The sequence below is a fragment of the Colletotrichum aenigma genome, assembly GCF_013390185.1.
Source record: "Colletotrichum aenigma strain Cg56 chromosome Unknown KSG_Cg56_contig03, whole genome shotgun sequence".
Classification (NCBI taxonomy): domain Eukaryota; kingdom Fungi; phylum Ascomycota; class Sordariomycetes; order Glomerellales; family Glomerellaceae; genus Colletotrichum; species Colletotrichum aenigma.
In genome coordinates, this window is record NW_023500909.1 from 5,327,933 (window position 1) to 5,824,960 (window position 497,028).

General features: G+C 51.6%; 142 protein-coding genes across 142 annotated transcripts; 70 read left to right on the plus strand and 72 right to left on the minus strand.

The window, feature by feature from the left end:
- Positions 1–15,043: 15,043 nt before the first annotated feature.
- CGCA056_v005402 (Lon protease-like protein 2) lies at positions 15,044–18,208 on the minus strand (the record flags this gene model as incomplete). The annotated part of the gene is made up of 4 exons (XM_037320654.1): positions 15,044–15,131; positions 15,357–15,526; positions 15,594–17,680; positions 17,740–18,208. The coding sequence occupies 4 exons, from the start codon at positions 18,206–18,208 to the stop codon at positions 15,044–15,046; spliced, it is 2,814 nt and encodes a 937-aa protein (XP_037181720.1).
- Positions 18,209–19,826: 1,618 nt separating this feature from the next.
- Positions 19,827–20,855, plus strand: ssb2 (Replication factor A protein 2; the record flags this gene model as incomplete). The annotated part of the gene is made up of 3 exons (XM_037320655.1): positions 19,827–19,830; positions 19,909–20,129; positions 20,220–20,855. The coding sequence occupies 3 exons, from the start codon at positions 19,827–19,829 to the stop codon at positions 20,853–20,855; spliced, it is 861 nt and encodes a 286-aa protein (XP_037181721.1).
- Positions 20,856–21,413: 558 nt separating this feature from the next.
- On the minus strand, positions 21,414–22,441 carry CGCA056_v005404 (putative N-acetyltransferase; the record flags this gene model as incomplete). The annotated part of the gene is made up of 3 exons (XM_037320656.1): positions 21,414–21,656; positions 21,757–22,009; positions 22,137–22,441. 3 exons carry the CDS (start codon positions 22,439–22,441, stop codon positions 21,414–21,416), a joined length of 801 nt encoding a protein of 266 aa, XP_037182300.1.
- Positions 22,442–25,751: 3,310 nt separating this feature from the next.
- idi1 (Isopentenyl-diphosphate Delta-isomerase) lies at positions 25,752–26,713 on the minus strand (the record flags this gene model as incomplete). Its single annotated transcript, XM_037320657.1, has 3 exons — positions 25,752–25,984; positions 26,056–26,394; positions 26,521–26,713. 3 exons carry the CDS (start codon positions 26,711–26,713, stop codon positions 25,752–25,754), a joined length of 765 nt encoding a protein of 254 aa, XP_037182301.1.
- Positions 26,714–28,290: 1,577 nt separating this feature from the next.
- On the minus strand, positions 28,291–30,432 carry CGCA056_v005406 (putative transporter; the record flags this gene model as incomplete). The annotated part of the gene is made up of 3 exons (XM_037320658.1): positions 28,291–28,378; positions 28,479–28,807; positions 28,900–30,432. 3 exons carry the CDS (start codon positions 30,430–30,432, stop codon positions 28,291–28,293), a joined length of 1,950 nt encoding a protein of 649 aa, XP_037181722.1.
- A 2,153-nt stretch (positions 30,433–32,585) lies between these two features.
- On the minus strand, positions 32,586–35,446 carry rpn-1 (26S proteasome regulatory subunit rpn-1; the record flags this gene model as incomplete). Its single annotated transcript, XM_037320659.1, has 4 exons — positions 32,586–32,612; positions 32,669–35,143; positions 35,203–35,273; positions 35,326–35,446. The coding sequence occupies 4 exons, from the start codon at positions 35,444–35,446 to the stop codon at positions 32,586–32,588; spliced, it is 2,694 nt and encodes an 897-aa protein (XP_037181723.1).
- Positions 35,447–35,936: 490 nt separating this feature from the next.
- Positions 35,937–37,219, plus strand: rio2 (Serine/threonine-protein kinase rio2; the record flags this gene model as incomplete). The annotated part of the gene is made up of 2 exons (XM_037320660.1): positions 35,937–35,999; positions 36,053–37,219. 2 exons carry the CDS (start codon positions 35,937–35,939, stop codon positions 37,217–37,219), a joined length of 1,230 nt encoding a protein of 409 aa, XP_037182302.1.
- A 375-nt stretch (positions 37,220–37,594) lies between these two features.
- Positions 37,595–39,535, minus strand: spo5 (Sporulation-specific protein 5; the record flags this gene model as incomplete). Its single annotated transcript, XM_037320661.1, has 6 exons — positions 37,595–37,748; positions 37,805–37,906; positions 37,957–38,214; positions 38,270–38,361; positions 38,412–38,501; positions 38,555–39,535. The coding sequence occupies 6 exons, from the start codon at positions 39,533–39,535 to the stop codon at positions 37,595–37,597; spliced, it is 1,677 nt and encodes a 558-aa protein (XP_037181400.1).
- A 5,291-nt stretch (positions 39,536–44,826) lies between these two features.
- Positions 44,827–47,038, minus strand: cprA-0 (NADPH--cytochrome P450 reductase; the record flags this gene model as incomplete). Its single annotated transcript, XM_037320662.1, has 3 exons — positions 44,827–44,844; positions 44,904–45,182; positions 45,257–47,038. 3 exons carry the CDS (start codon positions 47,036–47,038, stop codon positions 44,827–44,829), a joined length of 2,079 nt encoding a protein of 692 aa, XP_037181284.1.
- A 5,944-nt stretch (positions 47,039–52,982) lies between these two features.
- On the plus strand, positions 52,983–61,667 carry TAO3 (Cell morphogenesis protein PAG1; the record flags this gene model as incomplete). Its single annotated transcript, XM_037320663.1, has 3 exons — positions 52,983–53,009; positions 53,852–54,613; positions 54,684–61,667. 3 exons carry the CDS (start codon positions 52,983–52,985, stop codon positions 61,665–61,667), a joined length of 7,773 nt encoding a protein of 2,590 aa, XP_037181283.1.
- A 491-nt stretch (positions 61,668–62,158) lies between these two features.
- Positions 62,159–62,590, minus strand: Txnl4a (Thioredoxin-like protein 4A; the record flags this gene model as incomplete). Its single annotated transcript, XM_037320664.1, has 1 exon — positions 62,159–62,590. The coding sequence occupies one exon, from the start codon at positions 62,588–62,590 to the stop codon at positions 62,159–62,161; it is 432 nt and encodes a 143-aa protein (XP_037182391.1).
- Positions 62,591–63,000: 410 nt separating this feature from the next.
- CGCA056_v005413 (Uncharacterized protein) lies at positions 63,001–66,437 on the plus strand (the record flags this gene model as incomplete). The annotated part of the gene is made up of 2 exons (XM_037320665.1): positions 63,001–63,151; positions 63,235–66,437. The coding sequence occupies 2 exons, from the start codon at positions 63,001–63,003 to the stop codon at positions 66,435–66,437; spliced, it is 3,354 nt and encodes a 1,117-aa protein (XP_037182390.1).
- Positions 66,438–69,063: 2,626 nt separating this feature from the next.
- Positions 69,064–71,517, plus strand: CGCA056_v005414 (Uncharacterized protein; the record flags this gene model as incomplete). The annotated part of the gene is made up of 3 exons (XM_037320666.1): positions 69,064–69,161; positions 69,222–69,358; positions 69,437–71,517. 3 exons carry the CDS (start codon positions 69,064–69,066, stop codon positions 71,515–71,517), a joined length of 2,316 nt encoding a protein of 771 aa, XP_037181287.1.
- Positions 71,518–72,629: 1,112 nt separating this feature from the next.
- On the minus strand, positions 72,630–75,072 carry sec1 (Protein transport protein sec1; the record flags this gene model as incomplete). Its single annotated transcript, XM_037320667.1, has 5 exons — positions 72,630–74,300; positions 74,354–74,703; positions 74,771–74,858; positions 74,921–74,958; positions 75,039–75,072. The coding sequence occupies 5 exons, from the start codon at positions 75,070–75,072 to the stop codon at positions 72,630–72,632; spliced, it is 2,181 nt and encodes a 726-aa protein (XP_037181286.1).
- A 3,924-nt stretch (positions 75,073–78,996) lies between these two features.
- CGCA056_v005416 (uncharacterized protein) lies at positions 78,997–79,716 on the minus strand (the record flags this gene model as incomplete). The annotated part of the gene is made up of 1 exon (XM_037320668.1): positions 78,997–79,716. The coding sequence occupies one exon, from the start codon at positions 79,714–79,716 to the stop codon at positions 78,997–78,999; it is 720 nt and encodes a 239-aa protein (XP_037181547.1).
- Positions 79,717–80,137: 421 nt separating this feature from the next.
- Positions 80,138–81,397, plus strand: CGCA056_v005417 (putative oxidoreductase; the record flags this gene model as incomplete). The annotated part of the gene is made up of 1 exon (XM_037320669.1): positions 80,138–81,397. The coding sequence occupies one exon, from the start codon at positions 80,138–80,140 to the stop codon at positions 81,395–81,397; it is 1,260 nt and encodes a 419-aa protein (XP_037181285.1).
- Positions 81,398–82,995: 1,598 nt separating this feature from the next.
- Positions 82,996–83,777, minus strand: VAMP714 (Vesicle-associated membrane protein 714; the record flags this gene model as incomplete). Its single annotated transcript, XM_037320670.1, has 2 exons — positions 82,996–83,665; positions 83,740–83,777. 2 exons carry the CDS (start codon positions 83,775–83,777, stop codon positions 82,996–82,998), a joined length of 708 nt encoding a protein of 235 aa, XP_037181548.1.
- A 531-nt stretch (positions 83,778–84,308) lies between these two features.
- Positions 84,309–86,730, plus strand: CGCA056_v005419 (ATP-dependent RNA helicase suv3; the record flags this gene model as incomplete). The annotated part of the gene is made up of 2 exons (XM_037320671.1): positions 84,309–84,404; positions 84,466–86,730. 2 exons carry the CDS (start codon positions 84,309–84,311, stop codon positions 86,728–86,730), a joined length of 2,361 nt encoding a protein of 786 aa, XP_037181288.1.
- A 466-nt stretch (positions 86,731–87,196) lies between these two features.
- Positions 87,197–88,016, plus strand: UCHL3-0 (Ubiquitin carboxyl-terminal hydrolase isozyme L3; the record flags this gene model as incomplete). Its single annotated transcript, XM_037320672.1, has 2 exons — positions 87,197–87,569; positions 87,646–88,016. 2 exons carry the CDS (start codon positions 87,197–87,199, stop codon positions 88,014–88,016), a joined length of 744 nt encoding a protein of 247 aa, XP_037182377.1.
- A 229-nt stretch (positions 88,017–88,245) lies between these two features.
- Positions 88,246–88,965, minus strand: CGCA056_v005421 (uncharacterized protein; the record flags this gene model as incomplete). Its single annotated transcript, XM_037320673.1, has 2 exons — positions 88,246–88,583; positions 88,635–88,965. 2 exons carry the CDS (start codon positions 88,963–88,965, stop codon positions 88,246–88,248), a joined length of 669 nt encoding a protein of 222 aa, XP_037182378.1.
- A 5,357-nt stretch (positions 88,966–94,322) lies between these two features.
- Positions 94,323–96,887, plus strand: CGCA056_v005422 (uncharacterized protein; the record flags this gene model as incomplete). The annotated part of the gene is made up of 3 exons (XM_037320674.1): positions 94,323–94,431; positions 94,485–95,882; positions 95,956–96,887. The coding sequence occupies 3 exons, from the start codon at positions 94,323–94,325 to the stop codon at positions 96,885–96,887; spliced, it is 2,439 nt and encodes an 812-aa protein (XP_037182162.1).
- Positions 96,888–99,076: 2,189 nt separating this feature from the next.
- CGCA056_v005423 (Vegetative incompatibility protein HET-E-1) lies at positions 99,077–99,376 on the minus strand (the record flags this gene model as incomplete). The annotated part of the gene is made up of 1 exon (XM_037320675.1): positions 99,077–99,376. One exon carries the CDS (start codon positions 99,374–99,376, stop codon positions 99,077–99,079), a length of 300 nt encoding a protein of 99 aa, XP_037181715.1.
- Positions 99,377–99,417: 41 nt separating this feature from the next.
- On the minus strand, positions 99,418–101,110 carry CGCA056_v005424 (Vegetative incompatibility protein HET-E-1; the record flags this gene model as incomplete). The annotated part of the gene is made up of 2 exons (XM_037320676.1): positions 99,418–100,940; positions 100,996–101,110. 2 exons carry the CDS (start codon positions 101,108–101,110, stop codon positions 99,418–99,420), a joined length of 1,638 nt encoding a protein of 545 aa, XP_037182172.1.
- Positions 101,111–115,024: 13,914 nt separating this feature from the next.
- Positions 115,025–115,402, minus strand: CGCA056_v005425 (uncharacterized protein; the record flags this gene model as incomplete). Its single annotated transcript, XM_037320677.1, has 1 exon — positions 115,025–115,402. One exon carries the CDS (start codon positions 115,400–115,402, stop codon positions 115,025–115,027), a length of 378 nt encoding a protein of 125 aa, XP_037182173.1.
- A 1,453-nt stretch (positions 115,403–116,855) lies between these two features.
- CGCA056_v005426 (Lactose regulatory protein LAC9) lies at positions 116,856–123,022 on the minus strand (the record flags this gene model as incomplete). The annotated part of the gene is made up of 3 exons (XM_037320678.1): positions 116,856–118,920; positions 121,867–122,545; positions 122,599–123,022. The coding sequence occupies 3 exons, from the start codon at positions 123,020–123,022 to the stop codon at positions 116,856–116,858; spliced, it is 3,168 nt and encodes a 1,055-aa protein (XP_037182169.1).
- Positions 123,023–123,714: 692 nt separating this feature from the next.
- DBP10 (ATP-dependent RNA helicase DBP10) lies at positions 123,715–126,491 on the minus strand (the record flags this gene model as incomplete). The annotated part of the gene is made up of 2 exons (XM_037320679.1): positions 123,715–126,167; positions 126,224–126,491. The coding sequence occupies 2 exons, from the start codon at positions 126,489–126,491 to the stop codon at positions 123,715–123,717; spliced, it is 2,721 nt and encodes a 906-aa protein (XP_037182379.1).
- Positions 126,492–126,870: 379 nt separating this feature from the next.
- On the plus strand, positions 126,871–127,586 carry spf31 (J domain-containing protein spf31; the record flags this gene model as incomplete). Its single annotated transcript, XM_037320680.1, has 2 exons — positions 126,871–126,945; positions 127,017–127,586. 2 exons carry the CDS (start codon positions 126,871–126,873, stop codon positions 127,584–127,586), a joined length of 645 nt encoding a protein of 214 aa, XP_037182153.1.
- A 413-nt stretch (positions 127,587–127,999) lies between these two features.
- Positions 128,000–130,053, minus strand: CGCA056_v005429 (putative ARM-like repeat-containing protein; the record flags this gene model as incomplete). The annotated part of the gene is made up of 2 exons (XM_037320681.1): positions 128,000–129,601; positions 129,658–130,053. 2 exons carry the CDS (start codon positions 130,051–130,053, stop codon positions 128,000–128,002), a joined length of 1,998 nt encoding a protein of 665 aa, XP_037182154.1.
- Positions 130,054–131,450: 1,397 nt separating this feature from the next.
- On the plus strand, positions 131,451–133,550 carry CGCA056_v005430 (uncharacterized protein; the record flags this gene model as incomplete). Its single annotated transcript, XM_037320682.1, has 2 exons — positions 131,451–132,735; positions 132,784–133,550. 2 exons carry the CDS (start codon positions 131,451–131,453, stop codon positions 133,548–133,550), a joined length of 2,052 nt encoding a protein of 683 aa, XP_037180631.1.
- Positions 133,551–133,746: 196 nt separating this feature from the next.
- CGCA056_v005431 (uncharacterized protein) lies at positions 133,747–134,717 on the minus strand (the record flags this gene model as incomplete). The annotated part of the gene is made up of 4 exons (XM_037320683.1): positions 133,747–133,949; positions 134,083–134,262; positions 134,371–134,480; positions 134,617–134,717. 4 exons carry the CDS (start codon positions 134,715–134,717, stop codon positions 133,747–133,749), a joined length of 594 nt encoding a protein of 197 aa, XP_037181962.1.
- Positions 134,718–137,665: 2,948 nt separating this feature from the next.
- On the minus strand, positions 137,666–138,502 carry asqE-1 (Short chain dehydrogenase asqE; the record flags this gene model as incomplete). The annotated part of the gene is made up of 1 exon (XM_037320684.1): positions 137,666–138,502. The coding sequence occupies one exon, from the start codon at positions 138,500–138,502 to the stop codon at positions 137,666–137,668; it is 837 nt and encodes a 278-aa protein (XP_037181971.1).
- A 2,885-nt stretch (positions 138,503–141,387) lies between these two features.
- Positions 141,388–141,903, plus strand: asl1-2 (Alkali-sensitive linkage protein 1; the record flags this gene model as incomplete). Its single annotated transcript, XM_037320685.1, has 1 exon — positions 141,388–141,903. One exon carries the CDS (start codon positions 141,388–141,390, stop codon positions 141,901–141,903), a length of 516 nt encoding a protein of 171 aa, XP_037180632.1.
- A 996-nt stretch (positions 141,904–142,899) lies between these two features.
- On the plus strand, positions 142,900–146,390 carry ENA5-1 (Sodium transport ATPase 5; the record flags this gene model as incomplete). The annotated part of the gene is made up of 5 exons (XM_037320686.1): positions 142,900–143,187; positions 143,286–144,168; positions 144,232–144,752; positions 144,813–145,778; positions 145,836–146,390. The coding sequence occupies 5 exons, from the start codon at positions 142,900–142,902 to the stop codon at positions 146,388–146,390; spliced, it is 3,213 nt and encodes a 1,070-aa protein (XP_037181952.1).
- A 223-nt stretch (positions 146,391–146,613) lies between these two features.
- CGCA056_v005435 (N-glycosidase R617) lies at positions 146,614–147,345 on the minus strand (the record flags this gene model as incomplete). Its single annotated transcript, XM_037320687.1, has 1 exon — positions 146,614–147,345. One exon carries the CDS (start codon positions 147,343–147,345, stop codon positions 146,614–146,616), a length of 732 nt encoding a protein of 243 aa, XP_037181949.1.
- A 3,398-nt stretch (positions 147,346–150,743) lies between these two features.
- On the plus strand, positions 150,744–151,469 carry CGCA056_v005436 (uncharacterized protein; the record flags this gene model as incomplete). The annotated part of the gene is made up of 1 exon (XM_037320688.1): positions 150,744–151,469. The coding sequence occupies one exon, from the start codon at positions 150,744–150,746 to the stop codon at positions 151,467–151,469; it is 726 nt and encodes a 241-aa protein (XP_037181961.1).
- A 232-nt stretch (positions 151,470–151,701) lies between these two features.
- Positions 151,702–152,137, minus strand: CGCA056_v005437 (uncharacterized protein; the record flags this gene model as incomplete). The annotated part of the gene is made up of 2 exons (XM_037320689.1): positions 151,702–151,823; positions 151,888–152,137. 2 exons carry the CDS (start codon positions 152,135–152,137, stop codon positions 151,702–151,704), a joined length of 372 nt encoding a protein of 123 aa, XP_037180630.1.
- Positions 152,138–153,832: 1,695 nt separating this feature from the next.
- Positions 153,833–154,866, plus strand: qorB-0 (Quinone oxidoreductase 2; the record flags this gene model as incomplete). The annotated part of the gene is made up of 2 exons (XM_037320690.1): positions 153,833–154,123; positions 154,180–154,866. The coding sequence occupies 2 exons, from the start codon at positions 153,833–153,835 to the stop codon at positions 154,864–154,866; spliced, it is 978 nt and encodes a 325-aa protein (XP_037181372.1).
- Positions 154,867–156,892: 2,026 nt separating this feature from the next.
- HGT1-5 (High-affinity glucose transporter) lies at positions 156,893–158,839 on the minus strand (the record flags this gene model as incomplete). Its single annotated transcript, XM_037320691.1, has 9 exons — positions 156,893–157,274; positions 157,327–157,471; positions 157,532–157,680; positions 157,734–157,809; positions 157,867–158,005; positions 158,054–158,146; positions 158,204–158,424; positions 158,482–158,658; positions 158,707–158,839. 9 exons carry the CDS (start codon positions 158,837–158,839, stop codon positions 156,893–156,895), a joined length of 1,515 nt encoding a protein of 504 aa, XP_037181946.1.
- A 1,166-nt stretch (positions 158,840–160,005) lies between these two features.
- Positions 160,006–161,459, minus strand: fmqB (FAD-dependent monooxygenase fmqB; the record flags this gene model as incomplete). The annotated part of the gene is made up of 3 exons (XM_037320692.1): positions 160,006–160,593; positions 160,657–161,261; positions 161,324–161,459. 3 exons carry the CDS (start codon positions 161,457–161,459, stop codon positions 160,006–160,008), a joined length of 1,329 nt encoding a protein of 442 aa, XP_037182158.1.
- A 488-nt stretch (positions 161,460–161,947) lies between these two features.
- On the plus strand, positions 161,948–163,099 carry cysD-2 (Homocysteine synthase; the record flags this gene model as incomplete). Its single annotated transcript, XM_037320693.1, has 1 exon — positions 161,948–163,099. One exon carries the CDS (start codon positions 161,948–161,950, stop codon positions 163,097–163,099), a length of 1,152 nt encoding a protein of 383 aa, XP_037182159.1.
- A 632-nt stretch (positions 163,100–163,731) lies between these two features.
- atA-2 (6-methylsalicylic acid decarboxylase atA) lies at positions 163,732–165,006 on the minus strand (the record flags this gene model as incomplete). Its single annotated transcript, XM_037320694.1, has 1 exon — positions 163,732–165,006. One exon carries the CDS (start codon positions 165,004–165,006, stop codon positions 163,732–163,734), a length of 1,275 nt encoding a protein of 424 aa, XP_037182160.1.
- Positions 165,007–166,690: 1,684 nt separating this feature from the next.
- Positions 166,691–167,610, plus strand: ATR2-7 (Cytochrome P450 monooxygenase ATR2; the record flags this gene model as incomplete). Its single annotated transcript, XM_037320695.1, has 3 exons — positions 166,691–167,072; positions 167,143–167,513; positions 167,566–167,610. 3 exons carry the CDS (start codon positions 166,691–166,693, stop codon positions 167,608–167,610), a joined length of 798 nt encoding a protein of 265 aa, XP_037182161.1.
- Positions 167,611–167,988: 378 nt separating this feature from the next.
- On the minus strand, positions 167,989–168,783 carry fabG-13 (3-oxoacyl-[acyl-carrier-protein] reductase FabG; the record flags this gene model as incomplete). Its single annotated transcript, XM_037320696.1, has 1 exon — positions 167,989–168,783. One exon carries the CDS (start codon positions 168,781–168,783, stop codon positions 167,989–167,991), a length of 795 nt encoding a protein of 264 aa, XP_037181551.1.
- Positions 168,784–169,265: 482 nt separating this feature from the next.
- mcpII-1 (Metapyrocatechase 2) lies at positions 169,266–170,409 on the minus strand (the record flags this gene model as incomplete). Its single annotated transcript, XM_037320697.1, has 3 exons — positions 169,266–169,464; positions 169,520–169,698; positions 169,759–170,409. 3 exons carry the CDS (start codon positions 170,407–170,409, stop codon positions 169,266–169,268), a joined length of 1,029 nt encoding a protein of 342 aa, XP_037181316.1.
- A 403-nt stretch (positions 170,410–170,812) lies between these two features.
- Positions 170,813–171,770, plus strand: CGCA056_v005446 (Uncharacterized protein; the record flags this gene model as incomplete). Its single annotated transcript, XM_037320698.1, has 3 exons — positions 170,813–170,983; positions 171,039–171,116; positions 171,180–171,770. The coding sequence occupies 3 exons, from the start codon at positions 170,813–170,815 to the stop codon at positions 171,768–171,770; spliced, it is 840 nt and encodes a 279-aa protein (XP_037182157.1).
- A 5,047-nt stretch (positions 171,771–176,817) lies between these two features.
- On the plus strand, positions 176,818–178,554 carry mtaD-1 (5-methylthioadenosine/S-adenosylhomocysteine deaminase; the record flags this gene model as incomplete). The annotated part of the gene is made up of 4 exons (XM_037320699.1): positions 176,818–177,112; positions 177,196–177,327; positions 177,400–177,708; positions 177,779–178,554. 4 exons carry the CDS (start codon positions 176,818–176,820, stop codon positions 178,552–178,554), a joined length of 1,512 nt encoding a protein of 503 aa, XP_037181570.1.
- Positions 178,555–178,887: 333 nt separating this feature from the next.
- Positions 178,888–179,883, plus strand: orsB-3 (Decarboxylase orsB; the record flags this gene model as incomplete). The annotated part of the gene is made up of 1 exon (XM_037320700.1): positions 178,888–179,883. The coding sequence occupies one exon, from the start codon at positions 178,888–178,890 to the stop codon at positions 179,881–179,883; it is 996 nt and encodes a 331-aa protein (XP_037180924.1).
- A 207-nt stretch (positions 179,884–180,090) lies between these two features.
- On the plus strand, positions 180,091–181,077 carry CGCA056_v005449 (Isoflavone reductase-like protein PCBER; the record flags this gene model as incomplete). Its single annotated transcript, XM_037320701.1, has 2 exons — positions 180,091–180,138; positions 180,208–181,077. 2 exons carry the CDS (start codon positions 180,091–180,093, stop codon positions 181,075–181,077), a joined length of 918 nt encoding a protein of 305 aa, XP_037180925.1.
- A 132-nt stretch (positions 181,078–181,209) lies between these two features.
- On the minus strand, positions 181,210–183,182 carry vrtR1-1 (Transcription factor vrtR1; the record flags this gene model as incomplete). Its single annotated transcript, XM_037320702.1, has 4 exons — positions 181,210–181,902; positions 181,958–182,261; positions 182,320–182,993; positions 183,048–183,182. The coding sequence occupies 4 exons, from the start codon at positions 183,180–183,182 to the stop codon at positions 181,210–181,212; spliced, it is 1,806 nt and encodes a 601-aa protein (XP_037181133.1).
- Positions 183,183–184,739: 1,557 nt separating this feature from the next.
- On the plus strand, positions 184,740–185,226 carry atnB-0 (Aspercryptin biosynthesis cluster protein B; the record flags this gene model as incomplete). Its single annotated transcript, XM_037320703.1, has 3 exons — positions 184,740–184,837; positions 184,918–184,970; positions 185,033–185,226. The coding sequence occupies 3 exons, from the start codon at positions 184,740–184,742 to the stop codon at positions 185,224–185,226; spliced, it is 345 nt and encodes a 114-aa protein (XP_037180736.1).
- A 163-nt stretch (positions 185,227–185,389) lies between these two features.
- mlcH-1 (Acyltransferase mlcH) lies at positions 185,390–186,188 on the minus strand (the record flags this gene model as incomplete). The annotated part of the gene is made up of 2 exons (XM_037320704.1): positions 185,390–185,671; positions 185,727–186,188. 2 exons carry the CDS (start codon positions 186,186–186,188, stop codon positions 185,390–185,392), a joined length of 744 nt encoding a protein of 247 aa, XP_037181132.1.
- A 3,616-nt stretch (positions 186,189–189,804) lies between these two features.
- CGCA056_v005453 (Uncharacterized protein) lies at positions 189,805–190,521 on the minus strand (the record flags this gene model as incomplete). The annotated part of the gene is made up of 1 exon (XM_037320705.1): positions 189,805–190,521. The coding sequence occupies one exon, from the start codon at positions 190,519–190,521 to the stop codon at positions 189,805–189,807; it is 717 nt and encodes a 238-aa protein (XP_037181131.1).
- Positions 190,522–191,027: 506 nt separating this feature from the next.
- On the plus strand, positions 191,028–191,666 carry CGCA056_v005454 (uncharacterized protein; the record flags this gene model as incomplete). Its single annotated transcript, XM_037320706.1, has 2 exons — positions 191,028–191,172; positions 191,275–191,666. The coding sequence occupies 2 exons, from the start codon at positions 191,028–191,030 to the stop codon at positions 191,664–191,666; spliced, it is 537 nt and encodes a 178-aa protein (XP_037181130.1).
- An 830-nt stretch (positions 191,667–192,496) lies between these two features.
- On the plus strand, positions 192,497–194,290 carry COX2-3 (Cytochrome P450 monooxygenase COX2; the record flags this gene model as incomplete). Its single annotated transcript, XM_037320707.1, has 3 exons — positions 192,497–192,910; positions 192,995–193,978; positions 194,048–194,290. 3 exons carry the CDS (start codon positions 192,497–192,499, stop codon positions 194,288–194,290), a joined length of 1,641 nt encoding a protein of 546 aa, XP_037180735.1.
- A 469-nt stretch (positions 194,291–194,759) lies between these two features.
- On the minus strand, positions 194,760–196,132 carry cntA-1 (Carnitine monooxygenase oxygenase subunit; the record flags this gene model as incomplete). The annotated part of the gene is made up of 4 exons (XM_037320708.1): positions 194,760–195,195; positions 195,265–195,437; positions 195,498–195,796; positions 195,853–196,132. 4 exons carry the CDS (start codon positions 196,130–196,132, stop codon positions 194,760–194,762), a joined length of 1,188 nt encoding a protein of 395 aa, XP_037181128.1.
- A 6,424-nt stretch (positions 196,133–202,556) lies between these two features.
- CGCA056_v005457 (uncharacterized protein) lies at positions 202,557–202,949 on the plus strand (the record flags this gene model as incomplete). Its single annotated transcript, XM_037320709.1, has 1 exon — positions 202,557–202,949. One exon carries the CDS (start codon positions 202,557–202,559, stop codon positions 202,947–202,949), a length of 393 nt encoding a protein of 130 aa, XP_037181127.1.
- Positions 202,950–203,359: 410 nt separating this feature from the next.
- On the minus strand, positions 203,360–204,952 carry CGCA056_v005458 (uncharacterized protein; the record flags this gene model as incomplete). The annotated part of the gene is made up of 3 exons (XM_037320710.1): positions 203,360–203,364; positions 203,426–204,733; positions 204,802–204,952. 3 exons carry the CDS (start codon positions 204,950–204,952, stop codon positions 203,360–203,362), a joined length of 1,464 nt encoding a protein of 487 aa, XP_037180734.1.
- Positions 204,953–208,304: 3,352 nt separating this feature from the next.
- On the minus strand, positions 208,305–209,500 carry ADH1 (Alcohol dehydrogenase 1; the record flags this gene model as incomplete). The annotated part of the gene is made up of 3 exons (XM_037320711.1): positions 208,305–208,340; positions 208,395–209,408; positions 209,471–209,500. 3 exons carry the CDS (start codon positions 209,498–209,500, stop codon positions 208,305–208,307), a joined length of 1,080 nt encoding a protein of 359 aa, XP_037180733.1.
- A 951-nt stretch (positions 209,501–210,451) lies between these two features.
- On the plus strand, positions 210,452–212,245 carry sog2-1 (Leucine-rich repeat-containing protein sog2; the record flags this gene model as incomplete). The annotated part of the gene is made up of 3 exons (XM_037320712.1): positions 210,452–210,711; positions 210,777–210,888; positions 210,938–212,245. 3 exons carry the CDS (start codon positions 210,452–210,454, stop codon positions 212,243–212,245), a joined length of 1,680 nt encoding a protein of 559 aa, XP_037182227.1.
- A 228-nt stretch (positions 212,246–212,473) lies between these two features.
- mtr-10 (N amino acid transport system protein) lies at positions 212,474–214,437 on the minus strand (the record flags this gene model as incomplete). Its single annotated transcript, XM_037320713.1, has 11 exons — positions 212,474–212,478; positions 212,539–212,710; positions 212,777–212,885; positions 212,935–213,005; positions 213,059–213,191; positions 213,246–213,381; positions 213,434–213,558; positions 213,617–213,814; positions 213,869–213,998; positions 214,079–214,209; positions 214,274–214,437. The coding sequence occupies 11 exons, from the start codon at positions 214,435–214,437 to the stop codon at positions 212,474–212,476; spliced, it is 1,374 nt and encodes a 457-aa protein (XP_037181303.1).
- Positions 214,438–215,249: 812 nt separating this feature from the next.
- On the minus strand, positions 215,250–215,984 carry CGCA056_v005462 (uncharacterized protein; the record flags this gene model as incomplete). The annotated part of the gene is made up of 2 exons (XM_037320714.1): positions 215,250–215,728; positions 215,804–215,984. 2 exons carry the CDS (start codon positions 215,982–215,984, stop codon positions 215,250–215,252), a joined length of 660 nt encoding a protein of 219 aa, XP_037182226.1.
- Positions 215,985–216,717: 733 nt separating this feature from the next.
- Positions 216,718–218,992, plus strand: uaY-6 (Positive regulator of purine utilization; the record flags this gene model as incomplete). Its single annotated transcript, XM_037320715.1, has 5 exons — positions 216,718–216,798; positions 216,855–216,949; positions 217,028–217,139; positions 218,099–218,533; positions 218,591–218,992. 5 exons carry the CDS (start codon positions 216,718–216,720, stop codon positions 218,990–218,992), a joined length of 1,125 nt encoding a protein of 374 aa, XP_037181302.1.
- A 988-nt stretch (positions 218,993–219,980) lies between these two features.
- CGCA056_v005464 (uncharacterized protein) lies at positions 219,981–220,478 on the plus strand (the record flags this gene model as incomplete). The annotated part of the gene is made up of 2 exons (XM_037320716.1): positions 219,981–220,145; positions 220,194–220,478. 2 exons carry the CDS (start codon positions 219,981–219,983, stop codon positions 220,476–220,478), a joined length of 450 nt encoding a protein of 149 aa, XP_037181291.1.
- Positions 220,479–229,535: 9,057 nt separating this feature from the next.
- On the plus strand, positions 229,536–230,738 carry mii-2 (3-methylitaconate isomerase; the record flags this gene model as incomplete). Its single annotated transcript, XM_037320717.1, has 3 exons — positions 229,536–230,069; positions 230,122–230,176; positions 230,554–230,738. The coding sequence occupies 3 exons, from the start codon at positions 229,536–229,538 to the stop codon at positions 230,736–230,738; spliced, it is 774 nt and encodes a 257-aa protein (XP_037181483.1).
- Positions 230,739–231,096: 358 nt separating this feature from the next.
- On the plus strand, positions 231,097–231,676 carry CGCA056_v005466 (uncharacterized protein; the record flags this gene model as incomplete). Its single annotated transcript, XM_037320718.1, has 2 exons — positions 231,097–231,559; positions 231,609–231,676. 2 exons carry the CDS (start codon positions 231,097–231,099, stop codon positions 231,674–231,676), a joined length of 531 nt encoding a protein of 176 aa, XP_037181289.1.
- Positions 231,677–231,829: 153 nt separating this feature from the next.
- Aoc3 (Membrane primary amine oxidase) lies at positions 231,830–234,163 on the minus strand (the record flags this gene model as incomplete). The annotated part of the gene is made up of 1 exon (XM_037320719.1): positions 231,830–234,163. The coding sequence occupies one exon, from the start codon at positions 234,161–234,163 to the stop codon at positions 231,830–231,832; it is 2,334 nt and encodes a 777-aa protein (XP_037181290.1).
- A 1,644-nt stretch (positions 234,164–235,807) lies between these two features.
- On the plus strand, positions 235,808–237,121 carry CGCA056_v005468 (uncharacterized protein; the record flags this gene model as incomplete). Its single annotated transcript, XM_037320720.1, has 1 exon — positions 235,808–237,121. The coding sequence occupies one exon, from the start codon at positions 235,808–235,810 to the stop codon at positions 237,119–237,121; it is 1,314 nt and encodes a 437-aa protein (XP_037181304.1).
- A 206-nt stretch (positions 237,122–237,327) lies between these two features.
- Positions 237,328–239,414, minus strand: CGCA056_v005469 (uncharacterized protein; the record flags this gene model as incomplete). Its single annotated transcript, XM_037320721.1, has 2 exons — positions 237,328–239,258; positions 239,315–239,414. 2 exons carry the CDS (start codon positions 239,412–239,414, stop codon positions 237,328–237,330), a joined length of 2,031 nt encoding a protein of 676 aa, XP_037181305.1.
- Positions 239,415–240,095: 681 nt separating this feature from the next.
- Positions 240,096–241,541, minus strand: CGCA056_v005470 (putative transporter; the record flags this gene model as incomplete). The annotated part of the gene is made up of 1 exon (XM_037320722.1): positions 240,096–241,541. The coding sequence occupies one exon, from the start codon at positions 241,539–241,541 to the stop codon at positions 240,096–240,098; it is 1,446 nt and encodes a 481-aa protein (XP_037181218.1).
- A 1,336-nt stretch (positions 241,542–242,877) lies between these two features.
- CGCA056_v005471 (uncharacterized protein) lies at positions 242,878–244,005 on the minus strand (the record flags this gene model as incomplete). The annotated part of the gene is made up of 4 exons (XM_037320723.1): positions 242,878–243,235; positions 243,291–243,661; positions 243,715–243,901; positions 243,968–244,005. The coding sequence occupies 4 exons, from the start codon at positions 244,003–244,005 to the stop codon at positions 242,878–242,880; spliced, it is 954 nt and encodes a 317-aa protein (XP_037181217.1).
- Positions 244,006–245,752: 1,747 nt separating this feature from the next.
- HNM1-9 (Choline transport protein) lies at positions 245,753–247,400 on the plus strand (the record flags this gene model as incomplete). Its single annotated transcript, XM_037320724.1, has 3 exons — positions 245,753–245,841; positions 245,983–246,554; positions 246,607–247,400. 3 exons carry the CDS (start codon positions 245,753–245,755, stop codon positions 247,398–247,400), a joined length of 1,455 nt encoding a protein of 484 aa, XP_037181220.1.
- A 3,299-nt stretch (positions 247,401–250,699) lies between these two features.
- Positions 250,700–251,170, plus strand: CGCA056_v005473 (uncharacterized protein; the record flags this gene model as incomplete). Its single annotated transcript, XM_037320725.1, has 3 exons — positions 250,700–250,770; positions 250,875–251,076; positions 251,141–251,170. 3 exons carry the CDS (start codon positions 250,700–250,702, stop codon positions 251,168–251,170), a joined length of 303 nt encoding a protein of 100 aa, XP_037181219.1.
- A 1,319-nt stretch (positions 251,171–252,489) lies between these two features.
- On the plus strand, positions 252,490–253,781 carry CGCA056_v005474 (Carboxy-cis,cis-muconate cyclase; the record flags this gene model as incomplete). Its single annotated transcript, XM_037320726.1, has 4 exons — positions 252,490–252,684; positions 252,738–252,846; positions 252,896–253,339; positions 253,393–253,781. 4 exons carry the CDS (start codon positions 252,490–252,492, stop codon positions 253,779–253,781), a joined length of 1,137 nt encoding a protein of 378 aa, XP_037181221.1.
- Positions 253,782–253,904: 123 nt separating this feature from the next.
- On the minus strand, positions 253,905–255,500 carry CGCA056_v005475 (uncharacterized protein; the record flags this gene model as incomplete). The annotated part of the gene is made up of 1 exon (XM_037320727.1): positions 253,905–255,500. The coding sequence occupies one exon, from the start codon at positions 255,498–255,500 to the stop codon at positions 253,905–253,907; it is 1,596 nt and encodes a 531-aa protein (XP_037181080.1).
- A 639-nt stretch (positions 255,501–256,139) lies between these two features.
- On the minus strand, positions 256,140–257,556 carry CGCA056_v005476 (putative epoxide hydrolase; the record flags this gene model as incomplete). The annotated part of the gene is made up of 4 exons (XM_037320728.1): positions 256,140–256,318; positions 256,375–256,711; positions 256,780–257,375; positions 257,433–257,556. The coding sequence occupies 4 exons, from the start codon at positions 257,554–257,556 to the stop codon at positions 256,140–256,142; spliced, it is 1,236 nt and encodes a 411-aa protein (XP_037181223.1).
- A 1,509-nt stretch (positions 257,557–259,065) lies between these two features.
- Positions 259,066–259,980, plus strand: CGCA056_v005477 (uncharacterized protein; the record flags this gene model as incomplete). The annotated part of the gene is made up of 1 exon (XM_037320729.1): positions 259,066–259,980. The coding sequence occupies one exon, from the start codon at positions 259,066–259,068 to the stop codon at positions 259,978–259,980; it is 915 nt and encodes a 304-aa protein (XP_037181222.1).
- A 661-nt stretch (positions 259,981–260,641) lies between these two features.
- OpS4-7 (FAD-dependent monooxygenase OpS4) lies at positions 260,642–261,556 on the minus strand (the record flags this gene model as incomplete). The annotated part of the gene is made up of 2 exons (XM_037320730.1): positions 260,642–261,018; positions 261,073–261,556. 2 exons carry the CDS (start codon positions 261,554–261,556, stop codon positions 260,642–260,644), a joined length of 861 nt encoding a protein of 286 aa, XP_037180554.1.
- Positions 261,557–262,271: 715 nt separating this feature from the next.
- Positions 262,272–264,228, plus strand: ATR2-6 (Cytochrome P450 monooxygenase ATR2; the record flags this gene model as incomplete). The annotated part of the gene is made up of 8 exons (XM_037320731.1): positions 262,272–262,499; positions 262,548–262,584; positions 262,640–262,722; positions 262,781–262,865; positions 262,927–262,995; positions 263,053–263,661; positions 263,718–264,085; positions 264,145–264,228. 8 exons carry the CDS (start codon positions 262,272–262,274, stop codon positions 264,226–264,228), a joined length of 1,563 nt encoding a protein of 520 aa, XP_037181215.1.
- A 2,100-nt stretch (positions 264,229–266,328) lies between these two features.
- Positions 266,329–267,048, minus strand: tropE-4 (Short-chain dehydrogenase/reductase tropE; the record flags this gene model as incomplete). The annotated part of the gene is made up of 1 exon (XM_037320732.1): positions 266,329–267,048. One exon carries the CDS (start codon positions 267,046–267,048, stop codon positions 266,329–266,331), a length of 720 nt encoding a protein of 239 aa, XP_037181477.1.
- A 1,780-nt stretch (positions 267,049–268,828) lies between these two features.
- On the plus strand, positions 268,829–271,351 carry CGCA056_v005481 (uncharacterized protein; the record flags this gene model as incomplete). The annotated part of the gene is made up of 8 exons (XM_037320733.1): positions 268,829–268,879; positions 268,933–268,956; positions 269,017–269,120; positions 269,198–269,595; positions 269,702–270,015; positions 270,066–270,479; positions 270,538–270,779; positions 270,826–271,351. The coding sequence occupies 8 exons, from the start codon at positions 268,829–268,831 to the stop codon at positions 271,349–271,351; spliced, it is 2,073 nt and encodes a 690-aa protein (XP_037181478.1).
- A 159-nt stretch (positions 271,352–271,510) lies between these two features.
- Positions 271,511–272,338, minus strand: stcU-1 (Versicolorin reductase; the record flags this gene model as incomplete). The annotated part of the gene is made up of 1 exon (XM_037320734.1): positions 271,511–272,338. The coding sequence occupies one exon, from the start codon at positions 272,336–272,338 to the stop codon at positions 271,511–271,513; it is 828 nt and encodes a 275-aa protein (XP_037181479.1).
- A 659-nt stretch (positions 272,339–272,997) lies between these two features.
- On the plus strand, positions 272,998–274,289 carry lovD-3 (Acyltransferase LovD; the record flags this gene model as incomplete). Its single annotated transcript, XM_037320735.1, has 3 exons — positions 272,998–273,091; positions 273,155–273,972; positions 274,029–274,289. 3 exons carry the CDS (start codon positions 272,998–273,000, stop codon positions 274,287–274,289), a joined length of 1,173 nt encoding a protein of 390 aa, XP_037180669.1.
- Positions 274,290–275,010: 721 nt separating this feature from the next.
- CGCA056_v005484 (putative inactive purple acid phosphatase 16) lies at positions 275,011–276,276 on the plus strand (the record flags this gene model as incomplete). Its single annotated transcript, XM_037320736.1, has 2 exons — positions 275,011–275,170; positions 275,231–276,276. 2 exons carry the CDS (start codon positions 275,011–275,013, stop codon positions 276,274–276,276), a joined length of 1,206 nt encoding a protein of 401 aa, XP_037180670.1.
- Positions 276,277–276,687: 411 nt separating this feature from the next.
- CGCA056_v005485 (uncharacterized protein) lies at positions 276,688–277,169 on the minus strand (the record flags this gene model as incomplete). Its single annotated transcript, XM_037320737.1, has 2 exons — positions 276,688–277,045; positions 277,099–277,169. 2 exons carry the CDS (start codon positions 277,167–277,169, stop codon positions 276,688–276,690), a joined length of 429 nt encoding a protein of 142 aa, XP_037181480.1.
- Positions 277,170–278,991: 1,822 nt separating this feature from the next.
- Positions 278,992–280,439, plus strand: Ache-2 (Acetylcholinesterase; the record flags this gene model as incomplete). The annotated part of the gene is made up of 2 exons (XM_037320738.1): positions 278,992–279,722; positions 279,794–280,439. 2 exons carry the CDS (start codon positions 278,992–278,994, stop codon positions 280,437–280,439), a joined length of 1,377 nt encoding a protein of 458 aa, XP_037181481.1.
- Positions 280,440–281,483: 1,044 nt separating this feature from the next.
- CGCA056_v005487 (Secondary metabolism regulator LAE1) lies at positions 281,484–282,957 on the plus strand (the record flags this gene model as incomplete). Its single annotated transcript, XM_037320739.1, has 9 exons — positions 281,484–281,573; positions 281,633–281,720; positions 281,771–281,793; positions 281,858–281,876; positions 281,936–282,058; positions 282,120–282,142; positions 282,204–282,241; positions 282,319–282,438; positions 282,498–282,957. The coding sequence occupies 9 exons, from the start codon at positions 281,484–281,486 to the stop codon at positions 282,955–282,957; spliced, it is 984 nt and encodes a 327-aa protein (XP_037181482.1).
- An 84-nt stretch (positions 282,958–283,041) lies between these two features.
- CGCA056_v005488 (uncharacterized protein) lies at positions 283,042–284,804 on the minus strand (the record flags this gene model as incomplete). The annotated part of the gene is made up of 5 exons (XM_037320740.1): positions 283,042–283,964; positions 284,021–284,149; positions 284,230–284,418; positions 284,474–284,672; positions 284,739–284,804. 5 exons carry the CDS (start codon positions 284,802–284,804, stop codon positions 283,042–283,044), a joined length of 1,506 nt encoding a protein of 501 aa, XP_037180667.1.
- A 1,181-nt stretch (positions 284,805–285,985) lies between these two features.
- Positions 285,986–290,067, plus strand: CGCA056_v005489 (uncharacterized protein; the record flags this gene model as incomplete). The annotated part of the gene is made up of 4 exons (XM_037320741.1): positions 285,986–286,902; positions 286,958–287,909; positions 287,968–288,151; positions 289,232–290,067. The coding sequence occupies 4 exons, from the start codon at positions 285,986–285,988 to the stop codon at positions 290,065–290,067; spliced, it is 2,889 nt and encodes a 962-aa protein (XP_037180668.1).
- Positions 290,068–291,501: 1,434 nt separating this feature from the next.
- CGCA056_v005490 (uncharacterized protein) lies at positions 291,502–293,358 on the plus strand (the record flags this gene model as incomplete). The annotated part of the gene is made up of 3 exons (XM_037320742.1): positions 291,502–291,516; positions 291,574–293,035; positions 293,228–293,358. The coding sequence occupies 3 exons, from the start codon at positions 291,502–291,504 to the stop codon at positions 293,356–293,358; spliced, it is 1,608 nt and encodes a 535-aa protein (XP_037181247.1).
- Positions 293,359–294,787: 1,429 nt separating this feature from the next.
- Positions 294,788–299,146, plus strand: Bmpr1b (Bone morphogenetic protein receptor type-1B; the record flags this gene model as incomplete). The annotated part of the gene is made up of 6 exons (XM_037320743.1): positions 294,788–295,453; positions 295,508–296,647; positions 296,764–296,769; positions 297,147–297,318; positions 297,557–298,322; positions 298,393–299,146. 6 exons carry the CDS (start codon positions 294,788–294,790, stop codon positions 299,144–299,146), a joined length of 3,504 nt encoding a protein of 1,167 aa, XP_037181246.1.
- Positions 299,147–299,429: 283 nt separating this feature from the next.
- On the minus strand, positions 299,430–300,818 carry psiD-3 (L-tryptophan decarboxylase; the record flags this gene model as incomplete). The annotated part of the gene is made up of 1 exon (XM_037320744.1): positions 299,430–300,818. The coding sequence occupies one exon, from the start codon at positions 300,816–300,818 to the stop codon at positions 299,430–299,432; it is 1,389 nt and encodes a 462-aa protein (XP_037181585.1).
- A 1,507-nt stretch (positions 300,819–302,325) lies between these two features.
- CGCA056_v005493 (uncharacterized protein) lies at positions 302,326–303,830 on the minus strand (the record flags this gene model as incomplete). The annotated part of the gene is made up of 2 exons (XM_037320745.1): positions 302,326–302,617; positions 302,671–303,830. 2 exons carry the CDS (start codon positions 303,828–303,830, stop codon positions 302,326–302,328), a joined length of 1,452 nt encoding a protein of 483 aa, XP_037181245.1.
- Positions 303,831–305,713: 1,883 nt separating this feature from the next.
- Pop4 (Ribonuclease P protein subunit p29) lies at positions 305,714–306,412 on the minus strand (the record flags this gene model as incomplete). Its single annotated transcript, XM_037320746.1, has 1 exon — positions 305,714–306,412. The coding sequence occupies one exon, from the start codon at positions 306,410–306,412 to the stop codon at positions 305,714–305,716; it is 699 nt and encodes a 232-aa protein (XP_037181252.1).
- Positions 306,413–307,217: 805 nt separating this feature from the next.
- On the plus strand, positions 307,218–309,801 carry plsB (Glycerol-3-phosphate acyltransferase; the record flags this gene model as incomplete). The annotated part of the gene is made up of 3 exons (XM_037320747.1): positions 307,218–307,369; positions 307,435–309,289; positions 309,340–309,801. 3 exons carry the CDS (start codon positions 307,218–307,220, stop codon positions 309,799–309,801), a joined length of 2,469 nt encoding a protein of 822 aa, XP_037181251.1.
- Positions 309,802–310,201: 400 nt separating this feature from the next.
- Positions 310,202–311,347, minus strand: panC (Pantothenate synthetase; the record flags this gene model as incomplete). The annotated part of the gene is made up of 1 exon (XM_037320748.1): positions 310,202–311,347. One exon carries the CDS (start codon positions 311,345–311,347, stop codon positions 310,202–310,204), a length of 1,146 nt encoding a protein of 381 aa, XP_037181250.1.
- Positions 311,348–319,793: 8,446 nt separating this feature from the next.
- AMTR1-4 (Transcription activator AMTR1) lies at positions 319,794–322,859 on the plus strand (the record flags this gene model as incomplete). Its single annotated transcript, XM_037320749.1, has 5 exons — positions 319,794–319,842; positions 319,889–320,409; positions 320,491–320,584; positions 320,711–322,199; positions 322,262–322,859. The coding sequence occupies 5 exons, from the start codon at positions 319,794–319,796 to the stop codon at positions 322,857–322,859; spliced, it is 2,751 nt and encodes a 916-aa protein (XP_037181248.1).
- A 1,126-nt stretch (positions 322,860–323,985) lies between these two features.
- Positions 323,986–325,028, minus strand: CGCA056_v005498 (putative uncharacterized hydrolase; the record flags this gene model as incomplete). Its single annotated transcript, XM_037320750.1, has 2 exons — positions 323,986–324,919; positions 325,012–325,028. The coding sequence occupies 2 exons, from the start codon at positions 325,026–325,028 to the stop codon at positions 323,986–323,988; spliced, it is 951 nt and encodes a 316-aa protein (XP_037181584.1).
- Positions 325,029–326,075: 1,047 nt separating this feature from the next.
- On the plus strand, positions 326,076–327,017 carry TTC1 (Tetratricopeptide repeat protein 1; the record flags this gene model as incomplete). The annotated part of the gene is made up of 3 exons (XM_037320751.1): positions 326,076–326,180; positions 326,235–326,861; positions 326,910–327,017. The coding sequence occupies 3 exons, from the start codon at positions 326,076–326,078 to the stop codon at positions 327,015–327,017; spliced, it is 840 nt and encodes a 279-aa protein (XP_037181583.1).
- Positions 327,018–331,542: 4,525 nt separating this feature from the next.
- Positions 331,543–332,360, minus strand: lxr4-3 (L-xylo-3-hexulose reductase; the record flags this gene model as incomplete). Its single annotated transcript, XM_037320752.1, has 2 exons — positions 331,543–332,214; positions 332,268–332,360. The coding sequence occupies 2 exons, from the start codon at positions 332,358–332,360 to the stop codon at positions 331,543–331,545; spliced, it is 765 nt and encodes a 254-aa protein (XP_037181880.1).
- Positions 332,361–332,840: 480 nt separating this feature from the next.
- CGCA056_v005501 (Tryptophan--tRNA ligase) lies at positions 332,841–334,699 on the minus strand (the record flags this gene model as incomplete). The annotated part of the gene is made up of 7 exons (XM_037320753.1): positions 332,841–333,250; positions 333,305–333,831; positions 333,880–333,955; positions 334,005–334,020; positions 334,074–334,168; positions 334,239–334,416; positions 334,550–334,699. The coding sequence occupies 7 exons, from the start codon at positions 334,697–334,699 to the stop codon at positions 332,841–332,843; spliced, it is 1,452 nt and encodes a 483-aa protein (XP_037181879.1).
- A 1,459-nt stretch (positions 334,700–336,158) lies between these two features.
- CGCA056_v005502 (Phospholipase D1) lies at positions 336,159–338,862 on the minus strand (the record flags this gene model as incomplete). The annotated part of the gene is made up of 3 exons (XM_037320754.1): positions 336,159–336,373; positions 336,424–338,620; positions 338,695–338,862. The coding sequence occupies 3 exons, from the start codon at positions 338,860–338,862 to the stop codon at positions 336,159–336,161; spliced, it is 2,580 nt and encodes an 859-aa protein (XP_037181881.1).
- Positions 338,863–341,336: 2,474 nt separating this feature from the next.
- DES-1 (Gibberellin cluster GA4 desaturase) lies at positions 341,337–342,478 on the minus strand (the record flags this gene model as incomplete). The annotated part of the gene is made up of 3 exons (XM_037320755.1): positions 341,337–341,874; positions 342,036–342,233; positions 342,324–342,478. 3 exons carry the CDS (start codon positions 342,476–342,478, stop codon positions 341,337–341,339), a joined length of 891 nt encoding a protein of 296 aa, XP_037180969.1.
- Positions 342,479–343,435: 957 nt separating this feature from the next.
- Positions 343,436–344,307, plus strand: CGCA056_v005504 (Pleckstrin-like proteiny domain-containing family A member 8; the record flags this gene model as incomplete). The annotated part of the gene is made up of 4 exons (XM_037320756.1): positions 343,436–343,583; positions 343,643–343,701; positions 343,822–343,940; positions 344,013–344,307. 4 exons carry the CDS (start codon positions 343,436–343,438, stop codon positions 344,305–344,307), a joined length of 621 nt encoding a protein of 206 aa, XP_037181883.1.
- Positions 344,308–344,721: 414 nt separating this feature from the next.
- Positions 344,722–347,187, plus strand: CGCA056_v005505 (Ankyrin repeat domain-containing protein 50; the record flags this gene model as incomplete). The annotated part of the gene is made up of 1 exon (XM_037320757.1): positions 344,722–347,187. The coding sequence occupies one exon, from the start codon at positions 344,722–344,724 to the stop codon at positions 347,185–347,187; it is 2,466 nt and encodes an 821-aa protein (XP_037181882.1).
- Positions 347,188–354,117: 6,930 nt separating this feature from the next.
- CGCA056_v005506 (uncharacterized protein) lies at positions 354,118–356,136 on the plus strand (the record flags this gene model as incomplete). Its single annotated transcript, XM_037320758.1, has 1 exon — positions 354,118–356,136. The coding sequence occupies one exon, from the start codon at positions 354,118–354,120 to the stop codon at positions 356,134–356,136; it is 2,019 nt and encodes a 672-aa protein (XP_037181885.1).
- A 2,264-nt stretch (positions 356,137–358,400) lies between these two features.
- Positions 358,401–360,032, plus strand: CGCA056_v005507 (uncharacterized protein; the record flags this gene model as incomplete). The annotated part of the gene is made up of 1 exon (XM_037320759.1): positions 358,401–360,032. One exon carries the CDS (start codon positions 358,401–358,403, stop codon positions 360,030–360,032), a length of 1,632 nt encoding a protein of 543 aa, XP_037181884.1.
- A 4,332-nt stretch (positions 360,033–364,364) lies between these two features.
- PMI1 (Mannose-6-phosphate isomerase) lies at positions 364,365–365,643 on the plus strand (the record flags this gene model as incomplete). The annotated part of the gene is made up of 2 exons (XM_037320760.1): positions 364,365–364,658; positions 364,717–365,643. The coding sequence occupies 2 exons, from the start codon at positions 364,365–364,367 to the stop codon at positions 365,641–365,643; spliced, it is 1,221 nt and encodes a 406-aa protein (XP_037181484.1).
- Positions 365,644–365,883: 240 nt separating this feature from the next.
- CGCA056_v005509 (Sulfate permease 2) lies at positions 365,884–368,428 on the minus strand (the record flags this gene model as incomplete). The annotated part of the gene is made up of 3 exons (XM_037320761.1): positions 365,884–367,905; positions 367,958–368,103; positions 368,179–368,428. 3 exons carry the CDS (start codon positions 368,426–368,428, stop codon positions 365,884–365,886), a joined length of 2,418 nt encoding a protein of 805 aa, XP_037181878.1.
- A 3,341-nt stretch (positions 368,429–371,769) lies between these two features.
- Positions 371,770–373,831, plus strand: BLRO-3 (Bilirubin oxidase; the record flags this gene model as incomplete). The annotated part of the gene is made up of 4 exons (XM_037320762.1): positions 371,770–371,903; positions 371,951–372,176; positions 372,229–372,348; positions 372,401–373,831. The coding sequence occupies 4 exons, from the start codon at positions 371,770–371,772 to the stop codon at positions 373,829–373,831; spliced, it is 1,911 nt and encodes a 636-aa protein (XP_037181157.1).
- A 1,819-nt stretch (positions 373,832–375,650) lies between these two features.
- Positions 375,651–377,234, plus strand: faeB-2-1 (putative feruloyl esterase B-2; the record flags this gene model as incomplete). The annotated part of the gene is made up of 1 exon (XM_037320763.1): positions 375,651–377,234. The coding sequence occupies one exon, from the start codon at positions 375,651–375,653 to the stop codon at positions 377,232–377,234; it is 1,584 nt and encodes a 527-aa protein (XP_037181158.1).
- A 7,542-nt stretch (positions 377,235–384,776) lies between these two features.
- Positions 384,777–385,574, plus strand: CGCA056_v005512 (uncharacterized protein; the record flags this gene model as incomplete). Its single annotated transcript, XM_037320764.1, has 2 exons — positions 384,777–384,954; positions 385,009–385,574. 2 exons carry the CDS (start codon positions 384,777–384,779, stop codon positions 385,572–385,574), a joined length of 744 nt encoding a protein of 247 aa, XP_037181155.1.
- A 1,126-nt stretch (positions 385,575–386,700) lies between these two features.
- CHIT1-2 (Chitotriosidase-1) lies at positions 386,701–390,681 on the minus strand (the record flags this gene model as incomplete). Its single annotated transcript, XM_037320765.1, has 10 exons — positions 386,701–388,013; positions 388,094–388,693; positions 388,765–388,854; positions 388,913–389,101; positions 389,151–389,477; positions 389,538–389,586; positions 389,643–389,731; positions 389,849–390,207; positions 390,274–390,419; positions 390,487–390,681. The coding sequence occupies 10 exons, from the start codon at positions 390,679–390,681 to the stop codon at positions 386,701–386,703; spliced, it is 3,357 nt and encodes a 1,118-aa protein (XP_037181156.1).
- A 1,041-nt stretch (positions 390,682–391,722) lies between these two features.
- Positions 391,723–393,962, plus strand: CGCA056_v005514 (LysM domain-containing protein; the record flags this gene model as incomplete). The annotated part of the gene is made up of 4 exons (XM_037320766.1): positions 391,723–391,766; positions 391,835–392,806; positions 392,880–393,005; positions 393,083–393,962. The coding sequence occupies 4 exons, from the start codon at positions 391,723–391,725 to the stop codon at positions 393,960–393,962; spliced, it is 2,022 nt and encodes a 673-aa protein (XP_037180934.1).
- A 149-nt stretch (positions 393,963–394,111) lies between these two features.
- Positions 394,112–395,096, minus strand: CGCA056_v005515 (uncharacterized protein; the record flags this gene model as incomplete). Its single annotated transcript, XM_037320767.1, has 3 exons — positions 394,112–394,237; positions 394,320–394,534; positions 394,604–395,096. The coding sequence occupies 3 exons, from the start codon at positions 395,094–395,096 to the stop codon at positions 394,112–394,114; spliced, it is 834 nt and encodes a 277-aa protein (XP_037181154.1).
- Positions 395,097–396,106: 1,010 nt separating this feature from the next.
- On the minus strand, positions 396,107–397,869 carry CGCA056_v005516 (uncharacterized protein; the record flags this gene model as incomplete). The annotated part of the gene is made up of 4 exons (XM_037320768.1): positions 396,107–396,307; positions 396,359–397,033; positions 397,093–397,208; positions 397,275–397,869. 4 exons carry the CDS (start codon positions 397,867–397,869, stop codon positions 396,107–396,109), a joined length of 1,587 nt encoding a protein of 528 aa, XP_037180932.1.
- Positions 397,870–407,454: 9,585 nt separating this feature from the next.
- On the plus strand, positions 407,455–409,033 carry Mutanase (the record flags this gene model as incomplete). Its single annotated transcript, XM_037320769.1, has 2 exons — positions 407,455–407,601; positions 407,654–409,033. 2 exons carry the CDS (start codon positions 407,455–407,457, stop codon positions 409,031–409,033), a joined length of 1,527 nt encoding a protein of 508 aa, XP_037180933.1.
- Positions 409,034–412,248: 3,215 nt separating this feature from the next.
- Positions 412,249–412,774, plus strand: CGCA056_v005518 (uncharacterized protein; the record flags this gene model as incomplete). Its single annotated transcript, XM_037320770.1, has 2 exons — positions 412,249–412,604; positions 412,690–412,774. 2 exons carry the CDS (start codon positions 412,249–412,251, stop codon positions 412,772–412,774), a joined length of 441 nt encoding a protein of 146 aa, XP_037180936.1.
- A 2,175-nt stretch (positions 412,775–414,949) lies between these two features.
- On the minus strand, positions 414,950–416,315 carry xdhA-3 (D-xylulose reductase A; the record flags this gene model as incomplete). Its single annotated transcript, XM_037320771.1, has 5 exons — positions 414,950–415,125; positions 415,181–415,258; positions 415,312–415,616; positions 415,698–415,844; positions 415,999–416,315. 5 exons carry the CDS (start codon positions 416,313–416,315, stop codon positions 414,950–414,952), a joined length of 1,023 nt encoding a protein of 340 aa, XP_037180937.1.
- Positions 416,316–416,796: 481 nt separating this feature from the next.
- On the minus strand, positions 416,797–417,849 carry rhmA (2-keto-3-deoxy-L-rhamnonate aldolase; the record flags this gene model as incomplete). The annotated part of the gene is made up of 3 exons (XM_037320772.1): positions 416,797–417,381; positions 417,432–417,614; positions 417,688–417,849. The coding sequence occupies 3 exons, from the start codon at positions 417,847–417,849 to the stop codon at positions 416,797–416,799; spliced, it is 930 nt and encodes a 309-aa protein (XP_037180604.1).
- A 605-nt stretch (positions 417,850–418,454) lies between these two features.
- On the plus strand, positions 418,455–420,240 carry CGCA056_v005521 (putative transporter; the record flags this gene model as incomplete). The annotated part of the gene is made up of 6 exons (XM_037320773.1): positions 418,455–419,075; positions 419,115–419,322; positions 419,393–419,599; positions 419,647–419,781; positions 419,833–420,042; positions 420,101–420,240. 6 exons carry the CDS (start codon positions 418,455–418,457, stop codon positions 420,238–420,240), a joined length of 1,521 nt encoding a protein of 506 aa, XP_037180603.1.
- Positions 420,241–420,332: 92 nt separating this feature from the next.
- CGCA056_v005522 (FAD-linked oxidoreductase ZEB1) lies at positions 420,333–422,370 on the minus strand (the record flags this gene model as incomplete). The annotated part of the gene is made up of 2 exons (XM_037320774.1): positions 420,333–421,457; positions 421,510–422,370. 2 exons carry the CDS (start codon positions 422,368–422,370, stop codon positions 420,333–420,335), a joined length of 1,986 nt encoding a protein of 661 aa, XP_037181817.1.
- A 797-nt stretch (positions 422,371–423,167) lies between these two features.
- Positions 423,168–425,137, plus strand: CGCA056_v005523 (uncharacterized protein; the record flags this gene model as incomplete). Its single annotated transcript, XM_037320775.1, has 2 exons — positions 423,168–423,390; positions 423,453–425,137. 2 exons carry the CDS (start codon positions 423,168–423,170, stop codon positions 425,135–425,137), a joined length of 1,908 nt encoding a protein of 635 aa, XP_037180908.1.
- A 2,581-nt stretch (positions 425,138–427,718) lies between these two features.
- On the plus strand, positions 427,719–429,329 carry DCW1-4 (Mannan endo-1,6-alpha-mannosidase DCW1; the record flags this gene model as incomplete). Its single annotated transcript, XM_037320776.1, has 3 exons — positions 427,719–427,806; positions 427,885–428,615; positions 428,667–429,329. 3 exons carry the CDS (start codon positions 427,719–427,721, stop codon positions 429,327–429,329), a joined length of 1,482 nt encoding a protein of 493 aa, XP_037180601.1.
- Positions 429,330–429,815: 486 nt separating this feature from the next.
- Positions 429,816–432,206, minus strand: YSL5 (putative metal-nicotianamine transporter YSL5; the record flags this gene model as incomplete). The annotated part of the gene is made up of 3 exons (XM_037320777.1): positions 429,816–431,119; positions 431,205–431,861; positions 431,915–432,206. 3 exons carry the CDS (start codon positions 432,204–432,206, stop codon positions 429,816–429,818), a joined length of 2,253 nt encoding a protein of 750 aa, XP_037180600.1.
- A 4,488-nt stretch (positions 432,207–436,694) lies between these two features.
- Positions 436,695–438,178, minus strand: CGCA056_v005526 (uncharacterized protein; the record flags this gene model as incomplete). Its single annotated transcript, XM_037320778.1, has 2 exons — positions 436,695–437,700; positions 437,766–438,178. 2 exons carry the CDS (start codon positions 438,176–438,178, stop codon positions 436,695–436,697), a joined length of 1,419 nt encoding a protein of 472 aa, XP_037181814.1.
- A 1,895-nt stretch (positions 438,179–440,073) lies between these two features.
- Positions 440,074–441,587, plus strand: CGCA056_v005527 (uncharacterized protein; the record flags this gene model as incomplete). Its single annotated transcript, XM_037320779.1, has 2 exons — positions 440,074–440,786; positions 440,846–441,587. The coding sequence occupies 2 exons, from the start codon at positions 440,074–440,076 to the stop codon at positions 441,585–441,587; spliced, it is 1,455 nt and encodes a 484-aa protein (XP_037181813.1).
- A 1,324-nt stretch (positions 441,588–442,911) lies between these two features.
- On the plus strand, positions 442,912–443,714 carry CGCA056_v005528 (uncharacterized protein; the record flags this gene model as incomplete). The annotated part of the gene is made up of 4 exons (XM_037320780.1): positions 442,912–442,962; positions 443,013–443,396; positions 443,458–443,481; positions 443,562–443,714. 4 exons carry the CDS (start codon positions 442,912–442,914, stop codon positions 443,712–443,714), a joined length of 612 nt encoding a protein of 203 aa, XP_037181812.1.
- Positions 443,715–443,973: 259 nt separating this feature from the next.
- CGCA056_v005529 (Aromatic amino acid aminotransferase) lies at positions 443,974–445,848 on the minus strand (the record flags this gene model as incomplete). The annotated part of the gene is made up of 6 exons (XM_037320781.1): positions 443,974–444,036; positions 444,117–444,895; positions 444,944–445,035; positions 445,095–445,416; positions 445,478–445,654; positions 445,710–445,848. The coding sequence occupies 6 exons, from the start codon at positions 445,846–445,848 to the stop codon at positions 443,974–443,976; spliced, it is 1,572 nt and encodes a 523-aa protein (XP_037180701.1).
- Positions 445,849–446,336: 488 nt separating this feature from the next.
- On the plus strand, positions 446,337–448,077 carry CGCA056_v005530 (putative esterase/lipase; the record flags this gene model as incomplete). Its single annotated transcript, XM_037320782.1, has 3 exons — positions 446,337–447,540; positions 447,596–447,782; positions 447,858–448,077. 3 exons carry the CDS (start codon positions 446,337–446,339, stop codon positions 448,075–448,077), a joined length of 1,611 nt encoding a protein of 536 aa, XP_037180894.1.
- Positions 448,078–448,505: 428 nt separating this feature from the next.
- On the minus strand, positions 448,506–448,967 carry CGCA056_v005531 (uncharacterized protein; the record flags this gene model as incomplete). The annotated part of the gene is made up of 1 exon (XM_037320783.1): positions 448,506–448,967. The coding sequence occupies one exon, from the start codon at positions 448,965–448,967 to the stop codon at positions 448,506–448,508; it is 462 nt and encodes a 153-aa protein (XP_037180812.1).
- A 2,111-nt stretch (positions 448,968–451,078) lies between these two features.
- Positions 451,079–452,768, plus strand: CGCA056_v005532 (Transcriptional regulatory protein moc3; the record flags this gene model as incomplete). Its single annotated transcript, XM_037320784.1, has 2 exons — positions 451,079–451,786; positions 451,872–452,768. The coding sequence occupies 2 exons, from the start codon at positions 451,079–451,081 to the stop codon at positions 452,766–452,768; spliced, it is 1,605 nt and encodes a 534-aa protein (XP_037180896.1).
- Positions 452,769–465,436: 12,668 nt separating this feature from the next.
- Positions 465,437–467,405, plus strand: THI7 (Thiamine transporter; the record flags this gene model as incomplete). The annotated part of the gene is made up of 4 exons (XM_037320785.1): positions 465,437–465,714; positions 465,767–465,934; positions 465,991–466,222; positions 466,278–467,405. 4 exons carry the CDS (start codon positions 465,437–465,439, stop codon positions 467,403–467,405), a joined length of 1,806 nt encoding a protein of 601 aa, XP_037180897.1.
- Positions 467,406–469,380: 1,975 nt separating this feature from the next.
- ERG7-0 (Lanosterol synthase) lies at positions 469,381–471,675 on the minus strand (the record flags this gene model as incomplete). Its single annotated transcript, XM_037320786.1, has 3 exons — positions 469,381–469,471; positions 469,549–469,622; positions 469,699–471,675. 3 exons carry the CDS (start codon positions 471,673–471,675, stop codon positions 469,381–469,383), a joined length of 2,142 nt encoding a protein of 713 aa, XP_037180891.1.
- Positions 471,676–473,295: 1,620 nt separating this feature from the next.
- Positions 473,296–474,219, plus strand: bik4 (Nitrogen metabolite regulation-like protein bik4; the record flags this gene model as incomplete). The annotated part of the gene is made up of 1 exon (XM_037320787.1): positions 473,296–474,219. One exon carries the CDS (start codon positions 473,296–473,298, stop codon positions 474,217–474,219), a length of 924 nt encoding a protein of 307 aa, XP_037180596.1.
- A 334-nt stretch (positions 474,220–474,553) lies between these two features.
- On the minus strand, positions 474,554–476,401 carry CGCA056_v005536 (Heterokaryon incompatibility protein 6, OR allele; the record flags this gene model as incomplete). Its single annotated transcript, XM_037320788.1, has 1 exon — positions 474,554–476,401. One exon carries the CDS (start codon positions 476,399–476,401, stop codon positions 474,554–474,556), a length of 1,848 nt encoding a protein of 615 aa, XP_037180809.1.
- Positions 476,402–477,535: 1,134 nt separating this feature from the next.
- On the minus strand, positions 477,536–478,629 carry CENPV-2 (Centromere protein V; the record flags this gene model as incomplete). Its single annotated transcript, XM_037320789.1, has 4 exons — positions 477,536–477,850; positions 477,913–478,102; positions 478,161–478,339; positions 478,399–478,629. 4 exons carry the CDS (start codon positions 478,627–478,629, stop codon positions 477,536–477,538), a joined length of 915 nt encoding a protein of 304 aa, XP_037180810.1.
- Positions 478,630–479,300: 671 nt separating this feature from the next.
- Positions 479,301–481,282, plus strand: SMF1-1 (Manganese transporter SMF1; the record flags this gene model as incomplete). The annotated part of the gene is made up of 4 exons (XM_037320790.1): positions 479,301–479,736; positions 479,817–480,055; positions 480,110–480,384; positions 480,436–481,282. The coding sequence occupies 4 exons, from the start codon at positions 479,301–479,303 to the stop codon at positions 481,280–481,282; spliced, it is 1,797 nt and encodes a 598-aa protein (XP_037180889.1).
- An 822-nt stretch (positions 481,283–482,104) lies between these two features.
- On the plus strand, positions 482,105–482,653 carry yrkC (Uncharacterized protein; the record flags this gene model as incomplete). The annotated part of the gene is made up of 2 exons (XM_037320791.1): positions 482,105–482,281; positions 482,339–482,653. The coding sequence occupies 2 exons, from the start codon at positions 482,105–482,107 to the stop codon at positions 482,651–482,653; spliced, it is 492 nt and encodes a 163-aa protein (XP_037180890.1).
- An 855-nt stretch (positions 482,654–483,508) lies between these two features.
- pgxC-0 (putative exopolygalacturonase C) lies at positions 483,509–484,879 on the plus strand (the record flags this gene model as incomplete). The annotated part of the gene is made up of 3 exons (XM_037320792.1): positions 483,509–484,583; positions 484,643–484,734; positions 484,784–484,879. 3 exons carry the CDS (start codon positions 483,509–483,511, stop codon positions 484,877–484,879), a joined length of 1,263 nt encoding a protein of 420 aa, XP_037181572.1.
- A 249-nt stretch (positions 484,880–485,128) lies between these two features.
- On the minus strand, positions 485,129–488,271 carry plyF-3 (putative pectate lyase F; the record flags this gene model as incomplete). The annotated part of the gene is made up of 8 exons (XM_037320793.1): positions 485,129–485,305; positions 485,390–485,443; positions 485,495–485,593; positions 485,645–485,799; positions 485,868–486,097; positions 487,181–487,400; positions 487,453–488,017; positions 488,080–488,271. The coding sequence occupies 8 exons, from the start codon at positions 488,269–488,271 to the stop codon at positions 485,129–485,131; spliced, it is 1,692 nt and encodes a 563-aa protein (XP_037181867.1).
- A 2,883-nt stretch (positions 488,272–491,154) lies between these two features.
- Positions 491,155–492,057, minus strand: phy-2 (Phloretin hydrolase; the record flags this gene model as incomplete). Its single annotated transcript, XM_037320794.1, has 1 exon — positions 491,155–492,057. One exon carries the CDS (start codon positions 492,055–492,057, stop codon positions 491,155–491,157), a length of 903 nt encoding a protein of 300 aa, XP_037182005.1.
- An 890-nt stretch (positions 492,058–492,947) lies between these two features.
- Positions 492,948–495,611, minus strand: CGCA056_v005543 (putative bifunctional amine oxidase; the record flags this gene model as incomplete). The annotated part of the gene is made up of 5 exons (XM_037320795.1): positions 492,948–494,352; positions 494,404–494,538; positions 494,595–494,759; positions 494,821–495,048; positions 495,112–495,611. 5 exons carry the CDS (start codon positions 495,609–495,611, stop codon positions 492,948–492,950), a joined length of 2,433 nt encoding a protein of 810 aa, XP_037181869.1.
- Positions 495,612–497,028: the final 1,417 nt, after the last annotated feature.

The window sequence follows — 497,028 nt, forward strand, 5'->3', positions numbered from 1 at the left end:
CCCCGCCAGCGCTCAACGGTCATTAATCGCACCATTTCCCTCTGAGTTGAGCCGTCCGCATCAGAACAGGTAGGCTGGCCCCGGCTATTCATCCGCCAACACAGTAGAACCGTTCCGAGATTTTTTGCGTCAAGGGTTTGGATTCGCCAACCGCGGTCACCAAACCGCCGTGAAGGCGGGTTGAAAAGAGCAGATGGGAGAAGAAAAAAGTTGTCTCCACCCCGGTCGTCTTCAACTCCAATATCTTCCAGTACCAGCGACCTGACGGCAAGGTGCTGAATATGCAACTCCAATCTCCAGCCATCCATCCATTTGCCTTAGTGCTGGCCCAAGTATTGCGCCGCGCCCCACGTCATGCGGGAACGGCCCAACTCGGGCTGGCACAGCTTGGGCTGGGAGGCCAGATACGTACTAGGCACCGAGGTCGATGCCATCGCCAGCCAGTGCTTTCGACAGATACGGATACACTTGGATGGTTGAAATTGGGCCTGGGTGTCCGGTGCCTGTAGCGCTGCAGTGCGTACAGAGGGGTGTGTGTGGCGTGATCTCCTCCTCACGCATTCCGCTCACCACTAATTTGTTCCCCCAATTCACGGATGGCAGGGCCAGGGCCAGCTGCGACCTTCAGGTGGCTTTGCTCGGTGACCCTTCGTGGCTCTGCTGTTATTGCTTCTGCTTTTGATGATGCTCCCGCAGTACTTGCCCCATCATCTTCCGGTCTCCATTGTTCGCTTCTTCGCAGACTGTTTTCTTCTAGGAGAAAACCATCTTGGTTGTCAAATCATTCCTTTCGGTTGTCGACAGAAGATGATGCAGGATTTGACCAGTCGTAAATGTCAGAGGAACATTGTCTACGCAACTGTGCCATGCTGCGGAGTATGTAATTAAAAAGTGCCGGCATCGCGAAAGCATTGCGATGGAGCTGCCCAGCTAAAGCTGTCCGCATAATACACTCGACCGCGTGAAGTCTTGAATTGGAAGGATGATGTCGACAGGGGTTAGTTAATCGAGTACCGGCTCTCCTCATGCAAGAGACCTCACCACCATCTTTGGGGTGAGACGAAGCGTCCATGCGGCGGCAGCAGGCATGCAGGTTGTTCACGTCATGGCCGCACCCGTCTTCTCGTTCGTCCCGTTTTTACAACCGCCATTGGATCATTGGATCCCATCCACGCCCGCTCTGTAGCATCTGCGTGTGTGCCCAGGATTCGGTGAGCTCAGGCACCATTGACAGTCATATCAGCGAACTGAGCATGATTCTTCGTTCGCCGTCACTGCCCCTCTCTCTAACTTGCAAGCGCTCGTGTCTACACCCAGGGTTGAATACCCCGCCAGCAAAACGACAGCCGATATCCCCCAGGTCTGCCTCCAGATGAGAGGCTTATGAGCATGCAGTGGGACGCTGCGATTGAGTTCGCGGCAAGCCGAGTGCGTTGGAGGCGTGACGTTACCATGGTCATTGGACGCACCGCTCAAGCCATGGTTCATCGAAATGACGCGAAGCGGAAGGCCTTTCCGTGGGTTCCAGATCATCGAGAATGTTAAGCCTTCCGAGGTACGAAAACCGATAAGAACCAACCGCATTTTTTTGGTCCTGTCGGGTTTAGAGTTTCGTTCCGTAGGGCTTGATTGTCAATAATATGATCGACTTAATTCCCTCTTCAAGCTCATTGCGCACCCCGTAGCTGTCGTGCAAGTCGTCTGAGAGTCCATGAGCGTCATGCAGCACTATTACCCCGAGATTCTGCTATGCCACAAGCCTGGAAAGCTGTTCGTCTGTCTTCATAGACTTCGTCGTTCATCCGAAAGCCACATGCCCGCCCACGCCTCTAGGCATGTGCGGCACCATCTTGTTGTTCTGTCCACTTAGGCCGTTGGCATGTACTCAGTATTTGCAAGGTCCACCCTTGATTGTAGACGTGATTATAACGCGTCCCACAAACGATCGTGGCTGTTGTCTCGCTGCGAAATGAGCTCCAGGTAGCCCGTTAAGATTGTCTTCGTCAACGTCCTGTCCGTCCTGTCGACATGGTCGGAAGCCGGGAAGCCTAACGACAGGGTTCTTTGCTGGGTGCCACGCTGACGACCATGCCGATGTGGGGCACACCAAAGCCACTCGGTATCGAGCCAGACTATGAAGTTGCCCGTGTGGGATTAGCTTCGCCGTGACAAGATGCAGATGCCAGCGGTCGTCACGTCACCTTAGTGAGTCTCTGTCCCTGGTTTTGCACGCCCATGCGCGGCTCTGGAACCCATTTCGAAGAGTCGTGTCCCAGCCACAAGAGTGCGTGTCTGCATTGATGGTGTTCTCGGTCTACTCACCAAGTAGATTATGCACAGGAGAGGTGCTGGAGTAAAGCAGACACCAGCCGGGCCCCAGTATCGATCTGCAACTGCTCGGCTGACTTCTGGGCTCCGCGCTGGTTTTCGACCGCTGGCCTGGACCCAGTCGTCCGCGCCGTCAACAAGTAGGCAGCGCCACAGAAGGTCTTTTCCACCCTGGCCCCGGCAGAGGTGGTCTCTCCAAAGGTCAATGTGGACACTGCTGGACTTTCGTCTGATCATGCCCTGTCCAGATCCCTGGTTCCATCCACCTGCAGCCACGTAGTAGATCATCAGTTCCAGCTTTCCAGGAACGATAAATTGCGTCGCTCGGCTTGTGCCGTTACAACAGGCACGACCAGATGACTTCAAGCGATGAAAGCCAACGACGTCGCGCATTTTTTGATCCTTCGCTTGCTAGAAATCGAGGCTTCTGACGGTTTGCCTTTTACCAGGACCTGTGAATGCTCAATCGCCCGAAGATCTGCTGCACCTGCTCGTCTGAAGTCCCCATGTAATGTTTGATCTTCTGCGGTTCCCCCGTGTCCTCACGCATGTAGTCAAAATCGTCCGAGGAGGGAGAACCTTACTCAATGTGTTCTCATGACACGCAGGACTCTCGGCAATGCTTCGAATTTGACGTGGCACATCAGTTTTGACTTGTCGCAGGTTCCCGAGAGCTTGGTACTCGTCTGCATCACTCTCAAACAGCCCCTCCGTGCTGGTTTTGCGAACTAAGGGGCTATGAGATGCCCACGGACAGGTTGAAGGATAGACGGTACACGGTTTGGCTCGCACATTGGGCGAAGTTGCCGCATCGTATCAAGTTCGTGTCGATGTATGTCTCAGAATACTCCCCGCGACAGCTGTCACTGCGATGATCCATTGCCTCTGGTCAATGCGGCCAGGTTTCTTCCCAGACATTCCGACGCATATTTCGTCTGACCTCAGCACGTCAACGTCGCGATCCACATCAGCCTGTGATCATGCTCAGAGGGAACAACCGGGCCACTGAAATGCTTGAGTCATCTCCTGCTGTTCTCGACGCCTTTGTAGAGCTTTGGCGCTTTCTCAACGAAGGTTTGCTTGTAGAATTGAAGTCGTTAATCGAGTTTCCGAGGTTGGTGGTAGATGATAGTCGCCGAACTACAGGGAACGGGCTCTACAGCCACTAGAGAAGACGCAAGCAATGCGTCGTCGTGCTACGGCTCGGAGCCCCTCGTGTTCTGGGGACGGTTGTATGGATTGACCATGAATTCGGTCGGATCTTGGAGGCCAGGCCACACACACACCCCTCTGCTTGTGTCTAAAAGCAACCCCTCCCACGAAGCTCGGGGTGGAGAGACGGAGGGGGCAGGGGTAGAACGGGGCATGCCCTGGCACGTTCGTCAAGTTGCGGGAGGTTTGGGCGCGGGTCGTTGCAACGCTGTGGAAGAGAAAGGTTGTGCCAAAGCCGGGTCGCAACCTGGCCAACTGCCACAGCGCAAGTCGAAGTGTTACGTGTAATTTGGGTTAATATAAGTCAGGGGAAAGCCAGCTTCGCAATGCGCTGGAAACGTCGCTCAAGCATCGAAGCAACAGTGAATGAGTCAACATCCTGACGGCGGGCTAAGCTCAGGGTCGGCGGCCGCGATGTGTTGCGGAGGAAAGGCGCAAAACATGCCGGGAGCCCCGACTCCCTGCGTTGATGCTTGGTCGCTTGTTTGATTCCGCCCGGAGGTTTTTTTGACTTTTTTTTTTGTCCTCTCGTTCCGAGAGGCCCATGTGCGGCATCGAGAGGAGGCGCAGTCATCGGTCGGAAGTGCCGCCAGTGCCCACAGCAGCGGCTAGGTCCAGGCATGCACCTTGTATATCCATGATGAATTGGTGCCGACCGAGGGCCTTTTGATGTTTGGGTGACGCAGTGTCTGGGTTAAACAACGAGATGCTGCCAACAGTGCCAAGCTTGAAGCTTTTGGGCGCTCAAATAATTGAAGAAAGAGGCGGACGAAGCGATTCGTATTGAGCTTCGCCAGGCGCGGGGGCCGTATGAAAGGAGCGGCGGGTGTGAGAGACGGCACGGCAGGGGCCAATGGTTGCAAGGGCAAGCGGTGGTACTGTACAAATACGGATACAGAGCAGGTGATGGTTATGAGTGACAGCGAGTATTGTCGAGGTCATTTGTGACAGTGCCGATTCTGGCAGGACGGTACCCGTGTAGGCAAGTGTAAGGCTGATTGCTGGGCAGATAGGAGATAGTTGATGGAGCTCCGAGGGGTTCCATTGCGGTTTGATGGTGTAGGTATGGTGTGCCGTGTGCCGTCAGCCGTAGCGAGCCGCAATTTGTGTCGTGTTGGACCAAGGGCATGGATGAAAGACTTGAAGGACTGAACCCCATCGTATCTGCGCGTGGGAGGAAAAAATAAAAAAGAAATTTAAAAAAAAAAGCAGCAGGTCAGGTCTGGACCCAGAGCTAGCGTAGACCAGGAGGATGACGGGCATGGGGCCAGAGCGGAAGACCAGGGTGGGTGGCAAGATGCGCAGCAATATTGGACGGGGGTTGCGTAGAAGACGAGGTTATTCGGAGATGCCATATTCAAAGAGGTCGGTGGCAGTGGCTGGGTTGCGGTGGGCAGCGGTGAAGGTGGACGCGAGCGCCGAGAAGAGCAGAAGCCCAGTCCCGTCGACGTGGGCAAGGTTGACGATGGCCCGGCCCCAGTTGCGTTCGGTGAGAGAGGCGGGGTGGGTTATGGTGGTGCGGTGCCAGCATCATGACCATCCATGGATATCGGACGAACGTGGGATGGGATGGGATGGGATGGGATGGGGGCATGCATCGTGCCAAGCTTGCAGAAGGAAGAAGCCACGCCAGATGGAGCAGATGAGGCAATCAAGAATACGATCTCACAGCTGGGGCCGAATAAGGAAGCAAGCAGTGGATAGGTAAGGTATCCGTAGCACCTTCCACGCTTTCCATTCTACGGCGTACGGATACTGTGGACGGATAGTGCTGGTTAGGTAGGAAGGCGTCACTCGACTGCGGGAAAGTAAGGTCAGGTCAGGTGGTGGACGAGAACAACCCACCTCACAACGTCATCTGGTGGTCCTGAATATCAACACCAACTCTATCAGTAACTTCTAATGTTCCAAAGCAGTATTCTGGAAGGAAGTGGTTCGCTCTTTCCCGTTGGCGATAGCTACCGTACCTGCCGTAACTACGTTGGCTTAGGAGGCAGGAGGTCACCTGCTGGTGATGAGACGAGGTACCGTGTACCTACTCTACCTTAGGTACTAGTGAGGTGTGGCTCCTTCTTTCAACGACTGTGCCTGCCAGATCTGGCAGTTTGAATGATCTTGACCAATCATAACAATTTGGTCACAGATATATATCTCCACTCCCGGAAAGACCCCACTGCGTGAAGGCGGGCGGGAAGCTGCAACGACGCTCGGACCTTTTTTTTTTTTTTTTTTTTTTTTTTGTACCTGTGATTTTGCCCTCTTCTTTTCCTGCCGTTCGCTGCCACCAACAATGAACCCAATCGCTACCTACAGACACTTCAGCCTCACTTCGCTCTCGTCAGTTGTCTCGCGCACCACGCGGCAGGCAAGATGACGGTGTATTACCGATATCTCCACAGCGGCATGCCAGCCGCATGTGGACTGGTTTGAGGGGCCTGTTTTGCTTCTGTCCCCGTGTTCACTGGAAAATTCGTACTTACTTGTTGGTGTCTAGGTACACAGAGTACAGAATACATGCCATACCGATGGATACCAGCCACCAACCAACGGCTAACGAAACGACGCAGAAGGACGGGTACAGAGTCTGAAGGGCTCAAAGCAGGCCAGGTTTTTCCTTTCGCAAGTCGGACATCATCATCCAACTTAATGAAACGCTCCGACAGAAACACCCCAGACCCAGGGTATCTCGGGCACAATCTGCGGTCGACAGGGGCAAACATCAGACAAAAACTCCCCGGCGCGCATTCCCAGCCTTGGATATGTTAAACGAGAATGGTGGAGGGGCGGAGGGGAGGGGAGGGGAGCTGCAAAAGCCCATCCCCTGCCCCTGCTCCCCCGTCGCGTTGCGTTGCGTTGCCCGCTGTCCGAAGCCCGCAACCGCCGTCTCGAGCCTTGAGGGTTGAGCCTTGAGCCTTCCAAGCTTGTCGCTGAGGTGCATTTCGATGACGCCTGGAAGGGCTTTCCAGTCTCCTCCGCCAATGTCACTTGCCTGTAAAAATAACAGGACAGGACCCCAAGAGCACCCAAAGTCAAGTCGCATCCCTTCCACGCAGGCACCTCCCTGGCACACGCCAATATCCCTACGAGGAACTAAGGCAGCCTAAGGCGGCCTGCTGGGAAGGACCAATTTGTGCAATTTCAAGTCCCTCTCAGAACGCTGTCTGAATCGCGCGCCAACAGCTTCACCCCCAAATCTGCTCCACTTCACCTGAATTCCTAACAGACCTCATCACTCGGCCGAGTACTGAATTATCTGCACGACAAGGGATGCGCCCGGCTCACATCCTGCAATCAATCAAATTATCAACCGGCAACCCCCAAAAAAACGAACACCTCTGCGAGCACAGAGTACCTGCCTAATTACCTCCTCTTGTCTGCCCGCAGAAACATCTGTCAACCGTCACCGAACCCGACGGCAAGCAGGGCAGGCCCAAGTAGATTGAATGAGACCAATCTCTCTCGCCTCGCTCTCTGTGTGTCCTTCAACCACAGATTCCACCTCAAGCGTCATCTGCCACACTGCCACACCCTCGGCATCAATTCAAACTGGTTGGTGACGAGGCCAGGGAACGACAATGACCCAACAACGGCACAAGCCACAAGGTCAAGGCCCTCACACAAGTGCCCAGCTGCAGTTCCAGCGCTGGGTTCAGGCTCACAAACTCCGAGCCCTGCTTCCGTACCGCACCCGATGCGAGCATGTCAAACTTGTCTTCCCATCTTTTCTCCGGCTGACGATTTCCCCGACCCGCGGCATAACGAGTCGCAGCCTGTGACGATCGTCGCCAAGCCTCCTTGCCTACCAAGTTCGACCCAAATTCATCCGTTCCATCTGCGTCTGCGTTCCCCATCTCTCTTCCCCGCTGGCTGCTGCTCTACCACTCTCCAGGTCCAAATTACACAGGACTTTGGCGTCCTTTCACATGGCTTTTGAGTTCCGACTGAGCACCTTCACCGACAGATAGTACTCAGAACCACATGAATGATACCTCCTCACCTTACCCACTCTGCGCTAACCGACAACGACGCAACGGGTCTCCAATTCTTTCTATATGCATCCGTACGCCGACCCCAGCATCCATGTCAACCGCAAAAGAACTCCGAGTGCAACTCTGCTGAAGCAGCTATCAATGCTGAAATGGCGGGAGGAGGCAAGATGGGGATTCAGATGCAAAGACTACAGACGAATGGCTCCATTCAGATGAACACCTCGCCTCCATTTCCCCCGACTTGACGACTTTCCACCCCACCTCCATCGCACAGGAACTCGATGAAACTCCCAATTCGCTCATTGGAGTAATGGCAATGTACTGATATAGTGGTTTTCCCAGCACGGCCATCTGTTGCAACGCGATTATTCGGGGCCAAAGTTGCACTCGCCAACTTTCCGAGAACGCAACATTGCGCACCAGCAAGTACGGATACTGTCTTGATTCAACGTCTTTCCAAATCGGCATGACATCCCCGCTGGGGCCAAGGGACTTCTACATGCATCTCACTTATCAGTCTTGTTTACAGGGTACCTTTCCGTTGGCTTCTGACGCATTAAGGAGGCACATGAAGGAGGCACGTTCAGTTCTTGAACTTGACGAGTCGGCCTACCTGTCGATTCATTCCTGCAGCCACTCTCAACGGCATGACACTAGTTGATGTCAGTGAGCGGCATTAAAGACATGCGTCGACTTTAACGACAAGCTCCAAGCCCGAGCCTGCGACTGAGTCGGAATGGTAACATGCTCACCGTCAGATTGTCGTTCTGCTTGACCGCCATTCGTACGTACTGACTCAAGCACGAAACCGGGGCATTTACGTCGGCCTTATTGTCCACGTCTGCCGAAAAGTATCAACGTCACGAGGCCTGCGCTTCCTTCTGCCAACCATGTCGTCAACTGCATTCAAGAAAAGGCCCCGCCTGTCACGATGCTGCTATTACACCACGAAAAAGGATATGACAGGGTAGAGGACCCTGATCTGGTCGGGACTTGACAGATGCGCTCGGGAATATCTTCGTTTCTCACGGACCTCTTTGCGATCCCGCAAAGTCCTCAATCAGCGCACGCGATCCAGACAAGCGCTGTCTTAACCAACCTCATGTATTGCCCAATCGAGTCAACCCGGAGAATTTTCCTTGTCCCAGGAACCTTTCAACCTGGGACACGACGTCCCAACGCCGTTCGTCGGATCGGTTATTGCTCTTAGCGCAAGAAGTCCAAGACTTGTTCAAGGCGCGGACGGGACGGGGGGCCACGCAAAAACTGCGTACGCATAACACTTCTGGGCTGCGCTGCATGAACCTTCAGCGGTCAAGTCGTGCCAACATTGTCGCAAACCCGTTGATGCGAGGCGCTAGGGCCTTGCGGCATCCCCAGCATTAGCTACCGTGATGTCAGATCACAAGCGGCGATACCACCGTACGGGCGAGCTACCGAAAAGGGCGTTCGCCTAGTCCTCAACAGTACCAGCCAGTTGGGAATATGGTCAGTCTTACCAGGCCCTGCCTGTCTGGTGTATCATCCTGCAGATCGCCAGGAGGTTGACCCAGCCCCTCATGATTCAGTGCACAAAGATACATGCCAGAATCAGTCCGAGACCAAGCTGCAATAGCTGGTCGGCAGCAGTCGTCAGTCTTCGTAATGAGAATAAACGCAGGTCAACATGGGCTAAATCAATGATGGCAGAGATTCCCACTGGTCGGCGTCTGGGCCGCGGAAGGCGTGGATGAGCCTCAACCTTGGGCATTCGCAACCATCCTTGCGAGGTTGATTGGCTCAGAAGATGGGACGAATTTAAAATTGGGCGACAAGGGACCATGGGACGGACTGGTACCGAATATGGCCCCGTGTCTGGCTCCAGGGTGGTTTGGGTCGATCGTCATGCCTGCTGTCCTGCAGCGGAATCCTGAGTCCCGGAGCCCTATATCTGATCTCACCCTGATCATAATATAGCTGGGTGTGCCAGATTCGGTTGCCTGCCACATGGTACGGGCAGCAGAGGAACACCAGAAATACTCACCCAAATGTGAGTGTCAACAATGAGGAGCATCCGGAAAAATTCGGCGTCGACGAGACGCTGTTGACTGTACAGCCTAGAGATCACTCTGAAGATTCGTGATCGAGTCTGAAAGCCTGTTACTATTTCCATCCACTACGTACCCAGAGGTGGTGCATCCGGAACGGGCCCCCCCGCCGTGGATGCTCGGCGTCACCGCTGGTTTGCGAGCGCGCCAACAGCCGGTCACAATGGACTCATTGATTCTTCAGATAAATCAATTCGCGGGGCTACCTAAGGAACGCGCGCATATCAGGCGCCGTTTCGACTCGCATGTGTCAGTCGCCTGCTGTTGCACTGGAGCAAAGCGGTTGTGCCGAAATGCAAGGACTCCCGCGGGCTTTGGCTGCGTTAGCACGTCGTAGGTTCGCGGTACGGGATACAATGTGGCGACAAATCAGCAGCAAGGACAAGGCCATCAAGCTTAACAGGAGGAGACAGGCGGTGACAATTCTCACAAAAATGGCCAGGGCAGAGGCCACTTGGAAGTTGGGGGTGTCTTGACAGACGGCACGACGGCTCCAGATCTGGAGATATGACGCACAGCCGACCTCACCGACGTCTAGACTCACTCGGAAAACCATGATAGGTTGCGGCACGACAACGGATGCAACTGTCATGTCCTCACCGGCCAGCCAAAAGAGACAGGCCACGGCTTTGCCTTGGACGATTCCATCCATACCATCATCCATCGCATCGGCCAAGGGTCTCTGGGCCACTCGGTGATTATCATCCCGCGCGCATTGGCGGTGGAGTCGTTACGAAGGCCTGTGACGGCTCCACCAACCTGACGAGCACATCCGATTCTGATGGCCTGCGCTGCATGTGCCCGTGTGGCCGGCTGCATGTTCAGCGTGGAGTTCTGACAGACATCAGACGAACTTTTCAGGCCCCTGTCCCAGGCCGCAGATTCACCCGAGCCGCTGTGAAGGGCTCGCAGATGGATGACAGGGACGGCAAACCACCTACCGACCCCTGGCACTTGGTATTGTGTTCTGTGTACAGAGACAGTACATGTACATACTCTCTTGCTTCCTAAGCCTCACGTACCTCTCAAAACTGTACCCGCACAAAGCTTGCTTGGTCGCGCACACTCCAGGCATGACAGCATGTCCGGCTGGCGAAGATTGGCGCCTTGCTCGGTCGTGAATGGCCATGCTTACCCCTCTTCGAGTTCACCCCAAGCCCCGGCATCACAAAATGACGCGCCCCGTCCGGTCAAGCAATCCCCCTCATGATCGTTCAGAACGATACCATATTGGATTAGATGGAGCAGGGCAATTTGCGCATTGTCAAAGGATCTTGTGTTGCCACGGATATACGAACGACCGTGGGTCGCCGCGGCTGCACGGCAGCTGGAACGCATGTTCGCCAATATCAGTATCATTGAGTGTTTCCAACGATTTGGTGTCATAAGGTACTCGGAGGTCAATGCAACACAAGGAAGCTCGCGAGCAATCAGGTCAATATGCCTCCAACAAAGCCTCTTTGTGACACTTGAGGGGGGCCGACGATGGCGTTCATGGCGACCCTGATCATTTCCCTTTTGTTTGTCACTTGTCAACAATGCTGAACCACGTCCCCGAGGAGCCCACTTGATTAATGGACCAGGCGCAAACTTGGCAACTTTTGATGTTGATCTTGTTGGGCAGCTGCACTGCGTACGCGGCAAATGAAGTCGGGCGAATTGTCAATCAACAACAAGCTTCAACGACTCGACAGACCAAGGCCAATCTCTCACGATGTGGAAATAGGATGCTAAATGACTGGAAACTCGAGGTCGGGTTGATAAACTTTTGAGCAGGCTGGTGAGTTCGCAAGTTTGCTCCGAGATTCATCAGAGTTCCTACACAGACTTGCGGAGTGAAGCTGCTTAGCTTCGACGTCATTGCAGTAGCGTTAGGCGGTAAACTCTTGACAAGGAGGCTGAAGCTTCCGGCCCCCATCATAACATCGTCGGGTCTTTGATGCCGTTGATTTGACTACAAGCGCCAAAAAGTCTCAAAGACAACCCGCCTCGTTAATGCTAGCATCTGTGGGAAAATAGCCCGAGAGACCACACTACTGAATATCTACAGCCACATGGCCCCCGGCACTTTGTACGAAGGCGCTCCTAGATCTGCCGCTAGACGCCCGTCAGCAACTTTTACGGCTCGTGAGCGTCGAAGCCGTTACTCTTAGCGTCTGAGCAGAGGCGCAATGGCGGATGGGGCGTGTAGTATGTAATGACACAGGTTCAGACTGGCACGCACGAATAAGACGCTGAGCTAAGGACGTTCATCCGATGTCAAAATTGCGATTTCAAGCCACGATGGGCTTGATGTTATCAAGGTTCTAGTCCAAAAGATGACTATTGAGCCTCTCCCGGCTGCCTGGTGTCAAAGAGTTCGGAAAACTCATCTCCAAACACGAGATTACCCTTGCATTCCCTAGCTCTAGAACGCCCCGACTTCTCTCTTTTCCCTTTGCCTTTGGAGCCGGCACAGCCCGTCCATGAAAAACGAATCCCCCGTATTCCGTAATTTCGGAGATATGGAGGGGGAAGTGGGAAGATATGTTCCGCCCGCGCCGGCGCGAAAGAAGGCTGCTCCCGGCCCCATCATTCCCGTCTTTGGACTTCTGCCAATAGCCTCCCAGATCTTCTCAAAAGTGAGAGGAGCCAACTTCCAATCAAGGAGATTTGTGGCTGGAGATCGCAGAGGCTCTGGCGGGGGCAGAAGGGGCCGGAACTTTTCCCAGGAGATTTCCTCTTTCTCTGGATCTTCTCTCCAAACGGGGGGGTTTTCGATCTACAGAGCTAAGCAGCGACGAACGGACGGGCTCGCGATGAGTAAACAAGAGCCTCTTTATTTCGCCGTCGAGCCGCCGCCGCCTCCTGCCATCATTGACGACGTGAACGCCAGAGACAATAGCGTGGGGAACATTGGAATCTCCGCCCTGCTGACTATCACCGGTCCGGCGTGCCCTTCAGCAATGCCCGCCGAGATATCCATCAGCGTTTCTTCCCCGTGAGAATCTATACTTCACCCTCTCCTCTGACCCGCACTACGGCCTTCCCGCGGAGGTCGAGAGGGACCGTGACACAGAAGACATCATGCATAGGAGAAAGAGAGAGGGAGAAGAAAAAGTCCCCGTGACACCATGGCCCTCCCCCCTCTTCCGTGCTACACCAGACCTACCGGAAGAGATTTCGCTTATCGAGTCCCAGTAGATTTCTGGTTCATGCTGTAGCACGGGATATCGACAAAAGGGAAGGGGGGCGTGTGCATCCGGCTGGTGTGTGAAGGGCTCGGATGATGACGATGGCCACGGCGTATGTGTCCATGCCAGCTGAAGAAGGAGAACAAGAGGCCCTGTGCTATGTTGGCCGGAGGTGGCTGTCTATCTGGTGCCCGCGGACACTTCGGGTACTTCCTCGACAATGGCAGCGGAAAGGACCGCCACAGATGCAACCTTGCCTCTCTTTCTCATCCACAGGGTTAAATTTGCTTCAATCTACGCCCTCATTATACGTCAGCAGAACCGGGCCATGAAGTTCTTGCAAGGAACAATGCTTTCACCCGGTAGCCTCGTGATTCTCCCAGAGAGGCTAATAAGTCGAGGGGCGGATGCAGCCTACACTGGCAAATATTGTCAACCCTCACTTCACCCGATTTAATTCGATTCAAGTCAACTACCAAGCCTACTACCTCCCCTTCCTGCACGCTTGGAAGCGAGGGGCTGGAGGGATGGAGCCACGACCCATTGGACAGGAAACTTGGGAAGATATTGATTGGGTTCCCGAAAGTTGCCGCGGCCTGCTTTGGCTTCGGGCAGCCGTTCGAAGAGCGGAAGCATACCGGCAGAGCATTTGAGATAACCAGACTAAAACAAAACCTACGGGCGTGTTGCGCGTGCTTCGATTTCGATGGACGCACAATTCACCGACGGGAGACGAGGGATCGTTGGTATGCGAAAGCGAGTGCACTCTGGCAATGACATGGACATGGTACCTTCCCGCGGTGATGTCAAACGTGAAATAACGAAGCGTTGGGCTGGTATTACAAGTAACATTCTTAGATTCTAGTGCGAATTCAGAACAGGCGGGGAGGGACGTCTTTTTCGACTCTCGACATTGTGGGCTGAACATTCAGATATCCATATTGCGATTCAACCGCGCAAAAAGAAAGATAAAAAACCCTTCTGAGGGTATTGTCCTATATGAGATCTTCAATTTTTCATACTGATGCTACGAACATAGCTGATAACAATGTATTTGATCTTCGCCGTTTTCATTCCTGAATTAGCCCCGTGTAAGCAAGGAATGCATACAACTCAAAGCTCGTCATTTGACAAAGCCCACTATCCCAATCCCACCTCTTGACCGCTTAAAGCTGAGAGCTTGGCCCGTCTTCTTGATCGGCTTCTGTGTCTCTTTTACGCGTGCCTTCTGCAACGAATCTACTATCTTAGCAGAATATAGAATAACGCCTTTGGCATCGATACCCACGTGAAATCTTACAAGAATTCCCCCCTTTATATCCCATAGTCGGTCCAAACTCCTAACCTTGGGATGACGTGTTTTACAGGCATAGGAGACACATAATACATACAAACATAAAACATGTCAAGAAAAAAAAAGAAAGATAGAAAAAAAAGGACATTCGTCTGATGAATCTCTCGGTATGCATTTGTACCTAGGAACTTCGCCTCTCCTTTCACTATTCCACGTCCCTCTGTCTATAGCAAAGACAAAATTCAAGAAACGGATGTACTCGGCAACCGTACCCTCCTCCCCCGGCCACCTTGGCAACCTACGTACGGGTCGCCGTATCAAGCGTTGTAACACAACATAGCCATGGATAAATAAATCCGCGAGCTTTGAGCGGATGCACTCAATTTGCTACACCCTCAACTTGATCTGACGAACATCCATCCGAGGTGCATGAACACTGGGCCAGTGACCCTGCGCTGGAAACTTTCGGGGAGGATGAACTTCCCTGGATGGGGCATTGTGTACACGATACGATATCTCAAGTTTTCGAGTTACATAATCACTAACGGCCATGTCGCAAACTCGTCTGAGAGTAGAATACAAATTCTTCCGCGTCTGCGAAGCTATCAAAAATGTTTACATACAGAGCGGCTCCATATCATGGCTATGAAGGCCGCCTCTTCTCACTGACGGGGCGCCCCTCATTCTCCCTCTCACATGCCCCGAGACCCAAACAAAATAAGATGCAAGAAACAAAAGCCATACTTTGGATAAAACGCCGAATGAAACCGAGACCTCTTGTCCGCATCTGCCGTGCTATGCCACTTCCACTTGTTGATAGATACACTCTGGTTCGCGTGGGAGAAGAAGCGGCGAGGCGTCGGTTCCGATGATGATGGTGGTGTTGAGTTGGGTAGTACGAAACCGCGGCTGCTGCGTCTCCTTATCCTGGGAAATGGTACGTTTTCACGCTCTCTTGATTTACAAACGACTCTCGATGGGAGGGAACGGCTCAGCGCCGGGCCACTGGGAATCGGGCCAGACGAGCCGGATGGCCTCCCAGATGTGGCTGAAGTAGGACAAACGTCAGTTACACTGCGTGATCAAAGGGAGCGATTCCAGGACCAGGGGGTGATGAGTGGGTTGCGAGGTTTGCCTTGAGTCGCACCGCGTCGGGGAGACACAACGCCATGGGACGGACGGGAGGGCTTGTTGGTGGAATGGGACGACTTCAGGAAGCGAGGGGGCAGAGAGTACAAGGTAAGGGGGTGAGAGTGTTTGAGGTCGAACTTACCTGACGTGGAGAATTTCGAGACCGTCCTTGACCTCCTGCGGGAGATCTTTCACATCCTTCCGATTCTGCGCGGGGAGTAGCACCGTCTTGACACCCGCTCGGAGAGCGCCGATGAGCTTCTCCTTGATGCCTCCGACGGCAGTCACACGGCCTCGCAAGGATATTTCACCCTGTCGCACGAGCATGTTGTGTCAGCACACAGCTCATCAGGGAGGATGTTGGTAATTGAAGACTTACAGTCATGGCCATGGTTGGGGGAACTGTCTTTCCAGAGAACAGAGAGATGAGGGCGATGGCTTGGCCAATGCCACTGCTAGGTCCGTCCTTGGGAATGGCGCCAGAGGGACAGTGGACATGGATGCTGCGCTCCTTCATGATGTTGGTCGTCGGCTCCGCCGTCAGGCCCAGTTCATAAGCGTGTGCCTTGACCCAAGAGAGGGCGACCTCGACGCTCTCCTTGAGCACATCTCCCAGCTTGCCGGTAAGCTGCACGCTGCCGTTTCCAGGCATGTCGGCAACCTCGATGAATAGGATACTGCCGTTGCCGCCCGAGCTGTACGCCACCAGGCCGGTCACGATGCCGGGTCGACTCGTCTTCTCGGCAATTTCCTCCTCAAACCGTTCGCTACCCAGGATGTCCTCAATGTCCTCAACCGTCAGCTGTGCTTTGTATGTCTCAAGCTGTCCACCATCCTTGGCCTCGGCGAACTCGACCGCCTTGTGACGGCAGACGGAGCCAATCTCACGCTCCAGGTTGCGAACCCCTGACTCACGGGTGTACGACTCGATAATCTTGGATACCACGTCCTTGTCGAAGTGGACCTGGTCTTCCGACAGACCGTTGACCCGGATCTGCTTGGGCACAAGGTGCTGCATTGCAATGTGTCGTTTCTCAAGGGTCGTGTAGCCTGGCAGGTAAATGGTTTCCATACGGTCTAGGAGGGGCGCCGGGATGGTGTTCAGGTCGTTGGCGGTGGCGATGAACAGTACCTTGCTCAAGTCAATGGGCAACCCCACGTAGTGATCCGTGAACGAGTTGTTTTGCTCCGGATCGAGGACCTCAAGCATCGCTGCGGAAGGATCGCCGTGGAAGTTGGACATGCCCAACTTGTCAATCTCGTCCAACAAGAACACAGGGTTCGCCACTCCAACCTTCCTCAAGCCTTGCACGATCAAGCCGGGCATGGCCGCGACATATGTCCGTCGGTGACCACGAATCTCGGCTTCATCCCTGACACCACCCAGTGAGATTCTGTGGAACTTCCTGCCCAATGCGGTGGCTACAGATCTCGCCAAGCTGGTCTTGCCGACACCCGGTGGTCCAGCCAGAAGCATGATGGGTGACCTATCGACCATGCGCCTTGACCGGAGAACCTCGAGCTTTGTGTTGGCCAGCTTCGTTCGCTCTTCCTGCTCCGCATCGACCTTCTCCTCTTCCTTGGTCTCGCCGTCCTTGTCCTTGTCCGACTCCGGCGGAACCAGCTCCTGCTCGGCCTTCTTGATCTGGTCTTCGACATCATCGTTGATGGACTGCTTGAGTCTCAGGACGGCTAGGTACTCGACAAGGCGCTTCTTGACCTTGTCCAAGCCGTAGTGATCTTCGTCAAGTTGCTTGCGGGCTCTCGCCAGGGTATCGGGGCCCAGTCTGTCGTCTGTTGTCACGGTCCAGGGGATCTCGGCGAGCACGTCGAGCCATGTGCGAGTGACCTGATACTCCTGGTTCCCAGGCATCATCTTCTTCAGCCTCCTCAACTCCCTGTCGGCCATCTTGGCAGCCTCCGGCGGCAGCTGCGCCTTATCCAGCTTCTTCTTGAGCTCCTCCAACTCATTGGGCTCCTGATCCTCGTCTTGGTTGGGGCCCATGACGCCGTTGGGACCAGGAGGGAACATGGTGTTCGGCGGCATCGGGATGCCATTGGGACCGACGCGGCGCGATGAGCGGTCGTTGATCTTGTCCAGGAATTGGACAGGCACGCTGGTAAACGTTGTGATCTTGAAGTTGTTCTTAATACCCCCGACCTGACGATCCAGCAGCTCAATGACCTTGGCCAGGCGGACCTTAACATCCAGGGCCGCAAGCACCTCCAACTTTTCCTCGTACGAAGCCTCGACGATGTTGGCCATGAAGTCTGCCAGGTTTCCGGCTTCCTTGAGCTCCTTCTTATTGATGAACAGTTCGAGACGTCGAGTCAGCAGGGGCGACAGGCCGCCGGGGCTGTCGGGGCTTCTGGGGAGCAGGGCGGATATGCGGAGAATGGTGACGAGCTCTCTTGAGCGCAACTTCAGGAGGGAGAAGAGCTCCTGCATCTGGGCATCTGCAGAGACTGCGGCCGGGCATGTCAGCATGTGACGCCATTGGTGATGTTGGGGCACGAGTACTGACCTTCATCGTGGAAGTACTTAACCTTGGCCTCGAAGTGCGGCCTCTCCTGTGTGACCTTTTCGACGCGGACTCTCGCGACGCCCTCCACGCGCAACGCAAACTCGGCAGTTCCTCTACCCTCAATGCCGGTGATGCGAGCGGCGACGCCGTAGTTAAAGAGGTCGGCCTTGCGGGCGGTACCGGGATCGACCTCCTTGATCAGAGCCTCGTCTACCTGGTCGGCATCCTGGATGAGAAGCTGGCCGTTGGGGCCGACAAAGGGGGAGGAAACGGGAACGCAGGCGATGGGGACGGAGTCGATGCGCTCGTTGGGGGCGGCGGAGGCTGCGCGCTCGTAGACGTTTGCGAGGAGGGCGGGGATATCGGGTCGGGCGGCGGTGACGGGAATGCGCTGAGTGACACCGGGCAGCAGGATGGTGCCGCGGGCGAGGGGGATGACGGGGAGGGTCTTGGTTTGTGATCGCGCCATGTGGAAGCCGTGAAAAGGGGGGTTCGGATATCGTGGATGGGCTGTTGTTGTCTATCGGTTCACGTACACCAGGAGTGGTGACGATGGGGCGATTGAGAGATCGGTAAAGGTGTTGGCAGTAGTGTTTGTATTAACGTTGCGCCAAAAATGTACGTAGGATGCAATCGAAGTGGCTTGCTGGGCGGAAGAAGAACGTGACGGTGAGAATGTCGCAATCGAGCAGCGTCGGTCGGGTGGCAGTGGCGGAAGGAAAAGGGAGTTTGGGTTAGATGGTGCTGGGATGGTTGATGTCAGAAGCATCGGCATGGGGGAGCCGGCGGCGGAGAGAGAGGAGAGAGCTCCCCGGTCGCGGCAGGTGCCCGGTCCAATGTCTCCAGACTGCCCGCGAAGCGTCCACGCCCACTGCCCAGTGATAGCGGTGCAGCGTCACTGCAGCGGGCCAGTCGTTGTCAAAGTCGGGGTGCGGGAGCCTCCACAGCGCCATCAGCCGAGGCTAATCTTTGGCTCGGGACCCTGCCGCCACACCGACCACCGAACATGGGGAGAAACTCGTGGAACATTGCCCAATCTGACCATGCTTGTCCATGAGTGTTGCGAATGATTCTATCAGTTCGATGCAGTGTCCAGCACATAGAATACCGTTCTCTGAGGCCAATCTGTTCGTCCAATGCATCCATTGTCTGATGGAGTCCTTCAAGATCCATCAGCCGTGGCTGACACCGTGATCCCGCCTCAATATTCGGACGAATGCAAGGGTGGTGTTTGAGCTGCCTCGACTTCAGTCAGCGTTCACTCACATCAATGCTGCATTCGACTAAGAAACTAGGTCCAATATTGAATGTTCTGGTTGTCATAGAAGACTCAATTGTTCGTCCATCATGTGACACCGAGCGGACTTTGAACCACTATCTGCGAGTCCAAGACCCTGAATCGGGTAACTCGCATTCCGTCTCATAGTAAACACTTCAAGTTGAACGCGACATATGAATGAGAATAAAGCAAAGATTGACGGGTAGAATCCCGGGAATATCTGTCACCATCCTTTCATAACTATACCTTGATCTAAAGAGCTGCTGCATATGTCTTGAGCAGCGTCCGCTCACTCAACTAAGTACCAATATTTGACAGGCATTTACGGGGATAAACAGCTCGAAAAGTACGAATTCAAGATTCAGCTTATGATCAGAATCAAATCAATGTCTGCATCATGCCAGCCATAAACCAATGCAAATCACATTCAACTGACTGCATCTCGGACCTTTATCAACAGTAGGTATTTCTTTTCACCTCAACTCAACACAACGAGGGTGACATTGCATCCCGGCACTCGGTAGCACAGACCACATCCCGTCCACCTTACATAATCACTACCTCACATCCACCCACCTCAGCATTCCATCCAGTCGCAGGGCAGCAACATTCCCAACGCGGGGCAACCATAATGGCACAGGCACCCACCGCCCGCCGCCGGGTCCGCCAGTCATCAATTAACGCGTAAAGACGCGTCCCCAGCACTAAACCGCCCTTTCACGCATCTCGACAAAAAATCACCCCTCCCCATCGACCGCCTCCTCCATCTCCCACGTCATCAATCCTTTATACCACAATTACAGATACAATGGGTACGTCCAACCGAATGGCTCTAGTATTTTCAATCAAAAGGAGAAAAAAAAGAACCCTGTCTTACTGACTGAATGCAGCTGCGTACGGCGGATACCAAAAAACATCATACGGCGCCCAGGGAGGCGACGACGCCGGCGGCTTCGTCTACGGCGGCTCGCAGCAGAACAGCCAGGGCGGCGGCGGCGGCAAGGCGTACAGCGAAGAATCCCTCCGCCCCGTCACGATCAAGCAGATCATCGACGCAGAGGAAGCCTACCCCGGCGCCGACTTCAAAATCGACGGAGCAACCGTCACACAAGTTCGTGTTTGCCCCTTCTCTTCCGCCTACTTTCCCCCTTCTACCCTCCCAAAATCACTTTCTTTTGCTAATTTTCCTCCTTCCACACAGGTAACCTTCGTCGCCCAGATCCGACAAATCTCCCCGCAACCAACAAACATCACCCTCAAGCTCGACGACGGCACGGGTCTCATCGAGGCCAAGAAGTGGGTCGACACGGACAAGAAGGACGACGACGCCGCTGGCCTCGACCTCGAGGGCCACGTCCGCGTCTGGGGCCGCATCAAGTCCTTCAACGGCAAGCGCCACGTCGGCGCCCACTTCATCCGCCCCGTCACCGACTTCAACGAGGTCAACTACCACCTCCTCGAGTCCACCTACGTCCACCTCTACTTCACCAAGGGCCCCCTCGGTGCTAACGGCGCTGCTAACGGTGCCGGCGGCGGCGATGGCATGTTCGTCGACGGCAATGACAACTACGGGAACGACGGTGGCGCCGGCGGTGCTGGTGCCGGTGGCGAGTCTGCGCACGCGGGCAAGCTGAGGGGGTGCTCCGTCGCGGCGCAAAAGATGTTCAACTTCATCAACAACGCGCCCGGCGGCAACGAGGGCGTGCATATCAACCAGATCTCGACGGGTGCGGGCCTGAGCATACGCGACGTCATGGGTGCCGCGGACGAGCTGCTGGGCCAGGGTCTGATTTACACCACCATCGACGACGAGACGTGGGCTATCCTCGATTACTGATCTGGTGGCTTACTTATATCAAACGAATGGTTGTTGGAAACCGAAAGGAGCAGACGAGTGTGTAGGTGCGGGTTACAAAGAACGCAAAACGCGTCGGCGTAGGGCTGATATCCCAGCATGAGAAAAAAAGAGTTGGCAAGGTGGGCGGAAACACAAGAACGCGTCCATTCCCCAGTTGTATGAATGTAATGAGTGAATTGGTCGTTATTCTAATGAATGGCTACAGCTAGTTGGTAGATACAAGCGAAGCAAGAAACCAAATAAAAAACATTCGCAAAACCGGGTCACATGTTCATCGCCCGCTGCGGCAGAGACTGTGTGCGAGAGTCAAATAAATATACGCCGATGTTGGATCGGGCACGCCCCTCAGGGGAGGTTGAACACTTGAGCGTAGGTCAGTAGCAGACTGGACGCAGGCGCAAGCCCGAAAGGACCGAGAAAAACACCCGAGAACAGTTCCCTAATTTGTCAAGAAGAAAACAACCACATCATCTGACATCATCACATCACTTGTTCCATTTCAGGGGAAAGGTGACTGACAGGCCTTGCACCGCGAAATCACACCAGCGACACTTCCTTCATGACCGTGTTGACTTGCATCTTGATGTTGCTAGCCACGACGGCCGAGTAGACCCCCGTTTTGCGGGGGATCGGTTCGCGGACCATGACGAACAGACTGACGGGGGTGTTCCCACGGGTCAAGCGGATTTCACGCTTGTACTCGAAGCCGAACTTGCTGTAGTAGACGTTGTTGGAGAGGGAGCTCGACTCTAGGTACACGGCGCGGTTTTCCGCGTCAGCCTGTGCTTGTTAGTGGGATTTATATGAACGAAGTAGAGCGGCAGTCCTTATGGCGGACGCAGAGTCATGGTTTCTGAAGGAAGAAATGGCCGAGACGTACCCTCTCAATCATGTCGTTGAGCAACTTCCGCGCATACCCCCTGCCTCGGGCACTGGGCTTGGTCCCTAGATAGACCAGATAGTAACAGTCATTGTCCCGCTCTCCCATGACCTCATGCTTCGTGTCGTGTAGCAGGGGCATTAACTCGTCATAGTACCGACTCCTGCCTTCCGCGGTGAGCTGGTAGTAGAGCCGCCACATACCACTTCGGAGGATAGTCAGCCAACCATTGTCGACCGATCCGGGAGGCATCCTGTATGTATCCGTCTGATGTTAGCTCAGAGTTACCGCGATGTCAATGTCGGAGCATCACTCATCATGAGGACGTGTAGTTCTACAGATGGTAGGGCCCAGTATGATGAAGCATCAAGATTACTCACCAGAGAGCGACGCCGTCGTGGTCGGGACCTATGGTGGTTACAAGTCCATCGTAACAGTGAGAAGCTGTGATATAAGTCATGATGTCGACATGCAGCTTCCACTTGTGTTCCGCCGAGTAGCTGGCCATGTCATCGGCGTCGAGGAGGTACTGGCTAAGTTCATCAGCAGCAAAGGCATGGGCCAGCGAGAGGCCGGCCTCCTTGCACTCCGACATGCCAATAACACGCACGGTATCCTCCCATTTCGGGGGAACGAGAGAGCGTTTGAGCTCGACGAGGGTGACGCTTTTGCTTACGTGCTCCATGACGGGCTTCTTTCCAGAGAGCCTGTCTTGTTCACGAATCTGAACGTGGTCAGCCACAGTCACTGCGATGCGTCGTCTCTCCACCGTGAGACGTACTTAAATTCTGTATACTGTCGCCCGTGTGTACTCTCGAGAGCTGCGTTCTCGAGACGGGCATAAACCTGGATGGATGGCGAAGGCAATTGAGGCTGGTGCGAAGGTCAACCGACATCAATAATGATTTGACGGGTCAGATCCTTTGGATGGGTGTGGGATCGAAGCAACGATAGAGGGTCGTTAGCGTGATGCTGTAAACGACGCCTTCACGAGGTGCGATGAACGATGTTATATGGGGACTGGCGATGCGTTGTCAAGCAGAGTATCAGATGAAGATGTATGGGCGAGAAAGAGGAATAGTTTGAGAGATCTTGAGTAAGTGCTGTGTTCGAGTGAGCAGCAGTCTAGCAACAAAGCACAGCCCGTAGCTGTGTTCTTGTCCAGAGATCTGCCCCCAGAAACTTGGGGCCTTGAGACGAGGAACTCTCGATACAGATAGGACTTGATCCTTGTCCTTGACCAGGTGGAAACCTAGGTGAAAACTGTACGAGAGCGAACCTATCCAAAGTGTAATGGTATGAAGAAGAGAGTGTCAGAAAGGCAACTCGTTTGGAGAGCGGAGAAGAAAGAGGATTATGTAGTTCGGGGTGTCACTAGACCAACCGGACAGGGTAGGGATGAGACGAAGGGAGAGTAAGACAGCAGGCTAGGAGGGTGGAGGAAGTGGAGGGACAAGGAGCCCTGCGCGGGATGGAGCCGGGATTGGGGCGAGGACTCAGACAGTGGCGGCCGTGGGTAGCGGGATGTTGAGAGGAAATGTCGAACAGCTGGATCGGCCGTTGCTGTGCGTCTTTACGGTACAACCCGTCTGCAGAGGAATGCTCGTAGGTATGCTGTTATCTGCTGTAGAACAGAGGCAGAATGAGACGAGAACGGGTGATGGACACCGACGACACACTGAGTCGTGGGGAGGTTATGCCGGTTGCACCGACAGTATGCGGGCAGCTTTGCCTTTGGTATCCGCCTTGGCTTGCCTCAACACTAGCCAAAACCATGCTGATGGGATTCGATACCATCCAGATATGCCGTAATGAAAGGCACGAGGACGGCGCCGTATAAGCTCATGGGGGGTGGGCAGACCAGGATGACCTGGGTTTAGAGCTCAGGAGAAGATTGCTAGCTGTGTCGGAATAGAGCATGTGTTCGTGTGCCGCATCAGCACTGGTGGTCTACTGAGCAAACCGGCGTGGACGGGTATGCAAGTCCAGCCAACGCCGTTTGCCCCTCTAGCGCGAAGGGATGACAGCCGTGTTGCTCAACTAGTATATGCAGAAGCCAAGTGGTTGAGGAGTGTACGGCGCACAACGGATGAATCCTGAGTCCTGCTTGTTTGTGTCTTGGTGACGGGAGGATGGAGTGGGGTGTGCGGGGAAAGGTTGGCCAGCTGGACCCAGAGATAGGGACGCAAATCCCAGGGTTCATCAGTCGGACTGCTCTCTGTGCCCCGTATCTTGGACCAAACACCCTGCAGTCCAGGAGCCCGCCCAATCGATGCGGATGCACATGCCAACAACGGCATAGTTCGCTGTGAAACCTGACGCGGCCATGGCGTTCCACTGTGCCTATCAGCTCCGACGTGGAGCCACGGCCGTCCCGGGCGGTGTCCGGGCGTACCGCACCGTGTGCTCCGTTCCGCCCCCAGCGCTGAGCGGGCGAATCGAAGCAGGGCGAAATCCAGGCCGGCCCCAACAAGGCTTCCGCTGAGGACGGTCTGCAGCTTTGTCAGGTGAGGGGGCTTGGCATGCTAGAGGCTCTGTACGGAAATAGGCTCGCCGAAGCGCCCGATCCTGAGGAATGCTCAGATAAGGCAGCGCTGCACCAGCAAGGTATGTGATGTGACGAGTCGTTGACATCGCAGCTTCACACGTGGGGTGCATACGCCAAGCCCATAGACGAGGATCGCCTTACCGTTGCCGTGTCAGACGCAATACTCTCTGGCTTTGTCGTGGTGTTTTGCGGGTGGCGGATCGATCTCGTCTTACGTCGGCGGAGAGGAATGGTGGGACGGAAGGCATGGACGTTGGCAGTGTTGTGTAAACATTTTGGCCCTTGAAACGGGGCTCGCAGCCGTATGTAAGCTGTCTGCAGCAAGCACGAAGTTAGCCTAGTCAACTGGAATTCCATCATTTAGACCGTAATCACCGTAGATGAGTTTCTGCTGGTACCTAGGTTGATCGTTGAAAACACCGAGTCGGAGGGGCTTTGGGCGAGTAGTGATGCGTGGCTGCTTAGTGGCACAGGGTGTCTTGGCGCTCCGTGAAGCATTTGTACGACGTGGGATTGCGCGACGTCGAGGTACGGAACGTTGGGCATCGGATGCGGGATTGGGCTGCGTGAAGATCATGGCTTTTCGTGGGGTATACAGCGACGACCGCTGTCAAGAAGACGAATGATATCTGATGGCCGACGAACAAGAATCACCAAGTCGGACTGACGCAGTGACGCAGACGCACGTTGGCTGCGCTTTTGCGGTCGAATCGAGAATAACAACAGAGAAGGAAGTCTTGCAGCAACGTTCGAAAGTAACCGAGGAATTGCGGGTGTGCTTGCTTCGTCGCTGCCCGTTTGCTGGGAAGGGTGTGCTCCGGAGCTACTTCCGAAAGCTGGGCAACGTTGGATGGCGTGGCAAGCCGCTGATAGAAGGCAAGTTTCTGGTGCCATAGCCCAGGTTAATTCACCATCCTAATCAATATGTTCTTCTCCATCATTTGAATCATAGCACGAGGTAATTGACCATGCGATGCAGTGAAAGTGATGGTTGATCATTCGTCTTGGCAGCTTCCGCCTTAGACACTTCTTTGTGTTTTTCCTGGCGTCCAAACTTCAAAAATATTCCATATTGTGGCGCCTTTCGACGCTCGATTGAATCACCGCCTATCCCTAACCTTGGTCCCGGCAGGATCCACGATGTAGAGTTCTCTACGGCCTGGATCTCTGTACCTTGCGGCGTGACGAAACATCACTGCGTATTCCACGCTGGTACCAGCCTCCCATGCTTCGATGCTCCTTTTCACTTGTGTCTAACAAGGCTGAGATCCACATTCATAACGTATGACAAGAGAAAGGCGGCGTGTTTGGATATCTAGGTTATCATAAATCAAGGAAAAAAACAACGCGAAACCGCAGCTACACCTCGACATAACAAGAAACTCCCGCGTCTAAATGCTCATATCCTGTTTTTTTCCATTGAAGCATTTGTTTCTTCTTCCGGCGTTTACATGCGGCGAATCTCCTGCTCGTTGGTGTACTTGTCCAGCCCAGACTCGAGGCTGCCCCACCACTCGAACAGCATGCTCTCGCAGATGAGCTTGAACCACGGCGTGAACTTGAGGTCGGGCTGCTTGAACAGGTTCTTGAGCTCGTCGGCGCTGACGTACTGCGTCGCCTGGACCTCGTTCTTGTTGGGGTTGAGGTCGACCTTGGCCTTGATGAAGAGGATGTAGTCGACTGTTGCGTCGTCCACGTCAGCACTCTCAATACACAAGAAAGCCACAGTAAAGCAACAACAAAAAACTCACTCTCGTGCTCTCCCCACTTGCCATCGCTAGGCGCCTTGTAGTGAATGCGCGTCAGGAAGTGGAAGTCGTCGAACGGCACCTGCTTGGGGTCGATGCCGAGCTCGTGCTCGAGCTTGCGCCGCGCCGCGTTCTTGACGCCCGCCACCGAGTCCTCCAGGTTGCTGCCCGTCTCGCCGGGGATGCCCAGCGGGTGCGAGCAGCACGTGTTGGTCCACATGTCCGGGAACGTGATCTTCTCCGTCGCGCGCTGCTGCAGCAGCAGCTTGTTGTCCGCGTCGAAGAGGAAGACGGAGAAGGCGCGGTGCAGCAGGCCCTTGTCGATGTTGGTCATGAGGTGGCCTATTCCGTAGCGGAGGAAAGATTAGTTCCTATCCTTCCTTGACGAGTAGTGCTGAATGCCTCCTCGGTCGTATGCCAGAGGAAGGCATGCTAGGAAGGGGGAAGAGGGGGGAGCTCCAAACTTACAAGCCTTCTTGCTCGCGTTGCCAATGGGCTTGTCATTCTCGTCAAGGACAATGCAGACCTCGTCCATGAGGCGAATCTGCTCGGCATCGTGACCGCTCAGCGCCTCGGTGCTCGTGTCGATGTCGGGGAACAGGCGGAGGATCGACTCGGCCGTGATGGCCTCGGTGCCGGTCGTCGTTGTCGTGGTCGACATCTTTGCTACTTTTCTTTCTCTAACACTTGTTCGTTTCGTTTCGTGATATGGTGGGTGGTTGCGCGCGCGCAAAGCTGTGCTTGTGGCTATACTCTTAAAGGTACAAATTTACCGTAACAACGACATCGACCAAGAGTCAGGCAGGAAGGTCCCGGGAGATTGCCGTGCAATATATAGAACCGAACACACAAGCAGCCGCGGTCGGAGCTTCCCCCCAAAAGTGCGAAAGTGCGAGGATACCTAGAGTGGGTGTGTTTGAAGATCGGACAGTTTTCCCACACACGCCCCTCTCAAGTTTAAAATGGCGGCGAGCAGAGAAAAAAAAGGAGGGGTTCAAGCTTCGTTGGGACACTGATTGGTGTTCCTGGTTGGTCTGGCTACTCGACAGCACCAAGGGAAAAAAAAAAAAACAGTGCCCCTCACTCCCTGCCCCTGCACTGATTAAATGACCCGCGGCGGTAGCGCGGTAAGCGGCAAAATAGGCACTGGAGCTGGAGCTGGAGCTGGAGCTATCATTCACTGTATGCTTTCCCTCCAACACCCACTTTACACGACGGCGGCCACATGGATGTAAGCAGCAAGCATTTGGGAAAGCTGTTTGGGGGAAACACCGCCTCGCTTCGGCCACGGGGTGGTGCAAGCTGCTGAACGGAGGGGTTGGTCGAGGCCCCCGGCGCCCTCCCCACCGAGCCAACCAACCTTCACTCTTGGGGGCTGCTGTCATGTCATAAGGTATCGACCCTTGCAAGACCAAGCCCAACACGGATACTTTTTCTGCAGCGAGCGTATTGCGGGTATTCGGACACAAAAGGCTCACGGAAACATTGTGAATGTTTCCGCGCTGTCAACTCACAGAGCCTCAACCTATCTTCGCCCGAAGTACTCTCTCCAGCTCGGTAGCAACACTTAAATCAATCTATCTATACCAAATCTCTCGTCCATCTTCCAAAAACCCCTTCGAGACAGAAAACAGTCTCTCGCCACACGTCCTCAGATTTCCAAAACTCTCCAAGCCCGACCGCCGCATCGCGCGTCTCGCACCGGCCAAGCCCTTTAGGAACCCTCCCACCATCTTGAACGAACCTACCAAAACGAGGGCAAAAAAAAACCACGGACGTCCGTCATCGTCTGAGCTTCCCATGTCGCAGTCGAAGAAAACTTCCCTAGAGACACCGCTGAGGTGGTAAAAGAACGAACTTGAAACGCAATCCTTCGTTCGAGAAGTCCTTCTCCTGCCGCTCAGATTTAATCCTACGATCAAGGTGATCAATCCAATGGGAGATTAACTTGCTTGCCGTGCTACTCATCAAGTATGAAGAAAACGACTACAAACTTGAGACGCTACAGAATGCATCATGGACATCATCGTCGCGCATTATGATTAAAACAAGACCTCCTCTTTCCTAGGCAACTTTCCCCCTTCATCTGTGTATGTATATGCTAAAGCAGAACTTTTCTTGCTTAAAACGATCCGATCGCTCCAAAAACGCAACAGCGATGTCATCATATATGTCAACCCGCAAGGACTTTTTGTCATAAAGCAACATCCCCCCCACGGCCAAGGAGCCCCTCTCGTTTCACTGGGCGCTGTTCCTCGACTCCGCTTCCCTCGCCGCCTGGTTCCAGTCAAAGAGGACGACGAAAGCGTACTCAATCACAGAGACACTACGTTCAAAACAACCGTCAGCATTCGTTTCATCACCGAGGGAGAAATGACCCGCTGCACTGTCCAACGGGAGGAGAGAAATGTAGGAAAAACACTTACAGCGCAAGACCGCCCGTGACGCCGGTCCACAACCCCTTGAGCTTCCAGTCGAGCCCGAACCCGGTCCCGAAAGACACCGGCAGCGCAATAAGATAGTACACGACCAGGTTGGTGTACCCGCCAATAGCGGGCCGCCCGATGCCGCGCAACAGCCCGTGAGCACCCGCGGTGAGGCCGTCAAAGACCTGCATCAGCGCGCACAGCGGCAGCACGTCCGCCACGATGGCGATGACCTCCTCGTCGCTCGTGAAGAGCTTGGGCACCTGGAAACGCAGGCTGCTGAACACCGTGAAGTTGAACAGGCCCACGATGAGAGCTGCGGCGAATGCCTGGCGCAATACGTTAGCTTATCCTACTTTAAATCCCGAAACAAGTGACAGAAATTCAGACGATTCAAGCGGGAAGGCTAGTGGAAACTTACCACTCTGGCGGTAGTCTTTGCCGCATCCACCAACCCTGCACCGATGAGGTTGGCAATTCTGGTGGACGCGGCGATGCTGACGGGGAATGGGATCTGGTACGTGATGGCCGTCAGTGTGAGCACGATGCTCTGCGCCGCCAGGTACTCTGCTCCAAAATGGCTCGAGAACAGCGTCAGGACCTCGAACGCCATGTACTCGGCCTCGATCATGATCATACCAGGCAGCGCCAGGCGCAGCATGGGTCCCCAGTTGGACAGGGCGCGACTGCTGAAACCGCCCCAGCATTGAGAGCCGTTGACGAAGCGCACGTAGAGGAACAGCAGCAGCGGAAGCAGGTTCTGGGTGAAGACGACGGCGACGGGCGCGCCAATGTAGCCCCAGTTGAGATGCCAGACCAGAAACCAGTTGACAAAGACATTGATGGGCGCCGCAATCAGGAGCACCCACGTCGTTGCCTGAAAAAGGCCCTGCGCCTGCACGAACCGCTTCCCGCCTTCGAAGCAAACGAAAGCTGGACCGCCCAGAATCAGCACACGCAGGTAAGTGCCCGCAAGCCGCGCGGATTCAGGCTCCGGGATGATGGCGCCTAGAACTGCGTCTCCGAAGAACCATAAAACGGCCAACGGCAGGAAGCACATGAGCAGAAAGTACGTCATGCGCTGCAGCTGCAGACCGACCAAGTGACGATGCCCAGAGCCGTACGCCTGGGCGCAGAGAGTATCGAGACTGGTTGCGAGACCCTGGAAGGGGGCGTAGCAGGTAATGGTCGCGGTCATGGACGCCAGACTGACGGCGCCGAGCTCCATCTTGCCGATGCGACCAACGGTGAAGATGGACACGACGTTGATAGAGTACTGCAACATGAACGTAACAACTAGGGGAGCCGCATACTGAACTATAGTCTTGGACTCGCGCTGCCATGTCGTGCGGAGGTGGCCCGTCGCGACGGCAGCTCCCCATTGCTCGTTGAGGTGCTCGTGGCCGTCCTCCGGGGCCCCGGGCGCGGGGGTGGCACCGGCCAACAGGGGAGTTGACTCGGTCGGACGACGGACGACAATCTGCGGGGCTTCCTCATCATGAGGCTCAAGCGGGACCTTTGTGCTGAAGAGACGACGGTATGCGCGGCGGTAGAAAGGCTCGTGTGGTGGTCGGGGGTGTTTTGGCGGGAGAACGTGGTTGTCGCGGAGTAGACTCCGCTCAGCGTCGCGTGACTGCTTCTTCTCGACACGGGTCAGGAATGGCGGCTCCTCCAAGTCGACAGTCTGCGGGTTCATGACCGGGCGCGATGTGCCAAAGGCGACACCGCTGGGTCGGCGGTAGAACAGAGGTCCTTCCTGCTCGTCGGACTCTGAGGCGGAGCCGACAGCATCCTCGTTCTCGTCGACATATTCTTCGTCTGAGCACTCTGCCAGATCCCTGGCCAGGAGTTCTTGGGCGGTTGGTGTCCCTGAGCGGAAAGAGGAGCTGAGCTGCGAGACGAAGTCGCAGCTTGAGGATGCCGCCTTGATTGGAATTGAGCGGTCGTCGCCCATGTTATCGGTGATTGATGTTGATTGCTGAAGATTCCCTTGTTTTCCCTATTCAGCCGGCCGACTGTCTTTCTCTGAAGCTTTGGTTTTTCAACGGTCGACAGTCCGGCGCAATGATGTAAGTGATCGCAAAGCCAAATCCAATCCGGCCGGAAGCTCGTGTCTTGAATGTCTTGTGAGACGGCGGCAATATAAACAAGGCGATGAGCGGCGTGGTGTGCCGAGACCGGTGTGCTCACTCCTCCAAAAGGGCCGGTTGCGCTCCCGATGTATTACTCTTATGCGCCAGCAGAGACGGACACACAACGTCGCAGGCGTACCAATGGCCCGTGAAACCTCGTCGTATGATTCGTTTCTTTTTTTCTTCGTCTCCCAGCAGGTCAGCAACGGCGACGACAATGCCAGGAAGCAAAACAACGATAGGAGAAAACTCGGGGAGAAAAGGAGTCGGAGAAGGGTACCGGGCAGACCAGATAGATAGATAGGCAAGTAAGCGCGGCTCGCTGCCCACGGCGTGGCACACCTCCAGCAAGGTTGGTTGATATTGGACGATGCAGTATGAGTGGTTCCCGAGGCAAAAGCTGGGGAATCTGACCATCTTAAGACGCGCCCGTAATAATTGTGAGCAAGATCGCGCCGGCCGACAAGGACGGGAGCTGCGTTTCCCAGGGTCCCCCCTCCTTCCGACCCTGCTTGCCTCCCCGGCGGTCGCCATTGCCCGCCGTGTCCCTCTGATCTGTCATGGGAAAATGCGGCTAGACCATGGCGGTTGGTGCTTTCCATGTCGCCATACCCACTCGGACCAGCCTGTCTGCCCGCCTGCAATTGCGTTACTTGGCTGCCTACCACCTCGCCAAGCCATCCCGTCCACGGGTTGTCCTGTCATCCTCCTCGGCCTGCCTTAGTCGCCATTGTGAGAACCTGCCTACCTACCTCACAGAGTACGGATACAAGCGCGTCACTTACAGGGCGCACGCACGCTCTCCGCAACTGATCTGCCATGCAATCAATCTTGGAATCGACTGACTCACCAGCCAATGACATAACAGGGAAAGGCCGCTGAAATGCTGCATTAAGCATGTCTCTCACCATCTCCCCCAACCTCACGTTCAGCTCTTCGCTTTCCCGTCCATACCAGCCATGCACCATCACCCATCACCAGAAAAAAAAAACATCCACCGCCCAAACACACCCCAGAGATAACACGAACACGGCCATCGTCCGGCTCCGCCGCGCAAACCGACCGGGACCCCGGATTCAAGCACCGCCCAACGGCCCGACCAGCCCATCGCTTTTTCCTCCTTTCACCTGGCCACCACCAAAAAAAAAAGTACACTATCCGATGCGATGCCTGCTTGCCCATCGCCCCTCCCTCCTAACCCCGTCCCCCGGTCCCCCCGCCGCGCACCCGATGCTTGTCGTTGCCCACATCTGGATGGCCGACCCTCCCACCAACACGCACTAGCGAAGCCGAACGACACCCAGGAGGGGCGAACACCACTGTCGCAACCCGCAAATCGGCGTCCTACGCCGTGCCGTCCCCAATCACTCCCTCAGCTTGGTGGTGCAGTTTGCAGTGGAGGGCCTGCATGCCTCTCCGTCCCCCGTCAAGGGTCCCCCCTATGCCTATCTATCCCGTCTTCCCCGTTCCCCGTATCGTGAACAGGCAATATCCCACCACCAACCATTGTGACGTGTGTTACGTACAAGGAAGACGGACGACAATTCATCGTGGCCGCTATTATCTCCCTCTTCCTCTCTCGTTCTGTGACTCAATGAGCAATTTTCGGCGTGACCTGAGCATTCTGGGCTGGCTAGTTCGCCTGCTTCTGTGCCAACTTTGTCAAAACTTGAGCAGTGGGCAGCATATCGTGCACGACATCACGGTCATCATGGCAACTCGCTGCGCTCGAGAGTAGCCTCTGAACCCTCCAACCACCAAACCTCAGTTCACGGCCTGACAATGAAAGAACTTCCTTTAGAAAGGGTAAAACAACGCCGTGTCATTGCAATATCGATCCGTCTATTCGTGGGATCCCATCTGTCTGATGCTGTTCCGCATGCCACTCGCAGATGTAGAATTACTATACAGTGTATCGTGTCCCAGCCCCGAGCCTGAACCAACGATCCCAAGACCCCAAATCAGTCATAACGCTCTATTTGTCCGCCTCCCAGTCGGGGTTCTATCATTCGTTAGCATCAATCTCCGAAGACATCCACGGAAATAAAATTAGCTCACCTTCTTCAGAATGACCAGTCCCTCTAGTGTGCTGTTCAAGCTGATGTACTGCTCGTCCTCAAGCTCGGCACGCTCTCCGTACGCCAGGACGACCGGCGTGCTCTGTGTTTGCCAGCCCGTGATCGTCTTGGGGCGGCCGGCCTGGCCGACAACGTCCACCGCCTGACCAACGCGGACGTTGACCTTGAGGGGCTTGAGGTCCTCGTCCAGCGTCACCAGAAAACGGGGGTGCATCGCTGTGACCAGGAAGTAAAGCAGGTAGTGTGAGTTTGATGTGATGAACTGCTTCGCGTCGATCATGGCAACCAGCACTGAGAGCAGACCGGACGCGGCAACACGGGAGAGGACGTTGCGGTCCGTGTGGAAGGGGTTGACAGACATGGTTCCCTTGCCCATGTGCAGAAGACCCTGCGCGATGCGCACCATGAAGAGAGACTCCTGGTCACGGTGGTAGAAGCTGGCCAGCTGGCGGAGTAGCTGAGCCAATCTGGCGTTGTTGGTACCAGCACCCAACAGACCCATGGCGAAGATGGCGTTGATGGCAACATCGTTGTCGTTGTCGTGACTGTATCTTGAGAGCGTGTCGTAGACCTTCATCTGGGGGTTGCTGGGGCTAATGAGACCCATGGCCAGGGGAACTGCCCTCCTGATATTGGGCTCGCCGTAGTGCATGAGGTGACCGAACTGACGCAAAACCATCTCCTGGCCGACATCCTCGCCCATCGCAACGAGGGCAATACCGAGGACGGCATACGACTGGAGGAGCTCGTCGCCCTTCTTCTCGTCAGAGTCCTCAATGTGCTCGTTGCAGATGTGCAGGAGCTCCTGAATCTTCAGGACGGCACCAGTGCCCGCCCAGGCGCAAATCTCCGCCAGAACGGCTGTGGGCTTAGCCATGGGGTGATCAACAGCCTTAAGTGTCTCAAGAATGACATCCACCTCCTCTTGGCGGCCGAAGAAGAGCAGACCGAGACCAAGGGCAAGGAATCGGGTCCACTTGTCGGTGAGCTGATTCTTGCGCTCGTCGTCCAGCAGCGTGGTGACGATCGCCTCGCTAACTTCGGGGTTAGAAGAGCCCGTGAAGATGAGACCGCAGGACAACGCAGCCATGGCGGAGATCTGCATCTCTTGGGAAGAGTCGGTGATGATGGGCAGCAAGAGCTCCAGCAGCATCTCGTTGTTGGAACCAGCGTAGGAGAGACCCAAGCCCATGATGGAGGCCGTCCGGACGAGGGGGTTCTTGTGGTGTAGCTTGTCCTCGTCACCCAACAGAGCCAATGCGGGCTCAGAGTCAACGCGGGCTCCGGAGTTCATGATACCAATAGCAAGCATGGAACCAGCCAGGATCTCGGGCTCTGCAGCGTACGTGTACTTGTCGATCTTGTCCAACCCGGCCTCGACATCCCACAGGAGCAAAGTACCCAAGGAAGCCACTGTCGACATCATGCCGTCGCCCTTCGTCTTCCACACCCAACTTTCCTTGTCCTGCTCCACCAGCATCATCTTGTCGTTGCCAAAGCCGGCATTAACAAAGGCGTTCACAAAGGCAGCGGCCAAGTTGTGCCTGGCGGAATCCAGGTTGGTCATTCCAGCAACACGGCTGCTCTCGAGATGGCTCTTGTAGATGTCCTCGGTCGTCTTGGGGTCAAGGATGTTGAGCTCCTTACCCAGAGACTTGAAGTGGTCAGAGAGCTTGAGGTTGGATAAGCACTCGACGATCGCATTGTCGCCCTCATCGGTGGGCAAGTCCAGCACGATCCGTTGGCGCGCAATCAAGAATGCGAGCTGCTTCTTGAGGGCGGGGTCACCGGCCTTCTCGAAATCATCCTTGATCAGGTCGATGTCGTTCAGACGGATAGCCAGGGTCATTGCCAGAGTGTACTCCTTGTACTTGAGGTAGATGTCGTGGGCGGTCCTGAGGAAGAGCTCGTTGTCGGGGTAGGTGAGGAGGTTGACCATGCTGACCATGTACAGGCACACGCGTCCGTAGGTGTCCTTGTCGAGGTAGTTGGGGATCTGGTCCATGATCTCGAGTTCGCTCATCAGGTCTACGGCATCGGCCTCGGCGTTGCTCTGGAGGAACAGAGGAATGAGGATTAGGGCGAGATCGACCAGGTCCTTCGTGGGCTCGTCGGCGTTTATCCTCTTTCCGTAGACCTCACCAATCTCGAGGGCCAGATGCCTGGTGTATTCATGACCCCAGGAGCCAATATCGGATGACGGTGCCAGCAGGCGGTACTTGAGGGTATCTTGTCGGTCTTCGTCTGAATACGTCATGCCAATCACTGACAGGACATCCGCGAGTGAGACCTTGTTGTCGCCCTCTGGCCAGTCCTCGTATAGTTTTGTCATCGTCTCGTAGTGTGGTCTGAGGAACTTGAGGGGCTTCGGCACGGCCGTCATTGACGAGGTCGACGTCTTGATGAAGTTCTTCATGGCTTCCAAGGCCGGCTTGTAGAGGGAGGAGTCGGATTCCTGGGTTCAATTGTCAGCATAAAATTCGATAAAACCCTCCTTGGCGAGACTGCACGCACCGTCAGACGCTCGACGAGCATGTCCAGCTCGTTCTTGAGCTGTTGGTCCTCCTCGCTGAGCTCCTCCGCGGCTGCAAACGGTTAGCCACCAGCACGTCCCAGCTCGGCCTGAGTAGCTCTCACAATCAATGATTTTCTCATCCTCCTTCTTGCCGTTGACCTGGGTCTTGTCCTTCTTGCCGTCCTCCACGGCCTTGCCCTTGCCCTTGTCGGCGGCGGTGGGCTTCTCGCTGTCCTGCGCCATCTTGACGTAGTGTTGTGGACTCTGGGCGGGCGGGATGCGTCCTCGGGATTTTTGTCAAGAATGGGCGCGGAGACGGAAGTATTGATAGGAAATAATACACCGGTCGATGATTGCTGTCGGGAGAAGTTGAGGTCGTGAGTGGTTGAAATCGAGAGGGATGGAAGGTGGGAGAGCTTTGTTGTAAAGCTAAGCAACATCGAAGCTCCCGTCCCTGGTTACGCGAGCAGCCTTGCAGCCTGCTTGCTGTGCACAGACCTTTGAGGCACGTGACCCGGACTTGTCATCAATCGTCCTGCCGGTTCCGTCGCAAGTATCCCGGGGCCGGGTCTTATCGATAAGCCATCCCACCTTGATGGTGGGCAAAATATCGAACTTTTCGTTTGACTTGGGCCGCGAAACGAGGTGTGATATCTCGGTTCCCCGTGCAAGCGTCGATTTACAGCATAGAAACCCCGTCAAACCCAACTAGGGCAATTGCAAACTCTGAAAGATGCATTTGGACACCAAGGCGCTGCGCCATCTGGCGTCTGAGGACTGGAAAGTCCTCGCAGCTGTACGGATTCTACCCCTCCATGACCTCTCGCAGCCCACTTACAGATGCCCCAGGTTGAGCAAGGCAGCAAAAACCACGAGCTGGTTCCGACCGTATTGATCGAGAAGCTGTCGCGACTCCGTGGTGGCGCAAATGGCGTGCACAAGTCCATCTCCAACCTCGCCAAGGTCGGCCTCATTGCCCGCGTCAAGGAGGCCAAGTATGACGGTTACCGATTGTCCTATGGAGGTCTCGACTACCTTGCCATGCACACCTACTCGACGCGAAAGGAGGTCTACAGCGTGGGAAGCAGAGTCGGTGTTGGAAAGGAGAGTGACATCATGATGGTTGCCGACGACAAGGGCAAGCAGCTCATCCTCAAGATCCACAGATTGGGTCGCATTTCTTTCCGTACCGTCAAGTCCAACCGAGACTATCTCAAGAAGAACCAGTCGGGATCATGGATGTACCTCTCGCGCTTAGCTGCCATGAAGGAGTTTGCGTTCATGAAGGCGCTCAAGGCAGAAGGCTTCCCCGTACCCGACCCCATTGCCCAGAACCGACACACCATCGTCATGTCCTTCATCGACTCCTTCCCCCTTCGCCAGATATCTGCAGTTCCGGACCCGGCTCCATTGTACGCCGAGCTGATCGATCTGATCCTGCGTTTGGCCAAACATGGACTGATCCACGGTGATTTCAATGAATTCAACATCCTGATCAAGGAAGAGACGACCACCACGAAGACAGAGGAAGGCGAGGAGGAATCCATCAAGCTAGTTCCCATTGTCATCGACTTCCCACAAATGGTTTCAATGGAGCACACTAACGCTGAAATGTACTTTGACCGAGATGTCAACTGCATCAAGCGATTCTTCCAAAAGAGATTCCACTTCACACCCACCACCCCGGGGCCCTTTTACAAGGATGCAAAGAAAACGGTTGGAAAGGATGGTGCGACCCGCCTCGACGCAACCGTCGAGGCATCTGGCTTCACCAAGAAGATGGCCAAGGATCTGGAGAAGGCCATTCAAGAGCAGGCCTCATCCAAAGACAATGACCTGGACGGCGAGGCTGGAGAGGAGTACGATGATGATGAGGAGGAAGATGATGATGAGGAGGACGTCGACGACGACGAGGCGGAGGACGAAGAGCCTGTTGTCGGTGGCCATGAAGACAAGGCTGGCGAGGGACAGGAACAAATAGATACCCAAAAGTTTTCGAAGTTGACGGTAACGTAGACATCACACATCACTTTAAAACAAACGCGATTGAAATTCGTCCATCCCTCTTCGTGTCGCCGTCAAGCATCACATGGTTGAAATTCGATTCGGTGTTGGATGGCACGTCACAACAAAACATTGGACAAATAAGCACGGCAAAGGACAAAGCTCCGTCCCAATTGAATTGCCCCCCAAAAAAGCTAAAGTACAAGAAGAATTAGAGCTGGCCCAACCGGGCTGAATGCGGCAAGAGTATCAGCTACCTCAGAGCATAACATGTTCCCTGATCAAAAACCGATACTGCCATTTGTTGCGGCGCCCAGAATACCCGAAGACTGTGCGGCAAAACGTGAATGATGTACCCCGAAAATGCAAATGCTCCTGACAATTCTCTCACTTCTGCTCCTTTTGCTCCTTTCTCTCCTTCTTCACAACGGGCGAAGACTGGGTGCTGACAATGACCGGTGTGGTCGCGTCAGCATGGATTGTCACGCCCTCGTCGCTATCGTCGGCATTGCTGGCCTCGACGGAGACCTCAACGGCCGATCTGCAGAAGCAAGTTAGTCAAGAAGAACGCTCCAATGGCGAGGGTGGTCACAGTACTGGGGTTTTCCCTGAACAGTGTTGCCCGCCTGGTAGCCCTCAGACTTGACGCCCTTGCCCATGCGATCCAAACCGCCAGTCAAAGAGCGAGGCGCATATGCGCTGTGCAAGGTCAGTGTTTGCCTTCTGAGACAGACCGAAGGAACACTCACGTGTGGGCGGTTGCATGCAAGGCACGCTTCCAAGCTGGCTGGTTGTACATGTTGGGCTGGATGCCAACAAGAGGAGTGCCGTAGGCACCAATGTTGTACTCGTTGGTTCGGAACTGGCGACGTTCGGCAGTGACACGCTTCAACTCCTTCTGACCAGGAGTATCGGCATAGCGGATGTTCATGACCATTCCCTCTTCGCCGATGGGGATGCCGTTGAACTGCTTGATGACAGCGTCGCAGACGTCTCTAGACTCGAAGCTGGTGATGTTGTCAGTGCCAGATCCCAAAGCATCAGAGACGAGAGCAAGCTTACCGAGCGAAGCCAACGCCACGGCTGTTGCCCATGCTGTCACGAAGGATTTTGGAGGACATGATATGGTAGCCCCTGAAAATGTCGCCGAGGTCCTGGGAAAGTCAGCCAAGTCAATCTTGTCTGTGTGAATGATGGCACTCACGTTCTCGGTAAGACTCTTGGGGAGGTTCGAGATGTACAAGTTGGTAGATCCCTCGTCGCCCTCCGCCTTGAGACGAGAGTTGAAAGACTCCTAGAAGAAATGTCAGACGATTCCCTTGCATGGAGGAGTGACGAATGACTTACACGAGCGAAGCCGACCTCGTATCCCAGACGATGGAAGCCCCGAATGCACATCTCCGAGTCGCGAACGTCAAAGAACTTGGCGAAGCCAAAGCCCTTGCAAGCACCAGTGGCGGTATCGATGATGGCCTTGGAAGTCTCGACCTCACCGAAACGAGATGCGAAGCGGTACAGGAGCTCGTCATCAGTGGTGGGGTGAAGACCACGAATGTAGACATTGCGGTTGCCGGGGATGCGGTTCTCCAGGCTCTGGTCCAGAGTCTTCATCTGAGCAGCAGGAGTGAAGACGGCGGGGACAGCCTTGGGGATAGGAGGCTCTTGCTTGAGCATCTCCTCCAGGTTGCGGTCAACCGGAATGCTGATGACGCCGTGCTTGGCAGCAGGTTCAACGAACATGTTGGGACCAACGATCTGTTGGGGAGATGGAGTGGTGTAAGTAGAACGATCGAGAGCAGCGACGCGAGGGCCCTTGTCATTCTTGGCACCGTTGTAGAATGGAGTCGTGGGAGCTGACTCTGTGGTGCTGTAAGAACCACCGCTGTGACGGCGGTTCTCAAGACCAGGAACGTCGTTGTGGTTGCGGTTCGTACGATCCTGGAGGACCGCGTTGCCGCTGACTGCACGACCAGGGGTGAACGGCATCATGCCATAGGGGACGTAAGGATTGAACTGTCCAGGGGCAGCCAGATAGCCGCCGGCGGCGGGGCCATAGGGACCTTGAGAGAGCTGGTCCATGCCCATAGCGGCACCGGGCAGATGGGGAGCGAGGATGTAATCCTGAGGAACCATGTACGTATGGGCGCTCATCTGGCCCATGCCGGTGCCATTGTGACCCATGCTATGGCCCAGAGACATTCCCTGGAACGAGCTCATGGCACCGGTCAAGGAGTCGACGTTGGACACCATGCCGGGAAGCTGGTTCTCAGGATACTGAGGGACGTGGTTGCCGGCTCCGGCGAAGGCAACGGAGTGCTTGGAGTCCATGGCGTGAGTCTGATAAGACATAGTCATGTCCGAGGTCTGGAAAGGCTGCTGTCAGTGACTATATGATTGCGAGGAGACGACGCCCGTGAATGGTGGTGTGACAGGGAGGTGTTCCGAGAGCAACTTACTTCGAACGATGCCAGATGCTTCCAAGAAGCGGGGAGAGTGGTTAATTGGGGGAACCTGGAGGGGGAACTCAGTCAATATTAACGATGCATTGACCAGCGGAAGTCAACGAAGGTGAGGACCAGTGTGGCTCCAATCTGAGGCATGATGACAGGAAATGGACGCCCGTTTTCCTGGACCTGGCATTGGAGGAACTTGACGCAGACATGGATGCAGATGAGGTCCAGGACACGGGGAAAAGCCCTTGAAGTGTAAAGGGGCCAACGTCGGATGTCATCGCCACTCACCTTTGTTGTCTGGAGATGAATCAAGGCCTTGGAACCAGGACGAGCTCGATCGACGCCGACAATGGCAAATGTTGTTACCAAAGACTCTGTGGAGAAGCGAGTGATCAGTAAAAAAGATGGAACAAGCTATCGGGAGCAACTGAGTCAAAGAGACTGTGGGAGAATGGTTGGAACAAGAGTGGTGGTGATGCTGTGGTCGGGAGAAGAGATGGAGGAGGGGGGATGACGGGAGACGAGGAGATAATAAAGGGGCGACGGATGCTGGACTCCATACCTAAGGATACTTGCTTCCTTTCCAGTCAATGCCCCTTTGAAGAGGAGGAAGCTGCCAGAATGGTCTTTCTGGAAGGCAATCTAACGTATTTTGATGCTTGGTTGGGAAGGAGATGATGTTGTTGGGAGGAAGACACAGAAGGGGGTGACGATGTCAGCGGAGACACCGGAAGGTGATTCTTTCCCAGATGGCCGGGGCGGGAGCTCCTTGCGGGGCCTGACTTCCTTCACAGATGCTGTTCCTGCCTGTCACCTTCCCATCAGCAATGTCCCCGCGGGTCTGATGCTTTCCCAAGTTGGCGGGACCCCCTGAGGAGCATGGACTTACCTGCCTTGAAGTATGTCACCGGCTGCCCTCCTTTCCTCGGGGAAATGTGCTGAGATCCTTCTTGACTTCCCACTTTTACACAAGCAAGCGATAGTGATAAGGATGGCTCGATAGGGCCAGACTAGCTGATTCCTTCTCGACGAGATGTTTACTGACGATATCGAGGGCAACAGAAAGAAATGAGCGACTCCGGAAATCTCGACTTGTCTCCTTGGTGGTTACAGCCAGCAGGGTCTGGAGTGCGACTGCCACGTTCTTGAATGATGTCTCGGTGCCGACGCTCCTCCTGGTGCGCAACCAGAGAGTTAGGAGAGAATGAATGGGTGCTGCTCCGGTTGGCTTACTGTCGTCCTGAGGAGAAACACGGCGAGTTCTTCGATGAGACCAAAATCCTCGTAGCAGTGAAGGTAGTTGGACTCTCTCCCCGGTATCTTGTCAATTGATGACAGAAGATGTCGACCAGTTTCTAATAATGTTGATGTCTGCAGACGCCGTCAGTTTCTTCCCGGAATCATAAGTCAGAGACCACCAACCTTGGCCTATGATCTCGGCCGAGCTTCTTCTTTAAGTCGTCCGAATGCCACGGTGATGCTGTTGGCGACACGCGTGTCCGCAACTGGTGGTCTGCGTCGGTCCGATCTCCAAGAAATGTCCCCAAAGACGAGGCTGCAAGTACCCAAACCGACAAGGAAATCCCGATATCAAAAAGCAACCGCCATGCACCGTCCGTTTGTCCTAAGAATACCAATAGCCGCTCAACCACGAACGATTTGTCAAGCAAGCGAAGAAAAGTTTATCTGGGTACCATCTTCCGAACAAATAGGGGACACCTGGGAGGGCAGGAGGGATATCTGCCCTTCTATATGGGATGCTACGCATCCAAGTCACGCTGCTTTGCGGACCAGAGCCCTTGCCCTGCAGCCAAGCGTGGTTGTCATAGAGTGATGGTCCACCCGCCTCGTTGCTTTTCTGATCACTGGCTCTGAGACAGGGTTAGCGTCAAGAAGCAGAGAGAGAGGTGGCTGTCGGATCACAGAGATTCAGGAAATTCGGGCTGCCTGTGGTGTCTCTCCTGCAAAGGGCCAGCCTGAAGTCTGCGACCTGCAGTTGATCCCCATAGACATCAGTGTTCAGATGCAAGCCAATGGCTGACAGAGATCACTGGGCACGCTGCATCTACATTCGCAGGCAAAGCACCTCTCTACCCACCACGCCCACACGCCTGCTGGAAGACGACTGGCCACCTGACATCTGGCAGTCTCGAACACCAGGATCAAGGGTGCACATCATTGCATCGAGGCAGCCGAAGCCGAACCGACTTGCCAAACGAGACGTTGAGTGCCAGGTAGAGGCAATCTGCAGTCCGGAAGATGGGTGGAAGGTGGTTCGTCCAGATTGGCCGAATCCGCGCTTTCTTATTTTTTGTTGAGAACCTTTCACTCGGAGACGAAACAGGCCCTAGCCACCTTTGGAATAGGAGGCATGCGGCTTGCACTTCACGATAGTCTGGGGCTGGCGTGATCTGGCGCACTGGTTTTGAAGGAAGGCCAGAGCCGGCGGACGTGGCGAAGCGGGTACCTGAGACCTTTCTCGAGGCACATGGCTAGACGAATCCTGCAAGATGGCCTTCTCCGGTCATGCTGCGTCTCAAGAGGACAACGGGTTTGCAATAATCCCCGGTCTTTGAGTGGGTAGTGACATTGAGCAGATCATAGTGGTTGTGCGTCAGAACCTCGACGCGGTTCCAGAATAACTCTGCGGAGCACAACCCAGTCGAGCCACGAGTCTTGCCATATGGCTATTCCAATTTCGAATCCAAACCAACCGAACCGAAGAGAGCAGACGAGCCCTCCATCCCAGCGAATTCCCTGTGTTTGGCTGAGACCTGAAGACTAAACATGCGTCTTCCCTGCTTAAGCCGGCGCCAGGAAAAAGAAACGACGTGGGGTGGGATGGAGGAAGCCGTGCCGCTCATTTTTTCACGCACTCCATGAGACGAACCCAGCTATAGGATTCTCATTGAACCCTGCTCGGTTTTCTTTTGTCGGCTGCTCGTCGTCTACCTGATGCTATGCAAGCTTTTCGTGAAGTCACAAGAAAGTTTTTGAGGCTGAATTCCGACGAGAACGACGTTAAAGCACGATCTACACACTTCCCGCTGCCCCAGGGCACCTTTCCCCATCCCGCTAACCTGCGGTCCAGGCCAATTTAGGCACAAGACTGAGAGAAGTCTGTCAACTATCTACTCTGGCTCAGGCGACAGTGTGGACTGACTATCGAAAGACCTGTCACCTTCAGCGGCGTCGTGGCCGGATAGTTGGGCAGCCACCCTTCTGCAAAGAGACAGACAAGATGACAGGTGGGTAGCCCTGAACTTGTCCAAAGTGGCGGTAAGGAATATCCGGGCTGTCAGAGGCAAAGATTGCAGATTGGCTGGGGCGGAGATCGATCTCGCAGCGGCAATCAGTGGTCAAGGCAATCGTCGGCCTGTGTGATGCAGTTTACTGCAGGTTGTCGTTTTGGTGTTGGTGCATTATGTCAGGCATTCGTACCCCTTGACTCTCTGCCAAATAAGTCGTCCAGACATATCACAACAGCTGCCAGAGAAGATGACAGTACCGCTGCCTCTATCTCAAGGGGCCAAGACGTGTGGGCTCATTGGACAATGATGATGCCCATTTTGGCAGGACTGGTCGGCCGCATGAGGGGGGTGATGGAACAATATGCTGCCTCGGCCGTCTTGCAGCGACGCCCGAGTCGCCACGTCTTGGGCATTTCCTCGAAGCTCCACCGCCAAGATAGGAGCCGGCAGTCCCGGGCCTCTACCATTGCCAGAGACACCAGAACAGTATCGCACGGAATTGCTGCGAGATAGTGGGCGGCATCTCGTACGGGACGGCAGGGAAGCCCGTCTCCGACCACAACCAGGCCTAGTTGGGGTAATGCTCCTTCGGCTTTCCTTCTTGCCCCCCCAGTGTCTTGATTGTTGTTGCCCCGGGGCCCCTGGCGACGCATCTGATCGGATCGAGGTGCGATCTCACATTGTCGGCAGCCTGCTATGCTGGGGGCCTTTCTTGATCCCTTCAGGCCCGGTTGGGCAGGCTTCATGAAGGGGGCCGCCTCGCTTATGTGCGATGTTTACATCGGGGAGGGAGGGGAGGAGGCAGACTCGAGGTTGTTTGCTTCCCAGCAAGACCGGGATTGAGACCCGGCAATGGACAACCCCCCCGACACCCATCTCTTGGCATCGAGGCCCTGCTAAGGTTGCGGGGGCGATCGGATCCCCATCCCGTCCCGCGCCCGGGTCTGGCTTATTTCGTCCCAGTCACTCACTCTCCGGTCGTTCAACCCGCTCCTCACACCGGTTAACGACAGGAATCCCGTTGCGTCACCCGTATGTGTTGCACTGTGGAGCCTCCATCTCGACTGATATCTGACTAAACATCAAGAAACCAAGAGACGAGGAAATGTTTGCCAGAAAGCTCCTTCATCGGCCAGGCGGGGGAGATGACTCGCACTCCCGTCCCAATGGCGTAGTGAGACGTACTCTGATATAGCAAGAGAAGCATATTCTCATGGTTGGGAGCTATTTCATGGTTTTCCCAACCTGACCTGCTTACGAATCAAGGTCTGAACGTCGTACAAAAAGAAGAGCAGCTGCAAGCAACCACTGCCCCCACCCTTCACCAAACCAGCTTATCCGCTCGCGGATACCAAAATAGGAAAATGTTCTCTCTTTTCGTATTCTTGAGGGGAAGTAGTTCACACGTTACATGCAAAGTCGCCTCATCCCAGTGGAAATGTGTGTACTCACGAATGTCTATACTCTGAACGAAGTCATCTCTCGGTACAGGCTCCACAGCCCACGAGAAAAGAAAAAGGTGTACCTACGTGTGAAGATGAGCAACAGCAGCGGGGGGAGGCCAACGGGAAAGAGTTCAGGAAATAAAAAAGGTTATATGCCAAATTGAACCAATTAGCCGCACCCGCTCTCTTCTCGCTTTCGATCCCGAAGGATACGAGGGACAGACAACACATAAAAAGGACTGGGAGCAGAGCCCTTTATCCTGAGAAAAAAAAAATTACTCCCGTCATTTCCCTGTTCCAACATGCAATAACATACGCCGCCCTATGCTTAGAAGACGTGCGCACACATCCCATACCAGAACCAACCACCATATATCCTAATAGAGGACCTATGGCGTCCAGTCATACGCAAGCAAACATCCTCTTTTCTTCTAACGCAATACCCCTCCGCGTACTGTGTGCGACCGAGTCTATGACCAGACATCCTCCTGTTGCAAAACGTTAGAAGAGCTTTCGTCAATGAGAGGTGTGTGGGGCATGAACGTACCTGGTACTGGTTGGCTGCCCTCATGTTCTTGACAATCTCCTCCGCCTTAGCCTCGGAAATGCCGCGCTGCTCCGAGAGGATCTGGCCAAGGACGGTGTTAACCTCGCGGGCCATGTTGGCGGCGTCACCGCACACGTAGAAGTAGGCCTTCTTCTCGAGCAGCTGGTTGATCTCCTCGGCGCGCTCCTTGAGGCGGTGCTGGACGTAGACCTTCTTGGGACCCTCGCGGGAGAAAGCGGTAACGAGCTCGAACTTGTCGCCGAGGGCCTGCTTGTATTGCTGTGGGAAAGTGTGTCAGCTTGGTCGTCCCTTGCATCACGAATGGGGCCTGTCTTGTGTGCGGGGTGTCTTACCTCCCACTCCTCCTTGTACATAAAGTCCTCGGACTGTTTCCTGCATCCAAAGAAGAGAATGGTCTTGCCAACATCAGCGCCGTCCTGAGCGAGCTTGGCGCGCTCTTGAATGAAGCCGCGGAAGGGGGCAACACCGGTTCCGGGACCAATGCAGACGATGGGCTTAGAGGGATCCGAGGGCAGCTTGAAGTTGGAGTGGCGAACGTGGACGGGGACGTGGATGCCGTCGTACTTGTTGCGGGGACCGGTGATCTCGTAGGTGAGGCCGAAGGCGGTGGGCTCGGGGTCGTTGTTCTGCTTCTGCTTGAGGGCCAGGAGGTAGTTGGTGGCGACACCGCGGAAGGGGGTCTCGCGGCCAGGGACCATTTGGTTCTCGACAACGGCGGTGATGGAGATTTTCTTGGGCTGGACCAGAGAGGACGAGGAGATGGAGTAGTAGCGGGGCTGGAGCTTGGTGAGGCCTTCAATCCAGGCGGAGAAGGGGATGTTGGTCCACTTTTGGCCGCCGCTGACGGAGTCGAGGAATCGGGTAATGCTGTAGAAGTGGGTGCCGGTCTTTTCGTGAAAGTAGTCCTTGTCGCCTCCGAGCTTGATCATCTCGGCCTTGATCTCCTCGGAGGGAGCAAAGGCAGCGAGCGTAGACACGAACTGACGGGAAACAGGGGCGCAGATCTCGAGGTGGTAGCGGATGATGGCATCGTAGGTGGTGGGCGTGGGGAAAGGAACCTTAGCGGTGGGCTCAAGAGCCTTGACGCTGATGACCGAGTGTCTCTTCTCCGTAAGTCCGACGAGCTCGAGGAAGCTGTCGACCTCCTCACCGGGGTTTGTGGGCCAGATGGCGATGTGGTCACCAGTCTGGTAGGACAGGTTGGATCCGCTAATGTCGACTTCCAGGTGCAGGCAGTTGCGGTCCTTGACGCTGAACAGCTCCTTGGACTCGGCGATTGGGGCAATGTAAGGGTTGTGAGCGTTGAAGGGACCCTTCGCGGTACCCTCGAGGTGCATCTTGTTGGGCTCTCCTACGTAGACCTCGGGCGAGGAGGCGTCGAGTCCCTCGCGCTCCATAATGCTGAAGGTAGGTTCGTAAACAGCCTCGCGCTCCTCCAGACCCATCTTCTCGGCCAGGGCAGCCCACATGGGGTCCTTCCAGGCGAGGAAGTCCTCTTCCATGGTGCCAGCGCCGTCGTCACCCTCGCCAGCCTCGCCGATTCTGTGGGCACCGAGCTTCTCGAGAGCCTTGGTAACGTTGCGGACCATGGAGTTGTAGTGTTCGTAGGTGTTGTTGCCGAGACCGAAAGCGACGAAGTTGAGGTTGCTCAGAGCGGGATCGTTGCCCTCGGAGAAGGAGACGTCCTCGCCGGTGATGAACTCGTAGAAGTCAACAGCGTTGTCGGTAGGCTCGCCCTCGCCGTAGGTGGCGAGCACAAACATGACGACCTTGTCAGAGGGGATGGAGTCGAGGTTGTCGTAGTCGTAGTCCTCGAGGTCGGCGACCATGGTCTCGAGGCCGAAGCGGCTCTTGCCCTCCTTTGCGAGTCTCGAGGCGTAGTCCTCGGCGGTACCAGTCTGCGAACCATAGAAAACGATGCAGTTCTTTCCAGACTCATCCATCTTCTCCAAGATGTTTCTCGTCTTGCCGGCCTTTGCTCCATTGGCGTTGGCGAAGGCGTTGGCGTAGGGGTCCTTGACGACACCCCAATACTTGCCCTTTGTGAAGTAGGCCGCCGTTCCGAGGAGGATTACGGCCAGGACAACGATGTCCAGCGTATCGAGTTCCGCCATGTTGGGCCGTCGGACTCAGGTGAGGCAGGTCGTGAAGACCGACGACAAGTCCGAGGGGAACGTGGTTTTTTTTTGGTTTTTTACCTCTCGTGGGGAGGATCGTCGTAGACCGAGAGTGGTTCGGCGGGGTTGTTGAGAGAGGTGTAGTGGACAGAGAGGTGAGAGAAGCGAGGCAGCAACAACAAAAACCTCAGCGGACGTGCGCCAGGCAGAGGATCACCAAAGCGCAACAATTGCCGAGTTGGCAGCCGTGGACGAAAATTGACCTCTCTGGGCGGTTTGGAGTCGGGTCGAATTTAGGTAGCCGCGGGCAGTGGCGGTTGTTGGAGGGAGTTGGGGAAAACAAGCCCAAACCTCGTTCGGGGAAGGGAATACTGCAATCGTGTTCACATGGGATCAGCGGGGGTGACTCGACAATCGCCCGTGTGGTGGTCTCCAGCACACTGAAGCCTTCCCCCCCAACCCCCAAAAAGAGATGCCGAGTTTCGGACACTGGACGGCGCCGCCTGAGGCAGTCGGGTGGGTTCCAGGTCGAGGTGCGGTGGATGATGGGTCCAGCGCCAGCGCAACAGCAAACAGCAGTGCTAAACTTACTGTGGACGGGCGGGTACTTTTTCTTTTGGCTTGGGCTGGGGGGACCAGGAGGAGCGAGAAGAGGTACTTACGCTTTTAGTGCTCTACGCGAACTCAGTGTCGTACGGTCAGGAAGGGGACGTGTGTACTTGTTCCCGTTACCTAGATAGGTAGGTGGGCGTTGTACCTTTTTTTTGTGTAGGTGGGAGGGTGGGTGGTCGATGATGTAGCAGATGAAGAACACAGACGGGTGTCTTGGCGAGAAAGGAAAGTCAACAACCGTTGGATGGGGTTTTGGTTGAAGAGGAAAGTGAGAAAGAAAAAGATTTGGAAGAAAGGCTGAAGAGGAATAGAAAAAGTTTAAAGAGCTTGTTTGTGCGCCGGCCGAAGAAGACAGCGAGGATGGATGGATGGATGGGCGTATTGGATTGATGCGACGGGACTGACTGGGAGGACGGGACGGACTGCAGATCGGGAGCAGTTGGAAAGTGAGATAAGGGTCTGGCCGGGACTTGGGATCTTGGGACCTGGCAATGGAACCGAGTACGCCGTATTGCGCCAAGTAGTCGCAGCGTACGCGGTGTCTGGTAGATTGGAAGCTGGAACTGGGCTGATTCGGAATGGAAATGCACCGCCAGCGTTCCGAACGTTGCGTCTATCCTGACGAGGGCGCGGGATTCAGCCCAGACTCCAGACTCCAGACCTAGGGTACTCCAGGCGTTCAGTGACCACTTCCATGGCCATGGTGGCTTGCTTCCCACGCGCGGTACGCTAATTTCCCGCGGCGGTCTCTCTCCAGCTTCTACTTTCCTTCCTCACCATCACTGCCACCTGCGAAAAGGTGCGGTACGTACCCGGACAGTCATCCGTTCTGCCCACCCCCGCCTTCGCTCTGTCCACGCCTCCGCCGGTCCGTCCCCAGTCCGACGGCTTAGTCAGGCGCTGATTGGACCACTCAGGTGGGATAGACGGACTTTTGGACAGCTTCGAGTGGGTCTCGAGGGGTCGAAGCCGGAATGGAGCCACGCCAGGCCGCTGCCGCCAAAAAAGTTTACACTTTCCATTGTCTGCGTGGTGCGGCAACGGTCAATGGCAATGACACTTGCACTTGGCGAGAGCAACAGAAGCGCATGGAAAGCCCAGAAGCGCGACTCTTTCACCTTACGCAGTAGAGTAACAACTCTTTTCTCGGGCAGTTTACCAGCCAACGGGTATTTGCTACGCTGCTAAGGTACTCCAGGTGGTTTGTTTCTGACAGCCTTGGTCGGGTCTGACCGGTGAAGCAGGCACTCAAGCAATGCAACCGCAACCGCACATCTGACTCGGGCAGCTCGTTGAATCATCAATGACAGCGCAGCCGAGTGGCAGACGATGCATGCCTAGATGGAGATCATGATGGATCCCGTCTGCCAGCCGCTGTCGATTGGGTTGGGGAAAGCGAGCCAAGGGGACCCCGCGAGACCGATAACGAGCACGCGCCATGCTTGCCCGTCGTTTGTGTCTTGTGTGTCTGTATGTCTTGCCTCGTCTTGTCGCTGCTGTCAGCCTGCTTCTGCTTCTGCTTCTGCTGCTGCTGCTAATTACATGAGGCCATCCCGCGGACCACGAGCACGGCCACGCCCACGGCAGTTGCGAATGCTGTGCCTCATTGATTGGCCACGGGCAAAGCCAAGGAGCCCTCTCTGTCGTCGTGGGGGTTGCCGTGTCGTGCCTGGTCCGCTACCTTACCCGGCCTCATATCCCCCTCCCTCGCCTTACTCGAACGTATTATTTCCATCACTTTCCGCGTCCTCGGATTCCGTCGCAGGGACCACCGGTATTCCATTCCGGGCCACCACATGGTTTCGTCCCGTCTGCGTCCACGTCCACAACGCCGGCATCAAATTCCAGTGTCAGCGGCCTCAATCAATGACAGCCACACTTTCGATTACGTACTGCCGCCTCTGACGTACGAACCGCGAACTCTACTCACCTTACCTACGTCCCTGATTCCTCGCGGAGATCGGCGCATCACTCAAGCATGGAGGGCCGCCCCGGTTCCAGACACCGTGTGCAGGCGCAGCACCGACGGCGCGGGCCATGCCACCACCCTACCCTCTGCGCCTGTTTCTGAACGGTAATCCCGCTTCTTGACTGCGGCATCACCACCGTCCGTCGAGTTCAAGGCTGTCGTCGAAATAGAAGAGACAGGGACATCGGACTGGTAGAGGGTACATGCCCGAACACGAATACGCGTGCTGCATGAACCACAGCGGACCTGCGTCGGCATGTACTCCTCTAACTCTCGGCCGAGCGATTTCCACGATTGTCCGCCTAGTGGAGTCGGCGCCCCGGACGAATACTCCTCCCATGATGCCGGGCCGGTCGGCAGTCGCTAAAGGGCTATTGCAGATCGTCACTGTCTGCCTTCATCCAGTTAGGTCGCCTGCTGGCCCAACCCGAATAACCCGCCGTGAAACCGGACTCCCATCGGCGGCATTCGTGCCAGCCTTCGTTGAAAATTATGGACCTGGGATTCGGGCCACCTGGCCACTCCGGCCTGTCCAACATCGGTTTCACCGCATTTCTTCGACTTCGGTCTCGGACCTTCACACAGTCCTCTCGCTACCCTCCGCCGGTGAATGCCCACCTGGATCCCACCCCAGCCATCCTCTCGCTTTCGTCTATCGCCGATTAAGCCCACGGTTCTGTGCCATCGACGGGATTGCGAATTGCAAGCGACATCACCATTGCATTCAGGCACACGAGGCGGCAGACCCTGAGAAGATCGCATGTCTTGCATATGAGAGGGCTGACAGGCAAGCCCAGGGGCATCTATTAAAAGGAGCCACCGCCAGCCGCTGCCGTCGCGACGCAGCATGCCGTCCGCTCGCTGTCGCACGTTTTTCTTCTCCCTGGCCCCCAACGAAAAGTTCTAGACAAGTCGTTCATTTTTTCGGTTGGTCTCTCCGCTGCGACGATCGAACGTTTTCGTTTCTTTTCTCTGTTCGACAGCGTGCGTCTCACGGCATGTTACGTTCACTATTGGGTACGGACAACTATGATCGAAAAAGGTGTCGTCATGTTGCGCGAGCCGCACGCTGCACACTACTATATTCAACTCCTCGCAACTGCAGGTGAGGTCCGAGGAGCACCAGCAGCGAACCGGTGCAGGTCAGGTGCAATCGATGGTCGTGATGATCGAGTCTAGAATTGGCGATGCCAATAATTGCCCTTGGCTCATTTCATTCAAGCCGGGGTCGATACTGTTCGGATATTTTATTTCCAGCCCACATGTATGATGCGCTGCTGCGGACTATCCTCCGAGAAATGATAATCGTCCTACAGGTGCCGCTATCCGTCTTCAGCTTGTGGCTGTCAAGTGTGAGCTTCGCAACCTCGTCTCGCGTGCGACAAACTCTCGCTGTCCTCAATCTCGTCCCTTCTTCGGCAGAGTTGATCTTCAGCGGCAGAGATGAACCACTGCACATCCCATTCGGTCGGATCGGCTGATGGGCGATAAGACGCGGGTCTGCTTCTAGAGTTCATCGTCGGTCGGCGGGAGCGGCCACTACCGAAGGCCGCGCATCAGGTCAAATCTGCAATGCTGCGTGGCCGTCTGCATGGCCGCCGACACGGGCCCCGAGCACTTCAAAAAAGCCATGGGCTAGAAGCTCAAATCGCAGAGGTCGAGAGAAAATTCCCGCCAAGCGATAGCCAGTGCGCCGCGCTCTTTTGCCCCTTGCGTTAGCCCCGGATAACTCTTGGACCATTCCCCTTCAGGGCGGGCATTGACGATTGGGCCTGTGACTTCATCTTCACTTTGCAAGCTGATGCGCAACACGAGATGGCCCGGCTGGATTGGATGGAATCGGCCAAAGTTGCCGCTCCAGGTCACTCCCAGCAAGCATCCAGGGCCACTCGAAAGGGGTGAGGGTCCATCCGTTGTCAATGGTGCCCCCCCTCCCTTCCCTCTTGGCTTTTTGGTTCTTGACCCTCAGGGACCAATGCTTCCCTTGACTGTCCCTCGTCCACCCGCCGATGGAGGCTCTTGATTGGTTGCTGCCCTTGCATAGACAGCCCTTGTCGCGTGGCCAATGCCTCTCTGAAAAATGTGATGGTCCTTGAATTGGGGCTGCGGAGTGCGGACTGTGGGCGAGGCAGGATGATTATTAGGGGCGGGTTTGGCTCTGGCTTGACACCTGAAATGGGCCTGAGTGGACTGGTGCGGACGCCGAAGCAGCAGCAGCAGCAGCACAACGGCCCAGGAACCAGCAGCGGGAAGCGTGCAGCGGGAGACGCGCCGGCCAAGGATGAAGGATGATGGCCCAGGCTTCGTTTCCCCCAAAAGTCCCAGTCGATGGTGCAGAGTGTGATCTCATCTTTTGTCAGAAAAGATGGCAGTCTTGTTTTCGATTGTCCCACCCACAGAACAGAGGCCAGAAAGCCAAGAACAGGAGACGACAGCAAGAAGCATGACATCGGCATGGGTTGGGCTCCTGGCATTCTGCTCATGGTGGTCTTGTGTGAGGCCTGTCGACGACGAATGAGGGCATCGAACGGGGACCCTGAGCAGAAGAAAAGCACGGAGTTCGGATCGGATGACTTACCCTGTGAGGTGTGTACCGCAGGTCATCCCTACCAAACCGACAGCAGGACCATCAGGACGAGGTACTTGGTCCGCTGCGACTACAGGGCCGTTGACAGGCGTATTGACGCAAGAAGCAGAGGTATCCAGGACCTTACGGGCTCGCTTGAGGGTACTGAGCCTCCCCTTACGGATACCTTGCCTTATGCTTCTTTTCCTCCCCTGGCCCGAATGCTACTCGCTGGTCATATCCAGCAGTCCCGTCCACAGAAATGATGATTGGCCCTTGCCAGGTCACTTGCTGCGTATGGAGGAGGCCGTAAGTGAGGAGCACATGGTGGCCTTGTGCCCGTTAATGTAGCACTCCCGGTACCGATGCGCGAGTGTCTCTCACCCGCTCACCAACCACCTTTGAGGACTCTGTCAAATAAGGCAGAGGCCGACGTCAAGTGGTGGTGCTTGCTTCGTTTTATTGATTGAATTGATTGATTAAAACCGATTCTGGCTGTAGATTGACTGGACTGCTCGGCCTCGCTGCCGCCATTTGCCTGCCTCTTCACTTCAGCCTTTTTGACTGAGTGAGGTTCCTCCCGTTCAGCTTCTGTCTCCTTTTTCCCATCCGTCATTCATCCATCCAGCACACCCACTCCGAATCCCTTTTTTCCCGCCGCCTCTTAATTTTTTTTTTTAAACCTCCTATCGTCATCCTCCGCCCTCCGACTCCGTCCCTCACGTCCATCTGTCCTTCTCCTGCCGGCCGCCAGTGACGGTAACACGAACCTCGAATGTCGTAAGACCCGGATCATGGGACTCGATCCGACGCGACAATGGGTGAGTAGTATAAGTCTGCATTACACACATTACCTCACCTCCCCCATATGCCGCACCATACATCACACACCACAAACATACAAGCGTATGCGCATACTGTCCGTCATGCCTTACGTACTGCGCCTTTCCCTGATACCTTGACGGGCCGCGGCGGTGGATGATGGATACATGGACGTTTCGCTGCCCTCCATCTCGTCTCGTGTCGTCTCTTCTGCGGCCCGCCGTGGTCTGGTCTGGCCTCGCCTCACCCGATTACTTGTGAGCCGTCGTCCTCGGTCGACTACTGATCGGGAGTACACTACACCACCACCGCCGCTACCCTGATCCGCCGCATCCACACACGCTCAGCACACCCGATCTAAGGGCACACAGACACGGGTCTAAACCAGCCTCGCGCCGCTTTGCTCTCTGCTCGCTGCCTCGCTCTGTACCTTTGGTGGGCGCTGTGCTGTGCTGTGCTGTGCTCCCGGCTCTACACCTTTCGACCACCAACACCACCGGGTTACTGTTATTATTGTTGGCGTTGCTGTGCCGTGTGCCGTGTGTGCGCCGCTCTCTCTTCCTCTCTGCTTCCACTGCCCTTCTCCCCGGCTCTGGCCTTTCGCTTGCGTTGCGCCCTACATACCATTGTTTCCCCCCTTCTACTCCATCGACATCCCCTTCCTCCCTCTAAGGCCCCGCGTCCCCCTTCTCCCGGCCCTAGGCTTGCGTTGGTGTGTGCCGGGCCTTACATCTGTGCACCTTCAAAACGTCTAACGCATCCAAACCTCCACCCCGTCTCCGTCCCTACGCGCAGCCAGTTGTTTCACAAGAGAGGGGAAAGGCCTGTCACTGACCATAAGACGTCGTCTCGTCTAGCTCCGTCCCAGACGACGCTGCCCGATCTTTTGCAGGAACCGCCGTTAAAGTTCTCTCCGCGATCCGTCACGACACTCGACGAAGAAGACGAGGAGGACGACGGTTGGGACCGAACCCTGAGGCCCGCCGCCCTGGAACCGCATCCTCGCTCCGTCACCCACTCCCGCGAGTCCTCCATCGAAAAGCTCTCCCAGCCGCTGCCCCCGGTCGCCGGCTCGAACCTAACTTCGCCTCGGATAATACACAACCACTCCCAGTCGCGCTCTGCCATCGGCGGCGTCATCGAGCGAGTCGTCGACCCCAAGAGCGCCTCCTACGGCCATCACCGCCAGACCTCCATAGTCCACGGCATCCAACACTCTAGAAATGGAAGTCACGCCAGCTCTTCTTCGAGCCCCCTCAGCCCGCAGATGATTGCCGCTGCCGGCGCGAGCCTCACCTCAGCCTCCTCAGACCGTCCCGACATGCATGCCGTCGGGCGATTGGACCCGGACGCGCCCCCGGGGCCGCGTCCCGGCACCGCCCTGTCCGGCACCACCGTCAACACTTCCGGCGGCCCTCACGTCCCCGAGAGGACCTCTTCCGCGACCGACTTCACGAACCCTTCCCTTACGCAGAGGAAGATGGAACGAATGCACAGCAAGTCGAGACGCGACCACGCGCACCACCACTCACACTCCTCGAGGCACCACAAGGACGAGCAGAAGACCGTTGGAGAATACGCGCTGCATGTGCTCTTCACATCCGTATGGCCCCTTCCCCTTGCGCCGGCCACTCTGGGTAGTCACAGTTACTGATAATCATTGTGTGTTCTAGTTCATCGCCCAAGCCGAGGAGAAGCTCAATGACTGCATCACAGTACCATTCGAGCCCGAGCCGCAGGTCGAGCAGATCTGCGGCCCCGGAGTCGATCCCTCCTTCGATCAGATCATTACCGCCTTAGGCCACATCGCCCGACCACGACCGAAACCCCTGATAGATTCCATGATGCTGTGGAGGAAAAGCAAGAGCGACGCCGCCAATGAAGCCCGGAGCCAGCTGCAGCAGTCGAGGGGAGGAGCTGCCCCCGTGCCTCTCCAGCGCAGAAACACCGAGCCGCTTCAGCCCCTGTCCGGCGGAGGACAGATGGACAACGGGCTCACGAGTCCGCAGACCTCCCTTGCTGCCAGACAAGAATTCGTCGCCCACGCCGAACGCCGCTCGACGGTCTCGATCTACATCCTGTGTCGGGTCTTGTTGGAGGTCATCAGCCAGACGAGTCTGCCATTTTTGACGTTGGAGATGGAGGAGAAGCTGGAGGGCATTATTTTTGGACAGCTCAAGATCGCCGATACCGATCAGCTGATGGTCAGCCCCCTGAAGCTCGCCAATTGGAATCTTTTCGCCCAGCTGCTAGGCGTAATGAGCGAGATCAACTTCAAGGGGGTCACGGACAGGTTTCTCGGCGACATCGAACGAACCCTCCAGGAGTTGGTGGTGAAGAGTCCGACTTCTCCGGCTGGCCGCGATGCCGAGGGCAAGATTGAGCTGGTTCTGGGCGGAATGAAGCATCTGAAGGTCAACATGGTCCCGCAGGAAGCTTGGGAGCAGTGCTGCGAATTTCTCGTCATCGTTGGACGGCTTTTTCACCGCTCCCACGGCCAGCGCGTAAAGACGGCTTTCTGCCAGGTGCTCGAAGTGCTGCTGCTCTCCGTGGCCTCCAAAGCCACAAACCAGGACCTGGCTCATCCGAAATGGATCGAGGTTCTCGGTGCCATTGGCCCTCGGCTGGCGCAGATGTTCATTAAGCCCCGGCACTGGGGCTTTGCGTTCCCCCTGACGGCGACCATGCTCTGCGTATCCACGCCGGAGACTTTCGGATCCCAATGGCTCCAACTGATCTTACCGCTGCAGCCGAAGCTGAAGGATCGCTTCACCCGCCCACTCTGTCTCCAGGTCATTTCGAGGCTGTTGTGGACATATCTTTACCGAACAAACGATTCCCTACCAAACACGACGAGGAAACTGGACGAGGTGATGAAGTTGGTCCTGCCGCCCACGAAGCGAAGTCTGATTGCCGCCGATTCAGCTGTTGCGGAGCCCATTATCCAAATCATCCGAATCATCGGCTACAAGCAGCCGGAATACTGCTTCAAGCATGTCATTTTCCCTCTCATCAACGCCGAGGTGTTTGTGACGAACAAGGAGCTCAAGGTTGAGCAGCTGGACCCGGATCGGATGGTCATTGGCATCAGAGCTTTCCTTGCCATCATGGCCGACCTCGAAAAGGGGGATCAGGGACGGCCACCCTTCCCAGTCGCATTCCCGCCACCATCGCCGCCAGAACGCGTCCCTACATCACCCGTCATGGCATCACCACATAATTCTCTGAGCATCTCCGCGCCCGGAGAAGGCGAACAACTCTCTCGCCCTGTGCGCACGTCAGCCCTCAGCGACGTGGTCAGGGAATACTATCATAAATTTTGCGAGATACTAGGAAAAATCACCATTATTTGCGACAATACCTTTGGCGGCCAGGCTGTGTTGGACGAAAAGTTCAACAGCCCCGGCCCGAAGACTCCCATTGCGGACACATTTAACTTTTCGCGGCGAGACGACCATCAGTCTCCCGCAGATCACAAACAGGCGTTCTACGAGCTATTGCATGTTGCGGTTCAAGCGTTGCCCCGTTGTCTCTCTGTCGATATACCCTTCAACTCATTAATCAACCTTCTCTGTACCGGAACCGCACACGTGCAGTCCAATGTCGCGTTCTCGTCGGCCCAGTCGCTCAAGGCCATTGCGAGACAGGCCCATGCTCAGCAAGTCACAATGGGCTTTGCGAGGTTCATATTCAACTTTGACGACCGATATTCTACCATGTCCGACGGGGGGATGCTCGGCCCTGGCCACATTGAAAGCACTCTCCGCCTGTACGTTGAGCTACTACAAATTTGGATCGAGGAGATCCGGCGAAAGACTCGCGATGCCTCGATTGACCAACTCGAGGCCAGCGACAAACGGGGGGCGAAACTCGATCTGTCTGGTATCTGGGCTGAAGTAGACCAGGCCGAAGCCCACGGACTGTTCTTCCTGTGCTCGCAGTCTCGGCGGGTGCGATACTTTGCCATTACGGTTCTCCGGCTCATCACCGATTTCGACAAGGCCTTGCAGAACCAAGACAAGGACACCCTGAGAGTCATCGACATTCTCGAGAACGACTCGATGCAGGTGATGAACTTCAAGGACGAGGGTTTGTCGGTCGCTGAACGCAGCAGGCTTCAGAGGGGAATGCAGAACAGCAACAACCGCGGCGCACTCGTGGAGCTGTGCACCAGCGATGTGTCATACGATACCACGCTGTGGTTCAAGCTCTTCCCCAACCTGATCCGCATAGCGTACGAGAAATGCCCATTCACAGTCACCATTGGCCGGGACCTGATCTGCAACCGAATCCTGCAGATGTACAAGGCCATTGTGCTTCTCTCGGAGCCTTCCAGGGGTCTCTACTACGGATCTGATCCTGGCAGCGCCCGCATCGCCGGTAGGACACCGACGACACAACCCGAGATCCTTGTGGAACAGTGGAAGCTCTACCTCATCTTCGCCTGTACGACATTGGCCGACCCGGGAGCTGTCGTTCCCGCCAACCCGCAAGGGACACAGCATACCCGAAAGACCTCCAAGCCCACCTCGGCAGACAAGATTGTCTCAGCTCGGGTGCTATTTAAGTACCTGATCCCCCTCCTCTCTGTCTCCTCGGCTTCTGTGCGAGACGCAGTGGTCCTCGCTATGGGTTCTATCAACATCCACATCTACCGCACGCTTCTGGAGGAGCTGGCCGGGCAAGTGTCGCGCTGCAACGACGAAGCCCGCGCCCGCATCCATCAACGCACCAACAGCAGCCCGCGCCGCAACCGCAAGATGGACTTGCTCAGGACGGAGATCACGCACGTGTACAAGCTGACCTGCCACTTCCTCAAGCAAGAAGATGTCTACAACGACGAGTGGGTTCTGACCAATCTTGTTACATACACGAGAGACCTGAAGCTGTTCCTCATGGACGGTGAGGTGCAGATGGACTGGGAGTTCCAGAAGCTGAGGCGCCACTACTGCGGTCTCATGGAGGAGCTCTTCGGAGGCATCAACAGAACCAAGGATCCTTCTCGCTGGATGACGTTTGAGTCCAGGAAGTCCGCGTTCTCCTTGATGGAAGACTGGTGCGGCTTCTCGCCGAACCAGACACAGATTCGGGTCCGCGAAGATACCATGAGACAGTCCCTCATCGACCAGCAGTCCCTGGGCGAGAGGGGAACGGTCACCGCGGCCATGGAAATCGAGAAGCGCAACCTGCGCACCGCAGCTCTGAGTGCCATGGCAGCCCTCTGCGGCGGCCCGATGAGTATCACCACGGAGAGCGGCAACACGCTCCAATTCGACGTCCGGAGGATGCTGGCGTGGATCGAGGCCATTTTCAACTCGGGCAGCGACCGAATGAACGTGATTGGACGGAGAGCTCTGCAAAACCTCATCGTTCACAACCAAGAGTACCCGTATCTGTTGGAGCATTGTATCGCGCGTTGCTACCTGACGGACGTTTCCAAGGTCCAGGAGAGCTACTTTGCAGTGGTCACTCAGGTCCTGCTGGAGCACCTCGACTACTCGTGCCCCTTTTGGAAGCTGCTCGGCCTCTGTCTCTTTACCTTGGGCAACGATGAAAGCGAGATCCGATCAAAGTCCGCCCGCGTTCTGAGGGCACTCGAAGAGCGACAACAGCCGGGCCGCACTTCCAAGATCCAAGACTACGACATCAGTATCTCGGACAAGACCAAGGCGGTGTACAAGCTCGCCCAGTTCGAAATCTCCAAGCGACTCGCCAAGCAACACACGGAGTTGGCCTTCCACATCTTCTCCGAATTTACGCTCTACTTCAAGGATCTTCAAGCGGCATCCCAACGCAACGTAGTTGCTGTCATCTTACCCTGGATTCAGTCTATCGAGCTCAAGGTCGATCCGAACGGCGGCCCGATCGCTCAGTCATACGTTCTCCTGGCCAATTTGCTGGAATGCACCATCAAGTCCAGCGGCGCTTTGCACAACGAAGTCCAGGCCTTGTGGCAGGCTCTCGCTACGGGGCCATACCCCGGAAACGTGCGGTTGATTCTGGACTTCATCATTTCGCTGTGCCTCGAGCGCCGAGAGCAGAACTTTGTTGAATATGCCAAGCAGATCGTGGTCTTCCTCTCCAGCACGACAAGCACCCCTGGGATGAAGGTTGTCGAGTTCCTTCTTATGCAGATTACCCCCAAGGCCATGGTGCCAAATGAGAAGAAGGACGCCATGCCGCCGCCGCCCGACATCGGTCTGCTACCTTACTGTGCAGACCTCGGAGAAGCCCTCCCTGTCGGCACTAAGCAAGCTGGGTTCTCTTTGGGACAGCTGTCGCTCATCCTCTTGGTGGACCTCATGGTGTCGCCCGTGCACTTGACCCCGGACAACGTGCCGGTGCTCCTCCAAGTCGTCACCGTTCTCTGGGACCATTACACGCCTCTTGTACAAGAGCAAGCCAGGGAAATGCTAGTCCACCTGATCCACGAGCTCGTCATCTCGCAACTAGATGACCAGACTCCGCCCACGGCTCGAGCGTCGATCGAGGATCTCATCGACCTCATCCGTCGCCACGATCGCTCCGTCGTCTGGGGCTACGAAGACAGCAACGGCAAGGCCGACGACCACGACAACAAGGTCCCCCCAAGCATGGAGTTCCTCACGGCCGAAGTCGTTAAGACCTTTGAGATGACGTATCCTGGCATCAAGGACCAGTGGGGCAGACTGTCCTTGACATGGGCGACCTCCTGCCCCGTGAGACACCTTGCCTGCCGGTCTTTCCAGATTTTCAGATGCATCCTCACCTCGCTGGACCAGTTCATGCTAGGCGACATGCTCGCTCGCTTGTCCAATACAATTGCTGATGAAGACACCGAGATCCAGACTTTCGCCATGGAGATTCTCACGACGCTCAAGACACTCATCCTCAAGCTCGATGCTGACAAGTTGCTCACCTTCCCTCAGCTATTCTGGACGACCTGCGCTTGTCTGGAATCAATCAACGAGCGGGAGTTTTTGGAGGCCGTGGAGATGCTCAACGAGTTCCTCTCCAAGGTCGATTTCCAGCTGCCGCATGTTCGCCGTATGTTACTTGACGGCCAGCCGTCGAGATGGGATGGGCAATATGAGGGTCTGCAATCTCTTCTTTACAAGGGCTTAAGGTCTTCAGTATGTATGGAAGCGACCCTCAGCACCATCGACAAGCTGGTCCAGCTGCCGAGTGACGGTCTCATTGGAGATGACAGCCGGGTCTTCTTTGCTATCCTAGCCAACTTTCCCCGTTTCCTGCACGAGATGGAGCTGGATGAGCCTAGTGAGTCCGTGCTGCAGTCCGCTGAGATCCTATGTGCGGTTGCGGAAGCTCAGGGCCTCGGCAACATCTCTGTTGTCCTCGAGGAATACGTTGCCTTCAAATACCAGGGCAACAGCAGAGAATTTCAAAGCCGTCTCTTTGGGGCTTTGAAGGATCACTTCCTGCCCAAGCTGGACTTCAAGATGGTCATCTTCCTGATGGGCCTGCTCACCAACTCCACGGCCTGGGTTAAGCTGAAGACGATGAACATTCTCAGCATCGTCATACCCGAGATCGACATGCGCAAGCCCGAGCTAGCCGGACACGGATCGGATCTCATCTCGCCTCTCCTGCGCCTGCTGCAGACCGAATTCTGCATGGAGGCGTTGGAGGTCCTCGACAATATCATGACAATGTCGGGCAGCGCCATGGACAAGCAGCACTTGCGCATGAGCATGACGCGCTCGACCTCCAAGACGATCCGCAAGGAATACGAGCGCACCCAAAGCCTGTTCGGCATCCCGGAAGCATCCGGCTGGGCCATCCCCATCCCTGCCAAGAAGACGGATCTCACGCGCGCCAACATCCACGCAGCGTTCTACATGTGCCAGACCGCGGAGGGTATCATGACGGAGGCAACGCCGACGCCCGACGTCGAGTTCCATACAGACGATTTCCCCTACAGCTACTTCCACCAGATGCCCGACCGTACCGAGACGATGATGTCGGACGAGGGCCGCGGCGACGGCCACCTCGGCGATCTCGTGACGAAGCTGGACAGCCTCGACGACTTCTTCGACGACCTCGGAACAAGCCCGCCCAGCGACGGCCGCTCGTCAAAGACCATCACCGAGTTCTCGCCGGACAGCTTCGAGTCCGGGGCGCAGCTGTATGATGAGCAAATCCTGCCTATCTTGCACCAGGCCTCCAACAACAGCACGTTCCAGAATGGGTTTACTGACAGGCCACCAGCTACGGCAAGGGACCCGAGCAGCTCCAACACGATGAATCCTGGAGCCTTTAGCGCGTCGGCGGGCGGGTTGATGGCGGGCAACGGCGGGTCGCGGCCGGGTCTGCACCTGCGGTCCATCACGTCCCCGTCCGCGCCGGCGTCGTACCAGCCGCACATTAGCGAGTTCGCGTCGGACGACGAGTTTCCCGAAGACGTTTTCTCGGACGCGGACGACGAGCGGCCGAGCACGGGGCACGGCGGCGAGGGGTCCTTCTCGCTGGAGAACATGATCAAGCCGCTCGCGCAGAGCACGAGGTCGAGAATGCGCCGTCTGACGGGCGGCCGATCGCGCGAGAGCGACCGACAGCAGGAGCTGTTCCGAGCCGAACGAGCCGCGGCCGCGCAGGCGGTTCCGAAGGTGCCTACCAACTACTTGACGAAGATGCCTCCTCAGGGAGAGATGTTGTAGAGGTTTGAGGACGAGCATGTGAGATTCATATTTTGTGATTCTACTACTACGTACTCAGGGGCGTGTATCACAGACGTACCTTTTTGGAGGAAGATGTAAGAAAGTAACCGGAGAGGCGAAGCATTTTAACTACTACGTTGGACATGGAGCGTGCGATTGCATGTAAACAGACGAAACTTACGTATCTTCATATCACGACCAATGATGAATAGAGGAGAAGAGGCGACTGGAGGGGGGCGTACCTTACCTTACCTAATGACGAAAAAGAAGCAAGAAAAAGTTTACACGATTCTTTTGGGAATCACAGAATATTAGCATCTTCTGGTTCAAACGTGATTCTTGAAATTTTGTTAGACCAACCCTATAACTTTTGTCCCGGGGATATCATTCCTGTCTCTCTCTCCCTCTCGCAGTCGCGATGCAAATAAGAAGCTGGTGTCCGCGCCGCCCAGTGATGGGGATTCCCTTGGAAAACCTGTGTATGGTGTTCTCTAGTATCGGTGCCTCGTAGAGTAGTCCTTGGGACTGACGACCAGACCGCGGCCCTTCTTTGCGCCGCGGTATACGGTCTCGATGATGTCGATGAGCTCCTGCTTGTCCTCGAGGACCCAGTTGAGCTTGTTGTTGTTACCGGTGCCGAAGTCGACCATCATGTGCTTATTGCGGAAGAAGAACATGATGGTGCAGGGGTCGTAGAGCTCGTACATCTGGTTGAAGTCAGGGACCTGGTCGATGTCGCAGACGTAGATGGAGGCGAAGTTCTTGACGCGGTCGGAGATGCGGTAGAGGACCTCGTCCTGGCGCATGCAGTCCGGGTCGTAGTCGCGGCCGAAGCGGATGACGACGAGGCGCTCCTCCTCGGAGAGGATCGCCTGGTCGACGTGCCAGCCGGAGTTGAGGTGGGGGATGACGATGGAGCCCATGGTTGTTTTTTTAAGGGAGGTGGTGGAATGTGGTTCGTGGTGAGTTTGTGGCGTCTGGGAGGGTGTTCGCGGGGGAGGTTATTGTTTGGGTTAAAGCTGGGAGAGCCGCGATGGAGAGGATGGTGTTTCTAGGAATTTGGACGAGAGTTTGGTTGGTTGGTTAAGTTTAGGCGTAGGTAGGCGCGCCGCACGGCGAAATGTCATTGCGGGTCCACGGCCCCGCTAGATTGGTCCCCGCGCTAATCTCGATGCGGTAGATAAGATAGAGCGGTGGGTGCTGGCAGAACTTTTTATTTCTTGAAGGGTCTATCCACTGGCTCGCTTTCGCCGTGAAGCCAGTGAGAGAGCAGGAATGTGAGAGAGAGGAGATCTCTACATTCGCAAAATCTCAATTCAACACCACCGAAATCATGCCCAAACGACCGTCGCGCGGACCCGACGATGCGGCGCGCAAGAGGCAGAAGGTCGTCCACGAAGCGCCGACTTTTGAGGAGGTGAACACTGCGAGGCAGCTGCAGGGCCTCTTGACCTTCGACCAGGACCAGAAGCGTGCGAGACATGGTGAGTTTGGGTTATCTCGTTCCCAATTGCTTGGGAAAACCCCTCGAGAACCCATCTTGGCTGACTATATATCTACCCTAAAGGCATCCAATCCCTCAAAGTCTTTCTCGACGGCTTCAACACCCCCGACGCCGACAACAGCGACCGCTTCGCCCTCCTCCGGGAGTACCTCGTCGCCGCGCAGCCCCGCGACACGAGCGAGGATGCCGTGTACCTCCCCGACCTGATGGAGATTTGGGCGTTCGGCGCGCAGGTCAACAACGAGGGTCTCATGTCGGCGGTGCCCGCCGTGCTGGCGCTGCTGCTGCAGGTGGCCTCCTCGTCTTTGGAGCTGCTCCCGCGGGCGCTGGACCTGGCGCGCACGCTGCTGCAGGAGCGCCAGCTCAAGCTCGTCGCGCGCAACCTCTCGGCGCCCAAGGGCAGCGGGTACGTCATCTCGCCGACGCTGCGGCTGCTGCGCGAGGTCGTCACGCTCGACGGCGGGGCGCTCGCGCGGCGGGTGTTCCGCGCGCGGGAATCGACGTTTGCGAGCTTCGCGCGGAACCTCGAGATCCGGCACCTGGGATCCGAAGGGCTCGAAGACCCGTCGAAGCCGTCGGTGCGGACAAACGCGATCAAGCTGTTTCTGAGCTGTCTCAAGTACCTGCCGTCCGAGGCGAAGAAGGAGCTGTTGATGCTGAAGGAGGTGTTCTCGCACTTGACGTTTCTGTTGAAGGACGACCCGCCGTTTTTGATCTCGGAGATGCTGGATGCGTTGAAGAAACACGTGCTGCTGGACGAGAAGCTGCCGCGGGAGGTCAAATTTCGCGCGTTTAACACCAAGACTCTGGACCGATTGGCGGGGTTGTATGCGTACAGGCATGATGGCGAGGGGGAGGTGAAGGAGAAGGTGCACGAGTTCCTAGTGTATGCGTGTACATCCCCAGGGGCTGGGGTGTTGTACTCCGGCACAGGGCTGTACCCAAAGGAGCTGGAGGACGAGGCGGCGCAGGATGTGAAGAGCTCAGACGATTTTGGGCTGGAGCGCGTCGCGTGGATGGACAAGTACAAGGACGAGGTCGCTGTCGCCAACTTTGTGCTGTCCGAGTTCATTCAGAAGCTGCGGCCGTGGTCGAGTCTAAAACACAGCGAGCTCATCGTTGCCATCTTCCAGGCGGCGCCGGAGCTGGTTGCGAGCTACTTTATTGGCAACAAGTCCTTCTCCTTCGAGCCCAAGTTGTCCATGACGTGGATTGGGTACGCAGCCTTCCTCTTCAACACTGTTCACCTACCGCTACCGCCGCATTTTGGCCCTGCAAACGGGTACCGCCGCGTGCCCCCGCCGACATCGATTCTCCTCGACAACATCCTGCCGCTACCCCTGAAGCAACGTGATTTGGTGCGATGTCTTTCGCACAAGTCGACGCTGGTCTCCTTCTTTGCCGTCCGTATTCTCGTCCTGGCGCTGCAAAAGCTTGAAGTCGCGCTCAAGATGCACCGCGAGGCGGCCGAGTCGGCCAAGTCCACGTGGGACACGGCCTCCCGCAAGCTGATTGACGAGTTCTGCCAGAAGATCCCCGACATGAAGGAGGTCACGAAGTGCTACAAGGTCATGGCGGAGGAGAACGTGCTGCAGCGCGAGGCGGCCAGTCGGCTGCTGCTGTTGTACTACGAGGTCATCCCGCAGGTCGCCCTGCGCGCCAACTTTGACGTCTCGCCGTTCCTTGTCAACGCACTCAACCACCTCGACGGCAGGGCCGAGGAGCCGCAGAACCAGGCGCTCGCGCTCATGGAGCTGGAGAACCTGATCGCGATCGCGGGGTACTCGCCCGGCATGAGGTGGTTCGCCAAGGCGGAGGGGCTGGCGGCGTCGCCGTTTGTCGCGCTGCTGAAGCTGTATGTGGAGAACGCGCAGGGCAGGACGAAGCTGAAGCAGGTGCTGGAGTCCGTTGCGGTGCAGCATCAGCTCGTCCTGCCGGAGACGGGGCTCGCTCCCTTTATCCGCGCTGCGAAGGGCGTGAAGAAGGGCAAGGCAAAGGATATCGACTTTATCTGGGGGTATCTTGACAACTGTGCCGGACGGTGCGCCGCGTCAGCCCTGAAGTATGTGGACTTGATGCAGGAGAGCTTAGAGGACGACGTTTCTGCGAGTTTGATACTGGCTGCCATGGTGGAGCAGCTGCCGTTCATCGCTGACAAGACGACGGACAAGAAGGAGCTGGAGCTGCTCTCGAAGTTCCTGGCGCTTGTGCTAAGTTGTGCAAAGACAAAGGGGGAGACGTCAGCGGCGATTGATGCGCTGGCGAAGAAGATGACGGCAATACTCGACGGCCGCGCCCCGGCCGTCGTGCCCAAGTCAGACAAGAGTCTACTCGATGACGCCTCAGAAGAGGCGGACGAGTCCGAAGACACCACCAAGCCAGAACGACGAAAGGCAGCCACCGGCGGCGAGCTGGACGACTCGTCCCTCGAAGCCATCCTCGACGTGCCCTTCGCCGACGACGAGGACAACTCGGCCCTCCTGAAATGGAACTCCAAGAGCGTGGAGGACCTCATTGACGACGGCCACGCCGCCGCGCTCATCCGCCTCCTCTGGTCCGAGCACGCCAGCATCCGCCAGGAAGCCCTGACCAACATCATGAAGATGGCCGCCCGGATCAAGGAGTCGTCGTACGAGGAGAAGGACCAGAACTGGCTCCTCCTCTCGGAGCTGGCCGAGTCGGCGCGCGCGCTGGTGGCCCGCGGGCCCGTAGCCTCTCCGCTCGTCGCCTTCGCGATCGCGGCACTCGACGTCCTCCGCAACCCGCTGCACTGCCTCTACGCCAAGGTCAACACGTTCCTCACGCGCGGGCCCGTCTGGCAGGCGGACAAGGTGCCGCTCGCGCACGACATCCTGCACGGCGCGCCGTCGGACGACGACCGCTACTACACGGAGGTGAGCTGGCTGCTGGCGTATTTGTTAGACGGGCTGCGCGGGCCGGCGGACCTGGCTGTGTTTCACCAGAAGAAGTGGTTCGAGAAGGTGTTTGCGCTGGCGGCGAACCCGTACCTGCGGGCGAACCTGCGGACGAGGATATTGCGGGTGCTGTACCGCGCGACGTGCGTCGAGGGCGGGAGCACGACGCTGGCGACGAGGTTTGGGATTGTGAGCTGGCTGGAGGCGCAGGAGGCGCAATACGTTGCGGCCGGGGACGAGGAGGTGGCTAAGGTGTTTAGAGCGTTGAGGAGGCGGGTTTGGGAGACTTGTGATCGGGAGAGGGTTGGGGAGTGGAGTCGCGGTGGTGTTGTTGCGGTTTTGGAGGGTTGAGATGGTCGGTGATGGGAGGGTAGAGGTTAATGTATCAAAATAAGGAGGTCTAGGGTAGGGAAATCAAATGAGAGGGTATATGGCATTCAACTGCAACTGATATGCATAAGTCGTTCTGCTCTCCCCCTCAATTTGTTTGGTCCCACGTTGTTTTGAATTTCATAAGACGATTATAAAGTGCTACCGCAAATGCTTCCTTTTAAGTACTTAAAGCATAGGTTAACTACCATCGCAACTTCTTATTCTTGCTGTAGTCTTCACATTCATCCCTCCCTGTATGACACTGCCTAATTTTACTGCGTCTGCGCGGCCATTTGCTGTTTATATAATCACTCCTATGAGATACACTAGCAGAAGTAATAATTGTGATAGTGGTAATAATAATAGCAGCGACGACGATGACGACGACGACGACAGCAGCAGCAGCAGCAGCAATAACAAGAATAGCAGCAAATATGCCACTTAAGTTCAGTATCTAGGTTACCCTAGGAAAAACAGGCAGGCTCATCTCCATATATGTGCTTATGGTTTCTGCTCTCATATGAACACTAGATCTGTTCCTAGGTTTCTGGTCGATATCTCTAGGGTGCATCAACAGCAGGAATACCACGAGCGTATCTTACACTTTGTAGATAAAGAAATAGGCGACATGTCATTTATAATTGTTGGGGTTTCTGCAGAAACAATGCGATTCTATGTTTTGATTTGCTGTCAAGGAAGTCCAAATACACCAGTGAGTATTCTCCATCTCAATTGGATACGGTAGGAACAGTAGGTAACTGGATTACAGGCCGACGTCACTTGGACTGTGTCAGACCTCGTTCCTGACTTGTGTGGAAGGAGATTACAGTGTCACTTAGGATGGTTAGCTTGGATGGAGAAAAAGCAAAGTCGAGAAGTTGCAAAACTCAATTGTCTTTTGTTTCGAGAACCAACATGCAGGATCATCACGGGATATGCCAGTCAGCCAAGTTTTGCATGAAGATTCGCATGGAGACGTGGTTGAGATCGAAGCAGGAGGTTCATGTTCCATTGCTTGGCCCCCCCAGCCCGTGATTCAAAGATTCGACGCTAAGCGATATTGGGCGATTCGGTTAAGCTCCTGGAGGGAAAGTGTGGGGCACAATGACGATGCTGGGTCCCCTCCGATGTGATCTGGCGCTCTCCTCTCCTTCTCAGCCGTCGTGGGATTGAACCCCGACCCGGCAGCGCAGGTCGCGGCAGGTGGCCAGGCTGGCTCTGCAGGCCTCCATGTCGTCCTTGGGCCCGGGCGCCCTGGCCAGCAGTGCAGTGGCCCCTCGAAGAAACCCCACTGAAGTTTTTCTCACTGGAACATTCTGCCCTGGGCAACGGGGATGGAGGAGGCGGCGGCGGCGACGTGGAAAATAATATATTGTCACCTGAGCTGTGGCAACAGAGGCAGGCAACCGGCAAGGGTGAGAGAGTTCTGGTTACCTAAGACCGGTGACTGTCCGAGGTGAGCCCAGTTAGTCACCGCGTTCATGCCTTCCGTACCTGCCTACGAATACCTGCCGATCTATGGCAAAGCTGCATGGGGAAGAACCTGACGGGAGTAGCACGGGAAGGAGCCATGGCCCAAGGTGAGGAGATGGAAGGTAGGTAAAAGGGAGGTGACAAGGTAAAGTAAGGTGAGGTAGGTGAGCCAAGGCAGGCAGGGTAAAGGTAAGGTAGCAGCAGCAGGTCGGCAGGTACGTATCCCTGCGCTTGGGCGTCCCTAGCGTCTTCCTTGCCTGCCACGCAGCTGGACTGCCATCCACAACCGGGAGGTACGCACTACCTGCCTCCACTACCTGCCTCAGTGGAAGGAAGGAGCGCAGCGGCTGGCAGCTTCTCCTTCCATTGCCGCACTGTTGGTGCATGGCTGCACCTGCCCTGGTTGGCACCTGTGACCACTGACCTGCCTGACTTGATCCGACCTGAGCACAGCACAGCACCTCCTCCACCAGGTTTCGTCCGAAGTGCCAAAACCTCCTTTGACCACCATCTCAACACGCCCTGACAGTTCACTACCACAATCCACCTTCCATCGTAATATTCTTCTTTCTCGACCGCATCTCTACTGCACTCCTCGACCCCAAACAATTCCCCATCGCAACTCCCAACTCGTCAGCCTCGATTGCCGATCCGCACCGACACGAACGCCTTCCGCACTCTGCAGCGCAGCCCGATTGGAGCCCATTCGGTCTCCATCCTCCTCCTCCACCGACCGGATTGGACTGGATTGGACTGACGACAGCCGACTGACTTGACACCGTCCTCGACACCACCACCACCACCTACCTCACCTCTCCTCTCTCACTACCTCGCCTTCCCACTTACCTACCACACACCAACACCACCACCACCACTGCTCCTGCCCTACTACTCATCGTGTAACGTACAACTTCAGCCTGCCGTCGATCGCCTGCCTCGACCGCCCACCCGCCAAATAAAACCCATCCCTTCATCTCCTCCACCCGACTGGTGCAACACCATCGCGCGACTCCCTTCCACTCGGTGGATCGAATCCCCCTACAATCTGCCCATGCAAATATCATTGCCCACGGCTTAGCATCAATACTTTTCCCCAGCACTTCTCGGATGCGCCTCGCATCATCACACTGCGATGGCACTCCAATATACCGCAGAGTTCCTTGTTCATCTGCGCGAATCACCACTATGCGTCAAGCCGCCTAACCTGCCACCCGCAGAGGATTGGATGGGGTATGCTTCCGCCAAACCAATCCCTCTTCAGCATGCTGCCTTCTCTAACCCGCTCAACAGACCGCCTCCCGATAACACTCGCACCCAGAACAACAACACAAAGACCACCGACAACCGAAGAAGCCACGATAACCCCCTCCTCGACCAGACGAATCGCCGCCCGGCCACTGACCGACATGCCCCGCGAAACAGCGCAAGTATGTCACCTGCCATCCCCGCCTCGCTCTCTCACGAGCGCTCTTGACTGCAGTTGCTGACCCATCCTTCAATCGCAGACCCAGACGAGATCATCCTTGGCCCCCCGCGAACTGCCTTTGCTTCGGCAACCCTGCGCAACAACGGTGGCAAGCCCTTTGAGAACGACAAAGACCTCAAGAACGCCGATTCCCCAGGCCGCTTCAATTTCCGCAACCGAAATGGTGATACCCCCGAGCCTGAGCGGTTCCGCGACTCGAGAAACAGCAACTTCCGTCGTCGTGGCGACAATGACCAGGACAATGAGGGATGGAGCACGGTGAAGCCCCGCAAGAGCTTCGGACATGAGGGCGCTGAGCGCTTCCATGGTCGCATGGGTGCCGGTGGTGGCGATAGGCTCCCCAACGACAGGCGAACCCGTGACCGCGATGCTGAAGGCAACAGAGAGCGACCCCAGCGCAACCTCGACCACCATGAAAAGGACAAGGACCACGACGAGGCTGAGCCCCGACCCCGAAATGGCCTTAGCAGGGGCAAGTCGGAGCCCTGGTTCAAGAATGATACCCCCGCTGCCAGTGAAAAGCCTCCTATGACGGCTCGCGAGCGCATCGACCGCGCCAAGAGCTGGAGAGATCGGGACAGGGATTCTGCACCGCCCGAGGAGAAGCCCAGCGGCCGTAACTATGAGCGTCGCTGGGACCGTGGTGATCATCGGGCCGAGCGCGAGCCTGAATGGTTCGACGAGCCGGCTGGAGAGAAGGCTGGAGGCCATACCGAGGAGGACTTCAAGAAGTTCATGGAGAGCATGAAGGCAAGCCGTAAAGCCCCGGCTGAGGACAAGGCACCAGCTCTCGCTGAAGCTGCAATCAAGGCCGAGCAACCAGCTGTCGCATCGGCCCCTGCCGTCGAAATTGGCCCCGATCAATTCTTCCTCAAGTTCGCTTCGACCGCTGGACTTGACGTTGCTGGCTCCCCGAGTGAGCCTAAGAAGGAAGCTCCTGCCGCCAAGCCCAAGACTGGAGGTGGTAAATCTTCTCGCTTCACGTCCTTCTTCAACGCTCCTCAGGAAGACCCTAACCGCAAGCTTCACACTGAGCCACCAACTCCGATGGCCGGCCTGCCAATTGGCGGCCCCAGCATGCCTGGTCAAGCCCACGACGGAGAGAAGGAAGCTTTCCAGGCACTGCTCATGAAGCTGCAGCGGTCCAACATTCAGTCCACGCCTCCTGCCCAGCAGCCTTTCCAGGAGCCTCCCTCGCTTTCCCGCGAGCAGACTCACTCCAGCGCTGTCGCGTCTCCTGAGCCCTTCCAGCAATATGGTGGAGAACGTCCTCCAAACGTTCGTCCTCCTATGCCTCAAGGCTCCATGTCCATGTCGGATATCCTTGCTCCCCGCCCCATGATGCCCGGCCAGCAGCCTGCTGCGCGCCAGGACCAATTGCTGCAAGAACTTGTCGGACAGCGTCACCAGGCGTCTAGCTCAGGATCTGGCAGAATGGAGCCGAACCAAGGCCGCAACCTCAGTAACACTGAGTTCTTGATGAACCTGATGAGAGCTCAGCCCGAGCCTCCTCGTACCGAGCAGCAACTTCTCATGCGCATGCCGCAACCTCAGCGTGCTGCTCAGATCCCCCACGCTCAAGAGCGTGAGCCCGATTTTATTCAGGGCGGCCGTGGCTCTCAACGCCAGATGCGTGGCCAAGCTCCCCCCGGCTTCATGGATGATGGCTTCCATCACCCCGAGCCCGAGGCCCGCATGCAGCCTACGCAAATCCTCCAGCGCCCTCCCCCGCCTCCTGGCCTTGACCAGATGAACCCCAACTGGATGCAAGGTGGCGGACCTGGACCTATCCCCCCTCCCCAACAGCGATCCATGATTCCCCCTCCCGGCCTTGCTGGTGGCCCGGGTCGCAACCACCCCATGGGCGGCATGTTCCCGCCCAACTTCCCTCCTGGAGCTTTCCCACCCGACGGAATGGGTGGTCCTCCTTCTCGCAACATGCCGCCTCCTCCGGGCTTCTTTGGCGGCCCTCCTCCCGGATTCATTCCACCTCCTGGCATGCCTGGCTTCCCTGGACCCCCGGGACCTGAGGCGCATGGCTTTCCCTTCGACGGACGTATGCCTCCTCCGGGCGCCGCGCAGGCGTTCCGCAGGCAGTAAACCAACCTGAAATCAACCTCGGCTTCAACGTAAAGCCGCACTGTCGCAGCACATCAATTGCTGCATCTACCTTGTCTGAGTCTACAACAAACGTCCAGATGTGTTTCCTGTGAGGAACAGATTTGAACCAACACTACAACAAATGTCGGTACGAGCGACCTCTTGCTCGTCGAATTGCTCAACTACCAGCAAACCTCATCTCTAATCCTCCGTAATCATTGCCTCCCTAGAAGAACTGGGGTGGCCGATCTCTTTTGAGCCCATTGGTCTCGTGTCCACGAAGCACAATGCCTCGGACGGCAAGCACGCTTCATGGTCGCAAAACATGCAATATCAGCGCGGGGCAACAGCCTGGCCCCGCTCATGACTTTGATGGTACTTTCGGCTGGAAAGTAACTGAGAACAAAAACCGGATTGATGAATTTCCGGGGGAGGATGGGACAGGAGGCGTTGGATTCTCTACCATGGTAGATATGAATGAAATGAAATGGATGTCTTGTTCCCTCGCTTCCATAACATGGACCTGTTCTGATTGCCCGTGATGAGAGTGACTGATGCGTGATGACCTTTGTTTCCTTGAACATGCTATTCAGTGAAGCAGCTGCCTCTCTTGGGAGCCATCTTTATTAGCTCAGCTCTCAACAGATCATAAAGTCATGACTTGAAATGAGGGTTTTCCATGTAAGCAATACACCCTCAAGGGTGACGAGAACTTGAGGCAGTAGAATAGGTCTTTTTTTTTTTTCTCTCTTTCTTTCCATGTTCCAATGCCATTTCTCCAGATCACAACATGAGTGGCTATGCTTGTCTACGAAAACAGCTTTTCAGATGATGGTGCGCGTGGACTCTCCTTTGTCTAGATTATCTTTAGTAGACTGCACGCACATTCTGCTTCTGATCACGCTGATGAGTAATTTGAACAGCTCGTCACAGCTATACAAACGCATGAGACGGTGAGAAAAGAAGGTGTCAAAGTGTATCGTATAATTGTGTGTTTACTCCTTACATGAAAGCGCGCGTAGTTTCAACACCACAGAAACGCCACGCTACCAAGGACGGGGAGGACGGGCGTGCCTTTTTGCTTTTGCATCCTGAATTTGCATGCTTCTCTTTTAGCTCTTGTCCTTGTGGCTCTTCTTCATTCCCAAAAAGTTGCGCTTCTTCTTCTCCTTCTCGCCCTTATGGGGCTTTCCTCCGTCCGTCGGTGCTGGCGAGGCTGCCCCGTTCGATACCGGCGAAGGCTGGTTGAGGCTCATTTGGCTCATTTGAGCCGTGGGCGGCGCGACCGGGCGCCCAGGCAAGCCGCCTGTCGGGGGTGGCCTCCGACCGCCAGCGGGCAGACCTTGCTGTGGTGGTGGCGCCATGCCCGGCCCAGGGCGGTTAGCCATGGGATTCGGCGGCGGAGCTGGTCGCTCGTAAACCCATGCGGGAGCGCGGGGTGTCGGCCGCTCCATGGGAATATCAAGTGCGCGCTTATCCTTGGTGAGATCACCTACTTGGCGGATGAAGAGCTGAGGAGTGAGCATGTGGCTTGTCGCCAGGAAGATGTCCTTGCTCTGGCGGGCAGAGACCTCGTAACAAGCACGGCTCTCACTGAACGTCGCACCGCCAGCCATGAAGACGATGAACCGTTGCCTGTTTTCCGGCGGGCGGCGTCCTGATGATGCCCAGTTTGGCCTGCCTGCACGAAGCGATCCCTGCTGCGAAGCCAAAAGGTCCTCATTAGGGTCCAATGGCGGTTTCACGTAGGGGAACGTCGTCTGATCCAGTGTGCCGCGGCAGAGCTCTTCCAACATCGTCTGCATTGCGGTTTCGAAACGGGAGAGCGAATATTCTTCGCTGACCTCCGCAGACTTTGTGTTCTTCGGGAATAGAGGCGGCGGGGGAGGTCGGGTATCTTTCAAAGCATGGACGGGACGTCCTCCCAACATTTCGAGGTTGACCACCACCTCGCCGTCCCTTTGTGGCAGACCACAGTGTGCCAGAAGTCGGTTGATGTCTTCCTGAATGACGCCATCGCGGTACATGACATAGAGCATGATGAGTCGCAGTCGGTCGCTCGGCGTAACGGCATCGTCGTCCAAGAGTCGCACAACCTGATCCAAGATGTTCTTGGGCTTCTTAAAATCCTCGTCCAAGCCCGTCGCAAGACTTTGTTCAACAGAGGCGATATCCGGCAACTTGTGGTGCTGGAAGATGTTCATGGCTTCTTGTGCCATGTTCAGATGGAGCGAGTAAGCCTCCTTCATTTCCTGGAATTGCGGCAGGCCAGCCAGCATGTCTCTGATGGCGTTCAAACTCGTCGTGTCCTGTTCGTCGTTGACGAAATGAGGGTTGGCCTCCAAGAACTTCCTGAAGTCTCCCATGAGCTTGTCGATGGTGTCCTTCATGTGTCGGTGTCGGTTGTCCACCCATACAGTGTCTTTGTCGGACAGCTCCATGTCCTTTTCCTCCACATCTGCCGTTCCTTCATTGGTGACCATGTGGTATGTTACCTTGTCGCCGTCTTTAATATCCAAAAGGTCGTGGGCCATTGCCTGGTAGGTGAACTCGTGTACCAGAGGAGCCATCAAATCCATCGATCTGTCCGTAATGATAAGGGTACCCGTCGGTCTCGATGTTTGCGGCGGAAAGTTCTGGTTCCATTGCGCATACTCGTCCAACTCCTCTTGGACGAAACGGGCAAGATGGGCGCAGAGCACGCTGGCCTCGTGAAGGGGGTTCTTCGGTCTGTAATAACGAACTTTCGGGTATTCGCCCAGAGTGACGCAGACGCCGGTGATCTGGTTGGGCTCGTGAGCCAAGTGCACAGCTTATGGTGTCCCAATCAACCTACCTTTTGCGCGAGAATCTTCATATGACGTGCAACGAGGTTGTTGCACCCGGGGTGAAACAGGATCGGGAAGCTCCAAGGATCTCTAAAGGTAACGAGGTGCGACTCGCGGGGGAAGAAGTCGATCGACAGGGTCTCGAAACCGGCGATGCTCCGTTTGGCGCCCGGGCAATTGTCAATCAGGTGGCGGACTCGGGGCTCAAGAACACCGATCCAGACCAGGAAAGACTTCTTGTATCTGCGTCGCTCGATATCGTTGACGAGGATCTCGGCGATGTTCTCCTTGGGGGATAGGATGTAGATGGCGTCCATCTCGGGGTTCATGTCCCTCTTTTGTTCGATGCGCTCAATGTCTGGGGGCAGAGGTCAGGCAGGGCTCGTCGCAAAGAGACAGGGCGGGCGGATCATGGAGCAGCATACTGGCGATATTGTGGTTGAGGATGTCATCTTCCTTGACGACATTGTCAATGACTCTCTTGGAATCTTCGTCGACTACTAGGACTTTCCACTGCAGGCGTCGTTAGCTTCGGGTGGCTTTTTGGGGATGGATCCAGAGGAGGGGTAGCTCACGTCGCCTCGAGTGATGTTCTTGATGGTGTCGATGACAACTATTTGGAGGGATTAGTTCTTGGAGAGTAGCGGCAGCGGCGCGCAGGGGAGATCAAGCCGATCATGAGAAAATGCGTACCATCGTGGAGCTCATGAAGCGTGGAGGCACCCATCGTGGCGACTTGCCGCGTGGGCAGCGGCTCGAGGCAGGATGCTGAGCGGATGGGCGAGGTGAGTCGCGGTCGCTACAAGGCGGATCGTCGTGAGCTCGCACGCGGTGCAGAGCGACGAAGTGGTTGCAGTGCGCAGGTCGGCGAGCTGGCGTAGAGCAAGCAGGTTGACGGGTTGACAGACGGGCGAGGCTGGAATGCGCGGTGCTGCGCTGGGTTGCTGCGTGGGATTCGGTGGTGGCAGGAGGATGGACGTCCGGGCGAGGAGGGAACGAGTCTCTGTCCGACTGGTAGAAGTTGCGATCGTCAGTGTCTGTGTCGCTGGCGTGGATTGTCTGTTTCTGTTGCGTTGCGGTGTCGAGCCAGCAAAGCAGACGTTTCTTTGGTCTGGCGGGGTTTCAAGATGGAGGGAGAACCGGTCACAGCGGTGGGACCCTCAATGCTCCGGACCAGCAGCAGCGACGAGGCAGGGTCAGGTCCGGTAAGGTGCTATGCCGTCGGGGCGATTCCTGCACGTTCTGCGAAAAGGTAGGGGAGGGTGGTCTAAAGTACCTTCTCAGATAGTGGTGGTGGGTGAGGTGAGTAAGGTAAGGTAAAGAAAGGTACCAAGTATGCACCTGCGGCAGGACACACCTCGAGGTCAGGTAAGGAAGGTCAGGTAGCAAAGACAGGCACAGAGCAAGGAAGGCGTCCCGGTGAGGATACCTTAAGGATAGGGTGACCTGATTGCAGCAGCCGCGCTACCGCTACTTGCCCACGCGCTTCAAATTGAGTGTGCAGCCGCCGGATTGGCGGGGCCACCGAACAGGCCCCTCGTTAAAGTGGTCCCTATGCAAATCGATTTAGCGGCTTTCCCCCACCTTCGGCCCCCAAAACCAGAACGAATGAGGTCACCGCCTTTGCATTTCTCACAACTACTCCTGTTGAAAGAATTTAAGCAATACAGTAGGCCTCGGGAGATATTCCTGTCCTCGCATGGATGATGCTGTTTACGCCCGACAGTCCCCTGTATGTTTCACGACGGTCCGCTACCGATGTTCACCCGATCATTCTCCTTATGCTTGATTGCTATTGTATGAATGAAACTTGCACACATGGGAGTCTGCCTCTTCCCCTAGCCTGCCACTTTCCTACTCTACGCTTTGTCTCCTCAAAGCTAGAAATCGGGCACAATCGCCGGTCCGCCTACCGCCCACCGCCCCGATCGGCACGGCACTGACACCGGATTATTTCATGTCGTTTCCCTCCACTACCGTTAAACTGCCGGAATTGTAGATCTCGTAGAAATGCATTATCATGTTTACTTAGCGAGGTATCCTTCTTTTGCGGCATGGCCCATAAAGAAGCACCGGCTTGCAAATGCCAGCCAAAACCTACTTAGCGACCGTTCGTTCACTGCCGATCTGCTGATGTGATTACATCTTTCATCACCCTCTTAATTCATGAGACCGCCTAATTTTCCTGTGTACTTGATTACTCCTGTCGGAGACGACGAAAGTAACAACGACGACGACGACGACGACGACGACGACGACGACGACGACGACGATGATAGAAGCGACGACAGTAAAGTAGATTATAGCCACCGGAAAAGTAGTCGGTATAGCACAGGAAAAACAGGCGGTCTCTGATTCATACACCACCATGCGGACTCCTAGACTCACTCTCATGGCTGCACAAAGCCATATTAGGCAAGAGCGATGGTGCCCTTCCTATTGTTGATTGGGTAGTCTCGTTGGGTGGAGGACCAACCCCTCAGAATGCCTAACCTCATGTATCTCATAATCGTATCTCCTCCTTCCCTGTTAATCACCTCGACAGTAATAGCGACAGGAAGAATAACTTTTCTGGTCCAAACTTCTGAGCTCAGTTCGCCATGGTCGAAGTGTTAGGACTGGTATCTGGCATTGCCAGTCTGGTCAGTATGGCTATGCAGATCACCAAGCTCAGCTACAGCTACGTCGCTGACATTCGTTCCGCACACAGCACACAGAAACACTATCTTCGCGAGAGTTCCGCTCTGGCTGAAGTCCTCCCGCGGAGTGAAGAAGTCTCCCAGAACCTCGCGAAGGAGAATCTTGGATTTAGGCGATCAAACGACTAATCCGAGAGCGTCGTGGCAGAGTGCGCTCAAAAGTTGGATAAGTTATGCTCTGAGCTTCGGAAGCCGTCGCCCAGCATTTTCTGGCCGATTCAGGAGAAGAGTCTGAAGAAACACGTTGAGGATCTTCATCGTTTCCGGAGCATCTTCGCGGACTTCCTATCAGTGCAAACGCTTGCCGTCGCGACCGCCACGCATAGAGACGTCACACGCCTTGCCAACCACCAAGACCAGATAGACCTCCTGGAGTGGCTCGGAAACCCCAAGGAAACCTCCAGACCCGTCCCAAAACCCTTGCCGGGTACTGGAGCCTGGTTCCTGAGGTCAGAAGCTTACAAGCAGTGGACAGCTGGAAGCAAGCTACCGCTTCTCTGGTGCTATGGTCCTTCCGGAGTCGGGAAGTCGATGCTAGCGGCTGTAGCCATCCAAGACCTAGGCGCTCGTTCAAGCCCTATTCACGTTTTACATTACTTCTTCGACTTTGGAAATAGAGAAGAGCAAACCATAGAAACAATCTGGAAGGGTCTGCTGCGCCAGGTCATCGCGAGGGGAGATGCCACTACGATTCAGAAGCTCGTCAGTTTTCGAAAAGAGTTGGGTATACTTCGGCCTAGAAGTTCTAAAGGCTTCTCCGATGCGTTGAAGATCGCCTGTGCCGTCCACCAGTTCGTCCTGGTTCTCGACGGCCCCGATGAGATGAAAAACCCGAAGGAGCTGAGAGTCATTCTAGTCCCCTTCACTCATGTCAACTGTAGCATCCTGATCACTAGTAGATCCACGCCGGAGATGCGTTCTGCATTGAAACAAGAAACGACAATGAAGATACAGGCTGATACTAATGACTTGAGGGCCTATATCGTCTCCAGGTTCGAGGAGTGCGATTAGGGTAATTTAATCAAAAATCACCCCGAACTGGAGATAAGGCACGATTTGGATGACTAGGCAACTCTAACAGTACACAGCTTCCTGCTTGTCCAGCTTCTCGTCGATCATCTCGTGGACCTCAGTAACGTCAAAGAAATGCGGAAGGCCCTGATGGCATATCCAAATCACCTTGAAGACGCGTTCGAATCAAGCCTTCAGAGAATCGAGGCCCAGTCCAAATCACACTGCACCCTGGCAAAACGGGTTATGGGATGGATCATCTCCGCCGAGAGGAAGCTTCAAATGTCGGAGCTCGCTCACGGGCTGGCTACCGAGGAAGGCATTAATGTGATTAACAAAGAGAATCTGGTACGATGGACGATGATCCTCAAGGTTTGCATGGGACTTGTAGTTCTCCAAGGAAGTGCAATCAGTATGGTGCATACCACTGTACACACTTGGTTGCGCAACCGCTATGAGGGTCTATATCATAAAGACCTCGCAGTATCATGCTTTCGATACCTCACCATGAGTTCGTTCTTGAGTGAAGTTGCCCAAACAGCGGAGGAAATGGACACACGATTGAGCATGTTCCCTTGTTTCTCCTACGCCGCTCAGAATTGGAGAAGGCATCTCGGCAAGGCAGAGGATATCAACGTTTCGAAGTCCATCAATCGGTTGCTAGATGATTCTTGACTTCGATCGGCTGCTTTTCAGGGCGCGCAGTACAACAGCAGCTTCAAATGCCCAGTCATCAGAGGGGCAGTGTTTGAGACTATGCCTCAAGGCCACTCAGCCCTACACTTTGCTTCATACTGGAACCTTCCAGAGGTGGTTGAGAGACTTCTGTTGAACGGCGAAAAAGTGAACATCACAAGACTTATTATGTATTGCCACACCAAGCTCATACAATGTTTATCATTCTGTCAATTGTATCGCTGAATCTGTCTATTGGGTATCATTCATCGACCAGTTCCAAGATATCGATCCATATCTTCGCTTCCATAAAACATCTGCCTCAACTTCTCAGATTTCTTCTTGTCCTCGTCTGCCTTCTTCCGACATTGCTTCGCATCCAGCGTCTGGGGCTTCTTTTTCTCGATTCTACCCGCCAACGTCTTCGGAATCTCTAATCCAAGACCGTACTTGTCTTCCTTCTGCTTAGTCTTGATAGGGTATTGCCTACCCTGTCCCGCCGCACCCAGGCCCTTCCGTGAATCTGGATCCCAGCCGTGCGATGAGAGGTACGTCAAGCCCATGCGCGTGCGGTCCAGTGCCGACGGTGGATGTGAGTGTGTCAGGCATACTTGATGAGCGATGGATGCTTCGTGTTTCTGCCTTGCGGTGGCATCTTTTTTGCCGTTCGCTTCCTTACTTAGTTGCTTCACGGCTTCCTCTTCGAGGGGCAGATCGCACACGGCGCATACATGCGCCTCCGGTACTGGAGTTTCCTCGGACTTCTTGGGAAGAACCAGGCTGAGATAGAAGTCACCTATTGATGAGCCCGATTTTGTTGTCTTCTCTGGTTTGGTCGTACTTAGTGTCGGGTCTGAAGCCTTGACGAACTGGATAGGCTTCCGCGGGATGCCTGCGCCAAACGGCTTTTTGTGGTGGAGCGGCACATCGTAGTCTTCATCGTATTCTTCGTCAACATCGTCTGGCCTCTGCATCTGCGCCGCCATCGCGCTAACGAGCCTCACTCCTACTCAGAAGTCACTCCTGACGGTGATTAAAAGCCAGCGGACTTGATCGCGGTGATGCTGGGGTTTTGTAAGATGAGAGGGTGCTGATGGAGAAGAGGTTGTTGAGGCCAATCCAGATTGAAGCCTAGGGGCGAAGTTTACGTAAGCCGGCTGATGTGCCGTCCATCCTTCCCCTGCAGCTGCCGGCAGGGGCGGACCTGCCCCTGCTGCAATTCGGAGGCTCCCCCTGACTCCCCTGAGAGCACGTCAAGAATTCCACTTTTTCTAGAAACCAAGGAAGCCCAGCGAAGTGGCCTCGTCACAAGCCTTTGCCTAGCTTCCACAACGAAGCTTTGGGTGCGATGCTCGACTTCTGAACCCCTTACGAACAGCCTCATCCCCGAAAGCCCGCTCGTTCACCATGCCCATCGACTACATCGGCTACGTCTTCGCCGCCGGGCCCCCGGCCTGGGCTGTCGAGAACTGGTGGTTCATCCTCAAGACGACGACCGCCGTCGCCGTCCTCACCTTCATCAAGCTGTACTGCTCCGGCGCCAGCAACCCCTCGGAGCGAGACATGCACGGGCGGGTGGTCATGATCACGGGCGGCACGTCAGGCATAGGGGCCAGCACCGCCTACGAGCTCGGCCGGCGCGGCGCCCAGCTCGTCCTCCTCACGCACACGCCCGTCTCGGACCCCTTCCTCGTCGAGTACGTCGGCGACCTGCGCGCCCGCACCGGCAACGAGCTCATCTACGCCGAGCACGTCGACCTCGCCTCCCTCCACAGCATCCGCAAGTTCGCAACCAAGTGGATCGACAACTCCCCGCCCCGCCGCCTCGACATGATCGTCCTCTGCGCCGCCACCGTCACCCCGCCCGGCACCGCGAAGCCGCGCCTGACCCCCGAGGGCCTCGAGGAGACCTGGATGGTGAACTACCTCGCCAACTTCCACCTGCTCTCCATCCTCAGCCCGGCCATCAAGGCGCAGCCCTTCGACCGCGACGTGCGCATCCTCTTCACGACGTGTCCCTCCTACATCGGCTCGCCGCCGCTGACCGACGGCGCCGCCCTGAGCAAGACGGCCTGGTCGCCCGGCGCGGCGTACAAGCGGAGCAAGATGGCGCTCATGGTCTTTGGCCAGGCGTTCCAGAAGCACCTCGACGCGTACAAGCGGCCGGACGAGCTGCCGATGAACTCGCGGGTGGTGTTCGTGGACCCGGGATACGCGCGCACGCCGGGCATGCGGCGCTGGCTGTCGCGGGGCTCGCTCTGGGGCCTGTTCGTGTACCTGGCGGCGTACTTTGTGCCGTGGCTGCTGCTCAAGAGCCCCGACCAGGGCGCGCAGTCGTTGCTGTTTGCGGCGATGGAGCCGGGCCTGGCGCGCGGGAAGGGCGGCAGGCTGATTAAGGAGTGCCGCGAGGTGGACTTTGCGCGGAAGGACGTCCACGAAGAGGAGGTGGCGAAGAAGCTGTGGGAGGAGAGCGACAAGCTGATTGAGAAGACGGAGAAGGAGCAGGCTCTTGTCAGGGCGAGGCAGAAGGCGGCAGAGGAGGCGAAGGCGAAGGAAGCAAAGGAGGCGGAGAAGGTGCAGGAGGTGGAGGACCTCGTCAATGCCATCAAGAAGGGCAAGGAGGCGCAAAAGTCCAAGGGCAAGAAGAAGACCAAGAAGGACACATGAGGGAACCGGCGCTCAAAATCATATTAGATCCAATTAATGACAAAATACTAGAGCCATTATTGTCTGGCTGCGTACTGAGCATGACTTTATTGCTGCAGACCCGTGTGTGTCGCGTGCCTCGGCTGCTCACCCGTCTCCCAAAACCCGCGGCCCCACCGAAGCCGAAGCGTCGCCTTTCTCAGCGAGCTATCGCACGGCCGATCCGGGGGGTTGGATTGGGGTAAGGGGGGCGTAACCTTTCCCCGCAACATTAAAGATGACGACAGACCCTATCAAGGGGTTCCTAATGCCGGCGTCAAATTCCGGATCATCTTAGATTCAACATATTCACATACATGATTGACGAGGGAACATGTCGAATCCTGCAGCCGCACCGCCAGCCATGACGAACCACACCGCAACGATATCGCGGCTGCCACCGCCTCCGCCACCGCTGCTGCATCTCCAGCCAGCAGCACAGCAGCAGCACAACGCGTCCGCCAGGCATCCCGTCTTTTTCACTGAGAAGCTGCGGCGGCCGCCATTAGTTCTGAGCCCCGGGATGGGGATGAGTCCCGTGGCGCACGGGTACGTCTACCAGGATGGGAGGAGGGCGGACGGGACGTCGGGGCCGAAGTTGTGAGAGGATTCCATCAGCGATAAGTAAGGCGTGATGTGTGTAAGTGATTTCAGAATGCGGAGGCTGGGTGTCGAAATTGACTGTGCTGTTAGATTGAGCCGGGAAGCAAGCGTCGTCATCTAGAAGACGTGCGAGTGGGAGCCATTCACCCGGCTATGGATCGGGGGCATCTCGGAGTGGATTGAATGATCAAATGGAGTTGATGAAGAGCCGTTGATTGTATCGTGGCCCGGTGAGCTCACACGGCGATGCTCATACAGTGTCTACGTTTGGCGTTGGGGTTGGGTCTGATTATTCTCACATGTAAACCCAACCAGTCGTTGTTCTTGCCACATTCTTCTTCCACGTTGTCCGCGTCCTGTCATCTCAAGCAGGCGCATATCTGTCGTAGGAGCGCTCGGTTTCTCGACCTTGTTTTTGTTCGAATGCAAAGATCGGACCGACTTTCTACCGTATTTCTGTCGGCTTGTCTGTTCTATATGGATGCCTATTGCGCCAAGTCGTGATGAGCCCACAGGGACGTGGACACTGCCAATCTTCTTGGGAGCAACCCGCGTAATCCATGTGCTCAGTTTGTTTTGGTGTATCTGCCTAAACCTGGGCCATGTTTACCTTGCACATTTGTAGCATTGGCGCAGTATTTCACTTTCTAGGTCACACTCGTACAACTCCCATGATGCAAGCTTCAATATAGTAAGCATAGAAAATCATGTGAATTCGGATGTGGTCCAGCAAAGCCACAAACGACAGTCCCAGGGAATCATTACCACAGGTAGCGCCCCTCGAGGTGGTAATAAGGATAAAAAAGAAATTAGAGCCTCCCTGTTTTGCTTCCCAAAAAAAGTAGTGTTGCTTCCCGTTTTCGCCATTCAAACCATTTGCCCAATCTGGAGAGGATACAGTTCTCTAACACCATCGAAACAAGCGCCATTCACCCCGCGCATACGCGCCACCGCGCGCGTTACCACCCTCTTACCCCTCAGTTTTTCACTGCAATCACAATCGCCATGACGATGAGGATGACGACCAGCGCAAGCAGCGCCATCAGCTTGACGTTCTTCCACCACATCTTCCTCTTGAGACCGCGGCTGCGCACGCGGAACTCGCGCGCGCTACCGCCGAGGCGGTCCGTCTTGTCAACCAACAAGTCGATGCGCTCGCCGCGCTCGAGCAGGCCCTCGATGTTGCGGGTCATGATGCCCCTGACATCGTCGATCTCGCGCTGGACGTTGGAGATGGCGTCGTCCTTGCCGCCCGAGGTGGTGCCGTAGTCGACCATGAACTTCTTGAGCTGGCCGTTGTAGCTGGCGGCGCCGTAGTTGGGCAGCTCGGCATAGTCGGTGGAGTCGGCAGGGAACTGCTCGAGGAAGCGGCGGCGGATCTCGAAAAGGAAGCCGAAGGGGATGCGGCGGCCGAGGGAGGCGTCGGCGATGACGAGGAAGGTGAGACCGCCGGCGGAGGGGTGGTCCGGGTGGTCGGAGGGGGCCTCGGCGATGTAGTGGATGTGGTGGGAGCCGTGGGTGTAGGTCAGCTTCTGGGGGCTGCTGTGCTCGATCTTGGGGAGGATGAGGGAGGCGAGGGAGGAGGTCTGCGAGGAGGCCGACGTCGTGCATTCGGAGAGGATCGTGTTGTTGTGCGCTATGCACGAGCTGGATTTGATTGTGGTCAGCTTGAATGCGCAGTGGTAGCTGTGTCGCAGGAATTGCGGTTGTCGGCGACTCACTAGAGCAAAGGGGTGATGGGCGTCGACGAGGAAGCCATGGCGATTGATACGGGGCGACCCGGAGAATCCTTGGACGTTATCTTGAGGGTATTCTTCGAGCTTTGTAGTGCCGCGAAAAGGGACCAGGCAGCTGTATTCGATGCGACGAGGTGGGATGCGTACGTAGGTGGTGGACAGGAAGCGAGAGTCGGGCGTCGGGGAACGGGACGATGATGGGCGCTTGTCGCAGAATGGCGGCGACGACGAGGGAATGGAATGCGTGATGACGAAGGTCAATCGGAGGCGGATGCGCTAGACCGTAGTGGGGCGCCCCGTAACCTTTAACACAGGGCGAATCAGAGCGCTGGTTGATAAGGCACAGCGACAGGGGGCGCATTGGTTATCGCTCCCAAAATTTCCATCACCACTTCGTACGCGGGTTCCATTCTGTCAGAGCTTTCTGGCGTGGAGGCGAAGGTGGGCTGTCTGCTGTCTCCGATTTTGCTTCTCTGCACCAACAACATCAAAAAATCGCGGCATGTTCTTTGCATGTCGCCGGCCATGCTTCCTTGGGTAGAAGATAAGCCACCATGAGAGCGATTTTGCGAAGCGCGACTCTCTCCGCGGCGAGGAGTCGTGTTGCGCCCAGCCATGGCTTCGCAACGTCTTGCCCGGCCGCATTCAAGGTAAGAAAGACAACACCCTCTACCATACTCCTTCATAGGCTCCAGGCTGACTTCCGAGAAGCAATCGCTTCCGAATCTAAGATCTGCCCGGCAACACAATAAATACCAGGCCAACAGGAGCAAGAACTACGAAACTTTCAGGAACATGATTCTCTCCCAGTTCAACGTTGTCTTGAGGAACATGGGCCCCTACTCGGATACGAACCCCGAGTACCGCGACTTTGGCATCAAAAGCGAGAATGGGCTCAACAACGAAGTTCAGCTGTTCCGCGAGACGATACAGAAGTCAATACACATGGCGAACAAGGGCTCGACGTTGCGAAAGGAGAACCCTCTGTTCTGGACGCTGCGGAATGCATTCGTCAGGTCAGACGTCAAGGGGCTCACATCAGAGCTGAAGTACTCGTTTCAGAGCTTCATGATGCGTCAAAAGTTGACCAAGGTGACACCGAGACAGAAGAAGCTGGCCGACATGCGCTTCCCCATGGAGTGGTTCCCCGCCACGCGTGCGATGCAGCGCACCATCCACCTCCACGTTGGACCGACAAACTCCGGTAAGACGTACCGGGCATTGAAGGCGCTGGAGAACGCAAAGTCGGGAATCTACGGCGGGCCTTTGCGTCTGTTGGCCCACGAGATCTACATGCGATTCCAGAACAAGGGGAAGCCATGCGCCATGGTTACGGGAGAGGAACAGCGCATTCCGGAGGACGAGGACAACTACTTCATCAGCTGCACCGTCGAGATGACGCCGCTGAACCGGATGGTCGACGTGGCGGTCATTGACGAAATCCAGATGATTGGCGACATGGATCGAGGCTGGGCGTGGACGCAAGCTTTGCTCGGCGTCATGGCCAAGGAGGTCCATCTCTGCGGTGAAGAGCGTGTTGTCGACCTGATCAAGTCGATCTGCGCCAGCATCGGCGACGAATGTATCGTCCACAGGTACCAGAGGTTGAGTCCACTCGAGACAATGAAGCAGAGTCTCGACAACGACCTGTCCAAGCTGCAAAAGGGAGATGCTGTCGTAGCATTCACCCGAGTCAACCTGCACGGTCTGAAGAATGCCATTGAAGAGAAGACCGGGCGACGCTGTGCTATTGTCTACGGTTCCCTGCCCCCTGAGACTCGAGCACAGCAAGCCGCCCTGTTCAATGACCCGGACAACGACTACGACTTCCTCGTGGCCAGTGACGCTATCGGCATGGGTCTCAACCTCGAGATCAAGCGAGTCATCTTTGAGACCGCAACCAAGCACGACGGAACACAGTTCCGTGTGTTGAACACGTCTGAAATCAAGCAGATTGGCGGCAGAGCAGGCCGATACAAGACTGCCAGACAAGCCACCACCAGCGACGCCAGCACAGATACGACCGCAGTCGCTCCAGTAGAAGAGAAGAAGATGGGCTACGTGACAACACTAGACCCTGACGACTTGCAGACGATCCGGAAAGCCTTCCAAAACGAGGCCGAACCCCTGGAGACGGCGGTCATCCACCCGCCAGCTTTCGTCATCGAAAGGTTCTCCGAGTACTTCCCGCCCGACACGCCCCTCAGCTTTATCCTCCTCCGCCTGCGCGAGCTGGCCCCCGTCTCGGAGCGCTACTCCGTCCACGTCAACGAGCGGTCCATCGAGATCGCCGACACCATCCAGGAGTTCCCCATGACGGTCCAGGAGCGCATCACGATCCTCAACGCGCCCGTCAACAAGGACAAGGGCCAGAAGGAGATTGTGCGCGCCATCGCCAAGCGCATCGCCACGCGCCGCAACGGCGCGCTCTACGACATCAAGGAGATCCCGCTTGAGCTGCTTGACGCCTCGATCGACGACATTGGCCAGCAGGACGGCAGGAAGTACCTGCGCGCTATCGAGACGCTGCACCAGGCCATCACGTTGTACCTGTGGGTCAGCTACCGCTTCCCGAGCATCTTCGTCAGCCAGACGCTGGCGTTCCACATGAAGGACTTTGTCGAAGAGAAGATTGCGCACTACCTCGCGACCAACACCGTCTTCCAGACCGACATGAACCAGCAGCTGCGCGACAACCAGCGCAGGAGGGCGCTGAAGAACCAGTCGGAGAAGGACAGGCTGCGCATGGAGCGCGACGAGCTGGAGGCCATCGAGAAGGGCAAGGCCAAGACGCCCGCTGTAGAAGTTGACTCGTGGGTCGAGCCCACGCCGGAGGAGGAGCCCCTCGTCGGCGACGAGAAGGAGTACGAGCAGCTCGACGAGCAGGTGACGAGCGACGAGAACTGGGACAAGGTGGACGAGAAGCTGCACGACGCAGAAAGTCACGACCGGAGAGAATCACCGTCAGCCGGTTGAGATCCTCCTGTAAATCATACTGTAAAACCATCCATATAAATCACATAGACGGGGGACGGACGAGTGGCATTCGACGGCGCAAAAATGGATGAGGACGCCTTTTGGGTACGACACGCAAGAACTGTAAATCAATGCTGGCCACATGAAGGAACAAGCGCCGCTCTAGAATAGAATATGTTCATGACACCTGCTCGCCTCCTTTTGTGAATGCGTTGCGTCTATCATGTTCGGTTGTTGACAGGGGTCTCTAGTAACCCGGTACCCCAAGCTCCAACACCCCGCACTCAAAGCTCAGGCGGCAGCGGTTACCTCACCGACCCCACCATACCTTCCGGCTCTTGGACCTTGGTATTTGGAGGGGCAAATAGCTCTCCCATCCTCAACCTACACCTCCAAACTCGACTTCACAACCCACCGCAAATCTACAGATAACAAACACTACACAGACGAAGAAAAAGCCGCCCAAATGTCGTCCACAAACCCAGACCCCTCCGCCTCCGCCCCGGCCTTCATCCCCCTCGAAGCCAACCCAGAGCTCATGACGACGCTCCTGCACAAGCTGGGCCTGTCCCCCGCGCTCGCGATCCACGACGTCTTCTCCCTCACGGACGCCGACATGCTCTCCTTCATCCCGCGGCCCGCCCTCGCCGTGCTGCTCGTCTTCCCCGTCAGCGCCGCCTACGAGAGCCACCGCCTGGCCGAGGACGCGCTGCTCGAGGAGTACCAGGGCAAGGGCCCGCAGGAGCCGGTGCTGTGGTTCCGCCAGACGATCCGCAACGCGTGCGGGCTGATGGGGCTGCTGCATGCGGTGAGCAACGGGCCCGCGAGGGAGTATATTCGTAAGTTCTTCTCGACATCTGCTGCGCGAGTTGGGGAGAAACAGATGAGCTGATGCATTGCTCGTGATGGCAACAGAGAAGCCCTCCGATTTGAACACGCTGCTCGAGAACGCCGAGCCCCTCGATCCCGTCGCCCGCGCACAGCTCCTCGAGAAGACGCCTGCGCTGGCCACGGCGCACCGCGAGGCGGCTTCGCAGGGCGCGACGGAGGCCCCGCAGGCGGCAGACGATATCGATCTGCACTACGTCTGCTTCGTGCGCGGCAACGATGGCACGCTGTGGGAGCTTGATGGACGGCGCAAGGGACCCCTCGCAAGGGGGCAGTTGGAGGAGGGCGAGGATGTGTTGAGCGAGAAGGCGCTTACCTGGGGACCGTTGAAGTTCTTGGAGAGAGAGGGTGCCGATTTGCGGTTTAGTGCTGTTGCGCTGGCTGGTTCTATGGATTAAGCGGTATCTGGGTTTGAACACGACGATGGCAGGGTGAGCTAGAGTGGAATGGTAAATCGGATACGGCGTTTAGGAATTGAGTTGACTAGGTCATGGCACGCAGTCTCACGCAAAAAGGCACACTAAGGGTGAACAGCATTGTTTGTTGTATTGGTACTAGGGGAAGACTATTCGAATCATAGGTATTTCCTCCTCATCCCATGCATTCCTGGGCCTTGGTGGGTGTCATCTACTCCTTCGGGGACTCGCAAGGTGGCGTTGGTGCGTGGTGGGGATCGGTTTTCTCTGGACACTTATCTGGACACTTATCGACTGTCTTCTGGCCTTTGTCTTCTTGACCCTGTCTCGGCACGTCGTCTCTTTGCTTCTCAGTCGGTACAAGAGAGCCCAACTTCGAGAAATCAGAGGACGGCTTCCCGCGTTTCGAGCTCCGTTTCTGCACTCGCTGCGAATTTCGGGGCATTTTGCCACTTGTCGGCTTGTGTTCCTTCTGATCCTTGCGCGTATTGCGGTCTGGACGGACGCTTCCAGCTGCGGCAGAGTCCGACTCCGACTTGGACCCAGAAGCTGATAATGCCGTTAGATATCAATCTCATCAACGGAGCCGTGGTGACTTACATCTCTGCAGGAGACCCTTGAACATTCGCGCCACCTTCTTCTGGGTTTCAAACTCCTCTCTGCCGATGGCTTTGAAAGTAGTGACTGCATTACCAGACGTCTCCTTCGCTCTGCCTTTGGCAGTCGTAAATACATCACCAGACTTCTCCCTCAGATCACCAGACTTCTCCTTCAGACCGTCAGACATCTCCTTCATACCGTCGCCGCCAAAAGTGCCGTGCATGGACTTGAACTCCGTGGAGGACTTCCTGTGGTGGTCGAAGAAGCCCTTCTGTGCGTCTTCGGCTTGTCTGTACTGTTCTTCAGACAGTTCATTGCCACAAATAGTCATCTCAGGGGCAGTGTGTGGCTCAGTGCTTTGGGGAGCTGAATCCATCAACGTATCGACAGCATGCTGTCTACCGCCAGCCCGGGAGGAAGGCTCCTCGGACGGCTTTCCGTCGAAGTTGTTGTCGTTGGAAGTCTCCACAGTAGCAACAGGCTTGCCCAAAGTTAACTCAATGAATTGATCTTGGTCTTCCGTGGGAGTGGGCACTGGCTCGGTGTAACCAAAAGGGTTTTGACTGCTGTTGGCCTGGGTGGGAGGTCTGCTAGTAGCTGGCGTTGGCTTCTTCTTGCTGTCGACAAGGGGAGCACCGTCATGCTCGGTAAAGAAGGGGACCTAGCCCTGCTGTTTGTCTGGATGCTGCTTGTCAGGACCCTGGGGAGTCTGACCGGATGCTTGGGGGTTAGACATTGGTGTTAGGGGAATGTTGCGTGCGTGGTTCAAGAAGCGATGGGTTTCAAGGTTCCAAAAAAACGAGAAAAGAAATATCGAAGTAGTTGTAGGAGTATTAGAGAAAAGTTGCTGAATGTTGATGCAATCTGGGCAATGAATGCGCACAACTCGAGGATGGAGGTCAGTTTTGTCGTCGAGAGGAATGGAATCCAACAGAGGCACACCGATACTTGGAGTTGCTTTCCGAAAGAGTTCCTTCCTTCCACAAGTGGAACCCTCACCTATTGCCTCTTTCCAATCCGTTTTGTGGTTGGGAGGCAGCCAGCCCCCGTGGGCCGGCCTTATTGATCCAAGCATCGCTCCTTCCCAGCAGCACTGTGCCCACGCAGAGGAAGTTGCATCCTCAATGCTTTACTTTTAACATGTCACTCCTTTCTGTTCGCAAGCATCTCCCTCGAGGAGTCTTGTCGGATCCTGCAGTCGAACTGAGGCCCACCTGCCCTGCCTACCTACCTACACACAATCAACTCGCCTCCAAGCATCACTCTGCTCCTGCCCAGGAGCCGTCGCCCAACTTCGGCTCCATGAAACGCAACAGCCCTAGAACCAACACATGCATCGGACTGCGCCACAGGATACATCCGAATTTCAGGGAGAGACATTCACTTTTCTGCAGCAATCTGCAGGGGTACGCTCGTGGGTGCTCATGGCTGCTCAGATGTTCCGACTGTTCAGGCACGTGGCACTTGGCACATGGGAGGAAGCTGCCCCGACAACAAGCAAGCTGACGGCCGTCTCGATGGATTCCGGGGAAGCTCACAGCCATCTGGGACTACCTTCACGAATGGCGTCCTCCAATGCAGCTCATGTCCTTTTGGCAGTAGCCGCCACCAAAGGACTATCCAGACTCATGCTAGAAATTGAGCTTAGGGCTGAGCGGCCACACGACAGTCGTTCATGAGGCGGCGCCACGACACCTGCCTGCAACAGAGTCTTGAACGCCCGCATGCTTTGGGACCAGACTGTCTTTGCGAGTGCTTCCTGACAGTATTCCTTGCATTCTTCAACCCCTCAAAACCTAACAGAGCTTGTCGGGCCGTTTGGTCGCGGAGTGAGCACTGGCTGGTTCGTCACGTCTCTGAAGCTTGTTTCCCCATAGACTCCGCAAACCAAGGACGACCTGCAAGACGAAGGACCCCTTCGCAACATCCCAAATCCCAAGCGGAGGGCGGCCACTACCTGCAGTTTGACAAGTCCGCTCGGACGCTGCAGTGTTCAACGTTTGGACGCCGGGAGCACAGAGCACCGTCCGAGCGGCACCGGGGGAAGCGCTTGAAGAGCCATGGAGGTCTTCACTGTTCAAGGAATGGCGGAAAAGACGGCGCGTGGTAGCGCCCTTCGTCTGCCCGTTTCCTGGCCTTTCATCTCTGGACCCAGGGTCTGGATGATTCTCTTCCAAGTCATCCTGGCCTAGCCACTCCCAGTCATCGAGACAGAAGGAAGCAGGAGGGGTTGGCAGGAAAAGCAACGTTGCTGCCCCGTGCCCCGTGAGGAAGTTGTTTGTCGTGCGGCCGGATCACTCGCATAATGAGGCCATGGCTGGAGGTAAGCCAAGATCCGAGCCGGGAGGTCCGAGAAGAACGGTCAGGGGGTGGAAAAGCGGAGGCATTCAGAATTCGGATAAAGCCTGACTACGGTGTTCCACGTGGTGGCTGATCGCCGCTAACAGGCCTACCAGGCTAGCCGGATCGTTGCGTGCAACGCTGAATGCTTACCTGCTTCCGGCAAAATCCAGTTGAAAGCAAAGGCCGAGACGAAACTGCCCCCTGAGGCGAGGCGTTTGCCGTTGAGCGATTTGGAAGCTGGCGGGGAGAGGCCGCCCTGTTCCGTGCTGCAACGGACACCTACAGCTGGCAAGCAGGCTGACGGGGGAGGCCGAGGAAAATTTCGTTTGTTTGTGCGCCCAAGAAACCTGCGGATGCGGGATGGACTCCGATGAGAAGTGATGAGACGCTTTGGCGCGGAGTAGACGTTTCTCAGTGGATGCTGCTGCAGTCCCGACCTGCATTCGGCCGAAAGATGACGGAGGTTCTTGTCGCGTCATGTCGGTGGCTGGCGGTCCATCCTCGACCCTTCGAGACAAAAATTCCTTCAGATAACGAGAGCCAAACCAGGCTGGTACGTCTGTGAGGATGATATGATTCGTGGGCGAGTATGTTTGTCGCAAGAGAAGAAAAGCAGAAAAAGGAACAATACTGATAAGTCACGAACGAAGTGACTAAGCATCTGCTGTGGTCGTCCGAACTTCATGGATCCAACTCCGCCGAATTCCTAGGAGTCCGTCAACAGAACATCGGTTTAATCTCCTGTCGAGTTGCACCAGCTCCATCGTGCTGAGCCAATGCTGCAAAACATGGCAGCGCTCCGGAGCTACGAGGCTATTCTCGGCCACCTCGTCTCTCCGTCCACCCAGCTGGGACCAACGGGTGGCACACCGCGACCAACCGACAAGCGCTGCGGTTGTGCACGCACGCTGATGGCCATGGACCATGGACCGCGACTTGGCTCTGCTAGCGCCGGCCTCTCGATAAAATTACAGACGGTGGTGACCTGAACAATTCAGCATCCGTCAATGAGATTGACTCGCATCCTCGTTCAAGATGCAATATTTCCGGTCTAGTTTCACACGGAAGCAATGGACGGAGCCATTGACGACAATCAATGCTCGACGCGTCTTCAATTGACTCTGAACGTCATTCAGCTTGGCCGAAACTGATCGTCCATCATCCACCAGAGCCGCCACATTCGCGGGACAGCAGGGGAGAATCCCTGAATGATCTGCCTCTGTCTGCCTCCAATCACCAGGATCGCAGGTGTCTCACTCTCGCCCACTTGCAGCGCCTGCATCTGACGCAGGGGTTTCCTTCCCCGGGAAGATAAACAATAGCAGAGATATACTCAAGATGGACACGGCATTGACGGGGCGGCCAGCGCCTTCAGCCCACTAGCGGAGAAATAACTGTCGTCAATATCGTTCGATTTGCGCGTATAATTGGTCCCGACCCAGTACTGACTGCACTGCAATGCCGCTGCACTCCTACCTCAGAGACTCAAAGAGGGGCTCAGCAACCCATTGTTACAGCAGAAAGATGGCGGATAGCATCAGCTCAAACCCTCGACTGCGTATCCCGTTATTTTGGTCCCTTTCAGAAGTCGTTTCGTCGCAGGTTCAATGGAACAAAGCCATACGCTACCGACCGGTGCTGCTTCAGAACTCAACAGGGCCTTCTTTGACTTTGTCTCTGGGACACACTAGATCGCTAGTCGCGAGTCCGGTCAGCTGGCGCTGCCAATAAAAGAAGCTGGCAAATGGGCTTCTTTCCAACCCTGTTCGATTGCTTTTTCTCCGAGAGCTACGCTAAATTACGATTGCTACCCCTGACCTGGCCGTCCATGTTTTCTTTTACTGGCCGCAATGGCTGTCATCGTGGAGACACACGTACGCAGTTCATCTCTTGGGAACAGAGACCTTGCCTGTTTGCTTTTCCCACGGCTTTTCGATCGCTCAGAAATTTTCCATCTGGACGACAACAAACACTGTGCCGCCTCGGCCCAGGGTGCTCCGGAGGCTGCCTCTCGACATCCACAATTTCGGTTTCCGTCTTGGTTCATTGTTTGTCAATGACGACGGGATACGCTGTCCTGATCAGGACCCCAGCACCAGGGTTGCGGAACTCTATCGACATCCGTCTCAGACCTGAAGCTGACCTGAGTGATGCAAAGGCAGAGCCAGCTTGAAGCCTCACACATGCTAACGAAAGCTAAGGCAGCGAAACTGGCGGAAAAGCTGTTTCGTTCTGCTTACACCTTTGTTGTCACTTTCGCACGGGCCGCGGGCCATCCCATCCGTCGCATTCATGTCCCATCCCATCCGACTCTGCCCTCCGTTTGCTGACCTGTTTTTCGAAACTTCGGGGCCTCAATTTCGTCCGAGCAGCAAGTCATGTCACTGCTGCGCCAGCTTGTTCTCTCCAGGTTTTGCCGACCGCTCATGAATTGTGGACGACCAGGTGCGCGGCTCATCATACAAACACGTAAACGAGGACTTGACAGGGAGGCGGCCTGCGTGTTGTACTCGTTTGACTTGGCCGTGGATTTGGACACGGTCGACGGGCCGCATCCATTACCATGTCTCTTCCGTTTGGGCAAATACGCACGAGTCAACCGCCAATGGGAAACTGAACTTGGCATCCGGACAGAGGAACCAGGCAAAGTTGCCTGGATATCGGGTCACAGCAGGGCAAGCGCAGGAAAGCTGGGTAGTAGCTGGCGTCGCAAATGCTTGGCCCAGCTCCGCGTGCTTCGTACCTTGCCTTACTAGAAATCCTCTTATCCCGTCTGATCCCTTGGTGGAGGCTACGCCAGTGGCTCTCGATGAAGGAGGGTGTGCTACCCCATGCAACATGAAGCAGCCACGCTCAGGTACATGGATTCTTGTATCGCGTCTTGCCTTGGATGCACGAAGCCTTCAACCCGGTCTAACAGTCGCTCTAGCGCGGGCTCTATCTTGCCCATTCGCTCCGCTCCATCATGTATGCACTTCATCAGCCTTAGCACCCTTACACGACTCATCCCGTCGCATGGTCCCTCCTTTTCTTTTTCCATCGCCCGCCTAGAACTGACGCTATTCCTGCCCGTCCACGCAACTTTTAGACTCCCCGACCCCCCTCCTCTCAGCTCCAATCCTCTTCCTCTACACCTTCTCTCCCGACAGCTTTTGCCTTCGTCACTGTTGCCGTGGTCACAGTAGCCTTGTATCTTCGAGTCCTGGGCCGTGATACTCTCAAAACCCGGCTCCAACACCGTTAGTCGTCGTATCGTCGTATCTTCGACAGCCATAGTATTACGCAACAAACAGACGGCGTGTCTGCCCAAGACAACCGCCACATGGCGGGCGAGAAACTGCGACCATGGGCCTCTTGAAGTTCTTCTCGTCCAAAAGATCATCGGAAAAGTCAGCAAACAACATTAAAGCGCAAGCCTACGATGCTACCACGGCCTCTCTACCCCCACTTCTTGGTAGGATTCCATCCCACCTTGAGTCGCTTTGCGAATACGACTAACACCTTCAGGAACCTACCCCGTCGCCGGAAATGGCCCAACCAACGTCTTTGAGGACCTGCAACGGTCTCACCACAAGATGAGCGAAACCAATCTTTCTCTTATAGCCGGATCCGAAGCATCGGCACTCGCTCCGCCCGTACCACGATTCCGCGATGCCAGCGTTGAACGTCCCAGTTCCGCCCCGAACGGTGCCGGACCGAGTTCATCGTCGCCATCGAGTCGCAGAGGAAGGGAATCCTCTAAGGGCCCACCGCTGTCGTTCAGGAAACCGCGTCTCGGTTCTGTGACGTCGACGGGGTCCCCGGCACCGCGACGTGGAAGTCAATCGCCGGCGATCCCCTTCGAAGGCGAGCCTTTCCGTCCACCAACAGCCCCATTCGCACACAACCGCCATTTCTCGATACAGAGCAATAGCTCCATGGCCCGAGGTTTCATCGACATCTTGGACGCCCAATCTGAGATCAAACCTTCCGGATTCCAGAATCGGGTCAAGGCGGCCGGCGTTAGGGATTATGGAGAGGATGTTGCTGACAGGAACATTGGTGAAAATGGAGTCGACTTGGCGTCTGCGAAGGTCCAGGCATTCTATGCCACCAACGGCGGTAGCCCTCATGATCGGCAAGATGGCGCGCCCGCACCGTCTGTCTCAATGGCTCAGTTTGGAGACAAAGACCAACCGTTCAAGCCTCCCCGACGCCACGACTCACTCGATATGGGCGGCCGAACGAAGTCTCTAACTTCGGCGAGCGTCGGCCAAATCCCCTTCCGAACCACAATTTTTAATCCCGATCGATCGCAGAGGCACGAGACGATCATGGAAGACGTACCCGAATCGGCCCGCAGCCGACGAAGACAATCCCTTGGGTCCTACTCTCTTGGATCCTTCATCCCGACTACCCCATCGAACGGGCCGCTTGACGTCCACAAAATAGCCGATTCATCCGTCTCGCCTAGCACCAGGAGACAGAAACGGCGATCAACGATCGGTGGCGAGGCACCACTCAACGAATTGGGTATCTTCAGCACACGACCGACCGAATCGCCATCGTCGCCAAAGACATCGCAGAAGCCGGTTTACGTGGTCAAGCACAACTACTCGCTGCCGGTCCAGCAGCGACCAAAGACCTCCGGCCATGCGCAGCCCGAGACTTATCAAGCGGTGAGGCCGCCATCCCGCGGAGGGTCAGTAGCCAATTCCACCTTCTCCTCCCCAACCCAGAAAACGCCCTCAAAACGACATACTCTGTCACTGTCCGCGACAGGTGTGCCGTCCTTCCGCAACGGCGAGTTGTCGTCCCGGAGTGTGATTCCCGACGATGACAACGACGCAAGAGGGCGGGTCGGCCGGGTTGAGGTTGAGAGCTTTGTTGATTCTGGGGATGGATCCTCACCGGCGCCTTCACCTCGTTAGTTTGACCGTCGATTTCTACCATTGTGTTAATTGTATGGAGAGATTTTGCTGACTTGAATCTGTGACAGATGTGATGAGAAATGGCCCCTCGTGGCGTGAGAGCCAAGACGAGCGGTTGAGAAGCAACGGGTCGCCAAGGAAGAACAACAAACTCGATGAGATTTGCGAGCATGTGCCGATCCGGACCAGTAGCTTGCGCCACTGGTCAATATCCTCTGCGACGCCGACCATGTCAAGCACCAGCTCATTTCCGCGACCGCAGTCTAGACATACAGCCACGACGTCTGTCGATCTGGCGACCATGTCTTCGTTCATGAACGACAGCTGCAGCTCATTGCACAGTGGAACTGCTGACCACACCTCGTTCTGCACTGCTCTCGAGAGCGCGCTGCCATCGCCAGTGGACGCGGCTACCCCAGGCGCAGGTTTCAACATTGATGACTACCTCTCCTCAGACGATGACGTTGACGCGGATTCCTTCATTACAACACGCCATCGCGACTCGGGTCTTGGTGCGACTCAGGAGGAGGAGCTGCTGTTCAGCGACAGCGGGTACGGAGAAGCAGGTCTGCAGCTGCCAGGCCTGTTTGACAGCCTGTCTGCTGTTCCGGAGCCAAGTTATGTATCACCTTCGCGTCCCAGCATGCGGCAGTCCCACAGCTTCGGCAGCCCAGTGCGTTTCCAAAGGAGATTTTCTCTGGACCCGAGAGTTGAGGCACCCATCTTCTCACTTGATGAAGAGGACGACGGGCCTGGTGATTACGATATTCTACCTGCTCGGGCAGACCTGGCCCTCGGCAGGCGGGGCACCAGGAGGATTTCAGCCATCGGGACAATGTACCAGAGTATCGAAGAGGAGAGAGAAGAGAAAGTCGACGTCAGGACGGCGATTCGACTTAGAAAGGAGGCCAAGGCTAAGCAAAGAGCCATGGCGAGGCTCAGCAGGGTGCAGCGGAGAAAGGCTGTGGATGATGAAGCGGATCATGCTGATATGGAGTGAGGGGTTGTCAACCAGGAGCGGCTAGTACCCGTTTACATGGTCTTCGCCTCGTGTTCTTTTGATGGTCTTGGTTCAAGGGTGGGAATTAGGCTTGGAAAACATTCCTTTAGGAGTTTCGAGTGTTTTATACCCAGGGAGTATCGACGGACGGGACGACTTAGCGATTTGGATTTGGGACTTGGGATATAGAGAGACAGCCGGCGCAAGCTTGGATGTCTGGGAACCGTAACGAGATCATGTATGACATGCTAGAATAGAGATTATGATACCTTTTACCCTGAGACACACTGTCCATTGCGCGCACCACGTAAGGTGTTGGCTGAGACACTTCGTAGATGGAAAGGAACATGCGTTCTGGTTAGACGCTGTGAAATTGAAAAGCAACCTAGGAACATTTTAGTTTTGAGGAGGAGAAAGGCCCGTCTACATGACTGAGAGATCTGATGAGAACTCCATTATCAAGACTTGACCTGACTGACAGCCAAGCGCTATAGCCGAACCCCGAACGTCAAATGCCGATGATCGATACTCTGGCGGAACCCAGAGTATGGGCTTGGAATCCTTCTGTATCCATATCCCAGTATCTTGTACAGACAACATGAAGCCTTGAGAACTCAGTATCTCAGGAGTTTGTTGCTTTGACGTCTCCCCGCCTGTAGTTGATAGGAACTCTATGTTGATGCTACCAATATCAGTGACGAGCCGCGACCCTGATTCCGAAAACTTCATGTACCGAACCATCTTAGGTACGATGAACGTCATTTTGCAGTCGCGAGTAGCCGAATCCCAAAGATTGATGGTTTTATCTGACGAGCTTGATGCCAGTATGGTTCCATCATTCGAAAGCGCAGTCGACAAGATTGTACGGTTGTTGACCCCGAATGGTTTCCTGCCCCCGTTTGGCTCTGCACCCCAGACTTCAAGCTTTCCGGCAGAGCAATCTGCGACTTGAAAGCCATTGCTGCAATACCTCAGCGACGCTTTCGGTGTTCTGATACCAAAAATATCATTTGTCTCGAGGCCCTGGCCAGTGGCAAGATCCCAAATTTTGAAGCATGCATCTGCTGACACTGATGCAACCCGTTTTCCATCGTCGGAAAAAGCGACTGCCATAACAGACTTGCGAAAAAACCCGATGTTTTTATCTGTAGGATCTTGGTCTACGGTTATGACGTGTACTGCGACGCGGTGTCAGTCCAGATATGTACATGAACATGAGCAAGTGAAAAGAGCCCACATTTGAAGTTGGCTTTGAGCACATCATACGGGCTTAAGGTTAGGCTGTTAGGACATGTGCTAGATACTTTCTCGATGGTTTTGATCTTGGGCGACGTGGCTGCGGAAGGTAAATTTGCAATGATCGTTCTGGTGTTGTCGAGTTGGTGTCTTTGGAGCCCCGAAAGATCCCAGATCTTAATCATCCCGTCGAAAGAGCTCGAAATGAGCAGCGTGCCATCGATAGAGAAGGACATTGCAGATACAGAGGTGGTAGATACCTTCTGCAAGAACTTACCAGTCTCTCCATCTATGATCATGATAGCTGATTTCACAGAACCATAGTAAAATGCAAGAAAACGGCCATCTCGCGAGTAGCTTACCAGCTTGTATTGGTCTTGTAAGACTCTGAAGATGGGATGACCTGCATTTATGTCCCATAACACAATCCCGTGATGCTGATCGAAGGTTAGAAGCCGGGTGCCTTCGCACAAGAAGGCTAGTGATGCTGATCGACGTATGGCGTTACCAGAAAAAGGACTTGTATGATCAAGTTCCCTCACGCATTCCCCAGTTTTCAAATCAAATAACCCAAGAACAGCCATTTATTTCCACGACGCAAAGAGGGCGCCGTCAGCTGAGAAGGCGACTGCACGCGGTATGGAAGATTCGTGCCGTTGGAACTGTCGCACTCGCTGGCCTGTAGCTGTGTCCCATATCTCCACAGTTCCCTTGAATCTCAAAGCGACTTGTTGGTCACCGGCAATGAAAGCTACACATGCACCATCGATCATCCAGCAATCGCCGTGGAACTTGTTTAGGAGTCGGCCTGTTGCCTTATCCCAAAGTTTGACATGGCCATCTAGCGAGGCCGACGCGAGAGTCTCTCCTTTGAGAGACCAGGCAACTGAAACGAACGGAGAATCAGAGCCTTGAAGCGTCCGTAAGCACTGGCCAGTGAATATGTTCCAAAGTTATATCATCCCGCTCGAGGCCGAGGCCAGTGTCGTTCCGTCGGGGGAGAAGGAGAGGATGTAAACATCGCCCCTGTGACCCTCAAGTGTCTGCAAACATAGACTCCATTCCTTGTCTACCACTGGTCTCTTTGTTATCCAGTTCACAACTTGACTTTGGAATTCATTTCGTATGATGCTCTGCCTCGGACTGAAAACAAGTGCCGAGGAGTACAGTTGAAGGGGGCAATTTTCAAACGCGACACGGTAGTATCGAATGAATCGCACAGCGTCTTGAACAAAAAGCCTTTGTTCTGACATTTCTTCCGATGCCTGAGGAGATTTAGTGCTTTAACCTCGATTTATTTTGTGATCTTGGAGAATACCTGGGTAAGTTTGAGGAGGCTTGTTATTCCACCGGACACACTTCGCAGTAGACTTAGGGCTTCTGCCCAATGTAAGAAGTGTTTCTTGAGAAACTCGTAAACTTGTCGGTACTGGAGTTGCGGCATGTGCCCTCCGTCGTCAATATGCTCGGCCCAGTAAACACATGCGTATCTGGCCGGTTCTAGGGGGTCGGGCACTGGAGTGCGAATGTTTTCAACGGATGCCCCGGGCTCCTTGAGATTGTAGATATTCCGACGGCAGGTTTTGGACATAACCTCTAGTGATCTTGACAAGAGGAGGTTGTGTTCTCGATGAATACCGAGGGGCATGGTGTCCGCTAGAGCGTGCCGAAACAGAAAGTCTTTCGCCGACTGATGAACGAAATAGACGACGTCGTCTTTTACAGTCAGAAGGCAACCACATTCTCCAACAATCTCTTTCAGGGTCTCCAAATCAATGCGGCGCTCTGTCAACCCTGCTAGGGATAGTAATTCCAGCAAGGTGACGGGCCGACAAACAATTGAAGCAACCGCCAGGATTCGTCTGCAAAGATCCCTATCCATCGATTCCCAAGTCCTGGCCAACATTCGGTTATACAAGGCGTCTAAGTGCTGAGGGAATTCTTCTAGTTTCATCCGGGCATGCCGTCTAGAGACACCGGGTTTCCTGAGTTGTTCGGTGACCAAAGCAACCCAAAGGAACGTATCGTCTGCTTTTGAGCTCAAGTAGTCGTAAACCTCATCCCGGGTGGTACTGTCGTATCTCTTGAGGCGTGCTAATTTGTCCACCTGATGACGAATGTATCGGTTCACAGCTGCCGAGACCGACGTCTGGTTTAGCTCTAGACTGATACATGCTCGATCCGAGATAGTCGCCATAGTTTCTTCGATGCTTAGCCAATTACGGCTTGAAGCGATGACCTTAACGTGAAACGGAAACAAACCAACGATAAAGTCGAGGAGCTGATCAAGGCCTGCCGTACACTCGTCTAGTGCGTCGATAACAAGGATAAAGCCATCGAGGCCGCCATCTTGCAGGATGTTGCTGAATGTTATACTCAAAAAGTCCCAGCCGTTAGCGTCTTCAAACAGTCGCTTTCCCGCATGCTCATGCTCTTCGCGTATGAATCTAGAAAGAGAAGGCCTCTTTCTGAGTAACAGATACAGAAGGCTGCGCAGTACGGCTGTCGCGTTGTTGAGACGCGAATCTGTCGCTTCGCAAAAGAAGTAGATCGTCTCCCATCCTGGCATGCGTGCAGGTAGTTCGTCAATGATGCTGCAAATAAGCATCGTTTTGCCCTTACCAGGGTCGCCTCTTATCCAGAGAAGCGAGCTCTGCGTATCGGTCTGCCATCGGACAAAGGCCTTGTGGTCGAGAATCCAGCAGTATGAATCGCGTAGGAGCCCGCCCTTTCTGCGCTCGATACGTCTTTTGTCGTCGCGTGGATCAGTGACGCGCAAATCGGCGAGGAGTTTGGAATCGCTTTGGTTCTGAGCATCTACATTCACAAATCACGTCAGTGGTGGGCAAGAACTCAGTGTGCGGTTCCTTACTGTAATTGATGGTATTTGCGTTGAATTGATTCCAAGAGCCAGAGTTATTGTTCTGAGTTCCGTGTGTGTTGCTGTATTGGCTGCCTGAGCCAGAATTCCTGAAATTGGTAGCCATAGCGAAGATGCGTCAAAAGCGACCGTTATCTTGCTCGACGAGCGCCACCTGCTTCAGGCAGGGAACTGTCTTTCAGCCAGGCAGACCGAATCGAGAGAAAAAGCTTCCAGATCTGATCTGGGGTAGGCAAGCTGCGAATTAGTATATATAGGTAGGCCCTGACCCGATTGTCTGCTGGTTCGCAATCTCTGCACTGAGCATCAGTGTCGCTGCTACTGGCCACGAACATCATGCATGTCAGCAAAGACACAGGATAAAGGGACGTTATTGGTTGAGTCTCTTTGAAAGGCGGGGACGTTCTGCATGACCTGGCATGCTTGAACAGTTGAGGGGTATCTCGCAGCCTGGTATGGATTTCTTGGCGTAGTGCATACCTCAGTTGCCAGACTCAAATGCTGGCCACGACATGCTTCGCTTCAAAGGGTTGTAAGGGGAATCCATGGTACATATACACACGATCACAATTATCCGCGTGCTCACTTTTGGCCTCCTGGGCGAATAGTGATGATAGGATAATAATAATAATATGGACGACGAGGACAGCGAGGACGACGAGGACGACAAATGCAACACCGAAAATGAAGACGAGTACGAACACACAGATGATAACGGTAAATTAAAAACGAAATAATAACTTAGATACCTTATAGGCAGTGGTTCATCCACCTGGCTTAAGGTGTGTGCCTGGATAGCAGAACTCAGCGTAGATATGTCATTTTCACGCTAGAGGGGCGATCAACCGTGGCGTCAGGCTTGGAGGACGATGGATTTCCGTGACACTACGTGACCGCAAAGATACATGGTGAGTCAGAGCCATGAGCTGCCATCCTGATCACTCCAACTCAACCACACTATTCGCCGGCAGCTCGTGTATCACAAAATGAGGTGTTTGAGTGTGCTGAGTCTGTTGTTGACCATGTTTCTGGGCCTGGGCCACGGTATTTGCGGGTGGCTGCGCTGGAGGTCGGCTTGTAAAGGACTGTTTTCTTGATTTTCCGGCGCGAGTCTGACTCCTTCGACGTAGCATAAGCCAGATGACCACGCACAGTAATTAGAGGGCGATGACTGATATACCGCTCACTACTCTTCCTATGATAGCTCCATTGTTGTTATTAGGCGCTGGGGTTTGGAAGGCTCAGATGGTACGGGAGCGGAAGAGGTACTGGCCGTGACCCTGACGATGTCGGTAGGGTCATCTACCAAGAACACCTGGTTTGTATAACTGAAGCCGACCCCATAGTCAGTCCTGTAACATCCCCTACGTATGACGAAACCACCTGAGGCGGTTCTTTTGATGTAATCGACGCATGAAGGCAGCCAGCCCTTCTGGGAATCCGTGCTCCAAAGGAATTGTCGTGCAGTCTAAGTGTACATGCAAGGGCTCAGTAGTTGTACCAGCAATGTTCGGCATTGCCCAGCATGGATGTGCTGCTACAAATAGACGTCGTGCCATTATAACATGATGTGATAGCGGAGGATCCGCATTGCAGATATGGACCAGACGTATGACAGCTGGCACTGCTTCCGCATGTATACGGCACGGGCGAATCTACGAAATTTGAGTGTCAGTGTCGTGGGAATGAGTGAGGTCCCCGTGCAGAAGAAGATACAAACCTTTAAAGGAAGGATCGGATATGAATCCGCAGGTATCTCCAGACCGCTTCACTAATGCAACGTTCTCCAAAGGTACGGCAGGGCCTGTAGTGGGAGTAGGGGCTTGACGGAGACGATGACCTGTATAGTCCTCTGTGGATACCGTACGTCTGGCAGGAAAACTATAGTCCGCAACTACCATGCCGTCTGTTGTGAGCTCTTAGTGTGAATGAAGCTTGTTATCTTCAGTACGGGACGCAGTTACGTCTTTTATCGAACAGGATGGGTGCCAAGTTGAAAGATGCTACTTCTTGGGCAAATAGGGAAGTTGTTGCTTTATCGTGTTCACCTCCCTTGGAACTGGGAACAGGTCGTACACATACTTACTAGGTAGCGTGAGGCTCGGCGGGGGGCTATTTAATGCGATGACTGGATCACAATGACTTCATAGATATGGCTCAGATGCCGATCTTGCGGCGCTTCTTTGCATTCGATGGAAAACGCGGGTTGTCCTTGGCAAGGACTGCGGCGTATCAGCAACATGAGACAGCTTTACAAGCCTAAGGATCAGGTGCCTCATGAAACTCAAGCATTCTCGAAGTGCATAAGACCCCACCCCCAGTAACGAAAAACCCCCCACAACGCAAACGCGTCAAAACTGTTACGGTCAGCTATCTGACAGTAGGGTCTACTAACAGAAGCTAGAGGTTAACACATCTAATAGTACACTAAGTTATAGTTATAGTTATAAGTTATAGTCTATAGTAGATTAGGTCTTTAGAGGCTAAAGTAATTAGTTTTAGACTTAATAAGTGATTTATAGTAAAAGTAAGCTAAAAGTATCCCTAAAAATAAATATGTTACGGTCAGCTATCCGACAGTAGGGTCTGCTAACAGAAGCTGGGGATTAATACGTTCTAACAGTACACTGGGTCGTGGTCGTAGGTCGTAGTTCGTAGGCTGTAGTAGATCGGGTCTTTAGAGGCCAAGGTGATCAGTCTTAGACTCAACAAGTGATTCGCAGTGAAGGTAAGCTGAGAGTATCCATGAGGATGAATACTAAGTTGATTGCTGAAGAGCTATGGAAGTCTGACCATAAGCTAGGCTCAGGGTCATACTATATATAAGTTCTGAATAGTACCCTCCTGGTACTATTCCTAGTCCTAATAGGATCTATTCTTACTAATTACAGCCTCTATATCCTTAGCGTATAGATCTAATCTCTTATCTTATTATTATATGACTTATACTATAGTTCTTCTATTCTAAGTGAGTCCCTGTTATTCCTATAATCTTGCAGTATAAATGTCCTGTCCTAGCTGCCTAACGCCTAAGTAGGTTAGTTAACTGTTATCTATGCATAATAGGTTATAACATTAGGTCCCCTCTCTAAAGGTCTTATCCTTAAGATCTAATATAAGTAGGTTGTTAGTCCTAGGTTAGGGATCTATTAATTATGCTTCCTGATTTACTCATAATGCTGACACTATATCAGGTTGCATTTAAAAATTGAATTAGTCTAAGTCAGCTCTGTGTTCTACTTGTGAAGATGTCTTTTATTGCTTTGGTTCTAATGACGTCATACCTTATACTTACTATTTCTGCGTGAAGCATATATATTATATAGTAGAGGGCGTAAGAACTTATTAAGGTTGCAAAAACCTAAAGCATCCTTATAATAGTCTAGTAATAGCATTAAGTTATAGGTTTATTAAGTATAATGCTAACGTTTTTTAGCTAATTATTTTATAGTGAAGAGGCTAAATAATTAGTATAAAGAATAAGAGGAGAAGGAGGAGCAGGCTAGTAATACCTTATTAGACCTTCATAAGAAGTTAGTACAAGTTTAGGCTGAAGTGGCTAAAGCAGTTAGTTATTTATTATATATCTATGCAATTTAAAAGAAAGTGAAGGAGCATTATATAGAAACATTTTCCTAAGGTATATAGGAGTTAGAAGAGGATAATATCCTTCCTGCTCTAGATGCGCATAAAAGTAATATAGTGGGTGATCTCTAGTTTCTTAGTGTTAAGAACAATTTGGACTAATAAAGTTTTAGTGTTAGTGAGGAGTTTATAGATCTTAGTCCCCTAGTTAGTAGTGACTAGTTAGTGTCCTCAGGGGGTTTTTAGTTATATTTTAGTATTCTTAGGCGAATAAATAGTTTTCCTTAGTGCAGTTAATCTGCCTCAGTAGGTGGTTTAGTGAAGCGATATAGGTGCTTAATTTGCTTATATCTAGCGTTCTTCTGGACTAGTATAATAGGTGCTAATATGACTTCTTATTCTTAATGTTATTACTAGTAGATTATAAGTTCTTCTGCTGCGTTAGTGATATTTTTAGCTAGTTCCTATATATTGTTTTTATATCTGTATCCTTTCTATTTAATGAGGTATTAATACCCTTTTAGTTCTTTAAGATAGTTAATAATTCGTTCAGCTTTATACTCTGGTTTATTATCTTCTATAATAATAATATTATTTATTTATAATCTATATAGTGCTGGTTTGAGAAGTGAGATATGAAATACTAGGTGACACTTCATGGTTTCTAGGAGTTTAAGTTTATAGTTAACTAGTGAAATTACTTATGAAATTTTGAAAGGTATAAGTTTTTTAAAGTTTATTACTTAGTTGTTTTGTCTTAATGTTTTGCTGTATGAGATAGGCGTTATCTCCCTCTTTTAAGGTTAGTCCCTTAATCCTTTGTTGATTGCTGAATTATACTATTTGCTGTTGTATAAATTTAAGTTCTTTATATGCGCTATCTTAGGTATCCTTAATTTATTATACTGAGGCGACAGCTTTAACTGCGGCTAGACCTGGTCGCATGTTTCTATAGGCGGTTGGTTCAAATCCATAGTTGAGATAGAAGGGGGATTCCTTAGTACTTTCTCCTACTGCGCTGTTATAGGCGAATTAGGCTATTAGTAGCAATGTAACCTAATTATCTTGGTTGTAATTAATATAGGCGTGGAGATATGTTTTGAGGATTTAGTTGATTTATTCTGTTTGTCTGTTGGTCTGCAGGTGAAATATAGTGGATATTAATTATTTGATGCTGAGATATAACATAATTAATTTCTAGAATTTAGAAGTAAAGATCTTATCCCTATTTAATATAATTTCCTTAGGTGTTCTGTAGTTAGTAATAATATATTTAAGGAATATATAGGCGTATTTTCTAGCGTTACTTACTTCTTTATATAGGATGAAGTAGGCATACTTCATAAGTTAGTCCATAATAATGAGAACGCTATTAAAGTGTGTTCCTATAAGGGGCTCTTAAGACTTCAGTAGCTTAATAATAAAGTTAAGGGATATAGATTGCTAAGCAGTTTGCAGCATAAGCAAAGGTTGTAGCATACTATAAGGTTGATATTAAGCAGGCTTACTTTTAAGGCAGACCTCATAATTCTTAATTGCTTTTGCCATATATTCTCTAGTAACCTTTTCTCCATATTATTATTATAGTTATTTCTAGGTTTTCATGATTCCTTAGTGACTGTATGCAGGGTGAGCGTGAAACTCCATAATTGCTTTGTTGTCTAGTTTGCTAGGCAGGCTAGTATTAGATTATCTAGCTATTATTAAGAGTTTAGTTGCTAGCATTAGGTCTCTATTGCTATTTCTTTTGAGAATCACCTAGGTTTCTTTAGGTATTAGGATGTTATAGTCTGGTTATCAGCTAAAGGTATTAGCTCTACTATTATCTAATCCCTTATAGTAGATAATTTAGAAGTTAAATTCTGATAAAAATTCTAACTATCTAATCTGTTATTTATTTAACGCTTTTGAAGTTATAAAGTGTGAAAGGTTCTTATGGTCTGAATATATAAGTACTTCATAGATGGTCCCTAAGAGCTTAGGTCTTTATTCCTTAAAGGCTTTAATAATTGCTGTGAGTTCCTTATCATAGATCTGATAGTTGAGTTTGGGTCTGTGGAGCTTGCGAGAGAAGAAGGCGCATAGGTGTAGTTATCATTCTAAATCTCATTAAGATAGTTACGCTCTAATTGCATAGTTAGATATATTAGGTTCTACTTTAAACTATTTTGTTAGATCTGGAATAATTAAGATAGGCTTACTAGTGATAAGGTCTTTAATCTTCTGGAATGCTGTTCATTATGGTTCTTCCTATATAAAGGGTGTGTCTTTGCAGCTGAGGCTTATAAGAGCTATGTTAATCTTGCTATAGTCTTTGATGAATTTGTGGTAGAAGTTGATAAAACCTAGGAATCCTTAGACTTCCTTGAGGTTATTAGGTACCAGCTATTCCTTAATAGCTTTAACTTTATTTTCTGATATGCAGACTTTTCTAGGGGTGATAGTAAATCTGAGGTATTCCACCTTTTATATATAGAATTTACTTTTCTTATGTTTAATTAATAGCTTAGCTTCTTAGAGGGCCTATAAGATATAGTATGTATCTTCTTTATATTTCTTAAGTGTTAATAAGAAGATAAGGATATTATTAAGATAGACTACTATATAAATATTAACATATTTATATAGGACTTAATTAATTATATTCTGAAAAGTTGCAGGGGTGTTAGTAAGGCTGAAGGGTATAATGAGATATTTGAAATATCCTTTTATAATCCTAAAGGCAGTCTTCTATTCTTCGCTTTACTTCATTCTGATCAGGTTGTAGGCTCCTTTGAGGCTAAGAGCTGTAAACCAGTTAGCTCTATAGAGGAGTTATCTCATTTTATTAATAAGCAGTAGTAGGTAGCAGTTCTTAATTATTATCTTATTAAGCATGCAGTAATTAACGTATAGTTATAACTTTCCGTTTTTCTTAGGTATAAACAGGATTAGGCTTCCTGCTAGTGATGTTGAAGGTCTGTTATATCCTTTCTTAAGATTTTTATTAAGATATTTATCTAAGGCTTCTATTTCTATTTAGTTAAGTCTATAGATTTTATTAAATTATAGTTCTTTTCCTTCTTTGAGGGGTATTTTATAGTTAAAACTAGTATATTTAGGCAGTCCTATTTCTAACTCAGCTGCAAAGAGTTTCTTATAAACTCTACATTCTTCTAAGATAGATAGAAGTAGATCGTTCTTTTGTTTAAGGTCTATTATTATTAGTGGTTATAATACAGCTTCTTTTGACTTGAGGTAACAGAGGTATCATTTTGCTGTTCCTTATCGTATTAATTCATTTAAGGCCTAGTTCTAACAGGGCTGCTTAGGGACTAAATTATTATAGTCCTAATGGAGTTGGCCTTTGCTCTAATCTATCTGTGGGTTACTTATTTATAGCTAGGGTAATCCTAGCACTATGTTGTATGTTCCTAGATTAGCAATATCGAATTAGATTCTTTTTTTCTGATTCAGGTAGCTTATCTTAAGGGGCGCAGTCTTATTATAGATAGTACCTCCTTTATACTTAAATTCTTCTCCTTCTGCTGTATATAACTGGTATGGTTGCTCTTTTCCTCCCTATTATACTTCTAGCCTATTAATAGCTTAAGGGGTAATAAAGTTTGCTTTAGCTCTACTGTTGATTAGCATAAATGTTATCTGTTTGTTAATAGTGACTTTAAGTTCTATATTATTCTTATATCCTTATAATATCTAGTAGATGGATCTTTTCCTTGTTGCCTGTTGTGATCTGTTGTTAGTAGGTAAGTCTAGGTTTTTAACTGTTTGGGCTGTTGTCTGGGATAGGTGATTTGTTTTCCTTCCCTAATTGCTTTAGTGAGGCTGTTCTTATGGATCCTGACCTGTGGAGGTCTAGGTCTACTCTTTGTGATTCTCTAGGCGTATACCTTTTCTTAGTAATATGCTTAGCACTTATCTTGCTGGCATTCATCCCGTTTTATGTTGTTATTATGTTAGCATCTTATAGGAAATTATAGGCTAGGTCTGAAGACTATAAAGCTGTCTTCAAATAGTATTATAGTCTATCTAATCATAATAGAGGTTGAGTAGATCTTATAGATAGGTTTGTCGTTATATCTTCTGGGGTAGAACTAATAGTTATACTTCTCTCCTATATATTCCTTACATTTATTATGGAATCACTAAAGCTAGAAGAGGGTTTAATAGAGTTGATAGTTGCTTCTCAGTATAGGGTGGTCTTCTCTATATAGCTGAGGGTTATAGTCTCAGTCTTATTAATTTGCTGAGGTGCTATAAAAGTGGCGTTATTACTTATCTTAAAGCATATTGATTTCTTAGTATCTCAGAAGTTATTTAGTTCTTCCTTCCTGGTCGTCAGGTTCTTCTTTAGAGCTGGAGTTATCTGCATTAGGGGTGAACCTATAGGTAATTCTTATCTAAGCGTGTTATTAAGTAACATCATAAGGTTTATCTAAGTTATAGGGTGAGCTTTCTTTTCTTCTAAAGGTTTAGTTATAGGTTATGCTGAGGAGTTATTATTCTATTAGGGGATTATGCTGATGTTCTGGTTCTTTTTTAGATTCTGCTTATTAATATAGTTGCACTTATTTATTATCTTCTTGCTAGATTAGCTTTATTTCCTTCTAGATTTATTATTCTTTATAGTGGAGTTGCTAGCTAGTTATATATAGGGTGATTAGCTCTAATTACTGAATTTATAGCATCTTATTAAGTTGTTCCACTGGTTTTCTAGCAACCTTACTATTGCTAGAGTGCATTATTACTAGGGTCTTAGGGTGAGTCTCTAGGATAGTTATATTATATCCTAACTGTTTAGGGTTGCTATCCCTTAGGTAGTGTCCTAATATTTCTTTATCTTTAAGGTGAATCTAGTAGTTATTATTATAACATCTAGTCTAGGACTAGGATGTATATAGTGCTTTTGCGATTATGTTGACTTATTAGGGTCGTTCTGCTACTAGTCTCCAGGGGAGCTTCTTAGGCTATCTATAATCTTTAGCAATATAGCCTTACTTATTGCAGTTATAGCACTTAGGGTTCTAAGGCTTCTTATCGTTAGGTTTAGTCATTATGCTAAGATCTATAGGTCTGCTGTGTTATCTATAAGCAGTGCTTTGTTAAGTGTTGTTCTAGTTGTTATAAGGTCTGTTGTTATTCTGCTAGCTGTTGAACTTCTGCTAGGGTTGCTATTAGTACTTATATCTAGTATTTAGGGTTTATTATTTCTCTCCTTATTCCTTTTATTATTTATAGAGGTGGTTATTAATCTTAATAGTATGTTTGATATAAGTGAGGAAACTAGGAGGTATTTCTAGTTTAGCTATTTCATCCTTAACATTATCTTTAAGTCCTTAGTAGAAGGTAAAGACTTTACTTTTATTAGTTATATAAAGTCTTGCAGCTGATCGCTTAAACTCTGCAGCATAGAGTGTAGCTGACTTAATTTATTATAGGTGGGATAGGTCTCGCTCAGCCTGTCTTTATCTATTAGGGTTAAGGAAGAGGGATTCCAGGGCCTTAACATAGCCTATAAAGCTAAAGAAGATACTCTTAACTTCCTCGCTATATTTTTTAATAGGGTTATTAAGCTATTCCTATTAGAGGGGTTTGAACTAGGTAAGGGCTTATCCTCAAAGGAAAGTAGCTGCATATATAATGCGTTTAGTGTTGTTCTGGAAGGTGTTTATATGGAAGGCCTGGTAGGTCTGAACCTATACCAGGTGTCCTTTGAGTTGTCCTGGGGTTCTATAGAAAGTGGAAGGCGTGTTGAGCTTGAGGCGTTCTCATCCTTCGACTGGAGCGGATATGATGTTGGCGGCAGCTTAGAGGGTTTGGACTTCTTTCTCAAGTTCCTAAGTCTTGCGGGCTTGTTCCTAGAGTTCCTTTAGGGTTGCAGTATTCTGGTTAAATATGTTATATTTTTTTTGAAGTTGTGGTTAATTTTATTAAGCTGTTGCTGAGATTTATCAGTATCATCCTTGCTGCCTAAGTCGTCCTTCATTTTCTAGTCCTTAATTTCTTAGGCTAGGTTCTAAGGGGCTCTTCCTGTAGAGGTGGATGAGGATCCAGGGGTAGGAGACTTAACAGATGCGTGGGAAGATATTCTATACTGTTTAGTAGGTATTAATAGTTAACTTACTAAATAGGAGCAATTAAAGTGTTACAGTCAGCTATCTAATAGTAGGGTCTGCTAATAGAAGCTAGGGATTAATATGTTCTAATAGTACACTAGGTTGTGGTTATAGGTTGTAGTTTGTAGGCTGTAGTAAATTAGGTCTTTAGAGGCTAAGGTGATCAGTTAGTCTGGCCAACTGATCACTGAGCGCTTCCTTATGCGCTCCACTGACTGTGTCCTTATCTTATCATCACATGACTTATATCATAGTTCTTCCGTTTCCAAGTGAGTCCCTGTTGTTCCCATGATCCTGCAGAGTACAAATATCCTGTCCTAGCCGCCCGACGCCCAAGTAGGTCAGTCAACTGTTATCCATGCATAACGGGTCGTAACAGCACACTTTTCCTCATATTTCAAACATCATATAAGTTTTTACAACCAGAACGTAGAAAATCAATTAGCTCTCATCAGAATCTGATTCACTAGATGATTCTACATCTTTAGAACACGTTTGCGCATTATGGCCTGTCTTGCCGCACATACTGCAATGCTATTAAGCTGACTAACCCTTCTTCGACAGACCCCTATCTTCACCTTCTTAAGGCGTTAGATGTTTCTTTTTGCCCTTTTCTTCTAGGATAACCTAAGATTCTGCTATGCTAAATGCTCCTCTAAGCTGGATATATATCTTTTTTGCTCTCTAGCGCTTAGTAAGCGCTATATTAGCATCCTAAAGTATATATATTTAATTTATTAAAATTATAATTAAGTATGCTATTACCTATATACTTTTTGCTAGTTAGTTAACTACTTTAATTATTAGTGTTAGAGAGCTTTTTTAATAGGCTGAGATCTAAGTATTAATAAAGTTTAACTATAAAAGCGCTTTATATTAGTTAGAAGGTGTTTATAACTATTAGGCTGGTAGTATTAAGGGATTAGTTATAGGAGGTGTAGGTGTTTATATATATATATTAAGTTTCTTAATTATATAATTTAGGTCCTATAGTAAAATATTAGCTTTATAGAAAGTAGATTTAATATTTTTATTTATAAAGATCTTGTTATAAGCCTTATAAAACGTAATAAAGAACTTAGACTTTATAATATAATTAATAGAGGATTTAATAAATAAGTTGATTTTATCTCTATATATATGTTTTAAAAGTGAGTATAGCATAATATCTAATAGCTAGAGTAAGTGAGATAAATACAGAGGTATACTAATAGTTATAATATTATTCTACTTATAGTATTTATTAAATTCAGCTGATAAATAGCTTTTATATCTATTAATTATAAGCATCTAATAGACACCTTTTGTATAAGCCTAAATATGCTTTTTGAAATACTTAATCTAGTCTAGGCTAATTTTATTATCAGTCTATCTATTAGTAGTTAGTTTAATTACTTAGTTACTTAGAAAGCCTAATTCTATTAATTAGTTAGTAAGGTAATAAGACTTTTAAATAATTATAAAAAAAAAGATATATTATCCCCTTAAATTAATATACTTAATAACTATAGCATATTTATAGTTATTAAGCTGGATAGATTTTGCTTTTCTATATCTATCAGCATATATAATAACTATTAAACTAATAATAACACCTATTATAAAGCTAATCTTATCAAAATTATATAAATCCTTATTATTAATATTATATTTAGCTATTATATTACCTAATAATATAAACCACTTTAAAATAACCTCTAGGTCCTCTTAAAATACCCTTTAATAATTATATAGATAATTAAATATAGTCTTTAGAGTTAGCTATAAGTTAATAAACCTCTTAGCCTAATACTTCCTAACAGATATCCTATTCTATATCTACAGCAGGAGATTCACTATATCTTCCACACTAGCAAGTTGCAGGGGAAATCCTCTAGAATCCTACTTAATAACATATTAGAAAAGTGTTTTCTCTTTAATCAGATTAAGTTTATATAATTAGGGCTGGATATAATTGCAGCATAGTTAATTATTCATTCTGTCACATAAGGTACTTTCAGGGATACCATATATCTTTACAGCGCCTCGCATACTAAGTTTATAACCTAGAGCATATGTCGATCAGATCGCCTCAATAGCAAGAATGATCTAATCTTCTTAGGTGTAAATCAGCATTGCAGTTATTAAGATATTACGCGTTAAAGGTTTAAGTGGCTGGGAATAACGCGCGTCATGGAAAAAGTGCGCGGCTGACTGATATGCGCAGCTGACTAGTGAAGTATGTTAACGCTATTACGCACCACTATATTAAAAATAAAATCTTTTAAAAGTCGTATTATGTTTATTATACCTAATTATAATAAAACATATATCGCTAGTGCAATCATAATAATATATATAGGTTAGTATATATTAAATATAATGTGAGAATAAGGTATATTATATTATTTCTTTTATTAATACCTTTATAATATTATATTAAGAAAAACATAAAAAAAGGCTAGTAATATATTAGTTAAAAGTAAAAATTAGTAATAACTACTTAAATACTTATGTAAAGGTTTTTAAGTTTTATATTTAGTTACTAATAAGTTAGATATTTTATTATTTATATTCTATATACTACTAATAACTTTTAACCTCTCAATAAGAAGTAAATAGAAAGTTTCTTATTTTATGATCTAGCTATCAGAACGGTACAAATATATAAAATTAACTCTAAATATATAAAAAGTATTATAATTAATAATATAAAGGAGTTCTTTATAATATTTTATTTTCTAGAGGTCTAAAAGATCTCTATATTCTTTTAACAGAATATAGATAAAATAGGAATTATAGAAGGAATATAATAAGATAATTTAGTATTAAGATATTCTAAAAAGCTTTCTATTTTTATTTAGAGTTTAAAAAAGTATATTTAGACTTATATTATTACATATATCTTAATAGATAGTTAGTATCTCTACTTCTTTATTATTTTTAAAGAGAAGATTATTTAGTAGTAATAGTTTCTTTAGAATACTAATAACTATAAGGGATAATATTTCATACTTTTAAAGAATAGCTAGATATTAAATAATATTAATATTAAGTAGCTAGAGAAGATATTTATCTTATTAATAACTATAGAATAAGAATATAATATTTAAAGCGTTTTCTTATTATAAATAGTTATAAAAGCTATATCTCTAATAGTTTTATATAGAAATACTATATAAATAATGTATATTTAGCTTATTTACTTATATATTTATCTCACTTTATATAGCTCCTTAATATATTAGTTTTCTTTTTCTAAAGGGGTCTTATTAATAATAGATTAAAGAATATAACTACTTATTTAACTTAATATCTATTAATAAATAAAAATCTCTTATAATATTATATATATATATAGAAAGATATTTTTAAACTAGAGACTATAAAATCTAAGTAGAAAGTAGCTAAGATATAGCTAATTAATATAGTGAAACCTCTAATAAATAAGTTTATTATTACCCCTCTAATAGAAATAGAGAAAGTAGCTCTATAGTATAGAAAAGCCTTAATTACTATAGAAATATCTAATAATACTATTATATAAATACGAAAACCTAATAGTAGTTTATAGTAGTTTTAATAGCTTTTCTATATTAGATTAAAGTTATTAATATAAGTTAATAATAACCTTAATAATATATAATATATATTTTTCTTTAAAAAGCTTAATAAGTAGCTTAATTTTAATCATATAGCTATAATAGATAACTAATAAGTTGTTTTATTATTAAAGGCTTAAATTAAAAAAAAATAAACTAAAAAAAAAGCTTAAATTAAGCTAAAGCGAAACAAACACTTTATAACTATTAAAAATATTCACAAAAAGTAATAAGAGGTATAGAACTATCTAATTAAGTTAGAAATAGTATTAATTAATAGTAAATTATTAGATAATAAAGAGAGTATAAAATTATATATTAAAGCTATGGATTTATAGAGAAAACGCAGTTTATAGTAATATATAATTATAGGTTATAGCTGTAAAATGCATGCAAAAACGCGTTTGCGTTATGGGGGGTTTTTCGTTACTAGGGGTGGGATCTTAATCATTGACGATCATTCCGGGGACGGGCCGAGCGCTAGAAATACCTCACTGGGGAGATCTTGGTTCTAGATGAAGGAGGGATCGTAGAGAGCGCCTTGAGGTATGTTACAAGGCTTTCAAGAGAGGGATGTCTCATCATGCATTGGTACACTTCCCCTGTCACACTTCAAAAAGCAGTACATGCTACTTCCTTTTTCGAAAGCGGGTAATAAGATTGCTGGATATTCTAGAGACAAGGAACTACTCTTAGGCCGCACAAGAGCTCTATGCCATGGAGTTACGCTATTGTTGATCATTGTCCCTGGCGACCCAAATCAACCGCGCTATTCCTGTTACTACTGGAGAAGTATGGTCCTGGACTATATTGCGGAACGGGTGATATCGAATTAGGTCTCTGTTGAGCCTTCTGCTGGCTGAGTCTCTTGGCCTGACTGCCTGGGCTTACTGGAGAGACCTCGTAAGGCTGGATGAACGGCTGGCTTGCCTCAGGCTGATTCGACATAGTTGAGGGGTCATCTGCGCGGGCTGTCTTCCTTCGGCGCAGCACCAGCCATACGACGACGCATACCAGTGTGATGACTGCCACGCCACCAATCACGCCCCCGACTATCGCCCCTGTGTTGGCGTGAGATTGCTCCGACGACGAGGATGTTGTTGCCGGCGAGGACATCGAGGTTGCGTAAGTGGGGGAAGCGTCGTCGAATGCCGTTGCTGAGGCGAAAGTCACTGTTATTGATGATGAAAAGACAGCGTCCGTGATCTCGCTAGGGTGATTAACGAGAAACACTTGATTCGTGTACGTATCGTTGACTGCCCAAACGTCACGGTAACAGCCCTTCCTCGTTAGGTCTCTTCCTGAGGTGGTCTTTTTGATATAGTCCACACACAGTGGCAGCCGGCCACTTTCGGTATCCGTGCTACGAGCGGCTTCGTCAGCGAACAATGTATATGGGAACCGGCCATGGGGGTCCCATGAGATTGGGTTGGTTATACCAGCAACGAGTCCTTGCGTCTGGAGTTGAGTCCATGTTGCATATGGCAGCAGAGCCATTGTAACACTTGGTGAAGATACCGGTTCCACATCCGAGCCATGAATCAGACGTCAGGCAGCTTTGAGTATTTGCACAAGCAAACGGGCTTGGCAAGACTGGAAGAGGTCAAACTTGTACGTGCTGAAGTACCCGGCAGGAGAGAAACTCACATTCCAGAGGATCGGATACATATCCGCACGTGTTGGAGGAGGCCGAGGCCGTCGCGGCGTTCCTGAAGCGTAGTTTTGGGCCAGCCGTGGGAGCGGGAGCGATAGAAAAACCCTGTGCCTCGTGGTTTCCTACAAACTGCGTGCGGCGCGGGGCGATGTATTCACTGTCTGCGTCATCCATCGCTTGGACTGATGTTGCGAAGATGATTGGACTAGACTGAAGAAGTAAGTTATAGTTGGGGAGGTGTTCGTCCACTCGTTGGGGAAATTTCTGAAGGAAAGACGGGAAAGAACAATCTCACCACCCTCGTCCTCAGGTGCCAGGGGGAAGGCGTATGTCTAAATACGGTTGGCTGATCCCAGGGCGGGAAGAGTAGGGGACTGCTGCTCCCATATCTTAGGCAGCAAGAAAGGCTGGGCCGTTATCTTCGCATTTTCAAGACACAGAGAAAGCTACTGTAAGAGTAATTTTGTGTAACGCTCTAGATGAATGTAGTGACTGGTTGAGGTGCTGATAAGTCAAATCAGGCTGGCTCAGGAATGCCATTCGTTGTGAGCCTCCACTCTTCCCAGCCTGCAGAAGGGATGCAAGAACCCGGTCCGGTGGCTGCTTGGCGGGGAGGGGTTTCCAGCCATTTTTGGCAAAACGGTCTTTCAGCTGAAGTCATTATCGTGAAGAGCTCAAATACGATTGGACAAGCCAGGGATGCATGCACACAGCCTTGTGTCAAGTATGAAGGGCGAATTTCCCACCGCGTGATGTGTCGTAGTTGCCTGCAGCTACCTTGCACTGGATTACATATGCAGGATACATATCAATTTCTTCCGGGAGCTGGCTGTGAGAAGAAAAGCCTCCGTTCATCCACGCACGCCAGAGTGCCGATCCAAGAGCTTGGTATTATTGCTTAAATCGCAGAAGATCTCAAAACATCAAATGGTCGTCCCCAGCTGACATCCCACTGCCGCCCCCACCTCCGAGGAACGTGCTCCAGTCCAGCTCTGTGAGCTGCTCATCGCACCATCCAAACAGATCCATCCCTCCGTCCGTGGTCGCCGATGGTGTCCGAATCGTGGACCCCGCGTTAGACCCGCCCTCGACCTCCGCAGTGATAGCTTCATACAGTGCCGCCACGATATCTGGAGCCCTATCCGAGGCACGCATCCAGGGGCGCATCTCAGCGAAGAGTTCGAGGGCCTTGGTCAGACTCGCGCACCATGTCTGCAACGCGACGGAGGCTACGGTATCCGGAGACCCTGCGACTGCTGGAGGCGGATGATTAGGTATTGTTATTGAGGTTATCGGGACCGAGGTCGATGCGCCCGATGTTCGTCTTTGGGCGTTTTGGTGTTGGTGTTTGCGGGCTGCTGTCGCTCTGTGGGTTTCGATCGCGATGGATAATAAGGGGACCATGCATGCTTGGAAGAGATACCACGCAGAATTCCAGACATGGACGCGGTTGGGCGTCCAAAAGAGCGTGATGGCGTCGATTGCTTCTGACGCAACGGTGCGGCACGATTCGACGAGGGAGAGCTCCTCTTGCGAGATGTTTGAGGCGATGTCGCTGGTTGCGGAAGTGCTGCCTCGTTTGAGGCCGTGGTCGTGGGCGACATATAGTAGGAAGCAGCGGGAGAGGATTAGGCGGACGTTGAGGTATCTGTTCCGCATGAACTCCCGGGCGACGGTCAACCTTGGCGGGGAGTTGGCCGGATTCTTGAGGGCTTCGGGGAGAGAGGCGTGCCAATCGCGGAGCTCTCGGTCGAAGGATAGGGCCTCTTGGGCTGTGAGGCGCGCGGGTTGGGCGAAGCGGTGTTGTATCCGATCGCAGATGTGGCAGAAGTGACAACTAGCTCTCAAAGACGCTGCAACGTGGTCATCTGGGGTGAGAGGAGTGGGTAGAAGCGTGTCCATGGTGCTACTATCCCATCTACCGCAAGTCGGCCGGCCAAGAGTCATGCTGGCCCACGTATCCAGGCAGAAGAGACTCCACCACGTCCGTCGCCGGGTCTCGGTGCGGATACTGTGGTGTTCGGCGGTGTGCTCGGCGGCATGTCGGTGACTGCGAACAGGCTCGCGATGTAAGCCAAGGGCAATGGCCACGCGATGAGCAGCACCAAGGACTGCGTATGCCATGTTGGGTGAGTTGCGGTAGTGAAGGTAGTAGCCGCCGAGAAGGCACAAAGCCTGAAGACTCTCCATGTTGCCTGACCCCAGAGAGTCAAGACCGAGATGGGCGCGTGCTTGCTTGTAATATTGCACGTGTAGCGTGTCACTCCCTGACGCGACGGAGCCGAGAGTGAAGACCATGTTCAGAAGAGCGAGCCAAGAGTCATCGTGGCGGTTGCCTGCGGCGTAAGTGTTGCGAAAGTCGTCTTCATTCAAGATGGGTGTTATGGGGTGGATGTGCTCAAAGTAGAACTCGATGCAGCGTTGCTCGCGGAGGGGGTTCATTCCTTGACTGGCTGCGTTGAGGATAGAGAGAGGGGGCAGGCTTTGTTGGTAATGCGGCAACGATGAGGACTCTGTCCATGACTTTGCGCGCTGGGCGGTGTGTTCCTTAGCGGCTGGACAGAGACGGAAGATGGCTCTGAGCACGGCACTCATGGAGGTGACGCCCAGATATGAGCGGCGATGCTGGTCTGTTGCTAAGGATATTGCGTTGATGTCGTCACTTGCACGGATGGTCGCTGTGGGCTGATGAGCGGCGGCGGACTCATCCCACCGCCTGTCGTTGGCGGGCTCGCCGTTCTCAGAGATCTGAGTCGAGTCATTCGGGTCATTATCGTCATCGTCCTCATCGACAGTGGAGATATCAGTCGGTGAAGGATCTTGAGTCGTGGGTGGTAGGTTGTAGAGCGAGTCGCGAGGGATGAGGGCGACAAGCTGTGAGCGAGTCTTTCCGACGAGGTCTTCTACCGGGATGTTGGGGAATAGTTCGTTGAGAATGCGGGACTGAGCCTGAAGCTGCTCAGATGCCCGTTCAAGTGTGCTTTGATGAGATTAGCATGAAAGACATGAGCCGAGGTTGAGTGAGATGAGAAGAAGGAGTGAGACTACCTCCGGCTAACGGCATGCCGTTTACTGCGTTGCCTATACTCACAAGTGTCTGCAACTTTGTAGTACTCGCAACTCGCACACGGATGACCGCCGTCGCATTTGACTTTGCGCCTCGTACATTCCTGACATGACCTATTCACCTTCCGGGACGGCGTTGCGGAGCCTACCGCCGAGGCTGGCGGGCTTCGGCTGTTGAAGGAGTGAAACATTGCCGAGATCACCGACACCAAGGCGGTTGCGATCGGCACTTATACGGCCCCTCGGCAAGCAGCTGCAACGACACCAAATGCAACGGGGCACATTTGGGGTAAGCGGAGGCTGATTCTGTTGCGGCGGGAGAGGTGGAAAGGATGGCCGCACGCTCTGCAAATGAGGTGGATGGAAGGGGAAATGTGGGTTGAAGAATGGAAGGGTGAGGTGACTTTTGGGAGGAGACTTGGGTGGGAAATTTCGAGGAAGCTGACGCGGGGGAAAGTGGAGAACTGAACATGGGGAAAGTGTGGAGTTGGAGCACCTGGATTTGCTGCTCACCTGGAAGAGTCAGGGGTCGGGGGAGCGGCCGGGTCTAGACCGGGATGGGCCGGAGTGAAACCGGGGGAGCACGGTGCTGATGCCGGGGTGTATTTTCACATGTACACTAGGTTCAAATATGTTGCAAAACGCGATTAAACCTCGTCTCTTGCCAAGCCAAGTATTATTTCTCAAACAAGCTGTCCTAGAAAATGACCGACAGGATATGTTGCGCAACTTGCCCACTTTGTCAACGGACTTGATATCATTGCACCCTGTCAACAATAAATCTCGCCCACCAGAAACATACGTATGCATCATGGGCTTGAATACGGAAGAAGATATCGTCAAGTTCGAAAACGCTCTGGATCGGGCAAGCTTCAGTTTCAAACATTATCGGCTTCAGTTATGTTATCTCTTGAACCCTATTCTTCGTTCGGCAACCTTGGAGATATCCGCCATACCAGCCAGCCAGCACCAGACATATTGTGGCAGATTGATGAGTTATCAACTTGAAGATGGCCCGGTCTCTATATCTACTGTGGGAGGATTGATATTAGTTGACGGTCAAACATATGCCTTGACAACAAACCATAACCCTGAAGAACAACCAAGAGAAGCTCCGAGAAGAGAATGCAAGCAAGAGAAGGAGACTATAGAACAACCTATGATGAAGCCAGGAAAAATTGTTACAGCTGGGGATCGGACGCTTGCCCTGATCCAGCCATCTGACCGACTCCCGAACGTTATTGCGAACCGCCTTCCTGAGTCTACCATTGGGCGAAGTGAGCTAGGGGTTGTCAAAGACTAGTACTATTTTGACATGGACTCTCGAGTGTTTTTGGACTCTCGGAAGGTCTTGATTGCTTGTGGGAAAAGCGGCTGGAAGCAGGGCTTCATCTCCAACAGAAGGACCTTCTTACTATCCCAAACACGGAGTCTACAAAAGGTTTGGTCGATAGATTTGGGAAACAATAGTGAGTAGCGGACCATACTTTGACATTATGGGGAAATACTAACAGAGTGGAAGATTTCGAAGCTGGCGACTCTGGCTCCTGGGTTGTTCACAAGTACGATAACACTCTTATGGGTGTACTGATTGCCCGATCATCTCACAGCGGATATATGGTATCTTTCACAGACATCATGAAGGATATCGCAACAACATTGAAATTACTTCCACAAAATGTCGGTCTCCCCCAACCTGAGTTGGTACTCGATCTTGCAGATTGTGGTGAGATTGAGATACAAGTCAAAGAAGAAAGCGACGAAGAGGGCAACGAAGAGGGCGACAAACATGAGCCTGTTGTCCTGTCCTCTCAGAAACAGGGACAATATTGGAAGTCAAAGCACATGTTGTCTGTGCCATCGAAGTCTGCGCAACGCTTAGTGTGGCTACACTGTGCCTGAAAAGAAGATGGGTAGAATTCGGGTTTTTGGTCACTTTGCGCGCGGTAGCTGTCGGATTCTTCGGTATCTTTCAAGCTATCATGGGACCAAGCAGCTCGCTTACGCTATGGGACTCTCCCAAACTCAGGAACCACAGCTGGACATCAACATTGATGTTGCACACACCCTTATTCGGAACTCAAATGTTTATGGTGCCGCTTTTGCTGCTGGCGACAATGGGGCTGGGGCATCTTAAGGAGTACCGAAACAACGATAGAATGTTTCGAAGAATCTACCTGTCTTGAAGTTCGGGTTGTAGACGGTGTAGACGTCTTGGCTCTGGGAATACTATGGGGAGGCTGTCTACTCGCGCTATTGGTTGTAGTTAGACAGCGGACTATGTTCCTTGTCTGTGCAGGGTGGACTGTGGGTTTGGCTGTGGTCCTGATTTGTTGGTATACACCAGGACCTAGTCTCGCAGTCTATGAAACTATGTGGTGTAACGGAACCCTACGGTGGAATGAAGCTCTGTGGTGGAATGAAACTCTGTGGTGGAATGAAAGTCTGAGGTTGGATGAAAGTCTGTGGTGGCACGAATACTTGTGCTATACGAGTGGACAACTAAAAGACCCAGGACTTTCCGAGGCGTCGGTCGCGGAGATTGAACACGTTGTTCCTGGAGCCAATTCCAAATGGTTCATGGAGGTTGCGTTGTCTTTCCTGAACGTTCTGATTCTGGGGAGTCTTTTGGCATGGCTACGGGACCGAAGTTCCGATGAACGTGACAGTCAGTGTGCTTTCGAAATATCATAGGGTGAATCTAGGTATTCAACACTGGGCGTCGAGATCATGTTTTACAAGATTGTTAGCCATGTTGAGATCACTTGAAATCCTTTGTTGGTTCATTGTTGAGCGACTTCAAGTCCATAATGTATCCAAACTATCCGATAACGTTGTAGGAGATACTCGTTGGAGTCACTCTCCGTTATGAATCTCGTCCCAGTGCACTTCAGGGAATTCTTTCGAAGAATTATTCAAAAGGGGCTGTTCAATACCCAGGAGAACCTCATCAAAGAAAGCTCTGATAAATATCCTTGTGATATCAACCATCCTGTTGCCATCAATAGGCCCCATTGTAGCAGTTGTGCCGAAAATCTTCCAATATGTCCGATCCTCCCAGTCAGCATGCAAGCTTCCATCCACCGAGAACAGACGCCACCAACCAGTCTGCCAGGCTCGGTAATTGCTCCAAGTGCGGTCAGAGTTTGCATTGTGACCCCCGAAGCCCAGAATCATCGACGGCTTTTCCAGGTCGGAGTCGGAAGTGCTGTTCAATCGACCCCAGTTGGTACCGTCCACGTTGATGGCGGCGGCCACGGCATCGCTCTCCAGTGCCAAGGTGAGAGCAGCGGAGCCTCCGAGAGACACACCAAACGTGCCGAGGTCGGTGGTCTTGAAGGGCGCGTCGAGCTCTGCCACGAGAGAGAGAAAGTAGTCAATGAAATGAAGTTGCTGTCTGACCCTGACGGCGTGCAGTTCTTCGACCCAGGAAAGGGTGTAATTGTTGAAGGCTGGAGAGAGGCCATAGACACCTGTGCCGTTGGGATATCGCACAAAAGGTTGCTCGTAGACGTGGTCGAATGCAGCCACGACGTATCCTTCGATGTCTTGTCAGCACGAGCAAGGAAGATTGAAGAAACCGGGTGCTTACCGTGGGAGACGAGGTCAGAGATGGCAATGTAGCTGCCATCCGTCGGTGGACCCCAACCGCCGGGCCCGAAGAGAAGCGTCGGACCCGTTCCCTCTTCAAGATAAGAGGCATTCCACCGCAAAGTCGAAGTCAGGTGGGAGATGTTGTAATTCCATAAATCCTCATACAACTCAACAAGTTCGGGCTCGAGGTACGGCTTCGGACAAGGTTTCTCGTCTGTGGTAGGATAGTACAACGTAACGAGGTATTCGGTCGAAACACCGTTCGGCCACACGACGTCGTCCTCGTCTAAGAAGGGGACGACGAAGCGCTGGGCGCCGACATTGTACTTGCCCGTAGGAGCGGGGATGGGCTCTGCAAGAACTGTACGCGCGAGGGCCGCCCACAAACAGAGTGTTGGAGCCCAGGGAACTTGGAACTTCATTGCGATGATTGGGGATACGAAACAACGAGGCTTAAGACCGAGCACGCCAAAAGGTGTCATACGAGATGCTGATCTGTTTAAATAAGCATTCAAAAGCCGTTTTCTTCTTCTCGGCATAAGGTCGAACCCCTCCCGCGATAGACGTGGGAAGCCACTGCCAGGAACGATGCAGCGGCGCGAGCAAATCAGCCTAACTTCCATTCATTCCAGACTTGGACTTACCTCAATGAGGCAGCTGGGACCTTTTGCGCCAGACTCATCCCCAGTCTAGCAGGCTCTACCCCGCTGAGCGTGTGACAAGAGTCCGAATGTGCAATCTGACCAGGCCTGCTGGCTGTAGGTGCAGAGTGGGGGAGTACGTATGAAGCGCCTTGGCATATACGCCCAGGTAAGCTGACGGCGGAACGGGCAATCATGCCTCACCTGGATCACAAAAGACCGATGATTAATCTGGGTACACCCACCTTTGCAGTTCAGATACTCACTTTCCTGCCTCATGTTAGGAAAAGGCAACCCATATTTGTGTCCGGCATGTCTTCTGTATAAGATGAGGGTGAACTAGGTATTATAGTTGACCACTGGCACACTGAAGGAGAAGAAGTCATCAAGGAGTTGAGAAATGGAAGACAGCAAACGCTTTTTGATTAAACCTCCGAAGTCCACATCCACAGCATAAACTATCCAGACATATTCTACCTCTTCTTCGAAGGTCTGGCATTCTTCTCCATCTTCTTCTGCTTCTCCACCCTCGCCTTGCGAATATCCTCCGCCCCCTTGATCTCCTTTCTGCTGCCCGCGCCGTCCTTGAACTTGCCAATCCTCTTCTCCTTCGCCTCCGCGACCCTCTTCTTCCGCACCTGGTAGTCGTCGCGGTACTTGTCCGCCTGCTTCGGCGCCTTCTCCAGCTTGTGCTTGTACCTCGGCCCGGACTGGTCCACCGCGCCGGGCATGTTCGGCCTCTCCAGCCCGCCGACCTGCATGCGGCCCAGCCTGTTGGCCTTGCGCCACTTGTCGAAGCGGCCGCTCTGGAAGGTCGCCGCGATCTTGACACCCGACTCGCCGCGGATGAACTTGGAGCCCTTGGAGCCGTCCTCGTCGTTGGCGCGCGCGACGTACTTGTTCTGCTTCTTGTCCCAGCGCATGCCGCGCGTCTTGGTCGGCTCGCCGAAGCCCTTGGCCGTCTCGTCGTTGGTCAGGTCCATCGTCGCGTCGCGCGCGGCCTCCACGAAGCTCGATGTCTGCGCGCCCGTCGTGACGCCGTAGCCGCGCTCCTCGGCCGCGTTGATGGTGCGCGGCGTGTAGGACATGTAGACGTCCGAGTCGCGCCAGGAGTCGGGCCGCTTGTTCTTTTTCTTCTTGCCTTTGCCCTCGTCCGCGTTAGAGATTGTGACCTCGAGGCCGTCGTTGTCGTCTGAGTCGTCAGAGTTGTAGGCCTCCATGGCTTCGGTATAGTCTGCTTCCTTGCCCGAGTTTTCGTCTTCCTCCTGGTTGTCGTCGCCGAAGTCGCCCATCTCCGCGTCCGAGTCTTTGTCTTCCTTCTTGTTGCCACGGTGCGGGGTGATGCGTTTGCGCAGCTGCTTCATGACTTCCACTGCCTCGCTATTGGAGCCCTTTCCTCCTCGTCCAATCTCGAAGATGGTCTCGGCTGGTCTGAAGCCACTGATCTTGGCCATCATATCGTTGCGAGCCTGTTGGGCGTTGTTGGCGGCGGCGCCGAATAGGGGATGCAGCTGGTTCCAGCCCTTGGAACCAACAATCTCGCGAGCGCGCTTTGCGCTCTCGTAGGAAGCCGAGTGTCGGGTCTTGAGGTAGAGCTTCTCGGCTTTGACGGAGACACTGCGGAGAGCTTCGATGTCGGACTCCTCCTTCAAGATCTTGTTCATCCACTCCATGTTCATCTCAATTCTGTCCCGTGAAAGTCCACCGACGACGACATCCTCGGCGAATGATGGTTTCTCGCTTTCGTGACCTATGACAAGCTTGCGACCGAGGAATAGCTGCAGATCCAACAGGTAGGGGGTATCGAGTTCGCGCACAATGCTGTAGGCCCAACCTCTTTGACCGGCACGGGCCGTACGACCGACACGGTGAACGAAGACCTTGGGCTGAGGGGGGAAGTCGTAGTTGATGACATTTGCCAAGACAGGGATATCGATACCTCTGGCAGCGACATCGGTGACTACCAGGATGTTTGCGCGACCCTGACGGAAGTTTTCGGTGTTAATCCTACGCGCCTCCTGATCTAAGGAACCGTAGACGTATGAGACCGCAAAGCCGGCCTTGATAAGCATTTGCGCCAGATACTCGACGTGGTGCTTGGTGGCAGCGAAGATAATGGTGGAGTGCTCTGTTGGCTTTCCCCTTCCGTCACCCTCGCCGCGCTTCCGCTTCTTCGATGGTGCAATATCCAAGGGAACTCCGTCGGGCGTCCCCATCGGCATCTTGATGATGTCGTGCAAGATGTGCAACAACGCCGCCTCCTTCTCGGCACCCTTGACGGAGAAGAATGCGCTCTCGAGATCCGGGGAAACCTTGGTCTCGGCGTCCAATCTTACTAGACTCGGGTCCTGCAGGCCGGCCCTGGCGAATTCCACCAAAGAAGCTGGCAGCGTGGCCGAGAACAGCAGACTTTGTCTTGATGGCGGGAGGGCGTGCAGAATCTCGGTGAGCTGGGCAGCGAAACCCATTTCGAACAGACGATCGGCCTCGTCAAACACCACGTACTTGATCGAAGACAAGTCCAGGCCCATCTCGACCTTCAAATGCAGGAAACGACCAGGGGTCGCGATGACAATATCCGGGTTCGAGGACATGAAGCCGAACTGCTCCTCCATGCTGTCACCACCAACAAGCAGCACACACTTCAGATCGGTGCCCTTGCTGAACTCCTTGACAACCTTCAACGTCTGCAGCGCCAGTTCACGGGATGGCGACAGAATCAGCGCGCGGGTGCCGATCTTTGCGCTGTGGGCGCGCAGGCGCTCGATCATGGGGATAACGAAGGCGGCCGTCTTTCCGGAACCCGTTCGCGCCATACCGACGACATCTTTGCGATCGAGGATGATGGGGATCGTCTTTCGCTGAATCGGTGTGGGGACAGAGAAACCCTTCTTCGTGATCGCGCGGAGGAGGTTGGCGTTAAGACCTTGCGAACTGGTTAGCTTGGCCGGAGATGCTGGTTTCATGCAATGCCAGACGTACCCATGGCTTGGAAACCACCGCCCTTCTTCACAGACTTTCCCTTCAGGTTGGAACTCTTTCGGAACGAAGCTGCCTGCTGCAGCGCAATGAAGGCGGCGTCACCATCCTCCTCGCCCTCGTCCTCGCCCCCTCCGTTCAGAATCCCGTCAAAGTCGAAACCCGCATCCTGTCCGCCTTCGCTTCCGCTGTCGTCGGCATTATTGAAGAGGGCGTCGGCGATGTCTACTTCGCCGTCGGACGGCGTCGGTGATACTGCGCGACGGGGCATTGTGACCGGTATGCGACGAGCTGGGTTTCGTTGAAAGATTCTCGTCGACAACTGGGCCCTTGTCCTGTCGTGTTGGAAAGAGACGCCGTTTTGGAGGCGCCTCCAAGAAAAGTCCCAAGAGCTGGCGGGCGAGACCCATCGAAAAATTTCTTATCGCTATCCAGTGTCTTATCTTAGCGTTCGTGGGGCGCCGTATCGACAGGGATGTGACGTGGGCCCGGGCGTGTGTGGCTGCTGCGCACGCGGGCAGCCTGGTGCCCTTCGAACGTCCCTCAACCTCTGCTGGTCTCACATCTACACGAACCGCCGCTGCTTCCAAGTTCATCGCAAGACTTTTCCGTATCGAAAGTTTTGATCGCGAGCTCTGCGCATCTACACCATGGCCAGCGAAGACGTCAAAGAGGAGAAGGATGCCCTCGACGCGCTCGAGTTAGAGGCGAAGGAGTTCGACAAGGTATGTCAACCCGCAAACGGAACCCATCCCCCTTGATACCTCGGCGCATAGCTAACTGACCCCTTTCCTAGGATGCCGAAATCGACAGAATCCTCAAGGCCTTCAGGTTAGACGCCTACGCCGTTCTCGACCTGCAGCCCGGCGTGCCCGAGTCCGACATCAAGATCTGCTACCGCAAAAAGTCGCTCCTCATCCATCCGGACAAGACCAAGAACCCGCTGGCGCCCGACGCCTTCGACCGGCTGAAGAAGGCGCAGACGGAGCTGATGGACGAGAAGCACCGCGAGCGCCTCGACGAGGCCATCGCGGACGCGCGCATGCTGCTCATCCGCGAGAACAAGTGGACCGTCGACAGCCCCGAGCTCAAGACGGACGAGTTCGCCAAGAAGTGGCGCGACAAGACGCGCGAGGTGCTCATCGACAACGAGCACCGCCGGCGGCGGCAGGTGAAGGCGCAGATGCAGGAGGAGGGCCGCGAGCAGAAGAAGCAGGACGAGGAGACGGAGCAGCGCAAGCGCAAGAGGCAGCACGAGCAGGACTGGGAGGCCACGCGGGACCAGCGCATCGATAGCTGGCGGAGCTTTCAGAAGGGCAAGTCCGGGGACGGGAAGAAGAAGAAGAAGATGAAGCCCATTGGTTGATTGTGGAAGTCTGGTTGGGCATTTTGTTTCTGTTTTTCTCCGCCGCCTAAAACGGGCAGGCTGCTGGGAGGTGTTATTGGGGATTTGGAGGGATAATTCCATTATAACTACACAGGTCTCGGCTTACGGATACACGATCACACACAAGCATGGCACGGTTTACATCAAGAGAGCCAGTGAGTTTATGATTGACCAGCGCGGTTATGTCCCTAACTATGTCAGAAGTGCAATGCCCATGTTCCCCAAAAACTTTTCATTCGCTGTTTGCGAGGCGCATCTAGCCAGGTAAGCCGCATCCTTTTTCTTCCTCATCACGTCGTGGTATGCTCGCATTATGATCCTAAAAAAACATGAACTTTTGATGCACTTCGCCTCCATGCCATCCTTAGACCACCACCATCGGTAGGTCTCATTTAAGGCTGGTGCTTCTTCTTGTAGGAGAGGAAACGTGCGAGGTTGAGAACGACCTCGTCCGCGCGCGAGCGCAGCTCCGGAAGCGTCCTCTTGTCGATCGTCTTGACCAGGGCCTTGACCTTGGGCTGGGCCGCCTCAAGATGCTGCAGGAAGCCATCCTTCCAGAAGACCTCCTTGTCGCATGCAAAGTCCTCGTCGCCGTAGATGTCGAAAAGCTGGTTGAGCGCCTCGACCGCGTCCGCGGCCGGGGTCTCGGGCAGAGCCGTGATGACCGTGATGAGGAAGACGCCGATCTCGCGGTTGAGCTCCACCGGAGCGGGGTCCCGCGCGAGCTGGCCCAGCACACCTACGCACTTGACTCCCAGACCCTGGAAGGGGTCCTCGGGCTCCTCGTCCTTGGCCTTCTCGCCGTTTGTCGTTCCGTTCGCTTCCTTTTTGGGCAGGCTCTTGGTGGCGTGGTAGAGCGCCATGAACTTCTTGTGCTCGTCGCCGGTGAGTGGCGCGCGGCCGGGCAGGCTGCGGGAGACGGCCCAGGCGAGGCTGGTGACCTGGGTGGCGAGGTCGACGTCGGCGGTGTTGGCGGCGAGGATGGGGACGATGACCTTGCCCCAGACGGCCTTGCCGGAGGGCGTCCAGGCCTTGAGGATGCCGGCGTTGTGGTCGTCGGCGAAGTCGAAGACGGAGATGGACCAGGCGATGTTGTTGAGGGCGGACAGCGCGTGGCCCTGGATCCTGAGGGCGTCGTCGGACTGGGCGGCGGTGGTCGCGAGCTCGATGAGTCTTGGGATGGCTTGTTGGATGAGTTCGCGGAGCGTGGGGACGTCGTCCATGTTCGCCTCGCCCTCGACCTCGTCGTCGGCGCCGGTCACCATCTCCATGTCGGCCATGTCGTCCTCGTCCATGGAGTCGTCGTCGTCATCGCCGACGTTGTCTTCCTCCCCTGAAGCTTTGTCGTCGATGTCCTCGTCCATGGCGGTATCGTCTCCGAACCCGTTCCATTCCTCGCCTCCCTTCTTGTTGCCGCCTTGCATGGATACTTGGAGGGTGGTGCCAATGTCGGCCAGGATCTCCAGCGCGAGCTGGAGGACCTCGGTCGGGTTAGACCATTGGCTCTTGGGTGGCAAGTCAGCTGCCGGCTCGGAGCCCTGGAGTGCTGATGACAGAGTCGGGATGAGGGCGGCGTCGGAGAGGTTCTTCTGACCCGGTGTGCTGTCGAACCACTCCAAAGTTGTGAAGATGTTGTGCAGAACACCACAAGCCAGGACGCCCTTGGCATCGGCAGTGGCTTGCAGCTTCGTTAGGGTCGTGAGGGGCTTGGGGTCCTCGTCGGCCACGACGTCCTCTGCCAGACGACGGTTGTCCTCAGATAAGGTAAGGAGAGCAGATAGCGCCTCGAGGCAGATGCTTGACGGTGAGTCGGCGTGAGCTACAAGCGTGAAAAGGAGGTTCTTGATGCCCTCGATTCCAACGATGGCCTCAAGGATCTCATCCTGAGCCTCGGCGAGTGCAGACAGGAGTGCGACGACGGACTCGGCAATGGCCCATGTGACCTTGGCCTCGCCCTTGCTCACTGCGGAGCCCTTGGCCAGGTTCTCGAGAATCTAGTAAAAAGTTAACCAACGAACTCACTTGAGATATTATATGAATGGGCACTTACAGCCTGAGAAGCAAAGCCGATGGCACTGAGAATATCCAGGCGGTACAGGTGAATACAGAAGTCGGCCTCTTCCTCCTCGGCGATGACCCTCAGAATGTCCCAGCCAGCGGCGCGGCTGTCGAGGTTTGCGTCGGTCAACGTCTCATTGAGAACTATGTGGACGATCTGCTCGCGCAGCAGCAGCTTCCGGCACTTTTCATCGGTGACGATGTTGGAGACGGCGGCGGCGGCGGCCGTGCGGGACTTCGGGTCGGAGCTCTTGAGGTCCTTGATGACGGGCAGAATGGACTTTTCCCTGAGGGCGGCCAGCTCAGGGTCAGAGGGCGGCTTAACGGTTTTGGCGATGGGGTCCTTGCGATGGCTCTGGGCGCCTCTGTTTCGTCTGGACTTTCCCATCGTGGCGGGGTTTATGGGTGAATGAGTAGCTTGAAACAGGGGATACGAGAAATGAATGGCCTATGTGGAAAATATGAGACTTTCGCTGAAAGTGAGGGGGGTTATTTGTGTTGGAATTTCTTCGTGACCGACCTCTGAAAGCCGCCCCGCGATTGCGCTTCAGAAGAAAAAAAAAAATTTAGAAAACGGTTGCTCGGGGCAGCCACATTGTGGCTCGTGTGGCGCCCCGCATCGTGGTGCACCACCACAGCGATGACATTGCAACGCCTTACCTTACTGAAGGAAACGTGGACGCACAGCTGTCGGGCAGGACTGAGAGTGAAAGTACCTTTCCCCACTAGTCATTAAGCTGTGCCACGCTAAATTCAGGAACGGTACTTTCGCCCAAGTCAAGTCCCCCCGCCAGCTCTTCGCAGTCCGTCTCTTCAATTCATGATTCGAGTGACACAACTTACTGCGACAGACTGCACGGCTTTCTTCGCCAACAAGCAACACCGCTGCGAGGTCACTGCTTTACGTTGCCATTTTTGGATGATCTGACCGGCCATTCTCCAAGCCGGACGGACACCTCACTCGATCCTCCAACGGCACCCAGGTCCCGCGCGTCCGTACCCCGGATCCTTTCCAGAACAGCAGCCCAGGGCCCTTGGAAACGCCACCTTTCTCCAACTTTGCACGACGGGACCAGCTTCTCCTCAGCAAGCCGTGTGTTTCCTCGCGCATGAACCACGTCGCTGATCGCCGCCTCTGGAGCTCTCATCGCAATCGAAGCTCCCCCTTCCCGAGGTCCCGTCTCCTCGTCGCGGTCCGGCCAAGCTCCACAGATCCACCGTCCGACACTTGAACCCACAAAGCTGCAGCACGACACCCGCTTGCACAGCCCAGCAGCAGGGACGCCGGCGCAAGGAGCAAGGGAAAAGCAACCCTGGCCAGACGAGACGCACTTTCAGGTTAGGGACACGCTACTGCGCAATAAGGTGCGCAATTGCCGGCACCAGGGAACCGCCCGTCAGAGTCACAGCAGAGGTCGGGCAGGTCCAGTCCACGTCGGAGCAGAGGGAAGGGCGAAGGGACCACTTGTTGTTTCGTTCCACACACCTTTTACCTGGCCAAGTCCAAGTCCACGTCAAGTCAAGTCGACGTCCCGTCCTGACCTGTCCTCTTGCTTGGAGCTCGACATCCAGCTAGCTGCATCTACGAATCCGTTGACGGGAAGATGTGAGACGCCCAAGCAACCCTCGGATCACCTCGTTCCCTCCCTTGCAGCTGCACCACCGGTCATTACAGTCGCCCTGTCATCGACGCTTCGATTCCACTTCTCTTCTGCCCTCTTCTTTTCTTCCCTTCTTCTCCCCCTCCCTGCTGTGCTGCAGTTCCGTCTCCCCAGATAGAGAAGCATGCCGGACCCATGGCGACAGCTACGCTCCCTCGTTTTCCTCAGCGATGAAGAGATGGGCAAGAAGGACGACGACCACTACCGCGGCGGCGGCAGCAACGTGAACCCCATGCTGCTTCGAAACAGAAACCCCCAATGGCAGCCGGCCGCCAAGATGCCATCCCGCCGTCTCTTCCGACGCCTCGCCTACCTCTTCCTAATCGCTGCTGGTATCTGGTACTTCCTCGGTGACCTCTCCTTCGCCGAACGACGCCCCAACTACATCTACCCGTACACCGACGGCGCCCGAGACTACATCCCCTCCCCGATCCGCGATGGTCCTCCCCGGAGGAGCGGCGGCGGTCGCAAGGCCAAGCCTGGAACGCCCATGCCGCCGATCGCCGAACACGACTACAATGGCCCGGTCAAGTTCCACCGTCTGGCGTCTTCGCTGCACGCAATCGCTGCGACCAAGGGCGGACAGACCATCAACCAGAATGTGCTTTTTGCGGCATCAAGTCTACACAGCGCGTCGACGTTGCTGCCATTCGCCTGCAAGATGGGCATGGAGCTGAGGAACTATGTGCACTTTGCGGTTATGGGCCGCAGTGAGCTCGAGCTCGACGAGATCAAGAAGATCAACGGAATAGACGACAGCTGCTACATCATCTGGCACGATGCCCGCGCCGACTTCTCCTCCCTTTCGACTGACGCCCGCCTAGAGCTGTCCGTCGTCCGCGGACTTCGAAACATCAACACCTTCATGCACCCGCAGGCGATCATGATTGATGGCACTGACGACGAGCTCTTCCCGTTCCTGAAGGGCATGCGACAAGAGGCCTGCGCGCTGAAGATCCCGCTGATCGAGCTTCCCAAGGAGGCGTCGAAGCAGCTCTGGTGGTTGTCGAAGCTCGATAGTCCGTCGCTCGCAGCCTGGAACAAGGTCAGCGTCGATATTCTCATCCAAGCCCCGGCCAGCGGCTCCGGCAGCCTGCTGCGACTGCTGAGGTCACTGAACGAGGTCGACTTTACCGCATTCACGATCCCCCACCTTACCATCGAGCTGCCGCAAGACATTGAGCCCGCGACGGCCAAGTTCCTCGAGGATTTCCACTGGCCACCCTCACACGTGGCAAATCCGGGCAGGACGCAGATGTTGTCACTGAGACACAGGATACCGCGGCAGCGGATGACGGAAGAGGAGAGCTCCATCCGGTTTCTAGAGTCGTTCTGGCCAACGACGCCTAGGTTTTCTCATATTCTTGTTCTCTCACCGCAGGCGGAGTTGGCACCGGGTTTCTTTCATTGTGAGTTACTTGTGCTTGCGTTTGGGTTACCTAACTAACTGCCCCTAGATCTGAAATACTCTCTGTTGGAGTACCGCTACTCCGGGTACTCGGTAGTCCAGAAATGGGACCAGCGTCTACTTGGCATCAGTCTGACCGCCCCGTCAGTCTACTTGAATGGCAAGAAGGCGTTTGTGGAGCCAATTTCTGATGGCCCGGACGAGATGGGCACCTCCTACATGTGGCAGGCGCCCAGCAGCAACGCCATGCTGATATTCGGCGAGAAGTGGGTCGAGCTCCACGGTCTGGTATCTCAGGTGGACGCGTTGAAGAGCTCGCGCGCGCCTGAGAAGATTCCAGAGATGGTGACCACCAAGGAGGTTAGCAAGATGTTCCCCTCTTGGCTGGAACACGTTCTGCGGCTATCTCGATTGCGAGGTTACTTCACGGTCTATCCCAGCGCCGAGACGGGCGCCACAGTAGCCAAAGTACACAACGAGCTGTACCGGGGCCCTGAAGAATACGAAATGGAGGCCGACGAACGGAAGAAGCTCAGGGCGAATCTGGCAGAGTCAATACATCCCTCCGAGTCGCTCGTCCGCACGCTGGACACCCTGCCGAACAACGGCACCCTCACCCCCTGTAAGGATCTGCCGATGCTTGGCTGGGAGGGCGATAGCATGGGGCTGCGGGACGTATATCAGCGCGCGGTGGAGTACATGTTTGCATGGCGCGAGGTCGTCGGCGGGTGCAACGCGGAAGCGAAGCAAAGCGATCACATTGACGGTTCCGCGAGGGACCTGTTTTGCACGCCTGACGGCAAGCTCAAGGGTTAAGAAAAGAAACAAGAGTGCGCAAGACGCAGGCCGTGTGTATTTCACATATATAGACTGCATTTCGATATATACCCACGGGGGATGGATAAAACACATCAGCAAGGACTGATGCACGGCGCGAGCGAAAGACTGGGGTTGGCATTGGGAAGCATAATAGGCGCTTAGGAAAAAAGAACTTTCTGAATTAACTGTTTCTTTATTTCCACAAAATATGCGATGCAGTGAAGTCTGTCTTGAGCGTGTTGTCTGAGGTGTCGTTGTCGGTGCTGGCGAGCTTGGTGATGACCAGGAGGACTATGCACGTGCCCACGATGCTGAGGGCCACGAAGGAGAGGACGAGCTGCGTCCTCCAGCCGGTCTGCACGATGGCTGCTTTGCGGCTGTATTTGTTTACCGTTTCTGTTATTTTGGTCAGTTTGGTCACCTCATTTGGGTCAAGAGACGGTTGTTGGGAAGAAAACGAAGAGGAAGCGACAGAGAGAAAGAGGGTGTGTGTCTGAGATGGGGAGAGAGAAAGAGGAAAGAAACTCACTAATGTAGTTCCCTATGCCGAGACACAGACACGAGACGGCGAGGCACCAGAAGATGACGCCGAGCGGCTTCGCCATGCGCAGCTCGAGCTCGCTGGGCTCGGATTTGAGGTGGAAGGAGAGGACGATTGCGACGGAGACGATGGACATGTAGACTGAGAGGCGTAGGTATGAGAGGAATGCTGTGAGGGGCACGGTTTTTATGTCAGTTGGGTCACCAAAGAGTTAAGGACTTGAGGGGATGGAGAAGTATGAAGAGAGGGAAAGAAGGGGTGGTGGCGGCGCTTTACTTCTCTCATTCGCGCAGTGGTCCCGCGCATCGCTGGACTCATTCTGGAAGAGCAGCGGGCCGAGGATGGGCCAGGCGAGGAATGTCGAGGTGCCTGCGTGGCCGTAGCCGCTGTTGATGGGAGGTCTTGGTTAGCCTGGTGTTCGGAGCGTGGGTTCATGTCTGTGTGGTTTTCTTCATTGCGACTTCATGAGATGACGTCGGGGTGTCATGGGATGAACGCGGGCTGGAGTGGACTTCGACGTACCCGATCTCGCCGACCTCGACCGGCCGCAGGAGGCTTGAGGGCCGGAGGGGCGCGCAGCAGGTGAAGGTGAGGTCTTCGTCGTCTATTTGCGTTGAAGACATCTTGAAGGGCGTCTATGATGTGGGGAGTTCAGCGGTGCGATGGTGCGAATGAAGCCCGTTAAAGGTTCGAGAGATGAGGATTTTGGGAGGGAAATGATGGTGCTGGATTTGGTCACAAGCGCCATGTATGAGGTGATTTGGGCACTGTACAGAGTTGCGGGAAGTCTGGTGGCGAGGAAGGATGTGCGGGCAGTGGATAGGCACTGTGCGGCTGTCGCGGTTTGAGGACGGCGACCTTCGGTTTCGGCCCCACTTATTCGGGCGGGAAGGGACTTCAACTTAGCTCCCATCATTCGACGATGCCGGTCAGGCGTAGATGAACCGTTAATTAAAGAGGCCGCCTAGATTGCCTGTGTGTGCGCGGCTATATCTCCTGCGTACTTTATCACTACTATAGTAGCGATAACAACAACAACAACAACAACAACAACAACGACGACGACGACGTTGATAATAATAACGATAATAATAACGACGAAGATAGAAGCGACGACGATGTTAGGAAGGAGATTAGCAACTAACGTTTCACACAAACCAGGTGTAGGCTCAGTCGGGACTCGCATTCTTCACTGGACTGTAGTAGTTGATTTTTGCAAACTCTATTGTGCAGTTGTTGTCTGTGTGTCGTCTTCTCTTGCATCCTCCCAGTCTTGCTTTGAGTTGTGATGGATGGCTGCTAGAGGTTGAAAGAAAAAACGACAATTCGGTTTTAATAGCACAAATGTGACCAAAAATGAGAAACAGATCTACACCTCATCGACGTCAGATTTGATTGGTACAAACACGCTTTCAGCTATCTGCCTAGGTCTTTTTCCATTCTTCTTCTTTTTTCCCTTAGTCTTACTACATGCAGTAAGAAATCAGTGTCGTTCGTAGTTGTATGGTTTTCCTGTGAGAAACATCCGTCGAACGTCTCCATTATCATGCGAAAATTCTCGACAAGGCCTTTCCTGTGTATCTTGAAACCTGGAATGAGCCATCCAAGCATCGTCTGTTGGAGAGTCATAGGAGCCGAAGTCGTACCAGGCAGCAATATGCGCCTCGTGCCCATCAAATGAGACACTGAAATCCGTCAGACAAAGCGAGCAGTGTCCGAAGCTGTCATAATACGGCGAGTTGTCACTCTTCCTGTATGCGTACTGGGCATGTTCTCGAAAGGCCGTGAGGCCATGCTGTCTTGGGGAGATCCCCGACAATATCCCCCCGTCCACGGCGGCCATGTGAGGGCACAGCTCAAGAAACCAGAGCGAATGTGGCGTCATGCGCATCCCTTGAAGCATTCCGATTGACCACTTCTCTTGCAGCATGGATCGTCCGTTGACCAACTTGGGCGTAGCTTCATATACCCATGCACAGAATTCATCCTGCCGTTGGTGCGGGTAACCGCCGAATGCCTGCGAGGACGGCGCCAATAAGCTCTGCAGGTGCTTCTGGTAGAAATCACTGAAACGCGTGCGCTTGAGGGCGAGCTGTATTTCCGCCTCGCGAACGGCATAGAAGCGTGCTAGTGTATGTGGCCTGAGGTCGCTTTGAAGAGAACATGAAAAATGGGGCGCGAGTCGGAAAGCTTCTAGGTCTTCCAGGTTGATTGGGTGGAGGGTTTGGCAATACGGGCATACCCATCTGTCAGGGATGAAGTTTGAGATCCCAGCCCAGAAATTGAACCTAGCGGTGGAGTGAGTAGCAGCCTTTCTTTTTCTTACCTCTAGTGCTTTGATGCACGAGGGACAGGTCTTCGATTTGGTGCAATCTGCACAACCCGAAGAGGGCGCGGCCTCGGGGGGAATTCCAAGCGCGCGGAGTTCTTTCTCCACTCGCCCATGGGTCAGCCGCCGGAGGGCTCCACAGGTTTGACTGAGAAAATATACTTCGTACAGTTCTAGGTAGTCGGCGATGTCGTATATCAGTTCAGGAGGAAGTTGGAGGAGGGGAAATTTGGATGCGTCAGGTCGCCTGCCCATACCGAGTGCAGCTTTGACGAACGACTTGATTTGGGTCCTGAGTTTCAACATCGTGTCTAGCGGCTAGCGAAGAATAGCGTTGAAATTGGACAGACAGAGGATTCGTGAAGAAACGAATGAGAATGAGGATGAGGCTCGTCAGTTAGCGGGGGTGAGGATAGATCTTCGATGGTTTTATAGAATTCTTCTCAGCTACTCGTAACTAATCTCCGATACATATTGATGCCGGACTCTCAAGGTGTATATGGACAACCTCAATATGACACCGTGACATTTGTTACATCAGTACAAATGTGCTAATGCCTGATGATTCAACCCTGATGAGCACACAAAGATCACATTTTGCGGCTTCTATCTTGCAGCTGGGTGGATCGTGGAGCCATTCTGCGACCTTTGCAATTGCTTGCTAGCTGGAAATTCGGCTGGACCCCATTTTTTATATTGCTTGAACTATATTCAATCTCCAACGGAGAAAGAGGCCCGCTAATTTCACGAATTCTGTAGCATCCAGAAAGCTTCGTTTCAAGAGGTTGAAAAGCGACAGGAAGACTGGTAACGGAGAAGGGGAGAAAATAACATACAATGAAACGATGAAGATTAAAAGACTGACTCAGCAAGAGTTCTCTGGCTAACCGGGCGGGTAGTAAATGTATACTGATGGGGTTGATCGATGATAATGACGACGACGACGATAATAACGATGATAACGATAGGTATAGAGAGAGGGATAGGGATAGAGACGATGATAGTAAAATAATTAGAATAAAAAAAACTACTAGACTTACTTGATAAAGGCAGTTATGCGCTTAGATAGGAGAACTCCTAAATAATCTTAATAAAGAAAGAATGGCAAGAATAGTATGATCAGTTGAGGAGATTGGTTTACTTTGTTCAAAGAATATCTGCAACTAGTTCGCATTACTAATGCAACATGAATTTCTCGTGAACCATGAAAAACATTCATGTAATTTGTTGACCCTGAATGACCTAGCCAAGGGCCGCAAGAAGCGACCTGTAGCCACCATTGGCACTGACCGCCGCTCCATTTACCCACTTGCTCTCGTCGCTAGCAAGAAAACCGACGATGTATGCAACATCGTCTGGAACTCCCATGCGGTACGCCGCCGAAGCACTCGCCTTAAGCTTTTCCTCATACTCAGCAGGGAGCGCGCTCATCGTATTGACCAGCGCATCCGTAGCGGTCGGGCCCACCACGACTGTGTTGAACGTAATGCCGGTGTCGGTGGCGAAGCTACCCGCAAAGGACCTCGTGTAGCTATCGAGAGTCGCTTTACAGGCGCCATACGTGATGATCGGGTCGTTATTCGCTTCCCTTGCGGCAACGCTGGAAATGTTGATGACCCGACCGCCTGTCTTAGGCGCGTGCTTCATGAACTCAACAATGGTTGCAACCGGGGAGTACACGTTGGCGATCATCGCCTTTGTGAAGTCTTCTGCGGTGGTCTCTCCCGCCGGCTTGAAGTCTTGGAAAGATCCCCAGATGGCGTTGTTGACTAGGATGTCGATTTCGGAGACGCCCAGGGCGTCGATTGAGTCTTTAACAACTGTCGGCCACGCTGTTGGATCAAGGGCGTCAACTTGAAGGGCAACTGCTTTCTTGATACTGTGAGTACGGCATTGATCAAGAGTATCCTCAGCCGCGGCCTTGTTTGATGCGTAAGTGATGGCGATGTTGGCAAGCCCTTTACGAGCTAGGTAGATTGCAATAGCCTTCCCGATGCCCCTTGAGGCGCCGGTGATGAGGGCCGTCTTGCCGCTCAGGGACCAAGGCTGAATGGCGCTGGCGTTTTCAGATGAGGACATGATGAAATTTGAAGAGTGATCTGAGATTTGTAGGAAAGATTTATTGTACTGTTGTGATTGACAAGGTCTAGAACATAGATCGCGTAGCAGACGGTTCCGCACTTATAATCGCGGCAAGTCTCCGTGTAGATGCGGTACCGGGTAGCCGGACATCTCAACAGAACCGTGTAATTCATGATTTCCAAGCAGTCGGACAAACTGCATCTAGGCATGGCAACTGAGATTGACTGCACCGTGTCGGTATTATTTGCATCTCCGAACGCCCGAAGCGCAGATACACACGCCGTCGAGACCGGTAGTCGAGCCCCACCTTCCTCCGCATCATGTCCGCCGGTTCTCCGCCCCATATCCGCAGATGCCCACATCAGCCCTCGACCGCTGTCAAACTTCGAATATGACACCATCTACGGGAGATGATATGACGGTAGATCACATAAACTCCAACTTAGCTTGCGTCCAGACAAAAACACCCGGGAATCTTGTTAATGTTCGGAGTCTTTAGTTTCATTAGGTATCAGGTCAATAGAAGTGCGCCATCGACCTCACCCGGGGTTTCAGCTTGGATACAAAGAGCAAATGAATCTCTTGAGCTCTTTCGGTACCTTTTTGCCAGCACTCCAGACTGTGAGCTTTTGACCTAAAAGGTCGTTGCCGTACGCGTTGAGTGCATCGACCCTCCCGACCTCTTTGTAGGTATCAGGACCGAGTCGCTGGTGTAGAGAGAGCCTTAAGTAGTGCCGTGAGTGGTCAGTCGAGCTCTAGAACAGTTAGACGGGGTCTTACAAATGAAGAGTCTCAGGCTGAAGGTGCTTCCGACAATCGGCGAGCAGGAGGTCTGCATTTTGATGTTGCAATGCTACTGTGGCATACCACGTGCGGCCGGGCTCGCGATCTTGCCAGTGCGTTGTCCCTGACCAGTATGAAGTTCCCCATCATACAAGTTTTTGGTAACATACCCGCTGATCACCGTCCGCCCATGAAATGCCGCGCTGCACTTGTTGTGGGAAGTCCTTTAGATATATGTAAGCAGTTGCGGTAGCCTTGTCTGCATCCTTATGGTAGCTAGCTAGCCTCCATTTATAACCATCTGACCATGAAGCTTTAGTCTCGATATGGCGTATGGTTTCATCTTTCTCAGCACCATCGGTTATCCGTACAAAGCGAGCTGGGCCGCTCGTAGGATAATGATGGTATTCAATCGGCCTCGTTTGGCGACGGGTGAGTCGGTTCTGTAACTTGGTGATTGACTTTCCCAGACTTTCCAGCATTGTTTTGTGACTTGTCGAAGATCTCTCCATATCGTGCCTTTCATCAAACGACTCAAAATGCTTGGGTATTCGGGAGACCGTAGTAGGGTGGGTTCGTACCCAGCTCCTCAGGCAGGGACCTTTCGGATTTCTGATGGAATCCTCATCTTTTGAAGATTGTGATTTGGACATGTCTGCTTTGCCACTGCTGTTGGGAGCCATCCTAGTTCAGGCGTTGACGGACGTGGTGGATTTAGTCGCGCGGTCCAAGAGCTGTAGATTCTGTAGATTCAGCCTTTACTTTTGTGAGAATTCAACTTACGAAAGCTATTTCTCTAGAAGGAACCTCTGTTTATAAAGTCTTTGGGTGCACCGTCCCGAAGGAAAATTTGATGCTATGTATCACCTTGAGAGTTCTTGTGGCGTCGTCGTCTGACCGAAAAAGCGACCTGCACGTACACATCCACTGTGCCAGCTATAAGGCGCTCACATGATATACCTTCAGCGTCTAGTACCAAACTTCTAAGTTTGAGAAAAGCACCGTTTGCAGCAATTCACGACCAACTTCATGTCAGCTGGGACGTCTGACAGGTCCAGTGTGCAGTCGTGATAATGCGGTAAGTGGGGCTAGATCTTGAGGTTGCCTTCTGCTTCAGCATCCTGGGATAGAAAATTTACGAGTTTTGCTATCCGGGAGAATGCGCTTAAATGACCGGGCAGAAAACCACCTATATTAGTTCTAACAGTATATTCATTCTAATAATTCTATTTCCCTGCCGTTCCTGTTGTTTTTGCCCCCACCCCTCTTCTTCTACCTATCCAATGCCTGCCGTTGTGATTAGTAACGTACGTTGAAGTCGTCATTGTCGTTGCCGTCGCCCCTAATATAGAGATACTAAAGGGAGATATTAGCTCGGTGAATGAATATAAACGATCGCCATTACATCACGCAGCGGAATTACATGATATCCTTCACGGGCCTGATTGGGGTGGTAATTAATAGGCAACCTCCATGGATAGAAGAAATGTACACCCAGAATCTTCTTGTCACAGACAGATTTAAGCAAAGAATTGCATCCTCAATCATTGGGAGTCTCCCGACTGGCTCAGCCCTGTCTCATACTATGTCATTGAAAGTGGCATCCCGGAGCTGCAGTCCGCCGGGTTCGGCCCCACATCTACCGACCACCGGTAAACAGTTCCTTGTTTTGGGGAGGGTGACGTCAGGAACATGGCAGTGATTCCTTCCACAACAACCACCGAGTTTGTTTCCAGAAACCTCTCGATGTTTCCTTTACTCGTGATCCACCAAATACAATCTCCAGCCCAGGCCAGCTGTCGAGCAGGAAGTGCGATTGAACTATGAGTCAAAACACCACGAGCCCAATTGTCCAAAAGCGATGTTTATTATGGGACTGGACAAACACGCGCGACCGGCCAATCACCATCGACCAACTTTTAAATGACTCCGGCGAAGCACAGACTCCAGCAAAGAAGTCGCCGTTCAAGTCGGTGCATAACTGGAACGCATGGTATCCACCGGAGTTGAAGGGTCGCCTCCCTTTCCGGCCCTTGATTCGCACACGTGCGCAGATCGACACGGAAGAGTGGGATTGGATCCGTGACTCGGACGCGGAAATGGTGCACTACCTCAACGAACCAGAACGGCAAGGAATCACGCCTGAAGACGCCGCCGACTGGTGGCTGAAGAAGGTTGTCCCGGAGTTGCGGGACAAACGTGGGAAGAAACTTGTCGGGCCTGCTTGTGCGAGTGACGAGGCAGGAGACAAGTGGCTTGCAACGTTTATGGATCTCGTGGGAAAGTCAGAAAACGGGAATCCAGACTTTCTTGGTGTTCACTACTACAGCGGTGATTTGGAACATGCAAAACGGTACATCACCTCTATGCACGAGAAGTACGGCCTCCCACTCAATGTTTCCGAGATCGCTTCCATTAGCCGCGACGGAACAGAGGTTGAGAGGTTCACAGAGAAGCTGAGCGAAGGGATGGATGGACAAGAATGGATCGATGAGTACGGCTGGTTTGGGTGCATGACACACTGTGCCGACGATTTTGTCAGCCCTGCGGCGCAGTTGATGGATGATAAAGGTCAATTTACGCCACTTATGAAGCTGTTAATGAAGACGTCGTAGTCGAAGTGTTACAAATAATCGACGCGAAGTTATGGTTTGGAGTATACAAACATCACCCACGATTTCCTACTACATCATGATGAAGGCCTGGCCATGATTGAAAAATGCAGTCCTGCATAGTGACATCAACTCCGGTCCGCCCTGGCAGTGTCTATGAAGTGAGTCTTGGCTGCCCTTTGTCGTTTGTTCTACCGGCAGAATCTCCAATTCTGCGGTCCTCGAAAATATACACTTGAAATCTGGAATTCCGGAAACATCGAGAGTCCGGGAAGCCACAACCTCCGGGTGGCTCCGGCGAAATACGTACTTCAAGTCAACGGCGGGGGGTTCCACTCGAGTCAGCCGCCTTCGACCCCAGATTCCATTTTATTACCCGATTAGGAAGTTCAAGTGCGAGTCGTGCATATGAGCGCCTGGTCCATGCTGCTGCCCTTAAACACTTGCGTCCGCGGACCATCGAGGTTTGTGTGTTCTGGCAAGTTCTTCGCAACCCGTCTCAAGTTCCATTCCCTGCCAGTCAAGCGTGTCTTTGACCATTCATATCCATTGCATCAAATCAAGCTCAATGTTTGCTGTTGACACCATGTATTTTGTTACGTACATTTCGCGTAACGATTTCCGCCAGACCACTGTTCTAGATGACCGCCTTACCAAGCCAACAGCCGCTATGCGCAAACCCGCAGACCCCGAAAGGTAAAGATTCGAGGATGCGATTACCTAGAGTCGCCAGAATGAGTCTTGGTTGCCGTTTTCGGTTTGAATTGGACATGTTGATTCGTCCAATCCAAAATGCCCGCCAAGTCGTCATTTGTAGAGTTTGAGGCGGGCTTCTTCTAGGTTTGCCGCTGAACCAGTACAAATATTTTGCAATGGTCTTCTTCCAACCGCATCTGTTCGACTTATGATACGCCTCTAATATTCGCTCATGGACTCACTACACCAGAAACGTCGAATTTTGTAATAATACGAACCGCCCTCCTCGCACATCCAGGCACCATGACGGGCAACAAGGAGAAAGGTCACGACTCCTTCCGGGCCAACTCTCCAGATGACTCCGAGAGCGAAGACATCCCTGGACAAGCTAACAAGCCGTTATCACGACTGCCTCATGCTCTAGATGTTGGTCAGGTTGTCACAGAGCTCGAGATTGATGCCGCGCAGGGACTGACTACCGACGAGGCCTCTTGCCGGCTTGAGGAGCTCGGCCGCAACGAGCTTCGTCAGAACAAGGGTGTGCAACCGGTGAAGATCTTTCTGGAGCAAATATTCAACGCAATGACTTTGGTAAGTTAGATATATGTTCTTGGTATTCTCGAAGAAGCTTGCATTCTGCTGCCCAAGGGGCTGTGCAATTCTTCGGTTTGACTGATGCTTGATACTAGGTGCTTCTTCTGGCTCTTGGTGCAAGTTTTGGCATCCAAGCCTGGATAGAAGATGGAATCTTAGGAGGCATCATCGTTCTCAACATTTTCATCGGTTTCGCCCAGACCCTTCAAGCCGAGAAGACGATCAACTCGCTCAAAAATCTCGGTTTCCCAACCTGCAAAGTGTTTCGCAACGGCAAGACTATCGAGATCCAGACGGCCGAAGTTGTACCCGGCGACATCATCGACCTGATCACTGGCGACTCCGTCCCCGCAGACATCCGCCTCATTGAAGCTGTTAACCTCGAGGCTGACGAAGCTTTGCTTACCGGCGAATCCGCGCCTGTCTCGAAGATCCCGAACTCGACTTTCGACGATGATACCGGCCCAGGCGACCGACTGAATGTGGTCTACAGTTCAACGGTGATTACGAAAGGTCGCGGCCGCGGTGTCGTCTTTGCGACTGGCATGTGCACTGAGATTGGTCTCATTGCTGGTGCTCTGAATGGCGGCTCGAAAGCAAAGTCGTACCTGAAGCGCAGCGAGGACGGCAGAGTTTCCGTGTTTGCATACATCATGGCAGCGTGGATGATGACTCGCGATTGGGTCGGCGAGTTCTTGGGACTGACCATTGGCACACCCTTGCAGAAGAAGCTGTCGCAGCTGTTTCTGTGGCTTTTTGCATTCGCCATCATTTGTGCGATCGTTGTCATGGGCGCCAACAAATTTGATTCACGCAAGGATGTTATTATCTACGCTGTAACAACTGCCATCGGAACCATTCCTGTTTCGCTGCTGCTCGTATTGACAGTCACCATGGCTGCTGGTACGAAGAAGATGCTCGAGCGTCACGTTATTGTTCGGAACCTTTCGAGCCTGGAAGCACTGGGCGGAGTGACAAGTAAGTTTTCACTGGAATTCAAAACCCTTTTAGCAACATGTTGCTGATCGCAAGCACCATCAGACATTTGCTCCGACAAGACCGGCACGATCACGCAGGGACGCATGGTCGTCCGCAAGGCCTGGCTCCCTGGAGTTGGCACTTACTCCGTGCAGACGACGAACGATGTATACAACCCGTTCTCCGGCTCGGTTCAGTTCACCGCCGGCCAGCCGAGAGATATTAGTGCGGAAGCCGAAAAGCAGCATGACGATACCACCAATCCCATTGAGCCACACCACGATTCTGCAAGCAACCCAGCTCTCCAATGGTACCTCAACATTGCGTCGCTGGCGAACCTGGCCACTCTGAAGCAAAGCGACGATAGCTCTGCGGACCCGGGAGAATGGAAGGCGACTGGGGCACCCACAGAGATTGCTCTTGAGGTCTTTGCTTCTAGGTTCGGGTGGAATAGACTCCAGTTGACCCAAGGCCCTGAGGCCGCATGGAAGGAAATTGCCGAGTTTCCCTTTGACTCTGATGTCAAGAAGATGTCCGTTATTTTCCAGAATCTCCAGTCTCAGGAGATGCATCTCCTCACCAAGGTACGCTGTCGAAAGACCCATACGGTCTTGGAAATGTTATCCCTGACAAACTGAGTTTAGGGCGCCGTCGAACGTGTCCTTGAAACCTGCGACACCATTGCTCTCAATACCGCTACCCGGACCCTCACCGAGGCAGACAAAGACAACATTCATGCCAACGTGGAAACTCTCGCTGGCCAAGGCCTTCGCGTTCTCGCCCTAGCGCATCGAAACCTTGAGAGCACCGTGTCAGCATCCCAGTTTGCCGAAGGCAAGATCGCTCCCCACCGCGACATTTTCGAACACAATCTGACCTTCCGCGGCCTCGTTGGCATCTACGATCCACCCCGTCCAGAGTCGAAGCCCAGTGTAAAGGCATGCCAAGGTGCCGGAATTGTCGTGCACATGCTCACCGGCGACCATCCGCAAACAGCAAGGGCTATCGCGACCGAAGTTGGCATCTTGCCGTCGCCTGAGAAGTTTAGGATGCTGCCAGCCGATGTCGCTCAAACGATGGTGATGCCTGCTCACGATTTTGATGCTTTGACGAATGATCAGATCGATGAGCTGCCTCAGCTCCCTCTAGTCGTGGCACGATGCGCACCTAGTACTAAGGTGAGGATGATCGAGTCGCTTCATCGTCGCGGCCGATACGTCGGTATGACTGGGGACGGCGTAAATGACAGTCCGAGCTTGAAACGAGCTGACATCGGTATTGCCATGGGCTCTGGGTCGGATGTCGCCAAAGAATCTTCCGATATCGTCTTGACGGACGATAACTTCGCCTCGATTCTCAACGCCATCGAGGAGGGCAGGCGAATCTTTGACAATATTCAGAAGTTTATCCTCCACGTTTTGGCAGCCAACATCGGATTTGTATGCGCTCTGCTGACAGGATTGGCCTTCAAAGACCAGTCTGGTATTTCGGTCTTCCAGCTGTCTCCCGTGGAGATCCTTTGGATGCTTCTTGGAACTGGCGCATTCTGTGAAACTGGTCTTGGTTTCGAGAAAGCGGTGCCGGATATCCTCAACCGTCCTCCTCAAAATGTAAGTCCGCTATCATGGACGAGCCCAAAGAACACTTAGCGCTAACGAGATCAACAGCTCAAATACGGCGTCTTCACGCCTGAGTTTCTATTCGACATGGTGTTTTACGGCGTTCTCATGGCGGGCTGCGTTCTCGGCTCTTTCACAATTGTTGTCTTCGGGTTTAATGACGGCAACCTAGGCTTGGAGTGCAACAATGCCTTCTCAGAAGCCTGCGAGCCCGTATTCCGTGCTCGGGCTACATGCTATACGACGATGACGTGGATCTTCTTGCTGTTTGCTTGGGAACTAATCGACTCGCGCCGGTCGCTTTTCTACATGCCTCAAGGCTTCAAGGCTTGGGGTCAACACTTGTGGGGCAACAAGTTCCTCTTCTTGTCAGTCACGATCGTCTTCTTCGTCGTGTTCCCGACGCTGTACATCCCGGTTTTGGATCATGTAGTGTTCATGCACCACGGCATCAGCTGGGAGTGGGCTGTGGTCTTCATTGATGTGTTTATTTTCATGGTCGGCGCTGAGGCGTACATGTGGGCCAAGCGGATATATGTCAGACGGAGAGGAAACCAGTCAGGTATCGTTGGATTCGGGGATGATGAGGAATCATCTCTATAGACCTCGCCGAAGTAGATGGAAGGCGCGCAATCAGGCATGCATAGAGACAAAATAATGAGCTAATGCATCCAGACTCAATTTTAGAAGTTTTGATCCCATTTCTATGTTGCTGGTTGAGTACCCGAGCTATCTTCGACGCCACTATCGTTCTACCCAGCCATCCATGCCTTTTGATCTTCCATGTTCATGTGGCCTTCCAAGGTATCACAATTGGAATGGATGCCTATGCACTCTGTCCTTCCCCTTCCCCGGGCTCATGTGACTGGTCCCCTGAGGGTTCGGCTGTGTTACCCTCTACCTCCAATTCCTCCGCATCTTCATTTCTCAGCTGCTCTCTCGCGGCCATTAGTGCCTTGCCAAGGCGATTCTCTCCCCAATTTCTCTGATTCACCATCGCCTGTTTCTCGTTAAACCCGATGCCCCGAATGCGGTCTTTTGGTGAGGCCTCAGCAAGAACACGATTGCCAGTTGCCATGAGGATTTTCTTCAGCTGTGGGCTTTGCCCAAACTTGGCCACATTGCCCGCTTCGACAACCGCACTCTTGACTTCATGCCAGCTCGTATCCGTGAACCCGACTATTTCTTTCCCCAAAGCCTTCTGCGTCTTCGAGTCCTTCTCGCATATGATTCGCGCCTGCCATTCGGTGTCGCCGAAGCGGGCCGCCTTGCAGTACATCATATACTGTTCCGCGCAATTGAACGTGACACTGCCGAAAGGGTTGTTCTCATCTACGGCTCGCCCCACCAGCTGTGACATTTGCGGCTTCGAGACGGTGAATGTTGACGGGTACCATTGGCAGAACTGACAGTACCTGAACTTTTCTTGAGGCATAAAGAAGAAGACAGGAGTTTCCTCGGATTCTGATTCTGAAGCATCGTGTATAGATGCCTTGGTTCGGTGAGGTTTGTTGCCTTGGTTGGGCGTCTTTGGCTTTTTGGTCTTCGCGGGTGACATCGTGGCTAAGTTTGTCGTTCCAAAGGTTGCACTTGTAGGAGGAAATATCCCGTGGAATCTACCGATGACTTCCAGACTTCTGTTTTGTTTTGCGGAGAAGGCGCAGTGGATGGAAGGGGCAAGGACGGTTCGATTTGATGACTCCTAGCCGCCTGAAGCCTGACTGATCAGGAACCCTGAAGGCTTGCTCAACCGGGTAGGTTGCCTGACTAGACGACAGCCGCAAGTTCCCGGAACCTTGTTTCATAAAGTGAGAACAAGAGTCTCTTGATATATTCAGATGGTCGGAGAAAGTGAAAAAGGTTGTGTTAGAAAACTAATAAAAGTCCCGGCGGTGCTTCGAGTCTTCAGACCCACACGGAGCCTTGCACACTACACCATTCGAAGTATTGACTATCTTTTCCTTACATCACATTCAAACATCGTCAACGGGCTGTTTTCTTGTCACAATCATCATGGTCCCGCCGACTCGCCGATACAGCTTGATCCAAAAATACTGGCTCGTAAGCATGGGATTTTCCAACGAGAAAGCAGAACAGCTTTGGAGCTCATAGTGCGATATTCCTGACAAGCCAACTATGCCTGCCGATGGGCTAGAAACCAAGGAAATGCAGAAGGTATGGTGGGATTTTTGCACCAAGGAGCTCGACACAGATGAGAATGAGCCCTCCGAAGACAGCGACGAAGAGTGGAGCAGGTCTCTTGACGCCTATGGCATCAACCAGGATCTGAAGGATGCAATCATGGATCTCGTGTTCAGCTATCTTCGACTGTCGCAATCCTGCCGACACTGGATCAAGGATACCATGGATATGTACTATAAATGGCTTCAACGACGCGTATTCGAACCAGCGAGAGCGATGAGCACACGGTTGTTTTTGAAGCCAAAAGAGAGAACGAAATTTTGCGACGACAAAGAGTTTCGTCCGAAGAATCCAGGGTACATACCGCTGTACATGGTTGTGGATGAGGATCATATTGATCATGTATTCGATGAGCAGGGCAATCTCGATAATCCGGATCAGCTACGAACCACTGGTACATCGGACTTCAGCGGCTCACCTGGTTGCTTCTATTGCATCCACCAGTTGAAGCTGGCTGAGCTGCACGCAAGATATGCGAAGCGCAGGGCAGGGGGCGCTAGCGTTGCAATTTTGTGTGTCTTCGTGTCATTCCAAGAATACTGGAGACTGAAAGCCAGCGGTAAAGCCCTCAGTCTTTTGGGTCTGGATTGGCTAAGATTCGTTGGGAGTGTCGCAAGGGATTGAGTTCCAGTCCTTCTGGGCTTTTTGACAAGTGCGGCAAAGCAACCTTATTGTATGGGGACATTTCGCTTCGAGAATACCGGCGCACAAGGATCAAGAATGAAACTACTAGCGATGTTATTTGCAAGTTAACTTGGTCCCATGGTGGCATAGAGAGAGGACGGCAGTGTATGTATTCAGCAAGCGCGGGAGAGCGGTTTCTGAGAGAGCATGCCAAGTTTCCCTTACTTGCCTACTAGGATCTGTGAGACCTTAAGAGCTCTTCCACGGATGAGTCACCTTGTGCAATAGTCTTCCCAGGCATCAATGATTAGTTTGCGTTCTCAAAAAGTTCTCATGAGCACGTAGGTTATATACCGCTGAATGTTGCATAATGGACCACGAAATTGTGGCATCACAGGACCTTTTGCTTCCAAAAGCACGTACATCCAGGGTAGTAATTGCATTGAAAGACAACAGATATTGAACCCAGGCATCGGCCTTCATAGCCTCAAATTGATCCGCGTTCATAGCTAAGCGGGCTTTTAGAGACTGCGTGTTCTAGGCTTCAACTAAGGTAGCATATGAAGGTTTTCTGCCAAAAAATTCGCTCTTTCAAAATTGGTCTTGGCGCTCAGGTCTCGTACGAGATTCCGGGCATCAACTTTCGAAGTGAGGGCCAAGCATGGGTTAGAATAGCCTAGTATCTAGCTGAAAAGCAAATATGTCAAGTTTTTAGTGGGCGAACTGAGGAGTTTTGAGCATCTTTAAAAGGCCCTTTGAGCAAAGGTTCCTTGACTGTTTGCGCGAGTCAGCCTTATGGAACTGCGAATGACTCGCATCGCAATACCCCTGAGGATATCGCGCCCGGGGGAGCAGCGCCGGTGGCTCGGAATGGTCAGTAGCCCTTTTGCAGGGTGCGCGACATGTTATTCCCACGCTGTCACCACTTTAAGTCCCTGATTGGGACAAGTAAGCGTAAAGCTCGAACGGAATAGGATGGACTGGGGCGTGGGGCTTGACTGATCAGACGCACAGGTCGGCAGCTTCCGAAATTGAGACTTGCGGAATGCGTCCGACTCGATAGGGGGCCATAAACCTCAGCAATCTGGAGGCCTCGGACTGGAAGAATCTACGTCGGGCTTTGGATGCATAAGATCACTTGATCGTACTTATCGTGTCACCAAGCATTCATATCACTTACTCGGAGCGGATGTTGAAAATATTGCTGTTTCTTTCAACTTTCTTTCGCCCGCTGATGCAGTTTGTGGTCCCATCTGTCGAGTCGAAGAATTTTCAGGTCAAGAATAGAAAAGCGTGATTGACGGGGCATGAGGACAGAGACCGGGATAGAGATGGGCCAGGTGCCACTTTATAGGAGTTGCACAATGCAAGAGACTGGGGGAGGAGATGCTTAGTGCCAATAAGCCCCAGAGCTTTGCTGAGTAGAACGAGGTAATAGCCTCGTGCTGACCACCTTAAGAGCTGGAAATGACGCGGAGTAGGAAGAGGTGGGTATGATTCGCTGTGCCGCTGGAGCTGAAACATGAAAAGATGGACAGACGCTCTTGGCTGCCCTGGCATTTGGTAATGGCTTGTTGGAACTGTCACCAATAGTTCCGCGAAGAGTGGCTCTTCTGGGACCCTCACTTCCTGTTCGGTATGTCAATGGAACGGATAACTTCCTTTTCAGGAAATATCAGAGGCGGGCCCCCGACCACATCGTGGGTTACAACATCATGCGAGCACGAGAGGGAGGTTGATATGTCGTATTCTCGGCGCGAACTTTTGCTTCGAGTCCCAATTCTTTGGAGCCGGACGAAATGAGTATCTTGGCAACAGACTGCAGGTTGAGGATAGACTCAATGAGGCGGCAGAGACGAGAACGGATTTCGGACTGTAATACCGACAAAAGTCGCTTGTCGCGTCGTCGTGATCTTTGAGAATGAGTGTATATATACAGGTCTGTCTGCGAGGCCAAGAGGATCTATTGTTCGATATCTCTTCCACATCAAGCTTCTCCATTATCGGTTTCCTCCTGGGTACAGCTGAAGCGCCAGTTTCTTGTCAGTCTCAACCCTATTTGATCACGTTGTATGTTGCCAGACGCCAAGAAATCTTAACCGCCTAATGTGCTGACCTCTTCGAAAGATCATGAAGTTCTCAAAGAAGACTATTCTCGCCACAATGGCAGCCCAGGTTACGGCACTCGTTCAGATGGAAGTTCGCTACAGCGACCGAATGGTTGACGTTGGCAACCTCGATCTGTTCGCCGTCACATGGCAAGCCATATACGGCGAAGCTGGCAACACCCGAGCCATCATGACCGATCGATCCTTCGGCTCCCAAACGAACACTTGTACCTGGGCCGAAGACTACGACCCCGATCTGACCGTCCAGGTCAAGATGAATGGCGCTTGGGGTCGGACTCCTGGCCTCTCCGACAACCAAATGCGTGACGGCCTTGTTCAGTCTATGTGGGAGGTTCTTCGCACTGTCTCGGACCCTTACGGTTACGAGGTCTTCAACGGTTGCCGCGGTCTTACCTGGATGGAAAGTGTGGGCTACCACGAGGATGCCGCGTGTGGGCCCAAGAGCGCGCGTAACTGTGAATACGCTTGCCGTAACGAGAACTCCCCTGGCTTGGCCCAATGCGAGAACCAGACATGGGGTCACAAGGTCCCTTCGACTCTGCGTGTCACAGCTTACATTGATGGACGCCTACAGCCTGATGACCTGATCATCGAGTTTGGCGCGACGAAGAACCAGGAGCCCGGCGGCTGTGGTCTTGTCGGGGAGGTTGCCGGATTTCTCGCTGGATTCATCCCTGTCGGAGGTGATCTGTTCGCCAAGGGCATTGAGATTGGCTGTGCCGAGTAATAAGGGGGCAGGCAGTTTTCATGTACATACTTTGATCTCAACCTACACATACAAGTACTCTGTCTATACATGGCAATCCGTTGCCACAGCATAGTCAAGTCACTGAGCAGGTGGTCTCGTCGGTTTCTTGGATTCGAAAACTCTCGCATTGCATGTGTCAATGCAAACTAGCTCTACTCGCACAAGCATAGGGTCGAACAGCTTCATCTCTGCCTCGTGCTGTGCTTTAACATTAGGCCAAGCACGTAACCTTGAAGCTCAAGAAGTTGTCCTCAATATCAGAAGTCTTCTCGCACGCTCCAATCTTGACCTCGCGGGCCCCTTCTCCGCAATCATTCGAAGAATACACAGTCACTGCCAGGAACTGATTAGCAAGCGGGCACAATTTTCGGTGCCATCTTAGAGAGTATGATCTTACAGCTGCACCCCTCAACCATGTAGTTCAGTTCCACGGCCTTGACGATCTTGTCTGGTGCCTTGAATGAAGGCTGGCATATCTCCGTTAAGCCTTTGGTAATGGCCCAGATGCCCCGATTGCCGCTGCAAGCACAGACTTGCTCACTCCAGATGCGGAAGTCGCCGATGTACTCGTCCTGACGACGAATGTTGGCCGCATTAGTTCCGACGAACAGAAGCGCGGCGGCGACAAGATCCCAAGAAAAACGCATGGTGTATGAAGTATTTGAGTAATGGCCGCAACGGTGAATTGATACAAGTAAAATGTTAATCTGTGTGGTGCAGGAGACAGATGTCCAGAGTTGGCTGCTGGGACTGTGCAACAGAAAATTGTCCGTAAGAAGGAACTCCCTTTATACTCGAGGCACTTTGCCCAGCGCGATTGGAACCGGGAATCTTGTGCCTTGAGACTTCGACAAATGGAGCAAATCCCCATTTGTCACGGAATATCTGCATTTTTTATGGACAGATGTGCATATCAATTTGAAGCTTTAATGGTTCTCGTATTCGGCTATCACTGGGCAATCCCGCGTTCTCACATCTAAGACCATGGGCAATCGAGATGATGAGAAGAATTATAGCACTTTAATGAGTTAAGAAGAGGCGTCCAACATCTTGGGTGAGATTCTGTTATGTATTGTTCCATCAAAGCGGCTGTGGTTCGAACGAAACGCGGGATACAACGCTGAGAATGACATTACCCGGATCCAAGTTGCCCAAAATACTCTTATTAGGAAAGTTCCCCGCACCTGTGGGAAAGCATCTGGTAGAAGAGAAACGAGTATCGTTGTTCTTGTCGTGCGGTTAAGATCCTGAACAATTCTGCACGGTTATTGACTAATCTTCATTCTAACACGCTGCGTTAGATTGGGCGAATAACTACTCACTCGCCGATTCAGTCAATTGAAGTAAAGTATGTAGGCAAGCCACTCGCTCCGCGACTTTGTTCAATCGGTATTGTGGCTCAGAGCGACTTGATCAAGTTCAAACTTCCCTGAGATATGGATTTTGCTCTCGAGCTTTGCTAGTCGGGACAAAGACATTAATGATGAGTTGAAGAACAATACGGACGGCAATAGGAATGAAAGTAGACTTGTCGAAAGTACTAACCACCAGAGCCAAAGGGCAATACACCGGACGATAACCAGTACAGTAAACAAAAACCAGACTCGAGTTTCACCACCTTAGTTAGATGTAACCGCGACGAATGGCAAAGCTTTTGCTTACGAAGTCCATACTGCCCTGGCGTCATGCTCTCTGGACAGAGAAAGAAGTTTCATGTTTCATGGTTTAAATGAGAGAAATCGTGGCATCACGGTTGACTTCTAGGAAGCGTCATGCAATCATTTTCAATGCTTAGACTTCGTTCGGGATAAACGTCAGATAAACTCCGAATTACGCCGAGCTTCGGCTAACATGCCGTTCTACCCAGTCTGAATCCGCAACGTGCTAGCAATTGCCGGTGCCGCATCTGCGAAATCTCCTGATAATTCCAGTTTAATCGGGCGGCCAGTGAGAGTAATGGAACCGATCGACGCATGTATTGTACAAAACAAGTGGGGCTACAGAAAGCTCACAGTTCGAGTTTTCTTTGAACTACAGACCTATCTTATTTCCTTCGGTTTCGGTTTTGAGTGGCATCGTCATCTCCACTAGACATTACAAATTCCATTCGCCTCAATTACTGCTCAACCGAGTCCTTTGCAGTGAAAGTTGTAAGCATGAGATCTGGATCGCAAAGACTGCAAAATCGGCATCGCTAAGTCAAAAAATTCCACGGAAATAGGGTTGGTTTGTAATATCCATGGCTCAGTACTCACACAGCGGCGTTGCGCTGGATACAAAACACCAACTAATAATGACATTGTTTCGCAACATCGCATGATGCACTCAACTTCCTTTCCTCCATGTCGGAATCTGAAGAGATGGCACCCTCAATGCAGCAAAAGATCGGAATTTTCCCCGCATCCGGAGGCATTGGAGGAGGCACTGTGAAGCACATCCTCAATCGCCTTTCCCCTAAGGATCTCGTCTTCATCGCTCGACACCCAGAAAAGCTTGCTTGTGAAGCGGCTCTAGGAGCTGAGATACGTCGAGCAAACTACGACGACGACGCGACGGTCCAAGTTGCGTTCCGCGGGATCAAAACTCTCTTCTTGATCTCCTACGCATCGGTCGAGCACGAACACAGAGTCGAGGTGTGAGAAACTTGCCTTCAAACGTGACGAAGTATCGGCTAACGAAATACCTCAAGCGCCACAAACTTGCCATTGACGCCGCGATCGCAAGCGGCGTAGAGTACATCTTCTATGGGTCTTTGGGCTTTGCTGGATCAGAGAGCAACAAAGAGACGGTAGCTCATGTTATGAAGCCGCATCTTGACACCGAAAGATATCTTGAAGATTGTCGGAAGAGCCACCCAGGCTTCGACTTCACCATCATTCGCGAGGGTCTTTACACGGAGTCGTACCCACTCTACACCGCTTTCTTTGACCCCGCGCAACCCCGCAGCGAAGTCAAGATACCGCATGACGGCTTGGGGCCTGGAATCGCCTGGGTGAAGAGGGAGGAATTGGGGGAGGGCACAGCCGAACTCATACTACGCTATGTTCGAGACCCTCAGGGATTCGCTTACCGCAGCAAGACGGTGCTACTTTCAGGAAATAAGAGCTTGACCCTGTCGGAAACAGTCAAGATACTCAGCGAGATCGCAAATGTTCCCGTTACCATCAAGCAGGTCTCGGACGATGAATTCGCGACGCAGCCCCAGGTTCCCTCCAACTTTACCTATCGCGGAGTCGATTATTCCAAGGCGTGGGCGTCGTCATTTGAGGCCTTTCGAAGAGGGGAGGCGGAATCTGCTTCTCCACTGCTAAGCGAGCTTTTGGGGAGGGAGCCGGAGGAATTCGAGACCACTGTTCGGAAGTCGATGTCAGCTTAGATAGGTAGCCTGTAGGAGGGCAAATGTCCTCAATCGTCATTGGGTACATATCCTTAGCAACTGCTCCAAAGTGTTGAATTTGCCCTGCTTCAATTCTTCACGTATCGCAACCGATCCTAATTTTGTATGTCACACGACTTGTCATGCTTCTCTCTGTTTAGCTGGTGATTGATCATATGACAGGAACTGGGCACACGTCAGCAACTTCACTTGTCTTAGACGATCACTTGAAATTTAGGCAACTACCTTGGCAATGACTGATAAACAGCCAAATTCTGTAAGCGATTAAAGTCGGTCGTTCTAGATTTGAAAGGTTTAAATGTGCGATGAATTTATGACAGTTTTGCGAGTATGCCTACTTCCACCATTTCCGGTGTCGACCTCGTCAACCTCGGCCCGTTGACAACGACGTGGACCGCCCCAACATCATGCGCTTCCGCACCGCCTTCTGTACAATTGGCGTATGCTTCCAATTAAAAAGACGGTGTAGCGGTATGGTAGGATAACTGCGACGTGCGAACCGACATTTACGATGAATGCATGCCGTCTGCGCCTCCGGCAAATCGAGAATGGGCTTCCAGGCAAGCCGAATTGAACCCTCAGCGACTGGACTTCCAATTATATCATTCGCCAGGCATTGCTTGTCCAGCAGATTGGTTCACCGCAGGGCTTGCCATAAAAGAAGGACTGTCATCTTGTGCCGTGAACGGGAGTTTCGCCGATCCTACTTTTACGCGCACATTTCCCACAAGGACCACTACCATGTCTCAAATTACACCGGGGTTCAGACCATCGAATGAGATATTCCTCTCTGCAATGGAAGTTTCGGAGACTGCTGTGATCTGTTGCCCAAGGTGAGTAAAGTGATGGCTGTTATTCGACTGGAATCACTTTCCAATCTTGACTGAAGTTGATAATAAATGTCATAGCGGATTCACAGCAAGATGGGCCGGTGGCGCATGCTTCTCGACAGTCTAGAATGAGGCATACACTGCCACGACGGGGTGTCAACTTCAATTCGCAAGCCGCATTGAAACTGTGCTTCTTGAAACATACACCTTTTACGGGAGACCTATCACAGGTCTGATGGCGTACACTACGGCTACAACTATGAGTTTCAAAACTACGATTGAGACTATCAAGCCTGTCGATAGCACGCAGTACATAGGATTAGTCACGACGCCTGCAGTAACTCTGGTTCACAAGCAGAGTGATGTGGAAGAGATACCACTCACAGGAAAGACATCTCCAACCAGTACATCAGGTGCCGTGTCTTCAAGCAAGATGAGTTTGAGACGGCTGGTCAAGGGGCTGGCGCTAGCTTGGGGTTTGGTAGCCGTAATTGAAACTATGGCTGAAAGCCTTTCTTGGGGTTTTCAAAGGCACCGCATATATTCTAGACATAAGGAATATTAACAAATTCTGCTAGCTGGGCAGTGTTAGCTAGTTATCTAGGCAGTGTCTACTATATAAGTAGTATATAATCTATATATTCTATATCTATACTAAAAAGACTATCTTCGCTATTATTATTACTTTTGTTATTACTATCGTCGTCGTCTATTATTACTCCTATCTACCTCTACTATAGTCTTTATTAGAGTATAGGTACACTACGATATATTTATAGGGGAGGTACACTGCCTGGATAGCTAACTGACACTGCCCAGCTGGCAAGACTCATATTAATAACCGGGGCGATCCAGCATACCTATTGCTTAATTGTTATTCAATTATCAAGGCAATATAGATTAGTGGCTAAGTGGGTGTCTGAAAGCGAGGTGGCTCGGGACAACGATGGGGCTAACCAGTTCCGCCAGGGAAAGCCCTCATTTGCGGAGACACAAAAAAGGAGCAAAGTACAACGAAACTATTCATTCGTAGGACCGACCGCGGTTCGAACGCGGGGCCTAGAGATATCTGCACATAGAAGGACTGCAATCTCTCGCTCTACCACTGAGCTATCGATCCAAACAGAAACCAGATGTCTTTACCATACCAAAATAATCCCTTGAATGCCGCTACTTCAGTTCGCAGAGTCAACTTTTCGAAGCTTGCGCTTTATCAGACTCTTGTTGTCTTCTCCATCTTGCTCCAGGGTGCCTTTCGAGCCTTGAGCGTCGATGATAACATCGTTGGAATATACCACGCCATCAAAGACCTCGTCAATTTCCTCCAATGTTCTGCCCTTAGTCTCAACAAACAGACAGTAGACCACAGCTAGAATTCCCAGATTCCAACCACCATTGATCGCGTAGTACCGCCAGGAGATCCGTTCGATCGCCAAAGGAGCGGTGTAGAGATTAAGGAAGCTGAATGCGTAACCGATGGCTTGGGCGACCACCACACCCTTGGCTCGCTGTGAGTATCGGAGTATTTCGGGCGGGTAAGTGTATGCCAAGATCATCCTGCAGCAAAGTTAGTCACGAATAGAAAATGAACGCCGAAAGGCTATCTTACCAACTGGTAGAGACTGCAAGCAAGAAAAGTGCAACAACGACAATTGAGCCAATTGCGTATGAGTTGGTGTCCGGGTGGACTTCCGTGAGGTGAGATAAGCCAGATAAAAGACCAAACAGAATCACAGTTGCTGATGTGCCGGCAACTGAAATGGCATGTTAGCTTTGCGAAACAACACTGGATTCTCATTATTCTGGATACGTACGCAATGGCTTCCGAGCGCCGACCCGATCGATAAGGAATACACCAAGGATACTGCAAAAGGCCTTCCATAGCAAGAGAGCGATGTTGATAGTGATGATGGATCTCCTGCTGGAAACACCTAGGCTCGAAATGATGTATGACGAGAAGTACCTGAGCAGAAGGTTAGCCTTTTGTTTGTATTGCAAAGACACCAAGGAGCCTACAGAATCATGTTTCCTCCAAGGATTTGATAGAATATGTTGGTCAAAACAGCAATGGTAAATCTCTTCATGTTAGAGGCTACGGAAAACATAAGGTTAGCCAAGACCTAGAGAATGGTACTTGCAATCGACTCACCAGGTGTAATGAGTTCGCGCCATGCCCCTTGACCGTCCTTCTCCTGATTGAGAGAAGCAACAATCTCCTGCGCTTCGGTAAGTACCTCAACGTTATGTACGTCGCCGTCAGCATGCAGACGGGCAAGGATCTCGGTTGCCTATGACTGGTCAGCAATCGGTATGGTTATACAGTCGTTGTACCTTACCTCTTCAGCACGTCCTTTGGAAAACAGCCATCGAGGACTCTCATCAACGAATGGCAAGAGACAGAGTGAAATGATGGAAGGGACTGCTTCGCCCTTGACATGAAAGGTTAGACAAGTTGACGTAGTTGAGGAACTTTCGAGGACACTCACTAGCATGATGCCTCTCCATACCCAGTTGGAATCCTTATCGAAAATTCCAAATACGATACAGGCAACCAAGAAGGATGTGAATGGAACAGAAACGAGTACTGTGCTAGAGCAGATGGTTCTATGCTTTGGCGAAGCCAGCTCCATCACCCACATAGGGGCAATGGAGCCGTTGACTAGAGAAGCGAATCCGATAATGAACCGACCGACAATGAGTTGTGGCACTGTTTGACGCTGTTGTCAGTTTTTGATTTGAAAGCTTTTTGGCCAACGCCACATACCAGCTGATGCTGAAGCTTGTAGGATGACTCCAACGATGATGCAGATGGAGCCAGCCGCAAGGCCCATCTTCCGTCCCCAACGATCCACCGCAGGCCCCACCACCGGGGCTCCCAAGACCGAACCAGCGCTGATAATCGCAACGTTCAGACCGATTAGGTCGCTATTGAGGTTGAAATCTGTATCGAAGCATTAGAAAAGTAACTCAGTTCAAGAAGGAGACAAACAATCGTTGTACGGCTTGACCGCGTTCAAGTTGTTGATCATGCCGGCATCGTAAGAAAGAATACAAATATTCAGCATAGCAACCAAGACAATAAGAATGTGTGAAAAGACGGGCCCAAGACTAAGCACCGCCATGGTGAAATCGGGTTCAAACTTCAAGGTGGATAAGGTACTGGCTCTGTGTTGATGATGCAAAGAATGATGGAGTGGAGGCGCTGAGTATGTCGCTGCCTCATCGAAACTGATAGCAATTCGGTTGAAGACTGACGACTTCTTGGACACGCATGCGTTCAATTATATCTCGGTGAACTGTGCATTGGACAGATGCTTGCCTCACCCTCCATGCGATAACACTCCAACTATCTCGAAGCACTACTGGGGTGAGACAAGACGCGTTGGGTTAGATCGCTGAATCTTGGCCACTTGCTATCGCACCTTTTCTCCGGGCCGTTCCATCCCGACCAGAGTTGATTCAGGAAATGTCACAGTGCCAGCACAGAATTGCATGGCAAGTCCAAATCGACGCGCGTATTTCCCGAGCATGCCGAGCCCCACGGAAAACTTCGGCCGGGCATTTTGGTGGGTGTCCCATCTGTTATCGTTGAAGTTTCATCTTGCCGCCATGTCAATCTGAGAAGTTAACGACATTTTCGGGCTATACTGTTCATTAGCCGGGAAATGCTGAGGGCTGTTGAGGAGAGCGTTATGGTATTCGCCACCAGTGCCCGTAGTAATACATGTACGCAGAGACTGCGCCCTCTTACTCCGGACCCACACAAGGATAACAACGGGAAGCGATAAACAGTGAAACTAATAGAAAATTCAAAAAATAAATAAATTAAAAATCGACTATCCCGAAGAAAAGCATAAGTGTGAGATGACTGTGGGAGATGCCCACTTTTTGGTGGAATGTGGAGGGCGAAATCTGGTGAACAGACTATTTGCACGTATCGTTGTAAGGTGGACTAAAACATAGGGTACGAAATTGAATTTTGAACTTTACATATCAACGGAAGGCAGAATGTGCTGAACTGCAGCTGCACCGCTTGAACATGTTCCACTGCGTCCTCAGTGACCATAACATACTTCTTCTCGACAAGGTTAGGCTGAATCATACAACACTCATAATAATCAAATTCCACTGAGGAACAGATTTGGACTGAAGCAGCTGTATCCACCGATGTAAACAGAATCCATGAATACATTCGACATGATAAGTCCGAACGTTCTACTCTAATAAGCAATGAGCTTCTAAACAAAATGAAACATGTGCATCCTCCGGCACACCAAAACGGAATGCATCACCAATATCCGCCGGGGGGTGGAGGCACCGCGACATCCTTCAGGTGTCCATTGACCCCGTTCTTGATATCCTTCGCCACCTTGTCAAAGTTGCTCTTAGTGAAATCCAGCGGATCCCATGGCTTCAGTTTCGGGAATCTCTTCTGCGCCCATTCCTCTGGGGCCGCTTCGATGTCGTCCCAGGGAATCTTGTAAAACGCATCCCGATTCTTCTGGCCGCTTTCGTGTACCGCGTTGGAACGATGAAACCGAATCCTCTGGGCAGCTTCCAAGGCCAGCTTGACGTCGCCCTTGGACAACTCAAGACACTCAGCGACTGTCACGGCATCCTCCAGTGCCTGAGATGCTCCTTGACCAGCGGTAGGTAGGTTGGCGTGAGCTGCGTCTCCGATGAGAATGGTGCGGCCTCCTTTGCTGACCCAAGTATCTATGGTGGGTCGGTAAACGAGTTTGAAATCGATAGTTTTACCAATGGGGGTCACATCGAGAAGCGCTTGGGCATCCCTTCCAGGAAAGTAGTTCATCCACTTGACTACATGCTCCCTTTCGGCAATGTTCGACCAAGATTCGGAGGATTCTTTATCGTCCTGATATTGTAAGTCACGTCAGCAGTCTAGTCAATGGTGATTGAAGGGGTCGAAACTGCTTACCGGGTGGATCAATACCCAAGCAATATCCTGACCCTTATTCCAGACAAATGCCATGAGACTCAAGTTGTCATACATCCAGAATCTCACAGTGTCCCTGTCCTCGCGGTAGAGATCCTTCAACCCCGGGTGGCTCCTCATGGCCTCGTCGGTTTTGAAGAAGCTTCTGAACACAGCCCATCCACTACTGGTGCCATCTATCTTCTCATCGTCCAGTTGCAAAACCTGTCCACGCGCGATGGACCGAGGGCCGTCGGCTGCTATGACACAATCGGCCCACAATGTCTCTCCCGTGGACAGCCTCACACCAGCACGACGATCTTCCTCCAGGTACTCACTGACAGCGACGCCGATTCTGATATCCTTGACAAGAGTCTTCGCGTAGGCTAGGAAAATAGAGTGGATCTTACCACGGTGACCGGCGTATGTAATGTTGTGCTCTTTGTCATCTCTTGCCCACGGAACGTTGACAATGAATTTGCCGTCAAATTTGTGGAGCTCCATGGTTCGGATGCGACTGCATCCAGTGTCGTGAATCTGCTGCCCAATCTTGCCATCATCCCATCGATGAATGATTCGTCCGGCATTCGGGAAGAAGTCCAGAATATCTATGTGATGGAAAATTCTTATTATCATCTGAGGATTGGGCGTGATGAAGGAGCCGACTTACCGCCTTGGCTGTTTGAGTCAGGATACTTCTCAATCACGGTAACGTTCATGCCGCGCTGAGCACATTCAATAGCGGCACCAAGCCCGCCAAAGCCGGTGCCAACGATGATCACCTCCAACTTGTTGTTCACTGTCATATTGGTTGTAAATTTTGGGTCTCAGTGTAAAGATGCGGTGAGTGCAATGGTTCCACCTTCGATGGCGTTGGATCTTGCGCTTGAACCTTCAAGGGATATAAGATATCTTTCATGCCGGCGATGAGGCCATATTCGCCTGTCTAGACATGATCCTGCAAACATGCCAAGCCTGGCTGCTTCCGGAAAAAAAGGTCGTGGCCGAGGTCCAATTTGCTCTTCTTTCGGGATCTCCCCCGAAAAGCCGAACATGCAGCACCATGGGAAGCTTGGCGCCACACCTTTTGGGTTTTAATACGAATTTCCAGAAGTATCAGACGACTGTGATCCACATCCGTCTCTGTATGGAATTTAGCTCCAAGGCCTTACTGTTGTGCCATCATCTACTGCCCCCCTTTCGGCGCATCTCTACCGTGCCTCGATTTCGAAGAGGCCTCCGCAAACAAAGCCACGTTCCTGCCACCAAATCCAGCGCGAAACACCCAGCGATGATGTCGAATACCACGCCAAGCAAGAACTTAGAGACTGCTCAGGTCACGAAGCATGTATCGCGCTTTGAAACTTTGCAGGTGCACGCGGGTCAAACCCCTGACTCTACGACGTTGGCTCGCGGTGTACCAATATATCAAACCTACGTCTTCAATTTTCGCAGTTCAGCCCATGCTGCGAGGCTTTTCAACCTAGAGGAAGAGGGCGAGATTGCCACACGCACTGGCAATCCTACCACTGCCGTTGTTGAGCGTCGGGTGGCGGCGCTTGAGGGCGGCGTTGCGGCTGTAGCAGTGTCATCCGGCCAGTCAGCAGTCTTCATGACTATGGTTGCCTTAGCTGGGCAAGGGGACAATATTGTAGCGACCAAGCATTACTATCATGGTGCTTACAACCAGTTCTCCTTCTTGCTGCCAGAGTTTGGTGTCGAAACCAGAGTGGTGGAGGAAACAGCAGAAGCCTTTCGAGCGGCCATTGATGGGCGCACGAAGGCCGTCTATATCGAAACTGTCGGGCATCCGAACTTCAACGTGCCCGACATCCAAGCCATTGCAAAAGTAGCACACGACAACGGCGTGCCCCTTGTGGTTGAGAACACGGTCGGGTGTGCTTACTTCTGCCAACCCATCCAACATGGGGCCGATATCGTTGTTGCCAGCATGAGCAAATGGATCGGAGGCCACGGCAGCGCCACGGGTGGCATCATTGTTGACTCCGGCAACTTCGACTGGAAAAACTCTACACGTTTTCCACAGTTCAACAAGCCCTGCCCTGGCTTTCACGGACTGAACTTCTCCGAAAGGTTTGGCAGAGAAGCTTTCATTATGCGCATCAGAGACCAGATTCTGCGGGACGTAGGTTCATGCCTCTCTCCATTTAACAGCCAGCAGTTCATTCTGGGAATTGAGACGCTCAGCCTACGTTGCGAGAGACACGCACAGAATACAATTGCCCTGGCCAGGTGGCTGGAGAACCACGACAACGTTCTCTGGGTTTCCTACCCCGGCCTCCCCAGCCATCCGCACTATGAGCTTGCCCAAAAGTATTTGCCCAAAGGGGCGGGCGCCGTGCTCATGTTTGGCGTTAAAGGTGGGGCAGACGCAGGAGAGCAGCTGGTCGACAATTTCAAAATGATCTCGAATAATCCAGGGTGAATACTCCGCAAGTTGACTCTCGTACTCCGTTCCCCTGCTAATTTCTCCAGATACGGTGATGCCAAAACAACTGCGATGCACCCATGGTCTACTACACACAAGCCAATGTTACCTCATGAAAAGATTGATCTCGGTGTTGCACCTGAGATGGTCCGAGTCTCGGTGGGAATTGAACACTTGGACGACATCATGTATGACATTGAACAAAGCATGCGGGCTAGTCCTGCCGTGGCAAAGGGCAATAAATGATCGAGATACAATCAAATGAGATTCAAATCAACTAGTATATCTGTTTGTTCATTGTTATGGATTCTTTCTAAACCAAGCGGTTACCTTGCGTGATATGCTATCACGAAATCCATCTCGGTGATACCGCAATGCCTTGATGGCCTCAACCAATATGCGATGACAGCACATACGACCATACCCACTGGAAAACTCGGGATCCCGTCCGCTCTCCCATAGATAAGCCAGTGAGGGACAGAGTAGTAGTCGGGTCGGTGACGACCGGCGAATGCCTGTTGTCGTATGTTTTGTTCTCTTGCAGTTTTTTTTAGAAGAGGGGCGGGCTATCGCATGGCATCAATCGGTCAGAGGGGGAGATCAAACGACTCGCAGTAGGAGTAACAATCTTAAGATTTCTGCCATTTAGATACCACCTCTGTAATATCTTCATCCAGATCTTTGTTCCAAATCCAGTTCATTCTACTCTGCAGGTTCTCTTTGATCTTTTCAAGATCATCCGCAGCCGCTTCAAAATGCCATAGATGTCCAGCCTCTCTGCTCGTAGACACTACTCTTTGCGTGCGATCTACTCTCGCAGCACTGAATGCCTCAAAAGCCGCGGGGAAATCGTCTGCTTTCTCAATGTATCGGAGAATCCTTCCCAAGACGTATGCATCCTCTACTGCCATTCCGGCGCCTGCTCCCTGAAAAGGAGTAGACGCATGTGCAGCGTCTCCAAGGAGACACAGTCGGCCTTTGTGATGGGCACTGGTAGGTGGCATGTCGAAAAGAGCCCAAATGTCAGACTGCCCCATTAGTCGGACGATGTTGAGCACGTCCTCGCCCCAGCCATCGAAGCTATCCAACATCTGTGTCTTGGTGGCTGGAATAACCATGGTGTTGTGTTCCCATTCTTTGCATGACTGGAAGGCGACAACGTTCATCATCCTACCTCCTGCCACCGGAAATGTAAGCATGTGGCCGTGGTACCCGAGGTAGGCTTGACAGTTCTTCGCCTTCTCTTCGCCGAGAAGCTCCACCGCCTTATCCATTGGTACCATTCCCCTGTAGCAGTACTTGCCGGTGTAGACTGGTTTGGCAAGGGCGTGGTCCTTATCGAAAATGACGCTTCGGACTCGACTCTTGATACCATCACACCCAATGGCGGCACTGTGGTGGGCTGTCGATCCATCCGCAAATTTGAGAATAACACCCCCTTTCCCGTTATCCTCAACATCAATGACAGTCTTTCCAAATTTAGCAATTCCAGGAGGGAGAAGTTTCTCCAACTCTTCAACCAGATGAGAACGATTGACCATCCAGCTGCCGGGCTCAGGATGCTCAACTGAGCAGAGATAAGTCCCGGCAACAACACCACGAGCTTTCGCTGCTGCATCAGGACCGTTCATGCCCACTCGGAAGTCAAACCAAGTGTTTCTTTTCTCTTTGAAAATGTTTTTGTTTGCGCGGGCTTCAACTGCAGAAGCCAACGGCATTGAAATTTGCCGAAGCGCTCTCACGACATTTGGCCCAAATGCGACACCTGCACCGATTTCACCGAACTTCGGGACATTTTCGTATATGGTGACTGGAATACTTGTTTGGCTAGTAATGCAGAGAGCCAAGCAAAGACCACCGATACCGCCTCCGACAATTGCCAGGTCGAAATCGCTTGAAGTCATGTCGTCCAAGATGATAGTAAGTTGGTTGGTTGAGGGTTGGGTGTTCAGAGTCCGTAGTTGGCCAGCACGAATAGTCGTTCAATGAATGCTTCTCTAGATAAGTCTTAATAAGAAGCAAGTTGGAATGAGAATTCTAGACTAAGTTTGTGGATTCATTGAAAACTTGATAAGGTACGGAAGTTTGATCTCCTGGCTCGGTGAACCCAGGTGTGATTCGGAAAATGATGGGAAGTATACGGTGTCCGCTATCGGTACCTAGATCAGATAAGGCACCATATACCGCATTATTGTGTCCAATCCGATATTTTGGCATAGCCATGCTGCGAAAGTAGGAAGTCCGATTCGCCCGGGGGATGGTTTCACTCATCGGCCGAAAGTCCGCTTCTTAACACACACCGGTGTACGCCGACCAGTCACAGCCTTGGGCAAGTTTGACTACCTTCTGACATGAATGCTACATTCCCTTTCATGGAACTGACGGAAGACTCTGAATCATGTTATTCTGATCTTTTACCAACATCTGACTCACTCACTCACCTTCCAACTTGAATCTTCGACGCAGGATCAAGACACTGCAGCTTTCGATGGCTTCAATGGCGGTTCCATTTGAGATTTACTACCCTATCGTACGAGCCAAGCTGCAGCAAAATGCCATCACAGTGGCAGGATGGACTTTGCTTAGCGCCGTGACCTTAGCAGCCTTGCTGATTTGGTCGGTGGCGGTGGGCAACAAGATGCCAAAGCTTCCCATTGCGATGGGCGAAGAATTACCGAATCAACAGGAAAGAATCGACATGTTCATAAAAGACACTCGAAACTTATTGATAAGTAGTTATAACAAGGTGAAGCTAGGTTGCATCAGTGTCGACAGCAATTCAAAGCTGACAGTTCAACCACATTAGTTTCAAAACCAAGTCTTCGGGATCACAACGACGGAAGGCTAGTTCGAGCAACATGAAAATATGACTATATTCTAACTACGGCTTAGGCACCAACATCATGATCCCCCTCGATCTCCTCCCTGGGCTCGGAAGCACAAAGTCTTTGAGTTTTGCAGCGTTTCTCGAGGAAGAGGTCAGTGATACAATGATATTGAAGGTCGCTGTGTTCTGAATAGCCGCAGTTCAGCATGAAAAGGTACACCAAAGTCGGGAACCTTGATGAGAAGCAAATTGCCATCCTAAACAAAAAGCTCAATCCAAGTCTAAGTGAGTTGCAACCAATCAACCTGCTAAGGAGAATGAGGTTGGGGCAGCACTGAGTTTTCCCAGATGAATATGTTCCGGTGTTAGTCAACCTACTTCGACACCACTGGCCATTGGATGAGTATAATTGTAAGTGAATCAAAAGAGTCACCGATATCAGCAACAGTGCAGTCGGTCCAGCTCAATTGATAGCGAAAGAAATGATGTGTTCTTTCTTTGACATCGGGGAGCGACCATAACCATGCTAATCATTATTCGAATCAGGCCCCGTCACTGTCAAGCCCTGGTCGCATGTGATGCGTCAGGTATCGCGCGTTTCTGCTCGAATCTTTCACAGTTCTGACGCAGCGGAAGATGACCATTGGTTGGATATTGCCAGTGAACATGTTCACTCCACGGTCGTGTGGACAGAGAATTTGAAGAAATGGCCTGCGATGCTTCGTCCTTGGGTCTATCGATTTGTTCAGGGACGAGGAATAATGACACAGCGCTTTGCCGAAGGTGAAGCTGTGGTGGCGGAAACGCTTAGGAAGAGGAAGGCGGGGAAGGGTGGCCATCTAAGCAGTCCCCCATCGCTTCTGGATTACCTTGCCGACGGTGAACTGGGTGGAGACCACGTCGAAGCGCACACGGTCGCGCAGATCAACCTTTGTGTTGCTGCCATCCAGTCCATGGCCTCGACAGTGACTCAGTGTCTCATGGACCTTGCGACGTATCCACACTATCTGCCTGAGCTTCGTGAAGAGATTACTTCAATGCTTGCGCAGAAGAGTGGAACCCTTGACAGACAATCTCTGGCAGATATGATGAAGTTGGACAGTTTCATCAAAGAGACCCAGAGATTGAATCCTCCAGATCTTGGTGAGTGCTTACCTGCACGACGGAGGCTAGTGACGAGTTTTGTTTTAGTAACATGGAATCCTACCCGCAGCAAGCTTCCAGCGTAAGGTTATGTCGGACATCACTTTGTCGAACGGTCTTCGAATCCCAAAAGGCGCGCGCATTGCTCTACCGACCGGGGCAATCAACATGGACAGCCAGTTCTTTGAGGACCCCGAAACCTTTGATGGCTTCCGGTACTACAAGCTTCGGATGGAAAGTGAGGAGGCACGGAAGAGTAGCCAGATGGTGACAGTGGGAAAGAAAGATTTGACATGGGGCTATGGCAGGCACGCCTGTCCGGGTCGGTATGTTGCTGAAGTTGCAATGAAGCTGCTCATCATTGAGTACATCGTGCGTTATGATATCAGTCTACCTGCTGGTATCAAAGAGCGTCCAAAGAATATCGAATTCGAAGGGCTGGTGAGTATCTCAAATAACCTGGCTAGTGATTGGAGTTGCTAAACCACGGCAGGTCATACCAGACCCCAATTGGGAGCTGATTTTCCAAAGTCGGTAGATGCACGGGCTGCAGAAGGTAAAGTTCGACTGAAAGATTGTTTATTGAGACGAGGAAACTGTCATCTTACGCAGATGGAATTGTGTGATGTTTTATACGGGTTAAAAGCTGCATTATCCCAGACAAAGTAGAAACAATAAGATTTCGAGGTTTGATATTGGCCGTAACCGCTTACACCACAAGAATCTATCACATCTGCAAACGGTAATTATGACATCGAAAGAATGGCGTCGTAGGTATCGAAATTATGGCATCCAATCATCACTTTCACACAGATTTGAATATTACGAATTGGCTGTCCAAATCCAAGATGTATGAACATCTATCTGAGAGCTTCGCGCCAGTCCATGACAATTCATGTGACGGTCAAGCTCCTTTCTATTTCATGGAAACACCACCATTCACAAACATGTACTCGCCATTTATATACCTGGAGCGTTCTTCAGCCAGAAACGCCACCGCCCATGCTACATCTTCGACAGATGCTGCACCACCCTCAACCGGTGTCTGCCGAATAAGAGCTTCTTTTGTTGTCTCCCATTCGTCAGGAGTGAAATGGTCCAGAAAGCTTTCCGTAAGTACCGGACCTGGCGCCACCATGTTGACTGTACAGCCATACTTGGGCGGCAGCTCCTGCGCCCAAACCCGCAGAATAGCATCGAGAGCGCCTTTCGTAGCTGCATAGATACCCTGCGTAGGCTTTGGCACTCGAGATGCGACCGACCCCACCATAATGATCCTAGAGCCACCAATCGTGCCTGACATATTTGGAGGTTCCGAAGGATGATACGGCGTAAGATGTGGCAGAACTGCTTGGACCAGAGCAAAAGCCCCGCGGGCGTTCAGGTTCATTGCTTGATCCCATGCACTCAACTGGGAGTCCCAGAGGTACGCAATAGGAACCAAGCCCGCATTGCTGATAAGGATATCGATGTGCTCGAATCTCTCAACAGCTTGGCGGACAAGTTCGGCAGGTCCATCGTCCGACGCAATATCCGCGAGAACCGCGATCCATTCAGTGTTGAGTTTCGATCCGACGTTCTCGCATTCTTCTTTCAGCGATGCCGAAGGATAGTTGAGAACGATGTTTGCGCCCCGAGCCGATAGCTCAGTAGCAATACCAGCTCCGATACCTCTCGAAGAGCCCGAAATTAGTGCTGTTTTACCGTGCATGGTCCCTCGGGGCTGAAATATGTTGACCATTGCCGTCCGAAAAGACCAAAAAGCCGGGTCAGTTCTGATTGAGGTGACGGAGGTGTTGGTGATGATGGCTTTGGGCTGACTAAAGGCACAGCAATAATCAGATTGAGGAGATAAATTACGGAGAAAGGAAAAGTTCGAACTTGGGGCCATACGTTCATCCCATTGCATTGGTACGTGCATGTTCTGGTGTATGTTTTGCCATCGCTGGGTTAAATCTTGCGCGGCCCGCAGGATCTCAAGCTCGGCAAATTATCGCCGAAGACCACCGAAACGCAGTACGCAGTGAAGCCGCACCCACCTGCATAATCCAAGACTACGTACGATCTTCTTTTTGACAGGATGCAAATTCACTATGAAATGGCACAGATTGCTATCGTTTTCTATTCAGCGAGTTTTGCGCTTTCGGCCCTGCGCTATTCCAATCAAACCCGACCCTCCTCGTGGTAAAACGATCATGCCTCAATTGGCATTTCGGGGACGTCCTTCAGACCTGGAAGATCCTCATACTTCTTGGTGAAAAATGCACGCGGAATATCTGGGCCCCAGCTCGAAACTACTGCCGCAACAGCCGGTTCATTGGCGTGTTTGGAATCCTCATTGACCAGGTCTCCATCAACATAATGCTCAACTACGAACCCAGAGGGATCAAACCTATAGAAGAATTAGAAAGTGGCAGTTCGTTTTGGTAGTCCTTGCGCTCTCTTACCAATAGTCAAAGATCTGACTGCCTAGAACATGTCGTCCGACGCCAAAGACGTTTATATGGCCCTTGCGAATGAGATAGTGATGTCCAACCACTTGACTATCGACATCATCAACTTCGAAGCTGCTGTGGTGCGCTTTGATTCCCTCCGTGACCTCAGGAGATCCTGCGATGAAGATATTCTAGGAAGAAACCAGATCATTAGCAAAGTAAAGCAGCCTTGGGCGGTGGAGGGGACAAACATGATGGTCTACAAATTCTTTGCCCTTGTCCAGGTGGATGAAAATCATGATAGTCTTGTTGTTTTGGGGGTGGTACAGGCAATCCGTCTTCTTGAGATTGAAGGTCTTGGCGTACCAGTCGAACACTTCGTGAAGTCTATCGACATTCACTTCGAACCCGTAGTGACCCAGCTTGTGGACCTTCGACGGTTGGTCCCGGTCAGGTCGCTGGAACTCTCCGAGCCGTCGCTTGTCTTCCCAAGTGTTCCACATCACCGGTTTTGGTACCTCCCTTGGCTCTGGGACTCGGTCCTGTTGCCCGTAAATGAGAGTGATCTCCTCCCCCACAAGATCCTTCACAATCACCACCTTCCCCCCACCTGGGGCATCGTAATCAGCTATGGGCGTGGATCCCGGAAGCTTGGCCGCTTTCTCTAGCTCTGCCATAGACTGCACAATCCAGGCCCCTCCCCTGAATTTTCTTTTCCCATCGCTGGTCTTCTCTGCCACGTAACAAAATTGATCAATACCAAAACCCCGGAAGTAAATCTTGGTTTCTGTCTCGCGCACAGGCGTCAGACCGAAGTCGGTGAAGAACTCCTTAGCCTTTTGCAGATCGGGGTGACCGTAGCGCACATGAGACAATCGATCAAGAAGGATTCTCGGGTCCATTGCAGGTGGTATTACTGGTAAAATGAGGTTGGAAGTTTTGGAGCGCAACTGAAGCAGCCAAAGCAATATGCGATTCAGAACACAGAAACAACTGTGATTTTCCAGATCTTGTCGAGAACTATTTCCCCGCATATACCATTATAAATGCAACAGCTGCAAGGTTTGGGGTTGCCCGAGATTCCTTCGGCATCTTTCGGTGTAGCAAGTTTCATCACGGAACCCTCGGCCGGCTGTCCCATCAGTTCTAAACCTCAAGAGAGATAGCTTATGTCATGGCTTCCGAGGACAAGTTCATATTTCTATCAAGCCTCATCGAGAATGCAAGCGAGATCAGAATTACGGACCCAACTCTTTCCCAAATACAGTCAGGATTTTATCGCAACACTGCTGGTATCCACTGACAATGTCGTTTCATCGACTCATTCGATTTCTTGACGAAGATGGGCAGGAGAAGTACGGAGACGTCAAAGATGAAACGCCAGTAGAATACCTGGAAGGTAGCGTCGTGCCGCTCTTGACTGGTAATATCAAGTCCGGGTTTCATAAGTCTGATCAGAATGCGAGGGTTGCTAAGGTACTGATTTGCGATTGATTAATGCGTTTGGGAGAAGCTAAGCATGACTCTGTAGCTGCTATCACCACTGCCGGAAACGCCCATCATAATTTGCGCTGGTGTTAACTACAAATCTCATGCCAAAGAGACAAAGGTGAGTACTTAACTGCAGTGAATGCATAGTTTTCAGCAACTCTCCTGCTTACGTGTGCTGCAGTTTCCCCCGCCTAAGAAGCCCGTCATCTTCGCAACCCCTCCTGACCGGCTTGCGGGTCCATTTGATGATATTCACATTCACCCGGATGCACAAGGGCTCCTCGACTACGAAGGAGAACTCAGTGTTGTCATTGGAAAAGACGCATATGACGTAAGCGAAGAAGAAGCCTTAGACTACGTCCTAGGATACACTGTCAGCAACGATGTTTCTGCCCGGGGTCTACACGCTCCCGACGTTTCTGGCTACCAGATGGGCTATGCCAAGTCCTTCGACAAGTTTGGGCCGATAGGACCTTATGTGGTGTCTCCGACTCTCGTCTCGGACCCTCAGATTCTGAAGTTAACGACTTATGTGAATGGTGACGTCCGGCAGAGTAGCGACACGTCGCAGATGATATGGTCATGTCGGCAGCTAATCTCTTTTGCTTCACGTGGACGAACGCTTCGCCAAGGCACTATCATCATGACTGGGACACCCGAGGGCGTCGGATGGCACACGAACGGCTGCCTCAAGGATGGGGATGTTGTGAAGGTAGAGATTGGACAGCTTGGTTACATCCAGAACAAAATGGTGTTCCAGAAGAAGAAGTGATTCGTATCTTAGAACGCTTATGTATTTGTTGTTGTTGTTGTTATATTTAACGCCGTGGCGGCAAAGGGCGCAGCCGCCCTTGCGGCCGACCTCCCGAGGGGTATATGGCGTGGAGGGCCGCAGGCTCTAGCAACATACTCTATAGTACACGCCTCTTCCTAACGTCCTCCAAGTCTTGCCCGAAGGCTACGATGTGTTCTATCCGTCCCTAGTTCCCGCTGGTTCCCTAGTTCCGTTGTGAATATCAGGTCCTCTACGAGGAGGGGGTCGTTACTAGGGACTAGGTCTTAACCTAGGCCCTAGTACCGCGGGCAGATCTTCTGGAAGAAGTCTGTCACGGAGAGAAAGGCCTGGAAGCCTTCAGGATCAGTGATTAACCCCTTATAGTACCGCTCAAGAGATCCTATAGGACCTATAGGTTCATGTGGACTAGAAGGGTGGAGGGTAGGCCACTGAAGCCTCCTCACAAGGGTCTTTTGGCAGTAGACTAGATGGTCTACCTCCTTTGCCTCCCCGCAGGAGCAGGTAAGCAGTGCTTCTGTATGGTTGAAGCGTTGGTGGTATTGTTCGAAGTCTCCATGGCCTGATCGAGCCGCTAGGAGATGATGTAGTATAGCCCGTGGCAGGGCTAGTTCAGGAGGGCAAGCGAGGGTAGCCTTGAGCCCTAGTTGGGTATAACGGGGTGTTGCCTCTCGCTTCCACCACTTCCTATATTGGCGTCGTATGCGCTCTTTAGCAAGCCGTTTGATCCCTGATAGGGTAGCCAGTTGGCCCCTAGGGACTGGCAGGGTTGTACCCTCTTTAGCTAAGCTGTCTGCTTCCTCGTTTCCTCTAATGCCTTGATGCCCTGGGGACCAGTGGATTTATATGTCGTATATCCTAGCTGCCTCTTGGATCTCAAGGAAGGCAGCTTGTGAGGAGTTTGGGGCTATGCCTCAGATCCCTTGGATAACACTGGTATTATCGATACAGATATGTATAGGCTGGCCCTGGGAGGTAAGGAGGGCCTGTTGGAGCCCTGCCCTCGCCCCTTCAGCCTCACCATCAAATACTTCTGCTAGGCTGAGGCGGCCGCAGCCCTGGGCTATACGTTTGTTCTTGCGGTAGATAACGAAGCTAAAGCCTGTAGCACCATCAGGGGCTTTAGAGCCATCTGAGTAGATAATGGTATGCTCTTTTGGCACCATCTTCAGCCAGGCCTGGAAGATCCTAGCTGCTACTTCCTTCGTCTGTGTGACTATAGGGCTGTAAGACCCTGAGGGGTAATGCGGCTCTAGGAGTGCTGGCCTTGGGCACTTAGGTAAGAGGCCAGCTGTTCTTTGAAGCCTGGTTTGCTGTCGCCCTGGCTGTAGGAGTCTTAGGACTAGGGGATGCTGTTGGTCAACCTTCTGTAGGCGTGTAGCAAAGCGTAGTCGCGCCGCCTCAAGGGCTACCTCTGCTGTAGGTAGGCCAGCATCTCGGATGAGGCTGCTTGTTGGTGTGGTCCTCTAGATAGGTAGGATAGCCCTTGCTGCTGCTGTGATAACCTTTCTAACTCTGCAGGCTAGGCCCTTCTGTCCTGTACTAACTGTAGCTATCTGTAAAGCAGTGCTACTGCTGGTATTGATGCTGCTGTTTAAGGCTGGCCTGGTCAGGCCTGCATACCAGGTCTCTGCTCCATATAGGGCTATTGGGAGGATGCAAGCAATAGCTGCTTTCCGGACTGCAGCTGCTGGGAGCCCCCCTTTAGTGTTTGTAAGGTGCTGTAGGAACTGGGCTACCTTCTTTGCTGCTGCTACCTTTGTTTCCACATGGTATTGGAAGGTGAGTCTCTTATCAAACCAGACCCCCAGCTATTGTATAGGCTTAGTTGAGGCCTTAATAGTTAGTTCTCCTGCCTATATATCTGGTAGGTCTCTTAACTGGTTATATTTCCTGCTAAAGTGTATTGCTTCGCATTTAGCTGGGTTGAATGCAACCTTATTGTCAGTACCCCAGTTGAGGATACTAGTGATCTCCTGGCCTAGGGCTGTAGCATTCTCTTCTAGCGAAGGGCTGGTAGCTATTAGGCCGATATCATCTGCATAGCCAAACCGTAGCTTCTGATCATCAGCTAGGATATCAGCTATATAGAGCAGGAAGAGGATAGGTGATAGCAGAGAACCTTGCGGTAGCCCACATGATAGAGGGAAGTCCTCTGTAGTGGTATCCTCTAGCCTGACCCGAGCTGTTCGGCTAGAGGTGAAGGTGAAGATCAGTCTGATCAGGCTACTAGGCTAGCCCTGCTGTCGTAGCCTAATAATAAGTCGGTTTCGTAGAACGGAGTCAAACGCCCCCTTAACGTCTATTGTTGCCAGCGTAGCAGTGAGCCCTGTATCTAGAGCCCTCTCGATCTTATGGGTTAGACAGGTGGTCAGGTCAACTGCTGCCCTCCCTGGTAGGGCTCCAACCTGTTGTGGGCTGGCAACCCCTTCTAGGATAGTAAGGTAGGCCATCCTCTTTGCTATCAGCCGCTCTAAGCCTTTGCCTAAGCAGGACAACAGAGATATTGGGCGCCAAGACCCAGTCTTAGAGAAGTCTGTTTTCCCTGGCTTCTGGATCATAATAATTTCCGCATTACGGAAGGGTCTAGGAAAATAGCCTACTTGAACGCAGGCCTGGAAGAGCTGATGTATAGGCTTAGCTACTAATCCCCAGGTGCATTGTAGCAACTTTGTAGTAATCCTATCAGTCCCAGGGGTTGTAGTTTTCGTCAGAGTAGCCTGGCGTACTTCCTCTATGCTAACTGTATTCTGCCAGGGTATAATACGACTTATAACCACTGGGGTAGCAAAAGGGTTCCTAGGTAGGTCATCTGTAGCACTAAATCGCTCTAGTAGAGCCTTCTGCAGGGCTTAGGCTTTATCGTAGGTATTGCTGATCGTCTGCCCTTCCACTATCAGAGGCGGAGCTTTGACTGCTAGGCTAGACTTCCGCCAGCCTATAATTTTATATAGGTCTTGGTCTGTCTTAGCCTCTTCGATCTTAGCAGTCCAGTAGGTGCGTTTCGCCCTTCTCACAGTTGTTAGGAAGACCTTTTGCTCCTCTAGAGTCGGGGGAGGTATAACCAGCCCAGGTTCTTGGGCCTGTTGGCGCCTAGCCTTAATAGCAGCTCGATGGGCTTCTGAGCACTCTTCTGTCCACTAGGGGGCTCCCCTACCCTGATTAGACTGTCTCTTGCCTACAGCTTGAATAGCTGTAGAGAGGAGGCTGACTAGTTGGGTAGCTAGGGTGTCTATTTCCGCTGGAGTAGGTATATCCCCTAAGGTAGGTAGGGCTGGGATCCCCACCTTTACTAAGTCGGCAAGCCGAAGCAGGGCTGAGTCTGAGATAAAGAAGTGGCTAGTCTGATGTCTCTGTTCCTGGGGCTTACCTATAGGTAAAATTGACGTGGTGGCTTGGTGATCAGCCCCTGGGTGTAGGTGTGGGCTGACATAGGCTTCAGCATAGGGGATATTTGAGAAGGTTAGGTTGAGGGTATGCCCATGAGTATGGGTAGGGGCCCCAGCTTCTCCAATAAACGACAGATTGTGGACTTCAGCCCACTCTGCAATATCGTCGCCCTGGTTCCAGCTAGGGGTCCCAGGCTCCCAAGAGGAGTGGCGGGCATTTAGATCCCCAGCAATAAATGCTCTCTCTAGTGGTTGATAACCCAGTAGAGCAGTAGTTATGTGGTTTATAGGCTCACCTGGCGGCCTATATATATTAATAATAGTAAAGTCGCCAGCTTCCACCTATAGGATATCTCTTGATTAGGTAGGTCTTTGTTGCTATATTTGCAGCCGTAGACCTTTGCGTGTGTAGGTCATAACCCTAGGCCTTATGTCTCTGCTGTTCTAGAAGTCAACTGGTACGTAGGAGTTAAAGCCTGGGTGTGTGTTAATCTGCATCTTATCTCTATAGCCTACCTAGGGTTCCTGGATCAGGACTATATCGATCTGATCTGCCCAGCAGAGCTCTAGAAGAGCTGTATGAGCTGGGCTTCTCTTCCCCACGTTACACTGGGCGACCCGTAGTACCTGTGGGGTAGCCATTCTGAGCCTACTGCTCTGAGTCGAGGTCGAGGTGTGTGTAGGCATTAATAACGTTATAGTCAGGCTTCTGTGCTACCCTCTGGCTCCTGCTGCTGCTTGGGAGGGGGCAGATAGGGCGGTTAGTTGGGGGGAGGGCTTCAGCGTCTTCAGCCTCATCTTCATCCATGTTACTGCTCCTAGCTACACTAGCAGTATCTGCAACAATAATTGAGTCTTGTGTGGGCGTGAGGGGTCGAGGGCGCTTAGTTGTTGGCTGTTGCCCCTGTGTGCTTGGCCTATCCTCAGCTTGCTGCGTTCTGCCTGGGGAGCAGGCCTGGCTTGCTATGAGATCGTCGAACGCAGAACGCTTATGTAGCCCACTCATTCTTTGGAGGGACTTGCGAAACTATTTTTATACCGTACGAGTCTCGTCTAGATCTTGATAGACCCTGACGGTCACTATCATAACATGGAGTTTAAGACTGAACAAAAAAGAATGTCTGTAAATGGACACAATTATTGAACTCCACACACTTGTCGAATAGTCTTCTTGTATGCTGCTTCACGACTTGATGCCAGCAGCAGTTAACTTCCGAGACTTGTGATTGACCCAACATTTGTAAGCGACTGCCCTGACGGAGATATTTGTCAAACGTCGCGCCCTTGCCAAACGCTCAGCGTATGTGAGATCGACATCCCCCAGCCAGTATTCCTTTGTGACATCTCAATCACGGGGAGCCATAGGGTCCGAGACAATGGGCAAGGGCCATGAGACCTCCGCGGTCTCTATGCAGAGCTCATCGTGAGTTGCATACACGGGTCAATTGCAATAACAAGGGTTCGGGCCTGTCGGCCGAATTTCCCGACACCATAGAACGACCCCTGTCAGGGGCGGTCCAAGTGGGCTAATTCAATTCTATCTCCTCTCATCGCCTTAAAAAGGAACCGAGGAAGACTTCCAGGTGCGTGGACTGTATCACTTTCATCACATTGGTCAATCCCTGTGGCGCGAAATCATGTCCCGAGGACTCACAGCCGCCGCTAGTGGTGCCATCCTCCTGAGAGGCGGCACCCTCCTCTATCATGGTGACCAAGACCATGTGGAACCGCTACGGGATACCGATATCCTTGTCAGGAACAACCGGATCGCCAAGATTGGAAAGAGCATTGCTGCCCCAGTTGATGCGGAACTTGTCGACTGCAGAGGCAAGATCATCACCCCCGGATTCGTGGACACGCACCATCATCTTTGGCAAACGCAATTGAAAGGTTGCCATGCGGACCAATCAGTGTTCGATTACATACCGACCGGTACGTGGGTATATCTGTGACTGTGAACATGTCGGTGTCATGAATCAGTTGACTGATGGAGGCGCGTATTCGCTACACCGTAGGCTTCTGGCAAAGCTATGTGTACACCCCCAAGGATATGTTCTGGGGCCAGCTGGGAGGCGCGTTAGAGGCCATTGCCTCAGGCACAACATTTGTCCTAGATCATGCTCACGGGAATCAGTCTAATGATCATGGTAAGCGCTCAACACCATGTGGAGGGGCAGGCTGGAGAACAATTTTCATCGTGTGTCTGATGCATTGAATAGCCCGTCAAGCCTTATCCGCAACCATCGCGTCTGGGATCCGCTCCATATTTGCATACTCCCATGCACCTTACTTCACCAAATGGGACGCAAAGAGCTGTGAGCTCTCTCGAGACATCATGCCAGAGTCCAGCATGGCTCATATCTTTGAGCTTGCCCAGCAGCAGCCGTTTGGCAACGGGAGAGTTCACATTGGATTCGGCTTCGACTATTGGTTCTTGCCCAAGGAAGCTGTTGTTGGCATCTTTTCCCAGCTTCGTGGTGCAGGCATTAAGCTTTTCACGTCTCATTACGCCAAAAACCCCACTTTTGGTACATCCAGCCCGTTTCTATTCTTACATATATGCTCGGGGCTCCTGGACGTGAGCTAACCGTCTTCCAGGGAACCACCCGCTCATTCACACATTGGCGGCGTATAACCTCATCAAGACACCAAGTGACATCTTATTGTCGCATGCTACAGGCCTCGATGAACATGAGAAGGCCAAGCTAGCAGAGACCCAGGTCCCCGTATCCAGCACGCCCGATACGGAGGCACAGATGGGATTTGGTTGGCCACTGGCTTTCACACCTGGTATCAACTACACACTGGGCGTCGACTGTCACACTAACAATACCTCCTCCATTCTATCCCTTGCCCGGACTGCGCTGCAGCTCGCACGTCAGAGGAACACCGTGAAGGAAATGAAAGGCGGAGATGGCGCTCCTCAGCGCATGGACCTGCGCCCAACGGGCAGCACTGAAGATGCTTTCAACGCAGCTACTATCAGAGGCGCACGCGCAGTCCTTTTGGGGAACGAAATCGGGTCAATTAAGGAGGGGAAACTGGCTGATCTCGTCATCTTCGATGCCTTGGGAAGCGTAGGCATGAGCTGTGTCTCTGAATCAGATCCCCTGACTGCAGTTGTTCGCCACAGCGACAGCCGCGACATTGAGGCCGTCATGATTGACGGAGTCTGGAGGAAGAGGGACGGCAGGTTGTGTCTAGTGACCGTTGAAGAGACAGGGGCTAGCCTGGCATGGCCGGCTATCAGGCAAAATCTACTGGCGAGCCAACGGGACATCCAGGGGAGGCAAAAGAATCTGAATGTCGACAAAGCGAAGGAAGCACTTGTTGCTATGTTTCAGATTGATAAAAGCAAGCTTGTTAAATCTTGATTTGGAAGATCTCGACCATAGTTAGCTATCCGTCAAGTGATTAGGTAGATCAAGTGACGGCAACTTGAAACCCAGGATGAGTTCACAACTTCGTATCGTCTCATACTTCTCATTCGGGATGCCAGGTTTGAGAGTCAAAAGGCCTACATATGTGCCTCTCTTTCGGAGAGAGGGGCTCGGCAAGGTCACCGCGGGTATATAAGACCTGTCCTGCCTAGGTGCCGTAGCTTTTGGTTCAAATTTCTTCATAGACATTTGACATCTCTTTGCGCAATCATCTAGTCCTGTAAATTTCCGCTGAATAATTTTCGACATCCACCAAGTAGCACGAACATGACCAACCCAATTCCATCACTGATCACACTTGAGGAGCACTTTGTCTCGCAGGATAATTTCAATGCTCTTTCTGAGCTGTACGCCGAACAGCTCAAGCACCTGCCCGAGGTTGCTGATCAACTGTTAGATGTCAGCCGGCTTCGACTGGCCAGTATGGACAAAAATGGCATTTACTTCCAGGTCATATCGCATGCGCCAGGTCTAGGGCCGAAGCCGGCAAGATACAGCTCCTTGGCCAATGACGAGCTCGCTAGGGCAGTAAAAGCACGTCCGGACCGGTTCGCCGCATTTGCCGTGCTTCCCATGGCGGAGCCCCAGGCGGCCGCTGCAGAGCTTCGGAGATGCGTCGGAATGGGATTCGTTGGCGCTCTTGTGGACGCCCATGTCGACGGCGTTCACTATGATGACAGAAGGTTCTGGCCGGTGTTCGAAGCCGCAGCCGACCTTGATGTGCCAATTTATCTTCATCCGACGTATCCAACACCGGCACAGTCCTCTGCTTACGAGGGTCAATACGAACAAGGTGCGGCAAGAAGCCTTGGCAGCAGCGGCTTTGGCTGGCATCAGGAGACAGGACTAGCAGTGCTAAAGTTGTTTGCTGCCAGGCTTTTTGACGAGCTCCCGTCCCTCAAAATCATCATCGGTCATTTCGGAGAGATGCTGCCATTTATGATCGAGCGGATAGCCAAGCTCTCGGTTCGATGGGGGACTCGGCTACGACCATGGCGACAAGTATGGAGGGAAAACGTGTGGATTACTACTAGCGGAGTGTGGGAGCTAGCACCTATGGCTTGCATCCTCAGAAACACATCCTTGAGTCACATTCTCTATAGCGTTGACTACCCGTTCGAGAAGAATGAGACCGGCTTGGCCTGGATGAGAGAACTCCAGGAAAGTGGGCTAGTTACCCCGGATGAGCTCGAGATGATCGCGCACCGAAATGCCGAGCAGCTCTTAAGGCTGGGTATCCCGACACGTGAAGCTATGGTTTGATGAGGATACCGGGAGCCCCCAGCTAGTGTCAAAGTTTACGCCTTGCCGTAGAAGTCCGGATTAGAATAAAAATCAGATACTCCTTTCTTATTGCCTTCATATGTTCCGCTGTGGCTTGTATCTCTGCTTCCCAGCATTGCTCTCGCTGTGTCTTCATTTTGTCGGCTTTCCTACACGACCCAATCACTCAAAATTGTTCCAGCAGCAATGACAACCACCGAAAAGTCCACTGTGAAGGCAATAGCCTTGGCTGGGGTAATTATGAGCAGCGCTTGGTTCATTTCCTATGCCAGACCACGTTGCTGATCAAACGTTCGTTCCCAGGCTGGCGGGAAGCTTGGCAGGCGAGTTCTTGACGCTCTCGTAGATGCAGGCTTCGACGTAACGGTGTTGGTACGCCGTCAAAGCATCCCCTCTAGCTACCCACCTGGTGTTCGGGTCCGTGAGATAGACTACGACTCAATTGACTCACTACGAGAGGCCCTTCGCGGCATCGATGCCGTCATATCCACGGTCGGCAAGCGGAACGGGCTCGAAAGCCAATTTCGCCTCATCGACGCCGCGGTCATGGAGGGAGTTACTCGGTTCATTCCATCTGAGTTCGGCGCCGATCTTCAACAAAAAGAGATCCGCACATTTCCGACGTACCAAACCAAAATTAAGGTTGAAGAATATCTTGAGAAAAAGGCCCGGGAGACCAATCTCACGTACACTTTCATATACTGCAGCGCACTATTCGACGAGGGTTTGGATTTGGGTGCATTTGCAGACTTTCAGGCCAAGAAGGTCAACTTTTTTGATGGGGGTGCAACAATATTCAACGCAACGAGAAGCGTTACAGTCGCTGACGCTGTAGTGGCTATTTTGAACAAGCTCGAGGCCACCAAAAACAAAGCCGTTCGCATTCGAGACGTCTCCATGACGCCTAAGGAACTGCTGAAGGCCATTCAAGGGCTCGACAAAAATGCTGACTGGACTTCTGTTGCCATTGACACTGGGAAGCTCGTTCAAGGAGCACAAGCCGAGCTAGCTTCGGGGAAATTCAGTCCGAAGGCCTTCGCCGCTTTCGCAATGAGAGCCACGTTTGCGCCAGGGTTGGCCGGACAGTACGGCGATGACAACGACCTTCTTGGAATCAAGGACATTGCGAAGTATGACCTCGAAAACGCATTGAAGTCTAGACTCTTAGTTTGAACGTTGAATTGGGATGGCGTCTGCAGAAATAGTGTATAGTTTCATTGGTACAATTGAGAATGTGCATCTCTCCATCCTCCCTGTTGCTTCCTCTCGGTATGATCATAGGCATGTACCCACACGTATGTAGCGTTAGCTCTCAGCGAAATATAATCTGCCGTCTTCGCTAGTGAAGTCGCACATGTCATCGGCTTCTTCCAACTGCCTCATCATCTGGTCCGCCTGAGACATCGCACTCTGGAATTCCTGCAGCTGCGGACCAGCATTGGAGAAGGTCTCGAGCGAAGCTTGGTTGCCCTGTGTATAGATGGAATTTTGCCTTGTCGAGAGACCACCTACCCTTGTCGGCCCTCCAATGGTGGAGTCTCCTCCTCTACATGCAGCAGGGTTAGAATGCTTGGCTGACAGAGATGACGACTTCCGACGCCTCATTCCGTTCTTTCTTCGTCTCCGAGCTATCTCGATAGTTTTCATGACAGAGCGCCACTGGTGCACTCGGCTATGCTTCGTTGAAGAGTCCCAGCGGAGCACCGCACTCTGTTCTACGACTCTCCAAGCCTTATCGGCGTCCCTACTCAACGGCTGATTGCAAAGTTCAGACAGTATGATGGCAAACGCATGCCACTCATTGTAGCACTTCGTCAGCCATGACCAATTTGCCAGCAAAGGGTCAGTCCGTAATCTGTACGAATGCATCATGCACTCAATGGCCCCCTGGAAGACTTGGCGCTTTTGTTCGTCGGTCAAAGATACTCCAGTCCCTAACGGATTGAGCACCATGATTCGCAGATTGGCAATGATGGTTCCGATAAAGGACATTGTGAGCTGGCCGTATCGTGTAAGTGACCGACTTCGCAAGAATCATGGACAGTGCGCTTACACAGTAAAGAGGCTTCCGCGATGTTGGGTCTTCAGGAAAACGAGCATATATATTCTTTCGCTGCTTCTCAACCCACGCTTCTTTATCAGTGGTTGTCATTGACGCGAAGCTTAACCTTGTATCCGGGTCGATTTGGCGTGTGTCGATCATGGTCCGCCACAGATTCGACGCCCAGCAGCGAGCAGCGGTGAAAGACATGTCCGTGATGCCATCTTGTTCCCTTGGGTATTCTGTCATGCCGGGGTACAGAGCGGAGTCGTTCACATTCATAGGCCGCCTGGAGTTAAAGCTACTGAGCTCTAAGCTAAAGCATCATTCTGGGTCAGTAAGAGTAATTCGATGGGGGGTGAAGATTGACTTACAGTCCAGAGGAGCACGAATAGTCCTCAGATGCTGGCGTGTCTAGAACGCATAGGTTCCACCAAAGACGACGTCGCATCTCTGCTTCGAACGGCGGTAGATTAAGTGTGCTCCCATCCCGGTGCATGCCGAGAGACTGTGATAAACGGACAGCCAAGCCTGTCATGGTCCAGGAGTACGTGGGGTCGCGGCAACGAAGTAGAATTAGATAGACAACAAATGCTTGCAGGGTGAGCATGTCGTCCGTTTCCATCAATCTGGACCGGGTAAAGGCAGCGTCTGCGTCGCGCCTAAACCTAGTCAGTAACACCGACTGCTCCTCTCCAAACTGAAGTGGGGTGTCATCCTCTGGCAAACTGTTCACGGCGCCAAAGTAGATGACAAACATCAATGCTTCCACGTTGGGAGCTAGGTCCTTCGGGTTTTGTATCGCTCCCAGCACCATCTGTTCGACAGACGGTATGTGTAAAACAGTAGCCACGGGGTGTATATTTGACTTGAAAAGGTGCCAGGCCTTGAGTCTGTGATGTTGTGGAGGGTGTGATGAAGGGCTCTCCGTATCTCGAGTGCTGGTGCTGAAGATGAAAGAATACTGTGAGATATTTGGTGCCAAGGGTGCGCCCGTACCCTCGTAATCCGATTCTTCTTCGCTCATCATGCCGTCACTCATGTCGTCCTGTCATCAAACATGAGCAACCCGCATCATAGGTTCGAAGACATGATAACTTACCTCAGTATGCAAGGCTTCCCAGAAGGTTCCACTCACGTATCTATCCCGACCATCATCCTTGACCAACTTGCCCGTTGAGACTCCGTATGGTGACCAAGAAAGGTTCGATTCGGCTTCAACCTTGTCCCCATTCATTCTAGATGCATGGGTGCTGGAAGATGTGCTTGCTAGGGACTCTGCTTCTCTCGGTGGCGATTGTCCAGTCAAGGCGTTTGCATCTTTTGGCGCACTGAATGTAGTCGCTGGTACCTGCTGCTCACGATGGACGGCGCCTGTAGATCCTACGGAGTATGGCGGCGTTGGGGGCGCCGGAGACGGATGCTCAGCCACGGTCCCTGGCCGTTGGTCTCGAGATTGGGCTGAAGATACGTCGGTGGAAAGGTTTGCTTCGCGAGCTGTAGTCGACGAAGATGAAATGGAGGAGAAAGGCAAAAACGATCCTTGTTGCACACAATCGGCCAGTGTCTTGAACATGGGCTCCAGTCGATGGAGCTGTTCCCAAAGTTGGGAATCGGTCAACATCTGGCGCCCAGCCGACGCGCTGTCAGATGGATAAACGCATTCGGCGCCGAACTTCTTGCAATTATGACATGGCTGCTTCTTATCGCATCCAACCTTTCGACGACGACATGCCATGCATACCCGACGTGGAAGTGCCTGAATGCGAGGTTGGGTGGCATCTTGTCCTGCTGTCTGCTGCTGTGACTGGTTCAGGTCTCCTAATTGTGCAGGATTCCAAGCAGACACGATGGAATCTGCCGTCTCGTGATTGTCGGGCCATGGTCGGGATTGGATGGTGTCCGGAGAATTCATGATTGCTCTCAAATTACCACGCACGAAATCGAATCTGCGAGCCTCCAGCGGCGGGTTTTGGGATGAAGGGAAGGAAGCAGCAGTTAAACTGGTCTATGGCTTCCACCCCAAAAGCATTAAGAGGGGTCGTCCGTCACCAGCACAGCTCCGGTGGATAAGGGAGCAATCGGAAGGTTGGGATGTTGACGAAGATAACAATGACTAACCCCCTCCCTCTCCCTCTGGAAAAGGGGTCTCACTATCACCAGCCATGTGCAAGGAACTCAACGGCAGAAGGTGGCGCAATACTAGCCAAGCGATAAGGTACGCGGGTAGTGGAGCAGGCATAATGCGGGGGTGAACGAATCGAGGCACACCTGATTACCACCCTCACCCTCCTAGCGACGTGCTGAAAAGCCGGCACTTGTTAATGAGCCGTCGACGATCTGCCTGGCTGTTCTAAAACAATCTGGCGCAAGGCGAGTGGGATGTGGATCGTGTGTCCTAGTTGAGACATACGTAGACGGGATGATTTCAGAGGAACATGGTTCGCGCCTACGACTCCATTCGGAATGCAATGAAGAGCAGGGACAAGCCAAGGTCTTAGTAATTAGGTTCATCGAAACAATGCCGATCTTGTGACCAAGACTTGAAAACAAACGAACAGCGCTTGACCGAGTGGAGGCGTCTCATCCCTGTCCATCTTGGCCGTGATGGCTAACCGCGTAGCTCGGCCGACACCTCCGGCCCAGGCATTCCGTGGCCAGAGTTCAAGGCAATGACCCATGACCTTTTTCGTTACCAGACAAGTTAAGAGACGGCGACCTTTTCTCCAATTTTCGATACAACACTTCGTACTTCAACGATTCATTTGACACAACCTCATTTGTGAATCAAGCTATGGCTACATCCTCAACCACAGGGACAGAGTGTTCAGAGTGGCTCGTCCGCGTCCCTGACTTTCCGGGTGTCGCGGAGCGGAGAGCAGCCGTGTTCCCGTAAGTCGATCACATTGCGCACAGGCTGCTAAGATGGGTATCGTACATGAAACATGAAAGCTGACGAACGCTGACAACAGCCAACACATTGAGAAGTTGAAAACAGATCCCGCCCAGTTTTGGGTGTTTGGAGGTGGGCTACCCGTATGCCGCCGGCCGAACAGGGATGCATCAAGCTAACATTCGGCGGTGCAGGAGCCACTCTGGCGGAGCCCGTGGACCCCGGCCGGCCCCCGCACATCACCGGCAGCGCCATGTTGATCTTTGCACCCACACGAGAAGACGTCCTAGATCGGCTTAAGAACGACCCGTTGACTAAGGAGGGCGTTTGGGATATCAAAAATGTTCAGATTTACCCTTTCTTTCGCCCCAAGAGAGTTCCTGTATGAGAGTGTTGATGGGGATATCCGGGATACAAATGTCATATAATCGCTGCAGATGAAGGAAACTATACAGTATTGACAACCAGGCAATTACTAACAGTGTTGTATGCTAAGCCACAGCCAAGATCATCTCATGCAACCGAGTGTCGCATATGCATGTCTCAAACAATCAAGAAGGCGCCTCAAAGTCCGCATGTCGGGCCCAAAGCTCTCTCCAGAACTCGCCTAGAATGCCGACACTCTTGGGGTCACCTGGAGGCAACAATTGGGTAACAAATATGGCTCCCATTCGCTGCTCGCGATTAATGAACCATCCAATATTGGGCATGCCATTCCAAGTCAAGGTCTTTGCGGGCAAGTTAGGCACGGTCCCTTGGGTAACAAGACCCCCTAGGCCAAATGCGACCTGAGGACATCCCGAGCTATCCCCAGTCAACTGTTCATGCAGTGACTGAAAGATTTCGCGTCAGAATTGAGACTCTTATTGGATGCAGAAAGAAGCGTACCTTTTGCTTGAGTAAGCCATCGTACATAGGTGATCCGTGCTGGAACTGCGGAATGAACATCGTTTCCACCGTCTCTACTTTCAGGAGTAGCGGTGTATCACGCAAGAGGTCCCTCAAAACCGATGCAAAATCAGAGCTAGAGGTTATCAAGCCCATGCCGCCAGAATTATCTTGCGCATCAACTGGGTACGGTGACGAGATAGGTACCAGCTCTCCTATGTGATTGCGAAGCCACATCTGGGCGGCGTCCTTCTCAATGTCTGGTCGCTGCCGCAGGTGGAAGGTTGATCGTCTCAGGCCGAGGGGTTTGAAAATATTTTCGTCCATGTAAATGCTCAAAGTCTTGCCGCTCACTCTCTCGATCAAAATTCCAGCCCAGTCGAGGCCCGCGCCATAAACCCAACTACTACCGGGTTCGAACAGGAGTGGAAGAGAAAAGGCTTCGTGCACTCTCCCGCTCATTACCAATGGCTCCTCGCCGCGAGACTTTCGCCAAGCAACCAAAAGAGGGTGCATAGCATCGTAGGAAAGCCCGCTTGTGTGTGTTATCAGGTGGCGCAAGGTGATTTTGTTTGTGGCTGGTTTCAGCTGAAAAGATCCGCCGGGACCTTCAAAGATAATATCTGGGCTTTTCAGCTCAGGCAAAATGCTTCCGACCTCATCGTCTAGGTTTATCAACCGCCTTTCGGTGAGCTGCAGCACGCAAATCGTGGTGAGTAGCTTGGTGCAAGAGAACCCAGAGAATAAGGTTTCGAGTGTGATCTCCTCGTTACTGTCTTTCTTGGCTCGGCCGAGGCATCTGCTGAAGACAATATCTGGAAAGAGAGTTTAGAGAAGATACTGGTTACATTTGGAGCAGGTTTAGGTACCACTTTGGTTGAATACGGCGAGTGCAACACCTGGGAAGCCCGTAGATGTGTCTTGGGTCAAAGATACCAGTGTCTCCTCGCAGGCTAACCTCATCTTCTCGAATGTAGCACGACGGTGAAAAAGGTTTGTCCGTTCAATATGTCTCAGAATCTTCACAATCCTTTCATACCTGATTGCCAGATGAATTTTCTGTTCATATACTGGACACTAGTCGAAGCAATGACTACTTTTGACATGAAGAGGGCTTTGCCTTTTTGCGGCCATTGTCGGCCACTTCGGCCGACAGCCGACAGGGTCGTATTTGCCCAGGAATATGATCTGTTAGCCTCAGAAAGCTCCTCTATGGATCTCTCTAAGTCATCGGAAGCTCTGCTTCGCCCCTTGGACTGCTTACCGAGTTGCTCGTCTTAACATTGCGCGACGTTCGGCATTTCCTGTACCGCCACTCGTTCTTGACCAGTGGGCCAGAGTGTTACTCTCAATATGGCGCATTCAAATGCTTCGTCTTCACAGCAGCCGCCTAATCCCGACCCTGCGCCGGCAGCGCCAACAGTAACATCAGCGCCAGCGCCGACAAGCAATGCCGGGAGAAAACGACGATCTTGCGATCTTTGCAGCCGACGGAAAGTCAAGTGCGATAAGCAAAAGCCGTGCAGAAACTGTGTCAAGTATGGCGGGGAGTGCATTTTCCCGGCAGGCAAGACAGCCCAGACTGAAGTTGCTGTAGCGCCTGAGCTTGTCGCGATGCTACAACGGCTGGAGAAAGTTGTTCAGACTCTTGAACCAAAACGAACTGAGCAGCGACAAGGCAATTCAGCACCTTCCCCTCCTCAGCCAGAAGGGACCAGCGAGCACAAGCACCCCTCTCCCCCGGCTTCTGCACCGACCATCGAGACTCCTGCGACTGAAGTCGGCGTTGAGGCTCTTGTACAAGACGACACAGTCTGCTTTGAAGACTATGGCCAAGCTTCGGAGCCGTCGAAGGATAGTGTTCCAAAGACCAAAGATGGTGAGAACGGCGGCAGAATAATTGTTGATGCTGGGAGAGACACATACGTCAGACGATGGTTTTGGGAGACTCTTAATGCTGAGGTGAGCACTTTTTTGCCACATTGTTGTGTTTACAGCTTCTCACCGCGGTTTTACAGGCTAGCAGTGATTCTGCAACGGACGATGAACGCTCAGATGTGGAAGAGTGTAGCGATTCCTTGCCGACGACTTCGAAATCCGGAAACCCAGATCCTACACACGCATCAATACAACAGACTGGGAGCAAAGAGCGCGTATTGGCTGTCCTCAACTCGCACAAACACCATTTATGGAAGGTTTACAAAGAACGTGTTGAGCCTCTCACCAAATTGCTTCATTTGCCTTCGCTGGAACAATCGACGATCGCGTCAGCCAGTCCTTCTGCCCCGGCTCCTAGACAGAGTTCGCGGTGCATCCTGCTGTCTCTCCAATATGGTGCTGTGACAAGTCTTAGCGAGGAAGAGTGTGGTGAAATCTTCAATCTCTCACAGGCACAGGTACTCTCTTTGATGCGTGATATAATGGGTCAAATGTTCTCGGACGCCATGCTCATTCATACTGGAGACATACAACCACTACAGGCATTGGTATTGTATATCATCTTCCTTCGGCACCATGAGCCGAGACTGTCTTGGAACCTCACTGGGTTGGCCGTAAGACTTGCTCAGAACTTTGGAATTCATCGAGAAGGTTCTTTGTTTCGACTTTCGAAGTTCGACATCGAGATGCGGCGAAGACTATGGTGGCAGATCGCGGTCCTCGACACACCTTCTGCAGAGGACTACTCGGGCGAGTACAATCTGTTAGTACTTCCGCCCGAGAACAACATGTCAATGCAGTTTCCTGTCTAACTTACATGAACAGACTCGAGATGAGCAGTTGTGATACACAAATGCCTCGCAATCTCAACGATACTCAACTGCATCCGGCCATGATGGAGTACCCACCCGAAACAAGAGGCATCACAGAGATAACATTTACCTTGGCGCGGTGCCAGATAACTAGCATGTATCGTTGCATGATTGACTCGAGGAGGACCTGCGGAGCTACAGGGAAACCCTACTCACAATTATCCTTCCAGGAACGATCCGACTGGATCGATGGTTGTGAGGCAGCGTTTTCGCAGAAGTACCTGAGAGAATGTTCTCCCACAGTCCCTTTCCATTGGGTAAGTAATCACTTTATCTGGCTGGGTAAATGCAGCCAAATGGATCAATACTGAGAATTGAGCCCATAGGTCACGGTGATTCTTACTCGCATGCTTTTCCACAAAGTCAGATTGCACGGATGTAATCCACTACAAGAACCAGACGATTTGTCGGAAACCATTCGTAAAACGCTCTTCCTTGTCGCTGTTGAGGTGATTGAGTTGAACTACAAGCTGAGAACGGATCCGCGAACACGCCCCTGGGCCTGGCTCTTCAGCTCGTACACTCAGTGGCATTCTTTTTCGTTAGTCCTCGTCTGGTTGCAACAGGACCCTCTCTGTAAGGGATCACGACGGGCATGGGAAGCAATTGAAAAGGCTATTGTTCTCAGATGGGAGCATCCCCTTTCGCTCCTGGGCGGCAAAAAGCCCCAGCAATGGCGATCGATCATAAGGCAGCTTGGGAGAGCACGTTCTATACGGCAAGATGCTCTTGGAAAGAGAAAGAGACGAGCATCCCGTGCATCCCAGCTCACGGGTGCACCTTCAGCAGCCCCATCGAATGGCGGCATGGCCGCCAGACGTCCGTCAGCTGCGCAGACCTTTCCTCAACCTATCCAACAGCAGCCCCATCTCTCACCACAAAAGGCATCGGATCAGACGGTTGGCCCGCGTAATGCCGCACTTGATGCTACCGAAGACGTGTACATGTCGCCAGACGCCATGATGTCGGGATTGGGAGACCACCAGTCAAAGAACTCAATTCCCAGCTTCAACTACGGCGATATGTCAGATATGATGGCACCGTCAGATACGATGATGATCGATGAGGAATTTTCCACTGATGAATTTCAGAGTTTGCCCGACTTCTTGTTCCTCCAAAGCATTTTCCAGAACGCTAGCTAGTCCTTTGAGGAACAAATTGGACACGAAATGACTTCACTACACTATCCGAGCACATTCTTATAGCTGTCCCAGTTCCGGATGTCAATTGGTTTACGTAATTTTCTATGGAACATGATCAAGTCCTATCTACTTTAAGCTGTTCTGTCCCAGTTTGCCCTCTCTGATCTCTTTGTGAATCCCGCTGTTCCCTTCCAACCCCGCGTGAGTGGCGTCGTCCATACCGGGAATCACCATGTCAAAGGTGTCCCGAATGACCGCATACTGGAAGTAACCACAACGAGCGATTGGTTGCGTTTTCTTGACATCCAATTTTCCGTCTGTAAGCACGTCATCGTGGATGTGAACAGCTACAACTCTGCCGATGACGACGTCGACAGTTCCCATTGGTGGGTTGGCAGGCAACCTGATAGTCGAGTGATAGACGCACTCAAACTTCACTGGACTGTCTTTAACCATGGGAACGGGATCTCCAGGCAGTGAATGGCTGTATTCCTTACGCAGCCCGGCGCGCTCAAACTCGTCCACTGCGTATCCAACCTGTTCTGCGGAAATGTTGACGGCTTCGCGCAAGTCCCATGTTGCGAGATTCCAGCAGAACTTTCCGGTCGACTCGACATTACGGACCGTATCTTTTCTTTGCATGTCTGGTTTCTGGTTGGCTGAAAACATGACGTAGGGAGGATCAAATGTCAGGTTGTTGAACTGCGAATAGGGCGCAAGATTATGTACGGTAGAGTCCGTGGCCGAGACGGTTGAGATCCAGCCGATTGGACGTGGAACTACGCATGCTTTGAAAGGATCATGCGGGAGGTTGTGTGCAGTTTTGCCTGGCTCGTAGTACATAGTGGTGGTATTGTAGTGGCAATTGCCAAATTTAAGCAGAGAAAGTCTGATGTCGATGGCCTGTCAGTGTAATTAATAATGAAAAAGCATGTCCATTTCCTCCGAGTCGCGGACGACTGGCTGTCTATGCTATACAATATATCGAAAAGCAGCAGTAATCTTTTCTTTCCATCATTGAGCTCGGCCCAGACGCGGCTTGTTCAATGCGGGGGTGGAGCACGCTCCGCAGCATCGGATGGAAAACCCGGCCGAAGAAACGAACCCCGACGATACAGAACTTGGATCACTAAGCTTTACTTTTTCGAGTTCCGGAGTTTATTGTACCTCGCCCGGTCCGAATGAGGCAGTAATTTGAAGAAGTCCGTCGGCAAGCTCACATATAATCCTCTCGGTCTCCTTCCTGCTACATCATATTCTGTTCAGCGGTTCTGTATCCAACCCCCACCTCCTGAGTAATATCACCTGTAACCCATTTGCCCAACGGTTTTCAAATCATCCTTTCAATCATGGAGGATGACGATGTTGAGATTGGTCCTGGCCGTGACATCCCCACGGACGGAATTCCGGTCAATTTCGTGCCGGCCAAAGCTGGCGAAACTTTCAAACTAGGACTGATAACCTGTCGCGTTTTGGAAGACGGGTCGCGAACCAGTAAGATTCCCCCGATGAGTCCAAATGAAGTTTTGTGGTGGAGGCGTCAGATTGGAGGCACGTTCCAAGTTGCATGCTAACAAGTATATTCCGTGTGACAAGACAATCGCATCGGCGCGGCTGAGTTCACCCTTCCACCAGGCCTCAAGGGGCCGCCGCCGCACTGGCATGAAATGCACGACGAAACTTTCTTGACGACGAAAGGGACTATTCGCTACCACATTCCTAAGCCTGATGGCACCGAGGATATGATTGACGCTAAGGAAGGTGATTATGTGACGGTGCCCGTCCGGGCTCCGCACACGTTCAGCAACCCAACCGACCAAGAGGCCAAGTTTTACAACACGTACACGCCCGCCTACTACATCAACTACTTCAAGTTGCTAGGAACCTACGTGAAGGAAGGAAAGCCGATTTCGCCAAAGGAGCATCTGGACGCAATGTCAAACTATGCCACAATCCCGGTGCCTCGCAAGTACATGGAAAAGAAATAGTCAGAAGATAGTCAAACGCTGCATTGAGTCATTTGAGCTATCATCAAAGCCGTCAATAAATGGTCGCATTCTTAAAGCACAGTGACGCGTGATTTTATCCTCAGAAATTCTTCTCAGTCCGCTCGTTATTTACTCTGATGGTTTGACGAGGACTTTTACTCCCCAGTTGCCGACGTTACTTATTGCTTCATTCTATTATTCTAGGGGCTTCATTTATATTGGTATTTCATCGATTCTTACAATCTTTCTTTTTACCATGGTTTTATCGCCATTGTCCCTCTCGTCATCGCCCCTATCGCTTTCTTGGCCATATTGCCGTAGCCCTTATCGTTGCTGTGATCACTATCCGCCCGTGCTCGAAAAGGGAACAAACGATTTCGCGTGTGGCCTCTCTTATCTCATCACATGAAGTACACCTGGCTCAAACATGGCAACCCTGGACCAAACATCGGTATCGCTGTAGGACGCTTATCTCAGATTTGTTCGGGCTAGCGTATGCAGGACACGGAGTTTCGGCCGGCGGGCAGCGGACGTCGCATTTGATTTTCAGATTCGCTCATTGGCCACCGATTTGTCCCGCATTGAACTCCCACGTACGTGACCGACGGCCACGAACCTTTCGTGGGCCAAGGCACGGGTTGAGCGAATCCGGCCGAGACAAACGAGCATACAGGGACACAAGTGTATGGTAGGTGATTGAGAACGTATGTAGGCACATCAATGACCTCCCATCCAGACCTCTTCTCTGACGGGCAGTACCTCCGCGTCAGTACACATTCAAAACGTTGACTTCACTTTCTCCATATCACCACTCCTCAAGGCCAAACACAATGGCCTTTTTGGGGCTCATTATTGTATGCTCTTTGGCTACTGTCGCCTTTGGCATCATTTACGTCTTCGTTGACTATGTTCGCGTCCTCCGACTCAGGCAGAAAATGGCTCCAGGGCCTTTTCCACTGCCCCTCTTTGGCAACATCTTTCACATCCCACCTATCAGACAATGGAAAAAGTTCGAGGAATGGTCCTTGAAGTATCACTCCCCAATCATCACCATTTGGGATGGCCACACCCCCATCATGATCTGCAATGATGCTTGGTCAATGTCCGAGCTTTGTGACAAGCGCGCAAATACTTATTCTTCCAGAGCCGTGAAGACACTAACCGGCAAGGTGTTTGGTCTTCACAAGTTCAATCAAGCCGGCCTTCAATACGGAGAGCAGTGGCGTATACATCGCAGACTTACCGTAAGCAACCCTTTCCGAGGGCAATAACAAAACAACAAGCCGATATTTTCATCGTTCAAGGCTAATCATCCTCTTATCAAATAGCATTCTGCCGCAAATGCCCAAGTTGTGCAAACGTATCGTCAGATGCAAGCCAACGAAGCCAAGCTATTGATCAAGGATTGCCTAGAGGACTCTGAGAGATTCGTCTCGAGTGCCTTGCGATTCACCGTCTCCATCGTGTCCGTCATTGCTTGGGGCAGGCGTATCAGCAGCGAGAATGACACAGTTCTGAAGGTTGCGCAAGCCTTTGTCGGCAGCGCGAACCTTGGTTTCCCGGGGAAAACGTACACAGAGGCTATCCCATTTCTTACCAAGATGCCGCCGTGGCTGAATCCGCTCCCGAACCAACTCAGAAAACTTGCCGAGACCTCCAACAAGTACTTCTATGCCTTGTCTGCAGAGGGCGCGGAGGCATCGCGAGACAACTTTGCAAAGAGGCTCCTCAGGGAGAAGGAAGAACATGGCCTAAGCAAGGTCGAGATCTCGAATTTGACGGGAAACTTCATTGGCGCCGGTGTTGACACGACAACTAGTGCAATGTTGACATTCATCCTGGCCATGTGTCTTAATCAAGATGTTCAGACCAAAGCCCAGGAGGAAATTGACCGCGTCATCGGCCAAGGCAGATACCCTGATTGGTCGGACGAGGACAATCTACCCTACGTTGCGGCTATCATCAACGAGACTCTTCGTTGGCGACCCCCGTTTGCGCTGGGAGGCCCTGCTCATGCTCCCATTCAAGATGATGTCTACGACGGATATCTCTTTCCGAAAGGGACTGCCATCATTGGCAACCTCTACGCCATTCAGCGTAACCCTCGGGAGTATCCCCAACCCGACAGGTTCTGGCCAGAGCGGTTCCTGGACGGCTTCAATAGGCCTGCCTACCCGAACAAGAGGGGTCACAACACGTTTGGCTGGGGCCGTCGCGTTTGCAGTGGAGAGGCTCTTGCGCAACAAAGTCTTTACTTCACGATTGTGTCCCTGCTCTGGGCTTTCCGAATCCTCCCGGGCCTTGACGATCAGGTGAGTTCTTCGTGTTACTGGAGAGCCCTGGCTGTTCCATCTCAAACCTCGTGCTAATATATCACACAGGGCAAAGAGATTGTGCCGGACCCTGACGCCTACACAACTTCTCAGGTAAACCGACCAATGCCCTTCAAGTTGCGACTGTTGCCTAGGTCGGAGTCTATTGCGAGACTTATTAAACAAGAGGCCCAGGAGGCCAGACTGGAGCTTCGGGCCTACGATGCTGACACCACCGTCACGTTTGAAAGTGCCCAGTCGATTTCTCTCGATATGCCCATCTCCAAGGCAGAAAAGAACTCGGGCTTGTAGTGTTCGCATTACACAGGCACTCATCCAGGATAGGAGAGCGCCTGTTTAAATTAGATAGGCGTTCTACATTAATCAGTATGCCTGGTGATCTTTCCTCTCACTTGACACAACTTTGTCATTCTCTGGGCTTACGTAGCTGTATATGTCGAGTTTTTCGGAATTCCAGGCTCCAAGCATACGTGCAAATTGCAACTGTCTGCAACCAAAAGGCTGCCTACGTGGACTATTGATATGTACAACATTCTGACTATTTCTCAGTCATTAGATGATAGACATCGTCAGCCATCCGCCTTGACGTAACGTTTACCATGACCCGGTCAACCAGATGACCACACTTAGAAACTCTTTCCAAGACCTGAGCCGAGATCAGCGGTGCACGGAAGCTTTGGGAACTTGCATAGTCGCAGGAGATGAAATGACAATAAATTTAGTTACAAATTTCTACCAAATATTGCTTCTGGATCCTCCTTTACCATGCCAATCCTTCAGGGGCAGAGCCGCCACGGAGTGCGGAATTCTCGCAGACACCCCGGCAAAACGCTTCATCTTGTTCTGCAGAAGACTTGGTTGCCTGAACAGGACCTCTGCGAGCAGGCCACCACTCTGCTCCGCGTTTCTTCTCCTCATCCACGTGCTCATGAAGCATTCCTTTGACTCTGCCAATGACATAGACAACGGCTTCCTCTACATCAGGGTGGAACGGCCCGGTCATGTAAGTATCGCTGTTGAGGTTTGCCTGGGAGCCATTGGCCAGCCATTTATCCTCTGACTCGACCTGACTGAAGAAGTCGAGCTTCTCCTTGACTTGCTCCGGGGTCGCTGATTTAGATCGATAAACCTCGTATCGCATCAAACTAGTGGTTGCAGATGTTGGGACGATGGACATCATGTAGAAGAATACCGGGCTGTGATAAATGTCAGAACCGCAGGCCTCCAATCAAGACTTCGCTCAATGTGACAAAGTATAGACTCACGTCAAAGTGACAGAGGCGTTGGGAAACATGTACGTCGGGCTGACTGAGCCCGAGCGCTGCTCTCCCTTTGCGCCCAAATGCGCAACCCAATACTTTTCAAGGCCGTAGTTCATCTGCTTGTTGCCCTTGAAAAATGGCGCAAGTCCAGGATGCGCCGTGGGACAATGGTAGCACTAAGAACTTTCAACAACTGACCAGTACCATACCGGGGTATTTGGCTTTGACTGACTAACCTCGTTATAGTTCTCAATCAATGTCTTCCAGTTGAACTTGCCCTCCATCGACCAGGTGTGATTGTACTCATAATCACTCATGTCAAAATTCTCCAGTCGAGGCTGGGTGTCAACACCGCCAAATTGCTCCTCCCAGCTCAATGTGGGTTTTTCGGCGGCGTCCAGGTTCACCCAGAAGAAGCCCAGGCGGTCCACATGACTGTGAACCTTGTACAACTTGTACTCCTCCTTGTCGAAGTCCTCAACGTGATCGAAGCGGGGAGCCTTGGCTAAGTTTCCGTTCATGCTGTATGACCAGCCTGTGAAGCGGTCAGGACTACCTTGAAATCTTGCTATTCAATGCGAAGAGCCTTACCATGATATTTACAAGACAACACGAATGCTTTGCCTTCATTCTCGTGGACAATCGGGAAAGCCCTGTGGCGGCAGATATTGAGAAATGCGTTGATGTTTCCTGCTCGGTCCTTGATGATGAAGAAAGGGTAGCCTGCCATCTCATAGCGGGCGTATTTCCCAGGCTCATTGAACTGGTGAATGTGAGAAACGAGGATCCATGATTTGCTGAATATCGCTCGCCGTTCCAACTGATAGAACCCTGGCTCGCGGTACCAAGAAGCTGGAAGTGTGCTCTGCATATTGATCGATTTGTGATGTGCTCGAGGCTAGCCTAAGTCCTAGGATTACTGGTTCTACAATAACACACCCTGTAAAGTGAGTTCTTTTAGAGCTTGCAGTTAGCTTGAAGCTTCAAATCCAACCCGGCTCTGGCTACTGCTAGTTCGTGTAAGCCACCGGCCGAACGATACGGAAGTACATAATGCCAAGAGTCCTATGTTTCGGCATTCCGAAACAGGCCGAATGCCGATGATTACAAAAAGCATACCCAGAGATTGGAAAACACTGGGCAAAGGACTGGGCTCGGGTCGTCGGCCGAGCATTCCGTGTCCCGCATCAGCCCCCGCCTTTGTCGGAAAGGCGGGGCCACCCAGCGGGCCTGTGACTTCGACGATGCTACTCTGTACACTTCTCCAACTTCAGATTCGTTTAAACCCACCGAAAGACTTTAGTTCTGTGCAGCTGGAGTACAGCCTCTGTTCAACCACATGACTTCTAATCCAATTTCCAGAATGAATAATAGTCTAACCGTGTATGAGCACTAGCAAGGTTACAGTTAAATGATAAATTTGCCAGTCGACATCGGCACTTTGGCTGCTGTCAACCCACAGATTAACATACGGCAGTGAGAAAGGTGCGCCTCCAGGCGGCAAACTGCGAAGGAGAAAGTTAGGAGGGAAGAAGGGGAACTCACAGAATAAACAAAGACCTCCATCAACGGAGGTTGGTCAATTCATTCCACAGCTCTGACGGTCTGGGGATTACAAAAGAACTCGGACGAATACGATTGGATTACAGACAAATATGATCAATAGACAGCGATCTGGAATTAATTCTATAAACACTGCCCAAACCTACATGTATTCTGAATTCTCATTCACTGCATCGATGTAAGGGGCTGGCCCCTAGGCTTGTTCAACGTAGAGGTGCCGTCGATTGACTATTCTAAGCTGAAGAAGGAAGAAGGGACTTTACAGGGATAGGCGCCTAGCGGCGGTGAAGCACACCGGGGCTAGGCGGTGTGCTGCGGCAGAATAGTGGACCCGGCGGAGCTGGGTCTCGGTAGCTGCTCCGGCAAAGCCGGAGATCTCGGCCGGGCTCTAGCCCGTGATATCACCCCCCTGCTCCCCTCCGCCGGCGCGCCCGCGGCGCTAAGGCTGGGTCCCTATTATGCTCTATCGCAGAGCTGTAACGGCGTTCGTAAGCCTCTATTGCTTCTGTCCCCTGGAGCGTCTTAATAGGCTCCTAGGTCCTCTCTGTATATCCTTCCCACTTAACCAGAACCTCGCGGCGTCGCCTGCGCCCTCGACGCTTCCAGGTAGCAGCGTTAATACTCTCTATATTCCAGGTCTCTTCGCCTTTATCGTCTATAATTGGTGGCGGCTGCTCATTATCTAACGTTTGACTGGGTAAGGGGTTGTTACCTGCGCGCTTCAGGATATCTATATAGAAGCATAGGTATATAGCTGCTGGTATATCAAGCTCTACCATATATAGTGAGATGACTTTTGTAACTATATACTTATGGTGTAGCTAATCCAGTTTCTTGCAAGGCCTAGGGGATCTATAATAACCTATATAAAGCCAGACTTTGTCGCCTACTTCTAGTCTCTCTGTAGGCTGGCGCTTCACATTAGCCAGTTCCTCGTAGCGTTGCTGCGTTGACGTAAGGGTTGATTAGGCCATATCCATCACATCTTGAAGCCTTATTACTAACTTGCGTGCTTAGCCCTCACAGGTGCCCTCAGGGCTTGCTGGGTTTGCTTCCTTAACCATAATAGGCTCTAGGTTATATCTATGCTCTAGGAAGAAGCTACTCATCCTAATAGCGCTATTATCGCAGCTACAAAGCGCTAGCTGAGCTGCTGGAAGGTTATATGCCTAGTCCTTCTGTGAGTAGGTGGCGTAGTTGCATAAGTAGGCCTAGATCTCCTGGTTTATCCTCTCTAGGCCTCTATCAGTCTGCAGGTGGCAGGTGGTGCTAAGCTGCTGCTCTATTCCCAAAAGCTTGCAGAACTGCCGCTAGAAGCAGCTTATCCAGTTGCTCCCTCTGTCGCTCATAATTAACATAGGGATGCTGTGAAACCTAAAGTGGCAGTTTAGGAATCATTTAGCATAGGCTTCAGCTTCTATACTTTCTATCGCCTTGAGAGTTACGCCTTTACCTAGCTGGTTGATAATTACCTAAAGATATCTCTCACCCTTATCTATAAGGGGAAGGTTAGTAATGAAATCTATAGCGAGGTTGCTTTATATATGCTGTGGTATCAGTAGTAGTTTCAGAAGTCCCTTAAAATGTTCCCTCTAGATATAACTGCGCCTATAACTATCGCAGTTATAGCAGAAACGCTATACTAGGTGCAACTGAATAGGCTAGTAAAACCGTCTACTAACCAGCATAAGGGTGTTATCTCTTCCTAGATAGCCACTAAGCACTAAGTTGTAGGTGCTTTAAACGATATAAGTGTGTAGCCTGTTTATATTATTATCTAGATCTTTATTACCTAATACCTAAATCTGATCTCTAAACAGTAGTTAGTTGCTATTATCAATCTTACACTTAGCGATCTGAACTTTTAGCTTAAGGCTTAGAGGGAAGCTTCTTTCTTGTTATTTCACAGCAGTATAGGCCTGCTGGTAGACTTCATCTTATCCTTAGGTCTGATCCTAGAGTTGCTATAGTTCTTTATCATTAGTAAATATAAGCATTAATAGTGCTGTCTCTATATATTATATACATGCTGAGGGTAGGGTTGCTTCTGGGAGGAGCTATAGGATTCAACCTTATTTACGCTTATCCTCTAGAGACGTAGGTACGTCTTATTCACATCTAGAGAGTGCATCTGGCACTACTGCTTTACTTCCTAGCTGGTATTATATTTTGAAGTTATACTGTGATAGTTCCTCTGCCTATGAGCTTTGCTGTTCTGTAAGCTTCTGCTTTGTTATAAAGTACTTTCGGTTCTTATAGTCTGATAGGATCCTAAAGTGGCTGACACTCTATAGCTTTACTCTCTATTCTTATAGACAGCTCATAATAGCTAGCATCTCCTTATCATATATCGGATAGTTGAACTAGGCAGCGTTAAGCTGCTGTAAGTGGTAGGCTACTGCGTGACGTCTGCTATGCTTATCTTCCTGTGAGAGTACGCCTCTAAGGGTAAAGCTGGAGCAATCAGCCTCAACATAAGTTGTGCGCTCAGGGTCCAGTTGATATAGAACAGGCTTAGCAGCAAAGATCCTCTTAAGCTCCTAGAATGCTGCTTCTTATTCCTTACCCCAGCAGAAGGGGACACCCTTCTTTATAAGAGCTATCAGGGGTCCAGCAATCTCTAAGTATGCTGGGATGAAGATCCAGTAGTAGTTTGCAAATCTAAGGAAGCTTCAGACTCCTTTAACTGTCTTTAGAGCTGCCTATTCCTTAATCGCCTTCAGTTTCTCAGGGTCGCAAGAGATACTAACTCCAGCTGTAATAATAAACCCTAGGTACTTAACTATCTTCACAGAGAATGCGCACTTATGAGGGTCTAAATATAGCCCTGCCGCAGTAAGCTTATATAGTACTAGCTTAACCTTTGCTTTATAGTCTTATCGTAAGCTGTTTAAGTAGATCAGGATGTTATCTATATATACTGTTGCAAAGTCGTCTAGATACTCTTAAAGTATGCTGTTAATATATCGTTGGAATATAGTGGGGGCTCCTGTGAGCCTAAAGGGGATAACTAGCTATTTAAATAGCCTATATCTCGTCTGGAAGGCTGTCTTATACTCCTCTCCCTAAGCGATCTGGATCTTATGGAACGCTGCTATTACGTCTAGCTTAGTGAACCACTTAGCAGCGCTAACAGTCTATAGCGTCTCTCAAATCAAGGGAAGAGGGTATCAGTCGCACTTAGTAAGCTTGTTAAGAGCGTGGTAGTTAATGTAGAAACATATTTCTCTGTTCAGTTTATATATAAATAGTACTGAGGCTGATGCTTCTAAGCTGCTAGTGCAGATGAAGCCCTTATTAAGTAGGTCTTATAGAGTCTTATGGAAGATGAGGAGTTCTTCTCATAACATGCTATAGAGCAGACCCTATAGTAGTATAGCTTTATTACTACTAACGTCCTATTTGATAGGGATCCTATGGTCGACCCTAGGGCGATACAGTAGAAGGTTAGCAGCTTCATCAGGTTGGAATAGCTTGTGGAACTCAGCTAGTATAGCTAGCGGAAGGAGGGCCTTTAGGTCTGCCTTCTCAGTCTTCTTTATAAGAGCCTTCTGTATATCTGCTAAGCTGATCGCTTGAACTTTATATCTAGTAGTGCCTTTAGTGTGTTAATATGCCCTCTTATAGAGCGTTGCAAAAGGGGCTCCTAGGAGCAAGCGGGCAGTCCTAATCTGGCGTACTTATTCTAGCTCTTCCTCGCCTTTCAGACGTAGGTCTACACCACCCCTCCTATGCTGTATATGCTGTGCTGCAGCATTATATAGGATATAGTTCCTCTCTATCTATAGCTTCCCTAGGAATAGGTTGTCGCTAAGGCTGTATATAGTATATATAAAGATCTTCTCGTTATAACTGCATAGCTTAAGGTTAAAGATAACTACGCCTATTGCTTTCGTAGCACCTATACTATCGCTAAAGCTGCCTATTACCTGCTCAGAGCGGTCTACTATAGGCAGGCGGAGCTTACAGGCTATGTTGTAGTTGATAAGGGCGTATAGGTCGCACCTAGTGTCCACTAGGGTGTCCGCCTGAGTGCCTCTATATATGCAGGTAGTGATCACTACTGACTTGCTGCTTATATGATGCTTAAACTGCTTCTATTCTGTGATATCACTAGACTTTGCCTCTAACGCCTGACTTTGCGTTAGAGTTACTCTTTTCCTAAGCTCTCTTCAGCCTCAGAACTTCTCAACTCATCTGTAGCACTATTATTGCTGCTCTCCTCTAGCTTCTTAGCTTTCTTAACCTTCTTAACCTTCTTTGGTCCTGAACGCTTTAGCTTAGGGCACTATATAGCGATATAGCCTATCTTGTTACAGTGGTAATATCAGCGACTATCCTTATGTGGTTGCTTACTACCCTCAGACTTAGATGAGGAGGAGTAGCATCTGTGGCGCTGTGGTTCTATAGCTCTCTTCTTGTTCCTTGCGCAGCTTACGCTGGTTATAACTATATCACTATCGTCGTTATAGTGCCTGCTTGCTTTAGGGGCTCTAGGGCGGTATGAGCTGTTCCTATGCATTATAGCTAGAAGTCTCTCTAGCCTTGCAGCTACATCTTATATATATATAAGCTATCTATAGTAGTTATTAATAGGGAGGTCGACAGTAATAAGAGCTTGCTAGAGCTGCATACTAAGTGCTCCCTTGAGGAGGGTTATCTTCGCCTGGTCTGCCTAACTTACCCCTCCAGCTTCTGACAGTATTCTCTCAAATTAGGGGAGAAAAGAGGCGAGAGACTGATCGTCCTGTTGCTAGATCGTTTATAGCGTAGCAGCTGCATAAGAGGTAGCATTTAGGTCCTTATATATACAGTCTAAGTACCTTATAAACTCAGAGGGGTCTTATTTACCCTTAGGGCCACCAGCAGCATAGAAGGTAGCAACAACTTGCTGAGGGTTAATATTAAAGCGTGAGTTAATATAATACTAGACCTCAGCCTTACCCCCTATACACTATATATCCAGGGTTATCTTATTACGTATTTGCTGAGACTATGCTAGGTAGTCTTTACGCTTTCCTGTGAACTTTAGGGGATTCAGTAGGGGCTTCTTTTGCCCTTCAGCTACCTTCACTATACCGTCACTTAGAGCCTGTATAGTTATATCAGCTGTGGATAGGGTCAGTATGCTACTTGCAAGCAGCGTAGGGGTTGCTCTATCTGGTGACATAAGCCTATTTAGAGCTGTCAAGAGCTGCGTCATCTAGGTTGACTGCTAGACTATCTGGTCCTAAAGAGGACGTATGCTTACGTTCACCGCTTCGTTGATCCGGCGGTCAATTTCAGCGTTCATCACATCGTTTGCGCTACCCTCTAGCGAATCCATCCTGTCGCACTCGTGAGGTTTTATATAGCGTCTTTATTATTAAGCTTAGAATATATAAGGGGCTAGCCCCTAGGCTTGTTCAACATAGAGGTGCTGTCGATTGACTATTCTAAGCTGAAGAAGGAAGAAGGGACTTTACAGGGATAGGCGCCTAGCGGCGGTGAAGCACACCAGGGCTAGGCGGTGTGCTGCGGCAGAATAGTGGACCCAGCGGAGCCGGGTCTCAGTAACTGCTCCGGCAAAGCCGGAGATCTCGGCCGGGCTCTAGCCCGTGACAATCGAGAAGTAGAACCTATCACCTACTTTGATTCACACTCCTCACCCTCAGCCCATGTCTTCCTCTAGCGCTATCTAGCTCAACGGTTTGACGACTCGTGAAGCAATCGCCGATGCTGCGTACCACATCATGTCTGCCTTTGACGAGAACGACGCCTCTCTGCTCGCGTCCGCTATGACCCCGGATGTTGCTCTAACTATCAACGGCAATGATGTGTCTAGCTTCGAAAACGTCAAGGCCCACAGCCTCAACACTGTGGGCCCGATGGATACGACCCATTTTGTAACCAACATTCGCATTGACGTTGCGGACAATGACGACCCATTGCGACCTTGGCCTCTGGCTCAGCATTACACTCGTGGGGATGAACTCGGCTCGAGCGAGAGAAGGCTGCTCGGAGGATCAAAACATGTCATGGAGCTCAGTGAAGACGACAACGATGGGCTTTGGAAGGTCAATATGTGGCACATGAAGGCAGTATGGAGAGAGGGAGGTATGAGGTGGTTGCACCGGAAAGCTTGAGTTGCTTTCGCTCTTGCGAAAGTAAGTTTTTGTGGGGCCAATTGGTTGGGTAATAATTTCCCCTTTTCATTGCTAACTCTCAAGGGTGTCCTAGCCATAGGTAAACTGCTGGAGATTTCGTATTGTAACTCGAAAGTTTAAACGGGAAAACGTTAGCAGGTAGGTTACCATCAAACCTGTCAAGGCCCACGCCTACTCTCAGCCATCGTGTAAGCAAGTTCAACGTATTGAAAGTTGGGGTCGGGAGCGGAGAGAGAGACAGTTGTATCAGTCAATGCATATCCTTCTTGATTGACTAAAGGCTATGGTAGGGTATTCTCGAACTATATTATTTCATCTGATTCATAACTCATCCAACACTACTGGCAGCTACCTGCTATGTCGCCGTATCCAACCCCATACATCGCCCTTTATCCTATGTCGGACGTGTTGGTTGAATCCATAAGTAATTGCGTTTGCAAACCCAATAAATTGACTTGAGCTCTGGAGGGCGGCCAGAACTCGACTTTGAGATGTATTGCCAGAGGCCTCCATAAGACGGTTGACGAGGCCGGGAATCCACAACAGAACGTACATGACGGGGTACGCGTTGAGAAGCATCATGCGCTTGATCTCGCGCTCAACCTTTCTCGTCTGTGACCGGATGGGGAAGTCGCTCATCATCGTGGCCGTCACGTTCTCAGCAGCGGGCTGCTTGCTGGCGACGTTCTTGAGGCTTGGGTTTTGCGGGAAATCTCTGGCGGAGAAGTCTCTCTTTGGTGGCATGCGCCACTCCAGAGTTGAGCTCCTGCTCCTGGATCCCTTGCGCTTGGAGGACAGGTCAGGGAACCCGTACTTGGAAAACCGTGCGGACATGGCTGATGGCCTTCGCATGTCGCGATGGTAGGCAGAGGGCCCTCCGAACTGGCTTTGTTGCAGCTTATCCTCCTGCTCAAGGTATGAGAATCTGGCCTCGGAAGCCTGGCTCAAGTCCATCTCGTTGTCGTCAAAGCGGGATATCCTTGCGGACATTTTTCTCTGTCCCTCCACGTCATCAGCGGTGACAGATGCCCTCGCTGGCTTTGTAATGGGCTCGACCCCTTCGTCTGATTCAAAGGAGACAGTCCGCTCGGTCGGACCAACACCACCGCTGACCTTGTTCGACCACTCCTTCAATTCGTCGTCGTCCGGTGTCGATGTCGTCTTGAACGGTTCCTTGAACGTGGGCTTCGGTCGTTCGAATTGGTCCATTTCTAACTCAGGCGTTGGGATAATCTCGAATCCTTGCTTTTTGCGAATGGAAGAGGCCATGACGTTGCCGACACTAGAGCCAGAGTTGGTTGAATCGTAGAGGGGATCTGACGTGTCGACCATGGAGCGGAAGTGGCGGCCGAGGTACCACCAGACGTAGAGGTAGATGAGTATCGTAGTAAAGATGATGGCGAAGCGCCATCCGTGTGTAAGGGAGTATCGAAGGTCGGGTCGGTTGCGGGAGATCCAACACCAGTTGCCGCTGACGGGTTCCATCTGGCCCATGCCGGTCGCCGTGGCGCTCGTGATGATCGGGACCACCCAGACGGAAGCGCAAATGATGAACTTCCTGAATGTCGAAGTATTGGGCATGTACGTCTTCCGTGTAATGGTGAGGAAAGTGACTACGGCTATGGCTAAGATGGAGAAGTCGGAGGCTTGGACAGATAGCTGCCCAATCATGCCGTTCAGCACGCATGCCGCGCCGGGCCTCAGATCTTTGTCTTTGATGAAGATGATTCCGGATACGGTATTGTTGAGAGAGTTGATGAACTCTTTTGGAAAGAGGCTCGAGTCAGCATCTTCCACCAAGGGAAGCCACAACTGGCGATCAATGACTTACCGGCCAACGTCAGGTTGAGGACGAGAGCATGGCGGAAAGAGCGTTGTTGATCGTGGTAGAAAATGAAGGAAATTAACACGCCCGTAGTTGCTAGAAAAGAGAGGATGCTACCCGTGAGGGTAACGGATGCGACTGCCGCATCAAAGGCCATCGTGAACCCGCACGCCGTAGATGTTGGTTAGCATCCACGCGCGACGACTTCGCGGCGGTCTCAAAGTGGGAAATGGGTATCGTCTTGTACGAAAGCCAGTGCGCACGTCTTCCAGGACCGTGGGCTGGGCGATATTGGTTATCCGTTACACGGATGGAGTCACGGGTCAGCGGTGCGAGTCATGAAGTCGTTGCGACGTGGGTCTCCATCCCCTGAAGCTTTTCTATTTATTGAGTGATTGACATACGCGATGCCATCTGAAGTCGAGAACCACCCGACGCGAGTCTAAAATGCCTGCCTTTACCCCAAGGTGCACCTTACAATGTCGGGATGTCTTGCAGGACAAGACGCTCTGGGAAATCGATGCCATTGAAGCACGACATGAGGCTGGTGATACGCCTCAGAGAGTTGCAAAGACAACACGCTGAGGTTGCAAGGGTCAATGGACAGAGGCGCGCCCATTATGAACTAAGACAAGGTCCCCCTTAATCAACGCTTGGCGTTTTGGAATGTAGCATCCAGCGTCTGGACCCGCTGCATAACCCGGAAATCGTTAGCTGATGCTCAAAACCGTTAGGCGAAGGCGCAGTTCCACGTGGATTCTTGTGTCAGAAAACGCATTCGGCACCCCGATCTAACCGCAGATGTGCATGTTGAAGGGTTCATCCGTTGTCCCAAGTCTGTGGGCACTCGAGCTGGGCGCGCGTCTGTCGCCAACTTACCACGCCTTTGGGGTGGGCATCAGAATGGACATCCCTCACTTCGCGAAGTTGAGGTTATTAACCGCATGTTGCATTCTTTGAAGCGGCTTTTTTTCTCCTCATGTCGCATTCAATTCAGAGTCTTCTGATTATTGTTACGCGAGAGGCAACTTCACTGTTGATCTCTGAGTGTCCGAGCTCAATTCGGTGGTTATAATGCCGTCCGTTATCGACTTCGTTATCGCTTGGCTTGGCGGCTGCAAAATTTTTATGATCTGCTCAATAGGAGTCCAGCGTGTATATGAAAACACTAAATGTCGGCGCCGTGCAAGCACAAACCAAGACACCGAGCCGTTATATCCCGCGGACAGCCCTGTTGTCGGTGGATGTCAATATCAAGGTTTGGAGCCGGTGGCACTTCAAACCATGTACCCCTGAAAATACATTGGGTCTCCCTGCTCGCTTATGCTGTCTTGGCCTGATAGCTGACAGGGTATTCCTATCTCACGGGCAGCTTCCTCTTGTGTTCATGGAGAATGCGAGCAGAATGTTCCACCGGCACAGTCGGATTTTGGAGTCCTTCCGCACCGGCTAGCCCTGTCACGTAATCCAAAGACAGGATCCCATGTGGTTCGGGGGCATCATCCCGCCTCACGGCCAGCCGTTCCTGACGAATTGCAACGGTTCTGGCCTATCGAGGACCAGTCTTCTGACCAATTTCCTCAACTCCGCAAGTTCTCAACCCCACAAGCCGGATGTTGTTCCTTGATTGAAGGCCGGCTGAAGGCTCAGGCCCCCGGTCGTGCACTTGGGCAATTTTTCGTCCCCCTCTTGCTGACCCTCCACACGCGGACGGCATGGGTAAACTGAAACCCAGGCCAACTTACCTCTCCTGGAAAGATTTCGCCACCCTCCCGCACAGGACCTGCTCTGGCGCGGATGCTCTCATATGCCGCAATAACGCAAAGTTCTATTTTGGTCTGGGCCGACTGAACCGCGCGGGAATCGGAAGGCGAGCGAGCCCGCCCAGCCGAGCTAGACCAACCATCTCGCCAGACGCGGCAACGGGAGGGTTGCAAGCAATATATTTAGCGTGATGCCAAAAGAATTGCGTTCGGTGTCGATATCAGTAATCTGCACGCCAAGAGCGAGACTGTGCCGAGTGACGCCGACGATGCCTTCAAAGTCCTCGTCTGAAAATCTCGCACCTTTCGCTCTTGGCTCCCCCAGACTTTCTGTCTCAAGTGATCCATCTCCGGACTGAAAATGGAATGTTGTTTGGCCCCGTTCTGTCTTTCCTCGTGGTTCTGGCCCACGGTTAAAGTTGAGAGAAATTAATCCCCGAGTTTGTTCATTGTTGGCTCCGCTCTGCAGAGGGGCGAAGCGTGGCGGACAAGAAAAGCACAGAGCACATCGCGACGTACGCGAGGATTGTGTCGTGGTGCGCGGAGTTGGACATGAGTCGTGTGAGTGTATGATGTTCAACCACCATGTGTCCGAAACAACGAATGTGCCCTGCTATTACTCCCGACGTGATAATCCGCACGGATAAGTTCGGATTGAAAAAGTTGCCGGCCTGTCGTCTCTGGAACTGGCCCCTGATCGCCAAAATTTCCCCCTTATGGCTGACAATGGGATTCTTCTTCAAGATAAGGCTCCTCCCTGCATCTCGAGGAACATCACGCGTGGCAGTGCGTTCAGAACCTTTAACGTTTCGGAAATTCACACGTCACGGCCGGAAATGTTGCAAGGCAGTTGACGCGTATGATCACGATCGCGGATTGAGCTTAGCGCAGGACCGAGACTTTTTATGAAGCTGCTGTTGGCGTGGCTTGGCGCATCCTTCATCATCACAGAACACTGAAGCGTTCACGGTTTGTGTCTTATCGGAAGAAAAGACTAAAGTATGGAGTCATGGACTCGTTCAACCGAAGTTTCCTGACAGAACTAGGCAGACCCGGATGATGTAACCTTAGCCACGTTATCCCAGCGGCTGCAACCGACTTGCAAGCCATGCAAGATTATTCGCAACCGAGCAGCCCTCAGAAGAATGACATCCTTCCCCAGGCACGACTAATGCTGCGGCTGAGCACTGCTGAAAATGGTTATTGATGCTGAGGTTGACTATACTCGATGGAACACTGCGATGACGAGTTGCTCACGTTGTCTCATCTGACATGATACCAGAGCTGAACATCTCGAACTCCAGTGGTTTCTCTCGTCCGGTGACTTTCTGTGTGATAATCACGTAATTACGGACCATTCAATGCCGGTGGATACAATGTCTCAAGTACCAAAGATTCAGCTTAGCTGAGAAAATTTGCCCCGTAGGGCTAGGTTGAACCATGCGTCGACAGCCAAGTTAGTCTGGACTCTTGAACAAGGTTAAACAGACTTGAACAAACTCTTCGTAGTCGTCGTAGATGGTCGGAAGATACGGTTGTTTGAAAATGACTCAATCAAAATGGGTTATGTTTTCTGAAACTCAAATTGATAGGCTTCGACAACGATATCACATGATGCTGTTCTGGCCCAACCATCACTTCCGCTTTGGCAATTTCTTGATATTGATGAAAGTCCGAATCGAGTGTTGAGATCCCAAAAATGACTGTCTACTTAGAGTTACGGGCTGGTCTGGTGCCTAGTTCGGATCAATCATCCAAAGTCAAAACCCATTTTCCTTGCAGCTGAGGAGAAGTAATTAGTATTGATGGCGCGATACGGCTTTGGGAACTTCTTACCTTTCCAGCGGACATTGTCTGCACCAGTCTTTCCACGTCGTTTAGCTTTGCCCTCTGCACCTTTGGAACGACGACTCGTCGCTTTACGAACTCCAACGCCTCCAGAATATCGGCTCGCGTCCCAACTGAGGAGCTCAGAATCTTCCAACCCTTCGCAATCAGCCAGAGAGGATGGAAGTTCACCAGAGCCTCATGACCCAGGACTGCCACACACATGAGTGTCCCAAACGGCGCAAGTACCTCGAATGCTTGTTGATATGCAGCCAGTGAGGTGGCGGCAACTACGATGGCTTTTGCTCCCTTCTCGCCCGTTACCTTCATCACCTTCTCCCCCAGAGTTCCGGGCTCGGTCACGTCAACATAGTGCTCAGCACCCTGCTCTTTGCAGATTTTGGCCTTCTCCTGTCCAGCATCAATTGCAATAACACGGTATCCCATTGCATGAGCATACGCAACAGCTAGGGCACCAACGCCACCGGCGGCTCCAGAGATTGCAAAATACTGTCCGGGAGTGACGTGGCAGCCCTTGACAGCCTTGTAGGCCGTCACGCCAGCACATAGAATCGGCGCAATCTCCTCGTCGGGAAGATCGTCGAAATGTGGCGGCAGTCTGGCTAGATATCGATACGGGACGAGCGAATATTGGGCGAAGGTACCGTCGTAAGTCTTTCCGGAATGCATCGCCTTGACACATCGAGTCTCTCCTTCATTGACAAGATCCGTGCAGGCATCGCAACTTCCACAGATGTCGCGGGTCCAAGCAATGCCAACTCGTTGGCCTACCTCGACTGAGGGGTCGAGAGAGGAGACATTGGAACCAAGAGCAGCAATTTTGCCAACCCCTTCGTGGCCGAGGATGTTTCCGACAGGTCCAAAATGACCCAGAGCCATGGCAAGGTCTGAAGCACAGAGGCCCGTCACGGAGAGCTTGACGAGAACCTCATTTGGACCGGGTACTGGTCGCGGTTCATCGCGTACTGAGAAGGTCGGCGTAGCGTCAGATGCTTGGGTTGACTACGGTGGGTCAGTTGCCATCCTCGACGCAATCCGAGTCTCTGGTCGCGAGATGAACGTACAGTTAGAACGGCGGCTTTGTGCGTCTCCATCTCGATGGTCTTTGGAATCTTCTATGAATAATTGCTTCTATCTGGCGATAATGGACTGCAGTTGATGAACTAGAAACGAGTTTTGAGAGTTTGACCTGATGTTCCCCGAATCTATGATGTAGTTCCTCCCTTCCCCGCCAATCCCAAGCGGGGGAAGTTCAGACCATTCGGATACGTATTTCCGCCCGTCGGACAGTCCCGCGCGGCCGAGGTCATGGCGGCGAAGGTTTTTCTCTTTTGAGAATGCTGTTCGCTCGAAGATGAATACTGACATGTCCTCTTTGACTCAATCTTGAAGTTGAGGTACAGTATCTCCATCGACGCGTGTGGCAGATGTGGGTTTCCGAGAGCCGCGGGAATTCGCTAGGCCCGGGTTATGGCGTTATCGCCCCCGACCCAGGGGTCTCGATTCGCTGCACGGAGTGAGACATGCCTGTACAGTTCGGGCTCTCTTTTTCTCTTCTTGGCCTTCGGACTATGTCTCAAAGGAAATGACAACGAGAAATTCATCAATCAGTCTTTTGAAGAACTGGAGTTGTGGGCACACATCGTGGATCAACAGGGGTGCTCCATGTAGGCAGAGCTGTCCGGCTGGAGGTTAATTGTGCATGTGGTTACCACATGAATCCCCCGGAAATTGAGACGTTCATATCGTGCCGTGCTGACGGATGCTCAGCAAACATCCAACCATCATCAACCTGGGTTTCCGCTGGAGGAAAGATCGCGAGAATTCGGCCATAATCGTGACATCATGATCCATGTAAGGAACCTCTTACATAAGCGCTGTCACGAAGATTCGGCCCACGGCGAAACATGAGCACCCGAAGTATCACATGACTGAGTCCAGCGATGGCCCCTGTCTCAGAACAGGCCAACAACATATTTTCTGTAATCATCTAATCCACCAGTCCTCACCGCTGGATCCTTGCGCCAAGGAACCGCATAGTTGCAATGTCCACTCAGAAGTCATCGTTCTCAAATAGGGGCTTCCAAATCCACCAGTCTGTAATTCGGCATCCTGGCGGAGGAGCACACGACCGAATTATACACATAGTCAACCGCGCTCTTAGGGACGTGCGTTCGGGCGAGCATCCGGCACCTCACGGCGACGCAGCCGGGAAACGGCCAGCACTCACCCTCGATCTTAGCTTCCAGGGGATGCAGCATATTCCCGAAGACGTCGTTGATCTAACCAAGGAGGACCTAGAATGGTTCGTAGAAATTATCGCTTATCTTGAACGAAAAGGTGACAAGCTTACGCCAATGTGCGTGGTAGGCTCACGATCTCCCACAATCTTTTGACCTGCCTGCCGACTCGGTTTGGAGCCTGCATGAATCTCCGCTATCTGGATATTAGCAACAATGATCTCAATGAGTTCCCATTATCTGTAATGAACCCGTCATGTTCTCCCCATACTCGTCCTAACGCCATCGCAGATCTGCCAACTGAAGTCTCTAGAGATCTTAAATGTTGCTCATAATTCACTCGGGAACATCCCTGATCAGATTGTTTTACTTTCATCACTCAAAGCACTCTTTCTTCAGAGCAATCAGATTGGTTCATTGCCACTCAGTATCGGGTTGATGGAGTCATTGCAGCTCATCAAGATCAGTGGAAACCCCATTGAGTATCCCCCGCCGGAGATCCTCAAGGTACCCAATCATGCAGAAGAAGCAGATGCCATCGTCACTGCACGGATCATGAGTTTCTTCAGGTGTGATGCGTACCCTCAGCTTCTCGTGCCAACCGGCAATCTCGATCTCATCGACGCCGCGGATGCTGTGGCTAGCTGTCTGCCCCGTTTACAAAGACTCCTCTCAATCGACCGCTTTGCTAGGTTGACGCGGCATCAATTTAACACGGTGTCAAACTTGGAGCGCTTGGTGTCGCGCAGTGGGTTGCATCTGCGAGAAATGCAATTGTACATCCAATTCGCTTCTGAAGGTGATGAAAGTGCCCAGGAGGGTCTGTCAAAAGCTTGTGTGCGACTTGTAAGATCCATGTCGCGAGTGTGCCTCGAGATCGGGAGCAATTCCGGTATGATAGTTGACCAGGCTGGAGTCCAAGACGTTCTGCCTCTTCTGAGCCTCCTGCATAGCACCTGTCGGGACCTGAGGTTTGCGCTGCAAGCATTCACCCCTAATAAGTCTTGCGAGACTGACCATCCAGCTACGAGTATGCCTTTGACTGCTCAACCTGGTATAGCCGCTGCAGATATTCTCTCTGCTGCACAAGAAAAGAAGTCTTTGTTGACCCATGGAACCAACACCAACAGCGATAATCATGATCAGTCCCTGGACTCAGTCGTGCTGTCTCTCTTGGAGGCTTGCAAAGCGTACAAGGATCTTCATGATCAGCTCCGGGGACAGATCTCTGCAAGTTGGCGCAAAGATGATGCGCGAGAGCCCAGGATGTGTCCAGTCAGGTCTTGGAGCCAAGCCTGCGCCTCCTGCTCAAAGACTGAAGAGGCTGCTTCGATTCTCCGAAGCTGTCTGCATCTTTACACCCCCAAAGCATACGCTGCGAACGACCCATCGGTTTTCATCGAGTTATCCTCTAGGTTTTTGAACAGCTGGGCAGACCTCGGCAAGGGAATGATGGCACTAAGAAAGGTTTTATATCTTTCGACGGACGTGAGAAAGCAGTTGCAGAATACGCAGACAACTGTGAAGCGGGCCACGCAGCTTCTGAGCATTTGGATCGAACAAATCGAAAACAACACAAAGGCGGAAAATTACATTTGAGGTTTCGGGGAGACTTATTGTGATTTTGAAGCGAGGACGGATGAGACCGTTTTAGAACATGAGCTACTTACGGAGACCGTCATAGACGATAGAGAAAAGATGATGAGACGGGAATGATGGAAAACATGGATGATTAATGCAGCAGGAATAATTAGAGGATCGGGACCAGTTGTCCCATAAGAATGTTGTAGTGCTTGAATGTGAGACCAAAAATAGCTTTTGGAATCTTTACACTAATCGGAATACCACGCACCATATTTGCTCTCAGCATGTGAATGCTGAGCCAACCTCACCGGATTTGTAAGCATCAACGATGCTCTGAATAGTGGTATACGTTCCAGCCACGGTCATGAAAGATGCCAAAACCACCGTGAAGCAATGCAATAAACACAGACCCATCTTTGCTTTACTCAAGGACCGCACTTCCCAATCCATGTACAGTCCCATAAACGCAGGAATAATAAGCTGTGGCACAAGAAGATGCAAAGTCAGAACTGGACTGTCATCTTGATCATGTGTGGGTGAACTTACACATGTTGGCATGCAGCAGATAGAGCCGATGAGACCAACCAGGTAACTGAAAAATGGCACTGCTTCGGCAATGACGAAGGCAAGTGCACTGATTCCCAAGGTTGATCCACTTGTGATGTCAGTTCCATATGTCCTCATGAAGTCTGCGGGGTACTCACAGCCATGTAGCCCAGTGAACGAAACTCTTGTTCTGCAGATGAATCGAGTTACGGAGAATGCGAACAAGCAACTAGAAGTTGTCAACGGCTCAACTCTGTCTTTGCAGTGGCAAAAACGACTCACAAACTTGGCGGCCAGATGGACCCATAGCGTGGTAGTCATGACGAAGCCGGGAATGGAAATGCCGTAGGCTATCTTCTCCAACGTTCCGCCTGCGCTCCCCAGTGAAGGGCTGGCGACATACTTGCCACAATAACTTTGTAGTCTTTAGCATCTCCGTGTCATCCAGAAGGACCTCAAAACAACTCACATGTAGACGACGGTCCCAAAAGAGACGTAGCATGCGCCTAGGAAAATTTGAGACGAGAAAAGCGATTTGGTGAACGACCTTGGGCTTCTCATTTCCGCAATGACTGGCATAAAGGTAGGTGTCGAGCCATAGCCAACTAGGATATTGTGAGAAAAGGCTCCGACCAAGTGTAGCATTGCAGCGCTTACCGAAGAGATTGATGGTGGCAACTACCCCAGGAACAAACGCAGGAGCACCAACGGAGTGAACCTCCATATCATAAGGACCCTCCTGAGGAGCAGCGGCTGGTCTATCGACCTGAGTAACGCCAACTCTGTAGTTGAACGTCAGTATCCAGCAGGATCTAGGTCATAGAAGAGGCCGAGTCTTACACCACAATGAATACGGCCGTGAATATCGAGGCAAACCCAATCCATGCCAGAATCGACAATCTTCCAAGCGTTGGAATACTGGAGATTAGTGCAGTACACGTTGCTGCGACGAGAGTCCAAACGATGTTGCAGACTGGGCGGTTAGAGAGTGTCTTGAATCCTTCCGCCAGGCCAACAAAGCCAGAACCAGAAGCTAGCCTAGACCCATGGTCAACTAAACATGGACCGCATTGGAGTCGGATAGAAGCTTACACCCAAGTCAAAAGAAACAGACCGCCTGTGACTTCGCGAGCCACGGGGCCACCCATTAGGGCAGCGGCATCGGCGATATTGTGCACACCGGGATACCGCATTCTGAAGGCGTACATGACGTAGGCGTAATCTGCGAGTTACCCAGATTGTAAGTGACTGCAGAGTGCAGGCGAGGCCCAAGAAGATCAAAGAGCATTGCCGAGAACTCACAAGTCGTGAGGGTTCCCCAGCTCACAAGGAGAATAATTCCCGGCCCATATCCCACTGCGCTAAATGCTGACGGAATGGTCAAAACGCCGGTCGCGAAACACAGCTTCATCAAGATGATGACTGTGCGTTTCCTGTGATTATGCCTTAGCAAGATCTCTCCACAGCGAGAAAGTCATGCAATCGTGTTACGCATACCAGCCGAGAGCCCGGTATTGGGCTTGTTGGAAGACCTCACCGACATCTTCAACATCAACGGATCCGGTCTGGCTACTGTCGCCAGGAACAGCATTATTTGGGGCAGTCAAGTCTGGCTTCTCGGACAGATTCGGGCCTGAGCTTGTTTCGTAGGAGGAGGGCATTGTGGCGCACGTTTGTCCTGCGAGGATTCTGTTGATCGGTCAGTTTGCAGGCCAAGTAGAGCCGATGAACTAGAAAATCAAGTAGCTCGGTATTCAAGCTCAAATGCGCAATGACTGCACGCTGTCTTACGAAGAATCACGGAAGGGGGCAGAGTGTTTATAGACACCGGAGGTCGGTCAACGACTCCCTGTCACAGACTCTTCTTGTCTCCAAATGCCGGGGTTCATGACCAGGGCAAAATACCCCCCCCCAAGCATGCGGAGAACCCTTGAAAGTTGGAGGTGTTGGGACATGCAAAGGACGTAGGTATCTGATATCTACATGTTCCACTAAGCGTGGGCCTAGGACACCGCATTCCGTGGCTGTTGGCAAAGCATGCCATCTACCCCAAGCCCTGGCTGCAAGGTTATCAACCGGCCATGAATTCATTGGCAAGTGCAAGATAACGCTAGACAGAGGTGAGTGCAGATCTAGTCCTATTTGCGGGGAAGATTGCTTGGATAACCCCATGGAGATAAAGCCCCCAACACCCACAATAGATAGAGCGGGTTCCACCTCGCGGATTCCCGACGCTAGCAGATTTCCGATAGAGATGCCATGCCGTCGAGTGACATCAAGGGTTGGAAGGCTGTCCGGTCTACCGGCGAACGTCCTCAAATAGCGTAACCTGGTGCGATGCACAACCCCGAATGCTGGCTAGTAGCTCTAGCAATATCGGCGGAAGGATTCGTCAAGAATAATGCAGTTCAGAAATATTTGTACTGCGTGATAATTGAAATTCTATTGAAAATTCTAGGAATGGGCATGAAACTCAGTCGGAACTGACGCCTCTGAAAATATTACTTCCTCCGTTTATGGTGATCTCTTGATTTGCAGCCCAAATTTGGTTGTCTTTCTCCAAGACCTCGACGGCCTGAAAAGCTCGTGGAAGTCTTGAGACATCCCCAGACTCGAAAGAAAGCTCCCAGTTTGCGCTAGAAACGTTGCGATCCTCCCGGCGAGCCGAGAATGAGCCGTCGGGGAACTTCTGAATAGCCAAAAATACGCCTCCGACCTTTCCAATAAAAATGTTTCCATCTTCACTCTGAAGAATCCACGATATTTCGCTTGGTGCACTCTTTGATGTGATGTCCCGCCAGACCTCTTCATAGTCCGTCGGCGCACCACCCTTGTGCGGGCAGGGGGTCGTTCCAATCTCCAAATCGTCTCCATTGGGTAACTTGTTGAAGTAAGCGTCATCAGGAACGGTGAGGTCAAGCGCATCAATGATGTGCGTCCACCAAAAAGTTGCTGAAGAAAGCCGCAGTCAGTTGCTTGCACACGAGGGATAACAAAGAAGAAAGCATGGTGCGAGTGGTGGCATACGGGGAGATTGTTTCAACATGATGCGTTCCCCAGCGCGGCTCCATTGCATGGTTTGATCCTCTCTCGTGACTCGTAAGTCGATGAAGTAGCCGCCGACATTGAGGGCGATTGTGTCGGTATCCTCGTATGCTGGTTCAGGAAGCCAGCGGATGCTGATGCGTTTAACAGCTTGAGAAGGCATGTTTTTGGCTTGGAAGGTTTAGGAACAGCGTGATGTAATATCAAAGGCAAACAGGTTGAAAAAATAAAGTCGTGGAGAATCAGGTTTGATGAAGCTTCTTCTCCGACTTATGCTCGGAAAATGAGCGCAATGATTAAGTGCACCGGCACCGGACTGCACTCCTTCGATAAACCGGCACCGAGACCCACAAAACGGCACCAACGTATTTTCCCGGGTCAAGTCACTATGAAGGCTTTCTATTGCTATGTTGGCGCCATAAGGTACGCCGACGAATGACTAAGTATGCTCTGTGAATGGAGTTCATCTCATTACAGGGCACATCCATGACACGCCTAACAACTTACGTAAATATTATTCTCACGTCTTCAAACCTCAGCATGGCCAAGGAAAGACGAAAACGCAGCATCACGAAAGAAGGCAATATGAAATGTTTATTACAACATTAGACTGACTACGGGGTCCGATTTACTCTTCAGGGCTTTCCACCAATTTCGAAAGAGTTACCTGGCTGCTCTATGCTTGGGAGATGGAAGTGGGTGTGTTGGGTCCAAGTCACGTGTGATCTACATATATTACTCCCCGCACTGGCGGGCTGATTATTTCCCATTCCCAGTGCCCGTTGGAACAGCTTTTGGGAAGCAAACCAGACAACCGCAGCAACCTGACCTTCTTTGTATACTCAATCGATTGAACCAATCGACTGGTATACCGCACCTGAAGGAAGAGACGAGAAATGGATATAGTTGCAAGCCCAAAGTTCAAGAGGCACAGATCCATCCCGGCATGTGCTAGATGTCACAAATCAAAGCAAAAGGTAAAGTCTGTGGAGAACGGCGATAGGGCGCAGTGAGTCTAAGCTGTGTATTTCAGTGTGATAGAGGAACGCCTAGATGCTTGCGATGCGTTTCAGCCGGTGTTGAATGTACCGCAATCAATCGACAAAATTCCAGTGAAGTTCCTCGAAGGTTTGTAACATCCTCTGATTCACACATTAGAAGATGCTTTGAGAGAGAAAACTATCGGCTCACTGACTTGGGTGATAGTGCTGTTCAATACCTTGAGCAGAAGCTGGCCGAACTCGAAACCCTTGCTACCACAAGAGAGGATGTTACGAATGCGGCGTTGCCGACACAATACGACTTGAATATCAACGCGGTAGAAAAGGATATCCTCCAGATCGCTGGCATATCTGTTATGCGTTCTTTGTCAGCAAGTGGCTTCGAATTCAGTGACAAAATTCAGCATAAAGCGAAGCTCTTTTACGGTTCTGAAAGACCTCCACTCAAAATTCCAATAGGTGGTATCTATCACGAGCTCAGCCCAAGAACGGCCGGGCATGCATACGCATCTCAATTTGTCCACTTCAACGCTCGAAGAATACCTCAACATGTGGCAAAACGGCTTTTTGAGAATTACAAAATGGACATCCTGCCTAGATTCCCCTGCTTTGAAGAGGACGAAATTGGTAAATATTTCAACTTATTCTACGAGCAGGAACTATCCAAAACCACCAACGAAAACCTGGCAGACATCGCAGATTTTGTAGTTCCCATGGTGCTGGCTATATGCTCACTGACGTCCAGAAACAACAGCTTCGAAAAGGTTGCTGCCCTGAGCGAGGCTCTACAATCCGATGCTTTGCGTCATGCAGCGCGGATTTTGCAGCATGCATCCATCCATTCATTGAAATGTCTGCTTCTCGTCATTCAACTCGCGCTGTTACTCCCGCACACCGCTAATTTATGGCATTCGACTGGGGAAGCTATGCGGATAGCAGTGAGCTTGGGACTACACCAGGAGCCCGATGACCGAATCATGAGGGACCACAAACTCTGCGAAGAGCGACGCAAGCTTTTTTGGGTAGTAGGTTTAGTATGACATTAAATGCCGGAACAAATTCTAATATCTGAATCAGGTTTACCAGCTCGATAGGATCGTTTCCATATCTGGGGGATGTCCTGTCGCCCTAAGTGACGAACACATACATCACAACCCAGCTTCCGTATGGAGGGGGCAGTCCGTTTCATGGTGATACAGATAGCAACCATTGCGGAAACATTCAGAGCGTCACGCAAGGCCGGTTCCTCATGAGAACGCATGCCTGCGTCTTACAGTCAGAAATACACGCTACCCAGTTCTTCGATCAATCCCTCCCAGACTACGTCAAGGACCACGCCGACTGGACCAGTAAAACCAACGAAGGCGTTCAAAGGCTTGCAAAGGAGGCCACGCTTGGATCTTTAGTTGATCCGTGGCTAACTTCAGCACCTTATCAATGTCGCGTTCTACTCCATCGGCCATGTTCCAGAAACATTGTCGTGTCTGACGAGTCGTTACTGGCCGTTGTAATTGCAGCGACCAATCTGATTGCTCTCGACATGAATATCGCCAAAGCAGGGGGGCTCGTCATGGCATTCGAAATTGGCAATCGGGACTTTCAAGCCGGGATGGTTTTGCTTTACGCTCTCCGGAACCACTCTGCAAAGCTGGAGGAAGCTTCGCTTACGGTTACAGCGGAGAGAGCGCTTTCAGATCTTGTGCAACTATTCGTACGCACTTCATGTGTTTGCCTTTCCACTTTCGTGACGGAGCCTAACATGGGCCAGAATCTGTTGTCCTCGAGATGGCCACCATTGGCAGACACTGCTGCACATATCAACGAGCTAGGCGATACGAATCTCCGCAATCCAGTCGGTCATAGTGGTAGCGCTTACGACATGAATTTCCTTGAGGAGCTAGACTGTCTCGTCACCCAACGACGAATCCACAGCATTCGCCATCGCAACGTTGTATTGCCACAGCAGAAGAAATCTGCTGCTGCTGCCACTCAACCGAAAGATAGTGGTCAGGAGATGGGTGAAGGTCTGTTTGAGGACGAAAACTGGTGGCGGGACTTCATCAACGATGATTTAGTTACGAACGACAGTCCCTTTTCACTGGTTTCACCAGATGCCGCACAGAGTTCAGTTTCTATCTGTTACGACCCGTTATGCATAGATAACAGTTGACCGACCCACTTAGGCGCCGGGCGGCTAGGACAGGACATTTGTACTGCAGGATCACGGGAACAACAGGAACTCACTCGGCACGGAAGAACTATGGTACAAGTCACGTGACGATAAGATAAGGAAAACGATCAGTGGAGCACAGGAAGGAACGCTCAGTGATCAGTTGGCTTTGCCAACTGATCGCGATCACCTCATGCACCTAGGTGATCACCCTTAGATAGACAAAGACCACTGTTCAGGACTTGTATATAGTATGACCCTGAGTCTGGCTCATGGTCAGACTTCCATAGCTCTTCAGCAATCAACTTAGTATTCATCCTCATGGATACTCTCAGCTTACCTTCACTGCGAATCACTTGTTGAGTCTAAGACTGATCACCTTAGCCTCTGAAGAACCGATCTACTACAGCCTACGAACTACGACCTACGACTACGACCTAGTGTACTGTTAGAACGTATTAATCCCCAGCTTCTGTTAGCAGACCCTACTGTCGGATAGCTGACCGTAACACTTTGATTGCTCCTGTTCAGTAAGTTGACCATTGATTCCTACTAACAGTAACGAACGACAATGTCTTCCCGCGCCTCTGTCAAGTCGCCTACCCTGGGATCCTCGTCCACTTCGGGAGGACGAGCCACCCAAAACCTAGCCCAGGAACTAGGAGACCAGAAGATGAAGGACGACTCAGACAGCGAGGACGACACTGAAGAACTCAAGCGCCAGCTCAACAAGACCAATAGCGACTTTAAGGCAATGCGCGAAATGTTCAACCAGAACGCCGCGGTCCTTAGCGAACTCCAGGAACAAGCCCGCAAGAACCAGGATCTGGAGAAAGAAGTCGCCACCCTCCAAGCTGCCGCTAACGTCATATCCGCTCCAGTCGAAGGACGAGAACGCCTTAAGCTCAACACGCCTTCCACCTTCGACGGGACCCTGGGACAACTCAAAGGACACCTGGTATAAGTTCGAACCTACCAGGCCTTCCACATGAACACCTTCCAGAACGACACCGAACGCGTTGTGCATGCAGCCACCTTCCTTTGGGGACGAGCCCTTGCCTGGTTCGAACCCCTTCAACAGGAATGGCTTGACAACCCTGTCGAAAAATACAGCCAAGAAGTCAAGGACATCTTCTTCAGCTTCACGGGCTATGTTAAGGCCCTAGAATCTCTCTTCCTTGACCCTGACGAACGAAGATAGGCTGAGCGAGACCTATCCCACCTACAACAAACCAAGTCAGCTACGCTCTACGCCGCAGAGTTTAGGCGATTAGCTGCCAGACTCCACATGACCGACGAAAGCAAAGTTTTTGCCTTTTATCAAGGACTCAAGGACGAGGTCAAAGACGAAATGGCCAAACTGGAGACACCTCCTAGCTTCCTCGCCTACGTCGAACATGCTATTAAGGTTGACAACCGCCTCTATGAACGACGAAAGGAACGAGGAGAGAAACGACAAAACCTAAATTCAGGACGTAAGTACTAATGGCAGCCTCAACAAAAGTTCAACAGCCAGCGGAACGACAACAGACCCCGCAACAACTGGAATAACACCCGCCAGAGCACCGCCTATGGATAACACAGCAGACCTATGGATCTCAGCATGATGACCAAACCCAACAACAAAAAGCCTTGGAACCCTAAGTGCTACAACTGCAACAAGCAAGGCCACATCGCCAAAGACTGCGGACAACCTAAAAAGCTCCCCTGGAGACCAGTGGCAGAACGACCTCGACAAGTCAACACAATTGCAAAAGCCCCACATGCATCCCAATCGTGGACCGGATGCTATGACGACAACTGCCGAATTCACCTTGAAGACAAAGAAATGTCAGGACACTACCCAAGGGACAGCAACCCTGGACGGTCTGGTTACGATATGACCACCCCAGACACTCGCCCTAGGACCCTGGCAATGATGCATTCCAGCAACAGCAAAGTGGCTAGAAAACCAGTTGAACAGCTCAACGAGATGCTACGAATTCAGCGATTAGAACCAATCACCCCCCGCATGACTAGCCAGCAGCTCCACGACGAAGAACGACAAATCAAGAAGGAAATGGAGTTAATCCAGCAAGAAGACGACAGACAAGCATAACGATATCAACAACAAGAATCGGAAGAAGAACCAGAACACCAACACGATCCTCTGATGGAACAACAACTCCTCAGTATGACCAACAACTGGACTTTCGGAGAAGGAAAAAGCTCTTCCTATGACTCGGATGAACCTCGCGACGTTGCCTGACAACGCACTCAGACAAAAATCGCCTATGGGTTCACCCCCAGTGTGGACGACTCCAGCTCTGAAGAGGAACCCGACGACCAGGGAGGAAGAACCAAACAACTTCTGAGGTACTAAGAAATCGACATGCTTCAAGACAAGCAACAACGCCACTTCTATGGCACCTCAGCAGCCTAACGAGACCGAGGCTACGCCCCTCAGCTACACATGGAAGATCATCCCACGCTAAGAAGCAACCATCAGCTTCACCGAACCCTCTTCTGGTCCCAGTGCTTCCACGACAAATGCAAGGAACACATAGGAGAAAAGCACGACTACTAGTTCTACCCTAGAAAACATGACGACAAGCCTATCTATGAGATCTACTCAACCTCCGTTATGATTGGATGGACTATGGTACTGTTTGAAGACAACCTCGCAGTCTTCAGACCTAGTCCTCAGTTCCCCATGAGATGTCAACATGACGACAATATGAAATAGGACGAATGCCAACAAGACGAATGCTAAGTTCACTACTAAGAAAAGGCACAAGCCTGGAGAATCGCAAAGAACGGACCTAGACCCCCACAGGTCAGGATCCGCGAGAACAGCCTCGCAAAAGCACAACGAGAAGGAAAGCAAATCACCTACCCAGGACAGCCAGAGCAGTCAAAAAACTAGACTCGCCTACTGACGACGGATCACAACAGGCAACAGACATAAGATCCATTCATCAAATGTCACAAGGACATAAGGGTAATATCAAACTCAAAGTTACCATCAACCAGCAGACAACACTCGCGCTGATCGACAGCGGAGCCGAAGCAAACTTCATTGCCCCCCAAGCTATCAATAGGCTAGAAATACGATGGGGAGGAAAAGAACGACCATATCAGTTACACACAGCAGAAGGAGAAGAATTCAAGTACGAAGGAGGTACCATCTATAATGAGACTGCGCCCCTCGAGATGAGCTACCTGAATCGAAAAGAAAGAATCTAATTCGACATTGCCGATCTAGGAACATACGACATAGTGCTAGGACTACCCTGGCTACGAACAAGCAACCCACGGATAGATTGGAGCAAAGGCTAACTCCATTGGGACCATGATGATTCAGTCCCTGAGCAGCCCTGTAAGAATCAGGCTTCAAACGAATCAATACGACAAGGAACAGCAAAACGATACCTCTGTTACCTCAAGGCAAAAGAAGCCATATCATAACCACCGACAACGATGGATCTTGAGCAGAAGAACGATCCACTTCTGTCTATCCCAGAAGAATACAGAGTTTATGAGAAACTCTTTGCAGCCGAATTAGAAACCAGACTGCCCGAACACACCAGTTTCGACCACGAAATACCCCTCAAAAAAGGAAAGGAACCACGCTTCAACAAAATCTACGGACTCAACCAGACAGAGATAGAAGCCCTAGACAAGTACCTTGAAGAAAATCTTAAGAAGGGATATATCAGACCCTCAACGTCACCAGCAGGAAGCCTAATCCTATTCGTACCTAAAAAGAACGGAAAACTACGATTATGCGTCGACTACCGCATGCTAAACGAAATAACGATCAAGAACCGCTACCTACTACCGCTCATCGACGAGATGAGACGACTCCTTCATGGAGCCAACTGGTTCACAGCCCTCGACCTCAAAGGAGCCTATAACCTGATCAGAATGAAGCAAGGAGAAGAATGGAAAACCGCTTTCCGAACCCGAAAAGGACATTTCGAGTACCTCGTCATGCCCTTCGGCCTCACCAACGCCCCTGCAACCTTCCAAAATATGATCAACCAAGTCTTACGCAAATACGTCGACATCTGCGTAGTAGTCTATCTCGACGACATCCTCATCTTCTCATCAACACTTGAAAAACATAAGGAGGACGTACACCACGTCTTACAAGCCCTCTAAGAAGCCAAGCTATTAGTTGAACCTGAGAAAAGCGAATTCCACACACAGAGGGTGGAATACCTCGGATTCACTATCACCCCTGGAAAAGTCTGTATGTCAGAAAACAAAGTCAAAGCCATCAAGGAATGGCTGGTACCCAACAACCTCAAGGAAGTCTAAGGATTTCTAGGTTTCGTCAACTTCTACCGCAAATTCATCAAAGACTATGGCAAAATCAACGCGGCTCTCACAAGCCTTAGCCGCAAAGACACGCCCTTTATATGGGAAGAACCATAACGAACAGCATTCCAGAAGATCAAGGATCTCATCGCCAGCGAACCCGTCTTAAGCATTCCAGATCCGACAAAACAGTTTGAAGTAGAACCCGACGCATCCGACTATGCGATAGGAGCATAATTATCTCAACGAGATTCAGAAGGACGACTACACCCGTGCGCCTTCTTTTCTCGCAAGCTCCACGGACCTGAACTTAACTATCAGATTCACGATAAGGAACTTATGGCAATCATCGAAGCCTTCAAGGAATGGAGACCTGAGCTCTCAGGAACCACACACGAAGTACTTGTGTATTCAGACCACAAGAACCTTTCACACTTCACGACTTCAAAAGTGTTGAATAAACGACAGATTAGATGGTCAGAATTCCTATCAGAATTCAACTTCCGAATCATCCACCGCAAAGGATCAGATAATAGCAGAGCTGACGCTCTCAGCCGACGACCGGACTATAACATCCCAGTACCTGAAGAAACCCAGGTGATTCTCAAAGGAAACAACAACGGAGACCTAGTGCCAGCAACCAAACTCTTGATGATGGCCGGACGATCTAGTACTAGCCTGCCTAACGAACTAGACGACGAAGCAATTAAGGAGTTCTATGCTCGCCCTGCACACGGTCACTAAGGAATCACAAAAACCTGGAAACGACTACGACAACAATATGGAGAAAAAGTCACCAGAGAACGAGTGGCAAAAGTAATCAAGGATTGTGAGGTTTGCCTCAAAAGCAAACCCGCTCGACATCAACCTTATGGTATGCTACAACCCTTGCCTATGCCGCAAACCGCCTGGCAATCCATATCCCTCGACTTCATCGTCAAATTACCGAAGTCTCGAGAACCCCTTACGGGAACACACTTTGACAGCGTTCTTATTATTGTGGACCGACTCACGAAGTACGCCTACTTCATCCCATACAAGGAAGCAAGTAACGCCGAAGAATATGCCTACATATTTCTTAAATATATCATCGCCAACCACGGAACGCCCAGAGAAATTATATCAGACAGAGATAAGATCTTCACTTCCAAATTCTGGAAGTCAATCACATCACAACTCGGCATCAAACAATTAATGTCCACTGCATTCCACCTGCAGACCGACGGACAAACAGAACGAATCAACCAAATCCTCGAAACATATCTCCGCGCCTACGTCAACTACAACCAAGACAATTAGGTTGTATTGCTACCAATAGCCCAGTTCGCCTACAACAGCGCAGTAGGAGAAAGTACCAAGGAATCCCCCTTCTACCTCAACTATGGATTCGAACCAACCGCCTATGGAGAACCCCGAACAGGCCCAGCTGCAGTAAAAGCTGTCGCCTCAATACGCCAAATCAAGGATATCCAGGAAAACGCACGCAAAGAACTTGAATTCGTACGACAAAGAATGACAAAATTCAGCAACAAACGAAGGATTGAGGGACCAACCTTGAAAGAGGGAGATAGCGCCTATCTCATACGGCGAAACATCAAGACAAAGCGACCAAACGACAAACTCAACTATAAAAAACTCGGACCTTTCAAAATTTCACGAGTAATTTCACCAGTCAACTACGAACTAGGACTCCCAGAAACCATGAAGTGTCACCCAGTATTCCATGTCTCACTCCTTGAACCAGCACCACGTGGATCACAGACAAACGATATTATTATCGTCGAAGATAACGAACCAGAGTATGAAGTGGAACGAATTGTCGACCATCTCAAAGAACCAGAAGGGTATCGATACCTCGTCAAATGGAAAGGATATGGACATGAAGACAACACATGGGAACCAGCCAAAAATATCACCAATGCAGCAGAAGAACTTACGATCTACTGGCAACAACACCAAGAACGAGAAGCCACACCAACACCTGTTGTATTAGCCCAGAAGAACGTTGGATATAAACGAATCAGACACCCACACCGCTTCACCAGACCTCCCACTGAAGCAGATCGACCGCGACAAGGAAAACCATTTATCCGCCTAGGGACACCAGAAATCAACTAAGACGCCTCCGATAAGAAGTTTGGAGTGCCAGGATTCCAGTCAAGAATCAAGTCCAGATCTACCGTACCAAAGCCACCCATAGACTGAACCTCCGATACAGAAGACGCCACTGGTTCCTCCTCTGTAACCTCCCGACCTTTCCGAAACACCATTCTCTTCTGCTTACGCAAACGATCCAACCGCGCCATGGACTCGTCCAACTCGGCCTGCGCGGCGCGCAAGGCAGCAGCCTTCTTTCTTAACACCTCCTCTTCAGCCACCTCCGCATCCTCCAAACGAGCTGCTTCGTCCAACAAACGATCAACTACGAGAAAGTCAGCACCAACCACAAAGCACAAGGGAAAGCAAAACGTACGAGCACAAACAGCGTCTGCCGCTGCATCACAAGACTGCCCTAAGCGAGTATATTCGCCACAAACTTCACCGCCCGGAAGAAGCTTGCAACGCTTCCCTGCGGAACGACAGTAAGAACAAGGCATGTCGACAACAAAACCAAACTCAGCGATACGCAGCGCACGATTGCGACGACGAAGAGTAGAGGCAGAACTCGATTTCGATTTTTGAACGCGACCTGACATGGTGTCAGCATCATGGGTAAATCAGGAAGCACGATTGACGGATCCCCAACCTGGGACCAACGACCTACTTATGTTGGGTCTTGAGGGCAAGACCTTTGGAGAGGGGACCTGATGTTACGACCCGTTATGCATAGATAACAGTTGACCGACCCACTTAGGCGCCGGGCGGCTAGGACAGGACATTTGTACTGCAGGATCACAGGAACAACAGGAACTCACTCGGCACGGAAGAACTATGGTACAAGTCACGTGACGATAAGATAAGGAAAACGATCAGTGGAGCATAGGAAGGAACGCTCAGTGATCAGTTGGCTTTGCCAACTGATCGCGATCACCTCATGCACCTAGGTGATCACCCTTAGATAGACAAAGACCACTGTTCAGGACTTGTATATAGTATGACCCTGAGTCTGGCTCATGGTCAGACTTCCATAGCTCTTCAGCAATCAACTTAGTATTCATCCTCACGGATACTCTCAGCTTACCTTCACTGCGAATCACTTGTTGAGTCTAAGACTGATCACCTTAGCCTCTGAAGAACCGATCTACTACAGCCTACGAACTACGACCTACGACTACGACCCAGTGTACTGTTAGAACGTATCAATCCCCAGCTTCTGTTAGCAGACCCTACTGTCGGATAGCTGACCGTAACACTATCCTCCCGCACGAGAGAATTCAACATCCGCCCGACCCAAGACAAGATCTTTCCGATCTAGAGAAGCAACTACGACCAATAATCGACCCTCTACCTTCATGTAGCTCTTGTAGAGACCGACGGATCAAGTGTCGTCTCCAATTACCAACTTGCAAGGAATGCCATCGCACTTCACGTAATTGCGTGGTATATGACCCAATCCTGGGGAGCAATGTGCCGTTGAAGTATGTTCGAAAAGGATTTCCTTGGATCTTGCCGGATTGCTAATGATGAAGTTTAATAGGCGCATACACTCTCCTGGAACAGATCCGACATAAAGCTTCAACTAGTTTGCCAGCTCCTACACTCCGAACGAAAGATGAACATGTGAAAAGACGTACAATGGGTGTCCTGCTGCCAGTGAGACCTGGTCCGCAAGAGGAGCTACTATGTGGTGATTCGCAACGCAAGTACGGCGATTCGTTATTTGGGACGTCGAGTGCTTTCGGTTTCCTTCGGGACTTACTTCAGAAGCGCCCATTCCCAATTCCCGAGACTCTGAGAACTGCCACCAAGTGGAATTGCCACATCGTTTCGCCAATGAGATTGCCTTGGAACGGCGAGATCGCTAAGACGTTAGCTGAAGGTCTTTTTCAACTGTTCAACCGATCTGCGAATGCCTTCTTTCCTGTGTTGGAATCTTCAACCCTTAACCGCATTCTAAATGGATTCTTTGACTTTTCAAGATCGAAGCAAAGTACAGATGCTGAGTTATTCTATCTGGTGGTGGCAATAGCATCTTCGGTTGGCACAAAGAGCGACCCTAGCCTGGTTGTATGGGCGGAGTCATCATTCGCAAAGGCTATTGAAGTCTTACACACTGACTGCGACCACAGCTCTCGCGCATCAAATGTTCTCCTCTTTGAAAGGACCTTGCTAATTTGCATCTATCTCCTCCTGAATCCACAGGCAGGTGACATTTGGCGACATCTGGGTTTCGCAATCAGACATTATCTGGACCTTTCCCATCGTCCCTCTACGGAGGAGTTAGACGAGGGTCATGATTGGTTTTGCACTCTAACGAGGACATTGTATTGTCTAGAAAGGTATGCCACCAAATTTTCCAGCCTACATCTGATGAGACATCTAATCTTGCCTTAGTCAAGTTTCCATCGCCTTCGGACGACCCAGCCTCCTGGCCATCGGCGATGGGCTTCGCAAGGTGAGTACAATGCCGTTCAAGTGCATTCATGATCTCGTCTGACCTTCTTTTAGGAGCTTACCAATCAAACTACTGGCACGATCAGAGAGCAGATTTCCGTATCGTCGTATTTGATTGCGTTTCTAAAGATGAAAATTCACAACACTCTTTTAGCAAATGATGCGAACAGCCTAAAAGTGAAAAGAGACGACCTTCAAGGAGCCTGTCAAGAGCATCGTCGGGTCCTAGACGAGTGATTCGTGCGTTGGAAAGAAAGAATGAACTTCGTTCCAAAGGTGGCAAAAGAGTCCTATGCCGGATTGATTTCTTGGATCGAGTTCAGTTACCACCATGGAATATTCATCATATCCCTCCTGTGGCCCACTGCAGGAGGAGATGCTGCTCGTGTCTGCAACGCTTTGTCCGATGCGGGCTTGCAACTTTCGAGGCAACAGCAGTTGTTCGGACAATTATTTTCGGTTGCCCGGGATGACGCACCCATCCTGGTTTTTCCAATTAACTGGGCAATATCTCACACAATCTTTCAGGTGGGATTGTCCACCATCGATAGTAACTCTAAGTCATCTACCCAGGAGGAAAAGGGCGCTAGGTCAACAGCACTTGAACGCTGTTTATCTCTGGTTTTGCAACTTGAAGCTGACTCAACGAATCTTCTGATGGGGCAGTCCGTCGTACTTCGAGAGTTGATTTCTAATTAGCTTAGGAAAAGAAGCGTGGATACCATTCTTATCATTTTCAGGAAATCCAGTTGGGCTGTGCTGTAGTAATCATCCAAGCCAGTCGAATGCAAACAAATATCGAATGATGCGACTCAAAAGTCCGTCGAACACAGTTCTGGAAACGTGAATCGTATTCCATGGCTGGGATACAACGTGATTTCGGCTAAGCCTGTCTGCAACTCTCTTAGAAAAGGCCCAATCTTGACAACGGGGAACTGTCCCCGCTGGCGTATCCACCATCGGAAGGGCACCGTGGGTCTAAGAAAATTCTGCGCCGAGTCATGTCTTCTACCAATTTTTCACACAGACTTCCACTAACCACTCCGATATGGTGTAGTGGCCAACATGATGCCCTCTCACGTTCGAGAGGCAGGCATAGCCCCGAGTTCGATTCTCGGTTTCGGAACATTTTATAACCTTTTGCCTCTGAACCTTTTCTTTTCCTTCCATAATACGAAGCTACACGGTGCTTCACGTTCTTCTTTTTCGCATGAATCGTTGGTCATGCTAATGAGTTGTGCAATGTTAATCTTCTTAGACTTTTCATTCGTCGCAAGGAATCGAATAAGACAGTTATGAGATAACAGAATCAAGCCACAGCAATTGAAAGGAGACTAGTGAGCTGATCGATTCATCCGAAACGCCTCCGCTAGCCACATTGCTGTGTAGCGTCCACGCCTCCGTCGTCATTGCAAATATCCCAAAGCAACCTGGCGCGTCTGGCTGAATGGTCAGTACCATCACGGCATTTGCCGTAGGGGCCATGCTCTCGCCATTCAGTAACCAAAGACTTCCCACACCTTCACGGACACCTGTCAGCCGCGAAGTCCGTTGCGAGTACCACGTTCTCCCAAGTTGACATTAGCATTTCGAATTTGCAGTGAATAATCATTCGAGTCCTTTAAGCTGGCATACTTGGACATCGATCGTTTTCAATTCCACCTCGGCAGCCTGTAACGTTGAAGCAATGGCGACAAAGTCGGTGTCGCCTGTTCCCAGTGTTTTCGCAACCTTCATCCGCGGAGGCACCAGCAAAGCAGTTTTCTTTCACGAGAAGGACATTCCGCCGCCTGGCGCAGCTCGTGACAGATTTCTGGTTCGCATTATGGTCTCGCCAGACCCTGCCCAGATCGACGGCATGGGTGGTGGGCGTGTTGTCACCTCAAAGGTTGCCATCATTCGACCATCCAAGCGACCCGACGCCGACATCGATTACACCTTTGCTCAAGTGGGTCTCGGGGAGGCAACAGTCTCGTGTGATGCAAACTGCGGCAATATTTCTTCAGGTGTTGGGCCATTCGCGATCAACGAAGGCCTGCTCAAAAGCTCAACATGGTGCAATGGGAAAAGAATTGTGAAAATTTACAACACGGGGACGGATGCTCTGCTGGTTGCCCATCTTCCTGATGATCCCGCAACAGGACGTGCTTTGGTGAAGGGAGATTATGCTATCTCCGGCTGTCAAAGCACGGGTGCGCCCATTCTAATGGACTTCTCCCAGGTAAGTCTGACCTCCAATTTCGTACGCGGCAGAAATGTAACGCAGGAAGTAGACCGCCTTGCGCAGGAGGATGCTTCCGACTGGCAATGCAATTGATCGCCTCGATGGTACGTTCGGAGCCGTTGACGCCACATTTTGTGAAGTTGGGAACCCAATCGCCTTCGTCACCGCAGGAAGCGTGGGTATTGCCGGGGATGAACCAGTCGACAGTATCGATTCTGATAGAGAGCTTGTGAAACGGGTTCGAGAAATCCGCGGGAGAATTTCGCAGAAGTTGGGTAGGTGCAAGGAGTGGGAGAATGTTGATGAACAGTCTCCCATGTTGCCAATGGTAGCTGTGGTGTCTAAGCCGACCTCGTCTGAGGGCCACATTCAGGCACGCCTTTTTCTCGACAATCACTGTCATCCGAGCATGGCAGGCACAGCAGGGGTATGCACAAGTGCTGCCAGTCCCATCAAGGGTCCGTCGTTAACCAACTTCTAGCTTCCGAGACGCTGGCAGAAGATGAGTTCGTCATTCAGCACCCGGCAGGACATCTTCCAATCTCTGTCAAGACTGATGACTGCGAAGGCTACAGTGGTACACCGACTTTTCAAAGACTGGGCTTCATGCGCACTGCAAGATACATCTTTCAGGGAAATTTATTCATTCCCTCAGGTTTGGAGTAGAGGCTAAAAGCTCTATACATGTAAAGTGATGATATGCTTCCGGGGCGTTTTCATAGCTTAAGCGCTTAGCTAAGTTGAAATCACGATGAACAATGGACTCTTGCCAGCGTACTTGAATGGGATGTGACACCCGATATTAGTGCAGCACCTTTCTCGTCTTGTGTCACACTCGAAGGAACAGCGCCATCGCCTAAGCTGTAAGTAAGCGCGATCCCTGAACAACGCCTCCGCGTCACTCCGCCTAAATACAGTGGTGCTTACTCGCCAATCTCACCGATATATAGAGAGCGACTGGCCCAAGGTCCTTGATGCATGATTTGCGAAACTTGATGTCCGAGCATTCCGACACACGCTCATGATGTTGCTGTACCGCACCGCAACGCTGCTCTGGGTTCTCACTGGCCTGGTGCCGGGTGTTTCCGCGTCGCCCAAAAAGCCATGTCCAGTTGACAAGCGATCGGCCCAGGAAGTTGTGCAGAAGCTCGGCCTCATTCCGAATGAAGAGAAGGGCTACTACCTCCAGACGTTCCAGGATCCCGATACGGACAGCGGCAACCGCTCAGTCAGCACAGCGATTTACTACCTTCTGGAGGGGTCCGTTGGGCCTTCGATCTGGCACCGTGTTGATGCAGCAGAAGCCTGGCACCATTATGCGGGAGCTCCTCTCACTTTGTCCCTGTCATACGATGATGGGAACCCGGTAAAAGAGATAGTGCTCGGTCCTGACGTCTTCGACAACCAACAGCCCCAGTACGTCATTGCAAAGAATCAATGGCAAAGGGCAACGAGTCATGGAAGCTGGACTCTTGTGGGAACAGCTGGTAAACTTTCCTCTCCGCGAATGAAACATCACATTCTAATCTAGAGAAGTTGCTCCTGGGTTTGTCCCCGACGAGGTTGAACTCGCAGACCCTGATTGGATGCCAAATGGAGCCTGATTTATGTGTTGTGTACATTTTATGTTGCACAAATACCAAATGTTCATCGGTCAATATGTCAACATTCTTCTGTGTTGGTGACGGTCTTAGCGCAATGATTATTGATGCTAGGTACAAAAGCATCATGAAAACATCTAGCTTGACGGTTGACCTCTATATATCGTCGTTCTTCTTGATGCTCAAAACTGGTTCAGAGAAATCTACCTCACACTGTCCAGGCAAAGCAACTCCGTATGAGTCGTATTCCAACTGTCCTGTTGTCTCATTAACAGCTACCCATCTCCTGTTGAGAAGGTCTCCGTCCTGGGCCCTGTCGTTGAAGTTTTGTGGGGCAAAAACAATGCTGCTAACAGCTTCACTGTAAAGAGTGACAGGAATGTCCTCAGCTCTGGTAAAGTGATGCATTCCCAAGTTGAACCATAAGACAATGTCCTCGTTGTCAGTGCCCTCGCCATCGAAGAACTTGAGGAAGTCCTGCTGAGGCTTCATGGGAAGGTTGACGTTCGCGTGGCTGTTTGCGTATGGCTCGTTGTCATGCTGGCGAGAGAGTGCGAGATGTGACTTGGCAAATGGTGTTTGGTGCTTGGTCCAAGGCGAGTTCAGCGGGGTAAGGTGGATGTTGGACTTGCCTGGCACCACGCGGTAGCCACGCTTCTCACCCCATGCGTTGGTGGCGTTGGGGTTGACAATGCAGTACATGGCAGCATTATTCGGCTGCCAGTTGAACTGCCGCTCCTCAGTCATGGTGGACTTCTGCAACTCCATCTGCTCGAAAGATCCGAGCTCGGGATGCCAAGGCTGAGTCTGATTGACAACGACGAGCTGGCTGACTTCGAGGCTGTTCTTGGTGTCAAGAATGTCAAAGTCGGCCTTGTAGGTGAGAATGTGGTCGTGGAGTGACCCCATAGTTGCCTCCTGAATTCTGGGACCGAAGTTACCCTGGTCTGCGTAGTAGAATGACGACTGCAGGAATCCTGAAGCACGGACAGTGACTTCCAGAGAGCCATCTACATGAAATGAGTAGTCAAACATGTAGTCGTAGTTGCCGACAGTCGCGACGGATCTCATCGTCAGCGCGGACGCCTTGACGGTCCCGAGATAGCTGAAGCCGTAGTCGTTGCTGCTTCCGTAACGATGGCGAGAGACCGGATATCCGGCATCAGCCTCGAAGATGCAAATGGCGTCCGTGTTCACAACCGAAGAGTTGCCCTCGTGATATGTGACGTTCCAGAAAGTGCTGCCAAAAGGACAGTCGTATCCTTCCACAAGGGTGCCAAGGTCTGTACCAAGGCTGTAGTAGGTATCGTGGTACACAGTTCCGGCAGCCTTGGGAGTGAATCCGGCATATTGAGCAGCTGCCTCTTGAAGAGAGAGCTCGTAGATGACGCGCTCACCCTTGAACTTAATGTCATAGTACATCAGCCCAAGAGTTCTCGAGTAGGATGTATAGAATGACCACCCCATGTACTCGATGTACTTCTCTTGCTCGTCGACTTTGTAGCGCTTGCCACCAACCTCAAGACTCTGAGGCGCCAGCTTGTCCTCGAGATCTCTGACGCCCATGTCCGCCTTGTGGTCAAGAAGGCCCCAATCAGGAGTCCTTGTTTGCTTAAATGTCTCCTTCAACTCGCCTGCGCCCCAAGCAGCCCTGAAGTCGGCAACAGTGGCAAAGAACTTCTCGTTTGTGACAATGCCTTTCAACTTGTAGAGAGAGGAGTCCGTGCCAGTAACGTCGAGAATGACGAAGAAGTCCAAAGGGGTGAGGTACGTGGCAGTGTTGGGATATCTGAACATGACTGTGCGAAAGGCTTGGGTGCCATCATATGACAACGGCGTTCCGCTTGTGGAAGTGAGAGTTGTGCGGTTATCAGAGGAGCCATAGTAAACTCCATCAATGAGTTGGGAAGTGATATCCGAGATATTGCTCATGACAGAGATCAAGAGCGGCTCCGACGCTGCCGTGCGAGCGTTGTCAAAGTAGCGACTGTTGTAAGGAATTTTGCCCCCACTTCCGCCGTTGAAGATGTAGTCGAGCTTTTGGATCTTGGTAGTGTTGCTGACCGGGAGCGGCCCAACCATGTACTCTTGCGAATCTGGCTCTGTTTTCCCGCCCGCGAAGATGACGACGCGAGCATATTTTGGGGGAGACTGAGCTGTGCCACTGAGATATGGCAGGACGTCAGACTTGTTGGTGTGAAGAGTGTCGATCCAGTAGACGTAGTTGTCTGTGACATTTGCAATGCTGGGGTCCGTGAGATTCAGGCCCGCGGCTGGGTCATGAAGGAGGTTCCAGACAGCCAGATTGTCTTCAGGCGAGATTGGGGACCAGACGTTAGTCTTCGGTGCCTTGACCTTGGGTGCCGATTCGTTGACATTGCAGGTAGTGATATTGGCTGCTCGCTTGAACTGTCGACTTGGCCCAGGAGAGGCTGATGCTGGCAGAACATCCAAAGCCAGGAGGCTCAGCACAAGTCGCTTGAAGACCATTTTGGTGGCAAAGTTGCGCGAGCTTTTTCGTCGACGCCGAGGTTGGTGTGCGTACTAGAGAGGACGGGGGAACTGAACGAGAGATGATAGTTTTTATATGAACGATTGTGGTCCGAAGTCGCAATGCCCTTCAGAAGACTCGGCTAAGAGATCTTTTGTTACTGATACTAAGTATTGACGAGAGAAATGCTGCCAAGGCTCTAGACTTACGGAAGTTTTGCCGGTCCATGCCCTTGGGACGGACTTCACCAGTCGCCTGGGCCGGGTCAAGATACGTGGCTTGGCGGAATGTCTACGAGGAACCGTTAGCAAAGTTCGTGTCGTTGAGCCCATCGTCCTTGCAAAGTCCATGTAGATCCAAAGTGTGGTATCTAATCTAATCTGCATGCCAAGAGTTCTGATGGACATCTCGCTGCTGTCTTGCATTATCAGACTGCAACCACGGATAGTAAGACGCACATAATCCTGCCATTTGATTTCTTATCGGCGCGGCCAGCGTCTTCAGAATCACGTCGAGGAGTGTTTTCTCATACGTAATTGCTTGAGATGAAGATTTCCGACTACCTTCGCGGGAGAGATATTCGATGTTCGACAGGCTGCTCCCAGTTGTTTATCCTGAACCTGGCAATAGTTCCCCGCGTGTTGGCAGTGCGGGGTTGAAGGCCGGAGACGTCGGGGCTTATCAGTGTAACCTCCCGCTGCTCGCGAACTCTCGACCTTGTCGTCCTAGCTCCCTTTACCTGACTTTCGTTCATGATGACGGCGCTGTTCATCCGATCCATTGTTCAAAAGATTACGGAAAATTTGAGCATGACTACACAATCAGCGGCAAATGGTTCGCCAGCATTGACATGTCTAAGGTAGGTATGATCTAAAGAATGACAGCCGTCGGAACATGGGGTGACCGGGGCCGACATTGGTCTTCGGACAAGGGTCCGCTATCGCCCGAGCATCGGCCACGCACCCCGATGGCGGCTCTGATAAGGACGGTAGAAGCTGGTAAATAGAGACGACGAGCGTTCCACGGGTTCCATCATCGTCATTCACATATGTTTGCTACCGGGGTAAGGATGGAAGTGGCCTAGGCCCGGATCAGAGGTCCAGTGTTCGCGGCATGCAACTGCACCTCGAACACCTCCTTATGCTGGCTTCGGCATCATTCGAGACCTTCACGCAAGCTCTTCTAGCGGCCAACACTCATATGAGGACTTGATAGGGCTGGAATGGATGGAAGGCATCGCCAAACGGATGACGAATGAATATGTCATTGACGCAATTAGTTCAATTGGGCAGTCGAACAAACGTCGTTGGCTTTTTAGTCAATGTTCGAAGTTCGTTCTTCTGAGTAGAGCAGTCGTGAAATGACTGTTGCAGACCGCCCCAGTCCAGGCAGCAGCAAGGCTGCTGGGCCGCAAGGGCGGCACTGACGAGCGCATTGGCAAGAATCCAGTGTTTGTATGTTAACAGCATTATTCTTATTCGACGCCAATGTCGCCTAGAGTTCGCCTAAAATCTCACGCTACTGTTAGTCGCAGATCGTCCATGTTGAGTCACCATTCGAACTACAGCGATATAAAAGCTCCAAAGTCATTCCTGAAGGAAATCATTTGGTTTTTCCAGACCAACTTCACATGGAGCGACAGCATGGTCAAAACAGAAGGTCAGACGTCACGCATCGTCGCACACGGAGCGCCGAGCCATGGATACCTGCGATGTCTGCCCTCAGAGCTCATTGCGAGGATAATTGAGAACCTCGACGTCAAATCGATTAAAAGCTTCCGCCTCGCGAATCGTTTCACCGCTGCACAATGTCTGATACCGCCATTCTTGCGCTTCTACTCTTATCAGTCTACAAGCTTGACGCCCTGGGACCTGGAGCATCTCATCGAACGGACGTCCAGCAAGACCGTCTCTCGAGCCATCAAACACATCACAGTCCATGCCACAAAGTTCGCTGCATCGGATTGCGGCAATGACGACGAAAGGCTTGTTGCTGAGCTCGCCACAGCTTTGGGAAACGTCGGTACTCTGGGGTGTCTAGAGATCAGCCCAGAAGAAAGACGCCGACGCAAATGCGGAACGAAGAAACGACGCCCAAAGTGGCAACCGACGGATGCTCGGGAGTTTCAATCGGAAACTACGCGGGCTGGGGCGGGTCTTACAATCGTCATCTCTGCGGTTGCCCGCAGCGGTGTTCCCATCAACGAGCTGAGGGTGTTTTGCTCCCCGGTGTCGTACGGCAGCGTGGTACAGACTGTCTTTCTGACCAATATTCTGCCAAATTTGAGAAAAAAAGACTCGAAATTTGGAGCGGCTGTCGAAAACATGGAGAAATTGTCAATCAGCCTTGGTACGAGGAGAAACCCCAAAGAGGTCCCGTTCCGACTGGGCAATTACCCAATTATTCCATACTTGAGTGCTAGCGATCGCAGGGCTCTTGCCAAAGAGAACTTTCCTGGCCTCGCTGGATTGCTTGGTTACATGCAAAATCTCAAGACGCTGGAAATACATCTGCACAACACGTTGAAGGGGAAGACATTTGCATACAGCGAAATGTTTGACTTGGTTGCAAATCAAGTCAAGTTGCCAAAGCTGAGGCAGCTGAGTCTCGACATGGTTCCGGTCAATGAAGCGTCTTTTGTCACATTTTTGGCCAACAGTCCAGACATCGAGGACTTGAGCTTGCGGTTCGTGCACATCAGACAGGGCTCATGGGAATCATTTCTGAGTAAAATCACCAACCCTTTGACAAGACTGCAGCTCGACTGCATTTCGGATGATGCGCGGGACAATATCAAACTCTGGCCAGATGGCCTGCCTCGCATGCAGGAGGAGGATTTAGATGTTTCCCATGGCGATGGAGATCATGACGATGCGTCGTCTCTCGACAGTGCTAAGAATCTTTACAAGAAAGACTTTAATACCGAGGAAATACGACAAGGCCTGGTTCTCATGTAGTCCACTGGCAAAATCTGATATTGGTATAAGGTGTAAAGCGAACAATAACACCATGCATGACTACCAACTGAATGTGGCGTGTGTGACAGGGCCTTGAGGAACATATGTCGTATGAAAATGAACTTGACTATCAAGGGCTGCATTGGCAAAAAGGGCTTGGTATATCAAGCGAGGTTTAGGTACACCGTAAATCGGCCTCATAGGCTTTATTCTACCCTTACGGCCGTTGGCTTGATGTTGAGAATATCAAACCAACTCCTCCCCTCTATTGTATGTGGCACCGTGAACACGCCGAGACGTTTCCTCACAGGCTGCCCAGATTCGGGATTACAAATTTCAGAGAGAACAAGTCCAACATCCATCCCCTGGCCCTCGCCGGAGACGTCATCTGCTGGGGGATCACGTCCATCGAAGAAGGCCTTCACGCTGCCGAGGAGCAGGACCACCAGGTCCAAATGCTGCTTTGCGTGTGAACGAGAGAGGTATAACTCAGCCAACCTGTCGCAATCTGGTCGGAATTCTGCACCGGGCAAGGGCTCAGAGTCGAGTCGGTAAAGTCCTATGTGATTTGTCGACATATTGAACGATGGTATCTTCGCGTCTTCATGGCTAGTTTCTGTCACATACTCCGCGTCAAGCTCCACGGACATGATCTTTCCCTGCAAGTGAAGCAGATGAGGCTTGAACACTTCGTCGGAAGGCAAGGGCATGTCTGTGGAATATGATGTGGATCTAGTGACATGATGCCGAATCGTCGTATTGCGCGAAACTAGTTCCACACTGTTGAGTTTGAAATCTTTGTCCGGACTTAGAGCCCCGGCCGTGCTCGGCCAGCAGATGTCTTTCGCAGTCAACAGTTTCTCACCCTTGCTGAACTGCATGCTTGTCCACGACCATGAGGGAGCGTAGTAAGGTATGGATCTCATTGGAGAGTAGTCCGGTGACGTCTTTGGCGAATGCCTATGTTGTATGGGCCATCCGCTATCATCATGAAGGCGACCGACGCTCCAAAGAAGATCGTACGGTATTTTGGTTTCGTTGTCTTCGGACATTGAGATGCCGGCAACCCAATGAACGCGCGACTTCGGATCCTCTGCTTCGGCAGATAGTTGAGAAAGATGACGGAAGAAAGCGCTTAACGTCAGCTGTCTGTCGTCTCTCTCACAAGGCAGGTGCATGATACCGCGGAAAACCTCATCAAACATCAGGCCATTCAACTTCAAGTGCCCTGGGGTTTTACCCCAGGTACATTGCATCTTTCTATCCCGTTGATGATTGTGGGGTTCCGCCATACACTCGCAACGCTGGTCTTCCTGACATTCCCACACCATCTCAGAGTTTCGAAGATGGAGAACTCTCGGGGACAGGGCGATGCCTTGGAAGGAGGAATCGTTGCCAAATATCGAAATCATCTCATCTCGAGTTCGACGACCGTAGTAATGGCGCTCCTCCCTGAGAAGTTGGTGAGCATGATACATGGAGTCTCGAGCGTAGATGGTGTAGTCGCGGCCGCGGTGGTTTACCGGAATCGGGAAGCACTCGGGTGTCTTCTTGGGGTCCACATCGCCGGAGATAATTGTCCGAGGGCCAAAGCTGCTGTGGCGAAGATCCTTAATACCAGTGATGGCAATGGCGAGAAAAGAGCCGCGGAAGATTATGTCCTCTCGATAAATGTGCCAGGAGCCGTCATCGTCATCGTCCTGCAAAACGCAAAAGTCTTTGACCCAGACGTATCTTATGCCCTGTTCATGGGCCACGATAAAGCTTTCCTGAATCGCCTTGGGGATCTGCCACCATTGGATCTTCTGCTTTCTCTCCTCCAGGTTCTCCCACCGCGTCGGTGCCAGGGGTGGTTCCAATGGCTCAACGCAAGAGTGAACGACTGCTGCATAAGGCTTCGTGTCCAAGGATGCGTCTACTAGTTTCAATCCCATTCGAGGATTTTTTCCGAGATCCAAGAGTCTCTTTGGGGCCATCGCCGTGTCGTATTTACCACCGCAGAACGGCTTGCTACAGCGTTGGTGTTGTGCAAGACAGGATAAAAGCCATCCCTTGACGACCTTTTGTCGCCGGTTGGAGTGAAGCACCGGAGCGACTTCATATGCAGGTTTGAACATTGGCCAGGGAGATGGTTTATCTGGGTTTAATGTTATCAATATGTTGTTTCATTCAAGTTGTCAGAACATCGCTCACCTGGCTTGACGAAAAGGTCGCATCGACCCCGAAGAATCGGCTGCGAGAAGTCTATCATACCATCGGGCCCTCGGACAGCCTCGGAGACAAAAGTTACCATGAGGACTTTGTAAAAGTAGATCGAGATCCTTGTCTCTTGATCCCAGTCTGGGTCGACTCTCCTGATCTTGTCAAGCCCAAATCGTTGATAAGCTTGGTAGATGATGTAGCAAAAGTGGCAGCCAGCCTTACTCGATCGCTTAACGATCGCAGACCATACACGGAACCAATGTTTAGCGGCTTTGGGTTTGAAGCCGGGCTAGTCATCTTGAAGACTGGAGAACTGGTTCGGGTCTAGGTCGTGACATACGATGCATGGGGGTTTCGACGGCACAAGCGCCCGGCTTGAGTCCTGGATACCCGCCATAGTCCCAAGAAGCTTGCCCAAGAAACTCCTTGTTTCGGCAAGAGGTCACAGTGGGTATTGGCACCTTGTGATGTTGGTGAGGCCTCGGTCGGTGTGATGGTCGAATACCAAAACAGGACAGGCAGCGAAGATGGAAGGAGGTCAGATCAGTCGGACCCACCCTTACCGCTGTCATTTATGCCCGCTTATGTAATGTCCCCTGAGGATCATGTACCGGTAACTGATGCCCGTGGTCGTCTTCACCGATCATATATGCTCTGAGATGTTTGTAGATTGCTTTAATCAACTTTTGATTTGTCTATTCCTTGCGGGTATCTGGTTGGAAACTATTTGATCTATGAAAAACAGCGCTGTTCTATCGTAAATGGCACCATATTAAATCCCTTCTCTGGCGCGGACGCTCTCAACGCAATCCTGCCATCTGATGACCTTCATGTAGATGCACTCTATGATGGCAATCAGCACCATACCGCCACCAAGACCGATCCAGGCACCGTCAAGCTCCATCGCAGGGGATCCCAGCTCGAGCCATACCGCCAGGGGCACAGCCCCAATGTAGTTGACGGCGAAGACAACACAGGCCGCAACAGACTGTCGGCCAAGACCGCGGAGGACGCCGTTGCATCCGCAGATGATTGAGTCGATGAGTTGGAAGGCGCCGACGGCGAGCATGGACTTTGTGGCCAGCTCCTGGACGGCGGCGTCTTCGGAGAAGACAAGTCCGAGTTGATTTCGAAAGAGGAAGAGGATAACGCCGTCGATCATGCCGACAATAGTGAAGACGGCGGCGTAGAGGCTGCTTGCCCGACGGGCGATGGAGACGTGACCGGCGCCGATGAGGTGTCCTATTCTAGTCGAGATGGCGACGGAGATGGAGAAGGGGATGTGCCACATTACGACCGAGATCGTGGTCAAGATCGTCTGGGCGGCGAGATGTTCAGTGCTGAGGTATGAAGTGCTGAGGGTCAAGATCTCAAAAGCAGCCCATTCGCCAACGTTGACGAGCGATCCTGCGATTGACAGCTTGACGGGCGTGCCCCATTCCTGGAAAGCTTTTCGAGAGAAGCCGCCCCAACATTGGTGAGACCATTGGCCGAAGAAGACGATGTACATGAGCAGGAGGATAGGTCGGAGGTCGTTGGCAAGGGCCTGGCCCAGAGCGGCACCTTCGAGGCCCATATCCAGCTTGAAGGCAAAGAGCCAGCTGAGTAGGGCGTTGACCGGGGCGCAGATGATGAGAACGATCATAGCACTCTTGAAGTCGCCTTGGGCTTGTAGAAAGCGCTTCAGAGCCTCGAACGCGGCGTATCCGGGAATTCCGATCAAGCTGACTCGCAGGAATGAACCGGCCTTGATAGCCAAATGATGCTGCTTGACGAATGCCGAGAGGATGCTTGGAGAAAATATCCAAAAAGCGCCAATGGGAATGGTGGCGATGGCCATCAGGATGAGCATGCGTTGGACATGAAGTCCGACAGCAGTGAGGCGCCCGGAACCGTGGGCTTGGGCGCAGAGAGTGTCGAGAGCGGTGGCCATACCCTCGTAGATGGCCAATCCGATGATGTTCATTGTCGTCAGACCAATACTCGCGGCGGCGAGGTCATCGGCGCTAAGATGACCTGCCACGAAGGTGGTGATGACCGTGAAGGAGTACTGAAGCAGATACGTGGCGATGAGCGGCAGCGAGTACTGACACAGCAGCCGTGACTCGGTCAACCAGCTGCTGGTGACGGGCTCCGACTTGGGGATCGGCTGGTCCGCCAGCAGCGGCGTTGTCTCGCCGGTCCGGTACTCGTCCTCATCGCGGTCGCGGTGGTCCATGACGGGCGACCCGATTAGCAGCACCGTAATAGGGCGGCAGACGGGCGTGGGGTAACGGAGCGGATCGGAGGTAAGAAGATTGGTGGAAAAGAAAAGGGACGTGGCTGGCTTGACTGGGATTGAAGAGCAAAGGGACAGACGAGCAACGCAGCTGAAATTAGGTTGATGGACGGCTAAACCGCTACGCGCATGTGCTCAATTCTAGGAGAGGGTGTGCTGATACATGTGGTGGACGTCGTCGGGAGGGTAAATCCGTGCGAATTGAAGGGAGAGAAGATGTGTTTGATGGGCACAAATTGAGAAACAGAGTTCCGGTCACAGCGGCTGATGAAGCCGGACGAGAAAAAGTTTTGCTCACAGCTGTGAACGGACCGGGTCTGTGGGGTCTCCCATCCCCACTAAAAACGCCTCAGATGCTGTGTGCCACAACGCCATGCATTCCGAGATCCGAACCCGACTGGTGGACGCATGATGGCCGCTGCGTCAGAGATGGAATGTGAGGGGGGCGTGTTATGTAAGATCACGTAAAGAATGCATTAAATGGTGTGGCTGGAAACATGATGAAGACCCGTTGAAAGTGATTCCGAGTGAGTAGAGAGACTCACTCCAAGACGGGTATCGAAGCTCCCATGCTTGTTGACATCCATGGTGCTGTATGAACAGCCACAACATCATGAATCTGAGAACCACTGTCCACCACTCAGCACAGGCAACACCTCGTTAATTTTTAGTTATAATTATGTCTTGATGAGTCGCCTGATACTCCATTTACATGAGTTCTAGTTATTCAAGGTCTTTAAATGAGAGAAAATAAGAATGGTCACCACTTTTATCTGCCGGAGAGCTATCTGGATGTGCTAAGGCTATTTCAATAAAATCTTCGGGGTCTTTCAGGCGTGAGGAAGGTCTGCCTCGAACGTCTGTTACATAACCCCGGGGTTTATATTAAATCTTGTTAAATGAACGACGATCTCTCTCCACTGTCTCATTGCGGTAATAGCTGCGATTGATGTTGGTTCCAACAGGACTCTTGGATCTGGGGTTGCCTTTGAAATATCACGCCAGTTTCCACACCGGCGCGGCTTCGTTTCGCTCCCTGAGCATGGTGGAACTATCAGCGTCGATTGAAGGAAAACCTAAGCAATCTGCTTTTTTCAGTTGGAACAGCAGAAATTTTACAACCGATAGCCAGCCTCTGAGGACTGGATGATCCCTCATGAGAACTTGATTTGCTCTCATGCCGTTGTGGTACCAGATCCTCGTTACTCTCGGTTCTGTAGGCCCCCTCCTCCTTGTCTTTCCGACTTTCGTGGACATGTCCCTGTACCGCAACTGGTTAATCGGATGGGCGTAAGGATTTGCTTCGTGTAGCTCTCGAGTTCGCAGCTCCACTCGTCAGATGTGATCCATATCGCGAGTTGGTTCCTGCGACGATCGCTGTGGCGTGGAGCCTGCCGCTCTCATCCCCGCCTGACGAGGTCAGCTGGTAGGGTGCCTGAATTGTGGCCACAGACGTCGAGCCCATGAGACTGTCGATGACTCCTTTCAGGCTCGGGATGCAGGCTGTCATCACAGAAAGGCCCAGTGTGTACTGCAGCCAGATGACGCGCGGTACAGCGTGCCAAGTGCTGTCAGTGTAGTCGGTGACGATATTGTGCGTGCTGATGAGTCCAGGGATTGATAGAATAGGAACACTGAAGATGAAAAAGTCAGCAAATATGGCAGGTAAGGACAGGGTGATGAACCTACATGATCCGAGTCCCAAACAAAGCGATGACCAACAGCTTTCTCTTCACTGTGGTCTGGACCTTCCTCATCATTGCGACTGGAAGGAAGCAGAGTATGACGTCGGTGAATATGTCCATTATGCCGTTGTAGAGGTAGACAACCTCTCGCCTAGGACAGTTTTCCAGGCTGATGGCAAGCCATGGTCTCGGAAGTGAGCACTGAAGAGCTTCGGCTGTAATGCCAGACACCATCCAGGCAATGACTACACCGAAAAGTAGGTGATTGGTAATGTTGAATTTGCCGTGTTTATTGATTGACTGAATGAGCAGACACAGCGACAGTTCTGTTGTCGCTGCTGTAGCAGCTGCGAAGATGGATGATGCGTAGAATAGCTAGATCAGAAACTGTTAGATTACATGGTTTGTATTTCTAGGGATTCGTTTACCTTATAAAATGCTTTGAGCTCGTTAGGTTGAAGAACGTTCTGGTGACGTCCAAGTCCGTGATTACAGGCCGTGATGACGAATGATGTCTGTACAAATAGCAGAGCTACAGATATCAACAAGAGCACGTCGTAGGCTTTGAGAGATGTGATGTTGAGACGGATGATGAGTTTTAGTGTGATGCCGATGCTGGCGTAGATGAGGAACACCTAGGCAGAGATGACTGCGAGTGCAGCTTTGTCGTCTTCCTTCAACGCGTAGAAGGGCGGCGCTGGCGGGTGATCGAACGGCATGGTGTTGAACGCTGCTACGACGTGACATTGACACGGGGAGAATGCGAGGACTTCAGAAGATGGTGAACTTCCTCTAAGCTTCCACCACCCGCACCGGGAATCTTTCTCATAAAGTTCATCGCCGGTGGTGCAGACTTTGGGACGAAATTTCTGCCCATTAAACTCTGAACAGTCGACAGTATACTCCGCGAGATGTGCTGGCTACGCGGTGTCTCCAGCTTGTGAATATTGAGCAGCTCACACCTGCCAGCATGGAATCAGACTGGCTGCAAGGCCGGCTACTAATGGTGCCTTAAGTCGTTTCTACCGAGCTATCGGAGGGAGTTCTCGACGTGAATCGAGACCCGTGTGCCCCATTGATCGCAAGGCTTCTCCGTCCCGGTATCATACAAACTCTGTTCCCCGTCCCGAGGGGATGGATGAGTCGTTTAGTGGAAAGTTCCACAGCAGTGGAAGAGACCACGTCAGGGTTCCTTCATGTCCTGACATGGGTTTTACGCGTTGTCTGGTCAGTCTCGCCCTGAGTTTCCTCGATCCGATCTGCATCTTTGGATGACTTATTTTGCCTTTCCTTGCAAGCAGGCTGCCCATGGTGTTGGGAGAGGAAATTGAAGTGTTGGACACGTAAGCCATGCCATCTGGAAATTTCGGTTCTGCACCATTTGCATTCGACAAGGGTGAAGAAGAAGCTTCCCGGGTGGGTCGAAGAATCATGAAGATAGGTGTGCGAGTGGAGTTGGAGAAACAAACAACAGCTGTTGGGACAGGGCTTCTTCATTTCGGTCATAGTCTTGGCCCGGCACCATCGGCAGACAATTTCTATGGTCTACAGCAAGATCAAGGTGATTGCCTTCGTACAAGACAGTGTTGTGCCTTCGCGACCTCGGCGTTGGATATGAGAGCGGCTGATGGGCTTTCTAGGGTCGGCCCGTGCCAATTCTTACTTGGATGAGGCCTGTTCCAAGAGCGCCATGTTTCTAATGAGGAACGAATCGTGGCATTCCCTCGGCCATCCAAAAGAAAACATGCATCGGCAGGATGCTAGCTCATATGCTGCTTCAGCGGCTGCAGAAATCTTTCATCCCAGCTGGTGAATCGTGTCAGAAAGATAATCTGAAATGAGATTCTCGCTTGCGGGAGGGAAATCCTTGCGCCCGGCGATCAAGGGTCTTCCGAACCAAAGACTCACGGCGATGACCAGGATGGGTTCCGGCAAGCCGGCGTGGCCCGTGAAGAGATGAAAAGGTTGCCCCCGCATGTAACCCCCCGGCCCGAAGCCCACAACCAAGGCTACAGTTGGCGGGGATGACTCCCCGTCGAGAGATGAATCTGCTGAGAGGCTTGAGAAGGACCGATGCCGGCACACTGAGCAAAAGCGTATGATTGGAGAAAAGTGAGAGATGAACTGCTGTCATTGGTCTTTGCCGGCTGCAGTATTACTGTTGTGCGATTAATGGCTTCGCCTTCCGACCACCTCCGCCGGTACGACAAATCATTCGGCAATGCTGCACGTAGCTGGGTCTTAGACCTGCATCTACCCTTGCATTCATCCAGCGATATTTATCTGCGAACGGCGCAGCAGTTGGTTTGAGTTTTCTCGTCCGCCCATGCTATCCCGGCCCGGTCCTGTCATCCCAGAAAAGGGTTCGCAACTCCAGACTTCAGAGGTTGACCGACCCTCTGTCTGACACACTCTTTCTTCCAGCCGAACACTCGGCTGTAGTTTGCTGAATCTCATTCACTCAAAATGTCTTCCGCGGAAGGCATTGAGATGCAGCCGACCGGCAAGGACGCAACCAAGATCAATACGGCCGAGTCGAAGCATGGATCCGATGTGTACAATTAGACGAGGACGCGAAGGGTGTTCTCATTCTCGCAACTGTTCGCCTTCTCCCTGACATACATGGCCTTATGGGAGGACATGTGCACGTAGGTCATAACCACTCAAGAAGCTTTGGACGTGGCTGAGCTGTTCAGGAACATGTACTTCGCCCTGTATAACGGAGGCCCACAGACATTCATCTTCAGCTTCATCATTGTTTTCTTCGGCTCCATTTCCCAAGCGGCCTCACTCGGTGAAATGGCCTCTATCCAGCCGGTTGCCGGGGCCCAATACCACTGGACATATCATCTGGCGCCGGCGAAAGTGAAGAGGTTTGCAGCTTGGATCCAAGGATGGTCAACGTGGTTTGGCTACGTCTCACTACTAGCCGGGATTGCAAACGTCACTATAATACTGCTGGAATCTATGATCGAACTCAATCACGAGAACTACGTTCCCGGCGGCTGGCACACATCAGTGCTCGTCATTGCCATGTGCGTCATGCAGGGGCTGATGAACACGTACTGCTTCAAGGTCATCCCCTGGGTCGAGCTTGTCGCCGGCGTTCTCCAAGTCTGTCTCTTTGTTGTTTTTGTCGTTGTCTTGTCGGTCATGGGAACCCGACATGACAGCAGCTTTTTCCTCGAAACCAATTTCGCGTCGGGTTGGACGGACAATTACGTTGCATGGAACCTGGGGATGTTAACCTGCGTATGGAGTTTCACTGGTAAAACCCCCTGTACACGGCCTTGATGAGTTTGAACTGACAGGTGCTCCAGGATTTGACAGTGCAATCCACATGAGTGAGGAAACTCGCAAGGCTAAATCAGCTGTTCCTCGCGCCATGTTCTGGTCCATTTTCATGAACGGTTGCTTGGGCTTCATCATGGTCTGTGTCATCTTGGTCTCCATGGGTTCTATGGATGATGCCCTCAACGCCTCCTCCCCTGTCCTTGCCATTCTCCTGGCCATCACTGGATCAAAAGGTGCTACGACGGCAATGATAACAGGTCTTTTCGTCGTATCTTTCAGCGTCAACCTCGCCAACATTGCCTCGGTCTCTCGTCTTACATGGGCTTGGTCAAGAGACGGCGGAATGCCGGCATACCTCGCGTATGTCAACCCGAGGCACTGCGTCCCTATTCGAGCCATCATTGTCACCGTTTTCATTGTCTGCGCTCTATGTCTCCTTAATATTGGCAGCTCAAGCTATGTCGCATTTGGAGCAATCACCTCGTTGTCATCCATGGCTCTCTACATTAGTTATGCCATCGCAATCAGCAGCATGCTCTACGCTCGCATGTCTAACGCTGGAGGCGTGGAACTTGGAGAATGGAATCTTGGCCCATTCGGTTTGTACATCAATGTTTTTGCATTGATTTATACCCTCTGTGTGATAGTGTTTCTGCCGTTCCCTTCAACCATTCCGGTCACAGCTGAAAACATGAACTACTGTGGTCCAGTCATGGTATTTGTGTTAGTTCTAGCAGTTACTCTTTGGTTTGTGCGCGGTAGGAAGGCGTGGAGTGGCCCCAACCTCACGATTCTAGACTTAGTTATAGGGAATTCATAGGGAACTTAGTTTAGATGTCGCTGTCTAGTTACAGAGGAATATTATGATCTCGGAGTATTTCTGTATATGAACGTCTTCGCGAAGTGAGCTGGTCCGTTGCAAATATCCGCAAAAGCACGTCCGAAAGTGACTGGGTTGATAATCCTGCATGCCATTATGCCTGTCTAAACTCTGATAAGATGGTCAACTCAGTAGCGGTTCTTCCTATGCCAAATGTTGGCAAGTCACTTTCTTTCGGTTGCTTCCTGTTGTGTTCCCACAAGAACCAATCTAGCACAACCAGTACTGTCAACGGAATGGTGAAAGCAAAGTAGATCCATATTTTTGGTGATAGCGAAGATCCTGTAACTTTGTCATTAACGTTCGATATCATATATACAAGTTGAAACTAGCCATGGTTACTCTTACCTTCTTGAAAGTCAAAGAAGGTCATGCTGAAAATCGATGCCAGGAAGGTGCCTGGGAGGAATGTGGCTCCCAGCAGTGACAATGCTTTCATAGCCTTGCTATTACTCTTACTGTCATTTGACAGCTGTCTCTGATCGCCGGCAATTTTGAGGTTAAGCTTTGAGTCATTCTGGGCGGTTTCAGCAGTAATGAATGATACCTAAGTAGTAGATCATATCATTTAGCAGCAACGAAATCGTTTGGTATGCGGACTGACATACCATGCTCCTTTGGAAGTCCAGGCGTTCAATGGAAACAGAAGTGTAGTTGTCAAGGCCAACGAGCCGAGCTCTTTGAAGGCTCAATCGATCTTGAAGACTGGAGTGAAGCCTTTCCATGTTCTCCGTCTTCTCATTGGATGGGATGTTCGTCCAAAACGATTGCATAGCGTCTTCCATCGCATCAAGTATCTTGAACCACAGGGCCGGGCGTTTATGCAAGACTCGTCTGTGACACTCCGTTAGATCTCTTGCCACGGCCCTGGGATCAATCATGCCATCATTGTAATAACTAAGCTCTCCTGCAGTGGCTTCATCTACACTGATGGCTTGTTCCAGTCGTCTGATCAAAGTGCGGGACTCTCTGGTCAAGTTCGGTCTTCATCGAGATGAGATGGGAAAGAATTATGACCGGGAACAAAAGTGGATGCGAGGCCTCATTGGCACCATTTTCGAGGTCATCAATGCCGTCTGAAATAATAAATGTCGGGGTTCCTTTGACAAATGCCGTGACTTGTCGGCGTTTAAAGGAGTAGGAGAGGACCAATTGCCAACCTCTTGTCTTGTCTTCTTTGCGCATATCGTGCTTGCCACAAATGATCGCTACAAACATGACGTCAGTAAAACGTCCAAATTGTAAGACTGCACGAAACACGGGAGATGCCTTTGAAAGACTTACGAAGATGGGGATCATTTCCATCCAGCATGGTATAGCGATGCCAAAAAAGAGGTCCAACAATGCTCGTGAGCTCCCCAGCCTGGAGAGGTAGCCTCATATCTCTAAGCATCGACTCAAAGTGGTTGGGATGTAATGAAAGCGTCGATGGGGTGAATGTTTCCGGATCCTCTGCGCCGATTTGCAGCCTGAGTAGCGAGGGTATCCCGCGAATCAGCGACAATGATTGATGGTCAGGCTTGAGACTACTTACAAAAAGCGAAGACTACTTGATGGTTGGGCTTGGCTTAAGCGAGAGCTTGGGTTGAATTCGCCCTGGCCGTATTTCAAACGTAAGCAGGTGTCTTCCTGACTTCAAGGGGTAGAAGCCGGATTGGTCGTAGCCTAGTTGCTGTCAACGGCGGCTACAGAAACACCTACCTCTGCGCGAAAGAATCTCGTCAATTGGGCATCAGAAAGAGGACCTTTGAAGGCTTTGCTGTTTCCACCCTATCTCAAGAAAGACAACGTCAGTCTTGCAACGGGGAAGTATGCGGTATATTGCGTCCGGCTCACATCATAGCTAAGGATTTCGAGGTAAGTTGTGGCTTCGCACACGTGAGTGCACTTGCGCAAATGCTTTTCAAACACTCTCTGTTCCATAATTCAAAACAGACCGCATTAGATCATAAACCAATATCTTCAGCCGATCTAGCTAGCTTCGAGCTCCAAAACTAGCGTCCAACGGGGAGGCTTCAGGCTGCGACATTTTGCGAGCGGTGAGACATGTACTCTGTTGATAGAGGCGGGGGTATCACACGTGATGTCAGCGGCGGCCTATCACGGCGCATATCGAATCCCTTGCACCCGTCGAGGTGCATATCGCGATGATAAGGGGCCAATCCTATTTAGTAGGTCCCCTGAGGCGAGTAAAGATGGACTCCAAAGTTCCCCAGGAGACTGAACCGAAACAATGCAGACGCCCGACGACTGAGTGTTTCGACCCCAGAGCGAAAGCAACCGAGGCGCAATGTCAGGCGATCGCCCCGAGTCGATCTGGGTCGTCTGAACTGGGGGCTTGAGGATAATACCAAATGAGACCATGACGACTTGGTGCTGACCTTTTCGAAAGTTGACCAATACGAAGTGCACAGGGTTTCTTACCTTGTCTAGGGCAAAGAAGCATTAGGAATCAATTGGTATGAGGGTGATGGGCAATTTCCTTGGAATTCAAGTGACGCAGAGCCAGTGACGTCTAAATAACCAACTTAAGCATAGCGTGCAGCACTCGCTTAGCATGTTCAAGTAATCGAGGTCCTCCCTGATATTCAGGCCAAGCCCTTGAGGTCGAACATGAGTGGACTGTGCCGCATCGCAGCATTTCAGCACCAGCCAGTCCCTTCAGCCAGCAAAGTCAACAACCTCACTCATGGCCTTTAAGTAGGGGTGCTCTGTCGAAGCAGAAAACCATTACCGCGTCTATTTGAACCACGGATGTTTCCAGTCTCGAACCGTCGCTCATCAGGTCACCCAACTCTACCGCGGCAATGCCTTCGTCAACCGTTCAAGGTGCTATTCTTGTGAGTGCCGGCCCTGTAACAACAACTTGAACTGCTCCGCCATCATGCGCCACCAAACCAGTCACTGTCCAGCTTGGCAATGGCGTTGATATTGGTCGAGGGGTTTGGCAGGAAAACTGCGCTCTGGAAGACCCGGGCCCCTACGATGAATGTGTACCCGACGTCGGAATTGCGCTTCTTAATCTACTCCTCAACGCCACGAACATATCTACAAGCAGCCTTGTTTTTTACCACTCACCAGGACTTGTTTGCCCATCCGCACGGACTCCTGCCGGAACGGCCATCAGATACGATGCCACCTCGTACGACCTGAGCGGCGTCTTTGCCGACCCCACCCTGACGATCACCAAGACTGCAAGCTCTACCGAGACCCAAACTCTGTCTCAGATAACCCCCTACATGAAGCCCGTCCCCAACATGGTCATGTCTGCTCTCGAGCCTGGAGAAACCGGAATTTGGTGCTGTCCTTGGTGAGTGAACTGCGCTTTCCCACACCTTGTCTCTTTTGCAGTGCCCCAGCTCGTTCTGGCTTTCATCGTCTAGACAGTCTGACTGATTGATGTACGTCACCCAGCGGCTACACAGCACAGCCGTTCGGCCCTGGCTGCTATTCCGAAGTACCCAGGAGCCTGTACACCGCAAATACTGCCTGTTCTGTCATCCTTCACCCCGCCGCTGCTACAAAGGTCAACGTCACATACACCTACCATGGTAGAACGATAACAACCGAAGAGTTTTCATGGACCACGTGGACTGAGACTACGTATCCGACCACGGTAAGAGATGTTGCTTGGACTGGCTCTACAGCGTACCCAGATGCCTTGATCACCACTCAACCAGTCATACTGGTACACAAAGCGCAAGATGTAGTGAAGACAGGATCTCCACAATGCCCTGTTTTGACAAACTTGACATTGATTCTCGCGCGGCCAACATCCTCCGCAGAAAGCAGCTCAACATCCTCCGCAAAAGGCACCTCAACACCCACTACAAGCTCGCCCTCTGCAACAGACGCCACAGCGCCAGGAACTTCGAAGGCGAACGGGATTCCAAGAGTAGCATGTGGTGCGATGGTTGCATGGTGGATAGCTGTTTGTGTGATCAATACTTTCTAATGAACTAGGGACGCTTTAGGGGTTGGGCCAGCGCGGTTGGATGCAAGTTTTACCCGTCCAGTACCACGTATTCTCTATCTAATTCATATACAGTGTCGCATCAAACTTCTTCAATGGTGCTTGTTGCCAAGAAGATGTTCTTTGGGCACAGTTGGTTTAAGCTTTCCAACTTCATGTCGAACAAGGAGCCGATCTAGAGGGCCACGCACCCTGGGCAACATACATGGTGGCTATGGCACAGGAGGCAGATGTTTTCGGGAAGATCTTTCGTCTTCAAGTAGATTTTGTTCGCCATCCTCCTTTTCTCCGCTGTCTTTTGTTTCCGTCAGTCACAGCGGACGGGAGTCGGCATTACCGTGACGAATGGCCCGAAGGGATAGCTCCGTACCATCCGCCCCGGCCGACCGCTGCGGAATGTGGGCGGCACCCCGGAACACAAACTCTAAGAAATTGACGAATTGCCCACCGCGGACGACGCCGTGCAGTGCCACTTAGATTGAAACAAGCATTTCCTAGCGGCGGGACGACCTGTTTACCCTGCCCGAATTGTGGGATGCCTACCGGCCCCTTACTGCAATCAGATTGGGCGAAGATCCTGATTACGCGTGCGCCTGTCAGTAGGCAGCGTAATCCCCCTCATAGGCCAATCCCCTTGAATTTCGTCACCACGGGAGAAGCCACACCTTGATCTATTCTTGGCGCTCTAGTTGGCTGGACGCGCCTCCTTCACGGCTGTACGCGGTGGCGGATGTTTCCTCTTGCTATGTTTTTCTTCTAGTTTCTGTTTCTTTACAGCAAAGGGGCGTTCTCCACAGGGATCTTCCGACTGGTAGACTTGTATCCCCCAAGTAGGGAAGCTTGGTATACTTTATTGAGCCGCGCAACATCCCTTAATTCTATGGGGCTGAGTTACCTCGTGATGTGGGATAGTGATTGTCCCGGTGCAAAGCCCTCGGCAATCATCATTTCAACGGTAGAAACATCTTCACAGATTCTGTATATATCTCCCTTATTGCCAAGATGCCCAGATGATCATGACCGACCTGTTCATCCTAACTCCTTAGACACATCAACATGCGCTCGTTTACGTTACTGACTCTGGCCGTGGCTGCCGTCCCGGCTCTGGCTGACACTCACTACTTCTACTCTGGTTTCTTCTCCGGCAGCACCATCGTCGGCGTCGAGTTTGACGATGAGACCTCCTCTCTCACCCTCGTTAACAACATCACCACCGATGCGTCATCGGGATCCAAGTGGATCCATCTTGATGTAAGTTGGTGCTCCATATGTTGGTGTAGTGGCACGGCTAACGACTTGTCTAGTCCCGCCTGAAGAACCTCTACGTCGGTACTACAGGTTACTTCCAGAGCTACACTATCACCGACGACCTCAGCTTGGAGTACGCTAGCAACGTTAGCTTGTCGTCAAACTGTGAGTCTCGTCGTGAACTTGACGACAGAACCTGAGCTGATCCCAATAGGCTCCAACGCCAACTTTATTACCTCGTCCACCGACGCCCCCTACACCGTCTTCGGAACCCCCTACGGAGGTGGATGCTCTTCCTTAGCCATCACCGTCGACGACAATGGCGTCCTTCAGGAGGCTACTGCGAACGTCACGTACGACAGCGCCGCCGGTGTCCACGGAACCGACATGAGCCCTAACAACGACTTCATCTACTCTGCCGACGACATGGGCAACGCTGTTTGGGTGCACTCCTACGACAACACCACCGGTGAAGTCACCGAGGTTCAGTACCTTGCTGCTGCCGAGGGCTCTGATCCCCGCCACCTCGCCGTTCACCCCAACGGAGGCTGGGTTTACGTCGTCTACGAGGCGGCCAGCACGATCGCTTCCTACAAGCGTGATGCCACCACCGGCAAGCTGACTTTCACCAACACCACCTACCCTCTGCTGCCCGACGGTATGTTTCACCAAATTTGGGTTTGCCGAACACGCTTGCTAACTCCCACTCAGGATACACCAACTCTTCCTCCTACTGGGCCGACGAGGTCATGTTCTCCGTTCCCAGCAGCAACTCGAGTGCCACCGCGCCCAAATACCTCATCGCTGCCACGCGATCCCGCACCGTTGGTATCCCGGGATACGTCTCGGCCTTTGCCCTTGACAGCTCCACCGGCGCTATCGCCGAGCAGCTCTTCCTCCTCCCCACCACGAACAGCGGTGGCTCTGCGAACGCGGTCTCCCCTGCCAAGTTCAGCGAGGACTACTTTGGCATCACGGACAGCGGCTCGAACTTCCTGGAAGTATGGAAGATCGATGCTAGCGGCTCCTCTACGACTGCGGCAGCTGTTGCCCACCTCGGCCTGTCGTCTGGCCCGGCCAACATTGTTTGGTACAGCTAAATAGGGTTGTAGTCATACATTAACCAGTGGAGGAAGTCATATATGAGGCATTTTCATAGCGTTTTGATCTTCATCAATGCAAACAGTCTTGTATTCAAGTATTGATGTACCTTGCAATCCAACTTACTGAGCTGAGGCACCGAAAACAACTGCTGGACGTGGCCTTGCAGGTGGTCTAGTGATCGGCGGAGAGCATCTTGATGACCACCAATCCCAGCCATTCTTTCTGTTCCAAGTTGCTCTGATCAACGAGTCGAACGCTCGAAAATCATACTTTGATAACTCCTTCTCAACATTGAGCTCGCATTTCGTAATATAGCGGTTTTCCGTGCTGTCTGGAGCAACTGGGGTAGGGTCGTTATTCCCAAATTCCATCTTGCCGTCGCGTTCGGAAGACTCAATCCACGGGCTAGGGAGAAGGCCAGCGTCCAAGACAATGTAACGATTGGGGAACAGACGGTTTCTCATGTTTTCCAAACGTCTGAAAGGATGATTCAAGCATTGTACAGTATCGAAGTAGAAGTCGGTGAGATTCGTGAGCTTTGTGTGGATGCTGTTGAAAATGGTTTCCCACCTCCCCGAGAACGTGTAAACACGGTCGTCGTCGTACGTGAAACCAAATGCGCCATGCGGGCATCGTTCCCAATCATGGGTAGGCGTACCCGACTTAGTCAGTAGTTGGTCATAGATACGCAGGTGAGAGACGATGCGGCAGTTGAGCAGGCGCAGGGTTGTCAAGGATGTCTGCGCCAAGACCCAGTTGAAGTGGTCATGGTGTGAAATGACGAAGTTGATGAGGTTGAGCGTCTTGAGATGCGGGAATTCCAGTCCCCTTCCATCAAAGTAACCAGGTGCAGTTCCCCAATACTCTTGAAACCCAAGAGTCAATGTCGTCAGAGAGTCGGAGAGTTTGGGCAAGATCTCCTTTTGTAGGTGAGGTTCGAATAGCCATCGCTCCTTGCAATAAAGGTCGTGGTCGGGACCGTGCTCGTTGCATTCTTCCAGAACCAGGAGATCCAGCCGAGTGATGTGTTTGACTGTGTCTGCCATCTCCGACGTAACCAGGCTTTCGAGGGAAGTATTTTGCACGTTCTCCAGTCTCAGCCATCGTATGTTAGTGGCATCTGAATCCTTAGCTCGGGTTGCCATCGCGTTGAAGACCGTCTTGAGAGTTGCGGATCGAGCATCAAGAGGCTCAACGCCGTCCTCCCACCCATCATCCCAAGCCGTAGACTCTGCCCTTTCCCCTCGGCATTTATCGCCGAAGTGCAGGTGCAACATTCTCAAGTTCTTCAGCTCAGTGATACGGGCCACAGCATTAGTGAATCGTGGGAACTCGCCCTTGTTCTTCCAGTCCTCCCAGATCCCCCAGTCACCGTCATTTGCCAAATCTTCGGGGGCACTCCTGATCACCGCGCACTGAGCCACGGTGCGGAAGGTGTCGTTGTCGACCATCTTGTTCCAGATTCGGAATTCGCCGCTGTCTTCTTCTTCTACATCTTCGTCCTCGTCAAAGTCGGCTTCCGGAGCATCATGGTGTACGAGTGTGATTGTCTCGAAGAGATGAGGTGTCGCAAGCGTGTTCCATTTCCGGCACACCAATCGGGCGTTGGCGATGTCATGGTAGCCGTGCGTGAATTCGCCGTACTCACCCCTCTCGTCGAAGAGCGATCCAAGGATAAGACCCAGCACCTCTGTCGGGAAATCGTTCAGTTCCATGGCGTGATTGCTGTGATGGGTGTAAACAAGGAGAAGAAACTCGACCTCACTGTCATCCGCAGAAGTGCAGTTCAGCTGGCTTGATATATGAGAACGCAGCCCCCACTTAGTCGTGAGCCTAGCTTCAGGGGTCTGCAGGCAGCACTGTGGCAGCCTAGAGCGGCCAAAGGATTGAGAGGCACAGTTGGCTATGCTAGGTCCAATACAGCTTTGCGATTTTATCGCGCCTCAATGGCGTTCCAAACACATGACATTGAAGGCTAAAGGTTGACCTAGTTATCTTTCTGAAGTTTCAAGAGACCCAGGCCGATAATTCTGTGGCTATCTTGCAATTCGTCTACTCCTATTGCAACTGGCTTAAATTTCATGACATATGGCGAGCTTGGATGTCTCAGTAGGTTCCTCACAGAAAAACTACGCTGGGCTAGTGGCCGCGGGAATAACTAAAGCCGCGTTGATGTTGCCGAGTACAGAGGTTGGGGCACTGAAAACAGACGCCACACGCTACAACCAGGTCATCTGAGAAAAGCGAGATGACACAAAAAGGCATTTGTGTCGTTGGTTTCGGTGCTGTTTAGATTTCCTCTTAGTTCCGACTTTCTTCATGATCCAGAAATCTGTATGAATATGTACCATCGCTCAAGGCAGATATTCAGGTCGAACCCTGGAATCAACCAGCCTGCGAGAAGGCCTAAAGCCCCCACTAACCGACTCTGTCTCGGGCTTGTTCCTCCAGGCTTTCGAGGCCAGCTCCCGGACATCCTGCATGAGACCCTCGGGGTGCTCCAGCGCAGCAAAATGGCCAGCATCATCCCGTTCTGCGAATAATTAGAAAACCAGATGATAGTCTCTTTGATCTGTCCTCTTTGCTCACCTTTGTAGAAAACAAGCTTGCCGGTTCTTTCCACAGCGCGCTTCGAACCTGGTTCAGTGTCCCACAAGAACGAAGTGTATCCAAAGGGCACCTTGATTCGGTTTTCCTCTTTCAGTGCAAACTCGGGGAACTTGTCGTGAGTCGGGCTCTCGTAGTAAGGCAGGGTCGAGGGTAGGATGCATCCGGTGAAGAAGTACAGCGATGCTGTCGTCAGGATTGCCTTCGTCCAGAAGGGCTTCTTCTGGTTCTCGGGGTTGGCTGCTTCGTTGTACTTTTCGCCGACCCACATCAAGATACCCATCGGATTGTCGTGTAATGCGATTCCGATGGTATGAGGCTAAGATGCATGCGTTAGAATGGATTTTAAGGGCTCGATAGAAAAGCGTCGGCATCGAATATACTCACTCGACTTCTCATGCAAACTGCATAGCCCATATGGTTCTTAAGCCAGTCCTCGTTCCTCTCCGCTACTTTCTGCTCCCGCTCGGAGTATTCCACGCCCTCAGGCATCGGGCTCGGGGCGAAGTTGAGATGCACAAGTTTGCAAGAGTCGGTGTATTTGGCACCCAATTCACGACCTACAAACGATCCCCAATCGCCGCACTGAACCATGTACTCGTCGTATCCCAGCTTTTTCATGAGCTTATCGAAGACTCGCGCGTTGTCCTGAAGCTTCCAACCAGCGCGTGGTGGCCAAGACGACCAGCAGAAGCCAGGCATGCTAGGTGAGACCACATGGAAGGCCTGGTCGTCAGGATTGCTCGGGCGTGTCAGCGGCTCCCAGACCTGGCTAAATTCCCAAAATGAGCCAGGCCAGCCGTGGATGGTGAGAAGGGGAATCGCGTTGGCATTGTCCGACTTGGCATGAACGAAGTGGATCTTCAAGTCTTCGATGGTGGTGATGTGGTGTGGAACCCTGTTCATCTCTTCCTGGACTTCATACCAGTCGAAATCGTTGGTCCAGGCATTGTAAAGATTCTCAGCCCAGCCATACTCAGGCCCTAGAAGTCATAGTCAGTCAGGCTTGGCTTTAATGTTCATATATACAGTGATTTCACCGTAGTTTTTACCCGCATCGGGAACAACTGGTCGTCCTGGTAGTCGTGTGTCCTTCAGCTTGCGTCGTAGACGGTCAACCTCTTCCCGCGGAATATCAACTTTGAAGTCTTGGATCTCGGACATGATGATTTAAACTGTTGGTTTGCACGAATCCTTGAAGATGAGAAGTCCAAAATAGCAGTGTAGAGTAGGTGTGCTGGGAGCCCAAGCAACCCCTCTCGATGACATCGGATGAACACATGTTTCAATGGTGATGTAATCACGACATAGCGACCTAGTTCCTAATTGGCGTGGGACGCTAGGTTGCCCAAGCATGCTCACTCAGTGTGGGCATTGGAGTGCTTCTGTTGGTGTATCTACGTCTGGAAATTCGGCTTTTGGCCGGTCAAGAGAGGGTCATGCACAATCATGAAGAAAAATAGTATCGTCGGATGTTGTAGTTAAAATGTTTTCCCATGTAAAGACCGATTTTCCGATCCTACAGTGGTCGCGGAGCTCCGCGAGTTGCTGGACGCCATCCAGTGGTTCAAGTGGATCTCTTCGGGGGATGCTCCGGCAGCATGTCCGTGCTTCCACACCCTTGCCATGTCTTTGGTCTGGTCGAAGTGAGGTTCTGTGCGCCCGCCAGCGCGTTTCGGTTCACGTTAACATGTTCTACGAGGTGTGAGAAAACGACACCTCATTGTCTCGATGATTTCCGGTCGTCTGTGGCAGCGGGCTGATAAACAGCACATGCACGGCGAGGGTGAAGTTTCAATACACTCAGGGTGATATCCCGCCCTGTCGGCAGCGCGGTGTGAATAAACTCGGTAGCTGTCTTCCCAAATGGGATCGAACACACGTGGGACCGCGCTTAAATAACAGTCTACGTCGTTGATAAGACGGTTCTTATTTTTGAGATTCTCTGCTCACTGGAACAAGCCATGGGACGATCGGCGAAAGGGTCCCGTCCGACGGCCGCTAAAATCGCCGACCTCTCAGTGTGGGAGCCGGAACTTGGTTCCCGATACCGAAACCGAGGCCACAATCTCTAAAGGGGTCGCGTCATGGAGTCTTTAAATACAAAGCTGGGTCTCAATTGTGTCAGGGGCCTGACATATTACTGAAAACCCGAGAATTACGACTTATTCGTACCCGCATGCAAAGGGGCACTTTTCGCCTTAGTCAATCGAGTGTTGTTCGTACAATAGCCAGTTGTGACGACGATTACTCAACAAGGCCGGACCACACGAAAAAACCACACGTCCGCAGGCCCCAGGATCCAGACCCCGCGGGCTCCGCGGAAACCACGGCGCATATCGAGCAACAGAGGGTGCACAACGAAAATCAACAGCACCGATTTATCAGCATAGTTGAGTCTCGGACAACCAAGCGGACATTTGGTTTCTCATAAGAGCTGTTTTTTTGCAGAATCTGACTCAGAAAAGTTCTGCGTTGTGGTCGCCGACAACAACAGTGCCCGAGCGGTCACCGCGAGAGTTCCATGCCGATGTTGTTCTCACATCCATCTACGTCTGCGAAACCAATGACCTCATCAAATGAGGAGCTTTTTATGTCGAAAGTCGGTTTGTTCAGAGTTGAAGTCTTTCGAAGTCGCGCGCCACTCTCATTTTCAGGCCAGGGCGTTTCGCCATGATCGTTCTCATTGCGGGAATCACCGGCAGCCTAGGGCGTCGTTTGGCGAGAGCCGCTAGGGCGCGCGGCTTGTCAGTTCGGGGTTTGGGCCGTGACCCCACGAAACTGGAGGCCGACCTCCATCGGGATCTGGAGTCCTTTGTCACAAGCCGGAACTACTATGACGTTCCGGCCTTAGACGCAGCCGTCACAGGAGTTGATGCTGTCGTTTGTGCTTACACGCCGAATCCGGTGCTCGACCTCGATGCGAATCTTTTACTCCTGCGCGCTGCCGAGCGTGCGAAGGTCAAAATATTTATCGCTTCCTCTTGGAACAATGACTGGACGAGAATCAAGTTTGGAGAATTCGAACACTACGACTCGCACATCGCTTTTGAGCAACAAGCGGCAATGACAAGCCCCATCAACCCGGTGTACATCTTTACAGGGGTATTTGCGGACTTGGTATACACTCCATACGGACCCGGCGGATTTGATATTACTGGAGACATACCCGTCATGAAGTACTGGGGAGATGGAAACAAGCAGCTTCACTCTTGGACAGAGCAGGACGATGCAGCGGCTTGGACCATCGAGATCCTCCTCAACGGAGAGGGAGTCAGGGAAGGCAAGGGCGGTTTCTTCAGGATACGATCCGGGGAGCACACCATCGAGGACCTAGCGTTGATATACGAGGAAACAACTGGAACCTATGTCGAAGTAAGGCGCCAGGGTGACTTGATGGATCTAGCCAACGAGGTAGCTCGCATGCGCAGGGAGAAGGGCAGGGCAAGATACATCGAGTATCTACCTCAAACGGCTGCACTTATAGCTGATCAGGGGCTTTGGAAGATGAAGAATACTGTGTCGTTGGAACATGTTCGTAAGCCAACTGCTTTAGAACAACATCTTAGGGAGAGATTTCGACAATAACGAGCGATGTTTCAAAGGTCACCACGTGAGAGAGGACTATTCATCTTCCATTATCACATGATCTCAAAAGCCAAATAGTCTCACTAGTGAACTCGTTAATTGATTTGGTCCCAAGCCCAGTCAGTTTGCAACGTATAAGGACAAACAAGGTTGTGACGTATCTTGTGATCCCGTGGTTTTACTTAATTACAGCACTAACTGCTGTCACAACAATATGGATAGCGCAACTAATGATCCTTAGACTTGAGAAACTCCTCAATTCCATCATACGTACAGTTGAATCTCATTCTCTGTAAGATGACTTCGGGTGAAACCTTGGCAGCTGCAACCCTTGAGTTCAGTTGAACTTGAGAAGCTCTCGGTCGCCTCGCACTGTCCCATGTCTTCAATACCCCAGCGAGGTCATTGGATGTAAGACCTGGTCGCAAGAAAAGTCTAAGAGCTTCAGCATCCTCAAGTGCTTGATTTGCACCTTGACCCTGGTAAGGTACCATGGGATGAGCGGCGTCTCCGATAAGTGCCACGTGCCCTCTTGCATAAGAAGGAAGAGGATCAGCGTCTCTTAACTGATAAAGCTTGATATTTGAAAGACTCCTTCAAGGTCGCATTTGTCAGCACGCGAGGCATGGTCGCAGTGTAGAGTGAGCAATTGGCTGTTTTCTTACCTCATTATGGTGTGCAGCCACGGCGGAAAGTCTTCAAAATGGCGAATCATCTCCTCAAGGTCGCCATCTTGAGTCCACGACTCTCGACTCTGTTGTTTGAGAATAGAGTCCGGGACAGCACAGGCGAAATTCATGATTTCTCTGTTTCTGCATGGATAGATGACAGCATTCCTGTTAGACCCATCTGCCGCGATGGATGAGGCCAAGAATGTTCCGTCTTCAGACTTCAAAGCATCTGGTATTTCTCCAAGAAGTTCCGTTACCTGGGAGAGAGGAACTGTGAAACGGTACAGTGAGGTGTTGGCTGGCACTGGCGGTGGATGTTCCAGCCCGACAACAGCTGCCCGTGTCTTTGAGTGGATGCCATCAGCACCTTTTTGAGTCATGTTAGTCTCTACCTGTAAAGCAATGTAAGAGTGATTCATACCGATTATCAAGTCAGCTTCAACTATCGATCCATCCCCCAGCTGGATCAAACCATTTTCAGGGTCAACATTTTCAACACGTGACTTGAAAACGATCTTTGCTGGCTTTCCAGGCCATTCCGATCCCTCGCCGGTCGCGGCCTCAAAAAGCGCGTCTTTCAAATCCTGTCGGTGAAACATCCACCACTCAGAACCGAAAGCCTTGGCACAGTCCATTCGAGATTCTTTGAGTAAAGCTCCAGTTTGGTCGAAAGTGCGAAAGCCGCTCGACACAACAGCCTTCAGAGACTCTTTGGCCAAGCCCAAAGACTTTGCCATCTTTGTGCCGTTAGGCCCAAGACCAACGGCTGCTCCAGCCTCAGCTGTGTCGGACGCGTTGCGCTCGTAGACAGTAACATCATGTTGCTCGCGGAGAACTCGAGCCGCTGCAAGGCCGGCTATGCCGCCTCCAATTATGGTGACTCGCAGAGGCGTGTGCTCAGTCATTTGGTGAAATCTGTTGATTACTCTGGTTTCAAGCAGAACAGTCTCGTTTGGGTTGACTTCTTGAAAATGACATTTGCGTAGAGAGGGAAGCTCAGTACACGGGCTTGATGAAGTCACATGTTCCACACTTAGAATGACGAGATTTGATATCTCATGACTCAAAGTTCTCATCGGCCTCCATCCCACTCGGCTTGAATAAACTATTTCATACATCTCAGTCAAATGAAGCCATCTGTTTCCGTGAGTTTTGATGGCCCAAGCTAAACTTCGCGTCGCCGGCCTTTCCGGTTGCCTCACCCGGATTTCGGATTCCGGAAATCGGAACTCACAAGCTGATATCGCATCCATGAAAATTGCTCTGAGTTGCACGCGGGAATCTTTCCGGAGATTTAGCAGTATGTCTTGGCTCGTCGATCTTCCGTTCCCGTTAGAAAGTGGTCGATCATCCGGCCAGGGTGGCCGCATTGTCATCGAAACCAGGGTCTTGCCCGCCAATGAGGAATTCACGACCTGTAATTGTCACGGGCAAGTTGCCGACTCCGGAGTGGCGATGAGAAATCTGCGAGAGAGTGGATTGCCGGGCCAAAGAAGAAAAGTTGCCATGTCGTCAATGACACGATGATTCTCCATGTAAGCTTGATTAAAAGGAAAAGAATCCAAAGAATTAAGGATCACGGCATCTTCAATGAGTTTCAACGCTTAGCTGAAGTTCGAAATGTCAATCTCAACATTCTACCATTCCACGGCTGATTTCGTGTCGGCTACGCCCGCAGTCTGGGCCTGGGTGCTCCTTTGCGGAGTTGCCGCCCTGGTAGCCTTCCGCAACTCTATGCCAAAGACACCCAACGTTCCTCTTGTAGGATTCGATGTCAAAGATGCCAAGAAGCGGAAAGCTCAATACAGCTTTGATGCCCCAGGAATCGTCCAGAAGGGATACGAGCAGGTAGGACGCGATTGCTGGTTTGGAAGGTTGAGCTAACGATTGCCTTAGTTTAAGGACCGTATCTTTGGTGTCGACACTGCCGATGGTGTGTACATCCGTGAAGCGATTGAGAATCGTTGTTACTTACAAGCAAACTTCAGGTGTTAAGCTTGTATTCCCTCATCAGTATGTGGAAGAGATTTCCAAAGAGCCTGGGTTGAGCTTCCACAACTCTCTTGATCATGTAAGTGGCTTGGCTGGGGTAACTCACATGGGCAAGACTGACAGATCAACCTATGTAGGATTTACTTATCGACTACACCTACATGGGAGGGCTGAAAGAGTTCTCTCTAACTACCTTCAAGAAAGAAATCATCCCCCACCTGCGTGAGTGGCTTTGCATGATGAGTTATGTCGGCAGCATGTTCTAATGGCCATACCCACACAGAAAAGTTCATTCCTGAGTTCACTGAACTTATTCAAGGCTACATTCCTGGCGCTTTGGGAGACAACGAAGGTAATGCCTTACCTGTTCTGGTATGATACATGGTTTTTGACATTTGATACTTCACAGACTGGACTCCGGTGAACATATACCCCAAGATGCTTCGCATGCTCGGCATTCTCACTGCCAGAGTCATGATCGACAACCAGGCACCGCATAACGATACATGGATTACCCTTACTACGGAGTACGTCCAGTCTGGCACCTCATATGCCCACCAGCTGAAGTTCTGGCCTGGCTTCATGAGACCATTGGTTCACAGGTTCCTGCCAGAATACTCCGAGATTCAACGTCAGTTGAGTGACGGGCGCTCTATTCTAGTGCAGGCCATTGAAAACTTCAACAAGCGAGAGAATCAAGGATCACCCGAACCACAGCCAACGAGTGTCTTGTACCATATGTCGCGCAAAGCAGCCGGAACCTCTTCGTCGATCATCGATACGCATCTCAAGGAACAGATGAATCTCGCAGTTGGAGGCATTCACACTACATCAGCCGTTTTGACGCAAACTCTTTTCGAACTCTCTTCTCATCCCGAGTATGTTCCGGATCTGAGGCAGGAGGTTGTTGATACCCTGCGCAAGTATGACGGTGTTCTCTCCAAGGCAGCTTTGTGGGATATGCACAAGCTTGACAGCTTCATCCGCGAAGTCCATCGTCTAAACTCACCTAATCTGAGTATGGAACTTCCTGTTTTCCCGATTTGCAATATACTTACTAACTATATCTTCCAGCTACCCTGCAACGACGCGCGACAAGGGATGTTACCTTATCAGATGGCACCTTCATTCCCAAGGGCACCAAGCTAGAGTTTCCAACCTTTGCAATCCACCGCGATACCGACTTCTACGAAGATGCGACCAACTTTGACGGATACAGATTTCTCAAGAAGCGTCACGAGGATGAGGAGACCAGTGCCAAGCATCACTACGTCAGTGCTCGCAAAGATATGTTGGGATGGGGTTACGGAAAGACGGCTTGCCCTGGCCGATTTCTCGCCGACATTGAAATCAAGCTCATCGTTGCCTTCATTCTTCTGAACTATGATATCAAGAATCCAGAGGGCCAAGAAAGGCATAAGAGTGTCCACTTTGAGAACCAGGTAAGATAAGCTGGGATAGCCATTCTCTTCACTGACCAGAGCATTAATCTCATTCTCAGGTCTTCCCCAATCCATCAAACCCGGTCCTGATCCGCAAAATACAACGGGAGGGACTTCATGGCATCAAGACTGGTAGAAACTAGGATGTTTATGCTCTCATCATACGCGCAAGCCATGGATTTCATTAAATTACATCTAGTAGGTATGAAATGGAAGACTGATGAGAACCAGACTGTGGATTTTCGTTCTTCTCTCCACCCTCTATCCAAGCCGACTCAATCGTCTCGCTGCCGCCACCTTTGAGACCTTTCTCGTACTTCAAAAAACAAAAGTTGCTGCCTTCTCCCTGCCTTGAATTCTTTTTACCTGTCTTCCAGGCAACGCCAATGCAACTTTGAACCAAGATTTGCAATGCAGCACAAAGGTTCATACAGTCCTCCATTCTTGTTAGCGGCACTTGGCCCATATCTTGACCTGGGTAATCCGTCGAACATTCGCGTATGAACGAAATATTCAAGCCAGGTACTGTGTACTTGGATGACGTGCAGTTGGGCAAGGCCTCTCCGTGTACTTCCGTAGCTGCTTTTGGGAGTGGAATCGATGTAATGGTTTCGTTCGACGAAGTGGGTGGAAATGGGGGAGCAACTGAGGCCCAAGCCTAAGCATCGAGTGAGAAATATTTTCGAAATTGATAGATATAGATGGGACTCATACTCTCTATAACTCTGCTCCATTAGACTTAGTGATTTTGCTTTCGACCCGGCTATAACGGATGCAGCTATCACGCCTGTGAAGAGGATCAAACAGAGTATCCCCAGCCCAAAAAAAGCTTTATTAGTGCCAAAGAGACGTTTCTCTCTAAAGTCGCGCCTCTGGAGGGGATTCGAGCCATGCCTGTCGAGACAGGTGGTTGCTGTTCTCTGGCCGTGTGGGTATTGGCAGTGTCCTGCGTAATTCATGCCACCAGTTGTGACAGCCTGAAATTCTGAGCCTTGATGCGGGCTGCATTTCACAGGCTTAGAGAGCTCAAGGCCACCACGCTCTGCTGGCATCAAGTCCGAGAATTGATCCTTCTTATCTTGGTGACCTGTAGCTGGAAGAGGCTCGGGCAATGATGCCGACGAAGCTTCTGTACAGGCCATTGGCGTCTCTCGGAGTCTGACGAAGAAGATGAGAAACAAACAACTGTTGAGGGGCCCATAATCAGACATCTCAAGTGTAATAAATGACAGCAAAGCCAGCTGATATACTTCTGGGAGAAGACAGTATCATTGATTGGCCATCGCATGCTTGTAAACCTGACTAGAATCTCAAATAAGTGGTCCTGGGCCCCTTTACACACGACCTCAGATGTCTCTGTCACTCCTTCACTCAGACTTATCTGACTGAAGTGTGCAAATATGACCCGCATGGAACAATTTGTGATTCTTGCCATCTTAGGTACCTAGTTCATCTGGCACATTTAGACAGCTTTGAACTGTCTAAAGCTACAATTAGTAAACACATTCTCTCCGGCAGAATTGCCATCGTGCGGACCCTCATGGGCTTCTGAACATCGTGGTCAGATGGGTTTCTAGGTCTTGGTCTCTCGCCGGCTAACAGACCAACCAAACGCCTGGCTGATTTCCCGACTTCCAAAATGAGCATGGTATAATCAGGCTAAGATGACACAACTTTAAAACAAGTGCCGAACTCGTGACTGAACCTCCTGTTGTAGGACAAAATCTGTGTGACTTTCATCTCGGTTTGAAATCGAACTGGTTGGTTGTGCGTGCATGATATCTAAACACAGGTCCGTATGCCACAGGCTTGTACGAGTATCCCTCAGAAACACGAGGTTTAACAGCACTCGGCTATACTGTTCGTTCATTCGAAGGTCTGAGCTGGAGTAGTTCACGTCCCTCACCCTGACAGAATCACTTCTCCTACGCTATGTAATCTCAGACCAGACTTTGGAGAGCAAATGCAAAACGAGATGAAGCACGTATCCCATCGCCGAGGGCCGAACATTTGAATATTCGTCGCAAAACAATTCTGCGGGACCATTATTTCAGAATTGATTATTACATTAAACACCATAAGCTTATCTTCAGGTGAAGGATCAGATCTCTGATCTTCACCATGGGATGATTCCCTCACTATTTGAAAACGTCCCCGTCTCCCCATCAGGTCTGCTTATACTCTAAAGGACGGGATGGGATGGGATGCGGCATGTATATAGCTCGACGCGGACGCCCTTTGCCCTATGCAGGGACGTGCCGGCGATTAAACAGTACCACCACCACCAAGGTCGCTAAGCGGCAGACGCTCACAGCACCCACTGCGGCGCTTCGAGGTGCTTGAAAGTCGGTAAAGCTGGTAGCGCAATGGCCTGGAAAAGCCATGTTGATTTTCCATATAGGATCTTGTGCAAACCGCGCGGCAAGATTGACAGCCATCATGTTCAGCGCTGTCTTGCTGGCGGCGTATACCTTGTACGGAAGCACGAATGCCTTCGATGGTTCGGTCTTCCATGCGAGGCTGCCGAGTTCCGACGACACGAATACAATCCGCTTGGTCTTTGTCGAGTTAGCCAGCAGTGTGAGGAAGCTGTCGGTCACGGCGAAGGTGCCAAAGACGTTGGTGTCGAAAACCTTCTGCCACTCTTTGCGCGCCCATGGCCCCTTTGACGAGTCACCACCGATCCCTGCATTGTTGATCAAGACATCGAGGAAGCCGTACTTATTGGACACGTAAGCCACTGCTTCTTCAATGGACTTATCTGAGGCTAAATCAAGAACTAGTGGCTCGCAAGAGTGGCCTTCAAGTTGCAGCTCTTGGGCAGCTTTCTCAATCGCATCTTGTTGCCGACCAGTCATAATTATATGATAGGCTATGTTCTCGGCTGACAACATCTTGGCGACTTCGAGACCTATGCCCTGGTTTGCGCCGGTCACTAAAGCAATCGTAAGCGGAAGAGACATGGCACTTAATAAAAAGACTGGTACGAGAGGAGCTAGGTGGTGCGCTGTGAAGGACTGAGAATCGTGGATGTATGGCAGTCATGTTGCCCTTTTATAGGATTCATCTCCCTGCGTATCAATTTTCTCTCATTAACTCTCATTCTTTCTTCCCTTTGGAAATCGCATCGAGTACAACTTGACGCATGTTAAGGACGCATTCGGGTGATTGAAGCATTAAACCTTATTACCGAAACCGAAGACCTGAAGGAGGCTTCGCCCATCGATCGCTCCTGCTCGCTGTTTCCTGTACCGTGGTTCAACGTCTCGGCCTCGGACTTCTACAGTATTTCCGGCCATCTCCATCTTCCCAGCACGTTGTCCTGTGGCTCGTCGTTGCCTCGTCTTATGTCCGACCAGTCCTTTCTCAAGTATCTGGACAATAAGTATCACCCCAAACCCAACAGCAATGACGCTAATACTTGAACGTTCGACCTAGACTCGGGCTGGAAAGTTCCGCAACAGATATCGAGAGGCTCTGGGGGCTGGCTGGGGTAATGTTAAAACCCACTAATATCTGTGGCAGTCGGAAACTCCTGTCAGAAATTGTTTTGTGAGCGAGCAATTCCTTTGCCGGACTCCACCCATTAGATGCTGGACGTCCCTTACCCGTGCGACAGCCCGCCGCCATTATCAGCCCTCATCGTTCGGTCTTGCTGGGTTATCTCTTTACAAGAAGGATCGCAATAATTCGAGCTTGTCTCTCATAATCAGCAGGTTTGCGAGAACAATTGGTTGTAAGGTCGTTGCAGAGTGGAGGACATGTGACTGATCGACTTTCAGAGCTGCCGTGCTTCTTGAAAACTACACAAGTTCTTACTTAACAAGGCTTCGTATAATTAGTTTGGTGATCAGATCAGGATAACTGCAGTAGACTGGCAGCTGTTGCCTGAAGTGCATCTGTCGGAGCGCTTGACATCTGAAGAGCTTACGCTGTGATGCACCTGAATGACTCCAAACGGGCGTGCCGTAGTCAGACGTCCAGGTTGATGTACCGGTTGGACGAATCACAATCTTTGGTTCGGGAACGTCATGGAACATTTGTGTGACTACGCAAGCAGTTGTGTGTGCTGAAGGTTTTGTGTTAAGTTGGCCACATGGGGGAAGCTGAAACAATTAACATAATTCATACAGGCCAAACTTCATAGTTTCAATATCTTTGGTTCAGCAGAAATTCGGTTTGAATGTGTGCTAATTTGCTGGATGTGGCTGCCACTCGAGGGCGGTCTTGATATGAATGACACGATACAGCCGACAGATTCTAGTTGTACCGGAGACCGTGAGTGGTCAATATCTCCGCATCTCGTGGATATTTGGCACCTAACCTGAATCGTTTATCTGTTTGAAAAGGGTCTGCAGTGGAAATTTGATCCCTTGTCCCACATCAACTTCAAGATTGTTTCGTGATCACCGCGGTTGCGCGACATGATGATGTGCGCATCCCACCGGGACATCGGATCCCGTCAACCCCAGGTCCGCGAATGGACGGGTCATATGGACCCACATAGGCCATAGCGTTTTATAACTTACTCCTGCATCTTCCCTTGTAGGCCTTCTTTCCGTCCGAAATCCGACATCACATCAGCTCAGCTTCCCGGAAGAGACAGTGTCGCCCACCAACTTCCTCCATCCAGTCCACGCCGCAGGTACCGTGCCGCATCTACCGTAATCGCGGCACCCTCGGATCTGGATTTCCAGAAACGAGCCACCATTCCGGCGTTTGCCGGTAGCCTCCTTATGAATGATGGCTGACTTGGAACAAGTGGCTGAAGAAGCCGGGCCGAGGAACCGGGCTGTAAGTTACCACTGAGATTATCCATGAGGCTCCATTGCTGACTACGGGTTTAGTGTGATTTGTGTTTCTCTAAGAAAGTAGGTTGAAACCTCCGTCATCCGGACTCATTTTACTATCAGGCTAACTTGCTGTGTAAGATCAAATGTGATAGAGATGACCCCTGTGCCAATTGTGTAGCAGCATCTGCTCCATGTCTACGGAGACGACCAAGAAGAAGAGTCAAAAACACGGCAGAGCCAATGTCAGTTTGGTGATGAATTACAATCTTCGAGGGTTTCTACATCAGTTAGAGCCGTATCTAATCTAGTCCCATCACAGTCAACGCAGATTTCAAACCGCGGCCTATCTTCCAAATTGGCGTAGATCCCAGTCGCCTAGAGCGCCCTCAATCACTTCAAATCCTGCAACCGCTTCGGCAAGACTACAAAGAGCCCCAGAACCTACTAGGGATCTAAGCACCGAACCGCAGTCTCAGAAGACACCGGCATCTCAACATGGCAGGCAGTCAATTTCGTCCAGTAGCACTGAAAGAGGACCCGCAACTGTGCAGGCACAACATCATATTCAAACAGAGCTTCAAAGCCGAGCTGGACTGGACGAGAGCAAGCGACAGGTTTTAGAGTCAGCCCTGGCTTTCGCGACGAGCAATACCCTCCCTGCACTCGCAATTGACCCTGAAGGCTACGCGTCGGAACCCGCCGACCCCTCCGATGAAAGTCACTATCCATCAGTTGAGACCCTTCATTTCATGTTGAACAGCAAGTGCATTCCCTCACAGAAGCTGCGACAATTGCAAGGAACAATTAACTAACGAACTCCCAGGTCCCAGAAAGGAGGCTGGATTGTGTTTCATACTCGACATGGGTAGTGTAATCTCACCAAAAACGTTTGAGAAACAGGGTCTGGACTTGATCGAGAACAAAGTATCAGGTGCGACTTACCTCCACTACACAGTCAATGTCAACTTCCTGGCTTGGATCTATCTCGGGGCAACGAACTCAGAGCCCGGTACTCTCATGCATGCGCATCTGCTCAAAAGGCAAAAGCAGTATGAGAAGAACATACTTATAGCCCTGCATCGTAGTGGGGTTCTTGATCACCCAAGTATGTCGCTGTTTCAGGCACTTTTATCAGGGGTAAGCGCCAGTGAGTATCTACATAGTTACAGAAGACTGACGGCGCATAGACCATGTATATGTTGCTCTCTGGCAAGTTGGAGAAGTGCTGGCAATTGAGTACTGCTGCATGTCGTACTTGCATGGCTCTTGGCGGCCCTCAACTCATATCATCACCATCTTACAAATTTGGGTCTGAAGAAGCTCGATATGGCCTTTCTCTTTGTTATATGTTCGACAAAGCGTTGGCATTGAGTATGAACCGGACAGCATGTTTGCCTGACATGAATCTCGATACTACAGACCTACTCAGTCCTGATCCAGCAAAGCCACATACATACTTGCTTCATGTCTACTTGCGGCTAGCCGAGATTCAGAACGAAATCGTTCATGGCTCCAGAGAACGGAGTAACTCGAAGGACATGCTCTCCAGGGTTCAATGCATGCAACAAGAAATGTGGAAGATTAAAGAAACTATTCGGGAGGTGGGACAACTCTTTATTGGCTAGCACACAAGACACGAAATTGCTAACATGACGCTAGTCCCGCAATACACAGCTCCAATCTAAGGATAGCTACCTGAGAGGCGAGTGGATGGGAGTCGACTTCGCCTACCATTCCGTCATGACTTCTGTGGTGAAGCTCCATCCATACCTAGCTGAAGACGTTGGACTGCACCAACAGCTCCTTGGGTTTGCCCGAACCTCACTATCGTCTCTCAATGATATGCTATTGCATGCCAAGACTCTCACAGATATCCATAACTTCAGGGTTTCCGTTTCATGGTGAGTCGTTCCTCTGTGGCAATTGAAGCATTGCTAACACTCTCAGGCTTGTGCTTTTCTATCCGCTATACCCCTTTTTCGTGCTTTTCACTCACGCAGTCAGCGTCTCCAGCATACAGGATTATCAGCTACTAGCAAACGTCACGAATGGCCTGCGAGAATTCAGTGGACAGAACTCAGCTTTGATGGGTGTCCAAAAGCTTTTTGAGGGATTCATGGCATTGTGTAAGCTAACATTCAGAAACGACTCTCGGACTCAGACTTCAAATGTAGTACAGGAGGCAACACAGTCCACAGCAAGAGGGGCTAGCCCACCCTCGGCGCGAGGGTCTTCACAGGTACTGGAGGCATCGGAACAAAGCAGACTTGCGGTGCCCTGGTGGACAAACCCGTTCGCAACAATTGCTGAGGAGGATCCAGACAACGCATGGAGCTCTGCCAATGGCCATAGTTCGGGGGTCATTCCGGACTTCAGCTCATTGGATGAACACGATCTGTTAACAGAGTTGTACAATACGCAGCCTTCCATCGGGTGGATCGATGCACCATGGCCTTCAGCAAGTCATCCATAACTGCAACCATAATTGAGCATAATTGAGTTGAATCGATTTCACAAGGTTGAATCACAATATTAACTTTTCATGTCTGACTATTGCATCTGTAAGGAAGGCTATAGCATGGACACGAAGACATTGCTATCTCGGTTTACTTCGATTAACCGAGGCCTGGAATTAATCGAAAAACATTCCACCAGAAACATTTATGCTCGCGCCGTTGATCCAGCTAGCTCTCTCCTCGGCCAGAAACGAAACAGCGAAAGCAACATCCTCAGGCAACCCAATCCATCCATCGACTGGAGTCCGCGCATCGAAGATCTGAGTCAGAAATGCGTTGCCCATCTTCTGAAGTTCGCCAAGGAATTGCGGTGTTTTCACAATACCGGGTGACACTGCGTTGACTGTGCACCCGTAGGTTGGCGGGAGGTCCTTAGCGAGACATCTAGTGAGGGTTGCGATAGCGCCCTTGCTAGTTGCGTAGGCCGTCTGAAGGGTCTCGGGTGATGTAGCAACTTCGGACGTAATATTGATAATTCTACCGCCCCCGCCCTCAGATTTCGGAGGCAGGTAAGGCAAAGCCTCTTGTGTGACAAGAAATGCGCCCCGAACATTCGTGTTCATGGTAGTATCCCAGAGATTGACCGTGGTGTCTTCGACCTTGGCAAGCGTCGCCTTGGCAGCGTTGTTGACGATAATGTCGATTTTTCCAAACTTGGCGACGGCGGCTTTGACGAGCTTAGCAGGTCCATCTACAGTGGATATGTCTGCCTCAACAGCTATCCAAGGGGTGTTTAGGCTGTTTCCGACTTCGTTGGCGGCACCCTGCAGATGTGACCAGCCATAGTTGATCACCACCGAGGCACCTCGGGCTGATAGCTCTCTAGCTACTGCAGCTCCAATGCCTGATGAAGATCCGGTGATGAGAGCCACCTTCCCGACGAGAGCGTTGGGATTTGCGTCCCGAGGGGGGTTGATACGCTTGCGGCTCGCGATGGCTTCCATGTTGTTTCTGGACGGCGTTTTGGCGTGGACGTAGAAGACAAGCTTTCACTTAAGCAGATTGATTGAGAAATATTTTGCTAAATGTCTTTGATACTAGTCACCACACAAGATTCAAGCACTCGGTCCTTGAGGTACATATCTAAGACCACATAAACTATCGAGGACAGTCCATCCCCGATGCAGCCGCCGGCTCCGATCGTTGATCCAACAAGCATCTCTTACACGGAAAGCTTGTGTCACATAATTCCGACGGCCAAACAAAACTATGGCTCCAGCCAATCTTGAGATCCACGTATCGTCATTTCCATGGCGATGATTCAGTTGGGTGGAACCCCGCTGCAAGCTGCACGACCCCGGATTTCGGCCGGAACTCGCAGAATGATGCTTTCCGGTACCGCCTCATAGAGTCATGCCTAGGCCAAGGCAAGATCTACAATATTGATTGACCTACAATACTTAGTAAGCGGGAATGTCGTTGACATGGTGAAGTTACTTCAGCCTACTGCTGAGGGCCGTCGTTAATGGGCCCGCGGAGTCAATGTCAATGCCAAAGGTCCCGAATCAACCAGGCAGGTCATAAGTTAACTGCCACTGATCGCAGCGGACTTGAAAATCCCTGAGCTAGACTAGCTTGATATCTTTCCTTCTCGTCAATCAACATGCCAATCTCATTTGAGGACACCTGCGCTGCCGAGACGCACCCAGACGCCGACGGAGTCACGGGATTAGCCGTTTTGGCTGTTAACAGCACCGGTAAGACCATCCGATGGACTATCAACATTACAATCGAGGGGACTATTTACTCACTCCTTGTAGGAGTGCCCTTCATTGAGAAATATTACGGTAGAAGAAGCGCTATCGGATCTGACAAGATCGACAGCAATAGTGCTTTTTGGATCTACTCCATCACCAAAACCATCACAGCTATTGCAGCCCTGCAATGTGTTGAGCGCGGTGAGGTTCAACTCGATGAGCCCATTTATGATATTCTTCCCGAGTTAAAGGACTTCGGTGTGCTTGGCCACGACCAGACAGGCAACATTGTTCTCACACCCCACAAAGAGGAGATTACCCTCCGTCATTTGCTATCTCACACCAGCGGAGTAGGTGTGGATCTGTTTGATCCGCGCCTTCAAGCATGGCGGATGTCACGCGATGAGCACCCTCAAGCCTTTTCGGGAGACTCGAAGAAAGCTTACACCATCCCCCTCCTGTTTGAGCCTGGCCAAGGATGGGCCTATGGAGGCGGTATCGAGTGGGCCGGTATTGCTGTTGAGAGACTGACCAAGTTGAAGCTTGGAGAGTATATGAAGAAGAATATCTTTAATCCTCTGGGAATGACTAGCACAACATTCCATCCGGACAAGAACCCGGATATTCAGAAGCATCTTGTTGAGACCAGCACGAGGATTTCAGATGGGACACTCGTGCCGATGACGGGGCCATACCCCGGGGTGACTGAGGATGACAGTGGCGCCATGGGGCTAGTCTCAACGGTTCCAGACATCGCAAAACTCACAGCCGATCTCCTCAAAGAGACGCCGAGCTTACTTGGGCCAGAATACCTGGCGGAGTTATTCTCGTCCCAGTTCAGCCCCGATTCACCGGCAGCTAAGATGCTTTCATACGGAGCGGTAAGTCTCTCAGGGCTCTGATTGAAGCAATTTGAATGCTGATGATTGAAATGCAGATGATGTATGGCCGCCTGACCAGGGAACCATACGATCCCGAGAAGGTGGGGCAGGCTCCAGGAGCTTACTTTGTCAAGAAAGATACGCAAGGTCTGCCCGGTAGAACTCTCGTGATGACAGGTATTCCAAATCTGGTGTGGTTTGTCAATCGTAACAAGGGAGTCGGCGGGCTTTACGCCAGTGCCATCATGCCCCCCGACGATGCGAAGAGCACCGAATTGATTGCTGGTTTCTTGAGGGAGGTCTTCAACAAGGACTGAGCAGTCGCATGCGGCTTAGTTCGTCTAGTAACTGAACACACGATGGTTAATTTCAACCGCAATCATACTGCCTAGACCTCTTGACAAAGATTGGCTTCATCCCAGATCCTATTCATTGACTGAGAAATGATTGACAATGGATGTCCGGTTTCCCACCCTCTGCGCCGGCGCCTGGACCCCACGCTTCGGCCCCGAGCGTCCACACTTTTCTTTGATCGGGGTCGGACGCCAACTTGAAAGCTGCCAATGCCCCGAGCGTAGGATGGATGATCGGACATTGCTGACTGCACGTCCGTACTTCAGATGGTATCCCAGGCTAGATCTGGTTTTGAAAGTTGACAGCTCCCTTGGTTGATCGCGGAGTGTCTTTCTCGGTCGTGACATTGAATTAACCCCATATCTGGCAGTCAAAGTTTATGTTGGGCGTTTGCGGCTGGAGATCCGAAAGGGTCCCCACGTCGCGGGTTCCACGGCTTCCATGAATGTTCAAAAGCCAAGCCTCCCTTCCGTACACACCTGCATATCTGTACATCTGTATGGCCTTGGGCTGCATTCGTGAAACAGTGCTCACCAACTTTGTAGGTGCGAGCGACCAAAAACATCAGATGATGACAACATATATACCGAGAGGTCTTGTGAGAAGGATGAAGGTTTTTTGGACTGATATCAGTCGCTTACTCGGCTGCTCTCACACTGGTCCTCGCTGCGAGTGCATGACACGATGTTCAGCTTCTGGGTCTCGGTAGCCCTCTGGGCAGGCCTGTCTTCGCAGGTTCCGTTGCTGGAAACGAGGCAAAACGACAAAGCTTCCAGGCCCCTTCAATTCAGCAGTGATGGAAACTTCAAGATTGCCATCTTTGAGGATCTCCACTTTGGAGAGAGTGAGCTCATACTGGTCATTGAGAGGCAAAAAAGAATTTGCAATCGCTGACATTCTGCAGATGCCTGGTCATTCGGCCCAGCCCAGGACAAGAAGACCGTGAAAGTCATGAACGATGTTCTAGACAAGGCCAAACCGGACTTTGTTGTTTTGAATGGCGATCTTATCACTGGCGAGAACGCATTTCTCGAGAATGCCTCATTTGTTCTCGACCAGATCGTCCAGCCTATGCTCGATCGCAATCTTACTTGGAGCAGTACATATGGCAATCACGACTATCAGTTCAATCTAAGTGGTAGTGACATTCTCGCCCGCGAGGGAAAATGGGTCAACTCCAGGACTCAGAAGATGGTCTCGGGCGATGTCGGCGTCTCCAACTACTACCTCCCAGTGTACGCGTCGGATTGCACCAAGGACAGCTGCGCTCCAGAGCTTCTCCTTTGGTTTTTCGATAGCAGGGGTGGCTTCAAGTATCTCCAAAAGGATTCGTCTGGCAACCAAGTCGGTAACCCAAACTGGGTGGATGAGAGCGTCGTCTCGTGGTTCAAGTCTACCAATTCCGATCTGGTCAACAAGCACAAGAAGAACATAACCTCACTTGCGTTCGTGCATATCCCACCAGATGCCTCACGCGTCGTACAGGCGAAAGGCATTGACCCGGCCAAGGAGCCCGGCATCAACCAAGATAACCCCCTCTCTCGGCAGTCCGAAGGATGGTGCAGCGATGGCACCAACAAGGACACGTGCAGCTACGGCGGGCAAGATAAAGCCTTCATGCAAGCCGTTACTGCGACTCCGGGTATGCTTGCAGTCTTCAGCGGCCATGACCATGGGAATAGCTGGTGCTACAAGTGGAGCGGCGCTGTCAACGGGCTAAGCGTTGAGGGCACCGGTGTAAATCTGTGCTTCGGCCAACGCTCGGGTTATGGAGGATACGGAAACTGGATTCGAGGGTCGAGACAACTGTCTTTGACGCGGGACAATCTGTCAAAGGGTATTGTGGGCACCTCAATACGACTGGAGTCCGGCGATGTGGTCGGCTCTGTTACGCTAAACTCAACCTACGGGCAAGATCAGTACCCTGTTACCCCGGATCAACGGACATAAGTCGTCAGCTTTTCCACGACCTGTACTGGAGGACGAATTGAACTTGAAAGATGGCCGGACGTATTCTCAATTGTTTTCATGAATACCGTGTCCAGATATTTTGATTTTGATGCACATATAACAGCTTAATTCAATCCCAACCTAGGATTCTCGACCAAGTCAAAAGATCAATTGACACTAGACATCTATCGCGTTCAGATTTAGACACGAAGACTTCTGGTCATTGACAAAGTTAGATCCTACTGTTATTGATACGGAACCGACAAAAATATGACCATTGACCTGCAGGCTGCTTTAGGTACATGCCTCAATAAATAGGTTTCTATCGCGTGCTTTAGGTTGCATCCATGGACTTTTAAGCCACCATTCTAGCTTCCCAAAAGCCCAGCCTCAACGACAAGTAAAGTTATTTCACTCGTCCTGGGTAGCCTCTTCAGTCACATCAGGTTTCGGCGGACCGTGCGGGTCACCCTTAGACGGCGGAGCAGGACCGTTGGGTCGCTTCACAAGTCCCAGATCTCGCTTAGGGGGAGTTGATGGATCGCCCTTGGAAGGTAGCGCTGGCCCATTAGGCCGCTTGACAAGCCCGACCAAGGACCGCTTCGGGGGTCCGTGTGGATCTCCCTTCGAGGGCGGTGCTGGCCCATTGGGGCGGCTGACGACCTCGATGTCTCTCTTCTCCTTGTTTTCGGCCGATTGCGAAACTCCAGATCGAGTCGCGTCGGAGTTGCCCAGGCTTCGGGATTCGACGGTTACCTCATTGCCGGAACTGACCCGGAGTTAGTCAAGCCAAACATTGACGTAGTTGTGATATGAACTTACCGCATCTGAGGAACGCCGTATACCCCGCTGAGACTCAACGCCATGAAGGTGGCGACCTGGAGGAGCTTCATTGTTGTGCTGATCGGGCGATGCAATGCCTTGATTTTTTGCGTAGGGGTCTTAAAAGAGAGAACTGGGACAAGTGGCAGGAAATGCGTGTTTAAATAGTTTGGCATAAGTCGCAATTTTGTACTTGGATGGAGTGGACGGCTGGTCTTAGAAGTAGCCGGTTAAGCTTTATTAATTTGCAAGGTTGAGAACGATCCCTACATAAAATAGGACGCATATTTGCTCCGAAGCCTGGGGATGGTAGTTCCCCAATTGATGTTGATATTTGGTATTCCCACCAGAAAGAACACAACTATTTATTTTGTGGAGTCTATTCATTGAGATATAACAACTTAACTCAGCCTTCTACAGAAACAACACACGATGTTGTTCCAACTCACCACTCGAGCATTCGTTGCCAGATGTTCTGGGCCCAACACCAATACGACTTCTTAGAGTTCAGACCCAATACTATTCCAGTCTACGACGTGACATACAATATCAGACCCCTAAATAATTGCGAGATTTTTCTACACACGGTCTACACACGGAAAACGACGGCAAGTTGTGCGAATATTGACGTTTGTTGGCCGTGCTGGGTTGAATCCAGAATTGGGGCCGGCTGTGTTTGTGGAGACCGGAGCTTAACTGCACCACGGGACACGACAAGAGGCCGAATGGATTGAATGACGCAAGCAGCAGCACAAAGAGGAAATTTAGGGCGGGACTTACCATAATGGTGTCTCGTAGATATTCCCGCAACTCTGGTTGTTGGGTCTTGCTTGCTCCAAACTCCAGCTAACTTCAGTCATCCCGTCACCGAATTTCCTTCCCTCCGGCACCGAAGATCTACCCGATTGGCCGCGACGGTGATTGAGACGAACCCGGCTTTACCGAATGATACGCCAGAAAATCGACAGGAAAGCTTTCTTTTGAAGACGTTCTTTGGTCATCCGTGCGGCTGAGGGCAAATTCGGCCATTGTGATTGAACGAGGTGTATCGTTCATCTGTAGTGCTTCCAGGCAACGATGTTCCGCAAGTGGTTGCTTCCATGACAGCGAGATCAAGTGCACGAATTTGACAACAATTTCTGGAGCTACGAGATACTCAAATGTAAGGAAACCTTTGCGTCATACACGACCAATTCGATTCGACGAAGGGGAACCGTTTAGGTGGCTCGCACTCAATGAATACCTAGCTTTCAAGCCAACGAGAGTGATTACCTTTGTGGTGACAAAGCTTTTGAAATTTAACTCCAGCAGATGGATCGAAGAATGCGGCGCATCTGCTTTCATTTGACGAAAGTGGCGCGGAGGCAGATGGCTGTGAACCCGGCCACGGCCACGAGGTCTGGGAACCGGCAGATCGGCACAGCCAAACGGCAGGAGCTGCGCACTCTCAACTTGCAGGATTTTGGTGTTGTCCGCGCGGCTAATACCATGGAATTGTCAGCGTCAGCAACCAAAGGTTTTGAGCTACTCGGGATGTTAGACACTAAGGTAGGGCGTCATCTGCGACAAGCGCTCTTAATTCCTACCACCTCGACTAGCAGCCAATCACGATTCAACCTTCCCGACGTTATGTCCGGTACGCAGCTGCCTTCGGATATTCAGATCACGGCTATGCGCGATGGAGATATCACGAACAAAGGAAGTATCTGTCCCGCCGTGTCCATGATGCGGTAACAGGATATAAGAAGACTGGGGGTACCATCTGGGGGGTTTTGTAAAACAAGAAGAACAAGACATCAACAGCCACCAGAACTACTTTTCGGCAAGATCCAGTAGCTTCTCGGACAATAGCTTACATCTTTCAATTATTTGATCACAATCGACCATTCCAACATGCGAGTCTCCGCATACTTCCCGGCCTGTCTTCTAGGGGTCTTACTTGATGCTGCCAACGCATCTCCAACACCAAGCGACGGCATGGTGGTAAAGACAACTTCAGGTCAAATCACGGGCTTCATCAACTCAACACATCCCAACGTTCGCCAGTTCTTAGGCATTCGTTATGGGAAACCGGCGACACACGAGTTGCGCTTTTCTCCACCTCGGCGATATACAAGCAACGCACCCTTCAACGCCACCAAGACGCCTGATGCGTGCCCTCAGTTTGTGAGCACTTTGCATAACGTCATCAATGATGCGGTCACCGAATACAACAACTTCGCCCAGATCAGCGAAGACTGTCTCTCTCTCTCGGTTTGGGCCCCGAAAAACATCAACAAAGACGACAAAGTGCCGGTCTTCACATGGATTCATGGCGGCGGACTGCAGACTGGTTCTTCGTCTGTGCCTCTGCAGCAACCTCCGGCATGGATCCAGCGTAGCAAGAGTCACATTGTTGTGGCAGTGCAGTATCGTCTGATCATCTTTGGCTTCCCCAATGCCGCTGGCCTCAAGCAGTCCAACTTAGGTCTCATGGACCAGCGCATGGCCATTGAGTGGGTCAGGGACAACATTGAAGCATTTGGTGGTGACCTGAACAAGTTGGTTCTATGGGGCCAGTCCTCTGGTGCTGCATCTACGGATGCGCAGAACTTTGCGTTCCCTAATGATCCTTTCGTTAAGGGGTTTATCCAAGACAGCGGCAATGTCTTGATTCCACCTTCACTGGTCTTATCACACTCGATCCCATGCACAGCAACTTCTCATTTGTGGCGAAAGAACTCGGTTGCCCTCCGGTCCCGGATGCTGAGCTGGTTTGCATGCGTTCCCAGCCAACTGAGCGCATCGTCAACATTCTCACGAACTACACCGATACCATGGCAACGCCACCTCTGAACTTCATCGCAACTCCGGACGAGAAGTGGATGTTTTCCAACTATACAGATCGCTATGCCAAGGGCCTCTTCAGTGATCGTCCCGCGATCTTCGGCTCCAATCTGCGCGAAGGAAATATCATGGTCCCGTTCTCAAAGGACCCAGTGCACATGGGCGTCAACGATACCATGTCCGAGATATTGACGCTCGCCCTTTTCCAATGCCCAGCTGCACACTCCGCCGGGATGCGAGAAGCCGCGAAGCGAAAGACGTACCGATACCTGTACAGCGGCAACTTTACTGATATCAGTCCGTGCTTCTGGGCCGGCGCCTATCACATGACTGAACTGCCTCAGATCTTTGGTACGAGGGGAGATTTCAAAGCTGCTGCTTCAGATTATGAAGTCCAGACAAGTGAAGCGATGCAGGGCTTGTGGTTGGGGTTCGCACAGAATCTGGATGCTCCAGAGAAGGCTGGTTGGCAAGAGGCCTACAGTGGAAAGATGATCATGTTCGGAGCGCCTTGAGGTCCTGGTGTTCAGGTGATTGATGAGATGGTAGTCGATGATGCGTGCAAGGCGAACGGGATGTGAGTTGTTATGTCATGCTCTGACCGGGAGGGAGGTGTGACTTGGCTGTTCTTCCCGGGCGCATCCATAAAATAGATAGGCCGGGCTTTTGGGATTGACCACATAGATATAACAGGTTTCACTGGTTTTAATAGACTACTTTGCGTTTCACCTGCTTAGAAAGTAACTTCACTATCACGAGTAGAAGTTTCCATTCTTCCTCAGTGTGGGTCCAAGCCGGCTCATATCCCGTACAGTGCCCGCATGCGCCCGGATGTGGCCTCGGACTAAAAAAGGATCAACCCTAAGACGCTCTTATCCACAAAAGGGAAAAGATTTTGACCAGCATGGGGGTCGAACCCACAATCTCCTGATTCCACGATACATCGTAGTCAGACGCCTTGCCATTGGGCCAACCGGCCAGAAAATTCAGAACACCCGAGGTGCCCGTCTGTTGAGAATTGATGGAACTCTGCAGCTCATATTCTCCAAGAGAAGCCTGGATTTGCGAAGTCCCATGTTGTCGTCCCCAGCCCTTCTCCAACTGCGGTTCATCTGAAGCATTTGTGTATCTAAGAAAACAGAAGGACAACCCAGAAAGCAATTGTCTTCCTTACGAACAAAACTTCCAAGCCTTTCCGCAAGCGCCCAATGCCAAGGGTGAACATTTGAGCATCACACATAGCACGATGATGCAACACAGCGGGCTTAATTGAGCCAACAGCAGCACACAACCCTTGCTTTTACATGCATGGCAGCGGCGCAGAATACTGGACGCCTTTTCCATTTACCCGATCATCCGTCCGCAAATTTCCACACTTTCTCAAAGCCTCCCCGCACTGATGCTCCTCAAATCGACGACACCGCCCAATGCGACCGTGTGAATCCACCTATTTGGGATCGCGGCCGAGAGCCGATCAATTGTGACAATGGATTTCTCTGATGGTGACCAAGAAATGATGGTATCTTTCTGATCGTTCCTCTATGCTCTGAATCGTAAACATGACAGGTCAGCATAATGACGTACATGCTCAGGAGCGCGACACGGATTTCGATGAGGCCGCATCCGATGTTGACTCGACTTTCAGCGAGGTGCGACGTAGATGGGCTCCTCGTCCAAACCTTTCGTTGTCGTTGCTAATTTTTCTCAGGCGGCACCTTCGCTGATATCGTTGCGCTCTAGCATTTTTGACTACGAGTTTGAAAATGGGCGGACGTACCATTCCATGAGCCGAGGCAGTATGTCAATGGACGATAACGCGACCAATCGATTCACTGACGAAAGTTAGAATACGCTTACCCAAACGACGATGTATCTTATTTTTGATTTCAATGTATTCCCCAGTTCGACGCGTTCTAACGAGAACATCTGCTAGCTTGAAGTTGAGCGGCTGAGTGAGCATAACATTCCCTTTTTTCTTCATGTGTCGAGGCAGATATCTGATTGCATACAGAACTGCAGCATCACATATGGCTGATAACATTGGACGGAGAGCTAGCTTGCAGTCCTGAAAAGCATAAGGCGAAGAGGGTGATGGACATGGGAACAGGCACCGGTGTGTGGGCCATTGATTTCGGTGAGTTCGATCTACAAATTGCTGGCACGAGGTGAGTGACCATAACTAACAATATCTGAAGCCGATGCATACCCTGGGTCTGAGGTAAGTGATCTTAGTATCACGCTTCTCACATGGCATGACCTTCACCACTAATAATCATAAGGTCATCGGTGTTGACCTAAGTGCAATTCAACCAGAATAGTAGGTCACGGATGTACCAACTTCTCAAACCGCAGGTAAACTGATTGCAATGAGCCAAGTCTGCCATCTAATTGCAGCTTTGAGATCGATGATCTAGAAAAAGACTGGAAGTGGAAAAGACCGTTCGAATTCATATTCTGCCGAGCCATGGCGGGAAGCTTTTTTGACTTTCCATCCATCATCCGGAAGGCGTTTGAGTAAGGCGTGGCATATTGTAATTAGTCAACACGCTTGAAAGAGACTGACATAAAAGTAGCAACCTAAGTCCAGGAGGCTGGTTTGAAATGCAAGACCTCGAACTTCCCATGTCTTGCACCGACGGTACCATTACGACGGACTCCGCTCTTTGGCGGTGGCATGCTGCTGTTGTTGAAGCCGCCAGAGCCATAGGCCGGCCGCTCGACTATGCCCCAAAATGCATTCCTGACCTTCAACGGGCAGGCTTTGTAGACATACGACGCCGAACAGCCCGATGGCCATTCAACACGTGGCCACAGCATCCGAAGCTAAAGGAGATCGGTCGCTGGCATTGCGCGAATCTCGAAATGGGACTCGAAGGGTTTTCGATGGCTCTCTTGACACGGGTAAAAGGCTGGGATCCAGCCGAGGTATCGGTGCTTTGTGATGAAGCCAAGAAGGAGGTCAGGAACATGAACATGCATGGCTATTGGAACATGTATGTGCCCTTTCACCAGTCTATGGCGCAAGCGGTATAGACGAATCAACTAACTAGCGAAGACACATAATTTGTGCACAAAGGCCCTGTTGAGTGGCATTGGCATAGACATATACTCCTTATTCTACCAGTCTTGATCAGAAGTCTCCGAGTCGGACTCATCCAACTCGCGTTTTCTGTTCCGGACATCTTTAAATTCCTCCACCATTCTCTTGTTGCTTGCCTTCAACAAGCTTAGCGACACGTCATTCTTCCAACCGTCGATCTCTTCCGGGACGTAAAGCACCGAATGAGCCGATTCATGAATTGAATCTGATGGCAGAGGGTCTAGGACAAGAATTTTGATCGCCAAATGAGGGAAGTCCTTCGTGGTTTGAGACAGCTTTTCGATGACCTTGTCAGCTTCAATTCTATCCCCCAACAATCGCGACCAAGAATCAAGGATGATAAAGACGACATCATCATCCTCGAGAAGGTCAAGAAGTCCACGGAACAGTTTAACCGCATACCTTGGCTTCTGGGTGGATTTCTTCATCAATCGCTTGTTCTCTTGTTGCAATAGAGACAGATCGACATCTGGTCTCTTTTGCGAAAAGTGCTTCAACAGCTGACCATTCAGACTATTGAGAGCAGCCAAGGGTCCGCACAGCACTCTGTCGAACTTCTCATTCGTTCGAATCCCACAGAAGAAAGACAACACTGGAAACTCAGTTGATCTTTGAAGTGTTTCCGTTAGAAGAGCCGCCGTGAAGGATAATGGGTGATGTAATCCATCTGGTGCATTTTCGGCTCTGACGCCGAGGATACTTGATTCATCGAGACGTAGCCAGTTGGAAACCTCCGGTGTAGCCAGGATCCATTGGCTTTTCTCTCTATCTTCGAGAGTTAACCGGCCGAGGCCAGCGCGCATGCACTCTATAACATGTTTCTCTGGACTAGGATCGAAGTCTTGCAGAGATTCATACCATTCTTCGACAATCTTGTTGTTCTGCTCCGGAATTCTGACTTCGAGATCACCTTGTCGCCTTTTTGGAAGCGGTTCTTTCACTAGTTGCATAGTCAGTGACATCGCTCATCAGTGTCAAGGAACGGCATGGACTTACGCCCTCCATTGACGGGGTTGAAATGGGGGTTGCTTGCGTAGAATCGGTGCAGGGCATTGCAAACGTGTTCTTCGATGGTCTCCTTGGTAACAGCTTTAACGTTTCCTTCGTTCAAGTCCTGAGATAGCCCTGTTCAACATTTTAGTCCCTTCAGCACAGTGACCAACGGTCTGAGAGAAATGGTCTGGTCGGGAGGCGTTCTCTCTCACCTTTGACGACCTTCTCAATGATGCTCAGTTTGGCGCCGTTTGCATTGATCATCTCGTGCATACGGCCCATTCGGAATTGGGCGCAGATGTCCAACTCCATCTGAAAATTCGAAATGCTGTCATCCAGTGAAGAGAGAGCCCCGGTAACTTGGTCCTCTGATCCGAACTTCAGCTTTGATTTGAACTTGGCTGATGGCATATCAGTACTCTCAACCTGGTGAAGCAAACGAACTACTTGACTAACCTGCCCGGTCCATCGTCATATCATCAATGATTCTCTGCAAAACGCCAAAGATGGCCGCCAAGACTCCGTCCGCCTTTTCGTGTAGGCGTTTTGACCAGACATGAACATCTGATAGCCTTTGTACCCGGTCTAGTTTCTTCGGTATGTCTGCCATGGCGCTCTCAACTGCCTCCCGCCGCTTCTCATGCTCGCTTGCAATCTAAGTAATCCGAGTAATTAGTCGATACCTTCAGAGAAGATCTTCCGTGCTGCCATTTGGTCATACCGCAAGGATGGTCATAACACCACCTGATATCAGCGATCCGTACACGTCGCTAGGGATGATTGACATGATCGCACCAAGAGCTGTGTCTGTCTTGCTGGCGCTTTTGAAACACTTTCTTGCGAAGTCTTTACAAGCTTTCCAGTTTCCCGTGCCATCTCTTTGCTCAACAGCTGCCCTGGCAAGACTAAAGATGTAATCCAGATCACAAGTCGCTGCTTTTTCGACACCCAGTCTTTTGAATGCTTTTCTTGATTCAACACTTCGGGCGAAATCCTTCAGCATTGTTTCGAATGTCTCTTTTTCCTTTCTTGAGCTCTCGAAGCAGGTTTCCAGGCTACTAACATCCCATCAGCTATAGTGGACCTCGTGTCAATGATTTCGGCGAGACACACTCTGGAGCTTTGTTTCTTGGAACGAACGCGTCCAACTCGTCCACGAATATCAACTCATCAGTTGTCTTCGAGGTTGAGTCTCCATCAAAAGCTCTGTATGCGAAACGAGCTGCGCTATTCTTTGTTGTTAACCAGTTACCAGAAGTCTCCGCTGCCGACCCGCCCAGAGACGGGTGTTCTTCACTCGTGCCGAGAGAGGACATTGATGATGATGATAACAGACGAAATGAAGTCTTATTGGAGTCAGCAATGAATTACTTGAGAGACTTGAAGCTCTTCGGTCTTTGGGAGCTTTAGAACGAGACAAGCGGCTCTGGCGCGGCTTCTTCGAGCACAGCTTAGGAGGACCACGATCTCCGACAGCAATATCAAAACTTACATCAAATGTAGCCACTTTAGGCAGCATGATTTTGTTCTTGTGGGTATCCACAGGTGCCTAAAGTTCTTGCGCCATATCAAATGAAATATTGAAGAGACAGATCCTTTGACAGGGGGCTTGGAAGCGAAGCTGACGCGACCCACATGGATTGCACTTGGGCGTAGGCTTTGAGAGAGGGGTCAGCCAATTGAAACTTGACATTTCATGCATGAGATGCATGTCATACAAAAGGTCTTTTTCTCGCAGTTTTCAAACAATAGTTTTGCGCAGACTTTGCCGAATGAAGGCCAGGCGCGCGACCCAAGCAGCTCGTGCGGGCGCTTATGCAAATAGTAGCACTGGGTCAGACTTTGAGCCGCGCTCAGCCACCAGTTTTCTCGCAAGCTGATGTTCTTTCTCGTGTGTTTTTCTTCCTGGTGTTTTTCTCTAGTTCAGTTCAAATTGCGTCGTCGAATGCCCAAAAGTCACCTCCCGAGATGGCCATGCTTGTTACTGCGAGCTTGCCAGTCCCGAGCGCCGTCGTGGACTTAACCATGGTAACGACAAACACCGATAGCCAGCCCAGCCAACATGATGCCGGGTCACACACCGAGGCTACAGTCGCCAATTCTGATGATACCTCCACACAGGGCAATGACAGCGAGAATGGCAAGCTTGACGGCAGCTCTCCATTGACCGATGCCCCGTCCTCTGAAAGTACCACTTCGAAAGAGGACAAGACGGTTGGAGTAGACGATCTGGCCGAGGACGCTGTTGAGGAAACAGAGGCTGTCCCGGATTGGCATGATGATAGGCCCTATCTATACGAACGATACATGGAGACAATAACGCAGTTGTCTAAGGGCGATCCTGGTCAGAATTTAGTCAGTGGTGTCATTGACTACATGCGTGTGGTTAATGAACGTCTTCGGCTTATCGAGGAGAAATTGCAAAGCAACATCCCCGACGAGCCAACGCCAGAGGAAGAACCTGCTGTTGACGGCAATGATGTTCTTTCCGAAGCGAACACAGCGGACTTTGACATCAACAACGTCCTACTGGAGGCAAATCTCTTCGAGGCAGAAGAGGGTGACTTCACTCCTGACGGCTTCTTTTTAGACAAGACACAGTGGTCCGGGGCATTTGCATCAACAATCGGCCCTTCTGAGATTCTGAGAGCTATGTACAGCAAGGCTTCTGACGCGGCTGTCGACAAAACCAACCGAGATTCTTCTGAGATTGACATCATCTATATCAGCATCTGGTCGGGCCCTATTGCATCCTTCTTCAGGGATGTCCTCCTCCTTGATTGCGGCTCAGGGAATTCCATTCAACTCACAAAGCCATTTCGACCGCTGATCAGCAATATCAACTCTCTTAGAGAGCATCTCAGCAAGCTGGAAATTGCTTATGCGTACGAGTCTCATCTGTTCAATCTGTCGACTGTGTCAGCTAATCATGCCAAGTAGCTCCCAATCTAATAACCACGGCACTGGAAACATTGATGATTTAGTGGCCAGCGCACAAACATCAGCGGAATCGCCCTCAAACACTGATTGCACCATTTCTGTTGATTCAACAGGGTCTGTGGAGTCAGACTCGTCGTATACTGATGCAACCAGTGCCGAGCAACTCGGAAAGACCTACATTCGACCATCGGCGCTTCCGCACTTCAGAGTCGTTCTCCAGTTTGTTGATCGTTATCTGAGCAGCTCCCTGGGGCTGTATGAAAGACTAAAGTCTGGTCAAGAGGATAAGGTGGCCTTTGAAAACCTTTGGATGCTCTATGACGCGGGTGCTCTTATTTATTGCCCCTATAGAAGCAGCGATGGATCGTTCACCACTTTTGACAATCTTAGTGAGCGAAGTGGTGCTGCTAGTTACGTGGATGGCGAGCTCACAGAGTTGCGTCCGAGGTACTCCCCACAGGCATACTGTGTGCTCTCTGTGAGGGGTGGTATTCCGTTGAGAAAGGATCTTGTACCAGGCTACGACGAGGAAGATGATCTTGACAACGACCTTTTTCACGGCTTCGATACCCTCCGACTGGGAAAGCTACGCCTCTTCCGACACGGGGAGTTTGGAACGTTTCGTAAGGACCCATATGCACAACAACTCACAGCACGACAAGATCTTGGAGGTGTCCCTAAGAAGCGAAGGTCGCAAACAACTTCCTCGCTGATTATAGCTTGCTTCTGTATTGACTATGACGGCGACCAATTTGGTGCACAGCGAGAATTCTTTGAAATCAAGCCTTATGATGGTCTCAAGGACATTCGGGGTATTGAGGTTTATCCAGCTCACTACATAGGCGAAAGAGAAAGCGACCGTTTACTGGCGAGAGGCAGGAAGTTTCTTGACCTTATGGAAAGTTCCCATATGGCTTACGAGGGGACAACTGCTGGTCACTTGCGAGAAACAGTGAGATACTTCCCGTCAATTCAAGGCTCTCGCCTCAAACGTCTTACACCTTTTGCAGATCAATAGCGAGGTCATCGTGGACTTCAAGATGGCGTACGAGCAAGATCAGAACTTAGCGGACGAATCATACACCAGACCAATCTTTTCGACTGGAAGCAAAAATGACTGGCCGAGATCCAGTGTCAAAGGAGGAGGCGAAACTCATGACTGGCACAACATCGATAACACTGTAGGCCACGCGTGTGCGTGGAGGTCGTCCCAAAACGCCACATATTACAGGCATCAAGACGCGCAGAGTTCGAAGGTTTTGCGAAAGCTCAGTTTTATATTTGAGAGTCACACCAAGCCAGAAATGCAGAACAAACAGGCTCGACGGGAACTCAGATCCTACCTCGAGGAGAATAATCTCATGAACCTGTTCCCAGGAGTGGTTCCAGGATACGCTTTGCGCAGTCGTAAATGGGGTGTGTAGAAGCCAGAGTCTGGACCTGTCCCTTCGGACTACGTATCGACAAAACTCTACGACTAACCAAATCTCAGTGCTTCTGGACTTGGACGTACTTCAATACGTCCAACATAGCGATGATTGGGGAAATCTAGTTCTCCCGAGAGGCCACAGAGACATGGTTCAGGCTATGGTTGAATCTTACACTAGGCGCCCGGATGACTCTTTTCTTTCACATGACCAGGTCACTGAGAGAATCGACATGGATCTTGTTAGGGGAAAGGGCAAGTAACCAACTCTTACCACCACCGCCGCTTGCATTGACTCATAGTTTCGCAGGAAAGGGCTGCATTATTCTCCTTCACGGTGCGCCAGGAGTCGGAAAAACTTCGACCGCCGGTATGTTTCATCTACTCACAGTCTCACAGATGAATATATCATCATGATCCCCCTTACTAATGGATGTGTTTGACTTGCAGAATGCGTGGCTGCATACACAAAGCGTCCGCTTTACCCAATCACATGTGGTAAGTTAGCCTAGGACTACCCGCCGTCTGTGAGATGACTACATTTCCTGACCGACTTGTTTGCCAAAACTATAGGTGACATTGGGCATGTTCCGGAGACTGTTGAAAAGAATCTTGAAAGGCATTTCAAACTAGCCCATCGATGGGCATGTGTCCTGCTGCTTGATGAAGCAGACGTCTTCCTTGCCAAACGGACGGTAAGATACTGAAAGTCATACGTGATCATGACGATGAATAACTAAGACTTGTAGAAATCCGACGTGAAACGAAACGGGCTCGTATCTGGTTGGTTGAATCCCGCGCAGCTGCCGTCGTTTTTGTTGGCACATCTTCTAATCATGCCCGCCTAGTCTTCCTCCGAATCCTGGAGTACTACCCAGGCATCTTGTTTCTTACCACTAATAGGGTCGGCGCAATCGATGATGCATTCCGTTCAACACTTCATCTTACGTTGTATTATCCCAAACTCGTGGAGAAGCAAAGCACCAAAATCTGGAAGAACAACATTAGGAAGCTGGAGCAAGTCAACGAGCTGCGGGTCAAAAAAGGACAACAGCCGATCAAATACGACAAGGACGAGATCGTCAAGTGGGCCAAGGTCAACTGGGAGAGTCTTCAGTGGAACGGCCGTCAGATCCGCAACGCATTCCAAACTGCCATCGCATTGGCAGAGTTCAAAGCCCAGTCGAAATATAAGGCGCGACGAACCGGCAAGGATTCGTCTTCGCCTACTCCTGGAAGCCCAAAGCGACCTGTCCTAAGCCAAGACACCTTCATGCTCATCGCAGAGGCTTCGACTCAGTTCAACGACTACCTTTTGCAGACACACGGCCAAGACGAAGACACGACGGCGTCGAGAGACCAGATTCGACCAGCCACTTTCAAAGAGAACAAGACTCGAATTAAGAGAGTGCAGGAGTCTTCTGCCTCGAATACCGACTCGGACTCTACTTCCTCTTCAGGTGACTCTAGTCGTGATTCTGATTCATCAGCGTCAGAATCCGGGCTCGATCAGGACGCATCTGATAATTCTGAGATCTCGGAACCTGAATCAGAGGTAGAGAAGAAGCGTAAGAAGTCGAAAAGAAGTAAGGAAAAGGTTGATAAGACGGCCATCAGAGGCAAGAGGCCCTCAGAAAGGCGAAAGGAAACGAAAAGGAAGGAGAAGAGAAAGTCCGAGAACTGAATCAACGCACTTGACTGTCTCGCCCCTACCGAGGTTTCCACATTATTGAAGAGATAGACGATGATATCAGCACGGAGTCAGGGACGATGGAAACGGTGTTCGGAGAGAGGTGGTAGTTGGGGCGGGTGCTTGTGGAATGGGATCGGTGATGTATCAAAGAAAATATACAAATAAGTTTGTCACATAAGCGGACCAGAAAATGGTGTTCCTTACTTTGACAAGGTATCTCTTCAGCTGTTATGTCAAGCCTTCGCGTCGTTGCCTATATCAAGTTGCTATCATACATGAGGTGATCATGCGTCGATTGAGCCTGCTTGAGCGGTACATGCCTGAAAAGAAACCGCCCGCAAAAAGCAGTCAAGATCAAAGTGTACCAGACTGTGCCACCACTCCTCACATGTTGCGACTTGGCTCTTGTTTCCGAGGCTTTTCCCCGTCTGACATTCGTGTCAACAGGTGTGGTAAGATATCCTCAGACTGGCAAGTTGTTCGGGGCAGTGTGCCAAAGGATGGTGGTCTCCTTTCCACGTCGCATGTCTTAAGTATGCGCAGTTGACCGAAGTCTCGGTTAGGCAGTCTGCCTCGGGCGCATTGCTGGGCATGCTTCGCCATCCATTTCTCATTGGTCCACCGGGGCTGTGCTGATTTTGTGTTACCACCTACACCGCATCTTTCACCTACTCACCGCGAATGATCAGGCTAGGGCTGAAAGCAGGAAATGAGGCACACTTTTCATTTGGCCCCCTTTTTCCCATTTTCACTTGCAAAATCAGGCTGAATTTTTCTACTTTGGTCGGCAAGGCTCTGGAGTTGGTTGCTCAGCCAGGGGCTTGAAGGATTCATTTTCATTTGCGGGAGCCTGGAGGCCTGCATGGGTGCGGCTGCGACGAGGTCCTTATCTCTTAAGAAATCAGATGCGGCCTTCCCTGGCTCCATCAAAATTCCTGCAGCCGTCCTGTCCCATCTCGAATCATCTCCTTCCTTTCCTCATTGGCATCCATTCATTCAAAGATGGCCACAGTCAGGTACAACCATCCAGTTTCGAGCGGAGATCTGATACCACGAATCGACGCACCTGAGTAAGTATCATATCCAGCACTTCGGTCATTAAGAGTCCAACATGACTTTCTTTCCCTTCGCTCCTTCATTTGTTTTATTTATGACTTCATTTTACTCACGTTCCGCAGAAGTAACTCAAGACATGAACCAACAAAAGTCGCCAAAAACAGGTTACCAGCAAAGATGCCGGCACTGTCAAGAACACACTCATTTCCAGGTAGTCGGCGAACTCATAGTTCTGTAGACTTGACAGCAGAAAGGAGTGAACTTGGTTCAGGATTGTTTTATGGTCAGAACAGATATGTTGGTTCCGAGGTTGGTCTTCATGGCCAAGACCACAAGGACCTCCATCTGCCGATCATCATACATGAAGACATGTCAGACTTGATTGTTAGTACATCTTTAAGTGCGAAATTCTGTTACAACTTTCGCTGATAAGAAGAGCAGGATCATCGGTTTGACACCAGCAATGAACCAACGAACACGGACACATCCACAGTTCTGGCCGCAATCAGGGGCCAGGGACTGCCACCAACAAAGGACCTGCCTAAGTCTATTCCAGAACCCAGCGAGATTACCGATCATGGGCATCAGAGGTATAATGAGTTGAAGAACGAGAACCTTATTCCATGGCTTCCAGTAGACGACGATGAACACGAAGGCAATCTCTCAGACCGAATCCTTGAGGCAAGCTGTGAAAACTCTCAGGACAGACAGGAGTTTCTGCCCAAAGGTCAATTGGACAGACTGATTCATCCCAGTTCAGTTCGCCTGGAGCTCAGAAGACGGCTGCCAAATCTTACAGAGGACGAAATCAGATCTTACGCCAATCGCATATGCCACGGTAGAGCCGAAACAATCGACAAAAGTACCACAGAGGATTTGGTCAAGTCGTATCAAAAAGTCTTCGCGGTTTTAGTCCTCGTCAACAAGGTGGATACTATTGAGTTGTTCCTGGGAGAAAATGTGTGCGATGCAGACTTGCCACTTCAAAGATACACCAGGAAAAAGGATTCAGAGCGTCGCAAGTTGGAGTTACGACGCAAGAAGCAACCAGGCCGTCGGCTGGATTCCTTCAGGTTATGGGACCAAGCTGCCATAAGGAACTTTGAAAAGTACCAATGGGCTGTGGTTCCTCCATTTTTCACGAAGGGCAAAAGGAAAAACGTACAACATTACGTTCTTGAGCCATCAACAGTGCTGCCATTCATTTTCACCGAGAACGCAAGTAGCGGCCGTCGAGGCGGTTACAGCCGAGTTTTCGAAGCCGATATCCATCCGGACCACCACAATTTTAATGGTCCTCAACGGAATGAGCAGGACACATCAGAGGTATTCCCCACTCTCAACTTTAGAACTTCTCTCTCTAATACCATCATCAAGCCTTCACAAAACACCTTTGCGATCAAACGGCTACAAGACTTAACAAGCAAAGAAGCGTTCCAAAAGGAAGTCCAAATCCTCAAAAGATTCAGTGGGGATACCCATCCGCATCTCATTTCTCTGCTTGCAACATTCGAGCGGAGTGGCGTATTCTACCTGATATTCCCATGGGCAGGAGCTGATTTGAAGACTTACTGGAAGTCCAAGAATCCAAGACCAATGCACGACGCGGACACTGTTATATGGATGGCAGAACAATGCAGTGGCTTGGCCGAAGGTCTTACCAAACTTCACCAGTACGAGACTGGGCTCAACGATAAGACAGAATCTTCGAAAAAGGAGTTTCTAGCGCCAAATGTTGTTCTGAATGGTGGCAAAGACTCTGGAAGACCTGGTCCACTATATGGGCGGCACGGAGACATTAAGCCCGAGAATATCCTTTGGTTCCCTGATCCAAAGGTCTCTTGTCACAAAGGAACCCTGAAAATCTCGGATTTTGGGCTTTCTGAGCTCAACAGTCGGTACAGTAAGTCTCAGAGACGAAGCCAACTCCCGAACTCACCAAGCTATCGGCCCCCTGAGTGCGACTTGAGGAAGAAAATCATCAAACAGTCATACGATATCTGGACACTTGGCTGCCTTTACTTAGAGTTCATTACGTGGACACTAGGCGGATGGGATTTAGTCCAAACGTTCGCATCTCGAAGACAACCTGTAGATCCAGGAGAAACTGAGTCGAACTGCTTCTTCGAGATCAGAGAGGATGGGAAGGATGCACGTGTCGATGCATTCGTCAAGCCAGCAGTTACAAAGGTCAGACTTCTGTTCCCAGCACCGGTCATCACTTGATTATCTTCAGTTACCATACAATGCTAACCATCACAAAGTTCGTGTCAGAGTTGCGTTCTCATCCGCGGTGCAGCGAATTTCTTTCTTCTTTCCTAGATATGATTATGGGAGAGATGCTGATTGTAGAGTCTGAAAGCAATCGAAGGTTGGGATGCATGCAGGTGATGCACCAAATCAAGACTTGGCATAGGAAATGCTTAGTAGACGCAGACTTCGCGTTAAATTCATCGCGGAGAGTCTGATCGGGTCTAGAACTGGAGCTTACGCTTGTATTCTTCGTGCGAATGAAGTTTTATCAGTAGGAATTGTTGGGCAGCCGTAATACAGAACTTTCAGGCTATGAAGGCTATGAAGCGATGCTCTCCGAGGCGTCCTATTTTAAACCAATGCTTGCAGCTGAAGTTGCAGTCGTTCGGTCGACGGAGCAGCGCCAGATGCATTCAACAATTGTTCCATCAATTACGGGGCATGGGTGGCTGAGGTTGGGTGCCTGCTTGCCTGCTTGCCTGCCGGAATTATGCGAACCGTTTCATGCATGCCGCCCAACAATGGGCCACAGCCTGCTTGATGTTCATTCCTTCTCTTCCTGCACGCTGCACCATCCACACCCATTCTTTATTCCCTCGTGCTTTCCTCAAATTTGAGACCGTGGCGAGCCGCAGCCCATCCGCGTTCCAAGGTCGGCTTGATCGCGGCTGACGAGAGACGCCAGTATCTTTCAGTCTCCATGTTAAGAAGGGAGTTCAAGCCAAACCAATACGAAAGAAATCAATTGGCGGAGGAGTCATAAATATGTCTTCGAGCGGCCATTCCCTTCTTCGGACGTCATTGCTCCGTTCTACTGTTGCCTCCTTATCAGACGAGATACCCCGCGAATCTCGCAGTCCGCCGGCCAATGACTTCACGATGCCTAGGTGTGGAAGTGGTCCCATTTGATGACTGCAGTACACTAAGTAAGCAGGTCGATGTGCGTCATCGCTTAGCTTATCCACGCTACCATCCGCATCCAACCCAGACGACGGGACTCCTCACGAGCAAGCCTTAGGGTTCTTGTTACAACCTCGATTGGTGTTTGAGCCGAATTCTTGCAGTAGTCGTGCCATTTAAATGCTTGGCACTGGTCCATGATAGGGACGGATCAGTCTGGTCGCCGTTCATTTGCACATGATTGCCAACTACCCAACACAACTTGGACATCGGCCCCGAGACACTGGCAGCCTGCTTCACCTGTAGATGCAAGCCATCCGCTGCCTCACGGTTTGCATTCTCTCTATCCGGCAGATTTGGACTCCAGTCGCATACCCTGCCTTTGCCTGACGGGCTTGATGGTTTCCCCCGTCTCGTCATTCTTTCCCTTCTTCCGGGCTTCCCCCATCTATGATTGTGTTCGCATGTCGATCCTACTGATCCAACGAGAACAGATGCCACCATGTCGACGAGGGCGGATCACGAGTATTCCGAAACAGACAACAGCGGCTCAGAGAGTGATGGCCCACAGACTCTCGGAGACCAACTGCTCGTTTACTTGGTGGAGAGCAAGTTCGACTCGAAACGAGAGTTTCTTCCGGAAGGATACATCGACAAGGTCCTCGGTCGCGGCGCCATTCAAGACGAACTCTTCTTTGGTAAGAAGCTTGATAGTGATGACAAATCATTGATCAACTTCATCCATGATCACGCCAGGAAGGTCTTCGCGACGGCTTACTGCGCTCTTGGTAGTAATGCAGGGAGCTCGCTTCTTGAAACTATGGGTTACTTTCGTCGCCAGAACTTCACAGACAGGGCACTTCCGATCAACGACATTCAAAAAGCGGATGAAACCCGGAAGTCCAAGACGAAACTTCCATTTCCGTTCGACTTAATTGAAGATCCCAGGCTACAACGCGTATGGCGGCGAATGCCTATCCGCAACTTCTATCAGCACCAATGGAAGTTCTTGGCGCCTGTGTTCTCACGAGAAAGATTTCACCATAATCTCCATCCCGATGTTATTCTACCTTTTGTTTGGAAGAATACCGCTACCAAAGAAGGAAGGTTCAGCAAGGTCCACCAAGTTGAGATTCACAAGGGCCACCAGAAACTGCTCAGGCCTAGGGTAGGGAAAGCTGCCAACGCTCTGTGTTTTGATCTCACCTGACACAACATCCAGGCAGACGGTACCCCGGCCCATATCGCTATAAAGGAGATTCTCACAACTGATGACGATGAAGAGCTGCAGCAGGAGGTGGAGAAAAATTTCAAGGTAGAGGCAGACGCTCTGTCCGACATTGCAAGTCTCAAACACAAGCATATTATCGAGAGAATTGCCGCTATCACACGAGGCGAAAATCGATACTTCATGTTTCAATGGGCTGATGGAGGCAATCTGAGAGACTTCTGGAAAAGCCACCCCACGCCAGAATTCGACGCCAACTTGGTTCGGGAATCCGTAACTCAATTGCGTGGACTTGCCGACGCATTGGCAGCTCTTCACCACTACAAAGGCGAGGGCAACTACCGACACGGTGACTTAAAGCCAGAGAACATTCTCAGGTTCGAGGACAAGACCTTTGTTGGAACCCTCAAGATCGCCGATATGGGCCTTGCTAAGCGTCATACTGAGGCAACCGACGACCGATTAAGCCCGACCAACACCAAATATGGTACTGCACGGTACGAGCCTCCTGAAGCAGTAACAAACAAACTGAAGGCCAGATCTCGTCTTTACGATGTATGGTCATTAGGATGCATCATATTGGAGTACATCATATGGTTTCTCTACGGTTATGACGGCGTCAGGGAGTTCACCGAAGCGCTTCTCGACGACACAGGCTGTTTCTACCGCGTCGAAAAGGACGGGAATCAAACAAAAGCTGAAGTTCATCCTGTAGTCGTTCACTGGATGAATGAACTCAGCAAACACCCGGAATGCTCTAAGTCTACGCACACAGCAATTCGAACTCTTCTTGACCTCGTCCGAGATAGACTATTAGTTGTCGCTCTCCGGCCTAGTCCAGAGACAACATCTGAAATGTCCTCAGCAGTCGTTGCTGTTACCCTTGCTGATACCTCCGAGCCGCCACAGGTTGGCTCGGCCAGGGCCAAAGCCGCCGCTGCAAGCTCTGCGCTCCAAGCGATACTGGAAGATGGTGATGGGAACGAGAAGTATCTACTCGCGAGCAAGAACAGACCGGGCTTCAGACGCCCATCTGTCGCTGCAATCCCTAGATCCAGCAACAATTTGCAGGTTCCAGGACAATCTCGGCCGAAGTCAAACGCACCTGCCAAAGATGCCTCGATTTACACCACCGTAAGTGACCTCCATTCAGGGGTGAACATCAACTTCCTGCCCTTTATCCTGCGTTCTTAGCCTACAGAAGCTTCGTTATTGAATTGGATTCCTGGATGCTGACGGTTCCCACACAGAAGGACGTAAGTAGATGAGTGTGATCGACTGCACTCTGTACCAGGCTCATCGACTGACGAGCTATTTAGTATGTGAGTTGAGTACATATATCATGTTTTGTAACTCATCCTCTCAGCGCTATTTACTAACAGAAACTGTCCGGTCTGAAGGGGGTAAGTAGAATAATTTCACCGACCAGCTTCCCGTTTTCCTCTTGACTTTGGACGCAAATGGTTACTGATATATCTCTTCCTTTGTTAGCTAGTAAGTAGAAAAAAATATATCTAGACGTGAAGGACTCCTTTAACCTAGACATCGGGCCATCTGCAGTCGGTGAGACAACCCGCAGTTTTACGCTGCCAAAGGACCCAAGCTCAAATACTTGCTGACACCCACCCGTTAGCTCAACCACACCTGGTCATTTTACTCCGACAACAAATTCGCCAACAACCTTGTGGACACCTACGAGAATTTCCCCGTGGATCTGAGCCTACCTCACTATCAAGGGCTTTGTGCTCAATGTGAAGAGTTGGACATATTGTCGTCAGATTTTCAGATGACCGATACGCTCGCTGGTATAGAGAAAAGGGCAGATACATGTGGCTTCTGCAAACTCTTAGCAGAAGCTTGTAAGAAAACAAATGCACCCAAGGTATTTCGCCTGCAAAGGTGCGGGCCTACTCTCCGAATCGACAACGCTTCGGTACCGCTTCTCAGCATTGTTCGCGACCCTGGTTAGTCATTTGATTCTCTCGACTTACCTTATCCAGTGAATAGACTTTGATAGTTTACTGACTGATAATGTTTATACAGGCGGAGGTTCGGAAATTCCAAAGTATATCCAGGTTGGCTTCCCGAACCTCTCTCCAACCCGCCACTCCCTGCACTTTGAGATTATCAGACAGTGGCTCAAAGAATGCGACAATAATCCAGCCCACGACAATTGCCGATGCGATGAAAATCCCACACTTCCTACTAGACTACTCGATGTCCAAACTTCGACAATTCGTCTCATTGACACGCAAGGCTTACAAGGCCAATACCTTGCGCTGTCACATCCCTGGGGCGATCCAGCCATACATTCCCATTTCTGCACCTACACCAGCAACATCGAGAGGCACAGAGCCGGTATCGACTTCAACGTCCTTCCAGACACATTCAAAGACGCAGTCACAATAACGCGCGAGCTTGACATCAAATATCTTTGGATTGACTCGCTGTGCATCATACAAGGTCCCGATGGTGACTTCACGGAGCAATCAAAGCATATGGAAGATGTCTTCAGCTCAGCGTACTGCGTGCTTGCTGCAAGCCGGGCGGCTGGTCAATGCGACGGCTTTTTGGGAGACAGAGTTGGACGAGATTACATCACATTTAGCAGAGGTGAAGATGAAGTCTACCACATCTGCGAGGAAATAGACAACTTTCAAGGGGATGTCATTGATGGTGCACTGAATCAGCGGGGCTGGGTGCTTCAGGAGAGAGCCCTCGCGCGTCGGACCATCTACTTCACCGAGAAGCAGACATACTGGGAATGTGGCGGTGGGATTCGATGTGAGACGTTTACCAAACTGAAAAAGTGAGTCTCAGGACCGAAATGAACAATCCAAGCGTTGTAACTTAACTAACCCGCGAGAACTCCTTTTTAGCAATATCGCGGCCTTTCTTGGAGATCCCAAGTTCCCTGAAGTCGCCATGCGTTCGACAAGAGGAGAAATGATCTATCTTTACCAGATGTTTTACCAACAGTACTCAAAATTGCAATTTTCAAAGGTCGAGGATAGGCCTTTTGCCATTGCCGGTCTAGAGAAAAGATTGTTACAGGGCTTTGCCACACGTGGAGGATATGGGGTGTTTGACGATGGAAAGGGTCTTCTGCACCGGAGCCTTCTTTGGTGTCGATCTCTGGGCGGGACCCTCGGGAGAATCAAGTTTCCGGTTGAGAAGAAGATTTTCGTACCGACGTGGTCGTGGATGGCGTATGAGGGAGGCATCGATTACCTGGATCCGGAATGGAACAAGACCGAGTGGGAACAGCAAGATCTCCGATCCCCGTGGAGCGCAGACCCGCCTGTGCAGTACACCACGGACAAAAACAGCACGATCTCTCTCGAAGCTACTGCGAGAGATTTCGATGAAGCCAAAGCTGTCAAAGAGCACATCACGCTTTACTTCGACATGCCTGACAAGGCCGACGGTCGTACGCCAGGCTTGAAGTGCGTGATCCTAGCGCGGCCCAAGACTGGATCTACAACGACGGACAGGATGTGCTATGTCCTTCTTGTTGCGCCACCGGTTAGTAAGAGATCCGGAGGCTCGACGGTCTTTGAGAGAGTGGGTGTCGGAAAAATGCCCGAAAGTTGTGTCTCGCAGTTGGACAAGATTGAAGTTAAGCTCCAGTAGATTCTAAGATTACAAAAGCTCTTTTTCTTTGCTGTTCGGCCTTCTAAATCGAGATCGATTCCATTAAAAGATATGTTAAAGGTCGACCGGCATGGTCAGCATGTAATCGAAGACATCAAGCAACGACGACGACAACGACGACAACGACGACCACGATAGCGACGACGAAGACTAAAGAAACAGCGGTCATAATATCAAACTTTGCATGAAAGTCACCCGAGTTGTTTGCGGCACGGCACCTTGTTGATCTAGAACCGGCACTCTATTACGGTCTATCTATCATCTATGACACAATAGCCAACGCACTCTTCACCGCAAAGTTGTGCTCCCGATCCATATCCCACGGCCCAGGCCTAACCATCTGTAACTCTACACCCGGTCTAAACACCATACAATACGAACTCCCTCCAAAGTGGAACATCCCAATCTCCTGCCCCTTTTCGATCCTCTCCCCCTCCCTAACCACAAAATCGCAACTCGACACCTCTACCATGCCGATAAACACAACCGCCATCAGCCCAATCTTCGGGTTATCCGCCTGAATGAACATGATACTCCGCGTCGCCACCGCACTCAAATACGGCTGCGAATACGTCGGCGCCGCCGGGTCCTCCCCACCCTGCCCCTTCGCCCCCGCCAGCCCCTCCGACCAGTTCTCGCTGTAATACGTGCCGGGCACGTACTCAATCCCGACGACCTTGCCGCTCACCGGCGCGTGCCAGCGGTGGTAGCTCAGCGCGCTCAGGAACGCCTGGTACACCGTCCCGCCCACGAACTCCGCCGTCCGCTTGTGGCAGTTGAGCATGTTGCCCAGCGAGTACGGCTGCCCCTTGAGGTAGAACGTGTCGAAGAGCTTCACCCCCGTGCGCACCTGCAGCGGCGCAGACTCGCACGCGTTGGCGACCACCAGCGTCGGGTCCGGGAACCGCGGGTCTCGTGCCCCGCGCTCCGGCGCCTCCACCGGCCGCACGCCCTCTCTGAACCGCCTGACGAAAAAGTCGTCCCACGACCCGAAGCCGAAGTACTCCCAGCTCGGGTTGCATTCAAATAGCTCCTCGAAGGTGTGGCTCGTCTTGCCGTTGTTGGCCTTCATCGCAATCATCTCGCGCGCGTCCTTGGACAGCCACCCGTCGAGGCACCCGCGCGACTCGGGCGTCGTGAGGAACTTGCCCCACGCGTTGAGAATCGCCGCGATGGCAGCGTTGACCTCGGGCCGCAGAAAGAACTCGTAGCCCGAGATGGTGCCCATCGGCCAGTCGAGCAGCGCGTTGATGGGGCACCCGACGAGGCCGATGGCGGTCGACGGGGACGACTTGGTGACGAACTCGGGCCCGGAGCGCAGGACCAGGTTCATTACGGCGATGAAGTCGTCAAACTTCTTGATGGCGTTGTGGCCGACGGGGTCCTGGGGGTACTTGCGGGACGACTCGGTGAACATCTTGTTGGCGAGCTTGGTGAGGTGCGCGTCGTCTTGGACGAGCTTCTTGAAGGCCTCGAGGGTCGGGTCGAGGGGTTCCGGGTGCTTGATCGCGCGTGCCTGCTTCGCCTTTTCCGCGACCCATTGCGCGATCAGGCTGCGGTCTTTGGGGAGCCAGTGGCCCGGGGCCTGGCTCTGGAGCGCTTCTTGGGCGTTGAAGCCCTTTGGAGGCTGTTTCCAAAAGTATGAGAGCATCTTCGAAGGGCAACAACTGTGTGACTGAAACCTGTGATGACTAATATTGGGAGGGAATCTAACAACTCGGGCTGCATGTGCAGAGAAGCAAGCAAAGAGCAAGAAGGTTCCGGTTTATATTTTTGTTGAGCAGATCCTACTTAGCTAATTCCGCGTCGCAAGAAAGTCATGCAAGCACACGTGAAGTTACTATATGCCTGTCCTGCTTATGAGAGCGAGAAAGGGCCAAACGAAACACGAGCTGCGAACGCGGGAGTTACGCAACGGCTCGCACGGCGGCTGTCGGGGATGTGCCACGAACGAATTCCGTTGCGTGTTAGTACACCGGTGGAAGGTACCAGCTTTTTGGCAGGGTGAAACATGACGAAATGGGGGTAAACATGTTTGACAGGTGAGGTCGTTTCCAGAAACAATGCTGAGTCGGGCTCATGTCTTGTTCAGATATCGATGGGAATAATGCCGCACCGCCGGCAGAAACGAGGTACGGTCTACACGGGATGCGGAAAGGCACGCAGCAGCGCGAATCATTCGTCGACACCTTTCCGATGTGGCGTCCGGGCCGCTACACAGCCGGGACCACAAAGATCTGCCCAACTGGTAAGACAGCGTTTGTCCCAAAGAAGATACGCACGACGACGAAGTGTCACAGGTCTCGGAGGCGGTAAGCTGGTCTGCCCTCTGTCTGGAGCCGATCCGCTTAACCGGTTGTGACTAAGGGCTGTTGGCTTGCTGGCTTGATGGGGAAGAGAAAAGAAGGGAAAGTGTCGTGCTCGCCGAAGCGTTGGGTGCTCCGACCGCGGCGGCGGCAGCTGCACGCTTGAAAGATCTCGTCTGATCGTTGTTGAGTCCAGAACCAGGGGTGAAAAAAAAAACTGGGAACGCGGTTTCGGGGATCTGAGGCAATGCCGCCTCGAATTCTATTCAGCGGCTCCGATGCAGGACATGGCGGGCGAGTCAAGCTGGGAAAAGTATGTAAGCACGGGTCGCGTGCTTCGGTCTCTGATGAATGGCTAGTTGATGCTCAGGAGGCTGTGTGTTACTGAGTTGGAATAGTTTGAGAGTTCGAGAAGCTCTCTTTTCCGCGGACGACATGTGTTGTAAGGCGCTGTCTGTTGGTCAATGTGTGTCACGAGCTTCCGATAGCAAGAGTTTCTCCATCCAGGCACGTCGCGTGGACCTCTCCTCCCCGTAAACAGCATGCTTTCGACTGAAGTTCAGACTGAGGACTCAGCTGGCCTCGCGGATGTCGCCTCACGGTTTCCTCGGCATCTCATCTGTCTCGTGGCCTTCAGCTGGGACTGAGAGGCGACTTCCATCACCTGCATGTAAGTTGTAAGTGAGATGAACCGAACTTTTGAGTCAGCTACCTTCAAGCAGTCGCCCCGAATAAGTGAAAAGCTTAACAGTAAAAGGGTCTGCGTAAACGTTCGCTTGAGCAACGAACCCTAGATTGCCCGAACCCCGAATGCTCCTTTGTCAAATAAAACCAGATACAATCAACGGCAAATCAAAATGTTGTCTGCAACTTTGGGTAGTCCTTGGCGCGAGCCTGGAGATCAGCAAAGATGGCACCAGAGTCGTCCTCCGCGAGGTTCTCCATCCGCTTCGTATCCTCATCCTCAATCTGTTCAAGAATCTTCTCGGGCTCCTCGTTGCCCTCCTTCACGTCCTTCTTTCGAGGCTCTGTCGCCTTCTTGATCCCCGATGACTCGCCGATCAAGAGGATCTGAGCGTTGGCATAGTCAAGGTGTTCGGGTTTGGTGGGCATCCATCGGAGGTCTCGGAACTCCTTGTTGATCCTAGAGCTTGTTGTCAGTACCATTCATGTCTGTTAAAAACAGCCAATACTTACTTCTCAGGGTAGTCAGGATTCTCTGGGAGGCTCGCGTTCGCAGGTCCGGATTTGTTGGGATTCTTAGTGCTCAAGATGAAGCTGCCTTGCTCCTTGAGGCCAAGCTCCTCCTGGACCTCGCCGATGTTGGAAGGCAGAGTGAGCATGTACGCCAGGTGACTCTCCCTGCCGGTCGTCGTGATGACATAGACGCCCTCGCCAACAGGAGTGGCGGCAGGGACCTGTGAAGTGCCAGCTCTGGTTTCGTGCTGGTCACCGGAGAGGAACTGCTCCTTCAGCTCGGCGAAAGAAGCGCCGGCCTTCTCGACGAACATCATGAAGCGGTCTCGGCCGCTCTCAGGAAAGACCTTCTTAGGCAGGGCGATCAAACGAGTATTGCCAGCATCGCCAATCGGGCCGTCACCAAGCTTGGAGTCGGGGGCGATGGGGCGAAGAATGAGGTAGCTTCGAGCAATGTCGTCAACTTCTTCGGCCTCGTCAAGGTTGACCCGGGCGCGGATGAAGAAGTAGATGATGCCCTTCTCGAGGACGTTGGACGGAACTTTTTTGTCCGCGTGGGAAATCTCGGCAGTGTCTCCGTTGCTTTCCTTGGTTGCAGGCTTCTCATCAGCCTTGGTCTCCTCTGTTGTCTCCTCCTTGCCCTTGGTATCGGCAACCTCGTCCTTTTCCTTGGCCTCGTTCTTTTTCTCGGTCTCAGAATCCTTGGCCGGGGCAGCCTCCTTCTTTTCCTCGGTGTCGTTCTTTTTCTCCGGTTTGGAGTCTTCCACCTTGGACTCCTCTTCCGCCTTGGACTCCTCTGCCGCCTCCTCGACGTCCTTGGCCGCCTGGGTCTCGGCAACCTCTTTCGCGTCTTCGGCAACAGTCTCATCTCGATCCTTCATCTCAGTGTCGGAAGTTTCAGGCTTCTCCTCCTTTGTCTCGGGCTTCTTTGCCTCTGGCTTCTTGGACTCGGCATCGTCTTGCTTCTCGAGGGCCTCCTCGATGGTGGTCTGGCGGGCACCATCATCGGACTTCTTCGCCCGCTTAGCATCAGGAGCATCCTCGGCAGTGTCCTGATCGATGACACGCTTCTCTCCAGCGGTAGCCTCAGCAGTGTTCTGGGCCTTTCCATTGGCCTCAGCCTCGCCGTTGGCGTGCTCTCCTGCACGTGTGCTGACCATGATGCTGGACGTGGGTGATTGGGTTGACGATGGAGACGGTACGGTAGTGTAGGTGTCGTGTTGTTGCCCGCGGGTATCAATTGATGACGGTTGGTCAGATGGAATGCTCCAAACAAAAACACAGGGAAGAGAAGCAAGTGCTGGGGAGGAGTTGGCAGGCAGAGAGGAAGGCGCGCGGACGGGGAAAGGTCTGAGGAGTTCTGATGTCATAGGCGGCGTCGCACGCGTCGCGTTGCTTTTTCTGGAGGCAGGTAGCCGCCATTAGGTAACCTGGCGTGCCTTCCCGCGAAGTTACACACGCTGTCTCAATGAGCAATTGGCTGCCTTTGTCTCTGGACATTCTTCTCCTGTCTCAGTAATGCGCTTCATCGTGTCTGAGGTCTGTCGCTGCTTGATTTACTCGCCAGTTGGCCTTGTCGTATTCCCTTGGTTGGTTCGCTCCTTACCTTCCCCAATGGGTTGTTTTGAAAGGAAATCACGTTGGGGATGGATTGAAACCTTGGTGATTACGATGACAATTGAACTTGGTCCTGGCAGAGCTTTGTTTTCACGATGCGGAATGCTGCAGCTGCTCATGATCTGCTGCATGCGGAAAGAAACCACACACCCCGCGATGGCTACTTTCACATGGTAAGCTCCCGATCTGGACGAGCGCTCACTGATCTCGCGCTCGGAGAGGTGCAGATTTATACACTGCCGAGGATTCCCACCCGCTAAAACTCCGAGAACAACAGACTCCGGCTGCGCGCCCGCCTTAGGACCCCACTCGGCCGAAGGTTCCAACGAGCAAGAAGCGTCTCATCCCCGATGGCACAATTGGCTAGCGCGTCAGACTGTTAATCTGGAGGTTGGTGGTTCGAGCCCACCTCGGGGAGTCAAGGCGGTTAAAATCCGCACACGCGAGCGCAGTTGTTTTTTCCCTTTTTTAGCCCGATGTTGGTCTTGTTGACCTGCGTTGTCTTTGTAGATGAATTGTTGCTTGCTATCATTTCGGCTACGTTCATTCTAAACGAAACTTCGCTGGAATTAGCTGGCAACCGTTTCTACTGGGCGTTAGAGATTTCCTAATGATGAATCTTGTGCGATATGAATACCATCATCCTATCTGTTAATTGGCCTTTGAAAATAATTTGTAAAACTCAAGAATAGATAAAATGCTGCAAACTGCCTACCCTCTCTCGGACATTTCTCTCTGGTTGATAAAATTTTCAATAGTGCACTAGAATCGCACCTTGAGTTTCGCGGTGCTGAACATTGGATAGTATGGTCTCTGCGTTCAGCTACCTCCGTAGCGTTTGGCCGTGATATTCACAGCCATCTCTCCGTCCACTGTTACCTAGTCCCTTTAGGCATAACACTCTGGGGTCCAAAGTATGGACTGCGTTTTCACTTTCACCTATCGCGAATCCATTGAGTAGCAGGAGAACGGTACTCAGGTCATCACATGAGACACAATACTTCACGCCATAGATTTGTGCATGCTGTATTAGGATAGGACTACCAAAAGCCTTCGTGGTCTGAAATCTCATCGTAACCGGTGGTAAGCGTATTTGCTAAGCCTCCAATGAGGTATCCATCTACTTCGTCTTAAAGGCAGAAAGTGACGGTGTCGTGATATTTCTCCCCCAGTTAATCCTCGGCGCAGTCTGTCCTCCTATCCTGGGCTCATGCATCTTGGCTGATGGCCCAGTCTGAGGTCCCGTGAGGGCTAGCACGCCATGATTGACTGGCGGGCTGCCTTCTTGACCAATCGTAGATGCTGCGACGGTATCTGTTCGGCTCCTAGGCCGCAGATATATCGCTGCCCGCATCCTCGTTGTTGGCTCAGTCGTAGCTGTTGTGTGGGTATCGTATCTTGTGCAATGGATAATTCCGGCGTTGCGTCAGATGTTCTTCAAGTAGTGGTTCTTGAACTTCTTGTTGGCCCGATCCGCGCCTCGCATGAGGAATTGGTCGCCAAGAACCTCAAAGACAAATCGCCGTGGGGTTCCTTCCTCAGCCGTCGCATCGGCATCAGCGCTGGGGCTGGGCTCCTTCACCGGTATCTCGACCTTGAACCAGGTCCCCTCCTTGGGCACAATCTTCATCTCGTTCTTGCGTGTGATGACCTCGAACGAAAACTTGGAGTCCTTGATGACGATGCCCTTGATGCCGACACGGCTCGGGCACGAGCTGCGCGAAACCTCGACCTCGGCGCCATGGAACTCGGCAGCGCTTAACTTCGCAGCGGCGCCGCTTCCTCCGCCGAGGAGTTCGGATCCCAGGATCTCCTCAATGTATCCCAGCCACAAGCGATGGAGGGGCTCGAAGACGGTGTATTTCTGGCCATCGCGGGGCACGTCGTGCAGGCCGCGCCTTCGTCGGTCGCGCGCGGAGAGCGGCTTGGGTTTGAGCTTTTGCTTCCTTTTGGCCTCTTCGCGGGCCTTTCGGCGGGTTGATCTCGGGTTCGACGGGGGCGGGGAGCTGGGTCTGAGGTAGAGAGGTCGGTATTGGATCTTGTCTGTGAAGATGCGGTTGACGGTGTCGGGTGAGTGCGCTCGGGCGAGGAGGGCCTGGGTTATGGGCTGATTTGAGGGAGCCATGATGCCTCTATGCCCTCGCGACACTGCTCTGGTTGTTATTGTCCTGGCGAAGAATTGGTTGACGTCGGTTGCGACTGATGACTGTGACGAGGCTGCTTCTGCAGAACCAGGCGCATGCGATTTCCTGGAGAAGCTGCGGAAAATAAAATTAAATGTTAGTGCCTCCAGGTTCCATTTCCATTGGGTGGTGGGGCGGGAACCAGGATGGCCTGCCGGCTGGCAATGTGCTGGCCAGTCACTGTTGCTGTTGCTGCAGTTGCTGTCGCTGCCCGCTGCTTGGCTCATCCATCAGTGGCACCTGCAGCAGCGGCAAGGATTGGCAGTGCTGTCTTCACATGCCGAAAACGCTAAAACCGCCAAAGGGCTTCGAGCTCGGCTTGGAGACAGCGTGGGAGCAGGTGGGAGGCAGCAAGCGCGGACGCGGACGCGGATCAGTGGTCCGGGTGGGTGGCACTTGACCTCAACGGTCCACCCAATGTCCCGCGGCATGACACTGCGACTCTTTGGTTCTGGCTACGCTCGGCGCAAGGAGCAAGGAGCTGCTGGGAGGAGACGATCAAAACACTTCCCACGCTCTTCCTCCACCGTTTCCCACTTCACTTGGGTAGCCCGTCAATCTCCAACGCCATTTGCAGTCAGTCTTGTTCGAGAAAAGGGATCCCGTCTTCCTCGACCGAAACTCGGCAATGGCAAGGGCCTTGAACGGACTGCTTCGGAGTATCTAGGACCAACAATTCCATTCCACGCACTCGACACGACTTAACGATACCCGATTTCCCCCACGATACCCCTATCCGCCACCGCAATGGCTAAAAACGACGATTCCGCGCCGGATCTGAAGATCCTCGGCGACCAAATCACCCTCCAGCCCAGCGGCTACATTAAAACCCAACGCGATGACGAGAAGGAGGAGGCCCTGATGAAGCACATGGCTCGCTTCCGCTCCGAGCCTCTGCAGTATGTCCACAAGCAGTTTGGCCCCTTTTGGATCCAGGAACAACACTAACTAGCCGATGCGCCAGATTCCTTCGCGAAGTCTCCCTCTACGTCTCCGGCACCGGCTGGCGCGCCTACGACAATGCCATAGGCCAGCCCATCTTCTACTCTGGCTTTAGCGACAAGATCAAGGACGCCGTGCTGTCGGCGCCACTACTACAGTCGCGCATCACCGACCTCGCCGAGAAGCGCATTGCTGTCGAAGAGAAGGAGGGCTTGCTCAACAAGAATGACAAGGACTTTGAGTTGAAGCGCGCGCGGAGAAGGGCGGCCATCGAGACCGGAATCCAGGAGGTGGCCGAGAAAATGACCGACGACATGATTTGCAAGTTCGAAAGCAAGACGTTTATCCGAAGCGCATATTACCTCGTCACGCAGTTGACTCTACGCGCATATCACCAGGGCATCCACGTCTCTAGCGAAGAGGTACTGAGGCTACGAAAGGTGGCGGAGGAGGCCGAAAGGAAGAAGCAGAGCATTATCTTCTTGCCCTGCCATCGATCGCATGTCGACTACGTTTCGCTGCAGCTCATCTGCTACCGCTTAGGACTCGGCCTGCCGGTTGTCGTAGCTGGAGACAACCTCAACTTCCCTCTAGTCGGAAGCTTCCTGCAACATGCTGGTGCGATGTGGATTCGGAGATCGTTCGGCGATGATATTCTCTACACGACCTTGGTGCAGACGTATATCGACACCCTGCTGCAGGGAGGCTACAACTTTGAGTGTTTCATTGAGGGTGGCCGTTCAAGGACAGGCAAGCTCTTGCCTCCAAAGTTTGGTATTCTCAACTTTATCCTCGACAGCATCCTGTCTGGGCGAGTCGAAGACGCCGTCATCTGCCCAGTCAGCACACAGTACGACAAGGTCATTGAGACGGAGGGCTACGTTACCGAGTTGCTCGGCGTGCCCAAGAAGAAGGAGAACCTCGCAGATTTCGTTTCTGGAGGCTCATCCGTCTTGTCCCTGAGGCTTGGCAGAGTCGATGTTCGCTTCCACGAGCCTTGGAGTCTGCGTGGGTTCATTAATGAGCAGCTTGTAAGGCTGTCCAGATTACCTACGGGCCTCAACCTGGATACGAAGAACCCCGAGAATACCGCAATCCGCCAGAAGCTCCTGCGCACACTCGGTTACAAGGTGTTGTCAGACGTCAATGATGTTTCCGTGGTTATGCCTACTGCTCTGATCGGCACCGTGCTGCTCACCCTCAGAGGCAGAGGCGTAGGCAAGACGGAGCTTGAACGTCGCGTCAATTGGCTCACTGACCGAGTCCGGGCGAAGGGCGGTCGTGTTGCCCACTTTGGAAATGCGCCCCTCTCCGACATCATCGAGCGTGGCCTGGAGGTGTTGGGCAAGGACCTGGTTGGCGTCGTGACAGACCTTCCAGAACCTACCTACTATGCCGTCGACAGGTTCCAGCTGTCATTCTACCGAAACATGACCATCCATCTGTTCATCTCGGAAGCTATAGTGAGCGCCGCGATGTACATGAAGGTCAAGCAGGGAGGTGGACCGACCATGCAAGACATCTCGTTCAAGGAGCTTCAAGACCAAATTCAATTCCTCTCTTCTCTGTTCCGCGGCGAGTTCATTTTCCCCAGCGATGGTCTGGCAGCGAACTTGGAAAAGACGCTGCGCGACCTCGAGGCGGACAAGGTGCTCAAGCTTCACCGAGACGAGGAGGGCAAGGTTGTGGTAGTTGGCCTGTCGGATCACGAGAGAATGGTTGGACGGGAAAACTACGACTTCTACTGCTTCCTTATCTGGCCGTTTATTGAGGCCAGCTGGCTCGCGGCGGTTTCTCTGATGGGCCTGGCAACACCTCTTGGCCAGAAGGACGATATCTGGATTGAGGTGGGCAAAGCCCAGAGTAGTGCACAAGTGGTACGTTAAATTCAGGCAAGCATGGAGTCACACAACTAACACATTTCCAGCTCGGCAAGACACTCTACCACCAGGGTGACCTGAGCTACTTCGAAGCTGTGAACAAGGAGACCCTAAAGAACGCGTACCAGCGGTTTGAGGAAGAAGGTATCTTACAAGTCGTCAAATCCAAAGACCCCAAGGTTCCACCCCGCCTGCGTCTCGACCCCGAATGGTGTCCTACACGCGACCCAGAGACGGGCGCCCTCAACGCCTCGGGTCGTCTCTGGGACTTTACCGAGAAGATCGCCTCCAGCCGACGTGAAGGCAAGAATCGTCGTGACGGGGCCACCGTTAGTACCCGCGTGCTCCGCCTGACGGATCTGCTCGGCAGCAAGCTGTTCGAGGCGGCCAAGACTGGGGACAAAAAGGGGGCGTCGCCGACCCTTAGTATGGAGGACGCGAGACAGCTTAAGAAGAGCGTCAAGGAGCAGAGGAGGCGTAGGTCACTGGAGAACCGAGCACATTTGTAAATTTTGTATTACTGTAAACGTGTAAAGCGGGTATGATATGATTACGATGTTCTCATCCTGTCCTTTCTTTTCTTCTCAGATGGCCGGGTCGAGAAGTCGCACAACGTTTGTCCTCTGCTGGCGCAGCTTATTAGGCTGGTCGGTGGCGTCAATGAGTCATATATGAGGGTTCCAGGGATGTCTCTCACGTACAGCGTTGAATGGACGCGGAAGTTGCCCTGTAGCCCTCATATATGACTTGTTGTCGAGACTGGCCAGCCTAATAAGCCGCGCCGGAAGGTGCTTGGCTGCGGTAATGTGTTGATAGTCCTCAAAAATGGCATTCTTTGTCGTCAAGTCTACTCAAACGTGGGATTCGACCATCGCTACCCTACGTTCCTTCCATCCAACCTTTGAACTCCTACTGGGTATTTGGCTTCAGAATAATGTTGTCAATAAGTCGCACCGACGGTCCGCCGCTGTGCCCGAGATCCTCGCCGGGCTGCGGCTCCTCCACAGGCAACATCTTGACCGCGCCGCTGAGGATGGCCCCCTTCGTGGGCACCACCGTGTTGATCTCCTGCATCGAGTCCGGGTCCGCCAGCGAAATGTAGTCCACCTCGAACATGACCCGCTCCGCCGGCGCCAGCTTCGCCTGCTCCGAGAGCACGCCCGCGGCGACCTGGTTCGCCGCGCCGAGAATCGCGTCCCGCTCCAGCGCGCCGCTCTGCGTGTACGCCTCCTCGGCGGCCCGCAGCGCGCGGGACAGCACCGTGGCGACCGCGCGCCGCCGCGCGCCGAGGTACACGTTGCGCGAGGACAGCGCCAGCCCGTCGGGCTCGCGCATCGTCTCGCCGACGACGACCTCCGTCGGCAGCATGAAGTCCTCGACCATGCGCCGGATCACGACCGTCTGCTGCACGTCCTTCTGGCCGAAGTACACGCGCTCGGGCTGCACGATGTTGAACAGCTTCATGCAGACGGTGGCCACGCCGCGGAAGAAGGTCGGCCGCGAGGCGCCCTCGAGGACATCGCCGACGGGCGTGATGGTCACGAAGCTGCCCTTGCTGGACGGCTCCTGGCCCGGGAAGCCGGCGGGGTACATGTCGGCGGTGGTGGGGGCGAAGACGGCGCTGACGCGGCCGAGGTTGGCGCCGTCGCCGGCGAGCTCGCGGTCGAGGTCGCGCAGGACGGCGGTGTCGCGGGCCCAGGTCTGCGGGTAGGAGGCGAGGTCCTCTGCGACGCCGAACTGGGCGGGGTTGACGTAGATGGAGACGACGACGTGGTGGTTCTCGCGGGCGGCGGCGCGGATGAGGGAGAGGTGGCCGTCGTGCAGGGCGCCCATGGTGGGCACGAGGCCGACGGAGCGGTAGTTGAGGAGGTGCGGACGGCGCCAGGTGCGCAGGGCGGAGACGTTGCGGAAGATGCGGATCGGTGAGGAGGGGACCGTTTCTGGTGCTGAAGACGAGGAGGAGGAGCAGGCTGTTCGGAGCTGGGAGGATATGCTCGAGCTGCTGCTGCGGGATGGGCTTGTGCTGCCCGCGGCGCGGAGGGCGCGGGCGAGCATTTTGGATGATTTTTGGGTTGTTGGAATTGTGAGCAGCTGGCGATTACGGTGGTTACGGGGGAAAGAGGGGATTTGCGGCCATTGTGGAGGCGCAATGGCTTATAGAGTCGGCGACGCTGTGATGGTTTCTGCGGCGGATTTTTGGGGACGGAGGGAGGTTTGGTGGAGATGGCTGTGAGGTCGTGGTCCTCGGCGGTATCGGTGAGGGGCTCGGTGAGGGAGCTCCTGTGGGGTCGGCACGTAAGGGGCACGAGGTTATCTTATCTAATCGGCCAACGCGGAAGATGGATTACCCAGAGGTTTCTCCGGCAGCTCACCGGGGCTCACCACCTCGGACCAGCCCCATCTCGGTGAGCTCGGTGAAGGCCTGGTCGGAGATTTCCAGCGGTTACCTTATCCACTGAATAACCTCGCCATGCTTCCCGCTGTCACTACCTTTCCCCTTTCCTGGGGCTCCCCATGCTGACTATCTACCCCCGAGTTGTTCTCTTGCCTGCTTCGTTGGCAGTCCGCACAACACTGCTGTGTGTCTTGCAAGTAACCACGTAGTCATTGCCCTTCTCAGCGGCCTACGGATACACAGCAATAGCAATGATGCCAGGTCAATGCCTCGTACGACATGGCACCAGAGAATCCCCGTGTGACGCGAGGCATGCGAGATTGCCGTGGCCCTCTTTGCACGATTTGGCCAAGGTCGCGATCCCACGCCCCCCTTCCTCCGATGGACGTGATCGTATTTCTCTGCGTCGTGTGTCCATTCAGGCGTGAGCGAGAAGGAGACAGCAAGATCCGACTCCCAACTCCCTCAGTATCCGTCTCCCGCTGCCTCTCTCTGTGACCATGGAAACGATTTGTCAAATCTCCTGTTTCACGCCTGGAGACACTTTCTTGGCGGACAGGCTGAGATGTAGCAGATGTTGACAAAATGTGCTGCTTCGCGCCTCGCGCCCACTTACCACTTTCCCAACTCCAACCCACCACCACCCCCATGAGAAAATGGGGTGGTGGTGGCGTCCACCCTGGGCTGTTACCTTCTCTCTGGGTGACTTCAGACGAAAGCACGCAGTAGATCGAAAGAAGGCGCCCGGGTCGTTGCAGGTGGCTGCATCCACGGGGGATGACAGCCAATCTCCCGGTCGATAATCTGTGCTACACACACCCAGCGAGGGCATGGGAAGGGTAGAGTCGAGAAACACTCGTGAGGAAGAAGACTTGCATGCATCGTAACTCTGCACAGGAACAGCACAGCCCCGGCCCCCCAGCTGGTTGCTGAATTATCTTCAGTCCTCCAGTTGCCAAGTCACAATCCTGTGCGAGAACGAGTGCCACGAGAAAGGGCAGTCTCGACTTATCCCGCCAAGCTGCCCGATCAGCCTGGGCGTCGGTTGCAGATGGCTTCTCTCTCTTCTTCCTCCTCTCCCTCTCTGACTCTGTGCCCCCGTTGACAGCTTGGCCCTGGGATAACGCAATCTCGAGAAAACGTCCAAGCAAAACTTGGCGTCTCCCCTTCCAAGCTTCGGCACCCTCAAGAAGGCAAGGCAAGTCGCATCGTTGCAGCAGAGGCGAAGTCCGGAGCCGACGTCAAACCTTGCAACAAGACCCAGCCTTTTTTGTCTCTGCCATGGGTGTTGGACCACCACCACCCCATCCATCCCGACCGTCGTCGTCGGGAAGTCCCCAGGAATGCTACCCGCGACCGCAAGGCAAAAACTTCCCGAGAAGCTTATCCTTTCCCGCTGAGAATCAGAAGAAGTGTCAGCTTCAACCCACCACCCACCCACCCCATGTTCAGAGTGAATGAGACCCCTGTGGCGGACTCTTCTTTCTCGTCTGTCTGGTCGTGCTTGGGCGTGGGGTGGGGAAGAACAAGGTACCGGCCTACGGGCCCCCCATGGAAGAGCAACATCGCGGAACAAGGCATGACGACGGGTGTGTATCGCAACCGCATCTCCATCGCATCGCATCTGGCGCTTGTTCTGGTGGGAGTCACGGTTGCGGCCTGGAACGAGTTGGCATGCTGAGGAACTGATGGTTTTGGTCGCGGCCCGCGGTCCGCAAGCGCGGTGGGACAGAGACAGACCTGGCTGCTGATGGTACCATTCTACGACTGAAAATAACTGCTGCTGATGGATATGCTTGAATCTGCACAGCTGAGACAGGCTTTCACTTGTACCATGTCTCTTTCTAAGAAGCTCGCTGGGTGAGAAGAGTCTCCTCACCAAATTGCAGCTAGAAATGTCGAATCACCCGTCTTCATTGGCCAGCACGCATTCGCTTTCAGGCTGTCGGTAACATGTCCGTCTGCCTGTACATCTACCTTTTGCCCGTGCCATCAGACGACGATCTCGCTTTTGCTTGCACCACATCCTCTACGAAGTAGTGCTACCCTTCCAGCCCGCCAAGAAAGGCACCTCAAAATAAAGTACAGGAAAAAAGAAAAGAAAAAGCTAGAATGCACAGCGTTGCCCAGCTCCCTTCGTCCTTTTGCCGAACTTTGAAAGCCACCCATAAGCTCGGATCAGGGCGCAGATTAAGTCTGGGTGTCAAGATGCGAGGTCAGCAGCAAGCAGGACACTACAGTAAAGAAAGAAAAAGTAATGACGGCACCCGCCGCTGCTTGATGTTTCATTCCGGTTCGTCTGGTGCGGCGTTTCGCACTTTTGGGGCGGCGCTGGTTGCTGCTGCTGCTGCGGCCCCTCCGGTGCTGGGCGGCGCGGCGCTTGGCCCATCCAGTAACATCATTTCTCTTGGCATTTAAAGGGGACTGTCCTCGGCAGACCGGACAGCCGGGCTTTGATGGGACGATGATTTGTCGCCTCGGGACGGATACGCTGGTTAATCTTTCTGACAGCAACAGCAAGGGGTGATGGTGAGGCGCACACGACATCTTCCTCTTCTTGGCCAGCCTGTAGGACTTGGGGGGAATATAGGGATGCAGGGGTTCTACCTAAGCATGCATCCCCAAAACAGTCTCCAGAGAAAGGGCAACGGCACCCGACGTAGGGCCTCAACCTTACTTCAGTTTATTCTTAGTACCGTAGTAAAAAAGAAAGGAAGAAAGGAAAAAGGATCCCGCGCGAAGAGTGGATGGAGGGGGGGGGGGCGTCGTCGAATGCAGGACCAAACGAAACATGGGCAAAAGCTTCCCCGGGGGACAAACCTTGTTCGCCCAGACCTATATGCGCGAAGGCTGATACTCGATATGAGCGACAGCCGAGCAGACAAACAGCAGGAAAGTGTGTGGGCAGGGCAAAAGGTAGCGAGATTCAAAGCCAAAAACGTTAACGATTATTACGTCGGAGGCTCTGTTGGCCCTACGTTTAGTGCGTGTCTGGGTGCTCATTGGGCCCTTCCGTTGACAGGTAATGGTTTTAAGGTCCGATGCTACTGCGACGGTGACAAAATTTGGTAGAGTCGAGACGTGCGACCTTGCTCGGCTCAACTCACCCGCCGCGACGATCCTGCTTCATCGGCCGAGCCGTCTACACTTTACTTTTCCACAGTCATGCCTTTTTGGCTTCTGCTTGACCTTCCCTCTCGCTCGGGCTTGCTAATTCTGTCGCGAGAACCTTGTCATACATGGGCTATAGTTACCAGAGTGTGGACGTTCCAGAAAGACTTCTGACTAAAAGTAAGAGGTGACAGAGTTAACAATTGCCGGTTTTGTCCGCTTTGCTTTCTGGGCGATCGTACCAACGTTGCCCCTCCATCCGGCAGGCGTGAAGGAGGGGGGAGGTAGGAACAAACATTGACGACAGACCGCGTGTGCCCGTTACCGGGAACCGTGGCGATCAAACCGCGCCGAGCGGCGGCGGAGCGGCCGGGGCCTGGAGCACGACGACGACGACGACGGCTTACGGGGGGAGGACTGGCGGGGAGATAATGGCACGGGGAGGAGACGTCTGTGGCATGATTGGGAGGGAGAGAAGTGGAGGCACTCTTCGTGTTGTGGGCAGCCGTCGTTCTTCCGGGCCAAATAAGCTACTGACCGGGTACATTGTTTTATCCTGCTGGCGTAATGAATGGGCACTTTCAGGTAAGGTACAAAACACGATACATCATGTGTGGATGGATGAAGTGACGCTCAGCCAGCGGAGCACCCCCACGCGGAAACGAAATGCGCAACAGGAGCCGAACGATTTCTGATGATCATCCAACTTGGCGTCCATTCTTTTTTGCTCTCTTTCTCTCGGAAGCAGCATCAAGCGAGCGTCAATTGCGTTGGAAGAAGCAGAAATGCAACTATGGGCGAGGTTCGCGGCGCTTGGTTCGTGACAGGGGACTGGAGCACGTTATTGCGCGGCCTCTTGCGTGTGGGGACAAACAGAAGAAAGGGCAACTGGGCGAGGCCGGCAACAGATGCCACAGATGTGCCCCATCGTCGACGCGCAGATTATCAGAGGAAAATCCACAGTGGCTAATACCCTGAAAAGAGACGCGCAAGAAAGGGGGTTCGAGGCCAAGCGCTGGGGAACATCTGAAGGGAAGCCAAGAGCTGGATGCTGCTGTACTTGCGACTGTGATGGCGCTCGGCGGATGCTACCTGAAGGCGGGAAAGACTTGGCTCATGATGATACAACACAGTAGTGCTATTACAACGCCTAGGCATTGTTAAGGGCCGCACTGATGATGGTAGGAAAGAAGGCCGCCTGCTTGCTTGCTTTCTTGCGTCTGATTTTCCCTAGGCGTTCTGGGGCCCGAAGCAAGGAAAGAGTATGCGGCGAATGGGCTCGGCGGGATGTTGGGGAAGCAAGAGAAGCCGAAGCAGGTCTCTGACAAGAATGTCCTAGAGGGCGAATGCACGGACGGACGATCCCTCGAGCCTAAACCCCAGCAGAAGGTGTTTTGCTAGTATTATTTTGCCTGCCGGCTTGCCTCGGGCCGCTGTGAAAGTGTGCCAGTCTGTCGGGCGCTGCCAACGGTGAGGCATCTCCGACGGGCAAGGGAGGAGGCTGAAAAAGAGGGCGGATGCTAAAAGCAACTTCACGGCGAAGGAAGGGAAGGAAGCAAGCCCTTCCTGTGACGGGTCCGGGGGGTGGTGGTTGTCAGGGCCCAAGTCACTCTACGTCTTGGTAGAAAGTCAGTATTGGCTTGACGATGGCTGGCGTTTGTGTGTGTGTGGTGTGTGGCACTGCGTTCCTTCGAGCGTAATTCTAGCGGCACCTGGAACCCCGGAAAGGCGGATCTGCAACACGTCCCGCGCAAGGTACGGGCATGTGGGAGCGGGATGTATCGAGGTACATCTAGGATTAGAAGAGAGAGTGTATGCTGTGTGCTGTGTGGCTGTGTGCGGTCCGAGGGACATGGGATCGCGGGGGGATCTGTTTCCGTTGTCGTGCTGCCATCATTTCCTTGGATAGAATAATTACGCATCACTGACAATGGTGAAGTAATTGTTGGCGATTTGGTGTTCACAGAGATAGCCCTCTTGTAGGTCTCTCTTTTGTGTGTGCCGAACGGAGTATCGGGATACCGTCGCCATCTCGGCGCTCTACCCTGAACAGGTCGGCGCGGCGCAGCGTTGCCGGTCGAGGGCCATTCACTCTCGGATATCGGCCCCGATGACGGGTTTTCCGGTGCTCTGGCCATTGTTATGGAGCAATCGAACGATGGTGGTCATCACTCAAGCCCTCCCATCGTCAACAGGTACATGCAACGATTCCAGCCACAGACAAGAGACTCGAGCCCGTCTGTCACCCATCGGCAAACGCTTCTTCCATCTTAAAAAGTGGAACCCAGGGGACCGCTCCGGTTTTAGAAGATTCCCGCCAAAAGTGCTAAATCAAGCGAGAGGCCATTTGCTGCGACCACGCCCCTGTGTGGTTGCATCATACACACACACACTCTCTTCTCTCTTCTCGTCCTTCGACAGCACAAGTGTGTGAGTGATGAGTCTCTCAAGGTATCTTCCGCTCTCCCCTTTTTTCTTTGCTCATAGCCACACAGAGACACCCACAACGCCCACAACCACACCCCATCTTCCCTCGCAACGCCGTCGCCTCAACCTTGGTCCCCCGGAATCTCCTTCCCTCTGTGCCTCTCAGCCGTTCAGAGTTTCTTCAATCGCTCTCGCTCCCCGTCGAGTTGCGGCAAGCGACGCTGTCGTTGCCGATCTATCCCTCCCTATCCCTCCCTATCTCACCCGCCATCGGCGCGCCTCGTTTCCCTTTTCCCCATCCCGTTTGCCAATTCTTCAGCCTCCCCACATGCGCGCCATCCATCCATCCCCCTGGAGAGGTACCGTACCTTACGACGACCTGCTGAAGGGCGCTGAGAGGAAGACTGAGGGTGCAAGGGAAGAGGGACACGCCCCCGTCGTCGCCCCAAAAAAGGACCCGGGCTCGACCCGACCTTGGATCTGTCTGGCCTGCCTGCCCTGATCTGCCTGTTCCGTTCCTGCTGCGTGCTGCGTGCCTTGTTGTTAAAAAAAGTTCTGGACTCACTCAATTCCGACGACGTCCATCGGTTGGTGACCGCTGTTCTACCCACTGCCGCCCGAGAACCGGCATTGGCTGAATGCTTTTCCTGGAAATTTCAAGCTTCGATGATTTGGTCCACGCCGCTTGTCTTTGTTTTCAAGTGTAATTCCACGACTGCTCAGTTGTTAATTCAACCAGAACATCGAAAAGACGAGAGGCATTCATCCTGGAGGTCTTGTACCGAGACTCTGCTCAGCTCTGCGTTCTGCATCGCATCTCTTCGTGTCTGCGACATACACACGTACACATATTCCGTGTACTCTCGAGCCGCAAGACGTGTCTTGGCCCTCTCTGATGCTCGCTGTCTTCCTCACATCCATAACCCCAGAAGCAGCAGACCCCTGAACCCGACCTGGGGGAAGGGCATCCGCGCGGCCGAGAGAGATAGGCAGAAGGAGATCCATCTTCGGCGCTTTTCTTCTGCTCCATATTAACACTCGCGAGCCGTTCACGGTCCTCATGCTCTTTCTCTTTTCACTCGTTCCGTTCCTCGCCTAATACTGCTGCATCTGCCCTTTGCATACCGTTTCCTGGCCTGAACATTACATCCCCGCCATCAACCGCGGAGAAAGAAGACGGGTGCGCACCATCCACCACACAAACTCCCGACATCACACACTCGACGCAACAGCAGTCTTCTTCGTCTTTTCTTCCCTTTGCGTCCATCTCATCCGGATTACAAGGACACACAATACACAATAGACACAGCACACAACACATGCACACACACACACACACACACACACACACACATCCAACCAGCAGACGATACATAGACACATCCGAAAAGAGAACAGGACGAGGGCCTGAGGAACTCTGTTCAACCCACCCCAGACTGTCTGTACCTACCTATGGACTGCATCTCAGGTTAGGCACAGAAGAAGGTACATGCTCTCCGTCTCTACCCACACCTCCCCCGGCCGGGAATCCTGCATGTGTAAACGGTACCTTTAGCGGCCGCCTCGTCCTTGTCCTTCCTCATCGGCGAGAGGTACATCCATTGCTTGCCATTACCTACAGCAAAGTAGGTACCTACGAGACATAGCCACCAACCAAACCGACGGCCAAGGCCTGGAAGAGGGTACCTCCTAGCACACACACTACCTACCTACAACAACTGGACACACCCACTGGAGACACCTACTGGACACACACATACTGGAGACACGCAAAGACTACTTAGCACACACGCTACACACACCTCGGCCATCTTGCGCTAGTCAAGTCAATCTGGGCCACTGCCGCTCAGTCTTTCCCTCCCTCCATCCATCCATCCATCCAGCTTCTCTACCTACTCTGGCTCGACTTACCTCACCTTGCTCCATCCAGAACGCCAAAGCTTGTGACTTTTCATTTTTCTCCCTCCCACTGCACTTCGCATCTCGACTCGACTTTTCGCTCACTAAAACCAACCAACCAACCATCTCTTCTCCGCTTCTCACCGACAACCGACATCGCGCGCACCGCACCGCATCCGCCCCCTGTGAGTGAATCTGTGTCGCTCTCCGATCGCGCCCCCGACGACGACGAAGACGAAGACTTCGACGACGACCACAGCACAGCAGCGACGGCATTGAAAGGAAGGAATCTCATCGCTTGCGCATCGCATTTCATCGACAAGCCGCATCTGGCATCTCATCACCACCCGACGACGACGTCTCTCACGCAACGGGATCAGTGTTCCCAGTCAGTCGCCCGCCATCGAGCCAGCAGCCCGTCCTTCATTCAGCAAGCAGCACAGCGGATCATTCTCGCCGCTCATTCGCACATCGGCCCCCCGCTCGCGCGCGCGCATCCGCTTTCTTTCTCTCTCTCTCTCTCACACGCACACTCACTCTCATCGTGAGTGACCCGACGACAGCGACCTCCAACGACGACCATCACGACGACGACAGCGACGGGTCAGAGTCTCTCGCTCTCATCTCCTTCCGACGGCAAACTCAACCTCTCATCCCTCCACCAAGTTAATGCCCACAACGACGCCCGCATCGCCCTCCACGTCGCCCAAGCCGTTGGGTGTCCCCAGCCCTCGTTGAACCCCCCCACCGTCTCTACTCACCAGAGACGGGCCTTTCGGCAGCCCTGGAGGCATACGACGCCTCTGCAGGCGTCCTCGTGCCAGGCTTTGGCCTTGGTCCGGCGGTGCTGCACCCGTTTGAGCATCATCCGCCACTCGACTTTGTCCACGACCCGTACCTCGACGGCGCCCAGGACATTGACGACAACGACGACCAGGTCTCCTCTCTCTCCTTTGGCCTTTCCTCCGACTTCACCACCGACTTTAGCCTCGGCAACGAAGTAGTAGCACCACTCCACCATCAGCAGCAGCAGCAACAGCAGCAGCAGTCTTCTTATCTCAAGCACCACCATCACCACCACCACCAAGACCATCAAAACCATCAGTACTCTTCCCATCACCACCACCAAACATACGACACCATGAATTTGCCCAGCTCCCACATCCCGCCCCGCCGCAGCGCGAGCATCCACTCCCTCACCCCCTCGCGCGACCTCATCGTCGCCGCAAAGTCCCCCGAGAAATCCGCTGCCGCCGCCGCCGCGACCGCCACAAAGTCCAAACGAGTACGGACGGGCTGTCTAACGTGTAGGGAACGGCATCTAAAATGTGACGAAGGCTTACCAGACTGTCTAAATTGTCGCAAGAGCAATCGAGAATGCAAACGCGGCGTGCGGCTCAACTTCATAGACGTCCAGGTCAAGAAACCGCCCTACATGCCTCCCACCGTCGAGTGGTCGGGTAAGTCCGGAGCCCCCATCTCATCTCACTCACCCAACAGCCGATCCCCTCACCTCCCTCATATGAGGTGGTGTGAGGGAATCGTAAGCATCGTAGCGGACACAGGCTAACGCGACCCAACCACAGTACAATTCCAAGATGAGTCAAGACAAATCGCCTCAGAATATGTCGGCGGACTCGGCCGGTACGCGCACCTCGACAAGGTCGCCGTCGCCGCCGCCCCACGGCCTGAGCCGAGCCATCTAGAGCAGACCCTCCGGCACCAGGGCCACCTCCTCCCACACGCCCGCGCCGCCCCGGGCCCGGACGCCTCCGTGTCTCCTCGGACTCACCTCCAACACCACCCGCCACCGCCGCAGCTGCCGCCCTCCTACGCCTCCTACCCGCCACACGCCGCCCACCGTCCGCCGGAGCCGCCTCGCGCCGCAGACTACCCTCCTCACCGCCGCGAGAGCGAGTCCGCCGCCGCCTACCTCACCCCCCAGAACTCGGCGCACCCGGGCCCTCACCCGTACGCCGGCTACGAGCACTTCGCCGCCCTCCGCGACAACGCCCACCACTCCCACTCTCACCACCACTCGCACTCCCGCTCCCACACCCACCGCGACAGCGACGCCTCCTCCGCCGCCTCCATCGTCCCGCAACCAACCGCTCCGCCGCCGTCCTACCGACACAGCGCCGCCGCCGGCCCCGGTGCCGCCAACGGCGCCAACGCCCTCGCGCCCGACGGCATGATGACGCCTCCCCCCAGCGAGAAGGCCACCGCCGGCGAGCGCGAGTATCTCAACTCGCCCGAGGAGATCCTCTACATGCAGGTCTTCGTCGAGGAGGTCGGCGTCTGGATGGACTCCCTCGACAAGGAGAAGCACTTCTCCCGCCTCATCCCCTACCACGCCCTCAAGTCCCCCATGCTGCTCAACGCCTTCCTCGCCTGCGGCGTCAAGCACCTCACCCTCGTCAACCCGGCCTACCAGGACGACAAGGCCCTCTTCTACTACGACACCGCCACCACCCAGCTGCTGCGCTCGCTGCAGAACCCCGACCGCAACACCGGCGAGTGCGCCACCACCGCCGTCGTCCTCAACGTCTACGAGATCATGTCCGAGAAGCCCGCCCAGCGCATGAACCACATCGCCGGCGCCCGCGCCCTCATCCGCGAGTGTAAGTGGGACGCGCGCTCCAGCGGTATCGGCGCCGCGTGCTTCTGGCTCAACATCGGCATGGAGGTGCTTTCCTGCCTGGCCTTCAACTGGCAGACGTCGTGGGACCCGGACTCTTGGGGCCTGGACATGGACTTTGCCGCCGAGAGCAACGGTGCCGGTGCTGCGACTGCTGCCGCGGCGGCATCAGGAGATGGCTTCGGGTCGGAGGAGCTGTGGGTGCATCGCATCCTGTACATCGTGGCCAAGATCGCCAACTTCCGCGCCACGATCCCGCGCTTCCAGGAGCCGAGCCCGCACGACGAGCAGATCCGCCTCGGCAACCGGCTTGCGCAGTGGCAGGACCTGAAGAGGCTGTGCGACAAGTGGAATAACGCGTGCCCGCGCACGATGCACCCCTTCGGCTACCTCTACCCCTCGCAGACAAACTCCAAGTCTGCCTTCCCCAACGTCTGGTGCGTCTTCCTCACCCTCCCTCCGCTAACTACTCCATGTGCTAACACCGTCTCCCCCCCAGGCTAATCAAACGCGCCGCCATCATCGGCCGCCTCTTCTACCACACCGCCCAATGCCTCCTCGCGCAGACCAACCCCATGGAACCCGGCAAGGCCTCCGAGGAAATGCGCGCCCTGCAGCTGCACCACGCCCACCAGGTCTGCGGCATCGTCGCGCACACGAAAGACCGCGGCGTCGCCTCCGTCGCCATCCGCTCCCTCGCCATCGCCTCCGCCGTGCTCACCGACCCGCGCGAGCAGGAGGAGGTCCTCGAGATCCTCGACAAGATCCACGCCGCCTCCGGCTGGCGCCTCGGCAAGATCCACTCAGAGCTCAAGAAGACGTGGGGCTGGCCCTCGCCTGCGGGCGGGAACACGCCTGTGATGGCGCACCCGGATCCCAGAGGAGGAAGCGGCGGGAAGTACTACGCGAGCAGCACGGGCGGCGGTGGTGCTCCGCCTGCGATGACGGCAGCGAGCAGCCAGCCGCCCGCGGCGCCGATGAAGGCGCTCGTGAACCCGCTCAGCTTCGCGGACTTTTCGCTGCCGAATCACCCGTACCAGAACTGGTACGAGCCGCCGAACCGGAACAACTCGTACAGCTCGCAGACTTTCCTCTGATTGCTTCCGAGCTCACTCTCTTGCTCATCTTTCTCTTCCAGCCCATCTTTACTAAAAAAAAGGCACCGACCCGCGTGTCTAACACTTTTATATCTACATAATCTTCTCAGAGAGCGACGCGGAAAAGACGAGCGGGATCTTCACATTTCAACCTGCGGATGACAAGTACACTACACTACAAAAAACGGCACTGGATGCCTGGTTCATGATCACGGCCGAACCCTACCACACACATTTTTTATCCTCAACCGCTCGTCTTTTCCCCGACCTCTCCGTTACTCAATTCCATCTTTTACATCTCCATACAGGCTTTTTTTTCTTGTTTTACAAAGGCGGGGGATACGGCTTTACAGGACGGCCGGCATCATTGCGGCAAAAAGGGGGGCGGTGTGGATGAGATTTCTTATCTCCTACGGGGTCGATTCCAATAGGGATCACCCGAACGGAGCATCTGGCGTTCCGGCAAACTGGACAAACGGGGAGGAAGGATATGTCCTTGAGGAGCGAGCTGTGGATTTTCGCTCCGGCATACTAGGGATGGAGAGGGAGGAGGACCATGCTTCCAAAGGGGGCATCGATACCATCAGGATTCGTTTTCGCGTCGTCAATCGAATGACAAAAGGGACTTTCGGGGGCCGTGTGTGTTTGCTACTGTTCTTTTCACGAAAACTTCGGCACCAAGCAGAAAGGGTCTTTGTTTTGTATGCATATATTTTGTGGTATCATTCGGATGCGGGGGGGAGGCTTGGTTCTTTCTCGTGCCTGCTTTCTCTAATCCGCTGGGAGAATTCTATCGCAATGCCAAATGCTTTTTTCGTTCTTGACCGTGATCAAACAAGCCAAGTCTATGAAAAGAAAAAGTGGTTCCCCCTCCCGGGAATCCTCTTGTCTATTGAAATCCCATGCCAGCCAGACCTTCTGTCTTTCATTCGCCCATTATCATCGTAACCCATGCCCTGTCTAATGCCGTTTTCTCGTAAAAAAAAGCTTGCTCAAAAAGGAAAGAAGTAGGAAAAAGTCGAGCCAGGACGGCGGTGACCCAAGCCTGCCCATGTTATTGGTACGCCAAGCCAGATCTTGCCAAAATCCTGGTATCGTCGTTTGGATGAATATTCCGGGAAATGACTTAAGCAGAGCCGTTGGCCTTCTCGACGAGGACCTCGCCGACGTTCTCCTTCATGAAGGGCTCGTCGTCGACCTCGACGGGGGGGACGGTGATGCCGAACTTGTCGTAGGGGAAGTCCTCGAGGGTGTCCATGTACTCGGCCCAGCCGTCGTCGACGTCGCCGACCTGGTGCATGTCGACGTGGCCGGCCTCGCCGGTGCGGCCGGCGAGGACGTCCTTCTCGCGGCCCTTGTACTCGTTGAGGAGCATCTTGTGGGGGCACCAGACGACGCGCATGCCGGCGCGGCGGCCGGCCTCGACGCCGGGGACGGAGTCCTCGAAGACGAGGCACTCCTCGGGGGCGATGGGGTTCTCGCCGGCGGGGAGGGAGTCGTTGATGGTCTTGAGGGCGAGGAGGAAGATGTCCGGGTTGGGCTTGCCGCGGCCGGGGGCGATGCGCTTGTCGTCGCCGAGGACGCGGCGGTGGGAGGGGAAGATGGAGAAGAGCTCGGTGAGGTGGTCGGACTTGAGCTTGAAGTTGGCGAGGTGGGAGGAGGTGGCGAGGGCGATGTGGACGCGGTGGGGGTCCTGCTTGTCGGCGGCGCCGTTGCCGTTGGAGGCGGAGGCGGGCTTGAGGTCCCAGTAGCGGGTGCGGCCGAGGTTGGCGAGCAGGGCCGGGACGCCGGGGAGGGGCTTGGTGGTGGGGAAGATCTGGCGCTGGAGGGCGGAGAGCTGCTGGTGGTACTCGTGCTCGGAGATGGAGAGCTGAGCCCACTCGTGGAAGAGGCGGGTGGCGTCGGGGCCGGGGCGGCCCTGGAGCTTGGCCTTGATGGACCAGGGGAGGAGGGGGCGGCCCTGCTGCTCGAGGATGATGTTGATGCAGGCCGTGTAGAGGTCCTCGGTGTCGAGGAGGAGGCCGTCCATGTCGAAGAGGCAGGCCCGAACGGGAGGGAAGCTGGGGGGGAGGGGAGGTCAGCTATTGCCATTGTCGCGAATCGCAAAGGATGGGCAGGGGAGGAGCGCGCACAGGAAGGAGGTGGGACTTACTCAGTGCGGGGAGCCATTGTGACGGTTGAGAAGGCTTTTGTGAATGTGAAGGTGTGTGAAGGTACAGAGAAGAGGTGGAGGAGGTGCAATTGGGTTGCGCGAGGTGGAAGATGGAAGGCGGATTGTTGTCGCGCGAAAGGAAGTTGTTGGTGATGGAGGGGTAGGGGCAGGAAGAGGTTGTGGTGGGTTTGGGTTGGAGGTGGGGGTTTTTGTAGTGGAAGAAGGTGAGGTGAGGCTGGATAAAAAAAAACTCTGAAGAGGCCGTTTGTTTAGTTCCTTCTCTGGAAAGGGCGCAACAGTGAATTGAGGAAGGCAGGCACCGGGGAACAATGGAGAGTCACAAAGGCAGGTGCGGGTGCAGGTCAGGTCCAGGGCCGGCAGGAAGGAACAGCGGGGTGAAGACGGGGACGGAAGGCACCGACAATGGAGGATGGAGGGGTCAATTGGATCCAGCCCACCCAGCTCTTTCCCAAAAAAATATGAATCGCCAAAGGGACCAAAGTGGGGCAGATGGATGCAGATCAAGCAACCGCATGCGCTGTGTCACTCTGCTCTTGCTTTGATTACTTGGAGATGTTGATTTATGATCTCCCTGCATCATTCTTAGGGAAACTCAAAAATAGAGGCAATTGTGTTGTTGAAATTGAATAAATCTGCAAAAAGACAGCACTATTATTGATTTCTCATGAGAGACACAGTCTATGCGCTGGCGCACACTGTCCACCTGCCACCATCTGGCATCCTCATTCGCTAAAAGATCCCGCGAGACAGCGGGTACGGCGCCCCGTTCCCCAAAGGCTGAGCTGCTGAGATTCCAGAAGGGCCGCTGCCAGAGGGGTCGAGTTCAGTGGCTGGTTGCGCCCCAAAACATGTGAACAGCCTCAGTGTGCCCCCCGCTGGTTCCAACGTCCAACGCCCCGTTCCACGTGGAGATCCGGCGAGACAGTGACGACATTTCCACCGTCTTCTTTCTGTCGCTGTCTCTGACTCCGCTCAAAACCGACCTCTCTCACCCAGCACTTCTCACCCTCAAGGGCCAGCCACACGGGTGAGAATACTCCAGGATGCCGCCAAAGGAAGCTGAGGCCAAGGCCCAGGATAAGGGCAAGAAGGTCGAAAAGGAGGATGAGGAGGAAAAGATCGAGAAGTTCTCACCTGAGGAAGAGGCGGTAAGTTTCACGCACTCATCCAACCTCGTGAACGTCTCATCTAACACCCCCAAGTCCCTCCTCGCCGAGGCCAGCGCAAACAAGGCCGAAGCCAACGCCCTCTTCGCCTCCTCAAAATACGAGGCCGCCATCACCAAGTACGACGAGGCAGTCGCCGTCTGCCCCAACTACCTCGACTACGACCTCGCCGTCCTGCGCTCCAACATCTCCGCCTGCCACCTCAAGCTTGAGCAGTGGAAGGACGCCATCTCCAGCGCCACTGCCGCCCTGGACGACCTCGACAAGATCGAGAGGGAAGCCGCCCTCGAGCAGGAGCGCCGCGAGAAGGAACGCGACGAGGAGGAGGACGTCGAGGAGGAGATTGTCAGCTCCGGCGCGAGCAAGGCTGCCCCTGCGCCGGTGGGTGCTGACGACTCCGAGGAGACTGCGAGGAAGAAGCGCCAGGAGGATGTGCTGCGGATCCGGGCCAAGGCGCTGATGAGGAGGGCGCGGGCGCGGAGCGAGGAGGGTGGATGGCAGAACCTGGCCGGCGCCGAGGAGGATTACAAGGCGCTTTCCAAGATGACAAATCTGGCGCCCGCGGATCGGAAGATTGTGCAGACGCAGCTGAGAGTGCTGCCGCCGAGGACGAAGGCTGCGCAGGAGAAGGAGACGGCGGAGATGTGGGGGAAGCTCAAGGACGTAAGTGTTGATGACTCTGGTTGGTGAACGAGGCTAACCGGGATGTAGTTGGGTAACGGCATTCTCAAGCCGTTTGGGCTCAGCACCGACAACTTCCAGATGGTCAAGGACGAGGCCACTGGTGGCTACAGCATGAATTTCAACCAGGGCAAATGAGCCCTTGCATAGGTGTTGGTGGGGTGTCGAAGGTATTGCCAGGGCGCCGATGTGGCTGTCCCGAATACTCCCACTATCTAGAATAATATTTACCCGCTCTGAGATGTTGAGAGACCGCATCTGATACAGTATTGGACGATATGTAACATATTACAGCCTTGTGTTCATAGGTAATGCACAAATAGAGGTGTAGCTGTAATCGTAGATCCGGAATCTCTTGGCATGAACACCAGGGAGATTTAGGAGGGCTTCCGTGACCGGTCTCGTACAACAGTACATGGTCCAGGGAGCCAAGGTATTTATATTGGCCGACACGGAGCGATCCTAACAGCTGCTTTGCCAATGATCTCATCCAGGAGACTGCGATGATTTCTCGAGTTTGCCAATATAGAGCAACTACTGGTTCTTCCGTCGTTGACCTGACAGGCGCCAGCGCTCGTTGCCTGCACGGTGCGGCATTATTACGCCATGGATACCTCGGAAAGGGTGGATAGAGACAGCAAGGGGAAGGCAGCATCTTCCAACAACTCGCAAGCATTGATCTTGAAAGTGTGGCAAGGGCAAACATCCGCCAATGATGATTACACATGATAAACACGTCCCGCAGCGAGGGCTGGATGATTGGTCTGCGAAGAAGCCTGTTCGAATCTAACGACAGCTCCCCCCACCCCCCCCCCCCCCTCATCCCCCTTCATACACAATCCAACTATACTTTCCGTGCCTCAAAGATGCGCTCGTCTTAGTGGTGTGCTTCCTTGAAGGCACCGACCAGACCCTAGGTTTCAGTTCGATTGCTCGTCTCGAGGACTGTATAAGTCAATATGGGCGGCCGTTCGTTTTTGGTTTGGACCAAGACAATGTATCGTGGTGAATAGTTCGATTCCGCAACAATGCTCCTCTCTTCGTTCACTTGAAAACACCTTAATATCGATGTCATGGCACTCTCTTCTGAGGTCACATGAATGTTTCGCAGACGACCCTGTGTGTCTCTTCCTGTATGTTATTCAAATGAACTACCCCAGCAGCCATAGTACACAGTGATGCACCCGTTCTGAGGCCTTTCATTCCCAAACATGGCTGTCTTGTTACTCCAGGATTTCCCAAGCAAGCTTGGCGTTCTGACTATAAAGCAAGGCCTTCAAGATGCGTTGCAGTCTCTTCTATGCGCAAATGTTTTGTCGGGTTCTGATTCTGTCGAACGGACATTGTTTCGGAATATCCGTCAGGTACCAAGCGGCTTAGGTTTGCCATCACCTCGGGCGACACTTAAGCTTGGCTGCACGGGAATTCATACTTCGACACCTAAATCTGCTTGAATACTCGGGAGGTTGAATAAAGAGACGGAAGATGATGGACACGAAGTCTTGGAACGGGTATCGGACCGCATGAACAACATCGGCAGCTGGGCTGGGCAACCCGTGCGACTAATGTTCCTCTTAGGACTGTAGTTTTGAGACGAACTAATGACGATGAAATCGTCGCTACAGTATCAACACCGAAAACGGTTCCAGCCATGCCATCCTTTCGTATTGGATTGTAATAATTGACCACGTTTTATGCCTGCGCCACGTGATGGAACAGACACGTCTCATACGGCAGATAAATAGCATCTAATTCAATGAGAGGAACAGCCCTTATGACATATTTCTCGAGCCTGTCCAACTTCATACTAGTAGAGACAGGTATCCTCCATGCGGGGCAACGAATGAACACACATCTCGTATTGCTTCAAGGTACATTCTCGTCTTCATCTAAGGCCTCCCCACTCCGCAGTATTAATCGATGATACTCTGAAAACAACAATACCCTGAGGTGCCTTTAATTGACTTTGATTCACTCATGGGATGTGTAGAGTCTACTATGTCTTGTTAATAACACAAGCATAATATTCATTATTCCATCAAGTTAAGAGTTTTAACTATGTTCTTACGCTGATCTATTGCGATAAGTCGAAAACCAGGGGCTATAGTAGAGATGTCTTTTTATATGAACATCTTTTAATAACACCCCGCCGCCCCCTGTGTCTTGACTCTTTCACGCGAGGATATTGAGTTGCGGGCCTGTAGCAAGTACCACAAGCTGGATAACATAAGCTGCCTCGACAGCAGCCGTAACAACTCAGTCCCCCTTGGGATGCTAGACGCCTTGCTGTATCAAGCATAATTCCTGATCTTCTTCCATCGGGTCGCTAAGTTCCCAGTGATTGGTTGAAAAAGGCATTCTCGGAGACTCAAAGGACTTGCGCTCGAACATTGAATGATCATTCGCGTCATCTTAGAGCTTAATACTCACGCCAACTTTAGGTCAATACTTCAGACAGGTTGACGGGAGGCACTCACAAAAACAAATACCGAGGGAGGAAAAACAGAAATTTGACAGCTGTCATCCTGCCAGTCTTGCGAAGATAATTATTCATCTCGCGGGTGATGAGACACATGAGAATACCATCATTCGTGCTCTGTTGTGCACAGATAATGCCTGCATTTTGCGTCTTACTTATACGCGACTCTGATTACGGCATGATTGCTCACTTCACTCAACAAGGTAATGGTGATGAGCATAAAATCCGATGTGACGACTGGTAGACGTCAGACCAGGATTGGCCCGAAGAAATGTCATTCTACGGCTCAACAGCTTTTGCTACCACAATTTTGTTTTTATGGGATTCGGCCTCATTTACCTTGTTATAATTGCCATTTATTTAGCTTGAAATGAAACGAAAGCCATTCTGGCCGCCCTTGGTTCTCCCCCGTTACGTTATATTGGTCTGCAATGCGCCACGGACTTTTCAATACATGCTTTATTCTACGTGGAATTCCCTGCTAGCAGTTGCGCACTTACACAAAACTACTACTATAAGAAAGAACCCAGGCGCTACATAGTAAGATATACCACAAAGTGAAGATGACTGCGGGAGTTGAGGCGTTAGCAAAGCCACACCCTTTGCCTAGTGTCTTGCTCAATACTTCTCTGCAATATCATAACATTCACAGCTTTCTGCAGTCAGTGGAATTGGACCATTTCGTACACCTCCAGAATACAAACGAGAAAGTTAAACCAGACAGGGAGAACAGCATAAAGCAGGTCGAACGAGGGTTGGACCATCGAAGGTATTCATCTTGCCAAGTGGCCAAACAATTGCACGGAAAACTGAAAAAAGGCCGAGGCTGGCGCCCGCCATTAGCATTTATCTTTTCCTGTTCCTACGAAGTTTAGTCGTCAGTCTTACAGTAGAAAAGTAATGCATTTAGCTCTGGTGCCCTTCGACATTACGTAAAAGAGACATCATGAGCAGCCTGATGGAGCTTAAGAACATATTTGCCGGGAAAACAACGAATGGACATCAAACACTATCACAGTAATTTAAGTAAGTGGCTTAATCTTCTTGCTAAGAACGCATTAGAAGAACTCAAGATGTTAAAGCAGTGCCAAAGGTCATCGATAAAGAAATAAACGGGCAAAAATGGTACACGCCCACGTCATACATCAAGAACCTTCAAAGTGTATGATCATCATCCATGCCAGTCTTCTCACAAGCTTTAGACACTCGATCAATGATTCTCGGCCCTTCATAACATTACCAATCAGCGGGGAAGACTATTGCCTGGCTGTCTCACTCATACGACACGAAATTGTATTGTTTGATACACATGAGCTCCCGCTAGGAGAAAATGAATCACAAGCGCCCATCGATGCGTTTCAGGGCTGCTTTGGTTAGCTTTCTGGCCAAGATAGTATCATCAGTACGACGTTTACATCTAACTTTCTGTAGAAATGGACATGCTTAGATGCTGTAGCTTTTGCAAACTTCCAGGTGATCTGGCTTAATACAGCCCCCTTGTCTAGCTCTTTTCTGACACTCCCAGCCTGTTGTGTTTTTATTGCCAACACTCTAATTACAACTTCATTAGCAGAATGCGATCTCAGTAGCAATACATGTCAGACGCAACGGATCATACTCTCACGGTAGTGCACCTGCACAAGTCCGCAATGAGCCACGTTCAAGTGCTCCTGCACAGCAATGTGCGACTGCATATTCATGGCACGTCGAACAATACCTTCTTTCTTCGTCATTTTCGTCTCTGGCAATTTATTAGATATGGTTATTTGTATTCCTGCAACCTTTTGTCTAGCAATATTGATCAAATGGCGTTTTTGTTTGCGAAGAAGCTGAGATCCCAGTTATAATTTGCCTTCTTGGAGAAAGAAACTGCTTTAAAGAGAGACGCCGAATCTGATGAGAGAGTAAATGAGTTTCCCCTGCCACCACTGTTATAGCATAACTCTTGTTGCGTCAGGTCAGATCGGCAGCTTATGCTTGTCTTTGGCGCCGAGTGATGAAGAAACTCGACCTCAGACTCTTTTCTCCTCGGCCACGTAGCATATCAATGCCTTCTATCCCTGGCTCCAGACCAACGCCGGCTGTTTCTCCAGTCCCATCCAACAAGATCTCTCATGTTAATCCCCAATACAGATAATAGTCAACCTCATGACCTCCCAATCCCCATCGCCAAACCCAGACATCTCAATACATCGCCCACCCCCCACTAGCACTCACAACCTGCCCGCTAACCCACGCCGCCTCCTCCCCCGCCAACCATCCCACGATCCCCGCGACCTCCTCCACAGTACCAACCCTCTTGCCCACCGGCGTCTGCGCCATCTGCATCTCCACAATCTCCCTCGGAATATTCTCCAGCATATCGCTCTTCACCGGCCCAGGCGCCACACAATTCACCGTCGTGCCGTTGCCCCCTAACTCCCGCGCCCAGCACCGCGTCAACCCCTCCAGCGCCGCCTTCGACGAGCAGTACAGCCCCAGCCCGGCAAACCCCGCCCGCGCCCCGACGGAGGAGATGTTGATGATGCGCGCGCGCGGGTTGAGGTGCGGCAGCAGGGCTTGGGTTAGCAGGAGGGGCGCGCGGACGTTGAGGTCGTAGACGGCGGCGAAGTCGGACGGCGTGATGGAGCCGAGGGGGGCGTTGAGCTCGGTGCCGGCGTTGTTGACTAGGATGTCGAGTTTGCCTGAGGCTGCGGGCCAGGCGGCGAGGGCGGCGAGGACGGCGGACGGGGCGGAGGGGAGGGAGAGGTCTGCCTGGCAGGATGTGGCGGGGGGAGAGTGCGGGAGGGATGCGATTTGGGCGAGGAGGGCGGTGACTTTGGAGGTGCTGGAGTCGGAGGTGTAGAGGAGCATTACCTGTGTGAGGTGAGTGAGGGTGGGGAAAGGGGGAAGATGAGATGGAAGCTTACGGATGCGCCTTTATGGGCTAGTTCGAGAGCCATGCCGGCTCCGAGACCGCGGGAGGCGCCGGTGACGATTGCGACTTTTCCTTTGAGAGACATTGCTGTGGTGTTTAGATGGCGTGGTGTCAGACTGAGTTGAGAAGATGAGATTGTTTCATGTCCTATGACTACCTATGCTAAAGGCTACATTTATATAGGGAATCTGCGAACGAATTAAGGCATAGAAAGTACCTTGTCTCACAGTAACTTACTGCTCTCATGCATGGTCATACACGACTTACACCGTGACGGACGTCTCATCGGCGATCCGGGGTGAGATAACTAAACGCCGACGGGCGACTCTTAACGCCTATGCTGATCCGCGTCGGCGATTTTGCAGAGACGTCCGTACTTATAACTGTAGAGGGGAAACGACTGGGAATGTGATCCTTCAAGTGTCGATATGTACCGTCTGACGTCAGTGATAGCTTCATCGTGAACAGCTGCAAGATCATAATCACAACCCAAGAACCAAACTCGCAAGAACTCAAATCTTGTTGGGTATATTTTGCACCTTCTAACCTTTTCATCTCTCTCTTTCTACGCCCCCTCGGCAGTCGCCTTGGCAGCCTCCTTCTCCTGCGCCTTCTTCGCCTTCTTCTCCTCAATCTGCTTCTGCTTCTCGAGCTTCTTGAGCTGGTTCTTGGTCATCTTGCCGTCGCCGCCTTCCGCGGGCGCACCAGCACCTTCCGCAGGGCGGACGGGCAGGCTCTTGAGGCTCTCAGCCCCTGCCCAGACCAGCGGCCGGCGCGCCATGAAGAGGTCGACCGTGTCCTCGTTGACCTTCGCGCGGCGCTCCTGGAAGGCGGTGCAGTACTTGGCCAGCTCCTCGGCGCAGCGCTTCTTGATCTCGCCCGTCAGCATCTTGCCGGTGCGGTAGTCCTCGCGGATCTGGGCGAGCTCGGCGTCGTCTTCGAGGAAGAAGCGGAGATATTGGTAGGAGACGTCGACTGCGGTTTCTGTCAGACACACGACTGCGCAAAGGGGGGGGAATTAGGACAAACCATCGGGGTCAGCGCCCTCGGCACGCTGCTCCTCAGCCGTGACCTTGCCACCGCTGAAGGCGTACTTGTTCATCTTGTTCTGGATCTGCTTGGGCGTGTCTTTCATGAAGATGGCGCTGCTCTCGATCGACGCGGACATCTTGGACCCGGGACCCTGCAGGGCGTCGAGGAAGCGCGAGTGCACGAGCGAGGGCTTGGCGTAGCGCAGGCCGGCGGCGCAGTCTCTGGTGACGCGGAAGTAGGGGTCCTGGTCGATGGCGCAGGGGATCAGGCAGGGGATCTGGGTGGTGCGGGCCTCGTCGTCGCCGAAGATGTGGGGGAAAGAGTTGGCGAAGGAGGAGGAGGCCTGGATGGAGGCGAAGTGGACCTTGCCGATGTTGGAGGAGTCGTCGAAGCCGAAGACGGCCTTTGCGGTGTTGACGGTGATGCGCTTGGCGACGCGGGTGATGTTCTTGTAGAAGGCGCCGCCCATGTAGTCGTAGTCGGAGAAGATGAAGGTGCGCTCGGGGTTGAAGCCGATGGCGATGCTGTTGGTGTTAGTGTCCGTCCTGGGAGAAGGGAGCTTCTCGTCTCACATGTCCTTGGCGTTCTCTCTCGTGTAGTGCATAACCTCTTCGACTGTCCTCTTCTCAGAGAACAGGAACTTCTCGTCTGCGTATGGAGTTAGACCACGTCCCTCGCGAGCCATTGGGCTTCATACCATCAGTCATCATAATCTGCCTCACGTCAGTAACCAATCCCAGTCGTCAGGAACCGGAGAAAAACATACCACCAACGGCGCATCAAGCACATCCGACAACCACTTTGTCAACTGGAAGGGGATAACGTGTCCAATGTGCATGCTGTCGGAACTCGGTCCACGGCCTACCGCCTCGTCAGCAAAAAACCCCTCCTCATATTTGCCGTCATAGCCTCCTCCGAGTTCCAAACGCACCAGTGTAGATGAAGAAGGGCTCCTTCTTCTCGTAGCGGTCGAGGATGAGGTCGAGGTCGCGGTGGGAGAAGACAATCTGCCGGCGCAGGAAGTGATGCGGCTTGTGTCCGGTGACGCGCTCGAAGCGCTCGAGGAGGGCGTCGTCAATCAGTTTCGTGCCGAACTCGTCGACGATTTTCTGTCGCGTGGCCGCTTGTTAGCTCGCTGGCTTCAAGCATTGCAGACAGCAGACGGTTGATCAATTCCCCCGGCGATGCAACAGAGAGCACACAAAGCCCAATCGACAGACTCCCCCCAGCGTTATTGCATACCTTGTAGTCAATCGCCTTGACCTTTCCATCCTCGCCCACCTCGCCAGACACGTTCCAGGGATCGACCTTCTGTCCGCCGGTGCTGGCGGCGGCAGGCTCCACGGCCTCGACGGGGACCGCGGCGGTCGGCGCTTCGGGTGCGGAGGCCATTGTTGTTTCTGCAGTAGTGCCCAATCGCTTCGTGAACGTTCGAAATCGAGGATTCGTGGTCGTCGGGGGCGGACGGTGGAGGGCGAGGTGTGGTCGACTTATGGCCAAATTTCACCCAAAGAGTGAGTCAATGGAGGGGTTCCGTTGACTCCTCCACTCAGTTGCGGCTAAAGTGGCACTGTGCATCTCAGTGTGGGATCGGTGTGGGCTCCCCCGCTACCCCGCATACACCGAGGAATGCTGGTAAGGATCTCGGTGAGCTGTCGGTGAAGAGGTCGCCTTCGTTGTAAGTAGAATGGAACTAAAATAGTTTGCGATCCTTCCGGGCCGGACCCTTTTCCCGCCTTGCTTATTTTCTCATCTCTGTATTTTGTAGTTCAAAGAGACGACGGATCTTATTTGCGTCCAGCTTATTCAACAACAAATCAACCCGTCACAATCTAATTTGTGAAGGGCGCGACGTGCAGGCCACGGCTGAGGATGTATTAATGTGTATCTAGAGAACTCAAAATCTGCAATTATGAGAGGAAAGATGATATCAAATGCCAAAGTAACAGTCATTAAACCACCTTCACCAATCCCATATTAAACTCGCCGCCAAAATGCCCACCCCCAAGATCACCCTCTACCGCACCAATGGCGCCTGCTCCCTTGTCCCGCACAGCATCCTAACCCACTTCGCCATCCCTTTCCGCGCAGTCGAGATGGAGCCCACGCCAAACGGCACAGAGGGCATCGGCGGCCGCTACCGGGCAGAGGATGGCTCGTTCACCCACGAAGAGTACCGCCGCATCAACCCGACGGGCTACGTTCCGTGCCTCGTCGTTGACGAAACGGTCATCACAGAGATGCCCGCCGTACTGACCTACATCGCCTCCCTCGTCCCAGAACAGAATCTCTTCGGCAGGACGGCGGTGCAGCGGGCCAAGGCGTACGAGTGGGTGTGCTGGCTGTCGGGGACACTGCATAGCTTAGGTTACGCTGGTGTACTGCGGCCTGAGAGGTTTGTACATGAGGAGGAGGCGAAGGCTGAAGTTGTGAAGAAAGGACAGCAGGTTATTGATGAGTGCTATGCGAGGATTGACGAGAGACTGGCGGGGGGAGTAAGTTTGCTGTTGGTGACGGGTTGACTGTTGTGGAATCCGACCTGTACATCTTCTACCGATGGGGATGTCAATTTGGCACCGAGATGGGCCGATTATACCCTAACTATGAGAGGGTCGCTCGGATGGTGGAGGGTCTTGATGGGGTGGCAAGGGTCGTTCATGTTGAGAAGCAGCAGTTGGTCTTCCAAAATTGAGGACGAGGTCTTGAAGAAGAAATTCGTTTGCATTGCCGGCTCCAAAGAACCAGCCGAGGCGTCAACCGACGCCCATATTTATACATTAAGCCATAAGTCGTAGTAATATTGTTTCCCTCTCTTTCCTCCCAAATCTGTACCTGTGTAAAGCCGGGGCTTTTACGTGTACACACTCTCTGTGAACTGGTTGACTTGCAGACCCTTCTCAGCCATCTCGGCGTCTCGCAAGAAATCAAGCGGGAACCACACGAGATGACCCTTGATTTGGTCAATCTTCTTTCGCGCATCGGCGGCGGGCATGAACTGGTCGAAGATGTGGCCCGACTTGAGTCCCTTGGGAGGCAGATATCTGTCGTAGTCCTCAAAAGTTTTGACTGTGACCGAGTTAGATTTATCTTAACAGCAGTTGGTTCTGTGGACTTACTGTGGTCATCGGGGTCAGCGTGGAACAGGTGCCTGAACATTTCGGTGTTCTTGGTGGCTCTCGTCGTCCACATGTCCCACAACTCGTCGCTGAGGGGATCCTCGGTAAACTTCCAGCTGTCGTCGCGGTCCCACGGATCGTTGGGCGAGTCCTCGCCCGGAGGACGTGCGTTGATGTCCTTGCTTCCGTCCAACTCCTGGGAGGGGAGGAGACCGAGGTGCTCGCGCCAGAGATACCGTCGCAGGGAAGTCGCGTGCCACCCTGCTTCATACGGCTGTCCATTCATCGTGCTTGTCACATGTTTGGTGTCCTCCATGACGATACTCAGCTCGCTGTCGTGGTGGCCCACCTGACTGCGGTCGTTCAGGTTGCTGGAACCGCACACCACGATACGGTCATCGGCAATGAGCAACTTGGAGTGGATGTAGAGCTCTTCCTGGATCCAGTTGCGGATCTCAGTCTCGGGGTCCTCATCATCCCAGATTTCGTCCTCAATTGAGCCCGAGTTGGCCATGGCGTGATGAGCGACTGAGTAGACGGTTTTGTGTCCGTCCTCGCCCAAGCTTGCCTCGAACTTCTTCTTGGCATCTAGCGCATCCCTTGCTTCTTGAGGGCGGCCATTTCCAGACTGATCCTTCACGGAACCCATATGCGTGTCGCGTTCCCCCGCGACAGGGTCCTTGATTCCGTGGATACCAGCACCCATGACCTCCTCGGCCTGCGCGCGCTGGACCTCCAAATACTTAACGCCAGTGTCCTTCTCTCTCTTCTCGACAGCCGAGGTTCTGCTCAACCGGTCGTACGAGCGCAGGTTGAAGAAGAAAATGTGGTTCCTCGGGTCGACGCCTTGGGCTCGGCACTGCTCAAAGATGGAGTGCTCCCCACGGCAAATTGACTTGAATTGGTAGTCCATGATGGCGCGGGTACCGGTAGCAGCATCGTCACGGAGGTCACCAGCGAAACCGGGGATGGCAGGGATGAGAATGATGACGCGGAACTTACGGTTCTCCTTGCCAGCTCTGACGACTGCATCGACAATGGCGCGGCCGATGGTGTTGTGGATGGGCGATTGCTGGTCTCCAGTGGCGGTGATGAAGAACTGGTTCTCAATGTAGACAAAGTGCTCGGCCTTGCGGATGATCTCAGAGTAGGCGTTCTGAATGGAGTGATCCGTCAGGATACCGCTGGACCAGTCGGCGCTTGAGCGGACAACCTGGGCATGCATGGTGCCACGGTTTTCCAAGTTCTTGGAGCTCAGGTCGCTGAGAGGGTGAGTGACGTAGTCGCCCACCGGGTGCTTAGGCCTCTGCACTCCCACAAGATCCTCATCCTCATCCAGTCGGTTCTGAAGCTGGATCCAGTCGAATCGTTCGTCGCGCTTGTACTTGTCACGTTTCACAAAGTTCCAGCGGAGCACGAAGTGCTCGGCGATATCGTAGACGCAGGGTCCAACGACACCCATCGATACGTCGTGCCACGGCATGCGTCCGTACTGCGCCTTGCTCAGCTCATTCTGCTTCCAGTCCTGCACATTCTGGAAGTCCATAATTCTGTTGTTGTTGAAGTCCTGGCCAGGCCAGACCTCATTCTGCACACCTTCGGGGTGCACGTCGGCGAGCGGGTGGTCGTTAGTGTCCCAGCGACCGAAGCAGAGATCGAGGCCTCCAATGAAGGCCATCGCATAGTCAATGACGATGAACTTCTCGTGATGGGCCCAGTAAAAGGTCATGTCGGCGGCGTTCTCAAAGACGTTGTGGTCAGGGTGGCGCATGATTCTGATGTTTCCATAGCCAGGGGTACCCTCGGGACAGAGGGCCTGCAGGGCGTGCTTGGTGTGCGCCGAGTTGCACGTCAGTGCAGCCTCAACCTCACGGTAAACAATGATGAAGATCTTGACTCCCGCCTCGGCGCGGCGCTTCAGGACCTTGTCCAGTCTCCATTCCTGGTTGTAGTGCGGCGGGCGGCGGAGGAACAGCTCGGGCGACAGCCACCAGTCGGCAATGTAGATGGTCTCCTTGGCCTGCTCGAGGGCCTCGGAGACGGCCCAGAAGTAGTTGCGGCCGTCGACATACCACTTGATGAGGTTGCCGTCGCGCTCGGGGAAGAAGGACTTGAAGCGGTGCTCCTCGGCGATCTTGGCTCGCTTGTCGTCGGTCGCCTTTTCGTGCTCCTCGTCATGGCGGTGGTTCGCGTTGAACTGGTGCGCGCACGGGTTAATTTCGTTCCTGGCGCTTGCGAATTGAGCAGGCCGAAACGGGGATGGGAGCTTACGAGGTTGGCAAACTTGCCGATTTGGTGCTTCTTGTGGGTTAGGTGGACTTTGGCGTCGTGGAGGTGGGTGCCCTCGAGCTTCTCCTCGAGCTCGCGGAAGGGCTTCTTCAGCTTGTGGAAGAAGCTCTCATTTTCAGGGTTGTCGTCCTTGTGGTCGGTGGTGAACATCTTGGCGACGGGTGGAACGGCGGGAAACGGGTATCAATGGGCGTTGGCTAGTGTCTAGATCATGAATTCGTAATGGTATGGAGGGGTATCACAGGGTTCGCGGGGTAAAGCGAGGGGCGGTGGAGTGGGCAAGCCGTTGCATTCCAGCCAACACGGGATAACGGCAAGCTTGGGCTGGAGCTTGGGTGAGGCTTGAGATGGCAGAGAAGTGTAGACAAGACGGGAAGACGGAAGAGGGAATGGAGGAGGGCGCGCGACAAAAGCTTATGGGAAAGCTTGAAACCCAAGGGCTATGTCATACGGGGACGGCGGAGAGTCCAGTCCAGGTGGGCGGGAGTGAGGTCAGATAGCTCGGCCGGAAGCAGGAGGAGCGGACTGCAGCAAGGCAAGGAAGAAAAGCAGGATTCCACTTTGAAAGGGCACGGAGGAGGGCTAAAAGTGTGGGCGGCGCTGGGACACCGACTGGGCTGGGACCGGGACGGTTTTGGTGGTGAGACAGGGCGACGCTGGCGACAAGGCTAGAGTGCCATTTGACGAGCTAGAGGCGGGGCATCTGACGATCCGCTGGGTCGATTCTTGTCATGTTGCGAGGAAGAATTGACTGCCTGCTTGCCTCTCTGTCGATATGAAGCAGGCCGAACAGAGCCGCGGTGATCCGATGCAAGATTCGCCCATGGTGGTGGTGGTCTTGGCCCCTAGCCTCGATGCCACGCTGTGCTCAGGAACACCACCAACCAAGAGGCTCCCACCTGGGCCACAAACCTGGAAGCTCACCCTCCATCGGGCCAAGAATGGGAGGGCAAAAGGGCAGAGTGCGGTAGGGCAGGGTCCCAAGGGGTGGTACGGATTGCCCCGGCGGGATGCGAAGCCGCGCGTCTTGCGCCTCTTCCAGGGCCATTGGCGATGGCAATTGGTGGCTGGGCACTCTGCTGAGAGAATAGACTCGGGCTCCCAGAGGAATTGGGACAGCACAGCACATCGCAGACTCTGCAGCTCGCAGTTTGCCCACAGTTCGCAGCTGAAGGAGGGGTGAGTGTGACGGGTGACAGCAGCGGCGGGGCTTTTCGTCGTGCATTTGCAGCGTTTCTCAGCCCAGCAAGGGCTCGCGTGCTCCAGTTGTTCGTGGCTCTCTAAGGTAGCTTCGGCCAGACATTAGCCCAAAGTCATTGGACCTGCCGCATTCGCACTGAACCGAAGAGAAAGACAACATATCGGAACAGCGGGCTGCCAAACGAAATTAACGTAAAAAAACCATGAGCCCCGCGCTCGATGCGCCGGTGGCAGGGAAGAGCAGCCGAACCCAAATTGGAATTGGTCAGAGCAACGCCGTCACTGGTGGCAGAGTTGGAAGGCAGGTGGGCTGCTGCTCTATTTTCGTCTTGACGTCATTTGCCAACGGCAGACACCGGTTGGCTGATGAGACAGAATGAGTGGGGTTATTCGACGTATCGATAAGGCAGCGACCCGAGCTGAGCTGAGCTGTGGCAGGAGCCAACCTCCCCTTCCCCAAGCAGGCCAGGAAGGACCAGCCGCTGCTGTGAGAGGGTACCTTACCGACATGTGCAGCTTCCACCGGTCCTTCCAAGCATTTCCCAAGAAAAAGAAAGAGGACAGGAAGAATGTGCAGGTGCCGAGTACCGGCTTGTCCTAGTCATCGCACAGCATGGCAAGCGATGGTGCTATCTCAATTGCCTGAGTAAGAGGTTAGCACGACGGAGCCTCTCCGAACTTGATTGATGAGGCTCGCTGACGTCACATCGCCAAACGAACTGGCCTCGGCGACACCATTGCCCTTGCCATCCTGGCTTGTGAAGTTACCGGCACTCTGGATAGCAAGGCTCTATTTCTTTCGACAAGGCAAAATTTGCCGAAATACAGGCTTATCCAGCAGCGGCTCAAGTTGGGGAGGCTGTCCATGCACGCTCGGATGGGGGTGCTGGCTTCAACTCGGCAGATGATGTTGTCGCTGTCGCAAAGAGCAATGTATTGGACGATGGGGTTTTACCAGCGAGGAATCAGGTCGCTTGATCACGGCCGTCACAGGATACGTCTCAAAATGCTTGAATTTTGCTTCAAGGTGGCCCAGCGTGCGATGCGTCACAGCTTCGTTAGAATGAGGCTCTCGCCAAGCTCCTGTCATCTCAGGCGGGCACTCGTAGCTTCCGACGCAGAGTCAAACTCTCTAAATCTGGGGAACGTGAGGTCTGAGACCTGCCCGGTTAGCGCAAACACCCTAGTTGAACATCATCGCGGGCAGATCGATCACAGCCGCTGTAGCCCGTTCCACTTGTTGGTCAAACAGGGGTGTCTTGAAATCGTGTATTCTTTCTCACGTGCACACCTCCTTCCCGCCAGCGTCTCACAGAAAACACCGTGGTCATCCGTTTGTTTCAACGGTAAAAAGGTAAGACAGGTCTAAGTCGCTCTCTGTTCACTCCATTGCCATGGTCATGTAATCTGGTCAACACGCAACTTCAGTGAAACACCAACGCCCGAATGTCGATGCTCTGCCGGTGCTCCTCCCCATCCATCTCCGGGTCCCGAAAAGCACAATGCGCCGCCCGCCTGACCACCGACGTGTCCGAGTCAAAGCACTTGATGAGCAGCGGCTCGTCCGGCCGCTGCTGGTCCTTGTAGTACCACCGGTGCGCCGGGTTCGCCTTGATGGTCCACGTCTCGGCGCGGTGGCGGGGGTAGATGATGGCGCCGGCCACGAGGTCCGCCTCGGCGACCGAGTTGCCGTCGGCGACGGCCAGCGGGTCCTTGCGGACGGGCTTGATGGGTCGCCAGAGGTTGATGATCTGGAAGCGGTGGCGGCCGGGCGCGAGCAGCTCGTCGGCCTCGGCGCCGAGGTGGTGCCGGGCCATCATGAGGGCGCCGTCGTAGGACTGGTCGACGTGGGCCTTGTGCAGCGGCCCGCGCTGCTCCGTGTTGCGCTCGCCGAGGGAGTGCCAGTTGGCCGGCCCGCGGCGGATCTGGTGGTTGAAGATGACGACTTTACTGGCACCCGTGCTGCATGGTTCGGACGAGGAACCACCCTGGTGAGCATGGGGGTATCTTCTGTTGATTGCGACTTGATTGCGGCCCACCGGTGTTCCTTACACCGCTCCCTCCGTTCCGTCCACTTAGAAGGAAGGGATTCGCAAGGGAAGACATAAAAAAAATGGACTTACATTTCCTTGTAGAGCTTCTCGGCCTCGGGGTAGTAGATGTTCTTGATGCGGTCCTCGTCTGTGAATTCCGTCTCGACACTTGCGTGGCGGAGGTACTGGAAGCCGTGGGAATCGAGGGTGAAGGTGTCCTCGTTGCCGGTGACGTCGGTGACGGTCATGGTATGAGGGATCATTTTCCGCTCATTTGTGACTTTCTGGCTGGTGACGAGACATGAGTTATCTGTACGCACACACGTGTATGCATGAGGCCACTGAGAGAGTTCGGGGGGACGACGAAAAGCGTCTTACCCCCCAACGACGACTGGGGGCGGAGAGGATCCGTCGCCAGGGTCGTCGTAGTAGTTGATGCTGGTGACGATGTTTCGCGGTGCCCGTCCCCCGGTTTCTGTGGATTTAATCTGCGCCGTGTCTGACACAGATGGGAGCGTCGACCCCACCGCCATGGTGAACGATGAGACTACTGCGTTTATCGAGTCTCGAAAGTCAGTGTATTTAGGTGAGCTGTGAAGTGAGGTGGTAGCGAAGTGGGAGCTGTAGCGGTTCGTCCCGCGGTGTAAACAGAGTTCAATTGTTCGTAGGCTCGTTCGCAGCGAGGACCCGCGAGCTTCTCAGAGACGAATGGTAAATCAGACGAAGCCACGCAAGGGGATTCTCAGGAACACGATGGTGAGTTCATGATCGGGACTGGAGACTGCGAGGGGAGACCCTGATCTGGGCCGGCGGCACGGCAGAGGGAAGCCGCCCGACTGGCCGGAGCTCCGCAGTCTCCTTTTTCCGCGACCCCGCGCTGCACCGTGCCGTATGCGTCGATGCACAGTGGCTTGTTTCTTAGGAACGGGCTTTTACGCAGATGAGCGGGAATGAGGGGTAATCTAGCTGGCACTGTACGGTGTATCAGGGACGCTGGACAGCGACTATTGGCCCCCTCGCCCCCACTGCAGCAGCTGCAGTTCGATCGCTAGCGCCCTTCTCCAATGGCCCCAGCGGCCCAGTGCAGTCCAGGCGAGTCCACCCACTGTCCACTGTCCACCCAGCAATACCAGCCAGCCAGACACCTTGCCAGACAGACACCGGATGCCAGTCCAGTGGCATTGCTGCATTGCTCCAGTGGGGTCGCCAGGCCCTGGACATGGCAGCACCTCCATCGTCCAGGGTGTCTGAGGTCCCCGCTCCCCGCTATGAGGTGAGCTGCTGCTGGCTGTTGTGGTGCGTGGCTTCCGCAGGCTTGCTTGACCGCCCCTCGATTCCCGGTGCCGGTGCAGTTTCAAGGGACAGCTTGAACTTTCCCGATTCCATTGACCTCAACAACCTCCCTCCACTCTCTCTCCCTTCCGTCTTGCTTCTTTCTTTCTTACTTCCTTCTTTCCAACAAACAAGATCCAAACAATCAAACAGACACAATGGCCACTGCTCAGATCCCCCCCGGAGGCACCTACCTCGACACCTTCAAGAAGTCCTTTGTCGACGTCCCCGTCGACGCCGACAAGGAGAATGCCATTGCTACCTCCGAGTTCCTCGACGCCGCCGAGTCTCTGACCACCATCTTCGGTAAGCCGAACAATGAACCCGCGCTCAATGCTTCCTTTTTCTGACGAGCTGTTCCACAGATGCCCTCGGTGGTGTCGCTTTCGGCCCCGTTAAGAGCGACATGGGCGGCAACATCAAGGTACGGAACACCCCTCTTTGACGACGCTCTCCCTGTCGTCTCCCTGCCTCCGAGTCTCTCCACAGCCGACAATACCTCCGAGTTGAGAGAAACAATGGCTGATTCGTTTCCGCCGTACAGAAGATCCGTGACCGTCAGCTCGCCGCTCCCGGCGAGTCCGCCAACCTCCAGGAGCTTGTCAAGAACGAGCTGGCCACCAAGAAGCACGTCGCCACCGAGGGTCTCCTCTGGTTGACTCGGTAAGCCCCCACCCCCCCCTACGCACTCCATGACAAGAGGAGAAAGACAGAAGCTAACGGCATTGTTTGCAGTGGCCTCGAGTTCACCTGCATCGCCCTCAGCCAGAACGTCGCCAAGGAGTCCGAGGAGCTCTCCGAGTCCTTCCGCAACGCCTACAGCACCACCCTCAAGCCCCACCACAGCTTCCTCGTCAAGCCCATCTTCAGCGCCGCCATGAGCGCCTGCCCCTACCGCAAGGACTTCTACGCCAAGCTCGGTGACGACCAGGACAAGGTCGCCTCCCAGCTCCGCGTCTACCTCGCCGCCCTCGAGAAGATTGTCGGCATCCTCAAGGGTTTCCTCGCCAGCAAGGACGCCAAGTGGTAAAAAATACATGTAACTCTTTGATATGAACATAAAGAGAAAGGAAACAATGAAAACAAAATAAGGATATCAATCGCGATATGATGTAAGAAGCAACATGTCGGTCTCCGCTGCGGTGCGAGTACATCGTCAGCTACGAGCCAGTTCACGCAGCCTAGAAATGAATCACGCCGTCGAAACTCGGACAAGGCGTTCTTTGACCAATCATCGACCAACACAATACGCTTGTCCTTATACAATGCTCTTTGAAGTCTCCAAGCATGTTGAGCGATGTCTGAGGACAGCTAACCATATAAGCTCTGCCTTTACCCAACCTTACAGTCGGGTAACAGCATTAACGACAGCAGAATTTCGGACTCGATTCTCCAAAATCATCTAGAACGCACTTGACCAACCCACACAATGTCACACAAAATCATGACAAGGGTCCAGGGCCTCAATGGCGCGATGGGCGATTTCCAAGTCAGATTACCTCCCGAACTTTTTCTGCGCATCGCCGAAGAACTAGGAATTATAATTATGAGCGATTCGTTTCAAAATCAGTTGGCTCAAGATGAAGCGAACGGCTCTCTGGCCGAGGACGATTCTGAGCAAAACATCGATCATGCGGTGAGGCAAGTAACAGTCTGCCTGCAGGAATGTCCTACTCTGTCCATGCTCCGGGCCAGCACAGTTTCCCGGTACTTTCGCGAAAAGATTCTATCTATCGCTCTCAAATGGGATGCTGCCAGCGAGAATCCGTTGGCCATCCACTTCGCTGCCTCGAGAGGATATGCAACGTTACTGAGCAACGCCTTGAAGCAACCGGGTGCGGATCCAAACTACACTCCAACAGGTTTCGGTCACGCTGCATTGTCCCCCGTCATGGCCGCAACATATATGGGCCACTTGCAGAGCGTCCAGCTACTCCTCGATGCCGGCGCTAATGTCAGAGACCTCGAGGGGTTGGAACAGAGGTGGCAAGTGGCTCCTCTAGTCGAAAGCTTCACCACGCAACTCCGTAATGCGATGAGCGTCAACCGTTTTTGCGTCAGGTCACCACTTCATTTGGCTTTGCTGGCACCCGAAAACGCAGTAGAAATCTTTCGGTTGATATTTCAAAATGTCACGCCTCAATCCCAGGACCAGTACATTGCCAATCCCAACACAAGAATGTTCGCTCATGCCGTTGCCCAGGATCACGTCGATTTAGTAGACACCCTAATGCAGTCTGGGGCGCAATTAGATCATGGAGGCCAAACCTCCCACGGTCCGAGGATTCCCGTCCTCCATCATGCCGTCTCTGCGCAAATGATTCGCAAGCTTCTACAGGTCGGTGCTTCCGTACAGACGCCTCGCGGAGTCGGTCTCAACGCGTTACACGCCGTCTGTCTGCGCCAAAAGAACTGTGGATCAGCTGTGCAGGAACTAATCAACAAGGGAGTCGATGTCAACGAGATCACTGGCGGCGGCCCTGAGCGCAACACGCTGATTGATATCGGTGACTCTGTCAGCCAAGTTCTGGAGGGCACGATTCCTCAGACGGCATTAAACCTCGCTTGCCGGCAGCTTAATCTTGCTCACATCAAGATTCTCCTCGACAACGGTGCCAATGCCATGGGCACAAATCACAACATCGAGGACTACAAGGACGAATTAACAGGCGAATACTTCCAGGCATCGCCACTTCACGACCTCTTCCTTCCAGAAAGCCTGCACAAGAACCCCGTGATAGGGGACAAGGCCAAGATCAGCGAAGCCATCAGGGGCGCCATTGAGTATCTCTTCACACGCCATGGCCAGGTGGCTCTTCAACGTGAACACTGGGTCGCCAACCGACACAAAATCACGCGCAACTCTCATCGTATTGGCAAGATAGACCGAGATTTCTGGTACATGATCGAGCACAGAAGCAACACAAGAGTCATCGCAAAATACACCCCGCTTCAGCTCTTTTTCCTGCAGCCCCTCGTTGACGACCCGTCTATACCGGAAGCAATGTGGAACGCATGTGACATCAAGGAACAGATTAACAGTCTGATTGAGCCTTTTTGCGTCAGTCCCCTCATCGCCCTCCTGAGCCACCGCTTCGATCACCGCGTTGGAGACCTGAACTTCTACCGCCACGAGCTGCTCCGGTGGCTGCTCACACACGGGGCTGACCCCGACGAGGCTGACTTTGAAGGATTCACCCCGCTTCACTACGCAGCATTCTGGCTTGATAAGATAGCCATCAAGATTCTCCTTGAATTTGGCGCCAAAACTGAGACCAAGGCCGAATGCCTCTCGCCCCTTGACGTGGTCCTCGGTGGCGTTTACAATAGGCACCAGCGAGATGCCTTGCGAGAACCGTTCCACGACAGCTTTGACAGTGCCTGGAAGACAATGGTGAGACGCGTTGATCAGGAAGAAGAGGACATCTACGGCCTGGGGGACGCCATCCGTCGCTGGGATGAAAAGAATCAGTTGCCAATGTGCGCTCTTCCAAACTATGAGCTGAACCCGAAGTATGCCTTTGACAGCTCTGAGCCCTCGGCTCACATGAAGGCCCAGCACTTGCTCCCGGAGCTGCAGAGAAAGATGACTGAGCGCAAGAAGAGACTCGTGGACATGTTGCTTCCGAGGATGCCCCAGCTTCACGCAGCCCTAGACCCGAGCCGCTTTCGTCAAGATCCCACCGACGACTTGCCGACCACGCTTGATTGGGCTTGCGCGACGGGCCAGAGTAATTATACCATTGAATGTCTGTGCCAGGCCGGATACAAGATGGGTTTGAGAGTACCCAAGGCCCCATTTCTGTACATGGACTTGAGGACTATCGAGTCCAACTGGACTCAGAGGCGCTCGGAATTGCTGAGCACGTACCCTCAGGCAGTGCCTCTCATTCCAATCAGGAATTGGTAGGAAAGGGGAACCAGATCGGGGGGCATATTCCAATATCTAGACGTGCGAATTGGTTCGCAGGTGTCGCGTGTCGTAGCATTCTGGTTTACGTGAACGGAGAAATGTAAGATGATGGTGTCAGTGCCTCGTTCGCCTGTTTATGCTCTGGTTCTCATTTGTTTGAGTTCTATTTAATGTGATAGTATCATTGCTGGCTAATGAGAGTGAGATGGATAACATCTATTGATTATCGACGGGCTAGGAGTACAACTATGTAATAGACTTGAAGAACATGTCTTCACATAGCCCATGTCCCTGTCTACACTTTGAGCCGATTGAGAAACAGGTCTTCTCGGGCAGCTATTCACCATAGAGCATCATGCCCTCATCGTTTACAGCGCGTCGGAAGTGACAATCTCCGACTCAACGAGTCCATACCCCTCGACGGTTTGGTTTCCCTGATACACACCAGAGACGGTAACATATCCCTCGTACGTCGGCAACAGCCCGCCCTCAGCGACCATCTCCTGGTCCGGCCTCACGCTCGAGATGGACAGCCTCGTCGCGTCGCCTAGCTCAAGCGTCCAGTCCAGGGGGTACACGGCCCCCGACGACGGCGAGGTGTACGTCCTGTTCGACGCCACCAGCGACGTCACGGGCACGACCCTCTGCACATCACGTCCCTCTCTGATCGTGGCTAGCCCGGCCGCAGCGCCGGCTTCCTCCCACACCCACACGGACATGGGCACGTCGTAGGCCTTTTGGTCGGGATTCTCGAGGTGAAGTTCGAACCATGACCAACCTGGGGGCGCGCCGCCCCACTGCCGGTCGTACCAGGTCAGCGAGCGCGCCGGGTCAACGGCGAGCCGGGTCCCGTTGACAGCGATCCAGCCGCGCGTGAGGCCCGCGGGCATGCTCCACTCGTAGACGGTTTTGTTGCGGGACTCGAAGAAGCCGAGGCCGCCGTTGAGGAGGATGGGCGCGGAGGTGGAGAAGGCGAGGTCGAATTCCACCCCGTCCTCGGGCCTGGCGCTCCAGGTGCGCAGTTCGGAGACGCCGTCGGTGGTGCTGGCCGAGCCGAAGCCGTAGTCGGGGAAGGAGGTGTTGAACACGCCGGACGGGGAGAAGGGGGGGATGGGGCTGGTGATGACTTGGTACTGCGCGTAGTAGGTTGGGTCGGTGATGTCGAGGACGGAGGCGCGGTAGATTGCGATGCTGGGGAGGAGGTGGGAGAGGACGAGGTAGGAGTGGTTGTTGGAGGCGTGGATGAAGGAGGGGGACCAGAAGGAGCCGGGGGAGGGGAGATTGTGTGTCTGGTTGATTGTCTGCGAGACGGCGGGGCTGAAGGTGGGTAGGTTGTGCTGGAGAGGATGTGTCAGTTTGGGTGTCGTGTGTGTGTGTGTGTGTGTGTGTGTGTTTGGTCCCTTGTGATCTGGCAAATACTGCTAAAGTAAACCGCTACACCACACGGGTGTGTATCACTTTGTTCATAGACCGCTCTGGCTAGCATCTAAGGTGAGTTGGTGACAAGTCAAATGTTTGCCTGTCAAATCCAGGCGCGGGGACTTTTCCACGACAACGACACATTCCTAGAAAATCGACATTTACCCCAAGCCTCCATAATGTGTGACGCCCCTTTATTTCCTAGGCAAGCTATCTCTTTTGCTACGCCCTTTGAGCACAGCATTACAGCGAGTTGAGGTTCAAAGTGTGGACTTCTGATTAATTCAACTAGGTCTACTATGTTCAAATTCTTCAGAACAGGTGTGTCTGAATACACACAAATGTGCCCCTTATTTGTCTCCATCAACGTCAAATTTCCTACCAATACTGTGAAATAGTGTGCTCCAACGCTGAAAAGAAAGGCTTTTGGGTGTGATCCTAAGAAAAGTTTCTGGCGACAACCCGTCTGAGACTAGTCGAGAAGCTAGTGTATGGATTAGAAAAGCATACCCAGCCATTGGCAACGACCATGTATCAGTCAGTATCCCTCATTCATGTAAAGCTGGTTCGGAGTTTTCTCTTATAGAAGGTAATTCCATAGCCAAAGTCAGTTGATACACCGCATCTATGAGACTTAATGCAAGGCATCCCGTGTCCCATTTAGCCAATCCAAGGCCTCAAGCATCGCGGAAGAGTCAGCAGCTTGCTAAGCAGACCGCCATTTCAACAGATCAGCCATTTTCCCGGCACGACTCGAACATCATTCACCTATCAAGCCGAGGAAGGCTCGAGGAGACCAAGAATACGATCCCAAGTGGAGGAGCCCTGCTGATAGAAGAACCTCAAATCGCTCTGAGTGCGACAGGTTCTCAACCGTCATGGACAAGGCTTGCGAAATGGCATATATATATACACCGCCTCATCTTCACATGTGTCACGAGAGAAATTGGCAGGGTAAGAGGACGAGGACGAGGTGGAGATGACGCAAGAATGGCATGGCATGCAGAGATGCGAACCGAGGAATGAGCTATTAGGGTCATGTTTAATGGTAAGGAGATCCTATGGGTTGTCAGTCATATGGAATCTTACCATGAAATATTCTTGTCCGTGTTGAATGTTTCATCCCGTTGAAGTCAAATCCTTTAATGACAGTTCAAATGAAAAGGCGTCACTAGGCAGGGCTGCAGTCAACAGTAATGCTATCCTCTTCTATTGTTTTCCTAGAGCTCACAATGAACACAGTGTGTTCTGTACTTAAAGATTCAGCTACAGAGCTATTGTGTCATGTGAAAACCCAATGTGACGATAATCGCACACGATATTCGAAAGCTCCATGCAAATCAGCAAAAAAAAACAAAACCCGATCAAGGTCAGCATCTCGATTAATGAGACTATTGCTATCCCCCTCTCACCGCTGTCTTCTACCTTGATAGCTCAGCCGTCAGCATGCTGACTTCTATTAAGTTCTTCTCACCGCTGTCTCAGTGTGTCGTCACAGGACGACAAGCGCTACCATACGTGGATACTAAATTCCATTTACAACACGCAACTAAGGACTTTGCCGTTCAGCCGGAGTAGAAATCAGCGCACTGACATGGGAACTTGTAGGGGCAGAATTCTAGAACAGGCCATGCGGCTTAAGATTGCGGGACTTTTGGAAGCGCCACTCTCATCATTGCGATGTGATGATTTTCAAGATTTACTGACTCGAGGATACGCGGGGCATCCATAAGGCTATCAGACTGGCGGGAGCCCGGTGACCGGGGTTGATGCCCCGTCATCTGAATAGAAGAAAGGTCGCTTACGATTCTGTATCATAAGAGCTACCAGAATGTCCGGTTGTGTGCAAGTTCTTGGCTGGCAATTCTCACAACTGATGGCGTTAAACGCATTTCATTCTAGACTTGGATCGAAGGGGATATACAACAGCCTATGAAGTTGAGTTGAAACCGAGTCAAACGGCTTGATGGGCGATCATTTGCAGCACCGTCAGCGAATCGGATATTCTTCCAAACCTCATCATGCTAAGATTCCGCTGCGTTTCCATGTAGTCAAAAGTTGGAAATTACCCGGGCTTCGCCTTGTAGCTATACGAATATTAGCTAAGACGGCCCTTTCTCGATGAAACCGTGACTGATATCCAAGATGGCGGGACCAGGATAGGCCGTGTTGCAGCTTGAAGGACGGACGCAGTAATAAGGGGGAAGCGGGGGACCCTTTGTCTCGCTTACACCCAACTCAGTTGATGTGCGGAACTACGGGAACATCCCGAAGATCGAAGCCAAGGACTGTCTCTGTAAGTGAATTGAGAGCTTTCGTGGCTTAGCGGGCAACTTGCGAAGGAATCTCTCGCGGTGGGTTGTGCATCGTCGACTGATTCAAGCAACAACTGACCGACGAAGTTGAGGACCTAATCATCCACTATGAGGCCCATACATGGAATTGATCCGTTGATTCGCGGGAATATCGTCTATACATTCGGTTGCCTACAGAGGTCGAGCTGGACCGTGGGGTGGGAGATGTTCAGTGGCTCGCCTGGAGTTGCTCTTAGCCGGGCTGACGTTCCCACCCGTCTCGGTTAGAGAAGCAACAAACACGAAACCGACGGGGGGCCTACGCAAGTCTACGGAGCGACTTTCCTCCCCTCGCCCCGAAGAGCAGGTCGAGTTGTTTGCTGACATTTTCTGACTGATACAGCATCTGCTGTCGAGGGCAAATGAGGCCTGCGGAGAAACTCTAATATGTTTCCTGAGATTGCATAGTTGGGATACCGGGAGCAGCGGTGAGATTAGCAACGGGATGCCGATGGCCTTCGGGTCTGGAAAAGCCCCCCGCCATTCCGGCAGAAGGAAGCCGAACCACTGGGTAATCCGGCATCTCTCAGAAAGCATGAAGTTCGGAAGGCCGTGGAGGAGGAGTGCTCCTTGCGATAATCATCACCGGCCGGCCGATCATGGAACAACCCAAAATGCAACTGCACACCAAGACGATAGTGGTTGATCGACCGGGACAATGCGACGTAAGGAGCAATGACGTTCCATGGAGGGAGAAAGGCTCACGATGCACGCTCCTCATGGCGCCAAGCCCTGCGACGGAAAAGGAGCCGTGGGAGTGGCCATGGAGACGTTACAACTTTGTTGATGGTGGAGAAACTGGAGTCGCTTGGCGGGAAATTTTTAAAATGATTCGGGATTAGCGTCAGGGGCGGGATGGGCTTCTCTCCGATCCCTGCCTGCAGGTTCGTCCTGTCGTTGCCAGTTGGATGGATATGATGCAGGGGTCCCGTCAGGAGGAAGAGGATCATTGCACTGGGAGCTGACAAGAGGGACGGGGTCGACCTGACGGTCTAGATTTTCGGGGATTTTTGGTTGTTGGGAGCGCGAGAATGCTGATGCCAATTAGATTGTGTAGATTGGAGCCCAGGCTGATGGGTTTCTTTTGATTGGGGATGATTTGCAAGGCGAATTGCTCCGTAGTGCGGTTAGCTGAGAGAACGAGCGCAGCGGCTATCTGCAGGATGACCCGTGGAGTCACAGAGAGTGGTTCGGGAAGTTTTTGGTGTCTTGTCTTGTCTGTGGATTGTGATGTCAGGAATCCGGGGTTGCGTCGGAGGCGTGTTGGTGATATATGAAGAGTGCTGGGAAAAGCATCAAAGGCGGCGCTTAGGAGTTTGAGAGAGACAGGAGAGTGCGCGTCTGTCTTGGGTAGTGCCGTGTTGTGACATGATGCATGCAGCTGTCATTCTCTCACGACAGACATCAAGAGCCTCCTAGGACATCGCCGTGTTCAATGGCGTTCGTTGAGGCATATCCGTAGCATCCGCGGAATCGGGTCACGGTCAATCTCGAATCATCATTTGGATTTGCGATGGACTCCTCCAGAATCCATTTCGTAGCTAAACGAGAAAATCAGTCATCATCCCAACGTGCATAGCGCCAATAACGAACGCCAATTAAGATGCGACTCGGTAAAGCCAACCGCCCAGGCGACCCCGGACGGCGCTGACAGCCGCGACAAGGGTGATTCCTACCGCGATTCCTCTCGTGGTTCCTCCCGTCAGGAGCAGAGGATTGAACGACACGATAGGGAGAACGGATACGACATGCTGTACTATCAACGACGCCTGATGAACTGCAAGCAGCATCTTCAACCAGGTGGCCTTTGATGATGTTACAGTATCTCCTTCCCCAGATTTTCGGAATCTACAACTAATCAATCTTCAATCGGTTTAACCTGTAGAAGCTACAGCAAGCCTACATACACCAACAACACGAACAGCAGCACAGGTCGGGCCAGGGCTTGAAACGAGACCCAAGTGCTGGGGTGACCCATTGGTGGAAAACAGCGGCGCCACTCCACCCGTTTGACATGAATTAAGGAGGGACGGGAGGCGCTCTCTTTTCTGCTTTTTTCTGAAGCTCTGCAGCTCTTGGTAAAAACAGGGACCGCGAAGGGGCGCTACAGCGCAGACGGAGACACCCAAGAGCCTGGACAACTCGCCTGGCCACCCCCTAGCACCGCGTTCCTCCGGGTCTATCGTCTGAAGTTGAGGAATTAAGATCGGGTGTCAAGGCCTTGGGATGGCGCGGGCGATGTGCAATGCCGCGATTGATGCAACTCAGGGAACAGAACTTTACTCTGTACCCTAATAGGGTCCCTCGAGACCCAGACCTGGTCAGAGGGAAACGAGACAGCCGTCGACGCATAGAAACAGCGGGAGTTTAACACAAAGTAGAGATGAAGTCAGCGTGAGGGATCCCCAACATCAACAGCCGTCGCTTGTCAATGTCAATGTCAATGTCAAGTCAGCAAGCAAGCAGGACCACCTGATGTTCTGACAATGACCCGACCCCCGGTTTCCGTGCTAAAGCCATTCTCGGTTGGCGTTTCTGGCAGACAAGCCCCAAGCCCAAAGAAGCCCAGATGGCAAAGAGCTCGAAGCCACCCCGGGCCGCTGGTGGGGAGAGACGAAATTGCACCCTCCGCCGCGTTTGTGGTGGTGAAACGGCCAGGGAGATTTGACCAGCCCAGGATCGTGCTATCTTAACTTACAACTCACTTTATTCACAGAGAGGGGGGCACAACTCGGCTGCGCAGCCAGCAATACGGACGGGCCCTGGACCCGGCTTTGCCTTGCCTTGTCGCTCGCTGTCACTGTCCGACGAGGCGGTCCGCCCACACATTTGTGGATGTTGATGGGCTCCATTTCACTCGTTGGCGACTTATTAAATGGAGGGAAACACCACACCTTTCGTCCGCAGATAGGACTCTTTCTCCTCTTCTCTGCCTCAAGGGATTGTTGACCATCCTTGCCCAACCGACACTCTTTTTTTTTTTTTTTCACATTCGTTCATTCATTCTTTCCAATAGGCTTAGTTCCTATCACAGCAAACCAAACGAAACATCACGAAGACAGTATCCGACTGTCAACCAACCATCCGACCGATTTCCATTCTTTTTTTCTAGGGTGACTTTGAAAGTTCCTGCTTTTTGCAAGCGATCAGCAACATGCACTTCCTCTCCATCCTCGGTCTCGCGGCCGTGGCCGTCGGCCAGCTCACCTCGTCTTCCCTCGAGAAGCACGTCGACTCCGTCACTCTGAGCAAGTCCTTCAACCCCATCAAGGAGGCGTACTGGACCGGCTACCCCCACCACCGCCGCACCCCCTTCGCCGTCTCCCCTGATGGAAAGTCGGCATACCTCGCCTACCTCGACTCCTCCGAGACCGGCGTCCACGTCCAGCCCATCGACCCGACCACCTTCGCCGCCACCGGCGACCTGGTAACCATCTCCGGCGGTAAGGAGGCCGGCGGTCTCGTTGCCCACAACGATGGTTTCGCCATCCTCACCAACGAGGCGCTTTCCGGCGTCACTGACCCCGTTGCCGTCCTCTACCGCTACACCAACGGCAAGGAGACCTTCAAGACCTACCTCGGCGGCCCTGATGTCGACCAGGGCCAGGCTATGATGTCCCCCGACATGAACGGTGACCTTGTCTTCTCCGAGAAGGCCGGCTACTACGCTGCTTACATCGTCGTCACCGCCTACGAGGGTTCTGCCACCGGCCACTTCGGCGATGCCATCCGCTACGTCGACACCACCGGCAAGCTCACCAACATCGCCGGTGCTTCTTCCTCCTGGGGCTGCTCCCACAACACCGGTATCGCCTTCGAGGCCGCCGACGAGGCCCCCTTCGCGTCCCTCTGCGCTGAGGACCAGGGTGCCATCTGGCTCAACACCAAGACCCAGGGCATGACCAGCGACGGTGTCAAGGTTTCCAACGAGCACGTCATCAACGGAGGTGCCAACGAGGCCATGGGAGGCATGTCCGGCTCCTACAGTGTCCTGGCCCGCTTCATCGGCGCCGACTCCTACATCTTCTCCTGGGTTTCCCGTGGTGCCAAGGACCTGACCGCCAACGAGTGGATGGGCAGCGGCTACACCACCTCCAAGAACCGCACCAACAACCGCAACGTCGCCATCGCCCTCTTCTCCGACAAGAACACCCTCGTCGGCGACCAGGCCACCTCTGAGGTCGGTGCCGCTGACGGTGACAAGCAGGTCAACTGGATGACCTCCGGCACCAACGACTGCTCCAACGCCCACGCCGCCGCCTTCGACAGCTCCAAGGCCCTCGTCACCTGGGAGGAGATCTCCAACCCCATCTGCGACTTCGACGCCATGGGCTGCAAGGGTACCTTCGCCGGCACCAAGTTCCAGATGGTCGGCAGCGACGGTAAGAAGGTCGGCGAGGCCGTCTCCGCTGACGACACCTACGTCGCCGGTGACATGGTCACCATGTCCGACGGCCGCATCTGCTGGCCCTACGTCTCCATGGACTGGAAGCTCGACGGCCCCGTCACCGGCTCTCCCGTCTCCAAGATGTCCTTCGCCTGCATGAGCGGTGGCTCCGGCTCCGGCGGCAGCGCTTCCGCCGCCCCTGCCTCCTCCGCGGCCGCTTCCACTGCTGCCCCCGTTGCCTCTTCCGCCCCCGCCGTCTCTTCCACCGAGGCCGTCGATGCCGTTGCCACCTCCGCCGGCTCCGCTGACCCCACCTTCGCCTCCGGCGCCGCCCCCGAGCCCATCTTCTCCACCATCTCCGGCTCCGCCCTTCCCAGCTCCAGCGCCCCCGCCGCCTCTGCCCCGGCCGTCGTCCCCTCCTCCGAGCCCGTCGCTTCCGTCCCCGCTGAGACCCAGGCTGCCGCCTCCTCTTCCTTCTCTGCGCCCGCCGGCGCCCCCGAGCCTTCCTTCGTGACCGTCTCGGCTGACCCCGTTGCCTCCTCTGCTCCCGCCGGCACCGGCCTGCCCGTCGAGACCATCCCCGACGCGCCCGCCACCTCCGCCGCCTCTGCCGACCCCGTCGCCACCCAGGCCCCGTCTTCCGCCGGTGCCTCCAAGACCAAGACCCGCAAGCACCGCACCAAGACTCGCAAGGGCCCCAAGCCTACCAAGGGCGCTGGCAAGCCCGGCGGCTCGGGTTGCGTCAACCGCACCACCATCCACACCGTCTATGTCACCAGACGTTAAGTGGTTCTCCCGTGATTGAGGAGCGAGAAGAAGGAAGAAGAGGGGCGAGGAGAAAGGATGCGGGGGGGGGGGGGGGGGGGCGCGCTACGCGGCACTAGCCGCCGTGGTGAGGTCCTACCTTGCTTGGAGAATTGTAAGATGAAGAGAAGGACGCGCCGCAAAAAGCACAACACTCTCTGAACAAAAGGTGAAAGGATTGGGCTTGAATGAGATTCATGTACATACTACGTACGATTTGTACACAATTTTCCCAGCTCGCGTTCTGCAGTCTCTGTCTTCGTCCGCTTGGGTGAAGATGGAGGACATAGTGACGCGAGTCAAGGCCAGTGGCCGATTTTCAGCAATTGAACCAACTCAGTTCATCACCGGTTGTCGGGAGCAATTTGCATCCATGACGTCTTTGCCATGTTCGTCGTCGCCCCTTGTGAATGATTTATCTGGGTGCGAGGCACTCGGACTCGCTTCATCAACCGTCAGGTGGGAATTACCAGCTCCACGGTTTCTTGGCTTTATTATGCGGGCCACTGGGGTCTCGGAAGAGGCCGAATGAAGCTATTGATTTTTCAAAAGACGGATTAGGAAGATGATGAGTTGTTTTGGGAAGAACGCGAGAGCGAAATGTGGTACGGCAGCCGGCAATGTTGTCTTCTGCCTCCCCTGTGAGCTGTGATGTGATGGAGCATGACCGGCGAGTCGTGAAGCTTTGTGAGAAACGATAGACTCTCAGCACGTGTTGGTGAGGGCGGGAAATGAAAGAGTGGCATTCGGACTCTATCACCGAAGGTAAATAGCTACATTCGGTGGCCAATATTTCCCCATAAATGTTACCCTTCCCCTCTTTCTTTTCACTGACAACCAATTAGATTTCGCAACTCAAAAGACGCCAGGAAAACTCCATCCAAAAACCGCCGTCCAAGCATCGGCCATCCTCTTCTTCCAGAGAAATAAGAGGCGGCCTAAACACCCTGAATGGACATCCAGCGGGTCCTCCCTGTGTTCCTGCGTCCGAGCCCCCCCTGCAACACCACACACACACACACACTCAACTCACATGCTGCCTCCAGGGGCCTCTCCTGTCAGCAACGCCGACAATGCGCCGTCATTGGGGGCTATCGCTGACAGCTGAGGGGTCCTCGTGGCCTGAATGGACCAAAGAGCACGCAGAAGCCACGCTTTCTGCAGGGAACACGGGGCGAAGCGGCACTCCATCGCGGCCGTTTGTCCCCTAATTGGCTCAAGTAGCAATAGGAGCTGCCCCAATCGTCACGCCCAAGACAGCGGGATGCGCTGGATTCACATTGATTCAATCTACAGCCCACGATATGCTAGACTCATTGGCCAATGATGTGCCATGAAGGTATGAAAGATGCCATCCCTGGCCGCTGACGACGTCTTCTTCGGGAAGGACCCCTGGTGCAGTCTAGCTCGAGATGTAAGTCGCCCTCTTCGTCCACCTGATTCCTACCTGACGGCGGCGGCGGCGCAATCGTCCACAACTCCGTCACCAACAGCCGGCCCTTGAACCCCTCGTCTTCAGCCCAAAAAGACCCTTTTGGTGCCAATTGTTACCGATTGAGCAGATGAGCGGCATTCCCCGTCAGAATCACATCTCAAATCGTCCGCCGAGTCGGCACCAAGTCCCGCCCGCGGCCAGTATCCGTCTTGTCGTCGGCCTTGCGCCCATCACCACATCCCAAGATCATGAGAAGCTAATGCAGGAACGTTGCATTCGTCATCTACCAATCCTCATCTTCCCCTCCTCTTTGCCCTGAAGACCCCGGTCTCGTGGGAAGGATACCAGATAAACTCGTGGTCCTGACTGGGCCTCACGCCATCTCCTGCCGCGCCTTATCCCCATTCAGCCGTCCATTGATGTGAGCCACACGCCTTTTGAGCTCTTGGAGGAGAGAATGCGCGGCTCTGATTGCCGGCGCCATGCGCCCTTAGCGGCAGCTCAATCTCAGTTACCATGTGTCCATCACCTGAAAGGGGGATAGCTGTGAGAACTTGGAGGGTGGAAGGAACAGACGATGTGCATCCTGCGAGTGCTCATATAAGGCCTAGTGGCCGCCTCTGCCGTAAATTCTCTCAATGTTGAAGAAGCAGCAGCACCTGTTTGTTGGTGATCTCGCGATCCTCCAGTCACTCCTTGACCCCTGCCAAGCCAGCTCAGATTCTGAGCGTCCTCTCTTTTCTTGATACCCTCAGCAACAATTACAATACCCTCTTTATTTTCTTTACTTTAGATACCCACGCTCATTAAAATGGTCCGCTCAAACATCATCGGCCGCCTGCTGGCCGCCTTCTTCCTGGCCTCCGGCGTAGCCGCTCATGCGGAGGGATGCAGCTGCCACGACGACGGTGTTGTGCGCGTCACTTACATCGTCGTCGAGATGCCCGAGCAAGAGCCTGAGAACTTCCCGGTGTACTCTACTCTTACCCCTTCCACCACTCTCCAGACCATTGCCACACCTGTCCCAACGGGAAAGGTCACTGCCCAAGCCGCCCATGTTATCGAAGACATCCCGGCCTATGAGCCCGTCGCCGCGAAGCCCGAGACTCTCCGGCCCGCCGAAAACACCACACACACCTTCGGTCCCACCATCGCGCCGGGCATCGACACCAAGGACCCCGCCAACATCGTCCCGGCCAAAAATATCTCGCTCTACTACTCTGCCACCGAGACCGAGGAGCAGGGCTCCATCAACATGACCCTCGCCCTCAACAACCCTGCCGTGGTCCTGGAGCAGGTCGACGCCGTAAAGAGCGTCGTCTGCGACGACAACGAGCTCACTGTTTCTTTTTCTGGCTCTGAGGCTTTTGACCAGGCGGTCAAGGACTGGTCCGAGTCTGAAGAGGGTTTCATTCTCATCACGAATCATATGGGCAACTGTGACGCCGAGTTTGAACGCGGCTTCTTCATGGCCACGGGCCTCACGCAGAGCAGGGATGACCTCTCCATCACCGTCGCCGCCTCCAAGGAGGAGCTGACTAACATTGCCGGCCAATGCGAGATGTCCTTCTCCTCCCTGCCCGCGGCCACGCTCACCAAACGCCTGACCTTAGATCCGAGCGTCTCTATCTCCTTCTCCGAGGGTCTCGCCGATAACACCGTCCTCTTCAGCGACGGCCAGTACATCAACGTGACCGCCGACGAGGCATGGTTCTCCTCCTCCATTACCTTTTCAGGCTACCTCAAGTACAACTTCTGGGGTTTCAAGCTCGAGGCGCTGTACTTCGACCTGGACACCACCTTCGACTCCGCCGTGGGCCTCTCCGTCGATGTTGCCGCGGCGTACAGCCACCAGCTCAAGTACGCCCCCGACGAGCTCGCCTACTCCCTCGTCTCAGTTCCAGGTGTCGTCCAACTCGGCCCGGGTGTCGCCTTCGCCGTTGGCCTCGACTTCGACGTTTCTGCCGCCGTGGGCGTCACTGCTGGGTTGAGCGTCAACCTCCCCGATGGCAACGTCCACCTCGACCTTCTCGACAGCAGCAAATCTAGCGCCACGGGCTGGGAGCCCAAGTACAGCAGCTACGCCAACATCACCGAGGCCGCGGACGTGCGGGTCGATGCATCTGCGGATGTGACTGTGGAGCTGGCCATCAAGCTGCTCGGTGGCCTCGTCGACCTCAGCTCTGGTTTGACTGCTACGCCAGGCTTCGACAACCACTTCAAGCTGCGCGGTGAGCAGAACCTGGGTGCGGCGGGCAACTTCACCAGCGCGCCCGTAGCTAGCGCCGAGGTCCCCTCGGACGGGCTCATCTGCGCCGAGAAGAATGGTGTCGAGCTTGCGACCGATTTCTATTTCAATCTCACAGCGTTCGCGACAAAGTTCTGGAGTGCAGAGTTGTACCACACCCGCGTGCCTCTCTGGGATCTCTGCTACAGCTTCTAAGTGTTGTTGGCACCTAGTCTAAGAGACTCTTCCCCACCACGTGTATTCACTTACACACCTTGACGAATTACCTCTTCATGATTGTATAATACTATTTCATAATGTCTATCTCAAAAAGGGAAGGGAATGAGCGGATTATACTATCCGCGGAAGAAAAACCCCCCTTGATTCAAATATACATACTCTGCCGTATTAGGCCCTCTCAAGCTTATTCGTAACCGTAATGGCATATGTAACGATGGGTCTCGGTCATACTTGACTTGCCGCACCATAAACATGATCAACCGGGACTTGTGGGCGACGATCGCTGATTTTCACTGTGAACGACAATGACGAGCAGCCTGCTCCGTACACTGCTTCCAATATTAGAATCACGGGGAAGAGACAAGCTTGGTTTGGCGAGAAAAAGGAGCTTGGCTCATGGGGGAAAATACACAGGGGTAGCCCTCACCTGGCGCCTGCGACACGGCTGCACGGGAGAGAACAGAAAGTCGAGCCGTCAGCGCCATTCACGAGCTGCTCACAGGCCGATCAAACTCCCCACTTTCCGATGTGCCTAACACATCCCCCGGGGCCCAGAGCCTTGGTTCCCCGTTTCGTTAATGGCAATCAAGCTTATCCTGAGCTTTAATCTGCGTTCTCACTTAGGCGCCGTGCTACTGTACGATCTTCGCTGCTACTAGGGGCCCAGCGTTCATCACGTCTGGAAGCGTTTCAAGAGTTCGACGCCCGGTTACGGATGACAGATGACGTTATTTTAGTTGATGGGATTGATTAGAGGAAGAAGGGACGAAATTGAAAGTGGCCGCCATGGCCGCCCTAGCTATTGTTTGTCTACCAAAAAAGATCTAGAAGGAGTGGGCAGCCATTTCTTCACTGTGAAGTTTGGCCCCAAGACGTTGTAAGGATAAGAAGGATTAAGTGATTGAGGGCGTGGTGCAGAGCCAAGACTTTTCTGGGCGATGAGACGACGGAGGTCTCTGAGACTGATGCGACTCATCGAATTTTTTGTGGAGACTTTTTTGACGTTTTGGATGGTTGATGTGCCCTGTTCCGTCAGACTTGGCTCGGAGGCCAGGGGTGGATTGCGGAGGATCCTGGACATCCTGGACACACACACAGCCATCATGGATACAGCATGGATACGCGGAGAACTTGGCAGCAGCACCCAACTGATGGGAAGAACTGCGTCCAAGGTCTTTTACAACTTTCTTTACGGTCGGGTTGCTTGGCACATGCCACCGGTCTGAGGATTCGATGTGATGTTTCACGGGGGGGTTGTATCCCGAATGAGATAGGCCTGGATTTGGACCCGCCATGGCTGTACATGGCTGATTCGTTGTTGGGAGTTGAGACTCTGGCGCAATGACAACGGATGAATGGCGTGAATAGTTCAGGACTGACGGGGTTGAGGTCAGATGGCAGATGACGGGCGGAAGAGAAAAGTTGGGATATAAAGATTGGGCTCTTGGCTGACAATCATTGACTTACTTCACCTCTTCACCTCTCACGCCTCAACAGCTACCTCTTCCTCTTCTCCCTTTTTTCCTTCCCTTGAGTTGAGCCAGTCTCATTCTTTAAACTACTCGGGTAGTAGTCTAGTTCGTGTTAGCAATTTTTATTCCATTCTTTTTCACCTTCTCTTATTACCATCTTTTCATACTCACTACACTCCAGACAACATGAAGTTCTCTCAAGCAGCCATCATCCTCATGGCAGGTTTTGCCGTAGCCGCACCCACTACTTCCGACGCTCTCCGCGTCCACCAGCGTCAGCGAAGAGCCAACGGTGGTCAGGGCAGCGACCTCATCGCCCAGCTCCAGAGCACCTTTGACAGGAACAACCCGAACGGCACCCCCGCCACCGCCGGAGACCCAGCGGACCTCAACGGAGATGGCGTGATCAACGTCTTCGAGGCCGGTGCTCAGGCCAGCAGGCTCAAGCTCAAGCTCAGACGTGGAAAGGGCAAGAAGCAGCAGGCCGCGGGCAACAACAACGACGATGCTGCGGACGCCGCTGGTGGCAACGCTGACAACGCTGACGCTGCTAATGGCAATGCGGACAACGCCGCGGATGCTGGCAATGCCGGTAACGCAGCGGCCGGCAACGGTACCGCCAACGCTGGCGGTGCCGCTGCTGGAGGCAAGAAGCAGAAGGCCAAGGCCGCGAAGGCAGCAAAGGCAAAGGGCGCCAAGGCTGCCGGCAAGAACGCGGCCGCGGGTGGCGGAGCTGCTGCCGACGCCGGCAACGCAGCCGCAGGCAACGGCACCGCAAACGCTGACGCCGGTAACGCCAACAACAACAACAACAACAACAACAACAACCAGGCTGGCAATCAACAGGAGGGCGACAACGAGCAGCAGGGTGACAACCAGGACGCCGACGACGCAGCTGACGGTGCCGCTGGTAACGCTGGAAACGCCGATGCCGGTAACACTGCTGATGACGCCGCTGATAATGCTGGCAACGCCAACGCCGGAGGCAAGAAGAACAAGGCTGGCAAGAACAACAACAACGCTGGTAATGCCGCGGACGCTGGAAACGCTGCTGATGATGCCGCTGATGGCAACGCCGCCGATGGTGCTGCTGATGGTAACGCCAACAATGGCAATGCCCAGGACGGTGCCGCTGACGATGCCGGCAACGCGGACAACGCTGCTGACGGCGCTGCTGGAGGCAATGCCGGAAACGCCGCTGGTGGCAAGAAGAACAAGAACGCCGGCAACCAGAACAACGCTGACAACGCTGCGGACGCTGGTAACGCTGCTGATGATGCTGCTGATGATGCTGCTGATGATGATAACGCCGCCGACGGTGCCGCCGGAGGTAACGCCAACAACAACAACAACAACAACAACAACGAGCAGCAGGGCCAGAACGGCGCTCAGGATGGTGCGCAGGACGGTCCTGCTGACAACGCCGGCAACGCGGACAACGCTGCTGACGGCGCTGCTGGAGGCAATGCCGGAAACGCCGCCGGCGGAAAGAAGAATAAGAACGCTGGCAACCAGAACAACGCCAACAACGGTGCTGCAGACGACGCTGCCGGTGGTGCTGCTGACGGAGAGGACGCCACAGACGATGCTGCTGGCAATGCCGGCAACGCCAACGCCGGAGCCAACGGCAAGGCGGCGAACAAGGCCTCGAAGAACGCTCAAGCGCGCCGTTTTCTCCACAGGATCTTCTAAGTCGTCATTTCATTTCAGCAACAATTCTGCCAGTGTGGTGTTTAATATGAAGGATTCCAATGATGATGAGGCCCAGAAGGGGAACGGGAACAAAGCCAAGCCATCTTCACATGAGGGCAACGCTGGAGAGGATAATGTCGATCAGACGAGCCATCATCTGGACTCCGGACCTGGGATGGGTTTCCCGGATTTGTTGGATTACTATGAGATTCGATGTGATGAGTGAAAATTTTATTATTTCTTCTACTGGCATTCTGTTCCTTTGCGAGCAATAAAAATAGGGGAGAAAAAAATCTGTCTTTACTGTATTATAATTCAAGCTGAATCAACAAGCGATCGTGTTGATGCTTGACCCATACGGCTTTTACTTGCTATGCAACATCTTGTGATGGCATCACCTTGGAATGAGACAAAATTGGCTGTTCTCTGTGAATCTTCTGGGTAATGGTTCTTGTGCAGTGTAGTCTTACAGCTGATCGTCTCGTCGTTGAATGAAGCGTGATGATCAGGGGCTACAGTGGCCAGAATCATAAAAAAAGAACGGAAACAGCTGGGCCGATATGGAGAAGCCCCTGTCAATAACTTGGACAGAGTTTCGGCTTCATCTGAACTTGAACGGCTTTAACGTCAGTCTTGACTTTCTCCGCTCGGCTCGGCGTATGGCCCCCCTGTCTAGGATGAACCAATCAGAGCAAGTGTAATGCAAAGAAACAATTGTGAACATGTTTAGGTTCAGTTAAGCTAACCATTGGGACCTCAATTTCACGATGATGCTGTAATTAGGTCGTTCAAGATCACGATGAGGTGCATACCTACATGTGTCCCACTAAGATACACTCTCTCGGCGTGCAGCGGTGGGCTGATTCGGCCCATTCGGGTGCTAGTTCGCCACGGCCCGCCGAGATCCAGGGCGGTGGGACCGGGCGCGCCCCGGGCGTCTTCTATGACGAGCCTCTTGCGTCAATCCTCCCGACGTCACAGGCCGGTTACTCGTGTGGAATTCTAGAACGCGTCTGTGTGATGCGATGTTTTCGGGGCCGATAAAACCTCACGGATGAGATTGTCACCTGGGCAGTGAACGATTTTCTGTGTAGAGTATCCCAACACATCATTAGACAAACCAAGAACATCAAGTGCCGCCATCATGAGTTCACAAAGCACCGTTTTCCAGCTGAGTGGCACATGCAACAACTACGATTGGGGAAAGAAGGGCCGTGATTCCCTCGCCGCGCGCTTGTGTGAAAACACCCCTACCGGCTTCAAGATCAAGGATGGCGAAGCCTACTCAGAGATGTGGTTTGGCGATTACCCGGACTTCCCTGCCCGAGTTCTCGAGTCACAGGAGCTGCTCAGCGACGTCTTGAAAAAGAACAAGGAGAAGCTATTGGGAAAGAAGGTCATTGAGCAGCTTGATGGCCAGCTGCCATATCTGCCAAAGGTTGGCACCCTTTGCCCATGAGACCATTGCAGTTGGCGCACACTGACATGCGACTCAGATCCTTTCAATTGCCAAAGCACTTCCGCTGCAAATCCACCCCAACAAGTCTCTCGCCAGCAAGCTTCACGAGCAAGACCCGGAAAACTTCACCGATACCAACCACAAGCCCGAGATCGCTGTAGCTTTGGGCAAATTTGAAGTCTTCGCTGGCTTCAAGCCCCTCGACCAAATCTCCCCCATCTTCAACATCCCCGCGCTCAGGGACTTCATCCCAGATGATACGAAGTCTTGGTCTGATGAGACACTGCGAGAAGTCACCCGGCGCATCCTGTTGGCGGAAGAATCGACCGTCGAGAAGGCATCAAAAGCTCTTGCCGACACGCCCCGCGACGAACTTGGCGGCAACGCGTACGTGCTGGATCTATTGCCAAGGCTACAGGAGCAGTACGGTAAGGGCGACCCTGGAACGTTGGTAGCACTGCTGTGCATGAACTTCTTGACGTTGGAGGCGGGTGAGGCGTTGTACATTCCCGCAGACGGCATTCACGCGTACCTGTCGGGAGACATCGTCGAGTGCATGGCGCGGTCGAACAACGTGCTCAACACTGGCTTCTGTCCACCCGGCGACCGGAACAATGTGGACTTGTTCAGCAAGACTTTGACTTTCAAGGCCCACAGCAAGGACGATGTCATTTTGCCTGGAGAGAAGAGCCCCAGGGGTGCGCAGGGTCGGACGGTGGTGTACCGTCCGCCGCTGAGCGAGTTCGATATGCTGCGGACGGATTTGGATGAGAAGAACCCAAGCGAGGTGCTCGAGCCGGGCGAGGGACCTGCTGTAGCCATCGTTACTGAAGGTGAAGGTGTTCTGGAGGCGGACGGAAAGCAGTTCCAAGTCAAGGCCGGACACATCTACTTTGTTGCGCCTGGCATTGAGGCGAAATGGGGAAGTAAGAGTAAGATCCAGGTGTTTACGACTGTGGTCTAGATTATTTGTGTAGAAGTTCTAGAAGTATGATGTCATGAGGAGATGAATCTATCTCCCAAAGGAACCATTCGGGTGCTTCCTTCGTATTGTCACAAAATTTCGGTGTGAGGCAACGATCATTATTTCAATCTATGTAATTGTCGCTAATGGAGTATCTCTAAAATGAATAAAACAATGACGGCGATGAAGATGGTTTTACTACGTTCGCCTCAGTAACTCCCCACGCCGTGGTTCTAAACATCAATGACCTAATTCTCTAAGATGGCGGTCCTTCCCAGCCGCACTCTTAACTGCATTCTCAACAGCCGAGGCAAGATCAAGGTGGAAGAAAGGACGATTGATCCCAGTGATCGGGCCCAGAATTCGGCCCCCGATCTCCTTATAAGCCAAGCTTCCCTCCTCCAAGTTCGAAGACGACTGCTCAGAGTCGCTGGTCACGCACACGGCCTTTGAGCTCCTCGCAGTCGATACACCATCACACAGCATTGGGGGCTGGCCAGCTAGCTCTGCCAGGGTGAACACGGGCTCCCAGCGATTCAGGTGTCCTGGCGCAGGGCACCCGAAACCTGACACCGACAGGGCTCGGCGTGTCCATCGGTTTTGCAGGCCTGTAAAGTGCCATTCGACAGGTTCCGGCGCGGCCCAGCGATCGAGCTGGTTGCGGAGGTCAATCAGGCCTTCGACGGCCCCTGAGTCCATGTTGTTGACGGCGGAGCAGTCCAGGATAACGGCTCGTAGTGAAGGTTTTGTTAGGGCCGCAGACTCTGAGTCGGTCTCGACAGTCGCAGCAGGGACGGGTTCATTCCACGGCCTATCGCCAGGGTGGTCGTAGTGAGGGATCGTAGTGCGACGGGTGGATTGGGTAACGTGCTCAATTACCCGGTCGACATATTGTGCTTGGTTGAGGTAGTTGAAGCCTTCGGTGAAGCGATAGATGAACACGCCTGGGTAGAGCTCTCCTACATGTACCTCTGGGTTCGTACCGTCTTTGCGATCCAGGGGAAGGAAGACGTCTCGCGCAGGGAGTTTAGGGGATGGGGGCGACCGACTGTGGTGGAGAGTCTGTGAACTGCTCACTGAGTGACGGTCGACATCGTGGTGCTCGGTAGGGCTTCGGTCGGGATGGCGGTAGGTGCGGACGCGACCGAGGAAGCGGCCCCTTGCGCGAGCGAGGCGCAGGAGGAGCAGAGCGGCTGAGAGGGCGACGGTGACGTAGATGCCGTCTTCCAGGCTGGTGAAGATAGAGACGAACACGCCGATAAAGTAGATGAACACGTCGGGAGGGGACATGAGCCAGGACTTGAAGATGTGGTCGGGGGAGGTGATGAGGTTGATCACGGCGTGTATGATCAGGGCTGCCAGGCTTGCCATGGGAATATAGTAAAGCACAGAGGTGAGAGCGTAAAGAGCGAGGAGAAGAATAACTCCGTTGAAGATGCCGGCTAATGGCGTTCTGACACCGGCTTTAGAGAGAATAGCAGTGCCGCCGAAGGACCCGGTCGAAGAGTAGGCTCCGAGGAAGGGGCCGAATAAGTTAGTGCAGCCGATCGAGATTAGCTCTTGTGAAGGCTGGACTGTGTAGTTGTTAATGCGACCGAATGACTTCCCAATCGCGATGTGCTCGATTACGAGGATGATCACGGTGGCGGGGAGGTCCGGGAGGAGTGCGGAGATCAACTTCGGGTTTAGTGACGGCGGGCCGGCATGGGTGAAGCCCCTCGGGAGAGTCCCGGTGATGCGAAATCTGTGTTCACCGTCGCCCAGTCCTCTGTTGACTAGGAAACTGATGAGGGTATATAGTAGGATGGTGAAGGTCATGCGAAGGGAACACAACATCTCCCACATCCTTCGGCGCTTTGGTTGCGTCTTGGCCATGCGCTCGGTGTACCACTTTATAAGGGCAAGCAATACTAACGCTGTCAGTCCAATGGCGGCGTCGAGCTTCACGCGGGGCAGGCCGCGGGCGGTATCGATAAACACGCGGTATGCGGCGGCTTTGGAGTTGACGCCATCGATGCCCAAGAGAGATGGTATCTGGCTGAGGGTAATCGTGATAGCGGCACCGGTGACGAAAGCGGAGATGGCCACGTGGGGTATGAATTCGATGATCCAGTCAAGTCTTAGAAGACCGAAGACCAGAAGGACAGCGCCGGCGAGGAAGGCGAGTGTCTTGGAGATTTCTTCGGGCGCGAACTCGCCGGGGTGTTCTTCGAGGACTTTGGCGCTGACCTTGCCAACAAGGAGAGATACTACGGCGGTTGCCTGTGTTTGTTAGTTGTGATATCATAGATGTAATGTTAGTGCTAGGACTTACTCCTATCGCAATATCTTTCGATGTTCCGAACAGCCAGTATAGGGCGGCGCCGGTGAAGGAGGTGTAGAGACCATACTCTGGGCTGAGTCGTGCGAGAAGGGCATACGCCATTGCTTGTGGGATGACCACGAGTCCAAGTGTCACACCTACTGGGTATAAGCTCACGGTCATGGAATTTTCATGGTGCTACTTGCCTGCAATAGCATCCGAGATAAGCCAACGAGTGTTATACCTCAGAATCCACCTCGTGAAAGGAAACAAGCTCTTGACGTAACGGACCGATCCATCCTTTGTCGGCACGTGCTCCAGTAGCCATTCCTTTACTGTCGGGTCTTCCTCATAATATGGGTCGTATGGTGAGATATCGTTTGTGACATGCTCGTGTAGTTCTCGTGTTTGATGTCGGGTGCTGGCTTCTAGATCGATGCCGAGGACCTTGGCCACCAGCGAGCCGGCTTGGCTCGCTGCCATGACTCTCTTCTTCAAATGGCAAAGTTTTTCTGCGTGCCTTATACCGAAGGTTGGTTTCGAAATACCAGATACGGCCTCATGGGAGGCTGTCAGTAATCACACAAAACGATGATAGGAACGAGTCTGTTCACAAAAGCCTCTTTCTTTCAGATGAGCAGCGAAGCGGTGTGCCGGTTTGCGTATGATCTGAAGGTGACATGGGCTGGTTATAAGATGGAGCAACGGCTGTCTCGAGGGCATACCGCTCTAGAAGCCGCACCGCCAGCCGCCTTGGCGCCCGTGTTATCGGGGAGACAAGGGGGGCGCTAACTTGGCAGCAGGCCGGGGAAGGTAATCCTTACGTTTGTTGGGGTGACACGGCGATCTAGACCTCTAATTCGATTTTGTTCTTGGACGGGACGATAAGCTAGTTACTTTGAACCGCTGTTCGTCTCTAGCCCGGGTCCCTCCATGTCAGAAGCGCAGGAGGAAAAGCGAAACACATACAGGGCACATCTCGGCGATCTGAAGCGCAAAACATCGCGGCAGTGAGCACGATCTCGCGGGGAACGGGGCGCGCTAGACGTCCCCATGATGCTGGCACGAGCTTCAGCGCTCGGGGACCAAGAAAACACTGCTTTAGTGCCCTAAGAGTGGGCCCGCGATGGTGATGCGGTGGATCTCGAACTTGGCCTTTGTCGGCGAAGTGGATGATAGGGAGGAAAGGTGGCAGGTCGGGTCGGTGGTGGGTGTTCTTCTCCGGAGCGCCGACAGCCGGTCCGGGCGGGTATCGGCGCTGGATCCACGAAGGAGGACGGTCTCGGCCCCGTTTGTCGGGGATTGATGGGGTCCAGGCTCCCCTGCCTCGGGGGGAGAAACTTTTCCATCTTGCTGTATGCAACCACTCCAGCGGCGCGTTTCCGATGTTTCTTTCAATGCGGCTCGTGTAAGACGGGGGGTTGGCAACACGTCAGCAACATGTCGTCGCACCCGTTGTCAGAGACTTGCCGACTGCATGATTTGAGCGAGGCAGCGCGCGTCGACCACGGCTGGATGAGAAGTCGCCGGTCGACTGCTTGCTGCTGCTGGCACGGCTAGATAAGAGCCCCATGTCCCGTCCCGGCAGTCGGCCCTTTCCACGGACGGCTCCAGCGTCGTCAATCGGCGAATGGAGATATTTTCGGTCACGCCGGTTGCCGCTAACGTCGGTTGATGAATCTGGGGGTTGATCTGGCCCTCCCTTTGAGAAGGACGGCTCCATTGTTAGTCAAAATTCCCCAGACGACGTCAGGACGCGCTAAGACGTTGAGCCCATCCAGGTTGGCGTTGGGCCAGCCAGCTAGAAACAGACTCACCTGCAAACAGGCCTGTAGAGACATGATGATGCCCGCTCTACGGGTTGGGTAACTTTTACCTAAGACAACAACGCAGGTGAGTCGACAGTCGCCGTCGGCGTTGGTCATGTTCTCCGGAATAGGATGCTCGGATTCTTTTCCGTCTTTAACGGCTCTTAAACTGCTTTCTGGACGCCAACAGTAAACCCACTCTCGCTTGTGATGATGTTGGAACTGGCCTGATGGTCTAGAGGTATGATTCTCGCTTTGGGTGCGAGAGGTCCCGGGTTCAATCCCCGGTCAGGCCCTGCTTTTGCTTTTTGCCCACGGGAACCATCTGAGGTCGAGTTAGGAGGCCAAAGTGGCTGCGTATTGACATTTCCTGACATTTTAAACATCGGACCAGGAACGGCGACGGCGCGGAAAACATGTGGGCCCCGGAGGTGTGGAGAAAGGGGGCCCGAGCTGGGTCTATGTTTTCTTCGTCCCCCCCCCCCCCCGACACTTTTGGGTTTGGTCAGCGTCCTGCTCTTATTTTTTAAGGTGATGGCTCGCCCTCACCGACTCCGAAGCTCAGCAACCTTTCTTGGTTCCCTATCAACACGTTTCTCAAAATGGTCAAGGCTTGCCTGAGTAGGTTGGGCAGCTTGCGAGCAGAGTTGCGCCAGATCAGCAAACACGCCAGTCCGGGGCCTTTTCTCTGAAGCCGAAACTTCCTCACGAGGGCGCCGGTCTGCCCAGCTTCAAGGGACCGTCTGAGTCTGCAATTGTCTTTTGAGGCATTTGGTTTTTCAATTCTCGAACCTTGAAGGTGTATTTACCGCCGTAAGCGCTTCGGTTAAGGTCGGTTAGTCGTGGATCTCAATTGATGAGGGCTGTCTGTCATCATGTCAGATTGCTGTCACCCCCTATCAACTGACCGACGGCTCTCGAGGCTGTATGCAACCGAATGTTTCCAGAACCACAGTGACGAAATGCCGTTTGTCTCCTCGCCGAAACGTACATATGTGTTCAGGGAAATGTTCAGGATGCCGTGTCTTTGGATTACCAGAAGTAGCCCAAGTCAGCAATAACCAACGTCTTTCTGGTCAGTGGGCCACCACACGTCCCTTCCGGCGCTTCCAGGAGGCCCGAGTTCTTACAGCGGCACACAAAGAAGGTTCTGAAATAGCATCTGATGTCTTGTTTTCGGGGATACCTCAAGTGCGGGCACGTGCGGAACATAGAACTGCTCCAGCCTACAGGCGATCTCCCGGCAGACTCTTCAGATGAACGACAACGGCTGCCTCGGGTTGCCCACTCAAGTTGTTTTCTAGGAAACACCCAACGTCACCAGGCATATTGTCGCATACCTGGCGCGGGAAGCCATGCAATGCAGCCTGCGGGAATGGCAGTTGGACCAACTTCTCGGGTTGGCCAACAGCCCTACAACAACCATGGATACTGCATGACCACTATCTGTCGAGTAAGAGACGGCTTTCGCAGTAATACGGCAGTCCGTACTTGGCCAAACTTCGAACATCATCCAAGATATCGAAGATCAAGAAAGCAAGCTGCAAAAATCTAAACCATTTAGAGTAAGTCCCTCGTAACCCGTGCCTCCCTGCCGACAGGTCTTTCGGCACCCCCTGCACCTATCAGGAAGGGGCCGTCGGACTGCCGACTCTTCATAGGCGAATAAAGGCTTCCGGCCACTCGAGATTCCGTCCTGAACATCGAGTCACGATGTCTAAGCGCAGCACATAGAGAGTTCATCTATACTACCATAGCCATGTATGTTCGGACTGGCCCGCTCGTATAGGCCATGGCGAAAATACCATGGGAAGCGTCACGACGTCGCGACGTCGCTGGGCAGATGTCATCCTGCCTGATAAGAAACGGTCGTCCAATTTTCTGTGCAATGGATTCGCCTTATAACCAGGTGGCCACCCCATGATTTAGTGCGCATCTTCAGGTAGGCGCAGATTTTATTGCGGCGTTTCGGTTTGCTTCTTTCCTGTTTCCACTTTTCGTAAATCGTCCTTCAGGATGTTTGCCAGAACCTCTCACGCTGCGGCCCTGATGGCGCTGGTTGGAGGATCATTGGCAGACTGGATCAGCCCTGAGTACCCGACCTTCTTCCAACTCCCTTTACCGATTCCTCCGGTAAAGCAGCCAAAGTTGTAGGTATGGCTCTATCACCGGCTTGACATCTCTGACACCACGGCAGCTCGGTCAACAACCCAGTCACGAACAAGCCAATCGACTATTACGAGATGGAAGTCCTTCCATTTACGCAGAAGATTTATCCCGACAGAGGGCCGGTCTCACTCATAGGATATGATGGCATGTCGCCTGGACCAACTTACATAATTCCAAGAGGGCGGGAAACGGTGGTGAGGTTGTCCAACAAGGCAGTCAGCCCAAGTTCCATGCATCTTCATGGTTCCTACACGGTGAGTCAACTGCAGCCCGGGATTCCGGTGGCAATGCTAATCCCCCATGCAGCGATCGCCTTGGGATGGTTGGGCAGAGGACACTATCATCCCCGGACAGTACAAAGACTACTACTACCCCAACAGCCAGAACGGCCGGACCCTGTGGTATCATGACCATGCTGTCGACATCGTAGGTATTTCCGACCAGCGGGACTAGATAACAGAGCTAATACTCGTCAAAGACAGCCGTGAATGACTACTTTGGCCAAGAAGGCATGTGGATCATTCATGATCCTGCGGAAGATGCGCTGGGCCTTCCCAATGAGTACGGTGTCAATGACATCCCGCTCATTATCACGTCAAAGCAATACGGTGATGATGGTCAGCTATTTTCTCCGGCTGGGGAGACAGAAGGTCTGCTGGGAGATGTCATCCACGTCAACGGCCAGCCGTGGCCGTTCTTCGCTGTAGAGCCTCGGAAATACCGCCTTCGCCTTCTCAATTCCGCAATCTCGAGAGCGTTCATCTTTTCGTTCTACAAACTGGGAGACGAGGACGAAGAGCCTATCCCAATCCCGTTCCAGGTCATTGCCTCCGACTCTGGCCTGCTTACGAGCCCCGTCACCACGACGAACCTCGCGCAAGCCATGGCCGAGCGCTGGGAAGTCATCTTCGATTTCACCCCCTTCGTCGGGCAGAAGATCACCATGATGACGGAAGACGAACGCAACATCGGAGCACAGTCGAGACACAAGAAGGGCAGGAAAGGCAAGGGCAAAGATGAGGACTACCTGACGCCAGTCATGCAGTTTGTGGTCAGCCCCACGCCTGTCGCCGACAAATCTCTTGTGCCTGGGGAACTGCGCGCCGTTCCATTTCCACCTCAGCTGCCCGACCTCATTGACCATTACTACCTGTTCCATCAGGAGGACGACCTCTGGAAAATCAACGATGTGGTATTCAGCGACAAGGCCAACCGCATTTTGGCAAACGTTCCCCGCGGCACGGTCGAGATATGGGAGATTGAGAACGGAGGCCGCGGCGGCTTCCTGCATCCCGTGCACGTCCACATGGTCGACTTCCGAATCCTAAGCCGTACCAGCACTGGCAAATGGGCAACCGACCGCGGCGTCCTGCCTTACGAAGAAGCCGGTTTGAAGGATGTCGTTTGGATCGGCGTCGGCGAGGTTGTTCGTGTCGAAGCCCACTATGCGCCGTGGGATGGCGTCTACATGTTTCATTGCCACAACCTGATCCACGAAGACCATCAGATGATGGCAGCTTTCGACGTGACGACTTTGAGCGACTTTGGGTACAAAGAGACGGCGTTCAACGACCCCATGGAAGGCCGGTGGCGCGCCGTGCCAATCACCAAGGCCGATTTCACCGTGGATGCCATCACGAAGAAGATTGTGTTCATGGCGAAGCTCCAGCCCTACGGTGATGTCGGCGACATTGTACGTAAGCTGGACCAATACTGGGCTTCTCGAGGCGGACTTCACCAGAACCCTGGCATAGTCAACGATGAAGCAGCCAAGAAAAAGGGGGCTCAGGAGGCAGCCAAGAAGGACACGCCCAAAAAGGACGGAGCGAAGGAGAGCGCGACTAAGATGGGTGGTGTTAAGATGAGGCGGGTCAAAAGGGCCGAGAACGTCATGGATGAGACTGAATGATAGACGGAGGGGGGCAAAATTGGTTTTTCTCAGCGAATGCGCGGTGTAATGTGTAAGATCTAATTTCTACGTTGTGGGCGGCTGTACAACACTGGATGCGCGACGGGTCAGGACTCGGGAGCATCTTCGATTTGCCTGTATATATCTTAACGGTGGCTCCGTATCTTGCGAATCATATTCGTGATATTTATCTATGAGTACTTTCCAGAAATACCTGAAGTATTGACCAGGTCCTCGTACTACTCATGCTCGGAGGCCGGTGTATACGGCGTTCGCGATCAATCTTCACGGGTACCGTCTGGCTGCAGAGGCCCTGAATACAACGTCTAACCATATTCTACGTCATATCATACAGTTCAACCAGTCCAGTCTTCGAACAACCTGCACATATGTTGAGACGATCCTGATCTAGCCGCATATCGAGAGGTTAGCCTGTTGGTAATCTTATACAAATGCCCAAACCAAGGATTTTCACCAGCCAATCGTGAAATTACTCAGCTATCTAGACGTAATTTCACAGGCTGGATGAGGCCATCACTTGACGAAGTGGATAGGTGGAATTATCGTGTCGAACAACGGCTCCCTTCTATGCAATCGACCATCACTCAAACCCGAAGGAGTTTTCTCAAGGCCACCTATTAGTACATGATTTCTTAGAATCTGGCTGTTCTTGTTTTTTTCCCACCTGACGTATCGATGCAACATGTTGTATCGCGTGCTAAACGTAGTGTTTCTAAAACTAGCCCAATGACACCGCATTGCGAAAGCGAAATAGCAAGGACCTGCCCTTAACGGCGACCCATATCCGTGTCGATCGTCCGTCTGCAGGTGGCTGACACCCCCTTTATGCCTTATGATTGCAAACTGGTAATTTCCGCACTACGTAGAATGTTACGGGGCGTACGGAGTAGTGACCCATGTAACTCCGCTGCCGGCGGCTCCCGAAAGAGGCTGACCTGCCGGCGGCAATGCAGGCTGAATTTAAGCCTGTGTCAGTGAGGTTAAACACCCTTGAAGGATCTCCCCATTCATGCTGGGGTACAGGCCTCTAGCACGATCTCACGGGTCCAAAAAAGCCCCGATGCATACTTAGACGTAGAGTGAATGCGGGCAGAAAGTTTAGCCGCCCATACTTATTGATGTCGAGGAGTCTGAACATAATTTTCAATATTGTCCTGTAAACCGTCTTCTTGGAGACGACTTGATATGCAATAGGCCGGAATAGAGTCTTAAATCTAACGATCCCTTCCTCGGGGGCACCTCCTGGTGAATGTATAGGCTTGCAACATCTTTCAGGCCCATTCCATGATTATCAATCCTTGAGGACCACCTGTCGGAGCCACCTGCCCCATCAAGCTTCCGCCGTTGAAACCCATACACACTTCTGATCAGGTATCCCGCCGGCTGACATATGACGCAATACCCCCGGTACGGGCCGAACGAGCTCACATACGCCGAGTAGTATGTTCATCGATAAGTTTGGTTACTCTGAATTTGGCTCACAAGCGGGCACTGTGGTGGCTTAGTCTTCACATAGCCGATGGGATGGGCAGGGCAAATAGCCTGGCGGACTTGGAGCGTGATGTCAAGGGACTAGCTGTGGCACCATGGGATGTATGCCAAGAGTCGGTTCCCCCGAAAATGGGGCATCGTCCTTCATGGCCATATTGTTTCGCCTGATGTCTGGTGAATACAGCCCTAACAGCTAGGAGTTTATACACAACAGTCGTGGCTTGCCTTGGTGTCGATCATCAGCCTCAAGACCTTCATTATTCTGATTCATCCATCTCACAGTCATTACTATTGTTCAGGTTTCAGGATGCTGTCTCTCGTTCTTCTCAGCGTCCTAGCTCAAGGGCTGGCAGCCAGCCCCGTTAACAGCACCTTCCCTTTCCGCCAACAATGCCTTTCTTTTGCCAACGCTACCACCATTGCCGGAGCTGCTTCTGTCTCGACAGAGTTTGTCGCGGCAGGAACAACGCTGGAATTTCCCAACGCTGATGCTAGCTGTGGTCGCCCCTCCCAAACCGTGTCAGCGGATCTATGCCGTCTTACAGCTCAGATCGCCACTTCGAATCGCTCCGGCCTTAAGTTCGAAGCCTGGCTTCCCCAGAACTGGACTGGCCGCTTTATCAGCACTGGCAATGGTGGCCTTGGTGGATGTATTCAGTATGAGGATCTCGACTACGCTAGCTCCTTGGGCTTTGCTGCTGTCGCTACCAACAACGGCCATGACGGCGCGAGTGGCTCTTCATTTCTGAACAATCCCGATGTGATCGAGGATTTTGCCTACCGAGCGCTCCACACGGGCGTCGTCGTTGGGAAAGATGTCAGCAAGTCGTTCTACGGAAAAGCTCACACGAAGAGCTATTACCTGGGCTGCTCAACCGGTGGCCGCCAGGGCATGAAGGAAGCACAAGCATTCCCCGAGGACTTTGACGGCATTGTAGCTGGTGCACCCGCGTTCTCTTTTAACAACCTTACCTCGTGGTCCTGCCATTTCCTCCCCCTCACCGGACTTGAAGGGGCCGATACCTTCATCCCGATGACGATGTGGCCCACAATCCACGGCGACATTCTCAAGCAGTGCGACGAGCTCGATGGCGTTGCCGATGGCATTCTTGAATCACCTGACTTGTGCGACTACAAGCCGGATGGTCTGCTCTGCGAGGGATCCGACTCAACAGACTGCCTTACTCAACAGCAAGTCGAAACCCTGCGTGCAATCTATTCGCCCCTTCTTGATGCCGAAGGTAGCCTGGTCTACCCTCGCATGCAGCCCGGCGCCGAGCTCACGGGTGCTCCGCAAACCTACTTCACCGGTCAGCCTTTCGGCGCCGCTGACTGGTTCAAATACGCCATCTTCAACGACTCCAACTGGGATCCCATCACCCTTAAGCCCGAGGACTACGTTACATCCTCCACATTGAACCTCTTCAACATCGAGACCTTTAACGGCGATCTCTCTACCTTCCAGGAACGGGGCGGTAAACTCCTGCATTACCACGGTCTGGTCGACGGGACGATTTCAAGCGACAACTCCCCCAGGTACTATGAGCACGTTTCGAAGACCATGGGTCTTGAGCCTTCCGCCCTCGATGAGTTCTATCGCTTCTTCCGTATTTCAGGCATGGCCCACTGCGGCGGCGGTCCGGGTGCCACCTTTATCGGCAATCAGGCCCAGAGCAATGCAGGCCTTGACCCCGAGCAGAATGTCCTGATGGCAATCGTCCGCTGGGTGGAAGAGGAGGTTGCTCCGGAGGCTATTCTGGGCACTGCATTCATCAATGGCACTCAGAGCGCAGGCGTTGATTTCAAGCGTAGGCACTGCAGATGGCCCCGCCGAAACATTTTCCAAGGCGGAGACTACAAGGATGAGAGTTCATGGGCCTGTGTTGAGTAACTCGGGTAGCACCAAGGTTGTACGGGTGTCAATTGCTTTGCACATTTAGTAGTAGGCAGGTAGACCGAAGAAAGTATACACAATCAGACACGGCTTGTGTACGCACTGCGGGTCATAATCATGAGGCCCGAGATTGTTACAGCCGTCAAGAGAAATACGATACGTCAGGCGTTATGTTCCCGAAGACCGGACTGCAGTAGTTAAACATGGCAATCAATGGTCCATCCATATAAATTTAAGTGCAAAATTGTATTGATAAGTGAGTCGAGAGAAGAATCTCAGATAGTGACATAGAAGTATTCATCTCTTTGCCTGAAATACGCGTCTATTGTAGCCTTGCAGTGCTTTCCGGAACTGTCTGATAATTTCGGACACCGATTGTTGAGGAACAATACTTCAGTGTGGTCAAAAATTATCGAAGGACCTTCTGCACCCAGAATAATTCCGCTGGCTGATGACGAAGCAGCTTAAGTTTGGAACCAGCTCGGAAGCATGGACTGGTTGAAGTTGAAAGGGCATACAACTGCCGGACAGATGCAGCCTGCGCCTTTCTCCTGAGCCACGCACTTCATGGCAGGTTCGTTCGCGTTCGGGTCGCAGCAACAGCAGAGCTCCTCCGTCTGGCTGGGTCGGAATGGACAGCGAGTATCGGGAACATCGCAGATAGGCGCGTCCGAGACTTTGCAGGTGATGATCTCGAGGTCATAGTCGCAAGTACAACAGTCTGCGTCTGGCTTGACCTCAGTTTGACGGCCTGCGATGGTGGAGGCTTGAATGCTGCCAGCAGCCGCAGTGATGGCGAGAATGATGCGCGCAAAATGCATGGTGTCGGAGTGTCGTGCAACCTGATTGTGTAGAAAGATAGTCTTTTGATAGAGGTTGTAATTCCGTTGATACTGTGAAAAGCTGCGCTTGTTGATATTAAACCTCTACCTATCGACTGGATGCTTGCTCGGGTTTATATACCTGGTAGCGTCTTGAACAGACCACCAGGAAGCCGTTTCCTTTCTAGAGGTTCCACAATTGCCCGTGTTTAGTTGCTTGATTCATTTTACTGGATTCGTCAATTTCGTGCAGACGTCCGGTGGCAATGATCGCATTGAAAAGAATCACCTGATCCGCCGACTTTGCTGCCGAATCCCTCAGCCTGACGTCGTTTGGGGTCCATGTCTTGAAAGCCTTGAGCACTGCTCCCTGGGAATCCTTCAGCACCGACAAAACGCATAGGCTATTGAGGCTGTTGTCAGATAATCAGCTTGTGATTTACAGGCTGAGTAAGATCTAACCCAAGTGAGTCAATCGAAGTCGTACACACTACAGTGTGTGACATGCGACCCGTCCAGTGTAAAGCAACAATCCTCAATGGTAATCACTCCGAAATCTGTCAAGCATCAATCTCACTATCGTGCAGCACATCTCATACAACTAATGTGTACATTCACAGAGGCAGAAAGTGGAAAATCGGAATATCACAGCCTGAAAATGCATCGGCAAATCGCGAAGGAGTAAAGAACGGTAGAGAATGTGAATGCTTGCACGTAGCGAGTTTGACCGGTCGGCTGACGGGAGACTGTTAGGATTCGGCAGGCTATGCCGAAGACAGTGTTTAGATTCGGTCTTGGACTACAATAGGTTCCACATGATAGAAAGCCAGCCCTAAGTTACCAGCTTTCTCAACAAGAACCCAGACTGGGACGGTCAAAATACCACTTCTTTGCATCATCGACCTGTGGCATTACAGGCGCCACTACCCAGAGCCATGTTGCATCAACCCTGAACCCAGGGCGGAAGCATGTATTTGCCGAAGTTATGCAGGCATCTGACTGCCGGACAGTTGCACCCCGCATCTCGTTCAACGAGCGAGCACTTTGTTGACTCGTTCCCCGGAGTAGGATCGCAGCAGCAGCACAGCGTCTTCTCCTCGTTGGGCCTGAAAGGACAGCGAGTATCCGGTATGGCACTGCAGCCATCTGCGCCAGGAACTTTGCAAATCCATCCTTCAACGTCGTAGCTGCAACTGCAGCAGTCTGCATCTCCCCAAAAGTCTTGACGGCCTCCAAGGGTCGCGGCTTGAATGGTGCCCGCGACGGTGATGCCGAAGCCGAGAAACTTTGAAAGCTGCATGGTGGTGGTGAGGTTAGACCGTGATTGAGCAAGAGACAAATGTAGCAGAAGAATCGAGGCCGTAAAGACATGAACAGTGATTGCGATTGTGGAAATCCGTATCAGGACATGTCTCTGCTTAAATAGCCACTTTTTATTTGATCCTTACTCTTACAATCCGGGTTATGGTGAGTGGATGTCTCAAGCCTTTCAACACCTTTGCCTGTTTGAGAGAAAGCTCGTAAAGGTTGTGCAGGTGCTAATTTCGTCAACTTGGCAGCTAATGCCAAGTCCCCGATGATTCCAGAAGTCTTGGAAAAGTCAGTGACATCGGTGTTAGGCCGTGAGAAGTGGGCGGCAGATAACCAGAAACGGGTTTTTACAATTTCAGTTGCCCGAGGGTTGGGGTTTTATGAATACTCAGCATCCGGATTTTGCTCTTCGAACGCCCATACACCCATTGTGACAATTCTTACATCACGGCAGCCCGAGAAGATGATCTTCGAGGTGCTTCTGAACTATCAATTGGATAAACCTGATCAGCATCCTTCATTCGGTCTGACGAACTAGGTATGTGCCAAACGCCTCGGACAAATACCTTCGATGGCTTTTCATACACATGAGGGCCACCCAAGGGATTTAAGGTCTCTTCCTACAAGTATCGTTCTACACTGTCATCGGCTTTGAAATGAAGGCTGAAGCTAGCTTGCCATTGAAGATAATGAGGTAGGAAAGTTCTGCAACAGAGATAACAGCTTGAGATAGTGCTTCTTTGATACAAGGATGAACCGAAACCAGCAGCTGAGCAATCCTTGAAGACTCTTGCCCCCCATGCCCAAAACCGAATTTCAAGCTACCCTCGCAAAGAACTGAATCAAAATATCGAAAGAAGCGTTCCAAAAATATTTGAACCCAAGAAATCGAGGCCCAAGCCGGAGGATTTGCTGAAATCTTCCACAACTTGCTAGAGATCGTGAAAGCTTAGGGGGAGGCCGAAACCTGAGAGTTTGCAGGCAAGAAAGCAGCATCCCATGAGAAAGGACACGCAACTGCTGGACAGAAGCATTGGTTTTTGGCGACTGGCTTACACCTCATGGCGGGGATGCTTGGGTCGCAGCAGCAGCACATCTCCTCTGTTGCAGGGTTTGGGTTGAAAGGGCAGATAACTGCAGCGGTAAAGCAGCCGCCTGGAGGTGGGACCGTGCAGACATGGGACTTGTTGTTGAAATCGCAGCCGCAGCAGTTGGCATTGGGCCCTCCTGGAATTTGACGCTCTGAAAGGGGGGAAGCCTGGATGTTGACCGCGGCAGCAAAGAGAGTAAAAACAACCGATGAAAACTGCATTTTTGTGCGAGGTGGTTTCGTTTTAGATTGAAGAAATTGTGAAGGTAATTATTTTATGTTTGTGATGATTTCTTGTCTTGTAAGGGGTACCTATTTGGCTTTATAGACGTCACACTTGTATCCCACAAGGTCCCTGTTCTAGGGCATAGAATGATGGCGTTTTCGCAAACATGGCAAGATTACTCATGATGCCATCCTTTTAACCCTATTGGGTAGCTGTCGGGTGTCGGCAGTTCGTATATGCCTCGCCAAGTGCCAGCCTCGACGCCATAGTCACGGGCGTAAGACAGAATAGCCATTCGCTCCCTTGGCGGGCACATGAATGACGGATATGCCTTGAAGACGCAAACCGCTGTAAACTTTGTGCGAGTTCCCCACAATGACAGCCGCCCTAAAATATCAATACCAAAGGTACCAACTTACTCGCGCCCGGGAGTCTCGGCCAAGGCTCCAGTGGCTTGCGGAAGGCTTGAACGTTTTATCCCGCGAGGGAAATGGGAGTAAGGTTTTACTACTTCCGGAACATCATATCGCATAAGCAGCCTCTCGGGAGAAGGGCCGAGGAGAAGGCTGACATGTCTCAGTCCATGGAATGGAAAGCGTCAGATTCGGCGTCAGCATACCAGAGCCGGGAAAAACAGAAGGATTTAGCCGTAAAATTTCGTTGTTTGACCGATGAAGCTTACCATCTACCTCTCAAACCAGGTCGTCGTCGTGTTGTTCCACAGCTGTAAAACGTGAGTTTGAGGAAGCACAGCCGTGGCATCAATAATCCTTCGTTTGCCGAATAAGCAAGCTTAAAAACATATTGACGTAGCACTTGAGCGTACTAGATATTTGCTAAAGATCATCGCTTACTTTTGATTCTCTTGAAGAACAAGCTAAGACTATGTTCGGGTGGGTATGACGGTACTGACAATGTAAAACAATAGCTGCCGAGGTCTTTTCTCCAATGATCTCTGTGACGACTTGATGACACGCAGCGCGGCGTAAGGCCACGATGGGTCGCTCTCCGGCTCACCAACATCGATGTTGGCCACAATCGTATATAGGTTGTTGCATAGAGGCATTTTTACATACCCTGAAAGCCTGATGCCGTTGCCAAACCATAACGGCGACCTCTCGCTTTGCTGAATGTTGGTGTAGTCAGGACTGAAGTTTGTTCATTCGGCCACCCTCAAGCCATCCATCGTAGACTGCAGCTACAAAGCAAAGTCCTCCTTGGTCACACCTCCCCATTGTTTTCCATCCATGGTATCAGTACCAAACAGAGCTGTGATAGAGTTGTTCTCACTGGGCTTGATAGAGGGCTGACTTATGCTCAACTCAACACCCTGATTCCTGATATCGAGCAGGTAGAACAGCGCGCCGTTGTAGCATGCGGCAGCCCTCTCATGGGCGTCTGCGGGTAGGAATGGCCAGAGAGCGTCATCTCTGTCACCCTTACCAGTCTTGCAGGGGAGGTTTATTTTCCTGTCACTTTCGTCAGCAAAGAAAAGACGCAGGGGAGAGATGTTTGTGACCCACAAGATAAAGGGCCTGCGAGCTGAAGGTGTGCTTTGCTATGCAGCCAGCATCAGGTTGGGGTGGAACAGCTTCTCAATTACTTTTGACATTTCTCTGAAATCAATGTCATAGGGTGCGGCAGACATTAAACCGTTGTCAAGCGCCGCAATGATGTAGTCTGTGGTGTCATTATATTTCAGTGTGAAGATGGTCTCGATCCAGTTGTAGTACTGATGACGCACTTCCCTGTCTTTGTCTCTGAGAGCGATCGGCCAATAATGCTGCAATACAGATGGGGCACATTGAACCTCGGGTCTATCAGGATTTCTGCACTATCAGCTCGAAGTCGTCCCCAGACGATGAATGGGTACCCGCTGAGTGAGATATCACGAACCCGGCAGCTACCCCATTGACAGTGGAGATAGTTGATGGCTCTATGCTACAACTGAGAAGGAAAATTCCAGCCAAAGCTTAGAAAGCGATGACGACTTCACAGAAACAATGAGGCACGTATCTTCTAGGTGAAATATAAGACCTTCGAGAGCCTCCATGCCTCCAACATCTCATCTCCTCATCACAATCTTATCCCAAGAAAATCAACTATCATCCGCCCCTCATCTTTCAAACTAAAGAACTTCCAATCATGTAATTCAAGACCTCCACCCTCTTCGCTCGTTTGAGTGGCCTCAGCCTTGTTCTCGCCGCCCCCGCGGTGGTCAAATTGGCTGATCTTGACACCCGCTCTGGCAATGAGCTCCACGGCCCTAGGTTGCGCAGTATACGCCGATTGAGATTGCAAACTGACGAGTAAAGCCTCCAACTCCCAACTCACCCTCTGGCGACCGCCGAGCGATTCCTGTCTACGAGGAGTAAATCGTTGTCACTATCAATAACCCATACAAGGCAGCTTAGCGCGCATGTTGTGGACTCGGGGATTGGAACTTCATCGGTGGAAAATAGTGAACGTCGAGGCTCGTTCGTGGGGAAAGGGTCAACAATATGCGCTTGAGAAAATGGAGCAGCTTCTAATCTCGCACATGCGGCCGCGAACTGGTCGATCTCAGATTTCGTCAATGACACAAGTTGTCTCCTCAACTGTGTTCGATTGTCACTCGGGTTAGAGTCAGCTGCGAGGAGCCATAAGCAGCTAAGAACACCTTCCTTGTTTTAAGATCTGCTTCTAGAAGTGATCATTAGAACGCTAGAAATGCCCATGATCAACTGCTGGCTTATCGCCACGCGGGCCCCCTTTCCGAGTTATCTCATCTATTTCAGTTGCCACTCTGTCGTTCAAGTCCAGCCGGACTATCCGCCGCCCGAAACCCGCGCGATCAGAGTGAGCAGCGTGAGCTGGGAGTCGTCACAGGCCGCAGATTCATGAGGCATGGACTTTGTGTGCCGGTGGCTGGAATTGAACTAGCGACCTCTGGGCTCTCGAAACCTTGCCATGTGCATGTCACTACACCACGATGGCCCACATCTTCTTGCCTACAAATTAAATTGCAGTATTCAGGAAGTAAGCATTATTCGGAGATTTCCACACATGTGCCCGCGAACTCAGGTTGTACTAGTGGATCATGCAAGAATCATAAGCTCATAGTTGAGGTCATATGGCTTGCAAGGTTTACAACAAGAGTTCGAGCCTAGGCACTGATCTAGATTTTCGACGGCCGTTTTTCGGCGACCGACCAAGAAATCCAGATGCGCTTACTGTTCTCTGAACAGGCGTAAGTTTGATATGCCTTACTTGTTTGCGGGGTGATAAAAGCCTGAGGTTCAAATCGGAAATCCCCCGCACATCCATGAACCCCACTATTCCAGCGAAAGCCAAGCTTGAAATCATCGTTCAAGACCGCACGTTGCGATCTATCGGCTCATCGCCTGTTCGGCGCTGTACCGGAACAGCCCGCCGCTTACAAAGTTATCGACCGCGTCATATCTTACGTGGGGTCTCCTCCCTCGTCTGTGATGGCATTGACGGTATGCGGAGTGAGGGTAGGGATGTAGTTGAATTATGTGATGTCGACTGCTTTGAGGCGGACTGCGGAGAATTGGGTCAGCGAGGATCATTGGTGAATGAGGAGGTGGAGAGGGGTAATACGCCTATCTCGGCTTCTATGGTCTTCTCAAATACCAGCTCATCCCTTAAGGTTTCGACAGGCGGGCGAGACCAGTCACCCCACCACAGCTGGCTAAAAGCTTGCTAGGAACTGATTTTCTGTCTGAACATGCTATTTCGGCAAGTTTTGCTCGTTAGAAATGCCGCATTTTGTCGTCGCTGCTCTAGCGTAACTCTATGTCAGGAACAACACAAAAGCTCTAGCTCAACTCAATATCCGCGCTAACAGGAATCTTAACCGGATGGTTAGCTGTTCTTCAAGTCGATGTTTTCTCCGGTCGCGTGGGGGCGAGTCATGCATGAAATGAAGCTTATCCTTTTCTCAACAGAAAAGAATCTCGGTATAAAAGATTTAAGCAGCATTGAACCCACCTAATGATGGTATTAGCTCTCTGTGTCTGCAACGTATCTTAGCCCTCTGTCATCTTATATTCCCATTTCACGAAAAGGTGAAAGCCGGTTCTACAAAAATGCTCTTCGCTACCATTGTCCTCTTAGAGGCTCTTGCAGCTTCTGTAACTGCACATCCTATTGTCATCTCCCCCGACGTTTCCCCCGACGTTGCCCCCGAACGCCCTTATAACTGGGCGCCAGTGTTCAGACATGGCAAACTCCCCATCGCTATTGATATCAAAGCAGGGGAAGAAGGTAAAGTTGAAAGAGCCTCAAGACCTGTGCAACTGGTTCTGACGTCCTACCTAGTCACCGATGAGCCCGACATTCAACCTAGGGACGAGGCCGCGCTTGATCCCCTTGTCTTAGATAATCAAGATGCCGGGTTGTCCAATCAGCAACACGACAAGGACGTAGCTGACGTCCATCTCAATAATGCCCCTTTCATCGCCCCAAGGGACAAAAAGCCCTCGAAAGCTCAGATCAAGGCCGACGACAAGAAGTTTCATAGGGATCAACTGAAACCGAACGACGCCAAGTACATCAATAACCTCGACAAACAAAATGCTAAAAAGTGTGGTCGAGGCTGCCAGAGCTCCCTAGACTCTCAGCGCTCCAGGAACAGCAAGGCGCAAAAAGTGAAGGAGGGCCAACCAAAGCTCCCCGGCTCAAGGGCATCAAGAGGAGAAGTCAACACAAAGAAGGATGATTACAACCACGATCTGAATCACTTGCGTCAGGACAGAGGTGACTTAGGTGTAAACGGCCAGCACTCTCTCGACTCGTGGCATTCAGTCGAATCCGCCAATTCGAAGGCATCGAAGGCATCGAGAGCAAAGAAAGAAGCAGCAGCCAAAGGAGGTCATCATGGCTGAGTAGCTGAGAAATGGGTTAAACCAGCAACACGTGTGTAGATTCCAACGGGCTGGAAGTTCGAACTGTGTTTCGCACAACTATCGGGGAAAGGAACGATCAAGAGTTTGATTGGGATAGGTTTTGTATCAAATGAAGTGTCGTCGCAATTCTTTGAATCGGTGGAAACTGTGACATCTGACCATTACTAGTAGCTATGCAAACAAGAAACATACAGTGAGAGTGAAATTCAGCGCATATCTGCATGAGATGAATGCATTGCTGCTTTACCGAGTAAAAGTCGCAAATCTCCAGGCAGATTTCCGCAGTCTATTATGCATCAAATGAAAGCATGCGCTTCTAAGACGTTGCTCATGGGTATTGCATGATAGGCAAGGGAGTTAGTAAAACGTTGGAGCACGTCATATATGAGAATACCATTAGCACTAGACTCACTACTCAAAGGACCTCCAGTTCATATCCCAAAACCAAATATTCAATCCACTTTGGTCACCAGATTCACCGGCAGAGATGCATGTCGCACACCACGATGAAAGCTGCTGTTGACATGCATATTCTCCCAGTAGACCGCCGAACCAGCAACTGGTTTGAAGGTAGCTCCTTCGTACTCTGTCTCCTCGCAGTCTATGATGCCAAACCATCGCTGGTCAACTGGCTTGTCGACGCGGGGAAAGTTAGTGCCCCCGCCAGTGCACAAATCGGTGAGATACACCATGAATGTGGCCACACGGTTTCCCTCAAGAGTCATCTTATCGCAGTCGTAATGAAAGGAGTAATAACCATTGAAGCTGTACCGCTGGACCTTGAGGTCTTCGATGGAGGTAGAGTTGTTGCGTCAACCCTGAAAGAGGTTGCTCTCTTTGTAATACATTGTGTGATAGTGTCCGGCTTGAGGGTTGAAGATTACAAGATGCGGGTTTTGAGATCGACGAGGTGATCCGGGCCGCTGTCTTCAATCATAATGACTCGATAATACAACGCCGCATTGCAACACATGCAGGTCCTCGCACATTAGGCTTAGTAGTGATCGTATCAAGAGCTTTGTTAATCTCAACTAAACTCTGAACACGGACTCATGATGATGCCAATACACATGTGCAATATACACCCAAATTCGACTGAGATAAATTAGTCTTCATATTCCACCTCGTACTCGTACTCCAACTGCGGTGCTGGCGTGATCAGTGACCTAACCTCCTCATGGATCGATGATGCCGTCTCTAGCACGTTGGCGAGCGATGTAGGAAGAGCGTCCGCCGGCGTAGCATACGCCACGACCTCAATAGGCACAGTAGAGCTGGGGTTGATGAAAGGCAGGGACTTGACCCCGAGATCGCCAAGCTCCGCCTCGCAGTCGCCGTTCTCGCAGCGCAAAAAGCCCAGGTGGTCAAGCACTTCCCCATCGGTTGCCTTGCGCGTGGAGTTACCTTCGTCCACCCACACATCGTCGGGATTGAAGTGTTCCGGGTTAAAGTCTTCCTCGTCGTCTCTCTTGTTGTAGCCCGGGCGGTTGGTCTTGCCAGCGATGATATTGGCCCCAGGTGCATTTCGATACAAGCGGGTGTTTCGCTTGCTGGCCGGGTGGGCGTTGTACCAGGGGTCGTTGGTCATCAGCGCGAATCCCGGGTCATCGATGAGGGTCTTGGGATAGCACGGGTTGTCAGGGATACCGTCGTCTGCGAGATTCGGCATATTGATGAATTTCATCTTCATCACCTTCGTCGTCGCCGTCCGGGTCACCACGTACTTGGAGACAAGGCGTTTGCAATTGCGGACGACCCTGAGGAGGCGTTTGTTCTGCTCGGGCGACATTTTGTACTTGGCGGGACAGACGCCCCTGAAGAGCTGACCGGCACCTCCGTTCTGTGCTCCGGGCACGAGACGGATCCATTGTCTCATGTCGCGTCCTTGCCAGATAGCGGCCGGAGGGTACTCGTCGCGTTGGCAGTTGATGTTTGCGGACTGCATCCACCCATTGATCCACTTAGTATGATGGTCCTTGCTGTACTTTTCAACGACGGGCCTGATGCCGCCGCCGCCGGCCGCTGTCGTGCAGGTCAGGGCGGCCATACCATTCTGGTTTTGGATCACGGACTGATAGTGCAGACAAGGCTGGGGATATAACGCGCCGTTGCACGTCTTCGTGACTGTCTGACGCATCTGGATAGTTCGTGTTGACGTCTCCGATTTGGGACGGAGAGCTGCGCGCTTGGCCAGACGCTTGGTGTCTTTCAGGTCGCAGTGGCCGTCCTTCTCGTCCGCCTTGTCTGACTTGCCTCGGTCGCCGCGGTCGTTTTTGGTGGTGAGTGGCTTATCCAGCTTGACGTCGTAGTCCTTGCCTCGGAACTTGAAGACAGACTTGCCGCCCTTGACGATGCCCTTGGCACAGAGGTTGGCAAGTGCAGGAACGGCAGCCTGAATTGCAAGACGGATGATCCAGCCTGACGAAGAGCGGAGTTGTTAGTAGGCACTTCCGCGGAGAAACATATTCGGCTCAACGAAAGTAGACTGTTGAACTTACCGACGATAGGAATGAAGGTCAAGGGGGTGAGGGCCGCCGTGATCGCGATTCTGCAGAATGCCTTGGCGGCGACCTCCAGAGCCAACGTTTCAGCTGCGGCAATAGCAGCGTCAGCTGCTTCGTCCTTGATCTTCTCTTCCATCTGCTCCTTGCTGATGGGTGGCATGAAGCCTGCACAGCAGTAGCTCTGGGTGCCTCCGCTGCAGGTCTGGTCCTCCTTGTCGCTGTGATGGTTGGTGTTCTGTGTAATTTCCGTTTCTAGATCAGCGCAGCCTCCAGTGCACGCAAGGCCAAGTCCTCGGTAGCCTCTCCAGCGGCACTTGCCCATGGTGGTACCCTTATTGCAACAGAGTCGGCGAAACTTGTTCTTGGGGCACCGATCCATGGTGGAAAGGCCTGGCTGCCCGTTCATCTGCGATGCTTCATGGTCACCCTTTCGGCAAGACTCGCCGCACTTGGTGGTGTAGCAGACACCCTTGACTTCTTCGTCGGCGATCATGTCTTCCGAGAGAGAGATCTCTTCGTCCGACCAGTCTTCTGGATACTGTAGACTCTTGCTCGATTGGTCGACTTGGTCCAGAGCCCAAATCATGGAGCCACCTACAATAATATCCAATCAGCTCTGTTCATCTCAACAATAGCGCAGGTCACCTCCCACCTGTTTTACTTACCTAGGCAACGAGAGTTTGCAAATGACTTCTTCATCATTAGAGTCTGGGAATCGTCATATGACACCCACTGATCACTGTCCCAATGAATCCCTGTCTTCCTGTCAGAATGGTTATCAAACCTTTTCGCATACGCCGGGGATATAATCACATTTGACTCCTGCCTTCTCATCAAACTGAGGCTTCAGATTCTTTTCCTTGATAATATCAAAGATTTCTTGCAAGGTGAGAATGCCAGACGCCTTGGAACACGGGCCTTCCTTGGCTCCGCCTGAGAACTGGCAAACGCCATTGGGCTTGTTGCAATTGGGATCCTTCAAGGTGAACGAGCGGCCGTAATCTATATCGAAGTCAGTTTATGTGAGTATTCAATAACCAGAAATACATACACCCTTGACCGAGCACAACTTTCTCGGGTTTGAGGCCCGCGCGCCAGAGAAGATCTAAGCCCAAATCGATCTCCGTGAGATTAGTGTGCGGAGCGACGATAGGACCAACGAATTTCGAGGCGGCATCCCACACGCCGTGAATATCATAAGACATTATGTTGAACCAATCAACAAACGGCTGCATGCCGGCAAGGTCAAAGTTCTGCAGGTACCAGTAGGATGCTGGCAGAGTGATGGAGTAGCCAAAGCGAGTGCCAAACGCCGCCTTGATCTCTTTGCACAACAACACGAAGTTGGCGGTGTCATCTGCGGTGCCACCACGGTCATCTGTTGCACAGAAATCAGCTTCATGAGGTTTCTCGGGTCTTTACTACTGGAAAAGCTCACCAGCGGTTGGGTATTCCCAATCCAGATCCATGCCGTCAAAGCCATAGCTCTGGGTAATAAAGAAGATTAGCGCCAACTTGTTATCCGGGCAGGCTACACTCTCACCTCCATGAACTTGATGAGGCCATCGATGAACATCTTCCTGTTCCCAGCGCTCGATGCCATTGTACTAAAGGCTTTTTGATAAGGGCCAGCTATGAGAGAGAATCAAGTCAGCTGGGTTACTTTGGAATGAAACCTACTTGGGAATAGAACCGAAAGGCAGAAGTCTTGGATGAGGAGGGCGAATAAGAAGAAGCAATTGCACGTACGATCATTGAAAGACCATCCGCCGACGCTGACCCAGGTCTGTAAGCCAGCCTTCTTTTCCTTGAGCTTGGTAAACCGATTCAAGAGGGTGCCGGCGTTCTTGTCCATGGGAACGATCTGAAACGAAGACGGGTCGAAGAAGACAAAGGCGAAGTTGATATGCGTGAGACCGTCCAAGTTGAGGTCCTCGGGGGAGACAGCGCTGCAGGCTCTGGTGTTGGCCCAGGACTCGTAGTAACCTATAGAGCGCTTGTTGATGCTGCCACCGTCCTTGCTGCAGGACGGCCGCTTCAAATCACCGCAGCCGCCGAAGCCCTTTTGGCAGCCGGCATCGCAGAACTCCGAGGTTGAGCCACAGAAGCTATCGCAAGCGATGTTAATCTACCTTCAGACTCAATCCGAGGGAGATGACGACAGAATGGCTTACCCGAACTCGGAGCAACATACGCCAAGGGGACAAATCTGTTTCCCAGGCTTGCCATACTGGCCACACTCGGCTTTAGCATCGCAGTTGGAAGTGCAGTTGGCAGCACCGCATTCCGCTGGAGAGTAGCCACATAGACCGCTGCCGTTCTACGTGGGAAGACAGAAGGGTTAGTTAACATACCAGGGATAGGCATAAAGAAGACCAATAACTTACACCACTACAGCAGGCACCGTTCACACATGGCGTGTTAGCGTTGCAAGTTCCCACGGGAAGCTCTAGGTCCTCAGCAGCGACAGTGTTCTGCAAAAGACCGTAAGCTGAGTTGAGGGCGAAATAAGATTCTGCGACGACGTGACGTGAAAGAGTGGACAGGACCAAAGTGACCCATGAAACCTGGAGAAACCGCATGGCTGCCGAGGTCAACCAGCAGAAGAGGTTACGGAGAAAATGGGAAATGAATGAATCTCGGCAAGGACTGTGTGGATGGGCGCACATCAAGAGTTTCGTCGCTCGTGCGGATGTTCACGGTCATTTAAGATTTTTCAATCTTTTTTCTCCCGTTATTCATCCTCTACTTGAAGATGAAGAGCCCATCTCCCTCGGTCGGTCACGATGTTCCGTTTCGTCATCTGCCGGCGGCGCCCGAATGCAGGGGTTCATGCGCCTTAATCGGCAGGTGAATCGGTTCCCGCAGCTCTAGGGGCGGGAATGCCCTTGCGATGTCTGACCACCCTTGCAGAGGCTTTGGACGAGTCAAATCTGACCTGCAGCGCCTAGTGCTTATCGTTAAAATTGTCGAATCAGCTCGATGCAACCCGGTCCAGCCTTGCGCTCGCTTTCTTACCGAAGGGTTGCAGATGCTTCTAAATGCAGGGTGCGAGCAGGATTCGAATCCATGGGCTTGGTATTGGTTTTGGTCGGCCCAGATGGCCTTGGCAATGAGCTTGATATGCGAGCTCGTGGTTCATGACCAAGATACAACATGGCTATCATCGAGAAACCAAGTCACGGACAGAAACCCCTTACCATTGCGTCCGTCTAACGAGACGCGCATGAGTCACATGTGGTATTTGAGGGCACGAGGATGATATCGGTGCCTATTTGGAGCCAGATCTAGGCTCTGGGCGAGAAATGTCTCAATCTGCTCAGCCGAGGCAAGGGTTAACGGAGACCCAGGGACATGCCCAACGCATTTCCACGCTTACAGCGCGAGCGGGAATATCAAAACTCTTGTCAATGGCGACAAGAAGGGTCTTTTTAAAACTTGGATAGCCTACCCATTTCAATCTGGCAGTCGTTGCCCTGCCCACCTTTCATCCGTCACAAGCTGTCACTCTTTCGTCTGTGATGATGTGGTCAATTCAGCAAGGCCTTACTAGGCTGGCATTTTTGCCATTCGCCTTGGGCGAGCTGGGTTTCCAACTCTATCCGCTCGTTCCTAGCCAGCCGATGGCTGAGATGCTCGGTATCAGCGAAAACTGCGTCAAGGCTCTGTGAGTTCCCCCCCGCCCACCCCCTCATAAAATACCTACGTCGGCCCAGACGACACTAATACCGCCAGCAATACCACCTTGCCATGCGACAAGGACCTGTTCGGGTGGACCGTCAAAGTCGACGATGTCTACTGGACTGAACAGGATGCCAGCACCCTGTGTGTCTCAGACTGCGAGACCAACGTCCGAACATGGACAGAGACTGTGGCCTCCGCTTGCGCGGAAGATTGGCTCGTTGTCGGCGACCGTGCCGTGCCGGCTGAGACGCTCAGTCTCCGGTTTGCAGAGGGCCTGGAGATGGCCTGCCTGCGAGATACGAACAACAAATGGTGCCTGCCGGCGTCCTACAACTGGACCGGCTCGGACGTCGTCCAAGTCGACTGCGCAGCAAATCCGGCGGACCCGTGGTGCATTAACCCGGCCAACGTGTCCGCTGAGAATAGCCGCATCTCAACGTTATACGACGATGATTTGCTCTGTTCTGAGTGTTTCCTTAACATGCTCTATCGCCGCGTCACCTCAGAGTTCCTCCCAGACACCGACCACTCTGACTATCTCGTTGGCGAATTCCAGGACATCCAATCGGTCTGCCAGACGAGCGTCGGCCCCTTGGCCACGCGCGCCGTTCCGCTGTACCCCTACGCTTCGGAGCTCAACGAGACGACCCCGGAGCCCACGGACATTCCGTCCACGGGCGCTCCCATCGTCGGCGATGACGGCTTCCCGTGGGACCCTGAAGAAGACACCGAAGACCCCGGCATTGATGAAGAGATCCCCGACGGAGAAGAGGATCCAGACGAAGCCGAACCGGAGCCGGAGCCAGCTGAACCGGTGGTGCCGACAAACTGCACCGGGCGGGCCGTCGATGCTCGGTACGCCAGCCTGGACGGTATCGAGGCCTGCAATGAACTCGCCGAGGAGTACGGCGTCGCAACGGGCCAGCTCATGTTCGCAACGAATGCGGAAGATTGCTACTCATATGACTTTGTCTGCGTACCGGAAGCCTGCGAGCTACTACGCGTCAACGCCGGAGATACTTGGTTTGTACCATCATCTTGCATCTTAACAACAGATCTGTTTGACGAGTTGCTAACGTTTCCATCGCTGAAACAGTGATACCATCTCGAAAGCCATATCAAATGACACGGAGCCGATCAGCGTTGCACAGCTTATGACCTGGAATCCTAACCTGATGGGTGCCTGTGATCATTTGACTGAAAGCCAGTACCTATGCATCTCGTGAGTATTCCATACTTCTAGAACCCACGAGCTTGCAACCGTTTTGCGCTCGACTGCTGAAACTCTTCACCTTCCAGACGACCTGGCGGCACTTGGGTGAAGCCGCCTGACGACCAGATCCCCGACGACTCCAACGGGCCTGTCCGCGGTGGTCCGGGCAGCACCGAGCTTCTCCCCATTATCACAGACCCCTCCACCGTCCCGGCCGATCGCAAACAAGAGGGCATCCCAGCGAACTGCAACCGCTTCGTCAAGGCGGAGAACACCGCCGCTTCATGTTGGAAGATCGCCAACGACGCGCAGATCACGCAAACCAGGTTATGGGAACTCAACCCGGCCTTGGGCACCGACGGCGAGCACTGCGGAACCCAGATTTGGCTCGGGTATTACTACTGCGTCGGCGTCCCCGGCGACGGCACCACCGGCCCAACCACCACGCAGAGTCTCCCGGCAACGACCGCGTCCGCGACAGCCTCGTCCGTCCCAAAACCGACGCCGCAACACGAGGGAACAGACTCCAACTGCAACAGGTGGACGCAGGCCGCCGACGGTGCTGGGTGCTGGCAGCTCGCCACCGACGCGGGCATCGGCCTGGCGCTGTTCTACAGCTGGAACCCTGTGCTGGGCGCCGCTGGTGAGAATTGCGGTACCATGATCTGGCCTACGTACTACTACTGCGTCGGCGTGGCTACCGGCTCAGGAACGCCGACGACGACGGTGGCGCCGCCAGCGACCACCACCGCTCCGGCCAAGCCGTCGAACACGCAAGCAGGCATCCCGGACAATTGCAGCAAATTTGCCCAGGCTGGGGACGGCGCTTCTTGCTGGCAGCTGGCAACTGACAACGGCATCGAGATGTCGGTTCTGTTCGCGTTGAACCCTGTCCTTGGCCCAGCCGGAGAGAACTGCGGGTCGCAGATCTGGCCGACGTATTACTATTGTATTGCTGTTAGTTGATAAACTGGACACTGCACGGATTCAAGTGTGAGGATTCGCTGTAATGTGAATATCTATCTGCTTCTTTGTAACCTGAATTCTACCATGCGATTCTCTCCGTTGATGCGAAAATACGCCAGTGCGCGTTCTGTTTGAGCCGCAAACCTGATTTACGCGTCTGACCAGTCGTACTCGTCGTCCAAGATGGCTGCGCGAGCAGGTACGGCAGCCCTGAGAAAGTCATCTTTTCTGAAGGCGTCTGGCCAGCCGTATTCACGGTACAACTTCTTCATCGCCTGAGATTTATCAGTACCTACCCGATGCCTTTGGATGTCACACGCAGCAGGGTAGAGCTGTGTAGTCGCGATCGGGGCTCACCTTGGCATCCGGGTCATTCACCGCTCGAATAGCAGCCCCGAAGTTTCCCGCAGCGGGTGCTGGGACTAGCTTCAGACTTGAGATATCCTTGTGCATCTTCTCGAAGAAGGTCTGGAATGAAACCGCCTTTGCGCTGAGCCATGGCGCGTCTTCTTCGGCCTCGGCAGGGGCGTCATCATACAGGTAGTAATCGTCGCCCTGAGGATAGACACATCCTGCACTTCTCTTAGTATACTATACAGCAGAAAAGATATGTGGGAAGGATGAATGTTAAGAAGCCAAACCTCTTTCCGTATCGATGAGCCAAATCACTCCGATTGCAGCTTCGTCATATGTCAAGGATACCATATGCGGCGGCAATGGTTTGTCGAAAGGCGCCAACCCAAGCATGGCAAAAGGCCGTTCATGCCACTTTGGGTCTGGCTCCTTTTCCGGCTGCCACTTGTTTCTGAGGTAGGACAGTACCTTCGTTTCATAGTAGACCACCGCGTCGTCGCCCGCTTCGTCAGTACTGGGGGCTCCCGCTCGCGGATACGGAAGATGTCGTAAAAGGTCAATGACCTTGTCAGAGCGGCCCAGGGTCCGCAGCGCGTCGACGTTAAGCTCCTCATCGGTCCATCCCGTTTCGGGTGGCGCCTGAAGGGCTTCCGGGTGGAGATGGCCCATGTCCACGAGCAGGCGGTAGTGGCCCTTCACGAGTGAGACGACGGCATCTCGGTCGTAGCCGAAAGCTTGGGGAGGCTCTCGAGCAGGCGTCTTCTTCTTGCGACGAAACATTGTTGCGCAGATTGAAAAGAGGACGAGTGGGTAAATTTGCTGTTCTTGAAGTCTGAAAACAGGGAGGAGGCAGTTCTTAAGATAAGCTTACTCCAAGGCGGCAAGAAGGAAGCGGGGTTCATGCAGGATGGCCGCTAATAGTCCAAGCAACCCCTCCCCCCTGCATGCTTAGTCGACAAGGGGTGATCAGATAAACGAGGTTCACGATGGGACGATAGAGAACAGGAAACGAAAAGAAGAAAGACGAAAAAGAACAGACCCCACTTCCTAAGGCGGTTTTCTTTTCGACATCTCAGTGCATCCAAAGCGAGAAAAATAATTGTAGACGAACGCTCGCACACTTCTATTTGCCCGTATTTTCTTGCTCTCTCCACTAGAGCAACACCGTGCCAAACTCCCTGATATACTTCTTTCCACTAGCGCCTGTGACAGCCATATAAGTATCGATAACAGTGACCTGTCCCACAAGTCGATTTCCTACCTGGCTCACCCTGCTCTCTGTAGCATGAGGCTGGATTGGGCGCCAGAACATAGGCTCTCAGCAATCCTCAAATTCGAAGCCACCTGGCATCATTGTAGAACAAGCTGGAAAAGGCGGCCGAGAACGTCAATGCGCAAACTAAAAGCATTATCGTGAACAAAGAGAATTAGTTCCTTGATTTGACGACCGGCTGACGCCGGTGACGAGTGATGTTTGAAAGAGAGTAGAAAAGAGTTTGTTATGCATGTATGTGGAATTTCCAGAACAGCCTACGGCACGGCCGCTATAGGACGATATTTATTCAAACGACGTTTGTATCTTTGTACTCTTACTAATAAACTCCCAACGGTTGTCTGATATTCTTTGTTACATATGATTTATTTCAATGTGTTCGAGTCTCCTTCTTTCGGACGCCTATCGTCTTAGCCATTTAATCCAGAAACCGAGCTTTTTACGTGGTTGAACCCATAGAAAAAGACTTTCAAGCGTTTCTGGCAAGTCGGAAGACGGATTCCGCTTTTTGTAAGCATTAGCTCGTCTGATCATCATGTTCCCGGTAGCGCAAAAGGTTTGTCCAGGTCCAGTGGATGAAGAAGTTGAGCTCATCGATGAAGAGGTAGAACTTGTGGCGGATGGAGGACTTGGTATGGGCGGCGGACTCGTTGTGTTTGAAAAGCTTGAGAAGGGTACGGAACTCGAAATGGGCGAAGAAACCGTTGTGTTCGAGAAACTAGTAAAAGGCAAGGAAGTAGATGTGACTGAAGGACTTGCCACGGCTGACGAACTCGTCGTCGGGGAGGAAGTTGAAACAGGCAAAGAATCTATTGTGGGCGAGGAACTCAGTACAAGCGAGGAACTTGATTCTGGCGAGGATGTCGAGGCAGGCGAAGAACCCGTACTTGACGGAGAGCTTTCCGTGGGCGATGCGCTCAATCTGGAGGTCCCGGAAGGATTTGAGATTGGCGGAGGAGTCACTGTGACGGAGGAGCTTGATAGTGTGAAGGAGCTGGACACGGTCGATAGGCTCGATACAGGTGATGAAGGCGAGATTAGTGTTGTTTGACTTGCTGAGGAGAAATCGCTCATCATGGACGAAGAGCCGAGGATAGTACTGGATGGACTCATCGTAAGGAGTGAAGAGCTGTTGTTGAGGCTTGAAGTAGATGAAGTAATTGAAGGGGGGTTGGAAACAACTGCCGAAGACGGCGTTGATATTGCGGTTGAGGTGGGGTTTACGACACTCTCCGAGGTGGATACTGTTGACGCTCGAATAAGAGAGCTCGTTGTCGACGACGACGACGAAAGTAGAGATGGCGAAGGGGATGTTGGCAAGGAAGGCGGCGCCGACAAAGATGACAGCGAAGCACTGCGAAAGGGCGACGACGATGAAAGGCTTGAGGGCGGGCTCAGCGTCGCCATCGAACCTAATGTAGTGATTGAGACTGACGGCGGTGTGCTAGGTGATACGAAGCTGCCTGGAGGCACACTGGATGGGTCTATGGTTATCAAACCGACTGTTGGGCTGCTCGAGGATCCTACGAGGCTTGAGCTCGTGGCCGACAATCTCGAACTGCCCATATCCTGACTAGATGAGCTGGGGACAACAATCTGGCCGTTTTGACATTGTTCGACTAAGAGATTTCTGCAATTAGCACTTGGGTGATCGTCGAGAAATTCGGGGCTTTAATCAATCTCACCTGTGTATGCTACGAGAGAGACTGGGTCGCAGTTAGGTGGCCTCGAAGCAAAGGTTATATAAACCTGCGCAGTTCGATCCTGGCAGAAGCTTGCCTGATCAACGGGCAGGATCGTGTTTGAGAACTGAAGAACCCCTTCGGAAACACTGAATGTGGTTGTCACGGAGTCCACTGGCGGTGTTCCTCCCGCGTTGAGAAGTTTGTAGCTCTCGCCAGCATAGAACACAGGAACACCATCGATTGAGAGCTGTCCAAAGGCCAAGTCGTAGGGTTTTGCGTTGTTGCAATCTTGGCGATTTTCATTGGTATTCTCAACCACAAAGCCCCCCAGAACTCTCCTTCTCAGGCTCCGTTTCACAAGTGTTGGGCCTGGAACAACGAGAAATATCAAGGGTTGAACGGTCGCGGCCGACTCTGACGGTAAGGGAACAGAGTTGGAGCTGGTGGTACTGAATTGGGGTGGATTTGGCGAAGCTGGGACGTTGGATCTAGACGTGAATGGCGATGGGAGAAGTCCTGATGAGGAGCCGAGAGCAGAGGGCTGTTGAGATAGAGCTGGTCCTGTTGACGTTGCCCTGGATGTGTCGGTAAGCATTGTGGACGGTGGGAATGTCAAGGCGGTGAAGGATGATGAGGATGAGAGAAGGAAAGAAGACGGTTGCGTAGGTTGAGATGGTCCTGTCGAGAATGGTCTTGTCGATACGCCCGTCAGTATCGTGGATGGCGATGCTGAGAGCGAAGGGCCCAACGACGCCGACAGGGTCTCGGAGAGGCCATCTGAGAGATTGGTGGACGCTTCAATTCCCGTCCCAACCGATGATGTTGTGGTGCTGTTAGAGCAGACTGAACTCAAAACTGGCTCTAGATAAGTCGAGAAGTATGTAAAGCACACTGTCGATGGATCACCCTGATCCACCTGAGGTGCAATAGCACTTGCAATACTCTTTGGTATTACCAGGGAACTAACGAGCAGTTGAAGCTTCATTGCGAACAGACTGGAACCTCACAGCTCCAAAGTCAGTCAATTCATTGGGGCTGGATGGCGACGGTCCAGCAAGATACAAATACAACTGACCTGGGGATATGTGGGGAAAGTAAGGGAGTTTCATGTGTGAGATCTTCATAACAAGGGGACTGAGTGCAATGCTGTGATGTCTTAAATCGACTGGTTGATCAATACTTCGTATACTTTCATTGGTCGCCAACAAGGTTTGAATCTGCTAGAGGCGCAGGGAGCCCAAGACAGTCTCACGAAACGCCACGACAGGAAACGGACCCGAACGCCCCGCTAACCTCGGACGTGACTGTGGAATGGAAATAGGCACGGCGGAGAGTTCCCATCGGGCCGCGTGTGCTCATTCAATGGATGCAGTACTAACGTTTGATCTCAGACTGGGCTAGCTGATGACAAGTGGTTATTATTGCTCGGCCCCAGGCTGATTAAACATGTGCAAAAATAAATCGTTACAAATGTCGTGATCCAGTCATGAACCCGCCCTCATGCTTTCAGCCGTATCCCATCGAAGTCCATGAATCTCTTGCAGCGCCATCTAATAACAACCGGGGACTACATTTCAAGACTAGTGAACTTGCACATGACTTTCCTTGCATAAACCTGTCCCGTGGATCCTCAAAGAGAACCCTTCAGCATTATGAGGCGTTAAGGCACGCATTAGTTTTGTCCTCTATGAGCATCGTTGAACTGGTTACCTGGAATTTCCGCGAGGTCCCGCCACGGAGATGGCGCATGCTACAAGAGGCGATAAGCGCTCTCCCTAGAATGGCAGCACTGACATACACTAACACAGGCACTAGATGATACACCCAAAATTGCCCTGAAAGAGATATCGCATGCATCGGATTTACTATGTAAAGCTCAGTTATCTCGTCTGTGAGTACCTAGAGTACATCATCAACTGAATCAAATTAATCGAAAATCTGAACTCAGTTGTACCTTGGGAGGGCAACTTCTGGTCAGAAGCATCACGTGATACGTATCTCACTCTGATGGAATTTGTTCCGTGACACATTCATAGATTCACGTACTAACTATCATATCTACACAGCGGATGGATCCAGTGGAGGGATTTCAGCCAGTGCTTTGTTCATTCAGAACATCATATTATACATGCCGAAGAGCCGGGACGGAATGGTTTGATACATACCGCTTTCGCCTGCAGTGAATTCTGGCTAACGCACATTTCAGAAGGAAGTGTCATCAAACACAACGCCCCCGCAAAATGCATTTGTATGCGGCTCTGCGACTGGGAAGATGGTATAATAGATGTCTATGTGACAGCTCAGATGGCGGACAAGGGCTCTCCGTCTTTTTTAACGCCACGCAAGGCGAACAAGTGAGGCGGCTAGGCACCCTTTAGCGGCCTAACCCGGTGCTCGGTGACAGTTCGCGTCCCACCAGACTTAGCACAGCCAAAATACCATAAAGAACTGACTTCGCCATCGCACTCAGCTTCAGTCCTGACTACCTCAGCGTCAATCAACCTTACAAAGCGTTTCCACAGCACATACGACTCCTCCATTCACTGTCTGCAGTGGGGTTTCATACCACTTCTAAGGCATACCGTTGATAGGCCGGCGCCATGTCTTCCTCACAGCATCCTGCTGAGCTTCCACGCCGGCATACCCATAACTCACACCAATCTTCGTTGTTATCACGGCTTAGCCGAAAGAAACATAGAGCGGACACCATGTACAGCGGGAAGAGTACACAGTCTCACGATACTACTGTTTCTAGCTTGGTGCATGATCACTATTCATCCTACGAGATTACCTGGGATACTTTGAAGGCATTTTTACAAAGAAAATGGCCGGACCAGCAATTTCCAGACGATGGTGAAAAGTTAAACTTCATTGACCTGGCAAGGGGCTTTAGATTACTATTGCTGACTGTATTTTGCATTGCTAGAAGGGTGACCGATGGGTTTTCGAAGTCCCAGAAAGGCTCACGAAGGTATGTCCATGATACTCCAATCGCTTATCTATTCCATATCTATGAAAGAGTGACGCTGAGAAATTGCAGGAAGATCGAAACGAACTTGCCGCCTTGCGAGATGTTAATCAAAAATCAGCTCAACGGAAACCCTCATTTTCGGACTCGGAAGGTTGAAAAACTGATTGACAAGGGTCGGAGTCATCATACGGGTGGGCCTTGAGTTGTTAAATCCATTGATTGGCTTACCGCTCTCCAGTGATGGTGCCCTGGAACAAATGTTGGTGGCTTGCGATCGAAAAGAAAAGAACCTTGCATTATCTATGCGGCAGACAAGACCGACACCATGTGCGCCCACTGTATCTACACTTTCAACGCCAATGACGAGGTTTGGTTTTTCCTGTTCTTCTTTTTTGGGTAGACATAGAGGAATGGATGCCCAAAACGTAGCTGATCATAGGACAACGAGGTTGTAATGATGTGTCGAAACAAGGCAGCCTCTGGTTGCCTAAATCGGGCCGTGGGGAGATCAGGCTCTAGGACAGGAACCATGCAGGCTGTATGTATCCATGGATGCCAAAACTGCATGTGGCAATGGGATGATTGGGGATGCCCCACACCAGGTCTGCCTAGCCACGTCTAAAAGCGCCTGACTGGGGGGGATGCAGATGATGTGGTGTAGGACAATGTGATGGTCATGCGCCTTGTTGGGTAGGCAAAGTGCACTTTATGCGGCGTCCGCAGCTTACGGTACATATACGTGGAGGGTCCTACAGGGCATTCTAAGAAGTCCTAGACATTGGATTTGCGCAAATGCGAGCGACAATGATAAGCTAGCGACTCGGTGATGCACCCTCCCCTGGCCGTGAAGATAGCGTGACAAGTGCGTCTATGCGATTGCGCTATCAAGCTTAATGCCATCCATAACTACAACACTGGGGATCAATGAAGCATCGAAAAAACTCTGGATCTCATAGAATTCTTCGTCATTATCGTCCTCTTCAATTGACACTATGAATCCCCTACCGGCGGAGTTTCAAGCATCTTACGACGAAAGAGACAGATACCCGCAAAATCTTCTTCAAAGAAGCATCAGCACGTACCCAATTGCACTATCGAGATACCTAGAGAGACTGAATAAGGCCGCAGACGATCTCTGTGAAAGACACGTTGAGAAGGTGGACGTATGCTTCCGAGCCCTTAAGAATAATGATGGTGCTGGAGAAGGTTTGACATTGCCATCTCTCGACTGCTTGTCGGATGGGGCGTATAAACTGACAGAATTGGCAGACGCGTCGAAGCGAAATATCCACTCTCCAGCCACTCTTACAAAATGGCTAGGAGTCCGGTAAATCGGACGTGGATCGTCGAATCAGCTACTGGGCGTGGCTGAGAAAGATCCAAAGTGCCGGTTTATGTGCGCCACAAACCTGCATTTCATCTTCATATTTCTTCTAGGCAGGATTAATGATCAGACAGCTACATCTACGGACGCAATTCGCGCGTGCGTCTCAATATCACTCGGTCAATGTTGTCGGAAATTCTCACCTTTCTTCAGGTAATGCCGGACATCCTGGATTTCTTGCTTGTTTATGGACTCCAGAGTGAACCTCGCGATCTCAGTTTCAGCAGTCTTCGAGAGCAACGTTGTTTGAAGCAGTCCTATGGGAGATCTTGCATCAGCAGCCTTGGTCGCTCCGGAAGACAGTATCAAATATGCTACAACCTGAAAGGAGTGACGGCCAAATCCGAAGACCCCGAGAATCCAGGTTTTTCTATTCGCCCAGCTGCCTTTTACCACAAGTTCGACGTCGTAGGGGGAATTCTCTTTGGACTGTTGTCAAGGGAGGATTAGACGTACAGGAGCGACTCAAAGAGTTGACTGGGAACAACGCTCGGGCAGAAGACAAGTCGTTTGGTCATGCAATAGAATGCTTCCGATCAAGCCTTTCAGCTCATTTGATGTTTTGTCGTTGGTCCATAGAAGACTGGAGAGCATACATCAAGTGGCTTGAACAGGTTGTTGATACTGAGGTTAGTCATATTTCTGAGGCATTCGACTCAAAGGCTCGCAAGCTCATTGACACTTCTCAGACCAAGATGGCTCTGCTGGCGCCAACAACAGGCGGATATCACTACACGATCTACACAGCTGCGGACATCCAACGTTTTCTGACATGGCAGGAGAAGATCAGCGAGTCTATCACGGTGCTTGAGTCGAACATCGAGGTCATGAAGTCTCTCATGCGGTTTTATACAAAATTGGATGAGAATCAAGACTTCGACCTACGCTCATCTTGCACGGATGATATTGACGAGTTCTGCACACAGCTATACAACATGGTTAACGATTTCACACTTCAAATTAGTCGAGCCAAAGCACTAGTGAAGTTAACCGGAGACCGGGGCGAGCTGGTCAAACAACACCGGCTAGAGCGGCCAAATTACAACATGGAGAAAGAAGCAATCTTAGTAAAAATTGTCACTATCGTGACCTTGGTTTACCTGCCAGCAACATTTGTGTCGGTAAGCTGAAGGCAAATCTAAACATGCGTCCAATGCTGTTGCCTTACTGACGTCAGCCGCAGACCTTTTTCAGTACGGACATCATCAAGTATCAAGACTCAGATTCGCTAAAGGGCACTTTCTCGCCGATTGCAATGGAACGATGGCTGCAAGTGACCCTTCCGCTCACCTCTCTGACGCTCCTGGTCGCATATTACGGGAACAAATGGGCGGAAAGCAAATCTCGAGGAAGGATGCTTCGCACTGCCCGCGTTGTTCCGTCCAGGGACCAGGAGGAGAACAGCAGCACCGAGGAGTTCGGACATACCGGGGCCGGACTCGGTCCCACAACGCCGATCATGAGTACGCTGGCACGCCCCACATGGGTAAATCGAGCATGGCGACCTAAGAGCTGGAGGCCACGCCCAATCCCACTAGTGCCGATCAAAAGCACTTCCTTCAGTCCATCTCAAATCGTGTGAAGGAAATTTCAGTCGCAAAAGGGCTGACTTTGTAGCCACTTGTGTAAAGATAAAGGCGCTGGGATGGCATACATCGGAAACAGTGGATGCCAATGAGGGCGCCGGAATTACATAGATTGGGGAGATGAGATATGAGACATATCATACTGAGCGTACTGCCATTCCCTCCAGGCTTAGTTTTGAAAATGTACATTGTGGACATGCTGCGTCACCTTACATGAAGTACTGTGCCTGGGTGCATTTGTGACAAAAACGGTATCCGGCATTAGTGCTTCCAATGGTCACAAGAATGAGGTACGATTGAAGCGGAGGCGTAGGCAAATAAGTAAGGCTGCAGGCTGGCATCCCAACGATACATTCTGAGCTGCCAGGGCTTGGAGTTGCGCGAAGCAGTCGCGTGAAGAAGTCAGAACGCATTGACAAGATTCTTCGTGGCAAGATCGCAAATCGAGAAGAGGTTATTGGGTCCGGCTACAATACTGGAACTAATCATGAGCTCTCTGGAAATGATGAGACTACATGTCATAGAGTCAACAAAACGGAACGTCGGACACTTGCGCCCAATTTGACACCCATAACCTCATCCGAGGTCCCCCGAATCGCAACTGCATCGAACGCCGTACCGATCAACCAGCGATCGGAATCACCAATACCTACCATCATACATCCCGAAGCGGTCTGTGCAGAGGATTTGGACCTGGTGACGTCGGGGCTATTAGGCTCAGATCAAAGTCATTATCAGACGAGGACTACGGTCAATCCTATGACAACTGAGAAGTGGACACAGATCAACGCCTTGTACGAAGAGCCATCACCTGTACCTCCGCCCCTCAAAACACGCAGCTCTCGAGCGCAACGTGACGTTCAAGAGGTAGAAGGCTCCTTCCCGTTCCAAACAGTCGAGCTTGATTCTGCGTCGTCCGTCATTCGGCCCATTTTTCCAAGTGAATCAGCATCAGGAACGTCCTTCGGAATTCCAGACCTTGTCAGTCCGATAACCCCGGTATCACCAACACAGGGACCACTTCACTCCAACAGTCATTATCCTGGCCCCGTGCCACGCAGAAACACGTTTCGAAGCCGGCAAGAAATCCCAATCGTTCAAGAGTATGATCGTCTACTTGGGTTATGGACCAAAGCTAGAGGTTCATGGTTTAATTTGCAACGAGAAGGTCCTCAAGAAACCTTTCTTGCAAACTTCATTGAAGATAGGGACGTTGTAAGCCAGCCTCTTGGACCACAAATGCTCATCATCTACTAAGCAGCGACCACCTAGATATTCGTGGTAGACAATGCTGCCAGCATGAGTTTCCACTGGAAGGATGTCACCACGACACTTCTGGCATTAGCGATGAAAATCGGTACCCTGGATAAGGATGGACTAGACTTGATGTTCACCGTCGGCGAAAGACACAATATTCTTGGCGCCACAGAATGGAGCATACCCGAAAAGTTTCGCAAATCCTTGCAAGCGGCTGAGCAGAGCATGCATCCTCGTAACAAGACTAACATGGCCACGACCTTGTTGAAAGTCTTCGACAAGTACGACAATCACCGCAAGAAGCAAATACTCATAATACTCACGGACGGGTTATGGGAGGGACCCGACACACTGAACGACGTTGAGACCACCATCTCCGAATTTATCAAGAACCTTAAGAAGAACTTGAAGAAGTCGCAGCTTCGATGGTTTATCGTTCAATTCGTGTCGTTTGGGTCCGATGATAGAGCGCTGCAACGTTTGCAGTCACTCGACGACGAACTTGGAAAGTTGGCAGGGTAAGCTCAACTACTCTCATCTCCTATCGTTAGGCTCTTGGCTGACATCATCTCGTCGTACAGGGAAGATGTTATTGATTGGAAGCCCTGGGACTCAAATGATGCCGACTCCCTCATAGTTGGGAGCATTGACCCACTGCTGGATTCTCAAGACCCTTCATGCTCATCTCCAGACGCAGTGCCCCGGGCACCATCATTCCCACAAAGCCCGACGCCGACACTGAGTCATAAGTCCACGAGGAAGAAGCTAGGTAAGATGCTCCGGTTGCGATAGGCGCAGTAGCACTTTCGATACACTCCAAAGCCGAGGTTGTTCATTGCCGGTAAAACGAAAGGAATCACATGCCATGCACGTATTTAATTGAATTCGATCCCGCCTTGGAGATCTGGGAACCCGTCCTGGGTATTGAAGTATTTTAGCACTGATTTAAATCATGCTCGTGACACGGTATCATTCCATCTATGGGATGAAAAGGAGAGGCGGAAGTAGATCGATATCTACCTTCCTCGTATTGCTCCTCATGCTACTAGGCTTTGGATTACGGAGTTATTCTACGCGATGGTTCAATCGGTTAATCACCGAGGTCAATGGGATATGGCTCCAGAATGGGTAAAGCTGATGACGACCTTACCGCCTTGAGGGGTGTCTGAATATTCCTTAGCGATGCCGAGGGAAGCAAAACAAATTATTCATTGGCGGAACTTGGATGCGGAAAGCAGATCTTGTCCCTGAGGTGGCTTGACGAAGCAGCTGACTGCGTATGTGACTCTCAGACCGCCACTGCCGCGTTTACATATGTCTTGGCAATGAATGAAAGCAATCATTCTTGATGTGACGTTAATAGGACCGAACAACGAGATCTAGCTTCAGTTTCCTGACTTGGACCCGGGAGAGTAATTGTTGCTTGTGAAGTTCGACCTTCGTCACCTCAAGATCATATGAGAGATCCAGGTGAGCGCAATAAGGTGCACGATTCAAGGCTACTTCACTGCTGAATGGATGGAAGCTTCAAAAATTGTAGGATGGTGGGGGACAATGGTAATTGGATCCGAGCATTAGACTTGACAGCCAACCAGGAGAAAAGGATGCAAAAACGGGTGATTTCCCCAAACCAGATGCACCCTCCATAACCATCCCATGACACAACCTCATTTGCTGAAGGGCGGGTTAGAACTGTATGATGAGTGGTGGGGCTAGTCCTTCTCTTCGTTACAATTCCGTTGCGATGAGGTGAATTAGAAAAGGCCGTATGCGTACAAAAGAATGTCTCGTTTTCGTGGGCGAACATCTCTTCGTTTTCTCCCCGTCATATCATGAACAAACACATAGTGGAGCTGGGCTGCATCCGGCTGGCCATGACTAATATTGGTTCAGAGCTACTACGTTGGTCTTACACTCGGTGAGCTTGTTGACGTCGGTTTAAAGGGACCCCGACTTTCGCCGACGCTGTCATCTCATCTACGTGGCACTAAACATCAGAATGATGCGACATGCACATGGCCCGTTTTTCTTCTACTAAGCTTCTGCTTCAGGTGTCTGATTGGAGGCTGCGTCGGAACAGAGAATGAGGTTGACGTGCTATTGGGCCTACTCCGCACTGTCGGGTCTCGACACCATGTGGCAGGAGATGAGACAGCCGTCATGTGGTACTCGCTAATATGCGGCACGGGTCTGGCCACAAGATACCGAGCTCTGCATATGCACCCCAGATATATGACCTGCCCAACTCCCGAAGGGAGAAAACATATGGGCCGGCGGTAGGGTGGCATTCGGAGACTGGTTGACCCCACGGCCCGAATGACATGCATATTAAAAAGTCCATTCAGCATCCAGAGACAACAAAGGCACAGGCATGAGGGCCTCAACGAGACCGTGTGACAAACAGGGGTTTATTTGATTTGTTGTGTGGACCGTGATGTTGCACACGGATGACAAACACTTTGACGCTGTTCGCAACCGTCAAAGTGCCTCATCCGTAGTTTCATCCTTTCAACCGGTGGATAGTTGTCCTTGACTTCAATGCTCTCAAGGCTGCATGCAACATGTATTGCCTGCAAGCAACGACGCTGCAACGTAGTATGTTGGACTTCTTATTGGCTTAGTGATACTGTGAAGCATGATCAGACAAAGACGAATGAAGCAAGAGCCTGCTGTCTCATGAACACTTTGTTGCGAAAATGAAGCGTCAAGGCCAGCGGCATGATCCAACCGGGCCTACAACGGCTTGTCATCGGACCTTTACATGTCGGCGGTCCTGTTTGTTGCAGATCTTGCCGAAGACGGTTCGAAGGCAGGATTCTACCATGACTGTTTGCATTGTATAAAGAAGACAAAGAGATGAAGGAACAGCGAAAGAAAGGTTTGTAGGTCCTCACACTTTGATATCAGAGCTGTCTTGGAAGCCATTTTGTACATACCACTGTCTTCTCTCTCATTCTCAATCGAGTGCATACATCAGCCAAGATGATGTTCCTCGGAGGTATCCTGAAAGCCATATTGGCAGCAACAGCTGTTGCTCCGGTGATCGGCCTTGCTGTCCCACCCTCCTCGGATGATGTCCTCATTCAGCGCCAATCTGGGGGCGATAAGCTGGTTTTTTGTCACTTCATGGTAATTATCTCAAGTCTCAGTCATCTTTAGTGGTACTAACCGCCGTCCACAGATTGGTATCGTCGGTGCTCGAAGCTCTGCCAGCGAGTATGACGCCGATATGCAGCACGCCAAGGCAGCTGGCATTGACGCTTTTGCCCTCAACATTGGTACAGACTCTTACAGCGAAGCTCAGCTGGACCTCGCCTACCAGTCAGCTGCCAACAATGGCATGAAGGTCTTTATTTCCTTCGACTTCAACTGGTACGGAGTCAGTGAGGCGACTCGCGTTGGTCAAATGATCGCAAAGTACGCGTCCCGGCCGGCACAACTTATCGTCGATGGCAAGGTCTTCGCTTCATCCTTTGCCGGAGACGGTATGGATGTCGCAGCCATGCGCAGCGCTGCTGGTGTCAGCGTCTTCTGGGCACCCAACTACCACCCAGAGTACGGCACGGACTTCAGCGTTATCGATGGCGCCTTGAACTGGCTTGGGTGGCCCAACAATGGCCGGAACAAGGCACCCGATGGCTACGGAAATGTCACCGTCCAGCAGGGAGATCAGGCTTACATTGCTGCACTCAAAGGAAAGCCTTACGTTGCGCCGGTGTCCCCTTGGTTCTTCACCCACTTCGGTCCAGAGGTCCCCTACTCAAAGAACTGGGTCTTCCCATCCGACACCCTCTGGTATGACCGCTGGCAGGAAATCCTGACCCTTAAGCCCCGCTTTCTTGAGATCGTCACCTGGAACGACTACGGCGAGAGCCACTACGTAGGTCGTCTTGACAGTCCCCACGGGGATGATGGCAACTCGAAATGGGTTTATGGATTTCCCCACAACAGCTGGCTCGACATGGCAAAGCCATTCATCAATGCATTCCACAACGGTGGGAGTGACGTTAAGCCGTACATCTCAGAAGATCAGATTGTCTACTGGTTCCGACCTACCCTCAGAAGCCTCAACTGCGATGCCACAGATACCACCATGGCGGACGCTAACAACGTCTCTGGCAACTACTTCAAGGGTCGTCCGTATGGCTGGGAGACTATGCAGGATAAGGTCTTCGTTGTCACCCTTCTGAAGGAGGCAGGCTCTGTGATCATCAATGTCGGAGGTACCAGCGTAACAGTCCAAGCACCCGCTGGCGCAGCCAAGTTCTCCGTTGACATGAAGCCCGGCGCTATCTCATTCAGCCTGACTCGTGGGGGCTCTACGGTGCTCTCCGGAACAGCTGGGATGCAGATTCTCGACCACTGCCCCTGCGGTACCTACAACTTCAACCCCTATGTTGGAACCATTCCGGCTGGTCAGCCTGATGAGCTTCTGCCCGCAGCATACTCGTCCATCTACGCTGGCTTGAAGGTCAGCACCTGTGGTCCCACGGGCATGAAGCGCACTGCTGCAGCCATTGCCGATATGGCTGTTCCTGCCATGGCAGCCCCCACTGCCTAACTGACAACCATGGAGGTCGAGTTTGGGAAGCTGACGGCTTGAGGGTTATGTCCGAAGAATCGGAGTTTCCAAGGTTCATGTATGTATTGATCGACTATTATGGAACATCGTCCAGCTGGTAAACCATACTCACGGCTAGTTACTTATGCGTTGAAAGACTCGCCGGGCCGGCTTGAACATGAGAAGGACAGCTACCCTGTAAATAAGAGAACATTCACCACATCGACGAACACAAATTGAGTTCAGGTCACGTCTAGCCGTCAATGGTAGATAAACCTTGCATGTGTCTGCGTTTGCATTCTTGACCGAGATCTTAGTGCCGTTTTGGCGTCCCAAGAGATCTAGCTAGGGTCTGTGCCATGATAAGGTGATCGAAATGTCCGAGAATTGGCTCTTTCTGGGCAAGGGCGGTGCCCTCAGCAGCTCATTCAATGCTCAGCTTCAGCCATAACGATTCAGCCGCAGATTAGGGCTCCCTTGGTGCTTCAGTATAAGTACCTATGCATTGAAACGAAGGCGGTTTTCCAATTTCAAGCAGGCTCATAATTCAGATATCGGGTGCACTTCACATGATGGCTGGCTCCCTGTATCCTGTCACAACAGAGACAGAGCTTGTCACTCAGGCTTATCGTCCAAGATCCACAACCAACGCCCCTCTGTGGTACCTGATCTACAACTCTCTCCTCATAGCTCTGAGCATTTTAGCAATTGCTATCTGGGGCTTCAGTGCCCATGCCCCTCTCCCCCACTCTTTCCATTTTGGCCAATGGTTATTGGCGAACCCGAAGAAAAGCACTATTATTTGGACTGCGTGTGGGACGATTGTCGCGGCGATCCTCCTTTTCCTTCTCAATAGTGTTCTGTTTCTGATGGTTAGGCAGAAGGCCCGCGTGGGATCAACTTTGTCTACTATTGAAGGCAGGGTTTCTTCCTGCACTCAGCTGACGTATGGCTTGCTAACCATGCTACTTCTAGGATGGAACAAGTGCGCGAATCAGAAACCTTTTTTGGACATCAAACGTCCTTGGTTATCTGGCTTCACCACAGTCAACTGGGTCATTGCGCTGCTTTTTACTACCGCCTTTACAACCCTTCTAACCCCAACCAGAGTTCTTGTCAGCGATTCTCTTGTGGGAGACGAACTCGACTTTACCGCACCTGAGTTTTGGCAATGGTACAGCACTTTTGACTCCAAAGGTATACCAAGGAGGAAGGTCTACGGCTGCACTAGGTATACGTACAACTCGTCGACCGGGTCAATTCGCTTTCCAACATGCCCCTTCGCGGATGATCCGATTGCCGTCATCTCTGCAGGGGTTTCCGCTGCGCAGGAGTCTTTCGGGGTTCCCAATGCCTCTGTCCGCGTCGTGGAAAGTTTGTTCAAGGGGTCAACAGGTGGTGTTCTCCCACTTGGACTTGAGGGAATCTCGGCCTTCAGCAATGTCAAATGCATGTCCTGGGACCCGTCCATGGCAAACTGATCCCAACAATTCAACTACTCCCTTACACAGCAGGGTCTATCGGCCGACTTGACCAGCCAGGAGACTCCAAACACCCCCATCCAGACCCAACTTCTGAAGTCGATGGAAGTGACGAATTCCAATGCTGGCGGAACGATGGAATTACGGCGCTTCATTGTCAATCGAGGCAATTGCGGATCTAATCACACCTTCGTAGTACCAGGGATCGGTGTCGTAGCTCCGGGTTTCTGTCAGCCCGATGCAACGGTGAAGAAATATGTTTTGTACCTGACTCCGATGGAAGATACTCGCGCGCTCCGCTGTCTCTTCCAAACATGACTTGCACTTTCGAACCGATGATCACCAAAAATATTGTGGTCTTCTCCACGGACATGGGGCTCTTTACGTCGAGCGTGATAGAAAGAATGGGCGGCTCAGGTATTCCGAACGAGACTGCCGACGCCATCAATTCTCTTTTCATGATATCAACAACTAGCTGGGTACGTCTTCATTCTTTGCGACTAGATTTTGCATGCTTGGATGGCTTTTCCAACGTATGCATTCACAAAACAGGGAAGCGGGTTGATCGATTCGATGCTCAGTCTGAACACGAGTGGAGATGGTTCAGGCAACTTTTCATGCTGGCGCAGTGCTTTGCTTATTGTTCTTCCCCTGATCGTCTACATCCTAGTTGGGCATGGTGGTACACCTGGACTGGGTTAAGGACGGGATCATCAATCGATGATGAGTTCAACCCAACGAACAGCACTGCACTAGTGACTGCTGCTGACGCAGGCGCTTCAAGTGGGAAGTTGGGGTTGGATGGCAGAGGGGGGCTCAATGACCAGTTGGTTCAGGAAGTACGTATCCGATACGTTGGCAAGACGGGACTAGTGACAATGGATCAAGTGGAGAGTGACAACAACTTGGGTTTGAGGCTTTTGGGGACTGAGACGTCGTATCGAACTGAACCATTTCCTTGAGGTAAACCCGGTTTTGCATGCAATTACAACCTTCCTTGACAAGAGGCGCGACCAAAAACACCACCCGCTCAACTTGAATCGTGTTCTCCTGTTTAGAATCTGGGCTCAAGTAATCCCAGTAATATCCAATTGTAACTGATAAGCGGAGTGGGGCTAGGGATTCATTGACAGATTAGCGGAGATAAGACCTCGGCAGATTGCTGGTCTCCCCATCTTTACGGCTAAGAACTCCCCATTCGCATCTCATCGTTCTCGAGGTAATCAATCTCATGTCAGATCGACATTTTGACGCGACAAAAACCAAGAACATCTCGCTCTAAAGGTCAGCCCCTTGATGTCAGCTCTCGGCGCCGAAGACGGAGCCGGTCCAGATGCCCCACTCGCTGCCGAGACGGCCGGCAGTCGGGTGTGGCAAGCGTGCCTTGCGTGCCGGCGAAAGAAGGTATGATCCAAGACTAAAGGTTGACACATATATCTGGATACTGACATGCATGTTAGATCAAATGTGATGGCAAACAACCTTGTCACAATTGCAGCTCCCGAGACCAGACTTGCGAGTTTCCTGGAACCAAAGACAATGCGTCAGCAAGCCGGTAGTAAGTGACATCAGGCATGGAACCTTGCATTGGAACTTCATAACAGCGACATCATCCGTATTAACTGCCAACTTGCTAGTTATACCACGTCGTTTGAGGCCCGGTGTCAGCAGATGGACTCCCTGTGTCAGAGGCTAGAAACTCTTACAAGCCAGTTATCGCGATCGCTGGAGGCCATGCATCAGTCACCCGGAGCCGGCTCTTTGGCAAGCCCAAGCGAGGACCTACTGAGGGCTGCCCAAGTCCTCAACTCTCTGCCCAACGTTCAAGAGTCTATACTGGGGCTCCGAAACGCCTCTCATGTGCAAGGCCCTGAGACTGGCAATATGGATGCCAACATACATGCAAACCGAGTACTGGCCCCACTGCGCGCTCGCCAATCTCATGTCAACGACGACTTGCTGGACTCGTCCGACAGCGACGACTCCGACACAAATAATGATCAACGTCAGGATGGTCCCGCTGAAGGACGCAACGACGATGGAATCGGCCAGGTCGGTGCCTTGGTTCGTGATTCATATGGCCGTCCCAGGTAAGTCGCTGAATCGCATTCTTGTAGTCAAAATCTCACTTTCAGATCAGGTTCATCGGTGGAGCCACACACAACATTCTCATAGAAGCTGCAAAGAGCCTGCTGCCTGCTGGTTTGACAACAACCCCTTCATCAACTGGGGCGAGCCAAAGTGTGCTGAGCACCGATGACCTCGAACTTCCCCTCTTCGTCCGTGGGAAAGTGTGGCCCGAGCTGCCCTTCATACCAAAGCCGGAAGACCTTCCTCGACCTCCGCAGTACATTGCAGATCTTCTTATCAGTCTCTACTTTGACAAACTGCACTACACCTTTCCGGTTCTCTTCAAGCCCCACTTCATGAGACGCTACCAAAAGTTGCTGAAAGCTGGTCGTGATTGTTCTTCCCCCAAACATCGCCGTTTCTTGATGGTCTTCTTCGCTGTTTGTGCGTGTTCATCCAGCCTCCTCCCATCGAACTCGAATAGCGAGCTTCCTGGGATCGAATACTATCAGAGAGCACTACTCATGTTTTACGCCTCCACTGGCGAAGCGTCACTTGAGAGAGTCCAATGCTTAGCATTACTATCAATGTGCTCCGCTGGATGGAACACTTTGTCGCAAAGTTGGAACTTGGCCGGCCAAGCAGTAAGAGCTGCCCAAGATATGGGATTGCACTTAAGTAGCCGATCGGTGCGTCTTCCATACTCCCGTGTCTTCAGTCATCAAGTTGCTGACGACAGAAAGATACTATCACTGGCACCAGAACTGTCGGAAAACAGACACGCCGAGTTCCTCCGACTTCAAGTGTCCCGCCGCATATGGTGGTGTGTATACACCCTTGATAGGTACATCTCCTGTCTACACCTTACTGCATGTTTGACCTGCGCTGAATCTTAACCTCCAGAATCACATCTATCTGTCTTGGCCGTCCAATGGCTGTCCAAGACGACGAGTGTGATTGCGAGCTGCCTATGGACATGAAAGATGAGGACTTTGAACCCTACTACCTGAAGTCCAGAACATACCATCCACCCAAGGTTGACATTCCATCCGAAGGACCATGCATCATGAGTGGTTTCCTCGCGTTCGCCCGCCTCTCCCGACTGGCTGGCAAGATTCAGCACCTCAATTCGCCCCTGAACCTTCGGAAACTCGCATCTGCGGACTCCGCCAAGACACAGAGATTTCTTTCCCGCGTTGATACGTACGATCAGGCTCTGCGAAAGTGGCTCGCAAGTCTGCCACCGCACATTCAGTTCTCAGCCAACAGCATGGAAAAGAGTCCTGGGGGTGATCCTGCCTTGGTAATGTGTGTCATTATCTTTATACTGCATGCAGGTTCTCTCCTAAACTTGTATCGGTACGTGTGTTCCGACAACCTACTGTCGTATCCGAAGGTCTCCAAACTGATCAGCCAAGGTGTTTCTTGAATTACCCTAAACGCGCCGCTCTGGATGAGGAAGTAGACATATCAGGTGCCATATCTCAATGCGTGAGTGCAGCACAAATGTGCATTCATGCTGCGGAAATTGTCCGAGACTTGGTGCCTACTTCACATTATCTGGCTCTCTCAATTCACTATATGACGCTCTCTGGTATCGTGCTGTAAGTCCAGTCCCCCACCTGAGCTCAATTCTCTTGAAGTGTGATCGCTGATGCGCAATATGAAAACAGCCTACGGATGCCTTCAAGTCACTCTAACCCAGAGGTTTTGGATGATGTGAAGAAATGTGTCTCGTTTTTGAAGGATGTTGAAGTTCGCTGGTCTGGCGCGAAGCGAAGCCGGGTTATCATTGAGCAGTTGCTACAGCACCAGCGAAGCAAGCTGGCTCTTGAACACAATACTCGCCAAAGCCAGACCAGTATTTCACCGGTTCAATCCAAGAGGAACACCAACAAAAGAACGCTGGATGACTTTGAGGGGACGAACACTCCCCGAACTGGAGGTGAAAGCTTTCTGTGGGGCGAAATACCTGGGTCTGAGTTATTTCCATTCGATCCTTTGGATCCAGTCTTATTCTCGTCTTGGGATTGATGCAGGCGCTCTTGGCTAAGTAGCATGACGAACTACTAGATGTAGTTGATCTTGAGACTGCTAAATTTTCTCATGTCTACCCGGCTATTCCCTATTTCCTCAGTAGACCTGAAACCTTCCTTCGATCAAGACCGAATGTGAATGATATCCAGTCGAGACGATCATACCGACGAATACAAAAGTTGTAGGTATGACGATAGCAATAATGATTCAGGTCTCCGATAAGAGAAAAAAGGTACATGTCAGCGACGACGACGACGACGACGACGACGCTATGCACCGAGTACACAGAATGGGTGGTTGCTCTAGCACAAGAAGATAGGTGGTGTCTTTACATCTGGTTAAAAATAACTATCTTAATGTCCCTTCTGGCATGCTGCGCCTCAAATGCCTCATTTGCCTGGGTCAGGGGGTACGTGGACGTGATCAGCGGTTTGAGATCAACCTTTTTCGTAGATAATAGACTAATGGCATCCTCGAAGCACCCATGAGTATACCGAACGGTTCCTGCGAAGAGTATTTGTCAGCAAAGATTCAAGTAAGGAGCTTCGCATAAGCCTACCCTTTACGTCAAGTTCATTGGCTGTGATCAAGAAAAGGGGCAACGATGCCATCGGCCTTCCCAGGCCCGCCTGTATACCTGATATCGATCAGCATGACGGGTGTTCACGAGAGTCGGCATGCGCAACTCACATGTTCCGCCTGCTCTTAGCATGCAAATTGCCATCGTGGCGCATATCTCAGCGCCGCTAGCCTCGATAGCAACATCAAAGCCGTATCCCAAGCCGTACTTGTTGATGACCTCCCTGGCGTAATATTGAGAGAAGGACAAGTCATCTTGAGAAGGGTCGCTATTTCTTGGCGTGACAATTCCGACATCAGCTCCATAGGACTCGGCAAACCTCGTTCGAGATTCTTCAATGTCGAACATCACGATCTTCTTGACCCCATAAGCTTTCGCAACCGCTAGAATCAGGAGGCCAAGCGGTCCGCACCCACTGTCGCCTGTCAGCATCAAGATTGACAAGGCCACAAGAATGTTTCTCGAGGGACTGAGTACAGCTCTGGGTTTTACTCACAAAATAGCCAGGCTTTGACTCGGATTCAGCGATGCCCTTCTCGCAACCTGAACCGCAATCGCTAGCGGCTGGATCGACCCCGCCTCCTCCCATGAGACATCCTCAGGAATGGGAACCGTGTTAGAAGCCCGGCAGGTGAAGTATTGACTTAGAGTCCCGTCAGTGGGGTCCATCCCGCAGTACTTCAATCTAGAGCAGATATTCTGCTTTCCCCGTCCGCAAAACTCGCACCTGTGGCCAAAGGCAGGCTTAGTTAGACTCAGTGTCTACAACGAAGATTTTTGTCAGGGACATCCCATACTCCCTGCATGAAAATCCGGGCTCGATTGCCACGCGCTGGCCGACAAATCTGTCTATAACATTCTTTCCGATGGTCTTGATGAGACCTGCCGACTCGTGGCCCAGGATCAGTTCACGGGAGACATTGGCACTGTCCCAGTTGTGGCAATCCGACCCGCAAATACCGGTGGTGATGACTTCGACTAAGACCTCGTCGTCGTTCGGTACTCGTATAGGTTGCTGTTGGATTTCGAGTTTTCTGACACCTGCCCACACAACGGATCGATTTGAGTATGGTAAAATATCAGCCATGTTTTGATTGTTCAGAGCATCGGCCATGGCAGTATCTAAGGTTCAAGAAGACCTCAAGGTGATTGCTGTGTTGGCTTTTTGTATATATAGCATACATCTGTTTATATCTCAATGCTTTTGAGATCGACCTCTGCTCCATCTTTTGCCACTTCTTCATCATGAAGCCAACAATGCTTCATGATGCGTTTGGCAAGTCTCGGCTCGGAGCCCGGCCCGGCCTCTCCTTATCGGCTTGTTGTTGAGTGGGTCCCATACATCGAGGTTGGTGGATGTTCATAGCACATTGAATACGGTAGTCTTCGCCTACGAGTGACATTACGGCTTTGGCGTAGTCGTCCTGCAGTTTCCCTTTTACCCGTCGCTATTACGGGCTGAGTAGGCTACCAGTCCAAATATCAGTTCGACAAAACTTCAAGCAATCAGCCAGATAAAACAACGCGTTTTTATACAGACACTTTGTGAAGACGATTGGAGAAAAAGTGCTCTATGAAACTCAGGGCAGGGCTAATTAATTGTACTCGGTGGCCGTTTTGGGGTCTTCCGGTGTATCCAAATTTCCGTTGGTGCCATTCACCTCCTTCGGCTTGTCCCCGTCAGCCTTCGTAGACACCAGGCTCTTCAGCTTTCCCATTTCAATAGACATCCATGCGGCGATGGCAACGATGTCCGCTCCGCAGTTCACGAAGTGGAACCCTTGTTTATACTTGGCCGCCGCAACATCAGCACTGAGTGCGAAGTGCCCAACGTATTTCCCCGCGTCAAGTCCAGCCTTCAGAACACGAGCAATAGCTTCCTGGACCTCGGGGATTGAAGCATGATCAAATGCCACATAGCCCATTGAGGCCGCGAGATCGTTGGGCCCGATAAACAGCATGTCAACCCCGTCAACCGCAGCAATCTCGTCCACATTATCCACGGCCTTTTGGCTCTCTATTTGCACGCAGACCATGACGTTATAGTTCGCGCTGAGTAAGTAATCTCGACCGGTTTGATTGAATGCGGAGTGCGCGAACATGGCACCGGCTCCGCGAAGACCCTGGGGCCATCGAGCTGATCGGTACTTGCATGCCCGAACAACAGCTTCCGCTTGTTCCTAAGGAAATCGTTAGCCTTCAATGGATAACAAACATTCCTCCTTCTAACCTTTGTCTCACACATCGGAACCATGATTGCATGAGCACCACAGTCCAGTGCCCTCTTCATCATCCAGTGCTCTGATGCAGGTATCCTGACGATGGGTGACACCCCTGAAGTCGAGATGGCACCAACCTGAAGGTACATGTCTCTATCGTCGATATTTCCATGCTCTGTATCGATAAGAATCCACTGTCAAAGTTTGTCAGATTATTGCGAACATTTCAATCCAGAGATGTAGATCCAGAAATACTCAGTCACTTACATCCTCTCCCAAAGGCGCTACTGTCCTTGCTAGGGAGTAGCCGGGGAACTCAAGCCATTGACCAACGCTCGGGCCTTCGCCTCGTTTCGCCCTTTCAAGCGATTCCCTCAATCGTGTCTTGCCTGTCGCATCAACAACAGGGGACTTGAGTTGGTTTGCCATGGCTTTGAATGTACTTCAATCGGGCAATCAAAAGTGTTTCCAAAAGACGAGCAAGTTTTCCCTTGATACAATTGACTACGGCTACGCATTTCCGTCTTTCGTTGATCTTCTTGACACTGAGTATTTGGCGCAAGCTGCTGTCATGAGGGGTAGCTTCGGCCGGGTCCCGGGCCGCTGGCGACTCTGGAGCTGGAAACAATTGGCTAATCGATCATAGGATGTCTGGGGTGCGACGATAAGTTCCCATGTCAAATCAATGCCAAGTGCGCCAATCATTATCGCATGCCTCCGCCTATCCATGGTAAACCGGGCTATCTCCGACATCGCCACCTGACCGGCCTGATCGGGGGAGATCCGGCCGAAGCGTCAACGCGTCGTGTAACGGACACCAGGCCCCCTACAGGTGCGCGCTGATAAGGATGGAGAGATATGCGGTGACCGCAACTCACATTGTTGTTGGATATAAGGAAGCAGCCATTTCTCAGTGGGGTATTTTCGGTAGTTTACATAGTCGAATTACAAACAACAGTTCACCTCCCGCCTCTGGCGACGATCCTATTGAGGGCATCGTTGTGATTCCTCCATTCCGCCTTGTTGACGCCAAGATGTCTTCCGAACCCGACATCAAGAAGAATGACGAGTTAGATGTTAACGACAAGCCCAACGATGTTATCGAAGGCACCATCGAAGATGCGACTGAATACTCCGACTCCTACTTCCGGAAGTTGCGCTTCAAGATCGACTTGTTCCTCCTGCCGTTGATGTGGGTTTGCTATGGCACCCAACAGGCCGACAAGACATCTCTCAGCGTGCAGGCGGTATTCGGCCTTCGCGAAGACACCGGATTGGTTGGCGAGCAGTTCAACTGGCTGAGCACCATCTTTTACCTGTCTTACTTGGTGTGCGAGTTTCCCGGTAACTGGCTGATTCAGAAGAGTCATACTGGAAAGTTTCTTTCCGTTGTGATGATACTATGGGGCGTCGTGGTTCTCTGCATTGCGTTTGCAAAGAACTTCGCACACCTCATGATTCTTCGCACCGTCCAAGGCGCTTTGGAATGCACGATTTCACCAACTTTCATGCTGATCACGGGAGCTTGGTATACCTCGCAAGAGCACACACTGCGGTCTTTGATCTGGGGAACATCCAATGCCGGGATGAACATCATCACCGGCCTGTGCATGTATGGGATCGGATTGCATGCACAGAAAGACCCCAATGGTCTTGTAAAGACTTAATATCATGGACTGACATCTATCTTGCAGTGGAAAGGAATCTCCTTCTTCCTCGGCAGCCTGACCATTGCATGCGGAATCCTTGTGTGGTTCATTCTCGGTACACCTCGTGAAGTGCGATGGCTCAATGAAGATGAGAAGAAGGCAGCAATCGCTCGTGTGGTTGCCAACCAAACCGGGTCCGACAAGAACAAACGTTCCGAGTTCAAGTGGGAGCAAGTTTGGAGCACTTTCAAGGGTACGTCACGGTTTCGTCAGGAAATTGTGCATTATGGAAACCCTTCAGGCTGACGAGACAACTTTGACAGATCCGCAAACCTACTTCTTCTTTTTCGTGACCATCATCAACGCCCTACCGAACGGGGCAAATACCACATTTTCAAAGTTGATCTGGAAGTCGTTCGGCTTTTCAAATTTGGAGACTCTCCTGAAGGGTTCTACTCCTTACTACTGTGTTAGCATCTGCTGGTTCTTGGTCGTCGGATACGTCACCCTGAAAAAGCCCAACCTCCGATGTAAGCGCCCAGAGTCTTGATTCCGAGTTGCTACTGACAACCTCAAGTCCTGATGATGATGTTCTCCCTGGTGCCTGCCTTCAGCGGCATGATGGCTTTGGCTCTGCTCCCAACCGACTCCATGAAGTGGACTAGATGGGGCATGTACATCTTGCAAGTATTCGGATCGCTGCCTGGTCTTAGTGAGTAGTATCACGTACCCAATCCTTCGACCATAACTGACCTTAATGCAGTGATATGGACCTTCTTGCCGTCCAACGTCGCCGGCAGAACGAAAAAGACCGTCACATCAACGATTCTGTTTGTCGCTTATTGTGTTGGCAACGCTGTGGGAGCTCAGATGTTCGTGGCCTCAGACGCACCCAAGTACATTAGGGGCCTTACTGCTTGTGCTGTTCTGTATTGTGTTGAGTTCTGCAGCATGGGGGCATGGCGGTTCTACTGTAAGTCAAAACCTACTACAAGTTGCGGTGTAAGATGAATGCTAACAAATGAACTCAGACATCTGGGAGAACCGAAGACGCGCGAAGGTCATTCGTGAACAAGGCATCTCTGAGGAAGAAAGTGAGCGACTTGGCAAGCTAAATGCTGAAGCTGATATGACCGATCGGGAGAACATTCATTTTAAGTACAAGTACTAGAGACTGCCGTGGCGGGAGCGTTGGTCCTCCGCAAATAGCACCAATTCTGGAGATTTAGTATCATCTCAGCGCATGAAATGAAAGCATAATTGTTACAGCCTGGTCTCTGGGGAAGGGACACGGCATAATCTTCCGTTCTGCGTCTGCACGCCCTGGTCCCCGTCCAACACAGTCCATCTCTCGCTCCCCACCGCAGTGACTGCATAGAAAACATCATTGGGATCCCACTTTCTCTTGATCTGACTAAGTCTTGGGTAGTTCCCTCCATAGAAACTCTCCTGCCAGTCAGACTCCTCGACACTGGCTTCGTTGAGGTACGTGCCGCCTCCTTCTGAAACCGGGGAAATATCGCGCCATGGTTGAAGGACCTTCTCTTGGAGATACCTGTTCTGAGAAGCCAGAGCGGCGGGAGTCGAGTGATCAGCTGTACGGTTTGAAGAGGTCACCAGAAAAAAGACCATTTGGCGGAAGGCGGGGTTGACGGCATTGTTCTGGTTTCCGACACTGGGGCCTGCGTTACTAGGGGCGTTGTGATAACCCAGAAAGTGCTTGCCGGATGAGACGTGGGATTTGATGAGAGTATAGGTCGCCTCATATTTCTCGACAAAGTTTCGGCGGGGCACCAGTCGATTCGCGGGAAGCGACGTGTTAACACCAACGGGAAACTGGTTTGCACCCCACGTTGCCTGGTAAGCCGAGTAGAAAGACGTATGTGCCGTGGACTGATGTGGTACTGATAGAGAGATGTTGTTGGCCTCGAGATATTCGAAAAAAGGCCTTACAACCTCGTTGTAGGAGTCCAAAGTGTGGTTAGGGGCAAACATGTAGTTCATGCTGAGCTGCGGCGTAGGCCACATAATGTAGAAGGAATACAGACCGGCGTCAGTCCAGTTGAGGAATTCGTCGTAGAATTTTCTCGCGCCTTTCCAGAACTGGTCGAGACTATTGTTGGAAGTATCAAGCGTCCACTTTGCCGTCACGACGTTTATCCGAGGATGGGCGCGAATGATGACTGATGTGATGACACCAAAACTCCCACCGCCACCACCACGAAGAGCCCAGAACATGTCGGGATTCTCCTGTTCAGATACGGTTCGGAAACGGCCATCAGCTGTCACTATCTGAAAAGCGACAACGTGGTCGGCGGCCATTCCGTAGATACCGGCAAGTGGGTTCTGACCTCCCCCGGTGATCATGCCGCCAGCGTACCCCACGCTCTGTCATGCTATCAGTGGCTGGTTTGATTGACAGTTAAGGGACAGAACCTACCCAAGAAACAGCACCTAGGACAGTAACGTTGTTCTTTTCAGCAACCTCGTAAACCTCTCTGACACTAACGCCCGCGGCTAGCTTCATAGCGGGACCAGAGTATCCAGGTCCCTCGTAATTGGGCAAATATTCAATGTCCTTCAAATTGTGCATCCACAAGCTAAGTGCACCGGCCCCCAACGATTTTCCAAGATAGCAATGCCCAGTGTTCTTGATCACCAGGCGCAAGTTGGCTGCACGAGCAAAATTGACCGCAAGCTGAATTTGCGCAACGCTAGTCACGTTTATCGCATACTCCGGGTAGCCTCCGATAGTACATTCGGAACCAGATGTCTCGTTCCTTGGCTGACAAGTGCGTCCTTGGAAGATGGGCCAGTAATTGGCAGTGGGGTCGGCGCTAAGGAAGTTGGCATTTGTAGAGTTCTTGATGATATTGGCGCACTCGATGTCATCTCTTGCACCCCATTTAGAGTCGTAACAGAGAGCTCCCAAAGGTTTTGTTGGGATCAGAGCTCCTCCGAGTAGTTGATCAAAGACGCCCCATACTTCATCTCTTGGCCAGCTTGGATCGCCAGGAAAAGCTTTGCAAGCTGCGCGTGCTTGAGGCTGAGTTGGAGGCGAGACAGGATCGTCTCCGAAGGTGAAGTAGGACGCGTACTCGGCTGTCGTCTCGCGATCGGCTATCCGAGTCACAACATCTTCGGTCAACTGCTGCACCTCCGTGCTTTGAAGATTTGCACCTGCGGCTGCTGTCGCGGCAACGACTTCCACGGCAGGCTTGATGCCTGGAACTGTAGCGGCGGCTCGAAGCGCGAAGTGCAGGAAGATAGAGCCAAGCATTAACGGGGACATGGCGGGCATCTTGAGTGATGAAGATGTATGAATCAAATGCCGAGACCACGGTAGGATGGCGTTTCCCTAGAGCTTAGTAGATTGATGACCGAAGGTTTCCCAAAGCTGAATCTGAGGGCATGTTGAAAGGGTTTGGCTTGCAACTGATCATCCCAGTAAACAGTGGCGACAGATTGATGTTGCGTGGAACGGCAATGTTGCATTCTGCCCTAGTTACGATAGTAATTGTTATTGGTTCCCTCGGTCTATGCCCATGAAGGCTTTGGGTGACCGCATGCATATTAGTGGGATGCTCGAGACGCGATTCGACCTGTTGTGGGTACGATCCAGGCCGACGGCAGCATAATTGCAACAAGAGACGTGATTGGATAGATTTAGGGCCTTCAAGGGAACATCAGGCTGCATGTCAGCACTATCCCACATTGCGTTCCGCTGGAATTCTCTCTCCGGCATCTCTTTTCCCGTATGCATCCTAACCACTAGATGGACGACGAGTTTGAGTCTTTGTGTTGCGTCACGCTTTCAGGACAAGTCACCTTCCATCGCCAAGAACTCCACTTCAAGAGTCCTCGCTAATGCAGCTTGACTGAGCCATGGAGTCTCAGCTCTGTCGAACTTGCGCGGGGGTCTTCATAGGGGAACAAGTCTTACGTGAAGATCGCCCGCACCATCAGTCAAGGAATGATGTCCTGCAGGCGGCAAAGAGTGGGTGTCATCTCTGCAGTTTCATAACTAAGAGTCTAGCCTTTGAGCTTTTCGACGGAAACCAACCGTTCAAGGCGAATTGGTATTTATCATACCCAAAAATGTCGACAACAAACAAGCCAAGGCTCCGCTTGACCATTGATGCAGGATGGGACGAGGAGGATGATGTTTCTGAGTCGAGCCAGGCGACGACTTTTTCACTAGACTGCAAGAATATCGATGGTCAGGGATATGTCAAGTTACCAAAGACAGGAACTGAGATGAAGGGACCAAACAAGTCAGGATTTGCACCGATATGGGGGTTTGAGATGGTCCCCACATCGAGTAAGTTCATTCTTAACACCTCGCAGGATTTGTCGGGATGCCTACTCATGCTTCTTAATAAGATGCGAGCTCATATGTGAGATCTTATGAGCCCCCTGCTCAGTTGGGAAGCCCCGGGTCGTGGACTCCAGTTCACAAGTGGCTAAAAGACTGCCTGAAGAATCACCAGCAATGCTCCAAGCATATCATCACGAATTATCGACCCACGAGACTAGTAGAAATCATCAACTCAACTACCGTTAGCGTTGTTGAACATCTTGATGCCAAAGCTTGTCCAGGTTACGCATCCTTCTCTCATTGTTGGGGACAAGCAAAGACGTTGAAGTTGCTGCAGGCGAATAAAGTCGACCTCCAGAATGGCATAGAAATAGCGACGTTGCCAGCAAGTTACAAAGAGGCGCTCGATGTCATGGTGGGGTTCGGCATCAAGTTCATCTGGATCGACTCGCTTTGCATCATCCAAGATTCGAAAGACGACTGGCGTGCCGAGGCAGCAACCATGTGCGATGTGTACCGCAACTCCTTGCTCAACATCTCCGCATGCGCCGCAGCTGAGAATTCAGAGTTGAGCTTCCAGAACCGAGACATAGGCACCATACGGCCAATGGAGATAACTCCGAGGTGGCGCGGCATCAAAAACGAGCGGTTTCTCGTGACCAACACCGATATTTGGATGCAAGAAGTTGAGGAGTCCCCGTTGTACCGCCGCTCATGGGTTCTGCAAGAAGCGCGCTTGTCCACCCGGAACTTGTGTCTCACACGCAATCAGCTCTGGTGGGGATGCCGTGGAGGAACTTTCTGCGAGACCTGGCCTGATGGCCTGCCCAATGACATGGACAACGCCAAAGGTCGTGAAAGATCATCAGCTTCCGGGGAGATCTTCACCCATTTTATGTGGTGCAGCTTGGTCGAGAAGTACACGACGTGCGGCATGACCGTTCTTTCCGACAGAATGATTGCCATCGCAGGGCTTGCAACTGCATATCACGAAGACTTTGCTGGCGACGAGTACATCGCTGGCATGTGGAGGTCCCAACTACCTCAGTCACTTTGCTGGGTTGCGGGTCCTGATGAGATGGTTCCGATGAAGCATCGGACCTCTGAGTATCGGGCGCCGTCATGGTCGTGGGCTTCGGTTGAGGGAGGGATATACTTCCATCACACCAGGTACGGCCCTGATGGTAATCATCCGACCTCAGTCTGCGATATTCTGGACATAAAGCTGTCAAAAGTAGGGCCTTCCCCCTACGGGGAAGTAGCCGGGGGTTTCCTACGACTTCGTGCTCCATTGGTCGAGGTCGAGGTTGGAGACGAAGCATTACGTTTCCAGGGAGCGGACGGGGGCTTTCACCACATACCGGGGACGGCTGAAGATTTGGACCAGGAGCGGTGGAACTTTGACCAGTACACGTCTGTTGTGCTTGACGAATACACGTCCTACATAGAGGCCATGATATCGCATATCAGCGCCCCAGCCATTGACTTGAGCAAGAGCGTCGAGTTTAATGGGGCAAAGAGGGTGACAAGGGTTGCAGAACAGTGGACTAAAGCCGATGGACGGCTATTCTGTGCTCCTGTTATTGAATGGAATAGTCCGGAAGGCAGCGAAGGCGCCGGCATAGTTCTTGTCCTTCCCAAGTCAGGGCCCGTCGGTTGCTATCAGCGAGTCGGCTCGTTCAGATGGAAGGGAGACAAGGTTCAGAGCCATCTACACAGTCTGAAGCTACGTGAGTTCAGCATTGTTTGATTAGACTCAAAGAAATCAATGGGACTTTTCCCTGGCAGCAGCCCACCGCTGAAATGCCAATCATCGGTCCTCGCTCTCTGGTGGACATGACGTGACAGGGATCAGACTCATTTTCTTATCTTGGCCGAATGTCTGAATACATCACCGAATGGTCATTTTGGCCTATTATCAAGCGTCAGGCGTCGAACATTGGATTTACGCTGTTGCTTCAGCTTCGTATTTCTGCCCCTTGGTGGGCTCTACTCCAGGGGCTACCTATCTACTTTGGGGCCTAGGCCACAAGACCCCGCACGAGAGCCCAGTGGAGGGCAACAATCCTACAGGAGACCTTGTGCTAAAGTGCACGATTGATGTTCCTAGGGACTAAGGTAAACTCTCTATTCCTGTTGTGGCCGTCGCCGTCAACGCCTCTTTTGTTATTGACGTTCTTACTATTATCGTCTCTTCTACTGTTATGCTGATTCGAAGTATTGTTCCAAGTGTCCTTATTGAATCCAGTACACAGGGAATGTTGCCGCGCTGACACAGTAATTAAAAGCCAGTCAGTCTCTTCTACAGGGGAGGGGGGGGGTGTTCATGTGCGGCAGGAAGGCTTTTCAACACTGCCTCTTCGAAGGATCAGACTGGCATCTGTGAGACGGCAATCACTAATTGCAGAGAGCTCTCTGCAATGTCTTCTCCGTTTGTTTCATCACTTCAATCTTGTGGACTCATCCCTCAGAAATTCCATAACGAAGCCCCTGATGTTTGGGCACGCTGAGGGATCTCGCTAGGCTGTGGGTACACTTCAACAAAGCGAAATGCCCTCATCATTCGTATTTCTAGGCAAGACTCTTGTTGCGAGACTGTCATTCAAGTTCGTCTGTGAATTTCGCCCAAGCATATAGCCTCTTGGCGACAATCTCTGTAACACCAAATGCTGGCGGTGCACTGGTTTGCGCTGTGCCGAGCGCTTCCAGAAATGCAGTTTGATGATGAGCGGCAGGGGCAGCGCATTCCTCCAAACTGACGGCTGCTGTTTTGTCCACTGAAGAGCCACTGTATCAGATTGTCTCTTCCATCTCCTCTCTATCAAGGTGTCAGCTCAGCCTCCATCCGGCAAGGGGACAAGCGCGCTAGACCCAAACCAAGCCCTTGGGGCTGGATCTAAAAGTCGGTCCGCGAGACCCGATTCATGCTCCCCGCGCGCGAAGCCTGTAGGTTGGTTGGTCGGTCTTTGTTCCCGTCCCCTACAAAACAGCCCCCTGGCGGCCGATGGTGACGCGCTGGCGCCCATTCAACACCTTAAGTTAATGTTGACTTCATCGACCCTCCGGACTGGAGCCGGATCACCGGTGCCAAAACATCCCAAGAGCTCCCCGTGTGTCAAACCGGCGTACAAGATGGGTGAGCTGACGGAAGCCGGAACGGCTGGGAACACCGTCAAGACCCCAAGAGCCCCCAAGACCCCTAGGCCCAGGTGTTCCGGCGGATGATCTCACAAATACGGATTGCGCCCAGGCTCGCCAAACCCCAATAGATGTGCTGCCCAGACCGTCCATCCCTGACGGTACCGCATTCCCTTCGCGTTCTTTTCGTATATTTCTCTTGGCGTACCTGCACACTAAAACCGCCTGAACATGGAATATGAGGGGCCCCGGGCCAGCAAGAATGTGAGATTGGATGGCAGGCCCTGCACCGCCCCAATGCCCAGCAAAGCTGTGCAGTCTTGGTGTTGTCTTCTCAGCAGGCGCCTCTTATTTTTCTCGATGTCAAGCTTCTGCCCGCGTCGTCATCCACTTCTTGGAACATGCCCACCAGGCAGAGCTAGCCTTCGTCAAAGTCTTGGGTGACCCAAACTTTCTTGTCAAACGGGGCCAACAGTCCATTTCTTCTCTTACTGGCCCATGTCACTCATCACCCCAAGATTCAGGTGGCCAGGCCAAGAACCCGTCGCCATTATGTACAGCCATCCTGTCACCGTCCTGGCGCCAAGTCGTGCGAAGGAACAAAAGTGTCATCGATACCACCGATGTTACCGTCCTGCTTTCCCCAGATTTTATGTTCCCGTAAGCCTGCTTTTAGGTGTATGCGCATCTTCCGGTCGTTCCTTGAATGTCTGCCATCTTTCCATGTTCCCTTGATCAGCTGTGTTCCTGATCCCTGAATATCTGGAGCGGCGCAGTGCATTCGTTCTGTCGGTCTATTTACAGTCTCCTCCCAGGTCCAACGAGCTGCACAATCAAATCAGTACCCATCACGAGAGACTGCAGTCCGGCGGCGAGGTCATTCGGCGCAGAAGATCCCAGCCACCACGTCTGCAGACGTAACCATTTATCTCTCAAGGTCCCAGGCACCGAGTGACGACCCGACCCTCCGCTTCTCCCCATTTACCCCGACGAATCTGCACGCCAGTCTTCTAGAACGTTACGATCGACCGACCCGATAGTTGTGACCGCCCTTCGTTTGCAGTGCAGCAAGGACACCACCACATGTCCTAACCACCGAACAACACCCTCAAAACGCACATTATCGCTCGTTATTATCCGTCAGAAACAGGTCTGAGAGACGGCTTGCTTCTGCACATTTCCTCTCGCTCAACATGTTGTCGTCATTGATTTCGGGCGTGGCGCCAGCGGCGCTGCTGCTTGCTGGGGCTGTCAACGCAGAGTACTCTATTGAGACACAAGGTACGAGACAAACGCATCGCGACATGTCGCTCTTGTGCCAGCCAATAATGTTTCGCAAGATTCTGACTTTGGCAACAGATGATATTCTCACAACAGCCAGCACGTTGGCTTACGACCTCATGCTTTTCTACGAAGGAAATAAGACCGGAGAGATCCCAGGCATCCTACCAGGACCACCAGACGATGGGAAAGGAGATTACTATTGGTGGCAGGGCGGCGCAATGATGGGCACATATATCGATTATTGGTTTTACACAGGCGACACAAGTTACAACCATGTCATTACGGAGGGCATGCTACACCAAGTCGGACCCGGACGCGATTACATGCCACCGAACCATACCGCCTCCCTCGGCAACGATGATCAAGGTTTCTGGGGCATGTCAGCCATGCTAGCAGCTGAAAACAAATTCCCGGATCCTCCAGAAGACCAACCGCAATGGCTCGCGCTTGCTCAAGCCGTGTGGACGACACAGGCCAGCCCGGACCGCCACGATGAGACATGCGGCGGCGGTTTACGCTGGCAGGTCCCGCCTACGAATACCGGCTACGACTACAAGAACACCATTTCGAACGGAATCTTTTTCAACATGGGCGCGCGACTGGCGCGGTACACGAACAATGATACGTATGCTCGCTTTGCAGAAGAGAGCTGGGATTGGATGTGGGCAGTGAACTACATCGACCACGAGAACTACCGTGTGTATGACGGAGGCCACGTCCCGAAGAACTGCACCAACGTCTTTAAGGCTACGTTTTCGTACAACATCGCCGTGTTGATGCAGGGCTGTGCGTTCATGGCCAACCACGTAAGTCATGATTACCTTCTGATGTATTGAGCATAAGCTGACTGGCCAAAGACTGGAGAACAGAAGTGGTTCGACCGCACCGAGAGACTCGTCGAGTCCGCCCTCCAGGACTTCTTCGCCGACGGTGCCGCGTTTGAGGTTCCCTGCGAATTTGAGCAAGGGCGCTGTTCCCAAGATATGCTGAGTTTCAAGGGATATCTCCACCGCTGGATGAACGTCGTATCTCAGCTAGTGCCATCGACTCGGGAGCTCATTCGGCCCGTCCTTCTCAACTCGACTCGTTCTGCATTGAAACAATGCACCGGAGGAACATCCGGACGCGCTTGTGGCTTTTACTGGACGAAGGGAGTGTTCGTGGACCCCGCGGTCGATAAGACAAGTGGTGCAGGAGAAGCCATGGATGCTCTGGGTGCCGTGCTGAGCATCATGGATCCTGAGCCCCCTGCGACGAACTCCACGGGAGGCACTTCAAAGGGCGACCCGAACGCCGGCATGGACTCTCACCCGTATCGTGAGTTCTCGCCGATCACTACAGGCGACAAGGCTGGTGCTAGCATCATTACTATCATCATGCTGGTGAGCGCCGTGAGCATCTGGGGATGGATGTCCATTGGCGCTTCGGAATGGAATGAGAGCAAGGGCAAGGGCCCTGGAAAGTCGGAGGGCTTGGAGCCTGATACATCAAAGGAAAGTGTATTTCCGGCCTTCAGGTAGGCTCTTTTGACGATGATCATATGTTGTTTTCGGAATTCTGGGTTATGGTTGGCGCACCACTCATCTCCCCCTCTTTAGGCAATGGCCTTGCATCATGGGGTGAAGGTCGAAGGCAAGATCTTCTAGGCATAAAACGGCGTTATGGGACAGGTATCTAGGTAGCTCGAGGCACTACACATACATAGGGGGAATAAACTTCTAACATCACATTGGGTCCGTCTTGCACATCATTTGAGGTTTCATTTCTTTTACCTGGGACGTCCCATTGACAGGTGGAACATAAGCAAAAGTTTGTCAATCGAAGACACGGTGGCATTAGTTGCTGTACTGCTACATAAAATCATTTTGGTATCTCTCCCCAACTCAACATGAACGACATTTAGCGTAATCGCTCGTGACTATCTAAACCATTCGCATTATAAGAATCCATGACACATTCCCATGAGCCGAGCCGCGTAGACTCGACTCGAACAGTGTAATGCCAAATTAGCACTCACTCAGAGGACAGGCCAGGCCCTTGGTGCCGTATCTATCGCCAGCGACGTTGCCCAGCGTCAAGATGGCATTCACAACACCTCCCATACCCTCACCAGCGATCATGCCAGCAGCGACAGCGTACGCGAGCTTCTCAAAGCTCGCTGGCTTCCATCTGCGCCACACGAAGGCGATAATAGCACCGAGGAAGGCAGCGTTGACGAAGACGGGTCCAGGAATGACGAAAGACAAGGCAATGGCGCCCCAATTGGGCAGGAAGTCCTGGTACTTCTCCCGAGGGCCAGTGAGGTAGTAGTGGCGCACGATGACCTGGAGAATCGACACGATACCCAGAACGACCGCAAAGATGCCAGAAGAGAGCGGGATGGAGATGTTTGGCTCTGTGACAACTCTCGCGACGGCTTGCCATGCCGCCACACTCGGCACACCGAAGGGGCAGTGCTCGATATCGGCGTCGATGATGCACGGGTAGGCGGTGGTGAAGAGGACGAACAGGCCGGGGGCAAGCCAGACACTGCAGAACGTGCCGATGGCCTGGGCGATGAACTGTTTGTTGGGCGGGGTTCCGAGGAGGAAACCGGTGCGGAAGTCGGAGGTCAGGGCCGTGGCAACGTCTGCGGCACCGGCGGCGAGACCGGCGGAGATGAGGTTGATACGTTGCGCGTGCTGAACGCCGTAGTGGGAGCCGCTGGTGGCACCACCGATGACGAGTTGGGAGGCCTTGGCAGCAGCCGTGAGGGGAGTCTGATCCGTCACACCACCGATCTGGATGGCGAGGAAGGAGAATAGGAAGGCGAGGATGAGGGCGAGGATTGTGATGCCGACGTTGACCTCCCATTGCAGGGCCATGATGATGATGGAGAGAATGATGGAGGCGAACAGGCCAGTGACCCAGATCCATGTGGCGACCTGCTGGTCAGGTCTAGCAGGGTCGGCGATGGCGTTCTCGTCCAGCTTCTCCTCGCGCTCGGCAACCTTTGCGAAGAAGTTGATACGCTTGTTGCGCTTCATGAGCAGGGTGTGGATAGAGACGCAGATCGACTTCCAGCCAGCGCCAAAGCCGATGTAGATGATCTTCCAGTGAACAATCAGCTCAGCCATGCTGGCACACACCATGACCATCACACCAGGCCACAACAGCCAGTATCTGGGAGATGGCTCGCGTGGGTTCTTGAGCGAAGTAAAGGCGTAGTATCCGTTCCAATTAGGATCCCCGTCACTGGCATCGAGTCCAACACACTCGCCGTAGTGCACCAGCAAAGGACCAATGAGACCCCAGGCAAGAACGGCACCACCTTGAGAGAAAACGAGTTAGCCTGAAGTCCATAGAAGGAGAGAAGGGAAAGTGGCGGAGGTAGGCAACTGGAAAGGGGGACTTACCGAACATGGAGCAGGCCGAGTTCATGCCGATAAGCATACCGGAACCAATGAAAGCGGTAGTCCACTCAAAATACCAACCCCACGATTCAATGTTCAACGCCCACGAGCTGTAACCGCTCCAGATGTGAATCCAAGTGAAGAAGTGCCAGTCGTAGAGAATGCCAACAGCGTACAAAGAAGCCACACGATGGCAGATGCAGATACCGAACGCGATACTAAGCGCCTTGAGCTTGCTAACAGCGTCTCTGGCACCAGCAACGCCGGCATGCATGGAGCGAATAGTCAGAGCCGTGGCGGTGTTGGTGGGGAACATGAGCCTCAGCTCTCTGGCAGTTCGGATGATGAAGAACTTGCGCAGAGGAGTAACGAAGAAGAGTCCGAAGAACGAGCAGCAGATCGTCAGCGTGAAGATCTTGCCAATATCTCCAGAGGGTGTGCTGTCCATGACGCCGAGACGGTACATGGCAGGGATACCGGCCACAAAGATACCAGCGATACCTCCAGCACCGGTAGCGGCTGCCTGGACGATGCTGTTCTCCTGAGGACCGAACGGGCCTCCGAGAATGGGCAGGTTGGACTTGGAGATCATCTTGATGACTCCGTAACCGAAGATGGCGCCGAACATTGACGCGATAAACGTAAAACCGGTTTTTAATCCTGAACCATCATTAGTGTCTTTCATAGATGTCGAGACACAGTTGTCAACGTACCAAGATACAAGTTAGAGGCGTTGACCAGAGAGCCGAGAATGCAGCCCACAACGACAGCTCGCACTGTCAGGATGCTCTCCTCATGCGGAATGTTGGGGTCCATCACCAAAGGACGGTAGAGATCCTCCTCGCCCTTGACGTCCTCGGTTTCGGGAACCTTGGTGTCGACGACGGGCTCGGTCCACTCGCCGCCCATGGCGCCCTTCTCATCTGGATGAACGGCGCTGCCGGTGTAGGACGGACGAGGCTCAGCGCCGGCGACGGTCACCGGGGCGACCTTTTCTTCGGCCATGGTTGTATGGAGTGGCTGGTATGTCACCGCGCTCTGTGTGAAAACTAAAGACAGAGTCCCTGCGCGGGGTAGTGATTGCGAAACGCAGAAGGCGGGGTGAGAGAACAGAGACGGGACACAGGAGAAGCTGGATGGGAAAGTTGATATATATCCTAGATGACGGGGCACATGGTTGCAGTAGCCCGTTCTTTGCTTTTCCCCATTTCTTCCCCCAAGGTCGCACCCGCGCGGCGGACCTACATGCGTGATGCCGCCCCCCTGCTGCGCCCAGAACAGAAGACCCAGCGATATGGGAGAGTTCGGTTCACTCACTGGCTGGCCAGCCAGCGGAGGGGATCGTCGAGTCGGAGTCCAGGTGGCACGAGCGTCGAGCAAAAGGACCCCCGGGCGAGGCACCAGCTAGCCATCCCTGTCTCTCCGAAGGGTAGGATGGCCTCCGGGGAACGTCGTGCAGGGTGTAGGGCAGATAAGAAGCGGTGCGCTTGTTGGGCGGGGGGACATGCAGTGAAGTCTACCTCGGGGGCGCACAAACTTCATGATGTGTCAGTTTGGGGCCAGCTCTGTTAACGCATGTCAGGAGGATACTGTATGCCCACCCGCGCTGGATCCGGCGACGTGAATCGAGGATGGTGTAGAGCGTTCGTCTCGCCTCCGCGCTCATCGCGTCGACCCCTACCATCATGAGGCATCAACCGAAAGGATGGGCACCTTTGGCCGACGCAGTAAGCCTCAACTGCACTTCAATGCTTGAATAGGCAGGTCGTTATCAGCTCGTGGAGGCCCCGGGTTCCAGAGCATCCTGTCACCAAATGGCCAAGCGAAGCTTGTCCGACGCCTTGCAGAGTCACCAGGGAACAACATCCTGTTGGCCCTGGATGGGCTTGCAACGTTTCTGGTGGCGTTCTAGAAGGGCAATCCCACGGCGCTCATTGCGAACAGCGGCGACTTGACTGGTCAACTTGTTGGGTCGATCAACGAGGTTGGACGGAGGTTAGCTGGTTAGAATTCGAATGCTAAGCTTTCTTCGGTCGAGCCACCCGCAGTTCGGGTGACAGCCGCTACAGGCGCCATTCCACTCATTAAGAACAAATTGGTAAGCGAGACGCCACTCGTGGTGGCCAGGTCGGAGACGATGTCAGGGGTGGAGAGATCACCAGCAGGATCAAGCTCGGTGCAGAGGTGTTCGCCGCTCCCCGGGGGTTGGAGGAGAAGTGGAAGAAACCCTTGCATTCACAATGCGAAGAGACCTCAGGCGGAGGCTGACTTTCAGCTCACTAAGCTGAGTGTGCGAGCTGCCATCGCCGAGCCGGTTGCTACCGATAACATCTTGGCTACTGGGGTTCAGGTCCAGCCAAGAAACCAGCATCGGTACTTTTTCTGCGGCTTCCCCCACCATGAGGCCAATTTGCGGAACATTTGTGCATCGTCTGGCGGTGGGATGACATTCGACCCAAAATTGACAGCGCCGAACAGAGTAAATTTTCTGTGTTTGAGATGACAGCCTTGCGGACCTCTTTGCGTCGCGATAACAGCACGCAAGATGACTCGTGGATTCCTTTGCAACTGGATAACGTGCCTTTCGACGTTTCGCGGGTTGTCTTGGCAGAGCGGCGGTCCTGATCATCATGCCATTCGTCGCGGAAAACGAGACGCGCTACAAAAGGACCGCCCGATATTGGGCCGCAGGGGTCTCCATTGGAGCAGATTTTGTGCTCTAGGACTTGGGGAACAGTCGGGTCCCGAAGGCTGTGAGGTTTGTTTTTGCTGCTGCATATTGGGGAAAATGTGGGCGTGGTACGGACCCCTATTCATTTTCGACCTCAATGCTCCCTCCTGCGGCGAAGTGTCCCAACGCTACCTGAGCCGCAGTTTTATGCTTACTTTATGCATGATATCCCGCGTGAAGCCGGTGTTAGGCGAAGAAAACGGGTGTTGCTTGCACAGAATCGGTGTTGCCAATGTCCAAAGTAGGTGACAACAGCTTCATCCTCGTGGCAACAGTACTGCAACATTGAACCACTGGCTGATCTCGCTAACGAACATCCCATTCAGACCATTCTGTGTGTCAATTTAAGCAATTACCAAGTCTAAACCGCATGTATCCCCGCAGTAGCCTCTCCACCTCCCAGCTGCCGCTCCCGGCTTAGCATCTTGCAGACCCTCGGCCTTCAGCCAGGACCAGCCTGGCCATCACTATGGGATAGGTCTCATTTAGGGTAAAGACCCCCGTCTTTTCCATCGTTCAACCACCTTTTATGCGGAGCCGCCAAGACTTCAATCGACCATTGAGCGCAAAAATCTTCGTGTTTTTCTGACTGCTTGCCAGCCGAGGACCTTTTGAAGCTCGGGCGTTCATCGTTTGCCAGATACACTAGAGGATCTAGCTGCCACGTGAATACGTTCGGTCATTGCCATCACTCACATCTGTCACTTTTTGACACACAGAGTCAAGATAAGACGCGTCTACGCCAATATGCCAAAGAGTAGGGCGTTTTGTGGGGACTATCATGTCTTCAGATCGCAGACTCGTCCATCCACAGACGAAGGAAGCGATGCAAAGGGCCCTTGGGCAAAGAGTCCTAGCTGCTGCCTCGATGCAACGCAGAACGCGGCACAGGATCTCTCCGTCTGACTGTTTTTAATCCCTGACGCACCCAAGGCAGTCAGCAATTCGCCCGTCTCTGCGGCCAATAAGCATTTGTTATCTGTCAGCAAAAGCGTTGTCAGCACTTTTGCGATCACGACCTGCACCTTTGGAGGACGCCGGGCAAACTATCGCAACCTACCCCTGCCAAACCTCGATCTGCCCGCCAATTGCCCATGTGGCGTCCGGGATGCACCTAAGGCTAGCGGGCACAAACAAGACAGCACGATTGCTCAGCGCCGGCGATAAACATCCGGCTTTCCACGCCCGTCTCGACAACTTTGTGCTCGAAATCTACTAAGAAATTGAGTACATGAGGAACCACTGTTGGCCTCCATTTGCGGAAGTAGCAACTGGCATCGCAATGAACAATCTTCTCTCTGGCAAATGAGAATGTTTGTGTCCATGTATTCATTCAGCTCTTCCCAGCATGCAATCTCACGCACGAAGAGCCAAATGTTGCCAACACGTCTAATGAATTTCGCGACATGTAATTCAGCCTACCTGGTACATGCTTACATGCGGATGATACCAGAGACTTCCTTTGACATCACGCTCCTCGAAAACATGTCGAAACCCCAGAGGTGCCGCCAACCTATCTGCGCAATATGTCGTTGCACAACCTTAACTACGGCAACAGGCGAGGACGGATACCAATGCGCCGCTGGATTGGCACAGTGGATAGCCGTCCCACCACGTATTCCATGCATCCTGAAAGCCACAACCAGTCTTCCCGCAAGCGTGCCTGTAGCCTATTGCTCAGCCGCCACTGGACTGGACAAAACATTGGTTGACCATATCTTAGGTTCTGACCACGGCCTGTGAGTTCAAGCCGCAAGGGGCAGGCTCGCCGGGGAAGGCCCTGTTCCAGCCCCGGACATTGGGTCTCGAAATGGCTTCGCGCGCCATCATGCACCCGCCCCAGCCCGGCTTAGCCCAACGTCTGGAACCTTTGAATCGCGTCTAAGGGATCTTTGCGCCGCGCCAAGACTGCCTTGAGGTTGCGGCACGCGCGCTCATGTCAACCTTACGCCCGTTTGGGGTAGACCCTTTCTGGGGATGGAGACAATTCTTAGCGCGTCCTTCTCGTCGGATCTCGGTTCACGAATGGCACTTTGAGGCTCCCAGGAGTGGACGCCCATTGACATTTCATCCGTTGGTCATAAAGAAGGTATTAACTAAAGCTCTCGCAATCCATAGGTCATATTTGACCACTTCGGCCATCATTTTCCACGTTTCTGCATCTCTTGAATACGTGCTCGCGGATCTCACAGTTACAAGTGTGTGGTGTAGTAATTCGATAGAAATTGTCTTCTAAAAGCCTAAGATAAGTCCACAACAGAGTCATAACCATGGTTGCGGAAGATGATTGACCGGTATGAATAGTTGTGGATGAGTAGTACGCAAGCGGCAGTCGATCCCCATGGAAACGCCGGGAACTGACGCGTGCCGGAACGATGCTGTGACTCCAAAAGGCAAGTAAACATGAAGCTGTGGGCTCTAAATAGCGAGCTGGTGTCATCATTGTGTTCACATTATGCCAGCCATCTTGCTATTACTTTCACCTTAATTCTTTCCTTTTCCATCGTCATTTCAGAAACCATCTTCAGCGACTAGCTTAGGAGCTTATAAAGGTGACCGATCATCTCCGCTATACTCAGCCCACCTACAACGTGACAGGGTAGGGTGTCAAATGATGAATCAAAGATCGCAAGTTCTTTCTATCAGATGAACATGATTAATGCACATATTGCGGGTTGAAACATGGTAACTGATTGCATCCTATTGTGGCGTCTACAATCTTTGTGGTCCTGTTTCTTCCCCTTTCATCTCAATCCACGGAATTAGGCAGCCTGTCGTCGACGACCTCTTTCTCTTCTCAGAGACGGGGGATCAGCAAGGCTAAGCTGACGACGCATCGTGTCTTCCACCTTCCCGATGGCCTCCTCAACCCCCTTTTGGTGCCGTTGCCGAATTTCAGCTCTACGACCGCACTTGTGCCGTTGTCTGATTTTGTCGCGTTTGCCGTCATTTTCGTTTTCAACCGCATCTTCTTGCTTTATTGCAACTTCGGAGGGGAGTGATTGAGATGAAGCAAACGGAGACGAGTCTTCGGTCTTCAGGAAAGGAGGTCTTCCGTGAGGTCTCCTTCTGTGAGGCTTCTCGTCTCCGTCGACTTGATGTAGTCGCCCTCTGGAAGCATGTCTATGAATCTTCCCTATCAACCGTTTCGGGTCTTTCTCATCTTTCGACGGTTCAAACGCCAGTGAAATTTCCGACGTAGATTGTGGAGCTGGAACCTGATGTTGCGAGTTGCTCAAGTTGGTCTCAGACTGGACGTGCTTTTCAACCGAAGTTGTCGAGGATACTGGACTAAGATTGCTGCTCTCGACTGCATCATACTCCGGCAGCAGAGTAGTTGCCCTGCTCAGTGTGTACTGGGATGCCAGAGTCTCTCCAGATAGGTTGACTGATTCAGTGACGTCATCCAACTTTTCCTCCGCAACAGGTTCCGGAGATGCAGGCGAAGCCTCCTCGATGAGCTCCGGAAGTGGCTTATCCACATTCATTGGCGCGGACTTGGGTGTCCTGCTGGCGGCTTGCGCTCTTGCAAGGGCCCGCCTGTAGGTCTTCGTGTTGATCAAGTCATAATCGAAGTCAAACTCGGTGGTGCTCAGTATCGACTCATTATCACCGTAAACGCTATCAAGCTGGTCCTCCTCAGCGGGGTCGGCAGCTTTCGCTCCAGGGCCTGTCTTGACGGGAACAGTCTCGAAGCTGTCTTGTCTCGCTGCAATAAGAGTCGATTGGTTTTGGATGAGCAGGTCTTTGATATCTTGAGTAGAGCGTCTGCGCGAAGCCGTTAGCCAGACTAGAAGCTGATCACCACAAGGGCAGCTCTATATAGGACTCACAAATTGAGCGTTTGCGTGAGCAAGGTGAGCGTAGCCTTTTTCCTGTCGAGCCGGCCGAGAAGTCGGGTCATCTCCCCATCTTTCCACAATACTAGGATCTTTGTCTTCCAGTCGCTCTTGGCGAACAGCTGCTCATACTCCTTGTGGATGAGCAACAATGTCGCATGACACCCCTTGACAGCCAAGGCAAACACGTCCTCGAGAGCGAGCCGATCAATCACGTTGGGGTCCCGACGGACCACATCCTCGACTTGACTGAGCGCGTACTGAACCGCGTAAATCTCCTCGGCGATATCGCACACATTCTGTGGCGCGTTATCCAAGTGGTCCAAGGTATTTTTGATCTTCAGCGACGCGGTCAAGACGGCGCCCGCCAGTGACGCTGCCGCAGTGATAATCGTAATCGGATCCATTATCGCGGTGAATCTCAATAATGAAATTCATTCAAAGAGCAAGTTTGTTTGGAACAGACTTACTCGATCTGGGCTGTTCGACTCGTGTTTCGACGGGCCGTGCGGCAACATCGGCCGGGAGGTTTGAAACATGACTACTCTGTGCCGAGGTTCATCTGCCAGCTTGACTTGAGTTTCATCGTGCATGCGAGCTGCATGCGAGCGGCTTTCTTTGAAAACGCCGAAGATCGAGAGCATGTGAGTCGAATATCGTCGTTTAGATCTGTACGTTGTAGTATCGCGGGGAGCCAGTGAGTCCGCACTGGGCTACAATATCCATCTCTAAGCACTCATGTGAAGCTTCCCACGTCAAAACTTGCTATCAATGTCAGGTCTGTGAACAAGGTCCACTAGCCTTTTGAGACCTATAAGGAATCAATAGGCCGCCAAGTCCTAATTGAACAATCTCAAACCTCTTCATCTCAACAAAAGTAGTATATTTCTGCCCTCTTCGTCCCGTGCGATGTCTTTGTTCACTGATCTGCCCAACCCACCGGGCACGGATTAACTCTGTCTGAGTACCGTGGCTTGCACTGGTTTTCAAGTTGGGTTAAAAGAGTAATTAGCCCAAATTGGCGCCAGGACCCTGCTCTTCACTCCCGGCCGTTCCTCGGCAACGTTGAAGCAGTCAGGCAGTCTGATAAACGCCGCGCAGGCTACTTATTTGTCGGAAGATGCCGAGTGAAAGGAATCCATACCAAGACGATGTCATGCCTTAAAGGAAGTTCGGTACCGCATTCGATTTCTATCCCCTCTCGTTCATTTTAGTAAGTCGGGAGCGCCAGCTGCCAATGCGCTCCTGACTGCCCGGGACCGTGGCACCCGAATCTCCCAACATCCGTGGCACGGAGAAGATCTTGGTGCCGGAACTTGGCAATGCGACTTTTCAGAAGCCAATCCTTCTGGATGAACAGCACATGACTTACTCGGAGGTATCGCACCTGTCTCTGCCTGTCGGATTCCTTCGGCTCCGTCGTTGAATTGAAAACATCAAGTCTATCAGCGTGGGCCTCTAGGTTGAACTGTGAGACTCCTAGTTTTCGCTAAGTCCTATGATTCGCTGGGCTGATTCGGGCCTCGAGCCGGGCTGGAAGGTCAACCTGGACAACAGCAGAGGACGGGCCAGTTCCCCGCATATCCCCGATAACGAAAAGCTGCGACGAAGCCAGGGCCAGAAAGACCTGAGCGATTGATCGCCCTACGAGCGTGTTGGCTTGCTAGTCAGGCTGAAGTCTATTACTACGAGCTGAAGCCAGCAGAACCAGCTGTAGAATCCGAGCCGGTCGGGTAGCTGGTGGCTCCGCGGAGGTTCTCTCAGCAATCTAAACCACGTGTGTCCATGTCGTCTGCAACCGCCAACGCGGTCAATGCTTGTAGGTGAGATGGTATGAAACACATGCGATCCGCCATGTAACTAGGACATATTTCGCCATTAGCAACCTTGATCGCCCGAAGCATACGAGGTGACGAACTAGAAGGCGGAAAGCCACGCGACTTTGACTTCAGTCGCGAAGCAACTGGTGTTAGAGTTTTACCGGCACGACCTTCTACTCATTGGTTCACGATCGACAGAGTTTTGACTTTCCCCTCTGTATGCGCTTATGTAGGCTCAAAAGGGATCAATTCTGTCGATCTTGCTGGCAGAATTCACCCCGCGGGCATTAAACGGCTCTGAGAAAGGCATGGGCCAAGGATCGAGTAAGCTTTGTGGAATGCCTAAAGAAGGGCAAATCCGAACGACATTCACGTCTTTGAAGGCAGAATATGTACAACGTGTAGTCCTTGGGTTATTATATCTTTCATGACAGTCCTATCCTTACGCGCGTCGCTTCACATGCTTCAATGTCAGCTCAATCATGTCCACTGCGGCGCAATTGCGCGGGACACTGGCACCCCTTCCGGAGAACCATCGCAGTGGACTCATCATTTTGACTGCAGTTTCATTCCTTTCGTTCCTATCAACGTTGATTCTTTGGCTCTTCATTTCGTATAAGCTCTTGAAGGAGCGGCTGACCCAAAAGAAGCAGCCCGACGACGCACGGCCAAATGTCGTCATTGGCGGAGTTCCGGACCTCACTCTCGGGCTTGACGCGCCCGCATCTGGGGCGCAAGGCTTCGCTCGGCTTCAAGAACTCGACAGATTAGCCGCCGAAGAAGAACAACGAAATGCCGAGGCGGAACGAAGACGGGTCGAGGAGGCGGTGAAGGCCCGGAACCCGTTTCCTATCCTTGTCTACAATCTGCTGATCGCAGATATGATGGAAGCGTTGGCATACGGCCTAAGCTTCTACTGGGTTTACGCGGACGGAATATTTGCTCCATCATCGGTTTGCTGGGCTCAAGGCTGGTTGGGTTCCACGAGTAATTTGGCCGCAAGTTTGTTCCTGTCGCTCATCTCGGTCAATACGTTTTTGACCGTCGGTCTGGGTCACAAGGTGCCGCCATGGGCGGTATACACTGCGATCGCTGTTCTCTGGACGTTTGATTTTGTAGTCAATGGCGCCGGTGTCGGAATCACTGCACGAACCGCACCACCTGGGGAGTCCTTCTTCATGAGAGCGAATGTGTGGTAAGACACAGCTGTGAACCGATAATGTTACTCCATGTCATCTAACACGCGGCGACTAGGTGTTGGATCTCCACGGCATACGACCCTTGGCGCCTGTGGGCTCACTACTTTTGGGTTATCGTGTCCATCGTTCTCACGATATTCTTGTACTCGTTTGTTTTCTTCACCTTATGGCGTCAGAAGCGGAGCTGCCGGCACTTGCCAGAAAAGCGCAACAACCAAGAAACGGGACAGCGACAACTCTCCGGCTACCATCCGGCATTCTTGCTGTACCCGTTCGTCTACATCGGCTGTAGCGTTCCATTAGTCGTCGGCCGAATCACGTCTCTATTAGGGATCGACCTTGGTATACCATATTTCGCATTCGCTGGCTGCGTCCTGGCCGCGAACGGCCTCTTCAACTGCATCTTATGGACAACAACGATCATCTTCAGCGCACCTCAAGATGTGCACGATACAGGGCTTGATAGGTACGCCTTCATGCGAACCCCGATACGCGAGTACGGGCACCGAGTCATCATTCGAGGACCAATCAGCAGAAGGGTTCCCATCTCGGAGCTCCAACCTACGAACAGCGTCGGGAAGAAAGAGTGGTGGTGGTGGAGACATGGAGGCTTACGACCTTGGGGAAAGTCGTACGTCAATGCGCACGAAATGCCCGTTGTGCGATCGGTGCGCTCATACGAAGTTCCGTCGCCGCCATACTCGTTGCCGGTGATTGTGGAGGGGCCGTATATACAACTGGATGTTGTCACAGCAGTGAGATACGAAGCTACCGATCCTGCAGACAACACGAAATAGAGACCTTGGCAGACAGCCGGAAAGGGATAGAACAGAAACCAGATTGACGAGAGAAGCTCCGTCATATTGCTTAATGAAACTTGAATTGACAACATAGCACTTAGACGAAGGGCTACTGAGCGGTTTGCAGCGTGTCTAGAGCAGTTTTGTCCCGCTGCGTCCAACTTCCATCGCGTACATCATCCTACGGCCGCAAATCGACATCGGCCCGAAGTGTAGATACCCAGCAACTCCGGGTGGGTCCCGGTCCCGGTACTCTTCGGAGCTTATGTTTCTGCCAACTGCTTGTGTTAAGTTTGATGGGGTAGGCAACGCGAAGCACTCGGACTTTGGAGCTCGCCCGCCGTTGAGTGTTTCTGCCATCAAACCTTTGGCAATCCGGCAAGGGGTAGCCGGTGGCCAAAACTCCATGGTTCTTGGGGTATGTGGCCCGGTCGGGTGTTTGTTGGTCCAAGACAATAATCGATGCTGAATGGAATATTGCTCAAGGCAAAATGCATGTACCTCTTGGAAATGTTTGTTGAAAAACACACGTGCTTTTTCCGGTGGCTCCGCCCTGATGAGCACACAAAACGCCTTTCGTTGACCAGACACGCAAGGGAAACCTCTTTCAGCGGTGGTTCGACAGACCTGTAGGGTTCGAGAGCAGTAGATGCGGTTTCGGAAATGTCGATGAGTTGAAGAAACGGCTGATTGACTGATGTCGAATCTTTTGAGAGATCCATACCTCATTCCCACATACTTACAAAGCCGAGCCATCCCTTGCTCCTCCTAAGGACCCGATCGGGCGACTTGATTAGCTGTTTGCGCATTCTAGGGGCAACGCTGTCGATCTTCCCTCTCCAACAGCCCACAGGACAGTCTATCAATCTCTTTCAGATACAGGCTTATGTTAGTAGGGTGATTGACATGGCTTAAAGGGGTCTTTCCCCGGCATTGCTACTACCCCGCCTAGCAACTCGCGCTTCGCTCTTGGAAGCTTGGATCATTTCTTTTCCACAAGCAGACCCGTATTGAAAGATTGCTTCTTTTTGTCAAACGCAAAGACTGCGATCTTTTTGCCCTTCGCGGAAGCCACCAAGGCTTCGCCGTGGCTTGGTCCTCTCTGGGCATGTCTTGGAGAGACTTGTATTCCTCTTGCATTTCTTGTGTTGTATTACAACAGTGCCGTAGCGGATCTACGGTCTCCAGACACTGTCTTCCGAATACTTTATTAAGAAAATGTCTGCCTTCAGATCGGTTCTACCCCACTTGACCATCAGCCAACAATTCGACAGCTCAGCCCAGGTTCGGCCTTGAGTTCATCGCACCACACTCGTTCAACATGTATACCGGATACTTTGCCCTGCTAATGGCGGCCTTGATGGCCATTTTGGTTTGTTGCAATTCTAGAAGTATCTGGAACGTACGCTAACAAGATTTTAGACCGTAGCAACCGAGTCTTCAATTCCAGGATACGATGTCTTTGTGCCTGAGTGGGAAGTAAGAGCCCATCCAAGTGGAGATGCGCTTCGCCTAAACGGAACGGCGGAGGAAGTCATTCAGCAGATTGAGAAAATCAACCCGGACTTCAAGAGATCATTCAACATTGATGATCTCCCAGAACAGGAGGAAGATATAAAGAGTCCACATAAATTGCAGAGCCGCGCTGTGACGACGTTCCCGCTCGACAGGGTCATCTGCGACAATTTCGAACCGGCCAAGTCATCCGAGGTCATGAGTGCGGTCCGATACCTCAACGACATTGGGGGAAGGCCAAAGAACGGTGGTGGCCCGGCAAACTGCGGCAGGGTTAGTTGCGGTTACAAGGTAAGAGAGAAAAGAACATCTGCGTTGAAGTCGGCTTTAGCTGACCTATTTTGATCACCAGGTCGCCGTTTGGTGGTGTAACGATGTAAGTCTCCCTCCTTTTCTGAACACGACCCCCCATTTCCTCGTAAGACCTGAAGGAGGCTGATGGATGATTTGTGGCAGGGAGCGCAAACGAGAGAACTCAGTGGTTTCAGCTCCATTACGGCTGGCATCTATGCGATCCAAACGATGTGCCAACAGACTCGACCCAAGTTTGCTGGGCAGGCCTTCCACCCTGACAACTGGAATGTCATCGTTCGTTGGGAAGACTGTTAAGAAACATCGGGCGGGTTGAATTGGCATTTCACATGGATCAGACAGCAATCACGTCTTTGCTTGGTCCTAAATGGCTCGGATGGAGCAGGTTTCTCTTCTTTGGACACATATTTTTCACATAAGGCAGGGCGTATTGGTAAATTTATCATTGGCAGTGGACGCGAGATTGAGCTCTCACTACTCATCGCATATTTCTTAATAGCAAAATATTAATTCAGATAATGTCTAAGCCCGATAGACTTTCCATCTCGCGGCATGTTCACCGCCAATACCTCTCTACGACCTTTGACAGGCGTTCAACGCCAGTATCGATCTGCTCCTTCTGTACAGCGAGTAATATCGTTAGCAAGTGGGGCCAAAATGACTCTTGAATGAGTTTGGACTATCTGTGTCTTTACTTACCGTCGGTGTTGCGAACGAAAAGCGGAAGTGCGCCGTTCGTGGGTCGGCACCTCGTGCCTTTGTTGTCGTCATGTCCGGCCCTTGCCACGCATGATAATAAGATCCCGGTGTCAGAAGTACGAGCTCAGTAGCCCACGCTTTCCATAACTCGTCCGCAAAATCTTGCTCGGCGTCTTTGCTGACGCCAGACTTTTCCATATCCATGAACTCATCAATACCATCAAAGTAGAACTTGCACCAGACGAACATGCCAGCACCAGGGTCCACGAAGCTGAAGACTGGTCGCAACTCTCCACTTTGTTGAGACCTTACACACGCGACGAGTCCCTGCGCCTGGGATACTGGTGACTTCGCGGCCGGGAGAACAACAAAGTGTGTGTGGAACGCGTCAAGTAGCCAGTCTCTCCTCTCACGGTACTGGAACTGGAGACTCTGAAGCCAGGTCAGATAGCCGTCAATGCCCCAGCGTCGGAGTAAGCCCAATACAAGAGCTTGGCTGAGACCTGCCGGGTCTTGTGTCTCAACTTCTGTCGCGCGGAGAAGACGTTCAGTGAAGACAGGGTTGGCCACGAAGTATCCCATGCGAAGGCCTGGGAAAAGGGTCTTTGAGAAAGATTCTAGGCGAATCACACGGCCTTGGACATCCATTGACAGAAATGTCGGGACCAGACTCTTGAGAAATTCCTTTGTCGGCTTGGGTTGGAATGCGGTTTCCTTCGGGGTAAGGTACCCGGGGAATTGCAAGAAATAGTACGGGTCGTCCTCGACGATGATGATGTCTGCGCACTGTGAGTTTTCGAATAACATCTGATGAGGTCTGCTCTTACCAAATTCAACACAAACGTCGTATATCTCCCTACGCCTCTGGGCTGAGATAGTGATACCGGTGGGGTTTGATCCCACGGAAACCAAGTAAAGTCTGCTTCTAGTCAGATCTCAAAGCCGAGACCTCAGTGCTGTTACTGGAAAAGAACGTACACTTTAGGTCTAGGGCCCCCTCTCTTCTCCTCGTCCCAGTTCTGGAGAGTTGATCGGAGGTCTTGTGACAAGATACCATCTGCATCGGCTGGGATGGGCACGGCCTTGATCCCAAGGGGGATCCACAGAGCCTGAGCCGAAGGATAGGTAAACTCCTCGACGAGAACAAAGTCGTTTTCTTCACAAAGAAGTCCGACAATTTTTGCCCAAGCGTTCGTATTTCCCGGATGCAGCAGACATTCGTAATCGCATGGAGGCGCATGAACCGTCTCAGTCAGCTCTTTGGCTAGTTCAACTAGCTGGCGGTTGCCGGCCCCAGAGCCTATCATGAAGTCAGATTTATGTTTCATTCCATTGATTGGAACTCGGGATTGGTTTTATACCATATTGCAAAAATTGAGACAACTCTAGATCGCCAGGCGATGCACCCCGGCCAAGAGTGAGACTCAGTATGTCCGAGTTCTCGGCCCCCACCTTGCGGTCTCCGGCGAGGGACGCTTCCGGAGTCAAACAGCTGAACTTGGCCTCTTCAAGCGGGAAAAGAGATGGATGAGGAAGTCCTATGGGCTTCTTCAGCATCAGAATGTCAATACCTTCACTGCGAATTTGAAATACCTCCAGCAAAACTAATCATCCCATCATAGCCCATAAACTTGATAATGTCTTTCAATGGCGAGGGGTGGCGGGCTTTGCTCTTGGCATTGATGTGGTGGGTTAGGTCCACGTTGGAAGGGACTCGGTCGATGCTGCCCATTTTGCCCGTGTAAGAGAGGATGGCTTGATAGACAGCGGTGCGGAACACTTTGTCTGAAGATAATTAGTAACTCGGGTACAGAATATGTTCATACAGCTGAGGTAAACCAGCGCTGCACTCGTGATCTATGGCTTCTTATCTAATCTCAATTTCACCATTCTCCATTTCCTTCCTACGGAACCTAGTAATTGCAATTTGTCTAGTCAACACCCTCAACGAGCTTAGGCGGGAAGTCTTCGGCCGGAGATCCGACCGAGCCACATGTCTTATCAGGAAGTCCCGCGGGCGATAGCGCACCTGCTGCCGCTATCGGCCCCGCAGCGGGACGGATGTCGGACCCTCGGAGACTAGATCTGTGACCGATGACGAGCAAGCGATATCATCACGACATCAGATCGAGCTTCCGTTTGATAACTAAACTTCGGGCGCTGGCAACGTTTTTTTTTTTGAACAGCCTCGAAAACCAAACAAAATATTTCCTGACCAAGATGGGCAACAACATTTCGTACCAGCAAACGCCGGTTGAGCTGAGCTTAGGGGACAAGGGCAAGATCCGCGGCCTTCAATTCGACGATAAGTCTCGCCGATTCACGGGCGTTCCCTATGCGCTTCCCCCGACCGGCGAGCACAGATGGCGCAAACCTCGACCACTACCGAGTTCATATTCGTACAGCAACGGCGGAGACAGCGCATACGATGCGACGAAATTCAAGGCCGTGTGTCCTCAGAAGGCCTTTCACGTCGTGAAACCTGATGGCCAGGGTGCTACGCACAGCGAAGACTGCCTCTTTGTCAACATCTGGACTCCAGTGTGCAAGGATGGCGAGGAGGACAAGAAGTGGCCGGTGAAGCTTTGGATCCATGGCGGCTGGTTTCAGATGGGAGACCCGTCTCAAGAGCCTGGCATGGATGCGACCGAGCTCATCACGACGGGCGGGCTCAACGCAATTGTCGTAGCCATTGGATACCGACTTAATGTCTTCGGCTTCCTGGCTGGCGGGGATCTTCTCCGAGAAAGCGGCGGCGAGGCGGGCGGGAACTTTGGCCTCTGGGATCAGCGGGTCGCGGCCGAGTGGGTGCGGGACAACATCGCGTACTTTGGCGGTGACCCCAACAACATTACCCTCGCCGGCCGCAGCGCCGGTGCATACAGTGCCGAGGCGCAGATGCTGTACGACTTCCGTAAAGCTGGCGACAAGTCCTCGCTGTACCGCCGCATTTTCATGGACTCCAACGCGATCCCTGCGCAACCCAAGTCCTTGGCAGATGTTCAAGGGCAGTTCGACGAGCTCTGCGAATACTTCAAGATTGAAAAGAGCCTATCAGGATCTGAAAAGCTCTCAGCCTTGCGCGACATCAGCTGGGAAGATCTTATCAAGGCAATCCCCCATTTGAAGAACCACACCTTCCGGCCCGTTACGGACGATATCTTTGTGCATTCGGGGATGATCGAATACCTGCAAAGCAAGGAGTTTGCCGACGAGTTCAGGAGCAGAGGATACAAGATTTTGATTGGCGAAGTGCGAAACGAAGAGACGCTGTACTCTTCATACAACGCTCCGACCGAGCCGACGTTAGACGCCCTCAAGCTACAGGTTTCGAATTACTATGCCCCCGATGTTACCGATCGAGCCATCCAGCAATACAAGTTACCGAAGTTGGACAAGCTGGAAGATTGGCAAAAGACTTTTGGTAAGCCACTCGAGGCCTGAAGTCATAGAACGTTTGCTGATATCGATGATTTTAGGAAACATTGTGTCTGACGGTCAAGTGCGAGCACCGTCTCGAGCTCTGGCTAAAGCACTAGTCGATAACGGCGTCAGCCTGCAAGATGTCTGGCGATACCACATCGCATATCGTTTGTCTTTCATCGATGAGAAGGTGGCACCTGCATCGTTTGGTGTCGCACATGCGATGGACAGGCCGATTTGGAAGTAGGAGCTACCACTAATTTGATGAACTTCCAAGTTTTGCGAGGGAATGAAGCTGACTTTGAACCCACTCAACAGTTTTGCGATTTGCCACGGGCCAACGACCACTGAAAGACAGCTGATGGAGGATTGGATCGGGATATTGGTTGCATTTGTCAACGATGACAACAGCTACGAGTTTGGCACCACCTCAGTTGATCAGATGAAGGTTATGACTCCAGAGGGAAAGATTGAGGTTCAGCCAGACGGCAGATGGGAGGAGCTGGTTAAGCTAGGAAATATCTTTGCAGGCAACTAGCATCCGTTTTAGAATTATCCAAGCCATTCAGGTTGAACTACTTTCTTCCCATTCTACGAACCGCGTTCATTCACGTTGATGCCACTGTCCCCGATCCCATATCAGAGACAACTGCCGAGCCGACCCACTAAACCTGAACACAATCGCGTGACATGTCACGTACAATTCTACTAAACATGCCAAAAAGACGAAAAGCTACACCAATAGGCCCCAGGCAGGCCACACGCGATAGCTCTGCGACGCGGTCAGTACATGACATAATGCGTGCATCAAAGAGTGTTAGTATATCCCACGGCATATCGCACGTAGCATGGATCGTATTAGTCATCAAATAGAATGGTATCTAATCTCATTGAGTTCATCGTGGTGTTTATACAGTAGTTGTACAATTTAATACATTCCTCCTCCATGTATGACACTTCTTTCCCTTATTTTGTTGTAACGTGGTCTGCTGTGTGCGCCGGTGGCATGTCCGAAACGCCTCCGTTGTTCGGGGCACCGTATCCGTACTGGCCAGGTGCAGCAGTGTGCGCATACCCGTAGCCTTGCTGTTGTCCGTAATCTTGCCCATAGTTGTAACCACCTTGCGGGTTGCCGTTATTCGGGTTGTAGTTGCTTGAGACCATGCTGGAGCGGTTGTCCCCGTAGTACTTTTGCATCTCCTTGTCGTAGTTGGCGCGCTGCCTCTTGTGGCGACGGAATAGGCAGAAGGCGAGGATTATCAACGCGATACCAACAACAGCTCCGATGACGATCGCGGCGATGATGCCACCGCCGATAACGCGGGCGCCGGTACGGACTCTGCTGCCGGACGAGCTGACTCTGCTGCTTGTCACTCGAGCAACGAGGTCGAGAGCTACTTCGCGAGCTTCGATGGGGAGAGAAGGCATGTTGAGTGCGGCTGACGTAGGGTCTCTCAAGGTTTGATAATGGGCGTTCGATTTCAAGGCTTTCAACCCCAACGAGTAGTCTGTAAATAGTAGTGTTTTGGTATTTCTTGATGCGGTGACAACAGTCTCCTTTCGTCTCAAACCCATGCCAGGACAGCGAGGACTTTATCTTTCCAACTAGGACGGGACTTTCTAGCGTTGCTGAACGTCATAGCCATCACGTCAGGCCAGCTGTGTGCCGGATCTCCCCCCAGGTAACATCACCGCCTCAATTAGTACCATACAAGTGCGCGATGAATGACATCGTTCGTGGCACAGCAGCAATTGGACTCGTCCGTTTCGGGGGATACGAGTGGCTGACTGGCCCCCAAGCCATTTAGTCTGGCCGGCTGTTGAGCAGGATGAACTGACCAGCAGGCATTAGAGAGGCGGGATCGACTGTTGATGTCATCAGTCTTACTGCCAAGCGGGATCAGCCATCCTAGCTAGCGTCTACCGTAAACCGCCTGTGGCACGCAGGGTAGGCAGCCACATTGACGGTTGGCGAATCCAGAAGCCGTCCAGAATTTTAGAGACAAATCGTGTTCTGGAATTTCTAGAAAACAGGAAACGGAGAGAAGTGCTTGAGCTCAGGGATGCTGATCGAAGCTGCATTCGGCCACATCAAATGCGATCAGTGAAGCCTTCGCTGGCTGCTTCCGATTCACATCATCGCACTTGGCCCGACCGGACCCTGAAAATCGATGAATTAGGGACATTTGGCGCACAATCGGTGACGATGATTTCGCCCGATAGGATAGAAGGCACGTCTCCCTTTGGTTGATCGCCCAGCCACATCATGTGCCACACATGTGGAAATCGTGCCCACTTAGTCGATCGACAGATGAGGCTGTGCTCACCGAGCTTCATGCAGGAAAGTATGGCGATTCAGTCGTAACTCGTCTCTGTGCGATCATACACCTGCGCAACAAACATACAGACTCCTCCAATTTTTACCTTCACATAATCGACTCATGTATTTGTCATGCCTTGGTTCAAGCTTTGGTGGTCTTCATTGATATTAGTGTCCACGATAGCAAAGGCTAGTCCCCATGCAACTGCGACACCGGGACCAAAGGGGATGGCCATATCCAGAGTCGCGACGCTAATAGCAGTTCGCCAGTTGCTGAGGAGATAGGACAGGTTGATCTCGAGACCGACAAGAAACAGGAAGAGGACGAGCCCGATGTTGGCTGCCAGTCGGAAGGGCGGCATGTGTCATCTCAATAATGCACTTCAACTGACTAAGCGGGATAGAGGTGGATTTGCGCTCGTAGTGCGTAGGTAAAACATTAAGCTTGAATGCCTGTCGGAAATCGGCCGAACACTGTCGCGACATCAGTTGGTCTCTTCAGTGGGACAACATATCAATATGGGACGACACCCAAGGCGCGACCACGTCAACGGGTTCGCCGATGCCACCCGAACCTTTGCAAGAACACCACCAAACAAAACATCCAAATGCCTCGGTCCGGAACGTGGAATACCTGGCTCTTACCCGATGCCGCTGCAGAACTCACTGTACCAGACCAGGACCTCATCCTGTGCTGAAAATTTTCGTTATGATCAACTACCGAAATGGATACCTTTGTGGGCCTCAACTGGCCATCACCACATTAATTAGCCCCGGCCGAGCAAGTTCGTCACCTCCGATGTGCCGCCGTAAGTGGCCCTTATTCCCCTCATTAATATCGGCCGCCAGACCCCTGCTCAGTCGCGGGGCCTAGCTGGGTCAAGATGATCTGATAAGATAATAAAGTATCTGTATCGCTCATCAACGTGGCATCCTGCCGCCGTCCATACAATCGCACCCTTGTCTTGAGCCTACTAGGGCCCTAAAGCACAAACAGTTTGCTGCAGAAAATTATTGCTTCTGTGGGAAAAGTGAGGGGAACGAGCGATAACGATTCCCGCACGCCACCAACAATCAACGCCATCCCATCCCATCCAATCTCACAGCACCACTCAATCGGATCCTACCCCGAGCCACGTCAAACCGAACCCCTCCTCTCTGCTGGATCAGCCTCTCGCGAGCTTTGGTCCGTTCTGCCCATACGACAGCAGCAGAAGCAATGGCGCCCGCGATCCCGCCAACGCGACGGTCGCGCAACGGCTGCATCGACTGCCGCCGGGCTAAGGTCAAGTGCGACGAGATCCGTCCGTCATGCGGTACTTGCGCCCGGCGTCGGCACGTCTGCCAGGGGTACAAGACGCCTGCCCCTACCCACTCGCGATCATCCAACGCGTCACTGCCGCCGTCTACGGACTCGTCTGGCGTCGCTGCTGGTGGCAGCGGTGGCAAGAGCGCAGTGGGAGCAGCAGCGGCGTCGCCAAAGACTCCGGCGAGCGAGGCTTCGGTGACCGAGACGATCGCCGTGGCAACCACCCCGGCGGAGGCTGAGTGTCGGCCGACGCTGGTGGTGGAAAGCCCGAGGATCTTCTCGCTCATCCCGCCTGGCACGGTGCCGCTCGGGGATCAGCCGCATTTTGAGGTCTACTTCAACAGACACCCCTTTGAGCTGCTGATTGGCCAGGAGTTTGTATGCGAGATGAACGCCAACGTCTTGATGATGTTGCAGCAAGATCCAGTGACGGTCGCAGACGCCGTGTCGGCGGTTGGCTACTCATATCTTGTGGGGATGGGAAACAACACCTCACAAACGCTTCTGCCGGTGCTAAATCGCAGGGCAAGAATACTTGCCAATTTGAGAAGCATGAAACCGTCGAGTTATTACTTTGAAGAAGCTCTCTTCTTACTTCTCGGTCTTTGCGCAATGGAGGTGAGTTCTATGCTCCGTGTGGGACGTTCTCATCCGACTGTGAATCTCGGATGGTGAACATGGATCGTATGCTCACAGGGTCCAGCTCGTTACTCTGGCGCAACCAGGACACCAGGCTACCATCCCTACTGTCCTGTCCAACGTGGCGTCTCTCATCACGCACCACGTTTCTGCTGGAGGAAACGTATCATCTATCGCGAGATATTACCTCCGCGCATTGGCCAGACAAGATCTCGTGGTCTCGCTCGTCCAGCTGCGCCGGCCCAAAGTGCCCACTTACGTCTGGCTCGAAGACGAGCCCAAGCCTGACCGACTGCTCGGCTACACCGTGACCATGATGCCTCTCCTCGAAGAACTCTGCACGCTGGCGGAGGAGGTTCGAGATCAGGTCCTTCAGACTGCTTTTACCAACTCTCTGCTGGATGGATCCGGGACCATCCCCACATCGGATGACACTTCGCCGCCTTCGTTGTGCCTCGACAGCTGGCTGAACGCGGGCTGCTCCGATACTCTTCTGCGAGCGGACTCCCTCCGCATGCGGCTGGAGGCCTGGCGCCCCATGATATCTGACAGCCTCTCGTTCCGCTCGTCGCGCAAGTTCCGTGCACAGGCTGCATGCTACCGAGCGGGGGCCCTCCTGTACCTGCATCGTCTCTTTAACCTCCCCAACTCATCCCCCACAGCAGACGCTGAGGCGTTAAGCAAGGCTCACGACGTGATGCTCTACACCAGCGGGCCGCCCGCGGAGACCAAAATGTTGCTGTGGCCCGTCTTCCTAGCGGCCTGCGAGATGTTAGATGATGAGGACAGGACTGCTGTGCGGGATGTGTTCGACTCGATAGGCACGCATCGAAAGACGGTCACCGTCGAGCGGACGCGGACGTTCGTCGAGGAGAGGGTGTGGAAAGCTAGAGATGCAGGCCAGGACTGGAACTGGATGGTGCTAGCCCAGCTTTATCCGGGAGAGTGTCTCCCTATTTAAGTCATCCAATGGTAGCGGCGTTCGGGACTGGATGGTGTTGGGCGTGGGACGTGGGAAATACTCGCCTAGTCGGCAAGTGGGAGGAGTCGTCTGCATTCCGGGCGAACCCTTATCTATCTACACTAATTCACGGGTCTCTTTGACGTTGAAATAGGCTTCTTTTGAGACGCACGTTGGTCATCGATACGCCCCGCGGCTCATCCGTTCCCGTACCCATTGTCTCGGATTCATCGAGATCGCGTGGGACTAGGTGAAATGCCGGACAGGCGTTGTTATCTATGCTATCACCAGAAGCTATCAGTGATCTGGGGATGCCAGAACATCGCCATGGATGTTGGCCAATCGACGATCTCAGAATATTCACGAGCGGGCGCATCCATGTTCGCTTTCTCGCATATCTCTCTACGCGGGCGTATTTGGACCCCGATTAACCTGTTGCAAGAAAGCCGTGCACTCTGCGCCTATCTCTCCATCTCACACCCCCTCTACTATACTACTACTAACCTACTTTTTAATTGTTTTATTACTACTAATATAATTAAATTTTTTTATATAGTAAAACCTAACTTTTTGTAAATATTTAATATTTTCTAAAAATATATACTTATATAAGTAATATTTTAATCTACTATAATGTATTTTTAGGACTAAGTAGCTACTTCTTAGATTTTCTCTTATTTATTTACTTTCTTCTCTATACTTGTCTAACTTATTTTTACTACTACTTTGTCTTTTACTTACTTTATTATTACTGTTATTACTAGTAAAGTTATTATGAGATTGATTTTAATAAATAAACTAAATTTAATACTCTTTTTACTAACTTTATAATAGTATAAGATTAAACTAAGAATAATAAGTATTAACTACCTCCTCTAAGTAACCTATATATTAAGTATAATAAGAATGTTAAGGTATTACTTAATAACTTCATTAACTTTAATAAGAATATATTAAATATCAAGATTACTTATATATCTACTTTTAAGTTTCTTTTACTCAATCTTGCTATTAATATCTACTTATAAAAAGACTTATAAGTAAAGTTAAGATAACTTAAATTAGCTCTTTCTATTTCCTTATTAATATGAAAGCTATATATGCCTCTTTTTTTTTTAACCCTTCTCTATATATTAATAGTAAGGTTTTTGCTATATAGTAGCTTTATATTACTAATTCCTTTGCTATATAAAGCTATTATAATATCTTTATTAAGAAGCGTATTATATATTAATACTATTACTACTTTCTCTCTAAGCTTAAGGAGTAGAAGACTAAGGGTGAAGGTATATATAGCTAAAAGATCTATAAGGCTTTTACCTATCTGATTTAAGCTAAAATTACTTAGTAGTATATTAATAATATATTAATATACTACTTCTTTATTAAAGCTATTGCTATTACTAAGCTTTATAACTATAAGATCTCTTATTTTAATTAAGTATATATATCTACTATATTAAAGTAGTTTGCTATTTTATAGATTTCTTTTAGCTATAAACCTTTTGAGGTCTACTACATACTTAGAGGCTTTAATAGCTGCTATAAAGTTATTAAGAAGGCTTTTGTTTTAGCTGGAGGTTACTAGCTAACTTAGTAAGTAGTATATAATACTAGTGCTAAGTAGTCCTAAGAAAACCTTAATTTACGTATAGTTAGTAGGAATCTTTATAAGGATATTTAAGTTAATAAAGTATAAGCTTTTTTGCTACTAAGCTAGCTGTGTTTTATATTAATATATTAATATTTAATAACGCTATAGTAAAAGAGAAGATAATAATAGTTTTATTCAAGCTTAACAAAAATCCATTAATCTTTTAGTATAATATAGTTATTTTGCTATAGTAGATGCTACTTATAAGATTAATTAGCTTAACTAGTAGTTATATATTATTATACTGTATAATATAAGAGGTATCTAGCTACTTATTGTCTATTTTGTTATTATTAAGGCTAATAGAGATATTATTATTACCTATTTACGCTAAGTTAAGTAATAGTATTAATAACGTAGTTATAAGTAGTATTTATATTACTTGATTACTAATAACTTTACTATTAAGTAATATGCTATTTATGAGGCCTTCTTTAGGCTAGAGGCTAGTAAGACTTAAATTACCTATTTATTCTGCTATGTTCACTATGAGAGAATCCTTAATTGAAACCTTAAGAGCTCTAAATATTAAAAAGCTTAGAAAGCCCTACTTAGCGCCCTAAAACTTTACTAAACTAAGTATAAGTATATAGAAGCTATTAAAAAAGCAATTAGTAGAGGTTCTAAGTTAAAATAAGATTATATATAGAAGAACTAGCTGTTAACTTATTGCTAGTAGGCTAACTATATGTATAACTACTCTACCTTATTACTATAGACTATATTAACTAATGCCTTTAAGTTATAATACTCTTCGCTTAAGCATAACTATAAGGCTTTAATAAGCTGTTTTTTATTATATAGTATTATTAAGCATATTAACTAACATACTTTACCAGTCAGCCGCATATATCAGTCAGCTGCACACTTTTCCTCATCTTTCGAACATCATATAAGTTTTTACAACCAGAACGTAGAAAATCAATTAGCTCTCATCAGCATCTGATTCACTAGACGATTCGACATCTTTAGAACATGTTTGCGTATTATGGCCTGTCTTGCCGCACACACTGCAACGCTATTGAGCCGACCGACCCTTCTTTGACAGACCCCTATCTTCACCTTCTTAAGGGGCTGGATGTTTCCTTTTGCCTTTTTCTTCTAGGATTAACCTGAGATTCTGCTATACTAAGTGCTCCTTTAAGCTGGATATATATCTTTTTAACTCTCTAGCGCTTAGTAAGCGTTATATTAGTGTCCTAAAGTGTGCATACTTAATCTATTAAAATTATAATTAAGTGTGCTATTACTTATACACTTTTTGCTAGCTACTTAACTCCTTTAATTATTAGTGTTAAAAGGCTTCCCTAATAGGCTGAGATCTAAGTTTTAATAAAGTTTAACTGTGAAAGCGTTTTATATTAGTTAGAGGGCGTTTATAACTATTAGGCTAATAGTGTTAAGGGATTAGTTGTAAGAGGTATAGGCGTCTATATATATATATATTAAGTTTCCTAATTATATGATTTACGCCCTATAGTAAAATATTAGCTTTATAGAAAGTAGATTTAATATTTTTATTTATAAAGATCTTATTATAGGCTTTATAGAAGGTAATAAAGAACTTAGACTTTGTAATATGGTTAACAGAGGATTTAATGAATAGGTTGATTTCATCCCTATATATATGTTTTGAAGGTGAGTATAGCGTAATATCTAATAGCTAGAGTAAGTGAGATAAATATAGAGGTATACTAATAGTTATAATATTATTCTGCTGATAGTATTTATTAAATTCAGCTGATAAATAGCTCTTATATGTATTAATTATGAGCATCTGATAGACACCTTTTGCGTGAGCCTAAGTATGCTTTTTGAAATGCTTAATCTAGTCCAGGCTAGTTTTATTATCAGTCTATCTATTAGTAGTTAGTTTAATTACTTAGTCGCCTAGAAAGCCTAATTCTATCGACTAGTTAGCAAGATAATGGGACCCTCAAATAATCACAAAAGGCAGGATACACTATCCCCTCAAATTAATACACTTAATAACTATAGCCTATTCATAATTGCTAGGCTGGACGGATTTCGCTTTTCTGCATCTATCAGCACGCATAACAACCATTAAACTAGTAATAACGCCCATTATGAAGCCAGTCTTATTGAAGTTATATAGATCCTTATTATTAATGCTGTATTTAGCCATTATATTGCCTAATAACGCAAACCACTTCAAAATAACCTCTAGGTCGTCTTAAAATGCCCTTTAATAATCATGTAGATAATTAAATATAGTCTTCAGAGTCAGCTGTAAGTCAATAAACCTCTTAGCCTAATGCTTCCCAACAGGCATCCTATTCTGCATCTACAGCAGAAGATTCACTATATCTTCCACACCAGCAAGTCACAGGGGAAATCCTCTAGAATCCTGCTCAATAACATATCGGAAAAGTGTTTTCTCTTTAATCAGATTAAGTTTATATTATTAAGGCTGGATATAGTTGCAGCGTAGTTAATTATTCATTCTGTCGCATAAGGTACTTTCGGGGATACTATATATCTTTGCAACGCCTCACATACAAAGTTTATAACCTAAAGCATATATCAATCAGATCGCCTCAATAGCAAGAATGATCTTATCTTCTTGGGTGTAAATTAGCATTACAGTTGTTGAGATATTGTCACGGGCTAGAGTCTGGATTGATATCTCCGGCTTCGCCGGAGCAGTTACCGAGATCCGGCTACGTTGGACCCACTATTCTGCCGCAGTACGCCGCCTAACCCGGCCTGCTTCACCGCTGTTAGGTGCCTACTCTTGTAAAGTCCTTTCTTCCTTCTTCAGCTTAGAATAGTCAATCGACGGCACCTCTATGTTGAACAAGCCTAGGGGCCAGCCCCTTACACATATTACGCGTTAAAGGTTTAAGTGGCTGGGAATAAAGCGCGTCATGGAAAAAGTGCGCGGCTGACTGATATGCGCGGCTGACTGGTAAAGTATGTTATATATTATTATTTTATTCTAATTATATTAAGCTATGCTATCCTAGCGTCTATAGAAAAACGCTACTAGAGGTTATTTAGTACTTAGCTTCTACTACTTCCTAGAATTAATATAAAAAGAATTACTATTAAGATTTATGAGGCTTATAAATTAATTAATGTTAGCATAGGTATAAGCGTATTTAGGGGCGTAATATATATGCCTATATAGTATAAGGTTCAAGATAGGCTTATGTTATAATAAAAGGTAATAATCTTAAGCATTTATAGGCATTTAATTATATAGATAATAATAAGAGAAGTGATATATTATAATAATTCCTATTAATATAGTTAGTAGGTTATATCCTCTAGTAAGGAAAAGTGAGGAGAAAGATAACTTAAAATATAACTTTCTAAACTGCTAATTATATAAAGTGCTTATATAACTATATATATTATGTAATTAATATTATAGTTATAAGTTATAATAAATAGAGTATTTTTATATAAAGTTTTATACTTTAAACTTTACTAGATTATTTTATATAGAATATTAAAGTAAGTAAAGTATTATTATTATTATTTTTATAAAAGAATGTTATATATTAATATCCCCCTTTAAAGTATATATAGTTAATTTATAGTATATAGGTTACTTACTTAATATATATATATATATCATAGGTATAAAAAACTTAAAAACTTTATAGGAAAAATAAGAAAAGTATTCCTATAATACATATGGTATATTTATAACTAACGTGGTTCATCAGTCAGCCGGCCAGACCAGTCAGCTGGACGTTTTTTCCCACATACACAACAACATCTAGTATTTCTCAACTACAACGCATTAAATCAACTATTAGTTGTCGCTATCAGAATCTCCTGAGGGTTCGACATCTTTAGAACAGGTTCGCACGTTATGCCCAGTCTCACCACATATACCACAGCGTCTCTAAGCTGGCTGGGCTCTCTTTGATGGACCCCCCTCGTCGTCCTCTTGAGGTGCTGGACGTTTCCCTTTTTGTTTCCCTTTAAGCAAAACCTGAGATTCCTCTATACTAAGTGCCCCTCTAAGCTGGACCCGCGTTCTTTTAGCCCTCTAGCGCTTAGCAAGTGCTATATTTGCATCCTCAAGGGTATAAAGCTGATCAGTCAAAATAGTGATTAAGTGCGCTATTACCTGCATACCCTTTAATAATTGCTTAACTGCAGTAATAATTAGTGTTAGTAAGCTTCCTTAATAAGTAGAGATATAACTTTTAATAAAGTTAGACTGTGAGATGGTTTATTATAGGTTAGAGGGCGTTTGCAACTGCTAAGGTGGAGGTGTTAAAAGGTTAGCTATAGGAGGTGTAGGCATCTGTAAATATATATTAAGCTTTTTGATAATATAGTCTGGGTCCTATGGTGAAATTCTAGCGCCTTAGAAAGCAGACCTAATGTTTTCCTCATTAAAAACCTTATTATAGGCCTAGTGGAAGGCAATAAAGAACTCACACTTAGTGATGTGATTTATAGAGGCTCTGATAAATTAGTTGATTTCATCACTATATATGCGTTTCAAAGGCGAATAAAGGGTAATATCTAATAGCTGTAGTAGATGCAATAAATATGCAGCCATACTGATGGTTATAATATTGTTCTGCTTGCAGTAATCGTTAAACTCAGCTGATAAATAGCTCTTATAGCTGTTGATAATAAGCATCTAGTAGACGCCCTTTATTTGGTTCTTAATATGTTTATTAAAGTGTTTAATCTAGTTAAGACCTATCTGATTATCTATCTATTTATTAGCAGTAGGTTTGATCACCTAGTTGCCCAGAAAACCTGATTCCATAGTCCAACCAGTAAGGTGATATACGCCTTTGACGATTATAAACAGAGGGATGCACCACCCACCTGAATTAACATATTTAATAACTATAGCCTATTTATAATTACTAGGCTGGACAGACTTTGCTTTGCTATATCGATCAGCATATATAACCACTATTAACGTAGTGATCATGCCTATCATAAAGCCAGTTTTATTAAAATTATATAGGTCCCCCTCTTAGATGCCATACTTAGCTATTATGTTGCGTAATAGCGCAAACCACTTTAATATAACCTCAGGATCTTCTTAAAGAGCCCTTTAATAATCGTATAGATAATTAAACTTAGTTTTCAGAGCAGGCTGTGGGTCTACAAACTGCCTAGCCTATCGCTTGCTAACAGGCTTGCTATTACAGGCTTGCAGCAGGAGATTAGCTATATCTTCCACACTGCTGAGGCGGAAAGGAAATCCTCTGGAATACTGTTTAATAACGTATTAGAGAAGTGTTTTCTCTTCGATCAGATTAAGTTTATATCGTTAGGGTTAAGCTTGTTCGCATCACAGTCGGTTGTTCATTCTATTGGCTAAGGTGCTCTTTAGGATACTGTAGGTCTTTGCAGTACGCAAAATGCTTAAGTTATTACCTGCAGTATGTGTCGATCAGATCGCTTTAATCGCAAGAATGACTTTGTCTTCTTAGGTGTAGATTGGCATTATGGTTGTTGAGATTTTATGGGTTAAAGGTTTAAGTGATTTGGACGTAAGAGTGTTTAGAAAAAAACGTCCAGCTGACTGGTCCGGCCGGCTGACTGATGAACCACGTTAGTTAATAGAATCAGGCTTTCTAGGTGACTAAGTGATTAAACCTATTACTAATAGATAGATAGATAATTAGGTAGGTCTTAACTAGATTAAATACTTTAATAAACATACTAAGAACCAAATAAAGGGCGTCTATTAGATGCTTATTATTAATAGCTATAAAAGCTATTTATCAGCTGAATTTAATAAATACTATCAGCAGAATAATATTATAACTATTAGTATACCTCTATATTTATCTCACTTACTCTAGCTATTAGATATTACGCTATACTCACCTTCAAAACATATATATAGGGATGAAATCAACCTATTCATTAAATCCTCTGTTAACCATATTACAAAGTCTAAGTTCTTTATTACCTTCTATAAAGCCTATAATAAGATCTTTATAAATAAAAATATTAAATCTACTTTCTATAAAGCTAATATTTTACTATAGGGCGTAAATCATATAATTAGGAAACTTAATATATATATATATATAGACGCCTATACCTCTTACAACTAATCCCTTAACACTATTAGCCTAATAGTTATAAACGCCCTCTAACTAATATAAAGTGCTTTCACAGTTAAACTTTATTAAAACTTAGATCTCAGCCTATTAGGGAAGCTCTTTAACACTAATAATTAAAGCAGTTAACTAGCTAGTAAAAGGTATATAAATAATAGCATACTTAATTATAATTTTAATAGATCAGATATATATACTTTAGGATGCTAATATAGCGCTTACTAAGCATTAGAGAGCAAAAAGGATATATATCCAGCTTAAAGGAGCACTTAATATAGCAGAATCTCAGGTTATCGTAGAAGAAAAGGGCAAAGGGAAACATCCAACGCCTCAAGAAGGTGAAGATAGGGGTCTGTCAAAGAAGGGTCGGTCGGCTCAACAGCGTTGCAGTATGTGCGGCAAGACAGGCCATAATACGCAAACATGTTCTAAAGATGTCGAATCGTCTAGTGAATCAGATACTGATGAGAGGTAATTGATTTTCTACGTTCTGGTTGTAAAAACTTATATGATGTTTAAAAGATGAGGAAAAGTGTGCAGCTGACTGATATATGCAGCTGACTAGTAAAGTATGTTATTATTATTATTATTATTATTATTATTATTATTATTATTATTATTATTATTATTATGTTAGTTAATATAGCTTTACTTAAAAGCTTAGTTAATATATCTATAATATTAGACTTTAAGTTTATATAAAATCATATATAATTATTATTTATTAAACATTCTCTAATAAAGTAACAATTTATATTAATATACTTAGATTTCTTATGAAGTTTAGGACTTTTAGCTGCTAAATTATCTATAAAAACCTTAAGCTTATTAATAAGTTTAAAGCTTAGATTAATTAAATTAAAATTATAACTATTATATAGATATAAAGTTTCTTTTACTATCTTAGTTCAAGCTATATATTTAGCTTTATAAGTAGATAGAGTTATTATTTTATATTTTATAATACTATAAAATATTATATTATATAATCCTTAGTAAAATATATAAGTTAATATAGATCTTCTATTATCTAGGTTTTCAGCTTAATTAGAGTTTAAATAACCTATTAAATCCTATATTATATTATTATCATTATTGTAATAAATTCCTTTCTTAGGAAAGTTACTTATATAACTTTATAAGTAATCTAAAACTATAAAATGCTCTTTTAAAAGGTTTATTATCTATCTTAATAATATTATAACTACTAGAGCTATATTATATCTAGTTTTTGGAGCGAGATATATAAAAGCTTTAATTTACTACTAAAATTATAATATTTCTTTTTTAGTAGTAATATATTTAGTTATATATAATTTTATATTATTTCTTATAGAAGTTATAAATAGATTATATTAGTTTTACTATGTTTAGGTAATATGTTTATATAGTTATATTTAGTTTAATATATATAAAAAATGCTTATCAAGTCTATCTATATTAAACTTATAACTTAAAAAGGTGTTAAGCTCTTCTAATAGTTATATTTTTATGTATTACTTTAAGATGTTATATACATAGTTAGTAGTAGTAGTATTATTAGCTACTAATAATATATTATCTATATAGTAATAAATTATAGCTTTAGAGTTATTTTTATTCAGTATGAATATTACTTTATTATAAAGTAAAACAATAAATCCTAATTTTATTAATATAGATTTTAAGTAGTTATACTATAGTCTAAAGCTTTATTTTAACATATATAAAGTTTTAAGAAGCTTATAGTAATATTTACTATTTTTAGACTTATAATTATAATTAGGACTAAATTCTAACTTATTTATAGTTTTATTATATAAAAAACCTATTATTGATATTATATATATATCTATATCTATATTAGTATATATAAACGCTATAATAACGTTATATTATAGAAAGGTTTAACTTTCTCTTATAATAAATGTAACTATAAACTTATAGCTTTTAGGTCTATAGATAGTAGGAAAGGTTTTTAAATAATTAATACCTAAATATGAATTAAAACCTTACGTAACCTATCTTATTTTATATTTATATATATAATTTATTTTATCTTTTAAATTTATAGCATATACTTGTCTACTACTTAATAAATAAATATTATCTTTAATAAGTATTATTTCTTAAGTTTTTCTATCTTCTATTTAAGTTATTTCTAATTATGTAGCTTAAATCTAATTGATTTTATAAGGAGAATTTAAGGTTTATTTTATAATAGAAAGCCTATTTAATATAGTAACTAATAGTATATAAGAAGCTTTATTTATAGTATTAGTTCTAGTAATATTCTTATTATTAGTTAAAATATTATTATTTATTTTGAAAAGATTAAGAGCAAAATAGTTCTAAATAACATACAAAAGTATACTTTTAGTATTATTAACTGTATTATTAACCTATTAGTAATCTCTTTTAGCTTCTTCTAATAGAGAGAAGATCTCTATTAATAACTTAGAGTTTTCTTTATTTATTTCTCTATTATTAATATTAGTAGTTTTTATATTATTATTATAGAAACTATTTACATTAATATTTGTATTATTATTACTATTACTAATATTAATATTATTATTTATGTTATTATTATTTACTTTAATATTAGTTTTATTATTTAGATTTTTAAAAGCATTATTAGTTATGATAATATCTCTATTTAAAGTAGGATTATTATTATAAGAAATAGATTAACTAGAAATATCTCTTAGTAGACTATTATAAGTAGTATTATATCTATTATTATTAAGTACAATATTACTATTAGTTTGTTTAAAGTAGGTATTTATATTTATAGAAAGCTATTTATAATTAAAAACAAAGGTACTCTCTAGGATTTTAATATCGTAAGACTATAAAGCTCTTTTTAGTTATATATTTTAGATCTTATACCTATTAGATCTATGATTAACTATATAACTTTAATATACTTTAATGTTAAGTTTCTTAATAGAAGAATTTTTATTCTTATAGTAGTATATATTATTCTATATTTTTGTATTATTTATGTTAAGTTTTATCTTATTCTTTATTTTCTAAAACGTTTTATACTTAATAAAGCTATAAGGAGTTTTATTATATATATAAAGAGTAGTATAAAAAGCTTTACTCTATAAGTAGTATAATAAACCTAAATTATATAGCAAAAATCTTATTTCATTAACTATAATATATACAGTATACTCTATAAGTTTATTAGGTTTATATATATAAAGACGTTTTATATTATAGATAATACTACTATTTATATATATGGGTTTAATATATTTATTATTAACTTCTCTACCTCTATTAATAGATATTTCTTTCATTCTTTCATTATTATTATTATTTTTTATTTTAGCTTAAAATTTAAGAAAGGTATTAAGAATAGTTTTTTTAGCTTTAGTTTTTTAATACTTTTCTTATATAAAGCAGGAATACATACCAATAAAAATAATAAAAAGGTTATACTTATTATATATAATAAGTATTATAAGCTTATATAAATTTAAAACTATATAATCTAAGTAATTTAGATTTTTATTATAAACCTATTTTTTATTAGCTTTAGTTATAAATTTATCTTAAAATTAAGCTTTATAAAGCTTTAATTTATTATTATTTATATTATTATTTATATTTATTTTTATAATAGTATTATGTTTTATTTTTAAAAGAGTTTATAAATATGTATGACTAAGATGTTTATACTATAATTAGAGGCTACTATTATTATTATTATTTATAGTATTATTATTTATAGTATCATTATTTATAGTATTATTATTTATAATATTATATATATAGTTATTATTATTATTGATAGGAAATTAGAAGAAATATAAGTTATTTCTTTTTACCCTTATAATAATAATATAATCTTCATTAATATTATATAAAATAAATTATTTCTATATGATAGAGGTAATACCTAAAGAATCTAGCTTAAATTAACTAAATATATTAATACTTAGTTGAAGTATATAATAAATATCTTTTAATATTATATTATTATTATTAGGATATATTATTAATAGTTAGTAAGAAGAGGTATATATAGCTTAGTAGATAAGATAAGTTATAGAAGTAGTTAATAATTTACTTAAATTAACTATTAATATTTAGTAGGTATTACTATAGTTATTATTAATATATTCGTTTTACTAATACTCATATCGTTATAATATAAAAGAAAGTAAGTTAGAAAGTAGGAGGGTAAAGGATATAATAGATAGGATATCTAGCTAACCCCTAACTTAGGAATACTATCTAATTAGGTCTAATAGTAGGGTAAATTAGCTGCTAGTAAATCCCTCGCTTAGACCTGCTCGCTGAGATATTGCTGTGGATCCTATCGACTAGACGCCCCTTTAAGTGTATGGCTTTTTTGCAACAGGTTAATCGGGGTCTGTATTTGGCCCTCCAAGATTGCAAAATGTCCTGCACGTGTAAATAGCGCCAGGGGCGGGAATCACAGTGATTGTTTTGTGAATTTTCTTCTGCCCTCGCCATCGGTCTTGTAGCCTGGTCAGGCGATTTTCCCACTGAATATCCCACAAACGGGCTGGTTTGGCGGGAACCAAGTGCGGGGTCCGATGTGACCTCGGCGGGCTGTCGGCGTGATGTCCTTGGTGGGAGTTCGATTCGTTGATCCCTGGGCGCGGCAGGGATGCATGGATCTGATAAGGGTCGAGGCCTGCAGATGCGCGTCGAACCACTCAATCTGATAAGCTACTTGGCTCTCTCATCCTACCTTCTTCCCGAGGAGGGTCGTCAAGGGTGCAATCGATCCCGCGTGTGGGGGGGAATGCGTCTTTTTTTACTGCCGACATAAGGACCACATCTCCTGCTTGTGAAAAAGTTTGTTTTGATTCATTTGAGCAGCTTGACTTCGCGGCATCCCACTGTTCATCCCACAAACTGCGCATCTAGACTCTTCAACAAGTTCTAGGTGCTCTGTGGCCTGCGAGTGCATGAGTACCCGACCTGACGGACCATCATCAAGTGGAGACCGAGTGCAGTTCACGATCCCCTCAACAGACGACGACCTTGAAATCACACCTCTGTTGAGCGCTGAGTCGTACAATCACGGCACGATGGGCAAGGCTATCCTCGAGAGGATCCGGGTGAGGGACGACGACGAGCACGGGTACGAGACGACGAAATGGATTAACCCGGACATCGCGCCTCTGCCGCCAAACCGGAGAACCTGGGGTGTTTGGGCCTTCCTCGGTTTTGGATCCATCTCCAAGTAAGTTATGAAACTCGACGTGCACCTCATGAAGCTGACTTCATCTCCGCAGCTTGTGCATTTCAGCATGGACTGGCGCGGCGTCCCTGTTGTCGCTGGGTCTCACGATCCCTCAAACGATCGGCCTGATGATTCTTGCTAGAGTTCTCATCTGCTTGCTTGTCATTGGCAACGGATGGATGGGTGGTGAATGGCACATCGGTTTCACTGTTTCTCAGAGGTAAGGCAATCTTGCAAAAGGCTCCCTGTACGCTCAGCAACTGACAACGTCTGCAGAATCATCCTCGGCATGAATGGTGCCTACATCGGACAGCTTATCCGAATTATGCTTTCCATCGTGTGGTACGGCTCTCAAGCATGGCTGGGAGGACTTTGTGTTTCCGCCATGTTGAGCAGCTGGAGCTACAAGTTCCTCACCCTGGAGAACACGCTCCCCGAGAGCGCTCACATGGTCACCCGTGACCTCATCGGCTTCGTCATCTTCCACATTATCTCCGTCCCGTTCCTGGTGAGTGCTCGCTCGACAATCTGCTTTCGAATCGCATGAGTACTAACTTTCTCAGCTTATCCGCGTGGAGCGAGCCAAGGTCCCGGTCATCATCGCCAACATCATCGTCTTGATCACCATGATGGGAATCACTATCTGGGCCTGCACCACCGGAGGAACCGGTCCCTTGTTTGAGTCGGGCGCAAAGCAAATCTCCACTCTCACCAAGGGATGGGCCTGGGTCTACGGCATCATCGCCTCCGTCGGAAACATCTCCGCCGGTGTTCTCAACCAGAGCGACTTCACCCGTTTCGCCCGCCGCCAGGGCAACCAAGTGCCCGGAATCGTCTTCTCCCTCTTCATCCCTGGCATGATTGTCCCGATCTTCGCCATCCTGACTGCCTCGGCCTCCATGGCTATCTGGGACCTGGAGGAGCCCATGTGGAACCCTCTCACTGTCATCACTCAGTGGATGATGGACGACTACAACGCCAAGTCCCGAGCTGGAGCCTTCTTCTGCAGTCTGGGCTTTATTCTGGGCCAGATTGCCGAGAACATTCTCGGCAACGGATACGCTGCCGGTATGGACTTGGCCGGCCTTCTTCCCACCTGGATCACCATCAAGCGCGGCGCCCTCATTGCCGCCGTGCTGTCCTGGGCTGTCCAGCCCTGGGAGTTCTACAACACCGCGAGTGTCTTCGTCTCCGTTGCGGCCAGTTTCTCCGTCTTCATGGGCCCCTTGACTGGCATCATGATGACGGACTACTTCGTCATCCGGCGCCAAAAGATTGAGATCAGCCAGCTCTACACCGGATCTAAGGAGGGCGCTTACTGGTACACTGGTGGCTTCAACTGGCGTGCGTTTGTCGCCTGGGTCGTGTGTTTCGTCCCGGCAATGCCCGGCATGATCGCTGCTGTCAACCCCAACGTCAAGATCAATGATGGTCTGTACAAGTACTATCTCGGCAACTACATCTTTGGCTTCCTGGAAGCTGGCGCGCTGTATGCCATTCTGACGTTTGCGTTCAAGCCCAAGAGGCTCGGCTTCCAGGACGACTTCGACATCTACGGAACGTTCGAGGAGGATGTTGCCCTTAAGAAGGGCATGGCACCATTCGAGAAGCCCAAAACCGTTGAAGGACCCATTGAAGGAGCCCCCGTACACATCGACAGCGACGGAGGAAAGAAGCCCGCCGAGGTTTAAGCAAGCAGTGCTGCCTGTACCAACTTGCAAATAGGTCGGGCTTATGTGCCCGAATGCGTGAATTATCTTCAGATACCCTTTTCATGTCGAAGAACGAAGAATGTTAATGTTAGATGGTTTACTTGGCTAAGATGATTCCTTGTCTAAGGTATGGCTTTCCTGCCCTTAAAGCCTGATATTAGCATGCAGAAATGTTATAGACGAGCCTTTACTACCAAAGAACCTGTCGCATCCTCCCAAGCCTTGCCGATGATGGTCCAATACTTCTCCGGTGACTTTCTCATGTGCTCAACGTGTCCACTGCCCTCCCATAAGTTGCTTTCAACCTCGTAACCCAGGTGCCTCGCCTCATTGACATGCTTCTCCACGGCTTCCCACGCGGTAGTGCGATCCTCCTTGGAGTATATGTACAGCCGCCGCGCCGACATCGTCTCGAACGTCTCATCATTCGCCATCCTGAAAGCGACAACAAGTAGATTCTCGCGTGAACGAGCCAGCTCTACAGCACGCATCATGTAGAGAATCATGATGCACATGACCTTGGTGACTTGTGGCGGCCAAGGAACCTTAGACCTTACATCAACGGTCATCGCATCCGCCATTCTCCCAATCTTGCTCGGGCTGTGATCAATGGACCCAGGTGTGGAGTCCATGACGAGCAGCGAGTGTGGCATCACTTGCCCGAAGGCGTTTCGATATGCTTCGAGGGTGGCGGTGAAGTACAAGCATCCTGTGCTTGACAGCACATGGACCAGGACTGACGGATCTTTTCCAGGTTTGTGGGCGGCAGACTCTGTCCCAAATGCTTCCTGGATGAGTGGCTGAACGCAGCTCATTCGTTCGTCTTGACTCGAAAACAATCCCTTGAAGATTGGTGCGAGAACAAGTATGATTTTGGCTCTGGGAAATAGGATGCGGAAGCCATCGGCGAATTTGGCGACATGTTTGAGGCTGGCATCGCCCCAGCCGAAAAGAAGTATCAGGTCGGGCCCATTTCCATCGGCGATATCTTTATCAAGACCATGTTGTGGCACTGGGAGGAGGTGTACTTGATCAGAGAGTCTTGTGAATTTGTCGGTTGTTCTGGAATATGATAGCTGGGGGTCTTTCGATTGGATCTCTCCAATGTCTGCTTTGGAGGTAGTCATTGCTGTGATATACGTGGCAAGGTAGTCGACGCCGAACACGCAAGCGAAACGAGCGACGTTCACAAAGCATCAAAGAGGGACGAGGACTAGTAAAGTAAGGGAAACGGACACGTTGGGCCATAACGAGTTAGTTCGATACTGACTGCACTACTGGGAATGATTGGCCGGGGTCTTGGGTTATCTCCTGCAGCACCCGCGGGCCGCAGGATGTGTGACTGCCAATATTGTATGCGGGAAAGCGGCGCAGCACCCGAGTTGCTACTTTCAGAAGATTACCACACTTGATTAAAATACATGCGCTGTGAGTGGTCAAACTAGATACTATGCACCATTCACATACAGTGAACATTTATGAGACTGCCTAAATTTCCTGCGTGTGCGCGGCTATGTTTCTTATATGTATTTACGTAACTACGTGTATTGGAGATGGTGATGGCGACGAAGATGACGACGATAGAAACGTTAATAGCGATACAAGCAACAACAACAATAGAAGTAACGACAATAGAAGTAATAACGGTAAGGTAGGGTATAGAAAAGTAGTCGGTATAGTATAGAAAAAATACGCGGTCTTATACATAGGTATTAAGCGTTGGATGCCGATTCCCTCTTGTAACTGGCTTTCTAATTATGCAGGTTAACCCTCTCGACACACTTGAAATTTTCGCCAAACAAACACACGATGTTCTTCGCACTCTCTAAAGACACCAATCGTATCGTACGCTGCGGCTTGTTCCATCGAAAATTACCTATGATGTTTTTACTTGCAATATCCCTTGCAGGCAGATGATAATCCTCCTGCGATTGACATTGAGTTTCCCGTCATGTTACACCTTTATCTTGGGCAAATACATCCGCTTGAATGCACCCAATGCCATGACGGGAAAGTAGAACTTGTAGTTGGGGTATCCGATCATACTTCCAGTTTCCCCCAAAGGTCAGCTCAACTCTCACTCGGAATAGACAAGCAAACGGATATCCAGTTGTCAACTCACCAAGTCCGATTGAACACTCCTTCAACGCCCTCGTGCAACCACTCGCCATTTCCCTGCTGCCGGCTCTGGATCAACTGCAGAGAGGTCAGCTCATTATCAAATTGCATGCGCGGGCCGCTTCGCCAGACAGGCAGAAAAACAGACACATACCTCAAGTCCTCTCCGAATAGGCTTTGAATCAGGGTATCCAGCGTGCATCAGTGCCAGCACAGCCCAACAAGTGTTGACGACCTGGCTCTTCTCATGCTGGATCCACCTCCTCTCGGCGCACGATGAGTGATGCTCACCCCACCCCCCATCGTCCATCTGCTTGCTCAGCAGAAAGTCGCAAGCCCTGCGCACATGCTCGCTGTTGTGATACTGCTCGCCGACCGCCTCTAAGCTCTGCAGAGCAAAAAAGGTAGCATAAGTGAAGCAGATGGCCCATGCCCCGTACCAGCTGCCATCCTCCCGCTGACTGTTCCCAATAAAGCCGACCGCCTTTCGAATGGTCTCGTCAATGTCCCGCGCGCGATAATCAGGAAAATACCGCTTGAACAGGAAAAGACTTGTCAAAACTGCGGTGGTGCACTCCGGGTATGAGTATTCCACCATGATGCAATCGAAAACCTCAGCGGGGTTAAGCAGCTCGAGCCACTCGCTACCCCGAACCTTCTCGTAGCTCGCGAAACCCCCATCTGCGTTCTGCATGAGGAGCAAAGTGTCGACACAGTCCTTGAGTCTGTAGTCGTCAATCAATTGTGGGTAGCCATGTTCCTTTTGCAGCATGAGCACCGCCTTGAGGCTCTCCGCCGCACAGTCGGAGACGATGTATCCATTGCTTTTGGTGCTGAAAGGCCAGCCCCCCTTGCGAGGCTGACGGAAGGGGTCGTCCAGGTTGGTTCTCAGCTGGGACTTTTCCAGAAAATCATGAGCTTTGTGCAACGTATCGCTGAATGTCGGATCATCCGCGAATCCTGCTTCGACGGCAGCCTGGACGGCGAAAGCAGTATCCCAGACTTGGACCCCATTGGTGCCGTTGCATGTCATGCCGTCTGTGCCCATCCAGAGGTATACATCGATCTTTTCGCGATGAAGGCGTAGCCTTTCCGAATCGGGCCCTTCCTCGAACCATGCCTGTACCATGTGAAAGGCCTTATTCACCGGCGCCAAACACTCCCAGTTTGTATTGCGCTCCTCTCTGAGCATCAATTCAGACGCTCTGCGGCTCGCCAGATCAAGCAACCATTGCGGCAGCAGGTAGTTGTAAAAGATGGTTATGATGGAAAACAAGCACAGAAGTAGAGGCGAAACGGAGCGCGCGGCGTCTGATGGTGCAAGAGTGTTGCGATGCTTGACAAAGTCGATCTTGCTGAATCGCTCGGTGTATATTTCTTGTCGAATTTCGGTGAGAAGAGGCGTCAGTGGTATGGTACAGCGGTTAGACCAGAGGTAGGAGGTCGGGAGGTAGACAGCACGGCATTGCACCCACCAACGAGAAGGATGGAAGGGTGCCCATGTCGGGAGAAGCCAGAGGTCAACAGGAATGCAGTTGACACCCTCCCAGTCATACAGGTTTAGACAGGCGAGCCATATTTTGCCCCATTTGGGGATTCCTGCGACCCCGCCCAGCGACAATAAGCATTGTCTGGCCTTGCTTGTCAGAGGGTCATGTCGGTCCATACCGAGGAGTCGAAGCATGACATAGTACAGGCCGGTCGCAAAGACTGTCGATTTGCCCTCCAGATGCAAACCCCAGCCCCCATCCTCGTTGGCGTGGTGTCGGAGATAGCGGACCATTTCCACCTTCCATTCCTTAGGAAGCTCAGATCCAGTGATGTAGATGGCGAACAAAAGACCGGGGAGCAGGAAACTAGGACCGCCGTAGTTGCATGCCCAATGACCTTCAGGAAGCTGCAAACGCGTGAAGAAGTCGAAGCCGTCACGGGCCGTGTCGTCAAAGGAGCGAGCCTTAGAAATGGCTTGCTGTTTCTTGTCTGGATTCAGAATTCCGAGCAGATACTTTTCTGCGTCGCTCTGCACGGGCTCATTGCCTTCACTCTCCGGCAAGTATCTCCAACGATGAACTCCATGCTGACTGGAGAGGCGCCAGCGCGTCAGGTCTGTTGCTGAAGATTCGCTGTCCATTATCACGTCTCATCGATACGCCTGAGAAGGAAATAGGAAAGAAGGATCAATTGAGATTGGGGTTGGTGGGAGTTGAAAAGGAGTAAGTAATCCTCTCCTACCACCTTTCGAGCCCAGCCACATCCAATTTGTGTAGGTTCACCCTTCCCGAAGCATGATCTTTCCCCACACAAACACACGATCCCCTCAACATATCGCATTGTCTCAACCACTACCGATTAGGTTTACAAACTCTCGTTAGTAATTGGTTAGGCTCGCTGCGCACTGGGAGTGATTTCAAATTATCACTTGAAAAGACAACTTAACTAGTCATAACTAAAAGATTAGGAGCTTTGAATAGTAAAATCAGTCAATCGGCTTATAAACGACCGGTAGTCAGGTCTTGACAGGTTGTAGGGGTGATGGCTCACTTTTATTAATCGGCTCAGCTATCCACGGTCCATCATCTGTTGAACAACGGTACTCGCTTTTCAGTAAGACAATAGAACAGCAGGCATCTCAATGGAAGTCACTGCTAGAATAGTATAATTATGCAAACTCATAATCGTCACAATGAGTCAGAAAAGACTGCCCTTGATTTGCGCAGAGCAATTCTTCGCAACAGAATAAGGCGAGACGCTGGTAGCTGAAGACCTGGTCTTCTATCAAGACAAAAAGACAATTGTGATAGCAGAGTTGCCCTTCGGACGCCAAAGCACGCGCATTTGTATGACACAAATCATATTAAATGCAAGAATTCGCGCGGACTGGATTCACGGGAACGCCGCTGTATGGGTTGTGCTGGTATCGACGGGTAGAACTACTTACTGCAAGGAGCCTTTCTTCACTAAACTAAAAGGGTCACGATGGACCTTTACTAGAATCCGCAGGGCGGCTCCGTCTGTGTTGACATCAATTGAAGAACTGTCAGTCAGCGGGAATCGATCGGGGCGCATGCGTCATGTTTTTGGAAGGAAATTAATGTCCGCAGGACCCGTCGGAATCTTTATATCTTGTTCGGAGAATCCATATGATTCCTACGGGTACGGACACGGGTGCGGGAGACAATATTGATGGAACAGACGCGTTGGTGGAGATGATGGCTGAGTGGCTAAGTCGGCTGGCTGCCTCGTGGAGGAATTAGCGTGTGTTAATCCCACTGAAGCTTTTGGGCCGTGCAGTTCTGACATGAAGCCGCCGAAAAGCTATGTCTATGTCAATCCTTTCCTGATGCAGCATTATCATGTATAGGACCGTGCAGGAGCTGTGATGGCAGCAAGAAAACGGTAGCTGAGTTGCCGAGTTCCGACCTTTGACTTTGGTGGCGTCATTAAGTGGCATGCATTCCTGCCCCACCATTGGCCCGTCCGGATTCAACGCCATGGCGGATTTAACGGCTTTCCAGCTTATCTTTGAAATAAAGCCGACGGAATGGACTTGTCGGGATTGTCAAGCACCGGCGACCGACATGGAAGAATCGATGACAATCAATGACATTAGCATGTCGATGCCTAGTATAAATAACGTTGCTGCCATCCTATTCAACAAGTCTTTTTAAGAAGACACAATAATACACCGTGAGATCTACTGTTACTGACTGTCCAATATTTTAATCCACTTCATACAACTCCTTAGACCATTATGGCATCATCAACACCAACTGTTATCATCTTCGGCGCTGCCGGTGCCGTTGGAAGAGCCGCGGCCATTGAGGCCCACTCGCGCGGCGCTCGCATATTTCTTGCCATGCGCAGCACCCAAAAACCAATCCCGGGTCTCCCCAGAGAGTTGGAGGAGAAGAGCAGCTTCACACGAATTGAAGCAGATCTTCTGAACCCGGATTCTATCCGCAATGCTATCAGCAAGTCAGGGGCAACGGTTGCGTTCACCTACCTCATTCATCAGGCCAAAGATGCCATGAAGTCGGCTTTTGGGGCGATGAAAGAAGCCGGGATTAAGCGCATCGTCTTCCTCTCATCATACACCGTTTATCCCGATAGGGAGGCCGCTGCCAAAGGAAAACATGCCATTGCAGGGCTTCATGCTCGAGCCGAGGTCTCCTTGGTGGAGGCCGGTTTGCCGAGCACCATTCTTCGACCAATGTACTTCAGCAGCAACATTAGCTCGGAAGCCGAGGACGTCAAGAACGGGGAGGTCTACTTACTACGACCTGGAGCAATCAGCGACTACCTAGCCCCTGAAGATATTGGGTCTGTGGCTGGCGTGAAGCTTGCACAGCAAACCACCGAGTCCGAAATTATTCCCCTCTGTGGTCCCGAACTTCTGTCACAGCGAGAGGCATGGGAGATTGTTTCCAAGGAGCTTGGTCGGGAGATTAAGATCAAGGAGATCGGAGAAGACGAATTCCTCTCGCGCCAACAAGTCCCTCCACCATTGGCCCGCTGCCTCGCAGACTACTGGCTGGAAGGAGAGGAAGCATCGGCAAGATATCCAGCAGACCGTTACAAAGAGGCATCCGCAACCATGACGAAGTATACAGGAAGAGAGTCAACTACCTTTCCTCAGTGGATAAAGGCTCACAAGTCTGAAATATTCGACGCGTAGTAGACAAGGGATATGACAACCCGAGGCCATAGAGAAAAAGCAAATTCACATCGGGATCCTCCTGACTAAGGGAATTAGATGTTGAAGCAACATATGATGCTCTTCCTTGAAACGTACTGGTTGATTGTAGGGAAATTAGGAAACTTCATATAGTCCACAGCTTCCAAGAATTCGATCGACTTTGTTGACGAACACGCAGTCCGAAATATTCAATTAGAAACAAGTTAAATAACTAATAACAAATTCATCTCCGTTGAAAACATCCATGGTGATATTGTGTGGTATGGCTTGACCAAGGAACCTCACCAGCTCAATCATCGGCAACCAATCCCCATCACACAATCACAAACGATGTGTGCTGATGGTTTCCAACACTTTGACCTTCCATGATGCCCATGATGAAGCTCTCGCCCAAAAAGGTCCACTCCGCCACATCCTTGTGGGACCGTAGCACAAACGGCACACAGCTACCTTTACACACCACCACAGTATCCCCCACACGAGTCTTCTTCGATGCAAGGCCCATGTATCCACTGGCCGTGATTATGAAGGACCTGGCATGAGTGCGTGTGATGGCTGAGTCGGTGAAAGGTTTGACATGGATCCTTCTCCTTTCTTCCAGTTCGTCCTCGGTTTCCGGGTCTCCAGAGCCCGGCAAAAGTGGCGGTAGAGGGCTACGGCCAAGCCAGATATCGAAGTATCGCTTGTAAGAGTCTGGAACCAGATCCCATCTGAAATCTCGGTCAGCCATGAGAGTGCGCCAAAACACATCGTCTACACTCTTTGGTTGATACGGGCTTTGAGTCGACAACCGCCGCCTTGCCTCCTGTTCCCATATCAGAACATTGGTCCGCGTCTGCTCTGCTCTTTGCCTGACGTTCCGTGCCCTTTCCACCCCATTACTGCCTGAGTATGGTGGTAGATACGGGTTTTCGCTTGCGTACACCACGGTATCAATTATCCACCCAGTAAGATGGATTACCTTTTTATGTCTGTCTGATGATGTAGACTGCGGGAACAGCTTTTCCACCCCATCGGAAACTTTCATATCGGGCCCGCTGGCGAAGAATCCTCCTGGGGTAGTTGGCCCAAGCCAAAACCCTCTGTACCCTGCCTTCTCCCTGTCCGGGCGGTTGGAGTAGTCTGGGCACCACGAGGGAAGATGAAGGTCCGGGTCAACGTCATCAACATTGAATTGAAGAGGCAGAAGCAGCTGGTATTCCAAAATGAACCGCGCCGTTGCACGAGCATATACGTCTGCTACGGTTACGCTCTCGCTGTAGTCCGGCAGTATTGGCAACAGGTCTGATCTCTCCTGTTGCTTCCCAATACCAAGAAGCCCATAGATCTTGTCGCGGGGGTCCGTAGCGTAGAAGTAGTCAGTCACTTTGGTCCATGTACTCAAGTTTGATTGGCCCGCTTTGATGAGTTCCTTATCCTCTGGATAATCTGTCAAGATCACCGAAAATTTGTTTTGAGTAAGTTCAAACCGGGAAGGCTGTTCTGCATTGTCGATGTACTTGCGGGTTGGGCGATGGTATCCGCGCCTCACATCGTCAAGGTGAATGAAGGCCTCAACTGATGCTGTCTTCGAACCACAGAGAATGACTGGATTCGGTGAGAGCAAGATCTCTTGGATGACCCAGGTGCGAGACCACCACCCGCGAGCTTGCAATGCAACGATGGCAACCAGCTCCTGGTCGCTGAATGTGTCGGCAGTGATATTCCAGACGTCATCGATATGTAGTCTGTGAATGGCGTTCATTGCCAGGTCGCTGTCATCTGCTGCTCCTCCAAGCCATATGAGGGTCTCGGTGGCTTGAGAGTAGATTTTGTCCATCAGTGCAACCTGATTGTTCTTTTCTACCGCCTTGGGGGCTTGATTGATGGAGATAGCGTCTGCCCAGATGACTTTGGCCGAGTCGCAAGAGCGGATCTGGCGAAGGAAGCCATCGAGATTCTTCGGAATGCGGAAGTCGACGTCATCGTCGAATTCTATCGCGCATTTGTCGGCGGGATCTCCCCAGGTGTACGACAAGGCTATGTAAATTGGCTTATCCGAGAGCGATACGACTTTTGGAACGCAGTTTATCGGCGCATCCTGACTTGTTGCTGGATGAAGCTCGAGCAGACGTATTTGCTCCTTTCTCCCGTCAAGGGGTACATCGTACGTTCCAGGCATTATTTCTTGTCGTTCTACCGTCGCGGTGTTCGATCGCAGAAAATGATAGGTGGCGGATAAGAGGTATCATGGGACGGACACGCCAAGCTTTAAATGCCCCATGTGCTGGCAAGCAAAGACTGCCTAGAGCCAATATTTTTCATGCATAGCTGGTTTATTCTTGCCGTTCTTGGACAGAGCTGAAGGCCCAATATGGACGAGCTGAACATCAGAGCATGGGTGTATTGAGCTAGTGAATCACACGCACTGGCAGAATCCAGCCGCAGAAGCATGATCTCGTTGTCGGTCCAGAACACCGGGTAGCATCTTAAGGGTTGATATGGATTATTCTTTGGATCCGCTCGAGTTCTGTGGACTTCTATAAGATCTTTAGCCTTGTTCGCACGAAAATGAAATGATGATGTCCTTCCCCGACGGGGATTCGTACTTCTATCGTCTTGATATCCCTCATTCATTGCCGAGCAAGGCATAAACGTCGATTTTCCGCTGCCAGACTCGCTTTCGTCCTTGTATTCCACGCATCTCGGCCAGTGCACTTGATAGTTGCTACTGTCGTCGTCGAATTAGGGTTGGTTTGATGGTACAAGAGGGGGTGCGAAAGTGATGTCGTCAATGCTGGCAACAGCATAACACCATCTGTACCACGGGAGACCTCTTACGACGGCGACGTTTGGCTGAATACATGTGGGCTCGTGCCACCTGGACATGAAAAAAGGATCTTGGAAGTTGAGAAGCGTTTAAGTGGATACGATGATGCACTCAGAATACGTTTGAACGCGAGGCTATCAGGTAGAGCACACTATCTCATGCGCTGCTTTGCAGAGCCTGGTCAGGAAATCGAGAGTCAGCTGACGTATCTGAAACGAGTAAGGATTGATTGACGTGGCAAGAGGAGAGTGAAGGCAGGCTGCGGCGCTCATTCGTCATGAGAAGGGGCTCGTCTACTGCCATATACGCACATCATCTGTTGTGATTGGTAATATTGCATAAGATGAGCATTGAGGACTCTGCAAACCCCAAGATCAAAGACACCGATGTCGAATTTGCTGGGCAACATTTCAAATTAACCTTACGCAACAACACATAAGTTGCACGGCCTTGTGCGAATGAACTTTTACACCGCAATGGCCTCATTTAGTCCGGAAGAGCATATCCTTCAGTGCCTTCGTTGGCCCACTTGATGTCCAGCCCCTCCCAATCAACTTCGTTCAGCACCCTGACGTTCAACGGTTGAATCTCAAGTTGTTTCCTCACAAACTCCTTCTTGGCTTCTGGCAGCCTATCGACGATTGACTGCGGAGGACCATAGAGGTTTCCGAAGCAATGAACCCCGCAAGTCTTGCAGAAAGGGGCGCCGTTGAACTTGCGGCCATATTGGTATTCTTGGGTTCTGTCCTTGCCAACGATCGTCACCTGAGATTGATGGGGGTAAACGCCGATGGCACCGTTCTGTTGAAACAACATGTCAGCCCCTCCGAATGAATCAAATTGGCCTGCGGAAGGCCACGAACTCTGATGCAGATGCTGCAATTGTCCTCCTTGATCTCGACTTCCGCTAGAGGCTTGCTTCTCAGTGCGAGTTGCACAGCGCCGCACTCGCAGGATCCAGTGTAGAGCTTGGGATGTTCTTCTGTGGCCTCTGGTGGTGTTGCGTTGATTCTAGGTGGCGACAATGCCGACTCAGAAAGAGTCTCGACGATGCTGAGACAGTGTGAGCGTGACGGTGAGCATGTTCTGGGTCAAGGCTTCAGCGACAAACCTGAGACTCCCGGGATAATCAGCAGGTTCACCAGAAGGATCTAGAGTCACAACTTGTTTGCCCTTGAGAAATATTCCTGGGATGCCAGAAATAAGGGGACGCAAGTTGATTCCTCTCTTGCCGGCTTGGACACCGGACGTGTGCGTTCCAAACAGGCCTGTACCGCAGTTTGCGCAGAACTATCGTGCGCTGTGATTAGCGTCGCACAGTGATGGTCTCCATGACTAGCCGGCCTCACCTCGTGCTGAAGTGCCTCTCCACTGTTCGAAGTATACGAAGTCAGTAACTCTGAGTTGCAACCCCTCGTAATCCTCAGCTTGTCCTCTGTGTCGTAGATCCAGACATAGCCTTTCTTTGCGCAAAGCGAGCAGTCGCAGATCACTAGCTGGGGCAATGCAGGGAGTTGCACTTCGAAGCGGTTCGCCCCGCAGTGACAGTTGCCCTGAAAAGTTGCCAATGACTCAGCCATTGCAGCCCGCGCGGTAACCGTGATCCAAGTTATCAACAGGCAGTATGCGTATCGCAACAAAGCCAAGAGATGCGCGAAACAAACACCAAGACAAACCGTCGATTTATGACTTGGCGCGAAAGAACTTTGGTGGCGCTGCGATACGGCAGGCTGCGCCGCTAAACTGCCAGCATGACCAGCGACTGTCACCGAGCTTCCCAATTCATCGACATCTCCGCACGGGAACATGTGCGACAGCGGCGCAGAATCGCTGACCAATGATGTTGTGAAAGATGATCTGCGCACCACAAAGGAGGGCTTCTCTCGATCATGATTTGATATTCAGTGATACGGATCTAATGACTTCTCATTGAGCCTTAAGGGTCTCATAGTCCGCGCTTCATTTTGACATTCACCTCGTCTTCAGATAGTATTGCTGTCGCGATGAATCTGAAGCTTATCTTGCTCCCAGCCCCCGCAGTGAGCTAATGTCATCCGATCATGTCCGGTAGGCAGCTGACTCAGGCGGCTTCGGCCATCCGATCAGTGGATTGCGTGGTGAAACTAGCTGGGGCCCGGGTAACACGGCATCCCCGACGCCATAAGAACACCTCTACGATTTCTCCCGGGACTCACCGCACTTCGCTCTTTCACAGTTGAAACAACAAGCAAACTTCGGGAGGGATATCATCATGAACCGCCCATCGCGAACCGATGAGCCCTACGAAGGGGAGGGCTACAACCAGAGCCCGAACCCGCTGTCCAATGATTTGACCACGAACGAGGACCTCAACGGCACAGTGAATGCCAGGCAGTTGAACGCGGGCAGTAGCCAGGATAAATCCGCTGCCGATGACGCCGACATAGCCCGAGCTGATCCGAGCCGGGACAAAGACGGGGGCCCGGCGCCGGGAGGCCCTTCGGCCAAGACAATCATTCTTGGTCGACCCTCGGGAGATGGGGCCGACGCGGCCCCTCTCCCTCACGCTCACTCACAGATCCCCCCGTCCCCTAGCAGCACTGTGCACGATGACAAGGAGCATTCGGATTTGGTGGCTCGGGCGAAGAAGGCGCTCATGAAGTTCGGCTCCTTCGTGGGGCCGGGCTTCATGATTGCCGTCGCGTACAGTAAGACTCCGACGTTGCACCCTGATGTCTTGCATTGCAGTAGTGTTGAGATTGCGAACTGACTCATCGGATGTGAACAGTTGATCCTGGAAACTATGCCACGGACGTCGCCGCCGGCGCGACTTATCGCTTCCGGCTTCTTTTCATCGTCCTTTTGGCCAACTTATTCGCCATCTTCCTTCAAAGTCTTTGCATCAAGCTTGGTACCGTCACTGGACTCAACCTGGCTGAAGCCTGTCGGGCTTTCTTGCCCCGCTGGTTGAACTATGCCCTGTACATCTTTGCAGAGGTTGCCATCATCGCAACCGACATTGCCGAGGTTCGTGAACCTGTTATCTCTAAAAGAACAACCATGGACTGACATTTGCATCAGGTGATTGGCTTTGCAGTAGGATTGAACCTTCTGATTCCTGCCATCCCGCTGGTAGCTGGCTGTGCCATCTCGATCTTGGATGTAATGGTTATTTTGTTCTTCTACCGCCCGCATGGATCCATGAAAGGCCTGCGAACGTTCGAGTACTTCATCGTAGGCCTGGTCATGGCAGTAGTCGTTTGCTTCTGCATCCAGCTGTCTCTCATTCAAGAGACGCCTGTTGGAGATGTCTTCGAAGGATACCTGCCCTCCCATGCCATCGTCGAAGCTAAGGGGTATGATGCTACTCTTGCAAGTCCACAGCAGCGTCGCTAACCTAAATCCAGTCTCTACCAAGCTTGCGGCATTCTGGGCGCGACAGTCATGCCGCACAGCCTTTACCTTGGCTCAGGTATCGTTCAACCCCGTCTTCGAGAGTACGACACGAAGCACAACCTTCTGCCGCCTGGAGTAGACGAGACAGACTTTGCAGACGGAAACACCGACAAGGGTTACTACGTGCCCTCCGCGAGAGCCATCAAGCATTCTCTCAAAGTCTCTATCGCCGAGTTGAGCATTTCGTTGTTCACCTTTGCGCTGTTCGTCAACTCGGCTATCCTGATCGTTGCCGGAGTTTCTCTGTATAATAACCCGGACGCGCCCGACGCCGATATCTTCAGCATCCACAAGCTCCTCAAGGACTCCATCTCTCCTGCGGCAGCGACCGTCTTCGCCCTCGCCTTGCTTCTCTCTGGTATCTCTGCCGGAGTCGTCTGCACAATCGCGGGCCAGATGGTCAGTGAGGGATCCCTCAACTGGAAGATGCGGCCCTGGCTGCGCCGGCTCGTGACCCGCAGCATCAGTATTATTCCCAGTGTCATCATCGCGGGAGCTGTCGGTCGGAAGGGAATCAGCCAGGCTCTGGATGCTTCGCAAGTCGTTCTCAGTGTTGTGCTCCCGTTTGTTACGGCACCGTTGATCTACTTCACCTGCTGCAACAAGTACATGACGATCCGCGCCGGCGGTGCTCGATTCCGAACTAGCTCCGACGAGGAAGACTCCAACACCAGAGACGGGGGCTATGTGGTCAAGATGGCGAACTCGTGGTACACTGCGGCCTTTGCGATCTTGACCTGGCTTGTCATGGCGGTCATGAACGTGGCCAACTTGGTTTTGCTTGGAAAGGGTGTGTGAGTGAGAAAGAAAAGCGGGCGAGCTCGGTGAGGAGTTCGCCTGCGATGAAGTTGCTGGCGCTGAGAGATATTTGAATCTCTCGATTTATTTCTTGCTGAGTTGCTCTTTGGTACTCCTCTTTTGTGTCTTTATTTGGCTGGGTCAAGCTCACTGCTGACCCGGCCGGCCGCTCGTTTGCTGTTATCATCGCTTCTATTCTGCCGGAGGTACAGCATTCAACATGTGCCGTCCCATCTTAGGTTCAACCCTCAGAATTCAGTAGAAAAGTTTGAACTAAAATCAACTCGCGTCATCCAAGTCAGCATCTGACATCTAGGAACTGCACTCGTGCGATGCCAAGACGACTCCGGCGACGCTCAGGGTACTCCGGCGGACTGGACCCACATGTTTCGGCGATGTCGGAGCCGACCTCTAGTTTCTCGATGCTTGCCCGATCAACGTTCGAATCTGGTTCTAGACCTCGACGACAACGAATGGAAGTCGTCATACGTCGATATTAATTGGCTCTGATAGATATGTGCACCTTTATGAGGGGCGTGAGAACCCTGACGGGACTTGAACGATGACTGGGTCTGCTCGATCGATGACGTATCCATCCCGTAGAGCATCACCACACCATGATGTAGTTTGACCAGGGTATTTAAAAACGACGACATATCATTCGGACGGTAAGTATTGTTACACGTCGGTATACTATCTGAATTCGCACTCATGTTTTCGTTCAGAGCTGTCCGTTCCGTCCGAAAGGTTTCCCTAGCTCCTCTGAGAAAATTCATTTCAGTTACGCCCGTCCACCAGAAGTGTCTCTTCCACGTCAGCAACATGGCCCGATTTCCTACCCCTTCAAGCGATCCGCCGAAGAAGGAGATGCAATACTTCCCTGACATTACCACGGCCCTGCCGTCGGAGTCGGGCGAATTTCGGCGCGTGCTTTGGACTGGTCTCTACTCGCAGTTGGTACTCATGACCATCCCGGTAGACGGAGACATTGGTGAAGAAGTGAGATCAGCCACGAGAAAACACATATTTTGTAGATCCTCCTAACATTATTATCAGGTACACACCGTCGACCAGATTCTCACCTTCACATCTGGCGAGGGTCTCGCTCAAGTCGGTGGTAAAGAGCAGGAGGTCAAGGCTGGCGACATGGTCATTGTCCCGGCCGGAACGAAGCACCAGTTTTTGAACAAGGGACCCACACCACTGATCCTGTACACCGTCTACTCGCCGGCTGAACATAAGCCGACGACGGTCCACGAGACCAAGGAGCAGGGCGATAGAGAAGAAGAGGACGGTATTGACGTTGCTCCGGCTTGGAGCCAACGCAGCAAGGAACAAAATGAAAAGGAAGGTTGGGTAAAGGGGGAGTAAAAATATCTTTATCGTACATGAAATCAAGACCGTTGTTTACCAATCGTTAATTACCTTGCGTATCAATGTTGGCTGGCATGCGGCGTCCGTCACTGGTGCTAGCGAAATGCGATGGTCGTTCGAGGAGATAATGTGGCATGTCGTTCCTGGTGAGGAATCTCATAGCGTGACGCTGACTTCAAAGTATTTCGGCACAACATTCCCCGTTGAAGATGGCGAACGGAAATGCAATGCGGCCCACAGTCCGGATATCGGCAGCGTCGCGGATGAGGCGGAGTCATGGGAGATTAATGCGGCAACGTCGGTGTTGAAACCGAAGGCAGAGTCATGTCAAGGTTCAGTCTAGATGAAACATCCATATTGCCATACGGCCATTGCCATCTGAGTGCGAGCAATCTTCTTCGTTTTGACGAGATCGTGCATCCATGTTGAAAGGAGGTGAGACAAGCTTTTTAGATTGCCTGCTTGGATCTTGACACTTTCTTGGCTCCCGTCGGTCGCGGGGATCGCATTTCTCCGGCGAGTGTTCCCCCAAACTGGATCGCTTACAGCAGGCACAAATCCCCCTCAGCGCAACAGTCCAGGCGTTCGAGCCTGGAAACTCTGCTGTCATCCTTGCATTTTGATCTTATTTGGCACATGGACTACTCATGGCGCGGGCAGATGGGGGCGAGAGTTCGTCCCATGGACTTCAGATACAGGAGGACTAATTTAACCTATTGGGACAAGATTTGCGACGTCCTTGCTTTCCCCTAACGGTCGGAACATAAAAGCTTGGAGAAGAACGCCAAGAAAGCTCGTTCGTCTTAACAGCCAAGATTATTGGGTTTCCCGTTTCTTACAGTCACTACCGCCATGCAAAATACCTTGTTGCAACTCTCGTTCCTCGCCTCCGTGGCCTCTGGGTACTGGCTGCCGGAAACCTTGGGCAAGGACCAGTTCAAGACCTGTGTCGTGCCCAAGACCACAGGCGACGCCTCTCCCACCATCACCTCCACCGTCAAGTCCTGCGGCAGCAACTCGCGCGTGGTCTTCAGCGCCGGCACCGAATATACTCTGCTTACTCCTTTGAAGTTCTCCGGTCTGACGAACGTTGAGTTCTCGGTCGAGGGCAACCTCACTCTTTCAGACGACCGCGCTGTGGTTTCAGCGGTCGTTGGCAACAGAACAGCGTACCCCGGTCACTGGATCACCATTGCCAACAGCAAGGGTGTCACCATCAGTGGCGCCCCTGGCGGCGGCTACTTCAACGGCCAAGGTGACAAGTGGTGGTCCAACAAGAATGACAGCAGCGACAATGGCCGCCCTCACTTCTTCTCATTTGGTGTCACTGGACTTCGTCTGCGCGGCATCAAGGTCATCAACCCCGTCGCCTGGGTTTTCTCCATGGGCGGACAGGATGTTTACATGACGGACACCTTGCTCGACGCCCGATCCACCAACGGTTTCCCCTTCAACACCGACGGTATGGATGTCAGCGCTTCTGACGTTGTAATCGATGGATGGACAAGCTGGAACGGCGACGACATCATCAACGTCTCCCCGCCGGCTGTTAACGTCACCATGCGCAACATCAAGGCCTACGGAACCCATGGCATTTCTGTTTCTTGTGCTTCGGGAAGCGGGAGCCAGTATCTCTTCGAGAACGCTGAAATCCACGATTCGCTTCTAGGAGCCCGCTTCAAGGGCTCAGTCGGCACTACCTGCAACATCTCCGATGTCACCTGGCGCAACATGACCATCATCAACACCAGCTACCCCATCCACTTCATTGAGGACTATGTCGACCAGGAGAAGGGCGCTGCTGGAAAGGATGCCTCTCTCGCTGCGTACGCTAAGAACTTCCGCTGGGAGAGCATCACTGCCCACACCAGCAGCAGCCTGAAGGACGGCAGCTGCGTAGGTAGCCCGTGCTGGAGCTCGACTCTTGGTAAGTTGCCATCGGCGTCCCTCGGCCTGCCCCAAGTTTAAGCACTGACTCGTCTACAGAGGAAACCACCAAGAAGTCAATGTACATCATATGCAAGGATGCGGCCCATTGCCAGGACTTCCACTTCTCAGACATTACCCTCGTCGCTGCTGTAAGTAACTGGAGCCCACAGCATTCATCATAAACTAACAACCCTGCAGGATGGCAGCGCAGGCGAAATGGAGTGTGTTGGGCTGGAGAACGACAAGACCCTTGGCATTCCTTGCACTAACGGCACTCTCACCGCATCGAAATAGAGTCACTACACGTAGATAGTCGCGGGGCGGGGCCCTAGGGAGAGCAAGCAGAAGATTGATATCATGCAAACAGCTCCGGTGATCAATTTGTGCATCGAAGAAGACTAAACCTATGTGCGACGAAGTATGTACATGTGAATGCGAGCTTTCCAACATCAAAGACCATTCACTGTTGAAAGGTACCTAGTTGTGTCGTTTCTGGATATTGTCATATGGCGTAGTTGATGATGTGCAATGCTTCAATGCATTTTAGCAGGCGCCGTCCTTGACACCGGGACCGCTGTAGTTCTGGCAGGGCGTCTTCGCGTCAGTGCAGACGTTCTTGAGAGTTGCCTTGTCGCCGTTGGCTTTGGTGATTCCAACAACTTCACCTCCCTTACGGGCAGTGACTCCCTCGACGTAGACTTCGCGCGCACACTTCTGGCACTAAAGACTGTTAGCAAAGCTCTCACACCAGCAAAGTACCAGAAGATGGTTATGCAAGATGATTCAGACGGCATAGATACTCACAGTTCCGCAAGACCGGTAGACTTTTCCATAGTCTTCAGCATAGAAGTTGATGATCTAGTCCAAGTGTCAATAATGACGATATACATTGCGAGAGAATATACTCACATTGACCTTTCCGCAGCCGTTGTGCTGGATGATCTTGTCGGAAGCGTGGTAAGCACCTCCACCGACGATCCATGTCACGTCGCCGGCCTTGTCTTCTTTCTAATATTCAGTCAGACCGTGCCCATGGTTGATTCATCATGAGTCGCTTACGATCGAGATAGCATCCTCACAAACATCCTCGAACCACACGAACTCGATGTTGCAACCACCTCCGAGGCAGTATACGCCTTCGCCGGCAGTCTTGCCGATGATTACGTTTCGGAGTGTGGCGCCCTTCTCGAGAACGAATGCAGTGTCCTTCTCGCCTGTGCGGTGGTCCGCCAGTTAGTTTAGGAGGTAACCTGAGTGAGTACATAGGTAGGTGCCCACAAACCTCCCTCTTGCTGCCCAGTACAAGACGTGGGGCTCCTGTCGTACTTGGCCCAGCCTCCATCAAAGACTTGACCGGCCCGAACGTAGATCGGAGCAGAAATCTTCTTCGTTGAGGTAGGAGTTGGCAGGCCTGCTTCGTAGCCCAAGCAACCAAGGGCCGTCGGCAGGGCTGCAAGAACAGCTACGGCTGCGAAGATGGGCTTGCTGAACATTGCTGCTGAAATGACGAGACTTGATGAATTGCGAGTTAATCTAGCTGGTAAACTGGTTGGGTTTCATCTCGCTTCTCGTGAGCTCAGATTATATAGTGGGACGGTGAGCCATTACAGTAAGTATCTATCTTTTCAAACGACTTATCCGAGTCGAATACGAGACGGTTCTTGACAACTCTCATTGGTACGCATGATACCCCAGAAGCCAAGGCTTGGCTCCAAGCTAATGTTACGATGTCAATTGGTGCAACCCAATCCCTAATGCCTCTTCTCGTCTTAGTCGTGGAATTCTCCGAACAAGGTCTTGGCAAATTCCGAAAAGCTTTCTGCATTTGGCTACGGAAGGATATTATTCCCAATCGCCCAGCCGCTTTAAATATCCCGTCCATCAAGTATCATGAATTCCTATATTTTCTTCTTTATGAACAAGTCCCACCAATGAAGTAGCCATGCCACCCAGGATCACGAGTCACTACAACTCAGCTAGTTCATTATATCGACTATCGTTCCGCGAATGAACTGTCAACTTGAGCCGATACGAGATAACATAACAGGCAGCCGGGATGATTGCGGAGACTATTGACATCGTATTCGTGACTGTAAGAAGGCAGGTGCTTCTCTGGATTGCGATGTGCATGATGTTGATAGAAGGCAGGGTAGCAGATCGTCACGGCAGGCCCAGGGCAAGCCCCAATGTCTTGTATCGTCAACTCCAAGAACATTCATTAAGTGAATATAGACGGGATGGTGCGTTCAAGTTCAAGGACACAAGAGAATTTGGAACGAAGACAAGACCTTTAGCGGAATGGACTGAACCACTGATTGGACGCTCGCATGAACATCACTGCCTTGGTGCCAGTATCAAGGTCACGCAGACTCAAGTAGACTAGGTGAAAAACGGAAATAAGATGAACTCTAATGCAAGGCCTCACACACACACACATGGTATCTCGTTACTCCATTCTAATTCAACCAGACTGCATTTCCGCAGCACCCCCCATCGTTTAAGTCAAGGTGAGCAACCGCACTTGCAGATGCGCCGCCGTCGCCCATCTCCCAAATTTCAACGAATCCCGTAGAGCTATCAGTTAGCGCAACATACATGTCGCTGAAGCTGTTCGCGGTGATAGCGTTCGCTGACCCTCCACTGGTGGTTGTGGGAGACAGGAAGTTCTGTTTCTCCACAGAGCCGTCGTCGTTCAAAGACATGATTGAGATGTAGCCAGTGTTGTTGGCGTCGCGGGCTCGCGATGTCGCCCAGAGGAACTTGGATCCGTAGGCAATCGCGACCTCGTCTGACCAGTAGTCAGAGCTGTTGGCACCTACACGTTGTCAGTGATTTGAGATCTGGTGATGTGAGCATGAAAGTCTTACCTTCTGGGATGAGAGAAAATGAAGGATTGGCATAGCTGGGAATGCCAGTCGTCTGGTCGATGGAGTAAACGCCGACTTCATTGGTTCCTTCATGCACAGCATAAAGGTAGCCGCCCGCCGGATGCACGGCGCCATGCCTCGGATCGGCTCCTTCAACAGGAGCAGCAACATCCGCAACGTAGGTAAGCTCCCCGGTAGAGTTGTCAATTGAGTGAACCCAGATGGCGTTGCCGGTGTCGTCGAAAGAGTACATCATAGTTCCAGCAGGGTTGAAGGCGAGGCCGTGGACTCCGGAAGACGTCGAGTAGTTGTATTCTTGGATTGACTCCGTGAGAACTCCATCTGTCACTGACATGACCGTCCCACACGCGCCAAATGGCGTTCCGTAGACTGTATACGGAGAGACGGTTGAAGGGGTCACGAAGATGGAGCGCTCGGTGCAGTCTCCTCCGGCCGTGATGATCGTTCCAGCGCCAATGGAGAGGTCGTCTTCAAAAGCATAACTGACGTATTGGCTGTTGCCGCTGTCTTCGAAAGAGTTGCCATACAGGTTTTGCTTGTCGTACTGCATGGTGTTAGTGAGTCTCTTTGGGGAAGTGACGCTGGGTCCAAGGGATGGTCACTTACGCTCAAGGCAATCCATGAGCTGCTGGTGTTCACTGAGGTGTTCGCACTCAGAACCAGTGTCTTGGCCGCATCTTCGAAGGTAAGAGTGTAGATGTATGGTGTTCCGAATGTTCCAACTAGAAGCTGATGGCTAAGTGCCGAGATGCATGGCGCGAAGCCGGACAACAGCAGCGCAAGAGATTGAGAAACCATGATTGCTGGAGAGGAGATTTGAGAATGTCAAAAGTGGTAGTGAAAAGACCAAGGTGGACCGCTGGCGGCTGAGATTACGGAAGCTAAATCGATAGTTTGAGCTTGACGTCTACCTTATTTATTCTTCTCGAAGCCTGCGTAGAACACTGTTGATGCAATTTTTGGATTGCGAAGACTCCCAAAATTTCATCTCGCCTAGACTTGTTTCTTGGCGTACGCGTTGCTGTCGTTGACAGTGGGGGAGTTTCTGACGATCGTCAGGGTTCTAGGGGTAAATTTTCCGCCGTGAAGCATTGTTTCATCTCGATTTGATGGGGGTTTACCCCGGGAAGGGAGCGTCGAAACATCGCGGAAGAGTGGTGCTGGGCTGCCGGCATGTGGGGGTCGCCAGGGGCAGACGCAATCGCTTCTCCGCCATGGGATGACCGGCGTGCTTGTCTTTGGATGGCATCTGGTGCCGAGACGCCGTGGATGCAATTAGAATTAAACACTTTGACGGTCACGATGTAACCCCAGTGGACTTTATATATCCCCCGAGCCCATAATAGTTGAGACTGGAGCGATGGATCGACGGTTATTTTGGAACGGCCCTTTGCGAAGGGGGAAACATACGATGAACACCTGGCGTGTCCGAGCTCGCGTGGGTGTCACGTTGAGTACGACGCCTTTGGCGTGAATCGCCATTGTTGAAAAGGTAATGGGGTTTAGTTGGAGGCTGGATGCTGACGACGTCTCTATTCACTGAGGTAAACTCCAGACGAAGTTCAGTCACGATGGCTCTTGGCTCAGTCCCTTGTTTCAGGCGAGCGTTGTCTCATTGCTTTTGGTAGAGCTGGATGCCTCGTGCTGATCACTTCCATATCAAGCGATGCGTATCGACTTGCATTCAATGTCATGTTTTCCTCTCATTGTTCCAACGATGTTGGGTTGGCGCGACGAGACACGGTTACACGGCACCGCGAGAGGTTTTGCGCTCATTTCACACATGACGTACTCACCTCACCCTCTGTCATTGGGCATCTTTCAAGTCATCATTTGCTGCCGAGCGATGATGCCTAGAACAGCGCGCCCGTCCCAGTCGCTCTTGGCGCTACCTATGACAGCCAGGGTCGCGAAAATACAGGGAGTTTTAGGGAGCTAGCAAATGCAGGCATCTTCGCTTATTGTTATGCTGCATCACTAGGTCTGACAATTTCCTCTCCCCAATGAAGACGTTTACTATTGCTGTATCGTGACGTCAACTTAGCTGCTTGCTGCCAAGAAAGAATGGAGCGAAAGAATTGTCACTGAACTGCGAGGAACATACCTAAAAGCGCATCTCTCTTCTTTTTGAATGCATTCATTCTTTCGTCTCCATATCCTTACTATGGAAATTGGCATTCTTCATTGAGATGGAGAAGATTCTGTCGCCTCTGGGGATACCTCATGAACATGGGGTAACCAACGCCCCTGCCCTTCCCCACGGGACACCAGCGTTCGTCGTCCAGCATCCGCCGCTCTGGCCACAGCATCGCAGGCTTCAGGGCACGACCATTGCTTTGAGTGTTATGATCCTGACAGCCTGTGGTGTAAAACTATTCAGCACATCGCGGAAACGCAACTGGAAAGCCAAGACGGGAGGCTTGCGCAAGACAGATGCGGCGAGGTCCAAGTCATGGCTCTGGGTTCTTGAAAGGCTCTATGTAATGTGAGTTCAGGAAAGGTTACGAAGTGGTCCACATAGGGAGTGACTATGGTTTCAATACAAAGATCCTCACGTGCGAAGTGTTTCTAACCAAAAGATAGTGACGTTCTGGCATCCATTACCAAAGCATCGTTTGTCCTGTGGATGAGCTATCGCGCGGACGTGACGTTGAAATGGAGTGAAAACGCTTACACGGCGCTGACGGCCGTTGATGGGTTCTTTCTCTGCATGACTCAAATTGGAATCGTTTTCATCTTATCCGAGTTCGACGTGCTTTTTTGGGGTCAGCCTGGTCAACGAGTTGAGGGACAAGGCTTGTGGTACATCCTCCCACGGATTTGCAATTTCTTTGGTTGGATAATGGCCTTTGGGTTGGTTTCCATCCAAATTTCTGTTTCTATCGTCAAGCAATACGGTGCTTCTGGTCTCCCATGGTCGGAACAACTCCAGAGCTTTGGGGCAGCTCAGGATGTTGTCACACTGGACTTGTTGAAAATCCTCCTCTTTCTCGTCGGATTTCTGGTCTTAGCCCCATACTATGTTGTGGTAGGTCACCAAAATGTTTGCAATCATCCTCAACGAAGAGGTCGCTAACATGCGGAACAGGGTGGCCCCTGGCTATGGGCCAACCTGATCACGACCATAACAATCTGGACATGGCGACTTGCGAGGGTGGTCGAGAAAAGAAGACAGGATGAGACATCACAGCTGGTAACTTCTCTTATTGTGGAATTCTTTTTCTCGCGTATACCTACACTCTTCGCTTTGGCGATGTTCTCTCGCATCTTATCTCAAAGGCGCTAGGGGCGTTGCTCCTAGCCAGTCTACCAGCCCAGGTATTACCTATGATGGAGTGGAGCCCATATGGGAAAGTGATTACTAAGTATAGTACTTCTGTGTCCACACCTTGGGCTGTATCTATTAGTGTTGCTTGGTCCTTTTGCACATCTGTACCTTGCTGTATATTGTACCTCGGCAATGACAAGTGTGATGAGAAATGGATTGCGTCTAGTTGGTCAGTAGCAGTAGATAAAGTTCATAAGAAATTTCAAGTAAACAAGTAGGGTGACTTGTTTACTGAGTTGATTAACTTGACGAGAGAGTATTTAGATTTGCGTTTCACCGAAGGACCCATCGAGCTCAGCCCCAGCCATTCTCCATCTGAAAGCGACATGAGCAAGATTAAGGTAAGACCTTGGCTATTTACCCAATCTCCCTGCCATGTAATCCCCATACAAATCTGGTAAAAACGAGGCCAAGTTTGTAAACTCGGTCTGGTCGTGAATGAAATGCTCATAGGCAATGTTCTCTCCAGCCATGCGCTTCTTGAAGCCGAGAGCTCCCGCCAAATAGTCAATGCCGACCTTCATCCCCATGACCTTGTAGTGAATCCCCCCACCAAGCCAGTACCGGCTCCGCAGCTCCAGCCCATCCTCCGTATTGCGCCAGAGGTGCAAGAAGTCACCAATCTTAAGGTTCGGCAGCAACCCGTCCCGCAGCTCCGCACACACAGCCGCCTCATAGCCCGCGGCCTTGAGCTTATCCCACGGCAGGCCATACTGCGCCGGGTCCACGAAGTGGATGTGGACGGTCATCTTCTGAGACCCGATGAACTCCGTTACACGGTGCGTGGATCCGAGCCACTTTTGCGTGTGGGATAGGTCAGTGCGGTGCAGGCGGTCCGCGTAAGTCGAGCGAGCGCTCAGGTGGTCGTAGGGGAACCAGAGGGCGTAGCGCTCGGGCTCGACGCTGTGCCACCAGAACCACCAGCGCACCATGTCTCCTGTCGATCCTGGGAACCGGGTGCGAGACGTGACGTACGCGGTGCCATCTGGGAGCATCCGCCAGCCGTTCTCGTGTTTGTGGTAGCCGGGCTCCAAGAGACGAGGAGAGTCGCCGATGGGGAGAACGCCTTCAGCGGGCATTTGCTCGCGGATGTACTGCGGGATGTCGGCGTAGAGGTAGAGCTCCCGGTGGCAGTATTTGGCGTAGAGCTTATCCTTCATCCTGTTCTCATTGTGGCGGTAGGCCTTCTGAGTGTTGAGAGGGTAGTATGTGATTGGCACCTTTTCAGGGTATCCGTTGGCGTCTGGACTTTGCATGATGTTCCCTGTCTGAGCGTCCGTTGGTGATGATGGTGCTGATAGTTGACCCGCTATCGCTGACAAGCGCGATGCTGTTCGTTGGCGTAATTGCCCAGAGTCCATGGTTAAATGATCAATTATAAATACGTGATATTTTGCCGTGCAATAAGCTCCAGAAACGGGATAGATATGAGAGAGCTTTAGTTTTATAGGTGCTTGAGAATGCCGAGTGATTGAACGTGCGGAGGTGGTCAATGGCATGGCCTGCGTCGGATGCGGGATCGGCCGAGGTTCACATGTGGGCCGAAGATCAACAGATGATTGGAAATGGCCGCACAGCGGATTTACAGTGGTCGGAACAAGCTTCTGCACTGCGCGCGGGATTTCGGCAAGTAATGAAGACTCCGGTTTGCATCTGCTCGACTTGTGTTGATGTGCGCTGTCTTTGCCTCAATCACTCATTCGCAGAAATCGCAACGCGCCCTGGCGCTGTGCGTCAAACACCACGACCCATTTCAATATCATTGCCAGTGATATTGGCAAGATCTGTTCCACCGTTGAATGTAGGGAATTTGGACATGAAGTTCTATCAAGTCAAACTGCAATCCAGAATCATCACATCCATTCATGAACAAGAACAATGGAATGTCTATGGGCACGGTGCGTTGTCCGTTGAAAGTAGCTGCGGCCAAATGTCACGAAGAAGATGGGCTTATAGCAGAGACAAACGTCAATGACTCCTGGAACGAAGATACCACCCGACTGACTTGACATTGGTGGGTGGTGAACTTAAGTAAGAGACTTGCTTATTAACTGTTAGTGCAACTGAAGGACTATGTGGGTCAAATGCGCAACAGTCGTCAGTGGTAGCCCTTTGCAACGCGATATTCTCATTTCCACATCCATCCTCAATCTTCACCATTCTCATCCTGGTCGTCATCATCGTCGGTCGCATCCAGCCAATTCTCCAAAGCGTACTCGAGCAGTGCAATGCCAACGAAAGCGGCGCCGAACATGAGAGGTCCCAGACCGATACGGTCATGCAATAATTCGCCGTGTTCGTCACGAGCGTTCCGTTCCCTGATCTCTCTATCGGTGCGAATTGGCATCTCCACCGGCAGAGGGAAGAATGGTGAAGGACTGGGGTTCTTGGAAGGATGAAAGCGCCCCTCTTTGTCTTCAAAGTAGCCACGCTCAAGGAGCTCCATTGCCCATTTGTAAGGCCTATGGTCGTCATGATCCTTCCCATGCTCATCACAACTGGCTTGGTGGAGATTGTCGAACATCAGCCACAGTGCTCGGACGACACTCTCCAAGGCACCTACAACCCAGGCATGATGTGCGGACGCTGCTTCTCCCACAAAATACAGATGTCCGAGTGCGTTGGGCTTCGTTATGGAAGGGTACAATTCGCTGAATTGGCACGGACCAAAGTACGCGAATGCGCCCGCCGTTTGGGGGTCGTGATACCAGTCGTACGCATGATGCTCTAGATACTCAAGTTCAATGCGTTTTAAAGTATCTTTGAACCTCTCTTCGTTCTCATCAGAGTTCTTTTCCCAATCGGCATGAAGGTAGGCCAGGTCGCGAAGAAGAATCTCCTTCAGCTCAGCCTCCTCTCTAAGCATGTCTTCCTTGACGGCTGGGTCTTCTCGAGCTTCCTTGGCCTTCTGAGGCGACTTTGAGGCAATGAGTGTAGCCAAACGTTGGGCTGTCTGGCCCCAGGTGTAAGACACTAGAAGGACAGCTGGATCATCTTCATGATCTACTGTGTTGTCAATGTTGTACGAGGGATAGACGCAGACCTGCAAAGGCAGGTCTGTCCGAGCTAGACCGCCTTTGGTGATGTTGAATGGCTCTTTGCGCCACCATGCCGATTTGAACTTGATGCCAACCTTGCAGGAAGCGCCATAGTTCAAGCACCGAATTGCCTGCTTTGTATCCCACAGCAGACCAGCTTGGGAGAGGTCCATCCGATTGGCTGCACCTAGAGTTGTGGAGTTGAAAACCACGAAGTACTCTTTCGATTTGAGAGGATTGCGTTGAACAGAATCTTGTAGCTGGAGTTCCATCCTCTTCTTGAACTTCTCAACTGGAAGCTTAATGTTCGCCTTCATACCCACAACTTGGGTGTCGTATTGGATGACGTCCGAGTTCTTCATTTTGTCGCGCATTGCCTTCGCAATAGATTGAGCACCTCCATCAACACACCACCAGTATTTGTTGGTCTCTTCGGGCTTCGCTGCAGGGACCTCGAAGTCAAGGATCTCTAAAGCAGCCTCGGTCAGACTTTGGTCATACCAGCCTGTACCACTGTCAGGCTTGTTAGTCAGGTCTTTAGTTCTGGGGCTTACTTTCACTCACTAAGTTGCAGTCTCTAGCCATTGAATTGTATTGTAGCTGTAGTTGCGGCCCGGGATGAATGGATCATCACAACACCACTTCTTACGACAGTTTTTGCAGCAGCAACAAGTCCTACCACTTTTGTCCTTGTCACTTCTATGAAAATCGTGAGTATTATACTTAAAAAAGAATATGCTGGAACATATGCTTACGACAGCAAGTATTGTCGCACACTCATTTGGTCGCCTTTCTTGAGTAGGTTCCATACCACTTCATCATCTTCGTCATCCGCTTCGTCATGAAAGCAATCGTCCACAAGATCGACAAATGGTTTCAGAGCTTCGTAGACCAAGTCGCTTGGATTCTTCATGGTCAATCTGTCCGGTTAGTCCAACGGCTAAAAACAATGCTCCGCAAAAAGGTGAGCGACAAACTTACTCGCACGGTATCTTTTTGGCCTCTTCAATGCCTTCATTCAGGGCAAACGGATCATGACGTTTGTCGTCCCAAGCATTTCCGACGATTCTAACGTTGTTGAAATACGAGGGACAGACGTTGTTGTCGTCGCGAAGGTAGTATGGGATCAAGACTGGCTTATCCTTGACGTGCTTTCGGTCGCCAAGCTTTCCCTCTCTGATGCCAAGGTAGTCGAAAAGACGGAATGTTCTATATAGATAGGTATACATGTGAGTAGTCTGCACACTATAACACCAAGAGGTTTCAACGCACCTGGACATGACCTCGTTACGCGGAAACCGCATAGCACCGACGTCGTAGTAGTCGTGAAGCCCTTCTTCAGTGAACTGGTGGGTGTAAAGTCGTCCACCGAGGCGCTCCTCATGGGCAGCCTCCAAGATTTCGTACTCAACCTTGAGATTGCCACCGCCCTTGTGTTTCTCGATAGTCTCATTGATCCAATCGAGGGCGAGCGCGGTAAACAGGCCCGCCACTCCAGCACCGACGATTCCAACCTTGAAGCGCCTCTGCTCCTCTGGAAGAAGGCCAACCTGCTGCGAACGTTTGACCTTTTTCAGAGCGGCCCCAAGCTTGACGTCAACCGGGGCACTGTCCTTGGGATTCACCTTCGGCATCTTATCGAGAGCTCTCCTAAGGTCCTTGTCAAGTCTACCACGGGCCACGTGTCGAGACCACTGGTACTTGAAGGCATCATGTTTCTGGAGCTTGGCCGTAACATGACTAGCCTGGGCATGGGATTCTTCGGGACTCATGATGGAGTTTGGAAAAGTTGCCAAGGCAAAGATTGTGTTTGAATGTTATGATTGAATTGATGAGGATGGGCTCAAATGGAAGTCAGAGCTGCGCGAGTTTTTGAGCTGGGCCGATGAGATCTAAATAAAATAAAGTCGCACTCACTTTGCCATCTTCGAGCTCAAAGCCCCTTGTAAAAGATATTTCATGCGGCATTGGGCTGCCCAGCGCCATGATGTTGCCTGCATCGGCGGTCAAATTTGTGACAGGGTGACGTTTACGAAATGTTCGAACTTTCCAATGTCAACATTTACGTCTTCCAAGACGCGGTCTGTAAATGAGACAAGCTGAACACCGGACAAGGCTAGCGGCGAGAATGAGCTGAGATGGAAGTGGCACATCATATTCTAGCGCAATGGAAGAATCAGTGTCTCATCTCAACCAGAGGCTGGCTGAACCGCCATACTCAAAGGTTCAAGTCGCCGATCGTTGCTAGTTTCGTGCTCCATCCAGCTGAGGCAAGTCTTCGATTGAGCTGAAATGTAAACATAGCCCTGAATACTCTATTCCCTTGGGCTACATGGTGTATTGTCCGTGGTGTCGGGTGATTTGGGTTGCAAAACCATCTGCAATCATTGATACAGAGCGCTTGTGGCTAGCTGGACCTCAGCTGTTGTCTCGCTTCCCCCTTAGTTAACTACATCTTAACCAGGCAGCTAGACCGCCACTTCCATGCCTGAGCTGCGAATTCTAACGCCTCATGCGCCTCCGCGGGGTTGGGCCGCAGCCCATTTGCTCGACAGTTGGTGGCTAACAATACGGATACGTACTGAATAGTTAGCTCATTGTTGGTTTGAAACGTGGCTGCATTTGACTAGATGATTTTGAGATTGTCAAGCTCGAAAGGACAATTCACCCCTTCACAATTGTGTTATATTTCCATGAAATAATTGCCCGGATGCGGGATACTGTATCCCTGTTGAGAAAGCGAGTGTTCTGTTTCCCCTCCAGGGCGGCTCCTGGAATGGTGGATAAAGCTATTAGTCCTCCTTCTTGCAGAGTCTCGGCTACATCTACCAGGGGGAGGATTCAAATTAATGAAATGACGAAGAGCCGTGGCGTTTTGTAAGGAATGAAAGCGGCTGCAAACCTGTTTCCTATGCACGGGATGACCCAACGGATGTTCTGGCCCGGGTCCATCTAGCTATCTACATCCTAAGCCGTCAGCTGAGCATCTAGGCATATTCTGGTTTCATTGGAGACCTACTGAACGTGTTTGCGGACGCCAAAGTTTGATCGTCTGTATCGGGAGGTATGATCTATGGTGATCTAGGGCTCAGCTTTTGTCTCACTCCCCGCTGTAAAACACGCAGACGTTGAGCTAGCCCCGAGAAACAACTAACGCTTCCGTTGTAGGCTGTGATTGCTGCCGCCTCT